Raw genomic sequence first — 462,251 nt, forward strand, 5'->3', positions numbered from 1 at the left:
GACAAAAGCAGGAGAATGTAAATAAAAACGATATGACAGTTTGTCAAATGAATTTATCTTTTTCTGCTTGTCTGCACAAGTTTTGCCAATGTTATCAGCAGTTTTCGCTCAAGAATAGCTTGAGGTGTTTTGAGTGTAAATCCGGCCAAAGCTGCCAAACACACACACACACACACACACATACACACACACAGCATATGCTAAATACAGATAAGAGTATTCCTAATAGATCTGCAAAAAAAAAAAAAAGTCTGGTCGCAGCGTAGCTCAATGGATGTGCTTTGAATGTAGTTGATAAGTTGGCTTAAGCTTGAATGCTGTAGCCCGACGCAACATTGTGCAACTGGGGCCCGCTCCATCACAAAATTTGCCTTCCAGTAAAGACCCCCTTTCTGGGGGGGCGGGGGTGTGGGGATTAGAGAAAAGCCTTCCAGATCAGCTCATGTCTTACTATAATTTATGATTAGAAATACGGGCGTGCCAGGAGGAAAAAGCGGCGCGTCGGGATTTTTATTTTTTTTGTAGCCTTTATTTATCTATTTTGTTCCGCTAAAAAAGTGAAAGTAGGGATTTTGTGTATTTTTTTTTCAGCCTCTTAGAATTGGATGGATGGATGGATGGATGGATGGATGGATGGATGGATGGATGGATGGATGGATGGATGGATGGATGGATGGATGGATGGATGGATGGATGGATGGATGGATGGATGGATGGACCGACGGATCGACTTTAATTTTGCGACTTAATGTTGGCAGCAAAGAAAATCATTTTTTTCTTCCACGTGGCTCTTTCGTAATAACCACAGTGGAATCATTGTATAGATTTCTTCATTAATCAAAATCTTTTTTTTTTTTGACAAAAAGTAATTGAGTTGACTTTTATAGAACATTTATTTAAAAAAAAAAAAGCATCATTTCATTCTGCGCTATAAGAAAGTTTGCTGTGTGTGTTGGTGTGTGTGTGTCAGGAGGGCATCTCTTGGCTGCCTCCTTAATAAGCTGCTTGCACGGGCCTCTACTGTAATATATTGCAGCAATAAAGCAATTCCAAAGCCAGCCTGGCCTTTTGACCGGCGCTGAGAGTGTGGAAAGCAGCAGGCCCACCTCTGCTAACTAGGCTGCTTCTCTAATATGAAATACCTGTCCCTGGCTTTTCACAATCGGGGAGGCGGGGGTGAGGGGGGTGGGGTGACGGCGGATGAGGCTTAGCGCTTGATATTTTCATTTGGTCCCCTCGCAAGATGCCACCGTGCCGCTTTAATCTCGTGTTTGACGTTGGAGCGCTCTGTTCATGAAGTCAGCCTCAACTTTGACCCAAGGGGAGGGGCCGTCATAGAAAAATGACAGTGGTGGGTGGGAGAGTAGGGAGGGGGTATCCTTGACCCCTTCCCATTGGCCTGCCAAAGTCTTTCCCCTGCCCTTCTTAATCAGGTGGGACCCTTCCCTTTTTAGCCAGTGAGATGTATTCTCTACTTCCAGCTGCGACTTTCATTCCAAGTGGGCTCAGATGTCCGCTGATAAAGATGCAAGTCTTAAAAGAAGGAAGGGGGATGCTGCTTAGTTTTCACTCATTGATTAAAAGAAAAAAGTCGTAGTTTTGAAATAGATTGGTCCAACTTCTGATCAGATTGATTATTTTTATTATTTTATTTATTCACTCATTTATTTATTTATTTATTCATGTGTTTATTTATTTATTGATTCCTTATTTATTTGTGTATTTATTTATTTATTTATTCCTAATTGTACAAATTGAAGTCTCAAATTGATCATGGGGGGCAAAATATTCCAATCGCAATTGTGCTCAACACAGCATAAGAGGAGGAAGAGTCGGCTAATGACTTCCTCCTTCTTGGTGTGGTTCTTCTCCAAAGCGGTTGTTGTGAAGCGCGTACGACACAAACAAGCCACTTCTCGGCCGCCTGCTGATTGACGCGTAGAATCAATTGCTCCCCATCGCATCCGTGTCAGTCTAATAGGGCGCCGCCCGCTCTAATGATAGGCTGCTCTCCAGCAGATTATAGAGTGGCGTCAACAAAGACTCGCTTCGCCTGCTATCATTGAGCAAAGCCTCATTTTCACTCACGGCAGGTAAACACACACAGATTACAATCTTGACGGCGTATGGAAGAGTCCACTCGTCTTTAACGGCGAATGAATTATTAATACGCCCGCATTAGTGAGAGCCGCTTATGTTTCCTCGCTTTGCAATCACGCCGACTTGTGATTGGTTCAACTTGGTTTGCTCACTCGCGAAGAAATTCTCAAAATGTTTATTGATTACGATAAACGACAGATTAGCGTTGAAGAGTAGATGAAAACGGTTTATGGCGGGAAATAAGCATTGATGGCAGATGTTGCTGATTGTTTGCTTTTTTCATCTTGCCGGTGGTATCAAAATTGAGAAATGGATTCCCAAAACAGGTGTGCCAGACACTCTGCCAAAATTCTGGATGAATTGCACACTTTGTGTGTTTTTCGGCATTTTGAACTGATTTGCTTGACTGTTCACTTCTTTCTAAGTGAGCAATCTTACAAATTCAACTGGGGGATCACATAATTGTTTCCTGTGTATGTGTCACAATAAAAGCTTTGGCACATATTGGAAGTCATCAAAACAAATGTGTTTCCTTAAAGAGCCCCCCCACACATACACACACACACTCCTCTGTGTAATTGTAGTTGTCAAGTGAACACAACACGGGCCCTCTCGCTGCCAACACGACGGAGATCCAAAACAGGAAGCGCCAATAACGTTTAGCCGCTGTTCCTCCGTGTTTACACTTCATCAAAGTTTGATTGACTTAATTGGAAAAAAAAAACTTCCATTCTTCCAACAATTTGCGTTGACCCGCAAGTGAAATTGGATGACTGTAAAAATGTGGCGCACATCAAGCGAGTCCCTCGCCCTAAGTGGCACGTTTGTATATCGTCAGAGTTGGAAAAAGATGACAAGAGAAGTCGAGGCGAGACAAAAAAGACGAAGGGCGCGGCTAATGAGACTAGTTAGCCATTCAAATTTATGGAAATGTTATTAATTACAGACACCTATCTCTCACGGCGGCCATTTGGCGCAAAAGGTAATTACGAGCGACAATGACACACACGGAACAAGCCAAGGCGATCAAAGAAAAACGGAGGAAAGTTGCGAGGCGAAGCGAGCCCGGCCGCGGGCTAGCCAGCCTCATTAAAGTCCCACTGTGTTGATCACCAATTAACCTGCTTTGTTTTTCTCCTTTTGATGCTCCCCCTCAGCTCGTAGCCCCGATGAAGGGAGGCCGCGAGTCGGAGGTGACCCTCTCCCGAGTGGCGCCCGGTGGCGAGGCCGCGAGCCTGATTGGTCCTCGCCAGGGAAGGGGTGAGTGACAGCTTGGAGTTGGCCAATCTCAGTGGGGAATAATTAAGATGATATTTAGGTGAGCCTCATGTGTTGATGAGATGGATTGACACGAAATGATTGTCTCATTTGCACTCCACTAGAATGAAATTAGAAGACGACGACGCTGATTGGATAGCTGTACTGTGTTGAGGTACCAATAATTAGCTACAGATGATTTGAAGTTTAAAAAAAAAAAAAGTAGTAAATAATACTTGAATTTACTTCTGGGGCTAAAATGAACCAAAGTTTGTTTCTCAGTCAAAAAAAACATCACATACTTCTTTGACACCAATTAATGCTATCCTACGACGTCCAGAGAAAAAGATGATTTATTTCCTTTTTTACTATAGGTGTCACTACTCTGAAAATCCTCCATACCATTGTTTGCGTATCGTGTTTATAAAAGGTGCAAGAAAAAAATTGACTAGTGATGTCACAGCAAAGTTCAGCGAGTGTTTTTGTTCCCCGCCAGTGACGATATGAAAGTGCTTTAATTGACTGGGGCTCAGAAAGGAAGATTAGCGCTCGGACGGAGATGAATAGGTGAGAAAATCTCCGGGCTGATTAGACGCCAACAAAATGGGTGGCCGCTCTCAACTTTTATTATGCGGCGATGGAGGTCATATTTAAAATGAGAGATTAGCCGCTCATCACAATATTGGCGGATTATCAGCTACCTGCTAGCCTGGCCGCCGGTCGATAAGAGTTTGACTGCATTTCGAATTAATTTTCCTCAGCTTTACAGCCTCCTATCTTGTTATTGATCACGCCGTTAATCCATAAGCAAGCGCATCCTTTCCCCGAGCGGGAATAAAGAAAAAAAAAAAAGGACTGACTAAGAACTCGAGGAGACGTACAAGTTCCTTCTCCGGTCCTCGCATTGATTTCCACGACAGCGGGAGCTCGTCACACCTCGGCTCCTTTATCTGTTTGTCTTCTCCAACAGAGGGACCTCCGCTGCGGGTGAAATGTAGCCCGTGACCCCTTGACCCTCGGGGTCCGGCATTTGTCTCCAGTGCAGTGACCACAAACAACCCCTGGTTTTGCTGTAAATGTCAGCGCGGCGCCGTTCCCGCCCTCTCGCCTGTGAAGCACAATGCTGCGCTCAAGCTGCACTAATAGGACACTTTGATGGCAGCGCCATCATCGCTTGTCCTGTTTGTTTGATTGATCTACTCACTCTCTCACCCTTCCTCTCTGTCTCTCTATCTGGGCACCATGTCCAAGTGACAGTATTACCTCAAAAGCTGTTAATTATATATATGTGTGAGTGTGTACATACATATATATATATATATATATATATATATATATATATATATATATATATATACATACATATATATATACATACATACTACATATATATATTTTTTTCATATTGTTAAATGACCTCGTTTAATATAGACAATTTTCCTAATGTAGACCTCTCAAAAATAATTCACAATTGATTATTTTTAACCCAAGATTACAGTTCAGTTATTTGATGTTAGACTTTCTAAATAGTTTTAAATATGTTTTTATTTCAGGGGTCAGGATGAAATTTTAATTGCAGCATCATCATGGGTTTGGTTTCTGACCAAAGTAACCACAGACTTTGGTTTAAATAAAAAAAAAAAATAATTCAAGTGTACACCAAAAAACAGACAAAACGCATCTGCTAATTACATATTTTAATGAAAAAAAATTGTCCCCTGGATAAAAAGATAAAGATAAAAAATAGTTTCCATCAACAGATCAGTTTAATAATGTAATAAAATATTAAATGAAATTTTATAATAATAACTTGTGATTATTTAATGGATCCATCCAGCTATGTCAAATATTTGGGCACACTTTTTGAGAAGCTGTTCTTGCTGGTTGAATTGTCAATCCTCACATGTTTGCGGTGATTCATGGTGTGAAGACATTGCTTGTCATGCATCCAATTTTCAGCCACCATGTCACACCCTTCCCCCCTCAGACCCTTTTTCCTCCAAAGACACACACACACACTTCATCATCGGGCCTCCCGAGGTTGGAGTCTGTGCGTTCGGACTCTATTGTTGCCCACCGCTGGATAATGCCCTTATTAATTGTACCTCTTTGTAAGATGTCAGCTGCAGCCTCCGATTGAGATGGATGGATCTCTGGAGTGCGCTCTGCTGCACAGCCTGCAACAGTGCAGGGCCGCCCGCCCGCCCGCCCGCCGGCCAAATGCTCACATAAACGTGCTATTTTCACCAAGATCATTCTTAGTCATTGATTATTTTTGTGTGTGTAGTTAATTAGGTGCATTGAAGCCTGTGTGCTGATCAACAGCATTAACATCAAATCCTTTCCCTCTCATTAACGGAAGCAAAGTCGTGACAGTTCATTGATGCACGTTCCTCCTGGCTGATGCTGGTTTGAACTGAACTATGGATCACTCAGGCTGCCTCATTCAGGTTTGAACACACTAATTAAACACGATTTATAATTATACAATATTAAATGGCTCAAAATAAAATGTGGTGTTGGGGTCAATTTTTTTTCAGCAATTTGCCAAAAAGTGATCATAATTTAGTTTGTCAGCCAAGTTTATGTATGGAATAGTTTTTGTTAATTGAAAGCCCATTACATAAACAACCACTCAAAAACATGGTTCACCATAAAAAAATTAAACTGAAAATAGATTTTACTTTTGTTTTTGCATCATATTATATTTTCTGTTAAATTAGGATCAAAATAATTCATATAGTTTTTTTTTAAATTGCAACCATTACAAATTGTTTATTTAATTTTTTAATGATTTTGACTGACCCATATTTTTCTAAGCATCAAACCAGAGAAATCTTCATTGTCCCATTTTTTCCCCATATATGAACTCTCTGCTGAGAACGAACCAGTTTCTGTACTATCACATCATTTCCTTGTGCTAAAAATCATCGACTGCACAGGCAAAGCCAGAGAGTGAGACTATTAAAAAAAAAAGTTAACAAAAAGACTAAACTAGTGATGTGCATTCCAGTTCTTTTAAATGAACTGAATCTTTAGAATCAGTTCACTCAAAAGATTTGTTCTAACGAATCGTTCAACGAATCCTCCCCACACACGCACACTGATCTTTTTTTTTTTAATGTCAATAACACATACAACTAAGCAACACAACCAGACAAAAAACAAGTAAGCACGGTAATAACGGCAACGCACACATTTTTCTCTATATGGAAACAACATATACATCAAACTACCTCCCCCCCAAAAAATATATAATGATGATAATTGGCTCGAGTAATTCACATATTTCTTTATATAATACAACACCTACACGAGTGTTGGCTCGTGAGTGAACGATTCGTTCAAAACAACAAATCTATTCAGTGAACGAGAGTTTTTTCAGCTCATATGACTTCAACCGGTAGGTGTTGGTAATGCCCATTGAAGCTGGTGCCACCTCGCCATACAACAAAACGAAGAAGAAAATGACGTCACTTCCCGTTCACGAACGAGTCGTGAATTGCATTTCCCGTTCTCCAACGAATCAGTGAGTGAGTGTTTCTCATTTCCAGTTCATCGCAAGAACCGATCAACGAGGGAACGAATCCTGACTTTCCCGTTCGCGAACGAGTCAATGGGGGAACTGCCTTCCTTCCTGTGCATCAACGGATCAGTCAGTGAACGTGTGGCGTCTCCCTCCTGGCGTGAACTATGTGAGCCAGATGTCGATTTACGATTTGCCAAGGAAAGAAAGAAGCACCCAGTGAAACAGCACTTCTTTGATGCACGTTTTCTCCAAGCTAACGGCTAACTTGATTGCATGAAGGGACGCGCCGTTACCTGCGTGAAGTTGCCCCCCCCCAACCTCGCATAATTTAAGGAAAATAGTCTATTATGCTAAAACGGGGAGATAATGCTTCTCTTTGGCTAATCTTGATTTTATAAATTAAAAGATCGTGAGCAGCAGTGGAGCCCCACTCAACCCCTTACACTGAGTGCCAAGCAGGGAAGAAATGGGTACCGTTGTTATAGTCACCGGTATGACTCGGCCGGGGTTTGAGCCCACGACCTCCCAATCTCAGGGCGGGCACTCTAACACAAGGCCACTGAGCTGGTAAGCATTGAGACTCTAACACAAGGCCACATACCTGGTAAACACTGTAAACTGGTACCACTTATAGGAGTTTTAAATAACGTGTATGCATATATACGCCTAAATATTGTTATGCAATATATCTACTGCAATTTCACTTTGGATTGCTGCAATTTCACATTGAATTGCTGGTTTGAAATGTACTTTTAATATTATCGTTTTTAATAAACATTCATCTTAAAACTTGTCTGGTGTTTTATTCCTTGTTTTTATATTCGCCAATTAAAACATAAATATCAGACATTTGGTTAACTGCTTTATATGACAATGTGTATGTATATCTTTCCCAAAGCCGTGGAAGAACCGAGAGAAATGCTTTTGCTGGGTAAAAGCTTGTAAACGGTCATATATTTATCATAATTGTATTATTTATTCATATAAAGGCCGGTCCGCGAAAATATTTCTGACACGTAACCAGTCCGTGGCGCAAAGAAGGTTGGGGACCACCTATTCGCCTGTGAGCTACTCCATTGAACCATGTCTATTCCATCGAATATGTGTGAGGCTTCCATAGCGTAGCGGTTAGTCCTCTGGGATCTCACCCTGGCGACACGAGTTCGAATCTCAGTGTGGCCTGAGAATTTTTATCAAAGTAAATTTTGCAACACAGTTGCTCGTGTGCTACACCATATAACCATACACCTCCTTTAAGCTTCGGGTTAGGCTAGGGTTAGAGCGGAGGCTAGGCTTAGGCCTAGGGTTAGAGCTGGGACTAGGGCTGGAGCTAGGCTTAGACCTGGCGAGTTAGAGGTTAGGGTAAGACCTAGGGTTAGAGCTAGTGGTAGAGCTAGGGTTAGGGTTAGAGGTACAGTTAGGGTCAGAGCTAGGGCTAGGGTTAGCGTTAGGGCTAGGGTTAGCGTTAGGGTTAGAGGTAAGGGTTAGAGCTACAGTTAAGGTAAGGGTTAGTGTTAGGGTTAGAGGTAAGGTTAGAGATTAGGGTTAGGATTAGAGCTAGGGTTATAGCTAGGGTTGGAGCTAGGTTTAGAGCTAGGGTTAGGGTTAGAGCGACAGTTAGGGTTAGAGCTACCGTTAGGGTTACAGCTAGTGTTAGGGCTAGGGCCAGAGTTAGGGTTAGAGCTACGGTTAGGGTTGGGGGGGTGTTAGGGCTAGAGCGAGGGTTAGGGTTAGAGCTAGGGTTAGGGTTACAGCTAGTGTTAGGGCTAGGGCCAGGGTTAGGGTTAGAGCTAGGGTTAGGGTTGGGGGGGGTTAGGGCTAGAGCGAGGGTTAGGGTTAGTGCTAGGGTTAGGGTTACAGCTAGTGTTAGGGCTAGGGCCAGTGTTAGTTAGTGCTAGGGTTAGGTTGGGGAGTTAGGGTTAGGAATAGAGCGAGGGTTAGGGTTATAGCTAGGGTTAGGGTTACAGCTAGTGTTAGGGCTAGGGCCAGAGTTAGGGTTAGAGCTAGGGTTAGGGTTGTGGGGGTTAGGGCTAGAGCAAGGGTTAGGGTTAGAGCCAGGGTTAGGGTTACAGCTAGTGTTAGGGCTAGGGCCAGCGTTAGGGTTAGAGCTAGGGTTGGAGTTGGGGGGTTAGGGTTAGGGCTAGAGCGAGGGTTAGGGTTAGAGCTAGGGTTAGGGTTACAGCTAGTGTTAGGGCTAGGGCCAGAGTTAGTGATAGAGCTAGGGTTAGGGTTTGGGCAGTTAGGGTTAGGGCTAGTGCGAGGGTTTGGGTTAGGGTTAGGGTTATAGCTAGTGTTAGGGCTAGGGCCAGAGTTAGGGTTAGAGCTAGGGTTAGGGTTGGGGGGGTTAGGGTTGGCGCTAGAGTGAGGGTTAGAGCTAGGGTTAGGGTTACAGCTAGTGTTAGGGCTAGGGCCAGTGTAAGGGTTAGAGCTAGGGTTAGGGTTAGGGTTGTGGGGGTTAGGGCTAGAGCGAGGGTTAGAGCTAGGGTTAGGGTTACAGCTAGTGTTAGGGCTAGGGCCAGAGTTAGTGATAGAGCTAGGGTTAGGGTTTGGGCGGTTAGGGTTAGGGCTAGAGCGAGGGTTTGGGTTAGAGCTAGTGTTAGGGTTATAGCTAGTGTTAGGGCTAGGGCCAGAGTTAGGGTTAGAGCTAGGGTTAGGGTTGGGGGGGATAGGGTTGGGGCTAGCGCGAGGGTTAGGGTTAGAGCTAGGGTTAGGATTACAGCTAGTGTTAGGGCTAGGGCCAGAGTTAGGGTTAGAGCTAGGGTTAGGGTTAGGGTTGGGGTGGTTAGGGTTGGGGCTAGAGCGAGGGTTAGGGTTAGAGCTAGGGTTAGGGCTAGGGCCAGAGTTAGTGATAGAGCTAGGGTTAGGGTTAGGGTTGTGGGGGTTAGGGCTAGAGCGAGGGTTTGGGTTAGAGCTAGGGTTAGGGTTATAGCTAGTGTTAGGGCTAGGGCTAGAGCGAGGGTTAGGGTTAGAGCTAGGGTTAGGGATACAGCTAGTGTTAGGGCTAGGGCCAGAGTAAGGGTTAGAGCTAGGGTTAGGGTTGTGTGGGTTAGGGCTAGCGCGAGGGTTAGGGTTAGAGCTAGGGTTAGGGTTACAGCTAGTGTTAGGGCTAGGGCCAGAGTAAGGGTTAGAGCTAGGGTTAGGGTTAGGGTTGTGGGGGTTAGGGCTAGAGCGAGGGTTTGGGTTAGAGCTAGGGTTAGGGTTATAGCTAGTGTTAGGGCTAGGGCCAGAGCTAGGGTTAGGGTTAGGGTTAGGGTTGTGGGGGTTAGGGCTAGAGCGAGGGTTTGGGTTAGAGCTAGGGTTAGGGTTATAGCTAGTGTTAGGGCTAGGGCCAGAGCGAGGGTTAGGGTTAGGGTTGTGGGGATTAGGGCTAGAGCGAGGGTTAGAGCTAGGGTTAGGGTTACAGCTAGTGTTAGGGCTAGGGCCAGAGTAAGGGTTAGAGCTAGGGTTAGGGTTAGGGTTGTGTGGGTTAGGGCTAGCGCGAGGGTTAGAGCTAGGGTTAGGGTTACAGCTAGTGTTAGGGCTAGGGCCAGAGTTAGTGATAGAGCTAGGGTTAGGGTTAGGGTTGTGGGGGTTAGGGCTAGAGCGAGGGTTAGGGTTAGAGCTAGGGTTAGGGTTACAGCTAGTGTTAGGGCTAGGGCCAGAGTAAGGGTTAGAGCTAGGGTTAGGGTTAGGGTTGTGTGGGTTAGGGCTAGCGCGAGGGTTAGGGTTAGAGCTAGGGTTAGGGTTACAGCTAGTGTTAGGGCTAGGGCCAGAGTAAGGGTTAGAGCTAGGGTTAGGGTTAGGGTTGTGGGGGTTAGGGCTAGAGCGAGGGTTTGGGTTAGAGCTAGGGTTAGGGTTATAGCTAGTGTTAGGGCTAGGGCCAGAGCTAGGGTTAGGGTTAGGGTTAGGGTTGTGGGGGTTAGGGCTAGAGCGAGGGTTTGGGTTAGAGCTAGGGTTAGGGTTATAGCTAGTGTTAGGGCTAGGGCCAGAGCGAGGGTTAGGGTTAGGGTTGTGGGGATTAGGGCTAGAGCGAGGGTTAGAGCTAGGGTTAGGGTTACAGCTAGTGTTAGGGCTAGGGCCAGAGTAAGGGTTAGAGCTAGGGTTAGGGTTAGGGTTGTGTGGGTTAGGGCTAGCGCGAGGGTTAGAGCTAGGGTTAGGGTTACAGCTAGTGTTAGGGCTAGGGCCAGAGTTAGTGATAGAGCTAGGGTTAGGGTTAGGGTTGTGGGGGTTAGGGCTAGAGCGAGGGTTAGGGTTAGAGCTAGGGTTAGGGTTACAGCTAGTGTTAGGGCTAGGGCCAGAGTAAGGGTTAGAGCTAGGGTTAGGGTTAGGGTTGTGTGGGTTAGGGCTAGCGCGAGGGTTAGGGTTAGAGCTAGGGTTAGGGTTACAGCTAGTGTTAGGGCTAGGGCCAGAGTAAGGGTTAGAGCTAGGGTTAGGGTTAGGGTTGTGGGGGTTAGGGCTAGAGCGAGGGTTTGGGTTAGAGCTAGGGTTAGGGTTATAGCTAGTGTTAGGGCTAGGGCCAGAGCGAGGGTTAGGGTTAGGGTTAGGGTTGTGGGGGTTAGGGCTAGAGCGAGGGTTAGAGCTAGGGTTAGGGTTACAGCTAGTGTTAGGGCTAGGGCCAGAGTAAGGGTTAGAGCTAGGGTTAGGGTTAGGGTTGTGTGGGTTAGGGCTAGCGCGAGGGTTAGGGTTAGAGCTAGGGTTAGGGTTACAGCTAGTGTTAGGGCTAGGGCCAGAGTTAGTGATAGAGCTAGGGTTAGGGTTAGGGTTGTGGGGGTTAGGGCTAGAGCGAGGGTTAGGGTTAGAGCTAGGGTTAGGGATACAGCTAGTGTTAGGGCTAGGGCCAGAGTAAGGGTTAGGGCTAGGGTTAGGGTTGTGGGGGTTAGGGCTAGAGCGAGGGTTAGAGCTAGGGTTAGGGTTACAGCTAGTGTTAGGGCTAGGGCCAGAGCGAGGGTTAGGGTTAGGGTTAGGGTTGTGGGGGTTAGGGCTAGAGCGAGGGTTTGGGTTAGAGCTAGGGTTAGGGTTATAGCTAGTGTTAGGGCTAGGGCCAGAGCGAGGGTTAGGGTTGTGGGGATTAGGGCTAGAGCGAGGGTTAGAGCTAGGGTTAGGGTTACAGCTAGTGTTAGGGCTAGGGCCAGAGTAAGGGTTAGAGCTAGGGTTAGGGTTAGGGTTGTGTGGGTTAGGGCTAGCGCGAGGGTTAGGGTTAGAGCTAGGGTTAGGGTTACAGCTAGTGTTAGGGCTAGGGCCAGAGTTAGTGATAGAGCTAGGGTTAGGGTTAGGGTTGTGGGGGTTAGGGCTAGAGCGAGGGTTAGGGTTAGAGCTAGGGTTAGGGTTACAGCTAGTGTTAGGGCTAGGGCCAGAGTAAGGGTTAGAGCTAGGGTTAGGGTTAGGGTTGTGTGGGTTAGGGCTAGCGCGAGGGTTAGGGTTAGAGCTAGGGTTAGGGTTACAGCTAGTGTTAGGGCTAGGGCCAGAGTAAGGGTTAGAGCTAGGGTTAGGGTTAGGGTTGTGGGGGTTAGGGCTAGAGCGAGGGTTTGGGTTAGAGCTAGGGTTAGGGTTATAGCTAGTGTTAGGGCTAGGGCCAGAGCTAGGGTTAGGGTTAGGGTTAGGGTTGTGGGGGTTAGGGCTAGAGCGAGGGTTTGGGTTAGAGCTAGGGTTAGGGTTATAGCTAGTGTTAGGGCTAGGGCCAGAGCGAGGGTTAGGGTTAGGGTTGTGGGGATTAGGGCTAGAGCGAGGGTTAGAGCTAGGGTTAGGGTTACAGCTAGTGTTAGGGCTAGGGCCAGAGTAAGGGTTAGAGCTAGGGTTAGGGTTAGGGTTGTGTGGGTTAGGGCTAGCGCGAGGGTTAGAGCTAGGGTTAGGGTTACAGCTAGTGTTAGGGCTAGGGCCAGAGTTAGTGATAGAGCTAGGGTTAGGGTTAGGGTTGTGGGGGTTAGGGCTAGAGCGAGGGTTAGGGTTAGAGCTAGGGTTAGGGTTACAGCTAGTGTTAGGGCTAGGGCCAGAGTAAGGGTTAGAGCTAGGGTTAGGGTTAGGGTTGTGTGGGTTAGGGCTAGCGCGAGGGTTAGGGTTAGAGCTAGGGTTAGGGTTACAGCTAGTGTTAGGGCTAGGGCCAGAGTAAGGGTTAGAGCTAGGGTTAGGGTTAGGGTTGTGGGGGTTAGGGCTAGAGCGAGGGTTTGGGTTAGAGCTAGGGTTAGGGTTATAGCTAGTGTTAGGGCTAGGGCCAGAGCGAGGGTTAGGGTTAGGGTTAGGGTTGTGGGGGTTAGGGCTAGAGCGAGGGTTAGAGCTAGGGTTAGGGTTACAGCTAGTATTAGGGCTAGGGCCAGAGTAAGGGTTAGAGCTAGGGTTAGGGTTAGGGTTGTGTGGGTTAGGGCTAGCGCGAGGGTTAGGGTTAGAGCTAGGGTTAGGGTTACAGCTAGTGTTAGGGCTAGGGCCAGAGTTAGTGATAGAGCTAGGGTTAGGGTTACAGCTAGTGTTAGGGCTAGGGCCAGAGTAAGGGTTAGAGCTAGGGTTAGGGTTGTGTGGGTTAGGGCTAGCGCGAGGGTTAGGGTTAGAGCTAGGGTTAGGGTTACAGCTAGTGTTAGGGCTAGGGCCAGAGTTAGTGATAGAGCTAGGGTTAGGGTTAGGGTTGTGGGGGTTAGGGCTAGAGCGAGGGTTAGGGTTAGAGCTAGGGTTAGGGTTACAGCTAGTGTTAGGGCTAGGGCCAGAGTAAGGGTTAGAGCTAGGGTTAGGGTTAGGGTTGTGTGGGTTAGGGCTAGCGCGAGGGTTAGGGTTAGAGCTAGGGTTAGGGTTACAGCTAGTGTTAGGGCTAGGGCCAGAGTAAGGGTTAGAGCTAGGGTTAGGGTTAGGGTTGTGGGGGTTAGGGCTAGAGCGAGGGTTTGGGTTAGAGCTAGGGTTAGGGTTATAGCTAGTGTTAGGGCTAGGGCCAGAGCGAGGGTTAGAGCTAGGGTTAGGGTTAGGGTTGTGGGGGTTAGGGCTAGAGCGAGGGTTAGAGCTAGGGTTAGGGTTACAGCTAGTGTTAGGGCTAGGGCCAGAGTAAGGGTTAGAGCTAGGGTTAGGGTTAGGGTTGTGTGGGTTAGGGCTAGCGCGAGGGTTAGGGTTAGAGCTAGGGTTACAGCTAGTGTTAGGGCTAGGGCCAGAGTTAGTGATAGAGCTAGGGTTAGGGTTAGGGTTGTGGGGGTTAGGGCTAGAGCGAGGGTTAGGGTTAGAGCTAGGGTTAGGGATACAGCTAGTGTTAGGGCTAGGGCCAGAGTAAGGGTTAGGGCTAGGGTTAGGGTTGTGGGGGTTAGGGCTAGAGCGAGGGTTAGAGCTAGGGTTAGGGTTACAGCTAGTGTTAGGGCTAGGGCCAGAGTAAGGGTTAGAGCTAGGGTTAGGGTTAGGGTTGTGGGGGTTAGGGCTAGCGCGAGGGTTAGGGTTATAGCTAGTGTTAGGGCTAGGGCCAGAGCTAGGGTTAGGGCTAGGGTTAGAGCTAGGGTTGGAGCTAGGGTTAGGGCTAGAGCTAGGGTTAGGGTTACAGCTAGTGTTAGGGCTATTGCCAGAGTTAGGGTTAGGGCTAGGGCCAAAGTTAGGGTTAGAGCTAGGGTTAGGGTTAGAGCTAGGATTAGGGTTAGCGCTAGGGTTCGTGTTAGAGCTAGGGCTAGGGTTGGAGTTAGGGTTAGAGCAAGGCTTAGAGCTAGCATTACGGCTAGGGTTAGGGTTGTCCGTGTGATTCCCTCGTTAAGCGCACCTGCGTGAAAAGTTTTAGCTCCTGCGGAACGTGAAAGGAGCTAAAAGTTTTCACGCAGGTGCGCTTAACGAGGGACTCACACGGACACTCCATTAGGTACACCGCCATTTTCAAGTGTACCTAATAACAGGCCACTTCATTATCTTGGAAAACATGTTGGAATGCGGCCCCAAGAACTACAGCTTGACACCTTTGACCATTCTATTTCCCTAATAAAGTGGCCTGTTATTAGGTACACTTGAAAATGGCGGTGCACCTAATGGAGTGTCCGTGTGATTCCCTCGTTAAGCGCACCTGCGTGAAAACTTTTAGCTCCTGCGGAACGTGAAAGTGACCAAAAACTTTTCACGCAGGTGCGCTTAACGAGGGAATCACACGGACACTCCATTAGGTACACCACCATTTTCGAGTACCTAAAAACAGGCCACTTTATTATCTTGGAAAACATGTTGGAACGCGACCCCAAGGACTAGAGCTTGACTCCTTTGACCATGCTATTTCCCTAATAAAGTGGCCTGTTATTAGGTACACTTGAAAATGGAGGCGTACCTAATGGAGTGTCCGTGTGATTCCCTCGTTAAGTGCACCTGCGTGAAAAGTTTTAGCTCCTACGGAACGTGAAAGTGACCAAAAACTTTTCACGCAGGTGCGCTTAACGAGGGAATCACACGGACACTCCATTAGGTACACCACCATTTTCGAGTGTACCTAATAACAGGCCAATTTACTATCTTGGAAAACATGTTGGAACGCGGCCCCAAGGACTACAGCTTGACATCTGTGACCTTTGACCATGCTATTTCCCTAATAAAGTGGCCTGTTATTAGGTACACTTGAAAATGGAGGGGTACCTAATGGAGTGTCCGTGTGATTCCCTCGTTAAGCGCACCTGCGTGAAAAGTTTTAGCTCCTGCGGAACGTGAAAGTGACCAAAAACTTTTCACGCAGGTGCGCTTAACGAGGGAATCACATGGACACTCCATTAGGTATACCACCATTTTCAAGTGTACCTAATAACAGGCTACTTTATTATCTTGGAAAACATGTTGGAACGCGGCCCCGAGGACTACAGCTTGACACCTGTGACCTTTGACCATGCTATTTCCCTAATAAAGTGGCCTGTTATTAGGTACACTTGAAAATGGAGGGGTACCTAATGGAGTGTCCGTGTGATTCCCTCGTTAAGCGCACCTGCGTGAAAAGTTTTAGCTCCTGCGGAACGTGAAAGTGACCAAAAACTTTTCACGCAGGTGCGCTTAACGAGGGAATCACACGGACACTCCATTAGGTACACCACCATTTTCGAGTGTACCTAATAACAGGCCAATTTACTATCTTGGAAAACATGTTGGAACGCGGCCCCAAGGACTACAGCTTGACACCTGTGACCTTTGACCATGCTATTTCCCTAATAAAGTGGCCTGTTATTAGGTACACTTGAAAATGGAGGGGTACCTAATGGAGTGTCCGTGTGATTCCCTCGTTAAGCGCACCTGCGTGAAAAGTTTTAGCTCCTGCGGAACGTGAAAGTGACCAAAAACTTTTCACGCAGGTGCGCTTAACGAGGGAATCACATGGACACTCCATTAGGTATACCACCATTTTCAAGTGTACCTAATAACAGGCTACTTTATTATCTTGGAAAACATGTTGGAACGCGGCCCCGAGGACTACAGCTTGACACCTGTGACCTTTGACCATGCTATTTCCCTAATAAAGTGGCCTGTTATTAGGTACACTTGAAAATGGAGGGGTACCTAATGGAGTGTCCGTGTGATTCCCTCGTTAAGCGCACCTGCGTGAAAAGTTTTAGCTCCTGCGGAACGTGAAAGTGACCAAAAACTTTTCACGCAGGTGCGCATAACGAGGGAATCACATGGACACTCCATTAGGTATACCACCATTTTCAAGTGTACCTAATAACAGGCCCCTTTATTATCTTGGAAAACATGTTGGAACGCGGCCCTGAGGACTACAGCTTGACACCTGTGACCTTTTACCATGCTATTTCCCTAATAAAGTGGCCTGTTATTAGGTACACTTGAAAATGGAGGGGTACCTAATGGAGTGTCCGTGTGATTCCCTCGTTAAGCGCACCTGCGTGAAAAGTTTTAGCTCCTGCGGAACGTGAAAGGAGCTAAAAGTTTTCACGCAGGTGCGCTTAACGAGGGAATCACACGGACACTCCATTAGGTACACTGCCATTTTCAAGTGTACCTAATAACAGGCCACTTTATTATCTTGGAAAACATGTTGGAACGCGGCCCTGAGGACTAGAGCTTGACAACTGTGACCTTTGACCATGATATTTCCCTAATAAAGTGGCCTGTTATTAGGTACAGTTGGCGGTGTACCTAATGGAGTGTCCGAGTGACGTCACAGATCAAACAGCCAATCAGAAAGTGGGGGTAGGGCGGGTGTGGCACTTTTCACTTTCCGTGAAGCTTTGACCATGATTTTTCCCTAATGAACTGGCCTATGATTAGGTACACCTGAAAATGGCGGTGTACCTAATGGAGTGTACGAATGACGTCACAGATCAAACAGCCAATCAGGAGGTAGGGGTGAGTGTGTTACTTTTCACTTTCATTTAAGGTTTTTCCCTGAAGAAAAACGCATACAAAGTGAGGTTCCAAGTCTAAAAGTACAGTTAGATGTATGCGCACACCTGGGATCGAACCAAGGTCTTACCGCGTAAGAGCCCTTGTCACTAACCAGTCGGCTGTTTCGACCTGACAGCCAATGGCCGTGTACACTCTTTTGTAGTAGTGAGGTGCATTTCAGTTTAAAATGAAAATCTTGAGAATCGGTTCACTCAAAAGGTTTGTTCAAAAGAATCGTTCAATGAATCGTTCGCTACACTTTTATTTATTCTTTTTTTTTTTAACCTCGTGTAGTGTACCTAATCACAGGCCACTTCATTCGGGAAAAAGCTTAAGTGAAAGTGAAGTGTATTTGTAGGATTGTCGCTGATGGTGTTATTATACCGAATGTGTTCGTGTTTGAATAAAAGGTTGAAAAAAAAAATCCATTATGTCGACATTTGTTATTTTGGGGGACACCAGCTCATATAACAACGTAAAACACATTGTCATATAAAGCAGTTAACCAAATGTCAGATTTAATGTTTTAATTGGCGAATATAGAAACAAGGAATAAAACACCAGACAAGTTTTAACAGAAATGTTTATTAAAATAATAATATTAAAAGTAAATTTCAAACCAGCAATCCAATGTGAAATTGCAGTAGATTTATTGCAAGTCAAGTCAAGTTTATTTGTATAGCCCTAAATCACAAAGAGTCTCAAAGGGCTTCACATAGCCAAAAGTTGACAATTATTCTATCACCAGGTTGTAATGGATGCAGAGAGGGCACAATACATAATATGAAAATCAATGAAAAAATGGATGTCGGAGGTGCCCCTGATTGTCCTGGCAGTGTCTTCGAGGAGGTTGAGCTGCAGTTTCTTCATCTTGAATTGGTCCCCGAGAATCCAGCTAGCCGCTATCAGCTTTTGCGCCACCTAACCCCCTCCCCAGCCAGGGAGGGGGTGGGCAGAGAGAACAACACAAACTCTATATTGCATAACAATATTTAGTCATACATATGCATACACGTTAGTTAAAAACTCCTATAAGTGTTATACCATTTTACAGTGTTTACCAGGTATGTGGCCTTGCGTTAGAGTCTCAATGCTTACCAGCTCAGTGGCCTTGTGTTAGAGTGCCCGCCCTGAGATTGGGAGGTCGTGGGCTCAAACCCCGGCCGGGTCATACCGGTGACTATAACAACGGTACCCATTTCTTCCCTGCTTGGCACTCAGTGTAAGGGGTTGAGTGGGGCTCCACTGCTGCTCACGATCTTTTAATTTATAAAATCAAGATTAGCCCAAGAGAAGCATTATCTCCCCGTTTTAGCATAACGGACTATTTTCCTTAAATTTTGCGAGGTTGGGGGGGGGCAACTTCACGCAGGTAACGGCGCATCCCTTCGTGCAATCAAGTTAGCCGTTAGCTTGGAGAAAACGTGCATCAAAGAAGTGCTGTTTCACTGAGTGCTTCTTTCTTTCCTTGGCAAATCATAAATCGACATTTTGACTTACATAGTTCACGCGAGGAGGGAGACGCAACACGTTCACTGACTGATCCGTCGATGCACGGGAAGGAAGGCAGTTTCACGACTCGTTCGTGAACAGGAAGTCAAGTCATTTTCTTCTTCGTTTTGTTTTACAGCGAGGTGGCACCAGTTTCAATGGGGATTACTGACACCTACTGGTTGAAATCATATGAACTGAAAAAAGAACGAATCAATTCCTAAAGTGATTCGTTCACTCTCGTTCACTGAAAAGATTCGTTCCTTTGAACCCATCGTTCACTCACGAGCCAACACTACAGTGAACATAAAATGATCCACTCCCCTCAGATCCCATTTAAGAGAGGGCTCTGCACATTTTGAAAGTGTCATTTTTTTTTGTCTCTTCAAGTGTGGCTGGAATGTTTGAATTCCAGCATTAAAGTGCGGCGCCTGCTGAGTTAAATTACGGTGTCGGGGGGTGCGGGTGGGAGTAATCAATAAGAATACACGAGGGCGCCGTGTAGCGCGTCTGCTCCGAGCAGCGGGGACGCTGCCGCCCCTTAGCCTGTCCCCCTGCAGGTTAGATAAATATGATATTGAAACGGGGGCACACTGGATTATATGATATCAATGTGGAATCAGCCAAGTGCTATTACACTCTCCTGGCCCACTGTGAGTACTATTGACAAGGCTGGCTTTGAACGCCGCTCCCTTTACTCACCTCGGTCCACCTTCCCTCCCCCCCGCCCCTCCCTCCCTGTGGCTGTGCAAGCACCACAGCGGGACTGAGATCTTCAGATGGATTTACACTGTATGTCCAAGTGCCCAATTCCCATTTGCATTTTTTCAATCTGTCTCCATATACATTTCAAGTGGGACGTTTCCTATATGGATGTGATCGCACACAAATGTACTTCAACACGGATGTAAACAGTTAATGGATGGAGCGTTTAGTTGGCCTGATCAAATCATATTTGGACTTCAGAGTGAGCCTGTAGCACGCTGTGATCAATTCATATTTTCAGAATAATCTACAGCAGGGGTGTAAAATTCTGGTCCGTGGGCCAAACGACAAATATGAGTTTGACACCTCCGATCTACAGCATTGGGTGAATGGATTTCATCTAACGCTAGAGTTTGCCTATCAATTAGCCGGCGTGCAGCTAGCTCACCGTTGCACATACAGTAACCTCATAGCGCTCTATTGATTGACTTTGGTGGCAGTGGGAGGGGCGGGTGAAACCTAAAAGGCCATTATCGGCGTCCTCTTCAGATGGACCCAATCGGGCCTTTCTGGCAGGTCGCAACCTCGCCTGGCCTTTGTGTAAGCAACCCCCCCCTTCCATAACGTCATTATCACGCTTGTGTTAAATGACACTCGGGTCAAGAAAGATGCTCCACGTCAAGGTCTCACATGTGAATAATCTTGCCGCCAAATGTCATGCAACCGCTTCATCTCCATGTCGCCAAATATGTCAGATGAAAAGCATTAGAGGTCACGTCTTGCCCAAAACTCACTCAGTAGCGCCCCCTGGAAAGTTACAAAAGAAATAAGAGCACTGTTAGAATTTTTTTCTTAGATTCTACATCAACATTCATTTATTTTGATTTATTTGTTTATTATTTGATTTATTTTTTTGTTTCATGGCTGTCACAAGCTCATTAGCATAAAGGTCAGAGTCGAGCATCCTGATTAAAGTTTGGCGCCTTCGCCGTCTCTTAGCAACGCTACATTTCACCGCGCGCTCCTTGTGGCCACTTATCTCTTGCTCTCGTCTATAATGAAATGCCAACCAGCTCGCCGAGGAGTCGACGAGTGCGTGCGTGGACCTGCTGCCAATCAATACGGACGTCCTCGCATGTTGTGCTTGTGAAGAAAAAGTGTCCCTAAAAAAAAGAGTAAAACCAACAGGTAATTGGAGACACCTGCAAAACTAAGGGGGAAGGACGGAGGAGTGCAAATGTGGCCAGCAATTAAAAAAAAAAAAAAAAAAAAAAAAAGGGGGGTGAGGGGGGTTAAAACAATAAACAGATTTGCTATTTTGAGAAAAAATGAGGGTCTGCCAGAAAGAAAGGATAGCTCCAGTTGACAACAACAACACTTGGAGCTCAAGTCATCATCCATCCCATAATTAGCCCCCCCCAGGATGAGGATGATGACTTCCATCATTTCCCTCTTAAAGTAGAGGTCGAAGGTTCAACTCGGACACATTTAGCACATTGTCAGCATATCAGCAGATTCTCTTCTGCACCGCTTGTGCTTTGCTAGTGGAAAATTTTTCATGCTTTTCTCCATGTTGTGTGTTGAAACTATTGTTGTGTTTTTATTCAATATGTCAAAATGTTATTTATACTAAAAAATGGTGCACATTTTGTATTTTTAATGTTTTTAATTTTGAATTGACTGGTATTGTTTTTATTATTTCTCCATATTTTTCTTGCAATTTTTTTTCACTTTGGATGGACGGAGGTCTTCATAAGCTTTTTTTTTTTTTTGCCGCTCCCAGCTTAAAATGTCAGCCAAGGTCTAATGATTGTCTTTTTAATTGCGACCCGATCCGCCCCTCGTTGTGTGCTCCGTGTGAAAGTCCACCCACGCAAATTGTTGGCCATAACAAACCTTTTAGTGAACCTTATTGACTGCGGTGGTCGTGGGGAGGAACAGAAAGGGGGCGAGGTCAGCGGCGCAGATGAGTGGCCGATCATGTGTGGCAATAAGACAGGTGTCGTCATGTGACTCCTTCCTGCTGCTTCATTTAATCCATGCCAAGCCTGCACGTGCCTGGTGAACGTTATGTAAGAAATAGAATATTATCATAATTTGGTTAGCACGTCCACCTCACAGTTAAGAGTGCGCAGGTTCGATTCCAACTGGATTACTTAGAATGAAATTTGATGTCACTATTTTATTTCGTGATTATCAAAGACAAATAAATGGGGGAAAGGAAAATCAACTTTGTCCCAAAAGTCACTATATGCTCTTTCCTTTTTGTGTTTTGTTTTCAGACAGCATTTGACAGATGAGGTTTTTGAAAGAACGTTACTTCCTTGGCCATGGTTCACCAACTAACATTGCAGCAAAATGGCGGCCGGCAAGACGTTTTTGTGTCGGTTGATACAGTTGGAGTGAGGTTTTAAAAAGATTCCTAGCCGTCACATTGTTCCAACACAGTGTTACTACCACCACTGATGAAAACCCAAACTCCCGGAGCAGGCGGGCAGGCGTGTGCACAAAGCCACAGAAAGTCTTCTCTATTCACTGGGCTGCACTGAAACTCAGCAATTAACAAAAGTTGTATTCTGCCGATGCTCTCCCTGTACAGATTCATCAGCCCGAGTGTACTCCCTGCAATCATATCAAAAACAGTTTTTTTGTTTGCTATTGTTGGTCAAGCCAAAGGGAGGTCACACTAATAATAGCCGAGGTCAGCGGCGGGAGCCAGCCAGTCTCCTAGTCACAATTCATTAGTGCTCGCGCACACACAGCGCAACATGGGGAAATGCCAGACCATCGATGATGTCATCAACGCATGCCAAAAGTATGAATAGATATATAAACTGTATAAATACAGTATAGTATATTTGTTTTTTCACCTACCACAATCCATACATCCAAGCTAGCATGGCACGTTTCACAAATCTGTGTTGCTATGGTTCCTTATATTGTTTATCAATACAATAAATGGTCTTTTTTTCAAAATAAAAGCCTGACTTTTCAAAATAAATTTTCTTCCGTTTGTTATTCACGTTCTTGTTGTCATTACGTGCAGATGAGTGAAGCTGTCGGATGGATAATACGAGCCTTCAATCGCACTTTGTGACACTTCTCCCCCATCCCGGCACGGCGGGGTCACACCAAAATTGAAAGTGACAGTGGGAGCGGCATGTTCAACTGTCTGATCGGACCAAAAGCTGTCATGGCCGAGATCAGAGCTCTCTAACACCACGCGGGCTTTCTTCTCAAAGTCACAATTTGCTCTGAAAGCTATGCTAAGCTAACCCTATTTAGGTTGGAGCTATGTATTAACAAAAGAAGAATATAATTTACAATTATATATAATCATGTAATCCACCTTGTAACATAAGACACAGTATCAGTGATGGCATCAATATCAAACCCTAACTCTTGTTTGAAACCCTAACCCCAGTTTGAAACCCTACTTTGAAACTCCAACCTTAGTTTGAAACCCGACATGAATTCTGCACACTTTTTCCACTTGGAAGAAAATATAAGCAGATGTATTGCAGGTTTGCCACGTTTGAATGCGAGTTGATTCATCTATCACGTTTGCATGGTTGAAGGCCACGAGTCCTCCTTCACGTCTTCTTCCTTCCGTCCTTCACTCATCTCTTCACGAAATGCAGCAGTCTTCACGTGGGTCACATGTGTTTTCTTCTTTCTTTTGGTCTGGAAGCAATCTCGGCCCGCTTGTGACCCCTGACAGCTGCACGTCTTTATTCCTCGCCGGCTCCTCTGGCACTTCATTTACTGCAAAAGCTCTCAGATTCACACCTCTGCAAGTGTTTATTAAGTGCACACACGCATGGCGGAGTGCACCTCAAGGGCTTGGGGAAAGCGTGGCCAGGAAAAACATGCGTGGATGTCACACGGATCGCGTAGGCTGCTTCCAAAATCGCTGCTATTGCATTCAAGACACTGAAAAATATTAATCATTGTTATTGAACACATCACTGCTGTGTCTATGTAAGAGGGCACAAACATGAGCTCAAAAGTGGATATAAAGAGTCAAATCAGGTTTTTGTAATATAGAAAATGAGACCAAATTCTCTCCAAACGTTTTCCACTGTTAAAATGCCAAGCAAATCTTTTCACGTGAGTACATCAAAAAAAAAAAAATTAAAAAAATCTGGTTGCACAAATGTGCATTCAAAACTCATTAAATGATAGTCAGCACACACCTGCCGGTATTACAAGTGACTAAAATAAACTTTAGATGTTCTAGTAGGCTTTTCCTGACTCTTTGAATCATCAGAGGGCTTTAACAAATTAATATCTAATGCATGAAATGTATAATGAAAGACAGTCATTAAGTGAAAAAATTAACCAACATCTTCCCTAATGGCCACCCTTGACCACCACCTTAGCTCCGCCTCTGGATGGTATTAAATGTTTTCAAATGATTTCGCTTGATCTCATTTCTTGTCCTTTGAGGGTGTCTCGACTTTCATGTACACTGGAAACGACTGTATTTGAATGCATCAGTGCTGTATCGATCTCCTAAAGACACACGTGATTGGTTTTGTGCGTGTTACCTGCTGGATTGGGATTTGTGCAGCGCGGCAGCGGCGGCTGGTTGGCTCCACGCATGCAAGGCAGAGGGCTCCTATCATTAGATCGGATGGCAAAGTCTTTATGCAAAGTGTTTTGCATAATTACATAGCAAAGCCACGAGAGCCCCCCTCGCATTTGCTGGGTCACAAAACCTGGACAATTGGCGCGTTATTGTCCGCTGCCGCCGCCGCCACACATGCACGATCGTCGGCAGCCAGCAAAGAGGAGACAAGACAACAACAACAAAATCAAACCTCGCAGGTTGCTCGTTTCCTGCACGTTTGGGAATTTCACACAAAAAAAGTCCGACTGAAAAGTTGAAAGTATTATATGGATGAGTTTTTAATGGCACCTTCTCATGTTTTTAAATTAGTAGCGCAAAAGAAATTGATTTATTTTACAATGCAGTTTATTGTAACTAACTTCAATTAAAAGATATTCATGGCGTGGTTCTCGTTTTTACGTCAAAAATGCAGATGTAAAATTTACTTTAATTAAAAGAATTATGAAATTTTGTGGGCAATTTTCTTCGTTACATTGAAATGACTTGAGCAAAACTGCTGATAAAGCTGTAGTTTGCAGATTTGAAATTGTCATTTTCTTTTAGATCCGATCAAAAATGTGAGCAACACTGACATTTACACATTCTTATAATTAAAGACATTGTGTTTGCTCCATTTTTAGGTATTTTAAATCAAACATGTTGAAGCTAGCTGACATTTAGAGAGAAAATTGTAAGTGTAATCCAATTTCATTTTATTACATTCGTTATGAGTTTCCTCATTTTTTGCTATCTCTTTAAACAGTTTCAAACAAATGTGCACACATGATGTCGAAATTTAAAGACGTAAACTTTACTGTGATTTATTTTCTAATGAACTTCAAAATCCACTGCATTTTTTCCAGTCAATGACATTACTGCTGACACAAAGATCTTATTCTATTCTTGTTGGAATTAAGGTTTTACGGTATCTTTTACTTCATTTGTATTTTTAATATTTAAATTTGGTATATTTAAATTATTTGAGGGAGAATGCACACAGTCCTGACATTAGCAGACGTTGTTATTTAAAAAAAAAAAGACAGATGTGGCACGTGGATTAATTTTGCTTGGATTTAACAAATTATTATGCACGTACAGCCATGGTTAAAATAAACAAAATGCATGAAAAGAATAGAGGATAAACATGTTTTCTAAGCAAGTATGAATTTCGATTAATTAAAAAAAATAACAAAATGAAGGCATCAAAACTAGTCGAGATGAACTAAAAATAATTGTCAGCCACTTAACATATTAAATATTGTGTGGATGGGCGAAACTTGAATTATACCAGTCGATTAAATGTAATTTCAGAAGGCCAATTGGCCTTTTTATAATGTTGAATATTTCACTATAGTTTGAATTACTGGACTAGATTCCGTTTCCCATCATAGTGTCATTTATTAAGATGCATCTGCATGTAATTGTCACATTTATACCATCCATGTAATACTTTAAAATATTACCTCAGTAAATGCGTCTTTTTATTTGTAAATTGCTTGGATGGAATAAAAGTGAATTAAAAATGATTTCCTTCGAGTTCTTTGTTTTATAAATTAATTTTTGTTTTTATAAAAGTGACAAAAATAATTTGGTATATTTATGACAAGAAAAATGAAGATTAAAAAGGAAAGCAAGTGAAAGAGCGGGTGAAAGAGCGAGCAGAGAGCTGAGGTGAAAGGTGCTAAAGTGCGCCCTCTGCAGCACGCCACCAATACTACACCACCATGCATTCAACCTGCCCTGCATGAGCGCCGCGGTCGCCACTTGCAAGTTATTAGTGCAACGGGGCCCGGCGCCACTCACCGGGTCCTGTGGGGGTCACTCGGCGGCGGGGGGACGAGAAAGGAGGACGAGGGGGAGAGGCAGGCAGGGATGGGCGAGTGTATTCTTTCTCCTCCTGTAATGTCATCTCCACAATTGAGCGTACATCATCAGCACATTTACAGGCTCACTATTTAAGTCCTCACAACAATCGATTTTTTTTTTTTTTATCACTCACTTTTTTTCTAGGACAATAATAATGCATACATTTATGTTTGTTCTATTTTTTTACATGGCAATGGAAGCAAATGAAATGCATTGGACGTTTGGTGTGTGAAGTACATCAAATGGCAAGACTGTGTTTTAAATGATGAATAAATACTACGAATTTGATATTTTCTATTATAAAGATAATTGGTATTTTTCGCATTCATTTTTTTCCATTCCATCCAGATGACAAGGTAAGAGGCTTCAGAGATTGGATATATCACGATCATTTTACCACAATAAAAAAAGATAACCAAACATTTTCTTAACAAATATTTGAAAATAATAACATATTTAGCACATTTGATTTACACAAAGTGAATTATTAACTATAAACTCTAAAAGGGGGAGTCTTTACGTTATTGCCTTAACACTGAATTATTGTACTGTTTTTCACCTGTAGGTGTGAAGGCGTGGTTTGTTTGTGGTCATAACGACAACGACGATGATGGATTATAATAATAATGATGTTCAACAAATCACATTGAAATTAAAGCAACAGATTTTGAGCACAACTCGCATCGAGACAAATTTGGTTTGGTTTTGACGTCACAAAATTGTACATTGAACGCATCCCGCAGGGCCTCTTCTATCTGAAGGGTTTGAGGACTCTCAAATTGGAGATTTTTGTTTTTTTCCCGAAATGGGCTAAATCCCACATGCGTTCAAATTCTCCAAACTGGCAATTGGTGTTGTGAAAACCTACAAACAGCTTCAAAATATATGTTGATGATGAAGATGAGTTTTGGTGGTTATTGAATGTGCTATAAATAATGTTTAGTTATGACCAGAACCTGTGCAATACTTGTATTTATTTATTTATTTATTTATTTATTTATTTATTTATCTATCTATCTATTTATTTATAATGTAGTGGGTGACATGTCACGTGATCTCCAAATTCTGGGGGATAAATCATAAGGACTGGTGATGAACAAATGAATGTGGACTATCCACAAAATGATCACCTATGTTTTAAATTATTTTTAAAATGAAAATAATTGTATTTATTTACTGGTTATTTTAAAGTACAACATCTAAATAAAGTTGACCCCTTTTGTTCTATATCACACGAACATGCTTCCTCAAATCTGGCAAAAATAAAATTACAAAATATTGGCTATAATAAGAGAACCAAATATATGAACATATTTACGAAGGCTTCCAAATGCTTTAAGGGTCATTCTGAGCACTGGTTGTAAATGCAAGGCTTAATAAATAATGCAGTGCGTGTGCGTGACATTTTAACCAACTATCAGTCTATATTAATTTGGTTTGGTCTTTTCTCCATCTATTGTAGAAAATAATAAGGAGAAAGTGAAACTCAAGGTTGTCTAACTGGAGCGCTTTGCGCAATTTAAATACACCAAAGTGTGGGGGACGCCTTTACAAACACGACCATTTTTGATTGGTTTGCAATCAATGTGCGCGTGTTTATTTAGTGTGGACACTACACTGAAAAAATATTTTTTAATAACATCTACTAAAAAATAAATCAAGATCCGGATGATTTTATGACAAAAGAAAGTAAAATCAACACCCTTTTCTTCTATTTTATAAACTCCCATTTTTGCACCAACTGTCAATTCCCCCCCACACTTATGTGAACGAGCAACGCTTACAGAAATAATGACGAAATAATTCAAAATTGGTTTTGAAAGTTGATATTGTCATTCGAATACACGAATTATAACTATCCACATTACATCCACTTGCACTATTTAAATGCTACATTTCTGCCTTAACAAGAAAACAACACTCCATTTGGAGTGTTTCGTTTTTTACTGAACAATACCAAATATATTTATTGAGCGTGGCGCATCATGATTTACACCTGTCAGCTATTTTGGCGTCGCTTGAACATAAACTCGCCTCTGCAGCGGAACAATCTCTTCGTCATTTCTTCTCCTACGCGTCTAATGGAGGACGTCATCAGGCGTACCTAATGAAGTGTCCCCAATGCGCAGACGCATCAATTAAGTTTGCAGTTCACAATCTTTTACGAGCACACTCAAAAAGTTTCTCCGTGGGTGAGTGCGAGTTGGTCACTCAGTTCACGAGGTGTGTGCACTTTCGAGCACGACGGGTAGATGGCGATATTTTCTTACATTTATGGCCTGACCTCCACTCAGTGTGTGTGTGCAAATGTACGTCATGATGGGGAAACTGTTAACAGTAACACATGTTAACATTATGTCACTTAAAAACAGTAACAAGTATAATTTGGGATAATTTGGGGGGGGGCTGATAAAAGTAATAAATATGACTTCCTAATGTGCACTAAACGTAAGGATGTTTAGATTTTGGTTTTTAAATGTAATCAAATGAAAACAAATATCCCCTTACGTATTACGTCACTTACGCGCATGGCCGTGAATAGAATTGACGTGAGAGTTAAAATAATAATCATGGAAATAATAATGATGACGTTGTCATGATCATTCTGTGACCGATCCAAAAACATCATTTGGTGATTATTTGGTGACGTCATAACGACTATTGCAGATAGTCGATAAATGACGCCCATCATCCGAGTCATCATTAATAAAGCAAGTACGCATGCGCAACACAGCCGCAGCAGCAGCAGTAGATGTCAAAGTTACACTGCTAATAATGAATCGCCACAAGCACACAAAAACGTCTGGATGCATTTTTTAGGAGGATTTGTGGTGACTTTTGGGGGAGATGCACTAAAGCTGGACAGTTAAAAAGTATAATAAAAAGTGAGGAGGAAGAGGAACGAATCCAAATTCATCCATTCATCACAAAGAAGTGAGAGAGGAAAAAAGCCATGAAAAGATATCAAATTCATAAATTATAATTTAATACCAAGAACAAATTTACAGCAGAATGCTCGTTGTACAATAAGCTAACACAAAACGAACGAACGAACGAACGAACGAGAATCGTGTTCAACTATTAGAAACTTTCACGCGCACACACACTCACAGGTATCACTTGCAATGAATTCATCATCATCATGATCATCATTTTAAAAAAAAGTATCTATACGTTATCAATACCCTGCAGTCATATATTTTTTATATATTTATATAAAAAAGGTGGGTTCATAATTACAATCATGTATCATTCTCTGGTCCACGTGTGTGCGTGCGTACAGTGTGTGTGTTGTGTGCTCCCGTTATTTTTCTTAATTAATTTTTATACGTGTGTGTGTGTAATTAATTGCTCACACGCGCGTGCGCGCGCGCACACACACAAGCACAGGCACGCACGCACACTGCAAAGCACCCCATAAAAACCTGCTCACCCTGTTTCTAAGTCCTCATATGAAGATGAATTTTCACTTATTTGTGTCTTTTTTGAGTGTGTGTATGTGTGTGTATGTATGTGTGTCTTTAAATACAAGGGCTTGTGTGTAGTGAACGCACAGATTATATCTATACAACCCCCCCGCCCTCGAGTCCCTCCACTCACCCAATAAAAAGAAAGAACATTTACATTTATATAGCAAATAGGGTAAAATAGGTTAGCGACCTGTGGCCATGCATTCACAGTCTAAATATACATGAAACCAAACAAAACCAAAAAAAAAAAGAAAACAAAACCAAAGAAAATGTGGTTGTAATCATAATAATAATTAATATTAATAATAATAATATGTATGTACAGAACTCGTCAGTGCTACCGAGCCGAGCTGAGTCCGACACTCCGTTGGAAAGACGAGCGAAAATGATGGCAACCACACATTTGCTCTGGGCCACACAGAGCTGGTAGAAAAGAAACAAGTTGACCTATATTTACAACAATACTGCCCCACATCGGCATGCTTGCACGGCCGATTCACTCATCTTAAGGGTGCACATCGGGGAGAAAGCACACCATTCCCCCACTTTCACCATGCACGTTGTTGTGGAGAAATCGCGTCATGCTTGTCAGGCACTTAATTCGGACAAAAAGGGGATCGTTTGTTTTATTGTTTCGTCATGTAATACTGCTATTAAACGCCACATAGGCTTGGCTTTTAAACTTGGTTGACCTTCCCCAGGAATCACAAGTCGATATAATAATATTTTCAACGAAAGATAAAGGTTGCCAATTGTTCAACGAGGACAAATGATGCAAAATTATTCATAGTGGCTCGTTGGGAACGTAAGTGCGCTTGCAAGCATGAAGCTTCTACAGATGGACCAAAAAAAGTCTCGAACAACTCCTATTGCTGTGGTTTTAATTCCTCTCCTTTTTTCCCCCGTTTGTTTGTACACATTATTCTTCACGTGAATGGAAAAAAAACACAACCACCTGTGTACAACACAGTCACATATTAAGCCGGTTTGGAACCAGAGAAAAAAAACAAAAAAAAATGGAGGAGGAAAGTACAAAACACACACGCACCCACGCACGCACGCAAGCACGCACACAGCTATACATTTGGACACAGGACACGTGAATAAAAACAAAATTCCCTTCCTTTTTCGAAACAAAAAAAATGCACTTAATACTTAAAATTTCCTCAACAAAATCCCGCGTTTTCCTTTTTTTGTTGTTCTTGTTGCTTTCGTTACAAAAAACACTTTTCAGTTCAGTCAGTGGATTCGTGTCTTTTTTTACGCGGGGGGCGGGGGGGTGAAATGAGGGAGGGAATAATTCACAGTTTTTTTTTTGTCCTTCCAATATTCCTTCAGCGCAAATAAAAAGAAGAAGCAGCTAAAATCATTGAATCGTCACCTCCAGCCAGCAGCCCCTCCCTCCCTCACAACACACACACACACACACACCGCCACCTGCACCACCATCGTCATCTTGTGTCTTCTTTACTGAATGGACATGTAAGGCCAGTTAAAGCTGCTCCCCGACAGCAACATGTCCCTGATGAGCGTTTCGATGGGGGTCTTACCTACCAGGCGGACGAAAAACAACTGTTCAATGACCGACGAGGAAACGGTGCGCAGCGAGGGCAGGCGCAGCAGCAGCTTGCCGAAGCGGGTGGGCTGGTTGGGGTACTGGCTGCGCACGTACTCCTCCAGGGCGCACTGGGACTTCTCCTGCAGGCTCTCCACGTGGGCCACGTCCGACAAGCCGCACGCGTCTGCGATGGGGGTGGGGTGGATTTAGGGCGTGGGTGTGGGAAGGAGGGGGGGGGGGGGGGGGGGGGCAAACAAAACAAACAAACTCAATTTTCAACGCAATATGCATGTTTGATGCTTGCAAGGTGCAAGACGAAGAAGTGGGTGTGGGGGTGTTATGGTGGTCTGACCTTTAGGAAAGCCCACCCCACACACATCACCCTTCCTCACTTCGCATTATCACTGAGTTTACAATCAACTCTTGTTTATGTGGGTGGATTTATTGCAAAAAAAAATTTAATCGCGCTTTACCCCCCCCCCCCCCCCCCCCTCCTCCTCTAAAGTACACGATGGTTGCGTCCATACATTTTCTAGCATTTGGTGTCATTGCAGGGCATTCAAATATTTAATTATTAAGTTTGGATTTGTTTTTCTTTGGTAGCAATACACTTTCTAATGAGAGCCCTTCCATGTGTATCTAAAATAATATTGTGGTCTCAATTTCAACCATGTAAGGCGTATAGGACAAAAATGAATATTTTAGTTTTATATTGAGTAACAAATGGGTTCTACCCAGTTACTTTTAATTTGTGTTATTTTTCTGCAATAAAATTACAAATGAAATAAAGATGAATGCTATATAGAAATAGTATCTAAAGTTTGTATAACGCAACAATTGCACATTACATGTTATTGTTGCTGTAGTCCATAAAGAATAATTTATGAAATATGGAGAGTTTTTATTGATGAACAAATGCATGAATTTATTACTTTTAAGTGTTCTAAATTAATATTTCTTGGGGGCACCACTAAAATGTGAGATTTTTGTTGTTTTGAGCAGTAACAAGAGCCCATCTCCATACTGGATTATTTTTATATCCTCCCTTTTATATGTAACTATAATGTTTAATGTGCTTTTACTGTGCAACAAAGTTATTTTTAATCCTTCTCATTATTTTAGATAGCAATTAGCCAGGAGTGTTTACATCTAAAACGGGATTTTTTTTTAAAAAAACTGGGCAACACATGCGTAACCAATTTTTTGTTTTTTCTTAAAGTAACACAGAAGAATGACAACAACATAGCTGACCATCAGGACATGCGAGTATGTTATTTTTAGGGAGCATTACAATTGTCCAATGGAATTGAGAGCACCTTCTTGTATTTGGAGACATTTACACAACCTGACGTCAAAAAAAACATTAACATTATATCTTGACACCCCCCCAACACACGCACACACACTCTGAGCAATATTAGGGTTGTCTTTCTCTCTCTATCATTTTGGCACCCCCTCCCCCAACTCTGTCTGAGTCCCCCATCACCCCCCACACACATCATTTATATCTGTCAGTGGCCCCAAACAAGACTCGGGGTGACAAATGGCGGAGTAGGAGAGCAAGAAACGTGCTATAATCGCGCTCCACGAGTGGCTCCGGTTCTCACCTGTGGTGAAGAGCACGATGGCCTTGAGGCAGCTGTACTCAGCCGAGTCGACGTGCAGCGCCTTGAGCTTCTCCACCTGCTCCTGGAAGATCCGAATGTGGTCCATGAAGGCCACCACGCGATCCGCCGACATGGGCGAGGCGTGCAGGCCGGCCGCCGCCAGCAGCGGGGCCACATGAAGCGGCATGGAGCACTGCGCCGCGTTCAGCACGAACAGCTCGCTCCACGTCAGCCGCAGCAGGGCCACCTGGTCGGTGATCTGCAGGTCCGGGAAGAAGGGGATATTCCGGGCCCACTCCACGGCGCTGAAGAGCATGCGCGCCGCCAGTTCGCAAATGTTCTCGATGCCCATGATGTTGTTGGGCTGCATGCACTGGCTGCCGTAGCGGGACGTCGGGTAGGGCTCCGCGCGCAGCAGCAGCGAGATATATCCCGAGAGGTACGAGTGGCAGTGCAGCGGGTCCCCGTTGGTCAGCGCGAACTGGCCGTGGTGCGGCTGCGTGGGCGGCACCCGTCCCCTTTGCACGGCTGCAGTAAAAAGAGAGACTACAGATATTGAAGCCTGAATTCTGCACGTCAAGCACCGGCCAAGCGGGTCGGCGGCGATTTCAACCTCAACTGCTTAGCGCCTTGCAAAATGGCAGCAGTAAAACACGTACACGCAGCGGGGAAGGCTGCATGCACAAAGGCGTCGCGTGTGGAACCCTTAACCCATACGCTTGCATTTGGCGAGAATACTCCACGCACACTCGGTAAACAATAGACCTCGAGTGGAAGTGGACGCGCCGCGAGCGTGCCTATTTTTGTAAGCATAGCTAGACATATTCCATGTCCACAGTTATATCCGATCGCGTAAGGTGAGTATATGACAAAAATACACATAAAACAACAATAATAGTATCATAAAAAGATCCAGTGGAGTCCCCCCGACTCGAGCGCCGGCACAAGGCGGCACTGAGGCACGCTCCGGCCGGCTACCTCGCGAGGGAGCCCCCGCTGCATCGCACACACACGCGCACCGACTGCAACACAAAGCCAAAAGAAAAGAAAAAAAAAAAAGAAAAGAATAAAAGAAAAAAGTGAGGTAAACAAAAAGTCCCAATACCTTCCCGTCTCATGCCGACCTTGAGGCATTTTTTGAGGCGGCAGTACTGGCACTGGTTGCGGTGGTGCTGGTCGATGGGACAGTTCCGGTTGGCCCGGCATGTGTACGTCAGGTTCCGCCGCACGCTGCGCTTGAAGAAGCTCTTGCAGCCCTCGCAGGTGAACTGGCCGTAGTGCTTGCCGCTCGACTTGTCCCCGCACACCACGCACTCGATGTGCTGCGGCTGCTTGTCCGGTTGCTGCTGGGCGCCTTGGCCACCACCGGGCGCCGACTGCCCGTTGGGGCCGCCTTGCGCGGGGGTTTGCGGAGCCGGCGGCGCCACTTGCGCGGCCGTCAGCCCCAGCTGGCCCGGCTGCGCGTTGCCCAGCGCCAGCCCGCCTTGGGTCTGCGAGGAGAGGGCGCCCTGGGTGTCCGCCACGTCGTCCTGGGAGCCTCTCCACACTACCATTGCCATATCTGCCTCTCAGTCAACGGGGGGGAAACTTTTTGATCGGCCGTTTTGTCTCTCTTTTGACCTTATTGGAGGGTTGTCGTTCCACGCGCCGACCGGGGTGGTGGTGCTGGTGGTGTGTGGGGGGTATGTCACCACAGCCGAGGCGCCGCGCTCGACGCTCCGCTCCGGGAATGAGTAGACTCGACGACGACGACGACGACGGGGAGGAGGCGGAGGAAGAAGACGACGAGTAGGAGGAGGCTGCTTCTCACCAGCGAGGCCGAGTCAAGGGGGTTCCTACTGCCGGCCATCCAGCACCCCCGTCGGCGGGGAAGGTCGGCCGAGTGCCGGGACGAGAGCGAGCAAACAGCATGGACCGGCTTGGCTTTTTGGAGGGAGGAAGAGAAGGAGGAGGAGGACAAGGAGGAGGAGGAGGAGGGTAGGAAAAGGGGGGGCGAGGATGGATGGAGAAGACCGGCGGTCGAATGGGGGACCAACAAGCTCCGGGTGCGAGTCTGGAAGAATTCTCTCCACAAAAAAGAAAGAATAAGAAAAATCCGCTTCTCGAGCCAGCAAATGTTGGAGATCTGCGCCTTTTAGAATCCCTCCTCGCGTCTTCGTCTTCTTGTTCTCTTCCGTGCGATGAAAATTATGATTAGAATGTGGTTGAAAAAGGCGAATCAAAGTGTGGAAATATGTTAAAAAGGCGGTCGGGGAGGTTTTTGGCTTAAGACGAGCACGGCTGGCAGAATGCTTTCTCTCTGATCAGCTCGCTGAGCTTCTCTATATAGTGAACTTTGACACGACTGCTGCAACTTAGCACACGTTGCCATGGCGACGCGCTGCCATATAAGGCAGGCGGAGTGTGTGTAGGACCGCCCCCCTTGCTCTCCATTGGCTGCCGGGCCGCGGCTGTGCCACTTGGTGCTGAGCCAAGACGCAGCCGAGGTCGAGCCAGGGCCGCCGGGTCCTAAAAGGAGGCGGGTTTCCAGGAAGAAGGGGCGAAAGGGGTGGGTGGGTGGCTTGGGGGGAGTCGTTTCTTCTCAGGCATACCGTACATGAAAAATATGTCTCAGACTGTCTTGGACATCAAAATTAAACACAAATAAAGCAACCGTTGCTCTTTATTTTTTTTTTTTAAATAAATGGGAGGAAACGGGGATGATTATGTACTTAATCTAACTGTTAAAAATGAAATAAAATGAATAAATAAACTTTTATAATTATGAAGTAAAATAAATACATAAAACAATTATAGTAATGGATATTACAATTATCATTTACACACACAGACTACACAGTTGGGTAAACAAAATGGAAAAAAAGGATTTTCTCCAATGTCCCCTGCATTCACACACAATGCACATTTTAAACTAAAAAAAGAATTATCAACACAGAGAGAGTTTTATGATAGGATAAGTAGAATTTCTATATGTATCTGCCATTCACACACAAGCCTAAACCATTTCTGGCATACAAAATAGTAATTCAAATGCATTCATTAAAAACAATAAAATGGCAAAAAATAAAATCCATACAACAATTAAAAAATAAAATACATATAGAAAATACGCTCTGACTGGCGAGCAGACCCCAAACAGAGTAGCAATTTCTGCAGCCCCCTGCAAACATGAACGGGATAAGGGGTCCAGAAAGTGCAAGGAAGGATGGATGCAAAACAAAAGTGCTTTTTAATATTACAATCGCACACACACTTCAGCTCAATCCGTCTCTCATATGAAAACTGCACATATACGTGTACAATGCTACTTACACGACTGCCAAAGTGCAAGTGACAAATAAAAAAAGTCATAAATGAGGGTTTTCAAGATGCCTGTAAATTGGCACTATTTAAAAAAAATAGCTGCATAATTAGAATTATAAACCAATATGCTCAATAAAATGACACGTTAGTGGAAAATAACCACAAATTTGCTGCTGTTGTCAATAAAGCCCCTCCCTAATATTATTATTAAAAGCCAGGCTATGACCTCATTCATGACCACAGGCTGTGACACTTGAACTCTGAGTGTGTGTGTATGTGTGATTGTCTTCTGCTCCACGCATTGTAGTCCCAGCATAGTGTATGGCTGCCCCCCAGCGTCAGAAAATATATTACATGCAATCCCGCCCGCCCCGCGTTCATTCATTGCCTTGTTGATTGCAAGCGAGGAGCGCGCTGGGTGCAACTCGCACCACAGGCAGCCTGCTTTCAGTCGTCAGCTCGCCGCAGCCTCGGAGCAACTCAAACCAACCACCGCAGACTGGTGGCCGACTTGGATTAACTCGTATTTCAAAACTGACCGCTTTTTCCCCCCCGCATTCTAAAACCAATTATCTGCTCATTAGCACGACTTTGTCGCTTTTATTTGCAGATTCTACAGAAATGGAGGATCTGTAAATAAAATAAATACTTGTAAAATTTCGGACATAGCGTCGCTGCATTTGTGGTAAGTATACATTTTTGCACGCTTTGTGAGGATAATACAAAACTGCTATGTCGTATTAATTAAAAGCAATAGACTGGAGAGATGTCTGTATTAAAAGTAACGGCTGGAGGATTAATTTTTTGCATGCATTTAACCTTCACCTTAAATTATATGTATGACTCAAATGTCTCATTTTGAATCGGGTTTATGTTGTTGTTACGGCAGCACACCTACCAAATGCATACGCTGCGGACTCGTCCGTGGCGGGGTGCATCTTCTCTCCCCTTTAAAATCTTTAATTTAGTCTTGGAGTGAGAGTCAGGCGGGCTTCTTCTCCCCACATGCAAAAGACAAAATAATTAAGGAAAGTTAGAAAAAAAATCAAAACAAGAACTCGTCGTTTATTGCAAAAGTGTGATGTCTGAGCGTGCAAAAACTTTGCACAGAGCTCCGAGGCAACTCATTTGGAAATTGCATGAAATCAATTTGAAAGGCTTGTCAAGAATTAGGAGGACGACGACGAAGTTTAGATACATCCCCAGCGCCTTTCCTCTCCTTCATACAGCGCGCAAACTGGCAGAAAAAAAGAAAAAAAAAAAGAAAAAACTGTCGTGAGGGAGGGGGTGCTGGTGGGAGGAGGGGGGGAGGGAGGGAGGGAGGCAGAGGGGAGGGGGGTTGGGGGGGTACCTGTCTGTATACAGGCTGTTATATGTATGGAAAGCATGTATTATGACATATTTAACCACTTATAGCTCATTTAAGAACGCGCATGCGCACTATTAACATAAATGAGGCCATTTAATGGATTTATTGAAACAGAATACAGGATGATATCATAAACAGCCTGCATGATAAGATAGCGGCAATAAAACGTCACTAAAGCATCATAAATATTATTTTAAAAAAATGACAACTGGCATTATCATCAAGTGTATTTGCTACAAAATACTCTAGTCTCGTAATCTTTATAATTTTCAATTATTTGTGAGGTGATAAAAATGAATAACGGGATGCGTGTAAAATGAAAAACGTGAGTTTGGAATGAGAGCAGGATTTTAAATTCATGTATTGTATGCTAATTCATTTATTGTATTTTATTTATTGCATGTTCATAGCAGGTTGTTCCAGTTTACTGTGTGTGATTAGCAGTTGTTTTTCCTTCAGGCGGCATGATGGACTCACACACACACTCATGCATACACACAACCACGCGCACACACTCTCACACACACTGGCAGCACAACATGACGTGTGTATGCACACAACAATCGATTAAGACGAGACAGACAAGAGGATGTCGCCGTGCACTTTATATTTACTGATCACGCGTGCGCGCGCAGACACACGCGCACACGCGTGATTTTCTCATGTTAGTAGAACAAAGCTCGCACACGCACGCGCGCGCCACAGCACATGACGCGTTGATTGGCAGCAGTGCCGATCGATACATAAATTGTTTGTATAAAAGATTTTAGTACAAGACTGATTTAGGGAAAATCGAGTATAAATCTTGTATTTTGTTGAATTCTTCTAGTTAGGAATTACAATCAGCAAAAAACAAGAAACCTTTAATTAAAATACATTGAATGTATTGAAAGTAAAAATATAAATTCACACGTGGGCTGCTCGTGGTCATCCCTCACAAAATGAAAAATGTGACTGATCATAATAAAACAAATTAATCTTTGCGTCTAATTCAACACAAAGAATTATAAAAGAAGCCAAAAATGTGAAGAGGAAAGAAAAATGGCAATGGTGTGGGTTGGGGTGGCTTTAATGTTATCTGTGCGCAGATAGCGGAGCGCTGACCCCGGGGGTCCGCAAAGTTCCCGGCCTGATTAACCTCGGCAGAGCGGCGCGGGAGCAAAGGTTAACCGGCCTAATCAACTTCAAGAGAGCGACTCTGTCACATCATCAACTGGGACACTTCTACACACACTCAAAAAACGCAGGTAATTTTTTTTGCACAATCAATTAATTATTATTATTATTATTATTATCAAATCAGAGATTACTTTAAAGTCTCCTTGACGTTTTCATTTTCTCCTATATGGACTTAAATGCCAATGTACTGTAAATATCAAACTATAACAATAAACAGATTTTGCCTGCTTTGTCATAATTGATGTTGATGCAAGTTGATGTTTATGAATATTATATCACATTTTCTGGACAGTTTATGATGATTGTGATACTATACTGTAAACGTAAATCACAATGAACAAAGCGAAGCATTGTTGTCTTTTTAAAGGCAGGATTGCTGGATTAGACGTATTGGAGGTTTTTGTGTTTACCTAATATTCTGGCATGTGCTCATAGTACTACAAATGTAACATTAAATGAGTCGAATTAGGCTTGTGTCATTAATGCTGACATCTCAATTGTGGGTGTGTTTGGTTTTTAAAAATTAAGCAACTTGTGTGTGTGTGGCCCCATTCATAAAGTTGTGCTCCCTCACACACACAACTGCAATGTGTGTGTGCCTTCACAGTCCACATTTGCCAATGACAGACGACAGCGGCAATTTGCACAGATAGAGATCAATTTGTCTCAATGATCACTCTATAGGCCCACTGCCAGGCTGCTTTCAGTCTTGCCTGTTAAAATCAGCACTCCTAACACTGAATGCACTCAAGCGGGCGTTAAAGGGAGCTGGAAATGTACTTTTGAAAAACTTTTTACGAGGGCTAGCGGATGTGGCTCACAGTTCTGAGGTTTTGGGTTTGGATCCCGACTTCCAAAGAAACACATCAGGTTAATTGAAGACCGTTAATTGTGATTGGCTGGTTTTGGGCGTACTCCTCCTTTGACCCAAAGTCAGCTGGGATTGGCTCCAGCACATACCTGTGAGGGTAAGTATCAGTAAGGACAGCGTGTGAGGATTTTCGCCACCACTAATGTAAAGCCCCGGAGAAAAACTGCTGCAGCTTGGAGTGCCCTTGGGTCGAGCTGTGCACACATTTTTCTTCTGATTCTTCTTCTGAGGTGTCGGCTGTCCAGCAGACGGCGTATTGTTTGGCGCGTTTGTGCTGTTGTCTAGCGTTGGAGTTGTGTGTCTGTATTGATGAGTGGAGTGTTTTTAATAGTTTATCATTAAAGTATATTCTAGATGTAATATAGTGAAACCTGAGTTGTACTTTTCAGATGGATTTGTGACATATTCATTCTGGACATCAGATACATTTTTATAATGTAAAGATTGTTTTATTTATTTTATGTAAATTATTTGATTATTCAGATAAGTTATTTTTTTTAATTATTTGAGTGTTTATTTTTAACTTCATTTGTGGCATTTTAAAAAATCATGCATTTTAGTTTGCTGGAATAAAAATTCAAAACAAATAATCCTGTCTGTTATTCTGCAAATTCTGCATGTAAGCGCTCAAAATGTGCAAATTAAATACACCGGATTTTCTTCAGCCCAAAATGGCCGCTTCAAACCAAAATGGCTGATTTCTTGCTCAATTTTGTGTGCGAGTCCTTAAACCCTTTTTGTGAGTCCTATGCCGTTCGAGACTTCCACCAAATTTTGTCTCCACTGCTGAAACTGATATCGGTAGCTAATTCTTTTCAGCTTTCCAGGGGGCGCTACTGAGTGACTTTTAATTCACCTGAAACCACGCTTGCAAAAAATGGTGACTCCTCAGGCATTCACAGCTCTCGAGTAATTCTTGGGAAGAATAACAAACGATTACAACACGGCCCTAAACACGAGATGATGAAATAACAAAAAATGTCCGCATGAACGAGCAGGCAGTAAACGGCGGCGGTGGAATAGCGGTGCAGAAAGGCGAGCGTCTGACTGGATGATGGCATTATAAACGAGTGTAATGTTCTCAACAACAGCAGCAGCGGCAGCAGCAGCAGGCAGAGGACGAGGTGCCCCGAGGCCAAAGCATGAAAGCGAGGGCGGCCGCACAATGTGGTGTGATAGAGCTGAGAACACTCGGTGGGCTTGTGATGCAAAGTATCAAAAGGAGTTTTTTTTTCCCCACATGACGGAAAAAAGAGCTGCGGGCACTGGCGGGGTTAGGGAGCTTGGAAATTGTTTTGCTATTGTGACTACGTTGTGATTATCTACCGACGTGCACGTGGAGAGATATACGTGATAAATGTCTGGTTGTGGTAGGTGAGTCTTTGAGAAGAAGTCCCACAAGTCTCAAGAAGTCATGCCTGATGAGACACGAAGTCTGCCATTTTGGTTCAAAGCGGCCATTTTAGGGTTGTCAGGTGATGATTTTGGAGATATGAGCAGTTGTGATTTTCTACGCGAACGTCTGGAAAACCAACGTTTCCTAAGTTTTCCAACGAAAACCTAAATAGATTGAACGATCCAAATCAGACAACATCAAATCTGTAACAGTTTGTGCTTGGCAACTCTCCAACATGAATAAGCCATGCTATCAACGTAGCCGCCTTGGCTAACGTCATGTTGAAGGCTACAAATAGGATCAAACCCAAATTGAAAAGTGACAATTTTAAAGATATTCTGAAAATGGCAGGTGGGGGTTGTGGAAACAGCCAAGAAAGTTGCCAAAGACATTTTTTTTCTCTGGAAGGAAATTCCACTGTTCCTGCAGACCCCGAGCCGTAAGACACAATCACAAGACAACAAGCTTGCGGCAACCTGAAAGGTCAGCGAGTATCACTTTCACTCGTAAGACGAAGACTTAAAAAGCATGCCGTCAACAGGTCAAGTGGCCACCACAGCGACTCGCTTGACACCGTCTTGCCTTACACACCAGAGTCAACGGAAAAACTAAAACAGAAACATTTGAATTATAAATAAAGGGATTTTGTATTTTAATGAACACTTAAGGTAATGACGACATTGCTTTATGTTGTTTGAATTACAGATAATATTTGCAAAGTCATATTTTAGGGATGTAAATATGGAGAGCTGCTGTGTGAACCATGTGATTAGTTTCTGCCAATCAGAAAAGAGATCACATTGATGAAAACTTTATAATGCAATATTATGAAAAGGTTGATCATTTTGAAATAAGCACTTTTAAAATAAATGAACTGAAAATCGAATAAGGATGTTTCAACTAATTTGTGATTTTCCAATTTTCCCAACAATATATTCGTTATTTTTCCTTCTTAAATTTGGTCGATTGATTTATTGATGATTAACTTCTATCAAATAAAAAACAGATTAAGTTTAGATAATTTTTGGAAGTGAAAATGATTTTAATCCATTCAAAGAAATGCTGAAAAAAGTAAGAAAAAATAACCCCTATGTAATTTCATTGACAAGAATGACTTACAGTCAGGATTTAGCTAACTAAGGTGTACACAAGTGTGATCAGTTTCTTTAACCCCGCCCCCAAAAACCTTTTTATTTCCAGATGTGACTGTTCAACATGTTTAGCGTCTATTTTATATCAAACAAAAAGAGAATAATTGTCCAGTAATAGCTTGTGAAATGCATACTTGCATCTAAAGAGAAATTCCAAAATAAAAAGTTAAGACATCTGTGCTAATCTCATTTATTTGGCCTTTGAGGTGGCGCACGAACTTCTCGTGAAAGATATTCTTCGGAGAGTAACGTGTGTGTCCATGCATAGATGACCGAGCGCTTTCTGTATAAATAGCACGGACTGGAGGCAGTACGTGGAAATGACAAATAAACACAATTTCTCTTTACAACTGGACACCGGCGTTAGCGAGACGTGCTAGGAAGAAATCAAATGACATGTCGTAACTTGAGAGCTCTCCAACGTGTTTGCCAGCTATTCGTGCCACGTTGAATGACATCAAGACGGTTGGTTTCAAAACAACATTGTCAACATCCATGACAATTTGCTGGTGCGGAAAGTCTAGTCCACTCAGCATTTTTGTCTTGCATTAATTTAGCTTATTATTTTTTTCCCTCAAAAATTCCAACACAAGAAGTTCATTCCAGAATTTGCTCCCCGAAAAAAATAACGAGCCCTGATCTAAACCCTATCGAACATGAGCGGAAAGAGCCGAAACATACAATCTGCAATTCTGATTCCCACTCTGCTCAGTACACAGTCTGTGATTTAGTGCTGGGAAAAAAAAGTTTATTCAAACAGCATGAAAATAATACCATAAACTATCGGGCTGATGGTCATAATATGGGTTCACGTAAGTGGGTCGGGGGAAAAAAAAAAGAAAAAAAAAAAGTCGAGCCCATTCCATCAAGCTAATTGCCTGTTTGTGAAGAGGGAGCAAACTTTTCCAAGCGGCACTCCATAATGGAAGCTTTTTCTTAATCATAAATAGAGCTCTTGTATCCCACGGGGACTTGCTATTCTAATTTACAATTGAACTAAAGACCAAAGCTATCAATCTTTCACAGACACTTTATTCCTGCACCCCCCCGTTTCTCTCTGGCTTGTAATTGTGGTGGCACGGCTGTAAACAAGAGAGAAAAGGCTGATCGCTGGAAATGACATATTAACACATAAGCACTCTCATTCACTTTGCGTTTGATTGGGAATGGACGCCAACGCTAACACGCGGACCTCGTGGGGCAAACATCCGGCGGCGTTTGTATGAAATCCAAGCGAGGTCATAAGTAAGTCCTGACTCGGCGTATTAAGAAATAACATCCCATTCGCGCTAGCTAAAACACAAAACATAGATTTTAGCGACAGCTATTTGGAATTCCAGGAAAAACTTTGGGCAAAGATGCTACAAGTGATCAATCAGCCATTGAGTCAGCTAGCCTACAGTGGAGCTAAACGGCTAGCATGTAATGATGCAAGAATATGCAAGATATGCTAATGCGCAATATGCTAATGCTACTTCCAGATGCTGTGCTTGGGGGAGGCAACGGGTCACAGAGCAAACCCCGAGCGGTGTCATTCTGTCATCGCGCTGCCAAAGAACCGCCGACACACTCGGCGATCACTCGGTGATGCAACATCAGCGCGATGCCTCTAACGACGACGAGTTAATGCAGAAACTCTCAATGTCATCGCGGAAAGATAAGAGTTAAAGAAAGCGCGCCATTGTTCACCTAATGACGGGCTGCCGGCCAGCCTCGGAGATGTCACAGGTCAGTCATGTTAAGAATGTGTGCGTCCAATCATCCGCTGATCTCTATCTGGGCCCGGCCTGCAGCTAACCATGACTTGGGCACAATCAGGGGTGCTGATGAATGGACAAAGAGGTCCTTGACTAGTCGGCGGCGTCACATGACTGCTTTTAGCCGAAATGACGATGACGTTTGCAATCAAAACACAAAGTGTTGAAGAGCGATGGGTTAAGATTGTTGTCACTATTAGTCATTCTTAGACTGAAGCATCTGAATATTTATTCGGTTATTAAATTTGACAGCGGACAGGGCGATTAACGCTATCTTTCCAGAACACGTCCTCTTTGAAATCCAAATAGAAAGCGTCCAAAGCGTGGTAGGACTTCACACCACACAATGAGAAGGCGAAGGAGATAAATTCCAACTGTCACGTAAGATGACAAATTGTAACGAGGAACTTTGTAATCCACACCGGCGTCATTTCGATCTCCTCAAGCCCGCCGCTGACATGCGGCGTGGTCTTACATTCAAGTCTCGGGACAAAAAGAACCCCATCCGGTCTGGGAGCTATTTGTCTGCTTATCTGAAATCAAACGCTCTATTACACTACCGGCGTTATGTACAGAACAATCGGGCCAGCTCTAATGTGAGGCCGCTGACATTCATACCCAAGGATGCCTCCAGTGTGTTGGGCATAATGGCAGAGATGAGGACAATGAAGCAAGTACAGGGAAATAAAAATTACGACAAACACAAGAAGAGGTCGTCCAAGGATTTTCCAGGATAGAATTAAGAAAGCTTTCTCGACCTTCCTTAGCTACAATAAAGACGGCCGTCAATTAAGTAGTCACAGTCAAACTGGAGTGCCTTGTAGATGGAGGAAAAAAAAAAAAAAAAATCAATTTTCAAATCTTCCCTTTGATATAAATAAATGTGGCCATGAGAGAATGTAATGTTATGCGGGTCTTATAATGAAAGGATGAAAACAGACCTTTGATTATAAACTCAAATTCAAAGTGGCGTAAAAAAATTTTTTTTGGACTTATAAAGTTTGTTGCATCGAAAACTTAAATCGCCATCAGGGTTTTATTCTTTTGCACAAACATTCCGAATAATCTCAATCAAATACAAATCAAGCAAACAAATCCCTCTTGGCGGGCGGCCATTTTGTCACAAAGGGTTCAAGGTAACGATTGCCACGACTATGAATGCCACTTTCCTAAGAAAATCACACTTGGAACATTTAGAAAAAGGCTCCGCCAGACCCAGAAGACAAAGTTCTTTCACCGCGAGCTTCGCTACGAGTCTTTTCTTCTTGTCGGAGCGGTCTCGAGTGTCAAGTTGCTGCTGGTACATCGATACCACTTTACAAAATGTGCTTGTTTATCCTGTCTTGGCTTTTGTCACTGTGCCAGACCAATGAGATCAGCGGAGGTGGTGGCAAATCCTATAACAGCAGAATAGGCCTTGGGAGTTCACAGACAAGATAATGACATTAGCCCATGTACGGACAATGGAAAAGAAACCAGTCGCCACTGTGAGAGGGAGAATTCAGCCTTTGAATCGTCTTCGGCATCCATTGAACATATTCTTTGGTAACTTTTTTTTTTTTTTTTTTGAGTGTGTTCACTCAAGTGTGGATCGGATCGTTCTGAACAGCAAACGAGCGGACCGAGACGTCTTGAAAGAGACGCTCAGTGATTGAACGCTAGCTAGCAAGTCTTTGATAAGCGACTTATTTGGTGGACGTTTTTGGGGGCTGTTTGGTTTCATGATGTTCAAGGAGCACCACTTGAACGTACGATGGCGCAATCATTAGGCAGGGCTAAGGTTCAAAGCACCACTGATGTTTCTCGGCGGGTGAACTTTGCGACCTCGGCGATAGGAAATGCCTGAGTTGATTAGAATCGAGCGAAAGGTGTGTCGCTCTCAGCCGGGAATCGCCCGCCGATTCCTTCCACCAGATGCGAGGGGCGTCTCCATTACAAGTTACAGGTGCAAGGCTTGATGTGAGGCCTTAATAATGGGGAAGGGGGGGTCTGTGTTTAATCAAAGACACGTGGCGATGGGATTCATTGCTCTTTGATGGAGAGCGCCCTTATGAAGACGGACAATCACTTTGCTCTCTAAGTGAAACCATCGTTTAGGCTCAATTTCCACAGAAAAGGCCCATTTGTTATCCACGGGAGTACGGCTGGGGCGCTGATGCAAGGTGCAGGGTGCATGCATTTTAAACACAATTACATGCTACAGGCGTATAATGGAGATGGTCTTTCTGGCAAAGACGACACTTTGCCGTGGGAGAGAAATCGCGAGAAAAAACGAATTAGGGCGGGGCAGATGAGTAGAGGTTCTGTTAATCAACGATGAACAGTTTGATTGAGACGAGGATTGGGATTATGTAACAGTGTTGAGTACAAGTGTATGATACCAGGGGTGGTTCTCAGAAAGTATGGTCCCAGAGTGTGACTTGAGAAAAATTGTTTACCTCAAAACAAGGTCAAAATGATGTTTTCTTATTTTTAATTGATAGTAAAGAGAGGAAAATAATGCCTCTGAAAGTGAGGCCGCTTTTGACCAGCAAGTTGGACCACACATTCTGAGAACCGGTATGAGGATAAGCGGTTCGGATGGATGGATGGATGGATGGATGGATGGATGGATGGATGGATGGATGGATGGATGGATGGATGGATGGATGGATGGATGGATTTTACGTACAGTGGAATCTCAAGTAATGAATATAATTGGTTCCATGAGCTTGGTTGTAGCTTGAAAAGAATTTCTCTTCCACCAAAAATTTTATTTAATTTGATTTAATTTTAGACTTTGAGGCTATCAAAGAATTTCTCTTCTACCAAAATTTAATTTTGGACTTTTAGGCTACCATGTCAATCTTTTGCGATTAGATTAAAAATTCAGAGGCGGAGCTTCTGCCTACATATATTCTGATTAAGTTTGTACTCCGCTTTAGAGAAGAACAAGCCATTGATTGGACTTAAGGGATTTAAAAAAAATTCTGATACGCTCCTAATTTTCAGACTCTCTGCGCCGCATCCACTTTAAGGATCTGTGCCGATCCATTGTTTCGTGTTTAAATAATCCAACTTGACAGGCGCTCCTTTGCTTTATAGTATCTCCATATCTGCAAGTTTTCAGCTCCACATGTTGTATTTCACGCACGCTCCAGCTTGTCATGCCATGTCGAGTGTGTTTAACGGCGTCTCCAGCCTCGGCGCCGTGCTACCAGCTGAGTGTAAGTGCTCCTCAATATCTGTTTCAATTAGTTTTTGATTAAGGAAGCCCCGTGCGGCTGTTTGAGGGCCTTTAATGTTGTGTCAACTGGATGATGATGGAGCGAGCGCCCATGGTCGTCCCCCCCGGTAACAAAAGCAGCCAGTAAAAAGGCTCAGAGTGAACCAGTTTATCTTCTTAATGGAAACCAGATGACCTCCCTTTTTGTGACTTCCCCTCCCTTTTACAATGTGCAAGTTTTTTTCTTTTTTTTCTTTTATGCCTGATTTTATTAATATTGATTACATTTGGGATTGTTGAACACGTTTTACCATGACTGGAACACACTCATTATTACTCATTGAATCAGAATTCAAATGTAAACAATTTAAAAAGGTTGCCTATAAACTACAAAAAGAATATTATTGAATTAAAAATAAACAGAGAATGATCTGTTTGAAAGAATTGTAACCGTTTAAGCAATTTTAGCATTTTCACCTGAACACACAAGAGCAAGATTGCGAGGTGGAGCAAATTTACATAATATAAGGTTGGATATTTTCCTACTCAACTGACGCTCAAAGCCAAAAATGATAAGCAGAGCTGCATTATTGGAACTCCCTCAAAACAGGCTAATTTCACTGAGGCTAAATGTAAAAACATGACTGTGCACACAAAATCTGATAAATTGCTGCTTGTGTCGTTTTTGTTCAGTTTACTTAATCCCTCGAGCTGGAAATGACCTTGTGAACTCAAATCAGCTTCGGTGTGTCGTTTTTTTTTTTTTCCACGACCTGCCACTCAGTCAACAACTTGCTCTTGACTTGCTTTTTGGACTCAATCAGGAGCCATTACGAAGAGTTTTTTTTTTTCCTTTACAGGTACATAGCAATGACTGAGTATGATTGTGAAAAATTCATCACAGGTTAAAGATGAGCAACAATTCTGTTTCGGAGCCTTCCATGCAGCAGCACTTTTCATGCAAACACGTTTGTGCACACATGGCTTGGCCTCTAACCTGTACTCAACCTTGGCTTAATCATTAGCGCAACCTGTTATCTGATTGTCAAGCAGGTAACCATTAATAAGTGTTTGCTTCCAGATGACCTGCCCCCTAAAAAACAGCACGGAACCACAAATTACAACTTTTAGGCCAGATGAGGTCATCTATGATTTTTTTTTTTCAATTGAGATACTGTAAATAAAAATTAATTTAAAAACATTAAATTAATTAATTAAGAGGTCATCTATGATTTTTTTTCAATTAATATACTGTAAATAAAAATAAAAAAAATACTGAAAAATTAATTGAATTAAATACAAATTTAAAAAAATGAGTACATCATATATTTTTAAAAACTATCAATTGATATACTGTAAATAAAAAAAAAAAAAATAATAAAAAATTAATTAAATTAAATACAAATTTTAAAAAATGAGTACATCATATAATAATAAAATTGTCTAATGAAATAAATTAGCAACAGCTAATAATGACCATAACTATTTTCGTCATTTCAGACAAAAATAAGAGTAACTTTCACTGGACCGTGTCTCATTTCGTGTGCAGCACGGCTATGGTCCGCAATGATAACTCAGCACCCTCCCCTCCCTTTCCTCTCCTCCCTGGGTGAGGAGGCTGATATACAGCGCCGAGGTGTCCTGACACACTTATATCTGCCCGTGTCCTCCAAAAAGACAAGGAGAGTCAATTACGACGGCGCGGCGGTGATAAATAACAGCTGACCTCACACGCAGCGGGCTTCCGGCGCCGGGCCCGGAAAGACCAGCCTGCGTGGGATCCACAATGTGGGCCACGTCTGGAGAGGACGAGGGGGGGCGCAAAGGTGGAGGACGCGGGACAGAGGACGTCTGGAATGAGTGCGTTTACTTCACGCTAGCGACACGTGTAAACACATAAAGCTTCAATGTGGCCTTTGTGGCGTGTTTTGTGTAAACCGGCATTGTCACCGTGCCATCTGCGTTTTTGTCGACACCCACTTTTATGGAAGTTAAGACTAAAAAAATATGTGTTGTTCAAAAATAGCCTCTGACAGCGCTGCATATTCTATTTTTAAATACGACACAAATGTTCAAAGGGAGTTGTAGGGCAGACTATTTCGAAGAAACTGATGACGAACTTGACAACTCCATGACTTAATATACCGAAATGTTCACTAATATTTTGGCAATTATCACTAACAACTCGTATCGTTTTGGACAAAAAATGCCCAGAAATTTGTGTCAAATGGGGCCAAGTTGGTAGGTTTTGGACCCAAACTGGATTTCTTGGGTCAAAGGTGACACAAATTGGGTGAAATAGCAAATCTGTCAGCACCAACTGTCACCAATAGAGTATTTTGGGACTTTGGGGTACTTTTACACTACTTGGTTCCGATCTGTGACAAGCCAGGGATTACACTACTCCCTTTTAATAACCCCTTCATATTCTTGACATAACATATGCAAAAAAACGGAGGGGCGTTGAGGGCTCGGGTGTTGTCGGGGGTCCGAAGTCCTTTGGGAGGAGCGCTGTCTGAAAGAAGGCAAGAACCAGCAACAGGCAGACACACAAGGGCACGGGCAGATGTGTGCAAAGATAAATGAGCAGATAAATCACAGAGTGTCTGCGCCCAAGGCACATTTGCATTCCTCAAATGAAACTCCAAGGAGAAACACTGGCACGGACCTCCGGAGAGTTGAAATAAAACGTACAGACGACACGCACCGAGCGTGGCTGAAAGAGAGCATATGCTTTCTCCCAAGGACTTTGCGTGGCAATCGTGTGATAAAGAAAGCTTCTTTTTACAGCTCGGTAATGAAGCCCGTTGACAGTTACCGAGTGTCGACAACTCCCGACGCAGCTTTTATCACATGTTGCACTTAAACAACATCATCGACCGCAGGAAAATTGGAGGTAATTTTGATAACAAGCATTCCTCTCGTGATAGGAAGGGGTGTGGGGTCGCCCACGCGTGGCTTATTTAAAAGGCAGGTCATGTTTGATCTATGGTGGTCCTGGGTTGCCTCAATGTCACACGAGGAAGGACATCATTGCATTCCACAGCTGATGTTCATGTCCATGTGACAGGCTTGAAAGGAAGGATGGATGTCACATGGCAGTAATTGAGGAAAAGCAGGAGATATTTTGTAAAGTTTTACCTCCAGATGTGCATGCGTGAAAATGGAAAAGCTGACACCGGAGAGTCATGAAAGTCATAAAATGCTAATTGCTTTTAGTCGTTATGCGGTTACACAGAACACACCAAACACGACACATCTTAAAAGTCTTCGTACGTTTTCGTCGTTCGGACGTAAACAATGACGGGGTTGTTTGCAAAACGCTAATGAGTCAACATTTAAACAATAAAAGTGAATAAAATGGCTAATAGGAGAAAATTACGTTTTTTAAAGCGTTTTTACAGGTTGTGGAATAAAACATGGCAGGGTTGTTGCGTTTCAGCCAAGTGTAGTAAAAAAAAATAACGAAAAAATTCAAATAATCTCTTAGACATTTTTAGGCCGTTCTAATCTTGGCAATTATAAACATTGGGGGTGTTGTTTACAATCCATGAACTTTGGAGGGTTTACTGTACTTGACTGCAAAGCTAGCATTAGCCGAAATACGCCAAACCAACTCGACTTTGTGTAAGTTGTACCACAGGAAACTGAAAACGCAACAAAAAGCCACAACACAACACAACACTTGAACCGAGACAGACTACAAACAAACAACATTGAACTCTTTCAAACAACCATTCCCTCCTCCAAATTGGCGCTATCGTGCAAACAAATGGCAGGAATTACAAAATACGCCGTGTTGCCGGTTGAAAACCATGCCATGTAAACGGCCACTAAATTGAAATGGTTTTGTTTTACACAAACCACTTTTGTAGACTTTACAATGTATTCACACTAAAAAGAGCATTTACGGACTTGGTTTGGGGAGCAATTGTAGCCGTGCTTATAACACTTAAAATGTCAATTTGTGTTTGCCTTCCTACATAATCATGCTCACTCGCTCGTAACTTTTTGCAGCTCAGGGACTTTCCCATGAACGGAGACGAGAGAAAAGTGGTGGTGGGAGGCGCGTGCGTTTGTGTGTGTGTGTGTGCATGTGTATGTGTGTGGGAGGCTGCATGAAGGAGAGACTGTCATCACTAATTCCTTGCCAGCCAGCCCAGAGAAGTGTTGACTAACTAATGGCCTTGTTTAACAAGTGAAGTGTAACAAGCTTGAGGAAACACAGCTGGATATGAGTCCCGCGCATTGAGTGACTCCGAGAAAACAATTCATTGTCTTCAGCGACACCCACCCGCACACAACGCCGGGCGGGCAAAGAGGGAGTTAAAAAGCGGCCAAGGGGAAACAGCTGGATTCTTTCAAGTGTGCTTGAACTCTCCATCTTTGCTGTGGGAGTGCAGAAGAACACAATCGTGCAACGTTTGCAGGGAAAGGAGAGAAGATATGGCCGAGAGACGAAAAGGATCATCAGAAAAAAAATTGTGTTTATATTAAGTGAGATTTTCTAGTTTGGGGTTAAATAGTTGAGGCCGGATTAGGGTTAAATCAGGGGTTATTAACAGCAGGGTTAGTCTTATACTGGAAGGCGGGAAGGAGGAATAACAAAATTCAGATGTACCAACATACGCTAAAAATACTTCAACCAATTATTTCATCACAAATTTGGGCGGCGGCACCAGCGCCAAACATGTGTTGCGACGATGCGGTGGAGCCGAGTTAATGTTTCATATTATAATAAGTACGCCATTCCTGGCCAGACTGCAGCTCATGCTGTTTTTGTATTCCACTCCAGAGCATGTTCATAACTCTGTTTGGATGCCAAACGTTTTGCTCGCCTATAACGAGGCAGAAACCGAGTCATTTCACTTTTACAGGGCTGTTTTGTTTCAATAGAGAGCGAGTGTTTCCCTAAAAAAGTGGTTTCTAATGAGCATTTTGCTCCCCGTCATTTAAAATCGGGCTGCGGTCGCTTTTTTGACCACAATTTTGTATTGACAGCACATGGCGGTTGTTCCACTTTACCCGAGACAAGACGGACGGACTGCTGCAGCAAAATCGAGACTGTGGAGGATCATTTTTCAATTGTTAAAGTTTGCACTTATGTGGAAAATAATTTTCATGTTTTCTAAAAAAAAAATGTATATATATTTTCATTTTAATTTTTTAATTTATTTATGTATATATATATATATGATGTAATATATATATGTTTTTATTTATTTATTTATGTATGTATATATATGATATAATAAATGTATCATATCATATGACTTGACAAGACAGAGACTGGAAATATAATAAATATATCATATATATAATAAAAACCAAAAACAACTTCCACTGTTAGTATATTAAAAAATGCTATGTTGGGAGTTGTAAATTTAAATTTTTGCATTGAATAAGAACTGCTATGACAAGTAAGTACAGTAAGTCTCCAATGGCGGCGAGTGGAGGGTGGGGCGGTTATTCCACTCTTAAGCGCAACTAGTTTTGGTGTACTCCAGATGACAGATGGCCACTTGGAGCCGAGCCAATGCAAATGTAAGAAAGTGCCGTTTATTTGCGATGTTAAACAGATCCGCCGCGACAAATTAACGGGTCCTAACGTGGCCAAATGTGAACCTGCGCCGTTCATTTGGGGAAAATCGGAAGCTTTTGGAGTCAGTCACTGACAGACAGGTGCCAACAAATAAAATCTCAAAATGCAACATTTTTCTTCGTCATAAAAAACATTTCCTTGATTGAAGATGTCAGTGCTTCAAGACGTAAAATTGTTGTTCGGCGAGCCGAGTATGAATATATTTCATACGACCACAAATATGAAAGCTGTTGTGTGAAAATTTCATGTGATCAACCCACAAACAACAGCCTGACTCAGCATCGTTTCACCATTTGGTTTCTTTTACAGCCTTTTCCAGCAACGTTTGCACATCACTCCATTTCGCAGACTGACTAAGCCGTGGGGGAAAAAAAATAAAATAAATAAAATTGAATTAAAATAAATCAATCAATCACTATTTATGGAACGCCAAAGAGAATTAAAAGCAATGCAGCCAGCTCAACTTTAAGCACGTGTGTAATTGGATGACAATGTTGACCCAACAGCTGGATCAGAAATATAGGTCACCATCCGTCCCACCCTCGAGCTTACGCCTCCTCTCACTTCTTCATCTCCTATGCAGCCAAATTAATGCTTATTCCAACGATGGAGCGGGGGACAAAAAACAACCAATTTCATCCTATGAACTTTTATTTTTTTTTAGTCACACCGCACAACATCCTTATGTGAGGAAGCCGTCGTAAGCCACTTAAATCTGTCCCGTTTGATAGTGTTTGTGAAACGTTTACTTGTGACCCGTGCGCTCTGACTCCTTAAGCCGTCCGCATGACTGAGCGGAGAAGAGAATGGCCTTTTAAGGCCTTAAGTATTGCCACCCCCCCCTTTTCTCTCGTCCTTATATTACTGATGATATCTGTCCTGAAGAGTTTGCTGACAAGAACCTCCTGGATCAGAAATAGCCATAAAGCAGATGGGGAAATTACATCTGCTGCGGCACATACTGAAATGGCCTGTCTGTTGATAGAAAAGAGTTCTTTAAGCGGGGATTTAGCCTATGACCCTTCCTCCTTCTCAAGCTAGCGGACACGGCGACATCCTGACTCAGTGGCTACGGATAGCGGCGCACCGCCGCGACGCTTGTCAAACGTTCGAGGCCTAAACAGCAAATCCTTCAGCAAACCATCTGGCGCGATGTTGTCGAGATTTCAGCAAATAGACGCGTCAAAAGCGCCACGATGACGCCGGCGACATGTTTGGACAAATTGTCCCGCATGTGCTGGAGTTTGATTGAATATCGGGAGAGCGACGGAGTGAGAGCGCAAGACAACATTAATCCCTTAAGCCCTTCAATGATGGCCTCTGACCAGGCCATATGAGATCGACTGGCCTCCGCTAATCTGCTCCAAACAGTGATGAACCCAGAAAGTGGCTCTTGCGTTTAACAAACTGTTGACAGCCGGATTATCCGGTTTGCGGCGATTCAAACCGAGCCGTGAGTGCACGTAAACAGGCATTCCACCCCGTCCGCCCCGACCCCTCCCCCACCCGCCGCCCTTGATTGAAACCTATACTCAACAATTACACTTGTTGACAGAAAGCAAAGCGATGGCTCCAAAGCGGCTCATCTTTTACCGAGGGGGATGATTACGAAGTCAACTGCAGCGTAGTTTGACAGAATGACACTCGAGATTCCAGAATATAAAGACCCCATTTGGTGTTATGCCGGAATGACAACACGGGTCGAGGAAGTTGTCGCGGCGTCACGTCACACCTTTTACTTCTGCACATACAAGTTTACGCATTCTAGCGGCAGATACGGAGCCTCGCAACCCGATCCGCCGTAAATCCGAGAGGCTAAGATTCGAAAGCGACACCAAAAAAAAGCGTCTCGCGAGTCGTGGAAGACAGCGGCCTGTCGCGGCAATCGTTTGGCAGTCACCGGAGGGACGGAATCTAGGCGCAGTCGGCGAGCAGGAGGCGTAATCCTGTTTTTACACAGACTGGCAGCTTAAATAAAAGTGGAGTTCACCATTTGGATTCGCAGATGACAGAGCTGTCTTCCCAGATGGCATCTAATCTCACGGCGGGTTGTGACGCGGCGCCCGTTATCCTCCCCGGCAATGACACGTTTGAGGACAGGTTGCCAGATTTAATGTGTCTCCCGTCGCCAGTAGGTATCCCTCTTTAGCCGCACGCACTCGCATTAGGGGGCGCTTTACAAGGAGCGGGGCACAGGGGCCAACAATGCCTGCAGGTTCGCTAAAAGCCGTCCGGACTTGGCAGCGAGGGGTGCTGAGGTGGTCCCGTTTCTTTCTGCTGGCCTAATGAGCCGTAGTGTGGAGAGCAGGGTGGAGGGGGAGAAAACCTTTCAGTGTTTTCACCACTGCGAATGAAGGGCTGAATTTCCACCTTTTTTTTTTTTTGGAGGGGGGGGGACAAGGAGCAGTTACAGCAGCTTGTTCAGGACAATTTGCATATTCATGTCCGGACATTTGGTACACCTGCACAGTGCCAGGATGTGCCAAGTCCATAAATATAATAATGAAGGTTGCAGAGGGTCTGCTTGGGTGTGGAGATCTTGGAATGCATGCAAAATGTCTGCTCCGAACCAAAATGGTTAGACTTCCTGTTTGTTTTTTGTTTGTTTTTTCATGATAGACATGTCCGTTTAATTCCATATCAATGGATGAACCTGATATCGGGGCATTTTATTATTGTTATTTTCATTATTTTCATTATTATCTTTATTATTATTATAATCATCTTCATTATTATTATTATTATTATTATTATTATTATTATTACCAGTATTTGTGGCAATACTGAATGAGTTTTGGCTAGGGTGAAAATTAAAATCTGTATATCTTCACCAGGAATGGTAAATCTTGAAGAGGCAAATTCATCTGTCATAACATAACAGGTGGTATAAATTATTATTATTATTATAAATACACAGTTTGTAGTCAAAGTAACAAAACATATTGTAGGTGAATCATTGTGACTTGAAGAGATTATGCTAAATATAAGAGTGAGGACAAAACCCAAGCAAACACACACACACACACACACAAGCATGTTGGCCGGGATTCAGACCTTGCCGAGAGAAACATTCCCTCCAACTCCCATCCCGATAGGCTTCATTGAAACACGGACCCCACACCACGACACACAGAAATGGGAATCAGCTGAAAATATGTGACATAATCACATTAGTGTCTTCAGCAACACAAAGCGCATAGTCAACTTCCCTTGATCAAGGCACATCTGGAGGGGCGGGGACCTTGAACCCCCCCCCCATCTCCAATAAGCCCCCAACCCACACTCCCTACACCACTCAAATGAAAACAAGCTGCTTCACTCCGCTCGCAGGCCGATGCAGGACAAGAACTTTGACACAATAATGGATGAGCCCCAGCAGCCACACAGCCTCCATGTGAAGATGCCAGAAAAAAAAAAAAACAACAAGGGGGGGGAGAAGATCTTGAATAAGCCTCGGAACAGAACGCCCACTGCTTTCCCAGTGCCACTGAACTCTGACCTGAAAATGTGAACGTTCAAAGCAGCAATTTTTATCCTCTGAAAGTGGGAGTCGAGCACCACTCTTGTCCCTTTATTGCAATTTAGTTGGCTTGATGCTCAATTCTGTAAAATCATCCATCAAATAATCTAAAATTCACCATTTTGACGACTAGCCCAAACAACAAACCCGCCACCAAAAAAAAAAAAAAAAAGACCCCACCTTGAAGCCTGTCAGCAACATGAAATTTGGTGGTTATGTCTTGCATGACGAGACCCACAACAACTCTTGAAGCCCGTTTCACTTAGCAATTTGGTGGTCATGTCTAGCATGACGAGACCCACAAAAACTCTTGAAGCCCGTATCACTTAGCAACATGAAATTTTGGTAGTCGTGTCTAGCATGACGAGACCCACAAAAACTCTCCAAATCAATATCTTACGCAATAGGAGAAAGAAATAGATTCGCATTGAGTTGTCCATCGCAACTTAATCAGTGTACACACTGCTGCTAAGCTAACCAGAAGGTGACAGTCGCTATAAACCGCGCCTTGCTTCAAATATGCCCGTTAATATTTCCAAGAGGTCCCCCCCACCTCCAGCTCCACCTCCTCCTGCATACTCGTAATGCACAGAACAAAGACTGGTTTCTGTTTCTGCTCTCAGCCCGCTGTGAGAGTAAGGGCCTGGCCAGCCCATTAACACCCACCTCCACATGTTCCATTCCAACACTGGGAGCTAATTACAAACACTGGCCGGCCTTAAAAAGCTCTCCGAGGCGGGCCGAGGAGAGGGTAGGGGGGTGAAGGGGAGAGAAAAGACGACAGAGGGCGAGAAAGGGAGAAAGAAAGAAAGTGAAAGTGAGAGCAAGGCGTTGAAGTGAGGGAGGAAGACAAAAAAGACAGAGGGGCTCGGGAGCCGGGAAAGGGGGGCGATGAAGGGGCCGCTAATGAATCCATCGGCAAGTCCACTGCACAAATAGTTGTTCACTATATGTATGTGTGGCCACTCCAGAAGGATGGGAGGAGGGGGGCGGGGGTCCAAATGTTCCACTTTTGTTCCTGGTGGAATTCCTCAAGAGCACAGGCGTCCAAAGGTGTGGCGGGGTCTTACTCGCCTTTCTTTTGGCCTCTTTCAATGTGTAGCGTGAAATATACAAGTAGGGGGGGGCAGCTGAATCCTCATAATGCAAAGTTCTCTGCAGCTCTGGCTTGCATAATTGTGTCCAGATATTAATTTAGATTGTATTTGGTTTGTGTCATTCAAAAAAAAAAACGAGAGGGATACTAACAAGATTTTTTTTTTTCTGAATCACACAATAGCATTAGCACATGTGAGCTCGGCTGTCACCAGCCGCGCTAGACTTTGAGTTGTAATACCTTCAAGGGGAACTCGGAATCCGCAGCTACAAGAAGGCATCTCCACATAAGACACATGACGAGCATGCGACTCATGTTTGGCCCCGGGGTTGCGGTTAGCGCGGTCGTTCCCACATGTAACGGCCTCTAATCAAGTCCCGCGCCGAGCCGCCCGAGGCGCGGGGATCAGTCGGGTCTTAAAGTGTGCCATCAACCGCAAATTACGGGCCTTGATTCGAGGTTAACCGAGTGCCACTCGGCCCAGCGGAGCAGACGGTCGGGAGCGCCTTGATTGGCAGCAACCTGCGACGGAGCTTAGCGGCATCAGCGGGATGAAGTCAAGACACGTCGGATATGACCTACTCTCCACGGTCTTTTCATTAGGGACACCTGCACTATCCAGCATTCAGCATTGATTGAGCAGGGGTACCCAACGAGTGTAGAATATTTGGTTTCAAATGGTGAAATAAAGATTTTTTTTTTCCACAACATGTCAGAGCTGAGTAGAATCATCTCGACAGTCTGATCAGAATCAGACTTTTTGGAACACTTAACTGCCAAATACCTCACGAAAGTCACTCATAAAAGCAAAGGACTGTTTTATTTTACCTTGCAAGGAGCTTTTTATCATGTGTACTTTTTGGCACATGAATTTAAAAAAAAAAAAAAAAAAAAGTGGTGGTAGCACAAGGACGTCGCGGGTGCCAGGTTTCTACTTTTTTTTTTATTATTATTTTTTATGTCAGGTCTTACTTTGCAGTCACCTTATTCAGTGCCTTTAATTACCACATCGTAAAGCTCAGGCAGACATTTTCCCTCCAAGCCTTCTTTTCTCCCAAATGTATTTCAAGACGACTTTGTTAAGCTGCTAGCCCAAGTGAAGCGAGTGCTAACCCCAGATGGAGGCCTGGAGATGACTCCGCCGGCACAAGAGCGCGACTCACAGCGAAGGCAAGTGGCCAACAAAGCAGCCTCCTACTGTTTAATGTCAATACAGTCACAGACCCGCACTTGTGTTCTGTAAACAAGGTTAATGCTTCTTTTAATTGAGAATCCCAAGACAGAAAATTAAATTTCTTGTTGGGCCAGTTAAAAGTGACGCTACGCAACCAGCAATGAATTCTTAGAAAAGAGTGCAGGTCAAAATTCATTTTTACTTTATGTAACTTTGACTCACTGACTGACTGACTGACTCACTGACTGACTCACTGACTCACAACACTTTATCTGGGAACGTCATAATATGATTTCCTCATCCAAACTGCTCCAACACAAATCTATAAACATCATTTTTTATATCTTGGCTGACATCTACCTTCCATAAGGAGCTTGGTAGTCCTTAAGTAAAACGTAAAGCCCCTCCATTATCAACCCAAAAGAGGGATTAGGGCTAATTGAGCATTGTAGCCAGATAATTGGGCCCGAGGACCTATCCACATGGAGAGAAGAACCCTCCTGGTCGCCTTGTGAAAAAGACACAAAGCCAGGGGGTGGAGTAATGCGAGTTAAGGGATTCTCAGCGCCTCTTGTGAGAGCTTGTTTCACATACACGTCTCAAAGTGGAGCTAATAACTTAACGCTAGTGTGTTTTCACTCTTGAGGGGTCTTTCTTCTTGGCACCTCCAACATTCTCCCAGATCCCTTTGCTCAAGGACCCTTGAGGGACTCTGTTGAGCTCGCCAAATTCCACACAAAGACTCGCACTCTCTTTATTCTTTTTTTGGTCTCACACACGACACGTACGCCAGTATGACGGAACGTACAAAATACGTCCCGGAGTGTAAGGGAAGACATCGTGGACATCGTTATACGTACGCAACGGAAATGCAGGAGCTTGAGAAGATTTCACGCCATAGAATATTACCCTGAAATGTCTCCATGAGTAAGAATTAGAAAGAAAAAAAATTTTAACAGCCAATGAAAATTGTCTAATTTCAAAATGAAAAGTCTGTAAGTTTGTATTTTGCGTCATAAAAAACTTGTAACAAAATGTGGTTTGGTTTTGAAGGCCGGATGAGACTAAAGGGATGGAGTTATGATCTCGGGAACGTGACTCATTCAACTTGCAAGAGATATTTACGTAACCGTGGTTGGTAAAATCTGCGTCAGTAGGATTTCAACTGTCAGGATTGTCGCCGAACAGTAAATTGGTGTTGAAGTCGGCGGCTAAGCAAGTGGAAGTAAGTGTAACGCCGCTAATGGGTTCCAATCCCTCCGCGGTGACCCTTCCCTCCTCCCATCCTTACTCCAGAAAAACTGTCCATGACTGTCCTTGACTCCTCCTTGGGCCCTTTGTGACCCTGCTTTGACAGTTCTATGCCTGCTAGCAACTTAGGTTGACTTTTGCCGAGGACGTCATCCCAAAAATCAATACTCAAATAAAAATACCCGAAACATCTACTCAAGTATCATAACAGAGCATTTACACGAAATTGCGGTCTCCTATAATCGCCGACCGAATCTACTGCTACTTTCAAAACAAAAACGGATTTCACAGGCGTTGGGGATCCCTTTGCTGAGCTCTAAAAACAACACGAGATCGTCAATAAAAGCGCTCGCAGATGGAAGAGTTACTACCGTATCCCGGCGCTGCAACGCAAATGTTATTGCTGAATGAGAAATACAGGTGGGAGAGACTTTTCACGTCTCATATTATAAAGCGATAAAACTTGAGTAATTGACTTTCCACGGGCTGGTCCTGGGAAGTCTTACACATGTGGCAAGCATGTAAGAGCCCAGGCAGGCTATAATGCTACGCTCATCATGGTGGTTAGGTTTCAAATGAATGAATGGTTAGCGGTAAGGAAAGGTCATCGTGCTAATAGCGTGTTCTGTAGCTTACCATTGATGCAGAACATCCAAAACAAGCAGAAAGGTCAAAAATATGCCTTATATGCAGTTTTTCTTGATGTGAAATGTTTTAAAAGAAAAATAGTTTCGAGCAACTCTCTAACAACAAGAACAAATGTCTTTTGGGGAGCATAATAATAATAATAATAATAATAATAATAATAATAATAATGATGACGATACTACTACTACTACTGATAATAATACATAATAATAATTATGAAGGAGCATTATATTTGTGCTGTTAAGAAAAAAAAGAAAAGGAAGGAAGAAAGAAAAAGCGAAATAACTAGCAGAATTTCCCAAGGGTTCAATATAGTCCCTCCATACCGCGCCAACACTACCAGGCTGTATTTCAGCTATTTACCAACCAAACATGTTACAAGCTGCAAAGTAAAGCACCTGGCATTCTTCCACAAGCAAATAACAAAAAAACGTTACGTTTAGGCATATAAAAAAAAAAAAAATCATTTGAATGCATCACTTGGGGTTCAAGTCTTCATAAGGCCGAGCGGCGGTAGCGCTGGGCGGCTAAAGCACAGTAGCCGAAAGGTTAATACAGCCAGCACATGTTGCCCCGTACAACAGGTGGCGGCGCGTGATCGGTGGCCCACGCCATTCCAACTTTCCCATGCCGGTGGCCTTTGGTATTTACGCCGCCCGCCGCCTTGCAACTCCTTTCAAGCGCACAGGTCTGACTGACAAGCTAATGGTTAGGCTGGGATCCCCTCAGCTATTGATTCCTCGGCAACACAACACCCTCCCAGTCAATGAAACTGCAATATAATGCTTGAGCTGAGAACAGGGGGGGGCTGGGTTGGGCGGGGGTGTATTAGCATGTTGTTGAGCAACTGGAAGAAATTTGCCGCCGCTGCCTGACTGCGCTGCTGGGCTCCCTGTTTGCAGCTGCCGGTAGGTAGAAACGGAGCGGTGCAAATAAAGTTGGGCGGCGAGGGCGGGGGGGTGGAAATGTGTCTCAGGGGGGTGGACGCTCGGAGGGGTAGGTTATTAAAAGCCACAAAGTGGAGCCCATGCTGGGTATAGAGAAATAGCCACAGCGTGTGAGAGGCACAAAGAGAAAAAGAAAAAGGGGCCCAGCTTTCTAAATTGTTCTAATCCTTTTGAGTGTTTTATTTCATTCACTTCGGCAGCTTCAAAAATCCGCCTTGCTCAGGCTGCAGCAGTGGGAAGAAGTGATGAGGTGCAAATACTTGAGTAGTTTTTTTTCAGGTATCCCTATTTTTTTGACTACTTTTATTTTGACTGTACTGTAGAACTATGTAGTAAGTTAATAAATGAAAATAATATTGACGCGTTTTATTATTTTTTTTAAATTGTGCCAAGTTATTAAAATATGTATTATGCACAAATAACAAAAGGAATGAATTTTAAAATTTGTTTTGTACAAAAATCAAATTAAAATACTTAAAAAAATAAGTATATTTCCTATTATCATACTCTGTAAATTGCGCTTTCAAAAGACATAAGAACACTTTCACTGTTTTATTGCAAAATACACGTGTTCACTAAGAAAATAGTTTCTACAGTAAAGCAAACAGACAGATAGCTGCCATCGGGTCATTTGAGCAGCGCTCTGACTGCTCTCCAAATCCATAGCCAGCTACTCTAAATATTGATCCTTAACCACAATTAGCCCTATTACTGTTGGCTCCAGTCATTTGGTCCCCTATCCAATTTCCAAGCTGTGCGAACAACTTAATTAAAACAAATGTGCTACAAATATATATCAGAGATCAGCAGCCTTCAAAAAGCCTCTTGTGGCTCCCGGGCCCGGTCAATTCAACAATGAGGCCGGCCAATCAATGCGGCCGCCGGTCACTAATGCAACAGGGGACTTCATCAAACGTAAACGGTGACAACAACAACAACAACACACAACAGAGTGGGTGGATGAATTATGCCTAATGGCCTCTCTGGGAAAGAGAAAGAGGGAGGGAGAGGGGAAAAAAAAAAAGACCAGACAGGTTGCTTGTGTCCTGTAACAACTGTCGAGTGGCAAAAGTAGCTTGCATAATTTACAAGAGTTTAAATTTACTGTGCCCTAAAATCTTTTTCAAAATTGTGTCCAGAGTGAGAATAATCTGTGTGCTATTATTTTCCCAGCACTCCTTTAACCCGTATGATGTTTACCAGAGCTTGACAAGTAGCCACTGGAATCCTTCACATCTCCACATCACGGAGAACTTTTGTTGACCTGGGTCTGCAGATATGCTTAGCCAGTTCCTCACGTTTACCTTCAGCTTTGGTAGGAAGCCAATGGTCCCCTTGAAGCTGTAACCATGATGGAATACTGTCCTGTGACCCCGTCTTGTCCTGGTCTCATCAGACCACAGGACATTTCAAAATTCCATGTTAGCATCCTCAAAGTAGCACGATTCACCATCCCAAAATGAGACATGTCGGTACAACACACACATTGTGATGATCTGCCCAACTTGGCTTTTCCCCAGAACTCTAATCGTACTGTTGAAGATAATGAAGGAATCAGTAACAGATGGTTAGCATGCCCATAAATAGCAAAATGTAATTAGGGAGCCTGTCATGATGCGAAATGTGCAGTTGGTTCAGGTAAAGAGGAGGAAATCGATTCAGTGACAGATCTGGTGAAAAAAAAATCCTTCTCAAGGGTGTTCCCGGATAGAGCACAACAGATGATTGAATTGTCTTCGGCAATTACCGACTTGGCTGAAGAGTTCCCAGTGATGCAAGAAGAATGTCTGCAGAAATTTAACAGATTTTTTTTTTTTTTTTTTTAATCCCAACATATTTTTGCACACATCCCCAGAGACACATTTATAAATAAAAATACTTTATTTGGGAGAGTCCAAATACGGCATGGAAGTACGAAAATGAATAGAAAACGAAGCAAACAATGAAGAAATGTAGCGTAAGCACTTTGAAGGGAAAGCGGGCGAAGGGTGATTTGTAATGCTTTGAAAGGACATGAGGAAGTTCTGCTGTGTTTATCTCCAAAGAACTTCCTGTGTGTCCCTGAGCAGACAGAAATGCGGTTTTGAAGTCGTACAAAGATATATCCCCCTCTGTGTTGTATTACAACCACACTAACTCAAGTCGGCGGACATTTTCAAATGGTCCGAGATGTGATTTACGACGGGCTAATTCACTTTAAACTTAACAAAACCGGACTGACAAAAAGTGCTTCAGGTCCTTTCAGTGTGGATTATTTTCTGTTTTATCTTCGCATAAAGTAAATAAACGTACTCGGTGATTGATGGCTCGCAAACGGTTATGATATTATTAATCCTGGCCTTGTTTTCTTGACGTGTTTCAGTTGGATGTGGCGAGGAAGGTTGCGGGTCGTTTCTGGGTCGCTCTCAGCGAGACGTGGGCCAAACTATCTTGGAGTGAAAAGGGGGCCAAAGTATTTTCTTAATATTTCCCCGCCGCTCTGCATAAACAGACGTGCGGCTCCGGCAACATTTTTCAGTCCTCGGCCATTTCTAGGGCAAGCGCGTACCCTTGGGAGTCGACACAAATACCCACGTGATGGCTTTTTGGGGACGTTCACCCCCCCCTCCCCTCCTGTTGTTATTTCCAAAGGGCCATGTAAGTCAACTAGGGTTGACAACAGAATGTTGCAAGAGTCCAACCAACAATTTTACAGTCTCATACTACTCTTACGTCAGTGTATGCACACATATTTTCTCTGATAACCTCTAAAAAAAAAACCTTTGCCTTAGGGTTAGGGCACAGGTAATCAAACCAAAGGCCCGGGGGCCAAATCTGGCCTGCCATGTGATTTTATGTGGCCATTGACCCTCACAAAACAAAACAAAACAAAACAAAACAAAACTACAAAACAAAACAAAACAAAACAAAACAAAACAAAGCTAAGCTAAATTAAACTAAACTTAACTAAACTGTATGTTTGTTGTGTGTAATGTATTATATTTAAATTTCTCAAAAATTAGTGCCTTATTTGTGGCAGACGGGACACTAAGCCTAACCCCTCTGTTTTCTTCCTTTGGTTATCTTATTTTACGATACGAGATCAGTACGATGGAATGCCGTTCCTTCTTTCTCCAATTGTTCGCAACCTTGAAACGCAGGATGTCAGTGTCACGATAATCCTAGCCCCTTCTCCCACGTCATCAAATGATGTTTTCACTGAATTCATTAGCGAAGAACATACATCACGAGTGCGATATCTCATCGTGATTACGGTAGAAAATAGCATCGACACAAGTAGCGACGGAATAAATCCTCTCGAAACCTCTTTTGGGAACACTGACGGGCCTAGTGGAGCATGCTTCTTGAGTGTTAGCTTTTAAAACTGCTTCTCATCCCTCTTAGTCCAAAGTAGTTTTACTTAAAAACACTCGATGGGTAATTTGAATGCAAAGTGAACTGTCGAGAACGTACCGTAAATAAACTCTTTTATTTCCAAACGCAGGAAAAAAAATAAGAACCGACGACAAAACGAGTTGAGCAGTAAAGCTCTAATGAGAGTGTCTGTAAATATCTCGAGGAACAGGACATCATCAATTGTTTACAGACAATCTGACAGGTCGATAAGCAAGGCGGCCGAGCAGCGCTTCCTATCAGCGGAATCTACAATCTCGTTCGCCGCCACCGATGCAGTAGAGGATGAACCAAATCAAAATCAGTCCATAGCACGAATACGGTTTTGAAGTCGAAATGACATAGCCTCCCTTACAGTCCACCTCGCAAGTGTCTTGACATGGCGCGGCAAATGAGTAATTTCCTGTATGTGTGCAGCAGGAAGTGGGGCCCGAGGGAAGGAAGAGAGGACGTCACTGACCTCCGAGGCTCGACCTTGAAGGCCAGCACACGTTAGATACGAGTTCGTATTGTCGTCACGGTAAAACGATATGAAAAGTGTGCTATAATTACGCCATTATTTTTGAGGGTGAAAGACGCGTCTTAAATGAACTCAATGTTTTCATAAAACACGACAGCGAGAAGCAGATGGAAGGGTCATCGTCAAGAGGCCTGACATTAGCCGCTCAGCTAGCGGAGTAGCGACGCTCCACGCTACACGAGCGGCGTCGTAAAAATAAGGAAGCAACCTCGCCGATTAATGAGCCTCCGAGACGGGATGAAACCATTTGCTTTTTTTATGATCCCGTTTTGTCCCGGCGGTTGGCTGAGGCCGTTTTATGTATTCAGCTGCCTCGCTCTCGACAAGCATGCGGAGCCGCTTAAACAAACCATCAACGAGAGCGCAGCTGCAACAACAAGCGATCGATCGGGAGGCGAGTTAGCGTCTGAACGCCGCGCCGCCGGCACGCTGGCTTCAGCAGGTGGGGCGGGACTTGTAATTTGCCGCCGAAGGGCTTTTGCGCCTGCCTGACTTCACAGAAACTGTAACTGGCGCCTCCCCTGATAGATAGCCACGAAGGCTGATAGAGCGCGTGTGTTTGCGAGGGATTCGCCGCTGTATAAACAATCGACTCCCCGCCTTCCACAACATCTGGGAACTCTCAAGTACCCAGGCAGAAACAAATAACGGGGGACTTGTTAGTTGCTGATTAGGTTTTAAACAACTCATCATGGCTCGCGGAGCTCGGCCCGCCGTCGGAATACTCGAGGAGAGAAAATGATTTGGATTCTCCTTATTGCGGGAACGTTGAGAATCAAGCGCTCTCGCTAATGCTACAGAAAGAGAGTCTTATTATTCGCTATCGTAAGCTTCACGCCGCATCGGTCGAATTATTTAGAGAGAACAGCCAAGCTAGCAACAAACAACTCTGATTCTTCGATTTAGTTTTTCTTTCTCTAAGTTCACTTTTGGTGTTCTTGCTCTTCCTTGCTAGCAAGCTCCCCTGGAAGGCAAAATGGCTTTTGCACACCTCCCATCAATTTCCGCTATATAAATCCGAGCTATTACTATCATTATTATTGCCGAGGTTTCACTCTAGTCCCTAATTCATATCTTCGGCTGGCATTTGGCCTGTCAACAGCATCTCACCGCATGGACTTTATGAGGGATTTGCAATATCAGGTATTACCGCACGCCTGCTCGCCCAATAAGGCAAATGGAGCGACGGCTTCTCCGAGCGGGCCCCGCCGGCACCAATCTGCCTGTGCTATTTACTTTGCTGAATTCGATGTTCTCGCACCTCCCTTAATCTCCTCGTTCAAACAAACAAGCAGCATAAGCATGCAGATTCTTGTCACCCCCCCCCCCCCCCCCCCCTTCGCTCCCATATTTGCCAGATCGCTTCTTGAATGACGACTGGCGGTTGTCTGCGAAAGGAAAGTTTAGACTTTGCTTTGGTTTGGACCAAATGGCGGATTCGATACTTCCACATCAACAGAAGCTGGAAATAGAACAAGCGATTCGAACTAACCCTAACCTCAACTCCAGAAGTGTGAGCTATGCATGCTAACTACTATTTTACCTTGCTAATTGTACATTTTCAATTAAACGGCAGAAATGAGAAGGAAACGCCAACATTTACGACCTATTAAGCTGAGATACTTCCCATCACTGTCGCCCATTGGTTAGACCCCCCCCCCCCCATCACACACAATCATGTCGGCTGAACTTTTGCACTGCAGCATGGTGCGGGTTCTGCCCCTGCAAATCCGGTTGCTAGACAATCTAAGCCAATTACAGTACGGGGGCAAATGGTTAACCTCCATAATATACATTTCCCAGCCTCTTTCTGTGAGCTTGCTTGTCATCCCCCCTTCTTTCGCCCCCATCCCGGAGGAGAGTTATGCACCGAGGCCCAGTGTCCCGGGCGACCCGGTTTGAATTGGTTCAATTCATTAAGCCGGGACCCGTGCACAAGCCCGAGTTCACACGGCGAAGACACTCGCAGCAAACAGCTGCCGCGCATTCCTGATGAGAGGGCCAGGCAGATGTCCAAGCAGAATCAAAGGGAGGGACGGGGGAAAGTTTATGAGCCGGCGTTTGCCAAGCTCAATGAAGAGCTCTCCATCGCCTCCTCAAAGACAGACTGCAGCTGGCGGAACTCGAGGCCTCAATCCTGTTTGGGTCTCCCTCGGTTCTCCCACTACACTGCAACAACTCAACACGCTGACAACATCGGTCGCCTCCTCGTCGTTCGCTATCTGAACTACAAGCACTTTGGCAGAGGGCGCCGTGTCTGGCCGAGGGGTGGGAAGCTTCATTAGGTTCTGTCCTTTTGATTTCCATCATTTGAAAGATACAAATGTGCCGTCTTTGGAGAAGACAGAACTAATTCATATCGTAACTAGAGATTGTCTTAACCCTAACCCTAAAATATGAGGATGACCACGGCCCCTAACCAATATTGGGGACTAGCCACTTGTATTTTTATTAGTTTAAATTTCTTAGTAGCTTCGTGAAATCGTTTTTTCAGTCGTGAAGCGTACGCAGAATAACAAAGTATTCTTCCCCTGACAGTTAAAGCTCTTAAACGCATCTCTGCCGTTTGACGTCACGTACGTCTCCTCCCGTTGAGTTGTTGCAAAGTGTCTGATAATGCAGCCGAGCAGGATGGAAAGCGCGCAGCTGGAGACAATAGCAGGGGAGGAGGATACACTACATCTCGAAGATGCCCAACTTCATGTTACTTATCAAGTCCGAACAGATCACTTAACGTATACGTTCCGGTGTTTACTGTGCAAACCTAAACGGAAGCTCCTGTCAACATCCATGATGACCAATTTAACCACAAAGCTAAAGCACAAAGCTAAAGCCATGCTAAGCTAGCAAATAACAACAGCTAACAGACTAAGAAATGTGTGAAGTAGGTGTAAAAAAATAATTTGATATCTAATGACGAAGAACATTTGCACATGTGTCAAACTCAAGGCCTGGGGGCCAGATACGGCCCGCCACATCATTTTATGTGGCCCGCGAAGACAAATTTTGCATCGAATTTGTGTGTCATTACTAGAATTGCAAATTGTCTTCACTATTAATATATATATTTTTTAAACATTTGACCAGTTTTTACTCGTCTGATTTGAAAACGAGTTATTTGTCAGTTTGTTTTGTAGCTTTTACTGTATATAATATGAGGTGCTCATACATTTATGAACGCCCCTCCGAAAGAAGCTATGACGACAATGCGGCTCGCCCAAAAAATGAGTTTGACGTCCCTGTAATAGAGGACAATAATAACCACATATGCAACTATAATACTCATACTACATTTTATTGTAGCTTAGCTTGCTAAGTTTCTCCGATGAAACAAGGCTTCGTTTAACGGACAAATCGTAGCTCTGCTCAGAACATTTTCCAAGTCGCTTGTTCCTGATGTATAACCCGTTCACGGAATCAGTTAGCATCCCTGTGAAAGTGTCAGCGAGTTCCTTCGTCGACTGTTGCTTTAGCCTTTGCGTGACAGCGTGTCCTTTCAAGACAAGTCAGCGCCTCCAGCGCTGCTCTGTGCTCTCATTCATCACTTTACAAACAAGGGGCAGGAACATGGTCATGCTTGGACCTCTGCCTATGTGTGTGTGTGTGTGTGTGTGTGCGTGTGCATGATTACCTTTACCGTGCATGCGGCCTTGTTTCACCACACACACGTGCACACAAACACACAGCAGGGCATCAGCTGTAATCACAGTTGGATGTCATTTATAAGAACAATTTGAGGCCTGTTTGTTATCTTTGGTCAATAAAAAAACAGGAGAGGAGCATTTTGTGTGTGTGAAACACATCGATTGGGTTCATAAATGGATCAACAGGAAGGTTATTACTCTTCATGTGGTTGCTTTGTGTGTTGTTATTGGACTTTTTCTCTTTACTGTTCTGTGGGGATTTCAGTCGCCAAAAACCGGACATTGGGAGTAAAAAATGTTTTTTTACTGTACAAAAAGAAAATCTTGTCAGAGGATGAGCAAAATAAATAGATAATAATCCGAATATTTAAAATTAAAATATGCAGTAGTTCCTAAATTTACAAATTGTTTTTCCCAGTAAAATGGATTTTAATGCCGTTAATAATATTTTTGGGGGCGTGGGCGAGTGAATTAATAATTATTTGCTATTTTCCAGCATTTATTTCCCTGTGAGCATCTTCCCCATGCTCCTAGCAACTGTTTTCATTTTGTATTTGTGCGTAATTACGATAGACTCCCCTTCCGTGCTGAATCTTGCATTACCTGATCCCTGTTTGTACGGTGTCCAACAAACAATTAACGTGGCACAAACACATTTGCCCGCTTACTAAATGGAAGAGCGCACCTGTGAGCGCTCCTCCGGGAAAGGAACCAGTGATAAAAGTAGTGTAAAATGCTTCAGGATGGGACAAACTCCCCTCCAGGGAAAAGATCCTCTGCAGGGCTCCAGGTAACACAAGCCTCTTAATCACACATGACCTAGCGGCTAAGAGAAAGTCAAGCAGCAGCACGGGGCCTCCCGTGGCGACCCCGCCCTTCCGACAACATCATTAGCTCGGCCGCACGGCAGGTCTGCTCCCCTCGCCGTGTTTACAAACAGTGGCCTCAGCGGCATGCCGGCCCTTTTATTTTAGGACGCGTCAGTGTCTAAACTTAACAAGATAATTCCACACTAAGCCCTGCTTTGCTGGAAGCATCTGCTGTAAATGAGGGAGCGCTGCAAGGATGACACGCAATGTCAGTGAATTAGCATCAAATAATGCTGATGCTAATTTGTTCATCAATTCAATAATGTCAATAAAATAATTATTAGTGCTTAATATTATTTATGATTTTTTTTTCTAATATTAATTCATAATTTATTGTTTGTTTTTTTATTGTTTTTACTCTTTAAATCATGTTCGAAATAAAGATTCATTCATTCATTTATAATAAGAAAATAAAAAGGAAAACATTGGAAAAATAATGCAGGATATCTAAGAATTGTAGGACCCCATTAACTACAATTTTGAGCGAGTAAATTTTTGTGAGAAAACAAATTGCATAAAATGGGTTCTTGGACTTGAAGAGGAAGTGAACTAAAAAATTTCCCACTAATCTAAATATTGTGTTTGTGGAATATGAATTAGGCAGCAAAATCAACTCATTTCTATCCATCTTAGGGGTCGGCCATTTTGTCACTTACCTGTCGACTGAAAATGACATCACAGTTGCTCAGAGTTCAGGTAATGACCAATCACAACTCACCTGAGTTTGGTCACGTTCACAAGCTCAGCTTCAGAGGCTAAATTTTAAGAGCCAGTCCAGCCATCCATCCATCCATCCATCTGTCCAGCCATCCACGACCTGGAATGCAGAGGGAGCCTCGTAAATTAGAGGTCCTAATGAAAACTCTCTGGTGTCCAACTGGCCCAATCATCTGGTTCGAATCAATCGGTTATTCTACTAATTTTCCTCCAGCTCGCTGAGAAGCCTCCAGGTCTAATTTGCAAGCGGGGAAAGTGCATGTTCCATTTTACACACCTGCGCTTTGGATTTTAAAGCCTGAAAAACGTCACGCAAAAAGGTTGCGTCCTCGAATCTAAAGTTTCACTTTAAAGCCTTGTAAATCACTTCTGCAGGCTTTCTCCATGCCACTTGGAAATAAATGTTGAACTAGCATAAATTAAAGAGCGGATGATGGCGCATTGACATTTTACAAATGGATGGAAATGGAGTTAGCTTGAGAAACATGACTTGAAATTTTTTTTTAATTGAGTTTTTTAATATAGGCTAAATATATGAATAGCATTATTCAATTGAATTCCTTTTTAAGAATAAAAGCTCTGCCTCATTTTTGATGAACACTTAGACCTACTACACTACTATGTCGTTCGTCTTGGGTAAGTATTTGTTGAGGTGATACTGCTGTACACATCTGTGTGACTTATGGCATAAAGCTGTAAGGTGTAAAAGATGTTGGTCACTAGTTGCCTTGGAGTTATTCAACCTTTCACCCACTGGGATCCCACCCCACCCCCGCGAATCTGACCTTTAACCAGATGCCATTTGCTTAAAATCTCCCGGCCAGTTTCAACCTCTGGAATCTGCAACGCATTACGGGAGAAGACGGGAACAAAGGAGGCCTGCCTGCCTATTAGGACGCGCCTCCACTTTGACATGGAGCAGATTCAACAAATGTGGACGACTAAAATGGCAAATCGGGTCATATGTGGGAACTATTTTAGAATAACCCGCACCTATAAATCGTTTCCACACTGGTTTGTTATTGGTTTGGTCACACTTTCTTCTTACACCTTATGTCAGATTAAATACAGTGGTAAGTAAATAAATAAATGAATGAATAAAGAAAGAAAATAAATAAAGAAAATTTTATGGGAAAAATTTTTATGTTCTGTATAACATTAGAAAAAAAACGTTTTTATATTCCGAATTTTTTTACATCTATATTTTCTCAAAGAGAAGTTTTAGCAAAGATGTCAGCAAGTGGCGGTGCTGATGCATTGAGCCACGTCGCTCCTCCTTGCTGACAGCTTTTGTTTCCTGGGGGCTTTTTCAATACATCACAAAGCCTTTGGTGAGAAGAGACATAAAGAGCGCCTCTGACCCCGGTGTGTGCCCTTTGACCCCAACGAGCCCAAAGGGGACAGATTTTGGGCAAAGTGTGCAATCGCTGCCAGTTGACCACAAGCTCTGCCGGCCCCAATGAATGTGAGGACCCGGTGGGAAAAGCGGCTAATTTATAGAAGTGGAGAGTCTATTTCAAAAGGGGTGGTGGCGGATCACCTGACACCAGGGGTCAAGGGTCATGTTTGGCCATGATTTCCTGCCTGTGTTACTGTAGCATCTGCGTGTTAAGAGACGTTTGGACAAAAGCGGCTGGATCTCCTGGGGGTGTTGAAAACAACGTTTGGATTGCGGATGGAAGGGAACAGGTTGGACGTAACCACACCCAGATTCCGACCTTCACATCCAGCGTTGGGATATATTTATCCCAGCCCTTGCTACTTTGCACCCTTCGGCGTCACACTCCATTAAATTCACCTTTAAAGACAAAAGATGCTCCTGCAGTCGTGGCCCTCTGATGAGTGATTATTAAGTGGATGCTTTTGGCTCTGGCTGCATCACCCACAAGTGTCCCGGGGAAGAAAAAAAAAATAGCGGGAGTCCCCGGCAGCCTCGGGGCTGGCCATTAAGTAAATTGTCCTCTCTGGACCTTTGCCGCTGCCAGCGTCCGTGACCAGCCGCCACCTATTTGACCCAAGCAGAGGAGTCCAGTGCTGACCGGCAGCTGTTCCCTGGGCTTGCCTTTCCAAAGCCTGGGAAGTGTTTCCTAATTAGCCTCCCACACCCATAAATGTGTCCAGTAGGTCAGTCGCTCGGCACTCATCGATCGCGACGAGGCCTTCCTCGCCCAGCTTCACTTCATTAAAATGAACGAGAGGCGGCAGGTGACGTCAGCAATCCGTAAATGTCGGAGGGAAGCTTTCCGGCACGTTTTTTTTGTACGCGTCTTAAGGAAAACGCCATTCGTCGGATGTGATGGTAGAGGTCCTGCGGTGTTCGCGTAAGATTTATTCAGGACGTGTCAACCGGGTCAACAAGTCTGCGCCGGTTATGACGCCGGTGAAAAATGGGCGGTAGGAACACTTGAGATCGGAGTGAGAACATCATCCAGCCAGCCAGCCGCACACTTCTCTTTTTGCAAAGTCACAGCAAACAAGTTTTAAGGACCTGCCCTCCGCCATCACTCATGCTGTCACAATTGTGTGGGTGGGGGCACTAAAAGATGTCCGACTGCGGACAGGATGATTGTATAGACTTTCGGTTTTGTGATGACATCCAACATCGCTTTGGGTAACATTTTACAATATGATGTCACAAGAATTATGCGGTGCCCCCCCCACGGATAAAAAGAAAAAAACAAAGTCCTAACCTTTTCCCATTGCAGTTTAGCACGAATACAAAGAAAAATTCGGAGGAATCTAACTGTATTCGGGAGGGTGTCATCATTTTTGGAGGCGGCTAAGTTGCTTTTATAAGAAAAAAAAAGAAACTTAGTTCTCATCACGATACATTTTGTAATCTGGAAAAGAAAATACATCATACTTGATTACACCTATTTATTTATTTATTGTGTAATTTATTTATTTACTTATCTATTTATTCATTATAATTAATTATTATTATATTATACTTTTATGTATTAAATATTTTTTAATTTATTTGTTTTGTTTTGTTTTTTATTTATTTGTGACGAGTAGGAGGAAATATCAATAAATAAGTTCTTTTCGGGGTATCTGTTTCGTACTCCGCAAAAATCCAACAGCACTGAGAACAGACTCCATTTTACAGTTTTCCACCAGTGTCCACCTGGATGCCCCCGCCGTAACTCCTCCAGAAATTTTTCGTCTCCTTTTCTAGCCTCCATGACTTGTTTTTCCCCTTCATCTAGCCGTCCTCCACCAATAAAAATGCAAGCCAATTTTCCAGCGCATTAACCCAAGAGATCTTTAATACACAAGAGTTTTTTTTCTTTTTTGGTGCAAAGGGGGACGCCGAGGTCTCACAGAAAGATGGATGGGCCTGCCGACTAAGAGTGGGCAGTTTTCCCACTGCCCTGGTCTCAGCCCCCGGGACAAAGACCTCATTGAGTGCCATGCTTGACATCAGCATCATAAACTAGTCATTGCCACAAAGACGGTGACACTTTAAAGTACCAGCTACCGCCACTTTCTCTTTCTCTCCTTGTTACACCAATTGCATAGGCTAATCACGTCACTGACACTTGTTCCCCTTATTTATTTTTTTTTTTTTTGCAAGTCCTGGAGACGCTGATAAGCGAGTGCTATCGCACATCCCTACTTAAAAATAGTCCAATTAAAAGTCACATCAAAAGTCAGCAAAGTCAGTATAAATCATGAGCCTCAAGAGTTTTTTTTTATGCTTATATGTACAACTTATAACATTGCCCTGTACAGTTAAATATTTTACGGCAGCAACAATTGGATCCACTTTACATTATTTCCTATGGGAACATTTGTTTGGCGGTTTCACCCTATATTTGGAGAGTGGGGGTGATTCATATTGATTTAAAAGCAATCCAAAAACTAGAAGCATTCTAACTGTAACAAAAGAGCATTATTCTTATTCGAAAGCGGGATTAAGGGAGTGAACGACGCGTTCAATGACATTAAAGTCACAGTATCAATAAGACGAGGAGCCGGCGGAGTGCCGGTGTCCGCCGAAGCCTGATCCTTAAGCATGATGTCAGCTCAAAGCCGCTCCCACATTCTCAATGTCACCGAGGAAGGCACGGGTGCACTTTAATAGATTAAACAGCCCGAGCCAGACAACTGGGCTGCTGCCAGGGAGGTGCTGATGGATGCAGTCACATTTAATATGGCTTCATGTGGGACTGTGACGAAACACTACGTGAAATGCAAACGGCATCTAGGTAATAGCCAAAAAGTGTCACCCCAAAAATAGTCTGGCCATCCTAAGTCAATCAAGAGTACGTAATAACTATTTTTTGGGGCCTTTCCTCCTTCTACAGTTGGAAAATATCATTTAAAAGTGTCAGAATACAAACAAATGAGCCAAAACGTTGAATGTACCGTACATGCTAGATGCTAACACAACAATTTAGCTAAAGTTGAATGCTGACAATGTCAGACATTTCACTATTGACAAATTTGCCTGCCTGACATTTTTGTCCTGTGGAATTTAACTTGAGATTTTCCCTATTGTTCACTTTCTGTAGCACCCTCCTTCAAATTTTGCATTCTTGATATTTTATCGTTTACAACCATTTTGTCACTGCCACCTGTCATGGGGGTATTTATGTGCAGTTTAAGTGCCTGGCCATGCGGGTCGCTTCACATATTCTATGAATGTAAACACAGTAAGGCAAGCTATGTGTCACTTGAAATGTATGTAATGATACACCCTTAAAGTGCCCCGCTGAAGACTATGAATCATGAATCAAAAAGACGATGGATCATTATTTTGTGATTATAAAGTAATTTGTTGCATCTGAAGTTGAAATAAGATAAAATGGCGAATGATTTGATTTGGATTAAAAATCTGACATGGTGCGCCTTATAGTCAGGTGCGCCTTATATAAGGACAAAGTTTTAAAATGGGCCATTCATTGCGCCTTATAGTCCGGTGCGCCTTATAGTCCGGAAAATACGGTATATGTATACACTATAGTATATATACAGTATCTTGGATTAAAAAAGCGACTATTTTTGAACAATTCATCTTTGCATCGATCAGGTCATAACGATGTTCGACTGGAGGCTATAATTGCCCTCCAGGGTCATAGCTCCACATGAGCAGTGCGGGAATGAAAGAGGCCATGTGTTTTTATGTGTGCTGGTGAGGATTGAGGAGGGGCTGCATAGGTGGGTTGAAGAAGCGGAGGCTCCATACAGTACAAGGAAAACAGCTGCTTCACATTGCTAACAATGTGACGATTGTATGTTTAGACAGGTTTGGGCAAGACATGGCTGCCGCTAAAAGAAAGTAGCCACTGGATACAGAAGGTTGATCTCACCACCACCTTGAATACTGTGGTCTTGTTACTGCTTTTATATTTTTTGTATTTGGAAATAAAAGGTGGAAAAACATTGTGGAAAATGTGCTTAATGTCTCGTCCGAGGGAATTGTGTGCGTTTGCTGCTTCTGAGAATTGGCGAGCCACCTGTCACCGACACTACTCTGCACGGATACAAGCCGATCCAAGATAGTCGGATGGCAGGTCCCTGAAGAAGGCAGGGACCTCAAAGAAGTGTGACACTATTCACCGGCGTGACTGACAGCCTCGCAGCTGCCCCGGCGATCCATAGGGCAAAGTACTCCGCTGTGTTTTTGTCACCTATTTACTGAGGCATGTGTAATCGATCCTTCAAAAAGAAAAAAAAGAAAAAAAAATCCTCAAGGGCTAAAGATTATCACTTCTGCCAGCTGGCTTATATGCGAGTGTATTTTTAAATAATAAGCGAGAGTGAGTAAAATAAAGTTAATGATGATTTAATTTTTTTTTTTTTTAAATCTTACACAGATTTTTTTTTTTTTTTACAGATTTTCAAGAATAATTAAATTTTTCTATCAAATTAAAAACCCGAAGCTGAAAAACATGGATTTTAATATTTAATAGGTCATGTTTACATGACCCGGAGTTAACGACCAATGGTAAAGATTTTTGAGTGCGCCTTATAGTTAAAAAAATCTGAGGCTAATATAATAACGTGAGCAATTGATAAAGCCAATTAATCTCCTAAAATAATTTGTACGGTCGCTCCGGCTGCCGTGCGGCAGTGTCCTTTGAGTGACTGTGGCATTATTCTGTTAATAGTTATCTGTCCTCAAGTCCTTGACCTTCTTGAATTGTAAACAGCTTTTTTACACCACTCTCAGCACTCTTTGACCAAGGGAGTTTTGTCGACATTCCCACCTCCCGAGATAAGCAAGCAGGGGCTGAACCTGTTCCGGCCCGCGTTGCCCTCCGCGGCACCTCTGCTCCGCACTCAGTCACATTTCTTCCAGCGCTGCCAGATCACATGGGTTAATCTTCCGTGACCCTGACTCCTCAAAAGCACAAGCACTGACTCTTTTGGATGTAGGCCCAGTGCGGAGCTCACACACACTCACACTCACACACACACTCCCTCCTCCCGACGTGTTTGCTGGCACCGGTTCGCAGACGTTGGGAATAGCGCAGATAAGGTACAAGAATGTCAGGAAGTCTGACACCAACGAGCGCTATGGTAAACAAACAGTTGCAGACGTCTGCCCGCATCCCCTACCTCTTGACGACCTTCAGTTCCACCCTTTTAAATGTCAAACGGTGAAATATGGATCTTTGCCATTGGGGTAAACAAATCACAGCGCAATAACTGAGAGCGAGGAAAATTACAGTCTTCACGACAAGTAGGAAATTATTACTCCATTGCAACGACAATTCAGGTGCTATTGTGAGGGAAACAACTGGTTGCACCTGCGCAAGCTAGTAAAAATTCTGGAAAGACTAGAACGGACCTCAATAGAGTGATTAAATCGACCAAGGCGGAGTGAGGATTACTTTTACAGTTTTTTTTTTTTTTTTTCTCTGATGGTTCTGGTGGGTCACTGCCCCACTTAGCCACATAGCAAGTCAAGTGTAATGGCAAAAACTTCCTGTCTTTAAAAAAAAATTGTCATTCTTGTTTTTTTGTGGTTTTACTGAATTTGTACTACATCATCATTGGTGACACGAGAAGTGCAAAATATTAGAAACAGCTATGAACGATATAATTGTACACAGCCGCTGCATAATAATTGCACGAAAAACTTTTCATTATCATCTTCGTCTTCAATGTGTTAAATGTCACGGTTAGCGCAGGTGTCCAATGAGTGAACATAAAGCGTCCTACACATTATTTAGATGACCTTCTATTGCGACAGTTAATGCATCATTTATCTTTTAGAATTGCTTTTAAAAGGACAGGCTTTAATTAAAGCTACACACGCTCTATATTTATGTAGACGCTGCTTGAACGGTCCCAGCGCTGCCCCCTTGCCAAGGCCCTTTAAGTACATATCAAACATTATTGTGTGCGACATGCCCATGGAGGTTTGTGCCAACGCTAAGTGGGGAAACCTGACAATTATATAGGAGACTTAAAAGAGGAGACGCTCTCGTATTCTTCCCTACGATTCCGATCCCACTGGCGAAGCAAAGCGAAAGAAATCATAAGCCAATCACTCCGGTGATCATAAAAGTTAACAGATCGTGGCCTGGTATTTAGCGTTATGCTTATCTGGGTTATTATTGTTCGGCAAAGGCGGTCAGGTGCTGTGGTGATTTGTGCTGCGATTTGCTCTAAAGTGAGTGAAATGACGCCGGCCTTAATGATAGGTTACGGCTCAGCGGCAACCGTCAGAGCGTCATCCTTAGTTGAAGAAAGTGTAAGACATCTAGAAAAATTAACTTTTTAATGGGTTCTACGGGTGCGTCTTATAAAAACAAATAAAATAATGTAGAAAATGTCATTTATTGCAATACATTTTTATTTATTATCATTATTTTTAAATTTATTGATTAATTGATTCTTTTTATTGGACTTATTACTACCAACATATTTAGAGTGAAATTATGAAATCAAGTAAATTTAGCTATTTATTTAGCTATTTAGTTGGTTCGTTTAGTTAAGATCACACCAAACTTAAAAAGGTACACAAAGCCGTGGATTAGTTACAAAAATTGAAGGCAAGTTTTGTGGCATGAATTGCTAATTAAATGAAGTGCCACTGTGCTCTTATCAGTTGAGGCTATTAAATACACAGCATGTGACTGCACTGCTAATTGAAATATTAAGATACCAAAATATAATCGGAACACTAATAGTTCATGAGCGGTGCAATAACTATCCAAGTCCGGCCTCTCGCAAAGTTCACAGAGTCCATCCCGGCATAAAAAGAGAAACAACACACACTAGCATTTAGTCTAATAGGCCCAGAGGCCTCTTGACTTTCTCATTTAGCTCTTTTGTGCGTGTCAGAGTGAGGCCAAAGAGGAGGGGGGGTTGGACGGCAGTCATTTCTCTCCACACTCTGAAGTGTACTGCAGATGGGAATTATTAATTTGTATCTGCTTTGCCTCAGCGTCGCCCACTTACCGAAGAGGGGGGAGAAAAGTGTCGTTCTATTCCATTTTTGTCTGCGGTGTACGGCGGTGGCGCAGGCTCGCGAGTGTTAAATGTCAAGCCTTGTAGTGAGCTGTCAAAGAGCAGAATAGGGCCGGCATGATTGATGACTGGAGAGCTTGAAACCAAAACCTCCCAATTGCAAACGCTACCTTGTGTCAGTCCTCTTACCCCTTTGCTTTTTCTCGCCGTTGATAGCGGCTCAGCAGAGGGCAAGTGCACCGTCGCGTACGGTTATGCGCTGGCACATTCAAGCTAGCAGTTGGTTTGTGCAGCCTGGGCTCTCTTATTTTTAATCCCTGAGAAATAAAAAAAAAAAAATCACTGTTATATCATGTGTGGTATGGCAGGAGTTGTCCCGTTTTGATGACCCAAAAAAAAAAAAAAAAAAAAAAAAGCGACGCACTGACAAGATTATTAATGTCCGAGGTTAGAGCACACTTAACCCCGTGCATATTCATTGGAACTGTACAGATGGGCATTTGGCTGTGAAAAGCGCCTACTGCAGGTCAATTAATCCGCTTAATCTGCCGCACTTTGCCAAAAGACAAATCTATCACAGACAAGTTCGATGTCAACACAGTTTTATGCCGATTTTGAAAGAAAAAATGGGCAGCTCGACAAACATTGTACGTCTGGTGTGCCCTGCGATTGGCTGGTGAACGATTCAGGGTGTGCCCGGCCTATCGCCGAGGCACCTGCTCGCCCACGATACGGAAGATATTTGGAGGGTGCTTCCGATGTAATGACCTGATATTGATGGTCTCGAAGTCGCCGGAGTGCGACGGCTTAAACGCGGAGCAGCGGTGATGAAGAGATCTCAATGTGAAGCCATCAGAGTGTCATGGCGTCACAATACTTCCATTTGTCAGCCTGCATGCTCAATTGAAGGCTGTGCTGTCTTCATTGCGACAGTTTGCACATCAAAAAATATATGCACAATTTTAAAATGGGGGAGGGGGGGGGTCATTCTAGTTGCTTTCTCCCAGGCCTTTTCCAAACATGAATCTGACCAGCGATAACATCTTCAGAACATCAGCGGCGTCTATTCAACCCTCAGGTCAGGGAATTGACGGCTTCTTTTGGAACAGGGCGAGCCTCTTGGAAAATCTCCTCCATCTTTGTGTGCGTGTGTGCGATACGCTTCGCTAGCTGCATACTAAGCGTGCTGCCAGACAACTGGTCATGTCTTAACTGCGAAAGTGGCAACTATTGTTGGTGCTGCATTTGAACATGCTTGCAACGCCTCCGTTGGCAACCTTTCATGTGGCGGCGAGGTGGCGAAGGCTTGCGACAGCGCTTCGTGTTATTTACAACAAACTTTTGGGATTCGGGCAAACTTTACAGGGGGAGAGATATTTCCAAAAATTTCAAGAATCTCAACTTTTGAACAATATAGTGATTTGGCTTTATATCTCAGAAAATGAAAAATGACACTATTATCTGTCACTTCTAAGTTGAGGCCAACTACAAAAAATTTACATTCGAGCAAGGCTGGCCATTTGGTAAACGGACAATTTCGAATGCTCCGATACTACACACTGATACCATAAGCCCAGCGTGACGTTCTGTATACTTTCCACGCCATCTACTGAATGACCATCAACGTTTTCACAGTGCCCCCTAGTGTTCCGACTTATCGACCATATTATATAACTGAAAAACCCAAGTCATCTTTATTTAAAGAGCTCTGAAAAAATATCCCCAGCTGTATATAAAGTATTTACTCAAAATTCAACACAACGTGGGGGGGGGGGGCAGATTGTAGCACAGACGATTGGTTGTGATGTCATCATAGAAAACCTCTTTTCCCAGAAAGATTCATCAGATTATGAGGACGGCAAAGCCTCGCTCGCAACACTCGGCTAGCTGCACCATATGGTTGCATCCGTAAGCCACGGTCGGAGGGTTTAATGACAGAGCGGATGTGCGACGCACATGCCGAGGGATGTCAGGGGTGTTGTGCCGGTGGGGGAAGGAGGGGTAAAAAAAAAAAAAAAAAATCATCAAATCTTTGGAAGGCTGCACAAGGTCAGGTGCGCGGTCGTGGGGGCGGGGCAGGTCGGGCCAACCGGACGCATGCCGACAACAAAAGGCAGACTGCTCGATTTCACCGCATCATTTCCGCCACCGACGCTGACCTATTTTAGCCATTAATAGTTTTGAGCTTTCCTCAAATACTAATAGGCCGCGCAGTCGGCAATACGGGAATATGGCCAAAATATAGTGACACGGCCAGCCAATCCTCTGGGCAAATATGCACAGCTGCCGGCGCGGGCCAGCGAGAAAAAGTAAACAAAGATGGAGTCGTAATTAATGTTTACTAAGGCTGATGCAGGCACATGACATTTCTGCCGTGTCCGCTGACCACAAATGAGCTCCATAAACACGCAGACATGCCGCAAACATGTTTAAACATACGCTCTCAGGGCTGCCTGATTGGGACGGAGTACAAGGGCCACACCCAAAAGAAACAATCGAGTAGGACCGATGATCCATTAATCACATACAATCGCAATATAAGAAAGGAAATTAGGGTTAAAAATGAAAAGAAAGTCACAAAGTTGATATTTTTTGAAGAAAAATAAATCAACCGGAGGGCGGCGATATTTCGTTATCGCAATTAAAAACAACACAGGAATAAAATGGATTATTTTTGGGAAAGTCCAAAAATGGAAATGAGAGTAACACTGCAATGATTTAAAAAAAATAATAATAATAAGCAAGAAAGTTTTCCTAAAGTTATATTGTAATATTTGCATGCAGAAATCATGCAAATGTATGGAAAGTTGTAAAAAAAACAACAACAATATTTTACTAGAATAAACTTAAAAGTGAACGTAAAACGTATAATGTTACGCCAATACAAGGAATTGAGAAAATTTAATAAGACAAAACTACACAAAAAAAGTTGGAATTAACTGACAACGATGTTGGAATCTACACCCAAAACATTTGACTGTTCACACAAGAGAAATTATACAAATAAAAACAAAATAAACTTGATAATTTGAAATATGAGACTGCAATCAAATGTTATTTTCCCATAAAAACAGATTAAAAGAATAAGATGGCCTTACGGCACAAGAAACTTTTTTTTTTTACTTTGTTTTGAAGGACAGCCGGTGACGGTAAAAAAAAAAATCTGTGGAAGTGGTATGATTATTTTCAGCGACGTAAACACAATATGTTATATCGGGTTTTCCCAAACGGTCTCCGGCCATCGGTAGATAAAAAGCGTCATTTCTGGCGCATCAGTCAAAAAGCCTGCTTGTGTTTTCCAGTGCACAATTGTGATAATATTAGCCGTGCTGCGGTGAGGCAGGACGACCGAGAAAATGATTGATGGACTTGTGGTTGGTCTATAAAGGTCCGTAAAGAGAGCTTGGAGATAATCAACACCAGGGTGTCAGCCCCCCCCCCAACCCCGCACATGTGCACACAAACGCTGACTCAAGAGAGAGACCAGACGGGTGCTTCCGAATCATCGAGAGGCGACGGTGATGAAATTCTGAAGGTCGTCCGTAACAAGCTAGCCCTCGCCGGCCGGGTGTTTTGTTCCACGTGGGCCCCCCCCCTCCCCTCGTAGCGCCGTCACCTTCCAACCTTTGTGCTCACCCGAGGAGGGGGCAGGTGAGCGAGGTAGGGGTGAGAGTAGGGGGGGGGGGTTGTGTTACATCCCTGTTTATCTGCCGGTGACCTCTAGCCGGCAATTCTGCACTTGATAAGGGGAGGGCTGGCCTCATAATGTGCACGGCGGCCCGATATCAGCCTTGTATCCTTGTGAAATTGATTACCGGGGGTCCGGGCGGCGTGCGGAATATAATAAATAGAGATGACACGTAAGGAACACACGCACGCAGACTTGTAAGGCTGATGGGGGGAACGCCGCCTCAGCAATTACCCGCTGGCCACTTAAAAAAGGGGTCACGCAGGGCAGGTTGGCGGTGCAAGGAGTTATGGTTATTTCTTCTTTTTTTTCCTGCACCCCTCTCCCCCCCTCCCCTTCCTCTGCATGGCGGTTGTACAAGTGAGGGGTCGCAACTGCACTTCATGTTTAAAAGACAACTTGTTACTGCCATTTTCCTGCGTTGCGTTTGTAGTCTGAGAATTTTTTTTTGCATGAGTCACGCTAAATCTTTTTGTAAAGCTGGAAATTGCAGCCGTCATTAAAATTACAGTCATCATTTAGCTTAATGAAAACAGTTGAATCACATGAATATAAAATAAATGAAAAATATTTGATAAAGCACTTTAAATAAGTTTCTTGTGATGGCAATACTTCTCAATAAGTAACCGTGCTGTACTATAAAGCACTTGACGTAGGTGAGGTGGGGCAAAAGGTGTTGTGCCCCACCGTCTGGTTGACAGAGACAAAAAACCACAGACAATTTAAGGTCTTCCCCTAAACAAAGAAGCCAGAGTGGCCACAAAAAAAAAAAAAAATCAAGTATGAGGGGGAACATCCTCACACAAGAGCAAATTGACACCGGTAATCTCAAGGCAGACATGCTAAGCACTAGCCACACCGCTAACCGCCATTCCAACAAAACCAAGCCTTGCCACCCGGTGCCCGGTTGTGCGCACCCCGGCGCTGGCTAAATATTAGCACACAACTCAGCATGTAGATGCGCTGGCTCGCCGTTTCAATGAAGAAATGGCGACGGCTGTAAGCTGCCAGGCAAAACCTTTATATCTATTTGTTCCACTTGTCTGCTCCTCAATGAGTTTAATCAGCTGAGAAGAAGCCGCGAGGGGGGGTGTTGCCTTACCCGCCCATACATTAGAGCGCTGCCTCTCCACTCCCTCCCCCTTTTCACCCTCCTACACTCAAAACACACACACAACCTCCGAGGCCCATTCTCTGCGCATCGATGTGAGAGTTGAGGGTCCCCCCCCCTCACCCCATTGCCTCATGGATTATCAAGTACACTTCAATTACTCCCGATCGATACACTCCTGGCTGCAAAAGGGAGTGTGAGGGGAAATTAGACAGACTTTGGGTATGGCTGTGACTACAAAGCAATGGATTAACCCCGATATGCATCTCTTCATTTACATCGGGAATGGGCCCATTCTCCATCAGCGCCGCGCACATTCACGTGGGTTTTGTGTGTGGGGGGGGGGACTTTGTGAGAGATTGCTTCTTTAAGTGCCGGGCAAGGTGAGGGCAAGCCCGACACACCATGTGTGCGGATTAAAAGCCGACCCACGGTCGCCACTGTAACGGTGCCGCCGAAAGAAAATATTCTGGCCTCAGTCCGTTTGCTTCGCATTGATCGCGACTCATTTAACGTACTAATTCGACAGTGCATCAACTCACAATCACTTCAGATATTTGTACAAAAAAAAAAGAGAGAGAAGAAAAAAAAGGAGTGTTTCCAGCCTTCGAAAAAAATGCATGTCAGCAAATATAACAATGGCTTGCGTCTGGTCGGAAATAATGGAGGGGTACTCGTCCCGCTCAAGTGAGAGGAAGGGGAAATGAAAGCAGTACTGTGGAAGAGGATAAAAAAGAAGTAAAAGTGGAGGAAGAGATAAGCAGTGGCTGTATCCCCCGGAGCACCCTTGTGAAGGTCTGGCCCCTACCTCTGAACCCCCTTCAGGTCATGTGACCTCGCTCTCCTACCCTTCCTCTCTGCAGAGGCAGTAAAAACACTCCAGCACCTGCGTTCCCCCCTCGCTGCAATGCACCGCTGACTATATTTTTCATCTGCAGACAAGCCAGCACACGAGAGGCGAGGCTTTGTGATCTCGATGGCCAAACAAAAAACCTCTGGTGAGGGCCCGATCATATCGAGGGGGGGGGGCCCGCTACGACGTAATTACGATCTGACCTTCAAACATAACTAATAAGTTTGACGTAAACTGTAAAGCAGGCTTCACGGATACCAATTTGTAGCCAATTTTTTTTAACGTGATCAAACTCACACACAAGGTTGGAAAAAATTATATTAGAATGATAAACCCTAAAAAATAAAGATAAATAAACATGGAAAGGATGGGGCTCATCTTCAACCCAAAACAACCCCCAAATACCCTAAAATAAATAAATAGATAAATAAATAAATAATCAATCAATACACATGGAAAGGATGGGGCTCATTAACCCAAAATAACCCCAAAATACCCTAAAATAAATAAATAAATAAAACACAGGGCTCATCTTCAACCCAAAATAAGGATGAGCGGTCTAGAAAATGGATGGCTAGCCCCTCAGGATGTTAAAATATCACTTGAGACTTTTTTTTTGTACATAGAGATTGTGTTCGAATCAATTAGTCAAACATTATCTTCTCCTCTGTTCTTTCTATTCTGCGATTCGGCCAATTTGTTGGGGTCACGCTAACGGCGGTCCGTTTACAAGTCCCGCTGAACCGTATCCGTTCATCTCCAAGTCGGAGTCACGTTACACATTACGGAGCCGAGTGGAAGTTTTGGGTTTAAAATGGGGCCCCCTTCTCCAAATAAAGATGCCTCTCTAGTGAAAGCTCTTCACTTGGTGGCGAATTCCGCGGCCCTCCCCTCCGATTCGCCGAGCATCCTTCCAGCTCCCACGGTTCGCCTTGGAAGTGATCCGTCCCCGGGCGCTGAGCGGAGCCGCTCGGTGTTCGCCCCGGGCCCCTCGAGGCGCTCCTCGCCGGCCCGCTACTCTCCCTTTCTTTTGTCAGCCAAATGGATCCCAATTAAATCAACTGTTGTCCAATTAGAATTTGGAAGAATCTATCTTGTTCAGTGGTCTAAATCCCACCGCTTGACTTCTTTCTCTCATGTAGCTCCTTTCCTGGAATCGGTTACAGAGAAAATGAGACGAGCTATTTCCTGCAATGGGATACTCCTGGGTGTCTTTGTAGTTGATTTTTTTGGGGAGGGTTGCTCTCTGTTTGCTCAATATGTTAATAGCGCATTTATTCCACTGTTTGTAGGACGGCACACGAGGGACGTTATTACGGTGAAAGTTGGGTTAAGAGTGGTCATCCTGAGAAATTATGTATCGAGGGTTTGCTACAAATGAAAAGAGCCACGTACACACAAGTAGGAAGAGGAGTTAAAAGCTGTACAATAAAATTAAAAGTACAGAAGACATTGAAAGGAATGGGGAGGGAAGAGAAAGCTACTTGCTAGTTGGTATTGCGAGAAAATAAATGCCGTGCGTTGCATGCCTTTTTGGCTACATGCTAGCTAGTTACATTAGCCGTGTAAAAATGTTTTTTTGGATGTGATTGATGTTTGGAGAATTGGATTTCCCAGTAGCCAGCGATGACACGTTTTCAAAGCGGCGGCGCAACCGAAATTAGCATGCGAGTCAGAATCCGCCTTTGCCTGCTAACTAACGCAGCAGTAAAGTCGCAATTACAATGAATATAAAGTTGATGTAAGACGATAATGACAAACACTTGCGGGCCATGAATATAAAATAAACGAGAAAAATCATGCAAACCCGCCTTCTTTTTCCATGCGAGCACACATTCCTACGCCGTATCGTAGTCCATTGCTAACCTAAGCTAACGCACTGGTAAAGTAAAAAAACTTTGGGTAAATATTTGTTTAAAAACCACCCTATCAATATTTGTGTGTACAACAAATCTAAAGCATAACTATAAATCAATCAAATGAAAAACAAAAACCCAGCTTGCCTACTTGCATATTGCGGCGCCGTATGGGCAATAATACTTCAAACCGAAGGCAAAACAATCCAAGGAAATAAATAAGAAAACAAACCCATTCCGCAAAATATTTCAAACGTATCAATAGCGTTTGACTTTGGAAGCTATGTGTCACAGGGTGAAAAATGTGAGGAAGTGGCCTTTCCTCTTCTGCTCCAGGAGCAGCCACTCATGCGTCGCCCTCACACGGAGGCCGCTATTTGATTAATACAAGGCGGGGCATATTTTAATCCACGCACACACGGACGGAGAGCCAACGGCTTGGACCCGAGCCACATCATTATTGCCTAATAGCCGTGTTCAGAAAGTATGCCCCATTGTGTTTCCTATGTGTGGGGCCAACCCCCCCCTCCCTTTTCGCCGCTCGAAATCACATCCAGCTAAACAAACCAGCAGGCCCGCTTCCTGTGGAGCCGCCATTCAAGTCGCAGGCGCTAGTTAAGACCTCCTCGGCCCACCGCTAGCTACCGGACCTCTCGTCGGAACCTTCCGCCTCGGCCGAAGCTTCTCCACCTTGGCTTCGAACGTCCTCCCGGGCTTTGTTTACATCAGCCAGTTGTTATCTTTAGAATAAATGTGGGCAATCAGCCCCCTGATGTGATGCAGTAATAGGACGTGGCAATCACGGCAATTGCAATGCAAAGACAATAAAGTTACTAAATGAGCCAAAGTGTGCTCTCCCTGATTTTCAGGTGATTTATGAACACGTAATCGCCCCGATTATTTGCCACCCTAGTCAAAAGTAGTCGCTATTAATGAGAATAATTTTCAGCACAATAATACGTCTTATTTATTCAGCACAGCCTTTCATGAGAAGGGCTAATATGTAAATAATCCAACCCGGACACACCGAGTTTTAGATGTTTGACGGCCCCCCACTTTTACTTTGTTATGCTTATCTGCATTAAGAAGGAGGCTCATTGTGTGGAAACAATGGACGCCCTTTCATGTCCATCACTGTGCAAGGACGGCGACTGACACGCAAACTCTTTCAAAGTGGACTTAAAAAAAAAAGTCAAGTCAATATTATTCCGCTAATACTGTAAGTTAGTATGGCACAGCCAAAAAGATTATAAAAAGACTGCTAAGTCAACAGAGATAAAACAAGCGCAGTGCTAGGATGAATAATAAAACTAGGCTTCTGTAAAAATGATTTTTTTGTCCAATTCCAAACGGCATGAACCTCCGGCAGCACTTTTTAACTCTCGACCTCACCGGTTGGGAAAAGCGAGGGAGCTCTTAATTAACGTCGGGCCGGAGCACTTGTTGTTCCAGCTGCATGCAGGCAGGTTAGCCGCTGTGTAATCATGAGTACATTAAAAAAAAAAAAAGTTTGATTTGTATCACAACGTGAAATTGGGATGCGTAATTTGTAGCAGATGGAGAACATTTTCAAAACTTCCAACAGTATGTAATCTCACTTACTGTAGGAAAAATAAAAAAAACAACCATTTCTGTTTTCTAATTCCAGGAGAGGAAGAATGGAAAAATAGAAAAACAATTAAAAGTCCCCCGTTTTTCCTTCCCATCCAGACATTCCCACACATTTTTTTTTTGGCAGAGCTCTGCCGATGATCTCCAGAGGATTTGCTTCACGAGGAACTTGTCAGGAAAAGATCCGCATTTCCCAGGGACGAGTGTGGGTGAAAGTGAGAAGGAAACGGAGAGGCAGAGCACAAGTTTGAGTGAAAGCCAACAAAGTGAGAATTAAAAGGAATAGAGGAGTTCATGTATTGACAGGGCGGGTTAAGAATGACAAGGCTGGGCTCAGGCTGCGGGGGGATTTGAGGAGATCCACAAAGAGAGCGCGGTTAAAAAAAAAAAAAAGTGAAAAGGAAAAATGGCAGCTATCCGTCAGTGACTTTTGTACGTCAGGAGAAGCGCGGCATTAGGCAGAAACAAAAAGATCCTTTAATATGACTTTTTGTTCTTCAGAATGTGACCCGAGGAACACAAGTGCATTGCTAATCAGTTTAACCCTGTTCCACCGCTTCAACTCTGCACTTTCACATGATGCCGAGTTGACAGAAGTGCCAGGCCCACTCTGGAGTTAAGCGCGGCCCCGGTGCCCGGGGCAGGGGCAAAAGCCCCGACCTCCGAGGCTGGAGGGGGGGACGCGTCTCGTGGCATTTTGACATCAGGTTCAGGCACAATGGCGTTGGCTCCAACGGCATCTTTTGGACTCCTCAACCTGTCGCTATTATGATATTATGCTCATTCAAATGAGGGCTCATTGCTTTTGTTTTTTCATTTGTCTCCGGTGACATTTTGTTGACGGACTGGGTCAAGCTGGATGAGGAGTGGGTCACAAGCTGACAGAAATGTCAAAAATGCTTTCCTTGGCTATTCAAACACAATCAGCAGTGTTTGCTTTGCTTGCGACTGACAAGTTGAGTCGACGTCAAAAACGGGAGGCTTGTTTTTGGTGGGCACTTGTCGTCAACGACAAATGTAAAGAATTGATAAAAAAAAAAAAAAAAATTATAGCCACAGGTGGACATTGATGAGGATATTGAGCTCTCCCACGTGTACTGTTAAAATAAACCGTCAATAAAAACGAAGAGAAACATTTTTTAGGGTCATTTTGGTTCAATTTTTAGTGTCAAAAAGCAGAACAATTCCTAAAATAATTTGACTAAAACTAATAAAATAAATTGTGATGAATCAGACACATATTTGGAACTTCGTCTTAAGTTTAACGACCTAAAAATTGTTTATGGGTCATCAGCTCGTCACAAAAAAAGCAATTTTTACATAAAACGTGCACACAAAACGTGACGATTTAGTTTTGGTTTTTTTTGGGGGTGGTGTATTTGTGCCGTAAAACTTTTTTATTGCTCCCGAAACAAAACAGCATTCTTGTAATTGGACGGATGACGCCAGGCTGTAATTTAAATGAAATCTCTGTGGCTTGATTCCAACAGCAAGGCGGATCATTTCCTGTAAACTCCTGTTGATCCCTTAATGACTAATAACTCAAGGATGGCCCGTTTTGTTTTCCTTCGCTCAAGCTCGGGACGTGGTCATCCCGGGGGATCTTGAAACTTCACAAGCCCAACAGGAAGTCACAACCCGTCACGCCCGTTAGGTCAATAAGCTCTCGCGCATGGATTTCAGCTGTGGATATATTTATATAAAAAGAGATAAGCTTATTACGTTTGCCTCATGTGCGCCTCATGTTACGGAATTACGGAAGAGCGCTGGAGAACACCAAAAAAAACATGAGTTGATAATGTTCATTAGAATATTGTTAAAGACGCAGCTCTGGATTTAAAAAAAAAAGTTGAGGCAAAAAAAAAAATAGTGTGAAGACATTTACATGGCATTTAAGTGTTTCTCACGATAATTTATGTGTTGATGTGATTCTGCAAAAAGTGGATTACTTCATCAGAACTACCCCAGCCTTTTCCAAGCGTGCCTTTTGCACAGCCTGGCGCTCTGGAGAATGATGTCATCACATTAAGAGGATAAAATAACGCCGTCATTTTCAACGAGGGAAAGTCAAAATTCCCCAAACGGTCCGAAGTGAGCTGTCGCTGTCTCTCGACCTTTTATTATACAATACATTCTCATAACATTATTCGAAGTTTAAACATTTTTCTCACAGTATTTTATTTTAATTTTTTTTCCTGTGGCTCCTTCTTCCCCCCCCAATATTCTTTTACAAATATGGAAAAAAAAAATCTACCAAACTAGATAACTGGCAAATTTTGGGGTTTATTTTTCATCTGTAATTAATCATCAACTTTTCAACCAAACTTCATGCGTGTGCACTTAAAGCAGTGGTGTGAGTTATGCGGCGAGTGTCTGACAGTGTTTGATCTATATTCACCTGGACCCAATGTGCATTTGGTGCTTCGAGTGCGTACATAAATCAAAAAGATCCAAAAGAGCAGGTGCGCGGCGCAAAGCCCCACACGCTCTGTGAGCTCAACTCCGCAGCTTTGCTCCGCTTATTGCACTCCCGCGGTTAAAATAGGACCCCGGCGACAGGCTTCGCCGCTTCATTTGTTTCGGGGCGGGCGGTGTGGCGTCGGTGTGTGATACTTAAGTGTCGGACACCTGCATTTGCACAGCGCTCGCAGACAAAAGCACAGCGTGATTTAAGGAAAAACAAAAATAGACCGGAAAGAAAGCTGTGTATCAAAATATACACAACCGGGGTCACTTTGGCCTGTATTAAAAATAGAGAATGGACAATGGAAAGGATTTCAAGTACTCTGTAAAAAAATGATGCTTTTTTTTCCCCCCCAAACATGAAATACTCCAACTATCAAAAATCACAACACGCTGGAGTAAAATTAGCCTGTTTAGCACAATGCTACAATACAGCTTTTGCTACTATGACAACCGCAAACATAGGTATTTATTTCTTAGCATGTTGTTGACCAAAATGCAGAATTTCTGTTTGACTTTTTAAACTAGTAGCCCTCAGTTTGTGACAAACCCGACGAAGGAGGTTTCCACTTAACAAACTAGCTTGCGCAGGGGTCTAAGGCTACATGAACAGTTAGCCGCATACTTTTCATTTGATGGTTTTACATTTATGACTTGGAAGTATTTTTTTTCATACACACATACTGAAATATAACTAGTACTAACGCGTTAGCATGGGTTAGCGATAGCATTACAGCTACTTCCTTGAAATTGGTCTACATTTACGGTATTCTTAAACTGTACTTTACTTAGATTTAACATGCTTTATAAACGTCATTCGTACAACATCCTCCAATTATTTGCAACTTTAATATCTCCACCTTTAACTGCTACTAAGAAAGCCAACAGTATAAACTCAGAGTAAAGCTGTCGGCCTGTCTCCCAATACACAATAAATAATAAAAACAACATTTTAAAACGTCGCAAGGTTAAGGTTTAACAATATAACGTTGGCACAGGGCCATCGGAAGCATTTGTGCACTCGCAGCCGTAATGTATTGCTTTGCAAAACAAAAAAATTGGGTTGGATATCTGAAGCTGGATATTCCCAAAGAGGAGTGCGTGTCAGTTTGTCTTTATTAGGCAACAAGCGAGTAGAATCAATGTTGGGGAAACTGTACACCTTCTTCTCTCTAATGTGCCATTAAAAGCCATTCAGAGTGACTGAACAGTTGTCACCAGAGCTCGAGAAACACTGGGTAATCAATGGTAGTTAAGAACTGTAATTTATCACCTTGCCACAAGTGAGTGTCTACAAAGTGAGCCCCCCCCCACCCGCCAAGCTTCTTCCTCGTACTGGGGTTGGTGATGCGGTGATGGGGAAGCACATAAGGGTCAGGGCCCAATTACTCTTCATCTACAGAAGCACAGTTCAATTGGTGCATTATCTAAGCATATCAATAGTACAGAATTAAAAGTCATCGATTTGGTTCAAAGAAGACATCAGGCGCCGAGGTGCCTTTAAATGACGGAATGGGAGGAGCCCATTCGATGGCGCTTTTCATTTAGGTGCAGAAGCAACTTTATAAGTAGATGAAACTCTGGAGTTAACTTTTCTTTGGATCATTTTTGGGAGGCTGGAGAACCTGATTTTGATGGGACTAACAACATTTTAGTCAAAATAATAGCATCACTAAGTAGAGCGGCGAATGTTTTCATTGGTCGTCTGTGTCGTTAGCAAGAATGAAAAATGTAGTCCAAAAAGTGACATTGTCTCTAGATAGATATTTTGTCACAGTTTGGATCGCAGCAACATGGCTGAACTCACGACTATGAAGTGAGTTGGGTTCACCGTTGAGTCAAGCGTCCAGAGCGCCTCGCCCAGGCAACATAACCCGACGGACAGAAATCAAAATGCTAAGAATCCATCACGTCGCGCATGAGCAATCGGTATGACCATCGGTGGGAAGGGCCAAAAGTGCCAAAAAGGGAGAAAAATGTCTATTTCAAGAGCATTATTATTTTCATTAATCATAGCCCCGCCATCAACCTACCCTTATGCCTTAGGGAGAGATCTATTATACGCTCCATTTAGCCACAGCCATATTACCTCGTATGTTTTCCTGGCCGACCAAATAAGACTTAAGAGATAAAACAATTTACTGTTCATTATGAGCCATGTCAGTAGAATCAATCTATTAACCTACGTTAACAGGGATGGCATGGCAAGATCCCGCCAACCGAAATGAAGTAAAATAAATGGATATTTATGCCTTGTATGTCCGCGGCCGTAAAACGAGCGGGCATTTAATTTGCCCTGGGCTCTCGGATGGCTCTATTTTTCCGGCGGGGCCGAGGCGCCCTGTTCGCCTTTAAGCAGCCCCTGACCTGTGAAAGATTCTAACAAATTAGCTTCTATTGTGAAGCCAAAGGTGCCATCAATGAGGAAATGCTCCAATGGGCCTAAAGTATGATGGCAGAGGCGAGGAACGGCGCAGGGAACCTTGACATGATTGAATTAACCCTTTGTGGGCAAGGTGCTGGTAAGGATGGTGCTATGGGGTGCAGAGGTTCATACTCTTTGTCTCACTGACGGAAAACAGGTGCCACTAAGGCTGTGTTCACTCCGCAGGTTTTAATGTTCAATTTGGATTTTTGGGTGGGATCTGTTTTTTGGTTCCCTCAGTCCTGGTCTTTTAACATATACCATATTTTCCGCACTATAAGGCGCACCTAAAAACCTCAAATTTTCTCAAAAGCCGACAATGCGCCTTATAATCAGGTGCGCCTTATATATGGGCCAATATTGAGCCACTACAGCAGGCGTGTCCAAAGTCCGGCCAGCGGGAAAAATGTATATATCATATATGGACAAAGTTTTAAAATGGGCCATTCATTGAAGCCTTATAATCCGGTGCGCCTTATAGTGCGGAAAATACGGTACGCATCCCCAAAACGAAAGAACGTCACTCAAAATTTAGAGAACCAAGCAAGTGAGGTCCATAAATATGACAGACCTCTAAGTCATACGTTTGATTATTTGGTTGACTGAAAATCGCAGCAGTCTTTATATTTTTAAGTTAATGGTCATGTTTGACGACATTGCCTCCCAATGACGGAATAAAACACGGTTTCGTTCAACGTCCTGAAGAATGCTTATTAAATGTGAGAAGTGTAAGAATTATAAAATCAAGCCGAAGCATCACATAAAATACGCCTCATATTACATTTAATCCAATTCATGTCAGCGCATGGTCAAAATAGTTGTGAGCGAGGACACGGACATTATCATATTTTTAATCAGACTTCAACACCTGTGACACTTTCCATCACGGATAGAGGAAGGTGCCACCTATGAATATATGTTTGGATAGAAAATTAAGTTCATAGGTCACCGGCGTCTGCGGGCTAACAGGGCAGGGAAATAGGCTTGTTTATTTTGAAGCCAAGTCTGATTTCATTAAAACGGAAGAAAGGTCAGGATGACAAGAAGAGCGGCTTTCGGCCACACGGCGTACAATGAGCCACTGGGGTGTCTGGCTTTACTAGTTTGCAGCTAATTCTCTTACAGAAGATTGTTCATCGATTACACCCCAAAAAAATATATATTGCAGTGGGATCAGGAGCAGAAATTTCAGTTCATTAAAATGAAAAAGCAACCAAAATATCAACCGGGCATTTCTCCGCAAAAATGATGATTATTTAGCCTGCACCATGTGTAAACATCATTTGTAATCAAAACATTAGCTGGTCGCGCAGTTGCAGAGTTTACCCAAGGAAATGTATGTACCTTATGGCTTTAGCTCGAGCTAAGGAAAATAAATAAATAAAAGGGAAGAAAAAGAGTCCATACCAGAGTATTGCCTTCGGGGGAGTCCAAGTGTGGAGAGGACAATGGGGTCAAAGGAACTTGATTTGTATCTTGTGTACTGCGGGACGAGAGAATACACCAGTCAAATCCGAGTTACCTGGCCTTTGGCTACCTCCGTGCTCCCGAACAATAAACGGGAATACTACAAGATATCCATCCCGGAGGTGGTCGAAAGGAACGGATTAAAGCGAGAAAAAAATAAAATGAGGACATTGTACAGTACGACGACAAGAGAATGACATTTGGTTAAAACGGGAGCTCGTCATCAGCTCAGCAACAATTGATTCTGATGATCGGCGGTTTTCTTGGAAATCGCTTTAAAAGGGTAAAGTGAAAAATGTAATAATGGCTTTTAACATTAAGATGTTAGACTGAGCCATTTCCCAGCCTTATTTCAAAAGGGCATTTTCTCAGATGTGCAAATGACTGGAAACGTTCCAGGTACCCATTTTTTTCTCAGGTGTCTTAAAATACTTTCGGAAGAATCAAGAATTAGCACACACTGGTTACGCAGACTTCCATTACTAAAGGCGATCAGGAAAGCTTCATCCGAGCCAAGAAATCCAAATTAATTATCAATTAGTGTAGCTTATTAGTGCATGTGGCACCTGCAGCCGACTCATGGGCAAACACAACAACTGGTTCATTTACACTGTCAGCATCGATTATTAAATAACAACATAATATACAATCAACAACTGTGTGTTTTGTTTTGAGTATCCTTGGAGTAGAATTTTGTACAAAATACAAAAAGAAATATACAATTTCGGAATAATTTTTTTAATGAACATTGGGACCCACTACACTACTGTATTTCAAAATTCTATTAATATTGTACTGCTTTTTTTGGGGAGATTTATTCGGTGTAAAAAACGACAACAAACTTGATAAGATGTAACACGAGCCTTTTTTCGCAAATCGTGAACTTCTAGCATTGTGTCGTCGATTTTTCCATGCTGAATTACTCACCAAAACTTTGTCCGTACGTTAACGTGAATTTGTACCGTACTGCACGGTCATCTATTCCTTTTCGTACTCTACCAAACTGAATATTCCTGCAGCTCTACGGAATCCTTTAAGACAGTCTTCGTCTCCATTTAGCTTCCTCGACTCACTTCACAGGACAATTCCACGAGTGCTTTTTTTTTTTTGTATTTTTCTGCACGGGTTTATTCAAAAGTAAATTACTAGGGCAGTAACCAACGCCGGACTCACCTATTTGTGTGTTTAATTGGCCATGTTGTCGCCGGAGTTAATTGGTTCTCCGAGTCCAGGTAGTTACTAAATGTTTGGCGGCATTAGAACCTCAGCACTTTTCCATTAATGGCGCGTGAAATGAAATGTTTGATACTGCAAATAAAATCAGTGATATTCAAGGATGTTATGGTTGGTAATGTGTTGAAACTGCCATTTAATGGGTGCCGGAAGATTGGGGTAGTGTCAGCCGGAACCGCCCGGGCCCTCTCCTGACATTCCTAGTTGCCTCTCCATTCCCTTAACGACTGTCGACACTGATTACACAGACCCCCCGAAAGCTTGGAGCTGGGGAAACGGTCTCTATTAGCAGTCCAATTAGAGGCATTAGCATTTTCAACTTCATTTTGATGCAGTGATTATGCAGCACAAAATATAAAGCTCATATGGAGGTAAATCAGAAGGCGAGAGGAAAAGCACTGGATACAGCAGGATCGGGGAATGAAGAGAAAAACTTTGCAATAATTTACTTGGAGTGTGTTTGGAAAAAATGGACTTCATGTCACATTTATCCTGTAGTTTTTTGTTTTTAAATAAAAAGTATGTACCATAAATTTCGGACTATAAGCCACGACTTTTTTTGCAAACTTTGAACCCTGAATCACAGGTTTTATCTGGTGCGGCTTATAGTCCAGTGCGGTTTATATTCTGAAAATTACGGTATTTTGTGTGAGGCTAGCCGCTTTAGCCCGAATCCCGCCGATGTGGTGTGTGTTGCTTGGGGACGGGAAAAACCATAAAACTGTTGGCCAACGTCAACGCGACCATTTGAATAAACCGAAAAAAAACCAACATTCACTTGACTCGTAACGGTTGGGAAACGTCGGCTTAAAACGTAATCAATAAATAAATCGCTCATAGGAAATATGTCCACATCGTTGCACTGCATATTTTGCTTTCCCCCAACTAGAATTTTCAATTGCACGACTTATGTAAGGAATCAATAACATATTGAAATGCCTTCAAAATGAATTTCCACCCGACTATTAATTGCAGGTGGAAAAAGCTTCCGATCGAGAGTCGTCTCGACTCCCACGACGACAACTGACGTTGACAAATGGTGTAAACAAAGCGCGACGCCTTTGGGTGACTGACAGCTTTTAATGAGCAGAGTAGTGTGACGCTATCGGGTGAGCATGGAAATGAGGCCTCAATCTCTCTTTGCAAAAGGTTACGCTCCCGGTAGGTAGGAACACACGCAGGTGGGCCAGATGCCCGCCACGTCATTGAAATCTCATTTTTGAAGCGCTAAATAGACGGTGAGGTGACAAATCCGGGTCAGATGGGTTGAAATTCAAGTCGGTCATACAAAAAAAAAAAAAAAATATATATATATATATATACACACACACACTTATATACATATTTTTTTAAATATATATACATATATTTTTTTTATTATATTTTTATTTTATTTTTTTTGGGGGGGGGGTTAACATTTCAATGACTTAAACAGCCAGGGTCAAAATATCTCTTGATATAGCTGCGGTGGGGGTCGGGGGGGAAATAAACAAGATGTGCAACTTGTATATAATCGGTATGAACACGCGGCTGTTGTTTGCGATAAATATTCAGTTGCTGATGAGCGGAAGCGATAAGCGACGCGTCTTAGGGAGGTTATCGGGGAGGCTGCCACATTTGGATATATTTTATCAGAGTTTATCTGCCGTTTATCTGGCCGGCGCGTGGCAAAGCGCAGAAATCAAAACAAGGGCAAGATTTGGAATCAGAATGAGCTACTTAGGGAAATCGATAAATCTCTCAATGTAACCTTTTGTGTTGATGGACAATTATGCGGCATTTAAAGTGCTTTTAAATGTTAACCGAGCCATTTTTATATCTACTGTTACGTCTTAAAAGTCTGTGTTCGCCTCGCTCAAATGTTTTTTTATTATTGTTATTATTAAGGAAATGTCAATTATCCATACGGTCTCGGATCATTAACATCAATGTATGACATTATATAGCAATACAATGCACAGGAGGGACCGAAAGGTTGAACGCTTAGGAATATCCGATTAGCCGTAATATATTGAATAAATCCCATCCGTGCAGCCTGGCTGATTTGTTTTGAAGGAAAACGCACTTTACGCCGGCTGCGTTTTCCATCGGTAAATAAGTGAATGACACAAATTGTATTTCCTCTCACCTACACGTGAGGGGGTGCCAATCAAATAGCAGCCTGGCCGCCACTCATGTTATACCTTTTTGCCAATTAGGGACACCGAAGGTGGGACCTCTTTTGAAAGAGTGGCTTTTAGATTAATCATATTATACGTAGGTTGGGGGAAACAAGAACGCTTCTTGACCTCCTCTTCCATAAGAATCCATTATCTTAAACTATCGCAGTAATCCTGGCTTTGGGGGGGGGGGGGGGGGGGGGGGCTGGCGGGGGAAGCCAAGGAAGCAAGAATCAAGCCTAATAGATAGCAAATAAGATTAATCTATGATCTAAGTGCCGATTACACTTGGACCTGCCCTTGAACACTCAGGTGCAACCTTGAGATCTGCATCCGCTCTCAGACGCCAATTGGATTGAAAAGTCCCTTAAGGGTCCCGTGTGGCCTAGGCGCATTTGGCCAGGGTCTTAACCCCCCCATCAGAGTTGAAAGGTCAAGCGGCTCAAAGTTGACGAGAGCCAAGGTGTTAAATGTGATAGCTAATGGTGGCTTGTTAAAAAAAAAAAAAAAAACAACGGAAAGAACATTCATGGGCTCGTACCCACACATTCTTCTAATATGATTTTGTGCTTCGTTAAGCACATTTGAATTTTCTATTATGCATTTATTCACATCAAGTTGAGCATTTAACCTGCCATATTGCGACACAGGCAAAGCATGTTTCAATCGATTAATCGAAAAAAATATATATATATTAGAAAATAAATACTACAAGTATTATGTTGTGTAAATAAAATCACAAACTTAAACCAAAACAACACAACGGCATGCTGGTAGACTTTTGAGGAAAATAAACCACAAGCCCAAACCTCCTTTCGCTTCTAATTAAGCACACGGCATTGTAATAATTGTTTTGTGATGGACTGCGCATGTTGAAGCTATGCAGATCAATACGCAAGACAAACACGGACACGCCGATCGATCCACGCCTTGCCTTAGTTTGACTCCAGAGCTGACTATTTGATTAATCTGCTAGGGCCGGCCCGGCGTGAAGAGCGTACAACAACATGATAGTTTCATGCCATTAGGACGGTCGGACTAATGAAATTTCATTTAATTTGTCAGGAAGAGAGTGCTAATGTTAAAAAGCTTTTGGGTAATAAAAAAAAAGTAGTGAGGAGAGATGTGAAGGAAAGCTTTAAGTAATTACTGGCTGTATCTGGGGTTCTTGTGATGGAATATTTACATTACTGTCATGAGGTCCCTGAGAGTAATTAAATTAGCGCAAGGGTAAGCTCTTTATTTCCACGATTTTCTGAGAAAAAAGGCCTAATATGTGAACAAAGCCACATTTCTCTGTCGTGGAATTTGCTTGTAGGCTTAGCCATTATGTCATATAGCATATTAACCCTGCTGTTATGTCTTGGGTCAAACTGACCCGTTAGAAGTTATGAACTTATTCTGCCCTTGATTTTGTTCATTTATTTAAATAAATTATTTTTTTTGGTATGATTTAAGATATAGCGGGTCACATTGACCCGTGGACATTGTTGGTAGGAGACAAGAGATATAAATAGGTGAATGGAGTTGCAGTAACATCCACCTGGTCTGTTGTGGGTCAAATTGGCCAGTTTGAAAATGCTCATAAAAATAAATAAACAAAATCATTTGAATTTCTGATCTTTGGTGAATATCAACATGAATCCTCCTGTTCTATTGTTTGCCAAAATGACCCATATTCAAAATATGCCATTGCTGTAAATGTTGAGTATTCACCAAAACATTAATAAAAGTCAGCTAGCTTAATGCTAACACATGATAGCTTTAGATGAGCAAATAAAACTAGTATCAATGTCGTCTGAGTCTTATAAGCAATGGAAATTTGTACACAAACAGTGCAGCAACACATGTAGACCCTCAGTTCGTTTTTTTGTCCATTAATTGAATTCTTTTGGTATTACTTTCTGAATAATTCCAAACATAACAGGCTACATTGAACGGCGACTATTCTCCGCAAGGTGCCGAAGCCTTTTAGCCTTGTATGAGTCATTGGGAGTATATTGAATTAGCAGGTAGCAGCCTCTCTGTTTAAGATCAAGATGAAAGCCTTGTCATCGCCACAAGGGGTGACAATGGCAGAAGTTAAGGGAATGAATGGCACGGCGGAATAATGACTGATGGCTTTTATAGCGGGGAGAGCGGGTTAAGCGTAATGCTATTACAGTTTATTTTCCAAGGGTACAGGCCTCATAATGGTGTTAAAAAAGGTCTTAAGAACAAAATAATCATAAATCGGGCGGGCGGCGTGTTGCGCGTGACATCTCTATCAGGCCACATCGGCATCCTTTCTCACTCCATTCCAGCCTCACCAAGACAGATGTGCCAGAGGTGCCACGGAGAATGTATCTGACCGCCGGCTTTCTCTAATGAATAACTTCCACTTGAGCTCCTGCAATGTAAGCAGAAAGTCCACCGACCATGAATCTGAGCCGACGGCCGACATAATATAAAGGCGACAACACTTGTATGACTTCCATTTTCTTTGCTTTCTATTGATTTTCAGTTAATAACGCAGGGAAATACTAAACGGTCGCTCTGAGCACCTAATAAATCCTGTCTGAGCTTTTTTTATTGAGGCGAATTTAATAAAAGCAGCGAGCGGGGCTTGGGGATTTGTCTCGGAGTGTAGACAGAAGAAAAAAAAAAAAAAAATCGGGATGAGCCAGGAAGGTTAACAGCAAATACTGCAAAACTGAAATAGCTGAGCTATTTCATTAGGCTAAATTTCAAAAAACAAAAAAAAATACTGAACCGCTGCCTACTTGCTCGTCCGCAAACAATTTGATTTTTCAAGTGCTTTCTGTAGCACCTTAAGTTGCTGCCTAATAGGAAAGTAGTAATTTTTGCAGGTTAGCAAGTGGCGACACACAGAGATCCGCATTGCATTAAAAATGTAATCATCTCTAATAATAATAATAATAGATCGGTTTTATATAGCGCTTTTCTAAACACTCAAAGCCGCTTTACATGGAAAATTCACAAATAAGCCTTTTATTTTAAAGGATAATGATGTCAGATGAGTTTGGAATGATAAAAGCATTTTAGCAAGACCACCACCGGGGCAGAACACTTCCTGCCCCTTGCCCAAAAGATTCCTTTCACTTCTAATAAATACAACAACAGGTCCTTGGTTTTAAAACATCTCTTTTTTTTATATTATTGTGACCCCACTGCAGGTTTTCATGTCAAGGCATTGCCCGCAATTAACAGCATCATTCAAATTATTCTGATGTCTTATTTTTTGTTGAATATGAATGAAAATAGTGTCTAAAAACAAAACATCCCTCTGGGTGCCATATGTCAACATATACCGTACGACCATAAACATCAAAACACATCATTAGCTTAAATAGCATGAATGCTGTCAATGAAAGGCTCGTTTAATGCATGACTTTGTAAGACTATAACAATATTTCCATCCCTGAATTCCCCCTTAGGTAAAGTAGGAGCCGCTTTATATGAAGCTTCAACTTTCATGACGCCAATCATTTCAGGCAGGCGCTCACTGAGCCAAAGGTCCCGCAAGCGAGCTACTAATTATCCGCCATTGAGGGCTAAACGAGCGCGCAAAGGAGACCTTCAAAACACGCAACAATGGCGTAAATAAGATAAGTTGACAATTTTGCAGTTTAGTTTCATTACAGGTGCTTATGTCAACCTCAATGACTTGACCGCTTAATAGCCGTCGTCTATTACGTTTATGTATGGATGTCCTTGTATTTTGTGAGCAGAAAAGGACGGTGAGGAAAAGTAGTCCTCTTATTATATTTACAAAGCGGATAAAATTGTCATGGATTTAAGATAAATGATCCAAAATATTCGATGTTCACCCCTATTCATGTGAAATTACATTTTTCTTCCATGAATTCAAATGGTGGAGAAAAAGGAAGCGCTAATAATAATCAAATTAATTACGGAGAAAATTCAAATGGTACAAAGCTGTAATCATGAATAAAAGTAAATATTTGAGCTGGTAAAACTTCATCCTGTATTCTGAGTAGTGAAGAGTTCTCAACATTTATTATTATCAAGCCACTTTTCAAATTTCCTCACAGGCCTTTTGTTTGTGTGAGAAAGAAAGAAAAAAAAAAAAAGCACACAGAGGTCAAGCCATTACGGGGTCTGCCCTCACGCTGGTTACATTTTCTCACAATTGAAAAGCGAGAGTGAGAGATTAGCAGACAATTGATTCGGGGTATTCGGGGGGGAGGAGGGCGGGGCTCAGGTATACACAAATGATAACCTGCGCAGGTCAAGTATCAACATCAGCGACGCTTACAATGATGAAGGGTGGAAAAAAAAAAAAATTGTACGCTGGCTTTGAATAATGAAATTACATACACGAGTTCACGCACAATGAGTTCTCACACTCAGAGATGCCAAACATGTCATGTAACTATGCAACTCAGCGCTTTAGTTACAAAATGGGTGTAAAACAGAGTTGCTGCGGGATTTATAGATGCAATTATGTTTAATAATTAAAAGAATTATAAAATAATATAATAAAACAAGTCGCCATTGTAAATGAGAAAGTGTTTTCAATTGTCTTACCTGGTAAAACTTTAAATAAATTAAAATAATAATAATAATTAAAAATAATAATAAATTATTATAAAATAATTAAATATATGTAAAAAAAAAATCTATATTTTATCATTTTTCCCCTATTATAACAAAATTTGGTAAAAAGCTATGGCAACAGTCTCAAGGACTTACTGCATTCATGAATCAATAGTTCACTTTCCACAGAGCTTGAAAAATGACCGACTCTGGATCGGCACTCAAGCGGAGTCTCAAGTAATTAAGTAAAGACACTTTAATAATCCTCGATACAAACATCAAGCGCATCAGTTTACAGGATGCGCAGACATATGGTAATTATCTTTTACGGCGTTAATATAATCTATGGAGGCCCTCCCCTGTCCTCTTCAAGACACACGCAGTCATTATCATATTGCACAAGAGGAATCATTTGCTTGATTGGACGGAGCTTTTATTAAAAAAAAAAAAAAAAACACGGGAGAAGTGCCGGGACTCAAATGAGGTTGTTTAATGTCCTACATCATTAACAGTGTGCAGATTGATGCCCGTGAAAATTCAAAACATGTCGTGGAGACGCTTCGATGCTACATGGAGATCTGTGGGTTCATTTTTTTTTTCTTTAGCAAATGCACATGTTTTTACCTCAAAATGTGATATTTGTGGGGGGGGGGGGAGTAACATCGATGAGTCCGTCATCACCATGATAGTAAAATTGCAAAAGGGACTAACCTTTAGCTACGATATCCTGCCACTGATGAAGTCAAATGTTCAGGACAGGGTGTTTGTTTTGGGGGAGTGTGTCCCTTCACATTTAATAAAGCAAGCAGGCGGCACGAGAGTTTCCGTTGTTTCAGAGGCGGCGGCGCAGGACCTTGTTCATCTACCCGGCTGCTATTATTCTGTCAAGAGCGCCTGTGTTTTCCCGAGAAAAGGAAGTCATTTCATTTCCACCTTTTGTGTGCGTCTGGATGCGAGCGACGCTCTTTCAGCAATATTCACTCCATTCAACTCCGCTCTCCATCCCAACCAAAATATACAAAACGTTCCGTCGGACCGTGTGGCTCGCCCGGGTTACAGAGAAAATGGGAATTTCCTAAATTGGTGTACCTGTCAACACTGGCGGTTTCAGCACTTTTTCGTCTCAGGGGGGATTTTGTCGCTCTCTGTCCCGACTGATTGGCAGTGACCGAAAGCCGGATAAATAACTAAACTTTAGTCTTGACTGATGAGTTATTCTAGGTCATGTGAATTTTGTTTTTAATAGATGCGTGAATGAAAGTCTAAACACCAAAGAAAATACGTATATTTAAAAAATATCGATATTTTATGTCTGTATTTGGAATGAGTAACTCATATAGAGTTTTTAGACAGTGGCCCATACGGTTAACTATTCACCTAACCCTAACCCCAGCAAATGTTTTTAATTCATTATATCATTGCTGACAATAAGACCGATGTCAGTCGATGAATCATCATAATAAATATCAATCAAATGTGGAAATGATCGAAGGCCCTCTGAAGTCGTCTGTGTTCACTCCCACAACGGCGCAAACGCCCAGTCCTACTTGCGCTCTTCTACAAAACTGCCAAAAGATCAAAAACTCCACCTTAGTCCGCACTTTGCACTAGGTCAGGTGCCATAGAAACTGCGGCGGGTTCAGGCAAAAGCATGACATAAATGACTTAAGTTGAAATTCCTTTCTAACTCAATCGCATATCCAATCATCTCCAGCTCTCAGCTTTTCCTCCACTGATGTGCACAATATATGACCTGTCGTCCTCACGGGGTTGGGGGGGGGGGGGGGGGGGGGGGGGGGGGGGGCAGACACATTAGGAGCAATGACGCTAATAACATCCGAGCACTCTATACGGAACATCAGCGCATAGCGATGACAAACCTGTCACCGGGCGTAATCTAGGATGGGGTCGTAACATCCTCGGAAAACCATAGCGATTTGCCTCTCTTTCCGTGCCGTCCCCCTAATAATGGAGCGCCCGTAAATCCTTTACCTGCCAGCGGGCTGCGAGTTCACCCATAAAAAGCCGCGCAGCGTTACGAGATGAGAAGTGTTGGATTCATCTTCATTTCGCAAAGCCTTGCTCCTTTTAGTCGGACAATATATATTGCAATAATATACAATAAACATCCAAATTATTATTCTAGCCGTCACGGTGATACTAGATAGTTTTCCCAGTCGTTCTTTGAGGTCAAACTAACTTAAATAATTTCCCACCGCTATTAGCTAGCGTGTATAAACATTAGCATTTTGATGTCTTGGTCAAACGGCCTTAATCAAATGATTTGCCACCGCTATTAGCTAGCATGTATAAGCATTAGCATTTTGATGTCTTCAAAATGACGCCACTATTTATTTGCACCTGTGTCACCTCACGCTGAGGACAATGCGTTGTTTATTAGCCAAATAGTGTCGAAGATGAATGTGTTGTCTGAGGGAGGATGTAAGCTTTTCATGACAAGATGTATGCGTGAGCATCAGGAGAAAGGAAAGGGATGTTTTGTCTCGCCAAACATGACTGGGATGTCAGCGCTAATAGAAAAGATTGGTGAATAGGGTCCCAATCCTGAGACTCGCCGGTGTTAATCCTGTTCTAGATTGCTGCGGCGGGACCGCTCGTATTTACATATGCAGAGGATCCCGCTGTTTGGCGCGCACCGTTGACACGACAGAGCAATTAATCATCCCCAAATACTCCCGCCGTGCAACAGACGAGCCTCGCTGAACATGCTGCTGCGGAGCGTTTTTGCAAACCAGCGGTAGAGAACATTTTTCACAACAAACCTTCTCCGTAATCTGCTTTATTTGTCACGGGCCGTTTCTTTAGTTATTCTTTAGTCGACAGAAAGTATAAATCGTGATGAGGCAAATCAATTTGAATGAGATTTTTCCACTGTGTATTGCACAATTGTCTTGACTTAGACATGAAATAATCTTTCTTTTAATGGCGGGATTTCATTAGCGTAAATATTTTAAAGTACCGCTGACTGACCCTGGATCTCAAGATGATAAATTAGCACATAAAGGCTAATACGGTGTATGCAACGGCTTGGGGAAAATTGTCAAACGTTGCGGAGTTAGGGACCGATCCCATTCGAATTAGCAACAATTTATTCGTATTTTAAATGAGATGGTGAATTTGGGGTTAGCATTAGCTGTAAGCATGAAGTATAGAAATTGCGAAAATACTCAAAATATTTCACTATGCGTGGCGTGACTTGTCAGTTGAACTGCTGAAATAGCCATACAGTTTGAAAATTATTCAAAAAGAAAAAAAAAAAAGCTTTCTAAAATGACCTTTGGAGGTCAGCAATGCCAATTATGGTTTGAAACCTGAGGCTATCTTTGACACAAAAAAAAAAAAAATACAACCGGAAATCAGTAAATACTTCTGTAATAGACTGAGAAGAGTATCCATTGTCGATTTACTCCCAATCTACACGAAGATATTTTTGCCACATATTCTACGGCAAAAATCAAACGGTAAATATTGAATAGCCAAAGCTAATTGGGTCAAGAGATCACGTTGAGCTGCCTTAGCTCCTATCGCCAAGCATCTTTTTCCAAGCAAGCCCTGCAGCGAGCAAAGACTGCTGAATCTCAGCGAACACATCTGCTTGTTCCGAACAACAGGGGAGAACAACGTGCTCTCTAGATGTACCTCGCAACTAGCTTCTGCTTCTTCCTTTTGGCGTCCCGTCTTTGGAGATAGCTAATTCTCAATTCTGGGAGAGTTGACTTGCTATGATGCAACAACGAAAAGTCACAACCCAAACAACCTAAATGTTGACAACTGAACATTTGTTTTGATTTTCAGAAGGTAGGACTGGTAATGTTAGCTTAAGCTAATCTATGCTAACAGTGCAGCCTTTGCGTCAGTGTGGATATACTCAAGTTTTTTTTTTTTTTTTTTTTCGGAGCGCCCTAACGGCCAAGGGCAATGTGAAGTACAAAAAAATAACACCAGTGGTTATATGTGAACATCTGCTCCCCGGATATTTGATTTCCCAGACAGATGTTGGAGCCCAGCTGCTATCACAATATCGTTTGTATATTTGTAGAGAGGCCTCCCATTTTGACTCTCCGTCTCTCCGATTGTTTTGCTCTGTTTGCAAGTCAGCCAGCATAGTCGAGCTTATATTTTTGGTCCCGAAGTTCCCAAATACAAGAATATGCCGGGGGTCGCGACACCCACTCGACCACATCAAGTCGGACCTCAAAAGTTCGCTAAGAATAAATACTTGGATAACTCCACGAGGCTGGATTTCAACCCAGAACCTAAAAGTGCGAGGCAAACATGGTAACCACTAGCCCACCTTGTTATGGGTATGTTTTATTGTTTTGTTTTAATCCTCCTAGCCATTATTCTCGCATTGGCCTCCCATGTAAACATCAATTGGGAGGCAAACAAGGCATCCAGCAGAGATATCTCATTGATAACGGCCTCGCTCGCTAAACGTCGACTCTATACGCTGCGTCGGAGCCGAGTTAAATTACTACTCAGCAGGTAACGCCGCTGTTTCGCAATAAAAGCGTTCAGTTTGCAAAACGGGGGGTTGATTTTAGCGTCGAGTAATAACTCTCCAGAAACGTCCAAAGAGGGCTGCTTATCTTTAGCCGCTTGTTGACGGCTCATTTGCATGTTTGCAAAATGATTGTATATGAGGAGTTGTACCCAACGAAGCGGTTGTTGCAAATTTAACCACCGTAACACACACGGCCGACAATCACTTGTTGAATATTCACAATCCGTCAATCGCAAGTGGAGCCGAGCCACCGACCCATGCATTGACGAATAAGTTAAAAATCAATAAGCGATCAACCCGCTTAAAGATGCTTGACCTCATTAGTCAAAAGCAATTTTAACCGTAATTTGAAAATAAATACGAGTCGTTTCGAGTCAAAATGTCATCAAATAGGGGAGATGAGGGCCAAGTCCTTCTTTGTTGAAAATGTCCAAGTTGTAAAAGATTAGACACAGCCAATATGTCTCTTAAGTGACCCCGGCACTCAGCGCTCCTGTTAGGGGGCTTTAAATTTTCCCCTCCCAAGTTTGCCGTCGATTTGTTATCAAATCAAGCGTCGGGCGTCTGATTCATTGCTATTCAGCGGCGGGGCTGATTTATATGCAGAATGTAAAACAGATGCCTTATGCGATACATATTTATGGTGAGCCTTGCTCTGTGAGATTTATTAGAGCTTCTCTCATCGGGGGGTGCTGTGATGGCTTGTATTTCCTCACAGCTGCCAATGCCAAACTCATTAAAAAGAGGTGTGACTATTAATATACATTGTAATACTGACAGCTCCTAATTTATAAGTCCCGTACATGTTTGGACTTTCCATCTTTCCCGTTCCCCTTCATGGGTGCAGTCGTCTTTTTTTTTTTTTTGCATGCGCTAAAGTTTGGCGTGTTGCTAACACTGACCGCTAATCTTTCTCGTTGCTTCGTAGAATGATGCAGAGGGAGCTTGACTTCTAAGTCATAAATCAAATCAATTGTCCCTATTAAAATGAAGTGGAATCCCAGGAGTGGAATCCATTCCCAACCGGTGCAAGCGTCTCGTCAAGTCTTTGGATAATGACCAAAGGATGACGGAAGAAAAATCAAAGAAGCGTCTCATGAGGCATTTTGGGGTTTCATGTTTTCGTTTTTGTATATTTTACATTATTTTTGTTTTGTCAGGCTAAACACACGCACAATAAGCGCCATCAGGCAAAAGCTGCTGTTTGCCACAGCTCACACCAAAACACTCACACGCAGACTCACGGATGTCACCGAAACTATTTCGAAAAATAAGTTTTTGATATAGTCACGGAAACAAAATGGTGGTTCCCTACACATTGATTGACCCCGAGATGAACAGGGGATGGCTTTAAAGACAAAACGTGTATTAGATAAATAAACCCGCCGACTTGACTACGTCTATGAGCACCTCTAAAGATGGAAAAGGGCTTCTGAAGCATTTACACTTCCAATTTAAAGCTTCTTTGCGCCCAAATGTTAAATACTAATAATTAGCCCCTGCGGCACCTCCCCTCATTCGGAGTTCAACCCCCACTGGAGGCCTGTTCAACATCTTCACAGAAGCATTTTGTGCGCTCTCTCTTCGCCTTTCTTTTGCTTTTAGCCGGCCGGCCTCCACTTCACAAGGCGCTCGACAGCCCGTGGACGGCGGATGGAAAAGGAAAAAAAAAAAAAAAACCTTCCAGTCTGCCTAACGCCGCCGCGCCTGTTAAGTCTTCAGCTAATTAGCAAAAATGGTGTCCATTCTTTTCTTTTTCAAGCGTTTCGTCTCGGAGGGGGTGGCCGGGAGACTCAGACGGTGAGAGGGTAAATATAAGGCAGGGAGAAAAGAGAGCTGCGAGGGAGGAGATGCATGCGAGCGCTCAGCTGGGCTGTTTTCAAAACACGCCGCTGAAAGCCTCTCTGTTAATTCAGCCACTTTTGTTTTTAGACCTTTTGTGTTTGCCAGTTTGACCATATAACGTCATACATCTGCTGTATAGATTTCTCGGCCTCTTCTGGGGGAGTCGCTGAGTACCCCCCCCCCCCCCCACGCCCCTTTCTCATTCCCTCCCTGAGGGCTCAAATTCACTGCTGGTCTGACATGAAAACACCTCAAGTGTGAGCTGCTGCTTGGGGGAAGCGTCACACTGCAGGACTGGGAAAGGCAGGGATGCTTTAGCTTCTGATAAAAATCAAATTTCTAAATTTCCTTTGTCGGCAGATCTGTGTACGTGGTGCATGCAGCGGGCAAACAAAAATGGCCGAAGCACATGGACGATACAAATAATTCTGACTGTGAAATCTTGCCCTGACCGCCCTGTAATTATTCAAAGTTACAAAAGCTAACCAAAAAATACTGATTCATAATCACGTAACCATACGCGGGACAATAGCAGACACTTAATAGCCATGACGTATTTCATGTGAAGACGGTGGCGGGTGCAGAGAAGGAAGTCCACATGGTAAACTGAAGTCTTTGAGAGGCACAACAAAGCGGGAAATTAACAGCGTGGAAACTTAATAAACGAGTTGTTTCGCCGCGCCGCAAACGCCAGGTGATTCCCGCAGGAAGGGAAAGGCCAAGAGCGACAGAACGACAGCGCCGTCCTCCATCTGTTAAGACAGGAAATCAGAGTGTGTGTGTGTGTGTGTGTGTGTGTGGGAGTGGGAAAGTCAGAGTTCAGCAATTGCTATGGAAAGAAGGCCAGTGAGTGTTTGAAGCGACGATAGCAATACGATGAAACATCGCTATTAAAGTTTTATGTGTTTGTGTATTTGAAACCACCGAAACAAATATTGCAAAACGACTCACGAATAGCATTGGTGTTACGAAATTTGAACACAAACGGTGGCGCAACACGTAGGGACAAACAATACTGTCTGAAAATGGATTTAGTATTGTAGCTTACTGAGTCAGTTGTGAAACTCTTCTTCATGTCTTTGTTTTGTAAGCCACTGCACTGCCCCCAGGTGGCCGAATCCATTTTCGTAGTAGCGAAATTTGCAAAAGAGACGATTTAATTATGTTTTTAATAAAGTACGATACTTTAAAGTGCTAATTCTCGAAATCAAAAAACACTTCAGAATTAAATGTTCTTTATTTGGATGAATTACGTTTGCACTGGAACAGGTGAAGCAAAGCTGCTGTTTTCTTTTTCACGTCTTTAAATGTTCACATGGATAAGTGTCACGTACACGGCACATTAAAAGGAACAGGATATATAAAAAATAAAAAAAGACGACCATGGGCAGGGGAGGGGGGCGAGTCGCCTGCATTGTGCACTACTTTGCTGAAATGGGAGTATCTATCAGACACACACCCTATTAAACCAAGGGCAGCCAGAGAAATTCCTCACGTGATCGCCACCGCCGCCCCGTAACTGCCTGCCACCAAAATGGAGGCGCCGTCGTACGTCACTTATATGGAGCAATAAGCAACTTTGGGAAGGCTGCTAATAGAGACGCTTAGCTGATCCTGACAAATCGCACTCACGCACGCGCAGGCACAGGGTCACACACAATAAGTTTGGAGTGTGCAATAAGGCAAACGTTGCGTTTTAAGATCAAAAGGTGCAATGGAATGAGATAAGGCTGGCCATGCATATACAATTACTTTACTTGAAGGCAGAATGCTTTATTTGGCCAATGTGCACTAAATATAGCGCCAAATGGGAGTTCAATTTTCCCTGAAGGGATTATGAGTATTATACATGAAATTGATTTGTTTTAAAAAGCATTGCAAGTAGTTTGCAGTTGATTACTACTAATGATAATAGTAATAATAGCAGCAATGAAAATGAATGTAAAAATTAAATGCTTAAATAAGATTAACAGAAAAGTACAGTAGATTTCCAATAATAATATAAATGCCTATTAATTTTTACAATAATAGTAACAAACAAAACAAAAATAATTTAAAAAGGGTTTTTTGGTAAATACACAAAATTTAATGTGTCAAAATTATTTACCCATGAATCAAAGCAAAATTTCAAAGATGGATTTCAACCCCAGGTAATTGTGACCTCGTGAAAATTGGCAAAATTATTCCTCAAATATGGAAAAAAAAATTAACCGTCATGACGATGAACAGAGTAAAAAAATTGGATGTTTTAAAGTAGCAGAGCAAGTGATTCCCCACCAGGGTATCGTTTTACTGAAAATTATAATTCTATGCTCGCAACATATCGTGACAGGCAGGTGGTATGTTGAGCGTTTTTTTTTTTTTAATGTCAACATCGTTTCTTGGTCGAGATTACTCCCGCCAAGCACCGTATGCACTAAACGCTCTCGTTCACGTCCAGGCGACATTTCTGTAACTAGACCGGCGTAAATAAGAACAATTTTGTTGCCGCTCGAGGCCTCCATTGTGTTGGCCTGTACACAAAATGGCACATTCCGTCGAGTCGTCTTTCTGCAATTGTTGGAAAAGGGCTGAATGGCTTGGCGTTGGGAAAGTCTATTGTGTTAGAAGTGCTGAGTCATGTGACTGGCATCGACAAAGGACAAAACGGACCACTTCTGTGGGGATCTTGTCTTACTGACAGATTTGACAAGTTCTGTGGCTCTCATATTAAATGTTTTTCATTAAACTATTTTTGTTAGAACCATTTTGTTAGGCAACACTACTTGCTGACTTTTTTAATGTCCTGAACTTTATTATAGTAAAATAAAGAGTATTTTGACTTTCATGTTTGTCTGGCCACCGGTGGTTCTTTCCTGCATGTTGCGCAGGAGTCGGGCGGGCTCAGGCAGGGGGGATTAGGCCGCTGGAATAATTTGAAACAGGAGCCGCGGGGGCCACTTCAGGCGGTGCAATTGAGCAAAGTGTAAAAGGCACAGGGAGGGGAACCAAAGCGCGCTTATGTATGTAATCATGCAAGGAATATCCATTGACGGGCTAAAGATGGGACGGCTCCGAGCTCCTCGTTGTCTTCCAGACAATTGGGGAGCTTAAGGAGCAGTGTGACTGCTCCCCCTGGTGTGCTGGCTGCTGCATTGCCTTTTGGCACAAGCTCGGGCTGCTTCCTAATTAGCTTGCAGACACGCCCCAGGTCAAAGGGCACAAAGTGCAAAGGGGACACAGAGCGGCATAAAAAAAAGTGTATTTATGTTCTATGCTGTTTTTATAAAGAGGGCTGTAATTTTTTTAACTCAAAAAAATATTTTTTTATTATTTTTTGTACTAGTGTATTTTTATGGTTATGTTGTTTTTATAAAGGGTGTCATTTTTTAAATGGTTTTTTAATTATTATTTTTTGTACTAGTAATTTTTATTATAAGTAGTATTTTATTTTATGTAGATTTTTTTATTCACATTGTGCTTTCAGCTGTGTTGATCGTTTGAATTAAAGTTAAATGGACAATGTTTTGGCAAAAACTAAAAAAAAAACCACAACAACGGAGCCTTGCATAAGACTTGCTGACAGTTTTTTTCTTTTTAAACAATATATTTTATGCAAGAAAGGAAAAGAAAAGTTGCATGTGTGGATTTAAATTCTGTGGTGAGTTCTTTTCAAGTCTTCTCAGTATCAAAAAGCACACAAAGGGGTTCAGCCACACGCACACGCACGCACACTGTACACGCGTACGCCCACTCCAACATGTGTAAAGACAAAATGTACTTCTCATATTTCAGAAAGCTCATAAATCACGACGAGGTTAATGCTCCACAAAATCCCTTCCCCATCCTTTAAGTGCTAAATCATCACTTTGTGGCTAGGCTGGCAGGAAGCGCCAAAAGAAGACAGCCTTTCAAGACAACATCTGACTTTTTTTTTTTTTTTCCCTCCCATCCAACATGTTTGCCTTGCGAGGAATCACAGCAGTGGTAGGACGACTTTCCAAGTTTGATTTTCAGAGCGGCCGGATAAACTGCTCGGGTTTGGTCGTTCGTCGATGACGTAAAATGAATGAATGAACAAATGAATGTGGATGAAAATAACTGAACGATCTACTAAAGAAAGAAATGATATTCAAGTGTGTCAAACGTAAAACAGGAGTGTGCACTAATTGACTTTTTATTTTGAACACTTATTTGAAAACAACCAATATTGTTAAAAATGTATTTATAATAAACTAACCACCTTTGATTAATTAACCAATTATTTATAAAATATTTCTTATTAGTTTTTTGATTATTTTAAACTGATTCTTATTTAAATTGAATGAAAAATATTGTTAATGTACACTATAATATATACACAGAAAGTATATTCATAATAATTTCATTTACTGATTATTTACATTTCAAAAAATACATACAACAATCTTGATACAAATTATATCCAGAAAAAAATATTCAATAATAAAACAATTTCTTAAGGGCATGCAACTACTGACAAACTCTCGATAATGTAAACGCGAGGTGGGCTGGGTTCATGAAAGACGCTGACGATCGTTAGCCCCTCGGGCTATCCTTTGCCCACCCCTAGATTAGGCCAAGCGCCAAGCAGCGGGTCTCGACCCGTGGGCGTTTAGATCCGAGCTGTAACTTGACCCAATACCAGGTGTATGCCTGTGGGTCAAAGGGGCTGCTAAAGCAACCCCCCCCCCCACCAGCCCTCAATAAAAACCCTCCCTGTTCCAATTAACTCTTTTAAAGCCAACACGGCTCCCGTGTACAATTAAGTGTTACAAAGTGCACAGAAAAGCCTCATATTCCCTTAATTGTAGCAGCCCACACAAATGTCAGCTAAATGAAATGTGTAGTGTGTATTTCTAATAGAAAGCATGTTAATGGCGTGACAACCCCCCCCCTCCTCCACCCCACCTTCCTTCGCCCACCTAACCACCCGCCTTTGCTTTTACTTTCAAAATAATTTACGGCGCCTTTAAAGCACCCCGTCATCTGCAGCCGGAGACCCATAACTGTCCTGCGAGTCGATCATTTACCCGCCGATCTCCTAAGTGTTACGTGTTAATGGGGGGTGATGGGAAAGGGGGGGCGGGGTTGGTGTGCTTGTGGAAAACACGAGGAAATAACTAACAGCTCCAGAAGCAACAGATCATCCCTGCAGAGAGGAACGCTTCATAACACTGTCAAGACTGCAGTGGTTAAATCCAGTTAGTGTGCGCCAGGGGGGACACAACCAGTGGCTGGAGTACTAAAATCTTCAAGAGGGGGAGGGGCGACTAGGCGACTACAATTGGATCGCACCTAGTTAATATTAGTTGCCGTCACGGCTGTCGATCTGGGAGAAATGGGAAGACTTTCTGCAAGCGTGTTGGGGGTCATTGGAAAATATCCATCATCGTCATCATGGGAGCCCAGACTTATTTATTTCTGAAGTATTATTGGTGTAAATATAGATTATATAGAAGAAGTCCACAAGAGGCAAATGTATTAATTGCTCCAGCATGGCCTCGCAAAATAGGTGTTTCTTCTAAATAGAACACACAAAAAAAACTTTGTATCGCTTCACTTTGGTCGCTGCTGACTCAATTAGGGAAGGAAACTCGAGTAAATACAAAAAGCCATTGTCTTTTTTTTTTTCCCAGCTGCAACATCAGCCCGCAACTCGGCTCTTTGGTATCTTGTCTCTTGTAATATGGATGATATGTAGAAGGTCGACAAGATCACTTGTCCAAAAAATTATAATAATTGACTGCTAAGTGAATTTTCTGAGCAAAAAAATTTTGATATAAAGGGTAGTTCTCAGGAAACATGGTCCAGAAGTGAGCCCCAAACTGAACTTATGCAAAACAAATTAAAATCAAGATTTCAAATTAAACCTACCTGTAATGAGTAGAAAGTTCACACCATATTTTAAAGTGCAAACATTGACCTTCCGATTTTACTGAACATCGTAGTTGCACAAGGTTAAATTCAGCCTGAGGTGTCTGGGGGGACTCAACAATATACATGAGTAAGACCCAAATAGTATATCTGTAAAAATGTCGGAAACGCGAACCTGTGGGACCCCCCCTTCCCCCCCGTGACGGGGTGTTTACTGTAGATGAAATAAAGACGAAAGTGTCTCAGTGTCGTTCACCCGTTGGGGATTTCCGTAGCGAGGCAAATTCCAGCGTGTACTCACTAAGTGACCCATGACCATGACCGTGCGGGGGGGGAATGGGTGGGGGGGGGGGTCACCGGTCCAGACTTTTTATGGCCATGTCTGCCCCCTGCCTGAAATAGTAGGTCGGCTAGAGCGGGTAATGAAAAGCAGCAAATTGAGAGACTGAGGGTGACGCGTCTGCCGCTTCTGCTTTCGCCGCTGCTCCGTTGCCCTCCGGGGCTGGAACCGACCACGACGTGGTGACAATGACGGGCAAATATGAGAGGTGAACAAAAGCCCAAAGCACGTCGGAGGGAGACGGGAGCAAAAGGTGAGGGAGGACTCGGATCTACACGTTGAATAAAAGAGCAATTTAGCACCTTGATGGGTTCGGGGTCTCGCGTGCCGCACCTGTGGAGGGGAACTCGTCGTCGTGGCGATAGCTTTGTCTATAGCGGCTCTCCAACTGACAGGCTGCCGCTCCCGGCTAAGCCCCGCCCCTTATCGCAAAGTCAGTAGGAATACAAGGACGATAAGCGCGAAAAAACGGAAATATGATATGATGCATCATATTTTTCTGGCTAGCAGCGTCAACACCCTTTTATCGTCGAGTGAAGTTCAGATTAGCGCCGCAAATATTTTCTTGGAAGCCTGTTGTGAATTTTGCATGCACAAATATTATTTTTGGGAGAACATTCCATTTTTTCTAGAACCACAAATGATTACTTTGGATGGAGGCTGACCTTAAAATGGCAGGCTGCTAGTTTATCTTTAAGCTGGGGTTGTCACAAAGTCATTTGTACTTTGAATAATCGAGAAAAAAAAAAAAAAAACCCGCCAAGGATTTATTGAGTCAGACGTGAGATCTAACAGCCCACCCACTCGCCCCCTTCATAATAAGAGGTGAGGATGTCAGGGGTGGGGAGGGGGGAGGGGGGGGGTATGTGGCTAGATTGGATGTGCTCAGTCAGTGCACTGTCATGAAAACAGCTCCTCACCAAGCGGCTCCCAATTTCATGGCAAATTTCCACCCCGGACTACATCTGTTTGGGGAATGTAAAGCGATGCAACGGGTGAGGAAAGGGGGGAGTGGGTGGGGGGCGTTTCTGGAGGATGAGGTCTGCTCGTAAGTTTATCATTCGGAAGACAGAAGGGGGGGTTGTACAGTAAAGTCAGCCTGCTGAAATTCTCAGTGGCTGAATTATCATTAAGACACCTGGGAACTATTTGAAATTGCGAAAGCGAAATCCGTTCTTTCCAAAGACGCTTGCTTTGTGTCACCTCGAGCGGCTCAATTTACAACAATTTGAGTTGTCGCAGCTGGGTGCTCTGTAACTATCCCGAGCGCTGTGATGACAACCAATAAAAAGCCTGTCAGCCTTTCCACCCGTGACGAGGGGGGGTGTCAAGAGTGAGGAGTGTGTCGACGTGTGTATTCAGAGGGGTGTCACCCGCAGTCTCAGATAAGTGCGATCCCTCCGTGAGGACCTTCACGAGCAGACCTGCCGGCTTCCTGCAGACACCTCTTCCTCCCCTCGCTTCCTCGTGTTATCGTAGCACGGGGGCGTCCTTTTGTGGCCGGCGGCCCCCCGTCTTCCGCCAGCACACGTGTGCGTCACATTATCTGCCGAGGGGCCACAGACGCGGCATCCTGCCGGGCTAGGCCGGACCGGGCGGGCAGGGGGAGGAACGGCGCAACGGCGGTGGAAACAGGAAAGGGAAGTGAACGCAAGCGAGAGAATGGAAGGAACAGAGTACAATATCTCTCCTCAGTCTGCCGTCCATAACTTATAAACAACCGTGTCATATTTTCAAAACTGTAAAAATCCGATTGCTAGACAATACAAGTTGGCCTGTGCCACTTTGTTGTCCGACTATCCGTCAGTGTTCGTCGGGTTAGGAAACATGGGCGCATTTTAACTTGTGGGAGGGGTGGAGCAGGTCATGTTGGCCAGCGATTTGGCAGGAGCACGAGGGATTAAGTCAAGTCAGGCCACGATGTGGCTGGGTACACTAAACGTGGAAGCCGGAAGCTCTTATTTCAATGGATGCCTGAGTAGAACCCGACTTTGAAGACTTTGATCCGGAGGCGATGGCTGTGGCTTGTAGCTTAAAAAAAAAAAAAAAAAAAAAAAAAAAAAACAGCGCGTCAGACCTCTGGGGTCACGGGGATCACTTAGCGTAGCTGAAAATAACCAGTAGCTAACCGCGATTTGTGGAATCTAAGAGAGGCCTGACATGAGCAGGTGCCCCGAGGTGCAACGCAGACAGCTACAGAAAAGGTCAGCGACCTCAGACCGTGGAGAACATCTTTAGCTTTCTCCATTTTTTTTTTTCCCTTTAAACCGCAGGGCCTACTTTCACTTTCGCCGAAAAGCCGGTGAACAATAACAAGCCAGTGCGTGCAAAAAAAAAAATTTCTGCACAAACGACGTTTAGTGCAAATTATTTATTAATCATCTCCCGTGACCTTTGCTCCATATCAGCGCCAACTATTTCCAGCTGAAACTTTCTCAACCGACACTTTTTTTAGGCGCGACTTGTATATCTTGAAATTAGAACTTAGTTCGGCACCTGACGTCAGCGAACAAGTTACGGTTGGATTAGAAACTTCCACTTAGGTTAGCATTCTTGAAAATTCTACTTGGTATATAATCTGATCTAGTTTATTGTTTCCTGCGCCTACTTCTGCAACAACAAGCAGAACGTTATCTTCCAAAGTCGCTGACCCGCACTAAACCAGCAGAGCACTTTTGAGATGGTAGAGAAAAAAAAAAAAAAATCGTGCAAGTTTACTACCCGCAAAGTCAAAGTCGCTTTCAATAAACCTTCAAGAAACTCTTAGGGCAAGCCAGCCACTCCTTGGGTTTCACCAAAAAGAATGCCATCACCGGTGGTCTTTGTGACATTATGTCACCGGGACCATATCGAATGACTCGAGTAGCTCGCAGAAGTCAGAGTAGAAAAGCCCCGGGCCGTGTGTGTGACACCAGCAGGTGCTCTTTATTACCGCGCCACCTTTGGCACTCGGAGCCCGGCGCGGCTAATGAAAATGTTTGCTTTAGCAAGCACGCAAGAAGATCCATATCTTGTCCCTCTTTCTCTGGTACACCTGCACAATCCAATAAGATCCAAAATGAGATAAATTAAGAAAGACTTCTGTCTTTGGACATTTGTAGAAAAGCACATCCTTGTCCGGAACTTTGACGACCATCTTATCTCTTTCAAGATTTCACACAAAATCGATTCTATTATGAGAAATGTCCTTTTGAGATGCTTGTATATAAATAGTAATATATAAACACACCCCATGGTCGAGGGGTGGGAGGAGCAGTGGCTCATTAATATAAAATAAAATTTAAAAAAAATTAGCACAGGGGCTTCCACTGATCACCTTTCAGAAATTTGATGTACAGACAGTGGATAGAAATGGAAAGGAAACCAATGAACTATTATATACATGAAAAATAATAAAAACAAAATAATCCAAATATAAATTAGAGTAAAAAATACTACAAAAATATGCCAATTAAATCCGTATTTTTAACGGGAATCGTTTTTAGACTGTAAATAAAAACAAGGCAGTTAACGGCGTTTTAAAATCCGTCGTGTGGGTGTAGTATGTATGTGTGTGGCGAGCGAATGAAAAAGAGTGCCGACAGCACAGACGGATCAATACAAGTCAGGAAATAAGGTAGAAAAGGTTATTTACTTGACATTGATCTGTTGTAGCGGCGGCGGTGTTTGGCCTGTTTCTCTTTTGTTAACCTCTAATCCTGAGTATACTCACAAATGACAGGGTGAGGGGGGGGAGTGAGGGGGAAGTCGACTAACAGGTGTGAATTATGGATCCGAGGAGGTCGCGCCACCTCTGCCACCGACTGGCGCCTGTACAGCTCCAGACATGAAGAAATGCGTTTAGAAATAAGAGCGCATGGGACAATTTGAAAGCTGTATCATCGACTTATAACGGCATGTGAGCCCGGTGTTAATGCGTGATCAAATTTACATACGGGATTAAGTGTGCAAAAGCGATATATGGAGGTCAGGATGATTAATGAGCATCCATAGATTTGGAAAAAAAAGTTAATACCACATTATTTGGGGTATAAAAAAAATGTGACCTTTTTCCGTTCTACGTAAGTTAACAAAGGCTTGATTTTGACATGGTTACGAAAAATAACCATAATATATTTAAAAATAACAATAAATACAAATAAAATAAAAAAATAAAAAATTAAATAATGAATCAATAGCACAATGGTACTGTCAGACATTCTGAGTATTTAAAGAGCTAACATACAAAAGGAAATTGTAAAAGAACATGAGCTAACAATTAGCATCCATGTGGCAGCTATTGTTAGCATTTACGCAACCGTATATCGAAAGTATGGCAACAGAGAAAATAACAATCACAGGTATGTATTCTTTATCCTTTGCCAAGAGCGATTAATATTACAGCCGTATTGAGAAGCGAGAGAGGAGCTGAGTCTTCAATTCAGTACTGCATATCGATGTTGCCGAGGTGTACGCAACCCGCAGTTTGCCCACGCTGGAAAAATTGTTGCTCCAAGTGATGTCAACATTGCCAGCTAAGGTTTCAAACAGACGACTGCACACTTTTTCATCCTGAATTCAGAATCGACAGCAAAGCAGAAGCTTCACGCTGCCTGCCCAAAAGCGGGAGCTGGCCCGAGCCCAGCCGACACTTCCGCACATCCGTCACGTCTCTTTTTGAAGGCGTGAAGATGGCACAGACTGGATGCGCTGAACGGGGAGGGGGGGACTATTTGTCCATCCATATGCCAGCGCTTGTAATCGCTTTTTCAGGAGCCTGCCAAAGATGGCCTTTTGCCAACAAGGGCCCACATGTTGCAACAAAGCAAAGCCTGGCAAATAGTTGACGCTGAGCATTTTGTCGGAATACGAGCACACAAACTACGAAATCAGTGAAGTATTTTAAAACATGGAAGCAGAAGTTTTGAATCCAACTGGAACTCGCTCACTGCTCAACACGATAATAGAAAATAGAGTTTTTTGGGTGCCAGTTCCAGGTCTAAATTTAATATATACAAGTTGCACAGGAGTAGAAATCGCAGGACTCGCTTTGCGAGCATATGATGACGATAAAATTTATATAGTCGTTAAACCGGGTCCGCTTAAACATTTCAAAACACTAACTGTACACGTATAACATGTCAGTGAGGGTTGTAAAAATATAGATTTATGTTTTGGGGATTAGAGCTGTCTCATAACAGTCATTTGCGGTATGTTTTTTTTTTCAATGTGCCGTTTGTTTCTATACATGAGTACCGCAAAGACATCTTAGGTAAATAATCCGAGTTTTACGTTGTATAAGTGGTTTTGACATACCATATGTCGGACTTTGTTTAGTTCTTTAGGGGAGGTCAAATCATGTTGAATGACGGCAAGTTCCCATGACTGCTTTTTCGTTGTCCACTGTAGGGAGTTAAGTATTTGGATAACTCGGCAGAAAAACGGAATTTCGGATCTGTTGTGGATTAGATTGTCCTGTTTTATAAATCTCCAGAAAAGATGTTTTATTTTTAATACCCAATTTTTGACTTATTATTGAATTCACAAATATCTCTCCGTACTGAGCACGGTGGACCAAATTTGTCACCGGTTAACGGCAGGGTACATGCAAACAACCATTCTCACATGCGGTCACTGAGGTGGAACCAATCCCACGCCAGGTGAACGACTCACTGGTGTGTACCGGTGTGTATCAGTGACCCCGAGTTAGAAATAATGGCTGTGTACAGTCGTAGTTGTAACGCACCGAGACTAACGCAAGTCAATGTCCCGTCCTGAGCTGGGGAAAACCGTCCGATGGAGTGAACCCTCAACCGGACGGCCTCGTGGTCCAAAGTTTCACGGTTCAAATGTCTGAGGTCTATCTCCGAAACCAAATCCATCCACACCTACAGTGCAAGTAAATAAATAAACATGCATTAGTTGATGTGGTTTGCCACTTGAAATGTTGTGTTTAACATTCTTGAATTTCATTTAGGTAGACAACAAGAAATCCCTGCGGGGGACCCAACGTTTATTCCCGGCTATGAGTTAAACACTGAGGTCATGGCACCGGGTTAAAAAAAACAAACAAGCAAAACAAAACCAAGATACAGTACGTATTAGAATACGGTAAAATAGCCCAAGGAGAAAGCACTTCCCCGAAATCGGTCCATTGTGTATGCCGGTGACTCATTTCCAGCAAAGAGGTATACCCGAGGGGTGAGCTGACCCTCGACGAGCCAGGAAATGTGTTTTTTCCACCCGGGCTCAGCCGTATCTCACTTTCGAGCGCTGCCTGTCCGACTCAGTCACTCTCAAGCGGCGGGCCAATCTCCCTTTGTAAATAGAGCTACGTCTTATAATTCCCCCCTCTCCCTCGGATGACCGTATCAATAATGCAGAGGTAGCGCATCTGTCCCCGGCCACGAGATTATTTCTCCGATTCGGGCTGACAGTTATGGTAATAGTTTGCCGAACAATCTAGTCGGGCAACAATGAGCGCAGATTACAGCTGTTTTCAGATTAAAGAGACTGCAGAGAGAGCCATGATTGATTGTTGGCCAAGAGACAGAGTCATGCGGTTCACCCCCAACTGCCAACCGCCAGCGCCGCAACTATGGCTCTGTTTTGCCTCTCTAATCTGGTAATGGAAACATTCCTTTATCCCCCTCCAACTTCTTGAGGGGTTTTGATTACATTTCAGGTGTTCACGCTTCAACAAGTTCCGGAGGTGGCACAAGGACTAAATGTGGAATAATTTGGTTGGGACCTGACTAATGCTAAAAATGCGGAATTAGCTAACCGTAGCTGAAGGTATTATGACAACATTGGGATTGAACGGTTTTTGATTTGACCAGGTGATGACACTAATGTGGTAGCACATTTTGTTAGCTAAGTGGGAAAACCCACGGCGGGATTTAAACGTTAGCGATTAAAAAAAAGATGAAAAATCAAAAAGGAGAATAACAGGGCGGTCGGAGAGCTATTTAGAGTCACGGTAAATGGCCTTTTTACCATTCCGCCCCCGCCCGCCGCCCCCTCCCCCATTTAGGGATGGCATTAGAGACTGCGAACTGACATACATTTTTTATAGCGTCATAAAGTCGTCCAATGACCAGGTCAGCCTTCTCATAACTAGAGAGCAGAACGCTTGAAAAAAGCCATTCATCACCGTGAAAAGGCCTGCCTGTCCCAACGCCGTGCACAAATGCTAACGTGCCCGCGCCGCCGCTAATGTCTGATGACCTTCTCACATCTATTAGCGGGGCCAGATGACGCAAAGGGGGGGACGGTCGAAGACCCCTCGTCTTCCGGGAAGGTTTGGATGACAAGAATGGAAAACAGCAATGGCGGAAAATGGCACGTGTGACACATTTTCGAATCCAGGTAATAGCTCATTCAAATAAACCTTTATTTAGCATATACACACCTACACACACACCGACTTTTTGGGGGGGGTGAAGAAATGAGGTAGGACGTAATAACGCGATGCGGCTTTTTGCATCCGCTTTGATTTGCCCAGCCAGAAGGACCCCCGTTGTCGAAGCTGGAACGCAACACACGGGCAAACGGTCAGAGCGACGCACCCCCATTAGTGGGCAATTAGAGACAGCTGGTGGCTTGTCAGCCTGGTAATGGCCTCAAAAGGAAGAGACGAACACGGGCGGCCATGTTTGGATGTAATAACCAAGAAATGACCCCCCCTGAATACTATTTGCAGGCATCCAAGATGAAGGCACACCCAAACTATAAATGATGTCAAGTCTAGATGAGAGGCAAGTTGAACTACTTCCACCTTTTGGTGGGCTAAGCTAAGCGATACATGATGTGGACGGGCAGAGAAGAAGAAGATGAAGAAAAAAGGGAGGGCAGGGGGTTAGCTAGTTTAATAAATTATTGAAGAGGGAAAAAAGCCAGCCAAGGGGAACAAATAGTGTTTCTCCCGGAAACACCCCCCCACCCTACACGACCTCGCTTCCCTGACCCCAGCCGCCTGTGTACCTGCCCCCCCCGCCCCCGACCCCATCGCATTAGTGAGATTCTTATTTGATGGCATTTTAATATTCTGCCTTGATGACTTTTTAGCAACATTTACTTTGGAGGGTCTGAAGCGCATCCCCTCTGGAAGAAATGAAACATGTCATTTATAAAAAAAAAAAAAAAAAGGAAAATTTTAAATACCTTGTCCGTGTTAGCGGTACGACACACGACCCCCCCCCCCCAATTCGCCCAAGCGCTCCGCTCACAAACACTCATCTGCCACGTAATGAGTCTGTTTGATGGCCAAACGATTTGTGGGTCAGTGGGCATACGTTACAGATCCAATTTAAGATCTGATTGCTTGTACTCTGGAGGAGCTGGGAAAACGTGTTATTGAAATTTAATATCACATCATTTCTTTTGCCTCCCGTGCAGATGGGGGGAGGAGGGGGGTTGGGGGGCAATCCAATGATGCCTAGCCAAAACAAAAAGCGGATTTTTTTTTTTTTTTAATACACTAAAGTCATGGAGGTCTGAGAGTCTTGCAAAACACAGATCCAATTAGGAGCCCCTGAAGGCAACACGGAGAGCAGCCACTCACTTGACTGTAGTGTTTGGCGTCATGTGATAGATCACTTTCATCATGCCTTTGTGCCGCACACACAGACACACACACACACACACACACACACACACACACACACTTTTTCACATGATAGGGTATAGTGCATTTCAACAAGTGTATACCTGTTTTAATTCAGCGTCAACGTCACCGATTGCCTTTAATTATATTTTTGAAAATTATATTCATAATGACTATTTTTTCCAATCATTTACAGCACCACAATTTGCAAGTTAGGACCCAAAAAAATGATGTTTTTATATTTATTGATGCAATATTTTTAAAAACAAATAGTGTATTGAACTTCTGTGTCCCGGGGTTAAGGCAGAAAACAGCAAACGGCTCCGAACGAAACTAGGATCTGCTGAAAAGCGGCAACATTTCATTAATAGTCACAGAATTATATTTGAGAAATCAAACGCTGGTGCAGAGGCTAATTGAGAGTTCAATTGAGCAGCGTGCAGGCTGGCGTGACCCAGATTTATTCATGCTGCCCCCCCCAACCGCCCACACACATATGCTTACTCTACATATCTATATTAAACTTAATAGTCTGTTACATTGCGCCTTAACCTCGGCTCTCATACATGATTACCTTCTGATTTCCTTGCAAAATGGCACATAAACACGGGGCAGGGGTTTATCAGCGTGTCACCGACTTTGTTTCCCCCCCACCACACCCCGCGCTGATTTATTTGCTCCCTCCACATTTACGTTTCATAATCATTTGGCACAGCTAAAAAAAATTATTTTCATTATGATAAATTTAATAATTACACTCTATACCAACAAATAGCAGAACTACAATAGAATCGAGAAGTAAACATGGGAGGGGAAATTCGAGCAACCACTTCAACCGCCTCAAAAAAAAAAAAAAACATCGGCCATTCTGCCTGGCTCTTGACTTACAAATTGCTACTGTGGATTGGCTTTCTAGAAAGAAGGAAAAGAAAAGCTTTGGGGAAAGAGGGGGAAAAAAAAGCCCACTTGGGACACTTATGTTCCTCGTGCAATAATAAAAGCAGCAAAGCCCGTCAGTGGCTAACAGTCAAGCGTATTGTTTCCATTTGTCCAAGCTCGACGCTGTCAATAAGCTCCCTCTATGCGTGCTCCACAACCTCGCTTATCTTTTCAATCTACTTGGATGACTTCCAAGAACCGAAGCTGCTAGAAGAAGAAAAAAACAAACAAACAAAAAACATTAAAATGCCCTGGATGTAAGCCCTCAATAGGCGAGTGTAAGTCCCTCTTTAAATGTAATATCAGGGCCTCTTTAGCATGCCAATGAGGCAACATGGCGGTCCCAGCGGACAGCTGACAGGAAGAAGGGCAAGTCCTTTCTGAAGGGCCAAAGTGGAGGAAGGACGACATTGAGTGCAGACATGGCTTCAAATGGGAGTTTGGTTTGGCCCCAGTGGCACAATATGGGATGCTTGACCTCCCAAACACACATGAACAGCCATTTTCCTAAAAGTTAGAGAATTTATTTTTTTCTTGGAAATCTCTCAACTCATCTTGTTCAAAATTGAAAGTAATCCAATTAAATGTTAATCAAGTGAATGTAGACTTTTGCTTAAGTGCACCATTTTCACCAGCCTTCCATAAATTATATTTTCCACTACATTTGCTTTTGATGGACAATTAATTTTGGGCTTTATCCCATGGCTAATTACTTCTTTGTGGAGACTGCAGAATGTAAATATTTGCATGTGTGTGTGTTAATATCGTTCGATTTTTACGACACACATTCTTCACATAATTTAAATCCTTATTAGATTCAGGGGAAAGGGGGTCAAAGTTATTTTCAATTATTTATTTTTTTTAGAAGTTGCTAATTTCTCCATGAGCAAGGACCGCCCCCTTAAAACAGCCTGATGCCCCCCAAAGATTTTGCTGCATAAGATATTTGAAAGCTTGCCACAGACATTTGCTTAAAACACCTGGGAACTTTTAAATAAATAAAAAAAAAGGCATAATGTCTCCTTTAAAAGTCAGGTTTCTTCTTATTAACAGGTACAGTATCTTGAAGCTGTTACACGTTCCCCCAGCGGGAGAATAATAACGTTAATACAAACGCTAACGTCCTGTCTAAATTAAACGACGTGCGAAAAGTGTGGACGGGGGACCGCGGCGTCCTTGACAAATCCCCCTGACACAAGCGCAAATGCCTGAATTAACCGGCAAATTTAAATACAAGTGACACCTCTGGATTATCATTTTATAATTGGTTTTGAATAGTCGAGCCCGGCTCCTCTGTGGGCCGCTATTCACTTGATTCCGCTTACATTTGATAAGAGTGTTAAACAGTGTGACCGGCCCCCCGCGCCCCCACCCCGGTGAATTCCTTGTCTCTTCATCTCGACATTGCTTGGCTCTCAGTGAGATCTTGAGTGTTTAACATACATGTTTGGAACCCTGGAGTTTTCTTTTCAGAACAGGGCGTTTGCGCCGTTGTGGGTGTGAACACAGCCGACCTACTTCCTGGCCAATCGTAGTGGCTCCACTCATTGCCATTCTATGGAATTGAAATAGATAAAATTAAAACTGTGTGTATGCTCGATTAACACGAAATATCTATACCTGACTGCCAATTAAAAATAAAAATAACAAATGATTCCGCCAGCACGACTACTGCGTGTGAAGACGAGGGAGCAGCGTCGTTATCTGCCGATCGCAGAACTTCCCGTGGCGCTCCGGAGAGGCTCTCTATCACGTAACGCACCCGGCACGGGGAGTGTGCGGCCCGCTGACAGGAAAGCTCCATTAGCCGGACCACAAAGAGGCCAATAGAGAGGAGCGCTTCCTCGGCCAAAGGAGCTTTGTCCGGAGAACGCTCCCGCTTTGCTTTTCCTGACAGAGGATGGTGACACACACACTTACAAATGCACACACACTCGAGGTGGAAAAGGTACTCACAATCTGTACTTAAGTACAGATGTGTTAAAAGAACAGAATTTCTTGACTGAAGTAAATATTACATATTCTGAAACGCACAAAACAAAGCTTGCTCTTAATTATTTACAATCCGCATCTTGCTGACTAAGCTAACAGCTAACAAGGAAAGTTAACAAAACTTTGCTGCATCATTTTTTTTTCAACTTGCAAAGTGCTCGTACTGAGTATGTTGAAAAATATGTATATGAGATATGAATAAGTACATGAAAAATAGAGAAAAATGCCCTCATCAGAGAAATAAAGTTAGCCAAAAACTGCCACGCACATTCGACGGTTGGGTTTCCCCAAACACACATAGCGAAAAAAGACGCCTTGTAAATAATCACAACGTGATCCTCCCTCGTTCTTTCTTTGATAGTCACGCTGACCGCCACCTTTGTTCCATTGTGAAACAAGTTTTAAGTTGCTTCGGAGGTAATTTTTTTTTTTTTTTTTGAAATAATGCTTGGCGGGCGTCCAGATCCAGAGATGAGTATGTTTGGACTGGCCTCAGCCCCGCGCGTGCTGCCTCAGCTTAAGACAATGGGACGTGGACATGGAAGTGGGCCTGGGCCAGATGAGGAAAAGGAGATAGCGAGGGCGGGATGAGGGGTGGAGGTGCGCCCAGAGCAGACTGGTAAGCCGTTATGGGACCCTGCGGCGGAAGGGCATTGTTCGGCGGAGGAAAAGCACAACAACAATAAAAAAAAAAGAAAAAACAACTCTTCCTGAATCTTTTTATATGATTATGTGGGGAACAATTGGGTGGGTGGGATCCGCCGCTTTGAGGATACTGCAAAGAGGGGGTGGGCGGGGTGGCGGCGCTCCTCGGAGACTTGGAAGAATCCCTTCACACCTTCGCTCGGAACGTCAGCAGGAAAATAAAACAATGCGAGCGGTCGCCGAGCACGAGGCGGTTTGATCGAGAACGCCGCGTCCATTGAGAACGATTACAATGGCCTTTGGCCCCGTGACACATTAAGCAATGAACTTAGGGGTTAATGAGGAGAAAGGGGAATCCGAATGGATTTTGCAAGACATCCGTGTCATGGTATGTCGGTGTGGAAGTTTGACGCTATGACATAAGAGAGGTGAGCGAAAATCTTACAGTGGCCCCGGCGAGTTTGCTTGGCGGTAGATCTTCACTAAAGCCTAAGGTCACGCACCTGATATACCTTTGAATCCCGCGGTTTGCCGGAGAACACGCGACTCTCGGGGGGGGGTCGATGCAAGCGCAGATAAGAGTCGGGTGTGATGTTGCACTCAGGCTTTTCCCTCAAGCTGTGACATGCGGTCTTCGTCTTTTTTTTTTTTTTCCTGCTGCTATTCTCCACTGGGTTAAGTTCAATATGGTGGTTGGGTTATTGTCTGCGCTGGACAATGCAGACTAGGATTTTTACAATCCAATATATTTCTGATTTATTTTAAGGGGGACATATTATGGAATTTGTACATTTAAAAAATGGCAGCCATATTGGAGTGGGATGAGCTGTGGCTCATTAGAATGAAACAGGACTCTCTCCTTTTTCTTATCTGGCCCCTCAAAATAGACTAAAAAGGGTAAAAAATAAATACATTTAAAATATTAAAACAAAAATGATGTCAACTACTATTCATGTTTTGTTCCTTGAAAAGGATGCCAACCGCCTCAGTCTTGTGGCCATGTGATCTCTCCTAGCCAATCAGCAAAGACATCGTTCACATCTCCTAAAAAGTCAAATCCAGGATGTAGAAAATGGAAGACCAGCATGTAAAAAAAATATATCTTTTTGGTCTGTGTGAGAAAATCTAATAAACCTTCACCCGCTGACCTCTTTGTTAACAAACGGTAAGCATTTATTACAAGAGGGGGCCCCTGAGGGGCTTTAGAGGCAGTGACTTGAGCAGGCTGTAAATGTCATCTTCGCTTTGACACGTTACTGACAAGCGAATGACGGGCCCGTTAGGAGGAGTGACGCTTTGGTCCGGCTAACGAGCCATTCTTGTACAACAGGAGGACATTTGCACAAACTACAGAAACCATCAAGACGTTTTGAATTTAATATTGATATATTCATTGCCGGTGGTAGGGGGTGGCAAGAGGGGGCAGCTGCCACCCCTTGTCACCCTGTAAAATGGCCTAGTCTCTGTCTCACATTTTACAACCACAAGTGAAATTTACTTGGCTAAGACTTTTTCTTCACCCAACACACACACACACACCATTATGTTGCCTTCTGGAAGTTGTGACCCAGACCACGCGGCATGGCTGGGGGAAGTGGCAACTGTCTGCGCACGCCATTAATCAGGCCCACAGAGGACCCGCTTCCATCCAGATGGGGAGCCTCGGAACATCCAGAGGAAAATAAGCGGGCTAATTAATTCTTATTGTTGTGGACAGACGGAGATTAGAAAACTTGGACGGGCGACGAGGAGAGGAAGCGGAAACACTAAGTCACCTTTAACAAAGCTGTTGATTCACAATATGTCCACCCCCCCCCCTCCCCCATTCGATAGCATCGTTTTTCTGGATGTACGACCTGCGCAAGTGACGCTATAAAGAGAGCTTAATGACTGATAAGGAGCGAGGAGCATCACGAACCACGGGGGGGGGGACTCTTCGTCCACCCTTTTTCCCTAAAAATAAGCGAGATAACAGAGAAGAACTCCCATAGGCACTTTGGTCTGATATGGACGAAGAATGAAGAATACAAAGTCTGCCTTTTGTACACAGAATCAAACCGCGTGTAGTAATGGTTTATTTTCAGTGCCAAATTTTAATCAGCTTGTTTGAAAGTGCAATATAATCTCATCCGACTGAAAACGCCGGCATCAATCATGTGTAAATATTCATTTGGAAAGCAAACAATTGACGGAATTTTATTGTATTAAGAAGTTTCCGCGATGAAAGTCATATCTTCTGCAACGAGGTCATTTTTTTGGATTGGACAGGAACAAGAACATTTTGCAGGAGTATTTTTTTACTACTAGATGTCTTTGTCCGATGTTTTAAATATTACCACACATTATTATTATTATTATTATTATTATATTCTTTCATTATTATTATTTCCTTGTTATGTTTAAATTAAAGGTAAAATTTGCAATTTTACAAAAAAATATATTTATAATGTGTCAATGTCAGGCACACATGCTCTCAAATGCAACTCAGTCCGCCGGTTCCGCATCAGGTACGCTTTGTCCCTCTTGAACTTGCGAGCTTACTCCTCAACCCTCCGTGTAGGCATCTATTATTTTTTCCGTCCAGAGGGGAGGAAAAAAAAATTTTAAAAAAAGGTCTCCAACATCATTATTTCCCCCCTCAAAAGCGACTTTAACGCCACGGCCTAATTTGCCAGCTGTAATTATAGGTCACGCTCTCCTTTTTGTAATTTATAAAACCTTTTGTTCTTATCAATAATGAATGGGCTTCAGCAAATCACGGCGCTATAATATTTGGATATTATGATTATGCTAATGCATTAGGGACCTTAAAAGCCTTATCGGGGCCAGGTCCGATGCTCTATTAAGCAGAAGTTGGACGCAAATTGCTTATGTTAATGCCCCAGTTGTACCCAGACAGCATGAGGAGCCCGCAATTAATTTCATCCAGGCGCTGGATGGACAGGGACATTTATTTCCCTTCCAGAGGATGCTGGTGCTCGTCTCCCCCACCCCTCCCTCCCCCATGCACCACCTCCAACCCTCCGCATCTCAGGTCTCCTCCAAGCCTGAGTAAGAGAGTCTCCGAGAACGAGAGGGCAGCGCTGACTTATAGTAGCAAAGTGTGACCTAGTTGAACCCCCCCTAAAAAAAAAAAAAAAAAAACAACAACAACAAGCGAACGAGGAGGGCGGCGTCAGAGAGACACACACGAAGTGGAATCTTTCTTCATCCCCCTGACAAGTGTTTTCACAAGCTGAACCTGTTTTATTAATTATGTTTGACATCGCCCTAATTACTTCCATTTACGTCTCTCGTCTGCTCCGAGCAGATGATTAGACCGCATATCAATTTGGTGCAGTAGGGGAAGGGCAAAGTCACTTGGTTAAGTCTTATTCTATATGCAGATAGAGTCTGAAGAAGGCTTCTTCAAGGAGCAGTAAGTATTCACGGTACTTCCATTTTTATACGTTATAATGCAAAGTTATGCAAAATTGAATTTGATTTTCTGAAATATTTAACACTAACAAAAGCACCTCTCGTTTATCTATAGGTATTATTTGATGATTTATCAAAAGACAAAGAACTTTACAGAAGTAGTCATGTGATGTTATATCATTCTTTAAATGTACGAATAAATTAGAAGATCAAAATGGAGCTCATTTTTTTTTTTTGCCCACACCTCACTTGGGCTGAGCATCCACACATAGAGGCCACTCTTGTCGCAAGTTTCAGTCTCCGGTTGTCATGGTAACAAAAGCAATACTTGTTATGGGTACATAATCGCTCATTTGTCGGAGATAATTTTAGCAAGACAAAAAATAGCATGTGTTAAGTTTGACTCGCCTCCCAGTAATGATGGGAAATTGAAACTTCAAATATGCTTCATGAACTATTTGTATTGTTTGATTCATTTAAATGGCACTGTTAGTTTGAATAAAGTGGTTTAAGTAATTGCAAATCGGAGTACATGTTGAACAGAGAGTGACATCTGGAGGAGTCAAAAAATACAACTGGTTCATGAAGCATATTTGAAGCTTCATTTACCACGACATGAGAAATTCCCCCAGGCACCTAAGTTAAATATAAGCTTTAAGTCTCAGAAAATTGGGAGATGTATTTTTTGTGTTCATAAAAAGTTAAAAATATATCGTGGTTAATGACGATGTTCGGTTATCTTCTATGTATACATTCCAAAAGTTTCTCTTATGGCTGGCTTGTTAAAGGAAGACCCCAAAGCTTTTCCCTCAATGTCCTTCACCTTCCCTGGACAATTTCCATAACCGCGATAACAACTATTTCCTGTACACATGCACTGGAATGTTGTCAAAATGACACAGACCTAAAAAAAACTACACAATAACATTTTTGTGAATATAGCATAGAAGTGCCAATGTCAAACGAGCCCATGTGGGATTAGCATTGGTTTTGACGATTCTATTCTTTCTGAGGCTTCCTGAAAGTAACTTTAAAGGCGACATATTATGGAAAGTTTACTTGTTAAGGGTCTGTGTTTAGTCTCTGGAGTCTCGAATAAAAATCTTATGCTAGCATGCTAGCAGGGGGGGGGGGGGATACCTCCAACTGTCTGGAGTCATTTTTAGTCAAAGACCTTTTTTCAATACCTCCTGGTAGCGGCAATCAAAAGTTTGCGAATCACTCATGGAATTAGCGTCTGCTTAATCCAGATGTTTCAACATCACAGGAGAAGACGTACCTTCATTCTCTGTTTTAATTCCCAGCCCACCCTCCAGCCACATATTATTCAAACATTAATATAAAGAAGAAGTATACATCAAAAAGTGTCAGATTTCACTCGGTCATGCATATTATATTTTTTGCCTGACCGTTGCCGTGCGCCTTATTGCAATCACGCACCTTAAATAAGCAGCCGATTGATGGATTGATTATGTCTCTATTTCCACATTCGATACGGTTAAATTTTAATGACCTTTTGGGCACCCTCACTTTTCACTTATGTTTAGATAATACACTTTATGCAAATGGCGGGATTCTATAAATTTTAGATTTGTCTCTATTCATCTCGCAGGGATGTTCATTGTGGGATGCAATTACAGTCGAGTGATAGCTTTCGCACACGCGCACACACACACACACACACACGCACGTAGAGTAAAAGTCCACTTGTTATCGGTAACAAAGTAAATAGTGTAATTGTGTCAAATTAACACATTAGCAACATGCTGGTGAAACCGTTGTTTGGTGTTAGCGACAAGGGGGGGGCGAGGTAAACATTGAAGTATTTTCCTTTGTCTGTCTCTCATTCTTCTTCCCAGTCCCTCATGCTTGGTAATGGCCACTGGTAAGTCAGAAGACATCAACTTGACTCTATTAATTACCACCTGATCCTTTCTTCCTGGATAATTAGGTGCTCATTAGTTCTAATCAAGTAGTTGCTTAATTATGGCGGTAATTAGTCTAATGGTGTAGCAAATTGAAGCTTTATCACTTTCAGATACTTAATGTGCTTGGCAGAGTACGTCAAAAGTGTCAAGGCTCGGACATAATGTTTACATGGCAGACTCACAATGTGGTATCTCACTTGTACCTTTTTAAAAAAAAAAAAAAAAAATCATTTTGAGGGTAGCTTTGATTTTTAAACGAGGGCAATGCTGTCAATCGCAATGAAACTTTATTTAAATGTTCGGATAGTCATAAATAATAATATTAAAAATTATTTAGCTGTGTGCAATACTTAATAAACACGAAAGTTTTTTTTTTTTTTTTTAACTTTGATGCCATGCACAGCCTAAATTAAAATAAAAATTCTTGTTGATTAAGCATTAGCAACTGGGACTCGTTTATTAAATTTCCTTGTAAGATTTTGTCAAAGTGGGACTTTTGTGTCTCCTGTTATGACGGGCACGTCCACCAAATTTTGGCCATTTTTTTCCGTTTTCCACGGAAAAGCTTTGAAATTCTCATTTCGTGCGCACATCAAATACATTTCGAATAGATTGTAAAATATGACTTCATCAAATAGACTACGGAAATAAATCTAAACCAAGTTACCACTATTATAGGTCATACACTTAAATAACTGCCATAAAAATAATACAATCCAGGGAACGAGGCTCCGAAAAAAAGTATTCATATTCACATTGATGGCTTTTCCAATGTCCATTGCATCACACAATGGAGACATCACATGCCAAACGTTTGGTGGGGTTGGGGGGGAGGGGGGTTCTGAAAGCGATGCTGCGACGAGATGACTCAAGGGGAGCGTGGAGGCAAGGTGAATGGCTTGTCTTCAAACTGCAATAAATTGGGGCCGGCTTGTCTGTCATCGGCGTCCAATTAGCTGCAGTTTATTGAGTCTGCCAGAGAGCAAGGTTGCTGGCAGGTGAAGAGGGTCCAGTCTGGAAGGTGCCAGCGCTGCTAAAGCACAATTAGATGTCCACTACCGTGCCCCCCTTGACATCATGACTAAACAGGCCGGACAAAAAAAAAAAACACGAGAGAGGCCATGGCTTGTATGTATTCCAAAAGTATTGGAACAGTCCGTTTTAGACTGTAAACATTTGGGGATTGATATTCCAGATTTAACTCGCACGATCAATTATATTTCCCAATGAGATGATTTGCGCTCCCCGCAATGAAACTTTCCAAACGTAAACAAACCCCGGCTTGCTTTTCCTTTGACCCATTTTGCCGAGGCGCCACCAACGGGAGAAGGGAGTAGAAAAGACAGAAGTGTGTGGCGCTCCCTGCTATCTGACAGCAGCTGAGTGTGAAAAGTGACACACAGGACTTTTCAAATTGGGACCCGGGGAGCTGAAGCATAAAATAACTTCAATCTTGCCGGGTTCTCCCAGGAATAGAGCGCAAGTGCGACCAACAACAACAGAACAACAGCAAGGCGGGAGGAGGAGGGTGGGGGGGGTGAAGGTAGGAGTTATTAGAGGATAAAACATGCCTCTCCATCTCTCTCCTTCTCTCCCTGGAAGTCCGAGGATGATCAATGGATTTAGTCAGAGGGATATTCAAGCAGAAAATTGTTGCCTTTTTGCTTTTCTTTGACGTATTTCCAGAATACACAGCCGAGAAGGCCCCCCCTATCCACCACCCTGTCCGCCAAGGTTGAAAACAACAGCACAAGAGCGGGCTCCACCAGTAATCCCGCAAAAAAAAAGAGGGGGCAGCCTGGGGGAGGCTGCAAGTGTGGGAACCGAGTGTTAAAGGACGCGAGGAGGCCCGAGATTGAAACTTTGCAGGTATAAAATTGAAGGCAGCCAGCTGAACAGGCATAGTCAAACCAGGGCTATTTTTCAAAAACAGGGGACCCCTCGATGACCAACGGCGATAGCTGAAACAGCTAATATTAAAAAAAAGAAAAAAAGAAGTGCACATGGGGCAAAGCTATGCATATATGATACAATGATTTATTAGCCGTTTCTTTTGAAGTTGGAAAGCGTTTGCTGTGTGGTGGAAACTACTTGGCAAGAAATACTCTGAAACTACTAAGGAATACAAGTGATGGGCAAAAGTATGGCCCGTCTTTAATTTGGCTTGCAGAGCATTTGCTTTCATATCTTTTGTTGCATCAGTTTTCTTATTTTTCTCTGAATTAAACAATTTTATTTTTCACAAAAACATTACATGTCTTATTAACTGTTTGAACGTAAAATATTAAATATTTGATTATTATTATTATTATGATCATGATTATTATTTATATATTATTATTTTTTAAATACACTTTGGGGTTTTTTTTCTCCAGACAAAGAATTGTCATTATATAATCTTTTTTTTTTTTCAAATACTCAATTTTTTTTATTTTATTTTAATTTATTTTATTTTATTACCTCATCTACAAGAGTCTTAGCTTGTCGGTTCATTTTTAAAATCAAATCATATCTTGAGCATCAAAGTTTGCCCATTGCTACTATAGCAATAGTGAAGAAGCTGAAGTTGTGGACAATGAAGAGCATCCCCCCCAATACCCCCTACCCCCCCTCAGCGAGGAGTCCTGGGGCCCCCGATTGCACTGTGCAGATGACAGCAAAAAAAGCATGTGATGTCCTCGTGCCATTATGGATGGAAACAGCAACGGGGGGTGAGGGGGCCTCATTGCTTTTCTAACACATCGCTCCTAATTAAGATTCCAACTTTTTTTTATTTTTCAGAGCAGGGTAGTTTAGCCACAGTTTTTTTTTTTTTTTTTTTGCTTTTGTGGATTAATTGCCAGCTAAATCAGCGCTCACAACAAAACCCAGCGAGAGACTCCCAGGGACTCTAATTCTGCATTGTGTGATTTTTCAGACTCTCCGTAGGGAGTTACGTCTATACTATTTGTCAGCGGCCATCATCTATTTTGTTTAAGCCTAATTGCATAGTCATTAGATTCTCCACTTTAAATGCATACTTGCGAAACCGAGTGCCGATTTGTCCTAATCAGATTACCTTGGTGCCACTACAACTTGTATTCCAAGCTTGTACGTACTTATTTCATTTAGATGAAAACTGACTCGGATGTCTTAAACTCATGTTATTAATATTAAAAAAAAAAAAATTATACACTGCATCCTTCTGCCGCTATACCACAGTTTGTTCGAGGCACTGCTATAATCACGCATTTAAGCCTTTTTTTTTTTTTTTTTACAGAAGACTGAACTCTTAAAAACAAAAAAAAGCTGCAAATGATTAACATCCTAAAAGTGTTTGGTAATTGCATATACATAACACTAGATGGCACAATCACTTAGTAGAGCATCATAAACCACAGAGAAAGTACTCATGAATCCGTTTTACATAAACGACACGCAAGACATTAGCTGCCATGACTACTTGTATTTATTATTATTATTTTCCTCATTCTTTTGGCATTGGCCAAACTGACCTTCTTTAGCATGTAGCGTCCACCGAAACAAGAATTTACAATTTACAGCAGCACAATAACTCCCAGCTTTGACGACAAAGCGACGTGGGATTCTAAAAAGTGGCTTCTCTACAATTCCAAATTGTCCAACGTCAAGGGCATTGATCCCCACCGTAGCCATCTAATTACAACACAACCTTCAAGTGGCGGTAAAAGCAAAGCGACATTGCATAAACACACTTAGCACACAGGAGAGCAAATAGTACACGTAATAGAATAGAAGAACAACGAGAAGAAGAAAAACAACAATCTTCATTTCCAGCGTATGGTCGCTATCATGTCAAGGGTGGGGAGGATTTCTTTTTATGGTTTAATTCAACACAATACCATTTGCGATTGGGGTTTTGGGCATCTCAAGGGCATTCCTGGTGAAATTACTGAGACTCTGCACCATTTATCACAGCCTGACATGTGTCATGTTCCAGATTCTGGTGCAGAAAGGTTACAGCCGAAGACAGCCCTCTCTTTGTTGAGCAGCCATCAAAGACAACATCTCACGCACACACACATGCCCGCGCGTAAAAAAAAAAATAAAGGCGAGAGAAGAAAAACAGACGCGAGGATGAGCACCGCAAAGATGGTCACGACATTCATCTGATTGGGTCTCGTTGAGAGTACACTATGTTGTTAGGGGATGTCACCGAAACAACGTCAACACTTTTAAGGAAGCATAATTATACTGGAACAAAGAAAATATTCGGGGGGGGATGCAAGATGGATGTCAGCCGTGAAAACGGTCAATTTTGTTCTGAGGTGGAAATATGGCTTTGATTCTAAAGTGTTATATTTTTCATGCATTTTTAGAGTTTTATTTATTTATTTATATTGGATGGATTTATATCATATTTGTAGATTTGTCTTAGGTATTTAATTAGTTATTTAAAAAAAAATTACAGAATTAATCATTAACATTGAACGCAATACGGAGTGTATTACTTGGGTATGACCAGCAGGGGCACTGTTTATTCCCTTATCACTTGCTAGTCGGTCCAGCAAACTTCCTGCTTTCATTCTCGTAACTAATAGGAGAATTTTTAATGGGATTTTGAATTTTTTGGGGGGCTATGATAATCGTATTTTTCATCTACAACTTCTACTCTGATCCACTCAGCAAATCCGACATCATTCAGCTAAAGTTAAACTGCGCTGTCATCGAGTACCGTTGGAAAATGCTTCCATTAAAGAGGCATGTAAACAGTCATTGTTTAAAGAGTGCATCAATAACTGCTGACATGGTTAAATGTAAAATACCGCATGAAGAAGAGGAGGAGGCTGTATGTGTATATAATTAATTAATTCTACCGCCGCATTATTTATGACTTTATATGATATACTGGTCCTCTTTATAATATCACTGAATGTGCATATTTTCCAAAGGGAGACACTGGAGTAATTATGCAGAATGCCTTTTACCACGAGCGTACAATATTAATTACAGGCGTGGTTGTTTATCAATGGCCAAGCGGCGTTTAAAAGCTGTTTGGAAGATTGCCACCGTGACCCCGCCTTGTCTGCTATCGTTTTATTCTTTTCTATTGTTAATAAAGGCAAACAACAGTGAGCCTTATCCATTTTTAATAAAGAAGATAATTCAGGGTTGAATTAAAAGATAGGTTGGATCAGAATGCGATGGTTGCCAAAAGAAGTTTTGTGTGTACGCATGCAAGCCAAGTATGATTAAGTGTCTAAAAAATGTTTCCTGTAATTCTTTTGTGAAAGTTCTTTTGAACGGAGCCAAGCCCTGAACCTCAAAAATATGTCAAATTACAAAGCCTGCCATTCACCTCAAAATGGTTTCTTGAAAACCAAAATGGCCGACTTCCTGTTCAATTTCAATCATGGTTTGTGAGAAACCAAAACTGGTCTTGTTCCTTTGCTATGGGGTGAGAAGCTTCAAACCAAAATGGTTTCCGTTCAATTTCAGGCATGGGTCCTTAAGACTTTGTGCATCCGGTATCGTTTAGCCATCATGTCGCATTAAACGACACTCTCGTTCATTTTACAAGAATTCAAACAGATGCAGCGATCTTCCTCATGAGTGTCGGATTCCCTTAAAAACGCTAATCTCCATTACATTTTTTAAACAGGCATAAAATAAAGCAAACGAAACATCACAATCATCGGGTTATCGTGTCATTAAGTGTAGGCAAGAAGGTCGGCGGCTCCATAAAAGCTTTGATGAATTACACACGCCTTTGGATTTGTATGTGTGAAGTGTAGTGTGGTGTGCTTCTGTTCAACACACTTGAGAACACAAGCTTGGAAGAGGACAAAGTGCTACTTTGACATTGTATCGTGTGTCTTCACTGCCCTCTGGAGGATGGAGATGAACTGCTACGCTCTTATTGCCACAATATTGATATTTAACCACTAAAATTGTCAATATTGAAAAACAAATTGTCATGCAACATTATGTAAATGAATACAATTAATTGTACAAATTAATATTGTAGGTACTGATGGAGTCATAGAAATGATTGGTAGATATGTCAATATTCATACACAATACATTTGAACATGGTATTAAATGTTTTTAGTAGGTCATTTTAGTTTTACTACACAGAGTGAAATGATTTTTAGGATTTTAGCTTATAGCTAATTTCATTAAAAAATAATCATAACGTACTATAATATACTGAAATTAAGTAGAAAGTGGCTTTTGCTTTTAATTAATCTTTAAGGGTTTCACTTTTTGAAGTGACAACTGAAATGTTTTGAAAATCTTGCACTTGTTCTATATTATACAAATTTGACTTTAAGAAGCTTTTCCATGCAGAGATGGTGACTTCCTGGGCCTTACAATTTTATCAGAGAAAAAAATGCTTAAAAATGTGTCATTTCGAAAAGCTTCAAAGCCACATCATCCCGTATTTGACCTTGTATGACGTCAACATGCGTGTGCTCTTACTCACCATCTTGACTCACTCTCCTCACAGTTCAAGCTCCGGTCTCCTCGGTCCTCTGTTTGCCTTCTCGTATTGCCTCCTCACTGTCTGGGGCGCATGAGGTAAACATGTCAGCGACTCCTATATTTAGCCCGTGTTTACGACACTAAAAGACACTCGTCGAAGTTGCAATCAGACCAATTTGGACCTACTTGCCTCTCTGAATATCATATGGATCAATAGATCAAATCAATTCATGAAAGTAAAAGGGGCTCGAGACGGATCCCGATATAAGTGACCTTATGGACTGGCTGGGGGGGGTACAAGGAGATTGCTCACTGTGTGGGAATCACTAGTGCACGAGGACAGAGAGAGCAGCTGCTGTCACTTCCAATGGCATCTAACATTCCTTCACCGGCATCACTGGACTTTTCTGTGTGAGCCCAGTGGGACTCATCTAATATCACACTAGTAGTGGAATATTAGCAGATATATTGCAGTGAGTTTCACAGGCAAATGAAAACCTCATATTTGACAGTACTGTACATTCAAGTTTTAAATAAAGAGGGAATTCCCATGATACATTCCGGAGCCTTCCATGATAAGTGGTTTCATATGCAGATGAAGTGTCAAGAATTGAACACTTGGCTATTATGCTACTAATATCAAACAAAAGAGGTTAACTTTTCTTACTCGCAGCACATTTGGTCTGTGTCCTTGTCTTCTGTGGTTTGATAATATAAAAAAAATATATAAAAAAAAGAGGCAAACATTTCTAATTGGCTGCACGTCCCTGTCTGACAGCAAACTTTGCAAACATTTACTCACCTTTAAATATGGCTCATGGTCCGTCACTAGAAACGTTTCAGTAGAAACGTGTACCAAAAGAAAAGTTCCTACCCAACTGAAACTTTTATAATATGAATTAAATCAAAAATATCTGGACAAGTGTCGCTGGTATCTTTTTCAGAATGTTGGTTGACCAAGGTTGAAAGGTTCCTACCCAATTGAAACTTTTATAATATAAATTCAATCAAAAATATCTTGACAAGTAGTAAATAATTATATTTTTCTTCCCATTGGAAAGAATGGCAACAGAAACATTCCATTGTGGTGTCACACTGTCAACATTGTAAAAACGAACTTTATTAAAGTGATCATACTATAGAAACTGTACTTTTTATTTTTTATTTCATCAAGTGTTGGCACAAAATAAAATCATTTGGATTCAGACGCAGTTTTTAAAGTAGATGTATAGTCTATTTATTTATTTATTATTATTTTTAAGTAGCTGCAGAGTCATCCCTAAATAGAAAAATAGAAAAACTAATGGCTGCATTATATTTCTGCTGTTTAAAAATGACATTAAATCAACTTGACTTTTTTTTTTTTTTTTTGCTCTCTGGGGTAACAACTTAGTTTCAAATGTTCACGGTCTGACTGTCATGTCTTTCTCCCAATTACATGACAGCGGTTGTGATTTGTTCTCTTGCCACTCGCTTTGGATCTGTCACAATATCGTCGCGTTCACGTTAGGAGGGCAGCAGTGTGTGGTGCAGTGTGTGTGCGCGCCTGCAAAGAAGAGATGCATGGAGGCTTCAACTGCCGTAGCACATAAAATGCACTAATCCGCCATGATCTGTGATCAACACACACATACCAATCATTATGTTGGGTGTGGTTATTTAGGACATTGATATTATACGGTCCTGCTGCTCGCTGATTACTCTACTGGACTGCTGAAGATGGAACGGGAGAATATAAAACAAATATGACATAAATTCACATTACAGTAAAATAAATAAATAAACAAATATTGGTATGGCAACATTCATACACAAGGCCAATTTAGCGAGAAAGAATTGTGCATCAAATTCGTGTGTCATGACTAGAATTGCAAATTGTCTTCACTTTTAATTTTTTTTTTAAATATTTGACCAGTTTTTACTCGTCTGATTTGGAAACGAGTTATTTGTCAGTTTGTTTTGTAGCTTTTACTGTCGATAATATGAGGTGCTCATGCATTTATTTGGGTTGACAGTCCTCCGAAAGAAGCTATGACTTTAATGCGGCCAGCCAAAAAAATGAGTTTGACACCCCTGCTGTAAAACTTAAAATAAAAGTAGGACAAATGAAAAGACCAAGCAAAAATGTAAAATGACAAAGAACCGATTATGGTGGAAAATCCAAGCTTGTGAAGTTCACCCAACACTTTTTTTTTCTCATTATGGTCTTCCTGTGACTTTCAAAAATATAATTCCATTCTCATTAATATGTCCCCTGGTTTAATAAACTCAGTTAAAGGCTCTTTAGTCATTATTTATCTACACATTTCCCCAAAAGGATGCACAGATGGTAATGAGCCCATTATCCAGGAGCTACTCTATGTTGGTCCAAATTAGCATGGATGGCCATTCTAGTTTCATCAAATTAGCCTTAAAGTACACTTCCCTATTAAACAGAAAACAAAGTATGGAGTCCTCAGAGGGACATAATCTCCTGTGCTGTAGTTCGAAACAAAGTACTATTTATATAATGCAGATTGAGTAGAAAGCAGCATAAAGATGTCAGAAGAAGCAATGGGCGTCAGAAATCCAGCGGTGACCCAAGTACCCCCCCCCCCCCCCCCCCCCCTCCGGCTACCCTACCAGTAACCTTTGCCCTATCCAGTTTAGCCAGCATCGGGGTTAATTCCATGTCCTGAAGCTGAAACAACAGGATCACAGCCACAGCACTAATACTCAATAGACACTGACCTACTTTGTTGGATTAAGCGAGGGGGAGAAAAAAACGGATCCGCTGCCCTAATGCCAGCAATGAAAACGATCTAATGGTCCTAACTGTTTTGTTTAATCTGAGAGCATGCTCGTGTTATTTATTTCTCATTATAGGAATGCAGTTTCTGTTGATAGGATTAAATGGCCGCCCCGGGTCCACTTTCATACGCTGACCTCCCGACATAATCACAAAGTCAAAAAAAACATTTGGATGGACACTGCTGTTGTGTGTCTCTTGTTTGTGTGTTGCTTTTTTTGTGTGTGCACAGTAATAGTGATTACTCATCCATGCTGGGACTTTGCAGCGATTTGGACAAGGGGGGACAGCAGTGGTTTTGGAGATTACGCTTTTCAGGAAAACACATCATAGTCGAGACAGCGCCGGTTCAAAATCTGGGTGGAAATAACTTGCGAGTTTTTATTTCTAGTTAGACTTTTTTTTTTAATGCAATTTTTAATGCAATGCAATTTTCATTAATTCAAAGAGCAGTTTTTATTTATTTATTTATTTATTTATTTACTGAAAAAAGCTTGTTTTTGTTCAGTTTTCTTAGTTTTAGTATTAGTTTTATTTTTTTTGAGAAAGGAAGTACTTTGTTTCAGTGTAAGTGTTCTTTCGTCTGTATAGCCTAACGATAATTTTAATTTCAAAACAATTTTTTAAAGAAATTACTTTTGATTTTAATTTTTTGTTGACTATAATAACCTTGTTTGAAACACAGTTAATGCATTTTATCCCCAACCAAAACTGGCCCGGGTTTCAAAAACAGCAAATTCAGCGAAAACACAAAATTGTCCATCGATGGGAATTTTTTAGTCATGCCTTAACATTAGGCCCAAAAAATTATGCTAAAATGGTGCAAATTTCAGCTAGGGTGTATCCCGCTTCACTCATAAAATGATGGCTGGGATGGAGTCCAGCTCACCCTAATGAGGACGAGCGCTATCAAAAATGGATGGATGGATGGACGGATGGCCTCATCATTGTTTCTCATTGGCTAAATTGAGCTTTTGGAATAAAACCAACCAAAACGTCATTTGAGGCCCGCCACAAATGACTTGTTGACAGACTGTTTCCTTCTTATGCAAATTAATCAAAGAGGCGCGTGAGCGCCGGCGGCTGGCGCGCAACAATCAAAATCTATTTTTCTGCTCCATTACATCACCACCAGGGGGCACATGATTCCTGGAGCGTGCAAGTGTTTGTGTTTGACAAATTGCCACAGAGGTAACATGTACTCAGCAGAGGGAAGGAGGCTTTTACAATCAGCTTCCGATGACCCACGTCTGATTTTATATGCGTGTAATTTGCTCCGCCGTGACAGCTTGCACGTGACCGTGAACGACATGCTTCACTGATACGGCGTCCATGTTGGCCATAAATACAGCTACAGGCATGTCACAAGTCATCAATTGCAACACACCACTTATTTCCCCTTCATGGTACAGTTAAATAATTTCCAATAAAATTAATGGTATGTAGAGGCGCAACGATGAATCGATTTTCAAATTATTTTTGATAATCGATTCATCGTTCAGCAACCTTTAGTATAAAATTTGCTTTTTTTTTCTAACTGGAACTTTCTCAGTGGCAATTAGGATGTTTCTGTACTTTAGTGGTCTATAAATGTCATTGCATGAATATAAAAAGTAACGCATGCGGTGAGGGAGTTTGTGACGGCCGTGAAAATCTCATTTGTCCTCATAAACGTTCTCACGTTGAGCCAACACCGTAATACGTGCATATGTTCCGAGGCCTGTGTACCTTTAAGTTCACAGAGTCAAGCCAGGGGTTGAAGCAGCGCATGAATTATTTGCCGGAAAGGGGGTAAAAAAAAATGCCCGATGCATCTTTTAACGTGTGCAGCCACCGCAGAGTACGGAGCCTACAAATGTCACGTCCTCTCAGCATCAAAAGTAATTGGTCAAGCTGCAGAGTACGGCGCGGCGGGGGTAACGAAGCGCTTTGCCGCCGTAACAGACTCAAACGACGCACTTTGCCACGTGTGGCATGAGCTAATAGAGGTCGCGCAAGTACACACAGCACTTAACATATTAAGCTAAAATGATCATTTGTTATCATTAGCCACCTGTCGGCCATCTTGTTTTCATGCTAGCTTTGCTTATTTAAATGCGTTTTTCCCTTTTATTTAGTACATATTATACATAATTTGAATGTTATTATGGTGATACTTGGTAAGAATTTTGGAAGTTTGTACTTAAAATACTGGGAGCAACCACTGGCCTGTCGTTTTCTCACGTTTCAGGTAATGTATATTCAGTGATTTTACTCCAGAGGAGCTGACATTGAAGTGTAAAGGCCATTAAGAGGGACACGAGGAGATTGGGGGATGGTACTGTGCCTGGCGGGCTGCAATGAAGAGGGTGACAACAAGGGAAGCAGCTGATGTGCTCCAAGTGGCCCTTCACCACTTTTCCCGCTGCGTGCATCTTCGTACCCGCCAGAGATCATCACATGTCAGCTCTCATGAGGAGCGCCTAATGTGAGCGTGCACATGTGGTTTGATTCCAGGGTCAGCAGCTACTTCAGAAATGTGAGGTAACTGGGTGTTTTTTTAGATGGGGTTAGAGGGCTTGATATTCACCATGATGATATTTCTTCATGGCTTTTCAGGTGGGAAAGAGGTAAGCAGTCCTTAAGGGTCAAAATGTGGCCAGCAAATAGCCATTACACTGCTGAAGGGGTTATCATTAGTATCATACATTAAATTAAAAATAAAATAAAACTGCAAAATGTAATTACAGTCATTGGTACAAAATGTGATTTCAAATATTCAAAATTCATAAAAAAAATAGATAGATAAAAAGTACAATTTGGGGTCAAAATTCAACTGGTAAATTTAACTAAAATAAAATAAATACCTTACGCTTAACATTGAATTCATAAATACTAATTAAGATTTGAACAAATATATTAAATTGACTTTAAATGATATTTGAAAATTACATTTTAAATTAAAAATTAAATAAAACAATTTATCCTAACTTAAATCGAATATATCAAAATATAATAATTTTAATAAATTTTATATTAAAATGTAATGAAATTATACATTTATTTAGATTACAAATTTATTGAGGTTTTCTTAAGTAAAATACATTGGAAATTACATTTGAAAATTTAAAGAATCAATTGTAATTACATTTCATGAAAATTATGTTTTAAATGAATGAAAATTAAAAAAAAATAATACACTCAATTTCACTGACAAGTTATCATGTCAATGTCTTAAAACAAACAAACCACCATGCATAAAAAATTTACAAAAAAAAAAAAAAAAGGACATTGCAAGAGTGGCTGTGCAGTTGTAAGGTACAAATCAACATTGAAGAATGTGGGAAAATATCGCGCACTCGTCAGTGGTTAAGTAGGTCAAAGGACCGAACATGACCCAGAAATGGGTGTCGCCCCTGCGGGTCATGGGCCAGTCAGGCATGAGGTGCCAAGTGAGCGCCTCTGATTTGACTCCCAGTAAGGTGGCCGGCCTGCCTGCTCGCCTTGCCTGGCTGGCTGGCTGGCCTTCAGCCCCTCAGGTTACGCCTCCACGGTCTCTCGCATGAGAGTTCACACCCAAAAAGTATGCATCACTTTTTCCTTTTGCTCTCCAACCAAAATGATTGCCGCTTTTTGTTGAATTATATTAAAGTAATCATGTATTAATTTTCTACCGCATTTTTTTTTGGGTGCTGCCACTTTTGAAATGCATCTTTAACAGCACATGAAACACTTCTGGCGTGAGATAAGCAGAACTATGCTAGCCGATAAATGATAGAAAAAGGGAGTAACACTGCGGTACACAACACACGTTTCACGACTTGGATATCCGATTGTTTATTTTTGTGGCGTCTCCTTGAAACCGCCTCGCCTGCCTCTAGTCACCTCTAGTCGCAGCTTGTTGAAGTGTGAATGCCCTTTAACCCGTGATTCCACAACCATCATCGAAATATTTGGCCTATTGTGTTCTGTTTGGAGGAATCACAAAAGCAATTCTGAAAGAAAAGCCCTGAACCTTCTGATTGACGGTACCACACACACACACACACAGCAACTATTGGGAACGGCTCCATTGTCGAGGCCTCCTGCAGTTATAGAAAATATTTACCAGGGTCTACCCATCAAGGACATGATTTATAAAAGCCGTTGCAGGAAAATTGGAGGAACAACATAAACCACATGACAAAAAACACAAAGAGTAGGAAGGCTATGTCACTGAAGCATCCCACCACATGTCTTTATTTAAATGGCTCCTGGCTTGCTAAATATATCCGTGACGAGCTTTCAATAAAAAAAATTAAGTAGCCGAATTACACTTGTCAATTAGTGCAGAGATGTGTTGATGTGGCGCAAGCAGCAGACGCTTCACCAAATTTATCCATTTTTCCTAAGACTTTCATTTTCACTTTGTTTTCATTATCTGTTAGGACAAAAATATTTATGTGGGTGCTGGTGAAAGGGTAAAAAAGAAAAACTGAGTTTCAAAGCTAGCATGTCTTTAGACTTTAAAATTGTATCTGTTGATTTGTAGTTGCCTTTTTTGCGCAAAATATTTGCAGGTTTTTCTAAAAACGTTTTTTTTCTCATAACATTTTGACTTATTCCTATGAGATTAATTATTCTTACATATACATATATAAATGACAAATGTATTTCATGTAATTAATCCTTTTTTGTTTAATTTTTCAAATATTTTAACTTTATTCCTGTCAAACCTGGGGGGTTGTTTTTACCATTACAATTTTGTCATATAATTAGTTTAATCCTCATGATGATTTTTTCTATGTATAATTTGAAGTTTGTATTTAATTCTTTAAAAAAAAAATTACATTATTTTATTCTGATATCTGTATTTCACTGCTGGCTTTTATTGTGGTACTTGCAGAGCTAATTCATTTTTTAAAGGGGTGTTCTCTGCAATGTGTAGAAACCACCACTAGAGGTCAGTGTGTTGGACATGGTACTGTAGAAGCAAGTGTGAAAGTTGGCTTTACAAGGATGTACATTCCACCCTTTTAGTCCTTCATATTTTGGGGCAAGGAGTCAGGGGGAGGGTTCTGAATCTTTTTCATAATCCTAATACCAGTTAAACATAACCAATGCTACATTAAGTGTTACCATATATGGTCACCCTAATGACCACATCAATAGGCGCACATTTTTTTTAGAAGGCTAACAGCAGAGAGGGATTTGTCAGTCATCTCAGTATTTCATAATCCTTTGCTGGGCTTTTCTTTTTTTTTTTTTTTTTTGCTGTTTGTGTGTATATTAACCTGTGGTTGAACCCTCTTTAGTGGCAACCTCTCGCCACAAAGTTCAGTGAACATTCAGCACAGAAGCAGCGAGCATGTCATCTCGCATCTATTTGCCCACGGGGGAAGCAGCCAGTCAGTGTGTGTGGAGCTCTCTCTCTCTCTCTCTCTCTCTCTTTCTCTCTCTCTCTCTGAGGTGAGCTTTGCATGGGGAGAAAAAAAAAAAAAAGCACACATTCTCCACACACTGATGGTGCATGTAAGTGAGATGATTACATAGAATGCCCGGGTGTTGACCTCGGCTTTCTCACTCATGCCTAATGATCTCATCACACCACGCGCCGCATCACTCTCACCCACTCGGAGCGCCGTAGAAAGAGACGATATGGTTGAAGTGTGTAATTATTTAACTTCTCTGGGCTCCCCACCTTCGCATGGGCAGAGAGGTCCCACGCGTGTCAAACGCAACATGTTTCATAAAATGCATACAAACGAATGTAAGCCTTTAAGAGCTGATGTTAACATGATGTGAGTGACAGGGTGTGAGATGTGGCATACAGCAGCTTCTATGTGAATGTGTTTATATGTTTTGCGGGTCTCCGAGCAGTCGGTAACAGCTACTTTTTATATTCTGCATTTCACTCACAATTAGTCATTAACCCTTCAAACACTCCATTTTTTCTTCATCTAATCCACCGTCAAAGGATTAACAGGTTAATTAAAGAGAGACAAGAATGGAATTCTCTCATGTTCATTAATCTCTCCAAATGATAGGCCCTTGGCAAGTTTCACTTTCTGTTTCATCGGTGAAGTACTGCAGGCAAATATTCTATTTAATGTAATCTAAATGCCATATTGTTAAAATAAAACGTTTCCGAAATTGTCTGTAAATCTTCTGAGAGTTCGGGGTGCTACAACGGCTCGTCGAAATCATTTTCACCCTCATAAAATACATTTCACCCATTTATCTTTGCCGCCCGATTTTCTTCAAACGCTTAACCTGAAGGAGCCTGAAGAGCCCCCGAGCAAACACCTCGAGGACTTTACGTATTTGAACGGCCCGATTCTCTCTCTCTCTCGCTTCATTTGCGGAGGCACGCTCAGATTAGCACCCCGCCGACCGCTCGGTGAGTTACTCTCTTAGACGCCGCGCCGCTCATTTTATAAGATCACCATTAAGATTCATGAGCAGGCTGTCGAGGTTTAGACGCTGTTAACACAATCTTACTCATCCCCGGGGAGTCTTTACAAGAGCTTCTCTAGAACAGGTACAAATAGTACGTCGCATTCCCAACGAAAAAAACAGAGTCATGTCGGTGTTGGAATAATGCGAGGCTAATGGGCTATTAAAACGAATCACGGTGTTCGGTAGAAATTGACCGCCAGATGTTAGCCGTTCGACGTGCAGCTGGTAAGCTAGCTAAAAAAAAAAAAGGTGTGTGGTATCAATGGAAATGAAGGTATTATAATTTTGAGTTTCAGGAAAAACATCACGATAAATCGTCGACATATTATTTCGTACCGGTAACTGATACCAACTGGCCCCAAACCGATACCGGATTGCGGATTGGTGATCTCCGAAATCGTACTCGGATTTTCACCTATCGCGGAAAAATCTGGAATGAAAAACTGTAATCATAATTGGTCGGCTATGAATAATACCGTAATAAAATGTTCGCACTCCGTGACGACTTTTTAGCGCAAATCAGGTGTCGCTAATTAATTCAATGTCGAGCTACTTGGTGTCAGTCGTAAATGAAATGTTTGGACTACCTGGAGCCTTTGCGAACTGGCGAGTTTGTAAAAACAAATCAGAAAGGCTTCTCGGGAAAAGCCTCGGGGTGATGTTACATATGTGGATGGTGGTTTTTGCCCTTAGCGGCCCCCCCCTTCTCTCCGTTCCTGATGAAGGGTTAAGTGGGGCTAGTACCGGTTTGTTTGGCCCGGTAATGCTCGGCGTAGTCAGCGGCAACGGCAACAATGTGTCTTGAAAAGTAGGCTTATAAAAGTTTGATGAAACTACAAGAGCTTAAGTGATCTGCGCTAGCCCCTCGGCAAGAAGGATGTCTGCTTATATTAATTTCATGCAGTTTAAGAGGTCACCAAACTCATTTGGAGAGTCTTACTCATTTATGAACTCTGCAACCTCTCTGTTATGCGGCGCTCTGAGCTACGAAATGTTAAATTTACAAGGAATACCAGCGGGGAGGAAAAAAAAATAAAAAATTAGGTGTATTTGGAGTTTGAACAAAAATATATTTTGCTATGACATTTACCTGACTTTAAATTTGATTTGCTTATCGGGAAATTGAGGAGCTGCACCCGGGGAGGGAGACTTTCTGACTTGAGCGGAAAATGGCTTTAGCTAATATTCAAAAGCTTTCCAATAAGACAATAGACTTCTAAGAATGCGGCTTAGCTCCGGAGCACTCAAGCCTCCAGAGTGGAACCGAGTAAATGAGCTCACCTTAAATGCCGATACGTAGGGGGATCGGACATTCCTTTCAATTAAAATCGGAGGGCCTCAAACAGGAAGTGGTCAGGGGGCCCATCTCGGAGGTTAAGCTGATGAGTCAATCTGCGGAAATGGAAAATATTGATTCTATCAGAGTTTTGATTTGGACTTTAGAGGTTTGCACATTAAATGTTAAAATGAGTGTTTGGATTCGCAGCATTGGGTACCCACGATGGACTCGAGGGCGCTCAGCGGGGCTAGCGAGTGATTAATTGATGGTCGGCGTCGCTGCCCGTGGCGCCTTGACGAAGAGGGATTAGACTCAGATGATAATAGGAGGACGCGGAGGAAGCGGCGGTGTCACGCTCCTCGGCAAAGATTTCAATCAAACACCTCTTCAGTCAAGATGCTTGAAGACCAAGTGTGTTCCAAAATGCGTCCTCTGAAATTTTGAAATTGTAGCTAAAGGCATTAAAAAACGCACGACACCTTTTTGAAACTAGCTTGCAGATCGACATCACACTTTAATTAACATGTTCTGTTGGAGACATTCATTTATAAGTATCAAATAAAGTTTGTTAGATTGAATTTACTGCGATTATAAAACGCACGTTGCTGCATATAGAAGGGAAAGGATTGATACGGTTTTTCCCTGCGCCTTTATTTAGCCCCCTTACTTGTTCTTCTTCCCGCTGAACTAAGATGGCTGTGCACTTTTCCCCAGAGAACGCAATAATGTCACATGCGCATGTGGCAAGACGATATTTCACATCCAAAGCAAAAGCTATTAAGGATGACTACTTACCATAGACAAGATCCTGTGTGTCCTTCAAAGCAACAACCTTCACATTCACCCAAGTGCTCATACACACACATTGAGTGATTTTTCATCTACTCGCACTTTTTAAAAAAAAAAAAAAAAGTGGAACTATACAATGTGTGCGGAGCTGAGCATAAGGTAACGACCAGTATCGATGAGTTCACCTTTAAATAAATGACTGGCTGTACCAAAAAGACTTTTAGATACAAAGCCAAGATTAGTTTCGCACTTGGTGAAGCTCCACATGTTGTAATAATATTAATGATAAATAATAAATATATCATATAATATATAATAATAATATATATAAAATATATGATAATAATAATATTAAAATATGAACAAGCGACATCAAAAATCACCACTTACCCCCAAAAAAATCAACTAAAAAAAAAAAATAATAGTTGTCGGATCAAACAAAATGGCGGCTGTGGCTCACTCACAATTCACCGAACTGGGACTAAACACGGAATGAAAATCGGCAGAATTTGTAGCAGCAGCTCAGCAGAAAATCTTTCTCTAACCACCATTTTGTGATGTCATCGAATAATCACAACCGGTATGAATTCTCAAACTCCGACAGCCGATTTTCGGCATTAAAAAAAACAATTGATTTGCCGATTAACCAAAAAATGTACAATGTGTCAAATAACGAGCCCCCCGATGTATTCCAACTCTCAAAATTCTCAAAAGTTGAATTGCATTTTGTTGACACGTAACATCAGCAGTATTCCCCGTAAAAAATAATCCGACGGCCATTCCCGCCGCTAACATCCGTCATGCTAACGTCCGTACGCGTCTTGCTTTTCCGCGCTAAAGAACACTAGCTCTTGATTTATATTCCCTCCCATTCTTTTGAACTATAAGAAAAGAACTCTCCACCTTGACCGCTCTATTACGCTAAGAAGCCAAAGTTATCAATCGAGGTACCGAGAGCTTTTTCAAAAGGCATGTTTGCTTTTCGGCCTAATAGATCATACCCGACGGTGGCGAGAGAATCCGAGAAGGAGTGAGATGTTGCTTCAAACAGTATAGCTTTGACTGATTATGCGTTTTCTCCTAAGCTATTCATAGAAGATAGATTCATCATTCCAATTTGTCAAGCGAGTGAAGATTTCGATTAATTATGTGCAGGGGGGGGGGGGGGGGGACGCTATGGGTGTATTAGGCCTCTGCTGTCAACTCCAGTCTGAGGCCCCATTTACTGGACTCCACAAAAAATATATATATATCAGAGAGGTGCTAGGATCCGCCAGTAATTAATTTGATGAATGCTTCGGCGGCACAAATAGTGGCAGCCGTGCATCTTTTCATCACACACGCCCAGCGCGGGTCTCTCTGCTTGGTGCTAATTTGAGGAAGGGGAGGGGGAGGAGGAGGAGGGGGGGGGCTCATCTGGATAGTGGATGTGCTTGTGTCTGACGCTATTCTTCACCCGATGTAGTCGCTGCCTCCTGCTGTCCAGGAGGGCTTTATGTATTCTGTCAACTCTGTCCTTGTGGTGCTACTCCCTGCTCCACATTGTGGCTTGTTTGTTGACTCGGCGCCCTGAACTTAATAATAGGGGGGAGCGCCTGGATTAATGGAAGGTACGATTCAGGTCATTTCCCTGAAAAATACAGCAGGATTTGGAAACACCTGATCCATTCATCACTGTGGGCCAAATTTTAGATTTGTTTTCGCCCCGTAGTACCTGGAATAGGTAAAATATGGTTTTGAAACTTTTTTTCCACCAACTTCAGCATTAATCACGCCAAAACTCATCCAGAAAGTAATTATATTTTTTATATTTTCCAATATCTTTTTACCCAGTGGCTGCAAAAGTTTCCTCGACACGAGTCCAACTATGACTTGAATAATTTAGTCAAGATCTGACTTTGTCGACCTAAGTTGTTAAATTGTTGTCTAGTAAGCCACATTTGAATTTTGCAATAAGGAAGCAGTTGTCCTTGAATGACCCCTGGAAATTATCAGATTGGAAACATTTATTATGACGAGTCATCAAATTGTTCCGCTCCCCACCCATACACACACACACACACACACACACACACACACACACACACTCGTGACAACAATACAAAAGTTTTGCAATTTATCGACATAATTCCAGTATAGGTTCAAAACAACCAAAATTGGCCCCTTCAAACCACAAAAAAAACTTTCCATGACTTTTTGATGCTTTTTTTGTGGGTCTAATCAAAACGGACAAAATTTTTGCGTTACACCCACAGCGCCACTGAACATAAATTTTCCCCTGAACAAACAATTATTATTTTTACAAAAAAATGATGTGAATGCTTGATGGTAATGCACCAATACAAAATGGACTCATATTGTTCCCTGACAGTATAAATTCCCGATTAAAGCAAAAATATATGCAAAGGGTCACATCCAGACAGCCAGCGTGAGAGGTATAGTCGTGCCATGGAAAATGATTGATCATATTATTGTGATCAGGTGAAAGCTTCAGTTTGCAAACGCGCACTGTCAATGTCACCGGGCGCCTCGGCCTGACAAAAAAAAAAATAATTGGACCGATGCCACATAATTCAGGTTCATATTTTCACAAGTGTGGGGAGGGGTGGGCTCATTATAAATCAGGTCGGCCACTGATACAAGACCATAAATCATAAAAAAGACACGGCTTGAACAATTAGATAATTACCAGAGTGCCGTTTCAACGCCGTCGACATGTTTTGCTTTGTCTGGGACGGAGAGAAGAACCCACTTTAGTCATCGATTCAGAGTCAAGATGAATATTGATACTAAAATAATTATCTCTACCATGTATAGAAATGTAGAGGAATTAATATTTGTTGGTCAATCTTACATCACCATAGCTTGTCACTCGCCGGCTGTATTTTCAAAGCAGTCTGGTTTTGACTGCCAATGACTCTTTAATGTAGCTTAAATATTCAGTTACACTCGCTGAGCTACAGCTTGTAACTTTAATTATATCTGCGGCCTGTGATTAGCCCTTGGCAGACAAGGCTGCCGGAAATCCAGAAGCAGGGGTCCAATTGACCCCAATTGAAAGTGTCATTTCACAGGCTCGCCAAGTTAGAGATGCCGCCGCGGTGGGCCAGGATGTTCGTCGCCGTTTGATATTTGAGGAGCTTCTGAAAAAGTACGCAAGAGCGGCAGTGGAGAATTGAGGTCACAGCACTGGAGGAGGAGAACCTTCAGGCTTTCGCAGACACGTGTTGAAGCTTTTAGCTTCCTAAACGCTAGCTAGCTCCTTTGACAGCAGCTTATGGATCTGCAGAACGTGTGAGTTTTTCTTCGGCGTGTTTGACAAGCCACCGTGACTCGAGTCTGAGCTTCCTTAAAGCCTTCGGAACAAAATGTAAATGTCTCATTAGATCATTGTCTCCAAAGCACTTAAAATAGACGTTAAAGCCGCTCTGGCGTAAGCCCCATCTGCTCCACAACACATCCTCATTGAGAAGAGGCCTTGTTTTAAGGCACAATTGAACCTTTAATAATGTCATGACTGATGTATGACCCTCAGTGGACAGAAGGGGGAGGGGCCAGGGATCTTTCTTACGATGACAGGTATGATATCTCTTTTGCAACGTCGTACTGCTTTAACGGGCTACGTTAGCAAACATTGATGACATTCTGTCATTATTGTCACTTTGCATGAGAAGCGTGACAGTAAACAAGGAGCTTTGACAGCAGAGTGACCCCAGATGCTGCGCATTTGATTGATATCTCCACCGACAATGATCGTTTGGGTTTTTTTCCTTGGTGCTTCTATACGACGGGGGTGGGGGGAGGAGTGGGCGGGGGCAAATACAGCAGAAATGTCACACCAGGGAAGCCAGCGAGGCGTAAAGCCCCGCCTTGACGAGCACAGGGTCAGTAGCTCCTCTCTGCCCCCTTTTGCGCTTCGGGTAAAATGATCTAAGTGATTCTGGACCTCTGCCACCGATCTGCTGGAGTGCAGAAGTCAAGCGCGTAGGCATGGAGGAGTGAAGCCCGGCGAAGGATTTGCTGGTAGAACGACATGTTGTGGGCTATTGCCTAGAGGGAACACTCGCTCCTATTTGCAGCTTTCTCCATAAATAATAACAAGGGACGAGAGAGAAAGAGAGAAAGAGAGAGAGAGACATTCTCAGGTATCTGTTTAATAATGGCGATCACGATCGATCCAGCTAATTAGGCTGAGTTCATTCACGATTAAGGATTTAAAAAAAAAAAAACTGCTGGAACTGTTTTGAAAACATTTCATGAATACTTTCAACGCAAAGTTAATGTGTGTTAACCGTTGTCACCGAGTCAGAGGGTTCAAGAACGTCACTGCGCGGGGGTAATAAGGTCAATCCAAAAAGCAACCCAGGGGCACATTTGCCAGCAAAGAGGCAGAAACACACACACACACACAAAGGACATATACACACTCGTCCCTCCCTTATGTTGCACAATCCAAACCAATCGAGTCAATTGCCAGAAAACATGACATGACCTTTCAGATTCACTGAGCATCAAGCGTGAGTGGGACTGGCGTGCTTTCCGTTCCAGCGCACCCTATGCCCCTCCCGCCCACTCCGTCACCCCCCGAGGTTCTAAAAACCTCCACAAATAATTACTCTCGCTGGAGTCTGCGCTCCACAAGGCAGAGCCAAAAAGACTTGACTCTTGATTTTGACCCATACTTAAGGTGCTCCCTGTTATGAAAACAAGACTTGAACAATTTTGTCCTTGTTAAACGAAAGAAGTCGTGTTTGGACATAAAATGTCAAGTTTGCAGGTTCGGTTGCATTCACTACCACCATCACGGTGAGTTCCGACTATCTGAAAAAAAACTCTTTACTTCGTAAAAGACTTTCAAGGAGGACTAAAACACACATGGTGACAATTGGACTAAATTTGAGCATTCACTCCTTTGCATTAAAAAAAACGGATTATTCTGAATAAATTTTTTCTCCCAAATCTGCTTGGAAAACAATCGGGCCGACAATGGTGACTGTTAAACTTGTTCAAAATTCACAATTGTGAATCCCTGTGTGGTCAAGTGTTTTGAATGAACAGGAAGGCGGCCATCTTGTTTTGGAGCAGCCATGTTGAATGAACAGGAAGGCGGCCATCTTGTTTTGGAGCAGCCATGTTGGGCCTAATTAAGAGCTTGACAAACTATGACTTGGGAATTCGTCCCAATTAAGGCAGTTTTTTTTTTTTTGCCAACACTGATGTGGACAAAACGTGCTGTCAACATTGGATAATCATTCTGAGGATTTAAGATAAAACAAAAAAAACATAGCCGCCCAAAATGTTTACTCCGAAAGAACGTATGGAAAACGTCCCATGAACCCCTGAACAAAATTTGACAGAAATTCAGACATTTTAGTCGTATTATGGCCATTTTAGATTAATCCAAGACTTTATTAAAATTCCTAATATTTCCTTCAAATCCCTCTGAGGATTAAGCAAGTATCCTTAGACAGATAGCCAATGCTAAATGCTAAGTCCCATACTCAGAAGGTTTCAACCAGCCATGATGGATCATCTACAATTTTACAAAATGATCAATACACAACTTTACCCAATAAGTGTATGGTTAGCAGCTGTGTTTACCATTAGACAATTGCAAATGGAACAAGACAGACGTCTGGCATTCATATGTAAGACGGAAGGAAATGTGTGTCAAGGTCAAACGTCATTGTTGTTTTTAGATTTTGCCTTTGATTGCTACTGGCTCCTCCATTATCATGGTTCTCACTCACTGGATTTAATGCCAGCAACAATTCAAGGTCAAATACGGTTAACCTTACATATTTAACCTTTTCCACTGTCATCTATCTTTAAATTAATATCAGCCCCGAGTGCATTTGTTGTCCACAGCGGGGGGAGATGAGGGGGGGGGGGGGATCCGACAAGTCGCTTTTTATTAACCTCAAAGGGAAGAAGGGCAGAGTGATAGGAGGTCACAAGTTGGACCGCAACAATCTTATTTCATGGCGCGTTCTCCCTCTTTTAGTGCCCGCGCTAGTTGATTTGAAGTCATTGTTAGTCCTTTTAATGTGAGATTGGGTCAGAGATATTTGCCAACTGGCAAGATTGGGGGGAGGGGGGGGGGGTCTTTTTAATTGTCAGGTCACTTTGTGCAGGGGCAGAAGATCCTTTGGGCACACATTCTGTCTTTGTGTGAGCGGAGCAGCCGTCGGAAATTCCCCCGCCTCATTATAAGGGATGGGAAGATTAATTGACCAGTTCAGCAAGTGGCAGCCTCAAGACTGGATCAAGCCGAGGACTCGCCAATTAAGACCGGACTACAGCACCTTCTCCTATTCCGAGACTAATCCTTTTCTATCGGCATTAGTCGCAGCGGTCCTGCCGGGAAGATCAAGGCTCGGCTGTCCTTTGTCAGAGGCGGAGACATATCTATCACGCTTGACAATGAGATTTAATAGTCTTAATAATAGCCAATCAATTTAAATGTCACTGCATCGCCAGCCACTGAACAGGTCATGTGATCCATGTAAGAATTTTATGAAATCTCAAAGGACTGCGGCGCGTTCATTCGGGTCTACAGAGAGTCGACAAAAACCTGTAATTTTTTTTTGTCTTAAAATTGCTGAGCCACAAATTAGCCACATAATATTTCGCAAAATCAACTACAATGATTAGCTAGCCATTAAATACATAATATACCGAAAAAAACGATACATTTTGAATCAGAATCTTAATCCTAACCCCAATCCCAAACTATAACGCTAACTCACCCCTAATCCCAAATGATAAATATGGATTAGATTAAAAATGTAATAAAAGTCCATTATAGTCCATCCATCCATTTTTATCAGCGCTTATCCAGGTCAGGGTCGCGGCGGCCATTTTGAAACACTGAACAAAATGTACTCAATGTTGAGGTTGAGTTTCATTTTGGATTTCTGAGTTGAATCAATTATTCCATTTCACATCATTTTACTTCTTCGTATATTTTTACCCCAAAACTAAAAAAGTCAAATAGGACCATTAAATTGGACACTTTGCCAACCATGGAGGTGTCAAAGGCTGCTGCCAACACCTGTCGGTTCCCCCGAGCCATTGTATCTTCTGGCGCAAAACGTACAAACACACACACACACAGCCTTGCATGGTATTTTGCGCAAACCTAAAATCCTCCGAGGGGGAACATACTGAGTGCTAAAAAGATGTCATCATCGCTCTCTTCAGGAGGCCATTATGGACGAGAAGCTAATATACACTGGAGATATTTCCCCATTTTTTTTCACCAAGGGCAGTTTTCCCCTCGTGGGTGATGGGTAAAATTGGTTGACATTTTCCTGGCTCCAATTAACCTTTGATTTGACTCTCAGTTTGCCTTGTCTTCTTTTATTTTCCTCCAGAATGTGGCAAATGGAAAGCGCCATTGGAAACATAGCTATTGTTTTCTCATGTTGATCATTTCCTCTTTTTTTTTTTTTATTCTAATTGTTATTTTTTTCTCTGGAGGATTTTCACATATACTGTATATGTGGACAGAAGATGTTGTTCAATGTTAGGTCGTGACATTTTTCACATTGGGTTAATAAAGCGCTGCTGTATTATTGTATTGTTTGAAATTAAGTCGTAAAGGAAAGATGGTTGCTATTAAATTGTTTTATTTGAAAGTCTCCCAATAGATTCTTCTAATAAATGAAATAAATTCAACAAACTAACTTTTCTTTCTCAACTTTCCGTGTTTTTCTAAGAAACAGCAATTCACGTATACAGTGAACCTTTAAGGCAAAATTCTGTTTATTGTTGGGTTCAGGATTAGGGTAAATTATTTTTTTCGGTTAAGAGTTTAGTTATACAGTACGGAACTTTTTACATGGTTGTCCATAGCCTCATAACTGGATACTGTCTTGAAAAAAAAAAAAAACGATTTTGAAGGTAAAAATCTATATTTGGGGTTGGGTCAGGATTAGGATTAGGATTAGTTTTTTGGTTTTAAGGTTTAGCTATGCAGTACATAACTTTTACAACGTTGTTTGTCGAATTCACAAGAAAATCTCACAAACGGCATCGCATCTCATTTACGCAGTCGTCATTGGAAGATAAGGTCAAAAAGGTTCAGGCATCACTTTGGCGGTGTCTAAACAACTTGAATGCATTATTCAAATCCCAAGGTCACAAGGAACCTCATGTTCGATTCAACAAAGCCGAGCCGGTCGCCACATGACAGCACTTTAAATGCACACTGCTTTACAAGTTACGCTTCCCTCAGAACGCCACAACATGAAATGTGTCACCCTGATGCCACGTATACGCATTAGTAAATGACCTGAAGAGGCACTGTGGATCAAACCAAGCCTCTTGGACTGCTTATGTTCTGTAGAAAGGAGTTACATACCAAAGGTTTTCAAAAAAAATAAATAAATAGGAAGTGACGACCTGGGTTTCTTTGAAGGGTGCAGCGAGAGAGGTCCCGGTACATCATTAAACATTCTTGTCAACATCACAGCTTGTTAAGCTTTTGTAGCTTCAGGTCAGAAGGCTCATAGATGGAGTCACACTAGCATCTGAGTAGATTTGACTTTGACAGGCACAGCTTACTTATATTCGCACCTTTTACCTATTATCTCTTCTGGGTAAAAAGCTAGCAAGGTGTCAGCAGCCTTGGTAACACTCAAACTGCAAAATAACGCTAGTGAAAAGAATGTGATAATGTATCAGTCAAACAAGTTATTCTCTCCCCAAAAGTACCTAAAAACAAGGAACCATTCAAAATGTTGATCTCTGTACTGTAGCGCTTTCTCCGCTCAAGTTGCTTTCTTGCTAAACGTTAGCATAACAACTGTTGGCGAAACGTTAGCATAACAACGACCAGCGAAACGTTAGCATAACTATTAGCAATTGAGCTCTTCTGTTTCTTGTTTCTTTTAATTCACGACTGATATTTTGGGTGGGTCACATGCGCAGATGGCCTCATGATCTGGCACCATGCCCCCAAATGTCCTAGCCCTGGTTTAAGCTAGGACGAGGTTATACAGAGCCCCAGATCTCATAGCGCTGGAGTGTTGGCTCAACGTCAATCAGCCTAATGTTAGCTGACACACTGGTGAGGGTGGTGACAGGGCAAGGTTATGTGTCACTGTATGCTGGAGGCCTGCATGAAGACCACCACTGCCAGGGTTGTGTCTCATGTGAGTAGGCAGCGGGTGTAGGGTCACCCTTGAGGGCGAGGGGGGGTGGGGGGGGGGGGGGGGGGGGTCCAAATTAATTTACACCACTACTGCACGTGTCAGCAAATCAGAGTCTTTGAGGACCCTCAAACACATTATCGTTGATATGCTTGCTGCCTTCACATAGAAAATTCAATGATTAATTGGTATCGGAATGTTTAAATTGATCATCGATAATAGATCGCAAATGACTGAATCAAAGAACAATCCTTGAAAGTTGTCAGATGATGACATTCACACGAGCTGTCAAGATGCGACGACAACGTTTAGTTGTGTAGGTTTCAATGTTTCCTCAAAGATCACGGATGGATCGTTGTGCCCCGGAGACGTGAATCACATTCACCTGGCGGGTCGACGTTTAATCGATAAAAATCAAAACTGTTGCCGTGACCTTAACCCATAAGAATTTCATGACGACGACTCCCGCGGATTTTCCGAGACAAAGCTCCAATCACCCGCTGTTGATGTCAACATTCATCACACTCTAATTTTTGCAAGGCAAATAATCAAACGTATCTGAGGGAGAATGGCGACAAGACGGAAACAAGGCCTGTGTCAACACAAAATTATACAAACGTTGCGGTGACATCTTCAAATGAATCAAATGTAGTGAAGTAATGAAAACAATTTCCTACAGAAGCCGTGCTCGGTGAACATAGTCGGCAATTAAATGATCGCATTTAATGAGGACAAGTACTTACGAAACATGGAAGATGAATTAAATACAGAAACGATATTATGCTAACCACGTCTTACAGTTCTTATTGACTCGGACAATCAGCTCTATTTTTGTCAACGACATATATCAAACTATGATGCGGCCGCAGAGCAATAAGTTCATAGATGTGGCAACCATGAATCTTTCACCTCCATAAATATTTGACCACTTTCTTTGAATCATTTAAAGGAAAGGCCCACTCAGATGGTTCGCAGGGCAACATGTGCAAGCAGTATGTACTTTTTTATACACCCCCCACTTCCATCTCTCCCCCCCCCCCCCTCTCAGTTGGACAAGCTGTTCAGTGGCCCTGAAATACAGCACATTATGCCGCTTTGTTGCTCAACATTCACATTCCACGCCGCATCCGAATGCGATGTAAATGATATGATGATCTGCCCCTCGAAGGCAACATTAGCTTTATGATCGTTAACGCCGTCGTCGAGGTGTGAGGGTTGAATTTGCGACTTGCTCCTTTTTAACGTGGTGGAGCGATTTCACGGGGAGAAGAAGATTTTTGCGGTCATCAAAACGGTGATAAAGTCAAAGTGCAGACTGATGTTTTGTGAATGAAACGGAGCAACCGGACAATATCTGATTAGCGTCAACTGTGCAGTCTGGAGTCAACTCGAGGTCATCGGTGCTTTCCAGCTGAGTGGCTATGCATATGCGGAGAGCAACACGAGAATGTGCATGACCGCTATTAGCCGGAAATGCTCGTCGTTTAGCTCTCTGTCAAATGGGGGACTTACGGGACATTATACAAATGGAGGAATAAATAAAAGTATTGTACATTCAAGCATGTAAACATTCTAGTGTAGCGTGGTAGTAGTGTAGTTGATTTTAAAGATAAATTCAAAAATGTGGTACACTACATAAAAAAACTTTTATGATTAAAGTAGTAATATTTTCACAATTAAGGTCACATGCCTTCCGATAGTCTGCTTTGAGCACAAAAACGGTGAACACTATCATTACTAAAATGGTTTGTCTTACTAAAATAGTTTCTGTTTCATGTCTTCGGGTGTTTATTAGTAACATTTTGTGTGATTACTGTGAACAAGGTAAGGACACACTGTGGTGGGTTTTAATAAAGCAAGAGCGTTTTTTTTGTCCTGCTGCGCCCTCAGGTGGACAAAGACCGCAATAACATGTAAAGAGGATCAAACCATAGATATAGCGAGGATGTGGCACATATCGTAAAATACAGAAAACGGATCATACCAATATGATCAGCTAAAATATAATTCAATAAGTGAATGAAGATTTTGTGTTTCCATCGTGCAGAACACAAATGGCCTTGTTGGCCCTGACCTCCCACCACTGAAATCGCATCCAAATATCTGCGTGACTCTCGCAAAATGCTCCATTTTACAAGCAGCAGACGCCATCCCTGACTCAGACATGTGCGACCGCAGCGTCTGTTGAATGCCTCTGGCCAAATATTGCTCGCTTGGAAACACCTGCCAAACAAACTACACTTCTGCCAGGATCTTTTGGTGGGCGAAACAGATGTAAAGTATTGTAAGAGCAGAAGGCGGAGGGCTTATACCGTGCAGCAGAGGTGAAAAAACCGCAGGTCGTTGGCACAGGTACAAATGCCAGACTCGGGGGCCTGCAACTACGGGACACTGTTAATCGAAATTACTGAAGCGGTAATTTTATAGTTTGGATTGGTTGGCCAGATGCAATCACTGCGGGTTTCTATTAATTTTATTCCCTATGTCTGTGTTTTTTACTCGATCCTTACTTTGACGACATAATGTAAAAATATAAATAAACTACAGCGGGAGGGGAATGGGTGTGACGTCATCATGTGATTTTGAGTGCATATAAGGAATTATATATAATAAAATATAATAATTTTATATAATTTAATATATAAGGAATTTTGAGTGTATATAAGAAATTATAAAGTACCTGCTGGTCTGTGCTTACTCAATCGCTGTGCTTTAGAGTGAAACGGAATGCAATTCTGGTGATAGAACAGAAGGTGGCGGTAATGGGTCTTCAGCCTAGTGCGTCCGCTTTTAGACAACCATAGAAGAAGCGCTCATTGACGTCACTCATGCCAACTTGAAGTTAGTTAGCTCAAAGTAGCTGTTGGAGGGGCTGCGAGCGTTACGAGCGTGGTGCCTTTTGTTGCTTTCCCCTTTAAGGTAACAAACTACATTGGAGGCGGGACAGTGTAGGCAATTTTATATAGTTTGCTCTTGAAGACAGGCAGAAGTAAACAAACGTCAGGTTGGCTACGCGTTTGGGGAACACGCTACCAGAGTAAAGCGCTAACAAGGCTAACTGAGCTAATATGCTAACTAGGCTAACACGTAGTTAACTGAAACGGCTGTCTCCCAGCTGCCTGATCAAAAGTGGCACCTCTCCAGTCTTAACGTCATTTAACCAACCTGCTGAACATAACACAGTAAAACATTAAAATATATTTGCATTATACACGTCATGTTGGGTGAGTCGTAGCTGCCCACCTGTTTTTATCTTTATAGCAACAGGCAGCCATGTCCAAATGCAAATGGGTTACCATGGTAACAGCCCGTCTGGTTTTTAGCTACAAAGTTAAACCTGAAATACTTAGTGTTCACAAACTTGTCAAGTCACTTTTGTTTCAATTACATTTAAACCTCAGTATCCTCAAAGTACCAGCATTCATTCACGTTGAAATAGGAAATCCTCCCAAAACAGAAATAACACGTTTTAGGCTCAAGCTCACATCATGACATCTTTATTAAACTCTACATGCACACAAGTTTAAAAATAGTATAAACGCTCATGAGCGTATGTAGTGCATTAACATCAGTGCAAATGAACCAACCAAATGAATATACATTGTGTCAACAAAGATTTAAGAACCACAATTGTGAATGAAGAAACTCTTGAATAATGTATAAAACGAGAAACAGCCCTTGTTGAGACATCTCATCCTTGTTGGAATTCTTCTTCTTCCAGGCTTGGTGTTGAAAAATGCGTCGCGGGGATCATGTGCCGCACGCGTTCCAGGCCCCCGTGGACGTCCACGCCAGTGCCGACGGCCAGGTCTACATGTTCAAGAGGAAAGTCAACGGCATGGCCTCGTCGTCGGATGAGGAAGAAGAAGAAGAGGCGGAGGAGCTTGGCCTGATGGAAATGAGGCCTCGGCCGTACCAAGAGTCAGAGCAGGACAGGCTCGGGAATTTCCACTTGCTGGAACGGGACGTTTTGGACGGTGACAATCTCAACAAGCTGGCCTTGCAGTACGGATGCAAGGTAGGAGAATAATGCGATAATGGTCGAATAAGGTCAAATTCGTGACGCGTGTAACCCTGGCACTTCTTCCTTTGAACAGGTGGCAGACATAAAGCGCGTGAACAACCTCATACAGGAGCAGGATTTATTTGCACTGAAAAGCATCAAAATCCCCGTGGCCAAGCACAGCTTTTTAACGGAATCCTACGCAAGCCCGAGTGACTCTTTTGAGGAAAAACCGGCGAAGGCCCAGCCAAAGAGACAGCAAATTATGGACTTCCTCATAGAGGTGGACAACGACATGGAGAAGCTGATCCCGAACTCGGACGATTTTGACATGGAGCTGTTGGATGACGGACCCAAAAGGCCCGTCCAAAAAGGACAAAAGGGCCAAGGGGCCGACTGGGGCATTCAGTGGTGGAACGCCGTGGTGGCCATGCTGCTCATCGGCATCGTTCTGCCTTTGTTTTATGTTATTTACTTCAAAACCCAACACAGTGGCTCAGCCTCGCCAACAGGTGGCGCTGTCACGCCTACGTCCGTCACGTCTAACAGAACGGGCACCTTTCCTACTGGCGAACCAGGATAGAACGGAGTTTGTCGTTTTGGATTTCATGAAGCTGAATATATCGAACATCATGTGTGCAATACCTGCCTCGTCTTTTTTTTTTTTTTTTTTTAAGTCGGCCTTTAACAACCCGTTGCACTCTTAGATCGTCAAAAAATAATTGTTACCGTTTTTTGTGTGCTTTTGTGGTAATGATTTGGTTTTCACCCTCATTTGACGCACATTGCAGCCGATTAAAACCACGTTAAGCTGCAGGGTTCTTCTGCATATTTACAGTTCACTATTTGCATTTTTTCTTTCTAAGGAACCTTCCTCAGACCTCTTCACAGTTTTTGTTGCTTTTTCCAATTCTAGAGGATGGAAGAAAATAAAAGTACTGCTTTGATGCCATCTTTTGGCATCTTAGTGCCAAGGAGCTATTTTGAAATAAACGAAGGAACCTTTACAGACAAGCCAAAGCAGTGCTTAATAGAAACAAAGTGCCTTGGCGCCATCTTGTGGCGTCTGCAAGGTTGGCTATGGCTAAGATGGTTGCACGGGTTATCCAAGGACCATAGTACCTGCTCTAAAAATAGCTCATCCATTGTGGCATCGTGATTTACTCGGAATCTTGACAGAATCGGTGAATAGTGAACCATAAATATGTGGAAGGTTACTGTAGCATGGCAGTTTTAGACGGAGGTGTGTATCAGGTTGTATGTGAGGAGGAATCTGCAGTTTTTCAACTTAACTTATGGGGCTTTTGTGTGTGTGTATTCATTTTGCATTGTTCACCGAGGTCGGATTCACACGACAGGTCCAAGTGAGCAATTTTGATTTGATGACCCCACCCACCTCTAGTTCTGAAAAAATATCAAGCAGTGTTCACTTGCACAATAAATGTTAAATGACAGAAGTCAATATTAGCAGATTGCCAAATGTGCCATTTTATATTAAACATTTGCATATAATTTCCAATACATCTTTATTTCTACATTCTACTCGTATCCCAATTGCATCACTTGAAACAACAGTGTGAATCCGACCTCGTTGCTCGTACCGAGCGGACCCGAAGCGTGTGCCAAATGTGTGAACTGTGTTTGCAAAAAAAAAAAAAAAAAAGCACCGCGTAGTGCAATAATGTACAAGTGACGTATTTCTGCATTTTAGTTTGGAATTTGAAATCGTGTGTTCGTAATGTGTGAAATGATAACACGGGCTGCCTTAAACCTTCTTGGTTGAATTCAGATTCTGAAATGTGCACCTTTTTTTGGGATTTTGTGAGACTTCAGGGAGTTTTAACTATATTTGAACGAATTAGCCTTGGATGTGCATATGGCTTAACTATTTTCATGGGATGATTTTCAAACTGTTCAGTAAATCTCATTTGACCGTTACAACTGAACGTCTCAAACTTGTTCATTTATTATTATAAGTTCAACAAGAGGGGGGGTAAATGGAATCGTCACATCAGTATGTGCCACTTCTTGTGCTCATTAATTGAAACCAAACATTTGAGTGCTACTCGAGATAAATATGCGTATCATCCCTGTCGAACTGAAGGTCCCTCTTGAGAAAACTGAAAATCTCACCTAGTGCAGTTCTTTGTGTTGCCTCTAGTTTGTAGCATTCATGTCTGTTTGGCGGTTGGTGAAGTGCAGTTTGGTCCCCGGCCGGTGGCCCTGCGGCTCGGGGAAGATGCTCCTGAAAGTCAAGTTGATGCGAGGGCCGCGGTCGTGGTACTCCTTCGCCACCTGGTGCTGGGAATTAAAAGAGAAGCATTTCAAAATCAACAAAGTGTGACAAAATAACGTGAAGCCACTAACTTTCTATTTGAAAGTGATTAGTGGAGTTGAACATACCTGCCAATCATCTTGCGTGGCTCCTTCCATCAAAAGCAGAGCACCGTGACCCAGAGGAACTTTAATACGCTCCACGTAAGTGAAGTCACCGTTTTCTTCCTATAACATAAAAAAAGACAATGTGTCTAAAACACAGCACTGGTTTTTTCCTATGGCACAAAATAAAACAATAATGTGAAACAATAAATAAGTCAAAGATAAAATAATGACCGGAGGTGGCTTCTTGCGTAGGCTGAACACCCTGCTGTCACCCAAACTAAGCGAGGCGATGACGGGCTGCCGGCCCAGCGAGGCTTCGTCGTCGCTGTGCCAGCCGATGCTGTCGTGTCCGTCTCGGTACAGGTTGCACAGCAGCGAGTTGAAGCGTTCGTCGCCGCCGCAGCCGCCGCTCGCTTCGGAAACGGCTCGGCGAAGGTTCAACAGCAGCGGGTGCCACTAAGGGGGACGTAGTGAGGTGTCAAGTAGTGCTTTGCCACCATCTTGTGGCCACTATCAGTAATTACAAAAAGATAGTCTGGTCATTTCCAAAAATTGGGTAAGGATTAGACAATAGAAAACCTTTGTGTTGGCCGCCATGGTGGAACGAGCATACGTGTAGGGTAACTCCCCAAACCAGCAGGTCAACCTTGGCTCTTCGTAGGCCTCACCTAATAGAGGGGGGGGGGGGGCACAAAATTGATGAGTCAGCATGAAACGCCCCAGAAATTTGAGAAATTATTAGCATCTGTCACTAGCGTACTTTATCTAATTGTGAACGTGGACGTAATGTTGTGGCTTTTATAAAGTGAGCCATGAAAACATGATTTGTTGAGTCGATGATAATGTTGACTTCTTCTACCCACCTTGTCTAAAGTTGGTCTTTTGCGACCAGGGAAGCTCAGCCAGGAGTTTAGCGAACATCCAGTCAGCCTCTTCAGCTGGAAGGAATCTCGGGACCAGCCGCAATCTTAACGGGATGAACAGGGGGAACATTTTGGAGAATTACCAACTAATGCCTTCAAAATGCAACAACAAATAATTGGCGTATTGGAGTGAACAGATCATTTGATTCATTTCATTGCTGACCTTGACACCCCTGACGGTCCATGGCTGATCTCATAATCACCTGCCTGGCTATGGAAAGCAAAATAAAAAATAGTGTTATGTATGTAATACAAAAAAACTTATTTAACTTTCCATTCAAATCCGATACTTACTCAATAACCTTTTCTGACGGAACATCTCTAACTTGCTGTAAAGAAGCCAATACATGTCTTTAGATCAAATGCTATAATTGTGAATTTTTTTTTTTTTTTTTTAATGCGGTAAAAGACCTTAATGGGCTGTTGGAACTCAACATTCCCAGATGTAGTCTGTCGATGTATTCCCCAGGATGCGGAAACTGCATTGGCACTTTGGCTTTGAGGAGCTACATCGCCACATTCAATGAGAACGCATATTTAAAAACAAAATTTGAGTGACTTTGAGTGTATATAAGGAATTTTAAAGTACCTGCTGGTCTCGGTGGTTTGGGCAGCTGTTTGGCCCAAGAGCCCTGCACCCTGGCACGCTGTCGTTTATCTGCCATAAACTGTCCAAGGAAGAGTCAAGGTCATTATTCAAATTTGAACTTTTGGTTTCTATTACCCGTACGCTATAACCATCCAATTTAATTGTAGACAAAAAAAACTCAACCATATCAATGAATCGTTTATCGCGGCTTCACTACAGCACGGATTTTTTTTCCAAATTTAAAAAACATTTAATAGTCAAAATAAAACTTCTAAATTGATGAGATGTGTCTAACCTTGGACAATGAAGTATTGCTCCATATGTTCGTTTACATTCCTTTAGAAATCCATTTTCGTGTTAGCACGATCGCGAATTAGCATCTCGTTAGCCTGCCCAGTACTTGTTGGTGACCATACTTCGCGGATTTCACTTATCGCGGGTGGTTTTTTGAACCAAATATCCGCGAGAAACGAGGGATTAATGTATTTTAATGCAAGTTAACCAGTTCCCGCCATGGCTTGCACGTAGCACTTGTTTGATACCAAAGCCATAAAACGCACGACAACACAACACAAAAATCTGTCATTCTAGTCTATTCTATATTTATGGAATCAAATTCAAAACTACGGTAAAGTCCTGCTATTCACTTAATTGTACATTTTCAATGGGGAATACGGCAGATTAAGTTACGATGCTATTTCGTTCGTGTAACTTGAGCTAGAAACACGAGAATGGTTTTATATTAACATAATAAAAGTACAACTACGGAAATAGTGTAATTACTTACCTAGAGGGGTAATAAAACATCCACATGCGGGAAAGTAAGTATTTTTAGCTACAGCACGTTAGACAAGACGGCCATTGCTGCTGTGTTACATCAAAATAAAAACTACCCGGAACAAAGATTTAATTTATGGTTCCTTTTCGCTTCAGTAATTTATTTTAGCACCTGGTCTCTTTTTATTTCGAATATGCTTAACTATTTTTGTGTTCTTATATTTAAACAGTATCTTTTTTTAAACCAACATACAGGAAACGTTCGGGAAATGTGAAAGAAAAACACCCCAACTGTCAAACGTGTACTTTTATTAACAAACGGTAGCAAAAAAAAGCTACAATCAGAAGTAAACACTGCATATTATAAAGTGGAAAATTTTAAGCATTATAAAAAGATTGCTATCAACCCAGAGGCACTCATAAGAACATTGCATACACCTAACTCAGAACTATCCCGGCTGAAAAATATGTGAAGTTAAGGTTTCATCTGTGAATATTTTGGTCCATTATTGAGGCACACCAAAAAGGTATGTGTGTATAAAAAAAAAAAAAATAAAAAAAAAGAGAGAAAAATGTCTTGTTCCCTTGTAATTCAAATATCAACGACCATTGAAAGGCACTTCTGTGTAGCTTGTCAAACAAACAAACAAAACAAAAACAAATACAGTGATACCTTGATTTGCAACAGCATTCCAGCACAAGCCGTCGTCATAATAAATAGTGTCAACACTTAACGGACAATTAAACGCGGCTTGGAAACTCACTCTTAAAGCAACAGGTTGTGTATGTGTGAGTGTGTGGTCTTATAGAAATAAAATAAATAATTTTACATTCATATATATATGTATATAAAATGTAAAAAAAAGCCCACCACCATTTTCCACTGCTTACAACAGCAGGGTTTAACAAACCACAGTTTAATTCTTTTTTCTTCCCTATTTTAAGGCAGTTGCATCTAATCTCAAGTAACATGGCAGGTCTTTTTTTTCGTAGAGGTTCTTCAGTAACACACAAACTCACACACCCGAGTTCTCTGACAGGACCCCCAGAAGGGAGCACTTACACACGCACACTTGTTAAACACTACGTTGGGGTCACATTGTTGGTCTCAGTCTGTCTTCAAGCCGGTTCCGTTCTTCTGCTCGCGCAATTTCCTCCTGTGCAGGTATCCCGTGCGCTGGAGGCGGTTCATGCGTGCTCCCAAGAAGATGACGATGCCGATAGGAACCATCTTGGTGGTCACCCAGCCCTGATTGAGAAGAACAAGTTTGTATTTGAGATGAATATTTTCTGATTGTTGCCGCACAGGTGTCTTACCATGACGGCGTGTGGAAAGTATCCGTTGGTCTGACTCTGCAGGCCCACGGTGTTGAGCTCGGCGGCCACGTAACGCTCCGGGGTGGGCTTGTCCAGGGTGGGCTTTCTGATGCGGGTCATCTTGGTAGCCACGAAGAAAGGCAACACGCTCTGCAGGTGGACAGGAACACAGCTTTTATATTAAGTATGAAAGATTCCCTTTTTAAAAATAAATTGTCCACCGACGTGGCTCAATGTGTCGTGCTAAAAGTGCTTGAGATGTGTTCAGATGGGGCTTGCGGAGGTCAAAGTGCAGTACTGTCTATGACCGCCAGGTGTCGCAAGAACGCTAAGTACGGGTGCAATAAAATCAGAATGTTCACACAGAAAGTTTGACATTGATAAGTCAAATCGAAAAAAAATCAAGCACTATTTTAATTATGAACGTTTACATGTATTCACACTGGATTCATTCAGATTACTTTTTTATATTTTATATGATTCAATTTTAATACCTTGCTCTCAAAACCTCACCTGGATGATGATGCCCTGACGCCTGTACTCTTCCTGGAGGCCACGGGAAAAGAAGTCCACAAAAGCCTAGAGGGGAGGGGGGGGGGGTGAAAACACTGATTTTGATAGGAAATTCTTCATAACTTTTGCTTCAAACGAGTGGAATGAGGACAGCACGCAAACCTTTGTGGACGAGTAGATGGTGAGCAGAGGGACGGGGTACATGCCACTGGCCGAGGAGATGTTGAGGATGACTCCTTTGGATCTGAAACAGCAAAAAGGGGATTTACACTGAGAAGAAAAATGAAAACGGTGTTTCGATGAACAACCGTTTGTGCAAGCAGCAGTGTGCACGCTGAGAAAACGAGACAAGATCAAGTCCACGCTAAAACTTTAAACATCTCACATTCAGCTAACCCCTGCTAAGTACACTAATATAAAAAAAATCAAATAAAATTGAAAAAAAACAACGCAGTTTCAAGTGTTTGAACCTATTCTATGCATCTATTTTTGGATCAAATCGCATCAACAATTTCCCAGGGAACCCTTCGTCTGCCTTCTCAAACACACACACACACACGTGCACACACACACACACACTGGCAGTGTACGTTGCCATGGCAGTCTGTTGCTGCAGTGATGTAGTCTAAAGAGAGCTAGAGGAAAGAGAGAGAGCTCGAGAGAGCGAAAGAGACATGCTCGGGCCTCACACGGCTGCAAAATGTGCCTGCAGCACCATTGGCCCACGCCAGTCACGTGACCGTGTGCCAGGCCAATCGGGGCGGGGAGGGCACTTTGTGTGAATTGAAAGCTTGTCAGCATTTGTGAACAAAGGGAAGGAGAGGAAGCTGCCATGGCGGGGAAAGACTCACTGATACCTTAAGCTCCTTAGAACAATCGGACATTAACGAGCATTGCTAAAAAAAAAAAAATAGTACATGGGAGGAAAATCTCACCTGTTAGCCATTCTGGGCAGCACCAGGCGGGTCATCTGGTGAACGACAGACACAAGTTAGCATGTCAAATAAATATAAACAACCTGATAGGGTTAAAGAATTTGGGGGGGGAAATAAAAAAAAAAAAGCAAGTTAGAGTGTGAAAGAAGGGAGAGATGCGTGGGTGGGTGGGTGGCGGTTGCAGACGGCGTTGGTGTAGTCCACCGTTGCTCTGGGAACGAGAGACACTGCAGGTACCACCAAAGAAGAAGGAGGAGGAGCAGCAGCAACAGAAGAGCAACACAATGGCATTTACATGGAGGCTCAAATGGATCAAGAGTACCTGGCACACTGAAGTCATGTTGACGTTGATCATGTTGGTGATGAACTGAAACACACAGTGGGCACGATATTGAAATCAATGCAGCAACAACAACAAAAATAAGAAAAGGTCACTCACATTGTCCAGATCCGGAATACGGAGGTAGTATTCAGGGTATGGATAGGACACACCAACATTATTGACTGTTAAACACACACATAGAAAACATTTCAATTTGTGAAAAGCTCCACAAGTGAATGTCATACTAAAATCATCCAGAAGGGGGCAGTAGAAGCAAAGGAGAGAAACTATTCAGTCCGCCACGCCTTATAACCAGTAGTGCGACTGGATTTAAAACAAGGACAAAGAGTTCTTTAAATGTTCTTTTCACACAAGGTACATACGAAATTGACTCTGCCACATTTTTTTAACTGAGTCATATACAGCAATGTAACGCGTCATATTGCACAAGATGTATTTGTGTGCATGACCTGAAGCAACACTCTACATTTTGTTTCAGTTTTTTTTTTTTTTTTGCTTAATAGAGTGACTCAGTCTACCCAAGACGTGTGTGTGTGTGGTGTGACAACGAAAAAAAACATACAATGAGCCTTCAGTAGAGTCACGACAAAGCCAACAGTGGTCTAAAATGAAAACAAACATTGTCTCCAAAAAGGAATGAGAGTAAATATCAAAGTTGTTTACCAAGAACACCGATCTCCAAGCCTGATAGTCCTGCCTCGATGGTCGGGTAAATGTTGGTTTTGCCAAAGTCCGCCGCGATGGTCTTTGTCTCCACTCCAAACCGGTCCTCTGTGGCACAAAACAAGGAAACATCTTAATTTTCTGTATCTATTTCAACCATTTAATATGCGTAAAGCAATTATTTAAAAGTCAAAACACAAATTGAATCCTGGGCATTTGGATTCCTTATGAAAATCATACTGCAGTGTCATAGTTAAACAGCAGAAGGCGCTGCATACCAACAGACTGCATGGCCAAGCACTCTTTAAAAAGCAGTTTGATGGAAGGAGAGAACAATAATTGAAGAAACACCAGAAAACAAAGTAATGACAAAATGACAGTTGGATCAGATAAGATGTTGTTGGTCAAAGTCACGCACTTACCAAGCGACCTGGCCACGTCATCTAGTTTATGTTGGGAGCGGCTGATCAGCACCATGGCAAACCCTCGTCGAGCAAGCTGGGAGGAAAACAAGTCAGTTTACAGGCTCACAAATAATTCCAAAAACATCATTTTCTCACCCAGAAGTGTGTCAACTAAATCCATTTTTAATAACTACAGTATAAAGATGGAAAATTAAATATTTGTTCTAAGATTTTTCTTTTTTTTGTGAAAAGGGAAAAACGAACTCAAGAGACTCACCTCCTCCGCGTAGGATTTTCCGATTCCATCAGTGGCTCCCGTCACAACTAAAAAGCAAAGAAGATAGTCTGTCAGCGGTTTTAGTAGTAAATTGATTCATAGACATCACAAACAATGAGCAGTACTCAGGAGGAAAGAAAAACTTTTTTTTTTTTTTAAATATCTGAACTCTGCATAACCCTGCAGGTTGTCATGATATCAGCAACATGGCCGCCCATGCCGCTTGACTGCATCCCAAACAAAAGCGTGAACCTCATTCATGGCCACACCTCGACTTCAAGTTGGACCTCTTGTCAAGTCGAGGGCACACCAGCTAAGTGACTGAGATTCCCCGTGACAACAATGCTTGTAGATAAGACGCACGTTGTCATCGCATCTTAGCGGGATCATCGCATACAATACGATTGGTTAGAGGCCGAGGAGAACTGTTGAGTCAACGAAACCTGGGCGAAGGTTTCTGTCATCCGACATACCTGTAAGGTCTACACTGTAGACTCTACAGGATAAGAAAAAACCACAAATTTGGCCACAAAAAGGTGAAGTCACTCCTATAACGACAAAAAATCGCAACAGTAAGGCATTCTTGACTAAAGACGGATTCTAGAAGATCAATTGTGAATTTGTTCTTTGGCCACCTCGTAGCTCCGCCCCTCAACTTGGCTTTTCTCTGGTTTCGCTGTCATACATTGCTTAAAAGCTAGCGGACGCCGAGTGTGTCTGTCAAGTTGATGAATTTGATGATGATTCGAAACAAACACTGGGAAATAAAGCCGATGGCCACGATGGTGTGCTCAACGCATCTATGATCGGTTGATGAAAGATTAATGGAGGCACAGAGGACATTCTCTAGCAACGGGCGAGGAGACGAGAGGGAGGGAGCGATGACAAACGAAGGAGGAAGAGGAGGAGGAGGAGGAGGAAGATGAGGGGCTGGCGGGATGCGGAGGGATCCTGGGGGCGTCTAAAAATAGAAGTGGAGCGAAGCAGGAGAAGGAGCGTGTGAAGGAGAAATGGAGGAATGGAGGCAAGCAAGGAGGGAGGGAGGGAGGAAGGCAGGAGAGGAAGGCGAGCGAGAGTAGCACAAAGTCAAAAAGTGAAAAAGGCAAGCAGAATTTATTTTTTAAAAATCGGACTCTTTTTTTTCAGCACCCCCCCATCTTCCTCCTCGATGTTAAGAATGAAACACGCCGACACAAAAGCCTCAATGGGAGCGGATCATACCAATGGACGCCACAGGGGGAGGAAGAATAAAATGATAATTTTCCTTTCACAGATTTCACAAGCAACACAAATCTATTCAATTAATTGGCGGAATGATTTTTAAAATATTCGATAGTGACAGCACGACTTGCACCCAATACAAAATAGCAAAATTATAACTTGCAACCCAATCACTAATTATCATTGAACAATTTTGAATATTGTGAGATATGTTAGGAATCATTTGGATATTGTGGATACTAACAAAAACTTTAAATGCAAATTGTAAATATTTTAAAGGAATGGATATTACATAAAGACATTCGCAAATAATTTATATTAAAAAAATAAACGCCACCAAATTGCATCTGCATTCAAGCGTGTCGTGCAACGAGGTGCAAGTCAGACATTCCAGGCGATCAGCGGCTGGGTGGGGCTAATTGACTGATGTCACTTTTGGCAACTTCCAAATTAACCGGTTGAGTAATAAGCTGCTGAGAGACAAGTAATGCAACACTTGGTGAGCAGTTTAAATCTCCGTAAATAACAATTCATCATATCCAAGTGACACATTTCTGGCAACGCCGCAAGTCCTATTTGGCTAGCGAGACTTTTTTGTATTAACCTTGAACGCTTCGAGTCCCGCTCTGCCCTTCTGTCGCGTGGCGTTCCACAAGGTTCTATGTTGGGGCCCTTGCTATTTTCATTGTAAATTCCAACCAGGGTATCATTAAGCTACATATTTGCATATATGGTACTTTCAAACATCACCTCCAAAGTCCACAAAGGGTGATAGTTTAATTTGACAGCCTAGCAACTTCCAATGTTACTTCAATATCAATTTACATGAACATAAAAATGTATTTTGAATATATACACACACACAAATAAATAAGCTTTCTTTGAGTGTGCTCTTGGTATGATAGCATCCTTTCGCAAGCCCTCACCCCTCCCTCTGAGAAATACATCATGCCCCTGCCTCCTCCTCTTCTTCTTTCACGCACATCTCCATATCCTCGTGTTGTACTTATGAATGACAACACTCCTCCCACCTATTATATAATAGCGCCATTCTCTCAATAACACTTGCATGTGTGCGTGCGCGTGTATCGCCTTTAGTGTGTGTGTGGAAGTGGGCTCTGATACAATGGAAAGGGGGGGGGGGCAAGCTCCTTTATTCAGTGTGCAGACATTTCTCATTGTTTTAATTGAAAAGAGATGCATGAAAGCATTCCCATTTATTCTTATCGACGCGACATTAAATGCACCTTCACTATCTTACGAGATCAAATATGATACAGCAAAGTCAATTCTTTTTTTAAGGGGGGGAATTTTCACTTTTCGCAGCAGTGCTTCATCATATACCTCGTCGAATAGCGGAGCGGTTCACTCCCTTGCCGTGATCAAATTATTAGAAACAGTCCATAACAACAACATCTATATTGAATTAACATCTCGTTAGATTTTGCAGCCGAGTTCTCCCGTTGTGTTCCCAAGCGTCGCGAGAAGCCTGACGGGGGCGCTTTTGCACCGCCGACGCCGCCTCAGCGCTACGCGTCACGTCCAGAGGTATTGACATCCCCCAGCCTTTTGTCCCCCCCCCTCCCCTCCATCCTCCCTCCCTGGGCTGAGGAGCGGCCGCTGCCTGCTCGCTACGGCGCGGCTCTAAAAAAAGCAGCAGGAGGAGTAAAAATAGCAGCGACTGCCTCGTCTGGGAGCTAAACCCCCGCCCGCCCTCTACCTTCATCCCCCCCTCCCTCCATCCCCCCCAATCCATCCATCGCCTCCCGCCTTGCATGCTTGCCTGCCGCATGCACCTGAATACCAAACAAGATCACCAGCGTCAACGTCAGCATCATCGCCACGACAACCGGGGCTGCAGCATCCAAGCTGCATGCTGGGAAACACCACACATACACACACACACACACTCGGAATCATGATTGGGAACGGGAGAAATTCAAATAAAGCTGCAGATACATTTTTATACTTAGTGAGGCATCATAGAGCCTTGAACCCTCATTCATCATATGTGATATTTTGCAGGCCCACTAAATGAAAACCCGACAAATACCATATAAAGACGTTTTTTTTTAATCGACTAGGGAAAAATATATATATTATATATATATATATATACACATATATGCCCATCACTGTCTTAAAGGCACAGTAGCGAAAATAAGCGTCCAGCAAATCTTCAATTAAGATTCTCAGTGAGGAGAGACTGCGGTCCTCGTATGCCCTGCTCTTGTTATGTAATCTGTCGCACCCCAAACTCGCCTATCAACGAGCAGAGGCCTCCTACGTTACACTGAGCAAAGGAGAAGGGAGGGATGCAGCACAAGGTGGAAACACACACACGCACACACAGATATACGCAGACGTGTATATTTCTTTAAATAGCAAGGGAGAAAGTCACATGGGTAATATAAAAGTCGACAAAAATAAAACTTGATGGGGGAGGAGGGAGGCTTGAGGACTTGTACTTCAGAGCCAACCAAGACTGATCCAGCATCTATATTTGGATGGGGAGCAAAAAATAGCTTCTATAAAAAAAAAAAGGAGGAAAGGGGGGGGGGGGGGGCACTGTTGTTTAAAAAAAAATAGACAAAAGATTTTTTTTCTCCAACTAATGGAGGTGATTTTTGAAGCAAAGTGTACCATCGACACGTACTTTCTCGTTTTGTACGCAAAGGAGCTCAAATAAGAACACGTACAGATGGACGCTTCAAAAGTGGTTGTTTACGACGAGCGGGACTGTGAAATTCAAATTAAGAAAGGTTCAATTAGCCAGCGATGGTTTTATCCTGTCACAAAATGGGTGGGAAAAGTTACCAACTCACCACAGAGTGACCCTGGCTTCATCGCAATGCCCGGTCGTCATGGTAACCAAAGACAGATCCTGCATTGACCAACATTTTTGAATAGTGGGGGAAAAATATATGTAATTTCTCCATTAAAACACTAGGACAGACTATTTCTGAATTGAATTGTCCAAAAAAATGGTTTCAAAATCTTTTAATTGCTCCGGGAATTGGACGGAAACAGCGCGAGTGCCATACCAGTTATGCATGACGTTCAAAATCTTTGTGAGAACAAGCTCTACGTCAAACGATTGCTTAATCGTCAGAATCTTCCCGAGTCAGGCACGGCGGAATTCCGATTACATATGAACTGGTGGAGCCAAAAGATGATGAATGACACACCTGTTTGGCTCATAAATGATGTCAAAAGCGAAGATCGTGTACTCGTGGAAAGCGTATCGAGTTCGTCAAACATGAGAAGGTGACGACAACTAAATTAAGCAACAACCAACTACTAAAATAGACAACTACTTTAAATAATCGAGTCACAATTTAGAACAGGGGTGTGAGGCAAAACATTTTCTAATTTTTTTTGAAAGTAGGATTATAACAAAAATGTTGCAATATCTCACTGTTATTAAAGAGAATTTAGAGTTTGGGTATTTTAACATGAAACACTGACTTGACATGATTTTGCTTTTGCAGGCCACATAAAATGATGTGGCGGTCCGGATATGGCCCCCGGGCCTTGAGTTTGATTTACAACTTCAAATTGTCCAAATCCTCCAATTATAATCAAGTCGAAAAGTCATATACTATTTTTTTTTTTTTTTTAAATAAAGATCAATCACAACATACTACTGGAAAACTTCCACATTTCCAAAAACACCACAGTCAAGACTAACCGCTTCTTTTTTTTTGCCATGTGATCACTTTGCTATCTTTCACAAAAGCAATGCGGACCGAACGAGAAAAATGAATGAGAAGATCCCGAAGCTGACCGACTCAACGGCCTCTCCATCCTGCTCTGCTCGTGTTGCTGAGGAGCTTGAAAGGGAAGCTACAGCATAAGCTTTTTTTTTTTTCTTTTTTTTTTTTCCCAGCTTCCCCGGCTGCGGCACGTGTCGCTGAGCGTGTGCAGCACATGAACGGCGGTGTTCTCGCTCTCCGCCCACACACATCTACACAAAGCGTGCACGCACACACACACAACAGTTGAGGGAAGCACATTCACAGAGATTAAGATATCCATACCACCCCCCAACACACACACACACACACACACACACACTCGCATCATTCACATATAAATGCACATTTGCCTTCAAGTACATGAATGGAGGTTGGCTGCATGCCTCTTATATAATACCAGTTTTCTTAATAAAGTTGCAAGAGGCACAGTCAGGTCCTTGCCTGTCATGGAATTTAACACACACATATGCACACACGCAGTAAAACACACACTGGCTTTATATAATACTGGGTGCAAAAGAAACATGATGGCAGCAATATTTGACAATATTTTTCAAATAAATTATTAATATTAATAATCTACACGTTGAAACATTTTTTGCACGCATACAGTGAAGCTGTTAGTGTGCAGCGCCCATAAGAAAGTGAATGGGGGAAGCCGCTTTGACTCACATTGGCTGCACTAGCTCAATCCTGCCACTAGGAGGCACCTGCTCTGCGTAAAGGGGAAGACCAGGGAAAATCCCTTCTGCTCATTGCAGAGAAGCTGAGTGGAGTGAATCACAATGGCATCATGCAATAAAAAACATGAATCTCCACTTCGCGTTGAGGTGTTTTCCTCGACAAAAAGAAAACTTTACATTGTCAAAAAGCACAAGCCAAAGCATGCAAATCTGTAATGATACACAAAAAACTGGTACCTCTAAAACAATTTTTAAAGACTCACTAATTCTGCAGTGACGCACTTTTCTCTGAAGAACAGTAATATTTTTTAAATGTACTTTTTTTGTTCATTGTTGCCAAAAGACAGTTTTACTTTGAGGTAAATATATGGAACAAAAGTGGCACAACATTGGAATTGTGTTTTTGCTGTTAAATAGCGACAGCATTTGTGACTATTTTTTTTAACTATATTAGATATTTATATTGTCTGCCTCGTGTATTGCTGTGCTGTTTTTTTTGCAGACATGATTCATTATATTCATTCATTGTCTGTTAGCATTAAGCTAGCACACGTTCCAAGTGTTGTGCTTGTTTAGAATATTTTTTATACCTTTTTTTCTACTGGAAGTGACAAACAACTTCAAGACTCTTTTTAGGAGAATAATTTCATACATGTGCTAACGCTTTTCCGCAAATATCAGAGGATAGGTGACGCTACGAACGCCAAGCTAGTATCACTATGCTAGTATGGTGCATGTTTTTTTGGCGGCATAATGAAGCCTTATCCATGCGATCGCCCCCTGGTGGTTGGCATTGGTTGTGAAGGCGCTTCACGAGCTAATTCAGCAAGGCCGCCATTTTAAATGTAAATATTCCCAAAGATTCCCAGTGATTTCTGTTAACCTCCCCTAGCTATCAGACTTAAGCCTAACGGACTGAGCATGTGCTGACAAACCAGTTGGACCAGCACACGCCGCCGCCTGCGTTGTAAACTTCAAGAAGCTCACGCGTTCTCGTCACCGACGTCACACATTGTACCGATTTAAGCACACGTTGTTTCTTGCGTCTGCGGAATTCAGCCCATGACGTTGTTAAGTAACAAATTGCATGGATGAACTTCAAGGAGAATGTGAAGAGCTCCAAGATGAGAATGCAGTTTCATAGCCACATTCCCACCATGATTGGCATTTGGTGTCTCCATTGTGCAACATGTTGCAAAACACAAGTCTGTCAAACATAGATGCTCACCCTTTCTTATCAACTTTGATTAAAAAAAAAAAAAAAGACATACAAATCTGCATTTTTACCCAAGTCTGTTTTATATTTTTGTCGTACCGTGTAAAATTAATCACTATTATGTGTGTATGGGGGGGACTATTCCTACAAACACTGTGATTGAGTACTTAAAGTGACATTTCAAGAAATTATTCAAATCTGCATTTTGACATTTTACCTCACTAGGACTTCATTGAAAGTGTTGTACCTCTCAAATCCAACCATTACAAGAATTTCAATCATTCCTTTAAAACCATAATTAGGGTGCTTTAACTGTCGCATTGTTAAAATCTACAATTATACTTTCGACAGCCTTGCCTGAGAGACTAAACTCTGAGAAGCGGCTCATTCCTTGACACCACCTGCAAGCACGAGAAAAATCTAAACTATTCAAGCTTAAAAAGTCCCGCTATGGACTTTTTAACTGAAGATAAGGGTGTTCTTGATGTTAAGGACAACAGAACACAGGGAAGAATCACACCACTCGCCAAATCAACAGGCCCGACTCGCGTATCTGGTCCGACCAGCCCGGGCGAGAGCACTCGTCGCAGCCAGTAAGGCTTTATCAAGCGCACTTCCCGTCTGAGCTGCCAACGGCTGGCCGCACTCGCCATACGACAATGAGCGGGTTTCTGGGAGTGGTGTTTGGAAAGGGGGTCGACATCCTCACAAAAAAAAAAGACAAGACGACCATGACGAACACCGATATACAAGACTCCAATTTTTAATGGGGTTTTCCCACTTGCAGTTCAAGAATGCATAGTCAGCATTTTTTCCACATTGCTACATACAGCAAAGGGGGGGGGGGGCAGCATCGAACTAAAGTGATCAGCAAGAGAACTGGATCTAGGTTTGAATGACAATGTGGGGGAAAAAATGACTTTTTGGTTTGAAACCGCATCTGATTCGGATTCACTATCCGAATTAAAAACAATTTAGATACCACCTGGGGTGAAACAGAATGGAGATCACCTCTAGAAATAGTCTCAAAGATGTGCAATATCAACACAAACAGGTTCAGAAAGAGAATAGCCTATTCACATTTGCAATGTGAAAGCAAACTGATCTAAATTATTGTGTTGGTTTGGTGTAAACGAGGGAGGAAGAAAAGTGAACTTTGTTCATCTTATGCATCTATTGCAAGTTATCTGAAACGGGATGTTGTGGTTTTGGGCCACATTCAACAAAGTCAGTACAATTCAATCTGAATGGTAACTGAAGCAGATATTTTAGGGGTTCACGTTGCAATTTGATTTGAAATACCATCCAGTGCAACTGAATATGATGAACACTTGTAGTCCACTTAATTGATTTAAAAAAAAAAAAGTAGCTGTTCACATTGTAAAAGTGCACCAACTTCAGACCAAATTCTGGGCTCATTTTTAACTCATTAGTATTATTTCACTGAGATCATTCGCAGAACTATTAAAAATTACTCATGCCCACATGTGAATCACTTTCACTTTTATAACAATGCATTACTCGGAAAGAATCTAATTTGTTGAAGGTTTGATTTCATAAATCAATAAAGGAGATGCGTTCAAGTACAGTTGGATTTCTCAATGCGACAAAAAGACGGGTGCAAAGGGTGTGTGGCGACTATTCCTATATGGTCAAAGGATGACTAAGCGGTGAACGAGTGCATGACTCATCGATGGGCACCGGGTACGTGTGTGCGCAAAATCAGTGACATGGAAGGGGAGGGGGGAGTAAAAATGCGCATTAGTCATCCCTAAAGGCACCATTCATCAATCTACCATATTTTTTAGCACATTACATTAGGATTTCGTCACAATAAATGGAGGGGGGGCGGTGGGGTGTTACTGGCACACTGCGCAGTATTTTTCGTCCATGCAGAAGTGGGTCAAACCCTGGCAGGGGAGATTCCAACGAGTCTACCTTTGCAAAAAAAAACAACCAAACACGCAAAAATGTCCATCTAAGGTTCAACCTATTCCGAAATATGGATTGTATAAATATATATTTTTAAGGCATCTAAATGTAGGTCACCCATTTAAAATAGGACCATGTGGCTTGTGAGGATGGATCAAAAGTGCGCCATAGCCGAACACCCAAAAAAAAAAAAAAAAAGTAGGGAAACCAAAATGTAGGTGAAAACCCAGTCACACTCAATTGAACCTCGTGGCCGTCATCTTGTCATGCAATCAACTGCTTACCTGCGCCAGTTATGCAACCACCGCAACAACCTTGATTGAGCTTACAAAAAAGCTAGCAGCACCCCAAAAATAAAAAATAATGCGCCAAAAAGTGAAGTTTGGGCACACCTGGTTTCACTTTTAAGTAGTGTGTGTGGAGGTGAAGTAAGGGAGGAGAAGGGGGGCACTCACCTGCCCACTTGCCCAGCTGGGGGGAGATCAGCTGTCCGTTGCCCAGCACCCACACCCTAAAGCCGGACAAGAGCCGGTAGAGGAGCCACAGAAGCAGCGAGGCCACCGTGAAGGCGCCGACCCAGAAGACAGGCGTCTCGGCCCTACGGAGCATGTCCCCAGCGTCTGTCCACGTCATGGCGTCGGTGGTGTTCGAGTCCAAAAGTGTGCGTGCGAGTAACCGAGTGAAAGAGACCTCAATTGTAAGGCTCTAATTTCTAATTTCCACGGCAGGACGTGAGAGAGGCTTTATAAGGAGGTTGTAGCATCACGCTCCTTCACTTCCTCCCCCCTCAACACTTGCAGAGCCTGATTTGACCACGCCCCGCCTACCTCGGCTTCTATTGGCCACACGCAACGCCTTTCAAGCCCCTCCTCGCCTCCCATTGGCTCCTGCTCAGTGAAGCAAGCGGATCCAAGGGAATCTGAGAAGTGTTGCCATTGGCTGTCCGGGCCGAACAGGTTTGTCGGTATCAGGGTGCATTATGAAACCCAGCCAGAGTGCCCACGCCACTTTATGAATGAAAGGTGCATCTCATTGGTCGGAAATGCAATCCGCGGCGTCATGGAGGGGGGGGGGGGAGCACCGATTAGCCGCGCGACAAGTTGGTCGTGACGTCATCGCATGACGACTCGGACGTGAGTCACTCACATGGTTATTTCAGGTATCCGCTCGTCAACTGCATAGAAACCTATCTATCCCTCTATCTATCCCTCTATCTATCCCTCTATCTATCCCTCTATCCCTCTATCTATCTATCTATCTATCTATCTATCTATCTATCTATCTATCTATCTATCTATCTATCTATCTATCTATCTATCTGTCTATCTATCTATCTATCTATCTATCTATCTATCTATCTATCTATCTATCCCTCCATCCCTCCCTCATCCCTCCATAATCATCCATTCATTCATTCATCATCCATCCATCCATCCATCCATCCATCCATCCATCCATCCATCCATCCATCTATCTATCTATCTATCTATCTATCTATCTATCTATCTATCTATCTATCTATCTATCTATCTATCTATCTATCTATCTATCCCTCCCTCATCCCTCCATAATCAATCATCCATTCATTCATTCATTCATTCATCATCCATCCATCCATCCATCCATCATCCATTCATTCATTCAGCCATCCATTCATTCAGTCATTCATTCATTCATTCATCCATCCATCCATCCATAGCAACATCATGGCAAAAGGCTCTCTCTCGGTTGAAAAGAAAAACTACAAATCCCAGCAACACTTTTTGCCAGCTGATCCCACTCTCGCGAGACTTTCGCCCCTATCCCCCATCATGCCAGTCGTATATGAGTTTAGTTCAATAAACAACACAGGGACAGTCCGTTTGTCTATATATTTTATTTTACATGTTATTTTAAAAAACATATATATATATATATACACGTGGTGTTCATGCACGTGTCCACATCCTCTGCACAATTTCTCACCCATTACTCACGCAGACACACAAGTGCAGTCGCCATACCATTACTTCTGGCACGCGCACACAAGCACGCACGCGCAAAAACTAAACGTAAAATGGGCACGAAATGCGCTGTGACGACGTCACGTGAAACCTGCCACGTAGTCTGCAAACATCCAAGACTACAAAAATGTTCTCGCACGGCCAGCGTGCGTGCGCGTCAGCTCGCAAAACGCATCACAAGTGCCAGCCGATGCGCGTGCACGAGACCAAAGCTCAACACACACACATACAGTGGATAAAGTTATGCCACATTATGTCTATTACTCGTGACGTCATCTTTATAACATTGCAACTTTTACACACAATGTGCAGTACATATGAAAATGGAAAGAATATAACACACTCACACTCTTACACACACACAAAATACAAATACAATTTGGTTTACATTATTTTTAAGTATCCTCCTTGACACGTGGTTCGTCCTAAAGGCTGTAAACAGGACAGAAAAAGTGGAAATTCAATACTAGGAAAACTTTGGATACTGACTTTTTAAGCAGTTTATCTTCTAACAATAACTATCTTAATTCAAAGTTTTTGTGTTTCCTTTAGCTCGGTCACTCACACATGCACACACAGACTCTGTTTATTTTTTCCAGCCCCTTCTCACGAAACAGTCACAAGTCACTAGATTAGGTACACCCCCTTCGATTGACACTCCCTGAGAGCATTTAAAATGATGACCACACTCAGATGTTTGTTATAACTTGACTGTATTGAGCTATACAGGGCAGAATAGGGTCATATTATTAGCAACACCTCTTAGTGTGACCCACACAATTCGAAACCAAACATCTCTCAGATTTACTTTTTAAACTATCAGACTCAAACACACACGTGCCCATACATTAAAAATATAATGTATTCGTGGAGTACGTCACAAATTCTCCTTACCTTTTAGTGTGTATACTGTACAGAGCAACTTAAATTAAGATGTGATACTTTTTAAAAAATAAAAAAAAGATATAATAAAGTGAACATAAAAATTAAAAAATATATAATACATGTATCTAATCTAATGATAACTTTAGGAATACGTTTTGAGCCATTTTAACCCATCTTTGCTTTTTTTTTTTAGCTGGTTTGAGACACTCTCGTTTCAGCACCACCGAAGTGGACAGCGACACATAGACACACAGCAAGTGTGAGCGTGTCTTTTTTTTTTGACATCATCATCTTCATCATAACATTTTAAGCCAACAACGACGTCAAGCTTGTAATATTCTCTTTCAAAGTACGACAAACGGGTGCAAAGTGACGACAAAGACATACAACTGCCGGGCGTACTCAACATACACTCCTCGGACAGGAATATCACATTTTTACATGAAATAAGAAGATTATGGGGCATAACTTACCTACTCTGGGTGTCAGGTGGACGTCTGTATGTCATCTGAGCGTGCACACACACACACACACACACACACACACACACACACACACACAAAGAGAAAGAGAGAGAAGTTGGGAAACGTCAAACAAAATATTTACAAAAAACTCTTCCAATCAATTATTTTATTTCAACTATTTTTATCCACATGTATGAAACATTGTTAAGTTGTCGTATAGGATGTGTGTGTGTTTTTTTTTTCCTACACATATTTTATTTTTTTTACAAATTAAATCATTTAAATATCCACCCATTTCCTGTCAAATAAAAATATTTTTTTGAGCATGTGTGTGTGACGCAACTCCACGATTATTATTATCAGTGATTTTATATACGAGATCATAAAGGCATTCACCTGAGTGTATGTGTGTGTGGGGTGAGCTTCATCCCAATACTCAAGATCTTTCTGCAACATATGGTAAAGGACACAATGCACTTAAAAAAAAAATGAAATAACAGTATATTAAAATAACTGACACACACACATTCACGTCCGTTAGTACCAAAGAAAGTAGCACACACCAACTCGGATAAATATTCTCACACACACCATGTAAAGTCACACTTGTGGTGAGCTTCATGTCCAAGAGGGTTAAGAAAGGAGTGGAAAATAATGGTGGCCATTATTATTATTGGTTAAGATTAAAAAAAATCTTTACCTGTAGTTTGAATTCCACACCTATTTTATTTGTGGCACTACATAAAGTAGCCAAAATATTAGAAACATCTCCCAGTGTGAACAAAAAACAGCTTTCTGATATTTTACCAATACAAAATGTAGTTTCCTGTTTTTCATTTAGTTACTATAAGAGATTTACTGTGAATCATCTCAAAATATAAAAATAACACAAACACAGCAACAAAAAAAACACAAATATTTGATACTTTTTTTTTGTCAAGTAGAAATACATTTTTGTAAGCCTCGTGTACAGCAGAATAAATCAAAATGTGTTTGTTTAGATGAATGTGAGAAAGGGGGAAGTGAAAAAACGTTATCAATGCATCTCAATTGTAAAGCTTCTTCTCTGTAAAACCTTGAATTCATAAAACAAGTGTGGTTCTACAACATCTAGCATGCGGGAGTTTTCCAGGAACTATGTTCACTGTCAAAGGAAATAATATATCTGAGTTTTCTAGGAATTCTTACATTGTATAATTATATTCCTTGAAAAGGAGAATTTTCCATTTTTACAAAAACTCTTTGACCCTGCAGTCATGCTTGAAGTTGACCATGCACAAAAAAATAAACATGTGAAGGGCAAGTCAAGTGATGTCATGGTAACATCTTTGCATCCATTTATAGATTTATCAAAACTACTTAACCCTTAGGCTTGTCGCAACAAGATGGCCGACATGACTCTTCAACACTGAATTAGGAACGTCTTTTTTTTTTGTTTCCCTTCTGTCTTTCGTAACACACACAATTATTGATTTAAATTGGCTGAATCCTAATGTAAATGCCATCTATGTTTTCATCTTTTTTAATTTGCTAGTTTCACTTAGCAACATAAAATTGGGTTGACAAGTCTATTGCGAGTAGACCCACAAAAAAAATCTCTAGCGTTTGCTGTTTTGGTGGCCATTTTGTTGTATCATGTATACTCGACAGCCGGGTAACAAAATATATCAGTTTGCATCATCACAGCTTGGGAATGAAACGAATTGCTATTGATTGAACGCTCTTTGGAATTTTTTGGGGGGAATCCAATGTAACCCCTACAAATAATGTCCGATTGCTCCCAAATTTCAAGCAAGTACAGTAAACCCCCCGCTATCGTAGATACCTGGTCTCCGCTGTTTTGCAGATTTCATTTGTGACAGTTAATGACTATATATATGTCACGAATGAGTGGAGCAGGTGGACCAAATGCAGCTTGAACCAGGGTTGATTGAAGGGAAGGGAAGTGGGCCAACACAGACACAGGCGGGATAGAGACTGAACCGCAATCGGCGGCATTCGGGGAAACGGAACCGCAATCGGCGGCATTCCGGGAAACTGAACCGCAATCGGCGGCATTCGGGGAAACAACCGCAATCAGCGGCATTTGGGAGGCGAAGCCAAGCATGTTGCAGTCGGAGACGCGGGGTCGGCTGCTGCTGGCATGAGGTCCAACGGCGGCCGCGGGTCCGCTGGGGTGGATACCGATGGCGTCGCGGATAGGAGCCGGTGGCGGTTGTAGGTCCAAGCGCTAGTCGCTGTGATGGTCGGTGTCTTCTGTCATCTCCTGTCTGTGTCCGCACCTTGTGTTCCTGTCCTGCTCGTCCAGTTTCCCCCTGGTCTTGTGTGGAGGCTCACAATCAGAGTGGACTTCTGTTTGCCTCTCTGTCCAGTCTGTGTCTTTGTTTACCCACTTCCCTTCCCTGGTCCAAGCTCCATTTGGTCACCCTGCTCCACTCATTCGTGACAATATATGCATACAAGGTCAGCCATTTTGATTTGAAGCAGCCATTTTAGCTATTCTTTGGGGGTCCTTCAATAAAAATCTTCTCCTTGATATTTTTGCTACCAAATTTCCCCCCACTCTTTTACAACAACGCTCTTAACCGCACAATGTAGTCGAGACGCACTCAAAGTGCACAATTATATCCACGATTCAAAGTCTGCCATGATCATTGTTAATGAAGCTAACAAAAATACATTTTGATTTACTTTTTTTCCCCCCATACAAATATTAATTCTGAACCGCACTGGATGATGTGAATGGTACAGTTGCTTCTGTGTATTGCAATTTTGTGTAGTATTGATGACTTCTATAATTAAATTGCCAAAGTGGAAGTATTAGGAAGTGGAATACAGATAGAGAATATAAAGTATAAAATACACTAAAAAAAACAATCTAACTGTATGAGTTTAATAAGAATTTAAAAAAATTAAAAATATAGAAGACAATAAGAGAGTCGGACCTGGAAAGCCACAGCTAAAGTCATCCTTCTCACCGGGTCGTTCACTAAGTTTAAAACTTCATTTTTATTTTTAATACTACTAATAATCTACTCAACATTGCGGCCATGGCTAACGTCAGTATCCACAGCACGTTATATGTACACATATATGGCATGGCTGTTTCTGAGGGCCATGGCCATACGGTAAGGAACGTAAAGGCAAAGGTTACCAAATGCACAGTTCGCTCCTCCTCGTGCGTGTGTGTGTGTGTGTGTGTGTGCAGGCCTCCCGCTCAGGCGTATATAAAATATAAATAGCGAGGGTGACAGAAAGAGAGAGAGGAGAGGGAAAAGAAGAGTGTTGTATAAGTCACGACCAAGAGTGACAATACACAGCTTACAGACACACACACACACTCTGTCCCTCCATAGGAATGTCGAGAGGGGGGGAGAGCCACGTTATTTTTTTGTGTGCCGGTTAAAGATGTATAATTAGTAATAATAGCTAGATTTTTTTCGTCTTGTACTTTGGACGAGACGAGAGTGAATGCTTGGATTTTTGTTCTTCTTCTTCACTGTGCGCGTGCCTCTCGTCGTCCTCATCCTTACATCATTTTTTTTAAAACTACTTTTAAAAACTATGTGCGCTGTTTTAGCAGTACACTGCCCACAGACCTTGAGAGACTTTTGGTTATTATCAAGGAAATTAAGAAAATGGCATCTGGTCTGAAAATTAAACTCATGCGAGCTCTTTTTGTTGTTATTATGTTTGGACAAACCTTTGCTTGTAGCAGGTAGTTAAAATGAACAAGAAACTGAAGAAACAAGGATAATTTTGTGTACACTAAAAACTGTACGGTGAGAAATGATCAGCGAAGGGTCCAAAAGGAACTGACCCAAAAAGTTGATCAAACATGTTTTTGGTAGCAATCCCCACTTGCCCATTTCACAGCACAAAAAAAATAAATAAATACTTGTCCGTTCATTTAAATGGAATGAGATGAGCTGCTCAGAATGTCCCCTATTGTAATCACGCCCACAGGTGCGCACACCTCCCATTTTCAGAACCGCCAACCAGCACACGGCTACAAAATGACCAACAAGGCGCCATAAAGGATTTATGCCATTCACAAAAAATAGATACCCAACTTTCAAATCCAGACATCGCCAAAAGTTTTCAGTCAACATCCAGATTTAAATCTTACAGTGCACACATAACAAATAGCGAAAGGCACACATCCAACACACTTTAATAAATACTTAAATAGTCAACTTATTAATCCAAAACAGCATCCAAATTTTCTATACGTTTTACGACTAAATTCTTACTAGAACGTCTCAGATTCACTATTAGGCAACTTATCCAGCAAATAAACGTCCCCAGAAATGAGTGTAAAAATAATACTCAGTACAATACAGACAGACAAATATTGGGGTCAAATATTTCGAATGATTTAGAGGTAAATTCTTGTAAAAAAAAAAACACTACAGTCATCATCAGTAATATTTTTTAGTGGCCGTACAGCACACACAAGCAAGTAACAACCAAATCAACACAACATACAAGCTGCTGTAAAATAGTCCACTTATTAAATAATGTGGTGTTAAAGTCCTTATACGATTCCCCCCCAATTTTTTTTTTACATGTGAAGAAGTCTATAGGAAATGAAGTGTACACACCTAAAAGCAACAACAGAGTCAATCAATGTGCACACCTAAAAACAACAACACAACTTGATCGACAATCAAACGTCGTGTCTGATTATTGATAAAAAAAAACAGTACAAGCAGCTTAAGATATGTCCATCAAACGTTTTACATGCTAAAAAAGTCACACAGCTGAGGCTTATATCCTACACACACACACACACACACACACACACTCATAAAAGAGCAAAAAAAAAGTATAACAGCCTAAAATCTATTTTTGCAGTCATCATAAAATCATTAAATAAACGTGTAGCGTAATTGTCACAAATAAAAATAAGTGTTTAGGTGAAGTCATCTCAACGGCACACACAAGTGCCTCACAATCACACATACCGTCACTGTCCGACAAAAAAGTGTGTGTCTCAAAATATCTTTCATAATACAAAACGTTTTTGAAGTCATATTTTTTGCGCTAAAATCAGCAACACATTTAAATTTTATGCTGCACATGCAATATTTCAAACGTGTGTACATTTTCCTGCCTCATTTGTGTAAAAGAATAAATCCAGATATGCAATATTTCTTTTTTTGTGTGTGTGTAAATACTGTCTATCCTCTAAGAGACGATTTAGTAAGATTTTCCACAGCTCCCCCCAAAAAAATTAACAAAAGTATGTATAAAATATGTATAAAAGTAATATATTATTTTGTAGGATTGTTTGTTGTTAAACTACTATTATCCTCTAGTTAATCTTCCTGTAGAAATTTAAAAGGGGTTCTAACGACAATTGAAGAGCAACATATTAGAAATAAATGTATGTCACCATTTTAGCATCACCTCAAGTTAACCTCTGAGAAATTTGCACTAATCAGCTTTTTGTGGTGACGATATAAGCGCCGTATTTGAGTGTCTCGCAAGCCAATCCGCTAACATACTGGATTCAAATCGTTTTTTTTTCTTCTTTTTCTTTTGCAAAAGTATAGAATACAATAGCCGTTGCCTGGTAGAAGTTTTTGTATAGGTTTTTGTGGCACCTGGGTGATATTTTATTCTATTTTATTTATTTATTTTACACGCCCGACACACCTAAAAATCTGGTCACAGAAAGTAGACGAGACCTTAGACCAGCTAAAAGCAGGTCTAAGTTGTGGCGCGGGTGGTGTGAGGCAAATTTGATTTTGGCTGCACTTTTTGCTTGGGTGGCTGGCTTTCATTCATAGATGTGTGAGTGTGCGATTGTTCTCATTGTGTAGTTTTTGTTTGTCTCATTCAATAAACAGTTAGCGGTGCATATGCTCTCCTTGCCCACATGCGAAGGTATTAAGGTACAAATCAACTCTTAATGCTCACTAATCAGAATCCGCTAAATTAGCCAAGTATGCCAAAAGCAATCTAAATGTTTTCCATTTGACAGATTTGGTCTTAAAATGCGCCTGATCTTAGAGACATGACACCTAACATCTGTTCCAGCTAGCACAAGAAATTCCACAACTTTTAACACACAAGTGTGAAGCTCAAATTTTAGATTTGGCCCATTAAAGCAAATCAAGTGTGGGTGGAATTTATATTTCTTGTGAAATGAGTTTCATCTTCAGATTCTGGTTGAAAAAACTACCAGAATTTCTAATTTTTTTTGCTTTATTTTTAACAAATGTTACAAGTATTTGCCCCACTAAATCTCTTCTTAAAATAAATTGAATAGTAGTTGTGTACACATGCTGAAGGTGACTTTGCATTTATAACTGTGACAAAAATGAGTCCCTCCTCATCCTAATTTGATTCCAATCTATTTGTGTATATTTCAGTCAGTCGTTTTCTGAATAAATCCCGATTTAAAGTGTCACCAAAACAGCTCACTTACTATAATTTACTTCGTATCGTTACAGCTTTACATTAGTCACGTGACTGCCAAAGTGCTTTTATTTTTTTTCAATTAATATTTATTATAAACGTGTGTCGAGCACACACACACACACGTTTGTTTTGCAGCGTCCATTTTGTTTCCGGCTGTCAACCAACATGAGTTAATGAATATTTTATTGCAACTACATATTCCTACATAAGTTGACTTGATTGAAATGTATCTCCAAAGTACAGATGAGGTGCAAACAAACTCGTGATGACGTCAATGTCTGCGCACCTCTCTCATGGTGGACGACGACGTCACACCCAAACACGAGCATGGTGGCTCACCTGTGCACGACGAGATCGGCCTCCTGGTCTTGGTCTTCAGGTTTGGAGTTCCTCCTCACCTGCGAGACAGGACAGACACGAGAAGTGAGAAGTTTTTGCAAGTGGGAGTTCCTGTGTGTTTTCCTATGACGTCACTTTTCTGTAAGGGGCTCATCAAAAACTCTTTAGGTTTTTTTTTTTTTCTCGACGTGAGTGTTTTTTATAGCAAAGTATTGCAAGAAGTGGGACGAGAGAATTAAGTTTTTTGGGACCGTTGTTAGAACTTCGAATGTCATCATTTTACTGTATCATATTCTCACATGTTTTTTTAGTGTATTTTTTTTTTTAATGCAATGCATTTCAAGTGGTGACGTAGGCGCTCTTTACGTCATTGGGATTTTTTAGTCTCGCCTAAACCGTCAACAGTGTCTTAGTAAACTTTCTGCATGCTTGTCACGTGACTTTTTTTAAACGTTACTGTAAAGTACATTTCTATTGTTTTGTTGACTGTTTTTCTATAATTAACATACTGTTTTAACTGCATGTCTCATTTTTACTTTTATGAACAACGCTTTGTATGCAACTGGTTGCTTTTGCAGTGCTCTAGAAATAAAGTTGGGTTGTGTAGCCTATAAAACAGCTCTCATCATAATTATGTCATATCAATAAAAAAATTCTGTGTTTTCATCATGGACTGCGGTTTAAGCTGTCTGTATGCCTTGATCATATCACATTATCAATAAATTTTATGTCTGTCTTGTGTCTTCTTTTTTTTTCCAATAACAATAATGTTGCTGTCTCCCCTGATCATAATATCAAAACATTTCATATTTTTTTTTATAATAAACGCTTTTTTGTGGTATTGTTCTGTTGGACACGTCATCGCACGCACTAAATGTTGTTGATGATAATGGTGCGTTGACGGGACAGATGACGTCACCGAGCAACCAATCACGCGGCTCCTCTGACTTTTGTGTTTATGTCTGTGCACGCCACGCGTGATCGGTGGGAGGAAGTGGTGCGTTCGTGTGCTCCTCGTTGTTAAAAGGGCCATTTGAGCCCATTAAGCGCTTATTATTGTTCAATTGAAATGTTGCACTTCTCTTTTTTTGAATGGGTCAGGTGGTGGTCTGGGGGTGCACACGTGTATTTGTGTGTGTGGTGGGTGTGGGTAGAAGGGGGGGGGGGTGCTTGAGGTGCGTTCAATTCATAAAACACGACTGAGAGGGGGGTGGGCTTATGATCACAAACCTTTTTTTTTTAACCCTCCTGTTATGTTTGCTTCTTATACAAAAACATGTTGCGCGTCATAAGTCAGAATAGTCACCAACTAAAAATACATGTAAGGTAAAAGAGTACTTTTTTTTTTAAGTATATTTTATTTGACCCGCAACATAACAGGAGGGCTAAAGGAGGTCCAAACAAAGTTACTTTAAGGGGAACTTAGTGTGCATTTGTGTTTGACTCACAAAGTTGGTGTGTTTTGTCGAGCTACCAACAAAATAAAACATTTGCACATGCAGGGAAGCATGCAAGAGTTGGAGTAAAAGTCAAGCGCAATTTAAAAAAAAAATAAGTGTGAGAAAGGAAAGTGGGGGTGTAATTGAAGCCTACAATTAGATGACGAAAGGGTGCACGGGTACAAATTTAGTGCAGACAAGACGAGTAAATGAAGACAAGAGCATAAAGAATGAAAACCGCGACACAGGGAAAAAACAGAAGAAAATGGAAGAAAAAAAAGCGAGCGAGGAGCGCGTAAGGGGAAATTCCACGAGTGGCTGCGATGAAATCCAGCCTCCCGATGTGTCGTCGATGTTGGCGGCGGCGAGTGCGCCCCCCGCGAATGCTTTTTGGGGTAAGGGCTTCCCAGATGCAGAGCTCAGAACAGCAAGCCCAGACCGCAAAAAGATTCGCAAAGGGCAATTTCTTTGTTGTTGTTTTTTCCTCCTTTTTTTTCTTTTCTTTTTTTTTTTTTTTGCTGGGGTGCTCCTCCGTGACTTCTGTTGCCGTGAATCTCCCTCTCGCTCTCCTGCACTCCACTTGAGTGTATCTCCAGCTATATCGGCATCACACACACACACGCGCGCACGAACCACCACACTCATAAATGGAAATAGCAGGGAGGGGAATCTCCGCAATTTGAGAGCTGTCCGTGGTTCTTTTCCCTCTCTCCTCCTTCTCTCCACTGGAAGCTATTTGCATGCCACTAAATGCATGCATCCCCCTTTCTCCTCCCTTCCCTCTGAATAGAGCTGAAAGAGATGCTGTTGATGCTGCTGCTGCTTCTGCTGCTGCTTTTTTTTTGGTGCTGCTGTTGCTGCTACTGCAGCCGCTCCGTGCGAGGAGGGAGCCGGGCTGTAGACTGCTGGCAATAAATAGAGTGCAGGGAAGGCGTGCGATTGGTGCGCGGGCGAGATCGTCATCAGCCAATCGCAGCCTCGCTCGCATAGGGACCCCCCTTTTTGAAAAAAAAAAAGAAAGATATAAAAAAAAAAGAGGAAAAAAAACAAGAAATGACGGGTGGGGTGGGAGGTAACCAATTTGTGATCAATATCAATGATAGAGGGATCGTGCTATTTCCTGGAGCTTTTTTTTTTTTTTTACACATGCAAATTAAATTAGGAGTGGGGGGGGGGGGTGAGGTGAGGGAGAGCTAAACCAATCAAAACGCCGCAATGCAAAGTGTCCACGCAGCATCCAAACAATGCTCGTGTAGAGAGGAGGGGGAAGAAGTTAATAAACTTACCTGCTTCCTTTCCCAAATAAACCCATTTAAGCGCCTCCCCTCCCCTCCTTGTAAACTTTCCTTTAGTGAGACCACACACAACAAGCTTCTTCATATTGGGCATCATTTTGGGCATGGTTGGACTCCGGCTATTTTTTTTTTTTTTTTTTATGATGATGGTACCGGTGGTGGTGGTCGTTTCATTTGCAAGCCCCTCAGTCACGATTCTCCCCCCCTGCCGTCTGGGCTGCACAGTGACTGCCTCTCTCCTGACGCAGCCAGCGAGCGCGCACGCTACCCACGTCACGACGGAGCGGGATGAGATGTGCACCCCCCCTCCCTTCTTCTCCTCACCCCAATTTCCTCCCCACCCGCCCTTCCACTCAGTTTCCACGCGCTTTGCCTGATGCAGAATGACCATAAAAAAGGGAGGGGGGGTAGTATGGAAGAAATGGGTTAAGGTAATGGGCCGCTATTACCCCCCCCCCCATTCACTTGGCGCGCTCATTCACCCTGAACTCGGTTGGCGAAAATAGCAGGGCTCGCAAGAACCCTCTTGCGCGCCCTGCTGGTCACCTGCAGGAAGAACCACAGCTACCGGGACTCAAGCTGGTTTGGCGCGAAAATTTGACGCCCCACCCACATCGCCCTGATAAATTTATGCACAACAAATAAATGAGGAATTAAAAATGGAAAATATTTTGAATAGTGGGTTCCTAATATTTTGCACAGGAGAAAATCTCCCCACAAACACTCAGGTTGAAAACAAGCTCACTACTGCCACTTGGCGTGCGATCAGCACCACTGACGCTGGACAGCTCCCGGGTCTCCCCTCTCCTCTCTCACTCTCTGCGGCTCCTTTTTCTTCCTCTGCCCCCCCCCCCCCCCACTCCATGCATGTGTGTGTGCGCCTCCTCTTTCAAAATAAGAAACCGGGGAACCCCCCGCACCCCTTCTGTCTCACACACACATCGAATAGAGATAGAACAGACAAAGAGGAAGGGAGGGGGGGGGTGTCTTACAGCGTGGAAGGGGGGGGGGGGGGGGGATTCCAAGCCTGCAGGAAGTGTGCGCGGTTGCCATTCCGGCGTCGACACAGAAGAGGTAAAAAAAAGGAGGGAAAAGGAAAAACAAAAAAAGGTACAGCATGCACATCGGTGTCACTCACCTGACTGCGTTCATGTCCACCTCCTAGGAAACAAAAACACAATTGGTCAAGATTTTCCCCCCCAAGCCCTGAAGAAAACATCTGCAAGTTTTCCCCGGGATCGCCTTACTGACACCCCGCCTCCCCACACCCCGCCCCCCCCCCCTTGCTTTTTTTTTTTTTTGCATCGCTAGTTTTAGAGCATGCAAAACTAACTATAAGGCTATTTTTAGCAGAAGACAAGCATGTTACGTGGAGCCACATGCAAATCAGCCCTCCACAAGTGTGCACGAGAGCCGCCGTTGTTTGTTGCACCAATGCAGCGATGTTTTTTTTTTTTTGTTGTTGTCGTCCACTCTCCACTAAAAATCCACCATACCGATGAGGATGACGATGATGATGATGAAGGCGCAATCTACCTGGCACGACGCTACTCCACAAGTGGAACAGTCCTTTCTTTTTTCTACAAAAAAACAAAACCTCTCCTTTCTAGTCGAGCAAATAATGCTCGACTTGCTGACGAGACTAGAAGCAACCCCTCTGCAAAAAAAAAAAGAAATAAATAAAAAGCAGTTTTTCTTTTTTTGAGAGGGGGGTGAGGATGAGGGGGGCTGAAGGGCTGCGTCAGTTACTAGGCATTGACGTCACGTTTAGATTCTCTCACTTTTTTTTTTTTCCCTCCGCCCTGTGGAGCCTGCTTGGAAAGATGCTGCTTGCTGCTGCCCTCCTGCGTGTGTAGGAAAAAAAAAAAAAAGACTAAAAAATATATCACGTGCACCGTACGATATTTTGCTCTACTTAAAGATTTGAAAAAAACAGAAGTATTTATTTCTATAAAACTGTATTTATCCTTTGTCTCTGCGCAATCAACGTTCTTTTTAACAATATAATGCAAGCGATACACGCGTGGAATTGCACTAGTGGGCGCTTTTTGGGGCGAGTGGAATGGTCGAAAGTGGACATGAGTGAAAAGGCGGTTCTGACAAAAAGTGAGGAGAGGGAAAGGCAAGGCAAAGGGGGGGGAGCAAAAGGGCTGCGCCCGTCGCATCGGTTGGTGCTATTTTTAGCCCTGCCTGTGGGCCAACTGTACACGGCGAGGGTGCGTGGACGCGCACGCGCACATCATGAAAAATACACGTCAGTCTTACTTGCCTTCCTTTGATGCCCCCCCCCCCCCCCACCCCGGTGGAAAATAAGAACCAATGGGATAAGTGTGTGTGACGTCACCGTGGACACACACGAAGGACACCTCGGGGGGTGGGGAGGAAAAAAATGCCCTCAATCAAGCAGGGTACAGGCTTATCAATGGGACTTGCGGCCCAGAGGGCAAAGGTGCAGTTCTAGAGGTTGACCGCATGGTGTCGACAAACTCGACCGAGAGATTTCTCCAGTAACTTGACAGAAGAAAATAATTGGAAACTTTACAGAGTACATTGACTTTTTTTTGAGTGGGCAGAATGAAACACTAGGCAGCAATATAAATATATATATATTTTAAAAATAATTATTGCTTAACCTCTCTATTTGAATAACAGCACGTTTGAAAATGAAAGCAAAGTAAAAAACATTATGAAAAAAATTAACTTAGAAAAAAATGGAAAATATTTCAACCCCACTGTGCTTTTAAGAAAAAAGACAAATTCTAGTCTATTAACTAAATGAGGAAAAATACAGTAAATTGAATATTAAATTTAAAATATCTTAGAAATATTGACACAAAAAAATTGTAAATACTTCACCCACAGAATGCAAACACATTCTTCAGCCTTTGCATAAAAAATGTACCCTGCATGAATAAAAAAAAAATTAAAGGCGCCTTTGTGAAAACAAAATATGACGAGAAAAACAAAGTCAGGCAATACAATACCAGAGATTCAAAATTTTGCTTTTAAAAAATAACAGCAAATATTAAAAGCAATATTTTAACTACAATTCAAAAACTGAAGAAAATAACAACTGATTCAAAAATGACTTAGAAATTCAATAGCGAATCAGGACAAAATACCCCAAATACCGGTTGTGGAGGATGATGCTCTTTGAGCCATTTCAGAAATCAATCAAAATCAAATTGGTCGACCTGATGGATGTAATAATGTTCTTTCAACCATCCGCTAACTTACGTCCGACTAAACAATCAAGAGGGGTGGTGCAGCCCAGCCCACGCGGTACTCAATGTTCCACAGCAACCTGCTGCTGCTTCTTCTGCTGCTGTTGACTTTCTCACTTTACTGCTGACTTTTTGCAATGCTTATCTATTTCTTTTTCTTACGACAGTTCCCCATTTTCCCCAAGCAAAGCGTAAAGACACAATAAAGTTGTGTTAAAGAGACAAATGGTGTCAGAGCCCAAAAAATGGATTACAAGATTGCTTTTTTTCCTAACCTGCCTTGTGTGTTCCCTGCTTGTTGTTGCCGAGCGGCGCGGCAGAGGATCCCCCGGCATGTGAACAACACTCCTACGCATCACTGCAGCCTCATGCGTCCTCGCTCGCTCGCTCTCATTCGATTCTCTCTCTCTCTCGTGGAGTGTCTGGAAAATCACACAAAGATCCCTTAGCCCCCCCACCACCACCACCAAGACGGATCGACACGTTCACCTAAATCCACTCGGCAACCACGTCAAGTTTGTCTTGAAATTACCCGGATGAGATGGAATAAGGGGGTCAAGGGGGGGGGGGGGTCCTCCAAAGAAATAAAGAAATACACACATGGTCAAACTTTCTGGACTACAAATGGAAGCACTTACCCTTAAAACTGTTTTGGGAGGGGGCAGGTCACTCCGATGCCAATGCTTCGTCTCCCTGGCTCACTCCCAGACCCAAATGTTTGCCGGCATTCCTGATTCCTAATGGAGGTGTGTGTAGGGGGGGGGGTATGATGTTGGAGGTGTAGAATAGAGAGAGGAAGTGGTTGGGGGGCAGAGTTACAAATACGAGGCAGCGCGCCAAATCAGAGAACAGGAGGTGAGGAGGTGGGGGGTGGGAGGGGGGGAAGCACGATTTACCTCACTGTTCGTGCGTATGTGTGTCTTTGCAGACAGAGATGGGACACGAGAAGGAGAAAAAGCATAGAAATATAACATCTAGCGAGGGATGGAGGAGAGGGGGGGGCATAGCTAAGTCTTACCCAGAAATGAAGCTCCGGGTATGGGCTGTATAGTAAGCATGCCGAAATCTGTGTGTGCGTTTCCAGACATGAGAAAATGACGCATGCTTTCATGGAAACCCTGCGAGAATGGAGGATGGAGGGCTCACAGTCGTTGTACCCAGAAACAAGGCACCACGGCTGGGCTGGAGAGGCACCATGTCAGTCTCTGTGTGGAGCTGAAAAAAAAAAAGCAGCACTCTCTCTCTTTTCCCTCTAGCTGTCATGAGTCTCTCTCTCTCTCTTTCTCTCCGACGGCGTGTTATTGACCTGCATTGACGTCATTGCGTCATTAGGTATCCCTTAGAAACACTGACTTTCAAAAATAGTATCAAATTAATTCAGCTCACAAGCAGAGAGAGAGAGAGAGACAGACAGAGGGAGGGAGCGTTTAAGGTCAGGGTGTTTTGGGGTGACGTTTTATCACCCAAATAGCCCACCACCATCATCATCCTACACACACACAAGGACACGTACAAACAAATGAGATTCCACATCGGGATGCAAGCAGATGGCGCTACAATTATCTTTCGGGTCAAAAATGTCAGAATGGAAACGTCTACATGCGTCTCTTTCCCTCGCTCTCTTTCGAGCTGGTCTAAAAATATCGTCCTGCCTTCCCGGCCGACTACGTTCAACAATCCGTTCCCCCCGTTTAACCTTAAGGCGGAGGGGAACGGGGACACCTTGAAGACCCCTGACGTTGAGGAACAATGATATAAACGGCATTACACGCAGGACCTTTGGTTGAAAATAAATCCGGAATGATTCAAACAAAGAGAAGAAGATGAAGGGTAGAAAAAGAACAGCGGTTATCACCGCGCTATGACGTCACCAGCAGATTTGCCATCCAGGAAGTGGCTGGTTAATAACGAATTGACAGAGCGGGAGCTGTCCGTGGTGCTGAACCGCAGTGCGAGGTCGTTTTAGCTGTGTCCATGAAGGGAACAATGCGGACATCTTTCTTTGTAACAAGACAGACGTTGCTGTTTTTTTGTCTTTCACTTTCGTGAGGTGAGCAACCGACCCACATTCTGCCCAGTATCTAGCTCCGCCCCTTTTGGTAGCATTTCGCTAGGCATTAGCATTAGCAGACTTAGCCGCTTAAGCTATGAGGTCATTTTAAATACACATGTAATTCTCTTTGTTGTACCTTTTAATTGGAGACTGAATAACTAAATGGATAAATTACAATATAAATTAAATTGATGAATTAATTAAAAAGAATGAACAAGCCTTCAAGACTTTTTTTAAATCACAAACAGCCAAATGAAGGCTCTTGGAAAATCCAAGTCGTGACACCGACGTCTCGAGGCGCCACTGGATGAGCACAGATTGAAGCTGTTTATTTTGTATTTTTGGCGCAGCTTCACGCCGCCACTGTGCGTTTGTGTTTTTCCACATTCCAGTGTGAAGGAAAGAGTGACAAAGAGAGACAGAAAAAGATAAACACTCACTCACACGCGGCGTCAGGACAAAATTAGCAGTTATGAATCACCCACTTGAATTGAGGTGGACCGTAGGCTCTGGTGTCGTGGGAGGTTGCGATTCTCGCCTTTTGGTACTTGGAGCTTTCGAGGTGACACAAACACACGAGAATATGTTTGGTGGGTACTCCATTAGAGGACCAAGCGGAGGAAGATGTATCCATTCTGGTTGGTGTTGACGACTCACCTCAAGAAGTCTTCAAGTTGTGAGGAAGAACGGACTTCGAAGCCATAGGTGGCGCTATAACCTGTTAGAAATGGGACAAATGTTTACTTGTTTTTGTTAGAGAGCAGGCTACTCTATGGGCAACAACGGAAACTGAAGGACAAAGAATAGATAACGTGGATTATACCATTTTCATTTTGGGCTTGAGGGTCTGTGTCTTAAACCCCCCCAAAAAAGGGAAAATAAATTCATTTGTTAGCTAACAGGCTGGTTAAGAATAACATTTTGGGATGGACACATATTTTCTTTGTACCTCAAACCTGACCTGAACAAAATTTTTTGATAATGTTTTTAAAAGGCCCAAAATTGTTGCCTTTTAATGGCTACTGGATTTATTTTTGGAAAATTTCTCAATGTTCAGGTTTGCCCTTTAGCGAGGAAGCTGGAGAGAAGATTAAAAAAATAAATATGCTTGATTGTCGTTGCCTGAAAGAACCAGCGATCAATCATGTGAGGCCTAAAAAGGAGGACAAGATGGAGGAGAGCCCCCACCAGGAGTAGGGGGAGGGGGTGGGGGGGTTCTTGTACGACAGAAGCACGTCACTGGAGAAAGTCACGCAGCACTCAGGCGTGGCTGCCAAGGCTGACGACACACGGCGAGATGTTGGGCGTGACGAAGAGCACTCGGAAATACACACACGCACGCACGCACACGCCCTTTTAATTTGTTCTAATGTCCCTTCCCATCTGCTGGTGGCTTCCCACTCATGTTGGTGGCTCGCATCTTTCCAGTAATTGTCGTCATCCAGTTTCGGAACCTTATACCGATTTTGGGTGTCACTTTCCAGTGCTAACAATAAAACAATTGCAATTAATCCACTGGGAGAAAAAAAAACAGTTTTTTTCTAGTTTTCTTTTCTTTTCTAGACTGGACCTCACAGATTTCCACTTGGTGGCAATTGCAGATTTTTTATTTTTTAAATCTGTCACAAATGAATGACAAAAAAAAATACAATCACTATACACCCCAAAAATATCTAAATGAGATTTTTTTTTTAGGAACCCCACTGTATCCCTACATCCCGATTTCCCCGCTATTTATTTTTCCATCTCTCCTACCTAAATGATGTCAATGGAAGAGCAGAGCTATAGTGGGGCTATTTTTAGACTTAGCACACACACACACACACAACACACACTCACACGCAGAATCCATGGCATCACATGTTTGGTTGGGAGCTCTGCTGCACACAATAAAGCATCTCCAGAGGACACTATTGTCACAAATGCAAAACACACACACACTATGCTAATGTGCGTGTTTGCTTCCCTTATGTGTTTATTAGCACGACCAGACGAAGAAAAGAAATGGAAGGACAAGCCCCATTGAGACTGAGAGGAAGGAGGGCTGGCTTCTTCATTCACTCACTCCTTCATTCATCACTCCCAGACTCACCCATTCACAACGTTTTGCGAGCAGACTGTGAATGAACGCAGGAGTGTCAGGCGTGTTCCACTGATGTGTGTGTGTGTGTGTTTAGGAATGGAGGGGGGCGTCTCGGTGGACATGTGAAGAGTAGAGTACACAGTGTTCCCCGCCTGCCAGGAGTTTGGGGATATGTGTGTGTAGAAGGGAAAAAGGAAAAAAAAAAAGGAAAAAGAAAGAAGGGTGTGAACTTGCCCCCCCCTCCCTTTATTTTTGCCATACTGCTTTTCCCCTAAGCGAGTTAAACGGGATTATTGTTGGATGATGAATTGAACAAACAAGATCCTAATTGGCGAGGAGAAAAAAACAAAACAAAAGGATTCTGGGGGGGCAACTTGGACTTGCCAAATAGTGAGCCATACTAATTTAATCTTTAAAAATAATGTATTTTGTCAAATGAAAGTTGGCTTAGGTTTGAATGTTAATTTCATTTTAAACACAGTAAAATGTATTCTTAATTTCAATTTAATTTTTTTTAAAATAAATAAATAAATAAATCCTTTATTTTATTGGGGGAAACTGTCTAAAAAAATTGGGGGGGATTAGATATTACCCTTTCAAAGTAGTTCAACATTGATAAAAAAATTATTAATTTGATGTGTAATTTTAAATTGAATTTCAAATGTGAGTCATTTCGATTTGAAATGTTCCTTTACGTTCAATTCAATTTAACCTAAGATCGACCTTATGATACAATTTTCAAATGAGATTTTATTCCAGTTAATTTCAATGGAAAACGCAAATTCAAGGGGGGATGTGCACAATTGGAAAAAAAAAAAGAAACGAAGGCAAGACATTCTCCTCCTCCTCCTCTTTTCTCCTCCTCCCTCACTCCTGACATTCACATGCTCCATTACGTAACACGCTTCAGTTAGGACGGGTAGGGAGCATGTTTAAAGTCTCCTTCAATCAAATAAGCGCACGCTTTGCTGCACAAGCGTCTTCAATGGAGCTCCAACCGAGCTTTTTTTTTTTTTTTTTAGCCCGCATTCTATTTCCAAGATGAAGCCATGGTAAAAATAGACCTTCCTACTCCTCCTTTGCCCACCACCACCACTACCACCTTCTCAAGATGGTGCATCTACTCTGATGTAGTCGTCATCAATGGAACAGTGCAGATGGCTATCAAGATGACAAATGTTTTGGGTGTGACATAACGTGTAAACAATCTGGTCCAAAAACAAGTTCAGATTGGAGGAAAAGAGTCGAAATTCAATATTTCAACCACACAAAGCTGTCATTCGTTGGACGCCTCACCAGAAAAAGTCAAATGGGAAGACGAGTTAAAAATGTTCATTTTAGGGGGGTGGCCATTTTGCTGTGGACTGAAAATGACATCATGGTTGCTCAGGTTACGCCCAATCATGGCTCATCTGTTTTCTGAGTCAGGTTAGGTGATGTTTGCAAGCTGAGCCGTGATTGGCCGTTACCTGAGTCTGAACAATTGTGATGGATAAAAATGGGTGGATTTATATTTATTTATATTTATATTCCCCAAACACAATATGAATCAGAAGGCAGCGTTTGGACGAGAGTGGGGTGCATAATATTGGAAATGCGGGGGTCGACTTCTCATTTAAATCGCATCTTTTGTGAGAAGAGCAGTCGAATAGGCTTTGGTCATCAAATATTTTTCCATCAATTTATTTCTTATAGAACATTTTAGAGGTGTGTAAAGTGCTCATTCTGTTTATTTTAATTCCACCTAGATGGCAGCCACTTGCTTTAACATGATGTCACCGCTTTGGCATGTGTTGTTGGCATATTTGCGATGATTCACTTTTATCGCCAAACTTCATGTGCGGGTTTATGTTTATATATACACACACACACACCTCATACACACACGTGCAGCAGCAAGCGCTCCTCCGCACTCCCGTTGAAGTTGACATGTTAACACTCACTGGCTGCTATATTTAGCGCTGCCTCGCCGCACTGTTACTATTCCCAGCATTGCGCATGAGGGGGCGGGTGGCTTTTCATGCATATCCATACATACATACATAAATACAGATACAGTACGTGCTTATTATATTTGGGTAGACCGACTCGAAAGCGAATATTATGAAGGAGGACGAGGAGAAAAAAGGAAACGGAAAAATATTAAGATTAAGAAGAACGGGCTGAAAGGGAAAATTTGGAATTTGATACAACACCGAGAAAATTGGAGTGAACAACGCTGTGAAATTTAAATCGAGAAATGATCAAGTGTATAAAATGAGGCTTCAAAATAAACACCACTCAACTGAAACCACCGCCCTAGTCAACTGTCAATCAAATATATGACTTGGAAAATGGACAGCTAAGAATGAAGCACTCGTGGGTGCATTTTTGGAGTGGTGGCATAGCTAACTAGCTATTGCGTGGTATAGCCGCTGATGTAAACAAAAGAGATTAAGTTCTTATTTGGTGGGCGAGATGTTACTCAATTACAAACTGGTAGGGCAGGAAGTGGTGGGAAAGCGTATGTGAGGAACTCTGCTTTAAAAGAAAAGATTTTGTGGTTTTATATCATCGTATATCTGTGACAGTTCATATTAGGACATAGTTCAGCACCAAGGAGAGTTCCAAAGAAAATAGTAATGATAAGGATGTGATCATTTAAACTTCAGTGGTTCCAAAAAAAAAAAAAAAACGAACTTATCTGGGGTATAAATATGGCGTTTGTTCTCGGTGATGCCAAAAGGAGAAAAAAAAAAGTGCATCGCTGACGCAGTTAATTCTTTTTATAGCCTTTTTACAGACCTCAAACGGACGTGCTCCAATGGCGGCTTCAAGAGGAGGCATTTTGATGGGTGACTTTGGAAGCAACGCGAATTCGGTTCTGGCGTATCGGTCGTTTGGGGACACGGTTTTGCGTGACTGGCTCAAGAATCAGACGGCGACGAAAAAGAATTGATTTTTTGTTTTCTTCCATTTCTTTTCATATTTTAATCAAGACAGGCATTCTATATTAACAAGAAATATGAAGTCCTTTCTCTTTAATTGAATTTATTTTATAATTATGTTCACTACTGAATGTTTATTTTTTGAATTTTAATATTTTTTCATTTTTATTATTTTTTCAATATGTTTGTTTTACAATAAGAAAAAAATTAGTTTATTTCAAGACATGTTTTATGCAGATTATTTTTTTTTTCATTTCATTTAGTTTCAACCCAAACTTTGCATTGTGGTATATTATATTCTCATTTTGGGAGAAGAATTGATTTATTTACTTTGGTTTGGGTGGTTGCCATGGTAACACCATTGGACCCAAGCGGGTCGTAAGAGGCGAGAAGTGAAGTTACCTGTCAGTTGGTGGAATTTCTTTCTTGCGTTTCCATTGGAGCGGATGATCCGATGTGTGAGTTATAGGAAGGATCTGATTGGGGGGGACAAAAATAGAAAGAAAATTAACTCAGGATTTTTTTAATGGTTACATTTTTTTTTGAACGCCTGAAAACGGAGACACTCTGCTTCCAATGGGAATAGAAAGGCATGGAAAAAGAAAACTCCAGATCCAAATCATATCACATCTAGTTTTGATCCCCTGTCCGCCCACACCTCTTCCTGTATCACTGCATGATTATTTTAAATTCTGCAGTGTGTGTGTGTGTGTATGTGTGCGCGCGCGCGTGCTTTGGGAAATACCTGGTCACGATCAATCACTGGAGTTCTTTTCCCACGGTTGCTTACCGCCCCCTGCTGGTCAAAAGAGCAACGTTCAAAGAGGACCTTAAACGTACCACGGAAAATGGACAGTTTGAGTAGATTGCTGAGACAAAATTAAAAAATAATAATAATTAATAAATCAGACAGATGGGTGTAATGCTCACGGGGCTTTTCATTCAAAATATAATGACATAACATCCAGTGCACGGACACAGATTGTGTGTTTGGATTAAAATGTGTTAATTATAATTTGCATTGATTTTTAGAGCTTTTTTGGCAACATGATTGCAGCATACGTTTATCTTTTTTTTTTCTGTATGCAAGACAAAGAAAGAATGGAGCCTGAAACGATCAACGGGGCTAAAAATAGAACTGGTTGTTGCTCTGGCAGGAGGGAAAACCCTGGTCTGCATCGCCCCCGAGAGGGGAGAGCCTGTCACAACATTTAATTTTTTTTTTTGTTTCTTTGTTCTATACTAAATCCCAAGACAGAAAAAACATGCGCACAGTGGTAATTAAAATAAACAGAGCTTCCTCTGATTATTTTTTAATCCACTGTTTTTTTTTCAGAATTGGAATGGTTAAGAATATGTGAAGTTTTTTGGGTGTGAAATTGAATTAGCATGAGGTTGGATACTAAGGAAATCTTTCAGCAGTGACATGCGAAGTTATGGATTCATTTTTTTCGTGTTTGCTTTGTAACCCACCCACCCGCACTCCTGGAAAGAAAAACGATCAGTACATTTATCGTACATGAAGACATGACAGCCACCGTTCATACTTCCATACAAGTTTATGATAAAAATCCGACATTGTCAATTCTTACAAAGTTCTAATAATTGCCCAATTTATACTGAAGCTCATCTAACAACAATTTAAAAAATGAAAACAAGATTAAATAAACAGGTAACAAAAAAATGCACCCTAACATTACTTTGCAGGACAAAATGAGAACCCTTTTTTTTTCTTCTTTTTTTTTCCTTTTGAAAAAATTCCCAGCGGGACCAAAACTACTTGTGTGTCACAACTTTGCAGTCTTTTTGTTCCACAAGAATACACGTCATAGATAAAAACAAGGGAGAGGAGCTAGTGCTACGGGCCTTGGCTTCTTGATGACGTCTAGTTGGTCTGGATAGAAAAGTCCATTGTGAGGAAGATGCGAAGAGGAGGAGTTTTAAAAAAAAAAAAAAAAAAAACATGGAAACTAATTATTAAAACATGGAAGTGGGACAAAAGTGGTGTCCGTTTAGATTGACGGTAAAGATTTCGGCGTGATGCAGTTCAATGAGTGACAAGCGAGCACACCCCCTCCCCTTGTGACCCGCCTTAGTAGATCCGCCCTCGGCTTCTGTTGCCTCTGGTGCCGAAGCCCCGTCCCCGTCCGCCCCTGAAGCCGCCGCGCTGCTCTGTAGGCAACATTGTCGGTGGAAACCACAACGTTAGCAACGGCCCACACAAATCATGCAAAATTATTTGAAAAGAGCTCTGAATTATGTTGAGTGTTTCTGCACATGCTGCACGCAAACTTTCAGTATCATTTAAGAGCCGCGTTTTTTATTTGTATTTTGATTCATTTCAAATTTATAAATCAGGATCCAAGAGTATTTTACTTCATTTTGATTTATTTAAATCTATACCTGAGGAAAACCAACGATTGAATATTTTTTTTACCTTTTAAACTGATAAATTTGAAACTCAAAAATGCTTTCATTCTTGTTCTTCATTGAACTAATGAATTAAAAAAAAAAATCCTTCAAGGTTTTTTATTCACTTCAAGCTCCCGTGTGACACAAAACGATCCACTGGCAAATATATTTGTTATTGATTTGTCAATTAGTATACACGCTTCAAATAGTGTAGCTGCTTTGGACCAATCAACTCAAATTTTTGTGTATCAAACATTTTGCAAACTGCTATGACATTTTTAATGTTGGTAATTATGTTTTGATCGAAAGCAAATCTGGTCATCAGTACGCAAATTTTGCAAAATAGAATCATGGCCAGCCATAAAGTGTCCATAAAATAATCAAGAACAACATATCAGTAGATTACCACTAAAAAGTCAATGTGGTGTTTTTGCATTCCCACCGTAGTTTAAGTTTCCTAGGGAGGCGCTGTATTTGCCGCTGGGTGGGTTGTAGATTTGCCGAGCGTCCCGCCGAGGCTGCGGGGCCGTCTGCTTCTTCACGCTGGCGACCGAGCCTGCGTCGTCGCTGGACGGACGCTTCAGACTGCGGGCGGAGATCGGAGAAGTGATCGGTCAGTCAAGGAAGGATATTTCAGACTCGTTGCGACGTGTCAAAACGTACGCCACGGCTGCCGCCTCGGTCTTCTGGACTGGCTTCCAAGACAGAGAAACGGCACTCTTGAATGATGGAGGGTTGTGGAAGAGATCCTGAGATGCAGAGAGACAATTGAGTTGGGGGCCAATAATTGAGAATTAATGTCTGGACACAAATAGGACATTTGGGTGAGTTCCTCGTCAAACTGCGACCAACCTTGATGAGGACGTTGATGTTGTTTGTAATCTTCAGGGCCACAACTTTGATCTTATTCTGGAAAAAAAAATAAAGACCCGGTCAGCACTGACGTGGCGACAGACTCCGAGCGACCGCTGCGTCCACCTCGTCCGTCTTGAGCGCTTCTCCCGTCTTGCCCTGCAGAGCCACTCTCAGCTGTCTGATGTAAACCTGCAGGCCTCTGGCGAAATACTGTAACCTGCAAGTCCGATGATTTCAGATGGCGCCCAAAAGGTGACATTTTCTCAGTGTGATGAGCGACGCCCACCTGATCTTGAAATCTTTGAGGCGCTCGGCGTCCACTTTGTCAATGAGGAAGTCGGGCAGCTTCTTGCCCAGCTGATGGAAGCTGAAGAGCAGACACTCCACGTAGCTAAACTGCAGCTTGGGCTCCTCGCCGGTTTGCTGCTCGCCGTTCTCCACCTCTTCCGGGGGCAGAGGCATGTACTCCTATGGAAAAAAAAAAAAGAAATGTGCAAAATGAATCCCTGTCAACATAGCCGCAGTGACACCAGTTTGTGCCGATGTGTTTGCCCACCAGCAGCTTGGTGAAAAGCATGTTGAGGTTGGTCTCCAGCTTCTCCATGTCACCACAGAAAGGACTCATCTCTGCCAGCAGTTTGAGGACCTACGCACACGGGCGTGACAAAGGCAATCGAGTCGCCGCATTCAAACTTTTAAAACGACAAATCGAGGAACTAGATACCGACCTCGAGCTGAATGTCGAGCTCGGCCACAGGAGTCGTCAGCGTGCTGAGGTTGGGCAGGACGTGTTCACAAAAGTAGGTCACAAAACGTGTGGAATGAACATTTTTCTACAGGAGAAAGAATGGAACACAGTGAGTGACCTTTTGCCCCCCCAAAAAATAAACAGCTTCAGAAACTCTAAGCTCTATTTAATCTACAAAAAAATGTTGGTGTACTCACGGAGAAGAGGGGCAGTGCCTGGCGTGTGCACTGAAGCAGGCGGTCCACCGTGTCGGGGTCGGCCGGGTTGAGCGCCTGCTCCAGGAAGGCCTGGTCCACCACCAGCTCCACCAGCTGCTGGCGCCCGCTCACCGTCTGCAGCACGCGCAGTCCCGACACCAAACGCATCAGAAGCACAAACTCCTCGCCCGTCACGTCCTCCAGCACCTGCGAGCGAGCGGGGGGCATCGTCAACAAGAGCGACAGCGAATTGAATTTACAAAGACACAAGACGAACCTTCTTCGTCTCGGCAAAGACGTACTCCTCCACCTCCTTCGTCATGACGTCCTCGGGCAGGGTCTTGAGCTTAGTGGAGAGAAATTTAATGGCCCGCTCGCGCACAATGTCCTCCCCTTGAAGGATCTGCGAGAAGAGCCCGCCGAGGGTGCCTGCGGGACACGCGACGTCCTTCATCAAGTAAGTCGGGAGGGCGAAAAAATGCAAAGACGTACTGAAAAGCACACTCGCGTACCCTTCGCGTCAATCTTGAAGATGGAAATCAGCGAAACGTTCACTTGGTTGAACTCAGCGGTGTCATCTAAAAGAGGAAAGCAGATATTATACTTTGTTTCGCAATGCCGTAAAGATGAGTAAATAAATTGTAATTGCTGCCCACTCACAAGTCAAGGTACCACTTTGTTATCAATAAATCCAATACCTGTCTGGAGGAGTTGGGTGAGAATATCGGACACCTTGAGGATGTTGTCGCCGGTTGCAAACCGCGGAAGCTCCTTGATAGCCTGTCGTCGAATCTGGACCATAGTGAGCAAGCGGATTGTGAGACGCTTGGAAATGCCTGAGGTTCAAATTTCGAGACACTGAGCGTCGTCGCCACACTTACCGACACGTCATCGTCTTCGCAGAGATCCAGCTGGGCGTTGATGGCCGCGTCGGCAAACTCCGGAAAGCTGCTGAAGAACTTTGGGATGAATTGAGCCGCCAGGCGCTTCTCCTTGGGCCCGCCTTTCACGCCATTCAGGATGACTTGGTAGGCGTCTTTGTGCTGCAAAATGCAAGGAACAAGAAGCACATTTGTTCAACGTTATTGTCGTCACTGATTGATTTGCTCATTAGAAAACAGTCGATTGATATTGAAGTAGTATTTTACTTATATCCTGAATAGGGGCAAATCCTTTTCTCTCAAAAACAAAGAAAGGGGATTTTAAAGCAGTATAGGACAGGTACAGAAAGAAGGTAAACAAAGTAGTTTTGAGAAAGAGAAAAAAGTTTGCATAACAATAAAGTCTGAGGGAAGGAAAGGGGACATGGGGAAAACAAATCTGAGGTGGAAGGAGGAAAAAAGGACTGAGGGAAGGAATTGAGTTTAATAAAGATGAAAGAAAAATGAGTAAAACTAATATAACGGAGTAAAATAAAAACATTTAAATTCTCGCTAACTTGTTATTACTCTATTAATTGTGTTCAATATTAGAAAGGATAAATACTTCAAAGCTCCAATTGCGTTTTGAAAAAATAAAAAATGCCTCAAAAAACGTTCTATTGTGAATTGACAAGAGAACATCAGTCGGCTCAATGCTAGCTGCTAGCTTAGCACCCACCCCCCCTACTCACAACACAAGCTTACGTAAGCTAACAACCAGCAATAAAAGATATAAATGAAAGTTTAGCGTTTTCGCTAGAATTCTAATTTAACACAAATACCGTGTTTTTGCTATTTTCCTTACCTGGCTGACATCGTCCTTGGCATCAGCAAGGACCCCGTAGCTTCGATAGAGATCCTCAATGGTGACCGCCATCAGCGTGCGTCCGATGTGCCTGGCACTCAGCTCAAATGAAAACTAATACCAAAAAAAATACCCTCTCGATTCTTTTTATCAATGATTAACAGGGGTCGTGGCGCTACACCGCTGTTTTATGTACGCAAAATGGGAGTAGGGAGGCGAAATTTCGATGATCAGTCCACACTCGTCGTCTGCAATACCTGCAACGTTCTGCGGACGAGAGCGGGCTAAGCTAGGCGGCTACGGAAGTAATGACGAGGCGCATGTGCACATTTAGCCAATCACAAGGCGGATTAAGACACATGTGACTAAAAAATGAGCGGAAAGTGCCGCGCAGTTATGGCGCTCATTTGACGCAGCCATTAGCCATTCATTCAATACATATTTTTTTTTATCTGTATATGTATTGATTTAAGTCCTTAACTAAAAGTTGGTAATAATAATTTAAGGACAAAAGTCGAAATGACTGAGAAAAAAAAAAGTAAGCCAAAGGTGCGTTCATGCAATCAAAATAATGTGGGAAAAATCAACTAGATTTGCTAATAATAAATCAACAGAAAAAAAACACCTCAATTGTATGATCTCAGATTATATGGAGAATTTTTGAATACCAGAGGCTGTTGGTTATAGAGCTGACACAACTATGTTGCTTTTCCAAGACTCTTGTTTACATTACCGAACTTTTTTTTTTAAACACAATGGTATCTGCTTGGGTCGTAAAAAGTAACAAGCCTAAAAGACTAATAAAACCAGTCCAAATATATTTTCAAAGGTGGGAAAAGAAAACTGAGCAACGCTAATTCAGTGCAAACATGTTTATCATTGAAGTGACAAGTTGCAAACAAACATCTAATATTCGCAGTCTTCCCTTTCAGCGCCGTGGCGTTTCCGTTATACAGAGACTCGTGGCTTCAGAGGAAGCGTATTCCTGCTCCAAACTGCACCCCATCACATATCCTGGAAAACAGCAGGCATTCAAATTCCATATTTTTGTAATATTAAAAAAAAAAAGAGAGAGACCAAGAAAAATCTTTTACCTGTCTCCACTCTGAACTCCCATGGGAATGCAGTAGTTCAGCTCCAGTCTGGCAATGTTGCCCAAACGCAACACAATGCCAAGTCCATATGACCAGCGAATGCACTCAGCCAGCTTCTTCAAATGTGCTTGAGGTCCCTCCCCTAACCAAGACAAACCTGTTAAACTTTTGAGACATAGCAATCTTTTTTTTTTTCTTCTTAGGAGCTTATTCACCATAGTTAAGGTTACAAAGATTCCCGGCGTTGAGAAAGAAATGCGTTCGGAAGAGGTCGCCGAAGCCCCCCCTGCCTGGCCGGAAGGGCAGCGGAGTGTAGAGGTGAAGGCCTCCCGCCCAGTAGGCTTCTCCTCCCAGGTAATCGCCTGTCATACCAGTAAAAAACAAAACACAAAAACTTAACAAACACAAAAAGAAGCCTCGAAGCTGATGATGAATCTCACCTTCGCTCTGCGGGCCCATGCTATACATGCTGAAACCACGAATACTGGTGGGGCCACCTAGATAGAACCTGGAGGGATGACGAAGAAAATTATGATCTTTTCCCCATTTAAAATATAACAAGAAAACTCTAAAAACCTGTCTGCTATGCTTGTTGGCTTTTCACCAATAGGCAGCAGCAAACCGCCCCACATGGAGGCAGACAGAACCTGCGAGGGAAATAAAAAAAATTTTGGGTGAAGAATCATTTAATATTTTTACAGGCTTTAAAATGACAAAAGATGTGGAAATCTTACAGAGTCCCAAAAGAGGCTTTTATTGAGCTGGATTTCAAAGTCCTCCTTGAGGAAACTGGCATCTCCTCCCGTGTAACCGGCAAGCTCCTGCAAAAATGAATAAATAATACATTAATAAATTAATATGTTTGTGGATAAATGGAGAATAAAGTGGTCTGCAAGCGACCTGATGGATTTTCAAGAGGACGCCTTTCCTGGGCAGGATGGAAGAATTTCTGGTGTCGATGACCATGGCGTGCTGACGGGGAAAAAAAGATGTCATCCAAGGTGGTGATGTCATCGTTAGAGTCGACTCAATGTCATTCAAAATGGCCGTTTATGGAACAACAGTGCATTTCTTGATAGATTAAAATCGAAGATACCGCCAGTGACGACTTGAGGGAATGTCCACTCTCTTCCCGGACAGCGAAGGAGGCGGTGCGAGCCAGACATCCCAAATCTCTCCACACGCCTTCCCACTTCAGGGTTTGGTTGGTCTTCCAGACGGGGAACTGAGCAAAGATGGATGGCATACGGTAAAAAAATTCGCTTCGCAATAACGTAACTGCTTGCGGGTATTTACATTCAGCTCCACCGAGACGCCACGATCCGTCTCCCGCAGGGAGCTCCACGGAAATTGACCCGTTACTTTATAGGCATTGAACGTGATGCTACACGAAAGGGAAAGAGATGGAAAGTTACTTGACCTTAAAAAAATACAAATAACCAATCCAAAATGTGTTCTTACTTGCGTTCAAAGTTCCCCACTTGAGGTTTGAAAAAGGAAAGGCCATAGGAAGTCTCTTTGGTGCCGTAGGAGAATTGAAAGGTGAGCTTCTCGGCCCGGCCGAACACATTTGGCAACTTCATTCCCAGCACCTGCCGTGACGCATTATTGTAACCATCACTGAGTAGTGACAACTCGAGTGAGATGTTCCTGTTACGCACTCACCATGCTTCCTTCATTGTTGCCAACCATCGTGTTGTAACTGCCGGTCATCCGCCTCAGCTCGGTGACCTCGAAGGTCACGTCGAGGCCGTTGGGAAGAGCGTCATCACCTTGAATATAAAAAGAAGTCAAAGTAGCTTTGTAAAGTTGGAATTTGTGTTTGGCGTACCTCTTGAGGTGTCAATAACAACTTCAACTTTTCGGAAGATTCCGAGACGGAGCAGCTTCTGCCTGGCTTCGTGGGATTTTTTCATCACCTGAATTAACAACACAGCAGCGAAGACTCAGTTAACAAGCCGGAGATTCACGTTGTCGTATTTACAATACATACATCGATTAAATTCTTTGCTCGGAAAACGCCTGAGATCTCATAAGACAGCAGGTCCTCCTTGGTCCTTCCAAGCCCGTCTATATGCACCCTCTGGACCACCACCTTTGGATTGCAAAAGAAACATTATTTGATAAAAGGATGTTTTGCAGCATGCGAGGAAACTACATGGATCTTACATCCTTGTTTTCCAGAATCTCCTGCTTGGGCTCCTGCTCCATTTCAGGAGGCTCAATGTCGTCGGCGTGAATTCCCAGCTCTGGACCCTGCATGGGCAGAGGGTCCAGGCTCTGCAACACCATGTTGCAGAAAGAAAAACAATCATCAGAGGCACACTGTGATTTCAATCATTAATTTCCTGATGTTTTTCCATTCAGATCATAAAAATGTGATGCACAAAAAGGCATGAAGACAGCGAGCTGGCATCTTCCGTCTAAGCAAACCTCAATTTTTAGCATTTTTTGGGTTAATATCTTAACATGCACAGCAAATAAAGTGTGATAGAGGTATAAAAATGCATATTGTGTTCGTTAATAGGCGCCCCTAATGCCCAACGTGTCGTCGAAGGGTGGACGCTGTCACTGAGGGCCTCCCTCCCTTTTCTCCTTAGCAGCCGCACACGGCGAGAGGTCAAACGCCAAAAACAACACGTTTCCGTCGCTTTTCTTACCCTGGCGTGGACGGTGCCCATGCTGGGATCCAAGCGACGGTGACTGGGTGGAAAACGGTGACAGTTGAGAAAGGAGGAGAAACGCAAAAAAGCAAACACCCAAGACTAACAAGCGGAGACAGGAGAAAGGGCTTCACGCAAGGAGGCGGCCATGTCACTTCCGGTATTTGGCTTGGCCACGCCCACCGGGAAGCGGCCATTGATTCCCCGGTGAAAACTACAAAACAATACTAAAATGAATAATATACAGTACATATGAAAATACATCTAACTAAAATACTTAAGTAAATATAAATAATAGACAATTACATGAAAAAATAGACTTGATACAAACCAATAAACAAATATACTGTAAATACAGAAATTCACTTTTTTATTCATTGATGTGTTCATAAAAATATTTTGTTTTAAAAATATTAATTACACTAACAAATGGATGAGTGACAAATGTGCAGCATTCAAATGAAGTAATGAATCATAATTTACTGCCACTACCCATGATTCACTTCATTCAGTTCCACCAAATCAAATGCGTCATTGTTTTATTTGTATTTGTATTGTTATAAAATAATGTCATGCTATCATATAGGTCTGTCTCAAATCATAAAATAGAACAGCATTGCAAAAGTGTATAATGATACATGAAAGAGTTACTTTAAGGAGTAAAAATAAATATTTAAGGTTGTTTGTATGTCGATGAGCCTTTCTGCAAGCTTATCATCCTGTAAAAAAAATAACACAATATTATGATCCAAAAATAAAGAATTTTAACTAAATTCCCACAACCTCTCTTACCCTTCTGTTATGAAAGTATCATAGGATATTTTGTCTTCGTTTACACCATCAGGACACTCATTGATGTCTTTCATGCCCAGTGAGATCAGAGCTGAGGAGAAAAAAAAAAGGCCAGTTTAACAGAACAGTATGTAAAGATGTTTCTTTTTTTGATATCTTTGGCACTTACCCTGTTTGTATTGTGTAAACGTGACATGTCTTTGATTGGCCGGGTCCACGAGACCAAATATTGCATCTAGGTTGGAAGAGCTGAGGAGACTGGGCGCTTCTTGGCCGTTATCTCGAGCTTCTTTTAGTTGTTTCAGTTTCTCAATGAGAAACTCTTTGGGATCATCTAAAAAGAAACAAACAAATTCAGATAGATGAAAAATAATATGACGAGCAAATGAGAAAACAACGTGAAAATAGATGAAAAGACTAAGACAAATATATATACTGCAATAAATTGTGACGTCGGCTAAAAACGTTTATAAATAAGACAATCAAAATAAAATATGACCAATCAAACTGCCAATGACCAATCAAACTGGAGTAAACTGGAAAGGTCGACAGTGACTGTTTTTATGAAGATTAGCAAAATTTCATAGTATTTCTGTACAATTGCAGGATATCAGTAAACTTTCTAAATATACAATAAGCTTAAGAAACTAAATGTACACATACTACAAATAAACAATAATTTAATCAGAGAAAAGAACCATTAAACTGACTTTCTAGTTCAGCTAACCTACTAATTATCTGGTAAACTCGAGTAGTTTTATAAAAACTGCCCTAAAAAAACAGTTGTTTGTAATATATAAAAGTCTAACCCGGTCTGTAAAAGAAGAGCATGCTGGTGAGGTTTTTCATAAGGTCAAAGATTTTGTGTTTTTCCAGGTAAGCAGAAGCTTCTTTCTCCCGTTCGGTCGCCATCTTGTCCACAATTCTGAATGTTGATATTCGGTTGCTAGGATACGAAATCTCCGCACACAAAAAAAAAAAGGGTCGTCATGCGACATTTGTGTATCAAAGAAATCAAAACAATAAAAACTTTATTTCATACATAAATGTGGCGTGGCAAAATTCAACAATTAAATACTAGCAAAATTTCATTACAAGCAATAAAAAATGCCATTGATTTATTTATTGTATTTTATTTACATTTTGAAACAAACAACATTTTCTACAATGCTTATCCGATCAGCAGGAGATGATGCACCATCTACCTCCACCTCGCTAATGACTGTAATACAGTATATTGTCCATTGTCCTGAGAATATTTCCATTATAAATTATCTCCAGATTAGTTCGTCTTGGGTTCTTCTTTCATCTGCTGCTGTGCGGCTGCTTCTCTGAGTTTTAAACCCAGTAATTCTGTCTTTAGCTCACCAGGTTTTGGGGGGACCTCTGGTATACTCTGATGGAAAAGAAAGAAATTAGTAAAATCAGCGTTGTCAGAATTTTGATGCAATACCTGCATAAAATAGAGCTACTTAAATCAGTCAATACTTCATAATAAATTAACACCCACATGTGTGGACTGATAAATACGTTTGTAAATGTGAAATATTGAATTCAGTCGCCTCACCAGGTCAGGTAGGTAGTACTGGTGGACCGCCTGTGCCCCGGCAAACATGGCCAAAATACATGCTCCGTACATCCTCAGGTAACGAGTCCATGACACTCCAGCAGGCATTTTTGCACAGCTTCAAGGTGGAACACCATGCACACTTTCGGACTGTGAACAAATATAAACACAAATTATGCCATCAGTGTACATTGCTAAAATGAAAAGCAAACAGGATCCTAATAATACCTGTAAGTGCTCTACACGTTTACCTTTAAAAGTTTGCATTAAAATGGTAAATTATCGCATTGTTAAATGTGTAAACACGTTGTTTCAAAACTGACGGTCATCGGGAGACAAACAGGTCGCACGCCGAAGAGATTACATCCGGGTTGGAGTCGTCACCTTTCGTTTTGCCCAATAGAGGGCGGTAACAAGCAAGAAAGTTGCCGAGACGGCGAGATGATGAAGAAGAAGAAAAAGTGCGCCTTCCGACCGATAGGTGGCGATAAGCGAACACATCGCAAAGTTTCGATGCTCTTTGTTTTGAAATAGCTTCCCTACCCCCTCGTCGCAAAATCCGAAGCCTTAAAATGTATGACAGGTATGTCAAATTTGGCATATATGTGATTGTTTTATCCCGACAGATGTATATTATTTAAAATCGTTTGATAAACGTAACGTAAGGCGACAAGTGCCATTATCCGGAGATGTTTTTTGTCATGGTAGCGTAAGCAGCACTGCAATGCGCTCTCTTTCGGCACAGCTTCGTTGTTCTCTGAATCTTGATGTTTTTGTGAAGTAAATTGACAGTCAGTATGGAGGAAAACGAGTTTACACCGTTGACTGTGCCCATGGATTATTTCCAGCAGTGGTGAGTTGTTGCTGGAATAATTCCGAGGAAATGCATTCGTCATCTCGGCTTGTTATGTTTTCTTTTAAATTATTCAAATGATCATTTTTGTGCATGCAGTATAATGCAATCTGAAGGCAGAATTATTCGCATATACACTAAAATGCAAAACACCATTTGTGAGCAACTCCATTTTTTTTAATTTTCATTTGCATGTTTTGAGTAGTCGAAAGAGTGTTGTGCAATAGTTGACATCATGGATATCACCAAAATGCTTAAATGTCTTCTTGGTTGTTCCAAGGTACCAGTCAAGCCAGCAACACCCCGAGCTGCAGCCCGTGATGTCCCACCACAACCACTACAGCGAGGGCCCCAGGGATGAGCCCGTCATGACTGAACTGTCGGTGCACAAGGAGCAGCCGCTCTACCAGGAGCAGTTTTATCAGAACTACTTCCACTACCAGGAACCTGTCTACCAGCAGGAGCAGCAGCAAGATCAGCATCCTGCATACCCGCAGCAACAACAACAGCAGCAGCAGAATCAGTATGAACATGCAGTACAACAGCAATCTCAGTATCAACATCCAACACAGCAAGAGGAGCTGAATGTTCACCACCAACCTCCACCCGCTACCCCACCTCAAGGTGAATGAAAACCTACATGTATTTTTTTTTTAAATGTTCCCTGAGAATAGGTGCTATTGAAAATAGATCATGAATGCTGTCTATAACTTTTTCTATCATACTATGTACTTTTGTAGCAGCGATGCCGGTGAAGAAAAAGCGAGGGCGCCCACCCAAGAATCAACGCGAAGGAGGCGGGGCGGTGAAAGAGGAAGATGAGGATGAGAGCGAGGCAGCAGCAAAGAAGGCCAAAAGGACACTGAACCGCTTCAACGGCATGTCAGTGGCTGAGGTTATGGCCAAAACGCTGCCTGACGTTATTACCTACAATCTTGACATTTTGATCGTGAGTTATAAAGAGCATACCGAATTCATAAAAAGTGCACAATTGTCGGAAGATGCGTCGTAAGGTTTTTGTTTGAGGAGCGTGTGGTTTTCTTTGCGATGTGTTTCCGTGGTAACCCCCTCATGTTTCTCCTCAGATTGGAATCAACCCGGGACTGTTGTCGGCCTATAAAGGACACCACTACCCCAACCCTGGCAACCATTTCTGTACGTTGACATTTCTATTCATTATTCATGTAGTTTTTAATTTTTTTTTTTTTATCCTGCTTTGTCCGCAGGGAAATGTTTGTTTCTGTCCGGTTTCACCGAGCAGCAGCTCAACTTCACGCATGACGAGAGTCTGCCGGAGAAATACGGCATCGGCTTTACAAACATGGTTGAGAGGACCACACCTGGCAGCAAAGACCTTTCCAGGTGATTCATTTAAAGAAAGAAAAGGAAAAGAGCGTCCGGCACTGTTTTGAATGTAAAAAGACATTGTCTTCTTTTCCTTTGCAGTAAGGAAATCCGTGAAGGAGGGCGACAGTTGCTTGAAAAGCTGCAAAAATACAAACCGCTGATAGCAGCTTTTAACGGAAAAGGTATTGTCAGATTAAAAAATATCATTCAAAGGTCTTAAGATTTATATTTGATACTATTGTATTTTTGTAAAAGAAAAAACATATACAAATAATTTATTATAATTATATAAATTTATTGTAAATAAATATAAATAATAATAAATATAAATAATTTATTCAAAGATCATTTAAAAAAATATTTTTTATTTATGCATCCTCAAAGTTCCAGATGGCTTATATCTTTTATCATATTAGGTATTTACGAAATATTCTGCAAGGAAATCTTTGGCGTGAAGGCCAAGAACCTGGATTTTGGCTTGCAGCCCTACAAGATCCCTGACACTGAAACGGTATACAAAACATCACATCCACAAAACCCTCCATCAAGAAAAAGCCATAGCGTGTTTCTCTTGGTCTAGGTGTGCTACTTGATGCCTTCATCCAGTCCGCGATGTGCCCAGTTCCCCCGCGCGCAGGACAAAGTGCACTTCTACATCAAGCTGAAGGAGTTGCGGGACCACATGAAAGGTGGAGTAGTGCCCGGCCGGGACGTGCTGGAGACAGACTACTCCTTTGACCTGCAGCAGGCCAAAGGTAACCCCTCGCCGCATACAGCAACTCTGGGATTCCTTCCTTACCTTTTTTCTTTTTATTGCTTCTTTGTTGTGCAGAAGATGCAAAGAGGATTGCCATCAAAGAGGAGCAGCTGGATCCCGAATACGAAAGCTGTAGCGGTCAGCATGAGAATGTGAGGCAAAGCAGTCCAGGAAACTTTTATTGAAGTGACATTTGCACACTGCAATTGGCACACAAGAGGAATCACACAGTTTACTGCAGAATTTTAGTGGAATGCACTAAAAAAAAAAAAAAAAAAAGACTGCACACAACTGTTTCAACTTAGCCCTCACTGAGCATGTACTGTTCTAGGTGTGATATTTTCCACTATTTATTGCTTTTGCTATCACCTTTTTTCTTTGGTTACTTACTTTTGTACTGTATTTTGAAATAATGAAATTTTATGTGTAACCATCTGTGCAGACAAGTGATTTGACTATGATTTCTATTAAAATCGTAATGATCAATTTCCTGCTATGGTTCTTTGTGTACTGTAAAATGTACATATGGGTGGAAAAAGTCAGATTTTTAATATTTGAGACGTAATTATCAGACTTACCAGTTTCGATTTAAAAAAGTTACTGGTTTTACATACTAAGCATACTCATTCAGCAAGGATACGCCGCGTCCTACGTCACAAACTTTTAGCCAATAGAAAACATCTTCACATTTAAAAGCCTAGCGGTTCAAACCAATAGTACACAAAGTATCCTCAATTTTTGTAATATTCTGTACAAAAGCAAATAATAAACAGATTGATACGCATATAAATGTATAAAACTATAGTGAATATTTTTTATGTCTCACACAATAATTTGAATAAAGTCGCTGGTTCATTGTATTTTATTCCTATTTTAACCGACCCCTACGTCTCGGACTTGGAATTGCCTCATGTCAAAGTTGAATGAGACTGCGCTGTCACGTCTTTGTTGCCCCTGAAGCTCTTTCAATGTTCTGAATAAAGAGCGGCATATGTGGGGAAAATAAAACTGCTTCCCCGCCCGGAGAATCGGATTAAAACAACCGTTAGCTAGGTACGTCTAGTGCATGTTTATACTCTCAACTGTTGCGCCGTTTTGGTGTATCATTCAAACGAGATCATCCATCCGCGGTAGCTTAGCGGCTAGCCGGTGGCTAATATTAGCTGTAGTTTTGGTAAGGGTACTTGTATCTAGTTTACTTCATAAATACTTTCTTTTAATTCGTACAAATTAATACGGAATGGAAATGATGAGTTTTGCAAATGAAACGTTTGATAACAATGGAACCAGTTGTTCATAAAAAGTGAGGTTTACATCGTGGTTTGTTGTTAGCATTGTTAGCATTTAGCCGTGGAAGAAAGAAGGTATTTAATTTTTAAAAAGTACTCACGTGTAGCTGATGCACGGGAATGTTTAATGACGCAATGACAGTTCTATTGTGTTAAATATGGTTCGATTGAAAAACACAATCAAAATCATTATACACAAGTTTTCTATGAATAAGAATGAGTGGGAAAAAGTCCAGATTGTGGATTTCTCCATGTTTTGTTAACCATCATTTTATTGCATGTACCACTCCCATTTTTATCACTCACGAAGCATGTTGGATTTTATTTAATTAAGTTAAAGAGCCCACAAGATGGACAATAAGCTGAACGGATCCCTGCCTGTTGGCTCTTCGGAGTATCTGCAACAGTGGTGAGTTGTACAGAATAGGCCAAATAAATAACCATCAAGTCCTACATTAAATCCAGTCTTTGTTTTATGATTTCAAGTTTCATGTGTTTTGATGGTGTTTTGCTTTGGGAGCATCAAGAGACACAGATTTTAGCGGGTTCTTTCAATTTCTTGCTTCAGGATTCAGTCAGCTCAGCGGTTCCAAGCCCTTCAAGCCCAATATTCGAACTACAACCATCCGCCGCACTACCCGGAGGGAGCAGCAGCAGCTCCACCGCACATGGATCACCCTGAGCCTATGATGGAGCAGCAGGAGCCCGCTAACTTGACAAAACGTACAGTGTATATAGAAAGTCTACTCACCCCTGTTTAAAAGTTTTTTTAATTAAACTGAAAGAAATCATTTCTAATGCAATCTAATCTCCACAACGATAACAAATTTTGTTGAATCTTCCACGCAGCTCCGCCCAAAAAGCGTGGCCGAGCAGCTCAGCCCAAGGAACCCAAGCCGCCAAAGGTCCCAAAGGTCCCAAAGGAACCCAAACCTCCGAAAGCACCCAAACCTCCGAAAGCACCTAAACCTCCGAAAGAACCCAAACCTCCTAAAGCACCCAAACCTCCGAAAGAACCCAAAGCGCCAAAGGGCAAACCAGGCCCGAAACCCAAAAAGGGCGCCGAGGGTCAAGCGGTCGACGGCAAGCAGGAGAAGATCGATGAGACCTTCAAAAAGGTGAAGAGGAAAGTGGATCGTTTCAAGGGCATGTCGGAGGAGGAGGTGATGAAAAAGACCCTGCCGGACCTGCTGGACTTCAATCTGGACTATGTCATTGTGAGCAGAACTTGTTGATATTGCTCGAAAAGAAAGGCAAGCAGCCGATACAACCTTGTAAAACTCTTTTTCTCGCAGATCGGTATCAATCCGGGATTAATGGCCGCCTACATCGGACGATGGTTTCCTGGTCCTGGAAATCATTTTTGTAAGCATTTACAGAATCAGCAAATCAAAGTTAGCTCGGCTGAGATTTTATTTTTCTTCGTAGGGAAGTGCCTCTTCCTTTCGGGATTCACCGAAGAGCAGCTCAACCACACGCACGACGACACGTTGCCTGGCAAGTACAAAATGGGCTTCACCAACATGGTTTCCAGGGCGACGCCGGGCAGTAAAGACCTGTCAAGGTTAGCGACAATACTCGGTTATTTGTCGTTGAACAGCTGTCTCGAAACCTTCTCGATTTCTATCCCGTCAGCAAAGAGCTGCGCGAAGGAGGCAAAATTCTCGTGGAAAAACTGATGAAATATAAACCTCTCATTGCCGTGTTCAATGGAAAATGTAAGTCTCGGCCAATCTTTTATTAATATACATATTTTACATCAGAAATAATCTTCACCCCCTCCTCTTCCTTCCAGGCATATATGAAATGTTCTGTCGAGAACTATTTGGTAAAAAACCAAAAACGCTAGACTTTGGTTTGCAGCCGCACAAAATTCCCGACTGCGAGGTGGTAAGTAAACATCCCGCCAGTCTTCTTCTAACAATGGCGCACAAGATGTTGAATGTTTTTTTTTTTGGTCAGGCTCTGTACCTGATGCCGTCCTCCAGCGCTCGTTGCGCTCAGTTCCCTCGCGCTCAGGACAAAGTCCACTTCTACATCAAGCTGCGGGAGCTGCGCGACCATCTCCGGGGCATCCAGCGGCCCAAAGAGATCGAGGAGATCAAATACTCGTTCAACCTACAATTGGCCAAAGGTACGTTTCAAGTGTCGTACGTCGCCGCTTTGTTTATTCCCCCGACCGTCTCCCTCCGCAGAGGACGCCAAGAGAGTCGCCATCAAGGAGGAGCAGTACGATCCCGGTTACGAGGACGCCTACGGAGGAGCTTATGTCGAGCCGTCGGCCGAGGGAGGTCAGAGTCAGGCCAACGGGCATTTTGACTCACCGAGCCAGGAAAATAATGCTGGTAAGACACCCGTGGTTCTCCACATAAGCTGGGATGGAGACACAAAAATTAAATCACAGCAAAAGAATGATAAGTGTGGATTTCGTTTCATTTTGCAGTGTGAGAAACAAAAAGTCCATTTCTAATTCCAGCAGAAGACGGAGGACAGGATGCAGGCACGTCAAAGAGTTCCCAACTTCCCGACGGAGACGGGATGACAGAATCGCGAGCTGATCAGATTCCAGACGTGAGCGCAGAAGAAGGAGGAGGTGGAGGAGGAGGAGCTAGCCAGGCCCCAGATGTATGAGGACAAATTGTTTCTATTTTTTTAACTTTTCTTCCTTAGTGGAATATACACGCCTAGATAGACTTTGTAGACATATTGCAGAATATTCTCTCTGCACGCTTTTAAAATTTTAGTTTGTGGTTTGATGATCTCGACGGCAGCCATTTTAAAAACAGGTGAAATGCAGGGACTTTTGTTTGGGCTGTCCATGGAGACACTTGGAAGTGGACTTGGAACTCTGCATCAGCTGAAGGCTGCAGAAAACGGAAAGACATAATGGAATGGAAATGCTAACTTCATTAGCATTGTTGTCTTCTACTAGTCACATTCCAACTCAACGGACAAAAGTATTGGGACATGCCTTTTATAGTTCAATCACTGTCTCATGTCTCAATACTTTATCCATTGAGTGGACAAAAGTATTGAGACACCTCTGTCATGGGTTGTCCCCTGTCCCAATACTTTTGTCCACTTCTAAATCAAGAGATGTGTCCCAATACTCTCATCTCCACTCTGTCCTACTTGAAGCCCTTAATTCAAAACTTAGTCGCACTTGTTTTTCTTTTCTTTTTTGTTACCTACGCAGCGGCTTCTTTGGTGCCCTTTTTGAATCCTGTTTACATTTGTACTGCACACTGATGCAGTAAACAAGCGAGTATACAAAAGATGTTATCTTTTGGAGTTATCTCAGCAGCCTTTTATCATAAATTAATTTTCTTTTAGGACTTTTTAGAATCAATTTACTGTTTGAAAATGTCAAGGGTTTTATGATTATGTTTTGTTCATTAAAAATGATCTGATGGTGCTTTTTATAAATCATTGCATTTTGGTTTTATTCACCCGTTCTGTTGAGGGAGTTTTTATTGGAAAAAGAAATTAAGTAAACCATCTTTATCATAAGTTACTAGATCCTCCTGTGCAAGGTTAAATATTCACAAAACCGATACATAAATATGTCAAAAACTACACAGTAATATTAAATAAGCACATTTGTTAATCAGTTCTTTTCAGAGTTAAAGTCCAATCTGCTGCGTTTCTTCTTCGATGACACGCTGGAAGAGAAAAAAAAATCAAGCTCCATAATTATAACAGTTAACGGAAAAGATGAAAATGTCATTCGAATTGTATAGTAGCTAAATATGGGTTAAAAGCTACACAAATATACACCTGTTGCAGTTGTTGTCATGGCAACTGCTCTTTTGTCTTCGTAGATTATTTGTGGTCCTTAAGAGGCTGCCAAAGAAAGTCATTATTACAATATGTCACATATTGAATACCCCCATAAGGAAAAAATGACATTGTTGTTAGGCAGAATTAATTTAATTAGAATTTAAACATTACCTTTTTAAAAGGAACAAAATCAACTCAACGGCAACCACCAGTGGAGTCAGCACGTAGTAAAAAACTTCAACTAGACACAAACTTTGGCTTCCAATTCGATCACCTGCATCCCGACACGCCACACACAATACTGTTTGCAAATACACAAAGCACAAAAAAAATAATACAATTATTTTCCCACTTTTATGATATTATGGGAAATTCGGTTGAATTTCATGAAAAGTTCTACTTTCTATTTTTCACTCACTGACTTGGATTCTATTTTTAATTTGAACTCGTTTGTTATATACACTGTATTTTTATCTTTGTATAATTGTAAAATATTTGATGGCTTCACCTCTCTTGATATTGAGCGGAAGGTTATGTGCATGTTTATGCTCCAGCCACCAGGGTTGATCCCCCAAAGCTGCCTTTGTAATGTCCACCTGCTCTTCTGGAGAAGATCTAGCCAGCAAATCTGGAACACGTACATTAGTGTACAAAAAAAAGAATCAAAAGGAAAATTTGTTATAGTTAGTCTTACCTTCTTGTCTCAGAAAGCAAAGAGCATCTGTGTAGCCACTGTGGAAGATCTCAGCCAGCTCCTGTGAGTCAAACAAGGAGTCACTTGGGCACAGAGTCAAAAATGGAATCAAGCAAATAGAGTCAAACACTGAGAGTCTAACCTCAGGTGTTGGAGGTAGGAAGGAGGTGTAGATACGCCGCACGTTTCCCGTGGTCACCTGGATGCTGAGGTTATTGCAGTACACCGAAATGGCGGTCCAAGCGCCATCTTTGGGGCTGATGTCGCTCTCACTGCAGAATGGAGCCACTGTGATGGTGTTTGGATGCTCCAACAGCGGCATGTTATTGCTCAGGGCTCCATCCATGTATAGCTAAGATATATACCGATTAGAAAGGTAATGATTGTTGGGTTTGTCTTTAATGGTATTGACTCACTTGTCCACGGTAGGAAGGTGGAATCAAGCCACAGTAGACTGGGAAGAAGCAGCTGCACATTAGCACCTACATAGACACTATGATGTGAGTCAAACATTGATTTGATTCCGATAGATTTGAACATATACATGTGAATCAAACATGGAGTCAAACAGGCCAGTCAAACACTATGATGTGAGTCAAACATTGATTTGATTCTGATAGATTTGAACACATACATGTGAATCAACATGGAATCAAACATGGAGATTCAAACACAAAGATTGACACTATTATTTGAATTCAACTCGGAGATTCTTACGAGCCAAAAATACAATCAAAAATAGATTCAATAATATGAATCAAATCTGGAGTCAAACACTCAAATGTGAATGACACACCTGTATGAGCTCCTCCCTGCTGTCAAAATGGGACACCAGGACGTTTCTCCTGTCCCTTATCCTGGTGATGGACACGCAGAGCCTCCCCGAGGCACGCCGGTGGGCATCTTCCGGAAGTTTCTCCCGCAGGGAGTCGCGCAGCGTTCGCAGGAGGCTGAAGGTCGGGTGGAAGACACTCAAGCGGTGCTTCCTAGCTTCTTTAGCCGCCGTTAACACGTCCATGTACAAATGTTCTGAGGATCACGTTTTAAAACGTCATCTAATGTTGCAATGTGTTTATGTCAACTACTACACTGTCGGCCTTGGACCTCACACACACTGCAATCTGTTTTCTTTTATGATAAACTGTGTGTGAGCGCATATCTGTGAACCAATGCATCTGTGAACCAATGAACTCTTTGTTTGTTTGACTCTATGGACTTGAGTTCAATTACTGTTATTACAGTACTCCCCCCCCCCCCCCCCCACCTGCCCCATTTAACCGTAGTCAACAAATAACAGTGTAGCATTTTGAAGACACAGACTCTCCACGCTTCTCTTTTGCAGGTGCATAAGACGTTATAAATATTGTGAAGTATTATGATAGTGTTTTTCATGTTTTTAGGTGGCATATAAGTTTGAGAATGACTAGTCTAGGACAAATGTCACGTTTTTCCGTTCATGTGAATTACAGAAGTATCATTGTAATAGTATTGGATTTTTAATTATAGTTATTTCTATTCAATTTTAAATTCCACTTTAGAATGTGTTTAGGTTTCATTAATTTTCTTTTTCCAATGCTTCATTTTATTTGATTGGTAATAGTTTTTGTTTTTTATATATATATACTTGCAGTGTATGTTGACCGTAAGATGAAAAAAACTGTTATGTACTCATTCTCAAATGACTCGAGGTATTCATGGGGTGAGTGTAACAGGTTGTTTTTAAAGCTCAGGTTTCTCACCGATGGGGAGTCCCACAGTCAACGCCGCCGCCACCAGGCATCCCGACGACGCTCCGCAAATCTTGGAGGCCCCGTGCACCAGGTTTGGCGCTCGTTCCAGGATGCACGTCATGGCTCCCATGTAGTAAACACTGCGAAAGCCGCAACCCGCAAAGGATATATTCCACTCTTCAGCTCGGCCATACATCCTTTCAACTCTTGGACGCTTCACACACACAAGCTCTCACAGGCATGCTCGGCAGTGTTGCGCAACATTCTAGATCAGCTTACGACAGCGCTGATTTCATAACTGTAAGGGAAGGGGCAGGCCTGGTTCAGAAAAATAATCTTAATGGGGTTTTTGCTTCAGGATCAATATATACATTTAAAAGTTATCATGAGATGGATGTTACATTTTTCAATGTATTCATGAACATAATAATCAACATAAATAAATAAATACATTTTCCTGTGACTTCCATTGAAACAGCAGTTTTATTGAATTCTAATTAGTTCCTCAGACCTCATGATGTTATGTCATGCAACTCTGGCTTCAAGGTGGGAGTAGGGGGCGGAGTGAGGGGCACATATATGTCCATCTCATTGGACGCTGGGCCGGATGTGGGCGTGGTCTCGTCCCGGTCAGGTGCTTTGGCAAGCTGGAGCATCTTTGGGTTCTTGGCACCAACCTGTAACACAATGATTATTAATATTTTCCTGATTTTCAGCAGGTTATCTTCTGCTATACCGATCATAGTCCTCCTGCAACCCTGTAGAGCACATCCGGCAGCCAGAACGACACTCTGCAACATCAGGAAGGTTCTTAGACTCTTCACTCACAAGAACATTTCGGAATTTTATTATCGGACTGGATTTGATTCAAAATAAATCGAATAAAAGTGAAATATCTTATTTACAGTATAATGTATAATGATGACAATAATAACAATACATTAATTTGAGTGTTCTGACGACTCACCTAGCGGGACTCCAGTGGTAAGGGCCCGTAGATTCTGGATGCATTCCGGATGAGACAAGGGAACCGCTCCAAGATGCAACTCGAGGCTCCCACGTAATAAATGCCCATAAAACCACAATGTCTAGCTCGACATTCTTGAGTTTATAATGCGTAAAATGGTGTTACAGTAATGTGTTCACATTACCTGTGTTAGTGTGTGTCGGTATCCAAAGGTGACTTGACGAACCCGGCCGTCTGATTGGTCAGCAGTGATCACGTGACTGCCACCTATCCAAATACTAGTACGTCCCACCAAAGCGTCATTTTGGGGCAAGGTTTGCTGTATTCGGAATACTTTTGCCGGTTTTATTTATTTTTAGACGTTTTTATTCAAAACGATGAGCATCCCGGTGGTAGATTTTAGCGTGGCCAGCTTGAACGTCGAGGATATTTCCGATGTTGAGCTCCAGGAACTTAGCAGAGCGTTAAAAGAGGCTTTTATGGAAGTGGGCTTCGTCTTTTTGAAGAATACTGGCATCACGCAGGCGGAGGTAAGACGCAACAGAAATAGTAGTTGTAATATTTTTATTTTATTTAACCTTTATTTACCCAGGCAAACAATTAAGAGTAAGTTCTTAGTGGTGGAAATAATTTAAAAAAACAGAAACGAAGTAAAATGGCTTTAAGGAGTCATTAAGTCCACTAAGTTACAACATACAGATGTTAAAATATATAAGTATTTTAGTTCATCAAAATTTATATGTAAATAATTCATTGTTAGAGCTCCTGTACATGCAATTTTTACAAATCACCCTCTTTTGGATGTGAATCTAGAATTGTGTTGATAATTTTGCACTCAAGTATGAGAGAAGAGTATCATGTTTGTTACTTGTATATTTCTTTACGTATTTGTAATTTTGTCGGCAGTTGTAATGACTTCTTAATTTTGGAATTTGGAAAACAAGTAAAAAGGAGCATTTTCATGTAGGTTGATAGCGTCATGGATGCTTCGAGAATTTTCTTCCTGCAGCCAGACCATCTCAAGATGCCGTTCAGAAAGTCCACCTTTCCAATCTGTCCACATCATGGCTGGTTATCCATGGAGAGTGAAAGGTCTTATTTCTGTGTCTGTTAATTATTTCGATTTCTACAGTCCCAAGTTGGGTCATACAACCCGAATAGTGTTGTTATATTCTCAGTTTTGTTGTCACGATTGCACTTGAGTCATTTTTTAAATGTTAATCCATTTATCAGACATAAGATGTGATCAATCATCAAAATGGATTATTGTCTTTTTCTACTGATTAGGCATTGTCACTGCATCTTATCAGAAAATGTGGTTATATAATATATTCAGACTACTTTTATGATATTTACACAGTAGATGTCAAAGTCTGTTAGCTCCAGAACTGGTCCTGTCCTTTTAATCAATAAAAACTATTTACAATTCTGCATTTGTACACATTCAGGTTAAATCGACAAAGACCGGAAGATCTAAAAGAGTCGTTTAACGTGACTTCGCTACATCCCGACATAGTAAGCGTTTTGTTCTGTACCACAGGCTCAAAACTGTTTTTGAATCCGTGTGAGAGTGACTCATTGTGATTTTTGTTCCTCTGTAGAAATGGCCCTCATCTGAGGTGGCCCCTGGATTCCAAGAGACGCACACATCTTTTTTCCACCGCTGCAAAGATCTGAGCCTGCGTATTATGAGGGTGATGGCCCACAGTTTGGATGTAGATCCCGATATCTTTCTGAGCGCTCACCGCCTGATTGGAAGTACGACATACTTAGCTTGAATTACATAAAGGTTAGTACAAAGAAAAGCATTGGTCTTTTTTTTTAAATTGCTTTCCATAGCCGAGGGGAACTGTACGACGCTACGTTCGCTGTACTACCCGCCGGTGAACAGCGAGCAAGCCAAGGAGGGTCAGCTGCGATGCGGAGAGCATTCCGACTACGGAGCCATTACTTTGGTGTTCCAGAATGCAGAGGGTCTCCAAGTATGGAAACAAAAAATGACGCTAATCCAAATGTGTTTCGCTAACGTGTGTGTGTGTTTAGGTGCGCCGTCGCTCTGGTGAGTTCGTCAGCGCTCCTTGCGTGCCCGGCGCCGTTCTCGTCAATATCGCAGACCTGATGCAGCGTTGGACCAGCGATAATTTTGTGTCCGTGGTGAGCACGTTCAAAACAAATACTGTAGGAGGTTATTTAGAATATTTTCAAGGGGAAAAAAAATCCATTGTTGATTTATTTTGTTTTATTTTCCCGTCGCTTCGCAGTTTAGAAAATATTTCCTTAAATGACTGGAACTTAAGGCAGCTTGTGGTTAGGAGGGAGGGAGAGTGGGGGATGCATCATGAGACCTGACAAAGCTTCTCTTTCATACGTGCCCATCAGCTCCACAGAGTTTTGCTTCCCCCGGCCGGCGACTGCAGCAGCACTCGCCAGTCTGTGGCTTTCTTCGTCCAGCCCGACGATGAGGCCGTGGTCACGTGCATCGACGGATCTGACAAGTACCCCCCGGTGCGTTCGGGCGCCTATCTCATGGAGCGCTTAAACTACACCTACGGGCGAGCGTGAAAGCCATCAACGAGAAGCTTCACTCATTTTGCTGCCACAAAACAATACAATGAAAGGTCAGTTGAATTTGGCGCCTGGGTTGAACATTCCTCGCTATCATGCACACCATTTTTCAGGCCACACCCCTTGCGTTTCAGTTTTGAACTCTTCCAATGAATTCCACATACATGAAGACTGCAATTTAATTGTACTTTCACAATTTATTTAGAATTTAGTTGATTGATCAGTTCTTTACATAGAAATTTAAAAGTACTATATGGATAAGAAAAAGACTGTAAACTTGCCACTTCATTCGCTTTATTGTCACTCGGACCAAAATGGTGATCAAATGTTGGAACTCAGGAAGTGCTGGGAGATGCATTAATGGTACATTGCAAACACCAAAGGAATTATTCCAAATATCAAATTATTTCAATAAATAAAATGGCATGAAAAGTAAACATCTATGAAGATGTGGTTCTTACAACAGTAGCTATAAATTGAATTAAATAAATGAATAAATACTATGAAACATTTCAGGAATTCTTCAAAGTTGGAAACCAGGAATTGAGAAAATTAAAGATTGGCCCCTAATAGGGAAATTAAAAATATTTCCCCACGTTTTTATTTAATAGTACTTCAAAGAAATAACAGAAGGTTGAAATGACCCGCGCACACAAACACACCGATAGGACCCGTCAATTATGTTTGCGATGGTTGCCCGTTTAGCGCCTGTTCACCTGCAGCTCCCACGCCTCCAGACTCTGCAATCAAAAGAGAAAGCTATCATCACCATGTCACAAGTTTAAAGGTAACAACTTCTTGCTTAAAGAGCCTTTTTTCTTGGTATTGCCTGAAAGACTCAGCTATTTTTATCCATCTGCATATTTCTTTGGCGCCATCTGGTGGCACCTCATGGCAATACAAACCATTATAGTGGAGCGGGGCATCCATTTCTCACATTTTCAGTATTTGGCCACATCCTTACCCTTGACGTCAGACTTGGATTGGCTTTTCTTCTTCTCCAGATCATCCATGGCCTTAAATGGAGAAAGTAAGAATGAATCAAACTTGAAGGCGCATTGCCATCCTGTGACTGAAGGATGTTGTGTTTAAGGACCTGCTGAATGTTGAGCTTATGCGCGTTAAGCGCCTCTTGCTTCTTTTGGAGCTCCTCGTGTTGCTTCTGCAGCTCCTCCGCCTGTTGCATGATCCTCTTGCCCTCTTGGGACAGCTGCTGCTCAAATGCCGCCAGCTCCTCTTCTGTAAAAGGTGTGTTTTGCTCCTCCACCGTCTGGAAGCAGCGCATGAGTTCAGTTCAACAATAACGGCTTAATCAGGGAGTTCCACTAGTGAAGTAAGAAAAAAAAAATCTTACTTCCCACGCCTCCTTTTGTTTGAAATCCAGCTTCTTTGTGCTCTCGATAAACTCAGCGAGTGACACCAGTCCGTCTTTGTCGGTGTCCACCTGAACACATCATATAATGTGCGAGTGCTACAGTTCCTAGATTTTTATTTTCCAAATGGAATTTTGAATATGGGGGATTGTATTGAATCATTTTAATAATTTTTTTTTTTTTTTTAAATACGTTAAATAAAAATCCATAAATACTTCCCAGTATCTGAATTCTGAATCGTACCTCATTCATGACATGCTCTCTCATGCGCAGCCGCTCCTCTTGCATCCGCATCCAGTTGTCTTCATTATCGGTGGACTTGTACATCTTGTCAAGCTTCAACACAGAATATACAAGTCAATTATTTTTTGAGGGAGTCTAATTTTTCATGATTTATTAACTCCCCCCAAAAACATTTTCTTAACAAAAGTAGCCAACCTAGATAATCTAAAGACTAATTTAATATCTTACTATTTTTCAATGTGAGCCGGTAGATTTCTGCTCTAATCTATTTATTAAGATGTCTCGACAGAAAAATAGCGACGGAATGATGTCATACCTCAAGCGAGAAGATGGCCTCAAGTTCGTTCTCGTCGAAGAAGCCATCCCCGTTGCTGTCTGCGGATAAGTACAAAATATGAGCATCTAAAAACAATTCGGAGTTATTTGCACGTGTTATCCTACCGTGCAGTTTGAAGAAAGTCTTCGGATTAAAGTCGCTCGGGTCAAGGCCGTCTGACTCCTTCCACACCTCCTTCAGCTGGTCTTCGCTTCCCTATCCAAGCATGCGCTGTGGTCATCTTGGGCATGTGCTAATGCTAAATGCTAACTCACAGTATGTTTTTTTCAGGCAGCCCAGGTAAACTAGTCTATCTATACTGAATGAGTTAAGTATAATCACATTTGTGATTTTTTTTAACACTCCTGACCTACCGGGTGGTTAACTTTGGTGTGGTTGGCCCGCTTCTTCTTCATCTCCTGGTAGCGCTCCTCCTCCTTTTTGCGCTCCTCCTCCGACATGGCTTTTAACTTCTCCCGCCTCTCGTGCTCCTTCATCATCTCGTACTGCTTGAACTCATTGTGGCGTTCCTTATCAAAATTTTGAAGGTCGCTCGTAGCCTGTTCAAGGGAGGGGGGGGCATGGGTATATCTTCTATATGACATATTCATGTGTTTTCATACCGCTTTGATGAGGCGGTCCAGGTCGTCCGGCTCAAATGAATGCGGATTGTCATGGTTGAGATGCTCAAATTGTTTCAGCAAGGCTTTGTGGTCCACTTTCCAGCCTGCAAGGATAAAAAATATTGAGGATTCAAGATATTTTGTGCAAGTTGCAACAGCGGCATACTGGATAGTTACCATCCCCCGCCTCCAAGTCGTGTTTGGCCTTGATGAGCATCCGCAGCCTGCCCATTTCTTCCCTCTTCAGCTCATCCAGCTTGGTGCGTAGATTATTGTGGACAAAGTTCAGTTCTTTGGCGAGTTTACCTTCCTGCGAGTTGACACAAAAGTTCAGTAGTGCAACAAGTGTGTGAGTCAACAGATTTTTTTTTTCCCCGTACTTTACCTTGATGTCGTCGACGTTGGTGTTGGTTAACTTCTCCCGAAAGTAGGGGTCTTTCTCCAGGTATTCGATGACCTCCCTGAGGTAGCGGTCGTAGTGTAGCCCCGTGTTCTGAGACATGAATCATATGGAGTGAATGCTTAACCTGGATACTTAAAGGTGAAATGCAGGTGAGGAGAAGCCCATTTTATTGAATTAATTTAATTTGTATTGTGCAAAAAAAAATTAAAAATCACTTTATACACGGCACTTTTTGCATTTGGACACATTCACCAAACTTTAAATAAATTAATTTACAATAACATAAATTTGCCTGGTTAACTGTGAAGTACCTGTGAAGTGATGATATCCCAATTTATTTCATAAAAATATATTGTAGGACTCACTACACTTTGTGGGGGATCCAGTTCGCCCTCTTTGCTGGTTATGTTCTCTTTGCTTTGGTCCACCACGATGGGCAGTGAGTGGATGCATAGCCACAGACTTAGCAGAACCAGAACACAACTGGCCTGCGTCTTACCAAGCACCATCACCATCTGCTTTGAAAATAAAAATTAAGATAATCATTGGCAAACATGCTGGGGAAACATGATAATGTGAAATTTGAACTGGAGGCACATGCAGTGCTATTGACAGTAGTTTTTTTTGTTTGTTTAAGGTTGGATACAGGTTTATTCCAAAAGTGATGGTCCGAACCCAAAACTCAGTGGCACATGTGCAGCCACTTCACCACCGTGTTGCCAGAATGATTGATTTTGTAGTGTTTTTTGTTCTTAAAAGAAAAATCTTCATAAACATCACTTTTTCAATTTGTCATAATAAGGTGTTGTGTGTAGAATTTTTATTTTGATTTCTTTTTACTTCCATTAAAAAAAAAAGGCTCCACCATACCAAAATGTGGAAAAAGTGAAACGCTGTACATTAATTATTGATCAGACTAATTCTTAAAACATGCTAAGTATCAGATAATTTTTTTTTTTCATCCTTTTATCTACAAACGCAGTGAATCGTCACAGATGCAAACCATCTGTTGGCTTGTGAAGCAATTCTGCCAGAAAAAGAAGGCACCAAATCAAGCATCAAATTATAATAATAAATATAGTTGAACGAATTTTCATTCATAATACTTACTTGCTCCCAGAAGCACTTTTAACTCTTCTTGACTGCTTCTTGTTAGCTTAGCTTATGTTTGTTTACAGCCGCCACCTGCTGCTTGCCACTAGCTCGTGGCATCAACCTTCAAGCCTGGGTAGAGGGGGGGGGGTCACCATGGTGACGCCCCTCTCACGCCCAACTCCATTGGACGTCATAGCAGCGGTGCAGTCGCGCTGGATTCTGATTGGACTACAAACCTGTCAATCAGGCTGTCGTCGAGCTGATTAAGCGGAACGTACGTGGCGCTCAGTCAATCAGCGAGTGGGCGGGGTCTGTGCTTTGTGACGCTTTCGACTCATTTGCATTTTTATTGAATATTTAATATGTTATAACTCTGGCATGACGCTAATATTATTATAGATAATAAACCGATAATGAATATAGATAATATTTTTACAGCGTTGCACAGAAGCTGGGGTCAAGAATGTATTCGTTTATATTTACTACTATTAAGATTTGTATTTATTTTCTATATTTTCGTAAATGTTCATTTATCAATGTATCAGATTTCTTTCAAGTGAGTTTTGCCTTTTATTTTCATCTCTCGTATTTTATGTTATGTTGTTTTATATTCCATATAAAGAATTATGGTATGGCACATGTCATAAAACCCTGCAAAACACGCATTAAAATAATCACACCCATACATATAGAAAAATCTATATTACGCATTTTGCATATGCTGCAATTAACACATTCATTCATTCATTCATTCATTCATTCATTCATTCATTCATTCATTCATTCATTCATTCATTCATTCAAAATGTCAGACACTCTACTATTCTATTATTGAAATAAACCAATAAAGCATGTAAGTTGTCAACTTTTTAACCATGAACAATATTTACAATTACAAACAAATTAATTATATAGTAAGTCAAAATCTAAACTTCTGTTTGGACCTTAGTGTTTTTGATTTTGTTTTTGGTCACACTTTGGGGCAAGAAACGCGGAAGTAAACTTCGTCGAACTCAATTATCCACAAGGGGGCGCTGCTAACCGGCTCTTTCACCGCGCGGTCGGTCAACTCAGTACCTCCCCCCCTCCAAAAAAAACGGGTCGTCCAACCTCCACAGGAACTGACGTCTCCGCTGTGCAAAGTGGATGGAAAAAAATGCAGCTGCGGGACAAAAATGGCTCCGAACAGCGCACCGATAAAAGGTAACAAAGTGATACATTCCCTCTCTCACTAAAATGATTAAGACCAAACTTTTTTTTTTTTTTTTGGTCAGTCGTCGCCTTGAATCGACGGCTCCTCCTCCGGGTTGGAAGCGGCCGCTTCCCGTCTGACAAAAAAAAAAAATGCTTTTCTTCCTTGTTGTGGGACAGAGGCGCTCGAGTCGTTTTTACTTTTAACAATCATTAAATTGAACTCACAACAATTCTACCGTCGTCATTGTTAAGAAAAGCGAACCGGGCGTGTGTTGAAATTCAACGTGGCTGTCGCTCTTTTATTTTGTTAGCCGCTAACTTAGCAGCCAACTCAACTTGGAAGTTCGAATCGCTCCGAAAACGAGTGTTGACAATCAACAACAACAAAACTAAATATTCTCAAAAACAGAAGTTCCTTTAACTTATGTTTTAGCATTAAGTTAAATGCCCCGTGTCAGGAATTCGTACTGGAGTGAATCAGGTGAGTGCAGGTTGTTTATCATGCAAGCTCTATTGTTGTTTGTAAAGCTTTATCAATCAGTGTCACTAGTATAATATGTAAACATCATTAGAGGCACTCCATGCTGTTTTAATTGCTTCTTTAAAATCAGATTAAAAAGTCGGTATTTAACAAAAACCTTTATTTGCTCCATTTGATGATCGTGTTGTGCTTCGAATCTTAAAAGCAAGAACAGTAAAAAAAAAAAAAAAAATCAAAATGGAAGACAGCCCTTCCTAAAAAATGCTTATATTGGCATATATGTATTATTTTAATCTAAGACATAAACATGTCAATTACTACTTTCCTTTTAGCCATTTTAGACTTGGTGAACAACTTTTGTGGACAACTATGTCTTAAATTGGGCACTAGATGATAAGCCGATAGTAATCCAGACCTTTCTATGCATCATCTTGAGAAGTTTACCTTCCTGCTTCGTGTCAATCCCCCAGTTAAAAATTTTTTTACTTTCAAGATCTTCTCCTTGCACTTTGATCCATCAAAGTGCTAACATTGGCAGTTTGGAGCTCTGATTGGAAAGCAGCAGCAGTATGTTGTCACTTTATGGAGGAAGTAAATGAGCAATGTCGCTTCCAAGTGTTTTTATTTTTTTGTTGACCTCTGCACGCATTCTCCATTTGTTTCCACTCCAGCGAGCATTCTCGGCTGCCTCCTGAATACTTAAACAGCACAGCGGCCGACAGCTCCAATGTTGTTTTAATGTCTTAAAGCGCCCCTTCCACCCCCACTTCTTTTTTTTTTGTCATATTGCAGTAGAAGCTACTTGATAGTTAGCAGCCTAGCTTAACTTTGCTAACAAGTGTATTAATACTGAGTCGGCTCGCTCCATGAATAAGAATTCTTGTGTACACTTGTAGAATAAATGTGATATATTGCATGGTGGTTATCTAAAAATAATTCTAATAAGCCAAAGAAAAACACCCAGAATGAATCCTTTTTGAATTTTAGATGCTCATTTTTTTTCCTGACTTTTGGGGTTGATGTGACAATGAATTTGACATCACATGACTTTTGAAGGCAAAATATGATGACTCCGGACTATCTCAACTTTGTTTCGACTCCCCGCCGGTGTTAGCGCAGCTGATAACACAATCTTGTTGCTGAGAGGGCGAGGGCAAGAGCGAGGGAGAGGGAGCCAGCCCTCAGGTTGCTTAGTATGCCAAATTCTTGAGGCGCACAATGGTGTGAGGCGAGCTGTGGCCCTAGCCAGCCTCCTCCACCACAATAGTGAAGGGGGGGGCATTTCGGAGTGCCTGGCAAGAGGAGGAACTTGCTCGACCCCGTGGCGAGATGAATGGCAGCTTTGAGGAGTGTGCTCTCTTGCTGAAGGTGGTGGCGGGAAGTTGTTTGACAACTATTAAGCTCCTGTGTCCTTTCATCGTAGGTGTATGAGGCTCAGCTTCGCAGTCCCGATGTAAAAAGGCGTCAAGCTCATGGCACCTCCCAGTTAACGCCATGGCCCAGATATCGAGAGGTAATGGCTTTAAGATGGATGTCCCCCAGCCTAAGGGGCTTGTGGGTAAAGAGGAAGCTCTTCGCATGGAAGAGGAGGCTTTAGCAAAGCTTCAGAGGGACAAGAGGCACACGTTCTCCTCTTCTCCCACCGGGAAGTCCTCTCCCAAGTTAAACAAGCCCAAGTCTGCAAGCGTCCCTTCCGCTTCTTCTCAACGTTTGCCCGCCGCCAAGAGACCAGAAAAGGACCTCATTGTGTTCCCCGAGACCAAGAAGCAGCCGGAGGCCAACAAGTTCAGGGACATCGATGTGGACAAGCTGACCAACAAGGAGCTGGAGAAGCTCCTGCTCGATGAAGATTTTGGGGCCAACAGTAAAGTAACCCGCCCGTCGTCGCTGCTGGGCTTTAACCTCAGCGCCTCTTATCCCGGTGGCATTACGGGTAGCTCCTCCCCTTTCCAAGGTTCCCAATGGACGCCCATCCTGTCCACGCCGTCGAGTTCGGCCGTGTCCACGCCCACCCATCAGCCGGCACCCTTGTTCCCTCCCGCCTCGTACCCCAAGCCGTTTCAGAACGGCTTCTCTCCAGCCATGTCGCCCTTCATGCCGCTGCCTGCCCAGCAAACTACTTTCTTGGCCTTCGCTCCCATCCAGCCTGCCGCCAGCGCCGCCGCCGCCATGGTGTTCCCCCCGCCGCCTGCTGTGGACCCCGAGATGGCAAAGCTCTTCGACAAGATTGCCAGCACCTCGGAATACTTGAAGAACGGCAAGTCGACCTGCACTGACTTAGATTCGGCTCCGGCGCGCCCCGCCTCCCTGGCACCCAACCCGGCGCCCCAGCAACCGGCGGCCGCGGAATCCACCGGCATCGGCCGCTTCGACTGGCTGGACCTGGACCCGCTGACCAAGCGCAAACCCGACAACGAGGAAGCGAGCACGCCGCCGGTCGACCAACCCGATGAGGCGCTGGGCGTTCCCGCCGGGGATCCCTGGGACGCCGTTTTGGAGACTGAAGAAAAAAGTAATAAGGGGGAAGCGTCCGGGTCGGCCCGGTCGCAACAGAGGAGGGCGTCGACCGGGGCCGCGGTCACCAGGAGCCACTCGCTCAACATCCCGGGAAGTTCCTCACAGCACAAAGCAAACTGTCAGGTAGGTGCACAACATCTACATCTAATCAATCACCAGTTCAGTGCTGCTTCATTTTCCAATTCAGCGGATTTTGTTGTCAATCTGTGGTTTGAAACACAAGTGAGGAATATTTAGAACATCTCCTCAGGACATCGCTGTGGGTAAAGGTTTTTTTTTTTTTTTTTTTAAATGGCCATATGTTGTTTGCTGGCAATTTTGACTTGTTTTTACAGAAACCGCCCCCCTCCCCAATACTTTTATCCAAATGAATGTAAAATCAAGAAACAGGATTATCTCGTAAAATAGCAAATCCAAACGAGTGTCAACAAGCATCTCACTTGCATCTCACTCTGTGTTCATCGCAAAGAAAACCTTTCATGGCAATACGTAAGAGGGTCGCCATGGCGACCGGCGTGTGGAATGTCCTCGACGCTCAACGCCTTCATGTCTGCTCTTAAAGTAGCACACGTTTAAATCTTGCAAAATATCCGTTTGCACTTTATAAGCCGTCTGACTCTGTGTTCGTGTTGTTAGCCAATCTCTCCAAGGTGTTTGCCTAATTTAAGTTTAGTTCCTCTACTTTTTTTTTTTTAAAGCTCTTAAAATGGCTCCCACTCTTAACCTAAGTGTGCATCCATCCAAACAACGCCGCTCCCTTCGGAGTTCGTCCAAGTGCGATAATGGTTCCCCCCCCTCCCCTCCCTTCGGATGTGTCAGCAAAATTTTAGGACATACCCCAAACACACTGAAGCGTGTTCCCGCTTGCCTTTCCGCCTTCTTGTTGATCTTTATCCACTCGGGCAATTTAATCTTCAATTCGGCGCAGGTTGTTGCCGTCGAGACGGAGGTACAATGAACCATGTGAACTCCTCGACTTGCAGGACCACCTCAGCGCTTTTGATCTTTTTTTATTTCATGCTCTAATTGCAGTGCACTTAGCACAGTGGATGCTTTGGCTGTTGCCGTGCCGGAGATGGCAACAGTAGGAGCCCCGAGTCTCCTGACGGAACCTTTCATTTGGTTTACTGACCGAAAGAATTTCCTCACATATGAAGTGGAACGTGTTTTAATTTTTTTATTTTATTTATTTAAGCGTGTCCTTTGAAGATTTAACTCCAAAATCATACCACACGCTCACTTCCCGTTCGAAAGAGGAAGCTTGCGTGGTGAACTTGCAACACCACTTACCCACATCGATTGTAAACACGAGGCAGACGCCATTGTTTTTGTGTGATCGGCGGCAGCACGCCAAAATGATAGCGGTCATGATAGCGGTCAACTACGAAAGGTCAAAGGAAGGTCAAAATAGTCACTGAACCAGAGCGGTTTTGCATTTTAAGAAATTCCGCTCTTAAATTGACCACAATTTGCCATAGCAGCTGTTAAAAATGACATTTTTTGTGGTCACTGTTTTTTTTTTTCCAAAAAAAGTTCCACTTTCTGGTCATGACAGTGCGCAATTTGTCACATTCCAACTGGCGGTGTGAACACGAGCCTTTCTCACGGTCGGTCCGCCGTCTTCGCGCTGCCCGCCCGGCATCACAGCGATGAAAAGGCAGAAAAGGCTTTTTAACCAACGTGGGAATCACATGAGCGCCCCCAACAAAGGGCGGCCTGTCTCACCGCACTGTTTATTTGTTTGAATCAGCCTTTTTTTTTTTTTTTTTTTTGCTTACTATGTGCCGCTCGTGATAAAAGCACAGGGCAATTTATATAAATATTGCCAGCTCAGCAAATGCGCCGCCACGAGAAGGTCAAATCTACATCGGTGGAAAACGCAAAAATATTTGTGAATGACCTTTGACCTCCATTATGTTTTCCCCCCACCTTGAAGCTCATCAAAGCGCTTTATCTCACATAATTATCCGCCATCAAATACAAGAACAAAAGAATCGGCGGCTGACGACAAAAATATTTCACGGGGGTCACTACGAACCGGATGACCTGATGTTCAAGTATTTCAGGAAGTCTCGTCAGTGTTATTGTGACACACTTGCCGCCCGACAAGCGCTTTGGTGAGACGATTCCGACGGGAGGAAACGACGATTACGTCCACATTCCAAGCATTTCTCTCTCTCCCTTCACTTCTTCTCCTTCTCCTCCTCCTCGCCAGAACTGATGTCAGTCACACTTTTCCCCTAAGCCGTGACTGAGCACTTTGCCGAGTCGCGCTAAGCATTTCCTGTGCCACGGGAAGTGCATTCCTCCCGTCAGACAGTCCCGTAAAATAGTACAAAGTGTTACTTCCATTTCCCGGCAGTAAGACGCTTATCTCGCAAGTGTGTGCGTGCTCCAGAAAACCCCTTTCCGGATTTGTCCCCATCACAAATAAATCATGCCCTCCGCCATTTTGAACGGAAAAATAAGATGTCATTTGATTCATACACCGTCAACATTCCTGGAATTAAAACCTCGAAGGATGACGTCAGAGCGATTGTGTTTGAAATGTCTCATCTGGCGTGTTCTTCTTCAGTGTCTTTCAAATTATTATTTTTTTTTTTGCACAATCAGGACAAGGGTAGAGGAAAGGGTCTACTGAAGAACGATGCCCTGGAAACGGAAGATGCTCAGAACCTGGAGGTGGTGGCTTTCTGCAAAGATGTTGCGAGGTACCATGTCCGGGCAACATTATAAATTTACACGACACAGCTTTCGAATTTTGGTCCTCCTCTTGCAGCATTCGCTCCAAATTCCCTCACGGCGACACGTCCACCAACCCCGGCTACTTCCGTAGTCCCGTGATCGCCCAGAGGGACGTCGGAGGAGACGGCACCAGCTGCTCCGTGAAGGTGTCCATCGAGATCTCCGACTCTCAGCAGCCTGTGACCTTCACCTGTGACGGTAAGGAAAATTGTTTTCGTGTCCTCAAGGCATTTATTATTTTCAGGTTAAGTCAATATATTTTTTTTTGGCCTACTTCTCATCATTCTGCCTCTGCTGACTTGGAATGGGCTTTTCTTTCGCGAGCTCACACAAGCTGCTGCAGCACATCTTGAAAACCTTTTTGGCGCGGCGCATCGTGTCTTACCCTCAATGTGAGCTCCGATTCCAGGCTGAAACAAAATAGCCTCCATTCCTCTGGTGGGTGGAGGGCTGTTATTACTGGATCCGGGGTGGTCTCCAGTAAATTTCACTTAATTTTTCTTTTTGGGGAAAAGCCTTATCCCTCTTTGTGTCCATACACAGCCATTTTAAGACGCTAACGTAGCAAAATTAGCTTCTTTGTGTCAATGAACTACAAGCTATGCCATTAAGAGACTTCAACAACACACTTTAACCCGAGACCAGGTTTGGATTATGAGCCCGTTTAAAACATGCGGACTTGAGCAGGTTCGCCGATCACAATGTCTGCCATCTATCGCATATATTCCGCCATTCTGACGAGAACTCGATAAACATGGCGGACCGCAAAGTATCCCACCGGAAAGCTTCTGGATTTCCTCAAGCATTCCAATATGAAAGTGGAAATTGAAAGTGAGGCCTCCACCAAGGCAGTCAGAGCCATTTATTTCCCCCATCATCAGTCTTTTTTTTTTTTTCACAGTGAATTCTCCGGTGGAGCTCCTGATCAGTCAGACCCTCTGCTGGGTCCACGACGACCTGGACCAGGTGGACTTCTCCAGCTACCTCCTCAAAGTGTGCGGCAGGGAGGAAGTGCTGCAGAAGTGAGCTCTTTGGCCGTCATTCCATTTCACCTCCGTGTTCATAAGCGGCCATTTGTGCTTACGCTCGGCGTAACCTCGCATCTGTGTTGTCCCCGCGTCGCAGTAAACACAGCCTGGGCAGCCATGAGTACGTCCAGAACTGCAGGAAGTGGGAGAATGAGATCACATTACAGCTTCTGTCTCACTCCACCATGAGACGGGACTTGGCTCGCACTGTAAGTCATTTCCATGTCCACTCAGATGTCCTCTTTAACCGCTTTCCCAGCCCGGCCAGTCATCCTCATTTTCAATCCGGCGAACCCGCACACGAGTTTTTTTTTTTTTGACCCTCACAATCAGCTGCTTAATCGTTCTTGTTTCCGTGGCAACTCAGGTGGATGATGACAACGCATCCATCAACTTGGAGAGACATCTAAGCTACGTGGAGAGACCATTCAAGGAGACCGCCACTAGGTACGTGGGATGATGTAATCCTGGAAATGGAGTTTTTGAAAATGTCATATATTATACATGGACATCACTTCCCTTTTTATTTCTTCTGCTGCTAGACAAGGCCTCATTGACTACCTAGAAGGTTATCACAACCAAGTTAACATCTGCCTACAAGATGAGGTAACAAAGTCCATGTCATCTCTCGAGTCCACTTTTGCAACACACGCTAGCACAGGATGTTCCTCCAAGCCGATTTTTCACACATCTGCATCTCTAAATTCAGAGTACCCAGTACAAGACCGTGGACCGGGTGGTGCAGACGGTGAAAAACTTCTGCTGCGCTCTGGACGAGGTGGAGACTCAGGCTGTGGCCGAAGCCATCAAAAGGCTGCGACACTCCGTCAATCTGCCGAGGACGCGCTCGCCAATGGTGGGCTTTAAAACACTCGCGTCGTATTTGCCGGTGTGTATGTGGTCCTTAAAAATGAACTTCTGTTTTAGTTGGGGTCCCCATCATCTGGGCAGACTGCAAACGGTAAGAACCGTATTTGGTGCATTCATTTTTTTTTGTCTTAATCGGTAAGATGTCTTCATTTGTTACATTTACATAAATTAGCGATTATTTTAATTGGTTAATTGGAACAGTTAGTCTGAATCCACCTTTACCTCCTCATCAGGTCACGCCAGCCCAGTGGACGAGAGCATGGCGCTGCTCACCCAGGCCGTGTACGACTTAGCCAAGCTCTACCTGCGCTCCTTCTGCGCGCCGTCCGCCTCCTTCTGCTCGCCCTCGCACAACGGAGACACGGCCGAGAAGGTGCAGTGCAGCAAAGAAGCCTCCGGAACGACGGACCATCTCCAGTTCACTCTCTTTGCCCTGCACGGCATCCCGGCCAACTGGGTCAGCAGGTAAAACACAGACGTGATCGTCCCGTACGGATTTAGATGAGGGAAGATAAAAAACTCGTTTTCAAAGAACACACATCAAAAAAACAAGCTCCACACAGCTTGTTTTTCCACTCCAGTGTCGGATTTCAACCTGGCTTTATCTCCTGACTGCACGAGTGCGTGCCTGGAACGAACATGGACACATTTTCCATTCCCAACTCTTGTCGCGCGTCTGTAATCACAAAACTGTGTCTTTCTGCACAGAAAATTTGTGTGCTAACTATTTTATTCGGAGAGAGAAAAAAAAAAAAGCTACTTCAGAAACACAAGTGTGATGTTACAAAATAACTCCAATGCCTATCAAATTAGAGTCTCCGCTTGAAGCCAATGAAATCTCATGGCACACTGCCAAACAAAAAAAAACATCCTAAAAATGATGATCTCATCTTACTTTACTCTCAAATGTATTTATTCGCTGTTAAGTCCGTTTTTAACTAACCCTAACCATGAAAACTACGATCCTTTTTTTTTTTTCTCTCTAGTATTTCATCCCTCCGTAGCAATTTTCCTCCTAATAACCGGCTTCTGCAAACTCGCTGCCCGGATTTATTTCGAGCCGGTGGCAAACGTCGTCACTGTTTTTTCCATCCGCATGCGACTTAGCAGACATTTTTGTCGAGTGATGCTCTCTTGTTGAGGTCACGTTGAGTTTGGCTTGTGTGTCATCCATCTGCTTGGGCCACAGGGCGAGTGACGGAGCCGCCAACGCAGATGGCACAGAGCGCGAGGCTTGCCTGTTTCTAACACGGATCTCGAATCAATTTGCGTTTCACAAATCGAATTAAAAAAAGCGTAAAAATGTAAAAAAAAAAAACAGTCTAACAGTAATGAAAATGCAATCTTCAGAATACTCGTCTACAAGTTGCTGCACCCACACACCTGTTAAATTTAGACTTGTTCCTCATTCTCGGGAGAGCGTGGGCACGCCTGGATGTCAAAGAGAAACCAAAAGAACCTTTGCGCAGGTCTTTTATCCGACTGCAAAATGGTGCGTCGAGGCCACATTTGTCTTCCCATTAAAGATTCAACAAAAGCGACCCATTCATCTTGCATAATGTCGTGTTTTTGCGCCTCACAGTTACGAGAAATACTTCCTGGTGTGTTCCCTCACCCACAACGGCAAGAACCTCTTCAAGCCGGTCCAGTCCAAGCGAGTCGGCACGTACAAAAGCTACTTCTACCACATCAAATGGGACGAGATGTAAGTGACCCATCGCGGGCTTTTATTTACCACGACAGCAACTAAATCATCTTCCAATTTTTTTTTTTTGGGTGAAGAATTCATTTCCCCATCGCCGTGGCGGTGCTTCCCCTGGAGTCCATCTTGGGCCTGACCCTGTACGGTGTCCTCAACCAGAATGCCGGAGGCTCCCCGGACTCCAACAAACAGAGGAAGGCCCCGGAGATGCTGGGGAAAGTTTCCATGCCGCTATTTGACTTCAGACGGTAGGAAGAGAAGCAATTCAAGTCCTCAACCCTGCACAGGCAGATGATTCGAAACCGGTTCTGCTTCTCAGGGTTCTCGCCAGGGGCACCCGGCTGTTGTGTTTGTGGACGTCATTACAGGGAGGCGTTGCTGGTTCTGCAGGCGGCCGCAAAAGGATGTCTGCGGAGAGAATTGTGCTGCAGGTCAGTAGTTTTTTTTTTTTCGAGGTTGCTCGACAAAGATTTATTTATTTACGATCAACTTGAGACTGACTTGCGAGTGTCACCGACAGGTGGATTTCCCCAACTCTGCGCTGGATGTTTTGTATGTGGGACCTCTGGAACCTGCCACTTCAGAGCCAAGTCCAAAAGAGGAGCTTGATCGCGACCTCCGACGCAAACTGGAGAAGATCTGCAGCCGAGCGTCCAATTTTGGGTAAAGAGTATTTTAAAATAACAAAAAATATCCTATTATCCACTCCCTCTGCCCAAAATCACAACTGGCACATCAACACAGAGCGCTTTCTTATCGAGCCCGCGCTCGCCCGCCCGCAACCGCTTCTTTGCCATTTGTGTCGCCGTCCCGTGTGGGCACAAGGCTTTTGTGTTTGCCCTCTTTGTGTTTTGGTGCTCGCCTGATCCTTGGAGAGCAGCAAATATCGTATACAAAGAGGTCATCTGTCGACCAGTGCGTAGGGTCAACTCAATATCATCAAAGTTGGATTTATTCTAATGCAAAATATTTCAACTATCATGGCATCATTAAACTTCTTTGAATGTAATATGGAGGATGGAGCAGGGAGGATTGTAATACAGTCCTGACATGTGGGCCTCCTCCAACAGGCTAAGGCGGGCAGACCACCAGCTCCTCTGGGACCACCGACTCCATTGCCGGCGGGATCACCCCAGCAGCTTGCCCAAGGTGTTGGCCAGTGCGCCCAGTTGGGATTGGGCCAGCATGGCCCACATCCATTCCTTGCTGCACCACTGGCCCCCGCTGCCTCCCGTCACTGCGCTGGAACTGCTCGACTCCAAGTATGAGCCGTTTCCTTGTTTATGATTCGATCGTAATTGTGGCAAGTCCTCAAATGTGTGCGTGTGCAGGTTTGCTGACACCGAGGTCAGGCGGGTGGCCGTCAGCTGGGTTGAGAAGAGTACCGATGACGAGCTGGCGGACTACCTACCGCAGTTGGTGCAGGTACGGGAGACACACAACGCACGCCCGTTTAACAATTTCGCTCCTCACCTTCTTGGATTTCCCCCCCATCGCAGGCTTTGAAGTTCGAGTGTCACCTCAAGAGTGCCCTCGTCATGCTGCTGCTTTCCCGGGCGCTCGGCAACATCAATATCGCACACTACCTCTACTGGTGAGCGACACACGCACTTTTATTTGCGGCAAATATTGAAACTTTTTTTTTTTTTCGTTGAAAGGCTGCTCAAGGACGCCGTGCAGGATGCGGCGTGGGGACGGCGTTACGAGCGCGTGCTCGGCGCCCTGCTGTGCCTGTGCGGGACCAAACTGCGGGCCGAGCTGGAGAAACAAACCCAGCTGGTCACGCTGCTCGGGGCCGTGGCCGAGAGGGTGAGACAGGCCGGCGGGTCCACGAGACAGGTCAGTTTGTCTTTCTGCTCGCCTGTCGCTGAGACAATGGAGATCTCCACGCTTTGTCGCCAATGTCTTATGCCGATGTGTGTGCACGTGTGTGTGTTCAGGTGGCTCTTCTTGAAGGTCTTGAAACCGTTCAGAACTTTTTCCAGAGAAGTCGTTGCCGTCTTCCCCTCTTCCCCAGTCTGGTGGCCAAGGAACTCAACATCAAAGTAACACACACACACGCGCATGGGGAATATTTATTGGGGGGGGCGGGGTTTGCTTGAATGTAAAATAAATAAAGTCCTAACTTGTTTGTGTGGGCAGGCCTGCTCCTTCTTCAACTCCAATGCTCTTCCTCTCAAGCTGGCTCTGGTTAATGCTGACCCGCTAGGAGAGGAGATCAATGTTATGTTCAAGGTACAACAAAGAAACGTGCGCAAACAGTGTTTCAAACATCTCATCCCTGCTTCTTGCTACCATTGGGGTCATGAGAACGAAGTATTGTTGATTGAGCACTGCTCCCTCTGGTGGCCAAAAGTTGAAATGACAGCGTCATTTGTCTAACTGGCCTTTTCACACAGTTTTTTTTTTTTTTTTTATGTTCAACGCAAGGCTTTATTGTTCATTTCCCTCTTCAGGTCGGAGAAGATCTCAGACAGGACATGTTGGCGCTGCAGATGATTCGCATCATGGACCGCATCTGGCTGCAGGAAGGACTGGACCTTCGCATTGTCAACTTCAAATGCATCTCCACTGGCAAGGACAAAGGTACCAAACATCTACAAACCCTCGCAGTGGAAATCCGTTTTCAAGGCCTCTTAAAAGTTTCAAATTTGCGGTGTCGTCACCAGGCATGGTGGAGCTGGTGCCGTCCTCCGACACTCTGAGGAAAATCCAGGTGGAGTATGGCGTCACCGGCTCCTTTAAGGACAAACCGTTGGCCGAGTGGCTGCGCAAGTACAACCCCGCCGAGGACGAGTACGAGAAGGTAAATCAGGAGATCCTTCTGCAGTCATACTTTGTTTCATATTGTGGGATACTTTGAAACTGTTGCACGTCACGGAAGGTTGGCTTTCAGTTTGGAAATTGGTTGTGGCGTCACTAATGATCTCTCGCTCGCAGGCATCCGAGAACTTCATCTACTCTTGTGCCGGCTGCTGCGTGGCCACCTACGTGCTGGGCATCTGCGACCGGCACAATGACAACATCATGCTGCGCTCCACGGGCCACATGTTCCACATCGACTTTGGCAAGTTCCTCGGTCACGCTCAGATGTTTGGCAGCTTCAAAAGGTGACAGTGAAGCCCTCACGCCTTTGATTGAATTGCCATTTGGTTTCCATCTGATGAGTTTGCATTCTTTTGGATTGTTTCTTTGTTTCGCCAGGGACCGAGCACCGTTTGTGCTGACCTCTGACATGGCGTACGTCATTAACGGCGGCGAGCGTCCCACCAGTCGCTTCCAGCTGTTTGTCGACCTCTGCTGCCAGGCTTACAACCTCATTCGCAAGCACTCCAGCCTTTTCCTCAACCTGCTATCACTGGTAAACACTTATTGTCATTATCATTGTTGTTATGGCAACGGTCGAGGTGCCCTTGAGCAAGTCCAAGTTGATTGTATGTTAATGGTTTCATGAATCCGACCTTTTCAAAATCTGTCCTCATTTTGAAATGCGTTGACCTCGTTCCGTCTCAGATGACGTCATCAGGGCTTCCAGAGCTGACCGGCTCCCAGGACCTGAAGTACGTTTATGACGCGCTGCAGCCGCACAACACTGACGCAGAGGCCACCATCTTCTTCACCCGGTATGTTGACCCCTGACCTTCAGAATAATTATAGAATTATTTGGCATTATTCCTCTAATATTGATGCGTCACATCTTCAACCGGGCTCGCTAAATCCAGCCTATATAAGGAATTGTATCCACTAGATGGCAGCATATACCTTTGCAAAATGATGTTTTCGCTCGCCAAAGCGGTTGCGTAAGGTCAAGTAGAAAATTACACGTTATGTTTCCGAATTCATAACATCGCCGCAGACTGATCGAGTCCAGCCTGGGCAGCGTGGCCACCAAGTTCAACTTCTTCATCCACAACTTGGCCCAGCTCCGCTTCTCGGGTCTGCCGGCCAACGACGAGCCCATCCTGTCCTTCTCGCCCAAGACATACACCTTAAAGCAGGACGGACGCATCCTCAACGCCTCCATCTTCTCATTCCAGAAGAGATACAACCCTGACAAACACTATGTGAGTTTTTTTTTTTTTCTTTCTTGTAGTTATTGGATTTCTGTTTAATTATTAAACTTGTTTTCCCTCTCTCCCTCTCTGGAATTGCTCAGACGTATGTGGTGAGGTTGCTCAGGGAAGGGCAGAACGAGCCCCAGTTTGTCTTTCGCACTTTTGATGAGTTTCAGGAGCTCCACAACAAACTCACTATCCTCTTCCCCCTCTGGAAGCTTCCAAGGTATGGCCCTACAAGTGGCATTTTGCGTTTCATTCTTTTTTTTTTTGGTGTGGAGGAAACCAGAGAACATACTGTGACATTGAAAGACTCAGATGAACTCATAAAAATGGGATCATAGCAACTTCCTAAATCTTTTGAGAGAAAAAAAGGCTTAGTAGAAAGTCACCCAGCACCCTCGTGTGGATGAAATGTGAACTGCAGATAGAATAATTACTTCTTGATGATTTGTACACGTGATGTTTTTCTCACCAGTTTCCCCAGTAAAATGGTGCTAGGCCGCACGCACATCAAGGAGGTGGCCGCTAAGAGGAAGCTGGAGCTGAACAACTACATCCACAACTTGATGAGAAGCTCAGCTGAGGTCACACAGGTACATATACGCACACACGCGTGTCAGTAAAATATCACCTAGTGTGATCTAATCAGACGTTCCTTCTCGTCTAGTGCGACTTGATCTACACCTTCTTTCATCCGGTGGCACGGGATGACAAGACGGAAGGTTTAGATGCGACCCAAAGAGCTCCTGGTAAGGAGATGCAGAAGAGTAGCCTTTATTCTGTATCTATGAGATACTTCATCTTACGCTGTTGCAGAACCCCCGTTGAGTCCAACGTCGGGCCGCGTGGAAGGCGAGATCAAGCTGTCCATCTCGTACAGGAACAGCAACCTCTTCATCATGGTCATGCACATCCGAGATCTGGTAAACACTCGCAACAGACAACGTGCTGCTCCATGTTCCTTCTCTTAGCCTTCATGTTTTCATTTCAGGTGTCTGAAGAAGGGACGGATCCAAACCCGTACGTGAAGACGTACCTGCTCCCGGATCCACACAAGACCTCCAAGCGCAAGACCAAGATCTCGAGAAAGACTCGGAACCCCACCTTCAATGAAATGGTTAGAAAAAACAAGATTAGGTTGAAAATCACTTTTGGTAAATTGCTTATACATCATGAAATGATTTTGCTCCACAGTTGGTGTACAGCGGCTACAGCAAGGAGACGTTGGGCCTCCGCGAGCTGCAACTCAGCGTGCTGAGTGCCGAGTCACTCCGCGAGAACTACTTTCTGGGTGGCATCACGCTGCGCCTCAAAGACTTTGACCTGGGCAAGGAGACGGTCAAGTGGTACAAGCTCGCTGCCGTGCCCTACTTCTAAAAAAAAAAAAAAAAAAAAAAAAGCCACCTGGATTGTTTCTGTGACAAAACAATCGCCGCTTCCTTTTTTTGTCTCTCCTCCTAATAACAATGAGATGTAATGTTTTGTACATTTTGATATTAGAGGACCAAAACTTTCACAAGAGTAAATATAAATATATAGAGAGAGATAGACACATTTATTTTTTAAGGACTAGAAACAAGGGTTGTTCTTCTTTTTTTTTTTTTTTAACATGTTCTCCTTCCTTAGGGGGCTTCACATTTTGCTGCTTTAACCGCAAAACACTTTGGGATGGTTTCACTAGCCGGATTTAAGGTTATAAACTACCGGATTCTACCTGAAGGTGTTAAGTTTGCGGTAGACATTTGGGTAGTTGAACCCACCAGATTTCAAATAATCAATTACAAGACCCTAGAAATGTCAAGTTTGCTGTTTTATCGCAGCTTTTCAGGTCATTTGACAGGAAATTCCCGGTATTGCAATAAAACAGTCCCCCCCCCATTAAAATGTGCCAAATTTAGCTAAATACAGCAGCACGAACTTACCACTCAAACAGGTGCCTTAGTGACGGCTCACAATCTCTTATAATAATGCGGCCTTACTGTTTTAATAACCACCTCACAAGGAAGATGTATTGTGGAAATTTTTTTGCAAGGTTGTTGTTTTTTTATGGTCAAAGTGGGCGTCCACTAATTGCACACTCGCTGGTGTTAATGGCAAGACAGCACACTTTGGGGAGTTTGCGACTTCACTTGCAGTGCCTACATGTCTATTTGCAATGTTCCGGGTTTCTCCCGTTCAGCACTTTTTACCCTCTCATAGAAAGAAATAAAGGGAACAAGAAAACTCACAATAAAGAAATTAATCAAGTTTTCCATGACATGCAAATGTGTTCACATGACAATGATGACCATTGGTGAAAAAAGTGAAACTAATGATAATTAATCCCATTTTGGTTCACTCTAGTGCTGTATAAAGAGAGCATTTGTGTTAACACGGCCAGTTATTTATTATTAATTGGTAACTTGTACCTTCACTCCTCAATGGCACAGTGTGTGGACTTTAATCCCTCTTTCCTAAAGCAAATTAAATGTTTTTTGGAACGAATGGAAAGTTGTCTCTTGAGTTTTTGCCTGCGTAATAGTGTTTTATGATCACATTGTTGCTGGAATATAAATCTATTTTTTTTGGTGGAAGAATTTTTCTAGGTTATTTCAGGAGTTGACATAAAATCAAGAGGGTCAGGTGCTCATATTGATGTACAGCAACGTTTTTGTAATATAAAAATTATATTTTATTATATTTATATATAATGAATTCTTTACTAATTTAATGTCTATTTTGAAGTAAGGTGAGGAATTTAAAGTCAAATTCAACCCGAAAGATTTTTTTAACTAATTTGATTTTTTTTGCGTCATTCTTTGCCCAATTACGTCACATCCGGCGGAAACGCAAAGCCCCATTTTCTGTCTCGTGTGCGGCCTCTCTTCCTCTACCGCCATCATGGGTCGCATGCACGCTCCCGGGTAAACGCCGAGTTTTGCCTTTAAAGTTACTTTTTCACCTTCACAGGCTAACTCTGACGACTCGAAAGCGAATTTAAGCATGTAACGAGCGACAGTTGGCCAACTCAGACGCATTAAAACGGTTCTAGAAGGTAGAAAAAGGATGAAGCAGACACGCCATTGGCCGTCTGTTAGCTTCGTGCTAGTTGTAGTTAGCCGATGCTACTAGAACATTGAACGCTCAAGTTGATCAACTTGATTTATGTAAAGTACACGACAGCACTAGTATTCTTCTCATTTACCGTAGTGTTATAGAAATCATGTCATGGGGTAAACCATAATTGTTGTCATAGTGTCGTTTAGAATGGTCTTCTCAAGCGAGCAGTTAATGCGATGCTAGTCGAGCTAACGTGGAATTCTGCACAGTACATTGACAGTTAAATTATATTTTCTTTCCCCGACAGAAAGGGCTTATCCCAGTCAGCTCTGCCGTACAGACGCAGTGTCCCAACCGTGAGTCCAACACTTTTGCATGCAAACGATTTGACTATTTCATATCACGATAAAAAAAACACCAATATTGTCAACCACACAGCTTAATTGCCCAAGTCATATTTCATTGATTTTAGGAAAACAACTTTTTTGCACACTTAACTTAATGTTATATAAAAAAGCTGCAGCCTAATTGGTGGATAAGTGAAAGAAAGGTCTAATAAAAACTAGCAATGTGTTTTCCAAAAATATTGAAATATGACTTTGGACTATCATCCTATGTAGCCAACGATAAACTCAAATTATGGGACTATGTATTGAATAATTCCAATTGCAATAAAAGGTAATAGCAGCTAATTTGTCACCACAAGCTACTATTTAATCCTGTTTGAGATGTGAGTGTAAAGTATACGCTATAATACATTTTTCCCTTTTTACAGTGGCTGAAGCTGACATCCGATGACGTTAAAGAGCAGATTTTCAAGCTGGCCAAAAAGGGCTTGACCCCCTCTCAAATTGGTAAATCAACTGGACATCGTCGCTTCGTTTATTTTAGCACGCATGGTCATTGTTTTTATGGGAGCATTTAAATATTATTTGTGTATGAGGTGCCGTGTATGTTAAACATAATATACAATGTTACAAAATGCAAACTGCATTGTGGTAAATTACATTTATTAACTTTTTTGTTGTGTTCTCTTCCCCTTTAGGTGTGATTCTGAGGGACTCCCACGGTGTGGCTCAGGTCCGTTTTGTCACGGGCAACAAGATCCTGAGGATCCTCAAGTCTAAGGGCCTGGCTCCTGACCTCCCCGAGGACCTGTACCACCTCATCAAGAAGGCCGTGGCCGTCAGGAAGCATCTGGAGAGAAACAGAAAGGTACCGCATGCAAAAACCGCTCGATTGTTCAATTCAATTCTTGATTATTTTGTGTTTGTCCACGTGCAGGACAAGGATGCCAAGTTCCGCCTGATTCTCATCGAGAGCCGAATCCACAGGCTGGCCCGCTACTACAAGACCAAGAGAGTTCTGGCCCCCAACTGGAAGTAGTACGTATTCAGTCGCCTTTGGCTTTATTCTACATTTGAGTCGTGGCACAATTTCATTGTCCTGCTTTCCCTCATCTGGAGAGTTGTGATATTTCTGTTGTGCTAGAGTGAAACTTGGAGGTAAATTAGCAGAGCGGCTTGTTGTGTCACCTCTGCCAGTCCCCTTCGTACAAGATTAATTGTTCATATCAATGTATGCTTTTGTCAGTGGATATGATTTTGTAAGCATTGTTTAACAACTCTGTTTTTTTCCTTCTGTTCGCAGTGAGTCTTCTACAGCTTCTGCTCTGGTGGCATAAAAGCTTTTTTTTTTCAAATAAATGAAAGTTCAAATATGAACCTACCTTTGCCCTTTTTTTCATTTTCATTTCTTTATTCATTGAAATAATTTTATTCAGCACAGGGACATTTTATAGAAAGATTTTTGTGGAGTATATTTTTTATTGTCACAAGATGGTTTGGACAATGTTTAATTACTGTATTCTATAACAGCCCAGCTTTTTTTCTTGGGTTAAATTTCTAATGTCAATATCCAATTTTATCACTGATTTCTTAGTCACAAACTGAGTTCAGGGTTTTTACCACATATCCACAAATTTTGATTTTTTTTACTCTAATTTTAACCAACATTATCTAATTCACAAACACGTATCGAATATTCATGTGACTTGGTAAATGTGTACAATCCCAACGGTAGCGTTTTCATTTCCAATCTCCTTTCTCTGTTGGGAGGATTTCCTAAGTGTTCGGGAAATTACGTGTACTTTCGCTGCGTCCCTGTGACGTAGCAAAAGAGGGCGGCACCATGTTATCGTTTGACCGATTCTCGTTCTGTCCAATCAGAATGCTGAATGACGTAGAACGACGAATGAAAGTCAAACAAGATCAAACCCCGCCTTTGGACTTCTTGTTCTGTCCAATCACAGTGCAGTCTGACGTCATCCCCACGTATTAAAGAAAGATTATCGCGACAGGGACTCACTCGCCACTACTAGAAGACGCAAGAGATATGACAATCGACAAAATGGAGACGCCAGTACAACACGGGAAGGCTTGACCAAGAAAGAACAAGAAAAAAACATGGCGCTAATTTGGCAGAAAATGAAGAAGCGTCCGTGTAGTGACATTCATCTGTCGTTGACGCGGAGCCAGTTGGTCTTCGACGAAGAGTACCAGAATACGTGATTAGAGTTGTTGTTTTTTTCTCCCCGTATCGTCCAAAATGTCTCCGGCAATGACTTGTGATCGGACAACAACCATGGAGAGGTTCGGCAACCGGGGAATGGCACTTTTGCCCTGGACCAAGCAGATGTTAACAGTGCTGTGGGGGCAACTCTGGATTATGGTTCGGGTCATCTACTGTACCTTCTTGTCTGGTAAGAAGAAAACAAAAACGTTCGACTTTTTTCAGCCTACTCGTTCACTCTAGCACGTCCGCGGTGCGTTCAATGCATCCGCGGAAAATGGAGTGTTTTCCCGACCTCTCGTTATATACCTTTTTATTCTGTTGTCTATCGATTCACTTCGCTCTTGTCTCTTAAAGGTAACGGAGTCCGGGACTCCGGAAAAACAGTTTATAGAAACCACATTGATGAGTTTATATTAGTTTTGGATCGTGGATTTTAAAGAAGTGGTGAGTTTGTATTAGCTAATTTAACTGAGCTTAACTCGGAAAATTTGTCATTTGACGTCTAATCTACTACTCAGATTTAAATTTTTATTTTTTTTACCAATAAAAATTATATATACGTGTATTACTAAAACTTAGCAGCCACCGTAGAATGTTATGGGTTACGTAGACGGGGAGACTCGGGCATACCTTTTCAGTTGAGAAAACATGACGCAATACATACATTTTAAAATGTTTATTATATTATAGCTGTTCCATTTTAAATTATTGTTTTGCCCCGAGAAAAATAAAGCTCAGCTGATTTAAAAAAATGTGATTGTCAAGGATTCCATTTTTTGATTTGATTTTCTGCTTTTTCCCCTTTTCAAAACTTCTTCCAGTTTTCCAAATGTTTCGCTTCGAGGTGCACTTCCGGATCACAGACGAGATGGGCCAGCACAACCCGACCGAGTCCTTCCTTTTTTCCTCGTTGTTTGACGGCGACGCCGGCATGATGGTGGGCCACCCCAACGGCCTCTCCGACCTCTGTGCCGACGACGGCGGCAAGGCTGAGACGCTGCTGTCAGGCCTGACGCCCGACGACAGCGTCTACATGGGCTTCCACGGCGACTGGAACATCTTCTCGGCTTTTCCCAAGGAGGACGGCGACGCTAGCAAGTTTGACACCCAGGAAAGCCAAGCCATGTGGGAGTCCATGTCCACCACATGTAACGACCATTACGACCTCTTTGTGAAAAAGTCCAAAGCTGATATGACGGGAGGCAAAGTCACAGAGGAAATGTCGGGTCTGAAGATGTGGGTCAGCCGCTCTGACAGCGACTCCAGTTGGTCCAGCTGGTCCAGCTCTGACGTGTCCGTCGCCGACTTGGAGGAGAACGAACGCCTTCTCGAGTTCTTCTCCAATTCCGACGACCCGTATAACCCCATGTGCTTCACCGCCTGCACAGTCAGCAAAGCGCCGCTGCCCGTCTCAGCGGGTACCGACAGCGGCGAGGGCGGCCTTGCCTCTTCCTCAGAGGACGAGGACGAGCTTTGGAGGAGCCTCGGCCCAAAAGACGACCCTTACCACCCACTCAATTTCCAGGCCCGTCTAAACCACCAGCAGCCTCGACATGTTCCGGAGCCTGTGAAGAACACCCCTGCTAAACACACCACACCCCAAACAATCCGGAAACATTGCCAACGTGACACGCAACGCTCTGAACGTGTCATACGGGTGCCATGGAAACGACCCACTCAGAAATGTCAAACACCCGATATACCCAGACTCAAAACCCCCAAAAAGGTACGAGATTACTAACATATTTTTTTTTGTCTTTTGGATGGGAGGCGTGTGCGCAGTGCGCCAACGACTTGTTTATCGGTCGGCGTGTTGTCATGTGGACTGTTCACGTGACTCCAGCGAGTCATCTGAGACTTGTTGCCAGCTCGCAACATGGATTGCATCACAGCCACACAATCAACACAACTCCATTAACACAGCAGCCCCACACGAGACTGAATTAATAGATTCATTAAATGTACTTAAATCATTCAAATATACGTGGATATATAAAAAAATGTCCGACTGACGTGTTTTTGTTGGTTGTGTTTCTCCTACAGCGTGAGGTCCGCTTCTCTCCGGTGGTTGAGGTTCACGTGATGTGGGCGTGGCGCTTTGCCGCCGCCGCCTCCCGGAAAGGACCCTGGGAGGAGATGGCTCGGGACCGTGAGCGCTTTCGGCGCCGCGTGGGCGAGCTGGAGCGGGTCATCGGGTGCTGCTTGGAACCCGCGCACCGGGCCAAGATGCGTGTGTACGTCGACGCCCACACGAACCCAGGATGATTTTTTTGTTTTTTTTTGCTTGCAGTGAATATTTTGTTTTATTCATGGGATTGTTGTTGACATTTCACAACATTATACCTCAGACATTTTTTTTCTTGATTGTTGTTTTTAGTGTTTATTATTGCACTGATTGACACTTTGTGATGGTAATTCCAGCATTTTTGTTTGTTGCCTTGCATTGGGACCTAGTCGGAAAATCACTGTTTTGTGTATACTGAATGTACAGCAAGCACATTAGATGCCAGGAAAAACAGGAATGGGTTGATTGACTTTTGAAATATTTATTGAAGATGAGGTGTGATTCTTTTTCATTTATCCCTCAACTATTATAACTTGATGTTTTTCAGTATCATTTTTGTATTGTCTTAACACAATAGAAGACTTTTGGTAATGCTGTGACTTTGGATGTCGATTATTACTGATACTGATTAGTTTAACAAAAAAAAATGACATCAATAAAAAAATAAGATAATTTTGAGCTCGTTTTTTGGGGACTGAGTATCCTCTGGAGTTTTTATTTTTTATTTTTAAATCACTACACATTGCCACCCAAGCTTTTATTTGTGTAGCAAAGACACACACATGAACCAACCAAAATATTCTCACCAAGAAATTATTTCTCGAAAGCCCGTTCATCTTATCTCTTGTAAGACTGTCGTAAGACAACAGCGTGTATGATGAAATGACGTCCCTAGGGGGCGCAATCAATTAGCAACACACACATCCGCACATGCAGTGATCTTAATTGGTTGTTGCTGACACACAGCAAGGCAGTTCCTATTAACATGAATCATGTTGACATTGGGTTATTGTTCATATGTAGATGCACTTTATTATGAATGCAAATAAAATGTCAACGACACTTGCATTTTGGCTCCACTCTGGTTGCTAGGCAACCATCGATGGCGTGGAAAGGATTGCAGGAGATTGCAGCACATGTGGATGATAACGATGGTGATCACGAAGATGATGATGATGAAGATCTGCTCTTTCGCTCAACCTCAAGGGTGGCAATTAGCTGATGATGCAACCCGCCTGCAGCAAGCTAAGCTGCCTCATTCAAGTTGCAAGGTGCGTAAACCCTCAAAAAAGTTCCAAGAATGTGAGAGACCTAAAAGGCACAGAAAATCTGCCATTTTAGTTTGAAATCGCTCTTTTACATTAATTTTGTTCATTTTCAGTATTTCAGAATTTGTGGATGAATTCTACCTCCAAACCAGTTCCACTTAGCATCAGGAAATTCGGTTGGAGGGTCTATAGACTCATCAAAAAATTTCAAGAAGACACGGGGAGGTTGTTATTTTGATTTTAAGCAGCTATTTTAGGGTAACATTGATTTCCAACGCTCCATCACAGGTTTAAGTCCATGTCAGATAGGATTGTATTGAATGATGGACTTTGTCGCCCTCAAGTGGTCAAGATATGTACTGCGCCATGCGTCGTCAACAATCAGTAAGAAAGTTTATCTCCCTTGTTGCAGTGTAAAGACCACCTATAGAGGGCGGCAAAGCGACATAAATATTCTGGACTAGATTTGCTTTACATTCAAATAAATGATTATTTTATAATATAGGATATCATATACAGTACATGACATTGATGTATTATATATATTATATATTTAGGTCATATTTGTGCAAAATGTTACTTATTGTGCTGATAGTTTGCAGCAGCGGTTGACGAGTGCTGGGAGAGTTGGAGCTGTTTTGAAGACTTGAAAGTTTGTGCTGAGTTAGTTGAAATGGAATCCGAAGGAAAGGGAGCTCGAGTGAGGCCTGCGAGCAGCAGTCAGTTGAAACATGGCGCTCAGCCATGCATTATTTAGCCTTCATTTGCACAAGACAAGACACAATGTGTGGCGGCGGCGCTCACATCGTGCCAGAAGGATGTTTTTAAGTTTTAAGAGTTATTTACTCTACGTGACTTGTCTAACGGCAACAATATCTTTCACCACAACGTGGCAGTAGAAGTGTTATGCTTCGCTTCACCAGAAGGTGATAAACGTGATTTATCGTTGCAAGTTTGCCTCGCCTCTTTCCCCATCTAACTTCAAACAATGTGAATGTTTGGCTGACGTATTGCTGCACTTTTGCCCCCTGGTTGTGTGTGCACAAAAGGACCCTCAGTGTTTGTAGTGAGAGGCGGAGGGAGGTGTTTGAAATCCATCTTTGTAATCCTGCACCTTGTATGTGTTTCTGTGTGCAGAGGCGGAGCTAGGATTTTTTTTTCCGTGGGGTGGGGGGGCAAGGATATCTCAGGGTCCACAAAATAAAACCTTTTTCTTTTCCCACCAACCCTGAAAAAATATCTTCAAAAAAGACTGATAAAGAAATAAAAATCCCGTAAAATTGATCAAATACCCCAAATTCAATTATACCTAGGGGGTCCGAGCATATTTCAAAGGGAGGCAGTGCCCCCTCGGCCCACCCTCTAGCTCCGCCAGTGAGTCTGTTTTTCCCACCACTGTTGCAAATACTGACTGGGTTATTTTTGAGATTACCATTCCAGGTTGCTCCACAGTGTAACCTACACGCCTTCTCACGACTATAGCAGTTGGCCCCCACTGCCTTCCATTATGCTTTCTTCCTGGGTAACATTTTATCTGTCCACACAAGTACTCTGCAAACCCAAGAGAGATCCAACCTCTGCGCCCTTTCCTTAACCTGCCTCGTCGGGAGGTGTTTTCCGGGCCTCCAAAAGCACTTTTGAGATAAGCCCACAGACTTGGAAAATGTGCTCACTCTTGGGACGGGGCCAGAATGTTGTTTTTTTCCCATCACACAGAGAATGAACGTGTTGGAAAATGACTGTTTTTCTTTGTGTTCACAGCAGATTTGGAAATGACAGGGCGGCAGCGGGTGTTGTCACAAGCACGCCACCACACGCCTCATCCAGGATGCAAAAGGAGATTCCGATGAACTCAGCGTTCCTGACAGGTGACTGTGAACGCATCGTGTACATAGTGTGTGTGCGTTTGCGTGTAATAATAAACGGCTGGTGGAGCGATGACGCATTTGTAGCATGCAGACGTCAAAACAATAAGCAACAGGATCGTACGTAGCCGTAAAAGTTGCATTTTAAAAAGGTGTTTACAGGGTGCAGTTCTGATCCAAGCCTGCAGGGCAGATGTGATTAAAATAAAAAATATTCATCCGACTCACACGCGAATTATTTTTCCGAATAAATAATTTCGCATGACAAAAAAAAGCGGTTTAAGTTTCAAAAGTGACATTCCGCATAAGCTCTGAGTCATCAGCGCCCTCTCCCGCATACAGTTGGCCGATGTCCGCCTCTCGACGGCGTCCCTGAAGGCAGCGCTGGCCCGTGCTGAGTGATCGCGTCTCTCCGGGGAGACTCAACCGAGAGATGAACTAGGACAAGCGGATCATGGCGGCACCTCTGGGCCGGGACTCCCTGCCCGAACATTGGACGTACGGTGTGTGCGGGGACGGGAGGGTCTTCTTTATCAAGTGAGTCAGCTCCCTTCCGTTTCTCTTCGCCTATTTTTGCTCTTCGCTTCGGCGTAACAGGTGTTTTTTCCACCCCTCCCCATTCTCCTCTCTCGCCACCTTCCTCCACCCCTCTCCCGCGCGTTCGTGCGTGCGTCCGGGAACAAGCGACCAGACACGGGAGACCACCTGGCTGCACCCCCGCTCCGCCGAGCCGGTCAACTCGGGACATATGATCCGCTCAGGTAAGCTAGCAACGCCTCGGTTCCTTTAGCCCCGGTTGGCCCGGTTCTTGTCGACACGACTCGGCGTTTCAACTTTCAAGTTTTTTTTATTTCATCTTTTTAGACCTGCCTAAGGGATGGGAGGAAGGCTTCACGGATGAAGGCGCGAGCTACTTTATCGAGTAAGTACGAAATGAAAGTTTTTTTTCGAAGTGTTCATGAACGCGTCACCTGTATCAAGTTAGCGTCGCTTTAAAGTAATGGCTGCCGCTCGTTAAGCCACAAGCACATGTGGTTGCTACAATTTATTCGGAGCATACCTGGATTTACATTTCATGTGGCTATAATGTATTTTAGATATATTAATAATTCCTCAAAAGCTTTTATTGCACCTATCTAGGTTTGCTGATATTTTTATTGTATTTCTGCATAATATTTTTCCACCTAATATTTTTATTTTCAACAATTTTGGCAGTGATTTTTTGGTAATATTTTGTGATTTTTCTGCATAATATTTAAATGTTTTTGTCCAAACTGTTACCATTATTTAATTTTCAACTTTTGTTTGTCTTCCAATACACTTTGATTTCGTCTTTCAGAACTGTTTGTTTTCAAAAGTTTTTTTCTTTACACATGTTGTGCCCAGGGAGCGTAAACGACAAGAAAAAATGCTATCAAACTTCCCCACAGTGGGACAGATATGTCAATATCAACTTTAAAGAGATCTGTCATGTTTTTTAGTGAAAAGCGATCCGAGCTTTTTTTTTTTTGGCATAAAATATGCCGCAGGGGATGTTTTGCCTGTCGCTTCTGTCACGGTAGGCGACTTGCATCTTTTGAATACCGACATACTTGTGCGCGAAGGCAACCAAATATTATCTTCAAGGTAGAGAAATGAGGCTCAAAACACTGTTGACACACTGCAGCAAGAGTTAAGTCAATATCTCGCTTGCTGTGTCAATTCCAACTGAGAATAATTAAATTTTTGCTTTATTGCATTGTTTTATTACACAGTTTCATGTTAACCAATTTATTTAACCTATTTGTGTTTTTGTTTTAGTCCTTTATTAATTCTCAGTCCTTATTGGATCTGTTGTTTCCAATTTATTTCCATTCAATATAATTTAAATGAAGCTCTTGTAAGATTGTGGCCAACAATTTTTTTTGTTAGATATTTGTAGTGTGTTCGAGTGGACTTAACATTTTGGATTATTATCCTTTATATTATTTGAATCCATTCTTAATCTCATTTTGATGCAACTCCTGTGTTTAGATGTGCCAGATGGCGAGGTCGCTTTTAGTATAGCCTCAATAAAATAACTTTTTTTTTTTTTTTTTTTTTAGCGCCCCCATCGCAAGTCGTGCTGTGCTGATAAATATGGTGACATAATGTTTGTCTGCCTGCCGGCTATTTGCTGGCATATTTATCCCGCCGGGTGAAGTTTACTTTGCCTGGACTTGTTGAATAACCGCTCTGACTTGTGGACTCAATGTGGTGCGTTTGAACTGAAAGACCCCCCCCCAACATACTTCCGTGTGTGTGTGGTTAATTATTGTTCGATATCAGCACTATCAAAAAAAACAACTATGTATTTTTTTTTGGGGGGGGGGAGCGGCTACTAATTCAACTTGCAACTTTAGAATATCAAATATTGACCTAATTAAGCCAACTAAACAAGTGGCAGAGTTGTTTTGCTTCTATCAATACAATAGAAATTATGAGTTAAATAAAGTACATGTTGTCATGGTAACAAAAACCAAATACAGTACGGAGAAGGTGAAAAGCCTTGAAAGTGTGTGACGCTATCGGGAGACCGTGACAAAATAGGCTTATCTCCAATCAGCTTACATCATGTCAGGAGTGTGCGTGGTCGCGCTTCTCGGAAGACTTCGCAACATTTTAGAAGCATACGTCTTACAAGGTCGACTTGATTTGTCGTACAATGAATGAATTGTGTACTGAATGAGCATCCGAAGAGAGCCAACATAAAGGATTCGTCATCGAGATTTACTGAAGAAGCAAAGTGGACTACTTTTGATTTGTTCAGGTTTTAAATGAATTAGGGAAGAGGCTGAGAACGATGAATATTTGAAGAAAAAAAAGACGTTTTGGCATTATGGCGGCGGCTGAAAAGTGTCTGCAGATTTTTTTTCCCGGGGTGGCAAGATGTTAAAGTTCGAGAACATTGGCTCGGTTGCTGCTGTTGAATTTTTAACGAGCAATATCGACTTGTGCGGTTTTATTTGTCACACGTTGGCCTCACGACTCATCCGGCAGACTTTGACCTTACGTAGTCAATTAATAACCAGCTTGGCCGACATGTCAGGTATGGAGCAGGATGAACGGCGTGGATCATTAATAGATTTTTAACCCGACGGCCAGTTAACGATTTTGAAAAAGGCCAAACACTTTTGGAGGGCTTTTTTAAGTGGCACAAAAACAAGTGTTCAAGCTGACATTTAAATCCAGTAGGGTGTCCAAAAAACCTGAATGCTAGGAATTTCTTTTTAGAAGTCAGGAAGAAAATGAAAAGTCTTTTCATATAATGCAAATGTCAAGGTGAGATGAGAGAGACAATGACTCACACTTGACTCACTGCGTTCTGACTCAAGTCTTGAAGCAGCACCAACGGCTAATGTTTTATCTGCAGCTGTGTGTATACGTGAAAGTGTGTGTGTGTCACAACACTTTGTTTTTATCGCTTCATAATGGTAAACAAAGGAAGCTAAGCTCTTCATTTTTCTTATCAAACGGAATTTTGATAACCCTCACCCTAACTAGAAAGAAAAGAAGCAACACTAATAATAATAATAAGAAGAATGAATCCTCATCATACTTTGATTTAGTCTTTTAATATATTAAAGTCAGAATTCTAATGACGTTCGATGGATCCTAAAATGTATACCCCAAAAAATTGACTTCCCTAAAGCATCAAACAAATCTTGGAATTTTCTTCGCTCTATGGTGAAATAAAAACTCAATATTTAACAAAAGGTGGACAAAAAAGGTGGTTTGTAATGATTTAGACTTTTTTTATACATTTGTAAAAAAAAAAAAAAAAAGCCTTGAATAACAAAACTAAATTTGAAATTCTCTTTGTTCAACGGCAAAGCAAGAACTCTAATGATTACGAACAAGATCTGACACAGATAGACCGTTATTATTTTTTTAAAAATATGCTTCAAACATCAAACGAAACTTTGAATTGTCTGCGCTGTATTGTCGGCGCAAGAACACAATACATTTTAAACCTGATGTAACACAAGACTGGACCGATAAAGTCCTCCGAAAGCTACAGTATGTCCCAAAATTGCTCTAATTAGCAAATAATGATCTTGTACAAGATGGACCCCGAAAAGCAGTACAATTTTCTCCAGCTAGCTTCTCTTTCAGTTTCACGCATGAACTACAATGAGGCTAATTGAGATGGAAGCAGGTTAATTAGCAAGATTAGCAAGAAAATAGCCATGAAACAACAATCGTGTTATTTCCAGAAGTTCTCATTAGCTAGCTTTGTGTGTCTTTGAAGTTAGCCTGAAAATAAAATGTCCTGAATATTTAACCTGGGCCCTCAGGCGGCAAGATTAATCCTCGAGACCTCGCGGAGGATCTGATTTAAACTCGGGGAGCTTGACTGCTAGTTATTCAAAGTACTCCTTTCGGTATAATCGTTCTAAAACCTCCGGCCGTTATTCGAGAAAAGCCTCGGGGAGGATGAAATCATCGAGAGACTATCTGACCTTTGTACCGGGTTTGGCTCGGAATAAAATGTCAGTTCTGCGCATCGGTCTGCACGCTGGCATCTCTTTCATACCCCCACGGTCAAAATGTCAACACGGAACTGGAGAACATCTGGCTCTGCTTACCTGGAACACAAAAACAACTTGCTATTTCCTCTCATCGTGTCTGCTAGCTTTACAGACAATATCACAGATTAGACCAAAAAAGGACAGGTGGGGAAATACAAGCAAGCAACAGCAGAGACGGGTCGGAAAATGTGTTAACAAGGCGGCCATTTTCTCGGAACAAAAACAACCGAGCAACTTGATTTGTCTAGGACTGGAAATCGCGGTGGGTGTCCGTCCGTCTGTGTCCAACCCGGAGCAAAGGAGGCCTCACACAATGGAGCGATTGAGGGACAAACAACAAGACGGTTGAGACCATGTCAAAGCCGGCCCGCTTGGAGGATACAATCGCCTTTGTGTCAGTAGAACCACATGGGCGAGGTTGCCAGGTCACCAAAACGTTTTTTTTTCTCCACCACGGGGTTAGTTAGGAAGCAGAGTGGCGTGGAGCTAGGCGGTTTGTGTCGTCGCTAATCATCCCGCGTGGAAGTTGGAGCAAGGATGGGGACTTGCTGCAGCCGGAGGCCGATCCATGAAAGCGGGCTCAAGTCGGTTCCCGTCAAACGCCGCGTTATCTTTGCTATGACCGACGAGCATCGGGAACTCCCCGCGAGGAATCCGTTACGTGATTCGAGGTAACGTAGAAATGGACGTGATGTTTTGTTTGGTGGAAATGGAAATATTGGCCTAGTTGATGGGACAAGTTGTTTGACTCGTCTTGTGTTCCAGCGGTTTCTCCCTGGGGGGGGGGCGGGGATGCAGTCAGTTATTTCGAAGAGCGACGGAGCTGATCATAACGAGACAACTTTAATAATTGCCGCCACGTCTCCTGGCAGTTCGTCACGTTCCGCCCCACCGTTCAAAGCAGCAGAGGAAAATGGATTTCGTCAAAAGAGCGGCGGAGTTTTTCGGTTACTTACATTTGTCTCTCGTATGGATTTTTCTCCTTCACGGTTGCTGCTTTATTGACAAAAAGCCACTGGAATTAACTTCTCCAATTGCCCAGCGCATTTTTCATGTGCGGGTACCTAATGTGACTCCCGGGGGTTGTTTGGAACACGCGCACATTGACGTCCAATCATTTTTTGTCTGGGGCTGCTTTTTAATCAGATGTGTTTTTGTGAGAGTGACAAAATGACGCAAGCGGTTAAAAGCAGTCCATTAGAATGAAGCTAAGAGGCACCTGATGGAGCCGACCGATTGCGCCTCCGTGTCTTTGCCGATCCCACGTAGCATCCTGCCATTTTGTATTTCTGCAGGCGGTAGCCGAGCTATTATTGGGGCAGTTATATTTTGAAATGTGAGCAAAATTTTGATAGCACTTGACAGCACAGACAAGTTCGGTAGATCGTGAGCAATTCTTCAAAAAAGAAGTTTCAAGGCACTTCCGGTTGAAGTTTACCGTCAAATACAACAAAAATCAAAGAACAGCACTTTTTGTAATTAAAAAAAACATGTAGCTTTAAAGCCTGTTAGCTTAATGCTAACGAATACTGGGAAACACCATTTGGTTGTGATATTTTAAAGTCATTCATTCAAATTTATTCAATTATCTCAGGAGGCGGCCATTTTGCATAGTTCGACTTGTTGTCGACTGAATATGACATCACAGTTGCTCAGATAATGACCAATCACGGCTCAGCTTACTAAAGTCACGTGACTTAACTCCCGAAATAAGCAAAAACGAGGAGTCAAGTTAAATACTAAGGATTAATTAGTCAAGTCATGTATTTTATTCATTATACGTGTATAGTTTTAATTAATTAAGATTAATCGGTTATCTAAAATTCATTCTGCCAAACATTGGCGTTACAACACCCTCAAGGACGCCATTTTTCTCCCCTTAGAGAAAATGTGATCCGAAGTTATTTTTCGGACGGACATTATGCGGCGGTCGCGCAGATGAGACGATCTCATTACGATAAAAGCGCCAGCGTTGCAATTTGAGCGCCGCACTTATCTGTCGCCTCCATTTGCGCAACCCGCCGCAGTCGTTCCTCTTTTTAATATTCGATTGCTATTTACTGCCGCCGGAGTCCAATTTGTTGCTCACAGAAACGTTATTAGCTTCGTTCCGTCTCTGCGAACCGGGCTCGCCTCGCGTAGAAAACGGGCCTCATCAAATGTTATACGTGAAGGAGTGAAAGGGAGTTCTCACCTGTGACACAGGTGGCAATGCTACTTTTATATTGGACACAGATGCTAGCGGCGGATTGTGTGGTCAGGGGTTGCTCATTATTATTTTTTTGAGCTGTGACACATCCTAATGGAGGTAGAAGCTTGTTCTGGAAATAGAAACGGGTCCACAAATTGCTCCGTGCGTAATCATTTTTTAATCTTCACGTAATGTTGCGAGTGTGGAATAACACCGACTGTTGACGTATTCATAACAGATGCTAAAATATGCTAATAGACACATCCCCTAATATCCCCTTCAGTATTTTCTTTACTACATAATTAAATGACTCAAAAGAGACTTGCCCAGAGGTGCAAGGAGTCTGGTTCTTGCGAATCAAACGTGAGCAAGAACGGACCCAGAACCAGCTGGACCCAGTCCCATAAAAAGAAATTTGGTTTTAATTGTCGTGTCAGATTTTAGTGGTGAAGATGAAACAGTGTGGTGATGCCCCAAGGTGCAGTATTAATAGCACAGCTTTTGTGTGTGTGTTTGTGTGGATGAGAATCGGGTTCAACATTGCCTGCAGGCATATGAACACACACTCACGCACACACACACACACACACACAGACTCCTCTATGGGCTTAATAACTGGTTGGGAGTACGATTGATGATCAGGTTCTCCACAGGAAGGTGTCCCACCAGGCAGTGACGGAAGGAAAAAGAGGAAACGAGGAAGGAATGGGGTTTTAGATTTGACTCAGGGGTCCTAAAGTGAAAAAAAAAAAGATCCTGAACAGGATAATGAAAAGCAAAAATGGACGTAAGATAGTGGCTTAACTGCATCTTGGAGTAATTGAGGCCAAATGAAGGTTGACGTCGCTGGAGCCGTGTGACCTCCAGCGCTGAGGTGTGTCGGGCGAGGAGGCGGCTTTAAGAGACGCGACGGGTCCCGTAAACCCGGCTCAAGTCGCACTCCTGCTGCCGTGAGGCTTGTGGATAAGAGGCTGCGTTCTCTTGTGTGTTCCAAGCCAGATTAGGATTATATTTTCAGATAAAAACAAACAGCAGCACTTCCTCTTTCTTTTTCCAGCCCTTCCAATCTCTTGTCTTGCTGTTTCCTCTCAGATGACAATTGCTTTTTCTTCAGTTTCTGGGCGACTGTGATGTGACTAGCCAATTACCGAGCCCTTCACCTCGCCTCCGCTGTGACTATATATTTTTACCTCGAGTGCAGATCTTATATTTCCGTATAGTCTTTACATCTGGAGTGCAAAAACGTTTTTGCTCACGGGCCACATTTGAGTTTGAAATAGGACAGATGGGCCAGGTTGTTGTCGTAGATGTCGTTTGAAAATGTTTGTAAAGTGTGTGAACTGGAGGCAGGCAACAAAAGGTCTGTTTGGTTGTAAGGAGTCGCTGCAGGAGTGTTTGCATTGTCACTGGCTGTTTCTTAATTTGATTATTTTGGGGGCTGGATATTTGAATGTGTTGTATTAATGTAAAAAAAAAATCAGCTGACTTTTTTTAAACGATTTTAAATGATTTACTGTCTGATTAATTGGTCAGACCTTACTTATTAACATTATATATCATTATATACTATTATTTATTATTATTATGAATATTATGATTATTATGATTATGATGATGATTATTAAGATATATTATAATATTTATTATGATTATTATTAATATATATTATAATATTAATTATTATTATGAATAGTATTATTATATATATATACATATATATATATATATATATATATATATATATATATATATATATATATATATATATATATATATATATATATATATATATATATATATATATATAATCAATTATATATCATTATATATTAGTATGTATAATTAATTGTATATCATTATTTATTCTTATGAATATGCTTATTATTATGATTGTTATTATTATTGTCATGAGCTGACTGGGGTCAAGAGGCGGGGCTTAATCTGGGCTGCTCACTAGTCAATCACAGAGAATCCCATTAGCTAATCTAATTATTATACAGCCATTACACTTTTAATCTTGCGCATCCCCAGGGCACGAACGATGCTTTAGGAAGGCCCAATCTAATGTAAGCGTTATAAAAGCATCGCTGGTCGGTGTAGCTGCTCCGAGAATGTAAACAGCCTTCTGCCAGGTGTACGACTGTGCCAGGTCACCTTTGCTCGATCCAAGAATGGCGGGCGCACACCTGGATTTAGCTCATCGGCCACCTGTCGCATGCTTAACTGGAAGGTCAGTTGGTTTGCATGCTGCATTTCGCTTTGACTCGCAAGGTTATTTGGATCATCCGATCAGATGTTTTGGCACCTGATTTTGAGGATCTGCCGATTCGTGATACGATACCTTGGGAATATTTTAATCAAAGTGCAGACATCCTTCCGACTCTCTCGAATCGGTCTACCAATCAAGTGACATGCTAAATGGAGGCGGCGGATTATGAATTAAACATTAAAGGAAATGAAAAGAGAACAAAGCAGCGGGAGGTGGAGTTGATAGAGAGAGAGAGAGAGAGAGAATCGTGCCGGTTCATTTAAGCGGACTTTTAGGTACTGCTTGAAAAATGCTTTTGATAACAACCACGAGGAAGATGAAATGTACCGTCGGAACGCTCAAAGGTCAAATGACTTACAATTGACCCAATTTACGAGCTGAGAAATATTAAACTCCGCCTCTCTCTGCGGGAGCCGTGCCGCATTTTCTCACGATAAGATTCAACGTCAATAACGTTTTAAAAAAAGAGGTTTCTGGCTTGCTTTTATTTTTTTTGCTGACCAAGCATTCAATGGTGTCTGTTCTGGACAGTTTGCTGATATTACGCAAGCTGGACTAAAAAGGGTGAGCTCAGGTCTTTGCGTTCAGGTGTCAAATGACACCTGAGTCACAGTTTGAGTCGGCTTGCGAACGCGTTCGTTCGCTTCCTTCTCGCTCTCTCTCTCTCTCGTCCTTTCCGTCCCACAGCGGCGTGCATCCTGTCAGTGGCGCACGAGGCAGGAATCGAAAGGCTGGCTAGCTTTGTATACCTCCCTCTCTCTCTCTCTCTCTCTCTCTCTCTCTTCCCTCTCCACGTCCCGCCTTTCCTCCTCCAGCTACAGACACTCGCTCTTTTTACGAGGCGGGAAAAGCCAGTACGAAACCAGCGGTCGCTTCTCTCTCTCGAAACACGACCCAGACACAGATTTGGGATGAATTGTCGACATTCCGTGAACTTTGCGGGAGGATGGACGTCCGGTGGGGGTTGACCTCAAAGACAGCTGGTTTGTCTGATTATTCTCGAAAGCCTCGGGGAGGAGGAAGATCTGACTCTTGACGGGATTGCAAACGGGAGCCTGTGATGTCATTCCTCACCTGGGGTGCTTGTCTGGGGTTTTGCTGAGTACTTCTTTGTGGATCTGACTTCCATTCCAGGTGTGCAAACCACTCGGTGATCTCATTTGATGAATGTGAGATCACCTGAAATAGATAAGCACACTTTTTGGACTTGAAATCAAATCATCATGTGGAATCAGTCGGGATACTGCAATCACATACCTCAACCTGGATATCCCTTCTACCACGCTCCTTGCAGGTATGCAACCTACAAACCCGCATTCCAAATTAGCTGTCTCGCTGGAAGTATGTTTTAAATGGTTTACAAAAAACACTTAGCCACACCTGACTCAGTTGGATGACAGGTTCACTTCTCACTCCCACGTCCTTCCAGATTATGTGGAAGATTTTCTGTAGAAGTTAGCAAAGCGAAATTGTAGAACACACAAGTCAAATTTGTGTAAAATGGAATCAAAATAGGGTTTTAATTTTGCCAGCCTTGATGTGTGTACAAAATTTGGTGAGTTTCTCGCTTGGAAAGTCAAGTCTTGATGAATAATAGCATTCTAGAGTCTTGTTTTTGATTTTAAGAGGGTTGTATTCATTTGTGGTGTACCTCAGGTGTCTGTACTAGGGCATCACTCATTCTAACTTTACATCTTTAATTTATCTGCTAGTGTGGTTTGATATTTTTTGACGCACAATTGGATAAAATGCAGAGGCATTGTGAGGCTTTGTTAGAAAATTTAAGCTAAATTTGTACTCAACGCTAGCTCAAAAACCCGCCCCCTCTTTGGCTCATCTGCATATTGTGCGTGTCGAGATGTTGACGTGAATTAGATGCAGTATTACTCCTAAGGCGTTTTTGGCACATTTGAATAGAAAACCTCTATTTGGAGAGAATAAAGCCTCTATTCATTATAACCATTGATATCCTTTGAATTAGTCATGGAGGTTATTTTCCACAAAACCTTGTGTCGAGCTGAAGCTTGTGCTAAGAAATAAATGTTTTGGATACAAATTGTGGTTGTTGGGCCTTGGTGAACTCTGACGAACCAAAATCATCCTTGCTTGAATAGTTTCATTGGAGTAGCAATTTTATTATTCATTGAATGATGGTCACCCATAATATCATTTCTTATATACGAGATAAAAGTCGGATTGAATTTTGCCTGATTTAAATTATACTAGGTCACTCGGTGACTTGCGGTCAAACTGGTTATTCCATTAATTGTGTACTCAGCTCCAACTGAAATACTCAACTGGTTTTACCTGTGAACCAAAGTCGACTTGAAGAAAAAAAAATGTATTGTGTGATGTAGTTTACGCAGCTGTTAGTCTTTCTGAGGAAAAAAAAAAAAATCACCCCAAAAAGCTGGCTTCCAACCTGCTCCTTCCATTCAGCTCCATCCCCCCCGAGGGAATGGCCGCCGATGAAGAGCAGACCCCTGCCCATGTCTGCCTCTATATCAGATAGTCGCTACCGGAGCTCTGTGATGCTGATTTATTGTCGCTATGTGTTATTCATGCAGCTCCGCAATGCCTTGAATTAGATTTCCCAAAAGGAAGTCCTTAATTGGCTAGAAAAGGCCTCTTCGTTCTCCAATCGGCTCTTCAAAGTTCTGTCATAGGTACGATTAACAAAAACAAGTTGTGAAGTCAAAAGTTCTTTTTTTTTTGGAGTGTTTGGAAAATTGCTGCTAGCTACAAGCTAACGTTCGTTGTGGAAATGTTTATTGGGAAGTAATACTTTAGTGGAAGCATTTTTTTGGATATTTTGAACTTAGTTGTGGATATTTTTAATGGGATATCAAGTAACAAGATTATTTCTTTGTTTATTGAAATCCCTGTGCTTATTTGTGGAGGCGGTGTTGGTAGGCAGTGATCTTTGCTTCGGGGCAGAGGGAATTAGCCACGGAATGACTCACAGCTCGGACCGTCGAGCAGGTTACCAAAGTTTGCCCTCATCTGAATAAATCGTCCAAAACAACTCAATCGTCATCATTCCGATCGCAATCGACGGGGACCTTCGTCGCCACCATTTTCTGCATTTAAGAAACTTGATTGATTCTGCTGCCTCATTCATACTTTTTTTTTTCTTTCTTTCTAAATAACTGTCCTTCAACTGATGCTTCAATGTCGTTCGATTTTTTTTTCCCTCAGCTTGTGGCAGATACAAAAATCCCACCGAGGGACTTCCGGTTCACCTTCAAACTTATTCCAATGTTTGAATATTTTAAAAGACGTGGCAAAAAAATGAAGTGGCGAATACTAATGCACTGCATATTTAAAATTGGAAGAAGTCTGCGGATGTTCTCCAACTCTCGTTTTCAGCCTGTTAGACGTCTGTCAGGCAATGATTGATGAGTCTCTTAAATATTTACAGTATGTGTGCGCATGGACGATACGCCGCTGAGTAATGTGTGTGACAGATGAAAGTCTTTCGTTTACCACCTTCACTGCCGCTATCGCTTGGGGGCAGGTCGGGAAATAAATGTATTTCCAAAAGGATGCATAAAAAATTAAAAAAACCCAATGCTATCGTTAGCCAGGTTTTTTTTTCCCCTTTCCTCTGGAGACATCAAGCTCCCAATTCTAGCAGACTTGTCAATCACTCTGGATGTTTTCTCCCATTCTTGGTCTTGTTTGGAGGCCACTGACACTTTGACAAGAGGTCCTCACGGAATTACACCCCGAAGGTCACGGTGGCAGTCCGCTCAGACGGAACATTCAGCATTCCTTGACACAAGACTTGTTTTTCCCTCACAGTGACATCTGACACTGAAGCTTTGAGTTAAGACCAACTCTTTCAGATTGAATACCAGCTGGGCTGTATTAGTCACACTGGCCACTAGTTGGCGCCAAATTATGACAGCCATTTTCTCTATGGGATTACTGCAAGGTTTCAGTATCGGCCTACTCTTTATTTTGGCAATTTTTTTTTTTTTTATAAATATCGCAAATTATTTTTTTTAAATCCATCTGTTTAATGTAGAGATAACTATGTACTCATTTTCTTAATAGCTAAATTTAGCTGTGATGGCTTTTAATCAGATGCTCTTTGTAATTCGGAAATCACTGTAATTAGTCATTTTTTCATAACATGGCCCCTTTCAAACATACTTAATTAGAGTTATTAATTACCCTGTCGTGCCGCCCATTATTAAAAAATAAGCTGAAAATGTCAATGCACTGCGCTTCGAAACAAAATGTAATTTAAAAACACATTCAGTGGAGACTTTCTGCGGCGACTCTGTCATAGCTCTCCGCGGCCTCAAAGGCGTCGAGCGAAAACAGTTAAATGGGCCAGAAGCATCCAAACACATTTGTGCCGCTCGTCTTCCCTGACGTGATTCCCGTCGCAACCTCCTAATGAAGCGTAGCATCTCGTTTCAATACGCCTCCTTTTCCCTCCGAGGTCCAAAACGCGCAGGACGACGACCACGACCGCTGCGTATGCTCAATTCCAGAAGTGGAGCACATAACCTAAAAATAGAAATAATTTTTGACTTTCTCTCCCGTGTTGTACAACTTGAAACTTTTCTATATTATGCATGGCTAGCTAATAAATAGTGCTGCATATTTTTGTGTCCCTAATGGCGAAGCTAATGTGTTTGTTTTGGAAAGGCAAGTGATGAATGGAGATGAGTGGAGCTGCAAACTGCATTTTTAAATCAGGGGTCCCTCCTGCTGTGTTAATTTCGTCCTCTTTTTATCGGCGGGTATTTTTCAGCACCGTTACTCAGATAATCTTTGATTCTTGAGATTTTTGCAAGGGTGTTTTACTACAAATTGTCTGCAGTCATATTAGCAAGGCCTTTAAACATCACCCATGTGGTTTATTGCATAGCACTCGGATGATGAAATCGGAGGCGCCGGTGTGTATTTGTGTGACATCATAATGGAGCACTGCCGGCCAGTAAACTTGTCATTTATCACCCGTTTGGGTGCTTTAGCCACTCGTACCGGCAGCACATCCTCAATGTCAATGCAGGGCAGATCCTGTCATTGTCCAAAGCTCTCAAGCCCACACACAATGAGGAGCTTAAAAAAAAAAAAAAATGGAGTCGGCTCGGGAAAGTACGTCGCACTCGCCGCCTCATTAGCGCCGTGCAAACATTGACGCAATGTTGGAAAGACTAAAACAAACTTTTACTCGAGACTTCCTGGAAATTGCAAAGAAAAATAAGGTCAAAATGTTTTTCAAGCCTGAAGCGCTGGGCGGGGAAATCACTGTTTATTAAGATACTTCCAACTAATTAATCACCTTTTGGACAATTTCCTACAATGGAATCGGCTCAAATGAGTCCTAATTGTAACCACTTGAATTTTTTTTTGTGCACTTGATTTATGTACCCTTGAAGTGTTTGCTGGCTCCGGTCATGTGTTTAGTATGAATTTAGACCTTTCATTTGGTTGGGTCTTTGAAAGGGCGAGGACCTTTGTGTCTTTGAAGTAGCTAGCATATCAACTGTGGCACAGCAGAAGCGGTTAGCAAGCAGTTGCTAGCTAGCTTGTGCTACGTAGCGAGCTTTTGTGGTTTCATCGGTGAGTGTTGCTTAATGTGTGTGTGTTAATGTGACTTTAGCGTGATATTTAATCATATTCGGTGATGTTTGCAAGTAAGATTGGACTTACGGCTAAATTTAGAAGGAATTGTGTGTGATGTATCTTTTCTCTGCTATTCTGTTATAGTTTATTTATTGTTGCCAGGAAGTGAATAAAGGAGCAAGGACGCATGATGGCCAGGTTTTTACGGCCACATCATCTCACGTGGTATGTACATGTCTTTAAAGTTGGACAATTTTGAAATTCGCTATGAAAAAAGGGAATTTGAGGATGGCTAAAACTGCAGTCACCCATTTCCTGATCTTTAAGAGCAATTTTCAGTCATTCAAATTAAAATTTTCAATCATTCAAATTAAAATTTTCTATGTACTTGAGAAATGCCTGATATTTGCCATTTTTTTCCCCCGCTATGTAAACTTTGGCTTTGATTCAAATCTTAGACACACACGCAATTGCACATTTTGTCCTGTGAGGACCTTTCAGAACACTGTGAAATGTTTTTGAATGTGAATGCGCTGTCGACGTGTCGTCTATTAGCATGCCAGGCTGTCAGTCGCCATGCCGACTGCCTCTTTTCCCTTCCTAAAAGCTCCACACGGACACACAAATAAACACGCACGCACAATATTTTGATGAGGCGTTGCTGGAAGTACTCTAATCTCATCCCAGCGCTGTTTGAGAAAATCTATGGCGCTGGACATGAAAGTAGGGGGGCTTATTTAAAGCTATAGATGGTCTCGTCGAGATGTTACCATGGCAACAAGATGTCCTGAAACCTCTCAGGGGTCTGGTTGGGTAAGTGGGCGGGCGGGCGTTGAGGGCTACTCTGTCTTACGGCATCATAATGCCAAGTAGTGGCGGCTCAGGCTGTTGTTTTCCGATACGGACCGCCCGACCCGCCCACCTTCCCTTGGCGCTCCCAAAACAAAACGCAAATGCGGAGACAATCAAGAAGGCTCATCAGCGCTGAAGAATTGTCACGGCGCTTCTCAGCGGCGCGACAATTAAGTGGCACTTTACAGCGTTAACCCAAGGTGACAAGGCTGCAAAAAAGAAAGAGCAGAGGAGACGACACCAAGCAGAGTGGTATTAAAAGATTTGAAAGGAGCAATAAAATAGCACCCCAGGGTAGGAACATTATTGATTCTTAGCAATAGCTTCTGAAACAAACTTCAGCGCCTCTTATTGGTTCCTCGGTAAACCTGTATTTCGACTATCTTGCAAGAATCGTGTGCTCAATCTTAATTTAAAACAAATTTGAGCCGTTTTCCTAAATCTTCCCATCAATAAATGTTTGATTAGAAATTTGGTTAAAATGTCAAAAATAGTTAAGCGTCCGTATCGACCACGACCTCCAGATGACAGACCGGCCTTTCGTAATTATTGTATTTGTCTTCATTTGTTATTCCACCAGCACTGCCGCCAATGGGATTAAGTGTTAGCGGTCGCTAATGCCCGATTTACATGAATGAATTAGAATTAAGAACGTAATCCTCTGCCTCTCCTTTCACTTTGCATCATCCATCTCGCTCAACATAAAAGCCACGTTCCAGCCGCTAATTAACACTCATTGCTTATATTCAACGAACGGCTTCATTCATCGGATATTCGGAGCCCGGACGGTGTGTCTCGGAGCTTCCGAATCTGCATGTTCATCCCACGGGGCTTCTTTTTCCTCCACCATTTGTCATTTGTCATCAAGCAGAGCGACGGAGCGTGTGAAGTGTTTACGGCGTGAGACGAGCTTTAACGCCTGTCTGGGTGTTTCCCCCTCATTTGTTGTCAAGTTGACGCAGACGTCGTTGAGTCTCCACAGATAGATACACCAGACGGGAAGCGATGGTGCCATGACAGCAATATGCAAGCGGTGAATCTTAATCGGCAGTGCTTAGCAAATTTATGAGACTAGCTGCAATCATCACGATGCAGCTTTAATACTTTTCATTTCTGTGAGCTTACCTAAGATTTTTTTTCCTTGGGGGTGGTCGTGGAGGATTTTTCAGAGGGTCCGATTTTACAAACTTTAAATCTTCAAAAAATGCTGTCAAAATTCATATGTGCCCTATAGGGAAGAGGGAGGGGAGTGCCCCTGCCGTCCCCCCCGTTAGCGCTGCCAGTGCTTTTGATTTACCTAATCATCAGACTGCAAATTGTGCATCTTGCCTTTCTGAACTTCTGGCGACTAATTTCTTTCAGTTTTCTCAAGTTGATTAGGAGAATAAGAAAATTTGAAAGTGCTGCTCACTTGAGGGTTTTTCTCATCATTAATAATTAGAAGTACTCCACAATTTGACAAGCATCCTTTTCAAAATGAGACACCGGAGTGTTTTATTATCGGCTTTTTGTACGCTTTGATATTTTAACGGCGCAAACTTAAAGCTGCAATCATAGAGCGTTAAGGCTGTATTTTATATATCGTAAACCCCCTAATCAAATAGTTTATGTATCCTAAAAAGCTTCTCAGCGCTTTTCTCACGTGAAACCCGATCAAGAGAAGATGTCAGCAGCGAACCAAATGTGTCAGCACCGTATGCTCGCTGGAATTCAATGACAGCTCAAGCCGGCTTGGAATTCAGCACGTTGACTCAATGAAGTGTGTGTGTGTGTGTATTTGCATACATTGCCTCGAGTTATGAACATGCCGGCGGAGAGTCGGCACATTTTCACGCGCGGAGGAATAGAGCTCTTAAAGTAACCACGCGGACAAAAGGTAAACAACATGGCTGCTTCCTGTCCGGGGTTTATTTAGCAGCGGCATATGTGTGTCTGGACGGATGTTCGAACGTCAAGAAGATATGTCTGAACGTGCACACGGAAATATTTTCAGATCTGGCAACTTTATAGGATTCATTATTCTACCTACTGTACTTGTTCTAAACCAACACACACATACACACACAAGGTGGCGGAATGGGAATGACCTTGTCTCTCGCCACGCCGCTCCGCCTCGCTGCACTTCAAACGCATTTCGTGTGGAAAAACCTTTAAATAGAGCCGGCCTTTGACTCGGAGAACACCCACTACCAGATAACTTAAAACAACAATGTCTGCCGCACATCCGGGTTTCTGTCTAAAGGAAGGACAACATCGATATCTCATTGAGGGCCATCCCCAATGGCCAAAGATAATCCGATATTCAGTAATAGGATGTAGATGTTGCTCTTTAGAGTCCTCCAATTGAGGTACCAGTCACAGTCGCAACTGTCAAGTGATGGATGTTCTTGCGAAATTGTGTGTGACAACAGGTGCAGCATTGCAATGCCAGATCATGTGTTCTGCATGTGTGTTTGCATGACATGGGACGGGGGGATGGCTATTTTGTGTCACGCAAAAGTCGGCCCCAAGTGTTTATGTAACCCCCTCAGCATTTACCTCCTGACTTTGGTAAATACCACTCGCATTTGGATGGAAGGTCAAACGCGAGGGTGAGATGACGCCAGCGACATGGCGGCTCCTCGGTGGCGGGGATTCTTAGAAAGAGGGGGAGCGGCCCCTTAAAGCCGGTTTGTTACACAAAACCTAGTCTGGATGTCTATCATAAGATGTTTCAAGAAAAGTGGAAGTCTCAAAAGTCTTTACGACTTGTTTTTTGTACTCATTCATCACTTTAATACTTGTTTGGAGCCAATTCTAATGCACCTAGCTAAGTTAGCACTGCTAACGCTAAAAGCTAACGCTACAACTCAGAAGTTGTAACTTGAAAGTCAATAAATGCCTTTGTGACTAAGATGTCACAGCATTGCCTTATTATTTTTTATTTATTTTGGTATCACCAAGTTTTTTTTTTAGACTTTGATGTATTAACAATAGTGGTCGGCCATTTTGTTTATCTCTCTTTGAATACCGTGGAGGCCCAGTCCTGCTCGAGCCAGTATTTTGTGCTGAGTCCACACAGGCTATACACTGTCGAGGACAGTGGGGTGTGGGTGGGCCTTTTATCATCCCATTTGTGTTCAGACTGTTTGACTTGTCATCGCGTTGAGGCTACGAGCGAACTTTGCTAACCTCTCCCTCTTGTTATTTTTCTTTGGTTTTAGTCATAACCAGAGGAGCACGACCTTTCGTCATCCCGTGACCGGGCAAGTTTCTTCAGAGAACATTGATTTTCTCCCTCAAGAACAGTGAGTGATGCTTTGTTGCTTCTTTTTCTGCTGAGTCAGACAGCTCTTTTAAATACATTTTGCATAATTTTTCTAGAATGTCTGCAGCGGAGGTTTTTTTTTTTGTCTGGCTGTGTCACTTTCATTTCTCCGCATGTTTCTCTAAATAAAGAGGCAAACTAGGAAATGTTGGTGGGTCAAGGACGAGCAGTTCCGTTGCTAGAGTGCTCTCATTACAGTACTCACAATCAGAAAGTCGTTAAAAGCGCTTTGTAGCTCTATGGAAATCCGTTTTGGTTATAAATAGAGGAACGATTGACTTTATAGTATTTCCTTATTGTATGAATTATTAATATAATATCATTATTCTAATATAATTTACTTATTATATAAGGAAACCCGTTTTGGTTATAAATAGAGGAACGATTGACTTTTTCGTATTTCCTTATTATATGAATTATTAATATAATATTATTATAATATAATTTACTTATTATATAAATGATGAAGTAATATATAAAATCTAAAATGCACCTTAAGGTTATTGTTGAATAGTTTGGTCACTGAGAGCTGAGGTAATATTAGTAAACAATTAGCATGATCTACAAATTAGCATAGCTTAGCATTGCACAATGACTGTCACCTCTATTTGAATTAAATTTCAATTGTTTGAAAAGGACTCTCCGGCGTTTCCAAAATAAGAAACCATGATAAGGTGCTCTCCACACTTATAAAGTCCTGACACTTGACACTCTTTTGCGATAACCTCTCTGACACCCGGGCCGGCTGCTGTCAAGCCTTCACTTGCAGTTTCCAGGCTGTCAGTTGACATAAAAAAATGTCTGCCTAAAAATACGTAAAAAAAAAAAAATATATATTTGAATATGATAGAAAGTAGAAAGCGGGCATTCTCAAGTGTCGCTCGTACGTGCACACAGAAAATGGCACCACTTTCGCCATCTCGATCAGAGCGGCTCGGACGACGGGCCTGCTTGACGCCCACGCCGCCGCCGCTAATAAGACCGATCCATCAGCAGACAGAGCGCGGGAACAATGTAACCTGCTGGCTCGTCTCACAAACACACAGGCACACACACACACACGACCACAAGAGGAGAAGAGACATGTTTAATGAAGCACAAGAGGGGATGGGGGGGTGAGGAGGGACAACCGAGCGAGGCAGAGATGGAACGACACATGGTAAACGTCAAATTTATCTTCTTGTTTTGAAATATAGCCAGTTGCTTTTGAATGGGAGTCATGTGACCAAGGCGGTTTTCGACATTTCATTCATTTTTGTCAGTGAGGAGAAGCGCTTCAAATTCCCAAGCAGCACGAATGGTTTTCAATAAACGCCATCCCAGCGGGAGTTTGGCTCTCGTCTCCCATCGCTGGTAACTTCAAAGCTCTTGCCTCATTCCCTTCTTGCAGATATTCAAATTCTACTCAGGTTGAATTTTCTATGTTGTAATGATGCCAGTTTGGAGAAGTGTCCAAAAATGTTCTCTGCACTTTGCAGGCTGCCGGGTCCTCGCGTCATGTCCTACCCTGGCGTCGAGCAGCTCTCCAATACCACCGTCAGCGAGGTCTCCACCATCACCACCTCTTCTGCCACGGACTCCGCCCCCAACGCCAAGGTCAGTGACACACAATTAATCCAGCCCCGACGTACTTGGCTTGAAGACTAAACTAGAGATGGGCAGCTTAAATACTGTAGGTTGGTTGGCCACCATTTTTTTATCGGCGCTATTGGGGTGAGATGTTAAAAAAGAATCATTTGGGTCGAATCCAAAAACGATTCTAATAACTGCTTTGTTTGTTTTTGTGCGTGAGCCGAGTGGATGCGATTTGCACACACACACGCACTATTGTCTTCTATTTTTTTGGCTCTTTTGTCTGTTTGGCCTCGCAGCCATCACAGCTGTTGCCAACGTGATTAAAAAGAAAAGAAAAAAAAAAGAGTAAAAACGCTGCAAGACTTTCCGCGTCATTTGAGTTGAAGAAATCAAAGCTAACTTTTCTTGTCGATCTGACAAGTCGTTCTATTTAACGTTTTGGTTGTCACGCTGTTTTGTTCGGTGTCTTGGCCTCACTTTTTTTTTCTCATTTAGACATCTTTGCAGGAATCTTTCCTAGTCCCTCACTTACATCTACTTATTCCACCTCTCGCTCAATATTTCGACTTTTTTTCTATTTGCCCAATTGCTCTTTTCTCTTTCTGCTGCTCTTTACGTTGCGTGACCGCTCAACAGGTGCTTCAGCTGTAAGATTGAAAATGTGCCACAGGGGTGAGATGGCTCAATGACGGGGCATTCATCAAAATGCCCCGCCACCATGCCCTCTGTTTGCCCCGTCTGTCGCCCCCCCCAAGTTCTCTGGCTCATCAGCCCTGCCATGAAACATCAAGGGAAATGTAGCTGCTTCATTGTGACAAGAGTTTCCGAGGAAAGATAACGCCCCCCCCCCCCTCTCGTGTGGCGCATTGCCATCGCAAAATGAATCTCATTCATTCCACCTCTGACAAAAAACATCAGAGGAAGCGCGTCGTCGCACATTCCACCTCGAGTCGTGTGTCACAATTGTCCTCCCTTGAGCTCTCATTTCCACCACCCCCCCCCTCGTTCAGATTTGGTGATGTTCTCGAGTAAGAAGCATCAAAGCTAGAAAGAGCCATTTAGGAATTCCTGCTGCGCCCTATTTCGTCTCGGCTTTTTTTTTTTTTTTGTAAGGATTAAAAAAAAAAGAATCACTTTGAAGACATCACAAGGGATGATTAGACAGCATTTTGCCAACAAATTGAGTTGACACCACGGAGGTTCAGGTTGGGAAGAAGTCACTGTCAATAATGCACTTTGATATTTGCTATTTTAAAATGATGGGTCAGAGATGAATTAGTTATTGACTTCATTTCCCTCTTCACTGCCTTCTTTGAAAAAGCATAAATGTAGTGTTTGTTATGAATGGGTAAACAGATGTAAATAAGCTGTTTTTCCTCTGCATCCCGCCCAGCAACATTTTTTTTTTGCACATCAACGTCTTCATATTTGTTTTTGATGCCAGACTAGACATTTGAGGTTTCAAAGTTTGCAGCGCGGGTTGCCTTCGCCACATAAAACGGACTTGAAAAACATACCTGAGCCGGCCTGTCCTCCCCAATCGAAGCAGGGGAAGGTTTTGGTTTAATTTTTGATGAACAGCTCAGGGCAAGTTTACTTCCGAGTCGTCACGTTTCAAAAGGTTCTCGCAAAAAAATTTGATGCTTGAAAGGCTCGCTGAAGAGAGTGCTAAAAATGCTAACGAATAGCAACCTCAATTATTCGCTCTTAAAACTTCTGACTTTTAACTTTTTGACTCCGAGAAAATCACTGTCTTCTGACCTGTTAGCATGTTAGCACATTAGCCCTTAGCTAAAAACAGCAAGGATGTATGAAAGATGCTTAGCATTCTCTCAATGTGTGTGTCTGTGTGTTACTTTGCATCATGCTTAGACAACCAATCGCCTCCAACTGAGCGACTTGTTGCTGTGCAAACCTCGTGTAGCGTCTCACTCAATCATACAATCGTAATAAGTGTGTGTCCCGTGCACGTTTGTGTGTGTACGTACAGCGCCCGAAGCTTCCTGCTGATATATCCGACCAGAAGATTGTGTAATGAGATTTGATGAATGTGTACACAGCGGATAAAGCCGGTTATTCCTGGTACAAGCACACGATGATCAAACAGTTTGTGATTTGCTGAATTGATTTATAAGCTGAACTGATGGGGATTCCAATGAATTGTGTTCTTGGCAGTGTATCGTATGAAAATGTCAAAAAATATGATAGCGTGTTGCTCCTTTCACCCTCGCTGAATTGAGGGTCCGACTTCAAGATGTGCTCGAGCGGAAAATGTTTGCGTCATTTCCCCGAATGGTACGACTTGACACACATTTGAGGTGATGCTTTCAGTTTTCAGAATCTTTCTCTTGTCGTAGTGTAGCCTTGCAGGTCGCATGAAAGCTCTTCAAACCTCCCACTCACTAATAGCCTATTGAGTTTTTCGGTCGCCGGTGGTCTAATGCATGTGGAGCTTATGTAACCAGAACAAGTCGGCCTTCCTGAAAAAGATCACGCTGATGTGTGGGTGAAGGTCCACGCTGGAAGACAAAGTGCTGCTGGGACTGTAGTCTGTTGCCAAATGTGTTTATTTGTGTCTTCAATTTGATTATATTGTATTTTCTAATTGATTTCAGTCCAGTTTATGCTAAACAAATTGCTGCAGCTTGTATGTTTTTGTCGTATTCCGGGTCAATTTGACCCGACCAATAAACTTGGACAGTATTTAGGTTACTTCAATTTGATTATATTAGATTTTCTAATCGAATTCAGTCCAGCTTATCCTAAGCACATTGCTGCAGCCTGTATGTATTTTTCTTATTCCGGGTCAATTTGACCCGACCAATAAACTTGCAGACGGTATTTAGGGTTACTTGCTCTTTGTAACTTGACGTTTTCTTTCAGGGTTCTCGGTCCGTCGGGGCCAGGGTGCACAGTTTCGGCAAGCGAGATCAAGCCATCAAGAGGAACCCCAATGTACCTGTCGTGGTCCGAGGATGGTTGTATAAACAGGTGTGTGTTCACGACTCCAAAAAAAACATTGAATAAGGACAAGCTATGTCTTAACTACTTGACTCGGCTAATCCTTTTTTTTTTCCTTTTCCAGGACAGTTCCGGGATGCGCCTTTGGAAGAGGAAGTGGTTCGTCTTGTCTGAATTCTGCCTCTTCTACTACAAAGGTAAAATAATCCTTTTGGTTGAATACTCACAACTAATTTATCCAAGCAACGTGCGCTTCGATGACGGCAGAAAAGTATCGGAAAGTCCAACGAACCGTTTAAAATGTCTCGCTAAGATGAAGAATTACACCGACATCCGCCTCCGTCTGCTCGGCGTGACTTTTCTGTCATTTTATCTTCATCACGTCAATCAAAACACTTTCAGAAACGCCTCCAGCTGGGAAATCAATTCTTCATCTCTTTTTTTTTTTTCTCCCCCCTCGCCCTTTTCGCTCATGACTTCAAAGATGTTTTCTTTTATGCACTCGACATGATGAAAAGCCGCCCCGCCATTCAATTTTGCTTAAGAGCTTCAAGAACATCTGAAGCCGTTTGACTCCAGTCTGGCCCATCATGCAAGTGTGAGAGGGCAGTGTTGTCTGACATTTCGGGAATGTCTCCTCCAAAGGTCCTTGTATTATTTTTAAACAATTACCTCCCCTTTCAGGCCGGCTTTATCAGCAGATGGGCACAGGTTCTTCTGCATCTTTATACTGTACATTTTATGATGTAATAGTACTTTCTCTCTCACAAATACTTAGTCTGTGTTATTTATAGAAAGTCATTAAGATGCTGGCTTATTTGGGAATTGTTGATTTTCACATTGCTGTTAGATTATTGGCTCAGTTTAATTAATTAACCTCAAAGGTGGAACACAATTTTTCTAATTGAAATTTAAAAACGTGTCTTTTTTTAACATCTTTTTTCCTTCCCTCAGCGCCGCTTGAGGTTCATTCTGCTTTTGTCCTAACAATTAGCCAATGATACATATTTTTATCATCTCCTCCCTCCCTCCCTCCCTCCCCACACACAGACAGCAGAGAGGAGGCGGTCCTGGGCAGCATTCCGCTTCCCAGCTATGTCATTTCACCCGTGGGACCTGAAGACCACATCAGCCGCAAGTATGCCTTCAAGGTACGTTGGCCTCTTCCTCGCTTTAACTTCGTTAACTTACGCAGAAACTGAGCGATTTTAATGCACTAATTAACAATGAATTTGGAATGCATCCCTCGTAATAAATACGGTTGAGATCTGGCTTTTATAAAAAAAAAATAATCGTAAATAATAATAAATAATAGTAAATATTAGTAAATAATATAAATAATATAAATAATAGTAAATAATAAAAAATAATTGTAAATATTAGTAAATAATATAAATAATATAAATAATAATAAATAATAAAAATACTGATGATGAAGCGTTGAAACCTTAAGTATGACATATAAAAAATAATAAAAATACTGATGATGGAGAAGAGTCAAAACCTTAAGTCTGACATAAGTTTGGCATAATTTCTGATTGTCACATTGCTAAAAGAGGAGATGAACACATCTTGTACTGTCGACAGTATGATCACTTATCTGTTTATCGCCGGTGTTTGTTGTTTTGCTAAATGAGCTCATGAGTCATCAAGAGCAGACGTTTCATCTGGTGGATAGATAAATACTTTATTCAGCCCCGTGAGGGAAATTAGATGCTCACAGCAGTAATATCTACAATTTAAAAAAAAAGGGCAATCAACAAGTAGAGTCACGTTGAAGGGACTCATGAAAAAGTAACATCTAATTTAAGAAGGCAGAAATGAAGACAGATTTCAACTCATTCACTACAAGAATAGACGTCATACTTTTAAATCAAGTTTATTTGATCGCAATGGCAAGCAGATTCCATCGTAAATACACAGGACGTTGTAACGTAGTAAGCGAACAAGCCTTCCGGCGTGATTTGGCAAAGAGCACCTGCTGTAGTCAAATTTGTTCCGGCTGTCAAAGGAGGTTTTAATATTGACGCTGCTGTGGAGTGGATTTCCCTTTGGCACAACTCCGCCACTGGACTTAGCGGGGATGCAAGCACATTATGCACTCGCTCGCATTCTATAATAGGAGGAAAACATTCCGGATTAGAATAATCTTGTGGCTTTGCATACTGCTGTTCGACCAAAAAAAAATGACAAAAGACTTTGCTGATGCCACTACGAATGAATGTCTAAGTCATATTTTAATTATTGCCGTTACGTTTATTGTCGGCATGCCGTCGTGGGAGCTGCTGGCGGCCACGCTGGATCACGTTTGGGGATTCTGCGCCTCCGGTTATAAATAAAACGTGTCTGTCGTATTTTTGGACGTGGCGCTGAAGGGAAAACATGCACAGCCGTCATTAGAGGCATCTCAAACAGCCGAGCTCAATTGAAGAACTTATTATGGTCTCATTAATATTTAATCATGTCATTTGGAATTATCTAGGTGATAATGGAGAAAAGGTGAACATAAAATTGTCAACTTGTCTTGATGAGTAACTTTAATATTATTTTTCTTAATTAATTAATAAAATAAATACATGACAAAAAATTTCAGGACCAGTAGTCTGTGAGGGCTGATAAATTGGTGTATGATGATTGTGAAAATTTAAACCTCCACCCTCCACCTCTCTTTCCGTTTGTTGGCTGCCCGACCGGGACACACCCCTGCGAGTGTGTCGCATTGACAGTCCTCGCGTAAAATAGGTACTCACTCGCCCCCCTCTTTACTGGATGTGGGATTAAACTGTACATCGCACATTGTCATCTGTCTCTGCATGATGGTGAGCAACTTGTTGTCGTGTCAATTTGCTTTTTCTCTTCGTATTTTTACATTTGTGGCTTTTCATGGGGTTTCTTGTTCAAGTCGAGACTAACTTTTTCTGCATGCAGTCCGCCGATGATGTGGTCCCCAACGTTATTTAGGCCAGGAACCGGATCATGGTGCTAAATTTCAGGGGCCGTGGACTAGTGGAATAATGGCTCTGAGAAGAAAGAAAGGAAAAAAAAAAAGATGTATACCGAAGAGTGTCTTTGAAAGGTTTATATTCCTCCTTACACGATTAACGCATTTTTACAAATGGAGAGCACTGAGTCTTATTCCATTAAAGCAGCAGACTTGAAAGGGAGACACCCAAAGGCTATTCTCCATTTGGATACTTTTTTTTTTTTCCACTCTAAAATCAATCCTCAGTTTGGGAGAATGCATGTTTATCAGGAGGAGCTGTGCGGGCGCTCAGGCTTATCTTTACGAGCACAATGCTGTCTTTAAATAGCGCGCGACGACACGCCAGACTGATGTGTGCGTGGAAAAAGGACAGGAAGGAAGCGATGAATGGAAAGTAAAGCAAGGCGAGTGAAAGGAAACCAGGCGGGAGCGCGATTAGCCGCTAAAAAAGTGTGACATCATCCAATGATCTTGTGAATTTCACATATAAAAAATTCTTTTTAAGATTGGATGATTTTTTTGGGAGGAGGTTTAAAAATTTTTTAAAAATCTGATATTTAAAGAGTTTACTTGTAACGTGGCTCAATTAGCCAGATTAGCGGGTTAGTATTAGCAACAGACGTTCGGGGCACTTAAGAGCATCTTGCCTGTTATTACTCTTCATGTCCAGTTGGGGGCGTTCAAGCACTTATGCTCGCTAAGATAGGGGAACTGCGCTTATGTTTGAAGCCAGCTAGCTCAAGCCAGGTATAAAGTTTGTCGAGAGTATTCAGTCTGGCCTGAACATGAACCCAGTTTGCTCTCCCGTGGGTGTGAATGCTTGTTTCGATGTCCGTACATCTCTGGCCTCATAAAGCTACCAGGAAATATGAATATTTTTTAGTGAAAGCAGATAAACAATACCCCTCTTCTCCCACAATAGCCACATTTCACGGACAAGAAAACAAATAGCCACCTCTTACTTTGCTGCAGTTATTACGCTAGCGCGTAGCCACCCACGCGGACACTAAAAGCACTCTGATGAACTCCCTTAGGTGCTCTTCAGAGATTCGCATTCAGTGCTATTGAGCAAGAAAAAAATGACAATAATTGATATCATGGCCCACGTCGCAGTACTTTTGTGCTAGTGATGTATTTGTGTTGTATTTTGTCTTCACATTGCTGTAGGGATGGACACCTGTTGGAATAATTATGCAAAATAATCACTGACGTGTTTCTAAACCAATATACACAAACATTTGGGCTTTTGTTTGTTTCGTTCCTTCGCTGTCATTGGTCAAAAGCTGTCTTTGTTAGTCGTGACTGGCTGCCGCCGTTGTCTTTGTCCTCGTTTCTCAATGTACTTAGCCTTGTCTGCGATCAGGTTGCTTCGTGAAAACCTTTGCTGTGCTCTTTGTCCCCCCCCGCAGGCCGTCCACCCGAGCGGGCGCTCGCACGTTTACAAACGCAGCTCTGTGATTGGCTCTCAGGCGGAGCACACGGGCATGCGGACGTACTTCTTCAGCGCTGACACGCAAGAGGACATGAACGCCTGGCTGAGGGCCATGAACCAAGCCGCTAATATGAGAGGCCCCGTCAACACAGGCGGCAGGTCGGGAACACGTATTCATTCATTCATTTATTCATTCTTGAACTTGGTTTGACTTTTGGGTCCAGCCATACTCCTGATTGTCCTTTGTGGCTGACCTGACCTTCACTTGACCCTCCCATGTCCCTTCTGAACAAAAGCAATGGAGCTTTAAATTGCCCGTTAAGTGAGTTCCCAAACAGTCAGGTCAGGCCAAATTAAATTCAAAGTTGACTTGGCAGCTTTCCGAGGAACTCAAGCACACAACATCAGCTCTCCTCACACGCAGTTGGGAACTGTGGGCATCTTAAAAATCCTCAGTGAAGCATTCAGATGCTGCATTTGGACCTGGGGGTTTAAGTCATGGACTGTTTTTTTTTTTGTCATGCTTCAAGTTAGGTTTTCAAGTCAGGGTTGGATTCCAAATTAAGGTTTCAACACGGGAGTTGGGTTTTCAATTTTGCCTCTGGACTCTCCACAGAGCATCTGAGCAGTCGACTCACTTCCAGATGATGCATCATCAGACCGTCACGCACAGCAACAACCACGTCAACAACCACAAGGCTCCAGAACCCCAGAGACACACCGTCCACGAGGTCCTTCTGGAGCCCATACATCACGACATGGACGACCGCTTCAGCTTCCACAAAGACTCTCCCGTCACCACGGAGATGGACACCCATGCCTCCCTCCCCGCCAACCTCACAGCCACCGCTTTCCTAGCGTCGGACCACGTGTCTACGTCGGCGCCCGTCTCCAGGGTGCCGTCTCGTGCGCCTTCGCGGTCCGCCTCCACGCTGCCCCCAGGTGTCAGCACCAGGAACGGTCTGGTGGAGGTGCACAGCCCTATCTTGGAGCCTAATGGGATCGCGGCGGGAACGTACCAGAGGGCGCCGGAAGCCCCCCAGGAAATGAGGAGACGGAATACTCTGGAACAAGTCGAGCAGTGGGTCAAGGTGCAGAAAGGGTAGGCTAATTTGTCAACAGCAAATCCGCTATAATGTAAACAATGTCGAGTCAAAGTCGTGACACTTGTGTGTATTTTGTTACAGTCCTCCATCCCGAGACAATACCCTCCCCCGCCGAACGCCGCCCACCCAGCCCAAGTTCGGCACCCTGGAAGCATACCAGACCTTGCCAAAGACCCCCCGCAATAGCCCCCCAACGGCACGTCACAGCGAGTACAAATACGCCCAGGACCGCATGAGCCACTTCCGCCTCACCCCCGATCTGGCCGGCCCGGGTTCCAACACCATCCTGCAGCTGTACGAGTGGCAGCAGCGCCAGCAGTACCGCCACGGCAGCCCCACGGCCCCCATCTACACGCCGGCCCCGGACTATCCCTTCGGGGCCCGCCCGCCGTCCACACTTCCTCCAGCCGCCAAGCACAACGGGCCGCCGCGATGCGTGTCCGTACCGCCTTCGCCCGCCGACATCCCGCCTCCGGGGCCTCCGCCGGGTAGCAGCAGGACCTTGTCGCCCGCCCGCCGCCCGCACACCCCGATCGACCGCGTGACAGTAAGACCCTCGACCGATGCGTCGGCAATGGACACAGTGTTTGCCATTTCACCTCGCAGGACCAAGTCTCAAGTCTTCAAGGTAAAACCCACCTCCTCTTAAATTTGTGTTTTAAATCCTGGTTGCATCACGATCGACTTTGTGTGCTGTAGGCGTCCACCATGGAGAGGCGCTCTTTGCCTCCATCCAACTATATCACACACACGGTCAGTGCGCCCAGCCTCCACGGAAAAACGGTAAGTCTGACTCAAGTCAAATATCCTTTTGAAAAATGAGATGAATTTATCATGACTCTGTGTTATTAACTGTCACGTAATACTAATCCTCTAACTTTCAGCTAAGGTTGGATTTAAGGCTAGGTTATGGCTTCAAGGGTTTGAGGCTTGGGTTTCAATTGAAGGTTTTAATCCTTGTAATCCAATTTATTTGTATAGCACTTTATATCATACAACAACTCAAAGGACTTTACGGTTTATAAAAAAAAAAAAATTTGCAGATTAAACTCCATCTATAAAGCCTGACAAAACATATAACGCTCTGGTGTGTGTGTGGTGAAAATGACGACGACGGACAGCCCGATGAGCTCACCCTGCTCCTCATTCAGCTGCGCCGCCATCAGGCCAAGATGGCGGCCGCCCGCCAGCGCACGCTGGAGCAGCTGCAGCACCACGGCCTGTTGACCGCCGACCCCTTCCTCACCGCCGTCCCCAGTCCTACGTTAAACCACCTCAGTCTGTTGAGCCAAACGCAGGTGGGCGGTCCACCATCATCGCGAGGCCCTGGTAGAGGTTGCCCCTATGCGAGAAGCCAATGTTTGCTAGCTCAGTGTTTAGTGGCAGCCTTTACCTCCAAATCCTCATCAATCATCTTGGGACAGGCTCACGTTTACAAAGAGGAAGCAGCGTGCCGTGTTGGTTGGTCGGCTTACGTGTGCTGCTTGTTTTTGGCATGTGGCATGTAGCTTTTCCTTGGCTTCTATTTGCTTTGGTTGCTTTGCTGACTGTGGAAGTGACATTGGTCGGCTGACGATGTTTTCATTGTTATTAGCGTTGTGCCCGCGGTAGTGGTGACGCTTGTGCAGATAAATGGGCTGAGTTGTTTTTGAATTATTTTTCTCGTCCATGCAAATATCACTTGATTTGTGTGTGAGTGCTGAGACGTGCATTTCTCTCATAGTTGCTTAATGGATCCCAACATAATTGAAGTCATTTGGGAGATGTCTGCCATCTAGTGGTGAAAGGTGGTACTACACTAAAACCTGTGAATTACTTTATTTAGCATGACGACGTCGTCTCAGCATTCACACACAATTTATCTGATAGCGATAATAGTGAAATAAAAATATCGCTTGGTTGCAGGTGGATGACACATACAAGCAGCTGAAGCAAGACCTGGATTATCTGGACCTGAAGGTCAGAACCTTTTTTTTTTTCCTGATTTTCTTAACAACACTGACACATGTGAGCCCACCGTTTCTCCAGCCCTCTTTTTAACTTGCAAGGCCTCCCTCCCCCCACTCACCAATAATCACGGCGATAACGTTAATCCGAGTCTTTTAAGCAGAGGCGGCCGGCCGCCAACATGTGACTGCCGCTCTTTTCTTGACTCGCAGATCAGAGCTCTAGAGCCCCTGATCCTCGCAGTTCACAGTTTGCTACTGCACTGCACTGCTGGGCCTCTCAGGCCTCTATTGACCGTAAGCTCTTGTGTGTGCGCATTCACTTCCATATACAGCGTGCTCGTGCATGTGAAGGCGACTGTTCAATTGAATTTTGAACAGCGTCACGTGTCCCACCCCCCCCCCCCCCTCCCACCCCCACTCATTGTCACGCACACGTACACACACGGCGTCGTCGCAAAGTGGGCATGAGACGGCTCGGCAGTGCATGCGTGGTGGCGGAAATGACGCCAGTTGCTTGGAGCGCCATCTTCCTTTCCGATGTGTCATCATAACACCCCGATTGAGAAGTTGCCGGTGGTGGCACGATCGATTTTTCATTGTGAAGGATTTTCTTTCAAAGTAACTGAAACAAGTAAAAGGTAAATGTTTTGATACTCCGCGATTTTTCTGAGCCGCCATCAAACAAATGCCCCACCCTCACGGTATTAGCGCGCTATGCTAGCACAGGAGAACCCTGCCGCTCATTTAGTTGAAAATCGAACGCCCCACTTGAGTCGTTGGGATTTTGGCGGCCGCGTCCACTTGTGCAGGGCTTTTAAGTGTCCATTGTGGTCTCCATGGCAACCGCTGTTATTTGTTGTTGTCATGCACGCCAAGTTGCATCACAGCATCGCAGTCTGTGTTCAATCTGCATTGTTTCGGCAACATTCGAAGTTCCAAAATGTGAGAAAAGGATGATTGATCTTCTTTGCAGGTGGCCGGGAGTCAAACGCTGAAGCCCGTCAAGGTGGCAGAGAGTGACGTGGATGTGAGTACAACTTTTTATTCACCTTATACGACTTTTAATTCTCATAACAACTTGAGGTTTGTAAAATCCAAATGCGTCACCGTGGATCAAATAAAATTATTATTTTTAAAAAGGCAGAATCAATTATTCATCTGGTGACCAGTTCAAGTTCCGACACGGAGGAGTACTTTGTTCCCGGCACGACATAATTACATGAATGTTCACGCTTGATAAAGTGAAGCAACCTTTGCACCGACATAATCGCACTTTGATTAATGAGACGCATTTCCTCTCTGACAGTAATTCAAGGTGTCAGCTAGACACATCCACTTTGTGTAACGACCTCAATATCGGTCCCGGTGATTATCCGTTTTTACATTTGATGCGGAACACAGCAAAGGCGGGCGATCGCCGCCGTGGTAACGCAGCATTCAGCCGTTAGATAATTGAAAGACTCCAACCTAAAGCTGCTTTTCTATGGTTGGCAAAGTACCAACTCAAAAGCGCTTTACTGCCCCCTGCAGGTGAAGCTGAGTCGGTTGTGCGAGCAAGACAAGATCCTGAAGGACTTGGAAGTGCGGATCAGCTCGTTGAAGAAGGATAAGGTGAAGGAGTGTTGAGCAGCCATAAAAGTGTGCGATTGTAAATAACACATGACAACCCTTAGGACAAGTTGGAGAGCGTGCTGGATGTGTCCCACCAGCAGATGGAGCTGTTTCACGAGCAGCCGGCCCACGCCCAAAAGATCGCCTACCAGCAGAGACTCCTGCAGGAGGACTTGGTGTCCATAAGGGCCCAGATATCCCGACTCTCTACGGTACAAAGAAGTGCTTGATGGGATTTTTGGTCCTCCCCACTCACCAACCTTGCTTTGTGGAAAACAATTTTTTTTTTTTTTTCAAGAATGTGTTGCTGTGATATGCCGCAGGAAATGACACACGCCTGGGAGGACTACGGCTGGCTGGAGAATTCAGTGGAGCAGTTGAGGACGGCGCTACAGGCCCGCATGAACCACAGCGCCACCCCTCAGGTGAGGTCCGGTACTGCATCAGGACGGGGCAGAATTTAGACCCGTGCGTGTGCGCAGCAAGAAAAAGGCGAGATGAAGCGCGAGCTGTGGAGGATCGAGGACGTGATGGCTGGACTGAGCGGGAGCAAAGCCAACTACAAAGTTACCATCGACTCTGTGCAAAATCCGGGTTGGTTGGCTGGACTCGCCCTTAAAATCGTTTTTTGTTTTTTTTAATTGAACCATTTGATGGAATTTCTTTAACTTGCTCGCAGAGAGGAAGTTAGTGCCTTCCGTGTCGGAGCCCAGCGTGCCTTCTTCCACCGCCGACGTCCAGCCGCCTCCCCGTAGTTCCGTCCCGAGCGTCTTCTCGCAAACATTGCCTCATAACTTTGTGCCAAAGTGGGTAAGTGAAGCGTTGCCTAGTCGGGTCTGAAAGGTCAGCGGCATGAAAAGCGCTTTTACATAATTGCTTATTTTTACATTAATAATTTAAAATGTTGACATTCCCAAATGGTGTCATCTCACGCGTGAACATCCGCTATCAACAATCGTGGTTTCCCCCAAGGCGGAGGACGGCGCTCCCCCCCGACCGCCGCTCCCCCGCCAGTACGACTACGAGGAGACGCCGCCCGCCGTGCCGCCGCTGCCCAAGGAGGCGTCGGCAGCCATCCGCCACATGTCGGTGCGAGGCCTCAAGCGACAGTCTGACGAGAGGAAGAGGGACCGGGAGGGCACACACTATGTCCTCAATGGAGACTGTAAGGTACGGTCACATCCAGCCCACACTATGTCCTCAATGGAGACTGTAAGGTACGGTCGCATCCACACAATTCCACAGTGCATTCCGAAATTTGAATATTTGATATTTTTTCGTGCTTGCAGACTGACTTGCGTTCATACCTGAGCGAACCCGAGCTGCTGGCAATTACTCACCAAAACACAAATGCAGACAACCACCACCTTGATCATAAAGGTATTGTTATGTAACACTCGTTTGTGTTATTAGCAGCTTGGTCATGTTTATTTATTTTAATCACGTGTTAGCAGGTCTTTCGGGCACGTCATGGCAGATGGCCAACAAGTCGGATGCCCTTTCGTCCTTCGTCACGCTGAGGAGACGCCCCGGTACCGCCGTGGACAGGGTGAGGGGTCACGCCTACTGAATTTGTCATCATTTCCAAAACAATATTAATTTTTTTCCCCCCGTTGTGTGTCCCCCGGCAGGAGCGACCCAAGAGTGCCTTGGACTGTTTGTCCTCCGAGTACACGGGCGGCACGCTTCCTCCCCAACGCGGCGGCCGAATGAGCGCCGAGGAGCAGCTGGAGCGCATGAAGCGCCACCAGAGGGCGCTGGTGCGCGAGCGCAAGCGCAACCTCAGCCAGGGCGAGCGCTCGAGTGCCCCGCCGCCCGCCTCCGTACGTTACCTCCACCCGTCGGCGGCGACGGCCTCCACCCTTGCGCTTTCCCGCAGAAGCCAGCCGCATAGTAACCTAGCAGGGACGCTAACGCGCTAAGCCGCATGAGCTAACGAGCTACCAGCTAGCTTGGTCAATGCTTTAAGAACAACGGAAATGGGAGAGCCTTGTTGGACCTCGTTGACCGGACGTTGAATGTGAACCACAGAGAAGCTAAGGCGTTTATTTATCTACTGAGGGATATTTTCAGTATATAGCTGTACAGTATACAGGAATATATTTTGTAGCGATTCGTTCTATAGATCTAGAGGCCATAGTTGGTAAGTTTTCAGGTTGGACAGGGAATGTTGGTGGCTAAAGATGGTTTCCCACACCTTGTTCTTTTCATCAAAATCTAAGTGCCTTGTTTCACACCATCCGATTTTGCCTTGGTCCCAAATGTTTTACTATTTTAGCCATCACTTTTGTTTGATCTTTGAAAACCGCATAGGTTTTCGATAATACGGCACTTCTGTTGAGCAAATTTTTATTTTTACTGAGTGATGCTAATTACGCTAACGATGACATCATGCTTAAAAATTGCACTTTTCGTCCATTAAGTTCATTACAATCACAACAAAGTGATCAATATTTGATCACCTTCCAGGACGTCGAACCTTACATTTTATTTATCTTATTTATTCCACGAACGTACCGGTACTTTAATGCCATTTCTTTTTTTTTTAAAGGATTTAACTGAGCTCGCGGTCTTCTGTTGTTTACCAGCCAAGCTGGTTTGAAGCTATGCTGAAATAGTCGTGATTGAAGAAATGCAATAATACAAACGATATATATTGTATATAAGAATAGTTTTAACAAGGGAGCAAATGACTGATGGGAACCAAAAACGGAAACAAGGTGAAACGGACTCAAGACGACGCAGCTAACTCTATCCCGCTGGGATGAACGGAAATTATAGCATTTTTGTGTGTTTAAAAAAAAGTACATGAGATGTCAACACAGGCCAAAAACGCCACCCCCGTCTTCAATTGTGTTAAACTCGCTACTTTAGCATCCATGTTGAGAGGCTGCCTTTATATATATATATATAAAAAAAAAGAAATTATAAAAATTACATCACTGAAGATAAAATATCAGAAGTCATAATGAATAGACAACACAAGGAACAAGTTGTTTTAAATGTTATGAATGAATGAATATTGATTTCGAACATGATTTAAAAAGATTTAAAAGTTAATAAATCCCTGACATGCTTTTTATTTTTTTTAACTGGGGATGGGGGGGTGGCGTTTAGGTCAAGTAGATGCCTAACTGTATGCCACCAAGAAGCAACTCTTGTAGACATTTGCACTCCACAATAAAGAGTGTTTGCTTCCCAGGCCCGCCGTTTTCTTCGTCTATGGCCCGCATCGGGTCTGCATGCTTTTTCTTTCTCTCCTTTTGTCACTTCTTCTTCCCCGAACGCAAGCACGGAAGTGGCCAGCTGCTGCCGGCTGCACCCGGAGGACGCATTGCATGGCTTTGGATGATTACTCACACAAGTACTACACACACTACACACACACTGGATGTAATAGAAGATTTTAATCTTGTGCCTGCCTAATGAGACTAAAATCTACCCGGATGGACGTTCTATTAATCCGCAGATCTGATTTGTGGCTGCGTAGAATTATCACGTTTTCACCGCTTGGTTGCCTCCCTCAGGAGTTCGATTGTCGGGAGGAACGTCCCGGGGCAGAAGGCCAAAGCGATGAAGGTCACAAGGAAGGAGGAGGTGAATGGCTGACGGCCAAGGCCAGGCTGGTGAGAGAAGAGGACGTGGAGCCTCTGGACTACGACCTCGACATCAGCAGAGAGGTGGGACCTGCTCGATGATGATGTCCATGACGATGGTGATGATGACCATCTTGTGTCTTGCAGCTGTCCAAGCCAAAGAAGGTGTCCATCCCAGAGCGTTATGTGGAGTCGGATCCAGAGGAACCGCTGAGTCCGGAGGAGGAGGAAGAGCGAAGCCTTCGTACGGAACGTATCAGGAAGATCCTCACAAAGTCCAAGTAAGCAAACGGACGCTTGATTAGGAACACGTCGAATCAATTCAGTACAATATAGCCATATCAATCCATGGGATTAAGATTAATTTACAAAATGACAAGCACCATCTTGTTTGGGATGGGTCACCAGGTTGTCTGACTCTAAGAAACATTTGTGACCCCAGCGTTCAGAATTTGCAGTCAGCATCATTGGACCTGAGTGAACTGGACTTGGTTCTTCAAGAGCAGGAGAAGATAATGAAGGCATCGCAGGCACTCGCTTCACAGGCGTCCAGGAAGAGCAAACTAGTGGCAGGTTTGGAATTTACTAATCTTGCATTTATTTCACGTCTGATAAACAGTGATGCCTGACTCAAGGGCTCCCTCTAGCGTTGTGGTTAAGTTTTGACAAGAACATTTGTTGATACATTATAAAGAAAAAAACACATTCAAGATCATTAACATATCCAACAGTTATATTTGTCAGCTTCAAACTTAAAGTAAAACTCTTGAATTCTGACTTTATCTGTCAATATATTCTATAAGTGACAATTTTTTTTTTTTTGTCCCCTTAGCCAAAGCTGCTGCTTCTGCTAGCAACTGACAACCTCCACTGCCCTCAAAAGGAGACCCAATGTAGGACCACAGGGAGACCTTTTAAATTAAAAACGCAACACAAACATTTTACAACACGGTTTTATTTTTAAGAAATAGTTTGACCAGTTTGTAGCGTCATCTAGTGGTCACACAATGTATGTATTTGCTACTAACAAGGACGACTAATCGTTCACTTTACAAACTAAATGAACAAATAAGAGGAGCTTGTGTCTGTTGTCTCTTTTTAAAGTAAACAAGTGATTTTGGGACATGCAACAACACAATTACGCACAGTGCAAAAAAATGAAAAAAATAATTCTTTAATATCTCCTACGACGACTTGACAAAAGACATTTCGTAAGCACTTTTCCGTTCGCTCACTTCCGTCCTGCTTTTTTCTGGGATGCTTGTGTCCTTTTCTGCTGCGCTCTCCGTCTTGTTTGTGTCGTAAACTTTGTCCTCAAGGTCTTTGGACTCGGTAGTGGGTGTCTCCGACGCAGGCGGGACCTCACTCGGCTCAGACTGGGGGGTAACAAAAATTGCCACTTCAAATTCACCTCCGGTTGTGAGACGGCGCGTTCCGCTCACCTCGCTGAAGCCGAGTCCGCAGTGTCGCCGGTTGCGCCCCGACAACTTCTCGTCCATGCCGCGCTGGTACTGCAGCTCAAGGCGCTCGCTAATTTGCTCGTCCTCCGTTCCTGTGGAGTACACAGTAGTCACGGCACGCCCGCGTACGCTTCACGGAGAGAGTGGCGCAGCGGGCGGGCGGGGAAAAAAAGACATGTTAATTGTGCCTAAAGAAAAAGAATAATTTTTTTTGCTATTCACATATAACAAGATACATAACTACAATATTTAATCTGTAATCATTATTATTGCGATAAAATATCAGATTAAAAAACAATTGTTTCTGAAAGTTTTAACGATTACAATTGTAGTTAGTTTATTCTTACCACTGCGGATGTGTGACGTCGACTTGTGGTCGCCAATGACAAGACGTCCAGTGCGTTCTTTCTATAAAAAAAAAAAAAAGCCATGATTGGAAACGTCACTTGGAATTCACATTAATGACAGGATCGCTTCGGAAAAAAAAGATCAGTCTTAAATGATAGACACATTTGGAAAAATGTATATATGGTGGATTTGGGAAATACAGAATCGTAAGTAAACCTTGCCACAAACCGAGAAAATTTAAAGAGGTTTAATTGCTAATAAATTCTGCAACATGGAGTAAAAGCAATACATATGTTAGAGGAAGTGCCTCAATGCACTTAAACGTGGGTCGTACCAAACTAATAGGTGATCATTTAAACAAATAAGGACAGACATTTTTCGGGAAAGTAATTGAAATGCTAATTTCATTGAAACGTTTAACATTGGCGAAATTTTGTTTTGTCACAAGGGTGTGTTCAACAAATAGCTCCCCCTCAACTTTACCCGGAACCATTTTCGAATTAGTGTGAGGACATACGAAACATGTCAGTTTTAAGGGGGACCACCTTGGAGGCTCCCATCAGCCGGAGAAACTTCTGCTTCCTTTCGTCGCTTCCCAGGTCAGCCGAGGCCCACTGGGTCGACTCCTCCTACACGAGCAAACACAATATACATCAACTATCGAATGTTAATTGTGCGCAAAACTCTCATTTTACTACTGTTTTAAAGATGGTTTACAAGACAGCTGCGTTCAGGTAGCAGAGTGAACTTTTGGACATTAGCCGACATGCTAACGAGAAGCTAACCCTCTACTCGTACATCCCGCGGCTTTTTATGCCGACTAACACATAATTTCGATCAATTGACTCACTTCACTCGAAGACGCTGGTCGTTTAGTGCCGTGTTTCTCACACGGAGAACTCATAGTTTTTGTTAGTTGGGTAGAAACACCATAAATAACAAAACAATCGTGGCATGCAGAAGTGTTTATAACTGGACGTTGTGTCGTCACTTCCGATTCAGTCTTCTTCGTTTTCAAGGATTGCAGAGTAGCAATGCAACACTGGCCCTCTGCTGCCTTCTGCGGTGGAATTGTGGGAATACAACTTGATTTATTTCGCTCTTGGTACAGTATGTAAAACTAATCCCGAAAAAAATATTGTTTTTAATGACAGTCTGTCACCGTATGCAGAAATCCTAACTTTCAGCGAAGGCTTAAAAATTTATGTTGCAACAATTTTGTCAGCTCAAATAACTAAATAATGTTCAAATCAATCTTCAGCAAAAACTGCCTATTCTATCATAAACATCAACATTTTGCACCCTTAGTTTTTTTAACTAAAAAGTCAATCAAAGCGTTTCACGTGACTATTTTATGTCGTGCTGGAAAACAAATATAAGTATAATATAATATAAGTTGAATCTTTTTACACTGCATTATTATTATTATTATTATTATTATTATTATTATTATTAATTATTATTATTATTATTATTGCTATACACTCCCAAATGATTTCATATTTTCCTTAGCTGGTAGTTACAGCACATACTGGTTGTCATGCATAAGACCTACCAATAGATGTCGCTAGAATAAGTGTATTAACGTAAAAGAGACGCACAAAACTGAAATTAAATTTTGTCCGTATTTTTAACGGATGGTGATTATATTCAGGTTTGACATATGTGTAGTATTAGGTAGACATTAGTTTGTATTTTTGGTCATTTTTCTTATGATTATGTTTGTCTTCATTGATTGGGTTCTACTGAAGTTAGGTACAATGTGATTAAAGTGTAAAATAAAAACTTTTGCAATGCCATTAAGTATTATTTTAACGATTGTACAATTCTCAAATCATCTTTGATAAATAATAACACTAAGATCTCGATAAAAGAAGCATTTACCAATTATTTTTGTCATGTTAAAATACTTAGAATATGGTGTGGTAATAGACTTAATATAAGCCATGATATTTAATTTTACTTCATTGTCATTGACTTCACGTCACGTCAATTAGCCTTCATTATTTTTCTGCAAGTGTAAAATGTTTGCATCATAACTTTGCCCAGTCATATTTCTTGAAAATAGTTTTGCAGACTGAGGGACAAAGTAGAAACACTTTCTGCAACATATTTTCAATAAAATCCAAGATTTTTTGCCATATTATTCAAATCTGTACAAAACTATCCACTATGAATATAAAACTGATCACGTGAAACGTTTTTGCCATTTTACTTTCCCGTAAATCCAAAACATGACTCTACAACACCATTCAACATTTAACTTTTTTTCTTTTTTTGCTCCTGACTTGCCAGTACAGGTATTTAATGACTTAACTACCAGTGAGATCATAATGTTATTTACTTTGTTTTCTTTTATTTATTTTAGGACTTAAATGCAAGAGCAGCGGTGGAAGAACGATAACTTTTTATTCCCAAAGTTCTTGAACGGGCCCCCCAAGGAGAGCATGAGAGAGAGAGGGAGAGAGAGAGAAGTAGAAAGGGAGAGCGAGAGAGGGAGTGAGAGAGAGGAGGGGTTAACTCTCCGCTCCGTGTCTCTCTATCAGTCACTGGGTCACACACACTCTCACTTCACGTCCACATCGCGCCGGACGGGGAAGGAAGGACTAACTTTTTCTTTTTTTTTTTCCCCGCCCCAAAACAACAAGAACTGCACTACGGGACCGGGACCCAACTTCCCACTTTCCCCTACTTCCCCCCCCTACACACACTCTCACGCTCTCTCCGGGTGTGTGAGGACTTGTTCGCCCACCACTCCGCCCCCCCCACCCATCCACCCATCCAACGCATCCCAAGTGCGCAATGGTGACTTTACGCGCGGGATTGGACGTCTTCGGCTTCTTGTGAGTCAAAGTTGCGGCATCAAGAGTCTCATCGCAAAAGCGTGCAGGTAAGAAACGTTTACTTGTGGAAAGTTGGACAAAAAGTCGCCCTAATCATGCTTTGTTATTTATTTCAACAAGAACGACTCAGTTCACACCATGCTGATGACGTCAAATGAATATGATAAGCGACATTTTTTTTATGATAATCATAAAGCAGCAACGCATAAAATGCACTAAAGTTTGCACAATCAATCTAAATCTACTAATACTGCAACAAGTTTTAGACAAAGTAAAAATATTTTTTAATAGCCACCAGTGCGACTTAGTTAGTGTCTTACATTTTCATGAGAAAAATGATAATTTTGCATTTTACAAATAACTGTTTGATGTAGGCACATGCTATCTGGTGTTGCAAATTGTGGAAAGTTATGTCCCATAGAATCACTAATATTGCATTAAAAAAATGTGTTACGTTCAGATAGTGTTGTGAAATCCATTATTTTCCAGAAAAAAAAGTTTTTGCCATCAAAACAAAAAATGAATAATGAAATTTGTCACATTTCCGATTATTCCAGTAAGATAAGTTCAAATATGAATCATGACAGCCAGTGTGTCACTACAGACGACTAATGCTGATTTTAAAAAGTGACTTTTTACAGGAAAAAAATGTTTAGGAATAACAACTCTCACTATCGACATAAAAACCCTGCAGGAGACTATTTGGTGAGTTGCATAATTTCAGATGAAAGCAATATGTCACTATGCAGCAACAATTTGAATATTCTAAAATGATCTTAATATAAACATCTTTTACTAAAACATTGGCAAAATGTCGTAATTATCTCAAAATAATTTTGAATGAAGTGCATTAATGTTTAGAAGAACCCCCGGGGTGCCATCTTGACTCATCTATGTGTCAGGAATATTGAACTTCAAGTCCGAATGTTTGTAATAACTACAAGTCGACTCATTTATTCTGTAAAAAAAAAAAAGTGAGTCAAGACTACAAGCAAATTCAATTGCACAAATGTTTATTTTTGACACCAAAAATGTTGCATTTCATTCAACATTAAAAAGACCACTGGTTGATTTAAGAAAAAACAATGAACATAAGTGGGCTCGTTAATGCTGCAAAAATATCAATTAACAAATGTAATTTAACGTGGCATTGTTACTAACGACTCAGTGGAGTCAAAATGTTGACTTCAGCAGACTTATAATGCTGCAAAAATGCGGAAATGGAAAATGTTACTGAGCCTCAGTAAAAATGATCCATTTAAGTAAAAATGTTTATAAAAACCACAAGTAGACCCGCTAATACTGCAGACATTAAAATGTTCATAATGACCACAAAAGACTCATCAGTCTTATAAAAAAAATGTCAAATTTGAAGTAAAACTGTTCACGGTGACCACCAGTAGACCACCAATACTGCAAAAATGTTCAATTTGACATCCAAATATTATATATGACCGCGAGCAGATTCATTCATTCTGCAAAAACGTTACATTTCACGTAAAAATGTAAATAAAGACCGCCAGTAGGACATCAATATTTTAGCACTTGCCCTTTAATGGATTGAATGAAAATGTTGACGTCGATGTCCAAAATGTGAATAATAGCCACAAGTAGCCTCCTTAATCCTTTTGAATTGAAAAAACATTGCAAATATGGTAACTATAAATCAAGGTGAGACATTCAAAGTGTATGTTGAATCTGTAAATTGGGTACAATTTATTTCCGTACCGTCTGCTCTGTACAAAATGTACTCGTTGGACTCGTGCCAGACCTTTAATGACATGTTGTACATCTTCGACGCACATACGTTATATTATCTATGTGAATTTGTTATTTATTGCTAATATGTGTTGAAGTAACATGACAAGCTGACCCCACTTTGGGGGAGGGGGGGGGGGGATAAAGTGGGTGGTGGTCCTATCCTATTAACTTTCCGCCTCTTTTGGGATGGGGGGTCCGAAGACATGAGTCATGTGTAAAAATAGAGCATCACAACATGGAGTAGAAGCATGAGGAGAAGACAATAAGGCCTGATCGTCATGCGTTGATATTGTGAAGTCAGCAAGTGGCTGGCAGAGGGTACAGGAGGACACGCTGGCTCGAAAAGGGGGGCGAGGGGGGGGGGTTGTCCTGCAGGCGGCTGATAGCGGTCTCCTCGGGGTGGTCCCCTCGCTACACCTCATAGATAACGCTCCGGCGTGTTTGCTTTCTGCATGCACAAATGACACACAAAAAGTGATTTGACGCCTGAAAGAATAATTCCTTTGCGGGGGGGGGATTGTTTGCCGGAGACAATTTAATATAGCACACACCGTATTTTCTGTCCTGTGTGTAAAACAATCTGAGTGGGGGTCTTATATGCCGGGGGTCAGAAGTTGATCTCCTATGGCATTCTGTGCGCAGCAGGTGCTGCCGCCCAACGTTCCCTCATAAGGTAAAGTGGCATTAGTGCGTCCAAATGGCAGACTTATATATAGGCTGTCAATTCAGCACATTGTCCCCCGGCCTGCATAGCTGTTCTGCAAAGACCCCTCCTCTTCTTCCTCCTCTTCCTCACAATCAGTCGAGCGCAAGAGATATCCCGGTTGAAAGAAAAAAAAGTTCCGCGTTCGCTGCGAATCGTTCGAAGAGCGTTTGGAAGTCGTGTGTCAAATGGCTGTTCCTAATATTTGGATATTCTAATGTAGTGGACAGCCATTTTCAATGCTGCTCATATTGTCAGGGTAGACTTTTTTTTTTCCGTTCTTTAGTCATCAGCAGTTGGACATGGGGTGGGTTCACCAAAAGCAACAGTTTCTGACAAAAAAGCAGGGAAAATTATTGACACCTCAATTAAAAATAACAAGATATGCGACTGAGGAAGCACAATAATACTCCTGTAACACATCCTCTGATACTTTTGCTAATATCATACAAGTGTGAAAAGAAGTTAAATCCAGCATAATCGAAGGCGACTGAAATTTGATTTCAGTGATTTGCTTCTCAAAACAAAACATGTTTGAACATCAGCGTTCATAATATGTGCAATTGTTTCAACAATTGTCGAGCTATAATTTTAAGTCTTTTTCGTTTCAGTGGTATGCATTTCTTAAGTGTGGCGAAACCTAACCACAATTACGCACTTAAGCTTTTTGGCATTAGTCAGAACCGCCACCACTATATAAGTACAGAACTAAACGCCTTTATTAAAGACGGTCCACATACAAGGCCGTTTGCTAGCTAGACCACAAACTCAAAAGCTCGCTAGCTTAATATAGCTTATAAAGCTTATACCAAACCGAGTTCCACATTGATTTATTGAACTGCATCTGCGTCATCCAAATAAGCTTAATAATAATTTTACATTTATTGTTGGGTACTATTTCTTAATGAAATGCTAACATGCTAACAAGCCATGTAATGTGTCTGTATTGAAACCTTTCCTTTCCTAATGATTTGCCATGGACGAGTAGGCTACATATGTTGCCTAAACGCAAATTTTACATTTACTCGCAAGTGTTCCAAGCCTACTGTAAGTGCACATTAGTAGGCCTATACAGTATATATTTATCTCGGGCACACCCAAATTGCAGCGTTGCAAACACAAAGAATAAAGAAAGACGCCTGAGGCCCTGTTCAATGAAGATGAAACACACATGCGCACAAGACCCCAAACTTGGCATTTTTTCAATCCAACTTGCTAAAGTTTAGTACACTGTTAGCATAAATTCTTCCCAGGATTTACTTTAGTTTACATTTGTTCGTCTGTATCTTTAATATCAATAGTAACCTTTAATATCAATTATTTATCTAATGTTTAAAAAAACGTATCCCTCCCCAAGTGAATTTTTTTCAAATGACAAATCTCTGCTGTAACGGTTAAATTAGACAAATACACTAAAATGATTAAACTTTGGATTGTAGTAAATACATGTTTCATTGTATACATTTGTAATGGAAATAATATACAAAAATATTTAGAATATTTCTCAATGTCATACCGCTTCTTCTAGTCATGTTGATATTTCGCTATATGTTAGCATTCAGATGTTTAGCATTGTTCTCATTCTTACTGGAAATACTATACAAGGATAAAATATATCTTCCGGTAATGCTTGCTAAACACATAAACAAACATTATATCTGTTGAATTAATGAACTGAAATAGTTCTAGAAAGCAAAGGGCCTTATGAAATAATGGTCAAAAGCCAAAGAGAGTTAGCAGATGATTGATGTGGGGTTCAAGTATTCGTGTGAAGATGACTTAGTGGCAGATGTACATTTATAGCGACATACTCTTTTGCTACTCAGTTTACTATCCTGCTGTGTTAGCTTACCAAGTGTTAGCATGTTATAATTGTATCTATTCTATCAATCTCTACTCTGCTGTGTTGCTACATGTTAGCATATTAGCATGGTTATTGTATAAGCTTTAATCAAACAAAAACACTTTTAAGACTTCTTTTCATCAACCCCGCCCCTGCAACACGCCCTGTGGCTTAAAACAAATAAATAAAAAAAAGAGTGTTAATGTTAGACTGAAAGTGATGTGTAATTGTGTCTCGCATTGTTGACTCAGACTGGAGAGACCATTGTGGTGCAGCAGGTTTCTATTAGGAGCGTCAAAAAAATAAAGATGAAATATTGGTGGCGCCGTCGTCACGGTGCCTCATTGTTGCTGGCACACTCCACTCACTCTGACTAATCAGTACCACGCCGGCGATAAAAACCACTTTGGACCACAAAATGTATTTATATAGTCTGCTGTCGCTCACATCCAGATAGTGATGCACCGGCCAAAATATTACTAACAGCTTTCAATGCTATTTTATTCCCCCTTAGGAAATAATGTAAATAAATACGTGTAATATCTTTCAGGGTAGCCATCGTAAATTCTCATTATAGAAATTGAAATGGTGTGCAAGCTAATTTCTCTGAGAAATGAAAAGCTGAAATATATTTAAACAACATATATGTGAAATGAAGAAAAAAAATACTGGTCATCAAATGCTATGTAATAATAAAGTAGACCTCTCACTAAAATGGAAAGTGTCCATATTAAAGCACAATATGACACTTTTTTGTCGAGCACTGTCTCTGCAATGGTCCCAAAATAGCTTATTTGACGGACAGCTCCAGAAGTTCCTCCCGGTGTGCCACATTTGGCGGCGAGTCGTATCGGTAAACGATGCTGAGGCCGACATGCGTGTAATGTGCCCTGGACATAGTGCTGGATTAGCACAAGCTACGCGCTATGCTGCCATATTGTTGCTGACTGCGCCCCCACCTCGGGTTTCCGCCATGCAACTCGAGCCGAGGAGAAACCACGGTGGCATTGGCTTGCTGTCATGCAAAGTAAAAAAAATTCAATCTGATCAAATATAAAAATATATCAACCCCTGAAGTACTTAAAAGCACACAAGTAAAAAGGATTTTAAACTTACTTAAGTACAGTAACAAAGTTTGTATACTCAGTTACTTCACAACACTGATAAGAGGTAAAAAAAAATAAACTAACTCAAACTCTTGCTGACTACGCTCCCGCTTCGGGTTTCCACCACGCAGTCCGAGCCAAGAAGACGACGACGGCGGCCGCGACGTTGGCCTGCTGACACTCGGGCGCAAATGATGCGTTTAATGTGCACGAGGGATGATAAATAAATAAATACAAGGAACGCTAACTCAGCAACACTTTAGTGTCACTCTCCGGCAGCAGCAGCCGCTTTAATATGGGAAACATACGTCTCTGTGCCTGTGATGTCACTTGTTATTGCTGGAGGCCGCCTATAGGAAAAATCCCATTTGTAGTCGAAAGGAGCTTATGTCATAAAGACTCTATTGTGGCTCGTGTGTTCGCGCGTGTGTGTGTTTTTCCTCACACTCCGGCAGGCTTAAGTTGGTTACAAGGAGTCTTGGGGCCTGGTCTACATGACACAGATGACCCGTTTTAAAAGGATGAAAATGGCGACTTTCTGCAAAATTGTGCACACTTTCCACAGAGACACAACTCGGTAATCATTTAATTAGATAGCCGCCCCCACCAAAAATTTTTTTTTTGTATCCACTTCGCGTTATAATTAGCCATTGACTACCCCATTTTTTTTTTTTATGTATTTATTTATTTAATAAATGTTTTTTTTTTTTTTAAGTTAAAAAGTTGAGATAAGATGTCGCCCATAAGATCTCCCCGCTGTGAATTGTACACATATGGAAACGCGGACGGTTTTATTCAACACTCCCTTCACTTATACAATGAGCTGGGATGCTGTTTTATGGCGCTGCAGATTTGCGCACTGTCGTCTAAATCACTCGGCCTCTCTCGCCAATTGCTCCCAGCATTTACATTTATGCATGCGGCAATTAATTACAGCCCTGCACCGGCCTTATAAATTAGAGACGGGAGGGGAGGGGGGGGCGTCACATACCCCCATACCCCCATTCATATTAATTGCCCGTGACAGTTAAAGCCTTGTTCGGGTCGTGACAAGGTTGACTCCAGCCCGGGACGCTGCTCCCCTGGCGCTCCTTCACACATCTGATCCTCATTTTCAACAAGTGGCGGCGGCGGCTGACTTCCATGATGAATGACTGGCTTGTGTTGTATTTTGTTCGAGTCATTTCTGCAATCAGCGGCATGCGCCCTGACGAAAACGAGGAAGTAGTGAACCTGATTAGCCTGGTGCTAAAAAAATAATTCACCATGAGCAAAAAAAACTAAATGAATAGCATACAGACAATAACATCAGTTGATGGGTATTTATAATGTTTGGGAGTTGGGGAGCTCCCATTATGACCCAAATGGAGAAAAGAGGAAATAAAGTCCGAAAGAAGTATAAGCTATTGTCATGATTGTTTGTTTTCTTCTTTTGCTGGTTACAAGTTGGCATGTTCACAAAGGATTTCAATAAGTGAAAGGAGTGTACCATTTTGGAACCTGAGGCAAGGGTGGGTAGGAAAGTAGAAAAGTGAAAACATTCGTCTTGTTTTGTTCTCTTGTTTTTCCGAGGAGGCTACTTCCTGATTGGTGATGACACGTGATTGACATTTGCATTAAATGTTTAGGAGTTGTGGATCATTTTTGTGTTTCTTCAGACTACTTCCTGGTTTGCGGAGAAGGGCTTCATGCGAGGAGACGGCACGGACTCTACCATACGTGTTCAGAAGTGGGGGTTATCACTCTCAATTGCGAGTGTTAAAATAAGTTGTTCCTTATTTTTGTTTGTTTTGCTTCCATTTTGCGACCTACTTCCTGGTTCTTGGGATGCTACCATCTACATTCAGGTGTGGGGGGGGGGCAGTTTAGTTGTGCCTCAAATGGGGGGGGGGGGGAGGGAAATACAATGCCAATTTTTTATTAACCAGCCGGCTACTTCCTTAGATCAAAAGTAGAATCAGAACTTTTATCTCGATTCCAACCAGATTAATTTAAAAAAAACGTCACAATTTGCGTCTCTTGTCCTTTGCGGTCACGGGTCATCAAATGAGCGCATGTTTTGTCTGAATGGTGTCTTTTCTTGCCGGGGGGGGGGGTCCGCGGAGGTCTTCTCACGCTCTTTTCACGTAAAGACATTTTTTTTCTTTTCTTTTCCCAACTCCTTCCCTTCTTCACAAGGCCCTCCTTTCTTCTCAGTCACGCCAAGCGAGTGTGTTTGTGCATACCTCGGCGTTGGGACAAAAGAGATGCTTTTGACATTCACCTCTTGTTTTTACAGTCCCGGCAAGGCGCGGCGTTTGCACAGCTTTGTCTGGGAGACGCGGGACAATGGCGTGCGCCCATAATGTAATCTCCTCGGGGCTACTTAGGTGCGGACGTATGTGCCGGCGCTTGCCCCGGCCCCGAGCCGCTCCTCGCCGTCTTGGCGATATTTCACGCCGAGTGACTCAGCGGAGAGAATGCGTGTTGTCACTTAAGCCTCACTTGCTCTTTTGTGAGACGCACAACACAAAAGCTTTTGCACTCATGCAAACATCCTCGTTGTCGATCCAAGTCGTCAAAGGTGTGCTCATAACAACTTGCCCGTGCACATGTGTTTTAACAAAAGACACGCATCTGCCATCCAAAGATCCCGATGACTTGTCTTAAGTGAGATTGCGGTAACTCAAACCTTGAGATTAACTACTACCCTATCTGACCGAGCTTCCAGTTAAAATCCTTTAACCTTGAGCATAAGCCTGACCCCTCAAGCCTCACCCTGAACCCCTACCCCTAAACCCCATAACCTCACCTTACCCCTAACCCTACCCTACGCGGATTTCCTTAAAGCCCGAATTTAACTCCATACCTAAACCAAGCCCACACCTCCAAAATATCCCACCTTCACCCAAACCCTGAAGATTAGTCCTAGACCGTAAACTTAACCCCTTACCCAAACCAGACCCCCAAATTCCAGACTTTCCACTGTAAACCCCCTAACCTATCTCAAAAGCCAAACCTTGAACTCTAACCCAACCCTCAATCATAAGGCTACCTAACCCTAAACTCACTCCAAATCCTAAATCCAACCATGACCCCTTAACCGAATACTTAACCCTAACTTTAAACCCCTAACCCCACCCTCTAAACTCCATCTTAAACCCTTCAACCCAAACCTGTTGAAAGAATTCGGGCCAATGACTTAGCCTTACAAAACCAAAATTTAAAATTCCTGGAGTACCCTTACCTACCCACGCTAATCCTCAGACAAAGGAGTTGAGTGCTCAAGGCCCAACCCAGAACGAGACATTGGCCCTTTCTCAACAATGTGAACAATTAGACAAGCATTTCGTCTGTAATTAACCACCATTCGTCATTGTCAGCCCGCAAGTGAAGACATGTTTGTCATTGTCATAATTACCGGTTCACTTGCTGCTTCTTGATTTGATCAGTTGACATGAACTGAAACTTTCGATCGCTTCGAGCAACTGAACCGAGACGGTCACGGATTGTCACGTGTACCGTTTGTTGAGAATTGTAAAACCGCTCACGTCGAATGCAGAGCGGAGAAAAGTTCTTGACGGTTTTAATTTGGGATTTTCTCCAAAGTACGGTGCAATTCAAGGGTCAAAAAGTACTCACAGATCGTACTCACGGATTCACCTATTTGGATGTTTCGAATTTTTTAACTCTCCTAACCATTGTGAGCACATGTATGGTGACCCTCAAGAGTTCAATCTGGGTGCATTTCATATTTTCTTTGACTTTTTTGTCTTGTAAGAAAAAAAAAATTAAACGGAGCTAATTTTATTTTTCCGATTATCTCAACTGCCCGTCGGGACTCCATCACATTTTCACGCTTTCGTCACATTTGATCAACCGCAAATGACAACAAGCGGTCCTCGGAGAGAGACATCGTTTATGGGTCAACTGCGGCTCATTGTGGTTTAATTGGCCGTGTGATTAGCGAGAGCTCCGGTGCGCTTCCTGTCGCGTGAAATAGACGGCGCTCATTGTTGGTCGGCGCAAATGGCGCTGACAGCTGCCATGTGGCAACATTTGTTTGCCTGCGTCACGGTGGCTAGTCGCCCTCAGAATAATGTCCATCTGATAGGACTGAGAAAACTGTAGCGGTTTTATTTTATCTATATAACATCTTCCTAAATATTTTATTATGTTTTTTTTTTTGTCTGGGGTGGAAGCAAAAAGGAGTTTGATCTTGGCCTCTGTAGTTTGTGGGTTCCTTTTTCTAACCTACGTGGTTGACGACACAATGTAAAAAAACAAATAAACAATCGAGAGAACAGAAGTCAACTATGTTGATTAATTAAAACCTTGGTGTCTTTTGAAGTGGGGAAAAAACAAGCAGAAGAACATTCCAAGAATATTTAAGACGCTTGTTTGTTTGTTGTCAGCTACAAGAATGATTTTGGGACTAATAGACTTCTGCCAACTTGAAAACCACCAGCTTATGGCGTTTAGAATGTTGAGTAACGTTAAAAAAAAAACTTAGGCGAGAGGTAAATGTTTACAGCATGTGAGTATTTTTGCCAGCTCTGCCTAAGAAATGTGAGCCGGGCACGTTTTGTTTGACAGCTGCTGGACAGCATTTGTCTACTCTCTTTGTCGTGAAGGAAGAAGAGAAAGCTACAATGTATTTTTGTCTCTGCTTGTCTACGTATTAACAGTAATTATATATTATATTATATTATATATTAATTCAGCCCGGCCAAACACAACTATGTCAGTGGTAGTCATGTAAAATATGTATTTTTTGGCTGAAGAATAGACGTGCACTTGACGGGACAGATTCAGACAGGCTGAATGTTTTTTTTTTCTTTTTTTTTTCTATTTTCTCAGCCAGCGTTTTTGCGCCTCCAGGTTCGCTGAGAGTTCGCACGATGTACGTATGACACATTGATCATGCTATGCCGCCATCACGCATGGCATGCTCGAATTCTCAGCAATTACGTCATTAGGTGTAGACTTCAAATGAGATCCATAGTATCCGTTGTGTCTTTATATGCTTTTGATTATGTTCTTAAAAAAAAATTGCACCCAAAATTTTTTAAGAGGTCAGGTCTTGTAAGGTGCACCACAGGTTTGGTGTGCGCAGGTGAAGCCAAGTATTGCACAGCACACCAAACCGGTTCTTCTGACATTGTCGAACATGTGTAGATGAGCCCGCCAACAAAGAAAACAAAAAACTATTCAAGCATATAAATCTTTTTTGTTTGTTTGATTTAACGACTCGCTATGTTCACAAGAAGAACTTGTTAGCGACCGATCGAATTGTTTGGCTGACATGAATAAATCATCACATATCGCTCTGATCGCTCTTTTATTTCTTCATTGTTCTCAATTAGCCTCACATTGTAGAATCAAAGCCGTTGTACACTCTCTGTTCAGAATTTGTGAGACTGTATATAAAATAATTCTCTATAACTATCTCTTTCTTTGTCCTCTTTTGTGCCTCTCCCAGCTGCAGTTAAGTCAATCCCCTAAACAACATTTTCTCTCGTCTTTGCAGGTGATGTTCAGGAATTTCCAAGTCGTCCGCAAGTGAGAAGAGGGCGTGCCGGAGTTGTTCAAACCTTTTAGTTGTGTGAGTCTCCTTTTTTTTCTGATTACTCGCTTGTTTAGCGCTGTGCACCGAACGCTGCGCTGTTCAATAGCCGCTTTCACTCTGCGGGCGTGTGGAGAAAATTGGGCCAGCAGGCACCGTGCCAGCAAGCTCTCAACACGGGGACCTCGACAGTGCACCTATTTAATGGACTCCCCCCCCCGCTACGCTAGTAATAAAGATTATATCAGGAGTCCGCCGGTAACACAAGCTGGCGTTAGCCCAGCGAGAAAAGTGCAGATGGCAGAGGTTGGAGAAAAGAGTGATCCTGCCATATGGCTAATCCTCCCGTTTAAGAATATTTATTAAGACCGGCCACGGCGGCCCGTGAGCGGTGTCAGCCGCAGGTCACCGAGTGGCCGTTTGGATTGCGGGCCGACGAGGCTCGGTGTTGGGTTTCGGGCGCTAATCTGCATCCGGCTGATGGGAGGAAGGAGGGGTGGGGGCTTTGATTTCAAAGAGTTTGATTTATACTCAAAATGTAATTGTTTTAAGGTTCTGAATGGATTTCGAGGAAAACTTTTTGAGTGCTGTTGCTAACCAAAACAGCAGCGTACAGTTGCCAACCAAAACAGCAGCAGCCCCGAGCCAAGCTTGTCACTGCTCTTTTGGATTTGTGTGGAATTTAACACCTGTCTTAAATGAGTTCCTTGGTCTTAGGTTATGTATAGACATCATCTTAAATGCCAATTAGCATTCCAAGCTACCATGTGGTCACACCACACTAAAATTGTTGATTTAAAACATAAGCGGCTCAATCGGGGATACAATTTGGAGTCGAGAAGAAATTCATCGTGTAAGACAATGTATCACTTGATGTGTAAAAACCGACAACAGTTGCATGCTCGTTTTTTTAAATTACCCTAAAATAACAGCATTTAAGTTCATCCTAAAACCGAGACCTGTTGATCCACTCCACATGTGACAGGAGGAGTGTTTTAAATGATAACGAGGATGCGGTTAAACAAGCGGGGATCATTTGAATAATGATTGACGTAACTGGATGATGTTTGTTCCTTGGCGTTTGGAGCACGATATGTAATTAAGCTCCGGCCGGACGCCCTACTTGTCTTTGAAGTGGCGTTCCGAGTCTTGATTGCAGCTTGCAAGCAGGAGTGTTCACTTACGTGCAGGCTCGCTTTAACTTCTTCGACGCCCCAAATGGCATTACGCCGTCCTTTCAACGGGTAGATGCAATTACGTGTCGTCGGCGAGATGACAGGAGCGTCCTAACGAAATCTCTGAGGTCACTGATTCTGCCGTAACAGCGGCGAGGATTCTCGTGGTTCCTCTTACTGACGATTTTCTCTGTCCTGGGATCCGTTGTCAGGTTGCCAGGCAAATGTGGATGTCTTGTAATTGGGCTGTAGTGGGGCAACCACGGTAGTGCCCCTTCAAACTCTGCCTAGCAACAAGAGGCAGTGCAAATATAATTTGATGTGTAAAAAAAAGTCTGTTGGTTTGCCTCGATATACCAACTGGATAGTTCACCCAACTAGTAGGATTATTTGTTGTAGAAGTCCACATTTGGTTTCAAACAATGTATGTGCGCCACAACATTTAGGATGCTAGCGCCATGTTTATGAGGTTAAGGGGCGCCATTGTCAGGTGATCTTCAAATGTTACAGATGTTCCCCAATTGCATGTTGACTTTAAACACATCAAAAGAAAAGTGGACATCCCGAGCTAACGAGCTAACTAGCTAATATGCGTGCTGAGGCTACCTGTTTGGCTTGCTAGCCATAATGATCTCCCTTAACCATCGCTCTACGCATTAGGTTGCAAGCAGCTGTGCTAATGAGCAGCACGGAACATCATTTAGCGTCATTTGAGGCGCGGCCGGACATTAGATCAGCTTTCGACTTTGGATGGTTGGCTAACTGATCCCATTTGGACGGCGGTGAGGAAAGGGAATTACTCGGCGGTGGGAAAAACCGGAGCCGCATTTTGCTGATGTGTAGCGAAGGCGTGAGAGTTGAACACAATTAATGTTGCTTCAAAATGTTTGCGTTTCAAAAAGGCCCGTGGGGAATATTCAGGCTGATTGTTTCCTCCATAAAACTGGCGAGTTTTTTTTTTAACACAAGCTGTGATGACTTTAAACAGTGAACAGGCTTCGCTACTTTTTACCTTCTTAAAATTAGAGTACCTTCATTTTGACCTCATTGTCACCTTGTTTTTAACGTCGAAGATTTCTTTGGAATTTTGTGATTTTTGCTCAAATTTCTTTTGACTCGCACTCGGCTCTCCATCCCCTACTTGGAAATAAATCATACCCATGGAGGCGAGCGCACGATCCCCGAGCCTTGTGGGCCTCCTCCCAAACCGCCCGAGCTCTCTCTGGAAGCGGGGGTCTGCTCCACATATCACTCCCACCGCCTCTCTTCTGTTTTTGCGGCGAGAAGAAAGGAAGCTGTCGGGCTGAGTCACTTTTTCCCCACTCGCGTGTCGTCTCCCCGAAGGAAACCGCAAGCGGCGTCTTCCTGGAGATGAGCGCTTTTGTCTGCTCCGGGCGGATCCTCTTCAGCTGAGGTCACGCATGGCCTCGGCGAGGACGGGATGGATCGATACCGTTTTTTTTATCCCATCTGGTGCGGTCGCCAATGAGGAATTTGGTCAAAAAGCGGATTTATTTCAGATCAAAGTAGTCGAGCGACCTTGCGTGACTTTTGAGTCACTCGTCATGTTTGCACTTTACTTGTTTGCCCTGAGTTACTACTCAGGTTTGAGGTCACGCATTAAAATTACTAAAAAAAAAAAAAACAGATCGTAGATTGACAACATTTAAGAAGAAGACGCCAGCCGGAGACATCAGAAGCATGTCTCACTCTGCATGTCTCGTCTAGACGGCGGCCATCATAAATATTTCCCGTCACTCTAATTGTGAAATATCGGAAAGATCGTATCGCATCACTTGTCTTTACATTATTGCAAAGGGACAGCTTCCCGTTTGCTCTTCTTGCTTGATGGGATTTAAGCCAGCTTTTAACAAAGCCTCTTCCTCCTCCTCTTGATCCCATTTCACTCTATTGTAGACTGTGACGCTCTCGTTTAACATCAACGAGGTGTCAAACGTTCGGCCGACGAATTCTAAACGACCTTGGGTCACACGTAAAATAAAAAATTCAAGTTGATTCCGCTGACTTTTGAAAGACGTGCGTGTATCAAGCGGCTCTTGCAGATCTCCCACATAGCGCAGGTGTACCTAATATAGTGACCAAGGCACGACAGCTCAGATTACACTCGTGCAGACTAGCACACTGTAATTAAAGACTTCAATCCCCTCCGGTTGACTTTCTTTGCGGGACGGGACTAATTGATGGTGACACACAACAAATGGAGGCGGGATTATGCGATTCACACCACACGTGAATGTGAGCACACAGACTAACTCACTTTCACACATTTTATTCTGGAACTGGACGAAAAGCACAGAGCCGCTCGCTTCTTCTTCTTCCAAGGCAGAGTAACAAATATTCTCAATCCTATAAAACATTTGGAAAACTAAAGTGCAGAGATTACCAGCATTCGCAATAACATACTTGAGTTGTAAATAGTTGCCCCGATTTGAGGGATTAGATTCGTGCTAATAACGAGCGCTCTGATTGGCCAGATTACGGAGCGGTTTGAAGCGAAACCATGAACAATGTCTATTAGCCGAGGCGCCGCTAATGCACAATGGACACCTTGTACGGTAAGAATAGAGCGGACGTGTGTGTGTGTTGTATTCACTCCATTTTTATGACCATGCTCCAAATTGTTTTTTTGAATTACGTTGACCTTGAATAAAAGTACCATCTGCACACATTACATATTTAAAACAGTCAATAATTGAGTTCCGAGTGTGCGCGGTCATGAGGAAATCCCGACAGCGCTTCCTCGGATCAGATCAGACGGGGAGGAACAAAGCTCATTGTCGGAGGAAAGGGACGGAAAAGTGCCACTGGGATTATCAAGGGAGCATCCAGTGAAATGACTTGTCACTCCTAATCTGAGATTAGCAGACTTTAGCACCTCGCGGGTGCGCTAAAAGCCACCTGTTTGGATCTTAATCCTTTTGTTGCATCAAACTTTTACGCCCTGGTTGAACACAATGGTCGTTGAGAGATATTTTGCTCACGCATTGTGCACTTTTTAAATTTAAAAAGTCTTTGTGCAATCTGTGGTTTTCCCTCATGCTATCCCGCCGTGCCGTCTTGTCCTTTCAGATCAACGTTTGCGGATTTGTGGATTGAGACTACCCAAAAAAAAAATGGAAATAAAAAGTAGATTGTATTCCTCTCAATTTAACAGAAATGATTTAATATTTGGTGATTTTTTTTTCTGCTTCAGTGCTGACAGAACGAGCGAGTGTGCTGATAGGTGAGACGAGGCGTCCATAGGGGCCAGTGTTCTTCAATGGCCGCCTTCAATGGCTCCCTGTGTACGCGTGAAGTCGATAAATGTATGCCGACTCTTGTGTTTGCGCTCGCCAGGGTGTGTTGCCCTGCCAGCAAAAACAAGGCGGGGTGTTGGTCAATACGTCCACTTCTGGACTGCGGTTTACAGTTGGCATAGTCGTCGGCGTTTACACCCACTGTACAAACATCGTGTTTATCTGTAGAAAAACACATTCCTTCGTTTGATTGATATTTTCCATCTCTGTACTAACGAAGGCAACAAACTCCAGTTCATGAGATGATGAGAGAGCGCCTTTATTGCACACGTGCACAATTGCGTATTTGTCGAGTGTGCTTTCTTTTGGGGCTAGATATCAAAAGATTAGTATTTCTTTTAATTTTGTGCAAAAAGAATTCATTGAGGAACCAAATATGAGCTATTTTAGCTATTTTATTAAAATATAATAAAAAATAAATAATATATATATAAAATATACGCACTATAAAGCGCACCGGATTATAAGGCCCACTTTCAACGAATGGCCCATTTTAAAACTTTGTCCATATATAAGATATATACATTTGGCACGCGGGCCGGACTTTGGACACGCCTGCTGCAGTGGCTCAATATTGGTCCATATATAAGGCGCACCTGATTATAAGGCGCACTGTCGGCTTTTGAGAACATTGGAGGTTTTTAGGTGCGCCTTATAGCGCGGAAAATACGGTAATTAAAAAATATTTAATAAAATATATATAATTGAAAAATATTTAAAACAAATATTAACTGGACTGTTAACTAACATCTAAAGAACATTTGGCAAACGTTTGTGACCCTGAATGAACCCTGAAAGACTCACACATATTTTCACCAGTATTTACACTTGTACAAAAATGACATTTTAAACCTCCACAAGGTCTTTGCCACTCTTCGGCATCAAAGAGGTGTTGCCGTTGAATGTTTCTATTTTGGGTGACAGCGGCGGAACGATGGCAGTGGTGGTCGAGGGGCGATCCCCAGGGGGGGGAAAAAACGGGCGTGTATGCGTGGGCATTCCTGAGGCCTGACCTCTGACAGCGCCCCCTCTAACAAGGCTCCTCACAGGCTTGAGACACACAAGGCCTATTATCTCTCTCTCGCTCCCTCTCTGTCTTTATTTGTCCAGTCCACACACTCAACTGCATTTAATTCGCACCTGGGTGTCGTCCCAAAGAAGCATGCTCGAAAAACGTTGAAGCATTAACATTCGAGGTGTTTCGACGTTGCGTGTGGTTGGATTAATTTCTTAAAATAATGCCGATACGTTATTTCCCAAGAGGCAAATCCAAATCAACCCGAACTGGGCTTCGTCATTTCTATTGACACTTAGGCCAGTGAAAATTTTTCAAACATGACTCCAAAGATTTGCTGTACGGGTAGCAAAGCTGTTTTGTTTCATTTCTAATTTGCATGATTTCCTCGGAGGGAATTCAAGTGCGGCGTTGGATGGAAAGCCAGCAGGTGGTCTTTTGTTTTGTTCATTCTTCTAGCTGAGAGGGGAAAACAATTCTTGGAAAAGAAAGTCCTCCGGTTCCCGTTTGTTTGCCTCCGGAATCTTCCTCTTGGGCTCCACGTGGCCGAAAGGGACCTGGCGGCTCAATGCTGCGTTTTGTGTGCTTACTTTATTTCTGGGAGGGAGGGGGGGGGGTACTCCTCATCTGTCACAGGTTTCCCTTCGTCCCGCCGCCCACAATGGGCGATTGTTTGTCGCCAGGTCCCCCCCCACCTCACCCAACCCCTCAGGAAAGATCGGACCACTCTTTCCTACCAAATATCGAGCCTGTTTTTTGTGTTAAGTTTAATAAGCCGACAACATTGTTGAATATTAATTGAAAAACTATTTTATCCTTATAAGGCCTCCCCTCTCCATTCCCAGAATGATGTCTTCCATGCGAGCATCGCCTCCGTTTCACGCAGCGCCCGAGGGAGAGGGGGCGCTCGGCTGCAGCAACACCAACGCGGCCTGGCTGGACGACCACGGCCCCAAGGAGACGCCGTCACCTTCCCCGCCCGAGCAGCCGCAGCCAATCAGAGAGAAGCGAGCAGACGGCGACTCTTGGGACAATGTTGCGTTGGCTGCGATGGTGAGAGAGGGAACACGGCTCATGAAACACGCATGAAACGTGCGCGAGAGGCGAGATCTCTTGCATAGTCATAGACACACACACACTCACACACACACACACACATGAACTGTATTCGTGTGCTGCAGGCACTGCTGAAGGCAGCCCAGTGAGGGTCCTCCTCTGGAGACTTTTGACGCTTTACTCCGTGTGTGTGTGTTTCAAAATCAGAATCTTAAAAGTTAACAAAAGGTCAAAATAAAAACTTTGAACGGGTGAAAAAACAAACATAAGTTAAAATGAAATTTGACTATTCTAGACAAATAAACCAACTATTAAAAGTCTAACTAATTTTTTTTTTTTTTATAAAAACAATAAATGTCCGAAATGTACGAACACGAAATAGATGACAAGCTGAGCTTTTTTTTTTTTTCCCTTCTCAGGACACGGAGTGCCCAAATAAAGGCTCCTCTGTCATCTACTCGTACCGGGCCAGCTCCACCTCGCCGCCAAAGCCGGACGAGTCTTGCCGGGATCGCGGCGAGCAGATGGCGACGGGCGCCAGCTTGGCCTTGGGGACCCCGGAGCGCCGCAAGGGGAGCCTGGCGGACGTGGTGGACACGCTGAAGCAGAAGAAGCTGGTGGAGATGACCAAGACAGAACAAGACGGTAGGTGTCCGAGCTGAGGATGCTCGTCTGTGATTGGTCGGAATTGACCCCGCCTCTCATTAATACATTAGGATACTAATTGCTGTCACTGCGCTTTCTTAACTTAAGGAATTAATTTTGTTTCATGACAAAACTCGTGTGCGTGTGTGTGTGTACATTCCGAAACGACTTTGTCTTCTGCACCAGCAAGTTTCTTTTTGAACTCGCCAAATTACAACGACTCTGGCTGGTTTGATGCCGATATCAATCAGTGCAAATGCAGCTTGTTTCTTTTTTTCACGCCTGTCTGATGTGAAACGCTCGCACGGAGAAGCGTCGGAGTCTCCCGGCATGCCCGGGCCTGCCCTCGGACGCGCGCGGAACGCCATCCACGAAGCCTGTCACGGCGCCACGTAGTAATCTGGATATCACAGCGCCGCTTGATCTCTCTTTGACTTTGCCACTGATGCGCTAAACGCGACGGCCTCGGGCGTTATCCAGCATGAAGTCTTTTTACTTGAAAGATGGCCGCCCGGCATTCTTACGTTCTTCCCGTCACGTCGCAAGATATGAACTTGTGTTCTCGATGTCGCAGTTTGCATGTCTTCCTGTCGTACCAATTTTGCTGCCGTAATGTTGTTGCCCTGCTTGCAGACTGTCAGGTTCCTCATCATGAGTTTTTTCTCAATTAATCGATTTTCGAAAGCTTAAAGCGTCATTCAGTGCCTGGAAAGCGATGACCAGCAAGCTGCCAAGCTTTTCTCTCATTAGTTGGTCAATGACTTGGCTCAATGTGTCTTTGTTATTGATCAGTGAGGCTTTAGATGTCAATTCCTTGGAGTGAAAGGCCTTCCTGGTGAACAGGTTCTCGCGCAGGAGCTGTTTTTTTTTCCGTCAGATGATTGACAGCTGGACAATGGTTTCCTCCCGCTTCCCCCTCGCTGGAAAGGGCCCGCCCTCATTAGTTAAAGCCATCAAACACAACGTGACCCGTGCTCGCTTAGCTCGGAACGAGAATGTGGGCGACGTCCCTGTTAGCAAGCACGCTAATGAACACAATGCGGTGGATTTTGCTCCTTAAAAGTGGCATCAAGTGCTCGTTAAGGTGGCGCGGTCTCGCTGTATCGCCGCACAGCGGGAAAGACATCCTTTATGAAAAGATCGAAAAGGTGAATTTCAGCTCCACTCACATTTCCGCATTAGATTGAATTTCCAATTGATCTTTTATATCTTTCGTAGACTTACAGAAACATGAAAAAGATGTATTTTTCTATTAATAAAAAAAAAAAATATATATATATATATATGTTTTTAACCTTAGGGCATTTTTTCAACTGAGTTAATTTAGCAACTAAACATTTGAAGAGAAATGTCATAATTTCTTTTAGCAAAAATTCTTGCAATAAATACAAAAAATAAAACTTTTTTTACCAAAACAATTTGGAAATGTTGTACCTACCACATAATCTGACCATTTTACAAAATAAATAATATTTATAAATAAATCAATTTACTATATACTTTTCTATTTTACCCAAAAACTGAAATTGAAAACTTATTTATTCACTGAATAAAATGTTCAGGCATGACATGAGATCGGATCGGCGGCGCCGCGGAAGTCACGCAGGTTAGCATTGTCCCCGCCCCCTCACGCCAGCTCAGCCTTAGCTAAGTAACCACAGCTTGTAGGAATTTAAAGCAAAACGTCAAATGTTGTCTCGTATCATGACGGACGCTGGACTCATGATTTTTTCATGAGCGCCGAGCACGCACTGTGTTGACGTGCACGATGATGCCGTGTGACACTCGCACGCATCAATAATCGGCGAAGGGTCAACTCTGGCTGTTATTCAAAGCAAGACATTTTTTTTTTCAAATGGGCCGTGCAGAAGATTAGGATTCACATCCAAATTCAAATAAAAAAAAAAGTCGCCCCTCCTTCCCAGGAGTGTGCCCACGTTGACCCCTGTGCATGTGTGGGGGGGCTTATGGATCCAACGAGCCAGGTGTAAGACGTTGTGATGACAGCTTAACAGCCCAGTTGGGCCGGGCCCGAGAGCTAAGCTCATTGGCTAATTAACAAGGTCTTGGCTCGGGGGCACCGTGTTTGCCTTGACTCCGCCAGATTGCCACTTTGAGCTGAGTGTGTGCGAGTGTGTGTGTGTGTTGAGATTAGCATTGTGACTTAACTGTAACAGCCTGACGACATATTAGCAGCAGTAAGCATTTGCTCTTTGGGGGGGGGGGGGAGATACGATAACAAAAATGTAAAGCGAGTCTGGTAACCCCGACTGATGCACGTATCTTGATAAAATGCGCCCCTTGTGACTCCCCCCCTCCCTCTGTGACCCAAATCAGAGGTACTCCCAGCGGGCTCGGGGCCCAAAACAACGCATGTATTGTCTAAAGCACACACGTGTGAGTGTGTGTGTGCGTGCGTGCGGTTTCATGTATCAAGACTAAAGTGGAACCAGAAGCAGGGTTCTTGAACGGTTGAGGTTTTCAGCAGCGTGCTTAGTACAAAGAAGCAATTTTGCACCCTGACAGCATAAGACGCTCTCATCTTTAAAATAGACAAACAATTTGGATGATTCATAGCGTGCATGTTATTGGAATGTTTGCCTTTTGTGTTTCAAAGCATTTTTGCACCCCGCTTAGACGAAACAATGGAAGAATCCGTTTTTCTGTTTTTTAAATATTTTTTTTTTTGCTCACAATACAAACATATTCTCTGTGTATTGAGTCAATATTTGTTTCTCATTGTGACACATCCTTAAATAAAATATTTTAATATATAGTTAAAAATAGTTCATATTTTATATATTTTTCAGAGTTCATATTTTAATTAATCTATACGATATAGTAAAATAAACATTTCAAAATACAAAAATTAGGATTGTATGCTCTTGCAAATAAAAAAAAATTAGAGAAAAGTTTTACATAGGGCAAAAATGTATTATACTACCGTTGAGGGCCCCCCCCCCCCCCCCCCCCCCCCCCACACACACACATACACTGATGTTTCAACTCTGCTGTATGTTTGCCTGTGTGTGTTTTTGCGACCGGCGAGAGTGGGTGTCGTGTGACCGATGAAAATAGTGTGTGTGTGAAATAGACACCGTGCCTATACACAGCCGGGCAAACCGCTTTGCACTATAATGGTTTTACAACACTGATGTACTGTGTGTGTGTTTTTGTGTGTCTGTGTGCGTGTACAATTAAAGGTCCGAGCTGTACAGTGGTATCCTATGATCAGTTTGTATGTGGGCGTGAGCGTGTGTGCTGATGTTTGGACATATGTTGACTTTGATTTGACACAGACATCAGCGGTGCAGGACAGCTGTGAGGACAGCTGCTCACACACGCCACTTCTCCTCCTCCTCCTCCTGCTCCTCTCTTTCCTCCCTTCTTCTTGTTTGCCGCTCGCTTCCTGTTTTATCTTCTTGACTTTCACTTGCTTCTGTGTGATAAACAATGCCAGTTTTCTGATACGGCACACATTTTGCTGGTTCTCTGTGTGAAAAAGTGGAAATGCCGGGAAGAGCGGTGTGAACATGTGGCATGGACTTCTCCAGCCCTGACGCAATGCTGGGTTCCGTGTGAAAGGCAAACGGTGGATGAATGAAATTTTGCTGAATCTCTGTGTGAAACTTAAATCCAGTGGCGGCTAGTCAATAGAGGCTTAGCTAACTCACCTTCAATAAAGCAGAGAAATGAAATAACCAAAAACTGAGCAAGATCCTCCACTCGCTCAACACTTCTCAGCCACCTCTCTCTTCCTCCACTTGACGAAGAGACGTCGGGGAATTTTCATACAGGCCACCTTTCTAAACAGCACTTGATCCCGACAGATAAAGATCCATGTAGGGGAAAGAAAACACGGCCTTCCTCTTCGTACGTTGTGTTTACCGCCATGGGAGGTATCATAAATTGTGCACACAAGTTGCGTTTTCCTGCTTAAGTGCATCTATAAATTGTGTGCAAACGCGGCCCGGCGTCATCATGCAGTTCCTCGGGAACGCTCGACGAGTCGGTTTGCGCGATAAATCCCGTCGAAATGAGTTGATTTCATACGTCACCGTCTGCTGCTCAATTTGGTAAAATGGCTTGTTTAGTCCCACTGGCATACTTACTCATACTCCTAAAACTGCTGTCTTGAAAGGAACCCAAACTGGGTGAAATATTAGCGAACCCAGCGTTGGGTCCGAAAAGGTTCGAATCAGTTTTTGTGATTGGTGAATTGTGTTGAGGTTTTCACCCAGCATCAGGATTTGGATTCAACAAGGGGTCTGATTTTATTATTTGTCGCCTGACGCTTCTCGATCTTCATCTCGAGCCCTCGTGATTTTGACAATGAAGCTCCTCCCAATAGACTCGACGTGCGCCACCCCAACGAGTGCGGCCTTTTGTCGCCATCCGGCCGCCACAAGCGAGCTATTGTTGCCCGATGTCGCCTTTCCAAATCAGTCCAGCCCTCGGGGGCCGCGTTGTTACAATGTGTGTGTATGTTTCTTGAGACTGAGATTTTTTTTTTTTGAGGGGGGGTGCTATTTAAAAGATGCTTTTGCTAACTCTGATCGTTGTCAACATCATATTAATAATCATGATCATTGATCATTTTGGGGAAGCCAGCAACCACATAATAAAAGCCACATTTTATTTAACTTGTCCTGACTACAAAGGAATTTGGCCATGCCTAACTTTTAAATCAAATCTCATATTATCATCCCAACCGCTTTCCACGACCATCGAAGCTCACCCGCTCTGCCGTTCGCTGGCTTTTCAGAATCGACGTGCATGGAGAGTCTCCTCTCCAAAGACTGGAAGGAGCGCGTGGACCGCCTGGACGCCACCGAGCTGCTGGGCGACGTCAAAGGTCGGTAGAGTCTGTCGATGTATCTTTGTCTGTGTCTAAATAGAGACTCTCCAATAATGTCTGTTCTTGGGAAAACAAGGCAGGTGGTATGTAAACTAAGAGCGCGGTGTAAATCAAACGGCTAATAAAAGCGCAAACACGCTGTCGGTCTTCTCCTTCATGTGAATACTTGGAGCGTGATTGCGCTCCCGGATGCATTAGGGTTGACTGGAAAGTGTATACAATGTAAATGTGGCGCTGATGAAGAGGCGGTGACGTCCATAAACATATTTTCCCGCATGACAAATACCGGAAAAGTGCGCCGTCATGTTGAGATTTTGCAACATGAGCGAGTAGATGCATGTGAAAAATGGATTGCAGATTTTTGAGCAAGTTTTGCAACAACGAAACCATAATTTTACTAAAGTATAGATTAGAAAAAAGAGTATATTTATTTTTTAAGTCATTAAAATTTTTCTAAACGTATACATATGTATTTATATATATATATGTTCAAAATAAATTTGGAAAAATATGTTTATAAAAATGTGAAAAATGGATTACAGATTTTGAGCAAGTTTTGCAACAACGAAACCATAATTTTACTAAAGTATAGATTAGAAAAAAGAGTATAGTTATTTTTTAAGTCATTAAAATTTTTCTAAACGTATACATATGTATATATATGTTCAAAATAAATTTGGAAAAATATGTTTATAAAAATGTAAAAAAACATATTCGGATGTATATATGTTCAAAATAATTTTGGAAAAAATATGTTTATAAAAATGTAAAAAAAAATGTTTTTAAAACATTCGTATGCATATATGTTTAGAAATATATTTTAAACATATATATCTAAATATTTATTTAGATTTATTTGTATTGGGTAAACGTTATAGTGACAATATAGTGACAACTTGTTTATTCTTTTTGGCCCTTGAGGCTCAGTGTCTTTCAGTCCTTATCAGCATTCTCTATTCTCGTGACGCTAAAACGATGAATGCTGATTATGCAGTCTACAGTATGTATGCACAGAGGGCGTGTCTGGTCTGTGTTTGAACATAATAATGAACAAAGACCAATGTCAAACATTTGCAAAACAAACACACGGAACATTTACTTGTGTTTTACTGAGAATTGAACTGCCTATGAACAGACGAGTCAATATTGACCTGGCGCTACTTTCAGGTTTTACATGAATGAAAATGATGAGGGGAAAAAAAAACACAATGCTTACTGTCTCAGTTGGCTTCACACACCATTCCACCATTATTGATCAATCAATCTACCCATCCTCAATCCAGCCAACCAATCAGATGTTCACACATCACGTTAGCACGACTACCTGAATCGAAACTAGAAGGAAAAAAAAATGTGATTGTCAGGACAGACTCACTCTGGTTTGGTGTTCCAATCCTAACTTGGAGGAGCTGGATCGAGAAGACGATGAGAACCCGGCCGGCTTGTTTGCTTCCCATAGAAAAGAGCAAAGAGCCTCGAAAACAAAGACACAAACAGGGGAGAATGTTGCCTTTGATACGGGGCTGCTATGGGCTAATTCCGTGAGTGTGTGTATGTGTGTGTGTGTTTTGGGGGGCATATTCGGCTGGGGGGGGGGCCCACAAAAGGGGGACTACAATGGAGACTTTGTTAGTATGCAGGTAATGTCGGGGCCACCCTTCAGTCTCCCCACATGGCCCCAGGGCAGGACCTTGTACACACACACACACACACTACAACCAAACATCAACACACAAATCGCGCTTGTTTTTCCGACACACACAGCCGTCAAACTCCTCCAACAAACTTTATTTGCAATTGTGGACAAATCCACTTGTGGCAAAGCAAGCTGGTTCTTCAATTAAAATGAAAAAACTTATTATAGTGTGTTGAGAAATTTTGTGGACCACCATTTTGAAACAAGTGCATCACCACTGGAAAACAAAACTGCTATTTCATCAGCAATTTTTATGTAACCTTCTGCTTACACGGCCAAGTATGTGACGAAAGTATGTGACAAAAGCTTGTAAAAGCAAGTGGCTTTAATTGTTGTGGGAGCGCAGACGTAACGTGACAAATGCTGGCTCGGCGTGTGCGGGCATGACTAATAAGCAGCCCGATTTTCTCCACGGCGTGAAGAAGAACTTTGTATTGTTACAAGTTTGCCGTGACATTGGATGAAGCGGTCTTTTGAGTTGAAAGTAAAGAGCACTCAAAGCTACATTCAGTGGAAATTCTCATTAGTTTTAAAAATGAATAATTTGAGGTGGGGCTTTCATAAATTCCTCAACAAGGTTGAAAAGAAAAATATGCACGACTTGAACTGAGTGGGAAGTGAGTCACACGTTTGTGACATTTGAAATATCTTCCCACGCATTTTTCTTTACATTTAAAAACTTTTTTTTCCACCAAAGCAAATGATCCATCTCGAGAAATTATCCAAAACTTCTATGAATGGTCTTTCAAGTGTAAAAAGAACTGTATTTTAGACATGTCTTTTGTTTTTTTGTGCTCGCAGGGACGGCCGAGTCTCTGGAGGAGAAGGAACGCCAACTATCGGCAATGATTAGCCAGTTGATCAGCTTGAGGGAGCAACTTCTGTGCGCCCATGACGAGCAGAAGAAGATGGCTGCCTCGCAGCTGGAAAAGCAACGGCAGCAGATGGAGCTTGCCCGGCAACAGCAGGAACAGGTACAGTAAATATCTGCTCTATGTGTTAAAACATGTTTACATTGATGTTAATTTCCATTTGTTTGTCTCTGCTGTTTTTTAAAATCATGTTAGCATTAAGCTGGCTTGTTTAAATACATTGTGTTTTGCAAAGCGGGTAAAAAACTGTATTTTTTATGGTCTCACTATATTACAGGTTCAACCCTTGGGCCCGTTGACGAGCAAATAAAACTTTTTGATCGTAAAATGGAAAAGTTACAGGTGTCACCTTCCTGTCTGTGTTAATGCGTTATTAGCTGAAAAGCATCATTAGCACATCAGCCCAAAGTGAAAAGTGTTTACAGGTGTCACACTTAATAAACAATTAGCACGTGGCTATTATGACCAAAGCGGTAAAGTCGCCCCTCGTTAGCACCGACGGCGTTAGCGTCTGGTCAGCGTATGACAGGCTGCGTATTTGGCCGGGCGCCCGTCACAATTACATTCCAGAGCTCGCCGGCGGACAAAGGAAGGAAAGATGGCGGGAGAAGAAAAGATAGCTTTTCACATCCAGCAGTCATCCGGCTGTTGAGACATGATAGGCTGCTAACGCCCTGCAGACAAAACGTGCCTTTAATGAAATATGACATGTGCGCAAATGGGTTGCCGCCTTCCATTCGGCGGGCCTGTAATTACGTCGCGGAATAAATATACCGAACGAGCCGTCTCGGAGGCAGCGGTTTCGCTTTTTATTCCTCGTCAGGTGCTTCACCTTCGGCGATGGAGCTGTGATGTTTGAAGCAAAACAAACTGAGAAGGGGGTGTCGACGGATGTGCGTTAAGGCTAGCTCAGTAAAATGCATCGAGTTGTGACATGCCAGACGGGTTCAGACACGTCCACTTTTGACAAAACTAAAAATAGAGAAAATCTACCTAATGGTATCAACAAAAGAAAAAGAAACTGAACTATTGGAAGAATAGGAAAGTACCTAGCTTTCCATGCCACCATTATCTAGCGGTTCATTTTAGTTAATTGCAATGGACAGGTTGACATGTCAATCATTAAATCAACACATTTTTTTTTTTTTAAATCCAAAAGTGAAACTTGCCTCTTCAAATCTAACAAAGTCGAACACGTGTTTGCAGATAGCCAGACAACAACAGCAGCTTCTGCAGCAACAACACAAGATCAACATTCTCCAACAGCAGATTCAGGTGAGTTGGTGAATGCCTGACATCTTCTAGTTCCATTTGGAAGGTCGTTTTGACAATGTTCCCATATTTCCTCCTAACAAAGAAATTCCAATATAATATTCATCGCAAAAAGGCTGCACGAGTGTGTGGAAAGGTTTTACGTTGCTATAAAAGGTTTCATGTTGCCAGGTTTAGCTTTAGTTAGAATTATCGCTTGGTGAATAAAATATTTTTAAAATACATTTTAAATATTGAAATATTGAAATATTTATTTCATACATAGTCATTTTAAATATGGAAATATTTATTATGGCATCACTGTACAGCTGCAGCAAAAACAATCATTTTACTTTTTACTATACTTGGTGACCTTTTTTTTTTAAAAAAAAATATTTTTTATTTAAATCTTCCACTTGACAAATATGCTGTATGTACATAAAAGAAAAGCCACATACTAAAATTAAATGAAACAAAGCATTTTGAAAAAAAAAAAAACTAACGCTAGATACTCACTGCATCTCACACACACACACACAAACACACACACACACGCCTCCTGTCATTAATTCCTCGCCCTCTGTCCTTCTTTCAAACACGTCCATTGTCCTTCCCATCGATTGGCGTGTTGTTGGGCGCCGGTAATAACACGGCTTGCCTTTTATTCTCCGTGCGAAGAGGTGCGCCTCTTTGGCCGCACACGCACGGGTGTTCGGTGACCCCGTAATTGCGGCGTTCACGCCGGGTCGCTCACCCTCGCATTGATCACCCCGGCAGCGATCGATGCCCCCACCCGTCCTCCCACTCATCCTTGTTCTTCTTTTCATTCCTGTGCTTTCTTCTCTCACTTTCTAACAACACCTTTTATCCAGCACAATCAGCTGTGAGGGGAAGCTGTGATTTCTGATTTTTCCTGAATGTAACACATGACTTTATTATTCGGATAATATCGAGGGAAAACTCCAATTCTAAACTCCGTGGCCAAATGTAAAAACTTTGGGATGATAAATAATGTTTCCGGTTGAGATGGAAGCGGATCAGCCGCCCCCCCACCGGCGACCGGGCCCTGGACCGTAGCCATGACGACGGACGGAGCTCCTGGCGTCGGGCCAACACGTGCCATTGTTTCCTCATTGGCGCACTTTGCGGCACGTTGAAGCAATTCCGGCCTGGCGTGAAACAAGCGGTCCAGCTGAGATCTCCATAATCACACGCTGCTATGCTTTCAGGAGCGGTTTGTTGAAACCAGCTCCGGTTGCAGAGCTTCACAGCATGGACCGGCATCCCAGTTATTGCCCCCCCGCGGTTCGGCGGCCCTAATGAAGTCCAACGTGAGCTTTATTAAGGTTCAAGGGGGCGGGGTCCTCGTGGCAAAACGAAGTTAAAAAACACAAGAGCTCGTTAACTACATCACACCGTAAGGAGCTGGCATGAGAGATCCAAAGGAGGCGGTCCGTAGGGGGGTTGATAGCCCTGGAGATGACAGCGGGTCGAGATTGTCCAACGAGGTCGCCGCTTTGATCAAATAAACAGACAGAAATGGAGGCCCAGCATAAACTGAGAAGCTTTTGTTCACAGTTGGAGCTTCTTTCTCCACCAGCAACATCTCACAGCGTTCATTTACACAACGCCGCTCACTCCTACTCTCCGTCGATATTTTCGACCTAATGAATGGTCGTGGACCATGTCTGCAAATTTCGGAATTCTTCGCAATCGTCCGCTCTTTGCCAGAGCGAGACATGATCGGTTAGAAGCAGTGCTTTGGTGCCATCAAAAGAATGACGTTGACGTGTTTCCAGCTTGTGCTGCTCTTTTGTCGTAGATAAGCAGACACAGTAGAATGGCGGCCATGTTGGCAGGGGCGACTGTCCCATTAAAAAAAATGGAGAAGATGGACATTAGCTTAGCATCACTATTAGCTAGCAGCTCAAAAATAGTGTGTCCAATCTACTAAACGTTTTTAGGGATGTTTTTCGAATGGATAACCTCTTCCCCCAATTAGTCTGGTCATTTTTTTTCCATTGTATTCGACCAAATACTATATTTAGCCAAAGAAAAGTTGCATTTGGCTAATACTATTTTTTCTGGAATTTGCTACTTGATGCCATTGAAATTATAGCTTTACGCTAACATTCATGCTAGGTTCCCCCATGATAATGGAATCCAAACTCTATATTTATCCATCAAGAGCTTAGTGAAAATCTCAAAAGGCCTCTCTTTCTTTTGCTACTAAAACGCTCCGTTTGTTCAGCTGGTCTGCTTCCACTTATCAAATCCAGACATCCTCTCGACCAAATTCTCTGCAGAGATGACCACGCGCTACTGTTTGTGCTCCCTGCAGACAGACTTTGCGTGCAGTTTGTCGGGGGAACAAAAGGAACATTATAAAAAAAAATACTTTATGACTAATTTTATACAATATTGGTCCTGCTCGCAATCGTCGGTTTTCTTGTGAACGGCCCATTTCGTGTTTTCTACTCATGACTTGCCAGCCAGGCTGTGCTAAGATCATTTCATTTTCAAGCCAGACTTATTCATTGTCAAGAAGCAGAGCTTCACTGTTATTGGATGCATAGATGGCGCTGTTATTGAAAAACCCTTCAGTATGGACTCAGTATGTGTGTGTGTGTCGGGGGGTTGTGATCATTGGCTCAATTTGAACAAGACACAACAGCCCCCCCCTCAGAAAAAAAAACCTGTTGATTTTAACACGGCTGCCAAAAGCTGGTGTCTTACTGCTTCCTGCATATTTTCTTCTCTTCTCTTAACACATCTCTTAACAAGTGTTGCAAAAAGCAGCTTCCCAACTTGTGCGAGTTCAGAGGCATGTTTTTTCCCGTAAAATTGTGTGTGCGTGTGTTTGTGTGTGCTGTAGAGTTCAAAGTGACCAGGCTTCCTGTCATGTGGTTTTAAATGGTGTGGAGAGCCAGTGGGGGGATGTCCATGGGTTAAAGAAATACTTCCGAAGGCCCCCTTTTCTTATAGATATGGTTACAGACACACACACACACACACACTTCCACTCGCTTTCTATTGAACCAGGCTTGAAAGTCCGCACAGCGACAATAAGTTTGCCTATAGACGAAAGTACGCAAAGTATAAAGCTTTTTTTTTTTTTTTTTTTTGGGCGAGGTCTCACCTTTTATTCTAATGATAATGTCCTTGTGTCAAGCGTTAACACACTTCTGGGCAGCCTTCATTTTCCTTTAATGTTCTCTTAAATAAATCCTTGACCTTTTGTTAGCAAAGTAGTCCCTAAATGGATTTTCCCACCGAACTTGCACTTAAGATATTCATTATTATCATTCATTGTTATATATATGTGTGTGTGTTGTTAGCAATGCTCGCATGTTGGCTGACAGGCGTGCGTCTTTGTTAAGGCCGTCCCCGTAATGGCTCTCATATGTGGCCCATTTCCCTTCAGGACCCACAAAGGCGCTCGGGCCCCGACCGCAGTGCGCCGGCCCAAGCTAACGGGGCTAATTAATGACTGCAAAGCCACACTCCTCCTCCTCCTCCTCCTCTTCTTCTTCATTTATAGCTCTTGTGCAAGCGCTTTCCTCCGCTTCCATCTTTAGGTTGTTGTTTATGTATTGTTCTATTATTATGGTCAGACCTCACTTCATATTTTCAACGTGATGTGTTATTTGAATCACTATAGAAACCTATAAACATCATTTTGGGGTTACTGTTTGCCGTGACTCACAATTGAAACGCTTCCTGTCACGTGCAGAAGTCCTTAAAGGAAGAAGAAGAAAAAAAATATAATGAAAACGCATGATGCAATCAATTTTCTAACCAAGATTTATTTTATTTATGAGAGCAATATAATACCACAACACACGCGTAAGATGACTTAGTTGAGTTTTGTGTTTTCGGGCATGTTGTCAAAGTTCACCGCCATGTTCCAATGACTAACTTATGTTACGATGACTATGCCATGACTAAGGTTCTCATGTTTAAGTGTCGTCCAACTGTCTCGTTTACAAAAATGACCTAAAAATTGCCTCTTTCAAGAAAGAAACTTTTGTGGGTCCACATGCCAACCAAATTTTAATATCTATAAATTAAACTGACTTCAGAGGCTGAATTTTTCAAATATTCTAGTTTATTTCTGAAAACAATGCTGGGTGACCCTGAAATGGTGTTAAAAACAAAATGGCGTGTGTTTTTACAAGCTTGGTATCTTAAAAGTTTTTTTTGTGGTTCAACTCATGACAAACATTGCTACAAATTGTCATTCGCTGAGTGGAACCAGCATTTCCTAAAGATGCTGCCACCTGCTGGTCGGGAACTTTCCCAACTCACGTAGTTGACGGCAGTTATCGTTTGACGTCAAATGACGTCGATGGTACTCCTTGTCGAGATTACCGTCGACATCAGTTGCCATCGAAAGCGTCCAAAAAGTCAAGTGACTTTCTGTTGCTCGGATTTTTGGCACAAAATGGCCGTTTCGATGTATGCAAACGTTTTGAAATGGTCTGTTTGAAAAGGCCTGAAGTGTATTGTTCATTGCAAACAGATCTGGCAACCGACCAGTCACATGACTCACTCAAAAATTCCAATTCACTTTGTTACTTCGCCCGATTGGTCGCCATGGAGACGTCACCATCCTCGTTGCCCCCGCGCACAAGACGACTATTAATAGTGTGTCAGCGTATGTACACGTGTGTGTAGTGGGGAAGGGGCCCTTGTGTTTTCTTAGGGGCCGGGCAGGGCCGGGACCCTCGGCACCTTGTGGGTAAAAGGAGATCTTTGTGTGTTTGTGCTCCCAGTCAGTCCCAGCGTTCCCAGAGGAGCACAATGAATGGAGGCTTTTTTTTTGGGGGGGGGGGGGGTCCACTCTACAATGAACCCACCTCCTTTAATGCTCCCCGCCATCTACATGCGGGTTAACGTTAAGCTTGAAGACTTTTTTGCATTAAACTTTATTATAAAATATGTCATGATTTAATTATGTATGATTATTGTATTTTTTGTTTTGTTCAGAAAGTTATACCGAATATGTTCATAATAATTTCCATATTTGTTCTAATTTATTTAAATTTTATATGATTATTTATTTCAAAATTTCCAATATTTATCTATTCACCTTTGTGTATTTTTTTGGTTTATTAGTACTTACTTTTAGAACAGTATCTTTTTTATTATTATTATTATTTTCCCAAAACCTATTCCTAAATTTTCCCTATCAGGATATTTTTAAGTGAGGGCAACGGTCTTATTGATTTGAGAATAATAATCATATTTTCTCTCACACACACACACACACACACAAGGTAAACCACTCGAATTCCCGCAGGCACACCTTTCTTTTCTTCCATCATAATTTCTATAGAAACAATATTTTTATTTTGAGGAAACAGTGCGTAACATTTACAAAGTTTTGCAAGTAACATCTCTCTCTTCTCTCTCTCTCTTTGTCTTTGTCCATGCACGCTGATGTCTCTCGACCACCTCTCAGGTCCAAGGTCACATGCCGCCCCTCATGATCCCTGTGTTCCCTCACGACCAGCGATCATTGGCGGCTGCTGCAGCCGCCGCGCAGCAAGGCTTCCTCTTCCCACCGGGCATGTCGTACAAGCCAGGTACACACACTCACACACACACACTCACACACACACACACATAGAACAATGTGGGGATGAATGTGGAGGAAATAAATGTTTTCTGGATAAACAATCTGTCTCTCTGACAAAGACAGCTCTTATCAGCGGCACCTCCCACACTGTCCCACACACACATACACACACACGCACGTACTGGGAACTCAGTCTACGTTAATGAGGTGTGTCAGGTGAGGAATGTTCTGGAAACGAGCGGAGAGATTTACAAGGCGCTCAACAATACATTGGACACAGCCCAGGCTGGAATGTCATGTCTCTTTTCTTTTTACTGCGTGCTGAAAGCTGCACAAAACATCTGCAGTGTGGGGCATGTCACAAACACACACTCGCACACACAGGTAGGCACAGACATGTTTCACACATAAAAACAATTTAAAGCGTATTTAAGAAAAAAAAACAACCACACAAAGTTCACTCTTGAACGCCTGAAATCGTTAAAGCAGCCTCGAAACTGTTGGGCAATTTTGGATCCGAATGTGCTGCCCAATAAGAGAAAGCGATAAAAAAAACATTCTCATTGTAACTTGATGGGCACACTATTCAGGTACCGTATTTTCCGCACTATAAGGCGCACCTAAAAACCTCCAATGTTCTCAAAAGCCGACAGTGCGCCTTATAATCAGGTGCGCCTTATATATGGACCAATATTGAGCCACTACAGCAGGCGTGTCCAAAGTCCGGCCCGCGGGCCAAATGTATATATCTTATATATGGACAAAGTTTTAAAATGGGCCATTCATTGAAGGTGCGCCTTATATATGGACAAACTTTTAAAATGAGCCATTCATTGAAGGTGCTCCTTATAATCCGGTCTGCCTTATAGTGCGAAAAATACGGTACATGCCAGTTTGATAATATGCTCATCGTAATTGATGACTCACATAATAATGACTCACATGACCTCAAAAAAACAACAGCAGTCAATTATAGTATTAGGTGCACATATAACTATGTACACTATCCAAGTATACACGGGCTCGACAACACACAAAGGTGCACACAAAAGTATAGTCACACATTCTTCCTCGCGCTCCTCCAGGTGTTCCACCAAAATTTCCTCCTACATGAGCACACTTGTCTCAAGAGAGGCAAACATTATTATTAGACTTGTTTTTTTTTTTTTTTTAAGGGTAAGGTTGCTTGTTAAAAAGCTATTATTGGCTGGAACAAAGGCTCGGACATGGAAAGCCTTTTAAAAATCCAACCTCGGGAGAATGGAGTGGAAGTGGAAAGTGTATGCAATTGAGCAGGATATGAATATAAACATGAAGCCGCTGTGTGCTCTCTACAGGTGACAACTACCCCATGCAGTTCATTCCTTCCACAATGGCGGCGGCCGCGGCGTCGGGGCTCAGTCCACTTCAGCTACAGGTGACACACTCTTTCTAATTAAGTGAGCTGTCAACATTTCAACCCAAACATAAAGTTAAAATGAATAAAACTTTGGAATTTTTATCATAATAATCATAATAATAATAACAATAATTTTTGACATAATTTCATGCAAGTAAAATTGGTATTGTAAGGAACTTCAAAGATTTTTGAATCATTTATCGATCTTTACGATGATGCTAATCGGAGATGGCTTGGTGCATTTTTCTGTTCGACAATGCTCGGCAGTAGGAAAAAAATAAAAACCCCATCAAAAAACATAAATGGCTTTACTGCCTTGACCTCGGCATCACATAAAAGCTGGTTTACTTTGATGGAATAAGTGACGCTTTCTTTTCTTTACATCCTCGTTGAAAGAAAGAGCATACAAAGCAAACAAAAGCAGCCTTTCGGAAAAAGAAAACATTCCTTGAACACAAGTGTCGAGAGACGAAGCATTGAAGCCGCTGTTTTCTGTAGAGGAAGAATCATCGGCCCGATAAACAAAACTCCAAACGCGTCCTTTAGTTCAAGTGGTGCGATACGGTATTTCGCCCTCAGAATTAAGCCCCTCCCCTAAAAGAAAACTTAAATTGACACAATGATAGCAGTAAGAATGAAAAGGCCAGTTAGTTGCCTAAATAGAAATGACCAGAATCATGACAATGATAAGAATTAAAGGTGATTGAGGTGCTCGGCGTGTTTCAAAACATATTCTTTTGTGCGTGTGCCAGCAAGCTCGGGGAGCCACGCGAGCGAACGAGCGCTCTTTTATCGTCCGCCCGCCCATCAGACAAAAGCGTCTGGTTGCGATGAATCTCAGCACAAGGAATTCCGGCCCTCCCCGAAAGCGTAACACCTGGACGGGCAATTCATCATACTCTTTACTGCCGCTTGACACCTGTGTTTCGAGAATAGCACTTAGCGCTAATGGTTATCGGGGCGTCTATTTGCAAAAAAGACTTTGTGCATTCTTATTGCTTGAGGTGGCATTGTTGTCGTGTACCGGGGGTCTCGTTAGCCGCTATTGACACAGCACAGTGAAAGCGTCAGCCGAGTCGAAAACCTGAATGAGAGAGGAAAACGTTTCATCAGAGGCGAGGAGGGAGTTTGTTTACGAGGGAGCAATTATGCCAGTAATGTTTTGCGAGGCAGCGAGGCCCGCAGCACATGTTTGGACATTGTTGTCAAAACAATAACGTGCCTAAATGCAATTATGAGTATTATTGGAAGAATTTTTTGGAATATGTTGGAGAGAATTTTTCAGATGTTTACTGTGCTAGACATTTTTTAATGTTTTATATTGCTTATTCAATGAGTTTTTCGTCTCGCAACTATATAATGATACGAACATTCAATAATTAGTTCATTAGAGCGGATGCAATTACTTTTAAAGTATGTGTTATAAAAATATACTTTATGAAGTTTTTTTATATACGTATAAAATACATACAGATGTAATGATACATATAAATAATTATTAAAAGTGAGGCCTTCATTTTTAGATACATTTTATACATAGTATCCAAACATTTATGAATTATTTTTTATTCTAACGCAGGACTCCAGACTGCCCCTAAATAAAATTTGCAAGTAAATTTTAGCAATTTAAATGGAATTTCGCAGAAGCAGCTCTGCTGTGGTCTTGATTGACAGGAGCCGGGCCTCGGCACCATGCAGCGTTTAGTCCCGCTCACGTCGCATTCTGACGGGGATTTTGACGGCCCACCGAGGCTTTCCAAGGAAAACAAGTGCTGTGACATCACAGGCTTTGTGTCGGGCAGCGGCGAGGCCCCTTTTTCTGTTTATGTTTAATATCGAGAACCCAACCGCCAGCTTTGCAGTTTTGACGACAGGGAAATCGGATCTGCCAATACTTGAGGAGGAGAGTGGGCTTCTTTTCGACTGAGAGGGGGATTAGAGGATAAAGATGGGATGGAACAGATGCTAAAGCAGAAAGAGCGAAAGCACGCAAATGGCTCCCATCAGAAAAAAGCTAGCTAGTTAGCACAGGAAGCTAACACCATGAGGTCCTTGTAGACTTAAAATAAACAGATGTGACTTGCTGCCGAAAACCTGCCAAGACATTTATTGAGCTCATTAACTGCACAGAAGCTAACATAGCATATTCATTTGGCTTATTTTCAAATATACACAAACATTTGCACCACAAACATGGCACGCTGGAGCCTATCCCAGCTTTCCTCGAGCGGTAGGCCGGGTACACCTTTGTCCCAAAATTGTATTATGTACAGTACATTTCTACGATTTTTGCACTAGAAGATACAAAGTTAACTATGTCAAACGTTTTTGTGAGTGGAGTTCCTCAGGGAAATGTTAGCGGTCCATTCACATTCTATAAAAGTTTGAACAATATCACATATTTTTCACTTTTTTTTTCTTCCTGTTTGTGGTCTGGGTAATACTTGGATGGTCCAGACTTTGGTTTGCTGGTCTGTGGTTCTTGCTAAGTAGGTCGGTCGGAAAAAAATGTTTATTTTCCCCCCTTCACCGCTGCAGGATCATCACTTGCAAGTTTTTTTTTTTTTATGTTCTACTGTTGTTTTTTTCGCTGCTTCTGGTCATAATAATAAAAAAAAATCCACTTTAAAGGGCTTTTCTTACTCAAATATTTTTTTCCATCATGAAGGGTGTTTAGTTTAACTTCCTACCAAAATCGGCCCACTCATGCCGACTAACCGATCGATAGAATAATTTATGTGCCCAAATGAGCAAATCGGAACCAAATATCAGAAAGATGGGTGGCAATAAAAAGTTGTATTTGTTTATCAGTGTGGGCGTAGCATAAAAGTTTGACATTATTTGAATACTGACCACAAAAAGGAAAACTGAAAGAGTTGAACACAAAACTGTGCGGGCATGTCGATCATAACAGGACGCACGAAAAACTCTCAAGGCCCCATGAACATGAAGTCGGCCATTTTAGTGTAAAGCAGCCATTTTGGTGCGGCTTCGAAGTTTGATGATCATGTTGAGAATTTAGCATGAAAAAGGCTTTCATTTAATTTGAGCGGTTTCCACTCGCAGCCGCCGTGGCAACCAGAGCTTTTTTTTTTTGCACAAGCGCCACGACGTGGGTGTTCTAAAGATACAGTCGAGCAAGAACTTGGTGTTTGGACGCGAATTAAAGCGAAACAATCGCCTCAAACTGTTAGTGGCACACTCTTGTTGAGTGAGTTGTTGACGTGTGATTTGCTGTGTACGTGTGTGTCTGTGTGTGCGTGGAGGAACCCAAGAGGAAAAAGCCACCGACCGACGCTAACAGTCTTTTTCTCGTTCTTTTTCTTGCAGCAGCTGTACGCCGCCCAGCTGGCGAGTATGCAGATCTCGCCGGGGGCCAAGATGGCGGCCGCCCCGCCAGGGGGGCGCAACACGCCCGTCCCGCTGTCGCCCTCTGCCCTTAAGAGCGAGAAGCGAGCGGGTAGTCCCCTCGTGCAGGTGAAGGTGAGTGTGGAAATCCATGACTTTCCCTTTTATTTTTTCAAATACAATCACACACACACCGACACACACTTCCAGACACACTGACAAAGTGACACTGGCGCTGGCTGCTGTTTGGCTGCAGGCCAGACCTCTTCACTGTGGAGAGAGCGCACGCCTCGTCTTTATTTGACGAGCGGGCGCTATAATGGAAGCCACATGTGTACTTGTGTGTGTGTGTGTTCGCTGAGCGAGTGTGTGTGTGTGCGTGGGTTAGCAGCTGCGAGTCACAATGGGCGCACGTCAGCGCTCACCGCACTCAAACTCTAACGCAGCGCCTTCTGAACTCCACGCCAGACACGAAGCACGCGCACAACCGCACAAACACACACACGCGCGCACACACATACACTCAGCCCATTGGCATGCTGCCGCAGTCTAACAGATACACACAGACACACACACACTGAGTCAATTGGCATCCCACTAGTCGAACACGCACGCAGAAAATTGATGGATACATTTTTTCAAATACATATATGATTCATTAAAATGAAGTAAGCACATATTCTGTGTCAGTCAAATTAATACTCTTAATATTAATCAACTATTATAAATAATAAACACCTTACCTATAATAAACACAAATGATTTTGCCCAGTTAAAAGTCAAATAAGAAAAATGAATAACTTTGATTTAAACTGTTACAATTAATTACTGAATTTCTGCGCATATAAAATAAATCACTATTGAATAATTAGTACATTTTAATACAAATAAAAATGCAGTCCTCTAAATATTGCCTTTTTCAGTATTTACATACAACTAAATAATCTTTTTTTTTTTTTTTGTCAGCTGGAGGAAGGCTCCACGCAGCCGCTCAACCTCTCGGCCCGGCCCAAGATGTCGCCGACATCGCCCACCGCTCAAACGCTGTTCTCCGGCAACAAGAGCAGCCCCACCGGCGCCGCCAAGGCCCGCATCCCCAGCCCGGTCTCCGCCATGAGCTGCAACAACTCCCTGGGTAAGGTCCACTCCACTCTCAAAGCATCAGAAGGGACTCTGCCATTTTGATTTGAAGCAACTATTGCCGTGTTTTTATAATGTTCAATCCTGAGTTTCAAAAAGTCCAAACAACATTCCCAGGCGGGCACAAATGTGCTTCTCCGCAGCTAACAATCGCCAACATAAACGAACCTTAGCTGACTTTGTTGTCGGCATGCCAGAGTCAAAACAAGAGCCCACTCGCACCCCCACCAGCCAGGGTGGCACGTGCCCGGTAGACTGCAGACACCCCGGGTTGTGTTTTACTGGAGGCCAAAGCCCTGTATTTAGCTTCCATGAAAAGGCTGCCAGCGGAAACAGTGAAATCCAGAACGTTAATTTGCCCCCTTTTTTTTTTCTTTATTTTAAAGAGCTTCCTCACATTATTGTCTGCCAAAGCCCCAGACCTTTTTATGAGCCCACCTATCTGTTATCTGTTATTAAAGCTAATCTAAAGCCTCTCATTGCAACCCCCCCCTCCCGCTCATGAAAACAATTTCACCAGACCGTGCTATTTTCTTCCCCGTTTTAACGGCCACCCAAGCATTTAGTGCTTCCTCACTCGTCTGCTAGTTAAAACGGCAAAGGCGACGGAAACTTTTGGCGTCCTTTTATTTACCCGCTTTCTTATTCTTTACATGTACATCTGCTTCATGAGTGGGAAACGCGTAAACAAGGAGGCCGGAAAACATCGAGCGACTGCGACAAAGATGTTGTTAAAGTTACAAGACGCAATTTAGCACAATAAACACAGTAAAGGTATTTCTTTAGTGGTTTCCCTAGAGTTTTGCATTCCAAAATCTAAATTGGAAAAACTATTACCATGTGAAAATTATTTTTAAATATATTTTGTGCAGTTTATTACAGTATTAAATATATAAATATTTAAATATTTTGTAATGAATAAATAATATTTATCATATATTTTAATATTTTAAAAATATAAAAATCTATTTTAAAAATAGATAGATAATAGATGCATTTGAGTTTTAAGATGCACTTGATTTAAAAAAAAAAAAAAGCCCAAGAAGCCAGTTTTGCTAGACAACATAAACTCTTGAAGACTCATTTCCTGAGGTCCTTCAAAAACTCATCTGAGTTTTTTTTTTCTCCCCAATCGCTACTGAATTTGAAACCGTTGAATAACCGGACACCAAATTAAGCATCACAGTCTTTCTGGGTTTTTTTTTTTCTGTCAGACATCCTCTCCAGCCTGAACTCCACGGCTCTATTCGAGGACCAGGACGCCGTGATGAAGGCCATCCAGGAGGCCAGGAGCATGAGGGAGCAGATCCAGAGAGAGCAGCTCCATCACCAGCAGGGACCTCCGCCACCACCCCCACCGCCACATCATCATCATCTTCATCACCATCATGCTGCTCCTCCTGGACACCAAAGTCTGGAGGCCAAACTGTCGGCGTTGAGCAACATGACCCTCAACAACGGCAACAAGGTGAGCCATCTGGTCAAATTGCTTTCTTTTTTTCTCGTGTGTTTTCTTGCATTTATGTGGCACAACTTTTAACATTTTATAATACAGATAATTACCTTTTTAAAACATTATGACTGATCCAGTAAAATGATACAATTCGTGTGTGAAAAAAATCTATGCACAAAAAACTTTTCTACTTTAAATATATTTTCACGCTATTGGACAATGTGTGTGTTTTCTTTCCACCATTGCCATCTTTCCTTTTGAGCATCCCCAATGACGTCTCCAATAAACACGATTAGATACCAGGACAAGAATGATTAGACAGGCGAGTGAGGATTAGGATCCTTATGAATATTTTAGGGGGCACAGCCTTTGAACCCAGGCAGCCTAAGTAGGTCACCAGTGGTGCATTTGGTTTTGTTTTTAATTTTGGGCTTGTTTGCGTCTTCACCAGGAAAATATTACAAATTTTGTCAGATCTCATTTTATATTTTTATTTTATTAACTCCCAAGATTATTTTCTTTAGAGACATTATGCTGATAAACATTGAGAAGATATCCAAAACAGTGTGCACTAATAAATTCTTTATTAAGATGAAGAGGAAATTTTCAAACTGCCTAATAAGTTCCCCCATACATAAACATGGATACACAACATTGTGGAGCCCCTCTAGAATTTTTTGGGGGGCTTTTTAATCAACAAAAATAGCCCTGTATTCTATAAAACATAATAAAATAGAATGGAAATAAATAAACCGGTTATATGAAGTGCAATTAATGTGCATAATGTAGGATCTGTGTTTTGGATGCGTGCCTGGTTGGAGTCTGGTTGGCTGGTTAGTCTTATTCAATAAGCAAGTGCCTCGGTAACTGTGGCTTGCCCTGCCCACATGCGAGGGCATGACAGTACCACTTCATCCCCGCCCCCCCATTTAACTCAACATGTCATAAAATGGACGCACACAAAGTTGTGGAGTGACCACACATCGGAGTCTATGGGATTACTGATAGCTGTCAGGATGCAGTGTCAGTACGGCCTAAGATTATAATTGCAGACCGGATTTAACAAATGATTTTGGATACACAACATTGTGCAGCGACCGCAAGTGAAAAGCAACTGGAACACTAATTGTCATTAAAGATATGTTCCCTGCATAACCGCATAACCATTGCCGCGCGAGTGTTTGTTGTTGCATTTTGGTTACCTAACAACAGCACTTCAAAAACAGTTTGGAAAAAAACTTTTTTTTTCTTGAAGGCACTCACAGGCTTGAACAATTCATAAATGGAACTTTGTGAATGCTACGCATAGCAAGTGACTCAACGCCTCCGCCTCGCTCTCTTTACCTTGAATTTCAACAATTTTGCTTTTACAAAGCCGTGTTGCGTTATATGCTCGTTTTGTTCCGATTTTATCGACATTTACCTGCACTTAACAATCCACCAATCAAAGAACTGCTTTGTCTAACTCCGCCTCCTTTTAGGTGCCTTACCCGAACGGCCAACAAGTAGGCATAAGTTATTTTGACTTAGGCCAAAATGAAATACCAAATTTTTTTTTTTTAAATAAATAAATAAAAGAACAGCGGTTAGAGCAAATGTGGTTTTCTGGACATGATGTTTGTGTGTCTCTGTCAGACTGCTTCAATTTGACGCATAGACAACGTTAACTAAGAGCTGAAAGTAATCTCCTTTTTGTGTGTCTGTGTGTGTGTGTACGCCACACACTGCGTCCGTGTCATTCTAGCCGGTGTGCAGACGAGAGGCCTGGCCAGTTAGCGGCATTGTGGAGTATTGCCTTACGCTTACGCCGCTTCCAGCTGGCTCACGGCTGCCAAAGACGATTGAAATAGCCCGAACGTGTGTGTGGGTGTGCGCACTTATGCGTGCGTGTGTCATAAAAAACCTCCCCGAGCCCACTTAAGAGTCAAGCGGCCCGTTTAGGAAGCCGCTGCCGGATTGTTAATGCTATTGTTAGCGCCGACTCGGCAAAGCGTGTAGGATAAATGACTTTTGCCCACAGTCGCTTGCGAGTAAAAATTGATACAAAAGACGAGTTTATGAACAATGCCACAAGCGGGAGATGATGTGTGTGCCGCTTCTTGAAGTCGTTAAAGCCATGATGGCGGCTGAATGAGCACCTGCCGTATCCTCTTTGTTGAAAAGTCACTTTTTATACGGAGGATTGTTTTTTTTTTTCCCGTGTTTCATTATAGCTATCTGTCGCGAGGTTTACAGAAAAGCACAGATTTCCCGTTTAGGTCTTTGGCAGTTTTCAAAGAGGTTCTCCATGGAGGCAGCCATTTTTTCTCGAGGCAGAATATCGTGAAAGAAGACTCTGAGTAAGCGGAATAATTCTTGACCATATGGACACGCAACGTTGCGGATCGTTGACGAGTTGACACCGTAAACTCAACTTCGGAAAGACGAGTCGACGGCATTCTGAGTGGAATTTAACATATTTGAAGGATGTTGTTTATGAAATATTTTAAAAAGAATCTATGCGGATGTATTTTTTTAATTAACGCTCCATTTAATTGTTCGTCTTGACGCAAAGTGTCCTTCATCGCATTTCATTAACGGAGGCCTTGTTTAGTCAACTCACTCAAGTCTTACAATTTTTTTCTTTTTTTTTTTTCTTTTATTCATACCTGTGTTTAAATAGTGTAGTGCGTGTGGGGCGGAGGCAGGGTGGGGAGTTTTTTTGTTTAGGATTTCTTTAAAAGCCACACAACATTGAAAACAAGCTTTTAAGTGACGATAAATCCAACGACTCTCTCTCACCTTTGTCATCCATCTTCTTCACTATCTACTTCTCCACTTTCCATTCCTCTGTCTTTCTTCTTCTCGTTCTTCTTGTGAGCTGGCCTTTGTTAGTCGCTGGCTTCCTTGCGGTGAGCCCGGCACTGCCCGGGCACATGTTCTGCGGCCGTCCTGATTACAGCCCCGTCGTGGTGCTGACATTGGCCCTCCAACACACACATTCAGACACACACACAGTTAAACACACACTTCTATACGCCGTGGCCCACAAGTTCCAGTCGCTCTGCCAGCATGACTTCACGCGGCAACCATCTCTTGCGTCAAACAAAATGCCTCTGTCACCAGAAAAAGGAGGAGGAGGGACGTTAGGAGGAAGAGTCGCCGAGCGTGTCCATGTTTTCCACCGCACTTTTGTCATTTTAGCTGCTTCTTGGCTTCTCCCGGTGCATGATGGGAATTTCATATTAGATTTTAAGACAGACCACGGCGGCCTATGAGCGCAGGCCAGATCAACCCGGCAATTAGTTTTATCGTCGTTACCATCAAAGACGTTCAAATTAGAAGAGTCCAAGACCAGATGTATAAAAATAGAGAGCGGCAAAGAAGGATAAGAGATGATTCCGTTCCGAATTTTGACAGAAATGTGTCAATTGATGTGATTGTTAGTAAAAATGGAAAAATAAAATAATATATAGAACAGATGACAAAACATTGTTGTTTTCCCGGCTTCCCGCAGGAGCGTCTGCACTACGAAACGCTGAGTCACCACCTGGGCAAGCTCGGGGAGGATGCTGGGAAGATGGTCCATCGAGTCATCGACCTGACCAGACCGGAGGATCTGGACGGTGAGCTATCGCTTGGTTTTGGTTGTTGTTACAGGAATGTGCCGTGGGCGCTGCCTTGTGTCTTGTGCCAAGCTTAAAACCAGCACCAGCTTCTGTCACTGAAAAAAAACACATACAATTAAGTTGTATAGCATAGCATAAAACTTAGCTAGCTTTTGGTTAAGGAAAAAAAATCTTTGTATTGTTGTCTGTAAATGAGTTCAAAAAATCTTTTTACTGACTTAATTCTACCTAATTACAGTGTTGCATAGCCTAAAATAGTTTTTCAACCTTTGGTACGGATGTAAGATAATTCTAAGGGGTCAATCATAACCTACCAATAAATGATCATCCTCGGGCTAATTGACTAATTTTAGGATTAGGAGACACGTTTAATCAATTTTTACAATTAAATCATTGCTCTGTATTCAATATAATTGGTATAAAATACAAAATTTGCCACTGATTAGGACTCCAAACTCATCTCCCCTAAAAGGTCAAGGTATGTTGCAATGCTAAAAAAGTGTCAATGAAGCCTTATAAGGTTGGTGTCCCATTGTAGCTGTTCCGCTACAAAGAGTGTCCCGGTGCCTCGTTCAGGGATTCAACCAATGCAAATATTTATTGTCAAGCTCAGCAAAGAAGAACTAAACACAACGTTTCCAGGTCAACAAGTTAGCCTCTCGAACGTTTTGTTTTTATTAGTCCAGTAAAGCCGCATTCGAATTCTGCAGTAGCAAAAGCTTGCAGGCTTTCCAAATTTCATGCTAAATGAAACTAAGTTTGGCTGGAGAAGTTTACAAAAATCCAGATTCACGTTAATCGTCACCCTTCTGTCGAGAATACGAAATGTCTCTGAAAAGTTGGACAACTAGAAATGGCCAACTTTACCCCGAAATGGCTTCTTTAAACCGAAATAAAAATAGTCGACATTTTGTGGCTTTTTTTGGGTTCTTCACAAGTTTTTGTGGGTCTTCTCATAATTGTCATGGCTACCAAATTTCATGCTGTTAAATAAAACTGGCTTGAGGGGCTGATTTTTCCAAAATGTTGAGTACCAATAAACAAATAAATACATGGTACATTTCTTCTTTGCAGGAAGCAACATCGCGGAGGCCCGCGTTTTCCGGGAGGCGCGCGGCAGGGGCAACAATGAGCCGCACATCAAGAGGCCCATGAACGCGTTCATGGTTTGGGCCAAGGACGAGCGCAGGAAGATCTTGCAGACCTTCCCAGACATGCACAACTCCAACATCAGCAAGATCCTCGGTGAGCATGTGGTATTGCTCTTAATTACAGGCGATATTTTAAATCACAATTGAACTTTCTTTTACTGTCATGCAAGGGTAAGTAATAGTAAATCAAAATTCAAGGAAAACTTTAAGGACACAGTGAGTGGATTGCGATACTATCCTCCAATATCATTTTATTTATTTGGTTATTTATAAGTGCATGTAAATGCTGAAGCTGTACTCAAGTGAAATTGAGGAAAATGTGATCATTTTTAAAATATGGATAGTGGTCTAATATTATATTAATTGCTAAAATCTGTGCGAATGATCAGAATTTTTTACAATGAGAATAACTAACATGCTAACCGTAGATATGCTAACACGGCAGATGATACGCTTGAGTCCATACTTAGACATGGCTCTTGAATTGGTTCCCACGAGATGGTTCAGGTGTGAAAGTGGTTTCCCAGTTTGCTTGTGACAACTCTGTGAAAAACAAAAATCCACAATTCTTTCCAGTTCCGCCCTTTGATGGCTTCTGTGGGCCGATTAGCCGGTTAGCATATGATACAAATCAGTATCTTCCCGACCATCTTAGGTTCACACAGTGTTGCTTCTACACTTTATGAAGGCTTTGACATTGTGACCATTATTCACACGGTGTGTAAGAACTTTCAATAGATCTTAACAGAGGTGGGAGTAAGTCACATATACAAAGTCATAAGTTGAGTCCTGACTAAATTTCAAGAAATTTGAGTCTTGGCTTTACTAACACAGTCAGAATTAGATCATGTGTAATCATCTGAACCCAAACTCCATCATGTCTACATTTAGTCCACGGCTATCGTTAGCTAAACTGTGACATCACCGTCGCTTATCTGTCTTTTCTTAGCCAAGCAAGTCCCAGGTCCTAACTTTTGCCAGTCGAGTCATGTAATAAAAACTTCCACTCCATAAGACAAACATCTGCCTACTTTTTTTTTTTTGTAAAAATGCTTCTGCATTAATCCTGTGACCCAAATGACTCCTTGAAGGGGGTCCTGAAAACTGTTTAGAGCTGTTTGTATGTGTACAATGAGTGTCTTCCGAACATCATAACACAGCTGGACTCATTGCTTTTTTAAAACTGGCAGCGTTAATGTGTGAGGTCGCTTGGTGATAAACATCGATAAACGTCCGTCCGTCCTTTGGATTGTCCGGTACAAGACATTGATTGCACTCTTATTTACTTCGTACATTTAAAATTATAATACGACCCTTCCGACCTTGTGTTTTTCAGGTTCCCGCTGGAAGGCGATGACCAACCAGGAGAAGCAGCCGTACTACGAGGAGCAAGCACGTCTCAGTAAGATCCACCTGGAGAAGTACCCCAACTACAAGTACAAGCCACGACCCAAAAGGACCTGCATCATTGACGGCAAGAAGCTACGCATCGGCGAGTACAAGCAAATGATGCGTTCGCGGCGTCAGGAAATGCGGCAGTTCTTCGTCGGGTAAGTCCAGAATGTAAAAGTTGCGTGCGCCCATGATTTGTGGTTTTCTTCAACAATGTTTTGCGTTTCACTCGACTCCGACATGCGGTTGTGTACATCATAACGTGCGCATATAAAATTATCGATGCTAGCAGAAATGTCACGATGCAATTCACACAAGGCCTTTTTCCTGGCGCATAGCATCTGACAATAAAAGAAATATTAAGCGCGTCTATTTGTTGGAGTAAAAAAAAGAACTTCTCAGAATTCCCTGAGCTTATTTTCCCCTTGTTAAGAGCGCAACGCGTGTGCCACAAAAGGAGAGAACAGTGGCATTGTACTAATGGAATCCAGGCCGCAGAACACGTTTAAAGCCGTCCGCGTCTCACGGATGGATTTAGCAGAAGGCTTCCAAGGCGAGCCATTTTTTAATAGTGTGTCATTTATTAAAACAAGGACAATACCGGCGAGTTTGCGGCCGCTGGAATTGGACGCAGACAGACGTGGTGGAATATGAAATGTAAGCAGATGTTTGAATGCTACATTGACTGGGCCTGCATATGTACGTGTGTGTGTCTGTGTGTGTGTGTGTGTGTGTGTGTGCGTGTGTGTGTGGTCAAGCTAAAGCAAAGAGAAGCCTGTCATTGAAGAAGGCCTGTGCTTTCAATCAGCGCTGCGCCAACCGACTAACCAACCAAGCACACTCTTCAACAAGACTGCTGCTGTTGGGTTCTTTTTTTTTTTTTTTTTATAAAAAAAGAGTGTTAGACATAGAAAGTGTCAGAGTGAATGGCGCTAATTGACGATACAGAGGAGAGAACATCTCACCAAAGCTCACCTCTTCTCTTCATCTCACAAATGAGTTCATTGTACAGACCAGTGTTAGCCGGTGGAGTTTTCTCGCCCTGCATGGATAATATAATATAAAATAATATAATATAACATAACATAATAAAATAAAAATAATATATGCACATACATATGCACATATGATGTGATTCTAATCATATTCCATATTTTATCCAACAGGCCTCAGGCTCCTCTACCACTAGGTAACAGTGCAGGCGGCATGGGCGTTTACCCGGGCGGCATCACCATGGCGACAGGAGCGACTCCCTCACCTCACATGACCTCAGACTGTTCCAGCAACTCGGCAAGCCCCGAGCCGACCGCCCCCGTCATCCAGAGCGCGTATGACGCGGTCAAGGCCGAGCCCGCCATGGACATGTCCGGCCACCCCGCCAACGGCGACGACGACACGGACATGTACGACGATTACGAGGACGAGCCCAAGTCAGACTACAGCAGTGAGCACGAAACCCGGCAGGACATCAGTGCCAACTGAGCTCGCTTGCAAAATACGTTCAAAGGACTTTTCGGAGGGCAACCTTAACGACAAGGGGCCGAACCTGCGACAATACCGGCGTCACGTTTTTTTTTTGTTTTTTGCAACCAGCATGCATGGACTCTTCAGCAGCTATTTGGTCTTAAGTGTTTTAAAAGGAGTGAGCTCGTTCAATTTTTATTTTTTAATGATCTTGATGTTTTTATGACTTTTTTTGGTGTTTTATGTTGATTACGTTTTTTGCCGTACGGGCCGTTCGCTCGCTGCCTGTACAAAAACTCTGGACTGGCACAACTTGAAATTTGAGGAGTTTTAATATAAAAAAAAACAACAACAAAAAATCCTAGCTCTTATAATCTTATAGTCTTACATTCATGTCTCAAACAAATACAGCACATCAAATTTATTATTATTACAATTATTATTATTATTATTATGATCATCATTACGCAACATTATTATTATATCTATATCCCAGCTCAGGTATGATGTGCCAGCTTGTGAATGTGTTTTGTTTTGTACGATGAGAGAGATGTAAAGTGTTATGTCAATCAATCACAGGGAGCAATTCCCGTCCGACACAATATTACTTCTTAATGTTATTGCAACAAAATTTTCACAAAATGTGCCAAACCTACATTCACATTCACTCAGTATGGTGTAGTCTTAACTTCCACAAATGCTGCAAAAAAAAAAAAAAAAAAAGTCTTACACATTTAAGCTTCTCAGCAACGATTTCGTGAACCACATTGCTCGGAATTCCTCAGCGGCCAAATGCCAACACTTACAATTCATTCAGCTTGATGGCGCTACTGTAGGATGAGAAAATTTCTCGTCACTGTATTTTCTAATTGTGTTTTCCATAGTTGCGAAAAAAATTATTTGGCTGGTGGACATCTGTAAATGTCTAGGCCAAGGGTAGGTGACTTACACCAAACTTTTGTTCTAAAAAAAAAAAAAAAGTAGTTTTGGTCTGTTTTTTTTTAATGGTACTTTTTTCTATCCGGCATGTATATTTGGAAGTAATTTATTAAGGAAAACAATTGAGGGAAAAGATGTGCTCAGTTTTAATTGAAATCCTATGCCCATTCATTTTCTGCTATAACTGTTTAAAAAAAAAAAAAAAATCCAGAGTTTAACTGTAAGGCCATCTTAGCCAATCAGAAACCTGAAGAAAGTCAAAGAAAGACGCAATATCAAGAACGACGTTGACAACATACTGATATTTTTTCAAAATTTTCACTGTAGTAGAAAATTAAGGAAAAGGAAAAAATAAGGACTAGTTTTAACTACACAGTGCAGAATATAAAAGGAGAAGGGTTTGTTGTTTTCTTTTCCTGTCATTTGTGAACTAATAATGTTGGTGAAAATGATCAAAAATAATCATAAATATAAACAATATATTTTAATCATAGCAACATTAGACATGGGCATGGTCTGTGTAAAGCACCCCAACTTGAGCACTGTTTTTCTCCCCAATTGTAATGTCTCACTCATTTTATTTAATTTTGTGATGATTTAAAACAGCTTTCCACTTTCTACACTCATTACCTCTGTTTTTTTTTTGGGGGGGGGGCTAGCATTTTTTTTTTTAAATACTATTTAGACGAGCTTCACAAGCTGAGCCTGAACATAACTCACGTTACATGGGGAGCCAACTCCTGCTCGCCTCACACATCCTAAGCACTGGATACAGCTTCGTATATTTTACTTCAATTTTATCTTCAATTTGTTGACTGAGGTGATGTTGTTTTTGGTCCCAAGTTGTAGTCTTTGGCCAGCAGGTTTTTGTTTATTCATTTTCCTCCAATGTGGCCTCTGTTAAACCTCATTACACACACACAGTTTTTTCCTGTGATAATTTTTTTTTTTTTTTTTTGGTGTTCCAAATTGTGCGTTTTAACATTTCATTGTATTTATTAGCCAGACGTGGCTCTAAAGAGTGTCAGTATACGTCATACTGGTGACAAAGACAATCAAAGAAAAAAAAAGAAATAAATAAGAAATAAAAACTGCTTTCTTGAAGTCTTGTTTCTGAAAAATGTCCGAAAAAAAAAATGAAGAAATATAAATGTCGTATAAATAGGAAACTATAGATTTTCGTTCACCAGACTCCTACAACATTTTGATCATTCCTCATTTTTACGCTCATGTGCGCCGTGTTGGGGTGTTTTTGTGTGTGTTGCAGGTGCCGCTGCCCGAGCTTTTACTTCCATGACACCATCGGCTGGTGCGCCAATGTCTTTCCACACTTCTAATTGTTTCCAACACACAGATTCCTTTTCCCAAACTTGAGCTTTTTTTTTTTTCCACATCTTCTTTATATTTTGGTGGACAGTTACAGTAAATGCGGCCTATTGTTCCGTGTGTGTGTGTGTGTGTGTGTGTGTGTGTGTCTGTATGTGTGTGTGTGTGTGTGTGTGTGTGTGTGTGTGTGTGTGTGTGTGTGTGTGTGAGATCATGCCACACATCCTGACAGCACGGCAAGCGTCAGCCGATTCCGCCACCTCCTCTGCCGCCACATCGTAAATCCTAATTGTAATTCCCCAAAGGACTTCAGCGCCACCCTGTGTGTCACACACATCTTTTGTGTGCGCGCCCAAGTGTTTGTGTGTGTTTTATTTTTATGTAGTGAATATGCGGCGGTTTCATCATAACCTTAATGCCACAGTGGAGCCACAAAATATACTTCAATTTCATACAAAAAGTATATGTAATCAGTAGGAAAATGACATTTTAGGGAGTTTTGGTGGTGGTACAATCTGGATGTACGTATGGATGGATACTGTCAATAGCAATGATCATCATAATGATGATGATGATAAGGAAGGCATTGATAACTGTCCGATCAAAGGCCTATGACTTATGGGGTTCCCCAGGGGTCAATCCCGGGACGCTTCTTGTTCCATAAAATTCAGCAAAACAGTTAAACTCAGACTGTCTCTAAAATGTAAATGTTCAAAATTGAGTTGTGGACAGTTTGCAACTTTGCCAAAACCATAAATTTGTGTTTAAAAATGATCAGTTGGCTTGGCAACGAGCTAATCATTTGAATCAGGTGTGTTGCAGCAGGCAGACGTGGAAAACATGGAGGATATGGCTCTCATGCCACCAGGGTTCCCTAAACCTGGTCTAAACCAGTCGAGGACAGCTTAACTAACGTGTTTTTCTGCGAGGAAACGCAATAATGGATGGATGTTTATCTCCTGCTGTTTGGATTACAAACCAAAAATTGGACTATGCATACGATGAACCACACATAAGGTATGTAAAATGTTCTGATGTGCTAAAATATCCACAGCTAAGTTGTTTCAAGGAAAGTTGACCACACTTGATGCCAAAATATGATCATTTGAAATACTGCTGTGCGTGACAGAGGCAAGAACTCAAAATATGAATATGTGAAAAGAAATCAGTGTGTACATTAGTATTGTGTGATGAAAAGTGATGGCATATCTACTGGTGAGGGGGTGTTGGCAGAACAGCGGGGGGTCAGCAGCCTTGGCAAGCCTTTGACAATAACACCCATCTAAATGCACTATCCACATAAAAGAAGGCTTTATTAAATATATATTTTTTAAATATCATTTGGAAGCTGTAGCTGCGTGTTTTGAAAGGTAGCATAAAGGCCTATACTTCTCTTTTAATGCAATTAGAGGAAATCTTCAGCAATTTTTTTCCTAGTAAAATGACGATGGACAAAAGGCCAATTCTTTCAGCTTTCAGGCAAAGTCCTTGGGTACTTTTAAGTGCGATAGTCTACTAATTAAATATTATACGTATGAGACCGGCGAGGGAGGGGGAGAACGCCACTTTAAATGTAGCGCCGATTGTTTGAATCAGACACGGCTGCAGCCTTGGTGAGTGCGGCAGTGTTACGACCGTGGGCACATGGAAAGAATCGTGGCCGCTACCTTCGCCATGGTGGACACAATAAACGAAATTTTCAGAACAATTCGACGATGAACCTTTGCTATTCGAGTGTGGCTTGGACAGGTGGGGTTGTCAGGTGCAAGGGAAATGTACAAATTGACCCCTGTAAACACACAAAATAATATTTCTGATATTAATGGTGGTTAGCTGTAACCCAATGCTAACTCTACATCTGATTCCACACTCACCCTAATCTGTTTCCAAAACCTTAGCCTGAAACCCCAACCGCTAATGCTAACCCTTAACGCTAACCCCTAACCCTATTCCCAACCCTGATTTTTATTTTTTTTAATTATGCATTCGATATCTAATTAGTGAGAGACCACGCACTATTGGTAGTATAGCTTAAATAGATTTTTTTTAATGAGGAAAAATAACATTTGAAGGTAATGTTGAATGAGATGTGACGTGTTTCGAAGCAACAGAAAAGCCTTTTTTGTCTTTGGCTTTTAGGTTTGTGTGGATTGTGTGTGTCTGTGTGTGTGTGGTGTCAGAGAGTGAAGTAAAGTGTGATTAAGAGCTTTGTGATGATGTTTAGGCCAGCGCGGGCATGGCGGCGTTGGAAACAATGTGCTCATGGAAAGAAAGCATTTCATGCATTTAGCCGACTGTTAAATCGGAGAAGCGTTGCGGTTCTTTTTTTGGGGGGGGCATCGTAAGCATTGATGGAACGATTAAACAAACCCAGCAGACGTCGCCAGGGCGACACTCGTTAATGAATGTCGTTAAATGACGATTAGTTGTACGTTTCATTTGGAACCAACGTTGTTCATGGACAAAATCTTTCCATTTATTCATTATCAATAACCGGGAGTTGTAATATTGCGGCTCAGAGAAGTGAAGGGGGGAAAAAAAGAGTCCACACCAAAAGTGGGATATCAAAAATACTTTTTTTTTACTGGATTATTATATATTTATTTCCAAAGAGTGTTCATACTGCAGTTATGTTTTATTGTAGATTCCCCGGTCGATTCATTCCATTAAAAAATATTCTTCTTTCTTCTCAAAGTAGCGGTTGAGTCGCGCCATGGCATACCTGAGACAAAAACACAAACAAAATGATGATTTTAAACGGAATATTTTCACCGATCTTCAAATGTATCGTAATTTTTCCCGAATAAAGTTCGTCACCTCATATTAAGACAATAATTCATTTCTAAGGAGCCCATAATATCGATCTTTTCTCTAGTTTGCAGTTGATAAAGTTTTCAAGTTATTTTTTCAACTTTTTATTCCTTTTTTTTTCGCATCAATGGTGGCAGGTCACGCTTTCAAGGACGGATGGTTTTGTGGACTCAACAATGAGTTGTCTGGCTCGCCTTTATTTTGGGTCAAAAGGTACTTTTGGAAGAACGTTATTAAACTCCTCAAAGAATGCCACCAGCCTTGGCACTTTTTGAAATATAGTTTTTGACAAAGCAGTGTTCAGTCGGCTCGGCCATGCTTTTTTGGGGGGGGGGGGGGGGGTTTACCAACTTTTGTCTCGATTCTATTCATGTATCGATTACATTTGCTTTTTTTACCTCATTAGATTTTGTTTTCACCTATTGTCACATTTGTGTGTTTTGTTTTCTGGTGTTTTATTCTGAGATTTGAGATTTTTTTTCGCTTGTTTAGACCTTTTAGTGTTTTTTTTTTTTTTTTTTTTGAGTCATTTTGTTCATTCCAGTCTTGCTTCATCTCCAATTGTGTCCTCAAACATGCCATAACCATGAAAACCATTTTAAAATAAACGATTTCAAAAAACAGATTTAACTATGACAATCAGTTTGGTTCAATATTTAGCAAATATGACATTCAAATATCATCAATGTTATTCATTTTAAATTGAAATAAAGCATCACAGTCCGTCCCATTCATGTGCACTTTAACTCCAGCTGACAACTCCAGAAAGTGGCGTACTTAACGTTTATCCTGATCACGGGTGAAACTGAGACATTTTTTTGAGGAAAGGAAAAATGAAAAGCAGGTATTCTTTTTCACAAAGTCCTTTTGTGCAAAAATGGACTTGAGCTGCAGTTATGGTGGACCTCCTCCTTGTTCATTTCCTCATAATAATGTCTTTGTCAAAATAACAGGGCTGTCTAGCCAGCGCCGCCGCATATTTAAACCGCACACGCATACACACACACACAAAAAGTGAGCAAAGTAAATATGGAGTCAAGACGTTCCTATTGTCACAATGCACATCTGGCTCGGATTAAAGCACAAGGCCGCACAGACGCCTGTCACTCGTCGGGAAGTCAGTGGAGATTTGGCTCAGTGGGAGAACAGTGGGAGGAAATGGGCACACACACACACACATGCACACACGTTTCCATGACTTCAGACAACCTTTACAACATTAAGTTGCATTGGTTTCATGGATACTTACCTCTAACTTTAAAAGTCTGATGTTGATCCTTTTACCTTCTTCTGAAAGCACTTTGAGGTACTAAAGCATACTCATGTTAACTGCCACACACACACAAAAACACACATGCACTTGCACACAACATTGCGGAGTCTCCACACAAGTGCCCATTTGTCCACAAAACATGGAATGCTAATGGTTGTTAAACACGCTAGCTTTTCATAAGTTGTTTCAGAACTTAAACGTGGACCGACACAACACTGTGGAATGATTATACGTCTGAGTTATCAATCCGCACAACATTGTCGACAAACAACTCGATGTTATGGAGTCGCACAACAAACTAAAATCACACAACATTGTGGGTTACTAAGAACTCGTATATCAGGGTTTCACTGTATTTGGGTTCGAGGGGTCGTAGAGCTTTGCAGCCCCGCCATCCCGTCAATTTCCCGTCGTGCTCGGCAACAGTTAACACTTAAATGAGGGTAACCCGACCCGGCTGTGCGCTAACTCGGGGGCGACCTGGGAGCAGACGGCGGTAGCGGCGGTGGGGTTCGAGGGACGCGGGTGCGACGGCCCGACGGGAACAATAGCGCCTCTGTGCCTCAGCGCCCCTCTGGATCACATTTCCTCACGAGGTCCGCATCCAAATGAGGCGAGGGCGCTGCTGTTGATCTCGCAAGAGGTTACGAAGGAGGAGCGGGGGTGCACGGGAGGGAGGCTGCCGGGTGTCAATAGTGATTTGGATCATCACGGTGGTGCGGGCCAGACGCAAAGAACGATCGGGGGGGGGGGGCTTTTCAAAGCCGTAATTGATGTGGTTATTTTTCATGTACCAAATAAATTGAAGGAAGCACAAACCTGTGGAAGTCAAAATCAATGGAGGAGTAGTGAGACTGGAGAATTGCCCACAAACCCCAGAAGAAGTTGGATACCTGGTTAGAGTAAAAAGTACAAAAGTCATCAGTTAGATGATCGTTTGCCATGAAAAGGAAACTCCTGAAAAACGATTTCCCAATGCCATTTTTATGGATGGATGCAAAATTGTCTCAAGGACCCCCTTATGTGGATTTGCAAGAAACACTCTGTGTTTTGTCTCAAAATGATTTTCCCTTTTCTTCCGCCTGTTTCATCTTGAAAATATTCACATGTGGCTCTTGTGTCATTGTTGGACTGGCAAGAGCACATTTAAGGCTGATAAGTAGGACAATTACATTCAAAAAAGTCTTTTACGTCTCTCTTTTACTTGTCGCTTTTCAATCAACTCGCTATCACATGCTAGGTCAGACAATCACACAATTTTTCTCAGTCGTTACGAAGCGGCAGCGCTCACCAAGGAGAACTTGCAGACTTGTACGTAGAGTCGCGTCACCTCGTCTCGGGTGACGCTGACGTCTTGTCCTGTGCAGTGTTTGTAACTCAACAGGTAGGCCTCAAGCCAGTCGCTCTGCAGGCTGCGACTTGGGTAGCGGCTGTAATCCACATCCTGAACGCCTTTCCGAGCACAAAAAAATCAGCCGTGCACTGGTTTTTATTTAAATTTGTCGAAGTAACATTCTTGTGGCAAGTTCTGTCATTTGGGTTATTATGATTTGAGGAAATTCTTGATCCTTTCCTAGATGGTTTGATTCATATTTTGTCTTGTGTGACTTCTCATTGTAGTATTTTGCCAGTTCAAAACAAAATGTCTGCTGGATATTTAGCTGTCTCTGTCATGATTTACACGCTATGACCTCATCACTTGGCGTCAAGAAAATAGCTGCGTGTCATTAGCTAACTGCAGTTGATAATTATGAGAGGTGGCAAAAAGGCTCACACTTGGGAGAAGAAAAGATACAAGACTCAAATTGAAAAAGTTCAGATTCAGAAAAAAAAATACATAGACCTAAAATACAACAACGCATCTTACCAGCAAATTCATTGAAGTGATTGCCAATATCGAAGGCTTGGTAGTTGTACTCGGCGTACTCGTAGTCGATGAATCTTACCCTCCCTGTTGCCGTGGACAAAACAGCTCTTAGTAACACTGGCTTCTTTCATAAAAAAAAAATTGTAATCATAATGAAGCCCTTAAAAAATAAATAACAAACATGGATGATAAGGAACTAAATTAATCTAAGCATTGAACACTTTTTTTTTTTAAACAATTTTTTTGCACTTAACTTTAAATGAAGCACAGTAAGAGCAACTACTGCAGTTTTCTTAAGTGATTACTTCACCACCATTTTTTCCTCATATAAACCCACCACAGACTTTTTATTATTGTCAGCAGTATTCATGCAGGTTAATTACAAGCGAAGGCTGGCGCCCTGCGACATGCCCGCATGTGAAAATAATTCATAAGGCGTCCCCAAAAGCAACCCCCTCCCCCTTGTCGGTTTACCCTGCTGCCGGTCATGGATGATGTTTTTGGTCAGGAGATCATTGTGGCACAACACGGTGGGCGAGCCCAATGACGAGAGGTGTCGCTCCAGCGACTCCGCCTCCGCCGACAACCTCGCCAAGCCGGGCAACTGAGGGCTGAATGTGGAACTGCAGAATGGCACAAACCACAAAGAAAAATAATTGCGTTTTAGATCCGAGTTTGCATGATCGTCACGAATGTTTTGCATCGCGAGGAACATGTTTAATTGAAACGTTTCGGCAGCATCGCGTGTTCAATGGTAACACTGTCCTCACAACAACTTCAAAATGAGGTTTGAGGACCTAAGCGGGACGAAGTAGGGTGTGAATCGTTTATAAATTCAGCCCACCCTCGCTGAATCAGTTTTCCTGAGTGACTTGAAATTCGGTAGACATGTCTATCATGGGTGGACCCACAAAAAAAAGTCTTAAGTATGTCCGAAAAGACAGAGATCCTTTGATTTTGGGTTGAGGTGGACATTTTTAGGCTCATCTTGGCCTTTCCTGGGACTCCTTCAAAAAGATAAACCGCACCCTACAGATTTTGTTTGATCACTACCAAATTTAGAGTATCAGCTCCGATACAGATTGCTTGCAAGTTTTGACATTGCGTGGTGGAAGAGCATGGTGGCAGAGTCTAATGACATGTCATTGGTTTAGTCGTGCGCCTCAGAATTTGAAGAAAATTCAGGAAGCCAGTATTACTCTGCAAAGTAAAACTTGGAAGGGCTTATCTATCATGAGTAGACCCACAAAAAAAAAAAGCCATGCCGTAAAACACACAGGAAGTCTGTCATTTTGGTTCAAACCAGCCACCGAGGCTCATTTCGGCCATTTCCATGATTTCTTGAAATACAAACGTGTCCTTTTTGTCAGATCACTGCCAAATCTGAAGTACGTCGATCTGGACAGATTAGTGGTTTGACAGTAAATTGCAAATCATTGAGTTTTTGTCGATGTGTGTGGGCGGATCATAGTGGTAAAGTTTGATGAGTCAAAATTAGTTTAGTCATCCACTTGAGCAATTAAAAGAAAATAAACCACATTTGGAAGTTTTTGGTGACAAGATGTCAAAATTAAATATACCATTCACCTTATGCACTTGTTTTTGTCGTAGTGTCGCAATCAGATGTCATAACATCTTTCAGCGAAACAGAAAACGTGAATACTGATTTCGGAGACCTTTGAACAGACTGAAATCTTCCATCTTTCTACTTCCTGTTTACGGCGGCCTCCAAAGTCTCCTTTAAAGCAATCGTTGGATAATTACAGTCGATCACCTGCGTTAAACCGCGGCCCCGACATGATAAAACCGACTGATTCCCTTTCTGCTCAAGTGCGTCGATTAGGCGTTATCTTTTGAACCCGACGCCATCTTTCTGGGCGTCCGCCTCCTGCTCATTAACGGGAATTTCCTCCGTTTATCAATGCGACTTATTAACATATGACTCCGACGCCACCGTGGCTTTTCTTTGTGCTCTTGTACGCTCCCGCCAGTGCATGCCAGCGACCCAGCGGGTGGCCTTTTTTTTTTTTTTTTTCCATGCACTATTGCCCTTGGTGTGTGTGCGTGTGCGTGAGCGTGTGTTGCAGCTGCACGCCGCCTATCTATGCGCAGCGGGTGGCACCGAGGCTGAAGACCTCCTCTGCAGGTGCACCATCTTCCTGCTCTTTCTTTGGATGTTTCCTCTGAAGATCACATTCACGCTCAAGAGTACAAAAGTGCCTCTGATGCCTCTTCTTGTAAAGACTAATGAATACACACGCTCACATACATGCTGGTAATTCTAGTGGCATGGTAATTATGGCTCACGGTATAGCACCATCTATTGGGCCTCCATGGGAGGTGCAGCCTGGCTGGGGAAAAAAAGGGTGAATGACATCGGGCAAATATTAGGCGTGTGTTTATATTTTCTACAATTTGTTGTTGCGTCACAATTAACAGAAGATGTTGTAAAATTGAAAATGAATTCTAATGGCGTTGAAAAATATTGTACAACCTCAGTTTTTTTAAGACAAAATATGTACTTTATGAATCATCATAAAATATAACAAAAGAGAATGTACATATTGCTGTGAATAGTGTGTGCCTCTCGGAGGCGTGGCCTAGTGGGTGAGTTGATTAGTCAGTTGGCGTGTGAGCATCCGGATGAGAGCTGTGGCCAACAGCAGCTTATTGCAAGTGTTTGAATTTTGAATTTTAATATTTGAGTGGTTCTTCTATTCAAGTGGTGGCTCATAACTCCAAAATACAATATTGTAAAATGCTTGGAGTGCTCACATGGTAGCAATTAAATTACTTATTACTCATAAATGTCCTTAAGCGAGTCTATCATTGACTTAAGGTGAATATTAATGTTGCTGTTGTTTTTTTAACTACGATATGAAACTATAGCGTGAGTTTGGCTGGAAGTCTTGTCTGTTCTTCGTTTTGCGCCCACCTTTGCCCCTTGCGGTCTCCCTTTGTCAAGGATAATGTAAATAATGTCTGTGTTCACATTGTATTATAAGTCATGATAATAAGTTGCCTCCCTGTAACGGAGCGTGGTATGCCAGGAAGCCTTGAGAAGGAGATAACAGCACAAGAAAATGTTGCTGGATTCTGTCACGCTGCTGACAAGGGTTCATCTCATAACCACTGAGCGAATGCTTTGGTACCTCTTGCTACTGTCCTCTAAGAGCGTGAGAAGACGAGACAGCTTTGTCCACAGTAGACGCTCGGGGGGATGAGCGCCCGTTGGACGGATGGAGTGGATTCTCGCCATCTCCGTCGCAATCAATCTGCGAGGGGGAGAAGAACATTTTCTTATCTCCTTTTCCTGGCTGATGTTTTCTGCTCTATGTCAACGAAATATGACGCTACGGTTTGTGCACTAGAAAAACCTAATCACAGCCGTCCCCAAAAATCCCAAGATCAAAAGTTCAGCAGTGATTTGAGGATGAACTGTCCACGCAATTGTGACCTGTATATGGAAGGCTGGAAGAGCAGCTTGTCCTCCAGCACGTCTCCAGGAACAAACTGGTAGCAGATGCCGTTGCGGAAGCTGCAGTAGATCTGCGGGCCGCAGCCGTGAGCGTGCAGGAGGCGGAACATTTCCATCTCCCGCTGGCGATCCACAAAGAGCTCGGTCCGTTGACCGTACACTCGTACCAGCACGCAGTCGGACTCGTCCACCGAGCATCCCAGCAGTTGGTTGGTGATGCCCTCGGTGAACGTCTGAGGAACATGAAAGAATGTTGGACTTGTGAAAACGGGTCGGTAATCAAAAGAAGCAGTGAATAGAAATCAATCCATTGATCTAGAAATATTTGATGTTGAAATGGGTCATCAAAAAGAGTTCTTTTCCCTGCGTCTGCTATACTTAGATACTCAGGCAAGGACTTTACAGACAACCAACGACAAGATGGTCAAGTGGCCAAAAATAATGGCATGGATTTAACTGTACTTCAGTCCAAGAATTTTTGACAAGGTTGACACGGATTAAGTAAAATATTCCAAGCAGTACTAGCACGAACCTGTCCGACATCATTCAAAATGAACACGGTCCGGTTCTGACACTCGGGGCTCCCCGTTGAAATATCTGCTGACACCACACATGACACAATGTACACACGTTCTCATTCTCAGCTGCAGTCCCAGAGCAGGTGTCGCTCATACGTGGTCGCCCCCCACCCCAAATAAATAAAAGCACAATACGTGATTAAAGTGGAGCATGTGCTCCGCGTGTGTGCTTTAGTAGACCTGCCGCAGATGGAGAGGTCATCCGGCCGATGTGATGTCACCTAACAAACATAAACTCTATTTCAGACTCTGATTGAGCCAACATGGCGACACAATGAGTTTCTTGTCGCTAGCCCAACACACCTCTATTCTGAAGACATTGTGGTTTAGTTCTACGTATTACTGTTTCGTGGCTCTGTATCGACAAAAAAATAGGAGAAAATAATATGAAAGTATCATGGTATTTTTAATTTTCCACATTTAATTATAGTCATATACTTGCATATTGTTAGATATTATTTATTATGAAATATGCAATTTTTTTTTGCTATTTTTCTAACGCGGAGGTCGAACAAAGTAGGACATTTCAGAATGACGTGAAAAAAAAATGTACCAAACGGCTATGACAAGTAAAATACTGCACCAAAATCAGAACAGCGCTAGTCAAAATATGGGGAGGGGTGTCCTCACTTTATGATGTCACAATGTGAGGATCTGGTATTTTTCTTTGATCGGGTGGGGTTGGTGCTTAGAGAGGAGAAATAAGAAGAAATGCTCCAAGATAGGTGGGATGCAGATTGGGTGGAACGAGAGGAACATGTGACGTAAACACGGATGCACACAACATCGTGACCAGTTTTGTGGAATGCCAATTTTGGTGAAAGACAGATATGTCGCAGGGTGGCTGGGCCAAAAGAGCATGAGAGGAACAGACAAACATCTGACGCTAATCGTCATTAAAGACAGCAAACACAAAAGGCGACTGGCCTTCATTCGGATGTCTTGTGGCCTCCAGTGAGGTCTCAGCGTCCTGAAGAGGTCCAGGACGGAGGTGCGGTCTTCACTTTGATCCACATGGACGTCAATGTGGAGAAGGTCATCGCTGGTGTTCATTTCATCAAGTACACCTTCTCCAAATTCTCCAAACAAAGGTTTCAACGCTACGTCCTGTCTGCTGAACCAAACAAGCTCTGGAGTGTTGTGCTCCGAGGCCAATGTTCCCGTGGACATCTTGTCATGACTAGCAGTTTACTGATTAACGAGCATCACTGGACTACAGCACTCATACTTTGGAGCGTTGGAACATTTCAATCAGGTGTGACACTACAGGGTGGCCAAGGGGGACCAAGACCACCCACCCTTTGTGACATTTTGAAATTCTGCAGTTGAAAAGTGCTGAATGAGTATATATCGAAATTTTGTGATGGGGGGGAAAAAAATATTTTTTGGTACTTTCAAACATTTGAGCCTTATTTATATTAATCATATTTGTATACATATTTATATATTATATTTTGTATTATATTATATTTAGTATATTATATTTAGTATACTTAATTTATTTATAGTTAGTTTATTTGTACTTGGTATACTTATACTAAAGCTAATCGCGTAAACAAAATGCATTTCATCGGGGTATTGAAGGAGGAAGGGGGCTCTTTTTAAATAATTTAGCCGTGATGTTTATTCCTTTGCATGCGTAAGAGTAATTGCTCCAAATACTTAACAAGCACTTAGACGCCAGCTCGCCATCAAAGAGCGTCTTCAGCATCAAAGAGCAGCTGCATTAAAAATGTACACCAAGCCAGACATATGGTTTTATTTTTATTTTCACCGTTTGGATGCCACCTGCTGCATATGCGGCCTGTCGCATGTTTGCTGTCGTTGTTATGAAAAGATGTGAACTTTTCAAGGTCTTTGATCCTTGGGAATGAATCATTGACAACTGGATGAACAAACGGGCAACAAAAAGGTTACTGAAGTGTCTCTGTTGGCTTTTTGAAGCAAAACCGAAGGGATTTATTCTGCCTTTACTCAGAATTCATATGTCAGCTGTTGAGGAGGTTTTGGGGATTTTTTTGTTTTCTTTTTTTCCGTGTTAAAGGTCTTGTGTAGAACAAAAACACCAGCCAACTGTCATTGTTGAAATTTTTGATTTGTAAGGTAGTGAAATTGTTTGTTTTTTTTTTCAACTTTAGACTGACAATTGCTTTCAGCCTATTGAATTAAGTTTCAAAACATTTTCTAAATTGCAATTGGGAATTTGAAATATCATAAAAATGTGACCTTTTTTGACTTTAAAGAAACATTTCTACTTTTCCAAATCATATTTTTTCAAACACCAACAGTCATGTGTTATTTTGAAAATGTTGAGAAAACTTAGATTATTATTATTTTTTCAATTCAACACTGTATAATCAAAGTTGTATAGTTTTTTTGTGAATTCATACATTTCTTAAGATCCCAACAGAGAACAGGTGAATGCTTTATTGAGACACAAAGCCGCCTTTTCTTTTGCCGACTATTGAGAAACGAGAGCATTCCTTTGCTGACAAGGCAAACGGTTGTTACTGGCATCCTTTATGTGCGCGTTTAACCTTTTTGATGGAGTCTCCCACTTGCCACGTTATCAAGGCCTTTCATTTGTCAAGAGAAAAAGTCATTTCAGATGTCCATACAGTATATTTATATTTCTTCTCCAATCAAATATAGAATAGAAAGCCTTTATTGGCATTGTAAGGTGCAGCTAGCAGGAAAATGAAATATGGACGCCCCCTCAGCCCCTGAGAGGCCCCCTGCAATCCCCACTGTCATTTCCACCAACACTTTGTGTGCAAACGCGCTAATGGACAAATTTAACACATCAAAAGGAGATTCAATTTTCTTTTCAATCACCGCGCCTCGGAAGAATAGCGTGTCAACAATAAGGGTGCCATTACTGGGGCGGAGTCATTTGGGGCAGAGTGCCGAGCCACCGGAGCCCGGCGTAGATGTCACCAACTCAGCGCCGCGCTTAGCTGACAATTTGATTGTCGGGAGAAAATTGCGCCAAAGTGCAACCCAACGAAATTAAAGAGCTAACGTCTTATGTTACTAGCCAAAACAGCAGCACCGAGGAAAAGACATTATACCATGAATCATTTTCAGCTTGGTTTAAGAGCCACTTTCATTTGCACCTTAGCATGATATAACGTTGTTTTTTTTTTAATGTCATTATAAAAATGCCTCTGTAGAAATAACGGAAATTAAAGAGCTAACGTCTTCTGTTACTAGCCAAAACAGCAGCACCGAGGGAAAGGCATATTATACAATCAGCTTGGTTTAAGAGCCGCTTTCACTCGCTCCTTAGCATATTATAACGGTTATTTTGTTGAATGTCATTATAAAAATATCTCAGTAGAAATAAATCTGTGAAAGTCATGAGCAGTAAATACAGTAAATGTGGTCACAGGCCAAAAGCTGCTTTAATGAAACATCCAAACTCATATTCACGTATTAAATATGTATCAACGGGTCTGTGACCTTGGCTCGGGCCCCATTTCAAGTCGAACTAAAAAAAAAAATATCCCAGAACGTCTGCAATTACAAGCTCTTAATTACGTATTCACTTTGAACAGATTGCTAGCCCTGCCCTCTGCCGCACTTGCATTAAAATAAATAAAGAAAATCTGTCAAGTGGCGTATGCGTTTGCTATCTACTTGTCCTCACAGCAGGTGAATGCCTACTGCTCTTATTTCTCCTTTCAATACAGAAATAAAGTTATTGAATTATTGCCGGCATTGCTGACATCCTCATTGTGCACGTACATTTAAATGCACAAGCACCAGTGAGGAACATACAGGTCATCTGACACACACATACAAACACACGAACATGCACAGACACTTGAAGTGTCTTTCATTGGTCTTAATAAAAACGTTATTATTAATTTTATATAGTTGACAAGTGTCTCATTTTCACAGTCAATGTAGGTGACTTGGATACCACTGAAAATTCAGCACCACTTAGCAACATATAACAATCATTAGTAGACCCACCAAAAAAGTCGCAAAAAGACAGTTAAGTCGGCCATTTTGATTTGAGGGTGTCGTTCAGGAAGTTTCCATTTCTATTTACGCTATGTAATTTTATTTAATAAAACAAATTCTGTTATGATTTGGTTCATGGAAAGCAAACAGTTATATCACAATTGTGTACATACACAAAAAAACAAATAGTATTGTCGTCTGCAGGCAAAATAATCTCTCCACAAATCCTCTGAGATCTTCACTTTTGTGTGTTTGTGTGTGTTTGCACACAAGACCTAAATGGAGAAGGCGTGCTGCGGCGGCGGCATGTTAATGGTTAGAGGGTCCCAGAGGACTGGTGGAAGGGGGAAGCGTGTGCTGGTGCGTGCGTCACATTAAAGTTTAACAAATGTCGCTTAAATGAACGCTTCTATTTTGATATGATGGCTTATAAAAAATAAGATAGTGAAGGGAAACTCAATGTAAATCAGTTTAAATAATGCTTTAATCCAATATGGAAAGCTTTGTATGTGTTTTGGGGGTATGGGTTCGTGAGATTTTTTTGTTGATCGACTCATAATAGACACGACTACTAAATTTTTTAGGTTGCTAGGTGAAACTGGCATTAGGGGCTGAATTTTCCTTAAAATCTGATTTTTTTTTAAATTTATTTATGCCCACAAGTTTAAATCACACCAATGAATTGTGTTGGACTTATCCAAGGATGCTCAAAAATTGCCCAAAATGACCAAATTGTGCCGAAAAGGGCAAACCACCAAAAATACCTGACTTTTGTGTCTTTTCGCATCAGGCTTCTTTTTTCACGTGTCTCGTCATGTAATCCACTTCTACTGCATTTTTGTTATAGAGATGTAAATATTGTGATGCATACAGAACATGGTACATAAAATAATGTGTGAATTGCATTCAAGGTAATTTTCTGTCGCAATTAATCACATCCCTACATCGTCAAAAAAACAGACACACATGAACCTGCGCAAACAGATACACAATCTCACACTTAAAAAAAGGAAACTAATAAAAAGAGCCTTTGAAAGTAACAAGACTGCGGTTGCTCAAATTTTAATCACCGCATTTCATTAATTCATTCCTTTTTCCACAAGCACGCTCTCTCCAAACGCATCTCGAGCTCAGAGTTACTCCACACTCCAAATGTTATTTGCAATGTTTACTTTCTTTATCTTAATTTCTTTTCCATTTACAGAGCACAAATAAATAAATAAAAACAAATCAACGCAAGCTTTTGAAAAGATTTCAGGCTCAAGGATTAAAAACAAACCAAAAAAGGATACACGTGTGGTGTCCCGCTGACCCCCCGCGCACTTGAATGCATCACTACGCATTCAGGCTGCAAGGCCTATACTAAATCCATAGAGAGAAATGTTTTTATTGGAGGACATTGAATGTACCACACAACTCGTTACTACTTTTCGCTTTCGCCTACTTTGTCCAAGCAAATATCTGAAAACCTTCCTTCGACCAAAGGGGAAAAATGGTTTAATGGTGATTCTTGTGAACACTGTTACTAACCAAAACAGCAGCACCTAGCAAGATGCATGAACGTCTTACTCATGGTTGGCTATATTTAAAAAAAAATATAAAAATATGAAATAATTTACGATAAATGAAACTCCTGGTTGGCTATGTTTATTTAGTTTTTAAATTATGATAAATGAAACACTATTACTTCAACGGTTCCCAACAAAACGAACAGAGATGATGAACTACATCAAGTCAATAAAATTGATTGGCTCTTACAGAAAAGCTTCGAAGCATTTTGGAAAAAGTCACAATTGCTAATGTTAAATTCCTATAAACAGTTAGCAGCAAATTAAACAAATACAATAACCACAACACTACAACGACATTATCGCAAAGTGAAATAATGTATTTAATGGGTCTTAAGGGTTGCACGGTAAAATCTATTCATTTGTGATAAAAAGCAGTGCCTTATAAAAAGTCTATCAAATTAATTTCATCAAAAAAAAAAGTGCTGGTTGACTTTTTTGAGACATAAACGTAAAAATGATGGAAAGAGTTCTCAAGGGTTGCACAGAAAATCCGCCAGTGCTAAATTTTGCTCAAGTGTTACCGTCAAATTCCACAAATAACAAAGTGAAGCCAAATATTTCGGGCCTTAAGGCTTGCTGGAAAACTGCTAATTTGCGTTAAGCAGTTAAGCGTTAGCATGGTGTAAAAAGTAACTTGAAAACGGAAGGACGTGTTCCCTTCACCAGCGCGCTGGTATTTTTATTGAATGCGATTCCACTTATTTATTTATTTTGTTCCTATTTATGCCTTGAACATGGATCAAGCGGGGTGACAATGGAAGCGGCGGGTGCACACCAGGAAACCCAAGGTTGGCGAGCTGAGCGAGCGAGAAAAAAAAATAATTGCTTTTGATCAACTTGCTCTCACGGTCACGGTCAAAGGCAGCGTGGGCATGAAAAGGAAAAAAAAAGAAAAGAACCTGTTTAGTGGAGCACCGCCGATACATTCTGCACTAAAGACATATTTGATCACAAAGAGAACACACACATACACATTGTGCGAGTGTGTGGCCTGAGGGGCAAAAGACAAAGTGAAGGAAAAGAAGACAGAAGAAGAAGATTGTATCCCCAAGGAGAACAAGGCATGTGGCGGAAATGTTGTTGTTGCTTTGTTTCCTCACCATAAGAGAAGAAGTTTGGTGCTAGACCACTCACAATTCTGTTTGGGTCGCTTCTTCAAAACTTCTTTTCAAAGCCATGCTGGACCAAAATGACATGAACATGCTGTCTGAAAATATAAGATGAATATTAGACAGAAAGGAGAGAGAAAATCAGACAAAAGAAAAAATGCTAGAAAAAAAGAAAAGAAAAAAACATGAGGACATGAGTTGACAGAGCAATACAAAAAAAAGAAAATTTTAGATAACAAATGACAAATACAACAAAAATAAAATATTAGATAAAATACATGAATACCACAAATTTTTAAAAATATTTGCAAAGCATGAGAAACAGTATCTCCAATATTTAAAAAAAACATTGTATATATTACAAAAAAGGCAAAAATATTAAATGAATAATGAATGCAGATGTATATAAAAAACTACTGGTAAAAAAAAAAACTAAAATCTAGAAAAACACAAAAAAATACAATAAAATATGGGAAGGTAAAAAATTGATACTGCTGAATATGTGCTAAGTGCCACATTGACCCTTGAGCGTGCAACGAAGCTGCACGTGTCACCCAAACGCTTTTCTTTTATTCAATCGGAAAAAGAAGTCCGACGCGGAATATCGCTTCATCTTATCACACAGATGCCAGATTGAAAGCTGCTTGTCTTTATTACACTTTGCAATTTAACAAATTCCAGTAGCACATATGATCATAACAAATATGAATGGTAATTTACAAGAAGTGGATTAATTCTACGTGCTGTAAGAATACAAGCAATGGCATTGATTCATGCACGCAGTCGTCATAAAAACAGTACCGTACGTGGAAACAAAATCTTTAACTGTAATGTAGTTATGCAAATATAGTGGTTTGTATGACTGGAATATTGCAACTTTATATCGTAATTATTATAAAAATTAAAATACTGATCTATTATATTAGTAACATTCTGACTTTTTTATTGGAAATATTTGACTTCATCCATATACATAATATTACAACTTTCATCCATTTATATTACAACTTTATCCTTGGTACACTGGTACCTTTATACTTCTTAGGAACAAAAAATTTTGAATTAAATTTTTTTTATCATTGTGACATTCCTGAAAAATGGCTAACAGATTGAAATAGTTGATTTAGAAGTGGCATTTTGAGTGGACTATTTTCTGTCTATTGAATCTAGGGTTGCTTCTGGGTCTATTAAATTGAGATTCTAATTTATACAAAATATAAATAAATAGAATACGTGACATGGACTCACAGACCCGGGTCCTGATTTGACCTGTGAAGTTATGTCATATTTCTTTGAACTCATGCACAATGTCTCTGGTCGAGCAATATTTTATCGTTTCTCAAGCGTTTGATGCGCGTTAGCACGTTAGCGTCACACAAAGCTCTCCTCCATGTTGGAGCACAGGAGGAAGGAGTCGACCAGGCGCGGTTTGATCAGCTGCTGATAGTCGGCCGCCTCGATGCTATCCGGACACCCTGATGCTAACCTTCTCAAGGCCGCCTGCGCACATAGATGCCAAAATATTAGTGAACCATACAAGTGGGAATGAAAAAAAGTTAGTATGGACAGAATGAAACATTTGAAATCACAACAATTACTCACCAGGCAAGCGACCAAGACGGAGTCGCTGTTATTCCTTTCCGTGGGGGATCGGCACAGCTCGATGAGACGTGGAACAGCTGAAGGCAGCACAGGAAAAGTTTGCAGACATTAATATCGTCATCACCATCACTGCTACGTTTAAAGTAATTTTAGAAGAGATTTTAATTTGAATAATTGACACTATGTGCCAGTTGAGTAATCTGCATTGACTGCCCGCTTCAAAACAAAATGGCCGCCTTCCCGTTCAATTTTGTGCATGGGTCATGAAACTATCTTGTATGTCCTGTTTTCATGGACTGTCCACTCAATTTTGTGTGAGTCAGCAAAACTGGGAGTGATTTTGTGGGGGAAATTAAATGAACTGTCAACCATAATACCTTTAAGCTGAATGGCAACCTGGGCTACGTCCGAGTCCCGACTGAGGCGCGCCAATGTGACAGCGGCCTTCTGCTGCACGCGCTCGCAGGCGGCGCCCTCGGATGGACTGGAGGAAGACGGCCTCTCGCCTAATAGTAGCAGCAGTCGCTCCACACCTGCCGAGATATTAAAAATAAAAATCAGATAAAGGCAAACATAACTTTGTAAACGTGTGCGTTGTGTTTCATGTCTAAGCTGCACGGCTGCCGGCAACTATGACTGTATATAGCACAATGCTGCCATCTTGCGGAGCTTTCATGCACAACAGTCAGGTCATTTTGAATCTTTATTACCTTGCTCCTGTAGGACTTCACTTGCACACTGCTCCAAAACAGAGAGGTTGGCTAAAATTGTTACCACCTAAAATGGAAACAATGAGAGTCAGCACTATTTTATTTTGATTCTGTAAGAATGGGGGTGTCTCACCTGGTCTTTAGAATAGGGCGTGTCTACTCGCTGGCGGTCCTTGCAAGCCTGCAATAAGATGTGGATGGCGTTGAGTTGCAGAAGGATCTCGCAGGCCATGCTGTCGAAGAAGGTGATATTGGCCAGGGCAGCCGACGCTAAAAGGAAGACCTCGCCACAAGAGGCGCTCTCGCACAAGTCTGATGGACAGGGGAAAATTCGAAGTTCAGATCGGTGCATCTTAAAATGTTGTACACGTCCCAAATGTTCAAATTGTCCGAATATTACAGATTTTTTTTATTATTATTATTTTTGCATTATGCGTAAGGCTTGCTCACTCACTGATGAGCGCCGTGACAATGTCGTGCATGCTCTCCAGAAAACTGGCCAGGTGCTGCGTGGACGTGTGGTGCGGCGACGTGATCTGCGCCACCACCGCCGCCGCTTCGGCCCGCGCTGCCTCCACGCTGCCTTCGTCCGTCAGGATGTCCGCCAGGCACAGGATGCCGTCAACCTGTTTGGGGCCAAGCATCCGCCATCATCAACACCACGGACTTAAATGGAAACTTTTCTGCGTGGCATAATCAAAATATATGAAAAAAATATGCACAATTTTGTAGCTCTTCTGTAGCTTTCATTCCTAACGACTCCAATTTAGTTTTTTTTTTTTAATACAGTTACAATTCAAGGTTTCTCCACGTGGAGGCAGTGTTGCACATCACTTTAGCTTTGTGCTTCTTTATGCACTGCATCAATTTTTGAGCAAATAGTGACAATTTAATTTAACAATGCAATTTTTTTTGTTATACAGTTGATAAAATGCACATGACTAATATATCCATCCATTTATTTTGTGCGCCAGAATGATCAAATTAATTTGGTTAGCTCTTATCCTTAAATTCATTATTGAATATAATGCACCGTCACTTTGGGGGTGAAAAAGTTTAGAAACTCAGTTTAATAATTCATCTACAGCTGTCACTCTCATCCGCTGATGAGCATCGGTGCGCCCACGTTTAAAGGACACTTCCCTATTTTGGTCTCTGTGGACGTCAGCAGCAGTGACGTGTAAACACCCCCTTTTAACCCCCCCCCCCCCCATCTGAGGTTCCTTCCTAAAAGAGCATCTTTCTGATCTCGGAGTTGACCTTACATAACTGCATTGACTGAAGAGGCCATTTTTAGCTTTCAATCCATTTATAATAGCCACAGGTTTTCGCTTTGCAGGATCAACGGCAATCCCAAATCCAACAGTAAAAGACAGGTGACACCAGAGAACAGACTATCCGTCAATCATCTGGCCTGCTCCTGAAATTTGTTCGCCATCAAGTTCCATGTTATGATTCCATCAAGTCCCAATAGGTTGATGCAAGCAAGCAGCGTATCGGCTGATAAACAGCACCTGCACATCACCGGCGGCCTCCACGGCAACAGTTGTGTTTGTCGAGGCTGAGCGGACGCGGCTGATGGACGGACGCTCCCCTGACGACGCCTCGCTCATCGAGAGCGGACTTTGCTTCAAAAGACTTGTCACGCCTGGAAGCTTTTGTTTTTCCCCTCAGTCTTACATTTGAAAAATATTCAGGTATCAGATAAAAAATACCTTGTCTAGCTGCTTGATGCCCTCCTCCACGCAGCAGATGGAGGCCACGGTCCTCAGAGCGTGAGCGTAGAGGCCTTGGAAACGATCCTGCCGGCAGATCTTGAACAATGACACCACCGCTCCTTCCTGCCAGACATTTAAAGATGTTTGCTTGAACCCTTGGACCATAAAACTTTCTAAAGCACCAAAGAATTTCACTTGCACGGATCCCACTGTTTGAAATTGACTTTGAGTGACCATGTGAAAAATGTTAGGATTCATCCAAAATCTTTTTTTTTTCTTCTCAGATTGAGCCAACAGTGGTCTTCCCAGGATCCGGGCTGTCCAATCATCCAAACAGGAAAGAGCGGTCAGGGTGTGGAGGGCAGCGTGATTGGCCACTCCACATGGTGAACAACGCACGACAGCTCTAATGGGCTTATTAGGATAATGGCTGTCCTTCCACCAGGTAATTCCACCTATTTGCACACAGATGACTACCTGGAAGTGTGTCTGCATGGACATGTGGTCCATTTTTTTTTTTTTTAGCTTCTCATCATCTTCTCACTGTTTTCACTTCATGAAATATGCAATGTTTATCCAACGTGATGAATTTCAATGTTTTGTTGTCGCCGACGGGTCATTCCGGGACCTTCTGTTGACGTAAATGTGCAATGAGCTGGTGGCTCTCGCAATATAATGCTTCCCTTAACTTTTATGTTTCCATAGGCCTTCATTATAGATGATTTTTAGCTACATTTGGCTCTTTGTCCATTTCAGAATGTTGCAATCACAGTGCATTGTGGGATGTGGTCTGGCTGAAAACAAAAATACGTGTGAGGCAAACTTTGACCAAGCTAATTTTAACTAGGGGCCACCCTTGAATGTGGTTGAATAACTTTAATACAGTTTACAATAGTTGTTTTACAATACTTAATTACAGACCAATCACACTGAATATCAACCAACCATCACGCAATTCTATATGTAATGGATGGATTCAAGATATATATATATATTTTTTTTCTTAGGCTATACTAATTCTAAATATACTGCTGAGAAAAGACTTGCTTCTTGAATCCTGCTGAGAACTATCCAGTAATGCGATTACTTTGTCGTTTGTTCCACCTGCATGGCCGCTTTGCTTTTCACACGTCATCGAGCAACTTTTCCCTCGTTTCCGAAAACTTCACCCAGACATCGTCACGCACACAGCTAAAAATGCCTCTGCAGCGGCGTATTTGCACCAACGGAATAATGCAGCATGTAATTCTGTCATTTGCGCTTCGTTGCGCACAAAATGTCACATCAACTCTTATTTACACACAGAAACCGTTTTTATAATGTGTTTACTCCTGATGGACAAGTCAGTCTATTTTTGATCCACAGTCACTGTATGTGGTTTAAATAACCAACAAAATCCCCGAACCTTGAAAATGCAACCAAGCAACATAACTCAGTGGAAAACCCTAAAAAAAAAAAAAAAAAGTAAGATTATTGTGGTTTAAAATGTTTAAAAGCAAGACTTGGGACCAAGAGCAACCTCTTAAATGTAAAATGAATTATTCATGAATATCTGGCTTACTTGTTATTGCTCCAATGAAAATAAAACTGCTTACTTAGAAATGTCCGTATAGCTCAAATATGTCACTGGTACACTTTAAATTTGTTTATTGCTCCCGATAGTCCATTTTCTTGATTTGATTCCTCTCGGGCGCTTATGGCGCTACTCCTATACTTTGTTTACGTCAACGCTCTTAGCCAATCAGATTTCAGCACCAGCGTGCGTTGCCAGGTAAGACAAAATGCAGTGAATTATATCACGGTTGAATTGTTGATTGGCAGATAAAAATCAGCAGGTGTGTGACGTCATCGCGTTTGCGGTGGATCTTCAGATGGCCGACAGCTAACTAGCTACCCGTTTCGAATTGACCAAAAGTTTGTTTATTAAGCCAAAATGTCAAAATTACGCTCAGCAAATGTGTTTAAGAGGTTCATTATCATATTTAAAACTGAATGAAACACCAAATGTTCAACTTTTGAGTGGACTGGACCGTCAAAATGGCCTCATGTTGAAGAACCGATCGTAGCTACGTTACTTTCGGTGAGTACAACGCATTTGCGCTTTTTTTTGTTGGTCTTTTTTGTATGTATTGTGCTGTTGTCGAACTACTTGATAGTGTTCCAACAACTGTTGGTAATACAACAGTTATTTTGAACCTGTATTATTTTGCGCTGAAATGTATTTCAAACAAAGACTAAATTAGTTTTTGTTTAATTTTCAATATAAATGTTCAATTGCTTAGTGACTCTTAATAGTGACCATCCCTAAATACTATTACCATGTAAAACCTCCTCCTGTCCATTTCAAGTTTAAGGGTGTATTTCACTACAATATTTTTCTTACAAAATACAACTTAAGATATCTTACAAGTCATATGTGAGTCACAGTCTACTTAATGTGCACACTGACTCACCAATTTATGTCACGCTGTTACTCACCATGTTCAATGTATGTATTGTGTGTGTCACCAAAGAAGAAATATCAGCTCTCCTTCCCAGCATTTAAAAATCTAATCGCATTTAACGGGAGAAAGGGAGGAAAAAAAGAAGATAAGTACGCCCTCTGCGGAAAATGATAATCAGGATTGGAGAAGCTTGGACACTCTCCAGAAATTACGCACTATGTTGTGTAACGTGTGTGCTTGTGTGTGTGTGTTTGTGGGGGTGTGTGTAGGTGGCAAGAGACTCAAGTGAAGTAAAGTGATTTTTAAAAAAAATCTTATTCATGAGAGATAACAAAGAAATACATAACGTTTATAGAATATATTTTCAAATTGTGCCCATGTTAAATGGCGTAAATACTAAATTAGCTAGCTAATTAGTTTTTGTGTGTGTATTACGGCTAGCGGAAGGCGAGCTCCCACTGTCCACCATTCTCTAAGGTGGGGCGGATTGATGAGTAGACACAACTAAGCCACGTGATCAACGCTCTGTGCTAATGGGAACTGACAGTATTGATCTTACAATCTGTGTACGTGCGTGTCCTGGAAGTGGCCAGCTAACTAATGGCCCGCCCAATCAAGGCTCACTGTTTGATATGCTGCCTAATCTTGCAGTTAAACAACCTTTTACACTTAAAAGGCAGGGTACACCCGTAGATTGTTAAAGACACCCAAAGATTGTTCGTTGATTTGGAATCCTTCCCAATCCAATACGCCCAAAATAGCTTCGAACGACTCGTCTCAGATTTCAACTGACCCAATGTGACTTTAATGTGGACACCTTGGACTCAAGTTGGAGTCGGTCTTCTCATTACCTTGGCGATGATGCTGCAGAGCTGTGGTCCATCCTGGGTGAGGGACAGCAGGTTGCTGATGGCACTGCCGATGGTGTGGACATTGTCTGAAGATTCAATCTGCTTGATCAGAACCTGCAAGAAGACATCAAAGATGTGACAATCAAGCCGAAAAGACGTTTGTCTGGAATTTACAATTGCAAACCTGGATCTCATTAGCTAATGCCATGTCAATCATATTGCTGAATGATTCGCTGACATCCGTCAGGATCTCGTGGATAGCATCTCTCATGGACTTTAGGAAGAACTCATCCTCGGTGTGAATGCACCTGCAGGGAAAAGTGGCAATAAATGGGCATGCTCTAGTCAGAACATGGACACACACTCTGCATTGTCAGAGTTTACTGGAAAGATAAGTGGGCAAAAAGATGTCTCCACGTAAAGATGATTCTTTAGGATGATGTTCAACTGGAACTTGAATTTCCGTGAAAGCCACCAACGTCACTTTTTGAGATTCTCGGACCCAAACCCATGCAGTCCAGCAAGTGAACCACGAAACAGTGAATCCGTAAATTGTTATACCTTTCTGTGATATTCGTCAGCTCCATGCACTTCTCCAGTAAAGACGTCTCAAACTGTAACAGAAGCAAAACCACATGGATGAGTGACTTGACCTCACCAGTCGAGCGCTCAAAGAGCCCAACATCGAGATCACCTTCTGCATTTCGGGCGGCGTGCTGCGTGCTGCGCTGTACTCGTGCACCAGGGAGCGCACGTGGCAGTTTGCTCGTACCGCCGTACTGTGGACCCTCTGCCAGCGTCCCTTCTCCAGCCGCTGGAACATCTTACCCAACTCGGTGCTGACCACGAGGGCCCGACGAAGCAGCGTCTGCAGGTTGTTGCGGGCCACGTGGTCCCCCACCGCCCCCGTCCTCGCCCCGGCGGACACAATCAGCTCGGTCTGCTGGCCGTCGTCCTCGACCTCAATGGGTTTGGCCTGGAGCACGCACATGCACTCCACCTCCGTCATGTGACGCAGGTCCTCCATCCAGCGCTGGACGGAGTCCACCTGCAGGCACTGCATGCGACTGCTGCTGGATGAACAACCACAGGAAAAAGTAAGTGACCCGCATTTAGTCCAAAGTCAACACACTCAAATTTAATTTGCTTTGTAGAATTGGGTTCTCGATATTACTTTTTCTCCCTGTGCTAGTACGGATTTTCCGTGGATTCCAGATGAATAAAATGAGGGCACGTGGTATTGAAAATAGATTGATGGAGCTTGGCAGAGTTCCTGTCATTCTTACCTCCACCAGATTTTTGCTAACTATTTGACAAAAGCTGCTTTTTGCAAGAATCCACGACGGGCGTCTGCGTTGGCCGACAAGTGGTCGCACCAGGCAAACACGTCAATACTTGCCTAATTAACTGCAGCTTAAGGGCAATCGAGAGTCCAGGTACCTGGGGGAGTCCTCAAAGTGGCTGGCTCAATGCCTACAAAATCTCTAATTTTCATCCCCGTGCACCAGATGTAGTCATCCACATTGACGGCGGGCGTAGAGGATTGCGGTGGCGTGCGTTCGCCAAACACACATTTTCCATCGGCGAGCTGTCTGGACGCATGACGTTTGCGCGGCCCGGCTATTGGGTTTCGACTACACAGGACAGAATCATTAAACAAAAAACACAGCTTCATTTCTGTCGAATCCACTAACAAACCTAACGGCAGCCAGCGGTTTATGAAAGCAAATCAATGTGGGCTTTTCTTTGGGTCAAGCAAAGGTCTCATTTAGTGAGAAAAGCAACGAATTCCGCCAACCCTCCACGGCAACAAACTCGCCTCACCGTGGTCCCTGAGCCAATCAGAGAGCTACTAAAGGCTCAAAACTCGGAAACATTAATACCTTCAGTGGAACCCCAGAGGTCGCACAATCATTTAGTACATTTTAATATTGAAATCAAATTCATGACTCTAATTAGAATCAATGCATAATTCAGATTTAATTCAAAGTGAAAACACAACTTCTTCCCCTGAGAAGAAAATGTCAAATTTGGATCAGCAAACCTCTCGATGAACGCGACGGCGAGTGAGTCACACTCAAGAGATCTTGATGAGCACTCGTTGTGGCCGACGAGGGGGAAAGCTCTCACTTTGGCATCATTTCATACGATTAACCACTTAGAGACACCTAAAGTAAGCTGGCCATTTTCAAACCATTTTTTTCCCCCACACATTATATAACATCATCGCAAAAGAATGAGCCAGGCTGGATTTACTCGCCTCGCCGGCCGCAAATCGTCGATGATGAGGATAATAATAGGTCTGTTTTCCAAAGGAGGGGAAGCGGTGCATTTCACTTTGACAAACATAACAAATATTTACATGCCGGCCTCAGAGAGGGCTCTCGGCAGCTACGTCGTCTGTAATACCGGTCTTCTTCCTCCGAGAGGAAGAAATCATCCGCTGGCTACCTTGGGACTCGTTAAATGACAGCAGCCGTTTTTCAGGCTCTGGTGTGACTTAAAATAAAGTAGAAGGAGATGAACACTTTCAGTCCAACAGAGGAGAAGAAACAAGTCTCAATACCCTGACATAGTCACACCTTGTTTCTGTTACACCCCTGATAGGACCTCCAAGATGGATAAGTCCCAAGTCCACTCCATTTCCCAATCGATACTTGCGTTCAGGTTGAAATTAAAGCAAATTATCCATCTTTTGCTAGGGTAAGACATTGCGGAATACCTCCACATTCAGGCAATGTCCCGCCTCTTGGTGGCTTACCGACATTCTCCGCTTGAAAAACCTTAAAGGTAACTTAATAGTAGACATATTTACTCTGGTCCGATGTTTACACTAGCAAACGTTCGCCAGGTGGAGGGGAGCAGGGTTATGTGTGGGCCGGTCCGGTCTGCCGAAAGGTGCCTTAAGGGGCCTTAAGTTGTTTCTATTCACCGTAACAAGACATTCGGGACGATATAATGTGTCCAGATTCTAGGAAAGACTTAATTCTGTAAGGATTTTCTGTTTGTGAGAAAATAAAAACCTTGAGTGATTCATTTTGGAAGCAGGCGCACTTCTGGTATTGTTCCTGATGATGAATCATTGCTCAGTCTCATGTTTCCCCTTTCCAGAACTCTGTAGAGAGAATGGACTAACCAATTTAGTTCTCCCATCCATTGTCTACACTGGTTTAGATCAATCCCGGCTGATTTGGGTGATCCAAGACTATGGACTATCAATCTAGGCAGGTCATCTCAAAGTCTAAGCCCTTCGCCTTGTTCTTTGGACTTTACCAAGTCATCAACCTAGTGTATCACTTTGAACTAGAGGAGGCACTTCTCTGACAAACATCCTCACAGTGTATGAGTCAGTGCATCCGTGGCTCAAAACAGCAAGTTTGCATGAAAACACACCACGACCATCCGTCTCGGTGCCAGAAGTTCTGTCAGCCGACGTGGCGGAGTTAGCCTGCGGCATATGGGCAGGTGTGCAGCAGAGCAGATGTTGTCGTTCAAGTATGGCGTTTAAAGCGCAGCTGGAACTAATTTGCGACTGAGGGAGGGGTGTGGTCGCCCAAAACAGTCATACTGGAAACGTACTCAGCCCTCAGCTGATTTGCGTTCTAATCCTTCATAGATCATGAGTGACGGTTCAGGCATTTTGGCTTTGAATCGACTGAATGATGGACAGTACCAGACCAAGTACCAAATGATGGTCAAAATCAAAGAGACTTTGACCGTCAAATTTGTTTTTAGTGGCGACGAGATCATAGTTATGGTTGTCCTCTTAGAACAGTAAAAAGAAATTCCTTGATTGTAATCGTACACTGAAAATCAGTTCTGTATGTCTCTTGGTGTTGGTTACTCGACTCGCATTTGGTACAGTCCTCACCGAGCAGTTGAAAACTCTTAAAGCAATTTTGGATTAGGGAGGAAGGAAGCAACTCTTCACTCCTGATGTGATAGATATATATTTCGTGGCGGCTGTGGCGCCTAATGTCACATTCGCAAAAAGACCACAGAAGAAGTGCGTCCGGCATGGCAGCCCAAGTGGAAATGTGGCCAGAAAAGAAAATCATTGATTGGTTTGGACTGAGGGAGGAGGAACCAAGACCAATCCAAAAAGAAGTCAATTTAATGACAAAGGGAGTGAAAATCCTTGTAAATGGAAAATATGTCTTGTAAATATGACACACCAGAGAAGAGTGTTTTTCCACCAATACAGATTACAGCTGCCTTCGCAGTCTCCAAAGATTCTCCAGCTGCATTCACTGAGGAGCTCAAATCCCCCGGCCAGTGTCTCTACCATCCATTGGTCTTTCCGTGAGACATATGAGCCGTTGAAGATGGCAAAAGCACATGGTACCAATGGTAAAGCCCCACTCTGATTTGATCCCGCCCTAAGTTTATATCCACGTGGTAATAGGATACCGTACCCATTTTGGTCTTGATGGCAAGCCACGGCAGACATTTGACTGCCAGATGTTGTCGGCTGACCTTTCAAGTGAAGCCAGGAAACTGCATCTAGTCAATTTTGCCGGCTTTCACGCATGGATGTGATCATCTCTGTCATTTCTCTTGCTCTTTTTTGGAGTCTGCGCTCAAGCTCTGTACAAAACATCTCATCCCAGGTGTTGATTCAGTGAATCCTCGGCTGATAGTTTATCCAAAAGCAGAAATATTTAAAGTGACCATTGGGCCATGTTTTGTACACACAGATGTTTCGTGGTCGCAAGTGTATTTGCAAATGTTTAGCTAAGGTCTCCACCCTAATTTCTAAAACTGGACATACACAATCCATGTATGATTTGTTCTTTCCATTTTCAGTGGATGTGTTGGGTTCGGTGTTCGGCAACATGTTAACTTTTGGTGGCACCTAAAATATACACTGCCCAAAAATTCCATCCTGACTTTCCGGAATTTGTCAAAATCCAAGCTGCTCAAAACAATATTTTGACCATTCTTACTCTCGGTATGGCGCAAAACCACATACCTCAAATCTACTACATTATAAGGGGCCAAAGGGGACCAAAGTGGGCTGGTGTTATTTTACACTATAGCACCTATTACTGTTATTGTCAATCTGGTGTTTGTTTTCGACGACCGTCCAGTGTTTGTCCGTATACTCCGATGTAGTCTTTTAAGGAAACATCCTTGGTTTATGTTGGACTACAGAGTTCTTCCAAATGGGTTTGATGGTAACCCGAATTGCTAGCCCTGGTGGGACTATCATTTATACTGGAGCTTGATGTATTCATTTCCATTTTGGAATCGCTCTTTACTGTATGATAGAAATGGGGCTTCGTATTGCATCAGCCACTCTTGTGGTAGCTTTGGCCACTGGACGTTTTTACAATAAAGATCCACTGCCAAGCCCCAAGTGTCCGTGAGGCCTTCCTTTCACCCTTCCTACTTGCCTGCTGGGAGAAGAAGACAGCGAGCTGCTCTGCCTGGAGCTGCACTGCGGAGTTGCCATTCTTTCGTCCACCTTTCCGCTTCAGATAATCACCTGGAACACGAAGGAAACATATTTAATTAGGAATAGAAACAAGTGGCTCATCCACTTGAATGTCTTCTTATTGATTCGCTACAGAGTGTCCCATTCTTGTCTAGCCTTTCTTTGGCTACAACTAATTTAATTATGAATGAAACTCTCTGTTAGGAGTCGCTGCGAGGCTGCTGTGGTGCGCCAGTGGAATCATATTTCTTATCTTCTAATTTATTGGCTGGCTGCCAGCCAGGGCCTCTCTCTCGCTCTTTCTCTCTCAGCACTACTTTGAGCCTTAAGTGCCGCAACTTTATTCCACCCGTTTTTTTTTATTGATGAATCCCATTTGGATTAGTCCATTTTCGAGCAGGAGATGCCATGGATGCACTCTGCCCCCCTCCCAACCTCGTTGCTGCCGCCTTCCGGAGAGCTGATCTCTAATCCTTTTTAGTTAATTATATCGTGCAGGGCAACTACTCATTTTGTGTTTACTGTGGAGTTTAATTACAAACCGATAGTTAGTAAGAAGTGACAATGTGTCCCACTCACGCACAACGACACGTTGTATACGTCAGACTTTGTGGGAACTGCTGGGAGCTGAAACGGAATCGCTGGGCACCATACAGAAGAAATACAATGAATTGATTACGATGATGATCAGATGCTGTTGTCAAATTTATGAAATACGATGAATACGCCACTCATGTCAGTAGAGCACACAATACCCAGATCTCCTAGATCCCGTTACACCACCTGCGCCACAACTTAGACCTGCTCTTAGAGCAAGATGCACCGGTTTTTATGCCAAGCGCACGTGCGCTCTCTACAAAAATAGAGCCCTTAGTGTTTGTTTTAAATAGAGCATACCCAGAACTGCGTGAAGGCAAAGCCGGTGGCTTGTTGAACGTCCCAGCATGTCACCAAAACCGCAAATGTTACACAACTGTGGATTTTCTTTCAAAGAAGAGAGAGCTCACTAGCTAATTTCCATACTACCAAAGACATTTCTTTTCATGTCCGGCATTGAAACGCGAGCTACCCTTTCCTGCGGGTTTCCGCCACCGGTGGGCTGCAGTGTCGGCGGTAAAGTGGACCAAACAAAGGACACTTTTGTTTTGGCTTCATGTCGCATGGCGGCTAAAGCTGGAAGCTCTCGTTGCATGCGTACCTTCCGTAACGACTCTCGCACTTGCATGCAATTTTTTTTTTTACTATGAAAGCTAAGTAATCGTGTAAACGTCCATCAAGGAAGTTATTTTCCCAAACTGAGAAGTGAGACCCAAAATGGCCAGTGTAAAAATTTAAACAAATTTTATCGATCAATATTTTCCTCGTGCGTTATCGTTAGATTAGGAACACTACATGGTGTTCTGCTTCCGCCTTTCACCATTTTTTGTTTGTTTTCAAATACAACCAAGTCAAGTGGCAAAGAAAGCTCAAAAAGTAGAATTTACACTGTGGAGGGAGCTCACAGTCTCTCTTAGTCACGATCAAGCAGTCACTGCATAAAAATAAATGCTCAGTTGCTTTCATGTCAGCTCTGTGGTGAGCTTGAACGACTCTTCGCAGACTCTGTGACAAACCACTGACTGACATGAAGATTTAAAACTAATCACAGTCTTGCCTCAAATGAAGCCTATGCCCTGAAAGAAGAACAGGGTGGAGGCCATTTTTAATATTCAACTCTTTCAGACTGTCCTGCTTTTACTGCTTTCCTGACACAAACAAATTGCATTTTTGCATGGACTGTTTACAGTCCACTTGGTCCTTTATCTGAAGGACTCTAAATACTCTGCATTCCACTGATTACATTGACATGGAGCTCCCTATCGCATGAACTGCAAAAGCCAATATTTGGACCTGGTCACTGTCGTGTATAAACGGCAACAAAATTGAAAGTGGGTTGGAGAAATCCACCCAAGACTTAATGTTAAAAATGTATATGTATCCCGATTCCCCGCTAATTACCCAGTTTGGCAGGGAAGCCGTCATTTCACTTTGAGCGATGCAGCGACATAAATCTTGCCATTAACAACACGCCCCGTCCGCCTCCTGCAACCTAATGGTGGAAAATCAACGGCGAACGGTTGACATGTGTCAGACTGGCGTGACAGGGGAAGCCTCTAAACGAGGACGATGCTGACAAATAAGTGCGGGTGGTGCCCTTTTCCGTATTTAACATAATTCATGTCGTTTACTGCATTACAATATGGTTAGCATTGTGGCGAGCATTTAATCAATTGGTAATAGTATCCAGTATCTCAACCTTGATACCTAAATAGACAACATAAGCAGACTTGTTTCCCAAACGTGACATCAGATCGTACAGAAGCTATTCAGCTCTGGATGGGCTGCTTTTGGTCTTGTTCTGGTTCTGTCTAATACGTTTTTATTGGTCTCTGAGACAGAAACCTTTTCAAGTCCAAGCTGGAGACACAACCACATGGCCTTGTAAGGCCTTGCCATTCTATTCTCGTCGAACCGCATTCCTTCCCCTGGCAGCATTGTAATGATAATATGGAGGGGAAAAAAATGATAATAATAGAGAAATGCAGCCAATCCATGAATGGCAAATTAATCACACACACACAACATCGTGGAGCGGTCATGCCTTACAGTCAAATGGCACACTAATCATCAGCAAAGATGCTATCTCCCTATGATTTGTGGCTAACGAGAAGGAACTAATAAGTCCCTGCAAAAAGAATTTAATACACAACATTGTGGGGTGTTCACATCAGAATATACTGGAACACTAATCAGGATGAAAGAAGGATTTACTAAACGTATGATTGTGAGGCTAATTGAAGCAACACATCAATGAACTAGCTGTACACAATATTGTGGAGTGACTCCGGGAATGCTAATCATCATTAAAGTGTAGCAGAGAATCGAACCCTGAACTTCAAACTGTATGCCGCTCGTCCACAATGCTGCCTAAGGAGATCCATTCGAAATTTACCTTCTTCAAAAAAGATAATGCTCGGTTTTGATCTCTACAGAGTACTCGGTGTTAACACCAGTAGCTAACATTAGCGACGCACGCCTACTCAAGTCTTTTCATTGCTTCAAATTCAATCATCCTAATTAAAAACAAAGCGGTACCATACCTCCTGAGACATGACCAGTGAAATATCCAAATGCATTCTAGCTGATCCGCTAAGAAAATATTCAAACAAACTAGAAAAAATGAACAGATGAGGCGGCGAAGACTTTCTAATAGGAGCGAGGAACTTCTGGGAACCGGATTGGGTGCGGGGAACGGGATCACTATGGGTACGTGACACCGGAGAAGCGACCGCCGGCGAGCCATCGGGAGCTGCTTAATAATGAATGAGGCCTTCGGAGAGGCGGCAACACACACGGCTATTAGGGGAGAGTCATCCGGACCAAATTGGACGCTAGCACAACGGCCCGGCCGCCTAAATGCAGCAGTTGTAATCAGCCGTAGCGAGTGGTCGCACATGTTGCTAACAGCCCTTGTCATCAACCCGCGGCACTTTACACTCAGCAGGCTGCAAAAGTGTTTACGCTCACAGAGTTTTATCGTCAAGATGTCTGTTGAGTATTATTTTTAAATTTAACTTCAGCAAACTCGATGGGAAACCGAGCTAAACGTGGCAAAGCGCTAAAAGTAGTCTCAGTGTTTGAAACATCTGTTGAGAAACCTCAACATAGAGGTTAGAGGAGATATAAACATATCTGCGATGCATTTCGGGTTGAAACGACTGGACGCTTGTCAAAACCAGAAAGATTACCTCAGTTTTTGCTGAGCAACCGACAATCTAAAAACAGCAGTGGCGCATTAGACACACCTCACACAGTTGCCAGCGAAGCTTATTCGGAGTCGGGGTTTTTTTTTACTGCCAGGATTCAAGCCGCGATGATGACTCCCAAGTCAGAGCATTCTTGAAAATATAAGACAAACGTAGCGTAAGAAAGATATTTGTTGAAGATTGAGCCATCGTTGCTTTCTTTAGCTCAACCAGAACTTTTGCGGTTGCAAAAACAGCAATTTAACACTTGACACGGGCCAACCGAAATACCTTCCGGCTTCCTTCATTTCTTTCGGATAATAGAAGCTTTGTTGTGACCTTAGCAGATCTTCGTCAGCGTTCAACTTTGAGACGTGTTGATTTTCAACCACGTCTGGCATGCGGTGATGGCGAGAGCTAAAGTCGACCAGCCAATCGGTTTTGTCGTAGAGATGGTCACACCTATTCCTTGTTCACCTCAACATTCTCAATTGATTGGTCAAAGTTTAGATCCTTAGAATTTGAGGTTTGGTTTGTGGGTCCTGTTAACTCTAGCTATCATTCACAATCCAATCAGTATTCACTCTTTTGGAAGATCGCTACTTGCTGAAAATATGTGCTTAGTCATCAGATTTGTACTTGGTCCCATTCATCTCTATACCAGTCTTGATTGGATTTTTTTTCCAATTTGACAAACTTTCAAAGTTTCATCATGTACAAGGCTTTGTCAAAGAAAGATGTCAATTGATTTTGGATGTTAATTTCCTTTTCAGCGCATTTTTCAACCTCCTTTTAAGGTATTATCGCTTCCCGTGTCATTGGGAGAGTTCCGCAAAGAAACTGTGACTTCATAACGGAGTTAGGGATGAGAAAACTGCTGGATTGCAAAATATTTGCTTTTATTTTAATATGTTTGTCTGAACAGCCACTTTTGGCTTTTTTATTTTTTTGTCCGCATATTTTTTTCGTCTTTGTTTCTGAGCTGGGAAACCACTGGCAGTTCCCGTGCACACAGAGAGCGGCTGCAGCAATAAAATATGTCATGTAAAAACAATATTAATGCTGCTCCACGCTCGTCTTTAAAACCTTGCCAAAAGTTTTTTGAGTCGTAAACTCGAGAGTAACCTGTCTGGAGCCTCCAAGTTGGACGTGGAGCAAGTAAAGCCTGTTGAGCAGTTCTATTATGATAAAAGCAACCATTTAACTTTTTCAAGTATGCTTCGGGTGCCTCTTTATGATCTTTATTGTTCTGAAGAAGCCACAATCTTCCGCCCAAAACTAAATCACTGCAGCCGAATTTTATCGTTAAGCAAGCCCCTTGGTAATTTTCTCATTTCGAAGTTCGACTTTCCCAGATGGACTGCGGTTTGTTCTCTTTGGCAAAGATCATGTGCGTGAGTGGACATCATGTTTTGAGATATGTTTTTTACCAGTACAGGACACATTTCTGTTCCTAACGCAACCCAATTTTGTAATTAAGTCAATCAATCTGCCATCTTGAGCTTTTGTCTGAGATGGCTAAAAATGCGACAAAAGTACCCAATAGGCTTTTGTCGCATTTTCCATCCATCCTCGCCATCATTCTCGCTTCTCAATCAAGCTCCCGGATAACCTCACTCGCATTTATGTCGCACGACTACTTCAAGCAAGACGGAGTGTCTCGCAAATGGCCACAGCATTACATGTCACCGGGACCCCGTCTACAAACACGCTTCCATACGTGTAATTTATAGGCAGGCTGAGCATCCATTAACACCCACGCCACACGCATTCATGGATGAGTGAAAGTCGGCTGCCAACATTTTTTTTTTTTTTTAACAGACCCCACACCAGTTGATGGCCCGTGATAATCTTAGAAGGACTTTTGCTGACATTGATCAGGGAAGGGGTGGCAAAGGCTCAATTTCATCCCGATCGTGGTGTCGCTTAATGCTCACGAGGCAACTTCGCAGCTGTTTGGCATTAGACGGCGGGGTTGAACTAGGTGGGCCGTTCCCCCGCGTGGGAGCGTTTAGGCAAAACGGCTAAAACAGGGAAACATGGGAGGGACGATCCACCGGGCCAGCAACACAGGCACCACTTCAAGGAGGTTTCATGTGGGGCGTTTCCCGGCAGCATCTTCAACAAGCCGCCAAATGGGAACCACATGGGGGTCAACGGGAGTAAATATCACAAAGAATCCATGCTTTCTACTTCAAACTAATTGTATTACTTTTTTAAATACACCCTGACTCATCTCGCCAAAATAGTCACGAGGCGTCCGTCGGCGTCTATCGAGCGACAAGCGCAACCTCGGTAGATTTCAGTCCAATTAACTTATAGACAGAAGTAAGGTCAAGCTGTAGAGGTAAAAAAAGCAGAAAGAAAAAGCAGGTCACTCTACGGAGGAGCTCGGAGCCGCCGTTCTAATTCAAGCGGGTCGGACATTGATTCGCTCGGCGGCCTTGGAGAGCCGCGCCGGCTGCCATATCGGAGACACCTACGCAAAAATTTATACCAGCACTCTCCTAATTGAGTCCAACGCTGAGTCCGACGTCGCCCACGGTGAAGCCCCGTTTTGTGACATACGCGCCAAGAATACGTAGGTCCGTATTTTTTGCTCACGGATTAAATCCCGTCATGGCTACAGTCGATTTAGGATGGATTTACACTGTGCCTAACTCCAGATCAATGGTATAACTATAATTTTTTTTGTAGGTACTATTTCAAGTGCTACTTATCAAAACTGGTTCACTTAAGCCGTGCAGTGTAAATCCAGCCTGTGCTATCCCACATCAATTGTCATGACAGTACTTCAGTTGAACCGACTTTCTGTGATCACGGTAATAAATCTTCCGAGGCTCTGTTTGGACACCAGTGGGGGTACAAATGTCATCTGTCGAGATCAAAGGTTTAAAAGACAGCAGCCAGACTCGCAGACCCAACGCCAGATCGAAGTTGCCCTGGAGTTCAAATCGCACGCCCTAAATGTACGTTGGCTAATCAGACATTTGCTTTGTTTAATTGTCATCAAAGTTCAGGAACCTCCAATGAACAATCTGCTCTGTGATTGGCTCAGGATGATGACATGGATGAGCTGAGCCAAATTAGCCAAAATTTCCACCCCCTCCTTTTTTTGCGCTGTTCGGCAGTCTTATTAAAAGTTGGAAACGTGTCCTGTGCGCTGAGCTATCATTTTGGTGTTAGCCATGATAGAAGAAAATGGCAATCATGTACACTGGTGATGTCATGAAAGGGGCCAGACAAATTGAAAATTGGCACCCTTGAAAAACTGTCTTGGACTTTTTTTTTTTTTCCAGTGGTTAGCTTTATAAGCGCCAATGTACAACGAAAACGCGACTAAAGTGAAAGCAGTAACAATACTTTTTGTGGTTCTGTCACAAGCAAATGCTGAGTACAACTTTTGTTACCATGGCAACCAGAAATACAGCTAAGGCGTCGTGACAAAGCCAGGACTACTCAGTTTTGTCAACTTAATGACTTTGTGGGAACATCCTCTCCCCCCTGCCAGCAACTACTTTTTAAAAAAAGCAACGAGCCACAAATCAAACATCTTTTTGTGATGTCATTGGACACTCCTGAAGTCTCTGTGACTCACCTCTTTGCATCCAGACTGCAAATAGATAGTCCTTGCCAGAAGTCGCATATATCTTCCTAATTTAACCAATTTTGGCAACACAATTTGGCGAAATTCTCAAGGGCTCACACCCAGCCCAATTTTAAAAAGTTGGCAGATAAAAGATTTATGGATTCCCCGTGTGAGAAAGGAGAAATTATCCAACTTCACTTAATTGGTTGGAAAATTATCTAAAATCTTCAATTCCGTTTATTAATTTGTGTTCAAATAAGTTAATATATTTGAGTAAAGTGACACAAGATCATCATTACCTCACAATATCTACTTTTTTATTTTGTTTTGTAGTGTGCCATGAGATGTTTTTTCAATGTAAATTATGTACCTTGTCTCGATAAAGGTCGGGAGACACTCCACTAGGCCACCGTGCAGATTACGGTATACCTCCTTGAATGATTTTTTAAGAATAAATCAATAAAAGCAACTTACAGTTAATGTTTTAAGTCAAACAAAAGTAGCATGTTTGATCAGACAATTCTAAAAACAAGTTATTAGTAAAAAGTAAAAACACAATTTGAACAATTTGTGTAAAATTAGATCAAAATTTCCTTCAAAAGTTTGAAAAAGTCTTCCTCAAAGCTCCAGTCAGACATAAGACACACGCGCTAACATCTGTATTATGTTTACAGTCTGCAAAAGTCGCCGCTTCCAGACATGCTCGAGAGTGAACTTTTCGTTGAACTCACCCCGGCCGGCTCCGTGCTCTAAAAAGGTTAAGTGTTCCCGCCGGGATTCATAGCGACGCCACTTCGGTTCTTCTTCTGTCTTCTTCAGTTTTGCCCGTCCCCGAGCCGCGTTATGTGGCCTTGCCGGAGTAAAGCTCTGCGCAGACTGGCCCACATCCTACTGTCAGTCAAGTGGCGGAGAATAGTTTGTGCCGGGCCACGGTCCAAACAGACATGAAGCTATTCTATTTCCGTCTACTGCCATGTGAGCACCGCCACTGCTCCAGATTGAAGGGGCGGGAGAAAGTCTCAGTGTAATTGCATAGTGAGATGTAATTGCACGACAAGGTAAAGAACTTTTTTGGGGGGGAAAAGTAAGACTCTAGAGAAAGAAGGGGGGGGGGAAAACATAAATAAATGAGGAGCTGGCTTCCAGATGTGTGGGCAAAGGGGAGGAGAAGTACTCAAAGGAGGGGCTGCAAAAGATGGAGGAAAAAGTGCTACAGCAGCAGAATGAAATCCCATTTCGGACCAAGCGAAAAGCTTGTTTACCTTCCTGGGGAAGCATCGCACGCAGACGAGCGGGGGGGGGGGGGCGTGGGGTCAGAGTCTTTGTTGTTTCTGGACCTGGACCGCCTTGACTTGTCCCACCGGTGTCTGCTTTCACGCTTGGAAGTGACACCCGTGTGGAAAAAGCGGGGAGGCACGGGGGGCTTTTCAAACGGCGAAGGAAAGTTCAAGTGTAAACGGTAGTCAGCTGCTTTGAATTAGCTGACGTCGTGACTGAACAATTGCGTGGCCACATACTCGCACCTACTGTCGAGTCCATAAATGTTAGCGTAAATGTTAACGTAAATAGCTAATATCCGCTCGGGTTTTACCTCATTTCCTGGTGAATGGAACTGGAAAGTATTGGCAGATTTTATCGGAAGAATTAGAGTCCTAGGTATACCAGCAAATTTCAATTATGTGACAAATTCCGAATTTCAAGAATACGTTGAGTATCACGGAAGAAACTATCAAATATTTACAGAAGAATTGCTGCTGGACTTTTATCGGATTTGGATCGAAGTACAGCGCTAAAAGCTACGCCGCTATCGAGCGACGTAAGAACATTGGAGCTATGCAATCGCAACTCTTGACTTAGACTGCGCATTCTAATTCCAGTGTCGTGCCAAAATCGGAATTTCGAACGACAAACTGATGAAAACGTGTAACATGGTATTTAAGTAGCTAGCTGATGGGAATGCTAGCATGATCCGGGTTGACTGATACGAACCGCATCGTATCATGAATCGTATCATTCCTTCATCATACTGTCTCCTATGACAATTTATGTCTTGGGTCTTTGTATTTTAAGTCAAGCACTAAAGTCAATTACGGCTCATTGCAAGCTGCTTTTTAAGGGGGGGGGGGTAAGTGAATTTGCAGAAGTAGTAGAGAAGCACGCAACTTCCAAAACGCCTCTGGTTTGGAAATGGTTTTTGTGGTGTTGGATTCTGGGAATGAGACTGGGGTCGTCCACACTTTTGGACTCGGTTCGAGGTGGGGGGGGGGTTGATTTCTCCTACATAAACTTGATTTCCATGTGAAGGACCCCCTTGTAGTGCATCTGCGTACCATTATCAGCGCCATTGCGGCCTTGTTACGTCACGACTGGGACAGGAGCTCCAAAACCGAAGGAATGACCCACCAAGCTTCCTTCCAGTTAACCCCCCCCCACACCCGTCCCCACAAAGTACCCAAACGTAGAGATCAGATGTACATAATTGTCCTCCGCCTGTCGTCCAGGAAAAGTTTCCGTGCGGATCCCCAATGTGGTTGTGGCTCTTCTCCAGCTGGACGTCGAGACGGGGAGAAAGGGGGCTTCGAGCGAACCCCCTCCTCATGTTCACCGCTAGCTTGGCTTCACCTATTAATCATCCATATCATTTCAATTAGCGAGCGTACCTCCCCAAGGCCGTCATTATTAAATATTTTCCGCCCGTTACAAAATAACATCCTCACGCTCCGGGTTTCGGAAGCGATGGCGACAAATTTCCTGCCCTCGCTCGGGCACACACTTCGCCGCTCATCCGTGCTCCCAAATAGGATCAACTATATCCTGTTTTGCAATTTCACCCTTATTGAATGAGCTCGTTATGACGCTCAGTGCGCAAACACCCTTGCAGACAACCCCACCCGATTTGTCTGCTTGGTTGACGCCCAGCATGGCGTTTTCCATCCGAAACAACTATGCGATTGATTTTGAATACCCAAAATGAAACAAAACACTGATTTTTGGTGATAAATTTGATAGAAAGCTACATGATGAGGAAAAAAATTGTTGAATGTTTAGTGTGTGTTGCAAATGAGATGTCTATCACTGCATGAACGTCCATGATTTTTTTTTTGTAGTACCTTGACTAACCTCTATTCATGGCAGAAAGTTTTAACTTGTAGGAAATTTCTAAATTAAAACAAAATCTTACAATTTTACTTAAAGAATAGTTGCCCCTAAATTGTTAAAAGCACGTCATAAACATCAGTGATGCTACATTGTGATTTCCTAGGAATGTTGTGATCATTTAAAAAAGTGCAGAGATTTATTACATTTATCTATTTCCTACCTTGTTAAAACTATTTCTGATTATCACTGTGAAAAATCCATTACGATCGTCTTTGAGACGATTGTTGTGTATTGTTTTATTGTCATATCAAAAAACAAATTGATTTCCGAAGTGTGTATCTGACTGGCGGCTCTCAGTTTCAAAAGTTTGCTCTTCCCTGTATATTGATGACTGTTAAGATGATCAAGTACATTTCTGTATTCTGAAGTGGCAAAAAGAACAAGTCTGATTGCAGGTTGCACTGCCTTTTTTTATTCAGCAATTACCCATGCACTTATTATTTTGCCCATAATTCGCGTGTGTGCGTGTGCGTGCGTCGTTTTGTGTCCAACCATACATCACACACACACGCACACATACACATCACTTCTAATGCTATTATTGGATCCTTTGTCGACAATGTTTAGAATATATACAAATATAATCATGTGGTCAATGGGCCCCCCCCCTCTTAAAAACCTGCAAAGAACAACACAAGTACCCCAAACCCAAGTGTATCTAAAATACATTTTAATCTTGCTCAAACTTATTTTTTTTCCAACAATATTGTTGACAATATTCATCATCATCACCACCATTCTTCACAGAACTGTACAATCATGTAAATTGTTCTACATCAAGGCACGAGACAACAGCCCACTGGGGGGGGGGGGTTGAGGGATGGATTTTTTTTTTTGTTGGGGTTTTTTTCAAGGGGGGGGCGGTCCTGGGTAGGCTGATAAGGGGCTGGATGATGCTACACGATAGGAGGAGAAAGAAGATGTGCCAAAATTTGGTGAGCACTTTTTTTTTTCCGATGATAGGAATGTATAAAAGACGGGAAGTTTACACAAACGAAAGTGCTTTTTTTTTGGGCGGGCCAAAAGCAAGATGGAAACTTTTTGGGATGTGAGTGTATGCAAATTAGGGCCAGTTCACTGTTGATTTTCTGCTCCATTGTTGTTCTTGTTGTTTGTCTCCCTTTTTTAACTCCCCAATGTTTCAACCTGTGTGAAACACAAAAGAAGTAAATTAAATAATTTTCACTGACAATTCCATCACTGTGAGAAATTATGTTGAAATGATAACAATTTAAAAAGTTTATAATGACAGTAAAAAATATTTAGAATGTCATTCAAATATAACATTGCTAAAATGCTAGCTATGCTCTGAAAATTTTGTCCCATCCTGCCTGACATTTTTTTATCGTGTACGTTATCCGAATTGTCCATTTACCGTATTTTCTTGTTGTTGTTCCCTATCCAGGCGCTCACATGGCGATGCTTCTCCTCCGCCGGCCGAAAGCTTTGGCACCGACGTTGGTGGGCACAAAGTTGCTGTTGCCCATGCCCCCCGACCGGCTGAGGAAGTCGGCCAGGCGATGGGTCACGCAGGTAGCTGTATTGCAGGCTCGCTTCTGTGCTGTAACGCTGCTTCGGGAGAAGCCAAAGAAAATTCACAAGGTAAGATTTTGCTCTTTTGTCCTAATGCAAAATACCTGGTTTTGTTTTTAGCACTGTTAAAAAACATACTGTTACTATGCTAGAATTTTAGCTCTGTTAATTTTAATAATTATTTAAAAAAACATGCGAACATAATTAAAATGTAATTATGCTGAGATATTGATTTAAAAAATATCAATTAAAACATAACTGCAAAACTATTAATTACCACATAAATATGGCTTCTAACATAGCTATGCTCAAATCTTAGTTTAGAAAGATACAATTATACTAAAAATAGATGTTTGTGTGTCCTTTTTTGTAGTCTTGTTTTGAATTTCTTACCTTAGTATAGCATGCTGGGCCTTCCATCCCATCAAATATCCCTTTCTGTCTTTCTTTCTTTCATTTCAGGCATTCGTTTACAGTAAATGAGCGTTCGTTTGTCGGGGTCAAAGTTTACCGCACTAAATGAAAGTCAGCTAAGGCTTTCTGGTAGAAAAATATGTTTATTCAACAAGGAACATGGCGGCACCTGCTGATTAAAGTAGGTGTGTGTGTGCATGGGGTGTCTCTGGTGGTGAACAGCAAAGAACATCTGATTGTCTGACCTAGGGCTGGGCGACATGGCCTTAAAATAAATCTTCCCCCATAATCCGATTTTTGATTTATTTCCTCCTCGAGAAAATTCTTCTTATCAAGTTTGTCAGTTTTATGTTATTGCCATGTGATTAGATAAATATTGATTCTGAACTCTTCCGGATGATGTACTTGGCACAGTTGCCTGCTGTTATATTGCATTTCTGTTTCGTAGGTTATTCCGTGGTCTTGGTACCAAATAAGCAGTTTGCCACTGACAAAATGTGACTTTAAATCTGTTGACAACAGAAGCTAAAAAAACCCACTATAAAATAATAATGATTAATCTTCTTTTCAAACTAATCTCAATTCGCATCAATTCGCCCAGCCCTATCGTCAAAGACTCAAAATGGACGCCTGTTTCTTTTCTCTTCACGTCAGTCAGGCAAGTCGCGCCAACATGCTCTGGCCAATGAGGACGACCGGGAGGTAATGACATAGCAAGGGGGGAGGATGACGGCGTAAAAGGGGAGGGGGGGGGTTAGACGGCGTCAAACGTCTCGCCGTAGCCGGCGTAGCGCTCGCCATCGGGAGCGCCGCGCTTCTTGCCGGGCGTTCCCGCTCCCACGTTGGTGCGCGGGAACGTCTGCAACTTGTGCAGCTCCTGAGAGAGTTTGCCCAGTACGCAGGTGCTGAGGTTGGAGCAGCGCTTGGTTAGAGGCCGGGCCATGCTGTCAGAATCGGGGTACACAATGCATACAGATCACATGCACAGGGGCGGGATCAGGCGGGAGGAAATAAAACAACAACATGCAGGAAGAATCATCGGATCCCACTGGAATTCTCGGATTTTAGTTTATTTCTCTGAAAATTCTTGAGAGCTCCAGTGGGGCTCCATTGTGGTTGTCTCCAACCATGCATTTTCTAGACAATACATACTGTATTTTTTTTTTTTTTTTACTTTCCCCTTTCATTCCATTCGCACGTTCATCGCAGGCATGCCAATCTGTCTCGTGCTAGCAAACTTCCTTGCATCATGCTCACGCATCCGTCCTTTCATGCAAATCTAATGCTACTCGCCCCCACTTCTCTTTTTATTTATTTTTTTAAAACTTCTCCTTCTCATGCCGGCTACTATCATGCGCACTTCATTCAAAGTAATTCTACTAATTGATTGCAAGTTCTTCATGCGGGAGTGCCTTCATGACTGCTTTGTTTTGTGTGATTGAATTTGAGGTATTACCTCTGACACTAATCTCTCATAAGAATAACTACAGGAGTGAAACTTGAAGTTGGAATGGTTGGATTCGGTCAAGAAATGTGGAAGTGTGCGTTGAATTCAGAAATTTGAATGTCAAATTTATGGGAATTTTCGGGTGTTGAAAAAGTTCCCCGGGATTTTAAAGGATTCTGTTGATGTTAATTATAATCATAATAATTTGAGCGTGGGCGTACCTGTTGCCCTCAGCCGCCTGCTGCTGCTGCTGCTCCAGCTCCTCGGCCGTCATCTGCACAAACTCCTTGACGATGGCGTTGAGTAGCCGCCGCGCCTCGTAGTCCGTCAGCGTCACCCTCTCCGACATGGACTCCAACGCCGGTCTGCAGGTAGCAAACAAAGTTATTAAATTATAATTAAAATGACCAATCTAAATAAATTTTTAAATTATTGATGCAAAAATTATTGTTAAAAAATATTTATTTATATATATATATTTATTTTATTTTGTTATATATTTTTTTAGAAAACGTTCATTAAGACTACCATGAAAACTTTGTTAAATGTTTGTTAAAACAACCACAAGAGTGTGCTAGTTAAAAAAATGTTAGTTAAAAACAAATGTTGGTCTGAGATTGAAATGATTGCGGTACATGCGAGGTGTGCTTAGGTGGTCCCTGGCCAAATGGAATGGATGGATGGATGGATGTGATGCGTGCGTGGGTGGGGCGGGGTCAAGGTGGCGCGGTGCCGGAGTGGGGGGACGTCACCGGCTAGCAGGGGGATGACGTCGGCCTTGAAGGGCCGCCCGCCAACGCAGAAAAAACAATCTGCACAAAGTGCCCGTGCGTCTTAATGTGCATCTGCCGTTAGATATATTGATACGGATGCTTTTGCCAGACCTCGTGTAACTATAGACGTGCATAGACACTACATTAGGTACAGCTGCACTCTCCCGAGTACAAGCGCTGTCCCCAAATGTTATATATTATTGTAAATGTTCCATAAATTAGTCATTTTTATTTTTAATGAAAAATAGTTTTAAAAAATGGAAAAACATTTTTCCTAATAGTACCTTAATGCAACATGATTCATTCGTAAATCTAAAAAAAATATATATATATTATAGCAATAATAATAATGATATAATTTTTTTTTTTTTCTTTCAAATATTACCTCCAGTGTTTCTTTCTACTACTTTAAATCGGGTGTTAATGGAGATTCCGGGCAACAACACCAGATTCCAAATGACCATGTACACTTGCATTAAACACTCTTTCCTTGTTTTTATTACGTTATCGTAATCCGCCTGGAAATGACATTAGCGTAATGGGATGCGACAACTTTTTAAATGGATTAGCTTTGACGGCAAAGTGACATCTCCTTCAACCGGCTCCGTTATGGCGCACGATGCACGCTTGTTCTTATTCTTGTACCATTTCGACAAACGGGTCATGTCGGGTGACGTGTTACTCTTACCTGGCGGGGGCAGCTTGCGAGCAGTACATCTGGCAGACGACCAGGGCATATGTGATGAGGAACGCAGAGATCTTCAGCATGACCATAGTACCCCCCCCTGCACAACACAGACACACTCATACTTTTAAGCGTACACCCCAAAAATGCTATTTCCGGACAATCTTTAATATCTCTGAAAGCATCCCACCAGGATGGAGGTACTGCCAGTTCTGGCAGTGGGCTGCAGGATTGTGTGTGTGCGTGTGTGCATGAAGAGGACGAAGAGTGGGGTGGGGGGGGGTCAGGGGGGACTCCATCTAAATGAATGAAAAAAAACTAACAAGTGTGTGTTAAAATGTTCATTCTAGTTGAAATATACTACGTAACTAGGCTGAAATATTAGTGAAAACAAAACATACAGTGCTAAAATTAGTTAACATATTTTTCAAAAAACACTGATAAATTATTTGTTAAAATGTTTTTTACTTAGACAACTGTTCGGTAAAGAAAAACTATGCTAAAGTTTTAGTTAAAGTTGAGGGGCAAAACAGCACTGCAAGAACACAGTTAAAATGTTAGTTAAAAACATAACAGCATTTAAGTATTAGTTAAAAATTGTTAACGTATCTGCAAAAATGTTTCTTGATTTTTTTTTTTTTTTTTTTTTTTTTTTTTATCGAAAGGCATGACTAACTTTATACATAAGTTTAAAAATTCTCATTAAAATATAATTACTATAAATGTTTCTTCATGCATTAATTACAACTAAGCTAAGCTAAAATATTAGTTTAAAATGTGTGAGCCATCATCAAATTTTTGTTAGGGCCTGTTCAAAAAAAATGAAAAAAAAAATTTCATTAAAACATGTTAAAAAAAATAGCATATTGCACTTATGCTAAAATGCTACTCTTAACGGTCCCCTAAAATTAACTGCACAAAAAATTAGTAATTAAAAGAAATGGGGAAACCTTAACTATGGTCATATATGAATTAAAGCCCAGCAATGCTAAAATTCTGAATAATTTCTTCAAACCTAACTAGGATAAAATGTTTAAAATGTCAGTTACAACATGCTCAACTACTAACAGAGAGAGAGGGAGGAGGAGTAGGAGAAGGGGGATGACAGAGAGGGAGGAAGAGGTGGTGACTCCATCCAAGCTTCCCTGAGGAACCAGTGCATTAGTGTAATGAGCTGCCATTGCCTCACACACAAACACACGCACACAAACCTGCCTGACCGTTATCCCCAGACTTTTTCATTCCCTCAGTTTTGGCCCCCACTGCTATCATAACCACAAAACGTATCAGCACAAAGTCAACACTCACCTTTGGCGAGAAGCAGCAAAAATTAATAAATCTCAAATATGCTGGGATATTTTTTTTTTGGTCCGGATCAGGCGCTGCAAGCTCTGTTTTTGCGTGCAGCGGTGAGGCAGCGGCCCCCTATATATCCCGCCACCCGGGTTTGTGCATCGGCTGTGGAGGTGGTTAATTATCCCGCGGCCCAGCCAATGGGGCGATGAGCCGGGTCCGTCGACAACCAATGGGAGGGCAGCGAGGCACGCGGACGTCATTCCCAGTGCCTCTCCATTCACAAAAATGTGCCTCATTTGCATTGATGTCATTCATTAAATGGGCAAAGTTGCATTGTTTAAATCATCCTGCACTTTTTTTTTTTTTGGGCGGGGCCCTCTACTGGTGCGGGGTTACACTACACATTGAGGCTCATTCATAAACTTGTGCAATGATGTGAGTCACGACTCAGGCTTTGGCATAGCGTGTTTTCGGCATCTCATGAGCTAATACGAGCTGCGTCATAAGAGAGAAATCAACTTCTGTTGAGCCAATGTATGTTAAGAAAAAATATTAACAAGGCAAAACTACTTGTTAAAACGCAAAATTACATTAACATTTTTGTTTGAAAGAATTATAAAACCAAAATGTTTCTTCAAACATTAAATTCTTTCAATGAGAAAGTCAAGTCAAATATATGTTTTTCCATGTCAATAATATGTTCTATGCGTCTCCACAGTTCTGAACATGCCATTCTGATTAATATTTGAAATTTTGAACATGTTTAAAAAAAAAAGTGTTGGTGAACATTATTTTCCTTTAACATGTAACAAATATATAGAAATCCACACAACTCTACAATAAAATGCGTCTTAAAAGAATGTTCATTAGTAAGGTCAAAGGTCAAAACCACTACTCCAAGGTCATAATTGAACCAAAAAGTTTTGGTTCAAACATTGTATTAAAATGTCTGTTGAAACATTGCTGCTTTCCTTCCGCTCATCGCTCACACGCGTATTTGCTTAGCGTGTTTTGGCGGTCTCACGCCATGTCCGCTTCCAACACGAGTGTGGCGCGTGCTAACAAGAGCGAAGCTTCAAAGTCTATTGAGCTAATGGAGTGATTGGAGCCACTAACAACGACGGGGTGGACGGGCTGCCGCCGCCCACGCGCTGAGCAAACGAGTTGTCCAACCTCGAATCGATGGCTCCTGTTTCTCCAAAGCAATTACACAACGCTTTGTCATGCACCGTCATCTCGATAACTTTTCATTAGCCACCGCGTGCGTGTGTGTGTTACTTAAAACAAGTGTTCAAACCATACTAAAGTAGTAAAAAAAAAGGTTTAAAATCACACAATTAAAAAAAAGTTCATTAGAAAATAGTCAAAACAATATTAAAAAATGAGTCACGTTGAAATGTAACAACAAAATTATGTTGCCCAAAAGTCAGTTAAGTTATTTTGAGAATAATAATAAATAATTTAAGTTATTTTGACAAAAGTTGTACTTTGTAGCCATTTTGTGGCATCTATTAACAAACCATTTTGGAAGGTGGGGCTATTTGTCGGGGTTCACTGCGAATTGAATCTACACATGACTACACCAAAATGTTTTTTCGTACATTTTGGGGGCCAAATGTATATGTAAAACATGTTTGTTAAAACTTTAACTACAATCTTTGAACGAAAAAGTATTCAAGAACTTTTAGGAGCGACGCTGAATGTGAGCTAAAACGTCAATATGTTAAAATGTTAACTTCCACATTGTTAAAATATCAACACACACAGTCATCTCCATTCTTTTTCATGAGTCGGCATCGCCGCACTGTCAAGCCAATGAACATGTCAGAGGAGCAGAAAAGGGAAGGGGCTCGTGCGTCATAGAGGAACCCCATTAGACACGATGAGCCTTTTAGTGCTATTGAGCTTAGCGGGCTCACCCGTGTCAGGTGCTAAATCATCTCCAGATACCTTGAATTTGCTTCTCACACTCGGTGAACTTTCTGTTCGTACCTTCTGAATCCACTTCTTTGAGGGTCTCTTTGCGTTCACTAAAAGATCTTTTAGTCAAAACAATGGGAAGAAATGACTTTTATAATCCAATATATCAAAAACATTCCGATAATTGTGTTTGGGTCTTGGTCATTTTTCCGGCGTGGGTGTCGTCCTTTCGGTCATTGGCATCGGGAACCACGCGGGTCATTCGGACTCCTTCAGACTTCCCCTTCAGTTCCTGTAAATAAATTTTGAAAAAAATAAAACTTTGCAGCAAGAGTCAATATCGTAACCTTTGAAAGCAGCAGCCCCCGCTTGTGCCGATTAACGCACTCGCACCAGTACACACTCCAGTGGCCCAAGTTTTCAGACTTCCTACTATCATCTTTTCCAGATGATTGATAAATAAAAGTTTTGGGACGGAACCCTATTGATTTTGACTGAGGGCTCCAATTAGTTTGTCTGCAGTGACGTTATTGGCTACAATTTCAAATCCCAGCTGAGATTCTTTGTGATATCGAGGCAATTGCAAGTGCAAGATTTTAATTAGCAATGTTTAACTTACCGTAGTTGACACAGTTTCATATTTATTTTCCGAAAGCAGATTCGATCATTTCCAGCAAGTAGCCATTATTTTTCTTTTGGCTTTCACGATAGATAGGCGGATTGATATGGCCACCTACGCGTCACGACCAGCGCGAGCTAGTTTGTGTTGGATATCGGCACAGAGCAGACTAACAAATGTGTCTTTGACTCTCGGCGAGGGGGGGAAAAACATTCAAAGGCGGCACTTTCGATATTTTAAGCGCCAGGAGAAACGAGAAGACGTCAATGTGTTTGTGCCGCGGCGTGATGAACAACCCCGCCGGAGAAGAAGCTACGAGTACAAAAAAAGCGTCACACGTGTAGCGAGGCCGTCCGTCCGTCGATGGGGTCACGGCGCACGTGGTGATTTATGAATGGTTGCCCGCACTTGCGACGAAACCTCCCGGTCGCCCCGAGCCGAGGCGCTTGGGATAAATCACTTCCCAAGGAGAACCAGCACTTAAGTCATTATCCACCTAATGTCTTTCCATCTTCAAATCTAATCAGACGCTTGCCACCAGCGAGGAGCCTCGTAGCTGATTAAATGGCAGTTGGAGCTCCTGCGCTTCGGGCTTTTTTGTAGCGCAATGCTCTCCTGAGCTTTTCAGATTTCAGGGGGAGTTTGTTGACTTTTTTTTTTTATAAAAGGTTTTCTGGATCTATGAGCAAGAGAGTCTGGACTGGTCAAATTCACATTACAATTATCTGGGATTCCCGTTGGGGCTTGGCGGAAGTCGGGCCTCTCCCGACTGCACTTCCACCACCCAACCAGCAGGGCGAGTCTATTCGTATGCAGATGAAATGGACGATGGATCCTTCTAAGATTTTATGCGGTTGACTTGGCAAGCACAATGGCGGCCCACTTCATTCCTTCTTGTGTAATCATGATGAATGGAGCTTCTAAGGGTCTCCTCTGTGTTCCTGTTCTTCATCCGTTAGCGTCTCGCCATCGATTCGCCGGAAGCGTGTCTCTCCTTTTTAATCATTTATTTTTTAATGAGTCACAACATCCGACGTCCTTTCCCAAACTGCCACGCTGATGGATGCTGAGTTTTAAAAGGACCGGTCATTTACTTTACTCAACAGACTGAAAAAGAAAGCACGAAGTGAGCACGTCCGCTGTGTGCTTCACTTTCTCACACTTGGTGCTTCTTTTTCAGGCTATTGTGTATTCTGAGGAGGTTTCCGACAAACGGAGCATTCGTCAAATCCTCTCAAGACGCGGCGGATCCCGCATGAAAGTGCGTCAGACTGTGTGAAAGCAAGCGGCTCCTCCCCAAAAGCATCTTAAGAGAAACTTGGCCGCGGCGGCATGAGGAGTCATTTGGCTTTCAATCACGCCTGATCAACTTGGCGTGCATCCCGCAGTATTTATAGAAACTTAACGTTATGGGCTTATGACGGCTGGCCTCCGCCCAACAATATGCTTTCATTCCGCTTCCTCTGCGGCAAAATCTCCCGCTCGACGCTTTTCTTTTTTTCTGCTCGGATCACCGAGACGATTTTTACGCTTACAGTATGCTTGCAATTGTCTGCTTTGATGCAAATGGGGGGAAATCTCAAACGATTAAGACCCCGGTAAAAATAAAATCAATTCCAGCGCACTTTAATATCAGTTTCAAACTTATCTTACTTAGTCAAAATGTATCTTTGGCTTGGATGTTTCAGAGCAAACAAATTTGTCAATTTTCCAGCCAATTACTGAGTATAAAATTTCAAGAAAAAATCTGTGAGTAACCAAAGCCCTTTCTAATAGAAAAATAGTGCTTTGGCACCATCTTGTGGCTGCTTTGGGCCAGGAACTATGTTGACATAAGGATAGGAGCTTCTTTTGGCTGTCCAATAGACTCTTCAAACGTTCACTAGAATTAATTTGTGGCAGGTTTACTTGCTATTCTTTACTGCATACTAATCTTAGTTCCTGTCTTTGTTCCCGTTTTGACATTGATTGCAATGTAACACTCGGATTGTTTACGATTATTATAAAACTCCCTTGTACAACTAAAGGCCTCTCCTCTAATAACCATAAATCCAAACATGAAGTGAGCTCATCTGGCACGCTTCTTCTTGTGGACTTTAGTTTTGTGACTATTGATCGTCTGACCTTTCTGTCCTCACTCGCTCCGATGCTCTTTCTTCTCGGGCCGTGACGCTAACAAAGTCCATCGCGTAGCTGGTAAGCTAACGGCTACATTGGTGTTGCGTTAAAAGATTTTTGCCATAGCTTTATGTCAATATGCATCGAGAAACCTTATTTAACTAAGTTTTGATGACAAAGAATATTTTGATGATTTTAACCCTTTCACATTCAAATTGATATTCCACTTGCATGGCCTCGTTACTGTTTGACTTAGCTTAGCTTAATTTGAGGCAGACATTTTTTTCCTCACAATTTTTCTTCTTTTATATTCTTGGCAATTTTTTTTAAAGTTTTCTTGGGTTGTTAACACTCTTCTCAGTAATGCGTCAAATTACAAGACATATTTATTGCCTGTGCCGTCTTGAAAAAAATATACGGTAAAAATACACTTTAAATTGGCCGTTCAGATTTGATTTTACAGTCATCAAAATTTCCTGTTTTTTCACTTGTTGCACATCTGGCTCATGTCCAGTATGTTTAAGTGCGTGACGTCAATGTGTACACTCACGTGACTTTGCAGTTGGCCGCTTATCAGACAAACGCTAAAATTTGATTTGAAATACAACCGCAGTCACTGAAAAGAAAAAAAAAACTTCATCAGCAACCAGGCTGTGACTCAGAGAGGAGTGTCCGGTCCCGCCCACTGCGCTTGTGGTCACTATTAATTTGTGTAATCACGGAGCTGAGCTGTACTACATGCCAGCAACATTTTTATTATTTGCTTGTAAAAATGCAGCAGCACCACCAACAAATGTAATTGGAGGAATGTGCTGAGTGAAAAGCAGTAAAAAAGCAGATGAATAGCAATAAACAAAAGCAGCATCAACTGTTTTATTTTTTTCTTTTGTCCGGTCTGTACCGCCTCGTCTCCCACGTTTTTGCGATTGCTGCATTTTTAAATGAGCTTTGTAATAACTGCTTATCTGATATTTTGATTTTTCACCCCATTTCCTTTGACAAAAACATTGAAGCAAAAACCAAACATTCGTAGAATTGATCTTCTGGAAGCTCTCTAAGATCCCGTTAGACCAAAATGCTGATGCAGCATTTTTCTAATAAATAGAAGATTATTTGTTTTGCAAAATACATTAAAAACCACTTCATAAGACTACATTAAAAACATAGAAGGGTAGACAGGTGGACAAAAGAAAGAGCTAAATGGATCAAAAAGTTGCTTTTATTGATTTGAGTCGAGTCAGATGATACTTAAAGCTATATTTGAGAAAAAAATGAGACCAAAAAAGTCTGGAACAGATGATTTCATGAATGGTCCCACAAAACGGGGAGAGCGGAGTGGAGTCTGGTGTGCCCCCACCCACCTACTGGTTCTCTTCCGAGCAGCGAGTGCCAGCTGAGACGCACGGCGTGGCTGGCAGTGCACACCGTGACTCAGGCTGCTCTCCATTTTAAAAATTAAAAGAAAAGGTGGGGGTCTGCTTTGGCAGATTTAAATGAGGGCCCCCAGGATGAAACATGCTGATCTCAGCACAGCGCCTACAATCTCAATCACAAAAGGGGGAAAGGAAGGAGGCTGGCGCGCTGATGTAATGGCCTCCCGTAGACGCCATCTTGTTGGCACAGGGGAGGGCTCGTCAGCAAAGAACTTTCTCTCTGCCAAAAACCTCAACTCACACCCTCCCAAACCTTTCCTGATTCATACTAGGGAACTTCAGTGACCCCCCCAGCCCTTTAATTTTAGCCTCAGTTCTACTCAAATCTATAATTTGATACCACTTAATCCATATCATAAATAAGATAATAAATGAAATCAATAATTATAGGATGAAGAGATTGATGCAGTTTAGATCTTTAATTTTTTATTTGTATTTAATATTTAAAAAAAATACTCATTTAATTGTAAACTGTTGAAAGTAATGTAGGAGAATAAAAAACAATATTAAAAAATTATGACTTTTTTTGTACTCGTAGGTCTCATCCAGTTTAAAGGCCATCTTTTGGAGGGCTGATTCAAAGTATTGACTGGGAGTCCTGTGACACAGAAATAACTCATGTGAATTATTAAAATGTAGAAAGACAGTATTGATTGCACAGTTATATGTTTCCAAATTTAAGTGGGATCATATCATTATATATGGCTCATTTACAGTGGTAACTTCTGAAAAAAAGTTTGAGAAACACTATAGTTATCAGTTAAATGTCACGTTTAAGACTGAGCAATTGTTGGTTGAGCTCTAGCACCAACAGAAAATATGTTATTGTGTAAGTTAATTTGAATTCTGTCAAAGAATTTCAACCCAGCGGCGTGGACAGCCAGGGTTGGTTTTTTTTACATTGTTCAATAGTTTCCCCAAGTGCCGTCTTCTTCTGGTTTAGTGCTGCCGCCTAGCGCTGATTTGACGCGTTACTACTTTAATGGTGTGTTTAAAGTGTGAAAAGATTTCACACATTTTTTTATTCAAAATAGTAAAAAAAATTAAATTGTCTAAGGTTCCTTTCATATAATTTTTTTAAAAAGCAAAAATGCTGTGTCGTCATTTTAGATCGGAGCTCGACTGGTTTTCCCTTTGACGTCACTGTGGTCAGGAAAGCCAATCGAGCGAAGAAGGATCCGGTGGAGAAGTAGACAGGCGAAGCTAAACCGACGCAAATATGGTCAGTGGGAATTAAATGTCGCCCGGCAAAATGACACACAACGTGTACACATTTCATAAGTTATTGGGTCGCTTTAACTTGTGGATTATCCTAAAATGATCTTAGAATCGCTTACTTGCCAGTAGGTAACGTTAGCTAGCCAGCTAGCCAACTTTGGGTCCACTGTGAGTAAGCAAAACAGCTTGGCCGGCTGGAGCTAACGTTAGCTTCGCCAAAAACCTCCTCCACACGCTCAATGAAAATTTTATTTTTTGATGAAGACTGCATAAAAACATGTTTGAGTCCATAGAGACTATGCTGTACTGGGCTTTGTTTGCAAAATGATTTGTTTTAGCGGGTAGGGGGTAAAAGGTTAGCATCGAGGCGTCCTTTCGGTTTTGATTTTAATTATTTAAATTTGAAAACAAAACTTTGAAAAATGGAGACCAACACACATTTAGGTGTAGTCTTGGGCTGGTATAATATTGTTCCTCCTAGGGCCGCGTAAAATAGAGAAAAGCGCATTTATTTTATTCCATTATATTCAGAAAATTAGGTGAGTCAAAACCGCAAGGTACTTAAGTTGGTACCTTGGTGCATCTCGTGTTACGATTATAAATCATTTAACTTGTAACTTAACACCATCCCTAGAGAAAAGTCTCGTGCTCGCGTCTGGAAGCAACAGTTTGGTTTAGTTGGGGTGGACATGGCAATGCAAGACAATTATGTAAGACTCTGTGGCTTGTATATCATGTTTTAGGGTCCGGTGGTGTTAACAAGTATTGTTTTGTTGTTTTTTGCAGTTTCGCAATCAGTATGACAACGACGTGACCGTCTGGAGCCCTCAGGTGAGCTGTCTTTTTGTCTCTTTGTGTGTATTAGAAACATAAAAATGCTATTCCGAATGTGTCATTCACGATGTTGCTGATATGTTCAGGGTCGCATTCATCAAATTGAGTATGCCATGGAGGCTGTGAAGCAAGGCTCTGCTACCGTAGGACTCAAATCCAAAACCCAGGCAGTCCTTGTAGCGCTAAAGGTACAATGACTCTTTTGACTTGCCCCCTTTGTGACTATCAGTTGACATGAGGCAACAAATTATCAACGGCAATCGGTTAGACTCAATGGAAGACTAGATCGATTGTTTGTGTCGTGTGTAGAGAGCTCAGTCAGAACTGGCGGCCCATCAGAAGAAGATTCTCCGCGTTGACAACCATATCGGCATCTCCATCGCTGGACTCACTGCAGATGCCAGGCTGCTATGGTAGGTTGCATGTTTCTTTCAAGAAGCACCAACAACAAAATCATACACACACATTAACTAGTTTTCTTACTTGCAGTAACTTCATGCGTCAAGAGTGTTTGGACTCCAGGTTCGTCTTTGACCGCCCCCTGCCCACGTCGCGGCTCGTCCATCTCGTCGGCAGTAGTATCCTCACGTCCAGAATACACGTTGGCTGTTTCTACGAGACGATATTCACCAATTTGTTCTGATACATGGCTGATAATTATGATTCAGTGTTCAATTCCTGGGCAGCCCAAATGAGGAGGACGGTGGGGGTTCACGGTGATTGCTGAGTGGTTTCACAAAAGAGCCTTGACACAAGCTCAGAAACTCAAATCCCAACACAGCGATACGGAAGGAGACCTTACGGCGTTGGACTGCTAATCGCCGGCTACGACGTAAATCCACTCGCATGTTTTTCCCCAAAGACTCGTGCTTATGTTGAACACAAATGTGTTTCTTTTTTACATATATCAGGACATGGGCCCCCACATCTTCCAGACGTGCCCGTCAGCCAACTACTTTGACTGCAAGGCCATGTCCATAGGCGCTCGCTCGCAGTCGGCCCGCACTTACCTGGAGAGATGCATGGACAAGTTTGCAGACTGTGAGCTTCACCTCAGATAACACAATAGTGCAAATTAGCTTCTTAGGAGGCCACCTAATCACATTACCACCATGGCTCTTAGTACAATGAACCCCTGTTCATTGTGGGGCATACTTATCAGATATATATGTTGTTGTTTTTTTTTTTATCATGAATGGCATGCTATGTGTTGGCATAGCAACTGTTAGTATGTGAGCGTTTGAACTTGTATTTAATGTCCAGGTAATCTGAATGAGCTGGTCCAGCATGGCCTGAGAGCCCTCAGAGAGACCCTCCCCTCTGAGCAGGACCTCACTACCAAGGTACGTCACACACTGCCCCCTACTGATTCTCTATCACATTACATTACTTTTTTTTTTTTTTTTTACCTTGCGTTTTAATATCATGGAATCTTTCTATTTTTATGAATCCTGTTTCAGAATGTTTCCATCGGCATTGTGGGTAAGGACATGGAGTTTATCATCTACGACGATGACGACGTGGCCCCCTTCCTGGAGGGTCTGGAGGAGAGGCCGCAGAGGAAGGTCGTGATGTTGATTTCATGCCAGTGCACACATTATTTCATCTACTACAGATCTGTGAAGTCATTTCATTTTGCGTTGGTTTTGTTTTAACTTTTAATGGGGTTTTTTGTCTTGGGGTTTTTGCTAGGTCAAAATTATTTAGCGTTAGCATGTGATATTCTAGCCTTTCAGCCTTTAGTAACATAAGGAAAGCCTTAGTAGTTTGATAAATGTTTTTGATGTGTCAGGTGGCTGCGCCCGCAGATGACGACGCCGACGCCAGTGCCGTTGCCGCGCCCGAGGAGCCCATGGAACACTGAGGCCAACGCTGAGCCAATTCCTGTTTGTGAGGCATAATGTTAGAGATGTGCCACCTGCCTAAAAACGTCGACCCCTACATATTCTGCCAGGATAGGTCAGTGAGAGCTTTTGTACGGGTAGGATGAACCCTGTATTCCAAAAATAAACGCCCCTTTTTTGAAGTCACTTGTTCCCAGCACATTTGTCACATATTACAAAAACTAGGTTGTAGTATCCTCGTTCCCACGAATAAATTCAAAATGAAACTTAAAATGTGGAGTTTAAATAGGGAATATTTATTGAAAGCTTGCACGCATTTTAAAAAAAGGTTGAATACTTGGTGCAGTTTTTTGAAGCGCTCCCCTTAAAAGTGAAAGAATTTCATAGTGGCCCAGAGATCCTTGGATTTTTCTGGACGCCGCCCTCTGAGAAAAAATTGGACACCACTTTGCATTTGCTATCAAGCAAAGTCCAAGGTTGTGAAATCCATGCAGAATTTGGGGCACATGCCTGTTAAGTTACTCCTCAAGCAAAACATCGTCCAAGTGAGAAGTCACTGAGACTCCTTGCTTGTTTTTTTTGTTCCGCCGTCTAACGGGACCGCCGCCGGGCAACGCGCTCGATTCCAGGCGGTCCATTTTCTCTCGCTCCATGACCGACGTCATCTTCAAGGTGAGTTCGAGCTCCTTCAGCACACCTGCCAACTCTTCCTCAGGCACGCCCAGCTGGATCTCCTCTTCGTACTCACGTTCCCTCTGCTGCTCCTCACTCAGATACACCTCCTCCAGCTCTGTGTCCAGGTCCTCCTCACCTCCCGAACCGGCACCCGGTTCCTTATCGGCCTGGTGTGTGCCCATAAAGCTCACGGGATGGTTCTCTCCCCGGTCGCTGCTGTCATCTTCCCCGGCTTGTGTCTGTGCTCCACAGGGAGAATGCTGACAGCAGCAGCGAGGATGCTCCCGCGAGTCATGAGGATCCCTGTCTTCAGCTGAGATGCAACACAACATATGGTAAGATTCATCATATAGTTGTACAGCTGTTCCTAATATTTTGATATGCTTGAGTGGTCTTGGACAGACATGAAGTCTAATCACTTCGCTGAAGTCTTGTACCTTCTTCCCAGGGTCCCTGGTGGTTGTTGTTGGGCATTGCCACACCCTCCACCAGGTGCCCCTCCTGCATCACGCGAGTTATTTCTGTCAGCTGCTGCAGGAGACTTTCCTGGTCCACATTCACTCCCTTACTGGCACTACAACATAGACACAAACATTTTTACTGTCTATCTCTGGCATGTCAGCACTGGCTTTCTATTCACAATCACCTGTCAGAGCTTTGGTGCACGTTGGAAACTATATTTTCCATCACCATCTCCGTCTCCCTCAGCTTTTCCTGCAGCTGAACCAGCTCAAAGTCGGCTAAAGGGGAAACGACATGTTTGAGCTGTTTAATAATATGATTGATAATGTAGATGCTAGTTAGTGGGTATCATGACTCACTGATCTTCCTTTTGGTGTTCTCTGAGCGTACTGAGGAGAATCTGCCCAATGGAGGCTGACTGCTCCCGTTGGATGTGATCTGACCACAAATGCAAACATATCAGCGCCTCAAATAACTGCATGTATGTTTTTTTCTTTAAATTCAAAAAAATCACTGTTCACATGATGGCTTTTTAACATAGCCTGGAAAAAGAGTGCATGCACTTTAAAATAAAAGACCTTGAAGAGGATGTAGAGGATGTAGAGTAAAATCCCAAATCCATAGACAGGAATGATTTGTCCCGCTAGGTTGGATTTGGCTGCCGTTCCCAGCCCGCTTCCTGCTCCTGCACCTTTGACCCGGGTGGTGCCGCTCTCTGCCTTGTGGGCCCTGGACGAGGTGCCTGAACCCGCTGCCACCCTTTGGCCTCGTCCGTCTGAGACCATGTGACGGTGCACCATAGGTGGGAACTGACCTCCTACACATGTAAGACCATTTTTTATTATACACAGTCAAATTAACTTCAAAAATATAATTCTGGAATGTTTATTATATAAGTGACTGCAAAATCATTGCTTTCCCAAAATTTCTATGAAATGCTGACAAAATAAGTCCCAAATTCAAAATGCTGTATATACATTGTTAATGAGACTTTTAATTTTAAACGAACATGCAACAAAAGACAAGGACGGTAACATCCTTACAGCCAAAAAAAATGAAATTACAAGAGCCCTATAAAAACACAAAAATGTACTTAATACGTCGTAGGTCAATAAAGGGCATAGGGGTGCCCCTGAAACCTTTGGCGCCCCCCTCCTCCTCAGGGAGGAGAGTGTAACTACAAGGAGATTGAACCATCGCTACTTTTAACATTCGTTTAAAAAAATAAAAAATAAATTGACAGCTATTTGAACACACACGTCGACATTTCAGCCGGGATTAAAAAAAAAGTCCCATAAGCGACGCACCTTCGCTACCGCTAGCATCCTTCCTCCCGCGAGACAACAGCATCCTGGGAAGCAGCAGGGCCACGCAAAGCACGAGGCAGGTGGCAAGCGTCACTTTCTGGAAGGTAGACATCGCCATGACGAACACAACCACGAAGTAGAACGTGAAGAAGGGAGTGCAGCGGTTCTTTCCCTTTCTTGTTGTGGTCACTGGTTCGATTGGATTTCCTTTTGCAACCGGATGTGAGCTATTTGTTGCGATATCTAAATCTTGCCGCTAGGTGACGCCAAAGTGCCGCCTCAGAATCCTAACGACAACGTCAACAGTATCCGTCTGTAGATAGACCCCAAAGCCCTCACTGGACAATAATAAAAGTAATTGTAACAGAACAATAGTAATAATATGATCATTTTATTTTTTTCATTTTTTTGGGGGGGGGGGTGAAATAAAAAAATAATGACATAAAAAGATGGCAGATTCAAAGTCCTACCCAACTTATCTTTTTTATTTTTATGGTTTCATTTTAGTTTATTATTTTGAAGATTAAATTAAATAAGTTTGAATGCAATATTATTCATTTATTTTATCTAAAACTAATAAAACATTCAGTTGCCAACTTAGTCCATAGTTGTTTTTTTAAATGATGTTACATTTCAAGAATTATTCGTCCTTTAGTTTTGCTTTAAGGAAATTTTCAGTTGTTAATTTAGTACAGAAGTCTTTAATACATCATTCTTATTAGCTAAACTATGTTGATGGCGTTCATTGAGTTGAGATAAAAAAACAACCAAATAAACACAGTTGAAAGCATCTTTGGTGGCAAGAGGAAAACGCTGAATGTCCTCTGTTTGTTTCGTTGCTCCTTGTGTGTGAGTTCAACATTAAATAATGTTTTATTTATAAAAACACACAAAGAGGAGGACTTGATAACTTGTCCACACAGGACTCTTGTAGCTCGAGAGCCATTCTTTAAGTGCTTGCTCCTTTAGTTTGTTTTTAGTTTGCGTCCATGTGTTGACATCATCATCATCATCGCCTAGGACATGTTTCACTCCCAAAAAGTTCAAAAACGAGCTGGAGAAGGTCCAAAATGCTTTTCATTCATCCTCTTCACCTGAAATAAGCAACAGAAATGTGACCAGTTCAGAGCATGATGGAATAGAACGTTTTAGTTACCTGTCACTGCGACAATCTCTCTGCCTCTCCATTAAGATGCGTGCCCTCGTAGTCCAGTTGGCACAGGATCATGTTGTTCTTCAAGAAGAAGCGGTCGCCCACACAAAACCTGCATATGGGCATTTATTGATGAATTCAAGTTTATTGCAACCAGCTTCTGTTAAACTCCAGAAGCTGTGTCCTTGCTGATGCGCACATATTACACGGCATAGTCAGTGTTGACAACTTTTGAAACCTTTTTATTAGTGATAGCAATTTTATTTAGCTGAAAAATAGATGAGTTGTACATGATTAAAATGTAGCAAACTAACATAGTAACCCTCTCTCCTCATCAAAATACAGAATGTTACTATCCCCGAGCACCACTCCACAAATCTATGCTAGCATAGCAATGCTAATCAGTGGATTAATCATAAATGACATACAAGATCCAGATCCCAATTAGAATTCCCATAACTGTGCTTTGCCACGCTAATGGCTAACCAGCATGCTAATGTTACCTCTGGTGGCAGAGCTGGCAGGCGAAGCAATCCAAGTGGTAAACATTGTCGCGCGCCCTCATCACCATTTCGAAGGCGGGGATCAGCTTAGTGCAGGCGGCGCATTTCCCCGTCACGCCAAAGAGCCTGAACAGGAAAAACACCTTGAAGTTAGTCACATACTCAGTACCAGGCCTGGACTGGCCATCTGTCATACTATTGTTCCTCATCAAGAAAAAAAAATCCCTTTTTAATGTGGCCCTATTAAACTCTAAACCATAACTTGTTTATCTAACAAACTTTGAATTGCCATGGAGGACAGAAGTAGGTCATCATTATCAAATAGTACAGTTTCAAATTCTATTGTGGTGACTCATTAGTAGCGTCACCGCTGCTGCTTTTACACATGAAGATAAACACATATGAACCCCACATGTGATGATAATCCTCCATTTTGATGAGTCCCAGCAAGCAGCAGAAGGTCAACAAGCGAACGAACGAGCGAGCGTCCATTCTGGGGAACAAAAAAAAAAGAGCGGCGCCGACTGCCGTGTTCTCATCTAACGAGCATCAGGCACCTGGTGGGCTCTGTTCCCTCTGCCCCCTTTTTAACGAGGCTACGCGGCTCAATGCTAATTCTCCGCTAATGGCCCAATTAAAAGAAATCACATGGTTCTAATCCCGCTCTTCAAAGGGCTCCGGGCCGGGCCCATGACGAGAAAAGCAGGAGGCGACGGAGCCAATTTAACCGTCAAAAGGGGCTTTTTGCTGGGCTAAGTGCGGCGTGCGGCTAATGAGCGACTTAGCGGCCAGCAAATCCAGATGGAGTGCGCGCCAGGCCCGACAGCACATGAGCTCGGCGAATCAGGAGGTGTGCAGCTGACCGCTGAGCTCGTTATTTCCCCAAAGAAGTCTCAGCGGAGTCGTCCGGGAAACAACCACCGTATCATAATAGATAGCGCTACACTTGCTATGATGATTAGCGATGGTTTTATGCCTCTCAAAGGAAGGTGTTGGTGGTCTTGGGACGTGCTGGGGATTTAAGAACTATTTTGCAGGTTCTGAAACAAGGACATTTATTATGTTGTTTTGGGCAGAACAGTCTGCTGATACTTGGTTCATCTTCATCATAAAGTATTCGAATCTGGATGCTAGCATTGGGGTTTTCCTTAATCCATTTTCAAAACGTGCTTGTTGGTTTCATTTAGGACTTCTAAATTGTCGGTTGGTTAAAATTAAGGTTAGGGATACCCTAGACCTCCGCAGTCCATTGCTTGTCTGTGCCTGGACATGATACCTAAGGTAGTCCCGGCGACAGAGGATGAGGTTGGCTCGAGTGTAGAGGGTGGAGCCCACTCGGCCCAGGCGGCAGTCGCAGCAGGCGCACTTCAGACAGTCTTCGTGCCAATAGCAGTCCAGCGCCTGGAGCATGAAGCGGTCCCTGATTCTCCCGTTGCAGCCAGCACAGCCTCGAGCCTTCTCTCTGGACTGGAGGGACACCAGGGACACGCCTAGGCAACAGGAGAGATGAGAGACTTGGGTTCACTGCAGGGAAAGTTTTGCTCCAGCGAGCAGATTGTTTTAGGTGGAGCTAGACACGTTGCTCTTCATTGATTGGTTGACACAGAATGCCTCTCGTCCACTTTGTACCTTAATGGCAGATCAGGATTTCCCAAGTTTCAATACATTTCATTTGTGCTTCAGTGATTAGCATCACAAAAAAGCCAAATAAATCCTTTTCGAAACTGACTCATCCTCGCCAGATTTGCAAAGGTCTTGCAAGATATCGTGACTTGTGACACTGTTTTGAATTTCGTGGAAATAGATTTTCATGAGGCAACTCTAATAATAGATTTTATTCCTGATTTAAAATAAATCTAAAGTGATGTTTTAATGACCCAGTTTTATTGGAATTTTTAACATTGTTATTTCTGGGGTCGTTATTGGAGAAGACAGACTTTTGTCTTCCAGACATTACAGGGAGAAATATTACAGACATTACTCACGCAAAGATGTCTAAGGTATTCATTTATTCATTCATGAATAGCCTCAACTTCCCTGCAACTAATACAGTGGCGACCGCACTCGACTTTCACAAAATGAGCACAAAGAGATAATCACTCACTGTCCTCCTTGTCCAGCAACATCCTTCTCTCCAAGCACCGCACCGTCTCCACTCTTGTGTCCCGGGAAACAATCGATCCTCCAAAAAAAAAAAGTTTGTCAAGCGTGAAAGTAGCTTCAGTCTGAGGCAAAGCGGCACACGCCGTTTGTTTTTTTACGGGACAGACCACCGGTTCCCCTCCAGCTCCCCTCCAGCCTCCTCCTCCTCCAAATGTTGCGTCTTATCTGAGCTGATGTCAGTGCTCAAGCATTCCTACTTCATGTGCGGAGGTTGCCGCTTTGTGCAATGCATCCATCCTCCACCCCCTCTAGAACTTTACCTCTCTCTCTCTCCCCTTCTCTCGCTCTCTCACTCTAATTATATGAAGTCATTATGCTCAGCTCTGATAGTAACCCCCGCCACCCCCTCCCTGAATCAATTATTCAATACGCAGTCACACACCAGGACTGCCGCGGCCTGAGGTGCTTTAGAATGAGCTTATTCAACTCCAAGGACAGCAATTATCTCCGGGGCGCTCTGGCATCAACGTCGCACTCCAAAGATGGTCAACTATTGCGCGACTAGAGGCACATATTTAGCATTTCGCAAAAAAAAAAAAAATCACTGGTGGAGTCGGAAGTGTGTGGCGCGTACCACCCGGGGGTGCGAGATTAATGATCGGTGTAATAGCCGTCACAAATTTGGGTCTTCGTGAATACCGTACAGACCTTTTGCAACACAACGCCATCTGCTGGATGTGCTGCGACACTGCAGCCCTTCACATTAGCTCGACATGACCTTATTAAATAAAGCAACTTAGATTCCCTAACAGCCTTGGGACTCGCAGACGTACTTTGGATCGTTTTATTCATGAGTCAAGACTCTAAATAGGACAAAGTGGGCTGAGGTCATTACTTATCATTACCATTGAGCGCATTATTAGCCCTTGCAGATAGATTATCGGAACATGACAATGATTTTCACGTCAGACGAATGCCACGCAGCCTCTCGGCCGAGCTCATTAGACGCCGCGGCGTAAACAACATGGCCCCCGGATCAGGTCGCACTAATTAACCAGCACCATCGACCCACTGTACTCTCATTATGCGGCCTCTCATCTGATCGCATGTAGGCCGTCAAGGCGCTCAAGCATCGGCGCGCTAATTAATCAGCTGATGAGGTGCAAGCCGAGCTCCGGTTTTTCCCCCTCTCATCATCGTTTGCGGCCCACACGGGAGCTAATTAACTCCATTATTAATGCGCCTAATTAAATAGTTTCTCCTGGTAATCACCACGGCCATGACAAATGGTTGGCGCGTCATTATTTTGAACGCAAGCCTGAACGCTGAGTTGGCAAGAGCACTTAAGCACTGTACCTAAAAAGATTTAGATTGTTTTGCATTAGTATCATATTTGTGTGGACTGTATCGTTGAATGTGTGTAGACGTTAAAGTCGGAAAAATAAATAGTCAAGTAAAATATAGACACTACCTGGAATCTACCTCAGTACCATAACATGGCGGCCTTTTCGGAGACGCAGGGGCGCCATTAGGCTAATTGCGCTAAGAGCTGTCTGTGGCTGACATTAAAGGTGATCCGAGGTTAGCGCGCTAATTAGCAGCCAGTGGAAATAGAAAAAAGCTTTTTGGCCATCTGCTCGTGTCCCCTGTGTGAGGGGAAAACAAAGGGCAGAGACAAATATAGACGATGTTTGGTGAGCTCACCTCAAAGCAGCTGCCCGTCGTGCGCGTGCGTGCGAATACTACACCGCTGTTTTTGTCACACTATCAATCAATGTCATTTGAGTGGCGCCCCGCTTCATTCTCAGATTTCTGGAACACATTCTTCCTACAGAAAGTGAAAAGAAATGCTCTGAATTATCAAATTTGGCTGCCATGCTTGGCTCACAAAAACTATAAACTGTATTAGCACCCATTTTTCCAGTATACTGTATTTGTTTCGAATTTTGCAACAATGTAATTAAATGTTTGGTTTTGAAAGACTCTCAGAAAATTATTCTAAAAGAGCAGCTTCAAAAAAACAAAATGGGCGGGGGGGGTTGTGGGTCTACTTGCCTCCCAAATTTTATGGTGCAAAGTGAAACTGACTTGGGGGGGCTGAATTGTTCTAAAATTATGCCATGTGCAATTGAAGAAATGATGAGTCATCAAATGTTGCCGCCATTCTTCATCCACATGAAATAATGAAAATTCAAACGTTTTCATGCTTGGAATTTTGTGACAAGCCAACAAAATCTCCAATGGCAGATTTTTTGTTTGTCTACTCTGTCACGGTTTCTTGAGACCTTTAATGACAATTGTCTACCGGGCATCAAGATCTAAATTTTCTCCAAAAACCACTATTTTGGACTGGATAGAGAAGAGACACGGCAACAATCTTGATTTAGCCGCATCCATTTCGATGGAGATTACCGTCTTTTGGAAGTTATCCAATTTACTGTCGGAGGCTGCAGAGTTGTGAGATTGGCGCGGCGGAGGATGTGCTCACCAGCTGTGAGATTAAGGGGAACTGATCGATGGCCCTCCTGATTGGTTGGCGCTGCGTCCCGCCAACCATCCAATCCCCCCGTGGTCGGCGGGCTTGTCCTCAGCGAAGCCAAAAGCAATTCTTCCTCCTCACGGGGGCCAAATAAGAGCACTGACCTGAAGCTTCAAGGCCACGCTTGGAGGCGCCGTCTCCATCTTGTCTGGAGGAAAAACATCACGCTGAAGGGGAAGAAACATGAAGGGACTTAAATTAGAAACACCAGCATAGTATTATGGCGAAAATAGGGGGAAAAGAGGTGATAGCTTAGCATTAAATGTGTGTGTGTTGTGTTTTTAATCACTTCTTGGTTTGTGCAGCAGGCCGTCTCTGAAATTACATGTCAATCAAACGGCATGTGGGCGGATCTTTGTTTTTTTCCCCCCCAGAGACTTTATAAAGGATTTCTTTTCAGGGTAGAAAAGAAAATGTATGTATTTATAAATGTATGGCATGTTGTTTTGACATTCAGTGTCTTTTTAAAAATTATTTTCTAACAATATTTATTTCATTGATTTATTAATTTAATTGTAAAAGATTTATAAATGACAAATACCTGATGTGCTGTCCGACACTTTTCAATTCTGCTTAGAGGCGGTAAACAAAGCGTCAAAGCAACTTTTAAGCTAACCTCCATGACTGTGACGTCACTTACCCGTGAGTGTGATGTGTTACACGATCACAAAATCCATTTCACTCAAGACAGATTGTTCGTCTCTTTCTAGTCGTGTTATTAATCTCTTTATTCGTCAGTTTGAAGTTTGAATCAAGTCGTGGAGCCAAAAAGCTGCTTGAAAATCTTTGCCGCCCTCTTGTGGCCTGACTGGTATCTTACAACTTGTGTAGCACGTTCAAATGTGTTTGCATATAAAAAGTACTTTATTTAAAAGACAACACTACAACTTTTGCTCTTGCACTACCACCCTGGTCTTAATAATTACAAACATAAAACTGTTTGAACTGTTGCTCCTTTTTCTTTTTAATTTTACATGCTGTAAAAAGTAATTTAGCTCAAAATAATGACTAGCTCGTAGATGGCACCTATTTATTCGAAAGGGCAGATCTCTGCTCTTAATCCAAGCAACAGAAAAGCCATTCAATTAATGACTGCAATGATAGTATGTCTAATTTTCCACCTTGTCTATTTCTGCTCCAGCTGACCTTTTAAAATGTGAATTACGCCTCGTGTTCCCTCTCCCTTCGAAGCAACATCTTCTTTTTAAATTAGACTTGGCAAACTATTGTGAAGAAGTTTAAAGTCAGCCACTTATCTTGCCTTGGTCAAATAACACGTAAAGGATTGTTTTATCTTTTTGACTTTCGGATATATGTGTGATAAGGTCTATTAGACAAATGCGAATGGATCTATTGATCTCATGATAATCTACTTACACTTGCCATACTTTGCAGGTATGCTGGAAAAACAAAGTAGGACCCAATAATCATGGATGTCCGTGGGCTGCACAATTCAAAAAAGCCAAAAATGAGCAAGCTTGAGGAATAGTCACCGAGGAAGTTGGCCTATTTGGTAAGTGTACCGTATTTGCTTGTTTACAGCTGTTGAACTGTGAATTTAGTATTAGCATTAGCATTAGCATAACCACCGGCCACCTGCTTGACGACCAATGTTCATACTTTTTTTTTTTTTCCCCTTGTTAGAGTCAATATATAATTTTTACCTTATTCCTCAACCCTTAGACTATTTCCTGGAATCTCTATCCTATTTTGAATATCAGACGTCAGGGTGCCTTTAGAATCTTCAAATGTTGGGGTGTCAGGAATTATTTCCTGGTGTTAAAAAACAACAACAAAAGTCAGATTATTCGTGAAATTTAATTAACATCAAAATGACATACACGTTTGTCAATCTGGGGCAGTTTTAAGAAGAACACTTAACATTAAGATCAACTGGTAACTATGACAGCACTAGGGTATAAGAATTGGAGATGCTGGGGATCGAACCCAGGACCTCATACATGCAAAGCATGCGCTCTACCACTGAGCTACATCCCCTCTTTCAACAACAAGACTCTGTGTGGATTTACCTCCACTAGGGTAAAGCCATTTTCAATAATACCGTTTAACGATATAAGAATTGGAGATGCTGGGGATTGAACCCAGGACCTCATACATGCGAAGCATGCGCTCTACCACTGAGCTACATCCCCTTCCTGTAGAATAAGATATACACTCTAACTCAGTGATCAGATGGGGACAGGCAAACTAGGTAAATACGTGTACTAGCAATGGTAAAGTGAAATATATTGGTGCTTTTTGAAAATGTATACATAGTCGGAATAATCCGCCCAACCAATAGTTGAAACGATTATCTGAAGACTTTTCCTGGTGTCTTTCGACAAACGAGAGTCAAACCTGGACTGGTCACGAGTCATAAGGCATTTGTTCACTCGTCTACCTTCTTAGGGACTTCAGTCTCTTCTCGATACTGGCACTTGTTCTTATTTACATGGCAAAACGATTTAAAATGTCATGCCATTTAATTTGGAAACTCTACACATGTTGGTGATCCCTTAGTTACACCGACTTCCTCCTCTTTCCAAACACATTGTTGATGAGCTTAGCCATGGATTTGGAGCCGCTGTAGCGACGGCGGTCGGCGCGGTACTTCAGGTGCTCCATCACCTGCCTGATGAGCTGGGTGAAGAGGCCGGAGATGTCCTGGTAGCTCTCGGCCGCTGACACTTCCTGGAAGTGGCAGCGGTTCTCTTGCGCCAGGCAGCGGCCTTCGTCCTCGCGTACCTGTCGAGCATGGCACAGGTCCTGCTTGTTGCCCAGTAGACACACAGGGACACCTAGTGGCTCTCTGAAAAACAAATGTTTCCGTTGATGTGTGGAATTACAATGTTCCCAGAAAATGGTTAAATGGAGATGCTGGGGATTGAACCCAGGACCTCATACATGCAAAGCATGCGCTCTACCACTGAGCTACATCCCCTTCTATGATGATCTTCTGGATTATTCCTTGTCTTTGAGTCGATGTCCAGAGTGGGTCGGGAGATTTAAATTGGTTCTGAATATTCCAACTACATCCCAAGTCACCATCTTTAGAGCTTTGAGATTTGTTCCACAAGAAAATCAGCACATCAAGAAGCCTGGAAGAAGAGCATTGGCATTCCAACCATCTATCCTGGCATAAGGATCTGTGCACAGCTTCAAAGGAACTAGGACGGTGCTTATTCCTTAATGTTCTTTAAAGCTTTTCAGCACCCACTGTTGTTGTCTTCAAACCTTGCGGCAGGAAACCTGAATATCTCTATTTTAAAAAAAAAAATTCGCCATATGTCTAAAGAAGAATCTTTTAGGTTTGAATGTCACATGTGAAGTTTGAAGGCTTCACCCATTTAGATGGAAGAAGAATTAAATTAGTTTTGGATATCAGAGTACGAGAGAAGCGTTCTGACCCTTTGCATTGGTCTTGCTGGCGCGTCTCACGAATCTGCCGCAGGATGTTCTTGGCATCGAGGAAGGAATTGCGGTCGCTGATGTTGTAGACCACCACAAAACCGTCTGCCCACGCCACCGGTTCCTCCAGTATGCACCTAGCCTCCGAGCGCTAACAACAGACAACATAAAGAAGATAATAGCTAAGCCCATGGGAAATTGTTTAACATTAAACATAATGTTCATCTGATCCTCAAAAACACTCCTGGAGTTGTTTCCCACCCCCAACCTTCAGGGTGATATTCAAGAAGTTTCTGTCCTTGAACCAACCAAACTGTGAAATTCCTCCAACTTTACTGACTTTGTGCTCCAAAGGATGGGACAATGTTCCTGGATCCTGAGGCCATTCCAATAAAATGTGTTTTTTTTTTGTTTGAGCTATGTGTCTCCTGTCTTCAAAGAGGCACATGGCCTAAGGATACTCGCATGGATCGCTTCAGATTCCGTGCTTGATGAAATTTCGGATGTATAAGGTCTGCTTATGTGAAACGTAGCAAATATGGATTTCCATCCAGGCTGGAAGCATTTTACAATATGTTCAATCTTCTCATTGGAAAACTTCTTGGCAGGGTTTTTACCCAATTCAAGAAATATGTACTGGTTGAGGCTTGGCTTCTAACTCGTAAAAAATCAAGTGGTGGAGTTTCATTTCCTGTTTACATTGGAAAATGAATTTGTTATTGTTGCTAAGTCCGTTCTGGGCAGATGGATGCGCTGTAAGCCTTTGAAGCGACAACGGGAAATTAGGCGGAAAAAGAGGCTAAGCTAACATTGCATATGGAGCATAGAGTACAAAAAAGGGATGCTAAGCTAACATAGCACACAGATGGCAGAGCAAAAGGTCAACCACCGCTATGATGACGACAGAAGCAGATGGGTGTGTGGTTTGCCTTTGAGGTGACACCAGGAAATCAGGCAAAACAAAGATACGCTAGTACGCTAACATAGCATACGGAGCAAAAAGTATCAAACGAGTATCCTAAGCTAAGTGGCACAGCAAAAAGTAATTATGGCGACAAAAGCAGACGGGTTATGGTGACACTATATAATAAGGCAAAAACAGATGCTAAATTACGATAGCATAAAAATGGAGAATAGCAAATGGAGATGCTAGGTTAACATACCTGCGAGCAGGGATCAAACACCTCCAGATTCAGCTGCCTACCCTCGATGGACAGCCTTTTTCGATAGAGAGAATCTGCAGTGACACAAAAAAAGCAACGCACGAAATATCAATATGGCATTTTTTAAAACAAGTTTGGCTTCTTTGCTTTATTCGTCAACCTTTTGTCAACTCACTGGTGTCGGAGGCATATTCTCCGATGAAACGTCTGGTCAGGAAGCGCACGAGGACAGCTGGACAAAGTGAAGAAAAAGAACATGAAAGAGGCGACTGGAAGGCCTGTCAGCTTTTTTTTTTTTTTGCTTGTGGGCCAACTTTGCAGCTTTGCAGAGCATCGCTTTCAATTAGTAGCTCAAGTGCTGAGCTATGTCCGACCTCCTCTGTGGACACAACTTGAGGCACACCTGCACCATCTAATGAGCTGTTCATTTGATAATCCCTTTCATTATGGTTGTCGTTTTACAACATACTAAAAATTTTGACCCTCTCGTGTTGCTCAACCATTATTTTAGTTTACATCTGTAACGTAGTATAAAAGTAGCCAACAACCAAGAAGTAAATAAAATATAAAATGACAAAAAAAACAAATGCAAAAGTGGTACATATTAAATAAATATTCCACTATAAGAAAAAAGAGCTGATCGTAAAATAAATGGATAAAACTAGATTTAATTAGTATAAAATAAATACGGAATTTAAAATAAATGAAAATAAGAAATACCAGAAATTATGAAAAAAATAAAAGTAATCCGCATACAATACATTTCCATCTTTTAGTTTATAAAGAGGCATATTTCAATTCATTTTCATATCAAATAAGCAAATGAAAACCTCCTTAGGACAGAAGCGTACCTGATTTTCCAGCCCCCGGACTTCCCAGCAGGGCCAACTTGATGTCGTTCATGCTTGCTCTTCTGCGCTGGTTTGATTTCTTTTAACTTAAGGCAGGTCTCAAAACAGAAGGGAGGCGAGGGGAGGGAAAACAAGCGCTCTCCTCCCCTCTGCGTTCCCTCTCTCTCTCTCTCTCTCTCTCTCTCTCTCCCCTCTTTTGTCCCGGCATCTGTTTTCCTCGCTTGTGTCCTTTCCCGCAGTGGTGGAAAACAGTGAGGAGACGTCTTGTGCCCTAATTGTTCTTGTTCCAGAAGATCTGTGATCGTGGGGTGATGACACCTTCCTGCAAGGTGAAGATTTACCGGATGTGGCCTAACCACTCAATTCAACCAAACCAGTCCATCTGGGTGAATCCCAGGGCTTTTACTTTGGCTAATTCCCACAAGGAGAATCCAGTTTCAGAAACCAGTTTCACAGATTGACACAAAGTTGATTGAATATCACTATTTAATTTGAAATGATACCCAAACAAAATTAGGTACAGTACATTAGATAGACCTGGATTCACAGTAAATAGATCAATAACTTTTTGGTTGACCTCAGAGACTCATCAATATTCTCAAACATTTGTATCCTAGTGAAAAAGAATGTGTTTTCCCCCCCAAAAAACATACATGTGCGCCATTGCCATCTAGTGGTCTGGCATGCACATCACAGCTTTTTTAGTTGCGTTTTGCAAATGAGAAAACAATGAACTGTTTTAGAACGTGGATTTTCATATAGAGTCTGGAGATCCAGTCTGTTTTCCTCCAGGTTATGACTTTCTTCTCAATCCAGACTTCATAAAACTCACTTCCAAGGAAAGTCAGTTTTATTGAAATAATAAAACAATTGATTGAATTTTCTTATGGTGACACGACAAGGAAAAAATGCGGATGACTTTTTCACCGCAACGGTTCTAGCTCGGCACGCAAGGCTCACATCATAAAAGTGCCATGGGAGCATCCGACACACCGCAAGAGATTTCCCAAGAAGCGGCACGCGTAGCCGCTAAATCTTAACGTTAGATTCTTTTTCCAAGTTCGCTTTTATTGGTACTTGTGCCTCTTTGCATGCCATGTTCGAATTTTTCAATTACAGAGTCAATCAAGCGAACGTCATTCGCCTTTTTTGGGTGTTCTCTCTGTTCCTGTTTATCGAACTCTACAGCGGCCTTCGCACGCCCTCGTCAAAAGTTGAAATCAATACGTCCAACGTGTTTATGGCATGTTCGCTTCATTCAGCCGTGTTTAGAAATCACATATACGCTCGCACGAGGTGAGCTAATTAAGCCCAGAGAGTTTTTTGCTAAGAATGAGGGCCACACGGAAAAGAAAAAGATCGAAGTCGTCTATTTTGTGTGGTTACATAACTTTTGCAGCCAGGAATCTGTCTGGCAGCTTTTGTGTTTATTCTACTCAAAGGGTTAATCTGCCATGTGTGACCCCGAGACCAGAACAAAATATGCCATATATGTATTCAAAAAATCAACTCTTTCATACTTGACAATAATCCGTCCAAGTTTGAAGAAAATTCCGACGGGCTGTAACCATTAAAATCAACGCGGACCTTTCTTGGATACAGATCAGTTGAGAATTGCGAGCAAAAAAAAAAAAAAAAAAAATCAGCTGAAGTTATCCCCAAATTTGGGCTCACGGGGAATTATTGATGTTTTATTTGTGCATTTTTATTTGAGCTTCCTGGTTTTGTTGCCGCACAAGTCTGCTATTATTAATTTTAAGTTGGCGGACAGACAGATGAAGCATCCAAGGAAAACTTCCCATACTTATCCCGTCTCATAACATTGCTTCTTAGGGAGGAAATGAGAAGGAGTGACCTCGAATGACACACGAGGGAGGAGAGCAAACCTCCTCGTAAACATCACATGAATCTCGGCTTCATCATCATCAGTCATTGGCTGCCTTTTGATGTCCCAACAGAGAACGTCCCTGGTTAGGAAGAAACCTGGCTGAGATGTTTACTGCACGGAATAAGGCGCTGGAGTCGAGATAAAAAAAGAATTTTATGCTCAGTTTCTTCAAAAGTGTTTGAATGTCCTCCACGAGAACCTTAAAAGCCCCTCACTCACTCCTCCTTCATCATCTTGGTCTCTGATCTGAGAGCCAGTGTTTATACATTTGTCTTATCAGCACACTTTCTCCACCGGAATGTCTTTTCATGGCTCTTTTTGGGACAAATGATCATACGTCCGTGTAAGTTGTTTGAAAAGTTAGCGAATGGAAGAAAATGAAGTTGTTAAAAAAAAAGGTAGACTAAATTATGCTGAGAAAATTTACAATATTCACATTACGATGCTTTACTCCACAGTACATTACGGTACAACAACCTAAAATATGCTAAGCTAGTATGCTAACTTATACGTTACGATGAATTATGCTGTAATTTGCGAAAAGATTCATTGCTGTACGTTGTGTTAAGCTACTACTATTTGCTAAGTTACGATAAAGTAAAAAGTTACCAACATTACAAATCAAACAGAAGCAAAATTGTAAAAGCTATACTTTTATTGCTCATCCACTTTGCTAACATCTCGTTCTTCTTCCTTCCTCTTCCTCACGGCGCCACCGCAGGCGAGCCCGCTCCATCCTGTCCTGGTTGGCCGACGGGAAGGTCCTGTCGGGGAAAATCTCCCTCAGTTTGCTCAGGAAAAACACCTCCAGGTTTCGACCGGCCCGAGCCACCTCCGAGTCGGGCTGCGGGCAAGCCGGAGCAGAACAGTGAGGTCAGAGATCCTGTTTCATTTATGTGACTTCAACATCACACCGCTAATGAGGCCCTAATTACTTGACTTTTAAATCTCTTGTGCTCCACGACTCTAATGAGAGCTGAAATGTGTCCTCAAAGTCCCTTCCTCATTTGTCCTCCTGGTCTTACATCAAATATGAGATTTACGCTAATACTACTTACATAGTTAAAAGTAGCGCAGTTCTTGAGCATGAGCAGGACGTCATGGACAAAAAGTTCTGGCATGAAGTAGTGCAGAGTGTTGCTCTTGTCCAGCTTCTTGCGGATCAGCGACAAATCCACGGGTCTCTTAATAACCTGGTAGTAGTTCCTCGCCTGAAGCACATCCAAAGAACCAATTGAATGTCAGGAAAAAAGATGGCGGCGGGGTTTTAAGGTGACCGACCTGACGACTGACAGGCTCGTGGAAAGGAGCGCTTAGCGGGTGAACGTACAGCAGTAATGTCAATTTCTCACATCTCTGTAGATGAGAAAATAAATGCTTAGGTAACACCTCCAAATGCAATATCATACGCTACGTTATTGTTACCCTCTGGTCACGGTGGGAAAGAACGTAGGGAACGTTGACTTCTTCGCGGCAGAAGTTGTCAACCGGGTCGTGGTCAGTCCTGCACAAAGTACACGTCCAGTCACCCCTACAGGAGAGCAGAACCTCACTTTAGACATCATTTTAGCATGTTAGCATTAGCATTTCAATCAGTAGGTCCAGATGTAAAGTCTTGCTATCAATTAGCATACCAACAATTAGCAATTCTTTGAACTTAATAATTGTCTTTACATGTTAATATTTTAACATCAATTCTCATTCTCAAGATTAGCTAACGACGCACGTCGGGAAGCTAAGCAGTGAAGGAAGGTGACAGGCCAGGTGGTAAACTTTGGGGCAAAGGTCGCAGCACAGAAGATCTCCTCCATTCAAACACACAGCGCAGAAGTCTTCGCTGTCCATCTCCTCGCTCTCGTCTTGGACCGTTTCCGGGGTTGGCTCGACACATTTGAACTCTTGTATCTGATCTTCCGGTTCCAGATCAAGCACCATGATCAGCTCCCGGTCAGGATCCAGGTAAAAGATATCTGGGTCAGATTTACTGGAATGAACCAGAATGCATGGTGGGTCCGCTTTTGGAAAGCTGTCGGGGTGAAGTGGTTCCATACAAGATGTTGTCGTGATGTCATCCTACCAGAGGTGGAAGTTAAGAGTCATTGATGGGCAAGTCAAAAATAAGTCTCTAAGTAATACTTGCTTCGATGACAAAAAATAACAAAAACAGTAGCACGCTGTTTGGCAATAAGTTTGACTCAGATCATGATCAGGTCATGTGACTCAAGTCCCCCACCTCAATCTCTTGGATATCCAGGATGTCAGATGCATTTTCATTAACTTCATTCTGAAAAGAAAATCATCATGAACAATTTTTTTTTCCTGGCGTGAATCATCCTTGTTGTGTTTATTATTCTTCATTTTTGCACCCGCCAAGAACAATCCAAGCATTCCTCGGAGAGCTCGGCTCGGTTTTGGCACGGCAGTCGCACCGCAGACACCGATGGCTTCAGGTTCAGTCGTTCCAATCGCACAACAGCTTTGCGGGAATTATTCAGAACGCTTTTGACCTCCGGCCGGATCCTGCAAGAACAGCCAGAGAATGTAAGATGAGGAGTTAGCAGTTGTTTTCCTGCAATGGGGCAACAGAGGATTCAATTGCTACTCTGTATTAATTACTAGGCGATATGTTATAGCCCAGTTGGTCCTGTTTTGTACATTCAAATTGCTGCTTTTTATGAAATGAAAAAAAATCTGTGTGGGTTACCTTATTTTGTGAAGTAAAGTCTTCGTCAAATGTTTTTCACAAGATGGGGAAGTTCCATCCGTTTGTTTTCTTTCCATGGTGATTAACTGCCAGAAGGAAAAACAGGAATTAATATCATTGGATACATTCAAAGCGATCTAATTAAATTGATGATCTACTCGCACTCTTACCTGGTTAGAATTGTGAGCTGTTTTTCCAATCTGAAGAAGAGATGACCGTGAGAAGAATTATGTTGTTTGAAGTCAAGTGTCATGAGGGAGAACAACAGAAGAGTTTGATTGGACAAAAGGTGAAATCCCCACAAGTAAATGTCTCCTGCTAATGATACCTTCACTTACTCTCCGGGGCATTCCGTGCTCACAAACAACACCTGAAGTGAGTGTACATTTGCTGCTTCAAACCTTGATGGGCTCTTGTGGCAAGGAGCATCCATCTTCTATAATACTCATAGATTGTGATATATATATTTTAACACAACAATTGAAAGAAACAACAAAACTATGATATTTGGTAAAAAAAATTAAATAACGAAATATCTTTAAATATTTTAATTTTTATATAGATTATTTTGTATTTATTTAGAGGACTTTCATGGCACTGGAGTTTAAAAAATACTGGCTCTTAAATTGGGTGATCATTAAAAGTGATATTTTCTAAACCGACCGCTGGAGGTCGCTGTCGTTTATTTACTACAGAGTGCCAAATCTCACAGAAAATCGCGTGGTTTCCAAATCCCGTTCCTCTCTCGATCAACCTCCAAAGATGGTAGGTGCTATCGTGTACATCCTTGTGCTCGAAAATCCACATTAATCTAGTTCCATCCTTCGTTGGAACAATTCACACGTAGCATCCGATGAATACAAATAATACACGAATATGACCCTTTATATTAGTGCTTAGATTTTTTGGGAAAGTGTGATTAATTGTCCACTATGTTGTCGGTTCACTCTGAGAGCTGCTGGGCCCTTCTCTGGCCGAACGCTGAAGTCAATTTAATTTAATCCCTTTTTATTTTTATCGTTGCGTGTGTAGCCCTTAAGTTTAAAAGTTATAGTGGATAAAAGCCACAAAAATGAGTATTTATCATGCTCGCTGAATGCAGTACCGGCGTTAGCATTAGCCACTTAGCATAGTCGGTACGAAAACTAGAGGTAAATAAATGATTTTTACGACATTTATCAGCCTTTTACGATCTAAAAACAGCTAGCAACATCGTACTACCTTGTTTTTACACGTGTTAAGCAATTTATGTGGTATGTCATGTGAGCCAGCATGTTGATATAAATTTCTGATTATCTTTTAACAGCCTACAAAAAAGTCCAAGACTAGGAAGCTCCGTGGGCATGTGAGCCACGGACACGGTCGCGTTGGTAAGAATCCTCCTCCTTTATCTTGTCTTTATATCCAAATGAGACAGTGTGTTTATGATTTTGACCCATTTTGTGGTGTTCTTCCACAGGCAAGCACCGAAAGCATCCTGGAGGTCGTGGTAATGCTGGTGGCATGCATCACCACAGGATCAACTTTGATAAATAGTGAGTATCCTGGAGAAATGTCTGAAAATTGGCTTTGCTAGATCACTTCAAAAGTGCTGCACCTTGTGTTAGACTTAAAGCTATGGCACTCGCACCAAGTATCATTTGCAAATCAAATTCACAACAGTGTGTAGTCTCCAACCATTGTAGAAGAAATGTCAGCTGTTGCAACTTCTCGCATTTTGGTGTGACATCAGTTAATTTGGTGTCAAATGCGTTCTAATCAATGACTGTATGCCCTCAGCCACCCTGGGTACTTCGGCAAGGTGGGTATGAGACATTACCATTTGAAGAGGAACACCACCTACTGCCCCACCATCAACCTGGACAAGCTGTGGACGCTGGTGAGTGAGCAGGTCAGGCTCACCCACAGCAAAAAGCTTGATGGCCCAGCTCCCGTCATTGACGCCGTGCGCGCGGTGAGTTACGCCTCACAATGCCTAAAACGTTTTTTTTTTTCGTTTGATTTTAAAACCTTTTTTTAATATCCAGGGTTACTACAAAATTCTGGGCAAAGGCAAGCTGCCTAAGCAGCCCGTCATCGTCAAGGCCAAGTTCTTCAGCCGACGGGCTGAAGAGAAGATCAAGGCGGTCGGAGGCGCTTGCGTGCTGATGGCATAAATGCCTCGTCATTGTTTTGAAAAAATAAACTGTACAAATACACAAGTGATGGTCGACTTTTTTCAAATTGGATTTTCTGTTTCAACAAATGAGTCATTGATTTTAAAAAATAATTAAGATCTTGAACTCCAAAGTCTTGTCGTTGTGTCAAAAATTTTTTAATTTTTCACTCAAAATATATTGAGGTGCATTTTGTCAACAGAACCTTAAGAGAAATTTCCAAGCATTACAAAATTATACAATGTTTCTAGAATTTAAAAAAAATGGGGCCAAAGTAAAATGGTTATTGTCACTAAGATTTCATACAGTAACACCTGAAATCGTCTCAAAATGTGTTTGATGCTTACCTCCTATACATCCTTCACATATAAAGAATAAACATTTATGATCATCAGATTAAAACTGATAAACGTTTCGAAAAGATATTAATGCATGACTAAAATGCATAGAATTGCCCTGTCCAATATGGCGGAGAAGTTGACGCAGGGTTGCGCACGCACGTGACCTGTTTTCATTTCCGGAAGGCGGGCCTTATAAATGGAAGGCTTGGCCGCGTTCTCATCGTCTTCTGCTGTTGTGGGAAGTGTAACTTGGGAAGTTCAAGGTGACGAGTCAAAGCTAAGGTATTCTCTATTCTAATGTTTGACACATGCTGACGTTTTAGATCGCTCCATTTTTACGCAGCCGCAATTGTCTAATCGCATTATCTCGCGCGAGACTTCCTGACGGCGCGTTAATGTAGCAAATTAATCAGAATTTCTACTTCCAAACTTCTTGCTATGCTTCTACTAGAGTTCTGCGATTTGTCAAACCAGTAAGGGTAACAGACAAGTTTATGGAGAAAAAAAATAAGGTCGGGGTTAACTATCACTACAAGCTCCCCATGCATGTAGAATGAAATATTTTCTCGTCATTTTTCGGGGGGTAAGTAAAAAAACAATGTATACATGATTATTACGGTTTCTTATGTATTTTTAAGTGATTTTTTTAATTGATGCTGTAAACTCAATTCCTTTGATTATCATCAAAGGATTATTTTATTCTCATTTGATTTTAACAAAGAGCTCTGAGACTTGATTGTCTCCAAAGGAGTGAATAAATCCTCCATTGATATTACAAACATAATAATTCAACTCATTCTCATAATGTCCAAAATGAAAAGTGACCATGTTTGGGCTGTTTCCTATTCCTAGTTGAGCCTGACGTTTTCATGGCGACGCTAGCCGGGCTTGAGTATTCTCTGCAAAAGTCTGCCCGCCTGGGACTGGAGCTCCTGGATCGGGCCTCCAGGCGGAAGGTGAACTTGAGCAAGCCGCCGCCCACCTACGCATCTATGGCAGAGATCGACAAGGACCTCCACAAAGTGAGCCCTGCTGACCGTAACAAACCTTTACACCATTGCTGTTCCATGAGACAGGGCCATAGTACGTCACAACCTATAAAAATGCAGATTACTACTTTCCCATCAGCCATTGTTCAATAGCGCCTCTGGTTGAAAGTGTAGGAACAAAACAGGAAGAAGCATCATACAAATCAAAGTCCCTCATTCAGAAAAAGTTTGACATGTATTTTTTTGTTTACAGAAAACACTGGCAGAGCTGCAGGAGGCCTTTGCCAGCATCGTTAAGTTCATGGCGGAGACCCACATTCAATGCAAAGTCAGAAACCTAATCATCTCCACACACTCCAAAGATAGTCTTCATTAGACTTAAGTGTGTTTGTGAGTTGCAGAGGTTCTACGACTCCGTGGGGTGCGCTCAAGGCTCCATCATAGAGAGGGAACATGTACCTCGTTTCCATGACCACGTCAGGCCGACCAGAAATGAGTACCCATCTCAATACAAGGGACATGTGAGTACAACATCGTTGAGCATAATATGGGTAGTGCAGCTTCTGAAGCATTCAAGGATTTTGAAAAAAAAATTGTTACCCCCCCCTTCAATATTCCAATTGTGAATATACTATTAATTTATTTAAATGCCCTCTTCCCATGTTTTAACAAACACAAGCAATAAATGATATGACAACATCTTAATTATTTCACTAAAATAAAAGCAAATGAACCATAAAAAAATAAAGCTAGTTGATCTACTTTAGTTGGAGGTGCTAAATAACAAAACACTTGGACTTGCTGTCTATTAACCATTAAAATCATGTATTGTGAGCATACTCTGCAATGCTGCTTTATTTGTAGTACTCCACATCGCTTTGGAGAGACCACCAAAGAAGTTATGGTGAGGAGGAAATTCTCTTGTCAAAACAGTGTAATCTTTAGAAGATATCACCAACTTATTGATAGCCATTAGGTGTGTGTTTAGTTTACTAAAAGAAAGGACCTCCTTTATCATCTGAACTTTCTCTCCTGTTCTTCAGGGCCAGAATCAAGATCCAAAGGACAACTTGTACGTGGAAGTGGCTCTGGAATCCAACCAGGCCGGCACACAGCAACAAACCAAGATGGTTGCCCACGGTGATGGGGATACCTTCAGCATCACATTTAACCACTGAGCCAAACCAAACGTGTGTGTGTGTGTGTGTGTGTGTGTGTGTGTGTGTGTGTGTGTGTGCGTGTGTGTTTGTGTGTGTGTGCGTGTGTGTGTGACATCAACCTAAACATTTATTTTTTATGTCAATTATCTATTTTTGTAGCCTGTATATTTTTATCAACATAAAATGACAATGAAGCCTCACAATAAAGTTTTTTAAATTATTAAATGGTAATTTTGTCTTTGTTGGAACTAACAGTCATGAGCGACATCATCGATGCTTGGCGTTCAGAAAATGGTCGGACTTGGTAAATTCCGACTTCCCACCCTCCTTGAATGCAGCATTAGTTAGCCGTGGTGCGTTAAGGTGCTCGCAAAGTCGGTCAGACTGCATTGCCCACACTGCCGTTCTGTTTTCCCACACGGCCTTGTTTTCAATATGGACGCCCAATTCGTCTGGCACGACGCCCGAGTCGGCAATCGTTAGCAGGAGAAAGCCGCGCGCACTGACTCTGCATCGGGCGATGACCGTCCCTCGCGTGTTCGAGCTATGGCGTTTTGTTTGTGGGACAACGCAAACGTTGAAATGCGTCGAACAATACGAAAAGGGACGCAGAATGGCGCCTGACAGGGGCCCGGGAACGTGTATGAGACTAGTATGTCCACCCTCTTTGGGAAGGAGCAGTGACACGCGAAAAGGACGCGTAAATGTCTGAGTCGGACGTTGATGGCGTCGCCATAATGGATGTGGCAAAATGTAAGAGTACGCATAATTGCTATGTAGTATATCATCACCTTGACAACACAGTCCATGTTGAAACCCTTTGACACTTGTCAGTGATCAAGGGCTATATGAATAAACTTGACTTGACATAAAGAACGGCACGTTTTCAGTTGTCTCTATGAAGTTCAGTCCATTTCATTGTCATACCGCCCCTTCCAAGATGGCTGGCGTGCTGACGCATCACAGCCACGGTCTAAACCACTCATTGAGGCCTTTACGTATTTGTCTATAAGATGGACATTCACTTTGGCCAATGGGAGATGTCCTTGCAAGTATCGGCCAATCAAAATGCGGGTAAACATTATGAAGGCGGGCCATCGCTGTTTGCGTCATGTTTTCATACACGTTCCGGGTGTCGAGTGTTTCCTGCACTGGTGCATGGTGGTCGAACAGGAGGAATTGTTGGAAATTTTTCCCGAGGTTCGTATATAAATTGGTTTTTACCCAGTGTGCAGTATTCCCACTGCCGTCACCCGACCAGAGGGTGTGGCTGGCTGTGGCTGTGGCTGCTCGGATGGACGGCGAATGTTGTTTTTAACGTCGTCGATAACATTGACAAGTTGGCGGCGGGCGAAAAAATGCTTATGTTATCATTAATGAGCCCGTCTCGCCTCCTAAACGCGAGTAAGCGGCGGTAGTTCTGCGGCTAACCTTGTTTAGCTCACCTTTTACCACTTGAGCTACTTCCAAACCGGTTTACGAACGCGAATTTGACCACACTTTTAATTGGCAATTTCGTAACAATATTCATGTTAACCGGAACGACGGCTTTCAAAGTCGTGCCAGTGCTTAGCTGCCGCAGTTAGTGCGGATCCTAAGAAGTGTGCGCCCTTTAGTGACTTATATTTACGCCACAATATTCAACGATCAGATTATTAAGGATATATATGAGTGTTCAATTTGTTCATATTTACATGCATAGTGCCTAAAGCAGCATCAACTGGGTGGTATACCAATTAAATGTGTCAGCCTTTAGAAGTTGCAAACATTCAAGAGGATAACTTTATTCAAGCGATGCATTCATGTATGTTTTAGTTGGTTCGAGTATTTGAAAGTATACAAATACGAAAAATAAATACATGTACATATAAATCCTTTGTGATATTTACTGATGTGATTGTATTGATGTGTCTGATACATGCAAAAAAAATAATTTTGAAAACTTTGTTAAGATCAAATGTGTGTGTGTCAATTAATAGACTGTCCCCCTAAAATAAATGTCCCCCCATTTATTTCAGAGATATGTTCCATATTCATTTAGAATGACCAATCCACTTTTAGTTTAAACTTAAAACACACCTTAACTTATTGAAACATATTTGACACAAGCCCATAAAATTGCAATTTAATGGAACAGTGATGTCTACACTATGTTGCCGGAGCAACATTTTCGCTTTGTGTCGAATGCCTTTTAGCTTAGCGACAACTAGCCCTATCAGCACCGGCGACTGGTCACCGTGATTCTGTACGTTGCTCACTCACATGTTGTATCGTTTCAGCGGCTGAAGCATGCTCTTGGCGCAGCTCAACCGGGACTCCCAGGGCATGACGGAGTTTCAAGACGCCGACGGGCAGCCCGTCACGCTTTGCCTGACCGAGGCAGTGACTGTGGCTGGTGAGCTTAGCGGAAGATTTTTTCAGATCATAAGATGACTGTGAAACAAAGGTCCAACATCTATTTCAATGTACTCACAACACAATTACACACTGTGTGCCACCCTGGTTCCAAGTCAGTGCTTGTACAAAAGAGCCACACGGAGGGGACAATGACAGCGTGAAAGGCGTTAGTGTGTTGTGCCACTGCTGAGACTCAACACAAGATCAATTCATTCCGGCTTCACGAAAATAGAGTAACACTCTGGAACAAAAACATTGAGGGCAGACCAAAAATATGTTCCTCCAGATCTCCAGCTTACTGCCACAAAGCTGAATTTTAAAATATGATTTCTTACATTCCTAATGATGAATGAAAGTACAGTTGAATAAGAGCATATTGTAGATGGAGTTTAGTCATGTTGCGTTCAGGGACCATCAGTAAAAAGTTGTTCCTTCGCCAGATGGCGAGCAGATGGACACCATGGACACGGTAAGCCTGCAGGCCGTCACCCTGATGGACGGCTCCACCGCCTACATCCAGCGTGACACCAAGCCGACCTTTTCCGACGCGCAAATCATGGATGGCCAGGTGATCCAGTTGGAGGACGGATCGGCCGCCTACGTCCGGCACGTGTCCATGCCCAAATCAGGTGCCACCTCGCTATCTTCATCCAATCATGTATGTTGGGATTTACTGAGAAATGCTTGTTGAATGTTCCAGGAGGAGACAGTTTGCAACTAGAAGATGGACAAGCAGTTCAACTTGAAGATGGAACGACAGCCTTCATACACACACACAAAGGTAAGGGACATTGAGGTTCACAAAAAGTCTCAAGATAGACCTTGTAGATGAAGACCAGCCAGCGCAAAACTCAGCCATCCCATATTTGCCATAGCAAGTAACGAATCCAAACGCTTCTGTTGTGAAGCAGAAACATACGAGCAAAGCGGGCTGCAGGAGGTGCAGCTGGAGGACGGCAGCACGGCCTACATCCAGCACACCGTGCACATGCCGCAGCCCAACACCATCCTGGCCATCCAGGCCGACGGCACCATCGCCGACCTGCAGGCCGAGGCCACCGCCATCGACCCCGACACCATCAGCGTGCTGGAGCAGTACACCGCCAAGGTGACCGTCAGCCTTTTTGTCCATCTGAGCAGCTCCTTTTCCAGAGCAGGGTGCACACAGAGCAATTCGCGTTGGTCGCAAAGGAAGGAAAAACGCTCACATTTCGCTGGATTGGCGGTATGGGTTAACTCACAGGCATCGTTTCTGCTCAGGTGGAGAGCATCGAGAATCCCTTGGTTTCTTACGGCAGAGTCGAAGCAGACAACGGCGTGCAAATGCAGGTATGGAAGAATAGAAGTCTTTTCTAGAGAGAGGCCTTATTTGGTTTGATGGTTCATGCCCCCCCTCTCCCCTCGCCTGCCAGATTGTGCTCCAGGGTCAGGAGAACAGGAGGGTGGCCCACGTCGGCGAGAAGGCGTACCGCTGTGAGCACGAGGATTGCGGGAAGTTGTACACCACTGCACACCATCTCAAGGTTCGGAAATATGTTTGCAGTGCCATCTTGCCTTAAAAGTGTGAAATGTTCGAGTGGCAAGCTGTCACTTAGTTGATTTTTTTGTCATTTTTTTGTTTTACGTACCCACGAGAAGTCTCATTCACGTGCATTTGCGTTGACGCAGGTCCACGAGCGCTCGCACACGGGAGACAAGCCGTACATGTGCGACTATCCGGGATGTGGGAAGAAGTTTGCTACGGGTACATTTTTTCATACAGCTTTAGATTTATTTTTTTCTTATCGCAATTGCTACTGGTTGGCAAAGTTGAGATTTTTTTTTTCTTTTTGCCCCAAGGATATGGACTGAAGAGTCACTCGCGCACGCACACTGGTGAGAAGCCGTATCGATGTCAGGAGCTCAACTGCTGCAAGTCCTTCAAAACCTCGGGAGACCTTCAGAAGCACACGCGCACACACACAGGTAAGAAATCCAAGAATTGCCTCGAATATGTCTTATTTTGTTTTTCTTACATTTCATCTGTGACATTAATGACTCAACAAGTCTTTGTTTTTCTGTGGCGACGCAGGAGAGAAGCCGTTCAAGTGTCCGGTGGAGGGTTGCGGCCGGTCCTTCACCACCTCCAACATCCGCAAAGTTCACATCCGCACGCACACGGGCGAGCGGCCGTACTACTGCTCCGAACCAAACTGCGGCCGCTCCTTTGCCAGCGCCACCAACTACAAGAACCACATGAGGATCCACACCGGTAACTTCTACAGTGTTACCTTCAAAGTCCATTGCGACTTTGACACTGATAGAACTCGCATATTTTCCGTTGAGATTATTTGGAATCAGTCATTTGTTCCTCGTTCAGGGGAGAAGCCGTACGTGTGCACCGTACCCGGATGTGAGAAGCGTTTCACAGAGTACTCCAGCCTCTACAAGCACCACGTAGTGCACACGCCGTGCAAGCCGTACAACTGCAACCACTGTGGCAAGACCTACAAGCAGATCTCCACGCTGGCCATGCACAAGCGCACTGCCCATAATGACACGGAGCCCATCGAGGAGGAGCAGGAGGCCTATTTTGAGCCGCCTGCAGGTGAGCGGAGAGTTTCGCCTATGCATCCGGGTATTGGTTTCTGCAACATAAAGAAGTTTGAACCCCCCCACCATACCATGAGCCCCAAACACGCCTCAAACTCGTTTTACAGGATTACACTGGAAATCACATGTTAATGGTCTACATCCCTTTTCCAGACGCCATCGACGACCCCAATGTGATCTACCCGGCGGCTGCGGAAACGTTGGCAGAAGAGGAGGACTCCTCCAAGAACAGTTCTGCGGAGACCACCGAGATTGTTGCTCAGCAGCACGTCGCCTTGGTGACGCAGCCGGACGGGACGCAACAGCAGGTATAATGCCTGCCTGAAGCACAGATTTTCTTTATTATTTTTTTTTATTGCACTTTATGTCTGGATATCATGTGGGCACCCGATTAATGCACAATTTATTGTTGTGTTTTAAATCCCTCCCTCCCTCTTTCCCTTCCCAGGTTAGCATCTCTGAAGCAGACTTACAAGCCATGGGTGGCACCATCACCATGGTGACCCAAGAAGGCACCACCATAACCATCCCAGCCCACGAATTGGCCACACAGGGTGCTCAGGTAAATATAACAAATACATGGAATATAATGCACAAGAGCAAATTGTATGTATTGTCGTTAGCTAGTTTCACAGAGTGGACAGAATTATAAATATTCAATTCCCCTGCAGAACTTTGCCCACCACTAATGTTGAGTTTATGTTTGTCTCCCCCTCCCAGGTGGCCATCATGACACCCGGTATGACTTCCTTTGAAAGTGTGGAGGCGGCCACTTACAGCCACGAGCAAGACGACGTTCACCCAGTCACCTTACTAGCCACCTCCAACGGCACTCACATTGCTGTGCAGGTTGGTCCCCAGTGAAATGTTGTTCAATGGCATCTTGAAGCGAAGCGAACGTGCTCGCAAGCCGTTTTCGCAATCGCTCAAAACTGTGTTTTTGAGATCATGAGCTGGAGAGTTACTCAATTGCATCATCGTCTCGTCCCTACGTAAGTGCCTTCAAGCCTCAAAATAACCCGAGGGGCTTAAGTCACATCAAAGGCTACAAGTTTGTTGCTCAGCCTTTTGTCTAGCCTGGAAAAACACCGTTTTCACTCTCTGTCATGTTAATTACTAAGCAAACAAGAGTGGGACATCAATGGAATTCTGTGACATTTAGTGGAAAATCACAACAAACGACTACGGGAATTTTTGAAGACACGTTAAGGTGATTAGAAAGGATTCATTCAAGGCTGTGTACGATAAAGAAGAGTTAAGATACCAAATCTACATAATGAGGCATTAAGATGTTCCAAAAACAAAGGGAATTAATGAATAATGACAGCATCTTATGAATTCTTGTCTTCTGTTGATGTCCGTAGCTCAGCGATCAGCCGTCGTTGGAAGAAGCCATCCGAATAGCCTCGAGAATTCAACAAGGGGAATCGCCCGGACTAGAGGATTGATATTGGATATGAATCTGTATCAAGTCAGCCTTTAAAAGAAAAAAAAAAATCAAGCAAACGCCAACTCGCAAGTCTTCCTTCAAAGTTTTCCCTCCTACCGCCACATGCAATGGACTTTAAGGTTTTTAAGTGTACATAGGATTTTGATAACTGGACTATTTTGTCTCTCAACCAAACAGATTATGGAGAGGTGGGTGTGATCATGCACAGTGCAGGGTACAGTAAATGTTGTTTCTAAAATAAAGAGTCATGAAATAAATAAATAAAAACATCAAGCAGTGGATTTATTGACTGGTAAATAAATATCCACACACAATTCACAAAAGATTAACTACAATCACTTAAACTAATGATTCATCCTGGATGAAATGATATATTCAATATATTTAAATACAAAATTGTTAAATAGGTAGTATAAAATAAAAATAGCGTTTATGTAGTTGTGGGGAAACTTTGCTTAGGTTTTGTTTACTTATAAACAATGTCTCAAAGCGTACACTTTGACGTCACCCCCCCCCTTTCATGTGGAACACCATTTTTTCAGATTTCCTACCTGCGCTCTGATTGGCTGCACGGCACCACATGACTAACGGTCGCGGGAAGTACGTTAGCTCGCGCGTGACAAGAAACTAAACTCGTACCGATTACCGAGACGATATTTTTTTTCTTCTTTTCCTCCATTTTTGAATTTTCTGGTGATCATTTGTGACCTGTTAAGCTACAATCGGGGATACTGCCAGGTGAGCTGTGGCCGATACCCGAGTCAAGCGGGTAGTTTTTCGGTGCATTTTTCGTCGACCACTTCAACGTGGTGGGCTGGAGTTTTAAAAATAACAGAAACAGCCTTTTTGGGGCTAGCGGACTCTGCTAAAACCTTTATTTTTTATTATTTTTTAAATAACTTGGGAACTGGAATACCTTCTTTACTCAAGGTAGTTTAAACGTTGGTTGTTGTGGGAAAGTGATCGACCAAGTTTTTACCAAGAGTAAAAACAACTCGGCTAGCATGTCGAGCTACAACAGCAATTGGCAGGACTCCCCCTCGCCCAAATCCCGTCCCGTCCGTCTGAGACTAAATTTTACGGCGAGCGAAAGCGAGGATGACTCGGTGGAGGACGTCAACGAGTCCGGCTTCAACGAATTGGACTCCCCGACAGCGATGCGAAACGGCGCCGTCGACACGTCGCGAGAAGGCGGCGGTGATGGAAGCCCCGTTTCGAGGCAGTCGTTCGGGGACGAGATGTGGTGCGAAGAGGGCTTCGGCTCCCCATCGCTGTCGCCACGCTCGGAGCTCCTCGCCGCCTGTACGCCGACTCCAAAGAAGGGGTCCTGGTCGTGCCGCCGTGCCATCAGGGATGGATCGGGCTCGCCGATCCGCTCATGCCCCGACACACCTCCTCATAAAACCTTGAGAAAACTGCGACTTTTTGACACTCCGCACACGCCAAAGGTGAGAATGAATCTCTCATTAACGAGTTAAATAAAATTGAATACGCTAAAATGTCATGTGGCGATTTTGTTGCTGACTAACGGCTAGGTTTAAACGTCAACGCTTTTTTTTTTTCTTTCTTTTTTTTCGCTGCGTCAGTTGGCAACCCAGTGACCCACTTAACGTGGGCGTTGTTGCATAACAGTCTGATGCACTGTAGTTCTACTGTTATGGCAAAAAAATAACTGCTGGTCATAGGCAAGAACTGTTTTTTTCCCCCCTTTTTCCGCTCATTTTGCATTTTCACTCCAAACTGTTGCAGTATGCTTTTCTTAAATGCATTTTTCCAACATTCTAACTATGTAGATTGAAACAACCACTTGTTTTTTTGCACGCTTTTTCAATTCATGATATGCAATGGGGGTACTTTTTTTTAAATTATATTTATCCCAATATACATTTGTGTTCCAGAGTCTTCTATCCTGTGTCGGGGGTTCCAGCGGGAAGGGTTCCCTATTTAAAACTGGCGATTCCGGGGCAAAGCTGTCAAAGTCAAGCACAGACAACGACAGCGGCAGAAGACATCACACGCCTCTGGTCAATTTCAACCCATTCACCCCCGATTCCCTGCTCATCCAGTCGGCCACACGGCAAAGGAACAACAGAAAGAGGCCATACTGGAATGTGTATGTTACATTGCTCCGTAGTTCTCGCTTTCTCACTCGCACAGTGTTCCAAATCTGAGCAAAGGTGTGCTTACTTGAAGCCGACAAACCCGATGGAGTGAATTTAACGTCTGTGTTTAAGCTAGATCTTGCCGAAGTCTAACCAGCTAATGAGTAAAGTTGAATTGAGTAGCACGGTGCTGAAGGCGCATGTCCAAATTCAAAAATTTTGTAATTTAGTGAATGAATGAACTTCAGTATAACAGCGGTTTGCTGTTACTTATTCGAACACAAAAAGCAGGTAATTACACAGCAGGTCACTCACCTCCAACCTATGGCTGGGAACTAAGACCTCATGCTTGCTCGTAAACTCTTTCGTGTGCTTGCGAACAACCCCCCCCCAATCCACCATGCACTTTGTGCCCCCCCCCCACCACCACCACCACTACCAATAAATAAATGTATTGATTTTGTTGTAAATATTCTATCCATCACATGCAGAAGCAAGTCTCTCTTTAATATGAAGTTAGAAGAAATACACTATTCTAGAATTAACTAAAGTTGTGTTTGCCACACAGCTCCAATGGTGAAGACATGGAGGCAAGTGATGTTGAGTATGAAGAGGAAATCCTGCCACCATCAAAGGTGATTTATGGTTTAATTTTTTTTTAATATATATATATATATATATATATAAAAGTTGATTGATGTAATTGATTTCCTGTCTGTGATTGGGTTTAACTGTTCCTCTTCCCCAGAGAGTCACCATGATGCAGAGCAACATGATGTCGCGCTACGCCTCCGAGTTCCTGGAACTGGAGAAGATTGGCTGCGGCCAGTTTGGCGCTGTGTACAAGTGCGTGAAGCGGTTGGACGGCTGCCTCTACGCCATTAAGCGCTCAAAGAAGCCCTTGGCTGGATCGGTGGACGAGTGAGTGTCGACTTTTGAAAGCGGGTCAAAGTAATAATAGATGCTGAGCCTTCATTTGTCAAAACTCATTACTTGGTAAATAATTTCTGAAAACTGTACATTTGCATAATTAGCATGTCCCCCCCAAGCGCAACCTGTTTGGTTGCTTACAAACCGGTCCTGCATGTTCGCAGCTTGTGCTAACACCTCTCCCGCCCCCCGCAGACAAAACGCATTGCGAGAGGTGTACGCTCACGCCGTGCTCGGCCAGCACCGGCATGTGGTGCGCTACTACTCGGCGTGGGCCGAAGAAGGCCACATGCTAATCCAGAACGAGTACTGCAACGGCGGCACGCTGTCAGACGTGGTGGCCGACAATTCGGGGCGCCACGCCCACCTGTCCGAGTTGGAGCTCAAGGACCTGCTCCTCCAGGTGGCCCGCGGACTCAAGTACATCCACTCGATGTCGCTGGTGCACATGGACATCAAGCCCAGTGAGTTGGCTGAAGGCCTTTTATGTTAAGCAAACAGGAAATCGTTTTTAATTGCGATACTTCTTTTTGTTTTTTCTTCAAGGTAACATCTTCATATCCCGCAAGTCTGTCAGCAGCTGTGACGAGGGTGACGATGAGGAGGGCCTCAACACCAATGTGGTCTACAAAATTGGTTTGTTTTTATTTTTTTTATTTTTTTTTATTGTTGATGCCCCAGTTGTTTTTATAATAGCATTCATGAAATATTCTGAAATTACATACAAACTGACGTGATGTGGCTTTACACAAATGGTATAAAATCCCCCAATCTATAGTTCTGTATATTTTTGTTCTTAATTCTATTCGATCTTTGCAGGTGATCTTGGTCACGTGACACAGGCCAGCAATCATCAAGTGGAGGAAGGTGACAGCAGATATTTGGCCAATGAAGTTCTTCAGGAGGTTTGTCATCAAAATATAAAAAAAAAAAAAATGTTATTGTCTCTCTTCAACAAAGTCTCAGTGGCTTCTTCTTGTCTTCCTCAGGACTGCAGCAACCTGGCCAAGGCTGACATCTTTGCCCTGGCGTTGACGGTGGTCAGCGCGGCGGGGGCCGAGGCTCTGCCCACAAACGGCGACGCCTGGCACGAGATCCGACAGGGCAAACTGCCCGCTGTCCCCCAAGTGCTCTCGTCGGAGTTTCTCAGTCTCCTTACGGTACGTATGTAGATGGGATACGTAACCCCACGCTTGGCCTCTTTCCTCAAAGATTGTGCAAGACAGCGCTGATGCCGGTGTTAACTTGTCCTGTTGTTGTGTTCCAGCTGATGATTGACCCCGATCCCACCCGACGCCCTTCCGCCACCGACCTAATTCGCCACCCGGTGCTGCTGACGACCACCAAGAGTAGCGCCGACCAGCTGAGAGTGGAAAATAACGCCCTCAAGTGCAAAAATGCTCTGTTGGAAAGGTGACTGTTTGCTTGACAATCTTAAAGCAATGTTGCTCTTTGCTTACAGGGCTTTCTCGGTTTTTGTTTGGTTCTGTTTGTAGGTCAGAATGTGTTATTTTTACAGCCACAAAGTAGTGTCATATAATAAGTCATAATTCCAGCAACATATTGGCATGAAAAAAAAAAAATTCTGCACACCACCAAGCTGTTCATTTTGCTTCTTTTAGAACATTGAAATCGTTTGTTAAAACACATATAAACAGCGGCTGAATATTTTGTAGCAGAATGTTGACAATCTTTTTTTTTTTGTGTGTGTGTCAGGGAGCTGCAGAAGGCTCAGCTGGCCAGCAACAGCACCTCCAGGCTCATCGGAAAAATGATGAACCGATCTGTCAGCCTTAACATCTTCTAAACTGTTTTTGTTGTATATACGTTTTTAAAAAAAAATGTTAAATATTTGTTCAATCAACGCTTTTCCATGTTGGAACTTGTACAAAGTTATTTAATAAAATCTTTCTATTCTACACCTTTATTTTTTGTCACTCCATTATGTCCACTTCAAAATTGATACCAGCCGTCAACAACAAACATAAGGACTAGAGCTTGACATCTGTGACCTTTGACCATGATATTTCCCTAATAAAGTGGGCTGTTATTAGGTACACTTGAAAATGGCGGTGTACCTAATGGAGTGTCCGTTTGATTTCCTCGTTAAGTGCACCTGCGTGAAAACTTTTAGCTTCTTTTGAACGTGAAAGTGGCTAAAAGTTTTCACGCACCTGCGCTTAACGAGGGTCACTTGGAAAACATGTTGGAACGCGGCCCGAGGACTAGAGCTTGACACCTGTGACCTTTGACCATAATATTTCCCTAATAAAGTGGCCTGTTATTAGGTACACTTGAAAATGGCGGTGTACCTAATGGAGTGTCCGTGTGATTCCCTCGTTACGTGCACCTGCGTGAAAACTTTTAGCTCCTTTTGAACGTGAAAGTGGCTAAAAGTTTTCACGCACCTGCGCTTAACGAGGGTCACTTGGAAAACATGTTGGAACGCGGCCCGAGGACGAGAGCTTGACACCTGTGACCTTTGACCATGATATTTCCCTAATAAAGTGGCCTGTTATTAGGTACACTTGAAAATGGCGGTGTACCTAATGGAGTGTCCGTGTGATTCCCTCGTTAAGTGCAGGTGCGTGAAAACTTTTAGCTCCTTTTGAACGTGAAAGTGGCTAAAAGTTTTCACGCACCTGCACTTAACGAGGGTCACTTGGAAAACATGTTGGAACGCGGCCCCGAGAACTAGAGCTTGAGACCTGTGACCTTTGACAATGATATTTCCCTAATAAAGTGGCCTGTTATTAGGTACACTTGAAAATGGCGGTGTACCTAATGGAGTGTCCGTGTGATTCCCTCGTTAAGTGCAGGTGCGTGAAAACTTTTAGCTCCTTTTGAACGTGAAAGTGGCTAAAAGTTTTCACGCACCTGCACTTAACGAGGGTCACTTGGAAAACATGTTGGAACGCGGCCCAAGGACTAGAGCTTGAGACCTGTGACCTTTGACCATGATATTTCCCTAATAAAGTGGCCTGTTATTAGGTACACTTGAAAATGGCGGTGTACCTAATGGAGTGTCCGTGTGATTCCCTCGTTAAGTGCAGGTGCGTGAAAACTTTTAGCTCCTTTTGAACGTGAAAGTGGCTAAAAGTTTTCACGCACCTGCACTTAACGAGGGTCACTTGGAAAACATGTTGGAACGCGGCCCAAGGACTAGAGCTTGAGACCTGTGACCTTTGACCATGATATTTCCCTAATAAAGTGGCCTGTTATTAGGTACACTTGAAAATGGCGGTGTACCTAATGGAGTGTCCGTGTGATTCCCTCGTTAAGTGCAGGTGCGTGAAAACTTTTAGCTCCTTTTGAACATGAAAGTGGCTAAAAGTTTTCACGCAGGTGCGCTTAACGAGGGTCACTTGTAAACCATGTTGGAACGTGGCCCCGAGGACTCGAGCTTGACACCTGTGACCTTTGACCATGATATTTCCCTAATAAAGTGGCCTGTTATTAGGTACACTTGAAAATGGCGGTGTACCTAATGGAGTGTCCCTGTGATTCCCTCGTTAAGTGCAGGTGCGTGAAAACTTTTAGCTTCTTTTGAACGTGAAAGTGGCTAAAAGTTTTCACGCACCTGCACTTAACGAGGGTCACTTGTAAACCATATTGGAACGCGGCCCCTCGAGGACTGGAGGTCGACACCCCTGGTTTAAGTGAAAAGTGCCACACCCGCCCTCACCCCCACTTTCTGATTGGCTGTTTGATCAGTGACGTCACTTGGACACTCCATTAGGTACACCGCCATTTTCAAGTGTACATGATAACAGGCCACTTCATTAGGGAAAAATAATGGCCAAAACTGAACTGAAAGGTGCCACACCGCCCTCACCCCCACCTCCTGATTGGCTGGTTGATATGTGACGTCACACGGACGCCCCATTAGGTACACCACCATTTTCAGGTGTACCTAATAACTTTATGCATTTCATTGTACGTGTCAAGAATGTGTATTTGACTATTTGCTCTTTATTTTGGGGGACACCAACACAACGTAAAACACATACATATTGTCATATAAAGCAGTTAAACAAATGTCAGATTTTTGTTTTCATGCCCAAAAAAATAAAAACAAGGAATAAAACACCAGACAAGTTTTAACAGGTTTTAATGTTTATTAGAATAATAATAATAATGAAAGTAAATTTCAAACCAAATTTTTGTTTTCATGGCCAAAAAAATAAAAACAAGGAATAAAACACCAGACAAGTTTTAACAGGTTTTAATGTACATTAAAATAATAATAATAATAAAAATAAAAGTACATTTCAAACCAGCAATCTAATGTGAAATTACAGTAGATATATGGATAACAATATTTAGGCGTATATATGCATACACGTTATTTTAAGTGTTATAAAATCAAGATTACCCAAAGAGAAGCATAACGGCGCATCCCTTCATGCAATAAAGTTAGCCGTTAGCTTGGAGAAAACGTGCATAAAAGAAGTGGTGTTTCAGTGAGTCGTCCTTTCTTTCCTTGGCAAATTGTAAATCTAAATTCTGGCTTACATAGTTAACGCCAGGAGGGAGATGCAACACGTTCACTGACGGATCCGTTGATGCACGGGAAGGAAGGAAATTGACCCATTGACTTGTTCGCGAACGGGAAAGTCAACATTCTCTCCCTCACTGATCCATTCAATTGATGAACGGGAAATGCAATTCATTACTCGTTCATGAACCGGAAGTGACGTCATTTTCTTCTTCGTTTTGTTTTACGGCGAGGTGGCACCAGCTTCAATGCGCATTACTGACACCTACTGGTTGAAGTCATACAAGCTTCAAATAAGGGCTTCAAATTAGAGTTTTATTATTAAGGTTGAGGCTAGCGTTTTGAAGTAGGGTTCAAAATAGGGTAGAAATATAAAAAAGAATCGGAAGAACATAAATTAAGAAACCCGTCATCAAATTCAAGTCCTTTCAGTGAGTTTAACAATTTTTATTCCACATTTCTTATTTTCATGTAAAAACCACAAACACTTGTTCAGCAGTCTTAAAATGTTCAGTAGTTTATTATTAGCATGTATGCTGAAAGCATTACGAGTCAAAAATAACATATTTACATATTACTCTGAATTAGGAGTCACAAAAATATGCGGATGGACACTCGATTAGGTACAGACACAATTAATTGAATGTTTATTAATCTGACATTTCCAAAATTTTGGTTGTCTATCATTTAGGAGGTGAGAAGAACATGTGAAAACATCCCACAATATTTTTGTATTCCTGCCGTGAGCTAACGCAGCAATGTTGTTGTTGTTGTCGGCGTCTACTGTGCCTGTGTCACCTGGTTCTTCATTTCTTGCCATTTTTTCTCCCTCAGGCTCAGCTCGGCGTCCGAGAAGGCGGCCGGGCCCCAGTTTGTGATCATCTGATGACCTTTGGACCCTGAAAGAAAAAAGCTTTGTCTAAAACTCACAGCCTCTGGAATCGATGAGGTGATGAAATATAAATAAAATGTTTCATAGCAGTGAGCTAATACTGATATTACTGATAATACAACATTATTCTTACCGAAGAATTACAACAACTAGTTGTAATATTAATCACACTCCAACACTCCAAATGAGAATCAAAGTGATAATCTAGTAATAAAATATGCAAATATTAGAATAAAAATGCACTCACATTCAAATAAAATAGTATAAGAATAATATGAATTACATAGACAGTCCCACATACTAGACAAATATTAGAAACAAACGTTAAAAAAATAGACTAAAAAAAACAAGCACTCAAAAAATTATTAGGCATACACAAATGTAAGACGAAAAATACAGAAACAATAAAACAAAAAAGAAAATGAGATGAAACGTGAGCTTTTTGTAAAAAAAAAAAAAAATTGACTAAAACTACTCCAAATGAGCACAGAAATGCAAAATTTTTAAATAAATAAATAAAATAATAAATGGGAAAAAAAAAGAGGAAATCTAGTAAAAGTTGTTAAAAAAAAGTTACCAGGCTGAATGAGGCGAATCAAGCCCTCGTGTTCGGCTACTTTGTGTTTCCACGTCTTTGTGTTGTTGGTGGCGTCCTCCAGCTTCTTCATCACTGTCTAACTCACACAAAAACATTCATGATGACAATGCTGATAATGAACATGATAATCCATTCTTGGAGTACCTGGTACTGCTCTAGCGCCCCCTGCCTGTCCTGCTCCAGCTGCTGCAGCTGCATCATGGCATCCCTCAGGGCGTTGTCCTTTGCCAGCCGCTCCTTATGCAGCTCCTGCTTCTCAGCCTCCGTCTCCGAGATGGCTTGCTGCTGCTTCAGGTGGATCTCCTCCAGCTCCGCCCGCTTGGCCGCCTCCTCCTCCAGCAACCTGTGCCGACCATATAAGGGTCATCCATGCGAAGAAGTGTGGAACAAAGTTGAAATGAACATCTTAAATGCACAAGTGAATGACTCATATTAGAATCAATGTGTTTTTATGCCATGTTTGTCATTTTAATAGAGAGTAATTCATTAGCTATTATATCTAGGACTAGGTAAAGCTGCTCCTAGATGATGTTCTTCATGTGTGAAGTTTACTTTGAACACTCAGCGTCTGCTGTTGTGTCAAACTGCCGACTCACTCACTCCCTGGTCAGGAACGTTAACGTCAGCAGAAGGGAAGGAAGGTCAAAGAGGAACTTGAGTCTGATTGGGAGACTATTTAGCGCATCAACATTCTTCTCAGAACACTAAACTGTTATTTACACGACTTCATTTGTATCTAAGTTACATTTTGGGACACAAAGATATTTGTGATTAAAATAGTGTAATGGATAAGTTGTGGCTTGATCAAATAATTTAATTTAATTCTCTACGGGACAGATATGTAATATTTTTGCCAGCTGACCTGGCCTGCAGCTTGCGGACGGTTTCCTCATCCTGGCGGGCGCGCCGCTCGTCCTCCAAAGCGTCCTCCAACCGCCGGTACATGTCCTCCATCTCGCGGACCTTCTGCAGGTACTGCTCCAGCTCCGTGGACTTTTGGGCCACCTGCTCCTCCATCTGTTGCCTCACCTGGATCGATGTAGAGCGCACCCAGGGGTGTACCTAATGTTGCGTTTGCGGAGCGTGACAGCGACGTGTGTCCACGCACCATCTTCTCTCTCTCCAGGTCAACCCTGTAGCGGTCCTGGAGGTCAACCTGAGTCTGAAGCCGTCGTTGCTCTTCCTCTGCCGCTTTGGCTGCCGCTTCCTCCAGAGCCTGACATCAAAGCAAAGATGGACTGAATTTTTTTTTCCTGAATTTTATAAAATTATCAAAATGACCCGACATGAGGACCAGAGTATGACAAAAAAAATTCTTGTTTTTTATAATTCAATCTCATTTTTTATTTCTGAATTTATCATGGAATTGAATTGGTGAGAATCATTTCAATTTTCATTTATTTTCTTTACTGAGATAAATGACAATAAAAATCCATTTTAAGTATGTGTGAGCGAGAACGCGTAAGAGAAAAGTAAACAATGAACAATGGACGCAAACAAACAAATAAAGCACTCAATTTACGTCCGTGTGTGTGTGTGTGCTCGTGCACAAACTCTCCTTGTGCATTCATGCAGTCAGCAACTATGCTGAACAAAAGTGTGGCACCTCAATGCCAAATGTTTGTGCATTCAGGACCGAGATAAAGTGTGTCAGCCAGTGAGCACACCAGAGTGTGGACCCACTTGAACAAGGGTGAAACCCAATCTGTTCCCTACGCGGCGGCCCCTGCCCCCACTGTGAATAATAGAACAAGAATCTGTTCCAGGATTAGGGTTAGTCATAATATAGTTTGTCATAGTTCTCCTTTAGATGATCAAAAACGCTCAACAGGCACTTTGGAGGCTCACGTCATGATGACAACTTTCTTTTAAGAGAGTTTCCATTGCTTATGCTAACGTGAGTCCCAATCACGGTCCGGTTTGGGGACCTAAACCAGAAAAGTGTGTTTGACTGAGCAGGTGACCGATCCTGCTTCATGGCGCATTCCTGCATGACAACGTAGATGGAGGGGGGGGGGGAGCGGATGCGATTCGTATTCATGATGTGGCCAGCGAGTGCGAATGCGCCGTTGTAACCTCGGAACAATAGAGCCGCTTGAAATAACAATGTGGCTGCTTTGCACCACGAGGAAGCTCGCCTATCTCTACGGGAACATTTATTCCGACCGCTTGTGCTTTATATGAACTGCAAAAATGTAAAAATGGTCAATAATAAAGAGGAGGTCTTCCTCCTCACCTTCCTCATGTCCTCCAGCTCATGCTGTTTGGCCTCGTTGGCCGTCTGCAACTCCTTCATCTTGGTCCGCAGCTCCTCCTGGTCGGCCTGCTGCTTGAGGCGCAGCTCGCGACGTTTGCGGCGCGACTCGCGGTGCGGCGCCTGACGGCCAGCTCGGAGCAGGTTCACGCACGTCTGGATGGCTGCGGAGAAGATCAAATTAACTTCACGCGAAGAGCTTAGTATATGGCAACATTTTAACCTCCCCCCCACAGGTAGTACGTTTTGTTGTTTCGAAGCAAATATCATAAAGCTGACGAGTGCAACCACTTACCCTGAATCCACTCCTGCTTCTTCTTTTTGTCCGACGCACTGATTTCAAAACCTTTCTGTGAGGATCTGATGAAGAAGAGACACTTCTTGCCCTCTTTGTCCGCCAAAGCCTGAAAAACAAAAAAAGGAGTAGCACACTTCATTTCAATGTACCGCACCGGTTTTCATTGTCAAAACTTGTGATGGTATTTTTTTTTTTTTTTATATCTCCACTCTTGTGTTTAAAGAAAAGCTTATCCTTACCTCCACGCTGCAATGTTCATCCAACAAGATGTCCCCCTTCTTCTCAGTCAGGTCTTCACTCACGTAGTAGGAGATGGAGTTGGGCTTTAGAGTGAACCAGCGCTCCGTCCAGTTCTTCCTTTTGTGGCCTTTCTTCATCATGTAACCCTGCACCAAAACAAATGCAATCGCTTAGATCGAACAAATAAAAACAATTCAAAAGTATAAACTTGTCCAATTCCACCGCATGTTTGGAATGGTGCAAACCTGCTTGAGCACGTCCATGATGAGTTCTTGATAGAGCTCCTGGATGCCCATGGAGAGGGACTGCCTGTCCATGCCCTTGCTGAAGTGTCCCGAGCCTACCAGGGTGATGAGCTGCCACACGCTGATGCTCTGCTGGTGCTGCTGCTGCGAGAGCATTTGGAGCTTATAGTCCTCAAAGCGCTCCTCCACCCAGCTGCCCCCCATCGCCTCGGTCAGCTTGCGCAGAAAGTACTCCATCTGAAAATACCGAAGTGAAATGAGATGATGTTCAAACACTCCCTCATTCCCTAAATAAAAAAATCAGCACACACACAACAAAATAATTTAATTAATTAATTTTAATTAACACAAAGTGTGCTTTGACAAACGTGCTAAGCCTAAATTTTCCAGCATTTGTAACACAAGAGGAAGTTCCCAACTTCCTGTTCTTGAACAAATATCAGCGACTCATCTAGGGTCAAAATGAATTCACGAGCGCAACCATCAGTGAAACACGGGAAGCTCTCACCTCCTCCGTGACGATGACCGGCGGGTAGCTGTCCTCTGACAGGAAGTTGAAAATGCACCAGATTTTGAAGGCATCTTCATTGGAGATGAGTAGCTGACTCTGGTCCAGGTTTTTCCTGGAGCACAAAGTCCAGCACATCCTGTCGAAGTCCTGCCGGTCAAAGTTGTCCGTCACCTGCAATTGAAAAGTTATCAATAGTGTCCCATAATAGTCAATTTGTGCAGGTTGGGGAAACCGAAACAAATATACTGTATCAAGTTTTTACCTGTGTTTTCAAATTTGAATTTCAAAATTTGATCCAACACAAAAAAATGATTAAAATAAATAACACAACTACCCATTTACTTTGGGCTGACAGTTTCTATCTTTCTCCCGTGCCGCAATTTAGAGAAGTAGCTGTGACAACAACAGCAAAAATAAATCATGCTGAACTTCCAGAGAAAATGGGAGGAACACAGAGGGGAACACAAGCGTCGCCATGGAGACGGCTGGCAGGCCGAGTGTGCATTCATGCGGCTACAAAATGAGTGGGCCGGAAGTGAAGCGGCTCGTAGACGTTATTCTAACTTTAGTTTTCTTGTCCTCACGTGTAATCTAATACTTACTATACAGTACACACAGAAAGACAGGATGTGATGCAACCACTATTGTGTTGTGTGGGGCTTGTGTGGAAACTTGTGCCACTCCACCCAAAAAAGCCCAGGATGGCGCCTCCCTTGAAGATTAGTGAGCACGCTAGACAAAAAAAAAAATCTAAATGAAACTAGCAAATGCTCTATTGGACACTTTTGGTCAAAGCTGTGCTGGACAACGTCGAACTTCCGTGGAGACTAATATTATGACGTTGCCTGGAAAAAGGGCATTTCCACCTTTTCCCATTCATTGTCTTTTTACTGGTCCCCTTGTTACTGAGCTGTATAAATGGAGGCCATATTTGATTCAAAATTCCATTAATGCGGACAATGTGTACATTGAGTCATGGAACCAGACAGCAGGTTGGATCAGTGTGACACACACAAATGTACAAAAGATGACTGGTTTCTTTGTGTACCGGGTTAGGGTTTCCTCACTACATTGATGGCGTCACTTAATCTGCGCACGTATAGGTTGACGATGATGACACACTTTCTGTATTTCCTGACAGCACCAAAAGTCACTCGCAGCGAGGTCGCTCAAAATCAATAGAACCTGTGTAAGTCCCAGGAATTAATAAATGTCAATGTCAGGACAAGCTCCAGTGACATCATCAACAGGGGACAAACCAGGAGGGCAATGAATGCAACCACATTATCTCAATTCATTATTTTTACTTCCACATTCAATGATATTTTTTTTCTGTTGAGTTGTATTGGTCAAAGGTCAGACTCAAAAGGTTCAGGAATTTTTGCTCTTGCTCTTCTCTTTAATATAAAAAATGGCTTTTAAAAAGAATTTGAATAGCCATGGTGGTTGAGTAGATGTGCTGACCTTGTCCAGGATGAATTTGTTGAGGTAAGGCATGTAACCCTGGTTGGAGACGGGGCCCTCGTCATCATCTTTGAAATGTTCCTCCAGAGCCACGGGGTCATGAGGAATCCTCATCACTGTACATAAGTTGTGTGACAACACCTACAAAAAAAAAAAGATAAAAAACAATGTGATCATTTTTTAAAATTTTTGTACTAACTTGACCAAGAAGTGTATTTTATAATAGTTAAAAAGATGACTGTCTAGATTGAATTAGTTTTAATATCAACACTCCCCACCAATTTAGTTTAATTAAGCTCATATAGCTTAAAATGTTTCATGACTTTATTTTAATTCACTGATTACATTTGCGAGGTACCAAAACGGCTTTTAGAAACGTTATAAATCGTCGTCTGACATTACTCGCAGCAAACCTTTGGCGCGACTGTCAGTCTAAATTACAAGCAACAAATATTCACTTTTATCGTTTACACATGGAGCAATAATCAACTTTTTTTTTGAGAGCTGATAAGGAGGTGTTTTGTTTGGATTTAACAGCAAGTTCCGCAAAAAGTCGTATTCTTGTTGAGTTTTACCTTGAGTTGAGATTTGGACACTTTTCCACTCTTGTCCACGTCCAGGGACGTGAAGGCGTGCCAGATGGACTTCAACAATTCGTCCCGCAGAGACATCACCGTGGTCGGCTTTTTAATTAATACTACTTGGACTCGCAGTCTCCGTGACCTCCTTCTTGCTTGCAGTCAGAACGATACATTCAATAGTGTTGGCTCGTAAGTGAACGATTCGTTCAACGGAACGAATCTTTTCAGTGAACGAGAGTGAACGAATCGCTTCCTGAAGTGATTCGTTCTTTTTTCAGTTCATGACTTCAACCAGTAGGTGTCGGTAATGCGCAGTGCAGCTGGTGCCACCTCGCCGTAAAACAAAGCAAAGAAGAAAATGACGTCACTTCCCGTTTACGAACGAGTGGTTGAACGATTCGTTTGAACGAATCTTTTGAGTGAACTGATTGTAAAGATTCAGTTTACCTAAAAGAACTGGAATGCACATCACTAAACTATATGCCTTCATCTTGTTTCAGCAGCATGTCTGAACAGCAGAGGGCAGCACAGACACCAGAGAATAACCCAAATGGTCAACAAGGTGAACTCTGAGTCAGGGAAAACTACAATATCTGACATCAATTATTTGAAACATGATTGTGGAAATGACAATGCCAAATTCCAAAAGGTTTGCTTCATGTTGCGTGACGGCAGCGTTTGCCGAGCATCTGGACCGACACTGAGTCAGACGTAAAAACTTTTAGGTTTGGTTATCGTCAAGTTTGGAGAATTTGCAAAATTACGAGAAAAAACAAAAACAGGCCAAGATTTCACATTGTCCAAGTGGAAAAAGAAGACAGCCAATGAAGACAGGGTGTCCCAAAGTCACTATCCACTTTTTGTTTAAAGGTATCATTTGGCCAAATTCCTCAAGCAGGTGTTTATGCACAACCAGCCAAAGTCAACCAGGACACTTTTCTCTATAAAACTAACTAGAGTGAACAACCACACATTTGTGGTTTGCATTAGTGAATGACTTCCACTGATTTAAAATTAAATGAAAATTATAGGTGAACAACACTTTCAAAACATTAAGTTCTTGAAGACTACTAAATGCAAATATATTGTTCTAAAAAGTTAAACACAACTGAACTGTTATTGTCTCACGTACCACTTGAGAGAGAGCACATGTGATGAAGGTTTACTGTATAATAAATGCATTTACATTCAACATCTGCTGGCTAAAAAAAAAAAATGTGAGCGAGTCATATGTTTACACTTTGGAGGCATCCATCTTGTGATCTCAGTGGATTACAATGACACAACGCTCATGGTTGGGTGACACGTTGATCAAGTCGCTGGCCCGTTTACACTCAGAAAAATCCCCTTCCTCAGCAACTGGGCTCTATTTGTAGGAATTTTGAATGTTGTCTTATCATTCAAAACGATTGATTGTGACACCAGGGCCGTACAGAGGACAGTGGGAAAAGGGCGGTGGCCCCTGGCATCCAACTGGGGGGAAGGGGGGGTGGGGTCATCTAACCCAACCCACCCCACTCCTTGTGGCACTAATAGATGAACGCTCATATCGAGGGGAAGCGGGGCGTAAAGTTTGAGTAAAGTCTAAACTAAAAGTAAAAAAGTAAAAGTAGAACCTAAAAGTAATTTACAAAATCAAATTCTAGCAAAGCCTTTTCAAAAATTGAAAAACTTGTTTCGAAAAACTGATTTTAAAAAACTAACACTGACGCCGACACGAAATAGAAACTAATCATAATTAAAAAAAAAACTATTATAAAGCAAATCAAATAATTACTGCCTGAAGGGGAACAACAATAGTTCCCCTGTCCGAATTATTCCTGACACAAAGTACTTCAAAAGTTAGCCTGGTAAAAAGTACTTTTAAATATTAGGAAAATAAATCCTCGATTTGTAAACGTCTGTCTGTAAAATCCCCTTCCTCGGCCCCGCTTCGCTCTCGCTATCGTGCTAGCGCGCCGCCACAGCCCAAACAAAGCGCAACAACAATGTGGCGTCCAGATGCGCTCGGCACACCAGCTTTTTATGCAACACGACGTAGCATCATTAACGCTTAACGCCGCGCCACATGTGTGCTGTCAAAGGCCCCCCTGCGTCCCCCCCTCCCCATCACCCCCAGCGGCGCCTGCATCCCATCACGCCTCGGGCGTTTCAAACATCCTCGCATCGGAGGTTACGAGCGTTGCGGCTCGCGTGCCGCATTCCAGGCTGGTGATGCAAAGCAGAAATGAGCTAAACTCTCGCAGGGGTGCGCATACGTTGGGAAATAATGGGGTTCAAAAGTGGGGTGAAAGGGTCTAACTATCCCCCTTGAGCCTCAGAGGAATTTCAAACGTGAACATTTGGAATTCTACGTATGTCAGACAATTCATGTACCTCTGGGGTGCCGTGTTGAAGGCAAGCATCTGGTGAAGAGGAGGCAAAAAGATGATCACTGTATCCTCACCGTCTACGAGGATGATTCAAAACACCTCGCAGGATCTCAAACAGATGTTGAGAGGAAAAAAAAAAAGTCGACAAAAATATAAGTCAGCACAGTGATAAGTCAGCGGTACACAACATCAAAACAGAAAACACATTGAGGATTTTGAGTGTGCTTTATAGTCTGAAAAATACGGCACATTAAGGAATCTTGTAAATAATGACGCTTATCTTCCCCCCAAAAAATCAGGTCGTAAAAATATACGTAAAGATATATTTCATTGTGTTGTATTGGAAATTTCAATTTATGACCTAAAATTTTCCTCCCCAAAAAATTATGACAGATAATTCTAAATAAAGATCTACACATTCCAATATAACAGTTTTTTTTTTTTTAAATTTCATGAAATAATTTCAGTTTCCTGATTGTAAAATGACCTCAAGACACTATAAATGAAATAAGGCCGGTACCGGTCCCTCACCGTTCCTATTTTATTGTATATCGTTTTCTCATTTAATTTGACAATTTTTTCATTTATTGGTAAAGTTTTCACTTTTTAAGCTCAAATGTCCAAATTCTTGTTTAGCAAATTTAGATTCATAGTGGCTGCTCTCAGTCATCCACACAGTCAAGAAGATAAATGCAAAGTAGGACACCAAGTCAAAGATGCGCCTAGACAGATAAATAAGCAATGGACATGTTTGTCTTCGTGGCGTTGCTTTCTTCACGCGGAATGTATTTTACGTGACAGCAAACGTCTCGTCCTGCTCTTTCCTCCCCCGTGAAGACAAAAGAATGTGAGGCAAGCCGCAAATACGAAACACAAGTGTGAGGCGGCAGGGGGCCGAGGGAGGGGGCGTCTTCCAACCCCCATGGATCGAAACTGTACTCTCGCCAGCTCATCGAATCGTTCCATCAAGACTTTGGCCTGCATTGTTTATCGTCTCCAATAATAGCTGAACGAAGGAGGATTGGAAGAACCGTCCATCATCCAGGAGAAACTGCGGTGACCATCAATTGCCCCGGAGATACTTTTAGGGAGGAAGACCAGCCTGGATGTTTTCCACAGCACGAAACGAATTCAGGCCATCAGTTTGTTCTCGATGTGGGTTCCCTCTGGCACTCTGACTAATTTGAAACGAATTTTGCCATCTTTAAATATGGCTTCTGACAGGCAGGTGCAAATTGGCGTTGTCATTGCGTAAGCACAACTGTGGTGAGGAAGAGTCGAAATGAGAAGCGATGGCATGAACTGATCTTTTCCAACTATTTTGAAACGCCAGAAACAAAACCATCAATATTCAGACGGCATTACACGTCGAAACCATCAAGTGAGATCAAGACGAGGGAGGATAAATCCTTCCCGCTCTTTCCATCTGACACTTTGTCCAAAAAAGTGGTGAAAGGCACGCTAACGAGGACAATGTGATTCCAACGCTATGAAGATAAAACCAGCCGAGCGAAGGGTCTCGTGGCAGGGTCACATATCAGAGCTTGTAAATCAAAATGGAAAAATAAAAGAACCTTGTTGGTTGTTTTTAATAACAAAATTCCGCAAAGTCACGTCAAGCAAAAGTGGCGTGCATTCTTAGCGCTGCTAACTTTAGTCAACGAGCTATTTTTGGAGCCACAAGGGGCCATGGAGGGGGGGTAGGAGGGTTCCATCTGCTGCTAGGGATGTGGAATCTAAGTCAATAAAACATCTTGAAATATGAGCTATGTTCACTTAAAAACAACTGTGACCAATATATCACAAAAATGACAGTCAACATAGTTTCGTGTTTTGTTGGCGAATGGAGGGGAATCTGTTTTTTTTTTTTTTATTATCTCTGCATGTGTAATACGCAGTGTGGAAAATCAACAATCGCAGGACAAAAGGTGAAGTTGTTGGTTTGTATTTACTATGAATCTTAGTCACAAGACAAATTCATCCACTTCAAAGCAACATGGCGCACTTGGTTGGATATTTGAGAGGACTTCTTCGAAAAAGTTTTTGTGGGTCTATTCATTATAGACAAGCATCCCAAATTACATGACGCTTTGTGAAGGAGTCTTTTTTTTCCACCTAAATTCTGGGGAACGCGTCTTCAAAGATCCTTTTCGAAAGATTTTTTGGGATGGTCTAGTCATGATGCGTACAAAATTTCATGTTGCCAATACTGAAATTCTCTAAACTCAAAATGGCGAGTCATCAAATCTCACTGCAAACAATCACAAATGGCAAAATCTTTTGCCACTTGCAGTTGGTCATCTGTCTTTAAATTTTCAAGCATCATACAAATTCTCTACGAGGAACCTCATCATTGAAAGACCCCAAGAAATGGTCAAAATGTCCAATTCCAACCAAAACTAGATCTTTTTTTTTTCGGTTTTACGCTTCTGAACATTATGTAAAACGGTTTTCAGTCAAAGCCAAGGAGGTGATGGCTTGGTGGAAATAATGATAGACTGGAGCATCACAAACAGACACTTTGTCTTTTGACTTTTGGCAGCCGCGCTACTGCTGCTCTTCTGCGATTGATTATGCTCACCAAAAAAAAAAAGGCCAAATGGCACAACCGGCGTCAGACCGTTCTTAAATAAATCACACTTGATAACGTCTCGACAATGCGATGAAAGACTTGGGCTTCGCTCACCGGCCTCATCACATTCGGATTAACATTCCTCTCCGGATCGCGGCTACCGTTAGCTTCGAGTGACTCATTAGGAACAAAATGTACGTTTCTAATCGGAAAAGAAAAACGCCGGATAAAAAAAAAGGATGCTAAGTAGCTCACAGATTCAATAAAACAAATTCTCCAACAGTGTTGTCATCAAGCGCTTCCTTTTAAATGAAATATGCTAAAAACATGCTCGACAAAGAAGCTAACGTTGACGTCTTCCCTGAGTGAACTTGCTTGGAATCCATACGCTCGTTGCTCATTCCTCCATCTTTGGAACAACTTCAAATTGTAAACTATGCGACACATGTGACATCCTGACACAATGCGATTGATGCGCTTTTCGCATAGCCGACGCTAATTCAAACCTTGCAATCTGGGGGGAATAATAAAAGACAGACGGCGACTATAAATAGAAGCGCGGGGTCTAAGAATATCCCATCATGAGGGAGACAACCAGCGGTTCCCAATTCACGTTGTGTTCTACTGACCCTGCGGCGTGGAAACGGATCTCAGTTTTGCTCCGATGGAGAAGATTGAGATTTTTTTTTTTTTTCCCCCAGTTAATCTCTATGCACAACTTGTTGAATATTTGTAGGTAAAGTCCCTAATTGAAGGTGACCTCCAAGCCCCCCAAAGGAAGTGCCTGGTGGGTGCAATAAATCATACTAGGAACATCAGTCACTGTATGTACACTCACGGGACGCTTTATTAGGTACACTTGCTCAATCAAAAGCAGCGGGGGTCCGGCCCACAAACACATTTACATGCACGCCTTTGTGGAAAATAATGACCACATGACATGATTTGACTTATAAGCTTATGGAGGCATAAATATACAAAATAAAGAGCTTGACCACATACGCCTGCGCTATTCGGCTAAATTTTTTTCTTATTTATCTTAACCTGTTGGTGTTTTAAAGCGCAGTAAGGTCATTCTCATTGCTTCAATTTGTTTTAGCGAAGGCTTCACTGATGTACGTACGTACAAAGAAACTTTGCAGCTATTGGCGCCGATTCAAATTATTGTAAGATGACTGTGAGTCAAATGTTTTGAATAGCTGAGAGTGTGTCGTAAAAGAGTTTTCCTATTCCAAAAATAGAAAAAAGAAAGAAAACATTTGAGTGGGGGCCCGGCAAGCACATTGGCTTGATTAACGTGGAATAGAAATAAAAGCAGTTCCTGCAATGATATGAGGTGACGACGTCGTTGGCCACAAAAGGCTTTTTGAAATGATTTGACTTAAATATGATTAATAAATGTTGTTGAGCTGGACTTGGACAGGGCGCACGCTTGCTGTGTTTTGGAATGAAGACATGAGACGGCCGCACGAAAACGCTGTTCCACATTATTAGGATCATTCATCACGTGGGACTTGATCGATTTCATGTTTACATCAACAAACTTAACATGTTTTGAGGCAATGCAATGTATTCAGCTTGGATTTTACGACTTAGTTACCAGCAGAGGGCGCACTCATTTTAGGCCCAATTAGGTTGCTGCCTAAATGTGTTGTCATCGCAAAAGAAAAGAGGAAATTAACAGGAAATGAGCAAGTGCGGTGCTCATTATGAAAGTGTTTGCGATATTTCCTCTTGGAAATGAGATTTAGCTGCCGGGGGAACCGGAACACATTATTTTTATTTTCATGTTGGCCGTTTACACGTCAACGTGAGCAGGTGGGCGTGAGTTGCGGGCAACAGCAGCAGCAACTTGGCAATTGTTTTCATTTTGAATTGTGTTTGGGCAGAAAATGGATGGATGGAAGACATCGAGACTTAAGTGATAGTTGCCCTGACATTATCGTGTGATCTGTTCACATTTGCAGTTTCAACAAAGCGCACGCATCGAGATGACAAGGTCGATGGGGCGTGTGGTTGCCATAGCAACACAGGCAATTTAAAGGCATTTAAATTCCACGAGGCTCACCACTTTAGGTGAGCGAAGCCATGCGACAACACGTATTCGTCTTAATGACCCGTGACACTTTGAAAGCGCTTTTAACCACACTTACTTCGACTTCCTGTGTAACGTCCGCAACTTCCTGTCCGGGACTTCTGAATCCATGTTGGAGGCCTGGCAAGATTGACAGGACAGTCGGTCGGAGTCACTCTGGGGACTACTGAAAGAAAAGACGTTATTAACTTACTATACAATAAATCCAAAATTGTCATTTGTAATTCAGATGAATGTATCTCTTTTTTGAAAAAATAATGCTAATGTTAAATCGGGGAAAAAAATTGTACGTTGTGTTTTTTTTTTTTTCCCCATTCGTTAGCCAAAGTCGACAGCCATGGTCGATATTTCAAATTAGAGTTTCAAATCAGGGTAAGGCTTCCAAAAAAATGGTTGGAATTTCAAATGATCCTTTAAAGTCAGGGTGAACGTTTCAAAGTCGGATTTCATGATACCAAGTCAGGGTTATGATTTCAAATTTGACTTTCAAGACAGATTAAGGTTTTGAAGAAAGGCCCGCGCGTAATCTTGACGGACGCTTCTGCTCTCCGTGTGGGGTTGATGTTTTGACATCAAGTGTCCCACAGCCCCTCCCACTCCCACTCTGGCATTCAGGTACCCCCCCTTCCCATCATTCCCTTCCTTGCTGCCTCTATAAAAACTCGCATGTCCTCAGTGTAAACGTCAGACCTCCACGCAGAGTAAAGACGACGACACCAACATCTTCTCATCACCTCGACAACTCACTTGGAAATTACAGGTAAGACATTTCTTTCTTATTCGCCATCACGCACATCCTCACCTTTCTTCAGTCACCTGGGGTAGTGACAAAAAAGAAGTAGAATGACACAAATTTGGATTTTAAAATACCAAATTACTCATTATATTTATTCACGCAAAGACATTGATGATTTTTCACAATAGTTATGAAACGGATAGATATTATATGCAGCTCTTTATCTCCATTCGTTTGTCCCAGTCTTGACATAAACAATTCCTCATTGGCGACTCCCGATTTGTTCAAATAAGATTCTTGTGCTATAGAGAGTCTCAAACTTTGAAATGATTTCAAAAGGAATGATTTGACGATCATTGATTTGACTTCGAGAGCACAATCGGACAATCAGAGGAAAATCAAAGTGGAACATTAAATCCACTCGACTAAAATGAATACAACTAATAGTAAAGAGTAACGAATCAGTTGGTCATTTTATCCGATTGGGACATTTCCTCAAATAAATCTGCAGTTTGATTTTTGCAAAAGTGCACTACATCAAATACAATTTGTATTTATTTTCCCACGCATGGTAAATAAAGTCCATTATAATATTATTTTGGGAAAACTGCTACTTGAAAGATTACAAGTTTTATTCCTGACAAAATATAGCTTTGCTCTTTTTTTGTTGTTGTTGTTGTTTTTTTCTTAATAAAAAAAAAACAAAACAAAGAAAGACTGTCTTTACGAAACATTTTTTGATTTGGGAGAAAAATTCTCAGTCCTTACGAGTACACGCAGTTTTTCCTTAATTGAATTGATCCTAACAGTCAAATGTCTGCCTGGACTTTCAGAATCTTTGTGCACGTCATCTCTGGCAGCTTTTTCTTCCTCTCCCTCGCTCGCTCGCTCGCTCGCCCGCCCGCCCGCCCGCCGGCCCCCCGCCAACATGAGGCTGGCGCTGCACACACTCGTCTGCTGCTGCTGCGTGCTAACGGCGGTGATGCCGCAAGTGAGGAGCATTGCGCTCCGGAAAAGGTGAGCCGCACATTGGTCAAAGGTGAGCCACACAAAGGTCAAACTGATGTCAACGTCAGACATTGGGCCCAGTTCCATCCAATTTGTCCATCGATCCAAATCCATACGGACTTCTCTTTTCAACAGAGACCTTTTGCGAGTTTTTTTGGGGGTTAACGTGGCTAAACGTGCTGCTTGCTTCCTGTGCGCCTCAGGTTCAAAGGGCGCCTGGCAATGAAGAGGGACGTGTCCCCCGTCCTCATTGGCGCGCCACAGCAGGGTGGAGAGACAAAAATGGAATGGGCAGACTCCAGGTACACAAAATTCAACGATTCGAGTCTACCGCCAAGACGAACGTCATCCGAATAACCTCGACTGTTATTAAAAGTGGCCGTTTCGAAGATGCAGCGTATGATGAGAACGTCTTTTTCTTGAAGCCTGCCGTTCAACATCCGAAGGCGCCGCGCGCCGTCCAAAACCTCCGGCTGCTTCCTGTTCTCATGCTCCTACCACGAGCTCATCCACCGCCTGAGCCAGATGCACGACAACGACAAAAAGGTGGCCAGCGCCCCAAAAGACAAGATGAACTCTATTGGGCGCCGCCGCCGCCGCCGCCGCCGAGGCACCGACGAGCCTACGGAGGCGCCTGCGCCTCGCAGCGGGCCGGAGGAGATTGCTTGTTGGGTGTGCTTGCTAAGCGCAGACAAAGATCCAGGCAAGGCCTCTCTCGACGAGTCACTCGGACGGACGCCGAGCGAAGCGGAGCGACCTCGCCCGACCCGGCAAGCGCTCTTAGCAGCATTGCCCACTAAGGAAGACGGAGTTTGCTAGGAAACGATGACAGGGTATCTGGGAGAAAATGAACTGTCGGTGGAGTGGACAATCTTCTAAAGACTGTATTTCCTGTATCTTGTAAATCGTCTGTTGGTATACAGGTGCAGCTCCATCAATTGGAATGTGCTGGAGTTTTGTTTCAGTGGTTTAGTTCAGAAAGTGAATTTCATCATCCGGTGCAGTCGTCCACCATCAATTCACCGACTGACAGACACCTCTCTCTCTCTCTCTCTCTCTCGCTCTCTCTCGCTCGCGTTTTGCCGAAAACCTCTCTGGCGGTACTGTAACACCTTCAAGATTCCACAAGGCGGCGCCAAATCCCCGTCCGATGCAAAAGTACTAAACGTTGTCAGATGACGGCATAAGCAACAAAGTTTGAGCCTGCGATGTGCTTCGAGTGCATTGTTTATTTTTTCTTATTCTTTTGCTGCTGCTCAATCATTTGAAAGTCATTTAGTTGGAGTAGTATACTGGAATAAAGCAACATTTTTTTTGTCCCCCCCCCCATGTTTTAGTGAATTGAAACGTGCTTGTCCGTTTTGCTGCTGCTGCTGCTGCTGCTGCTGCTGCAGTTGTTGTAGTAACTTGAGTGAAGTATTTGGTCTTTGCAAAGATACAGACTATCATATGACATGACATGACATACAGATGGTTCCATTATCATATACAGATATTTAAAGAGAGCGCTTGGAGTTCGAATTGACTGCATTCGAAAGACTACGCACGCGCAGCCAGCCGGTCGTAAACCAAGTGCATGCGTTGCATGCAAAAGTGAAAGAGGAAACATTTCCAAATCTTTCCTCCGGTTGGAATGCCATGACTCAGTCCAGCGCGGCAGCCAGAAAAAGCAGAAAGAACTCCTTCTCCTCCCTTCAACCTTCATTCAGAAGAGGAGCCGTTGGCATAAAGAGCAAATGCATTTGGAAGTTTGCGAAAGCGCAAAACGTTGTAGCTCACGGGCCGGAGAGTCGTAATTGGCTGGAAGCAAGAGGAGATTAGGAATTGGCGCAAAGGGAGCAAACGATTGTGCCGTTCGTTCGCCTTGTTGGCTTTTGGGCCGACGCTTGGCCAGGAACACGGTGGCCACCGCTATCAAAAGCCACGAGAGCCAGGAGCGTTGCTTCCTAATCCCCTCTTGCTTCTTTCTCTCGCTCAGCCAGCACTCTGGTAGCTCGGCAACTGGAGAGCCCGTCGCCAAAGCCCTCGGCCATATCAAAAGCGGACAGAACAGGCGGCGGCGGCGGCGGCGGCGGCGGCGGCGGCGGCGGAACGATGACAATGTGAGAAAAAGGAATCCGTTGAGCCTAACGGAGGCGGAATGAAAAGGCAGCGATCTCGATCCCTCGATAGCTCGGCAAAACGGTGGCGAGCTCCAAATTTCGTTGTGAGGTGTGATTTACATGAGGGAATAAAGTCAACAAATAATAATTAGGCACACAATAACATATGTCTGAAGGCCATCCATCGCCTTCACCCAATTATCTCAGGCCCATTCCCGCAGCAAGCGTGAGAGTATCTGTCGGGGATATTTGCAATCCGTCATTACTTTGCCAAGAGCAGCCAGGAAGATGACTGACGCAACATTGCCACGAAAAGCGCTTGCAGGAGGTCGGATGGGGTCGAGGGCTTCAGCTTTGCCTTTGTCCTCTGATGCAAAGCGGCAGAGCTACCAAAGGTGCGGTCGGACGGCGGGGCCGCCGAGTCGCAAAGTGACACGCCAGTCCTTTGAAGGCTTTGAATTCGGAGGATGTTGCTCAACCCGGAGGAGACAAACGGAAGGACGTTCCGTTCCGTTCCGTTCCGTTCCGTTCCGTTCCGTCTTTGAGTGCCATTGCAAACGTTTCCGTCGCAAGCAAGCTGCTTCAAAGCGGCTTGCCAAAATTGAAAAGAAGGAAAAAATCCTACAGCGTTGGAAATGATTGTATTTATTCATGTGTCGTATGCATTTATTTGGAATCCACCTTAAAGAATGCGGGCCGATACCGACTTTATGTAACGCGACCTCTGGACGAACCATAACAGAGCAGACCGACGGCTCGAGCCTAATTTTTGATTGAAAACGAAAAGTAACGAAAAGAAATGCAAACATGATATATTTCTTCGTGTTTATTTCTTTAACCCTGGACGAACTATCACCGATGTTTTTTTTTTCAGATTGATGGAAAATGAACAATAAGGATAAGCATAATGAATAATTCTATGGATGCACTATGTCTACATGATGTGAGACCGTGGGATAGGGGGGAACGAAATTTCGGTTTCTTTGTGTGTCTTTGGCGTGTGGAGAACTTGACAATAAAGCTGACTTTGACTTTGATGATCCTTTTGAAATCATTGTATTCATTTAATGGCACGCAAC

General features: G+C 42.7%; 33 protein-coding genes, 6 long non-coding RNA genes and 4 other non-coding genes across 119 annotated transcripts in view; 19 read left to right on the forward strand and 24 right to left on the reverse strand.

Moving 5' to 3' along the window:
- The window catches only part of mctp2a (multiple C2 domains, transmembrane 2a), a 160,844-nt gene extending 153,165 nt beyond the window's left edge, over nucleotides 1–7,679 (forward strand). For 15 of the 30 annotated variants that reach the window (XR_015858890.1, XR_015858865.1, XR_015858881.1 and 12 more), the window contains 2 exons: nucleotides 3,258–5,807; nucleotides 6,912–7,679. The gene's annotated coding sequence lies outside the window, so the exon portion shown is untranslated. The remainder of the gene's footprint in view (nucleotides 1–3,257; nucleotides 5,808–6,911) is intronic. The other 15 variants (XR_015858879.1, XR_015858873.1, XR_015858887.1 and 12 more) reach the window with 13 other exon arrangements.
- A 10,065-nt stretch (nucleotides 7,680–17,744) lies between these two features.
- On the reverse strand, nucleotides 17,745–18,943 carry LOC148396916 (uncharacterized). The gene is made up of 3 exons (XR_015859142.1): nucleotides 18,680–18,943; nucleotides 18,278–18,438; nucleotides 17,745–18,108 (listed from the first exon to the last, which is right to left on the reverse strand). It is a non-coding gene; the product is annotated as an uncharacterized LOC148396916 (long non-coding RNA).
- Nucleotides 18,944–22,254: 3,311 nt separating this feature from the next.
- LOC148396917 (uncharacterized) lies at nucleotides 22,255–25,961 on the reverse strand. Of its 3 annotated transcripts, XR_015859106.1 has the most exons (4): nucleotides 25,791–25,961; nucleotides 23,926–23,996; nucleotides 23,210–23,308; nucleotides 22,255–23,140 (listed from the first exon to the last, which is right to left on the reverse strand). It is a non-coding gene; the product is annotated as an uncharacterized LOC148396917 (long non-coding RNA). The 3 variants fall into 3 exon arrangements; XR_015859105.1 differs by lacking the exon at nucleotides 23,926–23,996; XR_015859104.1 differs by lacking the exon at nucleotides 25,791–25,961 and having other exon boundaries at nucleotides 23,926–24,360.
- Nucleotides 25,962–28,817: 2,856 nt separating this feature from the next.
- Nucleotides 28,818–34,862, reverse strand: nr2f2 (nuclear receptor subfamily 2, group F, member 2). Of its 2 annotated transcripts, none has more exons than XM_088377862.1 (3): nucleotides 33,594–34,862; nucleotides 32,489–33,034; nucleotides 28,818–31,065 (listed from the first exon to the last, which is right to left on the reverse strand). In XM_088377862.1, exons 1-3 carry the CDS (start codon nucleotides 34,045–34,047, stop codon nucleotides 30,791–30,793), a joined length of 1,275 nt encoding a protein of 424 aa, XP_088233988.1. In that variant the 5' UTR covers nucleotides 34,048–34,862; the 3' UTR covers nucleotides 28,818–30,790. The 2 variants fall into 2 exon arrangements, with proteins under 2 accessions (XP_088233988.1, XP_088233989.1); XM_088377863.1 differs by having other exon boundaries at nucleotides 32,489–33,016; nucleotides 33,594–34,858.
- Nucleotides 34,863–36,188: 1,326 nt separating this feature from the next.
- Nucleotides 36,189–38,808, forward strand: LOC148396919 (uncharacterized). Its single transcript, XR_015858932.1, has 2 exons — nucleotides 36,189–36,476; nucleotides 38,249–38,808. It is a non-coding gene; the product is annotated as an uncharacterized LOC148396919 (long non-coding RNA).
- A 76,478-nt stretch (nucleotides 38,809–115,286) lies between these two features.
- Nucleotides 115,287–167,751, reverse strand: alkbh3 (alkB homolog 3, alpha-ketoglutarate dependent dioxygenase). 4 transcript variants are annotated; one of them, XR_015858931.1, is made up of 13 exons: nucleotides 167,599–167,751; nucleotides 166,812–166,890; nucleotides 166,634–166,728; nucleotides 166,517–166,551; nucleotides 166,386–166,433; nucleotides 166,163–166,266; nucleotides 165,879–165,967; nucleotides 165,531–165,755; nucleotides 165,321–165,419; nucleotides 165,051–165,218; nucleotides 148,973–149,083; nucleotides 138,488–138,568; nucleotides 115,287–116,118 (listed from the first exon to the last, which is right to left on the reverse strand). XR_015858931.1 is itself a non-coding variant. In XM_088377865.1 (11 exons), exons 2-10 carry the CDS (start codon nucleotides 166,885–166,887, stop codon nucleotides 165,075–165,077), a joined length of 915 nt encoding a protein of 304 aa, XP_088233991.1. In that variant the 5' UTR covers nucleotides 166,888–166,890; nucleotides 167,599–167,751; the 3' UTR covers nucleotides 162,382–162,869; nucleotides 165,051–165,074. The 4 variants fall into 4 exon arrangements, 3 of the variants coding, with proteins under 3 accessions (XP_088233991.1, XP_088233993.1, XP_088233990.1); XM_088377865.1 differs by lacking the exons at nucleotides 115,287–116,118; nucleotides 138,488–138,568; nucleotides 148,973–149,083 and adding an exon at nucleotides 162,382–162,869; XM_088377867.1 differs by lacking the exons at nucleotides 115,287–116,118; nucleotides 138,488–138,568; nucleotides 148,973–149,083 and adding an exon at nucleotides 162,382–163,001.
- lysmd4 (LysM, putative peptidoglycan-binding, domain containing 4) lies at nucleotides 161,724–164,858 on the forward strand. The gene is made up of 3 exons (XM_088377868.1): nucleotides 161,724–161,833; nucleotides 162,636–162,932; nucleotides 163,012–164,858. The coding sequence occupies exons 2-3, from the start codon at nucleotides 162,651–162,653 to the stop codon at nucleotides 163,498–163,500; spliced, it is 771 nt and encodes a 256-aa protein (XP_088233994.1). The 5' UTR covers nucleotides 161,724–161,833; nucleotides 162,636–162,650; the 3' UTR covers nucleotides 163,501–164,858.
- Nucleotides 167,752–167,880: 129 nt separating the features above from the next.
- Nucleotides 167,881–181,700, reverse strand: hsd17b12a (hydroxysteroid (17-beta) dehydrogenase 12a). The gene is made up of 11 exons (XM_088377869.1): nucleotides 181,306–181,700; nucleotides 172,041–172,087; nucleotides 171,782–171,857; nucleotides 171,360–171,467; nucleotides 170,793–170,857; nucleotides 170,676–170,720; nucleotides 170,354–170,388; nucleotides 169,581–169,662; nucleotides 169,419–169,484; nucleotides 168,906–169,055; nucleotides 167,881–168,837 (listed from the first exon to the last, which is right to left on the reverse strand). The coding sequence occupies exons 1-11, from the start codon at nucleotides 181,481–181,483 to the stop codon at nucleotides 168,697–168,699; spliced, it is 993 nt and encodes a 330-aa protein (XP_088233995.1). The 5' UTR covers nucleotides 181,484–181,700; the 3' UTR covers nucleotides 167,881–168,696.
- A 1,010-nt stretch (nucleotides 181,701–182,710) lies between these two features.
- On the reverse strand, nucleotides 182,711–210,238 carry api5 (apoptosis inhibitor 5). Of its 5 annotated transcripts, XR_015859113.1 has the most exons (25): nucleotides 209,929–210,238; nucleotides 209,085–209,246; nucleotides 208,902–208,995; nucleotides 208,716–208,781; nucleotides 208,481–208,632; nucleotides 208,204–208,410; nucleotides 207,987–208,091; nucleotides 207,815–207,904; nucleotides 207,545–207,726; nucleotides 207,382–207,475; nucleotides 207,256–207,312; nucleotides 207,067–207,152; nucleotides 206,846–206,988; nucleotides 204,737–204,787; nucleotides 204,394–204,467; nucleotides 199,639–199,699; nucleotides 199,467–199,535; nucleotides 198,075–198,143; nucleotides 197,947–197,994; nucleotides 197,567–197,665; nucleotides 197,204–197,350; nucleotides 194,843–194,865; nucleotides 190,971–191,029; nucleotides 184,212–184,246; nucleotides 182,711–183,285 (listed from the first exon to the last, which is right to left on the reverse strand). XR_015859113.1 is itself a non-coding variant. In XM_088379196.1 (14 exons), exons 1-14 carry the CDS (start codon nucleotides 209,998–210,000, stop codon nucleotides 206,084–206,086), a joined length of 1,590 nt encoding a protein of 529 aa, XP_088235322.1. In that variant the 5' UTR covers nucleotides 210,001–210,238; the 3' UTR covers nucleotides 205,532–206,083. The 5 variants fall into 5 exon arrangements, 1 of the variants encoding a protein (XP_088235322.1); XR_015859112.1 differs by having other exon boundaries at nucleotides 197,947–198,143; XR_015859111.1 differs by having other exon boundaries at nucleotides 197,947–198,143; nucleotides 199,426–199,535.
- Nucleotides 210,239–210,785: 547 nt separating this feature from the next.
- samm50 (SAMM50 sorting and assembly machinery component) lies at nucleotides 210,786–213,860 on the reverse strand. Of its 2 annotated transcripts, XM_088379357.1 has the most exons (15): nucleotides 213,683–213,857; nucleotides 213,192–213,302; nucleotides 213,016–213,117; nucleotides 212,854–212,941; nucleotides 212,688–212,794; nucleotides 212,484–212,614; nucleotides 212,319–212,406; nucleotides 212,119–212,247; nucleotides 211,923–211,994; nucleotides 211,757–211,843; nucleotides 211,599–211,669; nucleotides 211,463–211,530; nucleotides 211,238–211,384; nucleotides 211,023–211,164; nucleotides 210,786–210,942 (listed from the first exon to the last, which is right to left on the reverse strand). In XM_088379357.1, exons 1-15 carry the CDS (start codon nucleotides 213,701–213,703, stop codon nucleotides 210,897–210,899), a joined length of 1,410 nt encoding a protein of 469 aa, XP_088235483.1. In that variant the 5' UTR covers nucleotides 213,704–213,857; the 3' UTR covers nucleotides 210,786–210,896. The 2 variants fall into 2 exon arrangements, with proteins under 2 accessions (XP_088235483.1, XP_088235482.1); XM_088379356.1 differs by having other exon boundaries at nucleotides 211,238–211,530; nucleotides 213,683–213,860.
- A 178-nt stretch (nucleotides 213,861–214,038) lies between these two features.
- efcab10 (EF-hand calcium binding domain 10) lies at nucleotides 214,039–215,445 on the reverse strand. The gene is made up of 4 exons (XM_088379362.1): nucleotides 215,287–215,445; nucleotides 214,647–214,811; nucleotides 214,478–214,568; nucleotides 214,039–214,404 (listed from the first exon to the last, which is right to left on the reverse strand). Exons 1-4 carry the CDS (start codon nucleotides 215,387–215,389, stop codon nucleotides 214,359–214,361), a joined length of 405 nt encoding a protein of 134 aa, XP_088235488.1. The 5' UTR covers nucleotides 215,390–215,445; the 3' UTR covers nucleotides 214,039–214,358.
- Nucleotides 215,446–215,594: 149 nt separating this feature from the next.
- uqcc6 (ubiquinol-cytochrome c reductase complex assembly factor 6) lies at nucleotides 215,595–216,449 on the reverse strand. Of its 2 annotated transcripts, none has more exons than XM_088379363.1 (3): nucleotides 216,296–216,449; nucleotides 216,045–216,194; nucleotides 215,595–215,873 (listed from the first exon to the last, which is right to left on the reverse strand). In XM_088379363.1, the coding sequence occupies exons 2-3, from the start codon at nucleotides 216,150–216,152 to the stop codon at nucleotides 215,760–215,762; spliced, it is 222 nt and encodes a 73-aa protein (XP_088235489.1). In that variant the 5' UTR covers nucleotides 216,153–216,194; nucleotides 216,296–216,449; the 3' UTR covers nucleotides 215,595–215,759. The 2 variants fall into 2 exon arrangements, with proteins under 2 accessions (XP_088235489.1, XP_088235490.1); XM_088379364.1 differs by having other exon boundaries at nucleotides 216,273–216,449.
- A 58-nt stretch (nucleotides 216,450–216,507) lies between these two features.
- On the forward strand, nucleotides 216,508–219,487 carry tdg.2 (thymine DNA glycosylase, tandem duplicate 2). Of its 3 annotated transcripts, none has more exons than XM_088379360.1 (10): nucleotides 216,538–216,627; nucleotides 216,826–216,897; nucleotides 217,178–217,521; nucleotides 217,641–217,846; nucleotides 217,983–218,052; nucleotides 218,124–218,259; nucleotides 218,344–218,426; nucleotides 218,661–218,755; nucleotides 218,825–218,999; nucleotides 219,077–219,487. In XM_088379360.1, the coding sequence occupies exons 1-10, from the start codon at nucleotides 216,617–216,619 to the stop codon at nucleotides 219,184–219,186; spliced, it is 1,302 nt and encodes a 433-aa protein (XP_088235486.1). In that variant the 5' UTR covers nucleotides 216,538–216,616; the 3' UTR covers nucleotides 219,187–219,487. The 3 variants fall into 3 exon arrangements, with proteins under 3 accessions (XP_088235487.1, XP_088235486.1, XP_088235484.1); XM_088379358.1 differs by having other exon boundaries at nucleotides 216,539–216,627; nucleotides 217,638–217,846; XM_088379361.1 differs by lacking the exon at nucleotides 216,826–216,897 and having other exon boundaries at nucleotides 216,508–216,627; nucleotides 217,638–217,846.
- A 426-nt stretch (nucleotides 219,488–219,913) lies between these two features.
- LOC148396928 (G/T mismatch-specific thymine DNA glycosylase-like) lies at nucleotides 219,914–223,739 on the forward strand. 3 transcript variants are annotated; one of them, XM_088378611.1, is made up of 11 exons: nucleotides 219,914–220,054; nucleotides 220,625–220,699; nucleotides 220,859–221,013; nucleotides 221,140–221,507; nucleotides 221,586–221,655; nucleotides 221,719–221,854; nucleotides 221,926–222,008; nucleotides 222,086–222,180; nucleotides 222,253–222,424; nucleotides 222,486–222,635; nucleotides 222,767–223,739. In XM_088378611.1, the coding sequence occupies exons 2-11, from the start codon at nucleotides 220,641–220,643 to the stop codon at nucleotides 222,919–222,921; spliced, it is 1,443 nt and encodes a 480-aa protein (XP_088234737.1). In that variant the 5' UTR covers nucleotides 219,914–220,054; nucleotides 220,625–220,640; the 3' UTR covers nucleotides 222,922–223,739. The 3 variants fall into 3 exon arrangements, with proteins under 3 accessions (XP_088234737.1, XP_088234738.1, XP_088234739.1); XM_088378612.1 differs by having other exon boundaries at nucleotides 222,770–223,739; XM_088378613.1 differs by having other exon boundaries at nucleotides 222,734–222,878.
- LOC148396929 (patatin-like phospholipase domain-containing protein 2) lies at nucleotides 223,491–226,767 on the reverse strand. The gene is made up of 8 exons (XM_088378618.1): nucleotides 226,504–226,767; nucleotides 225,561–225,793; nucleotides 225,181–225,246; nucleotides 224,907–225,116; nucleotides 224,765–224,825; nucleotides 224,579–224,698; nucleotides 224,068–224,371; nucleotides 223,491–223,952 (listed from the first exon to the last, which is right to left on the reverse strand). The coding sequence occupies exons 1-7, from the start codon at nucleotides 226,688–226,690 to the stop codon at nucleotides 224,238–224,240; spliced, it is 1,011 nt and encodes a 336-aa protein (XP_088234744.1). The 5' UTR covers nucleotides 226,691–226,767; the 3' UTR covers nucleotides 223,491–223,952; nucleotides 224,068–224,237.
- A 961-nt stretch (nucleotides 226,768–227,728) lies between these two features.
- On the forward strand, nucleotides 227,729–230,463 carry LOC148396930 (uncharacterized). 2 transcript variants are annotated; one of them, XM_088378620.1, is made up of 7 exons: nucleotides 227,729–227,991; nucleotides 228,429–228,553; nucleotides 228,910–228,976; nucleotides 229,063–229,219; nucleotides 229,301–229,443; nucleotides 229,505–229,520; nucleotides 229,849–230,463. In XM_088378620.1, exons 1-7 carry the CDS (start codon nucleotides 227,839–227,841, stop codon nucleotides 229,998–230,000), a joined length of 813 nt encoding a protein of 270 aa, XP_088234746.1. In that variant the 5' UTR covers nucleotides 227,729–227,838; the 3' UTR covers nucleotides 230,001–230,463. The 2 variants fall into 2 exon arrangements, with proteins under 2 accessions (XP_088234746.1, XP_088234745.1); XM_088378619.1 differs by having other exon boundaries at nucleotides 227,731–227,991; nucleotides 229,505–229,615; nucleotides 229,841–230,463.
- On the reverse strand, nucleotides 230,304–234,233 carry LOC148396931 (nucleobindin-2-like). Of its 3 annotated transcripts, none has more exons than XM_088378617.1 (13): nucleotides 234,095–234,233; nucleotides 233,350–233,502; nucleotides 232,967–233,074; nucleotides 232,759–232,891; nucleotides 232,582–232,685; nucleotides 232,333–232,518; nucleotides 232,084–232,174; nucleotides 231,959–232,017; nucleotides 231,643–231,735; nucleotides 231,381–231,470; nucleotides 231,138–231,296; nucleotides 230,991–231,042; nucleotides 230,304–230,766 (listed from the first exon to the last, which is right to left on the reverse strand). In XM_088378617.1, the coding sequence occupies exons 2-13, from the start codon at nucleotides 233,497–233,499 to the stop codon at nucleotides 230,705–230,707; spliced, it is 1,287 nt and encodes a 428-aa protein (XP_088234743.1). In that variant the 5' UTR covers nucleotides 233,500–233,502; nucleotides 234,095–234,233; the 3' UTR covers nucleotides 230,304–230,704. The 3 variants fall into 3 exon arrangements, with proteins under 3 accessions (XP_088234743.1, XP_088234741.1, XP_088234742.1); XM_088378615.1 differs by having other exon boundaries at nucleotides 231,123–231,296; XM_088378616.1 differs by having other exon boundaries at nucleotides 231,123–231,296; nucleotides 233,350–233,499; nucleotides 234,095–234,227.
- Nucleotides 234,234–235,144: 911 nt separating this feature from the next.
- pik3c2a (phosphatidylinositol-4-phosphate 3-kinase, catalytic subunit type 2 alpha) lies at nucleotides 235,145–251,164 on the forward strand. The gene is made up of 33 exons (XM_088378962.1): nucleotides 235,145–235,282; nucleotides 237,178–238,394; nucleotides 240,885–240,982; nucleotides 241,051–241,214; nucleotides 241,918–242,038; nucleotides 242,142–242,253; nucleotides 242,412–242,491; nucleotides 242,587–242,650; nucleotides 242,754–242,900; nucleotides 242,972–243,005; nucleotides 243,148–243,379; nucleotides 244,497–244,619; nucleotides 244,697–244,864; nucleotides 244,936–245,047; nucleotides 245,137–245,279; nucleotides 245,687–245,878; nucleotides 245,948–246,041; nucleotides 246,116–246,210; nucleotides 246,275–246,455; nucleotides 246,557–246,661; nucleotides 246,759–246,851; nucleotides 247,073–247,202; nucleotides 247,286–247,422; nucleotides 247,557–247,726; nucleotides 247,821–247,977; nucleotides 248,130–248,239; nucleotides 248,473–248,680; nucleotides 248,773–248,897; nucleotides 249,150–249,267; nucleotides 249,342–249,423; nucleotides 249,491–249,597; nucleotides 249,666–249,791; nucleotides 249,869–251,164. Exons 2-33 carry the CDS (start codon nucleotides 237,249–237,251, stop codon nucleotides 250,049–250,051), a joined length of 5,157 nt encoding a protein of 1,718 aa, XP_088235088.1. The 5' UTR covers nucleotides 235,145–235,282; nucleotides 237,178–237,248; the 3' UTR covers nucleotides 250,052–251,164.
- Nucleotides 251,165–251,529: 365 nt separating this feature from the next.
- Nucleotides 251,530–253,437, forward strand: rps13 (ribosomal protein S13). Its single transcript, XM_088379410.1, has 6 exons — nucleotides 251,530–251,577; nucleotides 252,021–252,069; nucleotides 252,489–252,567; nucleotides 252,759–252,928; nucleotides 252,998–253,098; nucleotides 253,364–253,437. The coding sequence occupies exons 1-6, from the start codon at nucleotides 251,555–251,557 to the stop codon at nucleotides 253,395–253,397; spliced, it is 456 nt and encodes a 151-aa protein (XP_088235536.1). The 5' UTR covers nucleotides 251,530–251,554; the 3' UTR covers nucleotides 253,398–253,437.
- Nucleotides 253,142–253,273, forward strand: LOC148396934 (small nucleolar RNA SNORA19). The gene has a single exon (XR_015859290.1). It is a non-coding gene; the product is annotated as a small nucleolar RNA SNORA19 (small nucleolar RNA).
- Nucleotides 253,438–254,057: 620 nt separating the features above from the next.
- LOC148396935 (uncharacterized) lies at nucleotides 254,058–257,024 on the forward strand. Its single transcript, XM_088379409.1, has 3 exons — nucleotides 254,058–254,474; nucleotides 255,109–256,013; nucleotides 256,331–257,024. Exons 1-3 carry the CDS (start codon nucleotides 254,321–254,323, stop codon nucleotides 256,550–256,552), a joined length of 1,281 nt encoding a protein of 426 aa, XP_088235535.1. The 5' UTR covers nucleotides 254,058–254,320; the 3' UTR covers nucleotides 256,553–257,024.
- Nucleotides 257,025–259,331: 2,307 nt separating this feature from the next.
- On the forward strand, nucleotides 259,332–296,530 carry LOC148396936 (pleckstrin homology domain-containing family A member 7-like). Of its 11 annotated transcripts, none has more exons than XM_088378420.1 (29): nucleotides 259,357–259,488; nucleotides 259,828–260,022; nucleotides 260,170–260,246; nucleotides 260,350–260,407; nucleotides 278,137–278,220; nucleotides 279,719–279,836; nucleotides 282,699–282,806; nucleotides 282,901–282,973; nucleotides 283,827–283,927; nucleotides 287,229–287,350; nucleotides 287,808–288,293; nucleotides 288,379–288,925; nucleotides 288,997–289,080; nucleotides 289,419–289,595; nucleotides 290,203–290,256; nucleotides 291,220–291,273; nucleotides 291,777–291,857; nucleotides 291,920–292,069; nucleotides 292,181–292,282; nucleotides 292,340–292,451; nucleotides 292,537–292,667; nucleotides 292,830–293,027; nucleotides 293,147–293,237; nucleotides 293,309–293,406; nucleotides 293,489–293,680; nucleotides 295,385–295,537; nucleotides 295,601–295,734; nucleotides 295,896–296,026; nucleotides 296,286–296,530. In XM_088378420.1, the coding sequence occupies exons 2-29, from the start codon at nucleotides 259,940–259,942 to the stop codon at nucleotides 296,312–296,314; spliced, it is 3,828 nt and encodes a 1,275-aa protein (XP_088234546.1). In that variant the 5' UTR covers nucleotides 259,357–259,488; nucleotides 259,828–259,939; the 3' UTR covers nucleotides 296,315–296,530. The 11 variants fall into 11 exon arrangements, 9 of the variants coding, with proteins under 9 accessions (XP_088234546.1, XP_088234544.1, XP_088234545.1 ...); XM_088378418.1 differs by having other exon boundaries at nucleotides 259,361–259,488; nucleotides 287,169–287,350; XM_088378419.1 differs by having other exon boundaries at nucleotides 259,364–259,488; nucleotides 287,169–287,350; nucleotides 293,312–293,406.
- c6h11orf58 (chromosome 6 C11orf58 homolog) lies at nucleotides 296,389–298,276 on the reverse strand. The gene is made up of 5 exons (XM_088378428.1): nucleotides 298,112–298,276; nucleotides 297,807–297,890; nucleotides 297,261–297,321; nucleotides 296,896–297,005; nucleotides 296,389–296,829 (listed from the first exon to the last, which is right to left on the reverse strand). Exons 1-5 carry the CDS (start codon nucleotides 298,163–298,165, stop codon nucleotides 296,638–296,640), a joined length of 501 nt encoding a protein of 166 aa, XP_088234554.1. The 5' UTR covers nucleotides 298,166–298,276; the 3' UTR covers nucleotides 296,389–296,637.
- Nucleotides 298,277–299,633: 1,357 nt separating this feature from the next.
- On the forward strand, nucleotides 299,634–349,517 carry LOC148396938 (transcription factor SOX-6-like). 3 transcript variants are annotated; one of them, XM_088379310.1, is made up of 16 exons: nucleotides 299,634–300,151; nucleotides 311,027–311,101; nucleotides 317,394–317,622; nucleotides 318,045–318,270; nucleotides 323,036–323,125; nucleotides 325,626–325,798; nucleotides 326,903–326,971; nucleotides 332,412–332,535; nucleotides 333,866–333,945; nucleotides 337,258–337,410; nucleotides 338,242–338,410; nucleotides 339,630–339,883; nucleotides 343,365–343,473; nucleotides 344,551–344,721; nucleotides 345,964–346,177; nucleotides 347,186–349,517. In XM_088379310.1, the coding sequence occupies exons 3-16, from the start codon at nucleotides 317,416–317,418 to the stop codon at nucleotides 347,499–347,501; spliced, it is 2,355 nt and encodes a 784-aa protein (XP_088235436.1). In that variant the 5' UTR covers nucleotides 299,634–300,151; nucleotides 311,027–311,101; nucleotides 317,394–317,415; the 3' UTR covers nucleotides 347,502–349,517. The 3 variants fall into 3 exon arrangements, with proteins under 3 accessions (XP_088235436.1, XP_088235435.1, XP_088235437.1); XM_088379309.1 differs by having other exon boundaries at nucleotides 317,415–317,622; XM_088379311.1 differs by having other exon boundaries at nucleotides 317,415–317,622; nucleotides 337,261–337,410.
- LOC148396939 (uncharacterized) lies at nucleotides 303,906–305,864 on the reverse strand. The gene is made up of 3 exons (XR_015859081.1): nucleotides 305,528–305,864; nucleotides 305,371–305,426; nucleotides 303,906–305,301 (listed from the first exon to the last, which is right to left on the reverse strand). It is a non-coding gene; the product is annotated as an uncharacterized LOC148396939 (long non-coding RNA).
- Nucleotides 349,518–350,555: 1,038 nt separating the features above from the next.
- LOC148396940 (uncharacterized) lies at nucleotides 350,556–369,440 on the forward strand. Its single transcript, XR_015858952.1, has 2 exons — nucleotides 350,556–350,765; nucleotides 369,208–369,440. It is a non-coding gene; the product is annotated as an uncharacterized LOC148396940 (long non-coding RNA).
- On the reverse strand, nucleotides 352,306–360,958 carry LOC148396941 (ethanolamine kinase 1). Its single transcript, XM_088379525.1, has 8 exons — nucleotides 360,683–360,958; nucleotides 359,157–359,410; nucleotides 358,852–358,974; nucleotides 356,174–356,322; nucleotides 355,700–355,783; nucleotides 355,124–355,284; nucleotides 354,652–354,725; nucleotides 352,306–352,470 (listed from the first exon to the last, which is right to left on the reverse strand). The coding sequence occupies exons 1-8, from the start codon at nucleotides 360,923–360,925 to the stop codon at nucleotides 352,407–352,409; spliced, it is 1,152 nt and encodes a 383-aa protein (XP_088235651.1). The 5' UTR covers nucleotides 360,926–360,958; the 3' UTR covers nucleotides 352,306–352,406.
- Nucleotides 367,038–387,865, reverse strand: insc (INSC spindle orientation adaptor protein). Its single transcript, XM_088377988.1, has 13 exons — nucleotides 387,272–387,865; nucleotides 379,126–379,217; nucleotides 374,424–374,799; nucleotides 374,291–374,343; nucleotides 373,914–374,037; nucleotides 373,730–373,843; nucleotides 370,432–370,557; nucleotides 369,171–369,342; nucleotides 368,850–369,028; nucleotides 368,717–368,783; nucleotides 368,384–368,539; nucleotides 368,007–368,083; nucleotides 367,038–367,904 (listed from the first exon to the last, which is right to left on the reverse strand). The coding sequence occupies exons 2-13, from the start codon at nucleotides 379,182–379,184 to the stop codon at nucleotides 367,776–367,778; spliced, it is 1,632 nt and encodes a 543-aa protein (XP_088234114.1). The 5' UTR covers nucleotides 379,185–379,217; nucleotides 387,272–387,865; the 3' UTR covers nucleotides 367,038–367,775.
- On the forward strand, nucleotides 372,178–396,132 carry LOC148396943 (uncharacterized). The gene is made up of 4 exons (XR_015858953.1): nucleotides 372,178–372,514; nucleotides 391,105–391,301; nucleotides 393,328–393,464; nucleotides 395,931–396,132. It is a non-coding gene; the product is annotated as an uncharacterized LOC148396943 (long non-coding RNA).
- On the reverse strand, nucleotides 390,089–401,166 carry LOC148396944 (calcitonin gene-related peptide 1-like). Of its 4 annotated transcripts, none has more exons than XM_088378008.1 (5): nucleotides 395,860–395,987; nucleotides 394,555–394,651; nucleotides 393,315–393,458; nucleotides 391,075–391,268; nucleotides 390,089–390,845 (listed from the first exon to the last, which is right to left on the reverse strand). In XM_088378008.1, the coding sequence occupies exons 2-4, from the start codon at nucleotides 394,638–394,640 to the stop codon at nucleotides 391,109–391,111; spliced, it is 390 nt and encodes a 129-aa protein (XP_088234134.1). In that variant the 5' UTR covers nucleotides 394,641–394,651; nucleotides 395,860–395,987; the 3' UTR covers nucleotides 390,089–390,845; nucleotides 391,075–391,108. The 4 variants fall into 4 exon arrangements, with proteins under 4 accessions (XP_088234134.1, XP_088234133.1, XP_088234132.1 ...); XM_088378007.1 differs by having other exon boundaries at nucleotides 391,075–391,271; XM_088378006.1 differs by lacking the exons at nucleotides 390,089–390,845; nucleotides 391,075–391,268; nucleotides 395,860–395,987 and adding exons at nucleotides 391,287–392,590; nucleotides 397,840–398,059; nucleotides 401,055–401,166.
- Nucleotides 401,167–403,047: 1,881 nt separating this feature from the next.
- Nucleotides 403,048–406,015, forward strand: psma1 (proteasome 20S subunit alpha 1). The gene is made up of 10 exons (XM_088377995.1): nucleotides 403,048–403,159; nucleotides 403,942–403,986; nucleotides 404,076–404,177; nucleotides 404,299–404,402; nucleotides 404,479–404,567; nucleotides 404,751–404,821; nucleotides 404,901–405,030; nucleotides 405,253–405,332; nucleotides 405,450–405,554; nucleotides 405,782–406,015. Exons 1-10 carry the CDS (start codon nucleotides 403,157–403,159, stop codon nucleotides 405,851–405,853), a joined length of 801 nt encoding a protein of 266 aa, XP_088234121.1. The 5' UTR covers nucleotides 403,048–403,156; the 3' UTR covers nucleotides 405,854–406,015.
- A 93-nt stretch (nucleotides 406,016–406,108) lies between these two features.
- Nucleotides 406,109–408,499, reverse strand: ric3b (RIC3 acetylcholine receptor chaperone b). The gene is made up of 6 exons (XM_088377989.1): nucleotides 408,278–408,499; nucleotides 407,549–407,787; nucleotides 407,330–407,408; nucleotides 407,155–407,248; nucleotides 406,946–407,082; nucleotides 406,109–406,821 (listed from the first exon to the last, which is right to left on the reverse strand). The coding sequence occupies exons 1-6, from the start codon at nucleotides 408,393–408,395 to the stop codon at nucleotides 406,352–406,354; spliced, it is 1,137 nt and encodes a 378-aa protein (XP_088234115.1). The 5' UTR covers nucleotides 408,396–408,499; the 3' UTR covers nucleotides 406,109–406,351.
- Nucleotides 408,500–409,104: 605 nt separating this feature from the next.
- LOC148396947 (rhombotin-1-like) lies at nucleotides 409,105–414,742 on the reverse strand. 3 transcript variants are annotated; one of them, XM_088378000.1, is made up of 7 exons: nucleotides 414,525–414,742; nucleotides 413,741–413,864; nucleotides 412,038–412,115; nucleotides 411,210–411,423; nucleotides 409,934–410,059; nucleotides 409,434–409,542; nucleotides 409,105–409,371 (listed from the first exon to the last, which is right to left on the reverse strand). In XM_088378000.1, the coding sequence occupies exons 3-6, from the start codon at nucleotides 412,057–412,059 to the stop codon at nucleotides 409,437–409,439; spliced, it is 468 nt and encodes a 155-aa protein (XP_088234126.1). In that variant the 5' UTR covers nucleotides 412,060–412,115; nucleotides 413,741–413,864; nucleotides 414,525–414,742; the 3' UTR covers nucleotides 409,105–409,371; nucleotides 409,434–409,436. The 3 variants fall into 3 exon arrangements, with proteins under 3 accessions (XP_088234126.1, XP_088234128.1, XP_088234129.1); XM_088378002.1 differs by lacking the exon at nucleotides 413,741–413,864; XM_088378003.1 differs by lacking the exons at nucleotides 413,741–413,864; nucleotides 414,525–414,742 and adding an exon at nucleotides 413,508–413,526.
- Nucleotides 414,743–416,409: 1,667 nt separating this feature from the next.
- Nucleotides 416,410–420,085, reverse strand: rerglb (RERG/RAS-like b). The gene is made up of 5 exons (XM_088378963.1): nucleotides 419,998–420,085; nucleotides 419,322–419,378; nucleotides 419,147–419,220; nucleotides 417,983–418,134; nucleotides 416,410–417,384 (listed from the first exon to the last, which is right to left on the reverse strand). The coding sequence occupies exons 1-5, from the start codon at nucleotides 420,047–420,049 to the stop codon at nucleotides 417,096–417,098; spliced, it is 624 nt and encodes a 207-aa protein (XP_088235089.1). The 5' UTR covers nucleotides 420,050–420,085; the 3' UTR covers nucleotides 416,410–417,095.
- On the reverse strand, nucleotides 416,502–416,573 carry trnaa-ugc (transfer RNA alanine (anticodon UGC)). The gene has a single exon. It is a non-coding gene; the product is annotated as a tRNA-Ala (tRNA).
- Nucleotides 416,657–416,728, reverse strand: trnaa-cgc (transfer RNA alanine (anticodon CGC)). The gene has a single exon. It is a non-coding gene; the product is annotated as a tRNA-Ala (tRNA).
- Nucleotides 417,445–417,516, reverse strand: trnaa-ugc (transfer RNA alanine (anticodon UGC)). The gene has a single exon. It is a non-coding gene; the product is annotated as a tRNA-Ala (tRNA).
- Nucleotides 420,086–422,553: 2,468 nt separating the features above from the next.
- On the reverse strand, nucleotides 422,554–425,074 carry LOC148396952 (tripartite motif-containing protein 66-like). Of its 5 annotated transcripts, none has more exons than XM_088377994.1 (10): nucleotides 424,760–425,074; nucleotides 424,590–424,675; nucleotides 424,315–424,405; nucleotides 424,119–424,169; nucleotides 423,937–423,958; nucleotides 423,612–423,855; nucleotides 423,311–423,416; nucleotides 423,167–423,241; nucleotides 422,944–423,096; nucleotides 422,554–422,729 (listed from the first exon to the last, which is right to left on the reverse strand). In XM_088377994.1, exons 2-10 carry the CDS (start codon nucleotides 424,664–424,666, stop codon nucleotides 422,559–422,561), a joined length of 990 nt encoding a protein of 329 aa, XP_088234120.1. In that variant the 5' UTR covers nucleotides 424,667–424,675; nucleotides 424,760–425,074; the 3' UTR covers nucleotides 422,554–422,558. The 5 variants fall into 5 exon arrangements, with proteins under 5 accessions (XP_088234120.1, XP_088234119.1, XP_088234118.1 ...); XM_088377993.1 differs by having other exon boundaries at nucleotides 424,252–424,405; XM_088377992.1 differs by having other exon boundaries at nucleotides 423,612–423,958.
- Nucleotides 425,075–425,263: 189 nt separating this feature from the next.
- On the forward strand, nucleotides 425,264–426,790 carry rpl27a (ribosomal protein L27a). Its single transcript, XM_088378004.1, has 5 exons — nucleotides 425,264–425,354; nucleotides 425,896–425,959; nucleotides 426,049–426,124; nucleotides 426,369–426,543; nucleotides 426,617–426,790. The coding sequence occupies exons 1-5, from the start codon at nucleotides 425,352–425,354 to the stop codon at nucleotides 426,743–426,745; spliced, it is 447 nt and encodes a 148-aa protein (XP_088234130.1). The 5' UTR covers nucleotides 425,264–425,351; the 3' UTR covers nucleotides 426,746–426,790.
- A 445-nt stretch (nucleotides 426,791–427,235) lies between these two features.
- On the forward strand, nucleotides 427,236–429,460 carry akip1 (A-kinase interacting protein 1). 4 transcript variants are annotated; one of them, XM_088377996.1, is made up of 6 exons: nucleotides 427,236–427,368; nucleotides 427,939–428,108; nucleotides 428,329–428,403; nucleotides 428,477–428,596; nucleotides 428,940–428,979; nucleotides 429,119–429,460. In XM_088377996.1, the coding sequence occupies exons 2-6, from the start codon at nucleotides 427,956–427,958 to the stop codon at nucleotides 429,217–429,219; spliced, it is 489 nt and encodes a 162-aa protein (XP_088234122.1). In that variant the 5' UTR covers nucleotides 427,236–427,368; nucleotides 427,939–427,955; the 3' UTR covers nucleotides 429,220–429,460. The 4 variants fall into 4 exon arrangements, with proteins under 4 accessions (XP_088234122.1, XP_088234125.1, XP_088234124.1 ...); XM_088377999.1 differs by having other exon boundaries at nucleotides 428,940–429,051; nucleotides 429,119–429,256; XM_088377997.1 differs by lacking the exon at nucleotides 427,236–427,368 and adding an exon at nucleotides 427,424–427,669.
- An 873-nt stretch (nucleotides 429,461–430,333) lies between these two features.
- znf143b (zinc finger protein 143b) lies at nucleotides 430,334–435,947 on the forward strand. Of its 4 annotated transcripts, XM_088379381.1 has the most exons (16): nucleotides 430,334–430,435; nucleotides 431,515–431,630; nucleotides 432,073–432,101; nucleotides 432,201–432,261; nucleotides 432,333–432,413; nucleotides 432,541–432,740; nucleotides 432,893–432,961; nucleotides 433,045–433,155; nucleotides 433,301–433,376; nucleotides 433,472–433,597; nucleotides 433,704–433,883; nucleotides 433,992–434,219; nucleotides 434,378–434,532; nucleotides 434,673–434,786; nucleotides 434,945–435,073; nucleotides 435,589–435,947. In XM_088379381.1, the coding sequence occupies exons 2-16, from the start codon at nucleotides 431,525–431,527 to the stop codon at nucleotides 435,670–435,672; spliced, it is 1,749 nt and encodes a 582-aa protein (XP_088235507.1). In that variant the 5' UTR covers nucleotides 430,334–430,435; nucleotides 431,515–431,524; the 3' UTR covers nucleotides 435,673–435,947. The 4 variants fall into 4 exon arrangements, with proteins under 4 accessions (XP_088235507.1, XP_088235503.1, XP_088235505.1 ...); XM_088379377.1 differs by having other exon boundaries at nucleotides 432,073–432,261; XM_088379379.1 differs by having other exon boundaries at nucleotides 432,073–432,261; nucleotides 432,544–432,740.
- Nucleotides 435,948–436,236: 289 nt separating this feature from the next.
- Nucleotides 436,237–440,633, forward strand: wee1 (WEE1 G2 checkpoint kinase). The gene is made up of 10 exons (XM_088379382.1): nucleotides 436,237–437,122; nucleotides 437,573–437,787; nucleotides 438,345–438,411; nucleotides 438,525–438,697; nucleotides 438,902–439,170; nucleotides 439,253–439,342; nucleotides 439,526–439,611; nucleotides 439,696–439,866; nucleotides 439,974–440,119; nucleotides 440,423–440,633. The coding sequence occupies exons 1-10, from the start codon at nucleotides 436,679–436,681 to the stop codon at nucleotides 440,511–440,513; spliced, it is 1,752 nt and encodes a 583-aa protein (XP_088235508.1). The 5' UTR covers nucleotides 436,237–436,678; the 3' UTR covers nucleotides 440,514–440,633.
- A 3,072-nt stretch (nucleotides 440,634–443,705) lies between these two features.
- On the reverse strand, nucleotides 443,706–452,814 carry swap70b (switching B cell complex subunit SWAP70b). Of its 2 annotated transcripts, none has more exons than XM_088379148.1 (12): nucleotides 452,664–452,814; nucleotides 449,707–449,847; nucleotides 448,240–448,413; nucleotides 447,732–447,968; nucleotides 447,486–447,632; nucleotides 447,244–447,352; nucleotides 446,931–447,112; nucleotides 445,803–445,910; nucleotides 445,557–445,723; nucleotides 444,839–445,037; nucleotides 444,674–444,770; nucleotides 443,706–444,103 (listed from the first exon to the last, which is right to left on the reverse strand). In XM_088379148.1, exons 2-12 carry the CDS (start codon nucleotides 449,818–449,820, stop codon nucleotides 443,985–443,987), a joined length of 1,653 nt encoding a protein of 550 aa, XP_088235274.1. In that variant the 5' UTR covers nucleotides 449,821–449,847; nucleotides 452,664–452,814; the 3' UTR covers nucleotides 443,706–443,984. The 2 variants fall into 2 exon arrangements, with proteins under 2 accessions (XP_088235274.1, XP_088235273.1); XM_088379147.1 differs by lacking the exon at nucleotides 452,664–452,814 and adding an exon at nucleotides 450,282–450,580.
- Nucleotides 452,815–462,251: the final 9,437 nt, after the last annotated feature.

This window comes from Syngnathus floridae, chromosome 6, assembly GCF_059516105.1.
Source record: "Syngnathus floridae isolate MCC-2025c chromosome 6, RoL_Sflo_1.0, whole genome shotgun sequence".
Lineage (NCBI taxonomy): Eukaryota > Metazoa > Chordata > Actinopteri > Syngnathiformes > Syngnathidae > Syngnathus > Syngnathus floridae.

Bases quoted from the DNA above. Each gene is read 5' to 3' on its own strand.
- api5 (XM_088379196.1), bottom strand. From the start codon at position 210,000: ATGGCGGTCACCATTGAGGATCTCTATCGAAGCTACGGGGTCCTTGCT. The intron at 208,411-208,480 runs GTTCGTCTTGTG...GCTCGCTCGCAG, and splicing joins TCTTTGCCGAGACGAAGAAG to GTGCTGGAGGACGTGACGGG. The intron at 207,476-207,544 runs GTGGGCGTCGCT...TCGGACTTGCAG, and splicing joins CTCAAAGATTTCAAGATCAG to GTTACAGTATTTCGCCAGAG.
- LOC148396941 (XM_088379525.1), bottom strand. From the start codon at position 360,925: ATGTCCACGGGAACATTGGCCTCGGAGCACAACACTCCAGAGCTTGTT. The intron at 358,975-359,156 runs GTCACAATTGCG...TCCCCCTCGCAG, and splicing joins TTCCAGCCTTCCATATACAG to ATTGATTGCGACGGAGATGG. The intron at 356,323-358,851 runs GTACCAAAGCAT...GCCATTCTGCAG, and splicing joins TTAGAGGACAGTAGCAAGAG to TTCCACATTCAGCCCTCAGT.
- LOC148396928 (XM_088378611.1), top strand. From the start codon at position 220,641: ATGGACAATAAGCTGAACGGATCCCTGCCTGTTGGCTCTTCGGAGTAT. The intron at 221,508-221,585 runs GTGAGCAGAACT...TTTTTCTCGCAG, and splicing joins TCAATCTGGACTATGTCATT to ATCGGTATCAATCCGGGATT. The intron at 222,009-222,085 runs GTAAGTCTCGGC...TCTTCCTTCCAG, and splicing joins TGCCGTGTTCAATGGAAAAT to GCATATATGAAATGTTCTGT.
- LOC148396947 (XM_088378002.1), bottom strand. From the start codon at position 412,059: ATGTTGCTGGACAAGGAGGACA. The intron at 411,424-412,037 runs GTGAGTGATTAT...CCTGTTGCCTAG, and splicing joins GTTGCTGGACAAGGAGGACA to GCGTGTCCCTGGTGTCCCTC. The intron at 410,060-411,209 runs GTATCATGTCCA...TTTCCTGTTCAG, and splicing joins TGTCGCCGGGACTACCTTAG to GCTCTTTGGCGTGACGGGGA.
- swap70b (XM_088379147.1), bottom strand. From the start codon at position 450,377: ATGTCTCTGCGGGACGAATTGTTGAAGTCCATCTGGCACGCCTTCACG. The intron at 449,848-450,281 runs GTAAAACTCAAC...TTTTTTTTGTAG, and splicing joins TGTCCAAATCTCAACTCAAG to GTGTTGTCACACAACTTATG. The intron at 447,633-447,731 runs GTTTGCACCATT...GTTTTGGTGCAG, and splicing joins TCATGGACGTGCTCAAGCAG to GGTTACATGATGAAGAAAGG.
- LOC148396931 (XM_088378615.1), bottom strand. From the start codon at position 233,499: ATGGTGATGGTGCTTGGTAAGACGCAGGCCAGTTGTGTTCTGGTTCTG. The intron at 232,519-232,581 runs GTATGAAAACAC...TCCCTTGAACAG, and splicing joins TGGACCGCCTCATCAAAGCG to GCTACGAGCGACCTTCAAAA. The intron at 231,043-231,122 runs GTCCTTAAACAC...TCTCCATTTAAG, and splicing joins ATAAGCTCAACATTCAGCAG to GCCATGGATGATCTGGAGAA.
- LOC148396929 (XM_088378618.1), bottom strand. From the start codon at position 226,690: ATGTATGGCCGAGCTGAAGAGTGGAATATATCCTTTGCGGGTTGCGGC. The intron at 225,794-226,503 runs GTGAGAAACCTG...CGTGATCCTCAG, and splicing joins GACTGTGGGACTCCCCATCG to AACATTTGTACATGGACGTG. The intron at 224,372-224,578 runs GTGAAGCCATCA...ATTTGCAAACAG, and splicing joins TCCGCTCAATATCAAGAGAG to TATTGTGTGTGGCGTGTCGG.
- LOC148396935 (XM_088379409.1), top strand. From the start codon at position 254,321: ATGTCTCCGGCAATGACTTGTGATCGGACAACAACCATGGAGAGGTTC. The intron at 254,475-255,108 runs GTAAGAAGAAAA...AACTTCTTCCAG, and splicing joins CTACTGTACCTTCTTGTCTG to TTTTCCAAATGTTTCGCTTC. The intron at 256,014-256,330 runs GTACGAGATTAC...TTTCTCCTACAG, and splicing joins GACTCAAAACCCCCAAAAAG to CGTGAGGTCCGCTTCTCTCC.
- alkbh3 (XM_088377865.1), bottom strand. From the start codon at position 166,887: ATGGCAGATAAACGACAGCGTGCCAGGGTGCAGGGCTCTTGGGCCAAA. The intron at 166,729-166,811 runs GTACTTTAAAAT...GTGGCGATGTAG, and splicing joins CAAACCACCGAGACCAGCAG to CTCCTCAAAGCCAAAGTGCC. The intron at 165,420-165,530 runs GTCATTATTTTA...TTTATGTTATAG, and splicing joins TACGCAAGAAGCCACCTCCG to GAAGAAAACGGTGACTTCAC.
- akip1 (XM_088377996.1), top strand. From the start codon at position 427,956: ATGGCGACGCTAGCCGGGCTTGAGTATTCTCTGCAAAAGTCTGCCCGC. The intron at 428,109-428,328 runs GTGAGCCCTGCT...TTTTGTTTACAG, and splicing joins TCGACAAGGACCTCCACAAA to AAAACACTGGCAGAGCTGCA. The intron at 428,597-428,939 runs GTGAGTACAACA...CTTTATTTGTAG, and splicing joins CATCTCAATACAAGGGACAT to TACTCCACATCGCTTTGGAG.
- rps13 (XM_088379410.1), top strand. From the start codon at position 251,555: ATGGGTCGCATGCACGCTCCCGG. The intron at 252,568-252,758 runs GTAAATCAACTG...CTTCCCCTTTAG, and splicing joins CTTGACCCCCTCTCAAATTG to GTGTGATTCTGAGGGACTCC. The intron at 253,099-253,363 runs GTACGTATTCAG...TTCTGTTCGCAG, and splicing joins CTGGCCCCCAACTGGAAGTA to TGAGTCTTCTACAGCTTCTG.
- wee1 (XM_088379382.1), top strand. From the start codon at position 436,679: ATGTCGAGCTACAACAGCAATTGGCAGGACTCCCCCTCGCCCAAATCC. The intron at 437,123-437,572 runs GTGAGAATGAAT...TTTGTGTTCCAG, and splicing joins ACACTCCGCACACGCCAAAG to AGTCTTCTATCCTGTGTCGG. The intron at 439,343-439,525 runs GTTTGTTTTTAT...CGATCTTTGCAG, and splicing joins CAATGTGGTCTACAAAATTG to GTGATCTTGGTCACGTGACA.
- psma1 (XM_088377995.1), top strand. The intron at 404,178-404,298 runs GTACAATGACTC...TGTCGTGTGTAG, and splicing joins CAGTCCTTGTAGCGCTAAAG to AGAGCTCAGTCAGAACTGGC. The intron at 404,822-404,900 runs GTAAATCCACTC...TACATATATCAG, and splicing joins TGCTAATCGCCGGCTACGAC to GACATGGGCCCCCACATCTT.
- hsd17b12a (XM_088377869.1), bottom strand. From the start codon at position 181,483: ATGACGTGGACAGACGCTGGGGACATGCTCCGTAGGGCCGAGACGCCT. The intron at 172,088-181,305 runs GTGAGTGCCCCC...TTTGCTTTTTAG, and splicing joins CCAGCTGGGCAAGTGGGCAG to TTGTGACGGGAGCCACTGAT. The intron at 171,858-172,040 runs GTGAGTCTCTTG...TTTTCCTCCCAG, and splicing joins GAAAATCCTACGCGGAGGAG to CTTGCTCGACGAGGGTTTGC.
- znf143b (XM_088379377.1), top strand. From the start codon at position 431,525: ATGCTCTTGGCGCAGCTCAACCGGGACTCCCAGGGCATGACGGAGTTT. The intron at 431,631-432,072 runs GTGAGCTTAGCG...TTCCTTCGCCAG, and splicing joins CGAGGCAGTGACTGTGGCTG to ATGGCGAGCAGATGGACACC. The intron at 434,533-434,672 runs GTATAATGCCTG...TTCCCTTCCCAG, and splicing joins CGGACGGGACGCAACAGCAG to GTTAGCATCTCTGAAGCAGA.
- LOC148396938 (XM_088379310.1), top strand. From the start codon at position 317,416: ATGATGTCTTCCATGCGAGCATCGCCTCCGTTTCACGCAGCGCCCGAG. The intron at 325,799-326,902 runs GTACAGTAAATA...ACGTGTTTGCAG, and splicing joins CCCGGCAACAGCAGGAACAG to ATAGCCAGACAACAACAGCA. The intron at 333,946-337,257 runs GTGACACACTCT...TTTTTCTTGCAG, and splicing joins TCAGTCCACTTCAGCTACAG to CAGCTGTACGCCGCCCAGCT.
- LOC148396944 (XM_088378006.1), bottom strand. From the start codon at position 394,640: ATGGTCATGCTGAAGATCTCTGCGTTCCTCATCACATATGCCCTGGTC. The intron at 393,459-394,554 runs GTAAGAGTAACA...TGCTACCTGCAG, and splicing joins TCGCAAGCTGCCCCCGCCAG to ACCGGCGTTGGAGTCCATGT. The intron at 392,591-393,314 runs GTACGCCCACGC...CGATTCTGACAG, and splicing joins CAGGCGGCTGAGGGCAACAG to CATGGCCCGGCCTCTAACCA.
- pik3c2a (XM_088378962.1), top strand. From the start codon at position 237,249: ATGGCCCAGATATCGAGAGGTAATGGCTTTAAGATGGATGTCCCCCAG. The intron at 247,978-248,129 runs GTAAACACTTAT...GTTCCGTCTCAG, and splicing joins TCCTCAACCTGCTATCACTG to ATGACGTCATCAGGGCTTCC. The intron at 248,681-248,772 runs GTGAGTTTTTTT...GGAATTGCTCAG, and splicing joins ACAACCCTGACAAACACTAT to ACGTATGTGGTGAGGTTGCT.
- lysmd4 (XM_088377868.1), top strand. From the start codon at position 162,651: ATGCGTCGCGGGGATCATGTGCCGCACGCGTTCCAGGCCCCCGTGGAC. The intron at 162,933-163,011 runs GTAGGAGAATAA...TCCTTTGAACAG, and splicing joins CCTTGCAGTACGGATGCAAG to GTGGCAGACATAAAGCGCGT.
- rerglb (XM_088378963.1), bottom strand. From the start codon at position 420,049: ATGAACGACATCAAGTTGGCCCTGCTGGGAAGTCCGGGGGCTGGAAAA. The intron at 419,379-419,997 runs GTACGCTTCTGT...CACTTTGTCCAG, and splicing joins TCCGGGGGCTGGAAAATCAG to CTGTCCTCGTGCGCTTCCTG. The intron at 418,135-419,146 runs GTATGTTAACCT...GTCTGTTGTTAG, and splicing joins TGTTTGATCCCTGCTCGCAG to CGCTCGGAGGCTAGGTGCAT.
- uqcc6 (XM_088379363.1), bottom strand. From the start codon at position 216,152: ATGCCTGCTGGAGTGTCATGGACTCGTTACCTGAGGATGTACGGAGCA. The intron at 215,874-216,044 runs GTGAGGCGACTG...CTTTTCCATCAG, and splicing joins AGTACTACCTACCTGACCTG to AGTATACCAGAGGTCCCCCC.
- insc (XM_088377988.1), bottom strand. From the start codon at position 379,184: ATGGCAACTCCGCAGTGCAGCTCCAGGCAGAGCAGCTCGCTGTCTTCT. The intron at 368,084-368,383 runs GTATTATGGTTG...TGCTGCCTTCAG, and splicing joins GGTTGCCATTCAGCTTAAAG to CTGTTCCACGTCTCATCGAG. The intron at 367,905-368,006 runs GTGAGTAATTGT...CTATGTGCGCAG, and splicing joins CCGTCTTGGTCGCTTGCCTG to GCGGCCTTGAGAAGGTTAGC.
- nr2f2 (XM_088377862.1), bottom strand. From the start codon at position 34,047: ATGGCAATGGTAGTGTGGAGAGGCTCCCAGGACGACGTGGCGGACACC. The intron at 33,035-33,593 runs GTATTGGGACTT...CAATATCTGTAG, and splicing joins GGTCGGCATGAGACGGGAAG to TCTCTCTTTTTACTGCAGCC. The intron at 31,066-32,488 runs GTGAGAACCGGA...CCCCCATCGCAG, and splicing joins CATCGTGCTCTTCACCACAG to ACGCGTGCGGCTTGTCGGAC.
- efcab10 (XM_088379362.1), bottom strand. From the start codon at position 215,389: ATGGCGACCGAACGGGAGAAAGAAGCTTCTGCTTACCTGGAAAAACAC. The intron at 214,569-214,646 runs GTAAGTGCCAAA...TTTTCTCCTCAG, and splicing joins GTTTACACAATACAAACAGG to CTCTGATCTCACTGGGCATG. The intron at 214,405-214,477 runs GTAAGAGAGGTT...TTTTTTTTACAG, and splicing joins GATACTTTCATAACAGAAGG to GATGATAAGCTTGCAGAAAG.
- ric3b (XM_088377989.1), bottom strand. From the start codon at position 408,395: ATGGCGATGTCTACCTTCCAGAAAGTGACGCTTGCCACCTGCCTCGTG. The intron at 407,409-407,548 runs GTCTTTTATTTT...ATTTGTGGTCAG, and splicing joins TCCTCTACATCCTCTTCAAG to ATCACATCCAACGGGAGCAG. The intron at 407,083-407,154 runs GTGATTGTGAAT...TCTATGTTGTAG, and splicing joins GTGCACCAAAGCTCTGACAG to TGCCAGTAAGGGAGTGAATG.
- LOC148396930 (XM_088378619.1), top strand. From the start codon at position 227,839: ATGAGCATCCCGGTGGTAGATTTTAGCGTGGCCAGCTTGAACGTCGAG. The intron at 228,554-228,909 runs GTCTTATTTCTG...GTACACATTCAG, and splicing joins TTATCCATGGAGAGTGAAAG to GTTAAATCGACAAAGACCGG. The intron at 229,220-229,300 runs GTACGACATACT...TGCTTTCCATAG, and splicing joins CGCTCACCGCCTGATTGGAA to CCGAGGGGAACTGTACGACG.
- c6h11orf58 (XM_088378428.1), bottom strand. From the start codon at position 298,165: ATGAGTTCTCCGTGTGAGAAACACGGCACTAAACGACCAGCGTCTTCG. The intron at 297,891-298,111 runs GTGAGTCAATTG...TTGCTCGTGTAG, and splicing joins GACCAGCGTCTTCGAGTGAA to GAGGAGTCGACCCAGTGGGC. The intron at 297,006-297,260 runs GTAAGAATAAAC...TGTACTCCACAG, and splicing joins GACGTCACACATCCGCAGTG to GAACGGAGGACGAGCAAATT.
- LOC148396936 (XM_088378418.1), top strand. From the start codon at position 259,940: ATGGCGGCACCTCTGGGCCGGGACTCCCTGCCCGAACATTGGACGTAC. The intron at 278,221-279,718 runs GTGAGTGATGCT...TGCACTTTGCAG, and splicing joins GATTTTCTCCCTCAAGAACA to GCTGCCGGGTCCTCGCGTCA. The intron at 279,837-282,698 runs GTCAGTGACACA...GTTTTCTTTCAG, and splicing joins ACTCCGCCCCCAACGCCAAG to GGTTCTCGGTCCGTCGGGGC.
- LOC148396952 (XM_088377990.1), bottom strand. From the start codon at position 424,666: ATGGAAAGAAAACAAACGGATGGAACTTCCCCATCTTGTGAAAAACAT. The intron at 423,959-424,118 runs GTGGGGGACTTG...CACCTCTGGTAG, and splicing joins TGGATATCCAAGAGATTGAG to GATGACATCACGACAACATC. The intron at 423,097-423,166 runs GTCGGTCACCTT...GATGTGCTTCAG, and splicing joins ACGAGCCTGTCAGTCGTCAG to GCGAGGAACTACTACCAGGT.
- rpl27a (XM_088378004.1), top strand. The intron at 425,960-426,048 runs GTAAGAATCCTC...GTTCTTCCACAG, and splicing joins CCACGGACACGGTCGCGTTG to GCAAGCACCGAAAGCATCCT. The intron at 426,125-426,368 runs GTGAGTATCCTG...GTATGCCCTCAG, and splicing joins AGGATCAACTTTGATAAATA to CCACCCTGGGTACTTCGGCA.
- tdg.2 (XM_088379358.1), top strand. The intron at 218,260-218,343 runs GTGATTCATTTA...TTTCCTTTGCAG, and splicing joins GGCAGCAAAGACCTTTCCAG to TAAGGAAATCCGTGAAGGAG. The intron at 218,427-218,660 runs GTATTGTCAGAT...TTATCATATTAG, and splicing joins AGCAGCTTTTAACGGAAAAG to GTATTTACGAAATATTCTGC.
- samm50 (XM_088379356.1), bottom strand. From the start codon at position 213,703: ATGGGCACCGTCCACGCCAGG. The intron at 211,531-211,598 runs GTTTTTAGAGTT...TCATCCCTCCAG, and splicing joins CCAACAAGCATAGCAGACAG to GTTCTATCTAGGTGGCCCCA. The intron at 210,943-211,022 runs GTAAAAGATTTT...GCTGTTTTCCAG, and splicing joins GGAGTTCAGAGTGGAGACAG to GATATGTGATGGGGTGCAGT.